Here is a 470,195-nt window from a genome sequence, read left to right on the forward strand (position 1 = left end):
AATTCAACAACAGAAATAAGAAATCAAGCTGTGTTATTCTTTTCATTGTCTGCTTGTTGTATTATCTGTGTATGCGTATATGTGCTGAGGAAATGCAATGGCTAAATAGCTTCAAGATAATTCTAGCTTTTTAAAAGCAGATAGAAAATCATCAGTCTGTGAAGCTGAACCAGCCAAACAGCACCGGGAAAAAATCCCCATAAGTCCAATACGTACCTATATTGCCTCTTTTTTTGTCAGTTGCTTTGAACATTAGCAAAATGTCACCTCTGCAATCTGATGGTGTTCTCTGTCCATCCTGATGAGGAGCAAAGAATGAAAAAAGATTCAGGGCAAACAAAGGCCAAGCTGCTTTAGATGTTGATGTCTTCTGAGTGATTAGGCACTTCTGGTGTTTTAAATTTTATAAGCATATAGTTCTCAGATTATCTGAAGATTGAAAACGAAGACAAGTTAATCATGCACATAAGCATACTAAGTCCCATTGAACTTTCTAGTAAAATAAAAACTCCTGACACTTGCTGGAAGAAATATTTCCAGTTGATACAACCTCTCAGACAGTAAGGAGCAGCTTTGTCATACTGCTCTTTTCTTGTGAAGCTGCACCTTTGTGTCCACTTCTGGCTTGGGCAGGTTCCAGCTGCAGCATTGACAGGCACTTCACAAAGGAAGATTTCTGTGAAATGAACATGCCTCTGGTCTCTCTGCTTCCCCAGGCATGGCAGGTTTACAACTCAGTGAAGTTATTCCATGGCAGGAGGGGCCCAGTTGTGGCCTCCCCGTGATGGTTTCCTCCTAGTGCTCTGCTGAACAAGTCAGTGCGTTGTTTCACCACGTGTGTGGTTTTACAGCTCACTTGCTACATGTCTCTTTCTTCCCTGGCACAAAACCCAGCAGCTGGGGTTCTGCAGAGGCACCAATTTGGGTGGAAATGGTTCCACAAGACTATAACAAATATTACTGCCTGTTTGCAATAGGTGAGGTGTGTAACATTCTTTGTGCTTTCTAGAGGCAATTGGAGGGGGAGTGATTTTGATTTGTATAGAAAATCTATACAGACATTGTCTTCTCTGCCAAAGAATTCTTTTTTTTCTTCCCTTAGATCTCCAGGTCTTATATTTCTATATACCCAGATTTATGACACACTGCCACTGTATTTATCGCTAATTGTAAGGGTTTTGCCTAGTTGCAGGTAGGTACAGGGTTTTAACAATGAGTAGAATTTGATCACTGTAGCACTGTTTAAATATGGAAACAAAGTCTATAAAACCCCTTTGACCTTCGTAGTATCCACAAATACAGAGAACTTGCTCTACATTAGGTTTTGGAGATACCCAGGGCATATTCATTTTAAATTATACAGTCAATCCAGGAGAAAACTGGTTTTCCCTGTATATTACATACATCCAGACATGTATTAAACATCTCTTGAGCCTGTAAAGAAATATTTTTGTTCTACTTAATAAACATGGGCCTGATTCTCTTAGTTTCACTGGTGTAATTTCACTGACTGCCACAGAACTACTGCTGCATCATGTCTGTGAAAATGATAAAGCCAGCACTTCTGCTGATCACAGTATGTAGCCCAGAGACAGGAGGGAGACTCTACTTAAAACTCTCATGCCAGTTGCATTAAATCTTGGTGCAAAAGTGAAAGCTGACATTTTCAGAAATATGTATTATAAATAGTTTATGAAGAGGATTTTTTTTTCTTTCTGTTTAAGCTACTGCTATTCAAGATTTCATATGATTTGTGAGATTCAACATAAAATTCTTAAATATGGTGTTAATATTTCCCTGGGGATTTTATGTATTTATGTATATGCAGTCTGTTTTCTCTAGCTGTATTTGAAAGCTCTTTCACAGTACAATGAGGTCCTAATTTTTACAACCAATCAAAGCTGTGCCTTCCATGTAATCAACTCTTTGCTTGTATAGCAGAACAAAGCAACGTCCTATGAAAAATTAACTTGCATTTATTTTTTAATATAGTACTCAGAATATAAGGCATATGAATCACAAAAACCAGAATCTAATTAAATTATTAGTTCCTACAGCAAGTTCTGCATCTTCTACAAATACGTCTGTAATTGTATTAAACATATCCCTGCTTAGGAATTCTCCAAGCTAAAGCTTTTGATGTTTCCTGCTAAATTCTTAGCAGAAATTACAGAAATCCAAATACTAACAGGGCAACTGAAACCACCCTGTTGGTTAAACGACAGTATTTTTAAGTGATAAATTCTGTATCTCCAAGTCGTGCTCTTATTTGACTATCAAGTATTTGCAGACATGGCAGAGTTTTCTGCTCTCGCCGGGCTCGTGTCTGGCACAAAGCTGTGCAGCAACAGGGAACAACCTAATCAAAAACCCATCCAGATTTTTACGTGTGCTTGTCAGCCTGCATTCTTCCCTCCAGGTCAGTAGGACTCAGTGTTAAGGTGTGTTTGGTAACTGAAGAGCTTGTTCTCCAGCCTCATTAATCACAGCTGGACATGTAACAGGTGTCTCACACCACACCTCATCCAGCAAAGGAGATACAGAGTGTCCCCTGACCTGCTGCTCTGAGCACTGGGACTTTCCTTCTGGAATCCACCCATCATCTTGGAAAATGTAATGGATTCAAACAAAGCTGCCCATCTGGTACTATCCCAGCATTGATTTTTAAAGTTTAAATGGAGAGGGAAAACATCTGAAGCAACTGTTCTCATCTTTCCCTCCTGGGATACCTCACAGCTAAGTACAGCAGTTTTCGTATCTTTAGGTCTGTGGTTCAGCTTTGGAATTTGCTTCCCTTTGCAATGTTGAGCCAATGTCAGGAGAGGACCAGCTGTAGGAGAAAAGAAGACATTCTTTATTAATTTCAAATTCTTGAAGTTATTCCCTTCATATACAGATAAAATTTCTGAACAGAAAGTGCATTCTAGTCATAGATATAACCTGAACACAAAACCTGGTAGAGTAATCGCAGCAAATACTTCTCAGACGGACATGCAACTGTGGGTCATGTCTGTATAATAAATGGTGCTGACTCAGATTCCATGGACACACTTAAAAGAGTTGCCATTTATAAAAATGTTTGCATTACAATATACACCATGTAAATGTACTTGTTCACAAAAACCACCTAAAGATTTAGAGAGTTCTTCCTACTTTCCATTTATTTTAGTACAGCAAAAAGCTAAGCTGCTGTTAAGGAATTATTTTCCTTGATATAGCATTTGCATACATCAAGGAACCACAAGTTCCTGCACATACAGGTTATGAGCAACTCACAAACAATGTGGGAAGTCAAGTGATACAGGTGAGAACCCAAAGCCCAAGTTGATTAAGGTTATGTTCAAGTTCTCATAAATGATATTGACCTACTCATGTTTAGCCAAGACATAGAAACCAGTGGTAGTTCTGCACGTAATGGTAATTTGACTGCTCACAATCACTCCTGATCATTTGAACACACCTTCAAAGAGCTTTGTCTTGCTACAAATGCAGTTTGGGTTGTAATTCAAGGGTTGCCCTGAATAATGTTTTGTCTGCTGGCAAAACTTTGAGTATGAGTATGCTGCTATTGTTAATTTGATTTGCCTGGTTTCTCAGAGGGTGTGAACTTAAGCTGAACTTACTATTACTCATCAGTGGCTAACACAAGCACTTTACAACAAATAGCCCAGCTCCATTTGAGTACATTTCAGGGATTTCCTTTGTGTATTCAGAAAGGACAGGCAAATTATTTCAAAATTAAATGTGTTGAATGACCCAGTTTATTGCAGCTTGAATAACTGTGGAAGACATCTTTGAGAAATCCCAGATCCATAGAAAAATACATTACCTGCAAGGGTGCAATAATGCTGAAGGGCTGGCTATTTTTCCTAAGCTTGGCTAATTCAAGAGGAGTACAGTGAGTGCAGCTCACTTGCCTTCCCTCTGTAATATAACACACCCTCATCTGCCCGTGGTCACACACAAAGTCTGTGGTGGGGCATGAAAATAAATTTGAAGCTTAGTCCCTCTGTAGCATCCTAAGAGGAGACAGCAAAAAAAAAAAAAAAAAAGAGTAGAGAAAGCAAGTAGAGAATAAAGGAACTTCCTCCCTAGTTATCCTCTCACTTTTTATGTCTTTTATGTTTTGAAGGCCTTGCAAAAATTTTTCCTTGTAGCATAGTTATCTTCAACACAAAATAATCTGATATCCCACTTATCTGCAATTTTAGAAGCCTTCGTGCACCACTTTCATATCTAGCAATTGTTAGAATGATGATTTTATCAGTTGCCAATATTTGCTCATTCAATACGCAACAGAAAGTAATCTTAGCTCAAAGAGTTTTTAAAAATATTTTCCATAGAAGTTAATGCCTGAAATACATGAAACAAAGTTCAGTATAATTAATATAGTAAAAGTCTCAGTCACCAAAAGGAAATTGCAGAATGTGGGTGTCGTGCTGCTACCTGTTGCCTAGCAATGTTGCATACGTGTGGCACAAGATTGATAGATATCACCCACTCAGATCGCTGGATTCAGACCTTCACCGCCGAGTTGTCAGCCGGAAAAATTGCCAAGAAGCAGAGAGAGAAATAACAGATGGGAGGAGAAGCATCGCAGAGTAACTTTGCCTCAGTGTCCAGCACCACAGAGCCCAAAGGATCAGGGCTGTTAAATTTTATCAAGTCTCTTTTTCCAAAAAAATATATATCTGTAAATATATACACGTATAGAAATTGATATGTAAGAAAACTTGCTTCCTAGCTAGGTGTATCTGGGTTGTGCAAGTTGAGGCAATGATATCCTGAAATTAAAATGGCAATTCAGTTTCATAATTTTTAGTGACTCACACTGTATTACCTTTAAGTAGGATGAACAGAAAATTCTCTGATATTATAGATAATTATAATGTTATTATAGCATTCCTGATAGCAAATGCTAAAGTTAAGATTAAGATGCAACACAGCATTTTAAGCAACCCATACCTTCTCAAAATACACTTTTTGCTAAAATTTTCCATGATCCACTTGGCTTCAAAGTCAGCTTTTTCTGAGAAATCTTTCTATGGAATTAGTTCTGCCATTTTTGAACCGAGTCAGGAGGCTCCATATGTTCTATTTTAAATTCTGGACTTGCATAATTCCAACAAATGACTAAAGATAGAAGCCTCAGACCTGACAGGTTTTATAATGCTCATTAGAGGAAGAAAATAATCTCGGTTTGAAGAAAATTAATCAAGTGTTTAAAAATAATGGCATTCAAAACAATTTCCTTCATATGCACAAGTAGAGTCTGAAGATGGTTTTTCAGACCAGAATGGCTTTAACTGCTATTATATGAGAAGTCTTGCTCTTAACTGTTTAAAGTTGTTACACTTGAGGAAAGCCTTTTTTGTTTAGCCTCATCCATTAATAAGGATTCATTAAAATAATACAAAGCACCAGAAAAAAAATCTAATTATAAAAAGACCAAATAATCAATCCAATAGAGCATGAACTGAACAGCCATCTGTTGAACAGTCCCATTTGCTAAGAATTCAACATCCATCTTAGTCGTGCAAAACAGAGGAACTAACAACACAAAAGCCAAAGAAAGCATGGTAAATAATAATGAGACGAGTAAAATAAATGGGAGTTACAGTTGATCCTAATGCCTGTTAAAGGTGCAGATTGCTTTTTTGGGGAACACAACAGCCAACCATTGATGGATGCTGAAGAGAATGAGAGTACCAGCCCAGACTGGTAAAATTCACTAGATGAGATGGAGAGGGATGTGATGGTATACAGCATTTAGGGCTACTGTCTTCAGCCAGCTCCTGTGCAGCCTGGGGTGTTAGACCTGCCCTAACTCCAGCACTACGTCTGGGCTGGGTGCTTCCATATGACTGTACAAATGTCTGCTCTGCAGCTCATTTTAAGGTGAAAACACTTCCCAAATGACCCACTCAGAAAAGGGCTTTTTGTGTCCACAGGGAGTATCTTCACTGCATTCTGGTTTTGCTGACATTTCCTGGTGTTCAAAGCACTTAGATAAGATTTTCAGAAGTATCAAATGACTTAAAAACTACAAGTATCAGTAAGCTGCCTCCCAGCCAGCTCCTGAAACACCCACACAGCAGTTGCTGCTCACCACAGCCAACTCCCACACTGAGTTTGGGACTTGGGGTCGCTTACATAGAGCCTAAGACCCAAGCAAGGCAGGTGCATGAAAAGCTATTTAGAGCTGATTAACAGAAATTGTTAAAAGGAGAGGTGGTTTAGGGGGCTCCACCCTTCCTCAAGGTTGGGCAGCAGAGCCAGCTGGGGTGGTGGACTGTCAGCTCTCGTGAGGATTCAAAGCCCAATCCTGCTGATGCAGGTAGGTAGCTACACTATGTTTTTGAGAGAACTTAATAGTTATCTCTTTATTTTTGTTTAAAGTAGAATGAGAGGAAGAACGTGTCTGTTCATCCTCTTTTATGTAACCTTCTAGAAGTAGAATGGCTGAAAAATGGATGATTTCTTTTGCTTGCACGTGTTCTGAGTGGTTCTAAATTGTACCTTTGGCCATGTGATTTTGACTACAAAGGAAAATCGGGAGGGTTAGTCCTCTTTGGTGAGGTGCCCGAGCTTTGTGGCAGGGAGTGAAAACTCATGGGCTTGCAGAGAGAGCGCACAGGAGAGTTAGTAAGCTAAAAAGGATAAGGAGTTGTTGTATTCCCTACCCTATTTTTAGCTAATGCTGTTATAATGCAAAATGTTTTCTACAGTCTTGAGAATGGTTTTAGGAACAGTAAAACACAGAATTACAAAATTATGAGGAATGGGGTCTGGGGCTGTAATGAGAGGATTTTGCTGACTTTTCTGCACTGTTTCTTGACCTCGACAAAAATTTTGTCTTTATTTTTTTTAATAATTAATTAATTAATATGCATCTTCTTGGCAGCTGATGGTACAAAATTATGGCTTTTTTTTTTTTTCCATGTAGTAAAGGGGAAAGTATTTCTTTTCACTTATAGCTAAGGGAGCAAGGCAGGAAGCCTGGTCTTCTCTCCTACAGCAACGTGGGTATCCTGAGAAAGATGTGAGCTGGGAGGCTCTGGAAGAGCTTGTGCCATTACTCTTAACCTTTCCGTGGGTCTGCTGGCACTACTAGGCAGAATTCCAGTTTGGAGTTTATATTTCCCTCAAATGTTGTAATAACATTTACTTTGAAAAGAACTGAGGTAAGATAATGAACCAGTTCAATCTTGCTTAAGCCTGTTTAAAGATCCACACCTTCCCGGCTTGAGGAACGCAACATTTCAGCTCCATTCTGACTATAAGGAAGCCTTTTCTCAACTGAGAGGGTGGAAAGGTGCCAACAGCAGCCCTATTATTTGGCAGGCAGGAGGTAACCTTACAGTAAACAGCTGTCAACTTTGCAGTCTAGCTGAATTTTAATGGCTTAAAGACTAAAGAGAGTTACGATTTTGTCTGACCCCTTGGGGTCTGGGCTGAATTACTCCGGGCTACACTGAAGATATCACATTAGGGTCATATGACTTGTCTATATAAATTCCTCAAATGTGCTATTAAAATGTCAGTTCTTAACTTAGCTAGAACCATAAACCACTTCAGCACAGTTTAAATCTCTGATCTGGTATAAAACAATCAAAACAGAATAAGAGGGATATTGTGTGGCTGGAGGCACTGTCACTTTTAACCACGTGCAGGTGGATGTCATTACTCCGAATCATTTTGGGTTGGTCTTGCTCTGCATGCAACAGAGTGAGGTTTAGCCCAGGTGAAAATAGTGTTAGTTACCACAAAATTTAGAGAATTTGGTTTTCTAACTTAACTACAATGTGTCAATGCCAATCCTTTTCCTCATTCCTGAACGTTCATTAAAATATAGAAAGGATTCCCAGGCACACAAAATACAGACAATTACTTTAAAAGTCCCTCAATTTTAAGGGAAATACCGATTGTGAGTATTAGCACTCTCAGAACATTGATAAGGATTGGAAAGCAGAAAGGACCATAACTCTTAAATCAGGCCAGTGGCAAGTGCAAGTATGAATCATAGCTTGAAAGAGGGGGGAAAAAAATCCCCAAACCCAGCTTTTGGAGCAGGCTGTATTGAAGCAATGATTTATAACCATTTCTTATGTGTAAAGAGAGAGCATTTAAATCTGTTCTGTAATTCTGCACTAAGGCAAGTACCTTCAGTGGCTGCTGTGCACTAGGCACACGCACTTACCTATCTGTCAGTGACAGCAGACAATTAAAGCAGTAATTTAATTGGGGATTCTGGAGCAAAGAGTGCTGGGAAGAATATTGATACCTTAATAAAGGCTCAAGCTGTGGTAATGGGTCCTAGTGGTAATGTGCAGTATGATGAACTAGGGTTTTGATTTGAGGAAAGTTATACAGAGATGCAAAACTACGACTCGGTGAAAGATTATAAATTACAGGTGACTGGCTACATGTAGTTTCAGAATCAGGCATATCTGCCTGCTCCTGGAGTGCCTTATGAATATACTCCTGCATGATGTTGAAGCTTTTCTTACAGATTTGAGTAAGGCTGTGCATTTTCTAGCACTGCATCTGTATACTAAAGCACTGCCTTTTACAGAAGGCAAGGGCACATATACTCTCCCGTACATATGTTTTAAGCTCTAATCTTTACATTCTTCTCTTACTCCTACTCTGTAGGAGTCAGAAATCCTGCAGGACTTCTCAGAAAAATTATACTGCAGTGCTAATGAGTGCATCTTCAAAATGGACGTTTTTTTGAAGATAAACTTGTGCCCTGCAGAGAAGATAAAATGTAGATTTATTGAAGCAAACAACAACAAAAAGCTGTATATTGGATTTTGAGTCCTTTTTATATTTTAGGGTCTATAAAATCAGGCTCCTTGCCCTTTATATTGCAAGTCAAGCAGGAACAACTGCTGAAAGTTTTCTTGATCACCCGTCTTTTATGTCCCCTGTAATCAAGCATATACTGAATTTCAGAGTGATTTGAAGAGAAATACCATATGTCTTTACTAAAAACAAAGCAGAATTATAAAATTGCTCCTAATGCCTTATCAATAACAGTTTTCTTTTGATATCAATGGGAGTTCATTTTCTTGATATTTCACCAAAGAAATGGAGGCGCTTTCAGTACTTCCAAGTTTATTTCCAAAGACCTATTCACTTAGGGCTGGATTTATTGCCTCTGCAAAAATACAGGTACAACAGGCTTTATGCAGGAGGAAAAAGGCAAAACAGGAGGATTGGGTTAGAGGCGCCCATGGAAGGAATACAGAACAACTCCTCCATATCCAATTCTCAGTCCCCTGGCTGAAAGCAAGAGCTATTATGGTTGCATTCCCATATATTAAAGTATACCAGTCCTGCTTTCAAGAAATTACTTACACCTCATGTGTCCTTGTTTCTTTCCCAGTTGGATCCAAATTCCTTACTGTGCTGCCCTGTGTGGGGCCATGATGAACTTCAGTGTTGTGTGGAGTTTGTTCTGTTAAACTGGATGTGATAAATAAATTGGAGTCAATGCATGACACTGAAGAGCCAAGCATTAGTTGCAAGTTCAAATATTGAGAGCTTAGGTTACTTATTGCCATGGCAATCACTATTAAAAATATTTTTAGCTTATATTAAAGGTACAAAAAAAGAAGAAAAAGCAAAAAGCTTTTTGAAATGTGAAGTACAAAGACTTTAATTTTAAAAACCATTCCTTAACCCTTCAGTGAGGGGACCTTTTGTAAGGGAGCCCTGGGTTTGACAATCTTGGATGATTAAACTTTATATTAAGTGTCTTCTCAGGAACAACAACAAAAAAAGAAAAGGTAAGTGCAACAAGGCAGGAGCTGCTGCTGGTCATAGTCTGATCTTGTTTTTATGAAACAACTGATCATGGCCTGAGCATCATGCAATATCTCTGCCTCGAATAGCTCTGTTGGCCCCTTGCTGCCTCCTCCTATCTCTAAAATACAGAATTTAGCAATAGGTATTTTAACTCACTCCAGTGATGTGGTTTAATTAATAGCTCTTTTTAGAGAAGTCTAACAATATTTGTCAATATTTTTGCTAGTAGGCTTTGCACTTTCTCATTCAAATTTCACAAAAGAAAGATGACCCCCCGAGAGTATTATGTAATAATATAAATATAAAAGTAATAATAACAATAAAAAAAAGATTCCTCCACTCCTTGTTACAATGCCTGTGAAAGGCATCATAAAAGAGAACTCTCTTATTATGGATGTCATAGAGGATAGTGAATAGATACAGGTAATTACTATTTCAAATGTCTAATGACCTTTTCACTAAAGCACAATGAACTTCTATCATGCTCTGTTGCTTTCAGTAGAATGTGTGATCTTCATGCATACAGATGCACAAAAAAGTCCTTGATTTTCTAGTAGAGTAGTGTAATTCAAGAACTTGTGTCGTAGTTACTATTTTTTTCCAGATGTTGGAGTGTGAAGTTTGAGAAATAAATGGTTTAAGTTTGTATTACTGAGGCTGTGGCCAGAATTTGGAATGTGTGGTGTTTCTGTATCACCTGTGAGAACTGATGGATGCCAACATAAACTGCAAAGCAGGCACTGATGATAGAAGCAGATCAGCAGGGACATTTGTACCCATACAATTCTCTGTTCATATGTGGAGACACATGAAACAGTGACAGGTGCAGCATCTGCCAGATTGAATTGTTTGTAGTGTGGCAGGCAGGAATACACCTTAGTTTTCTCAACAATAAAAAGTGTTTAAATAAAAAGTAGCATTCCAAAGAAGATCAAAAATACTTAATTACCATTCAAGCAATAAGCCACAATGCTGAAATGTTTCATTATAAAATGAACAATAGAACTTTTGTGTTATTTTGCGTTTAGGGACAACCTGGAAAATCTAGAGTTCTGAGGCAGAAAAATCAAACATATTGAGGGCTTTTGTGCTTTAATTCTAGGGGAAATGACAGTGCCTATTGTCGCTGTGTGTGTTGTGAAAAAGTGATTCTGATGATTAGGAGGCACCAGTCTCTGCCGCATAATTTTAGGGCACTTTTTAATACAGAAGTATCAGAACTATTCGGGTGGTTCTGACTAAAGCATTTCTCATTGCATTCAGGTCTGGACCAAGTAAAAAAAATAAAGGTGGAGTCAAAATATCCTGTCAGAGAAGAACAATTTTCTTTGCAACTTACATTAATCACAGTATATGTAAGCTAAACAGCTTGACCGTGACTCAGGTGTGTGGGAGAATTTTGTAGAATCATGTAAGATTAGTATATGGTTCCTGCATTCTGGCTAGTGTTATCTTCATGCTGGAATACTCAGCAACACTATAATGGTTTTCAGTAAAAAAAGTCTAACTGCCATAGTTTGGTCTTAGAAAAGAGTGGGGGGAAAAAAACCCCAAAGGATTTCTCACCTGCTCAGAGTTTGCTCATTAGCCTTTGATTCTTGCAGTGTGCAGTTAGAACCCAAAAAAGCTCAACATAAGCCATTTTTTAGCAAATGCAGAAGTGCAAAATTTCCTGTTTTAAATACATGAAACCAAATTGGAACTATTTTCAGTATTTACTTTAAGACTGGGAAGGTAAAAGGGGTTTTGGCTGAATGGTTCCACTTTAACCTTCTGTGTTGGTGAACTATCTATAAAGACTAGATAAGGTGGTGATTTCTGGACAAAAGAATGAATTGAGTTAATAATTTGAACAGTGAGGTCAAGAGTAATTTACAGTCATAGCTGGTGTGAAAGTCCTGTTGTTTCTTTAACTAAGGTATTGATTGATGTTGGACTGCTATAAATTGTCCTGCAAGAAATCTGTATGTACACAAACTTGAAAATTAAGTCTAGTCTGTTGTGATTGAGACAAAAAAGACTTTACTTTCAGAACTTCACTGGTCTATAAAATAACTAAAGTGTTTTCCACAAATGACAAAGACAGTGAGGTTTGATGCACATTTAAAAAAAGAATATTGAAATTATATTTCCATTTAATTGAGCCATTAATTCTAGAAAATTGGCTCCTACATGTAATCTGAAACCATACCACATTCTTCTACTTGTTTTCTGACATCACCAATTGAAAGTATATCACAGAAAATAAATCTGCTTTCTTGTTCCAAATATGGGCAATTTCAAGAGAAAACACTGAGTTGAAGAGAAACCTGAAGGAAAAAAAAACAAACCAGTACCTGAAACAGACAAATAAAATGCCTGTCTCTAGCTAATAAACTGGGAACCTGAGTACTGTGTTTGACAAAAATAGAGGAACTATAATTTGGCTCACAAACCTCTCAAGAAATAGTAAAAGCTGGTATGTGTTTTCTCGATGAGAAGCTGGGCATGCTGTTGACCTCATCGTTCTAAGATGTTTCTTCTTCTCTGGATATTCAGGGCACATGGCACTTCATCTGAAATCCCTTGTTCTGATTGCTGAAGTGTTACAGAGCTATTTTCTTGTACAATTGAAGCTATGCAGAAACCAAAGCACAGACCCCAAGCGTGAAGTCGTAAAGGGTCTCGGGGAAACATTCAGGCAATAAAATGTGCACTGCAAATACTGAGCGTGGCAGTGAAAAGTCCTCCGTTGTCCTTCTGCTGATACTCCCCAGGCCATCTGTAAGTGTCCTTGATGAACCACCTGTCATTTGGGTCATGGTTAGTTCACTAATTAGAAGGACAGTCACCAGACCAGGCAGTTGGAGTAGCAATTTCCATGAGTGGTTGCACACAAAGAAATTAAGAGTTCTTGAGTTTTTAATTGTAAGGCAATTCTTTATAGGAGTTATAGTGCTACAAGCTTTTCTCATAAAACCAGGTACAGAGGACAGGCATTGACAAGCCAGTCATCCCAATAACTGAATTTTAGGGCTGAGAGTCGGAGATTTAAGTGTTCTAGGCAGAGTTTTAGCTTGCAAACTTTAAGGATGTTGCCAGTTCTCAGTGTTGTGCGGGGGCATCCTGGGGTTGGTCAGGCTGAGGAAGAAAAGTTTGTTGTGATATTGGAAACAAGATTGGTTCTTTCATTGCATTATAATGAATTACATAATTTTGCTTGGCACATGGCTTACCTTGGATCCACCCAATTGCTCATGATCTTTGCCAAATCTCAATTCCTTTCTTTGTCTCCTATGACTTTGATTCTCCTTTGTAGTTCCTCACTGGCAAAGGGTGGGTTTCTTTCCTGCTCATTTAATGCTAGATATGGAAATGTATTCAAGCACCTAAATTTGAAGAGAAATTGAGTATGTTTACAATTCTGGCACCTAGTTTTTCTATTATAAACTGGGAAAATTTCCTTAATTTTTGTAAAATTTTTTTATGTCTGCCTTTCAGGTGGAGACACCTGCTTTGATTTTTTTTTTTTTTTTATTGTTAGTTGAGGTCATTTAAACCACTTTAAAATATATGTGCATTTACTTATTTTGCATGTTGTGAACTGCCCCAGAGTTTCAGGACCGACTCTTTAGCTGACAGACATCTGGGAAATTTTCTGAATCTTTCAAAGAAGCCATGTCAATTTATATTAGCTGAAGATCTGATATTTAATTTCTTTCATAATGAAACATCAGATGAGAATCCAAAGATTCATAAATGCCATCCCTAGGTAGGGGTGGGGCATCCAAAGACATTTGAATCATCCTTTCCTGTCTATATCTTTTTATGCAGAAGTATTTCACTGAACATTTCTCTAAATGTGCATGGAAAATTTGAACAGCAGATAGAATCTATAGTGGAAAGACAGTTGTGTATTTTCATGCAGAATTGATGACTAGTTATGGGAGGCAGAATTACCAACTCCAGAGAACACAGATGTTAACTGGCATAATGCCCTCTTGATGCAAATAAATACATTAGATGCTATAAAAGATTTTAAAACAGGAGAGCTCATCTTGGCAGGAGATATATTTACTGGATTTGTGCTATTCATTTTGTTTTATAGAATTGCTGTGGAGTTGGAATAGACTATTTGAGGAGCTTCTAAATGCACCAGTGGAACGAGACTTTAAATTCATTTTATTTCTGGTGTTTTTTAAAGGAAAAAAACATGCTTAATTTGTGTATAGACACTTCACCTCCCTTAGTACCCAAAGGGTCTGAGCTACATGCCTGGTAAACTAAGCAATGACATTATCACAAAGTGATGAAAGGCTGGACAACTGTTCAAACATGCAGGGTTGTTAATTTTTCTGGAGTGCTACAGAGGGGAACACTCCATTCAGAAGCTGGGTTATTTGCATTCTTCCTCCATCATTAATATTCCTTATGACCAAAATCTCACTGTTATTCCCACCAAGTTTACACCACCTGTCACTCAAACTCTTACTTTTGTTCCCACGTGATTATTTGAATTTCTTCCAAGCAAAACCTGGCAGAAAATAATGTGACCTGTCTCCTCCTACAGCTCTGCTGCTTGTCACAAAAATATGGGAGGTTTTTTGTGAGTCCATCTTTTATAATCAGAGGAACATGGGCATCTATTTAGGGCAACAGATTTTAAGGTCAAAACCCTGTTGACATATGCAGGGAAGCATTGCCAGGGTAGTTTAAGGCAATGTTATACCTACTATTTGCAGTGGATTTTTTTTTTTTTTATACATCCTCTTCATTAAGGCAGTGGAAGGAACCCACACCTCAGCTGCCCACTTCAGTACCAGCACTAGTGCAAGCCCAATGGGGAGGACTTGAGGAGTGCTGGAGGTGGTGGACACTGGTGTGGTTTGTTACAGCATTTCCTGTCTTTGAGTTGTGCCATGACTGTGTGATGTTCAACAGTACAAACAGAGCAAAGGGCAGGAGGGAAATGTGAGCCTCAGGTTTTTGCCTCTCTCCTGGGTGGCTGTCACATTCCACAGCAGCTGCTATGTCTGCTGCTGTTATACCTTGCAGTAGTTTTTTTTCCAAGACATGTCCCTTTTAACTTCCTGATCTCATTTTTCAAGTGTTTTGAAGCATTTTGCCACCTCCCTTTGTCCCTCCTGTTTTCCCTGATGTCGCTGGGTTTTTTGTTTTTTTGTTTCACGCTGTTGTTTTATGAAGCCTTTGTCTCCTTAGACTTGTCTCTCTCCAGTACATGCAACTGTGAGCTTCCTTTACTACTGTCTGCATTTTTGCATCACATCAATCCTGCAATATGACAGATGCAAATCTGTCTAAAATAACCTGTGCATGATGCACGCAACCTAAAAATAAACACTTGTTTCAGTGTTAGGTGGGTCATACCTGCAAATAACCTCATTTATCTGGACACATTTATTTTAATGTTTATTGTATAAGTACCAGTATCTCAGCATACTCTACAGTACCATCTGCCATTTGCTCTTCTATTATGCATAATTTAATATAGTCCTACATTATTCCAATTTTTTCTGTTGCTGAGTTCATACGTGGCTACATGCTTTGACAAGGATACAAGTGTGGCATAAAGATTGCAGAAAATATTACATTGAGGTTTAAGTGGCGCTTTTGGGCTAGAGAATGTTAATTCAGACAAGGTATCTGACACTAACAGTTGCACAACAGGGATTGGTGCAGTATTTTTTCCACAATTGTTTTGAATTTTCTAAGTAACTTAAATAACTAAGGGTAAAATGACAGAATTGTATGATAAAAAATACAAGCATATCCCACTTACTGATTTTTTCCAGGTCTCCCCAGGCTCAACAACTCAATTCATGCGTTCAAGTGAATTAACCTATAACTTACTGGGTTACTGCAGTGTTTCTGTGGACCATTATCAGTGACAGGACACTGAAATGGCTATATTTGGTCACACTGGTAGAGTATTGGCTTTTGTAGAAGCCAATATACACTGTAAGGAGAGAGAACAAGTCCTGCCCTAAGCTGCCATGTAACCAGCAGTAGTTTCTCCTGCTTCCATAACTTTTTCTTAACTTTTGAAGCCTGAGATGACTTGTACTTTTGTTTCCAGGACACACTTGAGTATTTCCATTAACTCCAGATTGCTTATAATGTAATTATTATATATTAACACTGTAAATAATTAAAATTTGCCACAGGTAAAACTTTGTGCCTGTTTCTAATGAAACATTCCATATTCAAGTCTAACCTCTAATTGTGAGTTGTTTCTTTTGCTGCATTCCCTTCCTCTGGCATATCGCTGCTCTTCCCTAGGTTCCCAAAGACAACTGTTAGAGGCTGGGGATGGGATATCAGGTAGCTCCTGAGGACTAAAAATACGCTAAATCTAGTAACAGGACAAGAGGATATAGCCTCAGGCTGCGTTAGGGGAGGTTTAGGGTGGGCATCAGGACGAATTTCTTCATGGAAAGGGTTGGCAAGGAATGCACTGTCAGGGAATGCACAGTTGGAATGCACTGCCTAGGGAGTCTCCATCCCTGGAGGTGTTCAAGAAACGACTGGATGTGGCACTTAATGCCAAGGTTTAGTTGATAAGGTGGTGATCAGTCAAAGGTTGGATTTGATGGTCTTGGAGGTCTTTTCCAACCTAAATGATTCTATGATTCTAAATTAAATCAGTTCCTCCTGTCTTGAACATGTCTGATTTCAAATACCCTTTTACCCCTCTGTGAGTTTTAGCCTCGTGGTCCAAGGCCACAGCTAAGTTCCAAGAGCTTCAGCAAGGACAGGTCTGCTGAGCTGCAGCAGAACACTGAGCCCTCTTGAGAAATCCCACCCCTGAGCTCACCAGCTGGCTCTTTGTAATGAGGGTGATTGGGCTTTTCAGCACTATTTATGCTAAGCCAACCTCCATCAATTGTGAAACAAATTGCACTTGATCGCTGGTGATTTTTCATATTTAAAATAAAACAGTTCTCATTGCCCCCACTTTGCAATCACAAATCCATTTTTGGTCAAAGCGATTTTAGAGGAACTTGAGTACCTTAGTTCTAAATACTAATGAAAAAAAAAGCACAAACTTTGTCATTAAAGCGGTGTCCAAGAGCTGCTCATGCTGTTGATACAGAAAGGACTGATTGGAAGCAAAAAAACTCTATACTCTGTGGAACTAGGGAATAAGATTTCCTACCCTCTTTGACCTCAGTATGGCTTTTCAAGACTCGATTAGCAGATATTAGTCTAAAAAATATGTTAGAAAATTCAGTGCCAGCTAAGCAGTAGGTTAAGTTTGGTTCATTTCAGAGCCATGATCTTATTAAAGAGAAACTGTATATATTGAGCAGATTTTTCAAACCAGAGTGTGAAAACTCTGGATATTAAGGTGCTCAATTGTGAATTACACTTGACTCTGCTGCTGCTGTCTTCAGTGTTGGGTTTTTTCCTTTTATTGTGGTCCAGAACCCTGTGTTGCCTTTCACCTCTGTTCTATAATGGATTTTTAATATAATGTGGAGAGTGTCTAGGAAGAAAAGATACTATCAATATGCAAAATTGAATTATGGTGTATCTACAGTGACTGGGATGCAGTGATTTAGCACAGCTCTTGAACATGGATATTTCTTGAGGAGCATGATTTACCCTTCCTTACTATATGGAACCTATATGAACAGAATGAACTTTAGCTTAAATGGAACAATATTAATATAAATGTAGATGGTTCAAAACAGCGTAATGGTGGCTACCATAGATGCTGAAATCATCTGTCCCCCTCCATATTTGTGTGATTTTTGGACATGATGCATAATTTCTTAAGTGAAGTAAGAAAATACTGTGCTTTTGTAAACTTAACTACAACTTAACATCTTCTAAGATTCTAAATTACTCTGTGCACTGTTAATGAAAGCTGTTTAAGTGAAACAGCATTGTATCTATATGCTCAGTGAAATGAGCATTGTATCTATAATGAAGTATCAGAAATTAGAAATAAAAGTAAAAAGGACTGCAAGCTAATGTTCTTTTTTTTTTTTTTATCCCTTTCTTTTAACTTCTGAATTTTGCACTTGAAATTAAATTGAGTCTAATCCCAAAAGGCAAAATACAAAGATTGTATGCACAAGGATCATTAATGGACTATGCTGGAGTGTTGTTTTGTGGGTCTGTATTTTACACTGAGTTCTTGTATCACCTTTTCAAGATCATCACATTTCTCAAAGTACAGATAAAACTAAAGCAAGATTTCTGGCTTGGTTTTTTTTTCTTTTGTTTTGGTTTTTGGTTTTTTTGGGGGGGTTTTTGGTGTTTGTTTGTTTGTTTGTTTTTTGAGAGAAAGATTCCACAATATACCCTGTCTCATTTTCAAGGGAGTGGCATATAAGTAGAAACATATGAACTTATGTTCTTATGATTTTGTATTAAGTAACACAGGCACAGGAGCTGGGCCAAGGCATTCAGCACCACATTCCTCGTGGTCTTTTATGTGGCTGAGGAGGGTATGACTGATGTACATTGCAGAAGTCACACTCACAAATTCTGTATAAGCAGGGGCAGGCTGAAATATTACAATCTGCTTAAATGTTGCAGAAAGAACTTCAAATTCGTATATTCCCTTGAGCAAAATTAAAACTCACACTAGTTATCTGTTGATACCGAAACTGATTTTATTAATTGCTAAGAGATGCAAAGAGAAAGAGGAAGAACTAAGAAAAGTTGGAAAATATGAGGAAAAAATTCTCCCTTGAATTTAGAAAGATGGCAAAAACTCATGAAACAAAAAGAAAGAATTTATTCAGCGTACTGGGTCTAGGCTCACACTGAGTTTTTCAGGGAGAAAAGACCCTTTGGGTTTAAACTTCATACATTTTATAGTTTCACAAAATCTCACCCTTTTCCAGATAATTTTAATATATTCATTTTCCCTAAAAAGGTTGCTTTTCTCTGAAAAGGGTCTTTCCCTTCCTTCTGGTTGGTTGCGAGGCATCCTCTATCAAAAATGATGGATCTTCCTTTGTTCTTAGTCCAAAGAGAAAAAAGAAACCTCTGTGTCCAAAATCTCCACATGGCCTCAAAAGATTTTGATTTTTAGGAACTTTTATATTTCCCTTATCCAGCCAAAAAAGACTCTGATGCCCAGGTCCAGTTTAGAATTTGGATATCTTACAACTTCGCGATACGCCTAAAAAAACCCCATATTTTATTTCTCCTAGAAAATGCTAAGATTGCTTCTAGAAGTAGAGCAAAGATACCATCATAAACTACCTCTCTGCCAAGCTGGTGTTGGGGGGGAAATAAGATATAACTCACTTCTATCGCATGGCGGGTCTCAGTCCTGTCCAGGCCAGCAGAATTCCAGTCTCCGGTGACAGGTGGGCAGCACACAGTGGCAGAAGAAAGGTGAGGCGGGCTGGGGAGAGATTCTCAGCTAGGGTAACTGGTTCTCTCTCTCCCTTTGCTGTCCCTTGATTTTTCCCAAATTTTTCCCTAACTCTTTTAGTGTTAGGGAAGGAGGTTGCATGTGGTATCTTGGCACGTAGCCCTATTCAGATCTTCGAGGAGATATGATAACCATAAACAATAGCAGGATCTTTTGGCAGGAAAACTCCGGCAGGAAGCTCTGGTGAGAACTTCTGGCAGAAAGATGACAGAGAATTTTTGGTAGGAAGTCTTTGACAGGCAGAAATAGTGGCGAAACATTATTTTTGGCATTTCTATGTTACCTGTGTGCTACACAGGCTGTCTCTGGATTTTTCAATAGTGATGAGTATTTAACAGTCTCAAAAAATTGGAATTTAGTCTGGCTTTGATAATTACCTTAATTGGAGGTTGCAGCCTGTTTTCTACAGAAAAACGAATCTCATTTTACTCAAAATAGAAAGAAATTTTTTCTTCTCCTGCTGTTTTCGATGGGGTGCTTGACTACTGTATAACCCTTATGGGAAAATATTTTACTTAACTTCTATTTTTATCTCCTGTTTGTTTATTTTTAATTACTACTTCAGTACCCTGGGATTTACCATCGATCTTCATCTGCCTACACAATTATCCTCAGCTTGCTGAAGGGTTTGTTTATTTTTTAAGTTATATGAGTTATATGTGATCTTTTAAGCTTTTTTTTTTTGTGTGTGTGTGTCTGTGTGTGTGTCTATCTACTTGTGACAGAAGGATTCTGATTTACTTTGAAGAAAGGTGGATTAATATTCCCAGTGTTATGAGGGTGTAACACAAAGGGAAGATGTCTGAATGCTATTGCTGTCTTGGGGTGATTATCTTTCTATCAGCCTCCTGGGGGAATGTGCACCATGGAGTGAGGTGTTTCTGCCCCAAGGTTACCTAGGGAACACCGTAACATAAAATGTGGGAGGTTAATGCCTTTAACAGTGTTTTAAATGCACTGAAGTTCTTCGCAAAGAAACTCTCACTAGCTTGAGGAGTATCTCAAATTTATGAAAAATGAATCTGCAACTTCACTGGAGGAGACATTTTTTACTTCTCACCATACTGGAGGGTCTACTTGCTGTGTAGGTTTTGCATTATCATTTAAAAATGAATTCCACCATTTTGTTTTAAGTAAATGAAGTCTTATCTTCGATCAGTGTAATTCAGCTGATATAACCTAAGGTTCTGTCCTAAAGATAATTTTTCTCTGTCTGTGAAGAAATTACTTTTCCTGTATAAGCAAATGAGGAAAAGATTTTCTGCCCCTGTTAAAACAGTATTGGCAGCAAAACTCTGAACTTTTAGTCAGTTCTGGATGTGTTTGGACAGCTGAAGATTTCTAATATATTTCCTCCTAACTTTTAATACCTAAACATGTTCAAGGCCAGTTTGGATGGGGTTTTGAGCAACCTATTCTAGTGGAAGTTGTCTCTGCCCATGGTGGGGGTTTGGAACTGGATTATCTTTAAGGTCCCTTCCAACCCAAACTATTCTGTGATACTATACAAATTTGTTTGGTGTTGAAAAGGGGTAAGTGTGTGGCTCAAATAGGATGATCTATGGTTCACAAGGAGACTTCTGCCCCCAGGTGTCTCTCCCTGACAGCCAGTGCCATTCTCTTTGAGTTCATGTGGGGAAATAAGGGTGGAAAAGGTTGGAGGCTGTCTGGGACCATGTAGGGTGTGTGGAGACGTGTGCTCCTGACATAACACTGTATAGGAGTAAATAGTAACTTTAGGTTCATGATTAGTCTGAAAGCTGCTCTGAATCTCTCCCATGTACTTTCTTTCCAAAATTGAGACCCTTTCTTAAAGGCCTGACAAAGAAGGTTGATCATGGAATGATCAAGCACACTGTAATTATAAGCAGTAGAGAAAAATCTATAGAAAAGAGATAATTTCCCATTAAATTCAATGGGGCAGTTGTCAGTTGATATAAATCAGTGAGTTTATTGATTCAGTGGAGCCTGTTTACGCAATATGAGGGTTCAGCCCCACTGGTTTTGGAAGCGAATTCCATAGAACCCATTTTATATCAATAATTTTAATTTTTACTCTGTTCAATATGACTAATTATTACTGTTCCCTCAGTGTGAATGGACCAAACTGCTCCTGTCAGAGCCTTCTGCTGAAGTGACTCACTCAGGAGAATGATGAGCAGTGACAGAGCTTGCAGCTGATCAGGGAGGAGCGAGGTGATTTGTTGTCGTGAGCGGTACCCGGCTGTGCAGGAAAACGCAAGTCACTGTTAAGTGAACCCTGAGCTTGGTTCTCCTTCCTCGCTGTATTGTGTTGCCGCAGAGCCACAGTCTCACTGCAGGCTGTAAAAGGTCGGCGTGCTGTGCAATTAATCTAAATTACACGCACATTTCGGAATATGTCACACTGCATCATTTGAACCATCATACAAACAATTACTGCGGTTCAGATAGAGTTCACTTTCAGAGTTTCCATTGGCCTTAAGTAAAGAACCTTTACTTTTGTAAGGGAAACAGTGGCATAAACTCCTTTATTTTCTCTTGCATATGAAGCCTGAAACTATTACAGCTTACTCTGTAAATCCATTTCCCCTCGTTCTCTGCGATTCTCAGATTTTCTTATGCTCCTCTGACTCAGGGGAAATATTCATTAGGACAAGCACGTACAGTTCCTCTAAATATATCAAGTTTGAATTGCTGAAGCCTGTGGCTGGCTTCCTTCCACATAGTTTATAGGGATTTTTTTTTAAAGAAAAGTCAACAGCTGATCATGCAACTAATCCAGATTTTCATTCTTTCATCCAAAACCAGGAAAAAAAAAAGCTGACAGTTTAACTGTCTCCCTTAATTCCCTTCTCCAGAATATTATTTGGGGTCCAGTGGTTTCTGCCCTGCATGTGTACCACTTCAGGCTGTGCTGAAGGGCTGCACAGCACTTTAAAAGCCATTTACTCTCCCAGGGCATGAGCCTCCATGCCTGAGGGAGTGTTTGGGGCTCGCCTCTTGGAGTAGCAGTATTAGAAGCAGAGAATGTAGGAGACAGAGCACTGGGATTTGCTCGGGATGGTCCTTTCATAGCACTGGTAGCTGAAGGACATCTTCAAACTAAGGCTGTTGCAGTCTCATTGAACCACACAGCATCAATGAACTTCCAACCTACATCAACATTTCTGAATAGTACTGGTTGAATTTTCTACATTTCTCTTGTTTTGGTCCCTTACTTAAAATATATAAGTTTTCTTTAAGTCAAAGGGAATTTAATTTCCCTTTCAATTAGAACTATTTCACAGATGGAAAAACCTAAGATGGAGAACCTGGTGGTACAAGGTGACTATCACTGTTACAGCTGATTTTGCATTTGCAAAGACACCATAAAGCAGATTTCACGCTGCTGCCACACCCACGAGTGGCCCATGATAGGTAATGCCTCACATATGGGCACTTGAGTTCAGATGGGGGATGAATGGCACAGGGCTCAACCCACAGATGCTGAGATGTGTGGCCATGGCAGCCTGTGGTAACAAGGCTGTTGAATTCCCATTTGTTACAAGACATGCAGAGAACTGGGTCTGAATTGTTCTTTTTCAGGCCCCGTGCTGTGTTAATGGCAGTGAACAGCTGAACTCGTGTGTTGCTGTTCTAATTCCTTCTTCAGCAGTATTTTCCCATTCCTTTGCCACTGCACTGTCTATATTACCCTTTTACAGCTGTCCTTCCTTCCTTCCATCAGATCTCATAGTTAAGAACAAGAGATCAGAATGCATAGTGAAGGTTTGTTTCCCCCACTGTGGGAGGCAGAGCACCCTTCCCTTTTCCCCCAGAACACAAATCCTCAAACTCCAGCAGTTAAACCACAATCCAGAGCACTAACATTTGGATTTGGAAGCATTTTGCATGCACAGATGGGGCTCCACAAGGTGCAAACCTGTGAAGAATGTTGTAAATTGTCGAGTCAGGTTAAATTTAAAAAGTGAAAAGGGGAGGAAAAAAGCAAAACTGAGGGAAATGAGGGAAGAGGCTCCAGATGTGGGTCGGATGGGATCTGACTGTGTTCCAAAGTTTCTTCCAGGCAAGCAGGAAAAAGTCAAGTCTTCAGGCAATGTTTTTTGTGAGCTCTGGAGGGGATGAATTAGGGACAGTGTATTTTGGAGATGCCTCCTGCCCCTGAGATCCCTCTGTTGGGGGAAGATGGAGACCGATCCCACCACGACTCCTTTACACATGCATGATGCTGATGTGATGCCTGGATGCTGGCTTGTCCCCAGACTCTGAAACAGAAAAGCAGGAAGATATGGAGGGAAGGGAAGATACTGCCAGGACCTGCAGACTACGCTGGGCTTTGTAGGGCCACAGCTGATAGGGCTGGAATGACTCCTCTTTGCTCCCTATTGATAGGGTTTGAGCCAGCACCCCTGGTATGTGGTTCTTATGTGAAGACTGAGCAGGTTCCAGGCTGCCCCTGAAATGAAGGGAGCCGAGGGGTCCCTGAGTTACCTCTTGCTTGGACACACACCACAGCTCTGTGTCCCAAATGAAGGGGAAAGTAATTGGCAGTCTGTCCCTCACATCTCATTTTAATACTGCAGTAATTCCATTTTAGCCAAGCTGTGTACTTTTATCTTCATAAGAGATCTCAAACAAGCTTTTAATTTTCAGAAAAACCTTTGCAGATCACCTGTAAGATCAGGGTTGGAACTTTTTCTTTTGGGTTGTTCCTGAGGGAGAAGGGTGAGGAAGGGGTCTGGAATGGTCTTGGAGTTTTCAGTGGCCCTCCTCATGTCCTGGTGAGTGCTCGAGGATAGTGCACAGCACAGAACATGGTGGAAAGTGCAGCTCTATTTATGTAGCAAGATCAGAAACTGTTAAAACATAGTTGTAATTAAGCAATTTTGTAAGAAAAAGAAAGAACAATGGGCCATGCCATGGACCTAATTTTCCTCTCAAGCTAGGAAAACTCGGTCTGCTTGTCTAATTTCATGGCTGCAGTGATGAAAAAATGTGTTTCTTCCCTTCATTCCTTCTCCTGCTGTTGCACCTGTCTCACATGTTGACACTTGGGGCAAATCTTGGAGTTTGCCTTGGCTCTGTCCTTGGTGTTTGGTATCCTTTGGAAGCCATAATACATCCTGCAGTGGGGGTTATGGATTCTGGAGGGAGCCTGTGCCCCAAGCCCAGCATCTATATCGAGTCAGTCTGCCTTGTGATCTGGTGGAGTCTGGGGACATAAGAAATGTAAATAGGAAATGAATCACAAAGCTACCAGAGAGATGCAAAGTTGGGATAAGTTGACAAAACCATGCCCCACCCTAAAAGAACCTACCCCATTAAAAAGAATCCCCAAACAAAGTAAAACCTGGAAGAAAACTCCAAAAGCATTTTGGTTTGTGGTGTACAGGGGGAGAATACGGTGTTATAGATGTAAGTACTGTGACTCAGGCAACGGAAGCGGCAAGAATTATGTAGAGCAGAAGAGATTTTAAGTTGCAAAAATGTGATTGAGAGGAAGAAAAATTTAGGCTGCATCTCATGAGAAAATAGACTAATTGTGAAATCCTCTACTACACTTAGATCTGTGCCCCCTGGGAAATAATGGAAAAGACTGTTTCTTTGCAGTAGAAGCCCCTAGACAAAACACCAGTACTTTAGGAATAGGTTATGCATAACTGCAATATAGTTCAGCAGCAGCAACCCGATTCCTGCTCTAACAGGAAAGAACTAGCTAATTTATCAGTAGTAACTTTTTGTGTTTCGCTTTTTCCATATGCCAAAGACACTGCAATTGCTGACAAATGTGTTTGGTTGCAGAGGTTATTTTACAAAGGGAGAATTTATCTAATAGGAACAGGTCTAAAACTAATGGTTAATTTTGCATAGGCTGCCCAGCAGCCAGCAGATAGTAATAGCTATTTGCCTCTACTCCCAGCTTAGGCTAGATCTGAAACTACTAAATTAAAGGAAAAATAAAATTTAAGGTATTTCTTTAAACCATTCAGTTCTCCAGGGAAGGATTTGCAAATGCACTTGAATTCATCATTTAGAAGCTCTCCTGTTGCTTACAAATATCTATTTTCTTGAGACACCTTATTGAAAAAGTGTCTTAGTGTTTTCCATCATCCTCTGTAGCTTGTTTTCAAAGCAAAAGACAGTATGTGTTCTGAAAATATTTGTTCACAGTATTGTTTGGCAAACTTCAAAAAGGTTTAAAATTAAAAAAACTAATCATGAGCATGGAATGCAATTGGATGCAATTTCACAATTTGAAATGACGTTTCAAACTCTCCTACCCACCCTAAGTATGTCACTTGCCTGTAGCTCTGCCATTTTTGTAGCCATTTAGAAGCAGTAAACACAGCTCAGCCCTTCCCTTGGTGGCTGCTTATACCTTTCCCTGTAGGTGAATGTGGTTGGCTTTACCCCCAGTGCTGGCTGCCACACTTTTCACCCTCAGAAGATCCAGGAGAGGAATGTTTCTCCAAGCTCACTGTGTTTGACTTTGGCTTTTAGTCTGGTTTGAGCTGGAACTTTTCTTAGCACTCTTTATCTTGGTTTTCCATCAGTGACATTTCAAAGTTGTTGCATGAACTCGAACTGATCTTATTGCAGCTAAGGGAAGATCCCATTTTTTCCTCTGTCTTCACTCTTCTGCCCTTGCTCTCTGGGCTTATCAGCACAGCTGGTGTCAGCTGTAGCTTTTACCTGTGCCTATCCTTGAGTCAGTTCAACTTACTAGGCCAAAAAAACCCAACCCGAAACCTTACAAAAGGATGGATAACTTTTCTGCTAGTTTTGTGGGTGGAATTGAGAAGACCAAATGATGCCAGTGCTGGGCAAGGTGTGGAATGAGCAGGGTGAGCCTGGAGTTAGGGTGGGGAACAGGACCTGTCCCTTTCAGCAGCAGAGAAGCAGAGTGCTACCTTGTCTCAGTCAGTCTGGCTCACCCAACCCAGATAAATGTGCTTTTTTTACCTGACAGGGCTGCTGTGAACATGTTCAGGATGTATTTAGCCAATGACTGTGCAGACAGTATTGTCCAAACCAAAGCTGTGTTTTATTTGTTTTTGTTTTTCAAATGCACTTTTTATTAGATTGAGGGTTCTAATGCTAATTTTCATGTCTTTGTATACATTCATGAATTACACTGTTGAAATTGGAGAGATATACTGCAGGAAATACCTAAATGAGAAAAATAAAATTCTGATCTTTAATTTTTATATCAAGAAATGGTTTATATAGACTTAAAGAAATACTGCAGTAAGAACATAGAAACCTACCCAGAGATCATTCCCAATTCAGAGACAAGAAACTTCTCACTGAATTAACATGCAAATATACATACTGTAGTCACATCAAATGAGTGAAGTAATAATATTTAGTTCCGTTAAGGAGCTTTTCATGTAGAATTCTTGCCCAGACAGGACAGGATATCTGTTTTTTCAGCAGCCAAAGGGAAGACAGGTACCAACTGATTGTTATTAAAAGTATTTTGGTGCATTGCCTAGTATGTGTTACCTAATTTATGCCTGTTTCACACTGTCACAGTTATGCCTGTAATAGAATAAAAATGAAATGTAAATTTCCAAGTACTTTATATTAAATATATTTCCATTCATTAAAAGCAAACAGCACAACCAACACTAAACAAAACTGCAACTATGTGTAAGATATGAAAAGAAATGTTAAAAATGTATTGTTTCTGGCTACGACTTCTTACTTGTTTTTTTCCCAAAATGAAAAAACAGGAAAAATATGGAAAGGAGACTGAGAAATGGCATGTTACCCACTCTTTTTTCTTTAAAACTATTGAGAAGAATTTGTACTCTTAGAGTTGACTGAAATGTTTTTGTGCCTATTTAGCTTAAATGATATGCAACAAAAATTTACTTTTTCAATGTACACTCAGGTAGAAAGTCCACCTCTGTCTTAACCAAACTGTGCAATTTTAAATCATGAAATAACACCATCCCCGTAGGTTAAATAACACTGTAGGTCATATCTACATTCCAAGAGTTTGCTCAGTGTAGGAGGGCTAGTATAATCAAATTTAATTAGAAAAGCAAAGCAAAATTGCTGCATGCTTGATCCAAAGCTTGTTGAAGCTTACAGGAATATTTCTGCTGGTTTCTTTACTTCTGTGTGTTATCTGTTGTTAGGACAGAATCAAACTTGGTTTCTTTACTCTTAGCAGATTGGGTTTTCGGTAACATTAACAAGGTGAGAAACCAACTAGTAAGACAGTATAGCTTTTCCTCTTAAAAACCTGAGTACTTGCTTTAGAAGAGTTCTCATGTAACTATGTATTTCCATGTAAAGATAAACCAAGGCTAGTCTTTATGGTATATCTCGATAATGATGAAATTAGGCAAGACAGTTCTCATTATCTGATGGGTCTCTGTGGTAGAGACTATTTGGTATAAAGGAGCTGGCTAAAGGATATAGTAAATTTAATTAATGACTATTAATGAAATAATGAAAAATTATTTCAGGTTCATCTTGATCTGTTTTTAAATGTTATGCATTTTAACATGCAAAAATCATTCCAAGTTTTATGAGCGGGGCAAGCAATACTTACAGCTTGCTTTTATTATTTTTTTAAAAGAATATGTGACTACAGGACAGCTTCAGATACAAAAAATTACTTCATGCTTGTGTTGCCTGAATAATCTTTCATGAAGCAACTCTTGAAAGTGAACTGTAAAAACGCAAATAATTTTAAAACAGCTTTCAAGCAAGTGATTTCTTCCATCATGCTTCATTCTAATAATCTTCAAGTATTTAGAGAGTCAGTTTCTTTTGATTTTAGATTGTTTTTAAATTAAATGATGATGACTGTGGGTAGGATGTCTTTTACTGTCTAGAGTGTCACAGTAGAGTGTAATAGTCCTGGATGTGAAATGTTTTCATCCTATTAAATGGCTGTGTTATGTTATCATGGAAAATGAGCATCTAATTTATTTTAATCTTTCATGTTCTTTGAGCTGTTTTTCTTCCTAACTGTTTTTAAGTGACAAATGAGAATCAAATTCTGTTGTTGATGCTAACTTCACAGTTATACAGAAAAGACCCCTATCTATAACTGACAAAAGCCAGCTTTCCTTTTCTGTATCTCAGAAGGACAACATAATCTATACACTATAATTTTGTATTTGTTCTTGTAAATCTCTGAATATAAGCCTTTCTGTAGGCAGTGCTTTACATATGTCTGTCAAATACAGTTCTTGTTCTGCTCACACATAGATCTTGATTTATGTGTGGTTTATTCGTCATGTGCCTCCTGGCTGTGCAGCCTGTGTATAAATTACTAAAAATTATTGACTATTTGAGACTTTTGGTCATATAAGTGTTGTTTGTAGGCTGGGCAATCTCTGTCTGGAATTACAATCTCTAAATGAGACAATTAACTTACAGGAGCAGAAATACCTGTACAGTTTTTCTTTGCTGCTTATGTTCCTTCTTAGACTGTGTTTAGGTAATTTTTGTTATGTAGTACATAACTGTGCAAAACCACAATGGAGAAGATTCACATCCCCACCCTCACATGTGGTATGAGGCAAAATATAGGTGCATCATCTGCAACATCCTTCAATCAATTCAACAGTGTGTGCTATATCTTCATTTTAGAAGCATTGCAACCTGAGCCTCCTTTCATAGTGAAGGAAAATCAATCCTCCATACATGTAAACAGTTAGTAATGGTCTTACTTGAGCTTAACTTATACTGAATTATTTATGGTTGAGTTACCCAGGGAGAATATTACCTTTGTAACAGACTGCCTGAATTGCCTCTCTTGTTTATTTTCATTGGGATGATTTATTTGAATAAAGACTGCAGGACTGGGTCCTGTGTTTGCTGGACATGAGAACTCTTCATACTGGGATTTTTCTTTCTTTTTGTTTGATATTTCCATCCCCCTCTTCTCCCCCCTGTTGTTGTGTTTGTTGTGGTGGGTGGTTTTTTTTGTTTAGGGTCCCAGTATGGGGTCCCAAAGTGAATGCTAGTGCATTTGAATCTAGATGGCTCCCTGTTGACACGCCATCTGCAGATGCTCATGTAGAGTATGTTTTAAGCAGCAAACACCTGGGGTGCTGTATTAAAAAATGCTCAGCTTTTCAAAATCCTGGTGATGGAGAGTGATATGCTCTTGATATGCCACTTGCTGTTAGAACTATAAGCTGGATCCTGCTAAGTTCTAATGCCTCCTGTTGGAGTGAATGATCGCAGAGAATACTCAGGATTTGAGAGATGCATGACTTACAGGTGTATTAAAAGAAGTTTAACTCTGTCAAAACTCCTCTTTTATTTAGACATAGTAATTTTAGACTTCTCCTTTGCTGTCTCTTTGAAGGACTACAGTGTAATAGCCCTTGAGCAAGGGGATGAGCAAGAACTGCTACCAGGCCTTTAGACTTGCATGACACTCCTTATTTTAGTGATACGAGTTTGAAAACGTTCAAGTCATGTCATTTTATGGTGACAAAAAGTCTCAGCAAAATAGAACGATTTTTGATGGATATATTCCCAGAAGCCATGCCAAGGCCTGTGGAGGACAGGGAGCATGATTAGGGGCAGCCAGCACAGCTTCACCAAGGGCAAGTCTGTCCTAACTGATCTAGTGGATTTCTGTGATGGAATAACTAAATAAATGTACAAAGGAAGAGCTACAGATGCCACCTGCCTCGACTTCAGTAAGGACTTTGACATGGTCCTCACAACATCCTTCTTTCTAAATTGGACAGAGGAATTTGATGGGTGGATTGATTGGATGGTCAAATCCAGATGTTTCAATGGCTCATGTCTGGATGGAGATCAGTACTGTGTGGTGTCCCTCAGGGGTCCATACTGGGACCAGCACTATTTAATATCCTTACCAGTGACACAGACTGTGGGATCAAGTACACTCTCAGCAAGCTTGCAGATGACCCCTAGCTGAGTGGTGCTGTTGACACACCTGAGGGACAGGACGCCATCCAGAGGGACCTGGACAGGCTCAAGGAGTGGGCCTGTGTGAACTTCATGAGCTTTAACAAGGCCAAATGCAAGGTGTTGTCCCTCGGTTGGGACAATCCCTGGTATCAACACGAACTGGGGGATGAAGGGATTGAGAGAAGCCCTACAGAGAAGGACCTGTGGGTGCTGCTGGGTGAAAGCTGGAAGTGAGCTGTCAGTGTGCATTTTCAGCCCAGAAAGGCAGCTGCATTCTGGGCTGTATCCCCAGCAGTGTGACCAGCAGGTCGAGAGAGGTGATTCTCCCTCTCTACTCTGCTCTTGTGAGATCCCACCTGGCGAACTGGATCCAGCTCTGGAGCCCTCAGCATAGGAAAGGCATGGACCCCTTGGAGCGGGTCCAGAGAAGGACCACCAAAAATTATCAGAGGGCTGGACCACCTCTGCTATGGAGAGGGTCTGAGAGAGCTGGGGTTGTTCAGCCTGGAGAAGGCTCCAGGAAGACCCTGTTGTGGCCTTTCAGTGTTTAAATGACATTTATAAGAAAGACAGGAACAGAGTTTTTAGTAGGGCCTATAGCAATATGGTTTTAAAATAAAAGAGGTTTGATTCAGACTAAACATAAGGAAATTCTTTAGAATGAGAGTGGTGAGGCACTTGCACAGGCTGTCCAGAGGGGTGGTGAATGCCCCATCCTTGGAAACATTCAAGGCAAGGTTGGATGGGGCTCTGAGCAACCTGACCTAGTGGAAGATGTCCGTGCTCATTGCAGGGCATTGGACTAGATGACCTTTAAAGAGCCCTTCCAACCCAAAACATTCTGTGATTCTCCAGTAGTAAAAGATGAATGCTTACAATGAGCCGTAAGAACACAGGATGTGTATAATAGGAACAAGAAATACAATTATCTAACTTGACTCTTGTAATATTCCAGTTAATGGCCCAAAATGATAAAAATGAAGTCAGTATCTATTGAAGTAATTTTCAGATTAATTCAGAGAGAAGTAAACACAATTTGGGTCATGTTGCTTTTCACGACCCCAAAACCCCATTCAAATAAGCAGTATGGATTTTAAAGATCTACCACGTCTTTGTTGATGTATTATTGATCGTGGTTAGTCAGCAGTTCAGCTCTTGTTGTTCAAGACCACCTGAGGCAGTAAGATCACTTGTTAGCAGATTATACTGCTCAGGTACTTTCTCTGCCACTTTTTTAAGTTTTTTTTTTTATCCTAAAAATTACGAACTGCCTTTCTGTTTACTTTTAGCCAATGATTGTGTGCAAATGTGTTACTGACTTTGTGAAGAAATGTCTTTGTCCTTTTTTTTTAGACATATTTAATGTTCATTATCTGTGTAAGTTAAATTTCATACGCTTTACTACTTAACTGATAGCAAACACAGTGGATACAAGTCTATGTGTTAAATAGGGAAAATTTCCCCTCTAGCCTCCCAAAGTGCTGTGACTGCATCTTCTGAGACTGATGCAAAATGTATCATATATTAGTTGGTTTTAGGGGAATTTTCCACCTATGATGCTTGTGTGAATTTAAAAACAGGATTGAAGATAGGGTTTTGGGCAGCTTTGGTAGTGTTTTTCTGTCATTTTTTTTGGTTGGCAAGTTTTCTTTGTTTCTGATTTTGGCATCTTGGCTGACAGTTTTCTGCTTTAACTTCACTATTGGCTTGTGGAGTTTTTTTATCAAAGTATTTTCTTTTAAGGAGGTTGGATGATCCTTGCTCTATTGTTGTAGTGCTAATTAACTTTCCGAGTGTTTTGAGCTTTTTGCAGGGATGTCATTTGGGTTTTTATTCTAAAAAACCCATTATTTGAATACGTAAAACTGCACGTACAGAAGTTACTCAACTCTTATGCAGCATTAAACTAAGCAATTGTTATTGAGTTATAACTCCAGGGGTAAATACAACCCCTGAAATGTTGGCAACCTCCATTTCCTGCTTGTGCTGGTAAACAATAGGTGCAAGTAGCAAAGGAGTGGGTGGACAACCCATGACAATACATGCAAAAGTCTTCCTTTTCTTTTATAAATCACAATATAAGTGTTTGGATAACAAGGTATCTCAGCAACAACTTGATAAGAGACATATAATACATTCTCAGAGAATAGAAAAAACATAATTTGTCTCAAATAAAGGTGTTTAGCATTCTGATCCTCTCAACACAAATTAATTTGCTGTTATACTAGCAGTGTTTTTGCATATGTATTTTACATGTGCATCAAAGTACTTCCAGGCTCCAGGAGCTGCTTTTCTGAGTATTAACTGTCCAGAATGTTGGTACAGGTTAATGTGCTGTGTGCCTTAGGATCAACTCTAGTTTCTCTATTACACAGTGCATTTAGTCTTCAGGGGATTAAAAATGTTTTCACGAACTAGATAGAAATTAATATTTATTAAATATTGTGTCAGGATATACTTATTCATACAGCAAATGCAATATATTATTTGAATGGTGTATGGAAATCCAAAGAAAACTCACGGAAGCCTTTTATTCTAGTAGAAAGTTTGTGTGCTTATATAGTTATTTATTGTTTTAAGACTTGGGTGTGCACTTTAAGAATGGGTACAATTGAATAAACCATAGTAAGAGAAAAAGATTTCTAAGTAGTCATCCTTCTCAACAGGTGACAGATTTAGAAGACAAAAAGTTGCATACTTTGTTCCCAAATGTACCTTGGATGGTGTGGTAGATAAATATGCAGAACCAGGCAATTATTACAGCCTGCTAGGTGATTGCAAAGAACAACTTTTTAGGAAAAAAAACCCAATCATGAAAGCAAAGTAGAAGCTATTTGCTATCTTTAGTATTCATGGGCTGTACAATAACAATTGATCGTTACTGAGTATTGTCTCTAAAGCTTTGTGAAGATGAAAAATGCTAGGTCTGGTTGTTTGATAAAAAAAAACAACCCATAAACATTTACAACAAAAAACTGCTATTGTTTTCTCACATCTGTAGCTGTATTTATAACTGCAATGTGTTTTAGGAGGGGGAAAGAGAATGAAAAAAAGAAAAAAAAAACTAGTCCAAGGTCCAGACCTCTCTTTGCCAATTTCCTGCATGTGTTTTTGACACTTAAAACAGAGCATGGCAATAAAGGATGTATTTCAAGACAAGCACAGAGACCTACTCTCCATTAAAGCTATACCTGCTGTTAGCCTCAATGGTACTTCAGATGGAATATTTTTAGTTTGTTTCTATAGCCAATTTTCTTGTATTATTTTCAAGCTGTGTACCCAATATTTTAGTACATCATCATGAATTGACATATTCCTTTTTAATTACAACCTCTTTTAAGTTTCAAAGTGTTTACATTGATTGTGTTAGCCTTGTGAAATAAGCAGCAACACTAATGCTCATCTCTGAGGGTAACAAGCAGCCAGCTCTAATAAACATGCTTTGCAGACAGAAATGGGAACATGCTGGTGGGGAATATATGACCCGCTATAACTCTTTGTTTGAATGTGACACGTGCTTATTGAGGTACAGAATGAAATAATTTTGCACATGGAATCCAGCAAGTAAAGATACATGGGGAAAAATGTCCTCATCTTTTGAGGCAGTTGCCCTCTGGCCACCTGGCTGACCGATGTGCCCCTGTCCCACAGATGCTGAGGTGCAGCAGAAAAGGACAGGTGCAGTCAATTTAACCACTGTGGTTTGTTCACCTGACACTTCTGGGGTTGGAAAATGTACTTCTGGCTGAGGGACATTGCCTCTTTCTAGCATGGCTTATGTTAACAGATATAAACTTACAAAAGGGCAGACCCAGCCTACAGTAGTTCAAGGCAGGAAGGATTGTTGTCACAGGCGCTGAGCATGTAGAAAGTTTAAATCTAGAACTGGCAAAGGAAACAGAGTAGTCCCTGTACACACTTCCCTTTTTTTGTCCCATGACTCTCTTGGCTATGAAGGAAAAAGGCTACTGGATTCTTCCTTTAGAGCACAGCCTTTTCTTGCTGTTTCTGTAGGGGCAAGTCAGGAAGGAAATAAAACCAATGGATGAGCTTAATGAAACTTTTAAAAGCACTGGTAGGGCATAGATGTGACTGTGAAATGCACAAGTGATGTATGGCACCCCTAGCTGTCCCATGGGATGCAGTAGGGATTGCATGACACAGTGGGCCACAGAGGTCTCATCCTCCTGCAGTAGAGATGCAAATGGAATAATAATAATAATAATAATAATAAAGTGAAGGTATTAGTCGAGTATTATGTACATAAATTATTGTAAGTGCATTGTATTAGAATTTTATCTCCATTTGGATTATGTGATTGAATAGAAAAGAGACAACTGTGGAGCCTAGTGGAGAGCTTGGGATCTGATTCATCTTCACTGGTTCAGATTAGATGGGATTTGAATAAACCTTTAGGATTGGCTCTTCCTTCCTGTTTGAATAGAGAGGGTTGTGAGGTGAGTGGGCTCGTAATTTAGGGTTCTTGTTAGGTGCCTAAAGCCAGCCATCATCAGAGCTAAGAATAATCGTCAAAAGACTACTCCAGAGCTTGGCTTGGGCAACTGCTGGAGCATCAGCCACACTTGGAAACGGCACCAACAGATTGAAGGGGTTTGGCCTTCAAAACTGCAACAGATTGAAGGAGTTTGGCTTGGGAAAGCTGTAGGAACAGGAGCAGCAGTTTGTGAGACAGCCTGGCTTATGCAAATGTAGAAATGGCAGCAGCAGGTTCTGATGGGATGTGTTGTTGGTGTATCTCCAAAAATTTTTAAACTGGCTGCTCATGTAATACCAGGGCCCTATCACCTATATGCTCAATTTATCACTGAGTCTTGGAACTTCTCCATCAGAGTAGTAGAAAGCAAATGTTATCCTGCTCTATAAGAGAGAGAGAAAGCAAGCCCACTCAGCTTATTATTTACAGACCTATCTTACTGCTTCCAACTCTATCCATAATAGATAATGAATAAATTGGTTCACAAGCAACTGTTTAAGTACTTGGAGTTAAACAACATGCTGAATGATGCTCAGTCTGGATTTCATTCTCATTATTTCACTGTCATTGCACTAAGAAATTGTCGGAGACTTTTTCTCTGCCACGGATCAAAGTCTGTTTATAGGTGCAGTATTTATTACTCCGTCAAAGTCACTTCTGACATGACTGGCCATTTTCACATGCACAAATTCATTTGAAATGAGTTCAAATAAAAGTAGTAGACAGTTGTTTTCAGTCACATTTGTCTCCCAGAACCCAGATGGATTGCATTAGCAATGAACAGTCACGTATGCAATATAATACTAAGAAGCTTTGTACCTGGCACAATATTGGCCATTACGTGTTCATTAAAAGCTGTTGTGCATGTTAACAGGAAGATATAGTTCTTCATGCTTAAAACACATAGAGTGGGACCAAATTTCTACTAAAATTGAAAGCAAGTCTGAAATCATAGCCTTATCTCTTACAAACACAACACCTCATCTTTTTTTCTCTTATGTTTCTAGAGATAGATACACACACAGGTATCAAGGAACAGCATCAGTGGAGCTGTGCTGCAGAAACCAAAAAACCTAGGAGGGAGGAGAGATTTGAGTGAGGATGAGGGGCTCTAGCATACCCATATAATTTCTTACACTCATCGGGATATTAAATCAATAAATATGCCAACCAGCTTTGTTACACGGCAAAATTCATAGATTTGTCTTTATATGACTAAGAATATATAACTTATACAGTAAAACACAGTACTGCTTTATTCTGAGGCTGCTAATTGTTTTCTGAACCATTAACAGAATCATTTTGGGATTGAATCAAATTCAATAAGACTTCAGCCCAGCACCTTAGGTGTAATCTTAGTTTGAAGAAATTATGGGTTTGGTATGACTCAGGTGGGCTGTGAAGTAAAACAAATACAGTTCAGAAATACCAACTGGAGGTGGTGATGTTCTTGATTTCATCAAAAACTTGAGAAGCTTTTTTCCTTTCTCTTTCTTTTTTCCTCTATTTTATTTTTCTTTTTTTTTTTTTTTTTAATGAGGATTACATGTTTATGAAAATTTATTTGAATATTGGACCCTTAATCTAGTATTTCCAGTCTGGCAGAATGCTGTTGTGGGGACCCACTAAGGGTAGACAGTATCTGGGATTTAGGCTGTTGTGCATTTATCCATTATTTCTGACGTGAAGAATGGACACTGCTAAGTTGTGACTCTCATTTGCATATATATATATTTATGATTAATTTCAAGGATTACGAATTCTGACCAAAAGTCCAAAGATACTGACTCTTAAAGTGTGGATGTTGCATTCCTTTCCCCTCCTTCCCTTCATGCTCATCTGTAAAATGAGGTTGTGGTCACAGTGTATGTTGCAGATAGACTGGTATTAGATTTCATTTCTACCTTTCTTTTCTCATTTTTGAAGGCCTTGATTGGAATGCAGACAACATGGGAGTAAAGGAAAAAAAAAAAAGGTAACGCCCTTGCAGGTTCCTTTGAACTTGTGTTTGTGTTCCCTCTGCATTCCTTAGGTCCAGATGCAGAGTGAGCTGGTGGCCGTACTCCTGGTAAAGGGCATGGGAGGAATCTTAGCTCTGTCTCCCCTCCTTTTGGACAGAATAACTGATTCTGTGCCAAGAAGGAAATAAATTCTTCTAATACAAGACAAGAACAAATTTTGGTTCCCAATCACAGAAGGTAGAAGTGAAGGGAAAAGTGTGTCTCTGAAGACCAACGTTTCTTGGGATTGTGATTGCACTGGGACTGTTCCTGCTGGTGAAACAGGCCATCCTCCCTTTTCAGGGCTGGTATATGGAGTTGCAACTGAGCTATAAAGAGATCAGGCTGCTGCAGTTTTTATTTTTGTAGAGGGGTGTGGGGTTTTTGTTGCTGTACCTTTTATTTTTCTCCCCCAAAGAAGAGGCATATGATCCCTTTTAATTTGCCTGTGACTTGTGTTTGGACAGAAGGACTCCATACAAGTACATACCTGATGAAGGAAAAAGGGTTAGATTTCTAAATCCATATCTTTAATTTGCTGATGGAAAACACTAGTACCTGGTGTGGTAGAGTCTAAAATAAAAATGGAATGTCCATTGATGTCTTTGTTGTGCCTTATGAGCTGTAGTGATACTGAGAGGACAAAACAAGAGGTGTTTTTTTTACCTAATTTTTTTCCCTTGTGAATTCTCAGGCTAGTTCAGTAATACCTGACATGACTTGTTAAGTTTGTGCTTTTCTCCGTTCTTTTTTTTTGTCTGTCATTGAAATATATATGGAACTATAATGGATTTCAGTTGGATGTAATGGATTACAGAATATGTATCAGTCCTCTTGCTGTGTATTTTTATTCAGTGGCCTGTCTGTTTAGGCATCTACTGGGAAAGCTTCCTTCATACGTATCTGTTTGTTCCATGAGGCTCTGTAATGAATCTGGTTTTGTTCTAGTTAGAATTAATATGAATTCTAGAAAAGCTTTGTCAGTTTACTATTTACTTTCCTTGGAGTTGTTTTGCCTTTGATGTCATAAGTTTCATAAGCTTAAACACCTTAAAAGTTCATTTCAGGGAGTTTGTCAAGTGAACATGAATATTCTCTGTATTTTTACCTAAGTTACAGAGTCAGCTGTGTGATTTATCTTTATGGCAGGTTCTGTACTTGTATTCTCTCTCCAGTGCTGAAAGGATAGTATTTATATCCCAGTAATTAATTAATGGTAAAGTGTGCTTAACTTCTTATTGAAGTGTTGGGTTTGTAATTGATGGTGGAGCATTTCAGTCATGGATGCAGATGAGATCAAGCACCAAAAAGGGTCTAAGTGCTTGTTCAAAATCTATTCTGAAAATGGATTCCATTATTCTGAGGAATCCTCATGAAAGGTTCTCCAGAAGGTGAAAAATCTCATGTGAGCTTTGTTGTGGATGCATTCACTCTTGCTATGGATGTGCCAGCAGGGAAGACAGAATGGAATAGTTGGCCAGAAGTCAAGCAGAATAGAATTAGTGGGCACATTGTCACTCAAAAATATTTGTTGAGATACCAATTCTCTTTCGGGTAAAGAGAGACTATTTTGACTTTTTAGATTGATGTCCCATTTAACAGAGATCATGAATTTCATGCAGGAATATTTTAGTAATAAGAGGAGTGTTTTTTCTCCACTGACTGAAGAATCTGCACTGACTGTGCATCTTTTCTTTCTGTAACTTTCCATGCTTTAAGCAGTGCTGCTTTTCTCTGCCATCTTCCTCCTTGTTCAAAAAGTCTGGCCAGTAAGAAACACCTGTTCTCAAAGCAGACATTGAAAATGTGCTAGCAGGGCTTTGCTGGCTACAGAAAGGAGGAAAAAATGGAGAAATGGAAATTGATTTTGAAACAATCTTTTGACACTTGGAAAGTGGAAGGGCTCTTCGAGCTGGAGCAAAAGATGGACAAGTAGTATGATATATTTTTGTGTCTAATAGAACATGTCACAGTTCCTCATGAAATGGCTTTCTCAAGAACTGTGTAATCCCACTGAACATTGCAGTGGCTATAGAGACTGGATTTCTGCTTCAGAACTAGATTTTTTCCTCATTGTCCATGAGTTTGTGAGAAGCTCACTGTGCTCCTTTTCATATATTGTACTTTTTGCTTACAGAAATTTAAAACCAAGAACAGAAGGTCAGAGAAGTTTTGTTTCAGTGGGACTTTGTAGTCTGTATCCCCTCAAGAAAACTAGAGCTTGGAGAGATATCTGTAATTTTCATATCAAGCTGCTGAAATATAATTCATGACTTCAGGAAAACCATCCAGACCATATCTTCCTTCTTTGAGGATTAGCAAATTCATTTGTATAAAAATAAGCTTCATCTTTCTCAACTTGTGAAAGGGTTTAAGAGGTTTGTGGAGTGGACACTGGGAATGATTTCTTCACAGAGAAGTCAATGTGAGGAGATTTCAAATTTCTGTACAAAATCCTGTCTCCTGAAAACTAGACAAAATACACAAGGGAAAAAACTTAAGAGAAAAAGGAAAATCCTATTCTGCTTTCAGACTAACATTTGAACTATATTATTAAATATGCATGAACTCCCTGAATACAAATCATCTGCTGAAAGAAGCATGGCAAGTCAAAGTTCTGACTCTCATCTTCCAAGATTTGTTTCCAGACAAGGTTTGTAGGAAGAAATAAAAACGTTTATTAGCCTAAATGAAATGGTTGAAAAACAGCAGACAAGATTTTTGGCATATGAAACCTCTTGCACAATTATGAACTGAATATGCTACAGAGAAATGGACATAGGACATGGAAATTTGTAGACCTTTATATCCAATTGCAGATTATTAGAGAGGCAGGAATATTGGCAAAATAGATGCAAAGACAAGGCTCGATTAATGCAGAGGTAATTCCATGTGCTCCTCTGCTATCCCCCCACCCCAGGTTATCTCCCTTGGCTTCCATTGGCCAGAAAAACATGTTACTGCAGGAGTTAGCATGATGAAAACAGTCTTCCTAGCATGACTTCAGCTTCATCTTTTGCTTTGAAACATGTACCAATAGTTGTATGCTTAGATTAAGGGAGACTATATATGAATCTGTTTGGATTAGTGGTTAGTAACATCTGCTTTCCCTCTGGAACAAAAGCTCTTGGATGCGGTGTCAGTAGAGAGTATTTCATGTACAGAATAGACATTGAACCTTAGAAATGCAGCAACTGAAAATGGTTGGATAATATTTAGTGGTTTAAATCATATCATAGTTCCAAATATTGAAAAGAAGGTGTTTTTTCTTCCTATTTCTTTCATCTCTGGTGCCCTAGATAAAGAGACTATATAGAAAGAAAAGCAGATTTTTTTAGTTTTGCCTTTGACTTCAATGGAAGGAACATTGGGACTTTTGACAGGGAATAGATTTTAATATCACAAGTGACCATATCACGATTACCTTCCAAATGGAAAAGTACAGCTTTCCTACTGTAACAGGAACAACCATGGATTGTAGGCTATGTTTTATTTCTTTGATTCCAGATATTAAACAAATTGAAGCTGACTTTAATTACTCCATTCCCTTTTGCTTGTACTTCAGTTATAAAGGAGACACTTTCCTCTGTTAAGCTCCTGCCAATTACCATTTGTTTTTAAAAACCAAAAATTTGGGGGGAACAGTTGGTAGCCCACAAATACATGGTCATCAAGTTGCTGAGAAAACTAATGTAAAAAGCATGTAAAGCTAAGAATCTATGTTCATCTACTTTTTGATGTGGTTATAGATTGAATAATAATTTATGGTGACCTGCTTTCCCCAATGCCTCATATTTATAAAGATTATAAATAAATTGTGGCTGAGCATAGAAGTAAATTTTGTTCAGATGTAGTGACTTTAGAATGTATTTATGGAATTAACTTCCTCTTTGATATACGTGTGCTGGTGTATCATGAACTGGGAGGCAGTTTCCCTCCCTACACATTTGTCAGGAGATGACCTCCAATCTTGTAAGTTTATTTTCTCCAGAAAATCTTCCATCATTATGGCTGCAATAACACCACCCATATAAAGTCTGAAAAAGTTTTCATTTAGATTTCCCTCTCTGTAATGCCAGGGAAAAAAAAAAGCAAAGATTTCTGGACTTCTTTGTAATGTGTAGAATCATTTGCTGGTGAAGGTTAATGCTGGTTCCTGTTGTGCTGGTGACTTTTGTGAATGGGGATGTTTTCCCTTATAAACCATCTTGATGACAGTAATATATTCAGCATAAAATCCCTTGATTTTTTTTCCGGAAGCCCAGTTGCAGCAAAACCAGAATATGTACATGGTAGTAGATTGCTATGAGATGTTACATGCCATAATATTTTGGAACACAGGTTGCACAAGGTACAAATGTAATGAACATATCCCTGCACAGACCCATGAACACTTCTATTCAAATGTGGAGGCTGCCACTTGCTATTCTCTCACTTTAAGGAAAAAAGGGGAGGGGAAAGACACAGCGTTGCTCTAGGAAAAGGGTAATAGTTTTAAACTGAAGGAGGGTTGTTTCAGATTAGATAAAAGGAAGAAATTTTTTACAGTTATGGTGGTGAAAGTCTGGAACAGGTTTCCCAGAGAAGCTGTGGCTGCCCCATCCCAGGAAATGTTCAAGGCCAGCTTGGATGGGGCTTGGAGCAACCTGGTCTAGTTGAAGATGTCCCTGCTCACTGCAGAGGTGTTGGATATCCCTTCCAACTCCCACTATTCTATGAGTTTATGAATTTCTCAGCAGTGGCTGCCACAGCTTGATCTATCACAACTTGCTAGATTTGATGCCCTGGTCACTCTGAACTTGGAAATGTGACTCATTTAAACTTTTAAAGAGAGATAATAGCAATATAAATAAATTTTACAGTAACCCATAATGCTTTTAATAGCACAAACGTTGATAGTGTTTTTCTACTAAGTCCCAAGGCGCTTTATACAACCACACTATTAAAATAGGAAAAGCCATAAAATATAGAAGGGGTGTTTGGGGAAAAAGTGAAGTGTAGGTCAGAGTCTTATTCATTAATATCTTCTGGCTAAGCTTATAAACATAGGTGTATGCATAAAATAGTTATTGTTTCTTTTGTGAATGTGGGCTAGAACTTTAAAGCAAATTTATTAATCATTAATAGTCTCTCTGTACTACAACTATTAAATAGACAGTGATTCATTATAAATTATTTCAAAAACCTCCAATGCAGAGTTTGAAAGAGGGCAGACCAGAAATCCGAAGCAAAACAAAACTTTTAAAAACTGTGTGACCTTAACTGTGTGTTACAGTGCATCCGTGGAGGCTCCAGTTCTGCTCTGCCCAGTTGTGTTTGTAACTTCATACAGGTTTTCTTCTTGGCTGTAGTTGAAGATGCATTTTTATGCTGGAAAATTTTCACAGAGTCCTGCATGCATTTCCAGGCACTTAGTGCAAGGAACATTGCCCATCCATATACTGGGTGATAAATCTTTCCTGGCCAATGCTGGGAAACATGGCTTCCAGTCCACATCTGTTCTAGTGTGTCCTGTTTTAGTGCCTGAATATTTGATTACCTGCCTGCCCAAGATCTATCTGTAGAATTTTTAATACATATCAAGTATTTGACTTACTGTAGTAGATCCTTGATGGGACACGCTGGAATATTGATAGAAAAGAGATGAATCTTATTCAGGAAGGTCAGGCAAAAAAAAGAGAGTGTTACTTTGAACTCCATCATTTGGCAGATGCAATCTTTGGAAAAGGAAGGAAGGGGACAGGCAAAAAGAATTTAATAGATTAAAGAGATTAGAACTTCTTGGATCAGATGGGGCTGCTGAACTTCTATCAAGGACAGCAAACAAATGATCTGTAGAGATGTTTGAGCTGTTAGTCATCAAGTCTAACAAGCTGGCAGAAGGTGGATGAGGCACTAGAAAACAGACAAAAAACAATTGCAGTGTCTGTCTTCAGAAATGATGCAGCTAAGCCTCAGCTGTCAAAAAAATAAAAAAGAGAAATAATTAAAATACTCTGAAGCAACTCTTAACATTGCAAGGAAATACATAACTGCTGTTGTGCATTTACTGAGAACATGTCACATCAAATGAGTCTAATTTCCTTTTACAACAGAGCAGCTTGTTTTGTGGACAGGTAAAAAGCTGTTGGTGTTAGCAAATGACAGGGCTTTGAGGCCAGCCTGTTTTCATGGCATTCTCACAAGCCAGGCAGGGAAATGCTGGAGCTGTGGTTGCTGGAGTGCAAGATCAGCTGTATTAATGCACTCTGAGATCTTACCAATAGTTCACTTCAAAATGGGGAACAACTTTGTCTTCAAAGGCAGAGGTAGGAATTATGTTGGGTCACAAGCCAAAGTGAGCGAGTCAAGGCTTTGATGGACAAATCTTACAGTTACCTCTTACAAGTGCAAGTAACTCTTGCACTTGGGTCAATATACAACTTTTAGTTTTGGGCACTGCACCTGAAGTGGGATGCAGACCAGCAGCAGGAGCAATCAGAGCCTCATGAACAAGGTATATAATGACTGACTGAATGACACAAACTAGAAGTAACTTAGAGGATGGAGGAAGGGAAAACTGATAAAGGAATACATAGTTTCTGAAAACTCTAAGGATCTTGTGGGAAAGAAGGGTCCCAGCTGTTTTCTGTATTCCGGGTGACGGGGCAGATTGCAATGAGCATCAACTGCAGCAAAAAAATATTCAGACTAGACAATAAAAGGAATTTGCTGCAAACTTTCTAATGATGCAGATTTTTCTGAGGTGGCTGTAAAGTGTCATTAGAGATCTTTAACTATTGAATTAGACAAACTTTTTGTCTGATGTAATGTAAATTTTTCTGAGCCTCCCTTAAGGCAAAGGAGATACACATAATGACCTTCCTGGGTCCATTCTTTCCCTATTCTCCTGTGATTCTATTAATTATGTTAGGAGATCACAGTGTACTAACTCATTTTGCTCACATTTGGTTGGAGACTGGTAACAAATCTTCCAATTCATCATACTAGCCTGGGAGCTGGCATTGATATCTCTCTGCTAAAGCATTTACAAAATGCAAAATGACTAAATAGCCTTTTAATGAAATGTATCCATGAAATGTAGGCCATTTCCTCTCAGAATTGAATTAAGCATTACAAGTGATCAATAACTAGATTTCTGCATCTACTGAAAAGCTCTGCTGTGGAGTTACATAAATAGTTCAGAGTAAGAGAATATGGCTGATATTTTATCAGTGTGGCTCTGAAAACATCCAAAACCAGTTGGCTGTCTTAAAAGATTTGTGACTGGATAGATTGATCCTCTCTTTCAACTGCAGGCTACTGGGTCAACTTTAGCTTAACCCCAGAATTATGGGTCATGCCTACTACCACAAGCTATCAGAGACCTCTGCAAAACCCGATCAGTCCTGGTCAGACTTCTGTGACTCTGGCAAGTATTTATTATCATCCCTTTTAGAGAGTAACAAAAGCACTGAGTAAAAATGTGCAAGGAATGAGACACCTGATTCAACATTTCAGCGCATAAGCAGCTTGACTTTAGATACCATGAGCCTGCTTTGCTTTGACTTTTTAGTAGTCTTCCCCCAAACTAGGTTAAAGTGGGTATGTGTTTTTGTGGGTATGCATTAAGTATGTGCTGCTCATGGACATGGTATGTTCTTTTAATACAAGTAAATCCTTTCAGTCCATAGGTACATGGCACAGGTCACAAGTATCAATGTAATATCTGAACACAAATGTCCCTAAACAGGGAATGGATGAACATAATTTTCTGTAAAGAAAAGTTTTTGAAAAAATCAATCCACCTTTTAGGTGGATTGGGGTAGATATTGTGTATCATAAATGGAAATATTTTTTTATTTCAAAGCTTCCTGTCTAATTAGATAGAGCTTTAAAAAGTTACTTATTTGTTAGTTAAATGTGAGTCAAGAGATCTGTCTGGTATGAATATAATGGGAATCTAATATCCAGCAATGTAACAAGTAGAGAGAGACATTGCTCCTTTCTTTAGGTTATATATGCTTTTAGATTTTCAAATCTAAGTCTGCTTTTATTGCAGTATTGTTCAGACTTTAACATTTACAGAAAACTCACTGGCCTCTTCTTCAACCTTTAATTTTAGTGACCTGTGGGCTGCACTGTGTAAACTGGCTCTGTTTCATCTACTGTTATTTATGTGATTGTTTTCATATTCCATTTCTTGCTGTCAAAGTGGTTGCTTATTGTGCCAAAGGAACCCTGTTTCATTTCTTCCAGCTCCATAATGCTTAGCCTTGTGCTCACATCTTGTGCTTTTTCCAAGAGGGGCAGGTGAGGTCAGTCACTTGGTGAGGAAGGAAGAACGAAAGGTGTTCAGCACCGGTATCTGTGTCCACTTCAGCATTGTATAAGCCTCATACATAATGGCAGTGAAGAATTTAAAAACTGTGGATGCAGTTTCATTCTTCCTTTTAAATAGCTTCAGAGAACTTAATCTTCTCATCCCCTTACTCCTCCTCTCACTCACCAGTGAGCAGGGCATGAGCTCTTTGAATCATTTCCTATCCTGTTGAGAGCACTCCCGTCAACTAAGTTTTCCAGACTTCTGTTCATTGTCTCCATCTGACCTACACAGTTGCCTCTTCAATTGCTTAGTGGTGTATACTAGTGTGTTTTAAGCTATCTGATTCTTAAGGGCTGTCTATATTTTGCTACAGTGCTTCTCATTTTCATTTCTGTTTTGTCGCTGTTATAACTGGAAGCAGTAATTAACCACGTACTTCACATGTGTTACCTGTTACCAAGGCAATATTGTCTTTAAATCTGAGTAGGTGGATTTGCTTTCTTTATATCCCCAGTGCTCTATTCTGATTTCAGATCTGCACCTGCTTAGCAACAAGACACGTATTTGAGGGGCTAGCTGTAACCTTGGCTTAAAAGTACAGCCTAGTCTAGATGCGATTGTCCTTAAAAACACCAAAGCTCAACTTCTAAGCATTTAGCACTTACCCATATATATTATAATGACATTAGGATGCAAATGGGGTCTATTTCTTTCTTTAAAAACATTTGTTTTGAAAACAAAACAGTAGGGTTGGCCTTTGCATGGAGTAATCCAATTGTTATGGTTTATGATTAATGGGGTGATGTACAGGTATATCCTGCAGTATGTACTGCGTCAGAAATATCCATTCCTGCTATAATTTAGGTGGCTGAAACATGCAACATATTTTGCCTAGTGGAGTGTAAAGGAAAAGTAAACATGCCTATTCTCAGCCCCAGTATTTTTTTTAACTGCAGGAAGGGTTTTTCTTCTCAGTTGCATTGTGTCCATCTGCTGTTTGCTGCCAGGCATCCCAGCACATGCCCAGTTATACCAAATAAGTTTCCCTCCACCTTACCTTATGCTGAAGAGCTATTCTGGCTTTTCCAGTTCTCTACCTTGAGGTCTTTAGCTGAACTCTTCTGTGCCAGGGAGAAATTCTGCGCAAATGAAAAGCAGACCGTAGAAGGACATAATAATTACACTAGCAGAAAAATGTCAGCAGACTAATGTAGGTCCCCTATAGGGGTTTGAATCATCTTATGAAAAGTGAAGCCATTAAATAAAACAAAATGTTAGAGATTTTGTTGGGAGTGACAGAAGCAGCAAAATGTTCTTCCTGCTGTATCTCTGATGCTTAGCAATTTTTGGCTGAGTAAAAGCAGCAGGCTATCTTTCTCAGTTAGCAGAGCCCAGAAGGGTATAAGGGCTTCTTAAGGAGAAAAATGTGAGCCATGCCCTGGCAAAAGTACTTGTCGGATATTTTATTATAAATTGTTTAAAAATAAAATAAAATAAAATAAAAATCTGCAGCACAATCCTGGCAACAAATGAGTTCAGAGGCACTGCAGAAGCTTGCCAGGATTATCTGGCCTTTTGCCTTTGAATGCAGACTTGATTACAAACTCAGAATTACAAGGCCAACCTATGTAGTTTTGTTAATGGATGGGGGGGTGGGAAATAAATCATCTGCTGGGAAAATCTGTGTGACCCCACATAATTCTTACAGAATTAATAATCAGTATTTGACTATGTTTATCTAAACTTAGTGTTTATAACTGCTTATTAATAAGTCTTTTGAAACACTCCAGACATTGCCCTTGTCTCACTGATGGAGAAATGGAGGCTCTGCTCACAGAATTTCTGTGAATAGGCTCTATTTATTTGAAGAGGAAAAGACATATTCTTTGACAAGTGTGCAAAGGGAAAAAAAAAATCTGCCTGTGAGTGGGAGTCCAGTTTTCTACCCTGTATCTCACTGAAAGACTGTAAGAAAGGATTCTTACATTACATCAACCAAAAATGACATGAGAATTTTCTTTAAGGTACTTCTGAAGCTGGCACCCAGGAGACTCTTGTTCATGCAGAAGATATTTTTAAATTTTCAAAGAAAAGTCAGAGTGTAACTTTTGCTTCATTCTCACAGTTCTTTTTTAGTCTATCCTGTCTCTACTTGGTCCAATGTTCTTATAGATGAGCCTTTTCTGTCTTTTTTTCTTTTATTTTCCTCCTTTCTAATATAGTGTTAATTCACTGACAAACAGGTAGCAGTCTTTGATGCCAAGATCTACACAAAGCAGCTGTTCCTTCACCCTGTACCAGATAGCACCAGCTCTCAAAGGGATTTTTCTGAAGAAAAAATACCTGAAGCAGCACAGGAGAAACTTCTAGTTGACCCTTTAAATGAGGTACTGTGTGGGCTCTTAAATCAAAGCTATTAATGGTGAAGATGCAAAAACCCTCTAAATACTAGTGATGCCAGGATGTCTCACAAGACCTTCCACTCAACACAGTAATATGGAATTGTTAGGATGGGTGGCTACTATAGGGCCACATGTTGTTAAAGCTCTAAATAAATAATGTCTGCAAGGGTGCAGTTACAGGGTAGGTGATAGGAGGGGAATATGAAGGATTGACATAAGGTGGGAGCTGTGCTGTTCCCTCCTCTGCTGAAGGAAAGGCTTTATGCTTAGTCTGTAAGATTGTACATCTCAGAACAGCAGGAACCGCTGTCCAAGTCAGTGGAAAACACGGCCTCCTTTCTTCCTGGAAATTTTTCTCTGGGTATTTGGTTGTCTTTGGTCACCGTTTCATTTTTGTATGTGTTTTATATCCTGCTGGTAGAACCAGTAATGCTTGGGCAAAGAGAACCCAAGCTCTGTTCTGGTTTAGTTAGCAGTACTTAGCTGTTTACAAGCGTAGTGTTTTTCCGTCTCTTATCTGCAGCATGAGGTTGTTTCTGCATTCTGAACTAATAGAGTTTAGAGCTGCAACATCTTTACTGGCCATGACTAATGCAGGAGCCAGAAAGAACACCATTTGGTTTGAAGATCTGACAATCAGCCGCAGTCTCATCTCAGCCATGCTTGTGTCATCTAGTAGAATTCCACTCAAGCAAATGGCTTTACTCTGGGTGTTATACAATGTAATTGAAATCAGGATCTGTCCCAAAGTGTACAGATCTGACATCAAAAAACCCTGAAGATCCAAGTCAACACATTTTTAAATTAAGCAAAAGATGTGAAATGGGTAACAACTACAATGCACACCAGGCCCATGATGGCAGAGTGTGTCACTTTAAAGCAAAACCTTACGGCATCATAACAGACCTGGAACCACAACCCTGGCAACAAGACAAAACCTGAAAAACGAAGAGCTTGGAGTGACCTTTATCCATTCTTTCTTTTTGGAAGGCTTAAATGACACAAAGACCTTGAGATTTTGGTTGTCTGCTGAGAGATGGGACAGCCTTAAGTATCTTCCTGTTCCTGTAGAAATAAATGAGAATAATATGCATGGTGTTGAAATGCATGTTGATGTGCAGCATAACATGTGTGGCCTTGATAGGACCTGCTACCAGAGCAGCTCAGCAATGTAGAAGGAGACTGAAATAGATTTTCCTATACCTGGACTGAAAGGTGTTCCAATTACAAACCACATTTAGCAGAATACAGCTAAATAAAAAGTGCCTACGTCATATACTGCAGCTAGATATATTCCTGAAGCACTTTAAATTAAAAAAGCCTTTACGATTCTAAACAACCCATATGTCTGTCAAAGCTGTCATTGTGCTGCAGCAAGTAAAGAAAACAAAACTTAATTTGTGATGAAGCTTCCCCTGGCTGAAAGCACAAGTCTTCCCCGTCCTCTGCTCACAAATGCAGACTCTCTCTCTCTGACTCCTTATAAAATGCTTTGCATTTCCTTTTGAATCACGTCAAGCTAATTTTATGGCAAACAATCTCTATTTTCTGAAACAGGGAAAAGAAATATAATTATTGCTGGATGGAGGGTGAAGGGGAGTTGGAAACAAACTGAACAGGATGCTGCTAATTGTTTTTGGGCACCAGTGCTGGGAAGATTCTTGCCACCTAAGCAAAAAATATCTCAAAAATGTAATTAATTATAAATGGGAAGCTTTGTAGTATAATTCCAAGATCAGAAGGAGAAAGCAATGTCCTATTACCAAAAATAAAAAAATGAGCAAACATTACTTAGGAGATGATCTTTTTGGTAAATAAGCCACTGTTTGGTTCATTATGGTACGTAACTGAGGAGATGTTCCTGGCTTTAATTTTCAAATTTTTTGAAGGGAGAAGGTGAGATACTTAGGATGTTTAACTTTGGCCTCATTCCTCCTGTAACCAAAGGGTGTTTTGTCACAGGGAAAATCTGTTGTAACCATGTCAACATGTTGACAGCTCTTACCCAAAGGCCCCACATCTGTGTGTTGTGCTTCTTCCTTTAAGTGTTTACTCCAGTTTACTACAGTTAGTTCATCTGTACAGATCTGTATTGAGACAACACATGGCTCAGAACTGACTGAGATACCTACTCTGCTTCCTTTTCTCTTGCAGACTAAGCATTTTTGAACTTGTTTGTTTTGGTGCTTTTACTGTACAATTGTTTTCAATTACTTTTGATGTAAGTGGCACTACAGGCAAGTAAGGCTGGCAAGATCTGGTCCTCATTGCAAACATTTCACAGTCGTAATCATCTAAATTGCCTTGTGAAATTGTTCATTAGATAAAAATTAATAAGTCCTATAAATGAAATCCAACGCACCGTTAGGCTGTTGACATTAAATCTGGCATAAAAACATAGTTGTAAATGAAGTCATGTGTATACACATTGATTTGGGGCCAAATCTTGAGGTCCTTGAACAATTTTTAAACCACTGTTTTCTCTTGCAAGTCTACTGAATGGGAGTAAAAACACTGGCCTAAGTTGTAGCTCTGAGAGCTTTTCGTGAAGATTTAATTTTTACATGAAAATGTCCCCCTGCCACATGCAGGATTCAGGGTCTTGAAGTGAACAGACTTCTCCACTTCCCTGATTCTGACTACATAAAAAAATTAATGTGTAAAATTACAGTGATTTTGGTACAGAGACGAGTCTGGGACCTTGGAGGCTCAGTGTTTTGGAGGGTAATATGGCACTGTAGCCAGTGGATTATCCAAATATTAGTGGGTAGCACCCAGCACTTAATTATTTCTTTCTTGCTCTTCCATCTGGGCATCCCAGAGGGTTCAGGTTCACAAGGCAGATCACAGATGACTATGTTCTTCCCCATCGAATATTGCCAATTTTCTATGTACATAAATCTACTAATGTTGTACCAGACCCTAGCATTGCCTCAAGTTGTAGTTTGGCAAGAAAAATAGGGAACTAAACTAAAGGTATGTTTTTAATTGGAATAGTAATGAGAGGAAAATTTTTTCTCACTCATTACAGGATAAATAACCCTTTTCAAATTGAGGGAGCTACTTCACAATTATATCAACAGCTCTTAAAACTGAGCTGAGCCTCAAGTTTTGGGGTTTTGCAGTCACTTCAGGAAAAAAAATGGTTCTGAGTTCTCTTGGGTGAATTAAAAAAAAGGTTAGAAAATGAGTGATTCTGTAAACATAATTTTAGTCTATCGACAGATGGGAGAAATGCAGAACAGGTTGTAAAAGTATAAGCTCAAGTATTATTAATATTGTACTGTTGCTGAGCCAACTTGTAGACGAACTGAAAAAACATCCTATTGGTTAAGTAATCACTACACATATGCTTTTGGAGATTAATACTTTGAGTTTTCATAGCTTTTGTATGTGTCAGTTCTGCTAAAAGGATGAAATTGCATAAATGCATGGGTAGCAAGTTTAAAGCATTAATAGCGATGTCAGACACACTTTAAGGATAATCATGACTCCTTTACATCCAGTAGACCTAGTAGTCTCAGATATGGAAATAAGACTTTTGACAGCCAAAAATGTTTGAGAAAGTGGGAAAAGACCAAAGAATGTTGTGTGATATTTTAAACCTGGGTAGATATTTCCTACTTTGGTTTTGAGTGCTCTGTTTTCTGCTATACACATGCCATACTGGTGGTCTTGAAAAGTGATTTCATAGTCCCTGTGGCTTCCTTCCTTTCCTATCATGGTACTGAATTTTTAGAGAACCTTTTTTTTTTTTTTTTTTTTAAGTATTAGCACTGCTTTATTCCAGGAGAGTATTAAGATATTTCAAGTATCACAAAAGAGTGTAACTCAGAGTCCTTAAACTACCCTGCTAGAAGTTACGTCAAATTCATGGTCAGGGGAATAACACTGATTGAGATTTACTTGCATCTGCATGACTTAACTATGTGTTTAATACTAGATTTGGCTGTGTGACTTTGTTTTCTGTCCATGAGTTCTTGTACAGTTTTGGAATTCCATATTATATTAACCGATGAGGAGCTGAACTTGTTCATCATTAATGAAGAAGGAGAAAAAGTTTAGCTACTGGCCAGTTTGAAATTTAAGATATGTGATTTAAAATGAGAATACAAAAGAAGATTTATTTTGAGTGAGATCAAATTTGACCTTGATTTGTTTATTAACAGAGTCCTTTGTGGGAACCAGATAGGGAGATTTCCTCAGGTAGGGAAATCACCAACACCTCACAGGGTCATGTCCTATGCCTGAAAAATACTGGTGTCAATCTGTGCTTGTAGAGATTTGTCAAATGAAAACATGTTTAACTGTTTTTCTAAATCTAAATGTACTGAAATATAATACTAAAAATGTAGGGACTTATTTTGGTGTTTTGATTGTTAGTGACTAGTGCTGGCTGGGTCTACTCACAAGGCTGTGTCTGCTGCAAGAGATGCTGCCATGATCGTGATGGAAATGGCCAAAGTGAGAAGCTTTGAAAAATCCTGTGAAGCTTCAATTTGCCTTGCTGGCAAAATATTAATCTGTGAGGTTTGTTTCAGATATCTGGTTTCAATGCCTGAAACCTGTAATGGGGCACTTCAGAGTTCTGACTGTATAGGAGGCAAATGAAGTCCATAAGAAATCTTTTTCTTTTCTTTTTTTTTCCTAACTGTACATATACTTCATGAAGAAATTCAGCTTTTTGACAGAGCTGAACTAAGGACTACACTGTTGTTTCATATTATGAGGAGTTGCATGAGTCTAAAGAGGAGACATATATATCATGTGTCTTTGAACCCTAATACTTACATGGGAAAAAAGAGCAGTAGCTATATCACTGAAGTAAAGGTGAAAAAGACAAATCACTTCGGGGTGCCCCAGGATCCCAGCTCTAAAACATTTGCAATTTCTTTATTTTAATGTTTTCATTTATTCTTTTCCTGGTATTCAGTAAGGGCCCCTTGACACCTAAAGAAGGAAGAAAATGTCTTCACACTGTTAAAACACTGGCCACTAAATGCAGGAATATTTTCTTGTAGCATGTTCTATGTTTTCCATTATATTTGTAGAACAATATTTCAGTGACTATTTGAGGTTCCCTGTAAGCTTGCTCAATCTCTTAATTTAACTCTTGGTAACAACTGTTTTGATATTAACGATAATCTCAGAATAGATTAAAATAATTAAAATAAGCTTTTTAATTTTCCACACTAGTAACATATAAATTTCCTTGACATCTTAACACCTCAATATTTCAACCATTCTATTACTCCCAATGGATCTTAGATTCTGTTCAAGGACAAAAACACAGAATACCTTTGGAATCACACCTCCTTCTACCTGAGTCATTATAAGATTTGTCTTAGAGATTAATATGGACTATTCATAGAAGGTGAAATAAAAGTTTATAATCAAAAGAAAGAAAAGGAATATGGAAAGTAAAGTTTAAGTATGAGCACCTTAAGAAGCTGTTGGGTATTTTTTCTGAGATAAGTTGTCTTTCACTTTTCCATGTTTTACTGTCAGGAGGTCTTTAGCTGCCCAGCACCTTTGAAAATCAAACCATTTTTATAGAGTACAAGGTCTGAAGCTTATGCCCTTTAATATATTTGCCAATAACTTATTGATATTTCATATGCATAATTATATATTTCTTATGAATGTAACTCCTTCTGTAATGAAAATTTTAAGCCACAATCATACAGTGAATAAGTAACAAACCCAGAAGGAAAACATAAAGGTCTTATCCTCTGCCTCAGAACTCCTGGGCATCTGCATTTTGCTTTTAGTCTAAAGATTGTGGATGAGGATGTGAATTTGGGAGAACAAACCCAGAAGGAAAACATAAAGGTCTTATCCTCTGCCTCAGAACTCCTGGGCATCTGCATTTTGCTTTTAGTCTAAAGATTGTGGATGAGGATGTGAATTTGGGAGCTAAGCAAGCTGACAATTTCTTTTCAAAGTCATCCTTGCTGCAATTCATTTTCAGCCTTTTCAGTCTCCCTTGGACAGTCACAAAAGATGGCTTTATTATGCAGTTCTCTTGCCCTATTTTTGTACATATCATTTTCTGTTTGTCATGTTTAGGGCACCTTCATTTCCTGTGTTTCACAGAAACAGAGATGATTACATTAAGTGTGGAAGTCTTCTCTCCTTACTTTTGGTCAGTAAACCATAGAATTATTTTCCATTATTCTTCATAAATTTTGGTGGGGTGGTTCTGGTTGAGTGTTAATGTAGCAAGACCCACATGGTAACAGAGCTACTACTGCAAGCTGGGGAAGGCTAAACTTGTATTAATAAAATGACTTCATGTTGTCCTTGTGAGATCTATTAGCTACTTGCTGCATTACAGCATCTCTCCTTCCATATAAATCCTCAGGAAAAGATACAGGAGTTAGAAGGGTATGGAAGATGTTTTCAATCCTGTTTAATCACTGCAAGTAAAGGGAAGGTATTAGAAATACCCCTGAGGCTAATCCTGACAAATCACCCTCATTCTGAAAGGTAGAACTGATATGTGAGACCGTGTTACATTTGAGTTTCCACCAGCAGGAGAACCTGAGCGAGTGTAAAGCTGCCAGACTTACATGTAGACTTTGGGAACTTGATCATCTGGATGCCCAGTTTAAAGCTCTTAAGGTATTCAGGTATTGCAGTGGTGAGGATTATGTAGATAATTCACTGGCCAGAAGGTTAAATCCACTTCTCAAGATGGGAATACCAAATTAATAATCACTTCAAAAATGTCTATGACTTACCTTTCAGACACTCAGAGCTCTCCCTTACATCTGCCTTCCCATTCCCTTCTGCTCCAGAGCAGAGCCTCTCTTGCCACCAGTAGTGCTTTCTCCCGTGGGACTGAAGGTGAAGGGCTGATCTCCCATTTTCCTGAGCTAAAAGAACCGTACGGATTTCCAGCTGAAAGTCACATACTGCAGAAGGCACCATGCTGTACAGAACAGCTGCTCCCAGCTCTCTCTGCAGGCCCTCTCTCCTCAAAATGGCCATTGCTGCTCGTGTGGAAGTATTTTGGTTGGGTACAGTGCTGTGTGAGGTGCATGTGTGGGGAGGGGGCTGCCTTCCCCAGAGACCCTCACAGGTGTAGTAGAGGTGCCGCATCTGCCAACCCATTCTGGGGGCACTGGCTTGTTCTGCTCCACCCAGTGCTGCACAGCAGATGGGAGCATCTGCCCTTGCTGTCGTAGCCATTGGAACGGGGGCTAAAGATGAGACTGCTCATTCCAAAGTCACATACATTGCTCTAGAGGATAAATCAAGGTCTTGTTTGATTTGAAAACAGAAACAAACCAAATATTTTCATGCACTGAACTTTGGGAGAAGCATTCTGGGTTGGAACCCTGTTAAGTCACACTGACTTGAGGACTTCAAAACTACATTGTGCTCCACAGACAGGTGCTGTCTTTGGAATCTCTGTAGGATTTCCAGATGGCTCTGCATCCAACACTGGCATTATGGAATAAAACTGTCCTTCCACTTGCACCAATTTCTCAGGAGTGGTATTTGGCTTTTACTGTGTAAAGAAGAATTGTGAAAAAGCTTTCCTGGACTCAGCTTTAAACTAATCCTTCATTCTTAGGGATTTTTTTCTTCTTTTGTCAGAAATAAAGGTGTTAAGAGATTTTAATGCCCTTCACCCTCACCTTCAAAATTCAACCAGAAGATATGCAATTGCTGGGATGTGATTTTGATTTCCTCACTGGAAAACAGTATGAGAAATAGTCCTTCACAAGGACATATTTTCCAGTTGAGGAAGCCCTAAAGAGTTTACTCCTCACCTCTCTTTTCTCATCCTTCCACCTTGCCTAGGAGGACCTTGCTACACCTTTTGCCTCACCCTCTCCTTGTCTCTGCCTCCTCCGCACCCGTATTTAAGACCTGCTTTGAATTTCCTACTTCCCTTAAAGTTCTTTCACATCCATCTGCTGGCATATCCCTGCTATCCTCTTCCATGCACCTTGTGAGGGATAAAACAAGGGATAAATCCCACTACCTCTACAGTACATGTATGTGTGATCACCCAACTGTGAGCCAGGAGGTCTGTTTCCCTTGATCTTTTTCTGCCCTAGGTTGGATGGGTCCATATTTTGTGTCCTCCACTCAGGGTGCCATTTGTGATTTCCAATTTGTCGAGGAAAAAAACCCAAACACCTGCTTTTCATTTGTTTAAATGTGTAAATGAGATGACTGTAAACCACTAGCAGTTAAAATGCTTGAGAACTTTATATGTTGTTTTCCCTCACTAATGTAACTGCAAGCTGGGAAGGGCTCACAGGAGAGACTTGTTATGGTGGTGTAAAGCTGGGGCTTGCTCCACTAACCTGGTGATCTACTGACACGAGTTGTTCCAATGGAACTTTTTTTTTAAATTAAAAAAAAATAAATCATGGAATAATTTCCCTAGAAAAGCCCTGGAAAACAAGACTGAACAATTCTGGCTTAGCTTTTGCTATGCCTTCAGTGTGTAATTTGCTCCCTCTCTAGCCCTTGGTGCCTCTGTTTACATCTCTGGACCGTATATTGATGTTTGCCTAATGAAATGCTGCTCTGGAAGATTTATGGGTGTACATTAATAGAATAATTAAGGGTCTTGGAAAGTCTGAGATGAAATCTGTACCAGGTCAGGGGGAAAAAAGAGAGAGGGGAAATAGGTGGGAGGTGATGTGCCTGCACCTACGGCCTGTTGGCTGACCTGGCAGGTTGGGGTGGTGGGTGTGGGCATGGGAAGTGAATCCAGAGTGCCAGGGCTGCCAGCCCTGCTAGGAAGAAATGCCTGGGGAGTGTTTGTACCCAGGGCTTTCAGCGCTGAGGCAGCAGCCTCTGACCTTTCCTAGCCCAGCCTGCTTGTGGCTGGGCTGCCTTGGGAAATGCAGGGGGTTTGGGAAGGAGGGAGATGCGAAGGGAGGGAGAGGTGAGAGGCAGAAGCGAAGCCCACACCCCCAGCGTGGGGAACAGACCGCATACAGCTCCGGCTTTTGCAGCGGGGGAAGAGAAGAGGGGAACCCCCCCCAAACCTAAAACAGGGGAGACCGGGGCAAACTTTGCGCGGCTGCTCCCGCACCCGCGGCTGTGCTGAGCATCACCTGTGACGCGCGGGGCGGGGGCGCGCATCCCCCCGCGCACGGCAGGGACCCTGCGGGGAGCGCGCCCAGCCCGCGGGGGCGCGCCCGGCGCGGTGCGAGCGCGCGTGTGCGCGCAGGAGGCGCGGGGAGCGGAGCGGAGCGGGGCCGCACCGCAGCGGCGGCGCGGGGGGCGGCTGCTCACTCGGCTGACGGATGGATGGACGGCTGGCTGGGAGAGATCCCGCCATCCCATTTGTGCTCTCCTCACGCGTCTTGCCTCCCTGCCTTTTTTTTTTTTTTTTTTTTTTTCTTCCTCCTTTCCTTCAAAATCTCCCTGGGAATTTTGTATTTTGCAGGATTTTTTTTTTTTCCTCCTCTCTTTCTCTCTCCCTCCTTCCTGCTGAGGATACGTTCTGCTTGCCAAGTTTGTAGTGACACCTCTCAGATTCCCCCGCTCCCGGTTTTTTGGATCTATTACAGTGCCCGGTTGTATATAGACATATTGTGGGTTTTTGCCTTTTTTTTTTTTTTCCCAAGAAAATTGGGATTCTTTGGGAAGCTAATGGATACTGAGGAGGACGATCCTAAAAATCTCCTTTCGAATCTGTAAATGAGGTGTACGAAGAAATTCTTAAATTCAGCCATCAATTTAGCTCCATGTTAAGCACCTCGAAGTATTTATGATTGCAGAGCAGGTGCAAGCAAGGATTAGGAATAAGGTAAGGGAGCTATTTCTGTCTTTGAGGCAGCAGCATTTGCTCAGGGTTATCAGCAGCAGCTTCTCTCCTTTTTTTTTTTTTTTTTTCTCCATAGAGTCTGAGCCGATTTATTTGCATTTTTGGTGCTGTTCTCCTGTCCTTCTGAGTCTTTTCTAATATGCCTGATTGCTTTCCATCACTAAAACACACATTCCTTATCCCTGCTTGCTCTGAATTTGGGAGTTTCTTGACTGTGCACATGTTTTGGCTGTTATTTGGTAACTGCTTAAAACCACCAATCCTCTGTTTAAAATTATTTCTTATCTTGCACTTTCACCACCCAGCAGGATTCCTGAAAAAAAAAAAAAAAAACACACCACAAAACACCAAACCAACAGAAAACTGCAACACAAAAGATTTTTTTTTTTTTTTCAATTTGCCTCTAAAAAGGAGAGAGAAGTAGTTAAAATTCCCCCAGGGAAAACCGAGGAGGGGGGATATAATAATCAGGTTCTTCCTCTAAAAGCAAATGAACTCCCCTGCCTCTTCCCTCCCTCTCACCAGCAGTTCCCCGGGGCTGAGCCTGATTTCTGGCTCGTGGGGTGCAAGGGGGGAGCGATTCCTAACGGGTGACTGGGAAGGGAGGGAAGGATCCCCTGCTTCCTTCTGGGATGCTGCAGGCTGCTCTCCATCAGCACGCTTTACTAATTTTTGTTTTATCAGCTCCATTTAGGGATATAAATGGCACGAGCAAGGATATCAATTACCAGCTAACTGCAGCGATAGCCCGTGTTTTATGGGATTTAATGATTTCTCTTGTTTTGAAAAAGCTCTTGTGACGCTAACAATAAAGAACTCCATAAATCATCTAAATGAATTGTGTTCCAGCAAAGGCAATTTTTAGCCTTTTGCTGGGTATCTCCTCGTCCTGATAATTAATTGCACTAACAGTTGTGAACATGTTTGTGCTAATAAAGGTGCCATTACTAAGAAGTGGCTTTCTTGATATGGGTCCCGTGTTTACTGAACTCCTACAGGGTGCCTTAGCTGTAGAAAACTGCTGTCCTCTCCTCTGTAAATACAGGAACAGATCAGATGGTTGGGAACTGAGCGTAGTGCATGAACATACCTGTGTGGTGAAGCGACACCTTCTCCAGCACTGGAAAGAGGGAAAACCCATTTGACAGGCTGCTTCAGTCAGTTTTGTTGAAAGCAGGAGGTAATCATCACTTAGGCCTTCTGATTACATGTTTTGATTAAAAGACAAGCAAATGAGGTTGGTTCCTTTTTTTTTTTTTTTTTTTTTATCTTGATGACTCTATCATCAGCTTTTTAAATCCTCTTAGAAATAAGCAGGAGCTGTGGAGTTCAATCCTTCAGCAGAATATAGCAGTGTTCCTGCAGTGCTGTGAGGAAAGCTCCTCTTTCATGTTATCCTTTTCTGTTGCTTTATTTCCACCTTCAGCTTTCATGATCATTTTTTTTTCATCTGTTATTTACAGTCAAGATGTACTGAAAAGGCTGGAATAAAATAATGCTGTTCTCCTTATGGAGGGAAACATGTTATGAGGGAAGGACTCAAGTTTGGCTGTTCTAACAGAATTGTTAAGCCACAGGGCTTACGTTTAATTGAGTTTTCTTTCCACTACCTTTGACAGTCTTTAACATGGTTTGCAACTGGTGATGTAACACACGTATATACATGATATATTATGTATATCATCTACATGGCTCACTGTGTGTTCAGTTAGAGCCTCATTTAGTGCTGCCCATAAATCATTCATTGTGAAAAATATCAATCAGAGATTGAACAGGTGCAGGTTCAGTTCACCATACGATGGGGTCAATAGTTGCTGAACGTAATACCCTTATATAGATATGCTGAGTCTCTCAGAAATGGTTACCATGGCTTTTGATTTTTCTTTTTTTTATCAGTCTGGTAAGATTGAAATTCTTGTGGCTGCTGAGTAGGCATTTGAGCAAAGTTAATAGAACCAAATCTAAGAAGTTATTTCATGAAATGTATGTAGATTTTAGTGCTTTCTCTGAGCCCCTCTGAAAGGAGTGTTTTATTAGCATGAAGTATTTCAGAGATGCTGAGTTCAGTCACACTCTCCTTATTCAGGCAAAAATTTTCACAGAGTTCATGAATCTTTACATAAAGATGTATTCAATAAGAATTTCTGACTGTGCAATCAGGCAATTTAGATGGTAACTCTGATGCCAATATTTCTCATTTAAGGTTAATTCGTGAGTGTTAGAAAGTTTACTGTTTATGTCCATAAGCTGGAAAGGGTCAACAAGTGTTTCCTGTTTTGTCACCAGTACAGCCCCTGTCATTCCTTCTTTGCCAAGGAACAGCTACTCAATAAGAACAGACTTGCATTTGAGCTTTTAAAATGTCTTTCCTCTGAGCATCAGGAACATTTAGAGAACTGAACTGGTGACTCACTAGGAGGGTTGTCTGTATCCTTGCTACTGTTCATTATTGCTTATATCTTCTGTTCATTTGAGCATAATCTAGTTCTGGAATTGACAGGTCATTGCTTGAATAAATTCCTTGTTTATTTTCTTGTTTGCTTTTCTATTTGAACATGCTTGTCCCTACACACTGTAATAATGATAATTCCTTAAGCAACTGTGAGTTGCAAGCAAATGCTCAAGTTCATAGGTCAACACAGTGGTTTGTGACTGGGTGCAGCCTGTTGCTGATCAAGATGAATGGCAAATTAAATCTCTAACCATAATTTCTGGTACAGGTACAATGCACTTCCTATTTAGATCTTGCTGTTAAATTAGCTAGAGGAGGGTTTTTTTCAGATGGTACACAGTAATACAGGACCCTTGTACTTTAATCCACAGGATGGGAGCTGGTAATTTTGCAGTGGAAAACTAGAGATAGAGTTTTCCACACATGTTCATGCAGTTACTAATAGTACTGTTTGATCATGCTTCAAATTTACTTGAAATCTCATAGTGCTTTTCAGATGTGAGCAGCTACCAAAATCCCAATTATTTCTGGTGGAAAGCACCTGAAGTAGGTGACTAATCTGAGATTGTGCAGTGATTCAGTAGTCAGATGAAGTATGGGACCTGTGGCCTTTGTTGCTCAGTTCTAGGCTGTAGCCACTATATGGGTATGAAACTTCTGCAAAAGTTGCAAATGTTTCTAAGGAAGAAAAATGAATACTTATAGAGATAAAACTATTAATATCTGGCAGAAATATGCTTCACTGAAAGAGACAGAAGTGTGGATACCAAAATTTACCTACTTTTGATAGTGGTTTTTACAAGTTCCATGAATGCTATAGGATGTCAAATGCTCATTTTATGCCTATGGAGATGCTGGGGCATCAGTTTGGCCTCAGCCAAAGATGCCCAGGTGATGACCTCTCCACTATATAGAGCAGTGGGACACTCTCAGGGATCTGCCCACTGTCAAACCCCTTCAAGCCATGTGTCCTGCTGGCTGTGTGATCCATAGTGTGAGGTGCAACTCCATCTGAAAGAGCAGGAGGTGCAGAGCACCCAAGTGTGATATGTAGCCAGATTCTGTTACCTTTATGCTCTTACAATCCCAGCAGAGTCAGCAGGATGAGCTCAGTAAAGTACACTGAAGTTGTGACCATTTCATATGGTATTTGTTTTCATTTGGAAATGCCAGAATTAATGGAGGCTGCTTTCCCAAAGATTTATGTCTAGTACATTGAAACAAACTCTTTCCCAGCTGAACCACTGATGAAAGCATTTCCTCTCTTCCTCATGCCCAGTAATGTGTTGCAGTTTTTCTTTTTTTTTTCCTCTTGGGAGGTTGACTGAAGCATTCAGAGTCTTGCAGAGCTCCTCATACCTGCTCTGTCACTTACTTTCAGTAAATTTGCATCTTCCTGAGATAGTTTGGACTGAATCAGCTTCTCAGTGCACAGAGTAAGAGCTAAGAGAAATTTCTCCTTGGCTCCACATATTGGTGGTCCAAGCTTTAAGTTGTAACATCTGTCTGTGGAAGTCCATGTGGAGGAGAGGAGTAATTGCCAGAAATCTGCTGTGTCTCCAAACAGTTAAGACAATGGTTTTGCATAAATAAGAATAAGGTTTCACAAGAGACCAATTTTGGTCATGGAAGCAACCAGATTGTTGTGATACCAGATGTGAGGTTGATTTCTGCAACTTTCCAGGAAACAGCAATACTTGTGCATGAGTCTTGTGGGCTGCAGAACTTTTCTGCAAAGTCAGGGAAAAAGAAATTATCTGAAGCCTTTTAGGTTTCTAAGTATGCATCTGCCTTAAGGTTTACTTCCAAAATAAAATTTTGTAGTTTTATCAATGTGAAGATAAACCCCACCATGTTCTTTATTTTTTTTTCCCCAAGAGAGAGAAAAGCACTGTGCTTCAGGAGGGGAACTGTGTTTTGGGGGAAGTCTTCAGATACCTTTTTTATGTGGAGGAAGAGGCTGGACAGGTCACCTGCACAGTAGGAAGAGGAGGATGAGAAAGATGACGGGACTGAAAGTAGGGAGAATGAAGCTAGAAAGAAGACACATATCAAAAAAGATGATATATTGAATTTTGTGATGATAAATTGCAGCTATATTGTTAATCAACTTCCTAACTTTATATACTGTGAGAAGACTAACTTCAGATCCTGTATAGAGGGGAGAAATGCTGGGAGACAAAAGAAAATTTGTGAATTCTATTTGTGAATTCCAGTAAAACAATATAAACTCAACTGTAAGCTGTTTTCTTGAGCCTTAGTGACAGAACTGTAATTAGCATTACAGCATCCCCAAGCACTGGGATAAATAAATACTGGATAGGCTTATTTATTTATTTAGGATTTGATCCATTTCCTACCAAGGGGAACTTTATTATTCAGAGGAAGGAAAAAAGGGGGATTGTGTATTGTTCCTCTGAAGTGGATGGGAGATTTTCTATCCCAGTTGCCAGAAAACAGCACAGGGGGTTTCTGAATTTCGAAACAGAAATTGGAAGTACAAAATTTGTTAATACTTATACAGTTATTTGTCAGCACTTAGTGTGGTGGAAGTTCATTTTAAGGAAATAGGGATATACTTGCAGATATTTATTTTTGACTTGTGTCTTTTCTTTTACTCAACAATTATTCAGAGTTGTCTTATCTGTTATTTTGATAAAGCATCACCTCTAGCTGAGGTATATTTGACTTTATTATAAAAATCCCCTAAACTCCTAAAGTCAAAAAAATTGGGACATAAGCATATTTATTGGGCAATTAAAATTAAAAGCAGATGAAGTTTTACTGAAAGACATAGCCAGGTAGAAATTTATATTGAAATAAAATGAAAGTGAGATGTTACTAAGTTATAGATGAGCTGAGTTCTGAGGTTTTATTTTTTGTATGTATTCCCCAGGCAATCAGGAGGTTCAGTCAAAACTGCAACCTGTGTGTGCAAGACACTGCACAAGAAGGTGATGAAATTACAAATACTTTTTGTATTCCAAGGAATTCACTCTACTATGAGTTCCTGTTGCGTGATTTAGCACAGTCGCACTGAGTTTGGATGTTCACAACATGTGAAAGCACCATAAATTGTGGAAGAGCTGGAATACTGTGTGAAAGTAGAGTGGTCAGAAAGACAAGTTTAGTGTGCCCAGGGAAATAAACATTTCTGAATGTTTATTGCACTGAATTGCATTTCTGAATGTTTAGGCACTTCTGAAAAGAAGATCATCGAACATTGCAGAACTTTTCTCATCTTTGGTTGGCTCAGTTAAAACATCTGTGTGTATGTATAGATATATATACATGCACTGCTCTGATGGTAGTGCATAACAGAAATGGTGTGATGGTCTGGTTCAAACTTCAGTGTGAAAACATAGAGATTGCAGCAATGTTGTTGGAGTTCATATGTACAACAGAAGTTCTTCATACACAGCTAGTGTGTATGAAGAAATAGCATTTCATTTAATCACACAGAGACTTAGTCAAGTTTTGTGTCTTTAATGAATTAACAAGAGATGCATAGTTAACACTACTTTTCCCTGCTATTTCATTTGCTTTTTCTCAAAAAATTCCAGATATAAAAATGTAGATTGACTTTTAGCCTGTTTGGCATGTTTTAGCCTATGTAGAGACATGGACTATTTGGCAACTGAAGGTCTAAGTACAGATTGAACAAAATTGAATTATAAATGTTACTTTAAAGAACATTAAAGTTACATTAAAGAAAAAGAGATTTTCTGTTGTTTTGGAACATGTGCTGCAACTAACATTTAAGAACAGAACTAACATTTAAGAACATTTTAGAAAATGCAAACACTACTGATTTCATTGTTCTTTGTTTACATCCGTCATTTTGCACTCTTGCAAGTCTTGATGTTTTTGCAGATTGTTGCTGAGGTCAAAGTTGACTCTTAACTTTTTCTGTTTGAGTAAGTTTGCTGGAGTAATTAGGAGCAAGATCTTGTAGCATTTGGAACCTTGGTGATGGAGAAGGCACGAAAAGGGTGCCACAGCTTTCCTTTCCGACTGTTTAGTGTCGTTTTCCATTGCCTTCATTCTTGTCCCCAGTTTTTCTCTGTACTTTTTTTTCTCCTATTTTTCCTTTTTTCTGCTTCACCTTATCTAGTTCATCAGAAGGGTGCAGAGGCTCACTGCCACTAGCTGGGATACAAAGAGGGAGGAGAGCCAATATGGTAGTTTGGATTTTGCTTTCCCATCTTCACTCCTCACCCAGTTGCTGAGGCTCTGATGCAGCAATTAGACTGTGCCAAATTTTTGCAGCATACCCAAAGTCTAAGGCCTTTGCTGCAGCTTGTCCACAAGAAAGAAACACTGGGAGCACTTTCAGTCTCATTCCTTTGCTTGGCACTTACATTAAAATGTATTCTGGTACTCAATCTATTTTGTTTTCCCATCCATAAATTGAACTACTACCCTGAGATGCTGTGAGGATTAATGAATGCTTGGACAGCTCACTGCAGACGGAAAAAATACAGTGCTGCCTCTTCAAATCATTATGTATAACCCTGCATAGTTCAAAAGTGAGCAGAATTTGTATAAAGGCTCTGGCAGATGAAGCAAGAAAGTATTAAACCTCCTATTAATGGGGGATCCATAGTTCTTTCTTCATCTGACATCTATTCTTGGTTCAGTGACCAGCAGTGCAATGAACAACCCTCTTCTTGTGAGCCTTTCCTTTTGTAATGCCCTTTGAAAATGAGGAGTGTTTGACACGGGGAAATCTTGTTGGACCCCAATGGATGTTGTTCAGCTTTTGTGAAACAGCAATACTTAATTCTTTTCAAGCATGTTTTTTCCAAAATAACAAAGCATAACATAATATCCCTATGTATATGGGTCTAACCATTCATAAAATGGTTGTTTCTTTAAGAAAAGTAAAATATTTATTATAAACATATATTATAAACATACTTGTGAAAGAAATCAACATTTGTGATGAGGAGTTAGAATCCAGTTAGATTTCTAATACTTTGTTAAAAAGTTAAAAAGTGTCCTTGCATAGAAACATATTTCTCTGAGAATTACAACTTCCTAGATAGACAATGATATGCCTCATTTTTTGCACATTTTAAAAATAGCTTTGAATAACTAGGAATATGTAATGAAAATTGTGACACACCTTTCACTGTCATAGAGCCGTGATGAAAACATCCGTGATGCCAACTATTGCAGCTCTTCCCCATATTTTATATAGGGTCAAGTAACCTGAAATTCAGAGAATTTCTGTGGTACTACAGCAACTTAATTTCACAGAGAGTGAAAATTCTAGTAGAACTAAAATGTGTGTAAATGCCAAGACATGTAATTCTAAGCACAAAAAGTTGAGTTTAGTGTTAGTGCAGCAAGTTACTTGACATTTGGCTGATAATATATTTGAGCTGCAGTCTTACTTTAATTCACAAAATATATTTAAAAAATTCAAGCTGATTCTTAATCGAAGCAGGGGGTTATGTGTAAATGCTACCAATAAGTCCTGTCTTATCTTTGGCTGTAAGATACCACGTGATGATACCACAGTGAGTAGCGTGGTGCTTTCAGAGCTGTCTCTCTGAATATAATTTCACTGCTTAACTAAACCTAGTTATGAAAATAAACAATTCCACAGACTATCAAAGCCAGTTTTGCATAATGTTGAGTTTCAACAATCAGATCCTAAACTGAAATGCAGAGAGGAAGGTCTGTTAAATCTGAAGAGCCTCGTTGGTGTCAGCACCAGAGGGAGCCGCTCGCCCAGCTCTTGGCCATGTCACAGCTCAAAGGAAGGAAGGAAGAAACCAACAAAAGGGGACAAAATGGCAAAGAAAAAAAGATAACCTGATAAACACTGTCCATGCATGAAAAATAGTATTTGAAAGTTGAGGCTACGTTTGTTGTGTGGATCTTTCTGCCAAATCTGTCATTTTTCTTGCATTGGATGCTCTGAATTTATTACATTCAAATTCTAATCTAGCTATTTTTTTTCTAGTTGTTGTCTGTGGTGTGATAAAAATAAATTCTGATTTTCAATGACAACTGTAACTTTGGATCTCTATTTATATAAATACAATATTTGCATATGTGACCCTTACATTTGTATTCTTAGTTGGTGTAGTGTGATACCTGGTAGGAATACAGATCATGCTAATTATCTTTGCTCAACTAACATCCCTCTTTTCTTTTTTTCTTAGTAATCCCCTACTTTATATGGCATTAATATGTATTCTTTTAGAATACTGAGAACTGAAATGTGGGCAATACAATGATTCTGGACTTCATTTGTGAAGTATAATTATTTAAGTAGTTGCGTGCCACTGAAGTTCATAGGTGGCAAAGTTCAGGGCTGAGCTGTGCAAAATGCTGTGTTTAGCCATAGTAAAAAACCTCAGGGAAAGCCTCCTCCCTTCCAAACCACCCCCCAGAAGCTGGTGCAAAGTGTTGTTAATCTCTGTGCTGGTACAAAGGAGGAGAGAAAGGAAATATTGCCCTTCAAACAAAAGATGACTTAAGCATTTGCTTAACTGTAAGTTATCTGGGGTCATGGAAGCAGCCTCTGACAGAGTGAGAAATTGAACCTGAGCATCTGAAGTCCTTTTCCATCACCTTGTTCATAAGGTGTTCCTTCTCTTATCCTTACCACAATAAAATGTGACCTCTGTATACTGAAGATAATACTTTTAAAACTAGATTTGTGAGTTCTAATACCACTGTAGTAAAATTCTTATTTACAGGCATGCACACACAGACACATACACACATAAATCCTTTCCTTTGACAGGGGATTTGCTGATAAGGCAGTATAATAGTCCTAAAATCAATTCATGTGGAGGTTCAAAGTTATTAAGCTGTAGCAATTTAAGTATATTCAATCTGTCTGCTTAAGAGATTTCCAAGGCAGGTATCTACTCACAGAGTAGGTATGTCTGCACATGCACACATGCATTTTTAGAATGTATATATAAACATATATTTGTAAATAGTTATTTCGAAATCAAAGTTAGGAATTGAGTTTAGCTGAGACTTTGTTGGAATTGAAGCAACTGAGAAATGTCAGTACTTATAGAGTGGTCTGACTTTCTTTTACTTGGTAAAAGAAATAAGAAAAGCTCAATTTATTTGCTGCTAGGGCCTGAGTGAACGGACATGCTTCATAATTTCACATTTGGACTAAATCTACTAATAAAATTCTTCTACAGTTCAATATTTTAGAAGTTATACTGCCAAATAGAAATTGCAAACTAGACTAGTTTTCAAGTTCCTTCTTTGAGAAGATACAGAACAAAAGTTTGTTTCAACAATGCATTTCCCCTTTTTTTTACAACCTGAAATTTCTTCCCTATTTTAAATCATTAGAAAATATGTGTAACTGATAATTCAGTTAGTTTGACTTGCAAATGAGGAATAGGGCAGCATAATGGTCTCATAATAATGTGTCAATACAACTTGCCTTAATCCTGGATAACGAATCAGCCTTGTGATCAGTAATGGAGGAACTACAGATTTCATTACCCTTTCAATCTTACTGAATTTCAAGAGCTAAAGTTTTCTCACTTAGAAACAAAAGAAAGACGTGGTCTTTGACAGTCTTAAAAAAAAAGAAAAATAAAAAAGAAATCATAACATGAAAGCTGCAAATGTTGCCCTTACTTAGTACTTAAGTCTTTCAAACATACTCTTTCACTCTGTTTGCAAGTTCAGATCCCAAAAGGTTGTCAGAAATGGACCAAACAACCCAGAACAATTGAAAGACACTCCTTAGTGTGTTTTTAATGTGATTGATTTCATGTTTTTGGTCTTTGATTCAGTCTTTACTTTCTATTTGTTTCAAAGACCAAACACAAACAAACAATTCGTTATGATTTAGCTGTTTGCCTGAAGGACATTTGGATTGGAAATTCCAATAAAAAGTCTTCAGTTTTGTTGTCAGGTCAAGTACAGTGTTCTTAAAGCACCATTTGAAACTGTCATACACATTGCACTTTCTCAAAGGCTTTTGCAAATATGTTTTCTAAGCGAGGCTATTTATCCAAGAACCTTCTCTCAGCCAAGCATTCAGAAAGCAGTAGCTGTTGTTTGCGTCTCGGAGGAAATTATTTATTACTAAGGCAAAATGACTCTGCACTAATGCACTTCCCTGTGCAGGGTGATATATTAAAATCTGGAGGATTTTGAGAAAAATGAGGGTGGAGTAACTGGGCAGCAGAATGCTACTTGAAATCCAGTCTGTGTAATTGTAAACTGACACACCTTGGTGGAAATGCTCGATACTTAACAGATACTTAACTTGTGGGTTTTCCGGGGGAAGATCTCTAAAGAGGTTGTGACTTGTTCCTTAAATTAGGGTGGTTCACCCTAATTTAAACAGGGCTGGGAATCATTTGTTATACCTACAACCAAAACAAGGCAGAGTGATTAAGCTTGTCTGAGGCTTAGCCCAAATCCATTGAAATCCGTGGAAAACTTCCCATTGATGTCAGTGGTCTTTGGATCACTTTTCAGTAGTTCTGGCAGTGCTACATTTCCATTAAATAATGACCTAATGATGAAAAACTCTGCATCTCTGTCCGTAGTATTCCTGTTAAGAAACTTGTTCATTGCTTCCCTTTAAAAAGATATCAAGGAAAATTATATGCTCCGTTGTTTATCTAGATCGGGAAGGAACCTTCTGATCAACAACACAGTTGCAAAGCTCACACATGCTGTTGTCAAAGGGCAAAGTGGACAGGCTTTGTCCTGTGATATGAATGAATACAGGTGACCACGTGATAGCTGAAGCATTTAGGTTAAACAAAAGAAATACCTGGAATTTGCCACATACAGGGGTCATCAAATCAAAATTTCAGGCCAGATTTTCTTTTTTTTTTTTTTTTTTTTTTTTAAGGCTGGATGATTTTATGACCGTTAATAATATTTGTAGCTCCAGTATGCAAACCAAGATAAGAATAATCAAATCTCATGCTTCAGGGCATAAGCTAATCACCTGCTGGGTTTGGCATAATTGGTTTAGTGCATTGTACTAGGAAGGAAGGTTCACTTTCTCTGAAACTTAGCCACCCTCAGTGAAAGCATTTAAAAGGCCAGAGTTTCCTGATCCCCTTTGACAGCCCTTTTGTCCATACAATGATGTGTAACTAGGGCCAGAGAACATTAATGTTAGAACCTCATTTTTTGATTTCCTGATTTAAAGCAGTTAGTATGACTTGCTGCATTTTATGTCACAGAGACTACATATGCATTTAAGGGTTCCTTGATGTTTTTTGCTGGTGGAAAAGATGCCAAATGATGTAAGAAACAGACTTGGTGATAAATTGCTGAATAGTGTGTGCAGACACAGACACACACATATTAATTCATGTGTTAAATTACAAAATAATCAATTTATCTATCTGTCCTGGTATCTGGACACAGATAATTGGTCTGATACTTATGAATAACTCGGAAATGTTTACAATGCTTTGCAGGCCTCAAATTAGACAAGTAATAAGTTATAATAGCTATTTGATTAACTCCTTGGCAGTAGAAGTTGGATTTACCTGATATGGGCCTGTTTCTGGCAGTGGATTCACCAGAAACCACCTGCTCGAGAGGATTAATTCTGTAATTGAATCTCTGCTGATGTTAGTGAATGTGTTTTGTTTCCTTAGCCCAGTTTGTCATGGATTCTGGCATGTGGGTATGGAGCAGGGGAGAGTAAACATTTTTCCCTTCCAATCCTTTCAATGAAAGCTGACCATGTCTGCAGCCTGTGGTCTCTAGTGAACAAAGGACATGTTGAGCCTAGTGTCTTGTTAAAGAGTAGAGTCCCATGCCCTTCAGCAAAATCAGATATAAAGCAACAGACAATGAGCTACCCTAACCAGAGTTCTCTGGGATGCTCAAAAAACCCTTAACTGATAAGATTCAATTCCATTGATTTTAGAGTAATTTCTGTTGAACTCTATTTGGTTTTTATTGTTAAATTAGATTTGGGGTTTCCCAGACAATGCAATATGTTCTTTGAAGGCGGTTTGCCCTGCAGCTCCACCAATACATTGGATGACAAACTTATATTAGGTTGGTTTATGCTCTAACACTTTGATAGGTGACAGCTTTAGCTGCTACCAGTACTACACTTTAGCTGGACCTTCCCTTCTAGCAATTTGCTATGAGCACCAACATGTTTTTACCAATAGAAACAAGTTTCAACTAAAAATTTGAGGCTGTAGTTTTCTCCTGGTTTTCAGGATTAAGAGTAAGTGGCTAAAACTTGATGTATTCATATCATTTATCCTAAAGATCAGGAGAGAGGCAGCAAGTGATACAGGAGTTCTAAGCCTCCTGAAAGCCTGATGCAGGGCAGTTTCCTTGAAAGTCTCAGGCAGCCCTGCATCATAACATATCACTCAACATGTTCTGGAGCTAATGGTAGATCTGGAACCTCCTTAGTGCCTCAGCTGAACCTGCAATAAATCGATACTTGTCATTGGCAGGGCGTTTGAGCTCAAACAATCACAGGACTAAGGTTAAAACTTGTCTTGCAGGTTTTCTTCCTTTTGCATACAAGTCAGGATGCTGGCTGATACAGGAATAAGAAAGAAAATATTATTTATTAAGAAAACAACAACAAAAACACAAGCAAGTTCATGGTCTGTGTGAAGTCCTTGGGTGCAGGCCTGCAGGAAAACCTCTAACACTGATGAAATATGTGCAGAAGGGTTTTTTTTTTTTCCAGATGAACACTTTTAATAAAACATTTTCATAATTTCCGCACTGTGGTAATCATTTTATTGCTTTTCTTTATCTGTACCTATTACTGTTCATGGAGTAGCTGCTCAGTTCTGATAACCTACTGGAAATGCATTCCAAGTGTAACTCAACATTTGCAGAATTTCATAAAATTCTCTGAATTTCTACTTCAAAGTACACTGGCACAGTCTACTATGGCTGTTAATAGACATTTTTAGGTTTAGTATTTTGATCTGGAAAGAGTTATTTCATTTCCTGGTGATTTATATGTTTCTTTTCTAAAAGAATTTAGGGGTTTCAAAGTTATCAGTCCATAATTAAGATTTTACAATTAACCCATCACTGTAGTAGCACAGTATTGGCCTATGGGATTACAGAGAAAAGCCCTGGATAAAACAATTGGCCTTGCAGAGCCAGACCCAACTGCACAGGCAAGATTTTGCTGAGCATTTCAGCATGAGAAGTTGTTAGCCGATTATACATAAATAACTCTTGAAAGGGAAACCGACCCAGCACAGGAATGTGTTTATCTGTAGGCGTGCTTGCACTGGTTCTTATCCAAATTTTGTCTTTATTCAGTCAACCAGTCCTTTAAACAGGGCCTTTAGTTTCAAAACTGAGGCTTGGTTTGTACCCTCTCGAGGTGCAGCAGTCACAAAAGAAGGTATTGGAAATGTGTGGAAGTGATAAACATGATCCCCACTGGTCACCACTGATATATTCAGTTGTGCCCTGGGCCCTGTCTTGTGTTGAAATGAATTCATTGTGTGCATTTTCAGAAGTGAAATACTTTAAAAGTAAGTATAAATTATAAAAATAAGCTTCCACTTGAGCCTGCAGCAGGATGTTAATGATGGTAACGGTAGTTTCTTTCCTATAAGACTCAGAATAAAGTGTTTTCTTGAGCTGGCTGTTCTCAGAATATCTTTTTATAAAGCCTTTTGGTCTCTGCTCAAGAGCTCTCTGTTGCCTTAGAGATACTCTTGTATATTGTGTACATGAAATAAACCTAAAGAACTGCCCAGGGATTCTGCCACAGTCTGTAAAAAACCACTCATGTCCTACCACAAATGGCTCCAGCTCCTGAAGGTTTGCCAGGCTGATCTTACCAGGCTACGTTGTAGATAAATGGAAGCATTTGTTGTATACTTTGGAGAAATTAAGAAATTAAGTAGTTAATGTGATCCAAAGGTGAATTGATGGAGATTTGTGGTCTACAGATTTTATTTTTTTTTTCCCCCTCAGGTTACATTTGCTTTGATTGGGTGGTAGAAATTATTTTGTACTTTTCTGTATTTTATTACCTTGGATATAAATTTTTCATAGTTCATACAGCCATAGAAATACCCAAAGAATAAAGACATAATCTATATATGCTACTGCCATGATGATGGAAATAATTTGTCATTTTTCTTAATTTTGTTGTTTCCACTAGAACTACTTTTAAGAAAAAAGCCCACCCCTGTAATTTGTGAATAAAACCCTGGTACATTCTCTATCTGTGCAGCTTCACTGACTCTAATGGCACTGCACAAACACACATAAAAGCCACACAGTTATCACACTTATTTTAGCAGCACTCTGGTGCTTTTTCAGACTACCAGACATGATTGTGTATCTTTATTGTCATGATTTGAGGATTGAAGTTCACATTAATACCCACCTTTCACCCTTAACACCTGACAGTGCTCCACAGCAGAGCACAGATTTTCTTACATTCACATTTTTCAGATGTGAAAACTGAGTTGCAGGGAGACAGAGGAACTGCTGAAAGTCCCAGAGAGGATGTTATCTGGTGTCCCAAAGAACGTATCTACATACAGGGACACATTAAATATGGCATTAACTTCTCAACCCACACTCAGTTCAACGCAAGGCAGCTTCAGTCCAAACTGTGCCTTTTCAATAAATTAAAAGTGAAGTTGGGAAAAATACACATTTAAAGTTTTGGCTTTGGCAGGAAAGCCTTGCATTCACACAGAGCTCCTCCATAAACTATAAGCAGCAGAAATTTTGTAGAAAGAGAAATATAAATATTCTTTCCTCCTTGAAAATTTTTCTTTAGGGTTCTCCCAAGAGATAATGATTTGTGTAAGATTTCTATGACCATATTACTAATAATTTAAGAATCTCAAACATTTATTAAAAATCTTCCATTTATCAAATATGGAATAAAACTTTTTTTTTAATCAGCTATGAAAAAGGTGTTAAATCTTCCAGTGAAATTACAATAGGGCATGATTCTACCAGGCATCATATCCCCAAACCTTGTATTTTCAGTAAATAAAGAAATTTTTACTATTTTAGAGAAGGCTCTGTTTAGTTTTGTAAGAAACACTTTCTGATGTATAAAGGATTCATTGCTTATAAATATTTGAGGACTGTTTCAGCATAGGCACTTGATTCAATGGAAACACAAAGCTTTTGGCACATAATTAGTGAAGTTCTAGTCCAGGTTAGAGAAGTAGTGCATGAGAGTCTAAGTATTGAACAGACAAATCCAATCTGATTCTAATGTAAGCAGCTGCTGTAGTTCTTCCAGGAAGAATGTGTTCTTTGTTTCTCTCTGGTCTTGCATGTGTTTCTGGCTCTTTTATTCTTTTGAGTAAACAGAGTATATGAGAATCTGATTCTCCAAGTGCACATGTATAATTTCATTTTTACAAAAAATTTCCCTCTTCCTGGCTCAAAGTTAAATGTATGCATGTATGCAGAATCAAAGCTTTAGATTACAATCAGAAAGCGTAAGTAGGAGTTGGGATCTGGAATGAGTTTTAATCTACTCCTTTTATTTGACCTCACATTTATTTTTAAGCACAAAAACATTTTGCACTTCAAGCAGGCTTGTAGTGGAGATATGCAACTCCTCCATTATTTCTGACTGGCCTTATTGCAGAAACTGCAGAGAATCTGTTGTTGTATGTATGTGCTGCTATTTAACTCTAAATAAACAACTAGACATTGGAATAAAAATAGTGATATATATAAATGTACAATCTTTGCATCCCACAGACAACACTACATACATTCTTTGTTGATTTCTGAAGGGAACTAGACCTCTAGCTCTTTTCACACTCCACTATGGAACTAACATGTCAGAGGTTTATTCAGTGTACCATGCCTCTCAAAACAGCCCATTAACTTGAGTGCTGGTTGCATTGGAATTTCTCATCCTAGACAAGTGGTAATAGCTATTAAAAATGTTGTTGGGCCTAAGAAACACTTTTCCAAAGAGAAAAACACAGAAATCTGTCTGTCCCCTCATGTGAAACTCTCCCTCTTGGAGTGATTCTGCAAGCCAACTGAGTTGACCCACCAACTATTTCTCTGCTTCAAAGTGAATTTCTAGAATGATAAATTTGTGCTAGTAACCTGTACAGATATGGAGTTTGTCCCTACAGAGATGTGATTTTAATCTGTCATTGAGAAGATATTTGCAGCCAGCTTTTGTGCAGTAGACTATTGATAGTGCCTCTTCCTTTATGCTTAGGATCCCAAGTAAGTGAGGGAAACTACAGAATTTCAATGGTCTGGCTCAGACCTCTCTAAGATGGCAAACAAACTGCACAGTGGGTGGTGTTTTCATGTATGTTGCAAATGCTACAGAGAAAAATAAATCACCACAGATTCTGAGATACATATAAGTTTCAGTCTGAAACATGGACAGACTTCCAAAACTGCAGTAAAGAGCTGTCCTTTGTATTTGAAGATGTCAAGATCCTGGAAACTTGTGTGAGCTGTGGTTGTCTGGCATCAGTTACATTATGGCTGCTTCCAGACTTATCATATTTGGATAGTGTGATTGAAGCTTTAACACAGCATGCTCTGTACAACATGACAGTACCTTAGGCAGAACATGACAGATTTTAGCAAACAGATTAAAGGAAAGTTGAAGTGGTGATATTTCTGCTCTTTTCTATTATTTTTGTGCGTGCGGTCTCATACTGTCGCAACACATATGGAAATATGTTGCATATCATAATCTCTAGTGCAAAAATGAAAAGCAAGAAAATGAGTGGAGATGATTCTTTTCATCAAATGGAAATTGCTGAAAGATCTGCTGTTGATGATGGTCTAATCACTTTGTACTCTGTCCAATCAATAGTGTTGAAAAGGAACATAAATTTTGATTCAGTTTAAAAAGCATTAGTTTTACAAGCTGACTGAAAAAAACCCCACATCCAGTGTACTTGGCTTGGTAAACTAAACTTCCCACTGAATGTCTTTGAATGTTGCTGTGTTTTTCAGACTTAGTTTGGAAGTGGTGTCAGAAATCCATATAAACAGAAGAAATTTGTAGTTACAGAGTTTATACCTCTAAGTCTGGGTGGTGTAAATGCTTAATATTTCAGGTGGGACTTGGTGGCAAACTTGCAGTCAGGGCTGGCTGTGCGGACACCGTGTGTATCTTCTGACAGTGCAGTATTTCTCTTCCTTAGCCACCCAATAAGAGCTGTGCAAACCATCTGGTGCAGTGTTCGTTGGAGACCTACTGCATTGGTCCACCACAGGAAGATAAATCAAGGTCAATATATCCACTGTATTCTTCACTGGAAGGTTTTGGTCCAGAGGAGCATTTTGATTTTAATATCTTTGCTATCCAGGAATTGAACCCCCCCCCTAGAAACCTAGTTCATTTAATCATGGAATCATCAGGGGAGAAAGAGAAAAGCTAATGATGAGGAGGTGATGCTGTTGCCCATACAGTGATATCCAGGACCACTTGAGGTGCCCCAGGATGTCCAAGACATTCTCCTCGTGCTAGTAGGAGTGATGAAGAGTCTATGGAGGGCCACCCACCTCTGGAGTGGGAACTGAGGGCTGTCTGGGCTGGCCCACAGCAGCTAATACAGCACTACACACCTCTGCCTGGGCAATAGAGTCCTCTCCTGTTCCCAGTGCTATTGCCAGGGAAGAACTCTAATGTATATTACAAACCATTATAGGCAGCTGTAACCACAAACAGATGTAAAATATCTTTGCAATTTCTATTTCACAAAATAACTTTGTAAAGATTTGCACTGGTGCTAGGAGCCATTGTGAGGGTTATGTCTTTTTGAAACACAAATTTCATCCCACTGCTGTGTATAACCAAGAGCAAGACAGTGGAATTTAATATCAGGCCACCAAAAAACTATGTCTCTGCAATGTCAAGGCTGCAAACAGAGAAGTCATCCACTTACAATTTGTGGTTGAAACATGGCTATCACTATAATGGAAAATGGTCAGGCATAAACCAGATCATTTACTCGTATCCCCAAGCACTTATTAATGTTAACACTATCATTCATTATTTGCCTTTTCTGTATTTAATCTCTGACCTAAAGGTAAAGTGCTCTATAATCAGAAAGTAGTTTTTTTATCTGTCTAATCCCAGCTGGTGTTTCTGAATCTACTTATACTCAATTTATAATATTTAGGTAATATTTTTTACTCATTAACAGCATAATTCTACAAATGTGTTATAATTATTAATGACCAATTAAAGCAGATTAGGAATTTTCAAACTGAAACATATTAAAATAATTTATTAATATGAATAGTAGATAAAATTTACCATTTCAGTCAACACTTAATTCACCTCACTACCTGATGATATTTATTTAGAGAATTTCCACTGCCCCCAAAAAACCCCTAAAGAAGTAAAAGTTAACTTCAGCAGGTGGGATACTCCAAGAAATTAATAGTGTTTTGGGTGACATGTACTTTTGATAGCTCTGTTTTAGCAATTTTCCTTAACTGCAACAAATGTTTTTTACTAGTCCTGTGTAGAGGTTTGAGGTATGATGGATAACACATCAAGAATAATTAGACCATACGATGCTGTAAATCCCAACTGGAACAATGCATCTCTCCCATTAGTTGTTTCTCCTGCAAAGGGCAGTGCACAATGATGGAGCAGAGCCATTCATTTTAGATACATTCCATTTGCAAGTAATCTTTCATGTGAAAGGAAAACAAGATGTATGATAGTTTACATGTCAATTAAACCATGCTAGGAATGAAAGAGCAGTTTCAGAAGCCTGAAAACAAAGTTTTTCAGATGAAGAATTAGCTCTTGGCTAGAGACTAATACCTGTGCAAAAATCAACAGTGGCCTCATTACGAACTTACCTTCCTTGGATTTTGGCATTTAACAATGAAAATGAATGGGAAGGACTTGTCTTATAATTAGCGTGGGTTGGGACATCTGAACTGTCCCAGCAAGAGCGTCTGAACTTTCCCAGTGCAGTGAAAGAAAACTTCAAAGGAAGTTATTATTCTTTCAGTTCAGTTGGTGGATTGGCTGATTGGGTTGGGGTTTTTTGAAGGATTAGCTCCCTGCTGTGGCAAATAAGTATTGAAATGCTGGAAATGCTGATTTCCAGAAAGACTGATCAGAATGAAAGCTGCTTTTCCTTTCTATTAATCTGATTCCCACGTGTCACTAGAATGTAGAAGGTGGGGAATTCAGGGAGGAATCTGCATTATGATAGGAGTGCCCTTTGACCCCCTTGTGATATCGTCTCCTTTGTTGGATTGTGAAGTTTTTCATGCTGGAATGTCAATCAGCTGTCTGAGATTCATGGGCCTTTAAAATAATCGAAGTGGATGAAAATACACCGATTAGGATGATATCATAGAATTGAAGGATATATTCACAAGTAGAAAGTTCTTTACTTTTAGCTGCTGTTTCAAGTCTCTTGAAAGCCACTATTCTACTCTTCCTGTCCAAAGAAATAATTTTATATAAGCTTCTCCAGGTTTTTGTCTTTAGCCACAAGGACACGCATGCTGCATTTTCCAGTGCTGGTGCCATGCCAATAAACTAATAACGCAGTGTTCTTCTTAATGAGGTGGCAGTTTTCCTACCTCTGAAAATTAAGAATGTCAGTCTGCAGCAACTTGGCATGAGGCAGCTCTGCTCATATCACTCTCTTCCAGTAGCAGTGAGAACAAAGTGTGGTTATTATCCATAAGCCCAGATCGAACTTCAAGTTCTATATGTAATACATCTCCAGCTCATCCCCTAATCAGCAGTCTACCTATAGAGGTGAGAAAGGCCTTCCCATAAGTATTTCTACTCAATATCACACAACTGGCAGGCAGGAATGGGAAGGACTAGACAAGACATAAAATGTTAATCACTTCCCCACCGCAGCTTGTAGATATTTGAATAATATACATTTTATTGTGTAAGCAAAATGAAAGAGAACAAGCTGTGAATGTGAAAAATGAAATCAACCTTTACTTAGAAGAATTACTTGCACTTCTGGACTAACAAGTGTCAGAAAAAGCAGGATGCTGCACAATGCAGTGTAACTGTGCCAATAATTTTACATGGAGCTGGAGTGCTCTCTCTGACAACACAGCCCTTGAGTAAGGACTGCAAATGCTGTGGCAAGTGAAAAAACCCAAACTTGTTATTTTTAAAAAAACATGGGGTCAGAAAAGTAACTGCAAGAAATGGCAGTAGATCTATGTCATGTGTTTTCAGTCTTTCTGCTGACTCTTGTGGAAAAATAAGTATGTGCTATTCTTTACACCAGTTATCATTGCAGAGCTAACACATCTCTGGGAAGGAATGGGCTGATTTCTGACCTGGCTTAGTATTAATTAAGTCCCAAATGTAGACTATTTATTATAGATGATGACGCATAGACCATAAAGAGCTCAACTTGATGTTCAGATCTCAGGCAGAATTTTAGAGGTAGAAACAAGAAAACCTTGTAAGCCAAGTAAATCTCATCAGGACTCACAACAATGAACATTGAACTCACTGACACCACTCATAGACTCATTTTTCATCATATAATTGCATTTTAACACAAATTTCTTTTGGTCCTTGTTCTTGAAGTCCTCTTTTTTCATCTATAAAACAGATGCACTTTGGTCCATGAGTAAACCAGCTCAGCACAATAAAGACATTAATACTTCTGTAACCATTCTTTGCTAACATACCCCAACCTGCCTAAGTACTAACAGAGAGGAGAGAAACTTCCCATTCAACAATTATGTGTATCTTTTTTCTTGCATATTTTTCTTTTCCTTCCTCCTCCCATGCTGACACCTCCTTTTTTTTCCTGACTGTTCAAAGAACTCCAAGTTGAGAAAATGTTTTAAGGATGTGGGACTATTTCTGAGGACACTAGGAAATTACTTTGAGATTAAAAATGTGCATTTACAGTTTTCTCCTCTGATAAGGTTTAACTTCAAAGCAATTTCCTGTCCTGTTAAGGGCTGCTTTAATTTTAACAGATGGCACCATTTTTCATCATTGAAATCATAAACCCTTATGTAATTTACTTACATATAATTTGTATTTACTCCTTGCAGGTTCTTAATTTTTTGAATGTAATAGCTCTCAGTGGATTCTGCCATGTAGGTCTGTACTGTGCCAAATATTCAGCATTGATTTTTATATTGACTTATATCAATTGTGCTATAAGTGTAAAATGGATGGGAAACACATCAAATATATCATTCTGAATGTTTTCATTCTTCAATCTGATACTAATAATTCAGAATGTATTTAACAGAGAATAGGCATTTAAATCTCTGCCAGGAATTGAAAGTATATTTACCACAGGCCCTTTTGACTATCTTGGTTATGTGTTGGCTTATTCACTGTAATTTTTCCTTTCTGTCCCTGTGCCATGTGTATTCCCTCCTTTTAGCCTGTCCAAAGCACTGCTAGAAGAGTCTGCCTACTCAACCCCATGATTCATCCAACAAAATCACTCAAGGTCCCAGCTGATGTACTTGAAAATCTCAAATGATTCCTATTCTCTCTTGTTCTACCAATCACCTTCTGCTCTAGAAAAGAACTCATGCTTCTCACAGCAAACTTATTCTATGCTGATGCAGGAAGTCTACTAGAAATTGCAGCCCTCCTGTGAGGCAGATGGAAAATTTTGTGACAATTTCAGTTACACTTAAAATGGCAGCTTTGGATTAATTCAATATGAAGATGAAATTCTCACTGAAATAATAATGCCTCTGTTTTTATTTTCAGCTTAACTTGGATTGTGTTTGCACTAGCTTTGTATTTACAGATCAGCTGTGTCAACTACACTGTGTTTTCCTGCTTACCTACCCTACTCCTTGCTGATAAGAAACACTTTCCAAGTGTATATTTCATTGCTCAAAGGCAAGCTGAAGCTTGCCCTAAACTTCATCCCTATGGAGCAAACCTTTCCAGGTGTCTCCCCTTACTATTATTTTTCTCTGGTTCAAAGGTGCGTGGCTTTTGTAATTTCTGTGCTCTGCTTGTTCTATATAGTTCTGTGTTCATCTCTCTCCTACCATTTCCATGTTTTTTCTCAAAATGTAGTCAGGCCAGAAATCTTTCCTTTTTAGTTGAATGTGCCAGTAATCACTCCTCATTCAACATGTTCTGACTGTCATTCTGTGTTTTCTCTCATGTTGGTTCTTCTTGTCTCCTTCTGCATTCAGGCACTTCGTGACAGCAGGTTACATTATTCTGTATTGGTAAAACACCATGTGAATATATCAACTTATATACATGATTTTTAAGAATCATACAGAGCTGAAGAAATGGTATTTAAATATTCTTTGGGATTGATTTCAGTTTGGCATGTGTTGACTTGTGCTGAAATTGCAAATGTGTTTTTTTAAGTTGATTGATACTTGAGTTGTTCAGATGGTCTATATCTGACATAGAACAGTACAAGGCAAAGTGAAGCTGATGAGTATTTGGGACAGAGAGGTGTAAAAATAATTGGCTGTATAGATGACACAAGTAAATGATATTATGCCAGTTGGTTTTGGTTTACTTGTGAGGTTACAGTTCTACATGAGCAAGCTTCTTCAGAGCATTCCTGTACTTTTGCTCTTAAGCATATCTTTGATATTGATTTTAGGGTTGCTTTGTCTGCATCTTTTCTATTTAATGATATTATAATATTTTTTTCACGGTGGATAGCTGTTAAGCTAATAAGTATGTTGCAGTTAAATGGACACTGTAATATTTCTGTAGTATTTCTTTGTACTTTTTTCCTCATAGATAATGTCAAGGAAAGCTTTCAAGCCATTTTTAATGACTCAGCCTTTGTGTATTTATTGTGTGTGTTCCCACCCACTTTTCTGACGGGACTTCACATTAGTAGCTTTTTGTTACCTTCTATGGTCATGCCCCAAAATCAAAGATAATAATGATGGTAAAGTCCATGGATTATCCATCCTGATTGTCACTCAGTAGTTGTATTTTCTTGTGGTTTGTTTTTTTTTTTTTTTTGGTGTTAGCTATGATAGAAGAACCAGGTCAACTCTGCCAATTATTTAAGTGCTAATTTTAAGTTAACTTTCAGAAATAAGGAGGCTGGTAATCAGGTTATATTTTCTATTTGTAAATAGTAGTATACTTATAAATTATAGTATTAGATTTATGTGTTGTGGCATTGTCTGATTTATGGTTAAAGCAACTTTCCATCATGCGTGCATTTCCTGACTGGTTTGTTTCCTGATGTGCAGTCACATAGCACAGTGTACAGCCAGAGTATTTACTTTTTTGACAGGGTAATACAGAAATTTTCTAACTTATCGCCAAAAAATCTCATAGAGATCTGACAAGATAATAGCTTTTGCCTGCTTCCTGTGCCTTTTCCTCCTTAGTTATTCAGTCTCTTATCTGGTGCTGTGAGCTCCTTAGCTAAGTGTTACTTGATTGTTTAATAACTAAGGTGCTTTTCATAATGCCTATCATGCTGCCAGAAACCATGCTGTTTATTTCATTCATGTTCTGATCAATTGGGTATTAAGTAATTACTATTTTGGGCAATCTCCAAAGGCTCTTTGCCTCTGCAGTACCCTCCATTACAAAGATGCTGTATTCTGGCACTCAGTTGTGTTGAGGTGTGTTGTAACTAATTACTGGAGAGCAGTAACAAATAAATTCCTTGGTCCACAGGACCCAGGTTGTAGGGATTGCCAGCAATGCTGAACCGTGCATATGAAAGTGCTCTGTAAATCTAGAGAATGATTTCGATTTTTCTTATGCTGAATATGGTATAATTCTGTTTAAAATATTTAGTTTGGTGCCCCAGGCCAAACATCCTCCCCAGGCATGTCGTTAGAGGCTATCGAAATGGCCAAGCACTCATTAGGGGTGGAGAGCACTTACTCTGCACCTGCAGAACAGCAACTGGTTCTGTTTCCTCTGTATAGAGCCGAATTCACTCTCGCCAAATCAAGCTCTACAAACCACACCAGCCTGAAGTAAGGGGGGAAGATCAAGGGATTTGCTTCAAAATTGCTCTGCTGCTCTGGGCCCAAATGTGAATATAAACCTAGCTTTTGTATCTATATCTCTGCTGTCTTTTCTTACCTCTTTCTTTGTGTTGCTCATAGGAAAGACAGATCTTACAGAGAGGTGGCTTTGTGATCACAAGCATGTTAACTGTGGTTTGCTTGTTGGTTGGTTATGAGGAGCTCCCATGATAGAAGTGGCTCTGAGGGAGTTTTATGTCTTGTCTTCCAGAGTGTTTGCTGTTCTTCTGCCTGTCGTGAAAGAGCTGGAAGAAAAAGCCCTTTTAATTACACCCAGTCCTCAGTCATGATACATTGCAGGAAGTAACTGTACTGACAAACTTTTTTAGAAATATTTGTCCTGCAAAGAAGAAGCAGCAATAATAGGAAGTTATCAGTGGAGACTACTGGAAAGGTGACCAGGCTATGCCTTTAGCGGCAGTGAATGTGCCTGCAGCTACATGGAGACAGATTGAATGTCCAGAAAAGGGCAACAGAGGTGGTGAAGGGTCTGGAGCATAAGTTTTCAGAAGAGCAGCTGAGGGAACTGGAGAGTTTAATCTGGAGAAGAGGAGGCTCGGGGGAGAATTTACTGCTCTCCACAACTACCTGAAAGGAGACTGTGGGAAGGTGGGGGTCGGTCTTTCCTACCAGGAAACAAGCAACAGGACAAGAGGAAATGGCCTCAAACTGTGCCAGGGGAGGTTTAGATGGGATGTTAGGAGAAATTTCTTCACTGAAAGGGTTGTCAAGAACTGGAAGAGGCTGCCCAGGGAAGTGATGGAGTCACCATCCCTGGAGGGATTTAAAACATGTGTGGATGTGGCACCTGGGGACATGGTTTAGTGATGGGCTTCGCAGTGCTGGGTTAACAGTTGGACTTGTTGATCTTAAAAGTCTTTTCCAACCTAAACTTTTCTATGATTTATATTAACAACTGAAATTAAAAAGGATATTGAAAACCAAGCTCCAAAGTCTGCATCTCTCTAACACGATAACAATAGAAATCTTAATGGAGTTGGAAAATACTTTGAATTTACTTCTTTAGAGAGGAATCTAGTGATCTTTCAGGCAGTTCACAAGACAAGCTGCTAAGAAAAGAATAACAGGGAGTGATTTACATTATCACCAAATTCAATCTTGAAGCCAGTAATTTTGGTGTCAACCTACAATTACAGGCAATCACTTCCACTCCGCTGGTTGCTCTAGTCTGTCACTGTTTACAGTGTGTACTTGCCCGATGCTCAGCATTGTGCTGAGCTGATTGTGCTTTTGTTGAGATTAATCAGCTGTGTTATATTTTTGTTATGATATAATGTGGCTTCTGTGAAAAGTTATAGGCGGATGAAAATGTTTCTGTTTAAAAGAGGAAAGTGGCTTTTTCAGTCCTTCTCCTGCTCTGTGCTTGCTAAGTAGCCTTACAGAGATTGTGTGTGTCAGCTGGTGATCTGAGAAGGTTAGAAGGGTTTCTTGCTGATGGAGGTATGATAGCCACATAAAATCCTGTCAGCATGTTCTATCTGGTTTGCAAATTTCTGGAAGAATTTTTGAGAAATGCTGCCATAGGGCTGGAGCCCCCAGACCACCTTGGAGTAGGATTTCTAGGTGATGTAGGTGCTGGTAACGTGCTGCAGAGGCACCTGCACCACAGCTGGAGCAGCTGCTGGCTTTGCTCTGGTGAGCAAATGGAAACTGCTGCCTTCCCGACAGGAGAGGGGATCACAGTGGTTCTTGGAGGAGAGGCAAAGCACATGGCACATGTCAGACTTCAGACTGGAGAGAGCATGTTATGGGATCAGTCCTGTTTCTGTGTATAAGCATCACACTTCTCAGTGAATCTTTTAAAATGCTCTTTTATCAAAGGTAATTCAGTCTTCAGTCTTTAGTTGTACATGTTTGGAGATATGAGAAAACAAAAAAGTACAGGTTTTAGGCTTTTCAGTGAAACAGTTTACAGACAATATTGAAGTTTTTGATAATTACTGAGAGTTCTTCTGTGTGGCACTTTTGATCATTATATTTTCATAAGGATTTCTAGCTTTCTCAGGAACACAGACTTTGTGAATTCTTGTTACAGCTCTGTGTTTAAAAAAAAGAAATTAAGCTTTTACATAAGTTTTATGTAAATTCTTCTCATTAGGCAAAATGTGGTGTTTGATTCATTTAGCCCATCTACTTGTGTGATACAGCAGTCACTTCATTAAACATCTAGATGGGAATAAACAGAAAGCAAGCTGTCTTGCAAAAACAAGATCCCATGTAATGTGTTAAACTTTATTAATCATTCCAGTTTTCCATATTAAAAGATGATTAGCTCTCATAGCATAAAAATTATGGCATTTAAAAAACTGAAAGCGTTTTTATAGCAGGCACACACAGAGATACACACACACTTAATTCTCACACAATGACTAAACTCCTGTAATATATCAGCTGATATTTTCACATAATTTCCTTTTTCTTAAATAAAGTCTTGTCTTTCTTACCCAAAATTGCAACATAAGTTATGCAGTGCAGCACTGTGAAAATAAGACCATACAGCATAAATTTAGGCTGAAGAAATATAATCTTGTGGTCAAGGAACAGCACTCCTTAGGGAGCTATATCTATGTAGAAATTTGGGGGAGGGAAAGCATACAGGCAGCCTATGGGGGGTTTTGCATCATGTCACTGTTGGGAATGATGAGGTCAGCACACTCCAGGTAGTAGCTCCTCAAAAGAATAAGAGTTTCAGCTCTGTTGGTGTCAGACATGGTTGTCATTAGTTTTGGTTTTTTCACAATCACTTTGCCTGATTGGTCCACGATTTAGTGCAGAGAGATGTGTTTCTGTCTCTAGGAATATTACTACTCTCAGAGTTGGTGTTCCTTATTCCAGCCCAAAAATCTTATGAGTCTTTGGCTGCCTTGTGACAAAGGAGTGGGGACAATGTAAGGTCAGGGAAATTCAGCCTTTGAGACAAAAATAATGTGCAAAACAGGTGAAACAAAGGCATTGCAACTAGTCCATCGTGAAGCACATAAGATGACATTATTTTGTGATTTGCATGTGATACTCATACCTTGCTGCCCCTGTAGCCACTTCTGAACGACTTTGTGGTGCGATGCGCACCATGTTGATGAACTTTAATACCTTTTCTGGTATTTCAAAGCTGAAAACGCGTTCCAGTTCACTCTTCTAAATCATACATAAGGCTCTTCCTTATTTTGCATTTTAGGCTGGTGTATGTATATACATATATGTGCATGTGTGTGTGTATGAATGAAGCTCTAAGGGCGATCATGATGGTCATGCACTTGGCCAAGATGCATTCTGCATGGCTGTTACTTAGATATATATTCTCAGGTATCGACAAGTTGTTATATACTAGAAGTGCTTACTGGTTTAGTGAGCACTTTTGCTTTGATCTTGATCCTGTCGCCATTGAGGGGTTGTTCCCATGTGGATGAATAATGTTCTGTAAGTATCTGTGATTTGATGCAAAGCAGTCGTTGTACAGTGAGGGGTGAGAGAATCCAGTCCCCTGGGACTCAGGTGTTACTGGGAAGAGGTGAAGCAGCAAAGATAAAAGGAGCTTTCTGTATTATATCATTTTAAAAAAGGGTATTTTTATTCTTCACCTACACAGACCCTGTCCAGGCTGTTGTGTTATTGCTGCTTAATTCTAGGAAAAATTCATCCTTGCATTTCTGCTGCTTAGTTTTGGTGGGTTTTGTTTGTACGTTTGTTTGTTTGTTTGTTTTTTGGGTGGGAAGAAGGAAATGGAATTAGGGAGAGATAAAGAAGGCCTCCTATATATGTAATTATATATATACATGTATATTTATATATGTAATTGTATTATTAAAATAGAAGGTGAGGTTTTTCTTCTATCTTTACCACAGAAAAAAACAGTTTGCAACTCTTCCTAAATGCAGGCCTGACTTGAAAGGGAGCACCCAGTACAGGACTTCATCTAATCAGGACATGGAATAACAAGAAGCCTGAAAAATCATCTCCCAAAACAGTATCAAATTATCTTTCTTTTTATCTCTGTAATGCCATTCAGCTCTTCAGTGCTGTTCCAGTGGATAGACTGTTTTTGGCTGCAAATGTAGGCAGCTGTTGGCTTACGATACCAGGCTCTTGCCAAAATTATCAGTTTGGTGGCTCGATGAGCATTGATATTCATCCTCAACTCTTTTAAAGGCATAAAGATGTGTACTGTAATGCAAAAAATACAGATATCTTCCCTAACTAATGGAAATTGCACTAAAAATCAGAACTCGTAACAAGGTTGGGTTAGTTTCTCTGTTCAGGCCTTTGAACATTTTGTGCTTTTACCACAAAATTAGCAGAAATGTCATAGTCCAGCAAACAGCTGTCTTGTCACCCTTGGTTTAAGCAAAAGTAGCACGTCGACACAGTAACTGTAGAGGAAATACAGTGTCACTGAATATAATATATACTAAATGTTTGGTTATCTTGTTATGAGAGTCTTCTTTGGCAAGAAGGTGTGCCAGAGGCATGAGTGTGTTCAGCTGAATGAAATTTGCTTTTAATAAGCTTTAAATTCTTTTGAAATTAGATGTAGCCACACTTAAGGTAGAAACTTCCCTTCTTGCTTGGATTACCTGCCCTCCAGTTAAAAAGTGAGTTATTTTTTGCAAAGCAAAGCAAAAAGCCTTTTGGGTATTGTAAAGCCAGAGCACATAGACCCTTTGGGTGGATTCTGAGATTTTTATATGTGCGTAGTTGGAAATGGTGCACAATATATTAATGAATAGGAGCCAGGTAGCTTGAGTGGTACATCCATGCCAGATGGAGCTCCATAAGACAAATGGAGCTGATAGAGCATAAAGCTCTTGTAGCTACACAGTGACTTGTGTATGCTTACAGTGTCTCATGTTGTATTAAAGATTACATAAACATGATCAAATTCAAAATTGTAGCTGGATGTAAGCATGACACTAAATTAACTGGTTAAAACAGGTTTGAAAAAACAAACATATGGTAGTTCTCAGTCACAGTAACTTGTGACCTTATACTTTATAGAAGTCAAACATTTGATCTTTTTGATGTGCAATTTTAACAAGATAACTCAAGACAATTGTTCACTCATATTTTTTCTTCTCATTCATATAAAAACTGCTAATAAATTAAAAAAGGAATCACTCAGTTTGCCAATGTAAAAAATCCTATAATTTGTCTTTGCTGTCATGTAGCCATCATTATCATTTATTATTTATATGAGGGGTGAAATAGATCAACTTACCTTAAATTGGCTGGCAACAGAAACTCTGCTTCTGGAGATAAACAGAGAGGATGGTAACAGAAATGAGTAAATAATGGATTTCCTTTTCATTCTTCAGTTTCTATTTTATTACAGAATCTATTTTTTCTTCATTTTATTAAACAATTGTGACAAATTACTAAAAGAACATGCCTGTATTATTATTTAATTTAAATAAAAGAAATAGCTTTCCAGTGGTACCCTTGAATTAGTACGTTTTAAAAACTTGGCACATTCTTGGTCTCCAACAATTTAAGCTCATTCATTCTTCTTTTTTTCTACCTTACAAACAGAATGAGACAAGTCAATACTTGTGTGAAATAACACAAAGAAATGAAAATGGTGTTCAATAGCAGTGCCTGATATTTTTTTATTTTGGGTCACTACCAAACACATGGCCATGCTTTTTGGGAATGCTGTACCAACATACAGCAGTGTCCTTGTTCAAATTTGTTGGGATGCTATTCCACTTGTGTTGTAGCAATGTAGCAACCTCATTTAGTTTTATGTTTGTTCTCATCATTCCTGACTTCTCCATGGCTACATATCCATGTTTTTATCTGTGGTCCTTCAGTAGCAAAAGACAGTGGATTTTTCTTTTTTTTTTTAAGATGCGTTCTCATCCATCTAATATTTCTTGGTGAGCCTTAATTAAGGACTTTTAAAAGTGCCTTGAAGCTACAAAAACTATTGTCTGTACAGTGAAATATTGATATATTATGACGGCAGGATTGTTCTAACTTCTGTAATTTCTCTACCTTCTCATGAACATACCATTCATGGGATGCTTATTTTGATTTTTGGTCATGGCCATCACATGCTGAAATCTGAGCTTTCCTCTCTTACTACACTCTCTTTCTAACTCATCAGCATCATACCCACCAATCCCCACTAAATCCCTCAGGGGTTAAGAACATCCCTTGCCAATCACAGGACTGCCCTTTCCCTTGGGTTTGGAACTGTAGCATTCAGGATCATCAGATAATCTGTTATTTTGATATTGTTTTTGCATAATTTTAATGATGAAGTGTTAATTGGTCACAGTTAATTGATTCTTTCCATCATGACAAATGATTGCCTCCAGCAGAGCTGCTCTTATGAATATAGAAAGCAGAGGATCTGCTCTGATATTATTTGGACAAGTTACTCGACCTGTCAGTTTTGTTTGATTATTACAGCAGCCATTAAGAAGCAAATGTTAAATGTCAGAAGATAACAGCCCCCTAAAATGCCATATGAAGCAAGTGCTTTTTGCATGCAAACCCACTTCTCTGTGTGGAGCAGTATTCATATATACTATCCGAAAATTCGTCTTGCAGATTACATCAGACAGTTAAAAGGATTTGAATCCTTTCCCTCTACTATAACTGTTTCCAAATAAAATCTAGCCCAGTGTCCCAGTCTGATGGGTGTCAGTGGCAGTAGGATGATTTGTATATACAGCTGATTACTTTTGAGAGTATGTGCTTAGTGTAATGATAATGTTTCGTGGTTTAATTAAAAGGAGTGTGTAAGGGAGTGCAGCTCCCTTTCCCTTGCAAAAATGGGGAGGAATCTTCCTTTCTTTGTCCTGAATCTGTGCAAGCCTTGTTTCTGTTCCTCTTTTTCTCCTTCCCTCCCTGTTAGCACAGTTTACCTCTTCTGGTACAGTCTCTGCTACTGGCAGGATGGGATGTGCTGGATCTGAACAGTTTCTGTGGAAGTATGTCACTAGCTAAGGGGCATTGACATAGTGAAAGTGGTGTGGATGATGTGAGAAGAACTATGTTCCAGTCCTAGGACATGGGGGAGCCATCACTGTCCTTGTGGTGGGCCCCTCAGGTGATGCACAGGCAGGGAGGGGCACGTGGACAGAGCTCAGGTAGCTCAAGGGCAGATGGAAGAAAATCAGGTGGATGGATTTAGCAGCCGTGGTGCTGTTTGCTCTTTCACCATGGACTGTGAAATAAAAGTCTCGGGAAGGCTGACCTTGTGTCTGTCTAACAGCGTGGTACCACAGTGCACTGATGTTAATTGCTTTTAGAGCACTTGACTGCGCTGCTTACCAACATAATGCCATTACTGTGTCAGTGAAACTTCAACACAGGCAGGACTTAAGGTTACATATCTGCTCAAAAAGCCCCACCAAATTAAAAAAATATTAGTAATAGTTTTATTGTCTAGGAGATTTCCCTAAGGAAGGGTGAGCTGCTGCTTCTACGCTGTTTCATCTCCCTGACACCATAAACATATTATGAGTGAATGCACCTTATACTTATTCATAATAGATTTGTGTCAACACAGATAATACATGTATACATCTCCTTCATTTACAAGTGCTCAATAGAGCATGGATCTCATTTGGAAAAGGATAATACCCTCGAGCTGGGGAGAACAAGCAGTGTGCACTAGGATGGCTGCCCTGATTAGGGAGCACAGAGCAGCCCTTTGCTTCTCTTTGTGAGCTGTGTTTATATCTTCATGTCACACTGAAGTCCTGACCCCTCTGAGCTACTGGCCAGGCCATGTCAGCAGATGTTCCCATCAAGTACCATTGCAATGTCAGTGGCCCAACAGCTTTGAAAGCCACAAGAAGGGTGATGCAGTTTTCTGGCTGTGGGAGGCCATTTCTCCTCACTTTACAGCTCTTTACAGGCAGCAGAGCAGAGGCAATAGCCCTGGTTCTTGTGGCCTATTCTTTTGATGGTAGGGCAGAATGCATCAATTTTTAACAACTCATAATACCACTTTATCAACAGTACTGCACTGCACTGTCTGTGCTCTGTATTTGAATATTTTTACTGTCTGCTAAATATAGTGTTCCAATATCTAATATACATGAATATCCTATGAGGAGTATTAAAGCAGTATAAAAATTATAAACACCTGGGTGCAGCTCCCAAAACCTCTGCACAGGTAAGTCTATCTCATATACTCGATTAAAACTGTTAGTTACCATGCTTTTTTTTTTCATCCAAACAAATATATACAACTTACACGCAGCTGTGACATGACTTTGAGGTGTTTTTCCTCCAAAAGACAGAGCAGCTTTATAATTATAACCAGATCACTTAGTATGAACTGTGATAACACTGTTGCCTTTGACAGCTCTGTGCTATTCGTTGTAGATGAGGGCTTAATCCCTGGAATCTTCCATCAGTAAATTCAAGTGATTTTATTCTTTTTTTTTTTTTTTTTAAGGAGAAGTCCTACATAGTTACTTGCTGTACTATAAGTATTTTAGTATCTCCAGGCAGTTTTATTATCCCACTGTGTTTTCAGTACAGAGCCATGACCCTGTACTGGGATAGAAGCCAAAGGATGAGCAGCATGAGATATTATAATTTAGTTTATTTGAGACCTTTTTAACAATACAATAATTTATGATAGCTAAGCTTTTCTTTGGGGAAAACACGTAAGAAACAATTTTATCTTAAACTTACTTTAAAAATATGGTTTTGAACAAACAATTTATTCTTAAGAGGTATGTTTGTAGGCAGCATAGCTAATTTATCTAAATATCCTTGGGTTTGTGGCATTTAGGTATAAATGAAGTTGTGTATCTCATAGCAGGGATGGTGTCTGTTGAGTGCTTTGTTTAGAAAAGTGTTGGAGTCAGCACTGTTCTCTGACACGGTGTCTCAGAGCATCCGCAATATTCAGATACTGAGAACCTCTTTTGCTGAATCTAATTGATTCACACATTCCTCTCTGAAATTGTTTAATATCTCATGTTCACAAAGATAGGAACTTTTACAGATCATTTCATTTAAAATGTAGGATTCTGGTTTATACTTGATAAGCCACAATGCTGGGAAGCACTTCATTTTCATGAATAATAGCTCATATAACACCTGAAACAGTTTTTTAAACAGCTTTTTTTTTTTTTTTAACAAACTTAATTGGAACAATCTAATGCATATGCATACCATGAAAATTATGTTTTGTGGAATTCAGTTTTCAAGGGGCATCTTTTAATTCGTTTTTAACCAGGACTCTACCTTACTGATGGGTTGCAAATAGTTGTCTTCTGTTCCTACAGATTATTCCAGCTTTTCTGTGCTTTAAATAGAAACTAAAGTGAAGCTTGAAACAAATCACCTAAATTCAGCATGCATTGGATTCTCTGTGCCATACTACTTCTAAATAAAGATACGCATTCCAGGTCTGTTCTCAATTGAGTTTCAAATAGAATTTCAAATTGTTGCTCCCTTCCAAAAGGGAACATCAACTGTTCTTATTTCTTTCTTTAAACAGAAGTATTAGGCAATTGTAACTGTTAAGAAATGGCCTTAGCCATACATGCCTTATTTGAATAACTGGCTCTATTAACTTGTGCTATCTGAATTTGTACATTTGATATATTGTAGTTGGTTTGACATGATTTTTATAACCCTTTTGGTCCTTCAGAAGGCTATTTCTATAGTATTTGTATTAAATAAATAGCCTTCAGAAGTCCAGTGTTTTGACCTGTTGCAATCTTCTTGAAATGCAGTGCTGTCATATTTGAATGACTCTGCTGTGAGATTTTTGACAAGTGCTGTTTCCTGGCTGAAATAACCAGCTCGGTGTAGGTTTCAGCCACAGACCTTTTTATGGAAGTGTTCAGATGACCATCTGATTCCAGTCCCACTCTTATAATCTGTTATCATCTGCAGCAAAGGAGACTGGTATTTTCTTAAAAAAAAAAAAAAGTCCCATAACAGTGCTTGCACAGTACATTTTTCAGAGGGAGCACTTATTAGGCTGTTCTTCTACCAAATTATTCTTATTAAATGTTAACTGAAGTTATTTTTAAACTTCAGAGATCTATGTTGTGTGTTCCATGGCATAAATCTATTATCTGTCTGTAGGAAGGTAATGAGAAAGAGATGGTAAAAGTGAGACTTGCTATTCATATGATTATATCATTATATTGTGAGCATTTATATCCTTGGAGTCTGATATACCGTGGGGAAAATTTCTCGTTTTCTGTAGATGGGCAGACTGTGGGGGTGGAAAACTAAAGAAAACCATTTAAAAATTGACACTGCTTGCCAGAAAGGTAGATGGATTAGCCTCAGAGGAATACAAGAAATAGCAAAACTGAAAGAGGTCACTGAATAGAAAGTTGATATGCAACCTGTCTGGTTTTTATTCCTTGTAAGGCCAAATATGTCTATATCGTGCCTTAGCATTTGTTATGTTGGTGAGCCAAGCATGTCACAAAGATCTTAATAGAAAAGTTGAGTTGCCTTGCAGCACTTGAGAACTGGATTCCTTACATCCTCATGTCTTTCTGGGGTGCCCAAATAAGCAAAGATTTCATATGGAAATATTTTAAGTTTCTGAAGTAAGGATACTTCACACTGTCAGGGCCCCGAGATGTATATAGATATCTGTGCGTGGGTACTCCAGCTTATGCTGGTGCTGTGTGGCCTCCTGCTACCTTCCTCCACAGAAAAAAAAGAATCACAATTACAAGCATGAAAAAGCAAAATTTGCTAGTTTTATTGTATGTCTTGCTTATTGCAGTAGTGCTTCAAAATCAGCTGAGATCCTTCAGACTGGAAACATTGTGAACTCAAAGCAGCCGACAGTTCCTGAGCTGAAGTTTCCCATTAAAGCAGATAAAGCAGCCAAATGTGGGGACTGTTCCTTTTCCTTTTGCTGACTTTTGAACACGAGTTTATGGGGCTCATCTTCAGCTGCTCTGTTCTGTTATTACTGCAATGATGTGAATGAAATGGTGGCAATTTTTTGTCGGTGCCAGTGTGCCCACATATTTACTGGAAGTTTCTTTTCTTTAGTAAAAGTACAGCTAAAAGAAAATTTCAGCTACAGTAGAACAACTTATCCACATATTGGAAATGGAGCATATTAATTGGATATGTATGAAATGAAAATTGCCTTGCAGAGAAACAGAAATAAAACCTACTATTTCCCGAGTATTAATTTCATCTGTTATTTTATTTCATCTGTAGTGATAACCAGGGACATCCTTTTTGCATTTAAAAAGCCAGAAACACTCTTTGGAGTTTCCAAGTGAAAACATGCCTATCTTTTAATGTGGGTTGTTAAACTGAGACCTGAATGGCCTATTTATTTGCTGCTTTGTTTGAGTGGAGACTGGATCTAATCTGTATGTACACCGAGGGCTCTCCCTCCCTCAATTTCCCTGAAAAACCGCAATTAAATTTTTGACATAATAGGATTAAGGCATTATATTGCATATGACACGACATTTGTGTGCAGAATTATTGGATTTTATATTCTCACTGATATTTTACTTGAATATAGAGATAAAAAAGATGACCTAATTCATCTTGTATATCTCTTTCCGGACCATCCCTCTGCTTTTCCCAGTTTCATTTTAAGTCTGCCATTTCCTTGGAAGATTATTTCACAGCATATTAAACCTCACTGTTAGGTAGATTTTTTTTTTCTGATATACAGTTTTCTTATATCTTTAATATACAGAAGGCAGCAATTTTTTAATCTATTTTTCACCACATGGAGTCCAGTAAAAGTTGTAGTGAGGTAAAAAATTCCACCAAAAAATCAAACATAACCGGAAGATAAATATATTTAGAAAAAAATTAGAGAGAATATATTAATTAGCTTTGATTTTAGGGTAAATGAGTACGAACTAGATGGGGAAATTGTTGTGTTCTAGAACTCAATTTTTCTATATCTTCTATCCATTTCTCTTGCCAGTTTGTCTCCTGTACTGTGTTAGGCAACTTAAGGGCCAACCTAATTTGGAAAATTTGTTAATTTAATAATTTTGAAATTATTTTAGCCTCATAACTATGTGTACAGAGCATCACTGAGGCAGTAAAAATGCTATGGATTTTGGGCTAGCACACCAGAACTGCTTTTCTTTAACCAGCCAGGATGTATATGTGCTAAGCCAACATGCCAATACTCAATTCTCCCCTGATGAATGAAGAGGACAGAACAAAAATCTGTTGATTAAACATGCTGGCTGTAAGACGAGATTGCAGATGCACAGATGAAGTGATTACATAAAGTATTTATATGGCTTGGTGATAGAGATGTTTTTTCCCCTTCCAAGTACAAGCGTGTGGCTGATGCTTTCCCCTTCCAGTCCCGCAGGATTGTTCCCCTGAACAGATCTGAATGTGAGCTGCTTTAGGATGGCACAGGGTGGCTTCACCCCCAACCTTAGTCAGGGCTCCAATGGCTTGGCATGAGATTCCTCGGCAGATTTGTTGTGCTGTTTCCATTTTGGAAGAGACCAATGTCAAAGGAGTCAGTTTGGCCAATGGCTCAGGAAGAAGAGAGGTCCAAAAGACATCAGAGTTTAGGAGCAGCAGGATGAGATCCCACGCCACACCTACATCGTGAATCCCGTAATGAACTGGCAGACCTTGTCGTCCTTTTGACACAGGTCACACAACTTGGAAAATGCCAGGAAACACCTCTTTTGGGAACAAGAAATACATCTTATGAAAACGACAGGATTATCCAGTATTTATGTCCTTTAGTCATGTTCCAAATACCCATTTTCGAAAAGGCACTTTCAGATTTACCGTCCTAACAGAAAATTATGGTCTGTGCAATATCCCAGTGATGAAACTATAGGTAGATTTTCCACTGCTTGACAAATGGCAAAGACCTATTTAAAAGAAAATGATTTAAACCCCTGGGTTTAAGCTGAAAATAATAGGTAAAAAAATATTCAGTTGTAATATTTAGTTTGTTTTTTTTTAGAGAAAGACCTGCCAATAATTAGAACAACAAAAAAAGTGATTTTCAAAACCTATATCTTTTATTCTATAAGGAATTGAGTTTTGCTTAAGCAGAAATACATACCACGTATTCATACTCTTCTATCTGTATGTACGTTAACATACAATTACTCAGAATATTAATTTTACAGTCTTAACACAATTTATATTATTTTAATTTTAAGGTGCTAAAAATGATCAATAATGTAACCTAATTCAATAGATTAACTTCTTACTTTCCTTGTGTCATACCATGTGTGAATAGAAATTTAGTTTTGATGATAACATATAAGATAAAATTCTAATTACTTGCATAAAACTATCCTAAGTGTGCTGAGATGCATTAAGAATGTATGAAAGTAAGATTTTCCAAAATTTAGTTTGGATTAAAAACCTATTAGTAAAAAATGAAATTTCAATTAGTTTTGATTGTAATTAGGGTTTTTTTGGTCGTCATTTGACAGAATTTCCATGGTATTTTGATATTTAAAAATGGCCATGCATGCTTAGCACAGTAGAGCCAAATTAGACTAAATCAGTAGGAAATGAATTCTGCAAAGGTTGAACACCTAAGGAGTACAGCAGGAACTCTCCCTAACTGCTTGATATTCTGGAACCGCTTCTTCCAAAGTTTTGAATTAATAGATGACATATTTTTCCTCCTCGTTTCTTGTCACAGACAAGAAAGAGGAAGCCTACTGGCTTTTCAGCTCACAGCCATTTCTCCAACATTCAAGGAATTAATCTGAATGAGAAGATATTCTTCAGCTCATTAAGATTTGTGAGGCACTACTGGTTCAGTATAGTTTTAAATGAACATTTGAGGGATTTTAATAGGTTATCAGACATTTATATCTTAACATTATATTTTAGCATTGCTAATCACAGTATCAGGTAGAATTTTAAACGTGATAATTTTTAAAAGAGAACTGCTTGTAGTCTAAATTAAGTAGCTGTGATTCAGAACTGATTTTTACTTCTGCTTGAGGTACCAATACTGGTAAAAGTGAATTGGGAAAAGAAATAGATTCCTAAACTCTGCCTGTGTCCAGTCTAATCCTCCAATCCACATCTACACAGTGCATGTATAATTCTGTGTAATGCAAGTTCAGTAATATAAGTTCCTTCTCATTACAGTGATACACATGGTAATGAAGCATTGCATGTTGTAATGGTAACTTCTCTCCAGGGACAGGAGGCTCATTTTGAAGTCTCGTATCACACCACCTCTCCTGGCTGAAAACTCTGCAGAGCTGAGGTGGTTATGCTATTCCCTGGCCTCTCTGTAAACTATTGCAAGAGATCAGCTGTCTTTGATGTTGCAGAATTTAGTGGAGAGGCAAGGAGGTGATATTTATACCAACACTATATGTGATACCACGTCTGCATTTTATATTTGGGTCACTGATTTATCTTAAGTGGATTTGTATGTTGGCTTACAAAGGTTCTTCCTTATGGTCACAGAGTCCAGGTGGGTGGTGGTGGAACGTGTGAGTTAATCTCCTAGAAGTACAGGTATGCAATCCCATAATTTGTGCACTTTATAATGATCCAGCTGAGAAACTCATCCAGGAGCATAAAAGAGCCCTGATGAGAAAAAGATAAGCAACATATGTAAGTACAATCTTAGAACAGAGCCTTTAGCGTTAATAGAATATTTTGTAGGAATCTCATTAGACTGTAACTAGAATTTACATTCTGAACAATACCAAGCTAAATCTTTCCTTAAGGGGCAAAAATGAAATGTAAACCTGGCTTCTTCCAGGCTTAAGATATTAACTGAAAATAATTTTCTTCTTAATCTTATACAGCAGCCTCAGCTTTTCCTTTCTTTCCTCCACTGCCTTGGCTCTGTATTTCTGGTACAGTGAACCCATAACTCTTTGACCACATTCAAAATAGTCTTCTGTGATGCAATGTATACAATTCTGGCTAGTCTTGATTTTCTGTCATCCAAAAGATACTATTTTCCCTTTCTGTAGGAATTTTTTTTTGCCAATCATTCATTCCTCATTGTTTTTCTCTCACTGGAAACCTCTATGCTGCAAAATCCTGGAGAATCAAGACCTCTGTCAAAAGAAGGGAAGAAATAATTTTAAATGATAATAATGAAAGGAGATAATTTAAGGAACATAGCTGAAATTGTGAAACTCACACATACCACCTATGAGTTTCAATGAAGAGGAAATGAATTTCATAGTTACATTTCCAGGGTTTGCAGCACTCTTGTGCATTACACCCATTGAATGCTCCATTTCTTTCAACTATCAAGGTTACTGAACTTCAGATACACTTCTCCTACTGAGTTTACAAATCAATTAAGTCAAAAGAACAAAGCTTTTTTCCATGCTAGAGAAGTAATGCTCATTAAATTTTGGATAAGGTGCAAAGACAATTACTTCTAAAAATGGATGAAATTAATTGCACTCTTGCTTCCTTTTGATCTCGTGCAGCTTACATTATGCTTGTTGGTTTTCTTCCCCCTCTCTTGAATGTGTCGGTATTTCAGAGACAGATATGGTTTAGTGATTAAAACAATATTTTTTGAATAAATTTCAGTGTGCCTTGTCTGCTCTAAACATAATAAGGCTGCGTGAAAGAAAGTTATCTGAGGTTTGATCAATCCTTGCTCAATAACTATCATCAGCACAATATTATGCGGTGTGGTCACTCTGAATCCTAAAAGTGTAATTTCTAACTGTGATACTGACTTTTTTTTTTTTTTTTTTTTTAACCTGTGATTTTGGATTCCTGGTTATTTATCCCTGACTATGTCTGTACTCAACCCAAATTTTCCTTTCATTCAGATTGTTTGGACACAAGCACATGGTGAGGGTTGGGCTCTGGGCGACCCCTGTGGCTTGGCAGATGGGAAGGATGGAGATTTTGGTAATATTCCTGCAAAATGGGGTCAGGCAGCAAAGCCCAGATGACCAATGTTGATCTCCTGCGTTTTACAGTGTAGGATTTGGAGACAGCTTGTCTGTGGTTGTCCATTTGCCAGCAGGTTGGGTTTTAGAAGAGATGGACTGAGAATACAGTGTGCTTTGACCTTCTCATCCCTGTCTGTCATCAGGCAGTCTCAGCAGAGCTTTTAAATCTTAGTTTTTCTTACTGTGAAGAAACTAATAGCCCTTATTTTTTAGGAAAAATAGTGAGGATTAATTAACGCTTTTGAATTCATGGTATTCGTGTTAGGTACTAATTAGTGTTGTATATACAATGCAGTTGCTTTGGTATGAAGTTTTGCAGAAGTGACATCCACAAGTGCTGCTTGTTTAAACTTTTTTAGCTCCCAGTTGATGGCTGTTTCTTCAGAAATGCATAATGACCTAGCAATTGCCTTTATGAGAGAGCACATTTTTGTTGTCGTTACATGCTGATTTAATACAAATATCTTTTGAAAACAAAAGCACTCTTCTCACTAATTTTTTCCCCACAGTTTAAGTGTGGGAAAGTGGACACTTCTCAATTTAGCATGTAATTATTAAAAAGCAAGACAATGTGCTTTTAATTAAACACAAGAAGAGGAGTAATAGCAAAAGACCTACTGCTAAGAAGACAAATATTTTTCTGAAAGTGGCTGCATGTTGGAGTATTCCTGCACTGAATCCCATGCTTGCTTGAGCAAGTACCTGTGGTCAGTAGAAATGCTGGCTGAGTATTTAACAGGACTGTGCTTTTGCTTTGCCTGCATGTAGGCAGTACATAGATTTCTGTGGATACACGTGGTTATTGAAGAAAACTTGCATTTTGTTTCTCTCTTGTCTATGCAGTTGGGGATAGAAGCAGGAATAGGAACCCCAGTGGGTGTTGAATGGGGAGGAGGGAGGCAAGGGTTTTTATGAAGAACATACATCTTGAACATTTCCATCTTGAGTAGTTGCCTGCTCAGAGAGGTTGGAGGGCCATGGCTGTTCTGACCACTGCCAAAAGAGATGAGATTTCTATGAAAGAGGGGTAATCTTTAATTCCTCAGTCTTTGTCTAAGGAAAACCTGTCCCCCCATGTTATGATATTGGACTTAATAAATTGCTGGGACGTATTTTGTGTGTTTAGGTTACAACATGTAGCAATCATTAAAGTTTATTTTTTAGAAATATATTCCCTTTCTTGTCATGCAAGATGTATAAAGGAAGGGAGGGCAAACCCCCCAATTCTTCTGTCAGTGAATTTTACTCAGAAATAAGAATGTTTCAGAATTAAGGTATTTTCTTTATGACGTGCTAATCCAGACTGGTGATGGGAATGGAAATTTTTCCATTTATCTGAGGAGCTCCTAATCTACCAAACATGTTGTAAAGGTTAATTGTTGTAATCCCATGAAAGATCTTGAACCATACCAGTCACTTTTTCTACAGATGGGGACACACTGGCAAAAGTGATTATCCCACAGAGGCATGGTTTAGTAGCAATAGAGTAAAGCAATTGTAAGATCAGAGAATTCTTGTGTTTGAGCCTAAACACTGTGTTTTATATCTGTAGTTGTGGTGAGGTGCTACAGATATAGGGCAAGGGCTGAATTCTTCTAATGCAGCTAGTAATCATAAAGCTTCAGACCACAGTTCTCTTTTCTCTACCAAATGGTTTCTACAGGCAAGTGTATTAGATGAGTATGAGGCAAGTGCCTGTTGATTAAGGGCTGATCTTGGAGTTCAAGTCTTCATCACCATGTTCTTTTGCTGTATGATTGATGAAGCTCAACTATAATTAAATTTAAAGCCATAGTTTTGGCAAGGAACAGTATCCATTAAGTGGACTGATGTAATTTTATCTCATGTGATTCATTAACAAGTGGCAGTCTATGTTTCCTACAGTTTACCTGATGTCCTAGGACATTAAAGGTAATGGTAAAGGTCTTGGGACATTAGGTTTGTTTATTTTCTTAATAAGACAGAAGATGTCAGATTAGGTTTGACTAATTTTTGGCTGTTCACAAAAGAGGAATAATGTTCTTAGAAGGTTTAGTATTCTGTTTATGATTGTTTAACATTCAGCATCAATGATTTTATTGCACAGACGTTGACATTTTACTCATTATCACTTTGGTGTTCATGCCAGGTTCTTGCAAGAAGTGTATTTTATGCCAGGTGCCAAATAACCTTTTGTCATCTTGCTGAATGAGGCACTGCTTTTGTTCTACAGTCAAAAATTACATCCAGATCTTATGAACATTGAAAAATATCCATCTTCTCTTCTGCCTCCCCCTCTGACACACACACAATTTGGCAAGGACTAACAGTACTTCAGAATCCATACATTCTGCTCAAAGTGAGCAGAGACATGCCCCTCATTTCTTAAGATCATCTAAGGCCAATTAAAGACCTGTGCAAATTAATAGATTTTTCTGGTTATCCAACACTTGGCTCTCAGGATGGTAACCAGACTGTAGAGCCATGAGGGCTACTTAAGAAAAAATGTGTTAGATTTTGGGACTCGAGGAGGTCCAAAACATATGAAATTTTGCCTATAAATAGCTGTGTGCTCCAAACCCACCCCTATGGCTCCATGTGCCAGGATGTGTAGGATGATTATTCTGAGTCATACTTTCAAAAAGAAAAGCCAGCAGAAAGAACATAAGACAAACCTGTAAATCCTTTAATTAATTCAAGAATTATTTATGTTAAATTATCATACATTTGCGGGATTACACATCTGCATTTTTCCTAACACACTCAACTATTTTAAACCCAGCAGCTAATTCCTAATTTGCTTTCATATATTCTTTGAAAAGGCAAAGAAAAGCTTAAAAATTCTTATGTAAACGAGATCATTCCACTGAAATAATTTTATTACTGCAATTCATTACACAGCATTTGGTGATAAAAGAGTATATCTTGGAAAAGCAAATCTTGGAATTTGTTGTGGGAGGGGGTTGTTTTGTTTTGACACTGTTTTATTAGCTTCCTTTTTTCAGTTGGCTTTATTCTAAATAAAATGAAGTGGAAAAGACCTGCCCATATATAAATCAACATGCTTTTTCCTCTACTTAATTCAGCCAAAGAAATGACTTAAATACTCTTCTATAGTACTTTACCGGATTCCAAGAAAAAAATTTTATGATGCAAATACTACCATTTCTTTCTGCAATAAACCTGTCATGGGATCTGAGTTATTCACTTGACCTTTCAGGAAAAATAAAATAATATTAAAAAAATCAGAAGACCTTAACAGAGAATGCAGACCTGATTCATTAAAAATTATACATCTCTGTTTCTTAGCAGTTGAGGCAAGTTTAGGAAAACCTCTCATCAAATCAGATTATAGCTTCAAGGTATGAAAGCAAGGGGCTTTACTTAGTGGAAAACAAAGGAATTACATAAACTGAGCCCAGCTGAAGATCTGCCCATCTTAGTTGCATTAAACATTGTTGTGTCTTACTTTCATCTCCCACCTTTGTCAACAGGGGAGTATTTAAAATTTCCTTCAAAGTTAACTTCTTCCTCAGTTTTTTTGGTAATAATTTTGCAATTTTTTCCACAAGGACAATGTCTCAATAATAATACAAAAATCCTAGGGACTGCTTCTGGGATGGCTGTCTGTTGTCCTCAATTCTGTCCTTCCAAACAGAGTGATTTCCCCGATATTCCCAATGTGACTGGTGGTCACATCTGGTCATTATCCAAAAGCAGGAACACGTACAATGCATGTACAATGCTGTTATATGGAAATATTAACTCCTAAATACCAGTTATAATCTATACCTATGGAAGCCCTGTGCTGTTTTACTCAGTAGTAGAGTCCTTGCCCAAGTGCGTCAGAAATTGCTGGGTGGAGGAGACCACAGAGCAAAGAATTACCTGAAATAATCTCTCACCTTCCTGCATGATGAAAAAGGAATGCTGCAATTTCTCTGGCATGAATTGAGGATCCAACACAAGTTTTAAGTAAATGTATAGTGATGTTGAAGCCAAGGCTCTTTCCCACCCCCACCCCCCCTCATTCTCCGTTAACGTTTTCTGGAGGGAGTTCTCTTTGCCAGCTCCCTTGCTCAGCCCCCATCTTCTTTGATCCCCATTCCCTGAAGGCACGGGATCTCCCAGCAGCCTCCAACACAGCGTGTCTCCCTCCTTCCCCTCTTCTTCCCACCGGCTGGCTCACACACACTGCAGCTCTCTCCCTCCCTCCCTCTTCTCCCCGTAGCCCTATTCCAGCTCCCTGTCGAACATCAGGCAGCTCAGCTGGGAGGAATTGCCTTGTGCAGGGTTTGAGCAAGAGGGCAGGGAGGACAGGAGTGCCGAGAGGCCTGTCACACACAGCCAGCCTCTCGCTGCGTGGAGAGCTCAGGGAGGGAGGACGTGACTTTATTTATTCCCCTCTTTTTCTTTTTTTTCATTTTGTTTGTTTTGCTGTTCTGTTGACATCCCTTTCTGCAGAGCAGCGTGACTCACGTGCTGGCGCTCGTGGTCCCTCACCCCACAGCTTCACAATCGCAGCCATAGAGACTGTGTGTGGGAATAAGGAATAAAACATGCTGCCTTTTGAGCTGCCTCTGGTGAGACAAGCAAGAGCACAGCTGAAAGGCTCCACACACAGCCCCAGGAGCGGCTTCTGCGCAAGGCAAGAGGCACCTCGGAGTCCCCCTGCAAGATTTGCCTTCTTGGGGCTTTGATAAACTCAGGAAAGGGATTTAAATATATTTAATCACTGTGATCCTGCAGATAGTCTTGCATAAAAGCCTTTTGTGAAGAGGAAAATAGCTTTTCTGCTAGGTAACTGGATGAAGTCCTTTTCTGGATGATTGCAACAATACAGCACAAAGGGGTAGGGAGCCAACAGGTGTCAGCAGCACTCAAAGATGGAAACAGTCCTCATTTAATATGGCCTAAAAATGGTTTGTCCTGCAGAACAGGCAAAATCCATTATCCTATCATCAAGAAGGACACCTGTCCACACTTTCCTACAAGGCAGGAACTTGTGTGCCAATGGTCAGTGTTGAGAGGGTGTCCAGATACGTGTCTATCCAGGTGAAAAAGGCAGGTCTGGATTCTTGCAGGTAATGCAGCACCAGTGGAAAACTCAATCCAAATTCCTTCCCCCCAGGACTACTGTGATCCCCAGTGTCCTCTTCTCACCCCTGCATCCTGGTTGTACCTAATTGGATCCACTTGTCAAGATGAGGCAGCTCTAATTACCCTGATCTAAATTGCCCTGGAGGTTGACTTCAGAAGAGCTCTTCACCCCTGTGAAGTATATCCGATCCATAACCTTTCCTTTAGTCACACCTGGTCTAGTGCTGACTTTTCTTTGCCTGCTCTTACATTGGTTTCTAATACCTTAAACTCTGCAGTGGCATTGCATGTTTAATAACAAAATTTTAGAACTTGCTGACACAATAGAGCTTATTGTTTGTTGGTTTATAACACTGATAAGTTCCTCCTCGATGTGCAGCTTTGTCAAATGTTTTCTGACAATCTAAATAACGAACATCTTTGACATTTACTGCACCCCTTTGCCAGGCTAGGCAGTAATAGGCTCAATGAAATCTGAGTTACTGAGGCATGACCTGAAACAATATTAACTGTCCTTGATTATGCTCTGAATTTTCATGTTCCCCTCCTCCCCGGCCCCAGTGTGATCCTTTTAATGGTTGTCTAAGACTTGCTCGACAACTAATGGGAAATGAACTGACTGGTAATTTCTTGCTGTGTGTCTGCTTGGCCCCATGCCAGTCTCTTGAAATGATGGTACTAAATATAAATTTTCATTACACCTTCTTCAATTTCTGTGCTTACTTCATGTAGTACTTTTAGATGAGCGTTGTTCGGCTCCGGTCTCTTATTGGTTTTAAGAACAACAATCCAGTTAATTGACAGTTTGGGTGTCATCACCTTTTCTTTTAATTCCTTGCCATCATTTCTGTGTGTTGAGTCTTAGGCAACTGTCTGCCCTCTTCAGTTTTAGAGATAGGTACAGCAATAATTGCTGTATAGCATTCCTGCTCCTTTACACTCCATCACCTTTCTTGCCTGTCAGTTGCTGGGTGTATAATTATGCTTAAAATATCTTTTGGTATTAGTTGAGATGCTTTGCACTATTTGATGCTCATTTTTCAATTTGGCTTTCTCAAGTATATTTGATTGCCTCAGGCTCTTGTTATAATTTACATAATCCTCCTGTATTCTAGATGCTTTCTACCTTTTAATGCTGTCATTTTATCCTTGATACTGTTTTTCTCATCCTTTGCTTCTGCACAGCAGCTTCAGTTCTCCTTTATGACACATCCTGTAGATGTTTTATTAGAATAAGCATAGCCAGTAATATCCTTCCTTTACTACATTTGATTTTCTGGACTCTATTTAATTCACATCAATTTTCTGAAACTCACTTCTCCAAAATCTAGCCTTTGTAAAGCCCATTATTTTTCCACTTTTTTTCTTAACACAATCTAATGAATATTTTGGGTATGCTGATATGGCTTGCTTTCTAAATCCACAAGAGCCTTTATGGAAATGCTATCTCTTCTCAATTTTTATTCAAGAAACCAAAGTAAAGTGGGTTGCACATTAGGCTCTCCTGCTGCCTTAAATCATGAAATAATATTTGTTGCATATGAACTACAGCTAAAATTGCCATAGTCACCTGAGGTAATTCTGGGTGATCTTAAATCCTGATAACTATAAATAAAATCCATAGTATACATTAAGTAGATTTACTTTTTGTTGAAATCAGAGTTCACTCGTAGCAGGACAATTTTCATACATCTGTTTGGATCAGATTAACCACTGTCTTTCACCTAATTTAGGCCTTTTTTGGTAGTATAAAGTGAGTATGAATTATTCACAACCTGATGTGCGAGCAGCCTATTCTCATTTAGGAATACTTTGCCACAGTTGTTGGCCATGCAAGATACAGAACAGCGCTGAGTTAGCTCCTAACTCTCAGAACCATATCAAGTTTAGTTGTAAAGTAGATAATCTAAAATAAATTCTAGCAACTAAGAATTACGATTTGTGAAACACTGACATTTCTTTCACACACTTCAAATCTCCTTTTTGCTGTTCAGGTTCTGGGGAGTCTTAATGATTCACTTTTACAGCCAATGTTACACCTTTCAGCAGAGAGAGAGAAAATTTACACTGCTGTCACCAATGATCTGGGCTTCTCTGTGGTCTGCTGCATTTTCACAACAGGCCATTGAATGCGTTCAGAGATTTGTGCCTAAATTCTTCAGAGATTACTTTAATTTTACTGTGTACTCTTGTAAAGTATCATGTGCAACGTGAAAGGAAGAATAATTTTAATCTGCTTTGTGAAATATAATGAACATTTGAAAACAAGACTCCTCAGAACTTGAAGTTACCATTAAATTAACAGCCTTAATGTCTTTGCAGAGCAGTGTTAACAGCTCTAATTCCTGAGACAGTCCTACTGTTTTCCTCAGTGAAAGTTTGTGTTACTGCAACTGAGAGTTGCTAGGGCTATTATTTTTTCAGATATGCTATTTTGAGTGGTTTTTTTTCTCCATGAGAATGATTATTCTGGTATAAGACAAAACAAAAAAATCCCACCTAACTCTAAAGAGAACGTACTAAGCTCAATGTTTTTTGCAGACAAAGGCAAAAGGGGAAGCAGGTACTTCAGTCACTCATTGTTTGGTAGAGCTGTTTGTAGTAGCAACTTCCAAAATAATGAGGTGTCACTAAGCTACTATTGGTACGAGAGAGGGGCAAGCTTTGCCTTCTTTCTGTGAAGAGGAATCAACCTTCTCCCATCTTCCTATACTTTGTATTTTTCTGCTCTCTTCAAAACATTGTGTTGCTGCCAAACAATTGTTGTAAGTTATTGCCTGGGGATTTTTGTTATTTTTATTCCACTCTGCTATTTCTGTGGACTAGAAAGCAAATTCAGTGCTCATCACCAGTCTACCCGTTCCTTTCTGCAATGCCATCTCAGCTTTAAACCATCTGCAAGTCACATGGTCTTGCTCTTTAGTGGCTTAGATGGTCAATGGTTTAATCACTTTCCCCTCAGTAGATCAAGGATGCCATCAATGAACTGTGAATTAACTCATATGTGCGTTACTCAATTTCCTTGTCTGTCTTTGGAAAACACTCCTTTTTAGTGGAAAAGTAGAGCTAAGCTTTGCACATCAAGATTAGTGTTACACCATTTCTTTAAGAATCAGAAAATAGGTTTTCATAATTCCTTTTTTTTTCCTTTGCCAGTTTTAGACATGTACTTCTATGAAGCAGTTTTAATATTTACCCCAGTGGTTGATAACACTGTGTCTTGAACAGGAAGATGTATCTTTCTGTGCTACAAGCAGAGACTAATACACTATTTTAGAGTAATTGGATATGATATATTGCATGTGTCCTTATGTCTACAATATCTAACTATTTTTTACATCCTCCTAAGCTATTAGGCAAAGTGTTTTACAATGAAAGAGTGTTCCATGATTTAATTACACGTTTTGTACAAAATATTTCCATTTAACAGTTCCAAACTGTCTTTTCCCTTTAAGTATAACCACTTTGGCTCAGCTCCCATCTCTAACAATGGGAGTGTCACATGCAGTCCCTAAGTGTTTGAAAATGCTTTTCTTTAATCTTCATTTATAAGCCGTGTCTTCCACTCTTTATCATGCACTCACTGTTTTAATGTCTGGAATGGCCTCTACCATTGTTTTCACTGTGAGAACAGTGTAGCCAACAGTGGCTGTGGTTTGTCTTTGCATTCCCAGCGTGGTTTATAAATCCCAGTGTCCTTTCTTGAAGCCTAATTCTTTTTTTGTCTAGTCTAGATTAGTTCATTAGCCCAGATTAGGAATCCTTATTCCTGACAAATGTTTATAATCAGGTACTTTGCTGCAGTACACTGACTTGAAAGTAATTCTCCATACTAGAGAGGGGAAAATTGTGTACCTAACAGTAAACGTGTCCCTAAATATGAAGGTAGAACGAATTCCATCTCATGAGTTTTGGAGATGGTAGAAGCATTTTTATTAGCTCAATCCAATACCTCCATGAGGCGAGTTGTGCGTGGAAAAAGGAAAAAAAGGTCATCTTGCTGTGAAGACAAGAAAGGAAAATATCTTAGAGAGTTTTGTTATTTATTTGATATTATTGTTATTTATTTGTTATTATTTTGTTATTTATTGCCTTTATAACTACCTGAAAGGAGGTTGCAGCCATGTGGGGGTCGGTGCCTTCTCCCAGGGAACAAGTGACAGAGTGAGAGGAAACGGCCTCAGTTTGTGATGGTGGGTGTGTGTGTGTTTAGATAGGATATGAGGGAAAACTTCACTGAATGGGTTTGCAAGCACTGGAACAGGCTGCTGGAGTGGTGGAGTCCTCATCCCTGGAGGTTTTTAAAAGCTGTGTAGATGTGGCACTTGGGGACATGGCTTAGTGCTGGGGGAATGTTGGACTCAATCTGGGAGGTCCTTTCCAACCTAAACAGTTCTATGATTCTATGAAAAAGAACTGCTTTGGCAAATCAGAATACTAAGGCAATACTATGCTGTTGCTAAGCAATAAGTAGACAGGTTTTGTGCAATTTTCTGCCTTCAGGTGGGTGATGTAACTGGTCTAGATTTGCTATCTCACAGAAGTCCTTATCTGGACAGTGTGTGGAAAAAGACAAGGCCAGTGAGATAACAGGAGTGGTACAATTAGTATTAATTGACTTAATACATCAAGAACACATGCCTTGTGTTGTTTGTTTGACAAATCCTGGATGCTTTCTCCAGAATCAAAATGTAAACAATTTAAGGTATCACACTGCTTCCCAGATGAAACAATCGCTCAATTTCAGATGCTAAAAAAGTAATAAGATGGGAGGAAAGAAAATAATGAAGCAAGGAGGAGTGAGATAAAGATATGAAAATGTTTAAAGAATCATGTGTTTTTTTCTATGTAAGCACCTACTTGTTTCTAATATTAAGAATATAAGGTCCTCTATGATTTAATAATGGCACATGTTAGACTGCGTCACTCTGACCTCATTCTTAGAATATATTCAGCCCAGAATGTGCTATTTACCAATTGCAAAATAGCATTATTCATGTTATTACATTTGCCAGTGCTGCACTGTGAAGTCTAAAGTACAACTTAACTTAGCAAATATTGAGTAGAACTGAAGTGATTCCAAAGATTACGGACTTAGTATAGCCAGCGGCAGGTATGATGCACATGGAGCTTGGCTTAAATAGTTATTTGTTGCTGTTATTTGATCCAAAGGACTAATTTCAGCTTTGACATCAGATAACCAGAGGGATTTTCTTCCAGAACACTAACATCAGAAGGGCTTCAGAAATTGGGTCTGGCGTGCAATTAAAGCATTTGGAGATACTAAGTAAACTTTCCACTTGGATGCCGAGTCTACTCCTTCTGACATCCAAGTGCGCCTTTTGTGAGGCTCATTTTTTTAGTAGGTCAAGAGATCTAAGCCTTAAATGAAGCAAGTTGTACTAGACACAGCTTTTCATCACCAGTGGGATCATGACCTTGCAGTGTATATCGAATTTAAGTTTAATACTGTAATGGATGGGACTTGTAATAAAAATTGCTAGATGTTTTGTGGATGAGTAATAAAGAGTAGATTACAGTACAGGACTTCAAGAGTCCATTGAAACAATACTGAATTTATACTGTCTTTTGGCATTGTTTTTATGGTTTGGAAAGCTTTTAATAAAATCCGGGCCTTGTCCATTATTTAATTACTTTGCTATGGTTTTTTGTGCTTTCTTTGTAGCTTAATGGGTAGTTTGCATAAAATGCTACCACTGTTAAATATCTGTTTGTGCAGCGAGGAACACCGTGGTGTTCCCTCTGTCCTAATGTATCACTTAAATGGAGATAAAATAGTGATTTCGCTTACTCTTTAGGACTATAGACTTGGATTTACTCTCAGGTCCTGCTACATATGTAACCATTTTGGCAGACTCATTTACGTTTTCTGAAGATCCTGGTACTTGCTGCTACAGTTACTCTGACTTTAGGTGGAGTTTTATTTTATGGTCCTTGCATTAATCTGCTCATCTTTCACCAGCAGTAAGTGTGAGCCATCCTTAGCACAACAACAACAACAACAACAACAACAACAACAACAACAACAACAACAAAAGAAAAAAAAAAGAAAAAAAAGCTGGGAGAAGGGGAAGAAAAGAGAAATAAGATGTTTGAAGCTTAGAAAAGAGCATTAAGCGCTGCATGGTATCTTTCTGTCGTTGTGGTGACTGATGTGGAGGTTTCCTGTCTGTTAAAGGTATGAAGGTCAAGCAGGCAGATTTATTCCATGCGGGGGTTTGTGGGGATGTGCCTGTTGCTTTTGCCTTTCCCAGAGAAAGGAAAAGCTGTCTGAGACTGCCAGGGGTGGTTTAACAGCAGGGTCAGCATGCCTGCTGCTGCATTTCCTTATGAAAGAGAGATGCTACGGTGCAACTCTGGAGGAGCACAACATGCCTTGCAAGGGCTCAGTGATACTGTGCCTTTTCTAGGAAACACAGTATATTTATTTTCCTATTTTATTTAGTGCTCGCCCCCAGACTGTCAGTTGCCAAAGCTCCCTTCCATGGGACTCCCAGGAGAGTCATGGTGAGATTGATGGTTTAAGTGGCCTTTCAGGGGCTGGTGAAATAAGGATCTTGATTATTCAATTTTATGTGGAATACTAGTGAAAATTAAGCCTTCAGAATGGCACAGGAAAAATGAAATAAAACAATTACACGGCAATAAAAGTTCTTCAGACATCAAAGTTCACATGCTCATAGGAGGTTTCCTATCATGCCGATTAAATACCACTAAAACCCAGCAAGTTCTCCTAAACTGGGTGCCACTTCCTTGTACTGTACACAGACAGCTATATCTCTTGCTGATTTTCTATTATTAATATTATTATTTTGTTGTGTTCTGCACTTTATTTCCTGTCAGCGATCACACTAATTGAAAATCTGAAGTAAATTGTTATTAATTATTACAGTAATATAGTGGATCATAAATATAATACTTCCTGAATAGTAACAACAAGGCTAAGAAAGTTAGTAACTAGCTTTGGCATGGCATGAAATCACAAAGGAGAAAAACACATTAAGATCAACAAGGCAAAGGGAAAAAACCTCAAGTTTTCAGTGTAAATTTGAGTAACCATGACCTTTAAAAAGTTTTCAGAAACTTGTCTGTGCTCAGAACAGACATGCTGCAAGTATATCACACAGTTCTTTATTTCACTTCTCCTTTCTCACCCTCTATCCATATACCTTTTCAACTCTTGAAAAATGCCAGTGTAAATGTGTTGTGAAATATATGTGCCTCATAAATGTTCCTTTTCTTTTTATCCTTCATTAGGACATTGTGATTTATAATGACCAGCTATTCTGTATTATGTCAGTTGTACCAGAATGGTGGCATTACTCTTTGGATTGAAGCATAGGACAGATACTGGCAATACAAAGTACATTTTGCTTGGCAAATATTGCTGAAGAATAGCTGTGTCCTCCTTTGGGAAGGATCAGCAAGACTGAAGTGAGAACTTCGGAAGATCTCCTCTCAGTTTTGTACAATTCCAGTAGACTTTTAATGATAAAACTGTAGCTTGTACCAGGGAAAGGCTTGGAAGAAAAAGAAGAGGATTTAGGGAGATGTTTCCTTTTTGGGGAGACATCACATGGAAGATGCAAAAGCACTCCTGGAAAGGCATGGTCTGCTGGTCTTCCTGCCCTGGAAGGAAGAAGCAGAGACCTATCTAAGCCCCTCTATTCCACTCCTGCAAAGATCTGTGTTGGTAGGATTGCAAGCCATTTATACTTCTCTGGAGTATATACTTCACTGATGGGTTTGCACATGGAGTATGGTTAAAAAGAAGTTTTCTTGCATTTTGGATTGAAAGGGAAAGATAGCTGCAAGCCAATTATACTGGAGCTTCAGAGCAGCAGCTGCTTACTACACCAGAAGCACAACCTGAGAGGTGAGGACCTCTGCAATCTGGAAACAGCATCTCTCAGCTCCCTGCTGAAACCAAAGATGAGGACAAAAATTCTGCTTTTGGGAATCTAATCTCGCTTTTCTACAGCTAGCTCTGTAGCTGTCATGTTTTGATGATAATGACTTCAGATGGCAATCGCTACCTTGGTCAAAAAGGGAAAAAAATGTTGAGAGGAGCCAGTTCTGATGAGTGCTGTGTGAAAGATGAGGAAGGCCTAGGTCATTAGTGGTGACTGATGCTAGAGGAGAGGCATATAAATGATGTACTGAAGTAATACATTAGGGCACAATATGAAGCCCCTCTCGACCTGTGAAATGTATCACCAATCAAATTGGTTTTGAAGGTCTTCTCTTTACCTAGCAAGGAGAGCTTGATGGGAATTTCTGTCAAGTCTCTGCTTGCTTAAGTGTTGCTGGATGTTTTAATTTGTAGGCATTACCAGCCTGGGAGTTGTAATGTTCTGACTGTTAATGGAAAGGAAAGCTTGTTATCTATATTAGGAGCTTTTTATTTGGGAGCATAGGTTGTTTTGATTTGGTTTACTTCAGAAGAATAATTCTGAGATATTTAGAGAAGTGCTACACAAGGTCGTGATGAATTTCAACACAATTATTTCATGATTTAAGACAGCAGGAGAGCCTAATGTGCAACCTATTTTACTTTGCTTTCTTGAATAAAAACGAACTGTTGAGAAGAACAGGCTGAAGTTTCTGATGGCTCCTGTAAATCACCTCAGCTGTCAATGGCACACAGCAGCTTTCAAAGGAGAATATCAGCTATTTTTTGTACTTGTTTAACTATTAAAATAAAGTCCTGTGAGTTCTGAGTGGAAGCTGTCCTGAAGCATTTATATGCTCTTTCATGGCTGTATCACCATCCATGCTGCCTTCCTAAGTGGATTTAAAACTAGAAGAAAGGGAATATTTATTCTATCTTGACCTGTCCCTGTTTGTCAGGGACAGGAGGGCTCTGCCCATCCAACACACTTGATGTAGTCAATGGTGCATCTTCACTTCCCAAAGGCACATGATCCCCATCCTTGGGAAACATTGCAGAAGGGTAACTGTGTCCGACCTCTAAAGTCACTCTGGAATTCAGATAGTGTGAAGTATTTTCCAGATTTCTGTCATAAAGCCTAACAGTAATTTTGCGTCTGTCTTCCTGTTCACATGTGAAGTTCTCCACTTCCTGATTCACTGTGTGTTTTTAGCAGTTAGCTGAGATCATTCCAATCATTGCATTGCCAGCAGCAGGCATTTGTTGCCTTTCCTCGCTGACTTGTACTTATTTATTTTCTTGTGGGCTGCCATATTTTCTTCAGTATTTTGGATATACTGAATACTTATGTATTAAGATATAGCATCCAAAGATTGTAAATACTTTACTTCTTTTGGTACATTTGAACTAAATGCATTATTTGGCTGGTAAGTTTAATTTTATCTACCTGTTTCAGCCTATATTAGATTTTACTGCATTAAGGCCACTGGCTTTCATGAAGCCGGTGTCTTATTTTTGGTATGTTGCATAATCTGAGGAACTTAGTCTATTTAAAAATTGATACAGCATATAAAACTATCTTGTGAACATAATAACTTGCAGTAGAAAATGAGGTGTAAGTTTGGTACACAAGTTCTAAATTATTGACATCTTCCATAAAAAAGGAGTGCAGAACAATCCTGCTTGTAAGTTCTTCCTCTGAGTTTACCATTCTTCTGTCTTCATCCCATTTTGCTTGCCTTATACAATTATATCATTGGAACAACCAAATATTACATCTAGATGAGGATAAGGTTTTATATCTTCCATTATATTTCCCTTAATATTTTCATTTTCTATCCTTTGATCCAAGTATCTTTTTTAAAGAGCTGTGTTGTAGATGGGGTAAGGAATCAGTAAAGACATTGGGGTTTAATCTGGGCAAGAGTCTATTTTCTATCTGGTCGTTTCATCACTACAGAGCTGAAAGAGAGAAGGTTGGGCTATGAATCATTGGAAACACGATCTGTATTTTTAACAGGAAACCCCCCCCCAAATCTGATCTTGTCTCAGTAGACGTGTTTCTTTCATTAGGCCTCCAGCTGTCCTCTGGCCTCAATTTTATTTAAGTCAAAAAGAGTTTGAGAAACATATGTTGATTGCAATAATGGCTGGTCAGAGTGCCTTTAACCTGATTTTGTGTGGCTTTTTTTTGCACTCAAGACTTTTATTACAAATATAGCAAGGTCTGTGTATACCAGCTTGTAGTATAGGAGTGTGTTGCAGCCTTTTTTATTTGCAGCTGGTTAAGCTATGTACCTTCAAAAATTTCCAGTGTAGGCTAAGTTTGAATCCTCCTTCAGTACCAAGTTCATGCATATCTTGAATCTACCCTTCACTGCTAATGGTGCACAACTTCCTAAAGCACTAATGATGAGCTGATGGGCTTGAGGGGAAAGATGTTTTATTTAGAGGGATTTGTTTAGAGAAATCTTTTTTCTGGCCAAGTCAAATCAAACCTGCTGTGAATAACAAGAAGTTTGATCTGGGAGCTGGTTTGCTCTTTTATTTATAAAATGCTTGCCTTGAGAATGCTTCAGAATGCAGGTGTGAGAGGGAGAATAGTGTATACATGTTGTTTAATATTGGTTTAAATTTTTTCTTGATTGCATAAGTTATGTGACTAATTTTTCCTTTTATTAACAGCTGTCTTTTTTCTTTGACATAAAGCGTAGGTGATATCACGTCTGTGTAAATCAATATAACAATGACATTATGTATGTATGTTATTATTTAACCATTGCTCTCTAGGGCATAGTTATGTCAGTCATATTTTATAGAGAGTTTCTGTAGACTGTTATAGTCATTACAATCTGTTCAGTGGAAGACTCCTGCAAATCACCATTTTCTTGGTGTATCAAGTGGTAATGGTGTTGTGTGGGAAAATAGTAACAGGGTCTCTGAATAACACAATCCTATAAGCATTGCAGGAAATAATGCATGAAGAACATGCAACTAAAATACGGAGCAGATGAATACTCTGTATAGAAGATATTAGTGCAAAGAATTTCTCAAGTCATCCAGTGTGAGAGTCACCCATGAATTTATGCCTGTAAATGCAAAACTGTTAATATGCATTGGTGTCTTTTGGAAGCCTGTCAAATGCACATTTTGTGCTGTCTTGAATTATTACTTGTGTGTATATTAAGTAGGCATCAAATTGTGCTTAAATCAAAGATAAATGACTGCTGGTTTGGATGCCTTTTTCTGAGAACTGCCCAAAAAGGAGGATGAAATTGGAAGTTGTATGCAATCATGTTTCACCAATAGACAATGGCATAAACCTTATAATATACAAATCTTCCTTTGGGTGACATCTAGTCAGAATGAACTCTCTAAGTATTCCTTCTAACAAAATTCTTTTATACATCAGATACAATTATGCTAACATTGATATGATGAACAACATTTTATAGATCTCAAATATTTGTCACCCACAATTTTATTCGGGGGCCCCAAACACAAAGAGGACATGAGACAAATGATTGCCTGCCTCATTTCACATTGTTATCTTAATATACCAAGGCACTGTAAGGTGAACATTGTGCCCAAGTTTTTTTAAATACGACAGTAACTTGTGCTGACTTGTAGCAGAGATAATCCCTTCTAGATTGTAATATCATGATGGCATGTAATATAACCTAGAATATGTGGATAAGATTTTCTTTTTTTTTTTCTTTTTCTGTCTCTGGTGTTCTACTTAATAATTTTGTTGCTTTAATGCATTAAAAAGTTACAGATTACTTTTTTTCTTACAATTTATTAATACTGTTCAAACAATACTGTTTAAACAATCATGTTTAATAATTATCATAAAATTCTCTTCCAACTTGTGGAAACACAGTCAAACACCAACTGAGATAGAGGTAACCACCACTTCTTGCTTTGCATGTGATAGTTGCAGCTTTAGGGTAAACTGTGAGGAAAAAGGGAGGGTAAAACCTTACTCTTTAGTCCACTGGCAGTTTATGAACTTCTGAGCATCAGATTTTCTTCTTGTACTCAAGTATTTATTTTGTGGCTCGACCACTACATACCAAATTACTGTTTTGTTTTCAGGAAGTTCAGGCAACACAACTGTGAATCTGTCCCTCCCAAATGCTTAGAATTAAGCATTTTATTCCCCAAGGTGCTATAGCTGTAGTTACAGCAGGAACATTGCTAATGAGCAAATCCATATTTATGTGCATTTGAGTGACACCATGTTTTTTAAAACAAATGCCTGAAGTACCAGATGTGGAAGTAATACTGTGAGCTTTAGATTGTGAGCCATAACTGTGCAGACCACGGGGACCTGAGGAGATTCCACGAAGAAGTTGTTCATGTCAGATTTTAACCACAGTTATATAAAAGTGCAAAGAGCATTTGAAAGTTTCAAGGATAGAGATGCCCAGTCTGAAATTCTTTGGATGCTTCTTTCACAAGCTCCAGAAAACGTAAAATGCAAACTGTAGAATAGGTCCTGCCCACAACTTCTGGCAGCCTAACCAGAATGGACACAAGCAGAGAGGATGTGTTGGGAAATGGGCAGGAGAAAAAGAAAGGAAAACCATAAGCGCGGAATGGAGTGGAAATGAGCAGCTGGAATTTAACACATTTCTCTAGCAAATGCTGATTATCAAATTATATTAAGCAATTGCTTCTTTTACTTGAAAGACAATTTGTGTTGACAAGCCCTTTTAAAGAGAGCATATGGAAAGCATGAGGGAACTGAACCACAGAGAAAAGGTACTGTATGTGACTGAATGTGTGGGTTGCTTAGTATGGCACCAGTGTGTTCGATCTTTATCACTATCTCAAAACCCCTTTTTTCTCTCTCCATTGGCCATGAGAAATTTCTTCAGAATCCTAAAAGAGTGATACTCCAGCAGTAGATATCCTGCAATGAAAACAGCAAGCTTTGTACCCTGCCACATTATTAGATTTTTCTTCAAAAGTACTTTCTTACAGCTCCTTCCAAATATCCAGGGTGTTTCTGAGCTGTTCGTATAAGATCCTAAGATAAGTCATAGAAACATAATCAGGATGTTTCCAAAATGGTGTGATTTTAATAAAATTCAAAATGAGTAATGGAGTCATAGAAAGGTTTGAGTTGGAAGGGACCTTACAGATCATCTTGTTCCACCCTTGTCATAGGCAGGGAAACCTTCCACTAGACCAGGTTGCTCAAAGCCCCATCCAACCTGGCCTTGGCCGCCTTTGTGTAACCTGTACCAATGCCTCACCATCCTCTCAGTAAAGAATTTCTTCCTCATATCCAATCTAAACCCTCCCTCTGTCAGCTGAAGGCCATTCCCCCTTGTCCTATCAAGTCCCTCTCCTTCTCTCTTGTCATTCCTTTAGCTACTGGATGGGGCTTCAAGGTCTCCCTGGAGACTCCTCTTCTCCAGGCTGAACACCCCCAGCTCTCCCAGCCTGTCTTCATGGCAGAGGTGTTCCAGCCCTTGGAGCATTTTTGTGTCTTCCTCTGGACTTACTCCAACAGGTCCATGCTCACTTCTTCCATCTGGATCAAGCTTTCCATTTCAGCTTCTCAAAACACAAAGCTCTCTCTCATATAGGTCTATTGCTGATTATATCCATTATATAAATTTTTCTTCTGTTTATCATAAAATGAAAGGGCTGATGTGAATGTTTGGTATAGAAACAGAGCTGCCAACTTGAAATGTTGAAAAGCAGTGGTTGTCAGCAACAAGCTTTAGTTACTTCCCTTAGGATAATTCCACACATCACACTGACAGGACATTTCTGCTGATGCTCAGTCTAAATATTAATGTTCTGCCCTTAGTTCTTGTCAGACCTCCCTCTGATACTCCAAGTTACTCCTGGGGGTCTATACCTTTTGAATACATGCACTGTTGTTGTTTTCCATTCTTAGGACTTTTTTCCTTTCTTGATCAAAATACTTGGCCTTCTAATCAGGGGAGAAGGTCCAGAAGATTCTATATTTGCAAAACTGAGTGTTTTGAAAGCTGATTCTAAAACATTTGTTGTCTGAAAGCCAGCAAATGTCCACACCCAAAACTCCTGTGTCTCCTTTTCCCCAAAGAATGTATGGAACATAAAAGAACAAGGAAATTAGATAAAGCTTATAAAAGTAGGCAGATAGTAACTTCACCTTTTAAAATTAATTTTTGAATAATATACAGTACTATACACCTCTTAAATATATCCTAATTCCAAATTCAAAGAGAAAAAATTCAGTAATGATAAGTGTGTGGCCTTGAATATATATACCTTTTTTTCTGATCAAACACTGCCTCTGCATGCCATTCTATGTTCCATATTTGCAAAAACGTCATAAAGATGACTATCTTTGTATGTCTGAAGTTGTGTGAATCAGTAAATTGTTTATTATCTCAGTGGGAGTTCGCTCAGGACATTGAGGAGCTATTTCCTCCTAATTAGTTCCCTAGCGTCCTCTTATAAAAAAAACACCTTAGGCTTCAAGGAGTCTGTTTGGGGTCATTATTTTCTTGATAAATGTACTCCCCACCACTCCAGATTTCCCAGAAGGGAGACTGCAGGGTAGAAGAGTGTTGTGTTGCACGATATATTCCATGATTGGTTCAAATTACTCAATTTACCCAGTATTTTCAAAAAAACCAATCCTAAATCATCAGTCAGCCACATCCTACTTCCAGTGCTGATGCCAGACAGTCATTTTCCCTCAGAGCATCATTGAACATGAGCTCTCCTCAGCTTGTTTCTTACTTTGATGAACTAGATGGCTGCAGGGACTGTGCTGAGATTTGAGACATTTCATTTGAGATGTTGCTAGTTGTTTCCACTGCAGATAGCTCTGCAGAAAAGGAGTGGACAACACTGATTTTACTCATACTAGGCAGAGATTACTGACCTGTAAAATTTACCATCATTTTTTATCAAACCATTGTGAGATGTCATCTTGTCAGATAGGTGTGCTAATGCAAGGTGCTTTATCTTGTCTAATCTTTGAAATGAAACCTACAAGTAAGCCCAAGGCAATGCTGAAAGAGGTTGTCAGTTATTTAGCACATGCTAAAGAAACAAGAACTATTGTTTTGGTCTTTAGATCAACAAATATTTGCTTCAAAAAAAAAAAAGTATATCCTTCATTTTAGACTCAAATTGTAGCTCCATCTGGAGTAAATGTGTTCATTTTCACCTGTCACAAACCCTTTCATGCTCAGTATCTTGTGATTATTACACTGTGATCACTCTTTGATAGTCGCTCACCTCTACGATCCAGCTTTGCCAAGCTCAACTTTGTGTTTTCATTTATTCTGTTGGTGCTGAACTGACTCAGACAGAGTTTGAAACACTGGGCTTATTTTCCCACAGCCTAGATCCTCCCTAAATCCCAGTGTTTTATTTTGGCCTTACCAGACTCCAAGACAGTTGGGTAGACCAGGCACTACGAGTAGAATTGCGGATGTGAAACACTGGACTGTAGCAGCTGTATTTGTGTGCTCCTGCAGATATTGTCTGATTCACATCTGTGCCAGACTCACTGCAAAATATGTACAGAACAGGCCATGAAGTGCTGTGGAGCTGTGACTGCTCAGCAGCAGTGCCCATCACCTGTGTGACCCACAGGTGGGAGGAAGCAAATAATGCCTTGAGATAATTTCCCCTTTAACAAGGGCTGCTGCAACATTCCCTTTGCAAACAAATTCCTCTCAGCCCCTCTGTAGTTGACATCACTTCTCAAAGGTAATACTCCCAGTGTCAGGGAAATACTTTTGGTTTGTTTCAGTGAAACTTTGTTTGATTGAAGCTCAAATAAAGGCCTGAAGATATAAATAGAAATAAACTTTTACTGTTAGGAAAGGAACATTTTTTAATCCCGTGATTATGAAAATATCATACAGACATGTCTCTTAGTGTGAGATTTCAAGCCTTTCTTGCAGTCTCTGAATTTCACGTGTGCAGCACAAGCCCAGGATCACTATAAACACGGAGAACAGTTGTGAACAAAGAAAACAGGAAGCTGAGAAAAACAGATGCCTTGCAATTTGTACACGTTATTTAGTATTGAACTAATCCCTAACATAACATCAGGTGCTTTGTTATGTTCGCCCACCTTAGAAACAAACTGAAGCAGCTCAGGCTTGTGGGGATTGCAGCCACACTGCCTGCACCCTCTACTGGCTGATTCACAGACCTTGGAGGGGGATGGATGATTTTTTTTCTCAGCTATAGGAATAAATTTCTCAGCCTGGAATAATAACATTTGCCAGCAAAAATTTTATAGCATCATTATTAAAAGAAATAGGAAATTTGGGTGTCCTATTTGTCTGGAATAGAAAAGAAAGGGAAAGGTCTGAGAAATAGAAAACTAATGAATTCTTTCATCTTGCCTGAGAAACTATTTGTCGAGAACAACTGTGCTCAATTTCTACGGCAAGGGAATGCCAAAATTTGCCACACAGAAGGAGATTAAGCTGCATTGTGCTTATTGTGAATGCCAGAGACGTTGTTCGTTAAGTTCTGCAAATGCCAGATGTGGGGGGGGGGGGGGGGGGGGGAAAGTGGTGTTCTGCAACCAAGACCTTCTAGAAGTTTGAAAATTAAAATTTGAAGTCATGTCTTTCTGGGTGTGGGATTCACTTCAGCCACAGATAGGTATTAGAAAGTATTTGTATAGATTTAACTTTCAGATGGTTCTAGCTGATCTAGTATAAAAAACAACTGCAATTTCAAAGTCCATGTAGACTGCATGCTGTGACTCGACCATAGTGTATAGAGGATCATATATTCTCCTGGGTTATGACATCAATTAAATAATAGGCTTCTAGGATGCTGCAGTTTCTCTATTGCCATTTTTTCCTCTTGTTTTACTTTTTCTCCTTGTCTGCCTACACAGATGCCATGTAAGGCTTCCTGAGGTTGTAACTGTCAGAGCAGACAGAGGTATCTGCAGATATTTTGCACAGAGCAGAGGATCTCTTTGTGTCTCCAGTTTTCCAGGGTGCCTTGCCATGCAGCTACTGTAGATCTGGTATTATCATGTGTCTGTGTACAGCCAGAGACACAAAGGCACATAACCTAACATGCAACCATTGCACAGCTGGAATGAAGAATTTTATTGTTGCTACTCTGCTATTAAATCATTAGAACAACCAGATTTTACAGGAATAATATTTTTGGGCTATAAATAACAGCTCAGTTATACTACAGTGAGATTTTCAGAAGTCGCAAGTGATTTGCTTTGCCTTCAGTTTTCTTTCTTAAAAGTAATTCTATTTTCAGAAGGAATAATGCCCCTCTCATCGCCTGTTAAAAATGATGTTTCTCTGGGTCCCTCAGTTAAGGAGCTCTTCAGGTGTCTCTGCTTTAGAAATTCTTAGGAATTTCTGTACTCTGTTTTGCCTGTATGTTCTTGCCTGTACATGTCAATTTTGTGTCGTTTGTCATTGTGCAGTGAATCAGATTTCCAGACATGACAAGCTTTAAGACCTACCAAGATAAGCAAGCGAATGTGTTACTGTTTGTACAATGGCATTTTCATATTGATACTATCTCCTAGATTTCCCATCACTATTGAGGCTGATTAATGCCTGCAAAACACGGGAACGTGTCTTTTATAAAACGTTTTTCTGTCGGTTCATTATTTCCTATTGCTTATTATAGCAGAATTTCATGAACACATTACATCGACTGCTCCACAAAACCAGTTTGTCCCACACAACTCTCTCGGGTGCTTGGCCTCTTTCAGAGGTCTATCAATGCCCTGTAGCAACACAGACCCTCTGCTGCACCTGCAAGTCACTGCACGGGTCGGTGCCAAACAGCTGGGGCTGGCAGAGGCAGCAGCGCTGAGCTGCCTCAGCTCTGCCTCTTGACCTCCCTCTCCTCCCCAGCCTGGGAATCCCTAGATGGCTTCCTCCTTCTCCTTGGTATGGGAAGGTTGCCTTTGCCTCGGTGATAGAAAAATCAAAATGGATTAGATGGAGTTAAAGATCAGAAAGATAAAATGGTTTGCTCAAGGTCTCCACACGGTCACTGATCAAGGCTCTGCCCTGACCCCAGCCCGGTACCCAATCTCCAGCTCACTCCAGCCTCTTTCAAATGCAGCTCACACAAACCAGGTTGGAAGTGATTTACTGCTTTTTAAGTGTGTTTTCAAATTGCATCTCTTTCAGTTGTCAGGAATTAACTGGGACTGTCTGAGTTTTAATTAATGTATTGTGTTATTTGGTGCATCTGAAAAGAAAATTCAAGAAACATTTTTGGCTCTTTTGGCCAGTAGCCATGATGACAGCCAGGCTAATTATATCGGTCACCAAGTTATCAGAGCAATCGTAACTGGAGGGAAACAGATGCCAAGAGAAGCTGGTAGTAAAATCATGATGTATTTCACAATCATCTTATTACTGACTGATTTAAATAAGGACTTAAAATGTTCTGTCAGTACTGAGAGAGTGTCAAGGTTCCAGCAAGTCTTAATTCACAGAAGTTCAAGCTCTCCTTGCTTATGGAAGCTGACTGGTGAAAAAGGAAATGGTATTCTTCAGTAAAAGCTTGTGGAAAACAATTTACTGTTTTCACTTGCAAATGCTAACAATCCAGGCTACATGTTCATTTTTCTGCTGAGGTTAGGTATTAGGAAACAAAACTCTCTGATGAGGTTCCTCTAACTTCCATTTCATCACATCAGAGATGAAGTTGGCCCATAGTTCTCTGTCATTTGCTTACTGGATCTAAAAGAATATAATCTGCATGTAAGAGTGACTCAGAGCACCAGCTCCCGCTGGGAATGTCCCTGTGTGATTTCAAATTCGGTACGTCAGAAGTAGTATAGATTATGTACTCCTCTCAATTCTAGGTTTAAACTAATTTAATTAAAAAAACCTAGAAATAGTTTGGCTCTTACACAGTGTGAACAGAATACCCTTTGTGTAAATGCTTTTCATAATTTGAAAACCAAACCCTGGCCCCATAGTTTCCTGTATTGGGAAACTATTGGGTCTGTCACCACAGACCAAGGCACTGCTGGATTATGATTCCAAATAATAACTGAAATTTTGGGAAGGAACAAAGTCATAAAACTCTTCTGGACTAAATGTATTCCCAGCCACATAAACAAGGAAATGGATTTTATAATTAATTCAGAGTTCCCTGGCAAGCACAGTGTTGTAATGTGTTGTAATCTACTGATTAAGTTCCAGTAAGAACACTGGCAATGGCTTTTTTTATCAATATCAGTCTTTTAACAGCACCCAAAAGAACCTGAACCTCAGAATAACTATGGGCAGACTGTGCTCATCTGAGCATCCAGTGATCCTACTCTTGGGTGTGTCTGTAGGAACAAGGTTTGTGTTATCCTTGTTTGCTTCCTCTTCCTATATCCTCGAGCATTGTGTTTTGGAAACATGGTACTTTATAGAAAATTGCCTTTGAGAAGTTCAGGCTGAATGGGTGTTTGAAACTTTCCCGTAAAGCTTTTAATCCACTAGGATTCTACCTCACAGAATGCTTTGCCATCCATCAGGCCATTGGTCATGGCTGTTAATTAAATGAAAATGCAAAATAAATCTACAGTGCAGAGGTACAACACAGCCAATTAAATATTCCAGTACAAGGTGCTAATGATAAAAAGCAAATGTCACCCAGGACAACCTGTATGATGTAAGAATACAAATCCTACCAGATGACAAAATGTACGACTCCCATCACAGGTAGGGAGGAAGAAACCCAGTGACCCTGACCACTGAAGTGCAGCAGAGATGGTGGTGAGGCCATTTGGAATATGAGTACAAACTTCGGAACTTCTATGGGAGAGAGTGAAGGCAAGATAAAATTGGAACCCTAAGACTACATGCTCCTTATTTTCTTGACTCTTGACGTGTGAAAGTCTGACCATTGCTCAGCGAGTTCTTTGCCATACAAGCATATTTTTTAAAATGTGGTTGTTTAAGAATAAAGAACAATACTAAAGAAAGCAAATAATAACCTTGTTTGCAGTGACTGAGAGACTGTCAGCCCTGTAGCTTTGTGAAGAGGTTTCATGGCCACACTCTGTCGAGGGATGACCTCTTTAAGTGGCTCTTCTTGGCAAGGTTAAACCAAATGAATGGCAATAACTCAGCAGTTACAGCTAACTACAGCAGCTCATAGACAGGCATTATAATTTCATTAAAGTTCTGGCAATCAGGGGCAATCTCAAGAATATAAATGCACTGAGAAGAGTAATCTTAAGTTCCCTGAAATCAAAGAAAATATTTAACAAAGTTATTGCAAGAAACAATTTAATGAACTATCATGAGACAAATAAATTAATGAATATTTAGAATCTTGTATATGTAAACAGATCCACCTTTTCTACCTATTAGAAAGGTTAATCTTTTTTTTTTTCTTGAGAAACACAGCCTGATAAAATTTATACTTGAAAGAAAAACATGACTATCTTAAGTTACATATTGCAATCGCTCATGAAACTTGTGTCACATCCAAACCTTTCCTAACACTGGTGTTTCAGGTGCATTCTTTATTTGCTTCAATACACATTTTAGCTTTGATTGCTAGTTGGGAGCTTCTTTCTTCTTTTTAGCTTTTGATTGTATGTTTTGCTCTTTTTAGAAGTTAGGTGCTTACATGAGGGCTGTATGAAGGGCTTCATGTTCTTAAAACAGAGAAAATGGAGCAGTGTTGAATTTTAGAATATTGCAGAATGCTGGCCTTTGAAATTTTCATGGATTTTCAGTCCTTAGAAGTTAATCTCTCTTTCCATTCTTTTAGTAAATGCAGATAACACAACCCTACTCAGCCAAACTAAATATTAAATACGGCCATCCTTTAAAGCAGTTTCGTGTTCCTTAGATTAAAATTTCTTGACATGCAGCATGTTAAAACATACTTAACAAAACTCTAATCTATTGTGATCTCTTCTCCCCTTCTTTCAAATGAGTCCAAACACTTCTTACACATATGTATATAGATATATATCATAGAATGAAAAATGGTTTGGGTGGGAAGGGACCTTAAAGATCATCTAGTTCCCACACCATATGTGTATGTATGTATATAGATATGTATCTATGTATAAACAAATGTGTGTATAGGCCACTTCGGTCTTTAAAGCAAGGACATACTGGATGTAGACTGAATCAGTGTCAAACTGCGCTGCTAATACAGTAGTGTCAGGCTTTAGGCAGAGTTATTACCATATTTATGTTCAGGCTCAGCTATTACTATCACATCAGTATAGAGAGATTAGTCCTGTACTTCATTTTCGCAACCCTATATCCCTTCCTAGACCTGCATAACTTTTTGGAGCTGAAGAAATCAGGGCAAATCTTGTTGTCCTCCACAAGCTGGTATTCCGTTTTCTCCAGCAATATTTCGGATGAGAGGAGAGCTATTGTGATATTGAGGTTCCTGGAGGGAAGAAGCAAGGAGAAATGTTTGAAGCATGGAGGAGGGAAGCAGAGGGAAAGACAGCAGAAAAGTTCCGGAAAGGGATCCCAACCTTGGTCACAGACCAGAGCAAAAGTGATGCTATGAATTAATTTATGTTACATGCCACTGCTGTGAGAGGGAGTTAAAGAAAAACTTAAGGTGCTCAAACAACAACTTTGTGCCACTTCTGCACAAGTGAAGATGGGTTAGGACCATGTGGAGGCTTGGTAGTCAAAGGTGGGACTGTAGCAAATTGGATGGAAATTATCACAAGATGTATGGCAAAGGGATAAATGGGTAGATTTTTTCCCATAATTAGCTGGGGACAATGTGCTTAAATGATACTCAGAGCACTCCAATGAGATGTGCACATGATGGCTCAGGGAACTTGAGAAAGGTAGGTACATCCTCCTTCAAGGAGCGAAAGGAAAAGTCTACACGCCTGGATTCCAATGGCTCATTGAGTGACAATGAGGGTGCAGTTATTTTATATCACCATTATTTCTTACTTTTCTGTGCAAAAACCAACCCAAAGACAAAGCTACTCCAGGGTTTTGTGCAGATGAAGAATGGCAGAATATCTCACCTGATATTGCCTCTTTGGTGATAGTTTTTAGGCTGTTGGCTGATCTGTGGCTGGTGGCAACTGACTGATATTCATACGCACATTTTCTTTCTAGTTTTGAAACTTTTTTTTTTCGCTTAGTGTTCCCTTGAGTCTAACATAACAACATGCCTAGGATTGCTCTGTCAGCAGAGTATGTTCTGCCTTTCCCTTCCATATCTGAGAGATGTTCACTTTTGGTGGCCAGGAAAGAGTTAAATTTCAGAGCACTGAAGGATGCTGGACTTTGATAGTTGATCATGGACTATAACAATTATTGATACTTACCAGGTGAAGAATGTGCCCAGAACATGATTATTCCAGTAGATGGGAATGCCACAGGATAAACTGCTGCTGTGTCCTGTCACTCCTGCCATGGACATTTAGATGTAGATCCTCAGTGGGACACAGAGACATAAATAGCCCAGTGTGGCTGGGACTGACCTTAGCTCTGCTGGGATCTGCTCTCAGGTGAGGGTGTAAAAGCTTATCAAATTATCAGGCACCTCCAGACCCTGCCTGGGGCTATATGCTTGGAAACATGAGTGGGTATGCTGTGCTTGCGTAGTGTCAATATTTTAAACCAAGGTGGATGTTAACAGAGCAAAATACAGATTTTAAACACAATGTGAAGGGAAGTCTCTCCTAAAGTAACAGGAGATGTTAATGAGCTCTCTACAAGAGGCTTTAACTCAGAATGTTTTAGTGTGTGATTGTGGCTGTTCTTAAAACTGAATAGACCTTTCAACATTCAAAGGACTATTCTCCTTTCCTTTCTGATCTGGCCTTCCTTTCTCCCCACACTCCCTTAGTTGTTAACTTTCATTCTCCACTGTGATCCTAGAAAGCATGAAGGCTGGGGTCGTAGAATACTTTTTTCCTCAATTAAAAATAGAAAGTAAGCAGTGAAAAATAAGTAAAATATTTCAAGAAGCAACCAGGGGAAACAAAAGAAGTCCCTTATATCTTACGTGCAGACAGTGACAGTCTAAGCAAGATCATTGTTTCTTACTAGATTATACCCGTGTGACATATCGGAGTGTAAATTGTATCTATCTACATGAACTATATACACAAAAGTTATATAATTCAGGTATAATTTAGCAAGAGGCAGCAGCCCACCCGCAGGCAGGTGCGAGCAGCGTCTCCATCCCGCAGTTGGCATCGCTGTGTATCCCTGTGCACTCAGGGGTCCGTGTTCTCCGTGCTTCCGGCAGCCACCGGAGGGGCTCCCCCGCCCCGCTGTCGGGCCGAGCCGCTGCGGGAGGGTCCCCCCGGAGGCAGGTCCGCCCGGGGCGGTGCGGGGCCGGGTGCGGGGCGGTGCGGTGCGGGGCCGGGGCTGCCCGCGCTGTTCGCCGCGCCGCCGCTGGGGGTATCTTTGTACCATTTTTCATCCAGCAGCAATTTGGAGTGGAAACGTGTAATAGGGGAAAAAGCAAGGGATCTGGGCGGTTTGAGCGAGCCGTGCATCCAGGAGCCAAAAAAGATTAACACTCCCCCCCCCACCCCCGCCACCCCGTACCCCCCTCCGCACCTCCCCGCGCCCCTCGGGGCACCGTCGCTGCTCCGCGATCACCCGCCGGACACCGAGCGAAAAGGGATTCGTCTGGAGGGCAATTTCGGATCGGGGGAGATCTATTGGATTAGTGGGATTATCTGCCTGCAGACGGAGAGAAGTAGCGTTTGATCATTTCCATTGCCTGCCTGATGGTCGGATTTACATGGAGGTGGCTCGGCACGGATGAGGCTGGATTCCGGATGGGGATTTCCAGCCCCCCCTCCCCGCGCCCCGATCCCAGGAAAGGGGAGAAAAATATATAAAAATCGGTATAATTTGGAAGTGTCCGGGGCACTACTGGGAGCCCTCCCTCTCCCAGCGGCTGGGAGAGCCGGAGGAGGCGAATCCAGCGGATTACAGCTTCAGCTGCGATTGCGGGAAAGCGGCCGTGAACTGGTAAATACTTTGATGCTCCTGGCGTGCGGGGCGAGCCCGCACGGGATGGAGAGGAGGGAGGGGGGCGGCCGGGCCGGGATGCAGAAAGGCGGCCGGGATGGAGCTGGGAGGAGAGGGACGGCCGGGATGGAGGGGGGGGGCCGGGCCGGGCTCGGGGGCCCCGGGAAGGGCAGGGCGGCTGCGGGGCTGAGCCCGGGGGGCGCTTTGCAGGGCCGGCTTTCCGAGCCGTGTGTGTCCGTGTGTGCGTGTCCGCGGGCAGGGCGATGCGGGTGCGGGGCTGCGCGGGGGCTGCGCGGCTGCGGCGGCGATCCCCGAGCGGTGCCTCCTCGGGGGGATGCGCGGCGGCAGGAGCCGCTGCGGGGGAGGGGGCGCGGAGGGTGTTTGCGGGGAGATTCGCACACATACACACACACACGCACACACCCCTCGCTCCCGCCGCCGCCGCCCGAGCGAACTTTTCCTCCCCCGCCGCCCCGGGGCCGCCGCCCGCCGCGGGCCGAGCGCGGAGCTCCGCGGGCGCCCCGCAGCCCCCGGTGCCCCCCGCAGCTGCCGGGCCTGGCGGGGGATTTCTTTTTTTTTTTTTTTTTTTTTTTTTTTTTTCTTTTTTTTCCTTATTTCTCCAGACATCTTCTTTCTCGGCTTGGGTGCTGAGGGCTGGTTCCTCTGCTCCCCCCCCCTTCCCTGCGCACCCCCCCCATCCTCCCTTCCTGACGATCGCACTAGAGCATCATCTTTACTTGCTAAAGGAAAATCAATTTTCAACAGGTTTAATTAAAATTAATCAGTCAAATTACTTAATGTTAATTGACTTATAATTAAAGCCAGAAAGTTACCTTGGAATCGGGGGAAAGGATGTTATCTGGAATCATTTTAAGGATGCATATGGTTTCAGAGCAATTACATTCAAATAATTGTTTAAATAAAACAAACCAGAGCTTGATTAAAGTGTTGTGTTCTTGCTGCTGCAGGTGATACAATCTGGACTGGCTATTTCCTTTTGTAAATTTACTGACCTTTTGAAGGAATATCATTTTAGTTTGACACAGGGTTTGCTTTCTGGAAAGCCAGTTTGTTTTAGCTCTAACAACTATGGCATAAAAAATCCACTAGTATAAAATGGAAATATGTCTTATAGAAGCTATAAATATCAAAGTGAATGTTTTTAGCACCTTTAGATCTTCTGTGAATTTGAAATGAAGCAGATTTTTTTTTTCTCCAGCATAAGTGTAAGAAATTGTCTTAGGAAATATTTTTTTCCCAACATTGCCATCCACAGTGGTAATATTTGCATTTATCCAGTGCCTTAGTGGGACCAGACCATACTGGTAAATTCGCAGAGTTAAATCACATCTGAAACCATATATTTGTGGCAATGCTCACAATAACCTTTTCATGCTCCCTTAAGACCAAGGTTGGGGGGTTTTTTGGGTTTCTTTTTGGTTGGTTTTTTTTTTTTTTTTTTACAGTAGCAGCATTTTTGGTGCATCTACAGACTATTGTTATTGGTGAAAGAGCAACACTGTGAGCTTTGGGACATTTTCTCCTACTTTTTTTCTGTGCTGGCTTAGTTGAAGCAAAGGATACTTATGAAATTGCACGTACTTTATTGCAAGCACCTCACAAGTGAGACCCATGTATGGTATAAATGAGCATTTAAAAATAGAGTCCGTTATTCAGGGCCCTGGTTTTCAAAGATACTGATTCCCATTGACTGCACTGAGACTTGTGTGGGCTCAACAGCTGTAACACGCAGCCCACTTTTGCATCTTTGAAATGAGATTTGCAGATTGGGAGCCAAAAGCTAAGTAGCCATGTTTAGAAATACTGGTTGGGTAGGTTTATTTCTTTTTTTCCCTCTCTCTGTATTTCTGGTGCAGGATGCAGGGTTAAAGAAGACTGCTTCTTAGTTACTTTTGATAAATGACACCGTTTTTCTTAGACTACAGCTGCAGATTGCAGTGATGTTGCAAAAGCAGTTTTGCAGTAAATGATTAGGAGATCCTTAGACACATACAAAGAGACCCCATTTGTTCTGTACGTTTCATGTGAATCATATGCAGGCTGTGGGAAGAAAAATGAGGCTGAGGATAATCATACTAAGTGTGCTGGGAAGCAGGATTTGGCTGAACACCTCTGTTTTGTGATTAACTGAAGTAGCAATGAAAGCCATGAGAGAGTGTTCAGGCTGTTTAAGGCAGTAAGTTGTGTAGAGGCGAGGAGAGCTGTCGTCCTGACACTGCTCTGGTTATCTTACCCCTTCTCCTACAGTAGGGTAAGGAGATAATATCCTAGCTGTTGATACTTAAACATCCTTAACAAAGTGGGTTTGCTCTGGATTATTTGGCTGGAGGTGGAGCAGTCTGCTGAGGAGGGTTATTTAAAGACTGGGACAGGGCTGTAGGCAGATAAATTGATTTGCAAGTGAATGGAGGATTTGAACATGGTAATGGTGGTGGTTTTATTTTTTATCAGTTTGCATATTTAATATCCACTGGCATTCACACAAGCATAAACCACTCTAATTGTTCAAATGGAGTCTGGGGAAAAGAGAAGAAAGCAGAGGCTTAGATGTGGTCTCTGTTCGTAATGGATTGGCTTGCCTTTCTTTATTAAAAGCAAATATACATTCCTTTCTAATAGAGATGTAGAGCTGTATTACAGATCTTTGGCTAGCTCTGAATTATTTGTGTGATGTCATATTTATTATAGTTTTTTAATCATATGAAAAGAAACTATTTAAAAATTAAATAGTGAAAAAAAGAAGGGCAAAAAGAGACAGGCATTCTTTGAAAGCAAATAATGAAAGGATAGCATTTTGCCAGAGATTCAGTAGAAACCTTTGTGGATTTCTTTTAATAAAGGATGGGAAGTTATCAATCTGATCCAGTAAATAATATAATTTCTGATTAGTCCCAGACATCCATCCGTGGTAAGTATAAAAAGGTAACGGTAAAAAGTAGATCCAGACTGACAAATAAAGGCTGTTCTAAAAACATATTTGCATTACTGTAGCCCTGATTCTGAGCTCTGCATTAGGAAGGCATGTAAGCCCTCAGAGGGGGATGCCTGCCCTGCTGCCCAGTTGTTGCACAAGAGTTTGTATGGGGGGGAGGAACAGAAGGAGGGAGGGAATTAGGGGATGCAAAAAAAAAAGAAGCTGGGAAAACTTCATCACTTATTGCATATTGAGGGCACATCCTGTAGTTTTAATGGAAATGATGACATTACACTCCCCTGAATGACTATTGAATTATCACAGTTACAAGGGGAAATCTTGTTGGCTTCTTGGTGACTCAACTCCAGGTTTCCATATGCCTCTGAACACCCTACATGGTTTCCAACAGACTGTTTTCATAATTGTTTGTGGCTAGTTGGCTACTTAGTACCATGTTCAGGTTTGCCTGTGCACCCACTCTATCGTGCCACTTTTCACTAGAAAACAAAAGGTGGTGTGAAGGACCACCAACTGTGTGAAACCAAGGGGCACAATGTCTCTGCCGTAAATATCCTCACGGTTATCAGGCCATGTAAAGGTCCAGGCTGCAAATAAAAGATGAGGCCATTAAAAGAAAAGCAATTGGAGTTCTCTTTACCCCATTTGTTGAATTCTTCTGTTTTGTCCTCATAATATTTTCTGCACAATCAGTTTTAGTGCTGCCTTTGGGTAGCCTCTTACCTTCTGTTGATGCTTGGTTAGGTCTTTTGCATCATATTAAGGGAGAATATAATGCTTGGAAATTAGTAACATGTGACTGTAAAATCATAAAAACAGCCAAGGACACTTTACAAATATTGTACTTCAAGTGACTCATATTCCTTCAACCAAGCAAAGAACTTAAATGACGATTTAAATTTATGTTTTCTTAATCTCCTTAATCACATCCTGCCTAGAGATGCCATTAGCCCACTTGTTGAACTGGTTCTGGGAATTTAATGAGGGGAATACATTTATGTTGTATTTTATAACTTTATTTAATTCCATCTTGTCAGAAGCTTTTAAGTTCAATATTTGAACTTAAAATCATTCTTTAACTTGTGCCTTCCCAACCCCGTCCCCCAGTTTCCAAAAAAGTGCTTGAAAGCAGTAAAGTGTTGTGTAGGCACATAGTGTTAGAAATATTCATGAGGAGAAAATGACAATTTAGTTAGGAGAAACCTTACAGATAGACTGAATATTTTGACATCCTCAAACCTGTGTAAAATAGGCATTGTGGGATGGAGCTTTTGTTTCTTCAACTGGTTTCCCAATGATGGAGAAGTGGGGCCCTGATATAGTCACCAGGAGACCCCATTGCTGGGTTACTGGTCACTGGAGTTGTGATCAGCGTGACCAGGACATGACCACAGGGAGATCCGAGACTGGTTGCTATAACAAATAAGTCTCTTTCTCACAGAGAGTGGTAGAAAATGAAAAGAGGACAAGGAGCTGAATAATAGGAGCTACACACGAAGTCAGATGGAAAGAGTAAATCTTTGTAGACATTTAATGGTGTTATATTCTAAGCTTTTGGGAAATTTTATTTGAAATTTTTTTACAACAGTAAATATAGTCTGTGCTATATCCTATTTCTATTTCACGTGAGAGAAAAATTCCCCATCTATGGCACAACACTTTACTGCTACCATTACTGCAGACTTTATAGATCAGAGATGTGTCAGCATGTTAGCTTTAGCTGTAATGCTTTTTTTGTGTGAAACCTTATGGGCCTTGCAGCCACTTTCTCATAGTGACACTCATAAAACGTTCAAGTTCTCATATTTATTATTTAATTTGCTTCCTATATAAAGCAACAGAGCTCTTTGGTACATGAATATGAAGCCAAAAATGACAGGCAGGCATGAATGGGACTAATGAGTTTTAATAATGCACATATTAGAAACTGCTAAAGGAAGTTTAATTAAGAAAAACAAGTTAAGCATGAAATTCATTTTGGAACAAATGCAAGTAAAGTCACAGATGTACAGAATGCTAGATCACAGGAAACAGCCTCTTCAAGCTGATAGATCCCTATAATGCCAATATTGCACTCAAATTGTAGTGTGCACTCTGCAGTTCTGGAAAGCGTGGTAATACCATTCAAGAGCACTTTCACAGTTGAGTTAGAGATGTTGGGTTTGTGATTAATAAATTATATTTACACCTCTGTGAATTTTATGATGAGTTGGAATTTGATCTCAATTAGCCTGATGAAATTGAGACCATCTTGACCATCTGAACCAGAACAAAAAGCATATTTTTCTGCCACAAGAAAATTTTTTGGTCTTTGTCTTAAAAAAAAAAAAAAAAGAAAAAAAAAAGAAAATCATCTTATTGAAGAGCCAGTTATTGATCTAACTCTACAACAAGGGTTTTGTGTGCTTGGAACTGTCATTGTATTGGATCCAGATAGAAAAACAATTCATGGACAAATCTGAGTTTGTTCAAGCATCTTTGTTTGCAGAGTTCTCTCTCAAGAAGTGGTAATAACTATATTCTAGCTTGTTTTATCTTGAATTCCTAACACCCCTCAAATAGGAAAACACAAAATTGATATCTCTCTTATGAGTCTGATATGAAAGCTTGCCTTAGGTGATAAACTAGCATTAAAGGTAATATTGTTCATATTATAGTTGCATTAAAGGTGGTGAAGAAAATCCAATTTAGTTTTCTCACATGATGAACCCCAGTGAACCAAGGGTTAGCCACAATTATATATCAGATGAAGAAGCAATTCTATGGCGTTAATTTTTCACCTGCAAGAGACAACGAAAGAACACTTGGTTTCAGAAGCCTCTATGTGGGTTCTGGACACACTGTTACAGTGATCAGATGGGAAGCATGTGTATATTGTATGAAGTATTAATCAAAGCAAATAAAATTGACTTGACTTAAAGATATACAATATATAGATTTCAATACTGAAGTTCTCAAATAAGGAATATCTAGGTTATTTTTTTTCTGCAGAATGACCTCTGATTAACATGAGTTCAGTTGAATTTCTACAGTAGGTCAAAATATCTCCATGTCCTGAAGCACAGTGCTGCCATCAACAGAATAGCCATTTGATCATTTAGCTGAACAGTTACAGTACTCAAAAGTGAGTATAATGTGTGGTCCATTTAAGAGTTAACTGTAAGCTGCTAAAAGGAATAAAGGTTCACTTCAGTGCCCATTATATTCCAAGCCAGTGCATCTGTCATTTTTAATTTAAATCTGTATTACTTAGCTGTCTAAAACTTTACACATAAGTGACAGAGTTACCCATTCTTTCTGTTATGGGTAAAATCACCATTTCGTTACCTACTTACTGTGCAAAATGTCAGACAGCTACAGTCCACATTAAAAAATTGTAGTCAACTTCTGGTAATATAAACAATTACTTCAGCTAAGAAGTAAAACTACTTTAAGAAAATGATTTATTGATATGAGTAAATGGAAGATAATAAGACTTAAGTGACCCTCTTCTTCTCACAGGCTTAATTTGCCTAATTCAAAAAGAGTTTAATAGAAGGTTATGATCAGAACTTTTTCTATTTTGGCAAACTAAGTTACAGAAATTATTTAAAGGGATCTTTTGATCATGGAAATACTAGTTAATAAGGAGTTTGCGTTAGTGAATATTCCCATTAATGGGGAAGAACAAAAATATAGTGCAGCTGAAAAATGCATCGCAATTTAAAGGAGCCTAATGACATCTACTCAGTTTAATTCAGCTTTTTACTGATTTTGCTACACTGTATTGAATACTGTATTTAAGTACTGTATTTTTCACTAATTGGATATGGGGCTTTGTCTACAAAACATCATATTAAATAGAGGTGAATGTGAGAATGGCACTGAGGAATCATTTTCTGTGATCCGGGAGTGATGTATTTACACAGCTTGTAGCATCTGGAAATCCTTACCAGTGGGTTGTTTGCTGACCTTGTAACATAACACTTGTAATCTCATACTAATGTGGGGTGGGACTGTGGGTCCAACAGGATGATATCTTATTCATACCTTTGTTGGTGATCTTGGCAAAGGTTCTGCGTCTCAACAGGGTTGGATTTGTAACAGCTTTCTGTAGCTTCCACACCTGTAGCTGCTCTGAGATGGAGAGGGTGGTGGCATGTGGGAGTTAGCCAAATCCCACCAGAGCTGTGCCCTTCTTACGTGTATTACGTACTCAGGGTTGCAGTCTCCTCTGTTATCATTTCACACACCTGTTTTTTTAAATGCACGTAGTTAATTTCTTGAACTAAAAACATGCAAATCCCATCCCTTCACCAAGTATTTATGGAAATAACCAAGAGCAGCGTCTGTTTTAAAATCTTTTACAGAATGGTTTGGGTTGGAAGGGACCTCTAAAAGTTATCCAGTTTTGACCCCCTCCATGGTGAGGGACACCTTCCCCTAGACCAGGTTGCTCAAAGCCCCATCCAACCTGGTCTTTTTTACTACTACACTGAGAGAAAATACTCCGTATTTGGCACAGAACTTCCCTTTGCTAACTTGAAACACAAAAGAAGAGATGGGAAATTCTGTGATGGATCTCTGGAGGATTTGTCTGATCGTGTTTACAACTGGTGTGTCACACTGACGTAGTGTTCACCCTGGGTCAGAGTCTTCCCTCTAATGGCTTCTGTTCCACTGGACATGTTCCTGTTTGGTACCATAGCGTATTTTAGAACATGGATTACTTCTTAGAGACATGAAACATCTCTGGGCTCTTAGTTCTAAGTAGAGACTGTTGTAAGCAAAAATGGATGCAAATAGAGCTCATTCTGCAAAATACCATTTGTGTTTTTTGAAAGGAAGGAGCATTGTGTAGTGTTCCAAACTCTTACAATCACTTCGTATGAGCATTTTTGCAATTGGGATTTGCTGGCAAAATTGAGGTGGAAAGGTATTTTTAGGCATGAATATCAAATCACAGAGTACATCTTCAACTAAAAAGAAAACAGCCCTTTTTTGTTTTTAGTGTGTTTGTTTGTTTTGTGTGTTTTTTGTTTTTTTTTATCATAACAATGACAGCCTTTACATGTGCTGAGGCTGGCATATGGCCAACTGAAGGTTTTATTAATCCATTTGAGCTATTGACAGGTGGTACAGATCAAACCATCCCTTAAGATCTGAAGGTCTGTGCATGAGCAACAATGAGGAATTTAGCTGCTGCAGTTTGCAGCAGATATGACCTGTTGTGGGATGCCCTGTGTCATTGGAAATGCAAAGATGCATTGAAGCTATCTTGGATTGTTCGCTCCTCAGCATACTAAATGCCTCTCCAAAGTATTTCAGAATCTGAGCTACAAAGTAATTTGAATTCAGAAAGGGAGATAATAAAATAATAGATGATAGAAAAAAACTCTATATAGTATAGACTGTTCGAAAGACCATGAGAGACTTTATCAAATACCTTTTACAGTAGAATTCATTTGTGTTACCAGAGGGAGCAATTGTGATCCTCAAGTCTAGACAGTAGTAAAATCTGAAAATGTTTCTCCTCCTCCTCCTCAGATCCACAGTATGTTGATGCTCAATCTTGTCCCAGACTGATCATCGTTGCTCTTTAGTTTATTCTCCTGCCTGTCTCACTGATCATTCCTGCTGCTGTTTATTACTTCTCTTTTTTCCCACTGATTTCAGTTCAGCCAAGTCCAGATAGCAAGGGAAAGTCCTACATACATCACCTGCTGAAGGACTGAGGAGAATTTTGTCCAGCACTGATTCTCAATGAGTAAGACCTGCTTCTGGCCAGCTTCCCTGTTTGCCCTTGCACTTAGTGCTCACAATGAAATTTTGGCATGAAAGTCTCAAAAGATTTGATTAATCTCAGTCTTTTTATTTGCGTCAAGTTTGTGTTTTTAATGTGATGGCTTCAGGGCAGCCACTGACAGGCTTGAATATCTGACCTCTCAGTCTCAAATATAAACTGTTACTTAGCCATTTAAAAAGAAAGACTTAAAAAGAGCAAATCCAAAATTCAAGTTACAAATACAATGAAAATCTGTTGATTCAAATTCTGCAGGTGCTTTACAATTTACTGCCCTGTGTAGCCCATCCATCTATTTACTGAGGCTAACTACTAGCCAGTAGTTAATTAATTAGGAATAGCCAAACACAGCATTGAATTATATTCTTACCTTTTAGCATCCTGTTTGTGTCTTAGAGTAAAACCTTGTCCATGGGAGGCAAAACAGAACTGTAGATCACAGCTGAGCTGTTCAGCTACAACAACAAACTAGCGGATGGACAAACTTAGAACTGTAGCCCAGCTCTAGAATTTGCTTTGAATTTACATTGAATTTTCCATTTTAGGTATCAAAAGTGCATTAAAAAGTTGTCTTAGATCTGAAAACAGGTACTAGATGAATTATTAGTAGCATCTTGGTAATTTTCAACATTGAACCAACTCAGCAGCTTGAAGTGAAGAAAGATGTTTTTCCTTGGTGCACCTATGTTGGATTTGTTGTCCTCAGACCTTCCCCAGACCATGTGAATTAGCAGAAGGGCTACTGAGATTAAGCTCCTGCTATTTAAAAGTTTGAGTTCGAGAAAGAAGAGAGAGTACATTTTTCCATTTCTGACATGAAAACAACCCCCCAGTGATGTCAAGACCCAGTGGAAAAGGTTTAAATCTGTTTTTGAATGCCACTAATGAATAAGCTTCCATCTTCCCATGTACATCAACTCAGAAAAGTTATACTTGGTGCCTTCTGCTCTGACACCTGTCTGCATACCCTGCCTTTACTATTGGTCCAGTAATATCCTACTACTTCCAAAATCTGAAATGCAACAAAGCAACAATCTTCCACGAGGCAAATGTCTGCCATTCTGTGTAACTGTATTAAAGTAAATGCAAACACATATGTCAAGTGTAGGGAATTATTTTCTGCAGCTAAATTGGTCTGTTTCCAGAAAATGCTGAGATTTTGTGGCTGGAGAATGAAGGATATAAGCCTGTTTGTTAATGCAGTTTCACACTGAAAGTGTTAGAATTAGCAGAGAAAGAAAGGGAGAGAGAAAATTGTGGAAAAGCTTCATCTATCTCCTTATTGCCTCCTGAGATAGATTGTTCAGAGCTAAAGGAACACTAGACATGAACCAAATCTCCTGCTGTCCTATATAGCTTTTACAATCTCCTTTTTAATAACCCAAACTGCAGGGTAGTCTGACTATTAGACAAGCCGTTCTTTTGAATTCTCTCTACAATGTGTATAGACATGATAAAAAAACAATTCTCATTAAAGCTGCCAATGCTGTTTCAAAAGCAGGTGGTTTAAAATGTTTCCTATACAAAGCAAAACACATTTCTTGTGCATTACACACTGCTTAATAGGGAGTGTAAGATTACACTGCTATGTTGTGTATAACGCTGCATTTTAAATAATAGGATATTGTAAGTCTTGTTGGAAATATGTTTCACATGAATATGGAAGACATAATGATACATACTGAGCAATTTTCAGAAGTGCTGGAACACAGCCTTGTGTGACAACCTCCAAGGTAAAGTAGTTGAAAATAGCATCTGGAATTTCAGATTATACACTCTCTGATCCTAACTGATTATTTTTCTGGGATATTGTTCAGTCAGCATGTGGATATATGAAAAATAAGATTTCTACTGTCCTATGGGAATGCTTATTGTTTATGTTATAAATCAAGGATGGTAGGAATTGAGTGCTTTCAACATGCATTTTCATTTTTCACTGAAGTCAGTCTTTTATAAGGAATGAAGGATTGATCTGATGTAGAAGTTGTAATATACAGCTCCATCCCTAAAGTGCCTGTTCACATCTTTTTCCAGATCAGTTTTGAAAAAGAAAACCAACAACAAACCAACCCAGAGAGGTCCAGTTATACTTCTGTGCAAATTCAGAATTTGCAATTGACTTCAGTGGGAGCAGATTTTGGTTCTGCATTGATGTGAAATTTCACTCTGTAGTGTTTTTCATCAGCTATCAGAAACTTGTGGAGTAAGAAAACCATGTAAAGAATGTAATTCAGGTTATTATGAATAAACACAGTAATTCATGTTATCCTTGCAGATGTATTCCAGTTTACTCAATGTTTAAATCAGAAAATGTACTTTGAAATGAAAAAAAATTGTATGCATTATAAACTGTTTTTAATGAAATAAAAAGCATTTGAGTCTTCAGTATGCCTATCTATCTTAATTTCCCCACATTCTGCTTTAAGAAATAACTACTTCTGTTTTAGAAAATCTACTTGTGAAAACAAGGTGAAAATTGATTATGAACTCATTAAATTAAATAAAATATTAACATAAGCACTTATGTAACGTAGCCTGGTAGCAAATTGCTTATTCTTGAAAAGGTGAATTTTAAAAATGTGTTTTCTATAAGTCCTGTTTCTTCTGAGGAGTCTCTATAAATTCAACAGGTGACATTATTGATAATCCAGTAATCAGCGTTTCACCCACCATTTCATGGACCCATAAACTACTGCGGTTTTACTGACATGACTCTAGCAAGTATTAATGTATGTAAATAATGTGTGAAACATCTAGTTATCACTCTGTTCATATTAGCTCTTTCATACTAATGATTTATTTTCATTTTCTCCAGGATATAGACCTGCGGCTAACTGGATTTGATTTATAAGAGGGGATTCTGCAGTAAATGGCTGCTCTCTTCATATTGCTGCTATGGAAAACAGAATTGTCAATAGGATGTAGTCTGATAAATAGTGCTGAGTGAAGATGCAGCTTCAATAAGTGTGAAATCAATGGAAGATACTTACTGCATGAAAAGCCTTTTGAGATTTTTCTGACAGGCACCTATTTAGGAAACTCGATCTGTTTCCTTTGGTCACCCTGTTTTTACACCAGTGGATACAAATCAGATTGCTTCATTGTAGTTACACAACTAATGTGGGACCATGGCCTTTCCAAGATCCATGTGGCTGAACTGTGTATGGAGAGCGACGGTGGTCCGCCTGCTGCACATGGGATTGAACGCCACTTTTGCTTTTTGTATACTTGGATTTTTGCTCCACGCTGCAGCTGTCTCCTCCCAAAAATTGGATGATACCAACCCAGTGGTGACCACAAACTTTGGCAAGATAAGAGGGATTAAGAAGGAACTAAATAATGAAATTTTGGGGCCCGTTATTCAGTTTCTTGGGGTTCCGTATGCTGCCCCTCCAACAGGGGAGCGCCGCTTTCAACCTCCTGAGCCTCCATCTCCCTGGGCAGATATCAAAAATACCACCCAGTTTGCTCCAGTGTGTCCCCAGAACATTATAGAAGGCAGGTTGCCTGAAGTCATGCTTCCCGTGTGGTTTACTAATAACTTGGATGTAGTTTCCACCTATGTACAAGATCAGAACGAAGACTGCCTCTATTTAAATATCTATGTCCCAACCGAGGATGGTGAGTTAATAGCAGGCGAAACAGGGAGATCTTTTTATTTTCCTGTTCTACGTTCTAACAATATTAATTCACGTGTACTGGTAGCATGCATGGCTTTCTCTGTTTGCATGCCAGCTTCTTACATGTATGCATGCTGCTTTTCTCTGTGTGCATTTGTCCTCGTTTCTGATTTTTATTTTTATTTTTTTCTTTCCGTCTATGCTCATTTTTTTTTTCTCCCACAGCACGTGTATTTTTAGGTCGAAGTTGGTACCTAATTCTCATTGCCACCCACTGACTTCTGGGAAGATGCATCAACATCTTTTCCATTGCATGTGCAGGCACAACAAGTTGAGAATCTTCCGCACCTAATAAAGCAGGTCATATTTAAGTTAGATAGTGGTGTTGCATGCTCCTACTGTCTGTGATGGAGCTCCATGTTATTTTCTAGTCTTCTATTCATTTTTCAGTCAAAAGAATATCCAAGGAATGTGCCAGAAAACCCGGCAAGAAAATATGTAGAAAAGGAGGTATGTATAAAGTGGACAAAAAAAAAAAAATGGGGGAGAGATCGAAACCTTGCAAAGGAAGAACAAATAATACAGCTGAAAGAGGCTGATTGCTGGTGCTGTGGACTGTTAGGGACTGTCTTGTCATAATGGAGCCAGAAAGGTGTTTAAAGAGAGGACCATGTACAGCAGATGAGAAGATAACATTTGTAAAGCCAGTTGCACCTGATCATCTCTCTCTCACACTGATCATGTTGGCAGCTTCTCTCTTGGCATTGTGGTTCCGAGGAGTGTCTGTCCCTGGTACGAGGACACAGAATGTTGTATGTGCATGCACAGGAGGTATCTCCGTGCCTGGGGATGGGTACCGCTGCCATTGCAGGTGCTGGCACAGCTTCACAGCTCTCTCTTCCAGTAGTGTGGCATAAAAGCTATGAAATATAGCAATGCAGGGCTGAAAATCTGCATTGACTTTCCACAGGATACACCCTGTTTTCTTGGAACAGTGTTAACTATCCTGAAATGTAGATGTGAAACACTTTGTTTACGCACTCCTAAAAGTGAGTGTTGATTTCCTTTGTTCTATGATTACAGCTCTCTTTGTCAAGCCCAAAAACTCTTCATAGGGGTGTACTGAACTGCTAAAATATTGTGACATGGTACTTTGGAAACTAGGCTGCTTTTAGAAGCTTTGGAAACTTGGCTTCTACCCTTTTCGTGTTAAAGAGTATGGAAGAATTTGCAGATTTCTTTGTGAATATTTGCAAATTCTCAGGGCAGTTGACACGTGGTAGAGAAGGTATATTTTCGTACTGATTTGAAGTAGGCATTTGGTGCTAGTTTAAAGTACTAATTTAGTACTACTTTACACGATTGTTTTGCATCAAATTATTTCCTTGTTTTATTTAAAATTGCGTGTTATGCTAGAGGTGGACTACATGTGAATTACAATGCTTTTGGGGGGAAACAAAGGGTACTGTGGCCATACATAGTTGCCTATTACCTGTAATCTGTGTTATTTATAACACTTATATGTCCCCGTCATTTCAAAACAAACACATTTTAGGAAAGTGTTATAGCAGAAATGTTTAGAGTTGGGCAAAATTCAATTCTGTAAACCCTGTATTAGCTTTTAAAGACTACATCTAGGCGTCTAAATGAAGGTGGCCTTGTTTCCAAGGCATTTGCTCTTACAGCTCCTACTGACTGTTAGGTGCAGCTGGTCGTTAATTATTAATTGTTAATTGTAGTGGCTCGATGTATGCTTTTTTAGATGTCTAAATCCACTTTCAGAGACTTAGAGCAATTTTGTGTTTAAAGTGTCGGGCTTTGAGGCATCTTCTGTTTTTCTGTTGGGGAATTTTTGCTCAGCGCTGTGAAAGTACAATTGTTTAAGCTGGATTCCCAAAGCTGGAAATAAAGATAATCAGTGTACTGTGAGCAACGTCACTTCTTCACACATCATTCAAGTTAGAATAACTGCTGTCATTTATATGCATTCAATTAATGTGCAGTGCTGCAGCAGTTATTACGCAGTTCATCAAGCGTGTGTAATTAGCTGAGCAACTTTCACTTCCTATCACCCAGACGCTGATTCACAAAGTCATAAATAAAGATGCAGATCCCCATCATTGTTCTCAGGAAGCATCTTTCGTATGAGAGGATATTAAAAAAATAATCAGAAAAATAGCAAAAATAAAGAGAGGGAGAGCCCAGTAGCTGAGAAAGTCGTGTTTATTGTCCTGTGAGCCTGGAGGAAGGAGAATAGAGAGAGAGTTATTTGAAATTCAGTAGGTACCTTTCCAGTTGAATTCATTGTACACACAGCACAATAAAAACAGCAGAAACCTACCTTTTCCTGTTGGCAAGAGCAGAGAACTCCTGAATGCCTTCAGCCTGGGCAGATGAGATATCTGTAGTGATCTCTGCTCTCTGAGCAACTCACGCTCTGCTCACCCATATATAACCTGGGATTGTCCTTGGCTTGGATTGTCCCCACACCTGCTGGTAAAAGGAGTCATGTTGCAGAACAAAGTTGCAGTAGAGTCACAGCATTTGAGCAGCAACTGCAGCTTGGAAATGACATTGCTTTTGTATGGAAAAGAAGAAAGGCCCAATATTCTCTCTTTTTCTGGATTTTTAGGTTGAAGTCATTTCATTCCATTTAGTGATGAAAATTACCGGAAACAGAAAATCCAAAAATCAGAGGCAGACATTTACACCATCTTTTTAATTCATAAAGGATATGTAAGATCAAAGTGGCTGAACTGACAGCCATATGCTATCATAATACAGGGTTTGATTCTTATTACATGAAATAGATTGAATTAGATAAATAAATTAGTATTAATACTTGATTGTCATCTGAGGGACATGAGAAAATTCAAAATTTTGAAGAACAGGGAGCAATCTGATGAAGATAGATGTAGAAATAAAAGGAATTTATCCATGAATCATGCTAGAGAAGGTAGTGAGCATTATATCCATGACCTCCTGTAAGGATTTGGATGTGCCTCCAGCAGAGACTACAGAACAATACACTGGAGCTGGATGAAAAGGAATGAGACAATTAAGCATGAGGTTTTTTTGCTAAATATGGAGACCTGTATTTCAGTTACTTAATCTTCAATTTACTGATTTAATAGATAAAGAAAGAGCATCTGATTTTTTTGTCTTTCCTTCAGGTACATGAAGGTCAGAGGTTGTTAACTCCATTTTGATTATGCAAAAACCTGTATTTGCTAGGGCTGGTTTTGGCAAATCAGTGCAAAGGCATCTGATTAATTTTATGTTGCTTTTTTTGAGTCTAGACTCCATAACTTTAAATTCTAACAGACACTAGGTTATACTAGGGTAGGTAGCACCATTTTAGTGACTGATATTATGTTTTTGATTATGTGGTATTTGCTGAAAGTCCTGACAAACTTCTGCATCATTTCTAGGGATTACCTAAATAGTTTTCTGCTCTTTGGCATTTAAGATTTTTAATTTTCTTTATAATCAAAGCACAAATATTTTACTTATGATCCAGAATGACAGGGTAACTTCCTACCTCTTAGAAGTATAGTACATCCTTCTCTAGCTGCATACCTGTGGAGCTTTAATACTCTATATTAATTTCTTTGCTTTGCAACAATTTGCACCATGGATTTCCCAATTTAATGACAACTACATAAAGAAAATTTGAAAAGGATCACTAATATGACCACTAAAAGAAACACCAGGTATTGTGTGCTCTGCTCTTGGGATGACAGAGTGCTCTTTCTTAAGAGCCTGTACCAAAGCCTTCACATTGCCTGAGGATGTGGAAGAATGTGAAAATATGGAGGTGTAGATGGTATATACTTGATGTCATGGAGCAAGGCACATACAGTTTTGGATACATTAGTATTTGTAGGAGAATTAGGAGTAGAATAAGAAAAGAAATCACTTGAGCCTTACTGTTATGTTTAGGAATTACCGGTGGCTCAGAGACTGCCCAACATCAGTGACTTTTCCACATGTGGATTCTGTTTCTTATTCTAGTCAGTGCACTGAATAAATTTTAAATGCGAAGACTCATGATCTGAACTACCTCATTTGAGAGTGTAGGATTAGACAGCTCTATTAATATTTATGCCTCCTAATGGGCTACTTGATTTTCAGAGCAAAGCTCCCAACACCGTCCTTTCTGGGTTATGGCTGTGGTTACTGTGGACACACAGGAGCATATATGCATACATACAAATATATTCATGGAACTGAAACACAAATCACATTGCTGTAATCTCATCCTGCTTTGATCTTCCTTTATTTTCAATAGAAAATATGTTACAACAATTGTGTTTTGTAAATGACTCTGGTAACCTTAAGGCCTGGAGCTTAGCAATGTGAAATATTCTTTACAGATCTAAGCAGAAATTTTGCCTGTTGTTCTGTGTTTTTATTGATTGTTTGTTCCAATACTCCATTTAACTACCCTAGAACTTTTTACTTATAATTAAATCTTGGAAAAGAAGAATTAATGCAACATATGCAGTTCTTGTAGACTTCCTTAAATTTCAGCTCTGAAATCAACCAGAAAAGGACAAGTTGAGACCTGTTAAAATCTGTATTTCTACTGGCAAAAGTCGTCAATCAGTTATCAGATTTCTTTTTTTTCTAAGCATGTAATTTAGAAAATAATATCAAAGTAATGGACATGTAGCTGGTAAATTGTCAAAAATGATTGAAATATTTTTTCCTCCGTGACCATATAAATGAAAAATATGAAATCCAGGGTGTAAGCCTCCATCACTGTAGACTGAGCTATGTCAAAGTGTGTTGCATTGTCAGTAGGTTAAGAACATATATTTGCAGACCATTATTGGGGCTCAGGGTCACTTGAGAGTGAGGGCCAAACTCACAGAGATGTTTGTGTATAATTTGGTGTATATCAACCCTTAAAAAGGATTTATATCTTCATTAGGCTGCTTTGAAAATTCATAACGGATTATTTTCCTGTAGTTTATTTATGCCAGTAGTTGACTGCACACATTTGAAGTTTCACCCCCATTCACCCTTGCTGGTTCCTGGCTGGAGAGCTCTTATCCTCACTCCCTGTGGCATCAGCAGGCACAAATGTAGCCCATAATCCTGAACTCCACTGCTACGTCCCAAGACACCAAGATTGGTCTATTTTTCTGTTCCTTTTTGAAGCCCCATATTCCTGTTTTTCATTCCTCAGGTACCACTGCAGCATTTCCTATAATACTGGTAATACATGGAAGAAGATAATGAAGCAAACATTGTCTTGTACAGACCTTTTCATCCTTTCACAATCTAAAGCTGTTAGTGTCAGTTAGCAGAGTTTTTCAAAGATGTGCAGTAGGTTTATGTCATATTTGAAATAAAAAGCTTAAACTCTGATGTACTTTCTCCAGCCCTCTTTCTGGGTGAGCCAGTGCTTGACAAGAGAAGACTTTGCAGACCGCATTTTAAGACTCCAGTCATCTTAAATGCCATCAGCACTGGTCACAGTCCTGTGTAAATGTCTGGTTGTTCGGTCTCTGGGCTCTTGCTGACCACACGGTTGTCGTGCTGTCATTGCTTTTTTTCATATACCTTGACAGTGCTTATAGCTCTAACAGGTCTTAAATTCTGATCTAATTCCATTCCTTGTCCATTATTTTACTGCTTGCTTTTCATTTTCTACGTCCTCCCCCACACAGGCTCTAAAATAGTGCTGCTACCCTGATAATGCTAAGTCGGATAAAACTGGTTTGTGCTTCTTCCCCCGGCCTTTCTCGGCTTGGACCAGTTTTACTCAGTAAACATCTGTGAGATGGTTTTCCTTTCAATCTGTTAGTTTCTAATTTATCACTTAAAGCCAGAATGGACAAATCTTATAAAAAATAACTACCTAAGTATATTTGTACATTTTCAGGAGGCACTGAATTAATTTGAGTAATTAATATGACTTTTGGATAACTATTATTTTCTCCCCTTCCTCCTCCCCTCAACTGTAGTATTATTCCTTTGTTCATCTCTGTGTTAATGCTCTTCATCTCTTTGTTTCCTTATAATACACATGGATACAAACATTTTTAGTATTTTTTGCATATTTTTTGAAGCCTGAAACATGATGCTTACATGTGTCAAACCATTCTTAAGGATCATCTCACTTACAATGTTAATAATCTCCTTATAACTTGAATATTGCTCCAGTATAATATCTTTTTTTTCCCCCCAAATTCCTTTCACTTATAATTCTTTAGCCCTCTTCATTTTTACTTACTTTATGATGTCAAATTTACATGTCTTCTCCACTTTGATATGTATAGTACTATTAATTACACTCTGCATTCAGAACCAACTGTTTTAATGAGCTTACCATAAATGAGATTTGTTTTTGGGATATCAAACCATTTCCTTCTGTTTTAATATTCATATCTCTTATTTTACTTTCTCATGCTTGTAATAATGAGATTTATTCTAAAAGAAAGCAGCACTGAACAATATAAGCTAAGGGAACTGGGACAAAGCTGACTTTCAACCATGTCTGCACCTATACTCTAACACATTGCAGGGGCCAGAGTGGTCTCTGGCCAGAATTGGAGCTACCTCAGGGCTGCTCTTGCAGAAATTGCAAGAGACAGGAAAATGGCACATTCCAGGTGCTGCAGCTGACTTTCCCTTCCAGAGTTTTGACAAAATGTTTTGAAACATTTCAGCAGCAGCATTAAATCATGTTGCTAATTCTTCTGCTGCGGGAATTCTTGTAGTATCCCTCGGTGCTATCAGAGCAGGAATCAAGCTGCCCTGGCAGAGTTTTCCATATGCTTTTTATAGAGGGTGCCTTTTGACTTTCCTGTTCAAACTGATAGTACAGTAAGATTAGTTGTAGGAATGTGTTTGAAGAGAAGAAGAATTACTTGGCTGAAGTACTTCTGGTTTTTCATCTGATGAGGCTCTGGAAGAAATTCCTTTATTGAAATACTATTGCCTTGGAGGACTATCCACCAAAGGGGACAGAGGGAGAACACATCTTCTGCTGGATTTCTGTGTTAGCAGGGATATAGCCAGTAAGTTTGGCCAAAAAGACATATTTTGGGAGGGAACCAGAGCCAGTAGGACTGGTGAGGTTTAGCAGCAGCAGTGCTGGGGTGCTGTGCCCAGAAGGAAGGCTCGCAACTCTTCCACACATGGGCCTTCTCCCAAGTATTTTATGGTGCTCCAGGATCTGTTTCTCTATGTTACAAAGGAATGAGAATACAGTTTATATGTTGTCATGGGTGTTATTCACATCTTCCTACTCCTAGTGGTCATTTACAATTCAACGTCATGTGAGATGCTGAGCTCTCATAGCATTATTAGATTTGGGCTACATTAATGTCAGTGATTTTGGATCAGACCCTGCAAAGGCAAAGTATTGAGGTCTCTCAATATGAACTAATATTTTTGAAGTAATTTTTTAATCCTTATATTCTTTCATAATGTGATGAAAATTAAATATATAATATATAGAGAGTGAGAATTTAGTAAGACACAAACTGCAGGAGAGAGGCAGCCATTTATTATTTGTGTTTGTTTTATGGAAAGCTTCCATTTGTTAAATTTCACCCTTTATGTAAAGGCCTTCTTTAATTATTAGCTGAAAATCAGGTATTTATGTAATTACCATAATTATATCTACACATCTAGTGTACTCGCAATTATTTCATTAAAAATTGTAATTATTATACAATTATAGGGGATAATGACGTCCTTATAACATGTTGCAGAGGCACTAATTAAATGGTGGCATAAATGAATTGGAAGTGATTTTGAAGTTTTGAATATTGTTTTATCAGAAATATCAGAAGTGATTCATCCACATTATGAACTGGCAGTAAAACCTCTCCAAAGTTATTTTGAGAAAAGATTTCACAGAGCTCATGGAAAAGGATTTGTCTTTATTGCCTTTCTCTCTTTACTTTCTGTTCTCAATATTCTTACACCTAAAAGCTGTCTGCAGACTTTTAATGGAAAGGTGCATTGCGTAGGAAGAAGATTGCATACTTGCTGAATCTTTCTGGAAGGCTCAGCCCAGAGCAAATAGGATCCACAGGCAAGCACAGCCTGTACTTAGACATCCTTTTTCTATACAGAGAGAGAAACCCACCCAACAGTTGGTTGAAGATGATGAAAAAGCTCCACTACATATAAGGAGGTTTTTGTTATGTGGTTAGTTTCGATGATCTGCTTACATGTTGCATTGTGCAACTCCAGGTGTTGGGGAAAGAGGAAAAATAGTTCCTTTTGTAGCACAGATCCTTTTGATGCTCCAGGCTGAGGAGGTGAACTAAGCAGTGTGGATACAGAGGAATCCTATGGAGCATCTCCCTTTCTCTCCTTCAGAGTAGGTGGGGAATAACTGGCAAGGATAACATAACATATGCCAGACTCTACCAAAACCTCAGGGTCACAGATTTCTCACCCTCTTCCATGTCACCCTTCTGTAGCGTACGGATGATCTCTCTTCTCTTCCTTCAGTTAATTTTAAAAGTCATTGAAAATGGCAGTGAGGCATACATAATTTTTAGTCTTATATTATCATTCTGTGTTTTCACATCTAATACAGTGTGCTCTTAACTGGTGGGTGCACAGCAGTGTACCTGTACCATAACTGGGGATGGTGCAGCCACCCTTATCCATGACATCCACCCTCAGCTCTGCTGCTGAGGACAGCACCCCGCTGTTGGGCCCAGGCTCTGGGCAGGCTGTAGCTGAGCACACACCAGCTGGGAGGGCTCCCATTCCCATTCCACCCAGCTGCTCACCTCCCACCTACCAGCTGGGGCTCCTCTTCCAGTCCTAGCTCCCAGTTTTTTTACAGGAATGACTCATGCACATTCTTCCCGGTTACTACAGATGCGATCAGGCAGGTTAGGTAAACCTTCTGTTTAATTCACTTAATTCACCTCATCTGGTTTTTGCTCACGCCTGATTATGGTGGGTTTGCAGGTTCTGCTCTCATGCAGAATTTTAATGCCCCACAAAAAGAAGCGGAAGCTCCAAGAAACGGGGGATCCTGGAGGTAGCAACAATGCTGTACCGTGCTCCAAGCTGAATAAAGGCTATCCACCCATGGCCTGGAGAAGAGCTCCCTGTTTGTACCATCCTGTGTCAATGTTCCATTCCAAGGCAGCCAGCCCAAGATGCAATTTGCTCGTACAGTCACGGTGCTTTCCTGAGGACTTGCTACCCTTTAACCAGAAGTTGTGCACCGGTGCTGTTTTCAACCTCCCTCCAGTGGCCTTGCAGAGATTTTTTTAGTTTCTGCCAACATTACTATTTGCCTTTAATTTAATTGTCTTTAATATATTAGTTTTTATGTAGTGATCAGGCAAACAGAATATGCCATCCACCAGCTTCATCCAGCTGACCCAGTGAGAACTCAGTCTCTGAGAATCCTCATTCCCAAAGCAATAGTCTTAACAAGATGGAGCCAGTGGTAAGGGAATATGAAACATGCATTTATCTACATAGATGTGTATATGAATACAGTCATAATCAGATTTGAAAGCTCAAATGAAAGCTAGTACAATTTGTCTTACTTGATTGAAAAATTGATATTGACTTATATGTTTTCATATTTATTTTAAAGTGCCAAAAAACCCCTTGGATGTATTTTACTTAAGGCTGAACTTAGTTATTCTAGCTCAGATCTAAAATACTTACATGTGACAAACAGCAGATTTTGCATGTTTACCTACCCCAAGACTGCTTTCATTATTGAAATTGCCCCATGGTCTATACAGTACTTCAGACCCATGAAATATTTCTGTATATGGCTGTTGGAGAGGCAGATTTATTTCAGTAAATTTCAAAAGAAGTCGTCAGTCTGTAAACCTCGATTTTAAAATCTTAGTCCTTTCCCTGTTGTCTGTGATGCAAAACACAGCTGAAGTAGCTCTCCGTATGAATCCATTAACAGCTGTGCTATGTGGAACAGAAGAGAGAATTAAGTTGGTTTTCTACACTTTTCAGTCATTAACTGAGCCGTTGGTTAATGACAAATGGATTACTTTTGCTCAAAAAATAACTTTTGAAACAACATATAATTGCTCTACTTAAAAGCTGAAGCACCTGTGGTCTCTTTTATATGAAGTCTTTGTAGATGAGGTCTCACGTAAAGAAAGAAAGAAAAGATGCATTGATTGTCTTTTCTTTAAAGTGCCATGAAACCCTTGATTACCTGCAATTCTTGTGGCGTTGCATTTGCAGTTCAAATATTGAAAGTATTACCTGGCCAGAAGCACATTATGAGATAGGATCATGCAAAATGGATGCTCAAGTTTTATGGAGACACAGATGATTGCTGAAGAGGTTGGGGTAAAAGTCCTCCCCCCCATCCTGAATTTGGGTCTGTTAGCAGAAATCCCTCCCATCCCCTTCTGTGTGCATCATATTCAGGGTTGTTCACATGTGGAAGAAAGCATTGCCCCTTGCACTGTGAGAGAGTCATGTGTTTTTGACGGGCTGATTTTTCTTCCCTTCCTGACATCTCTGAAAGATGGCTGCTGGAATGTGGTGAGGCATGAGAGGGACGTTTGCTTGCAGAGGTGAGCTGGGAGACAGACAACGAGCTGAGAGGAGCAAGGAAAGGGATCTGACAGCAAAGAAGGCTCCTGACACACAAGTTGAAGCAGGTGTATGCTGCCAGGCGCTGTGCAAACCAAGCAGAGAAATAGGATTAAAAGGCTCTTTCCCTTTAGGCAAAATAAGGTGAAGGCGGCGGCAGCGCACGATTCCACCCTGCAGTTTTCAGTGGCAGAAACTATTTTTCTCTCCAGAGTTTCCTAACATATATTAGTTGCTGTTTTTCTGCCCAGAGCTTTGACATCTCCAACTGCAAGCTAGTTTGGGTTCGTATCACCACAACAAACAAGCAGCAGTCAAATGAGAGAGGAAGAAACAACTTCTCAGAAATGCTCCATATCCCTTCGATGCTTGACATTAGCACTGTGCACGTGGCCTGGCTGTCACCCCTCTCTGCCCAGCACCTGTGTTAGAGGACATGTCACAAAATGGGTTTAACTTAAGGTAAAGCAAAAGCTAGCACTTAATATTGCTTGATTAAAAATAGATAAACTAAGCAGTAGGTCAGATTTGGGCCTGTTGCTTGAATTATGAATATTCTTCTAACTGCTGTCACTTCCTTAAAGAAATACAGAGGTTTCCTTGAATTTTAAGTGACTTTGGATTGAAATTCTTTGTGAGTGATTATCTGGCTCAGTGAATACTGTTGTTATCATTAGCGATTTTTGGTGTTAACCTTTTCACTGCTAAAATCTGAGTGCAGCATGACATTGTCCTGGCTATCAGGAACTAGAAAGGTTAAGAAGCCGTTGAAAGACATTCAGGAAATGTCATTATTTCCAGGCTGATGAAGTGCTAACCTGGAAAAGAACAAAGAACCGATAATTACATTTATTTTATGCTTGCGATGAAGACAGTTTGAAGGAGAGTGGGCCACAGACAGTAGCTCATTTGTGTTTCTGCACCCATTCGTTATGTCAAATTCCTGCTTTACTTCCATAATCCCAGAAAAGGGCTGTTTAAACGGAGCTTGGTTGCAGTGGGATGATTTGACACAAAACCTCTCCAGTGATTCTGGGCCTCACTAGCCTTTCCCTTTCCCTTCCTCCTCCCCTGGCTAAGCAGCATCTGGCCCTCCCCCTCTGCTGAACCTGTGTCACTCTGTTTCAAGTATAGATTTAGTTATTAAATCTGGAGATAAAGTATGGATCTGTTCCACTAATCAGATACTACAGTGATTAGAGCCCTAGAAGTACTTGGAGAGATCAATTAGATTAGATTATCAAATCATTGTAAGCAAACTCTTAAAGACAAAGCAATAGAAAGTAATTTTGTGTCACTATTTCTTTAGACAATATTTATATTCCCTTCTTGTTTGTTTGCCTCTGTCTTCTTTACGTGTGTTAGGATCATGGTGGCACCAAGCCTCACACTCAGAACTGGGCTAGAGGACAGAATGAACCAATTCTGCAGTAAAGCTCTCTCTGTGATGCTGGTCACTGGCTAAAACACACTACTGCCTGAACTCTAGGTGAAAAAATACATACGCGGAAATCTTACTTTATAAAGCAATTGGGCAGTGTCTTGAGGGAGCTCGTTTCAGATCTCTGGGGTTAGGCAGGAAGCCTTCTGCTCTCTTGCTAGCCTTTTATTATCTCTCTCATTCTGCGTTTATTATTCTGACTGTGTAATCTTATTTTGCCTTCTTTTTTTGCATAAACCCAGTGTTATGAACCCATGCCGGCTAATTCAGATAAAGGTTTGTGATTCATTCTTTATTAGCTTGTTTTCAGGGCTCCTGTGAAAACGGTTTTCTAGGGTATAATAACCATTTGTGTCACTCCCAAGCCTTGAAGTTGTGTTTTCTATAGTCTGCAGTGTCATTTTCCTAACATGTATATGTATGTAAGCCTTCCTTTATTAATCTATATTTTAGTAAGTACTTCAGCTAATGCTAATATACTGCTTTCATGAGAGAATTGGCAGAATAGTATACATCAAAGGCAACAATTAGTGTATTTTCATTTGACTTGTTCAGCCTATTAGGTTGTTAAATTTTGCATAGAAAATCATTAGCATGTTTAATTTGGGAAGGAAGCTGTTGGAAGGGGAGTTGTGGATGTAAATCAATCGGTGAGGAGGCTTTCATAAAACAGCAACTACAGCTCTGAAATATCATGAAATATTTTCCCATATTATTAACTGTAAATGCAAAGAAATGAAAAAACTGCAGGATTATCACTGGCTTAGGAGTTAACAAAGAAGCTTCTGATGGTTCTGTCTAATATTAAAATCTGGAGCGAGATTGTATCACATCCTTTTCTTGCTGAATACTGGCATAGAAGTACAGGTTTGCAGTTGCAGAATACCTGCTCTTTTCTCAGTGAAGGTGAAGGACATCTGAATCAGACTTGACATGACATAGGTCGTAATTTGTTTTCTTTCCTTCTCTATAACTAGTTCAAGAACTGTTGCATTGCAAGTGATGTTGCAGCTGTTATGAATGTTGTTTACTACTTCAGAATTAGCTGAAGCTGAAAAAGTGTCAGAAAAAACTGTGAAGTGCCTTTTCTTCCATCTTTACTGTGAATTTGGCAATTCAGAAACAGTTTCTGGTGTTAAATAAATTCAAAAAAGGTTTGGATTTTGACCAATTAAAGTCAAAGAGGAAGGTCAGAAATCAACATCAAAATAGAACAAATATTAACTGAATATTCCGTCAGACAGCAGCTAATCATGGCTTTTGTGTGGCCTGCTGTGCCAATATCTATTCAGAAGCTGGTCATTATGTCTCTGTTCTAAAAGAGAACTAATTTTTAAGTCTTCACTGCACTAAAATCATGCAATTTACTGCCCTTTTTATACTATTTTTTATGATGTTTTGCCTGATAAACGTTCAGTACATAGTGGCTTCTGATTTTTTCCCTGCACTTTTCAGGTTCAAATTTCTTTAAGTGCAGTTACTATTTTTTGGTGCCAAAGTATTTGATTGCCTTCATAAACCAGGAAATTTAGCAGCAAAACTGACAGAAGCATCAGGATTACATTATTGATTATTTTGAAGGCACAGTCCTTTGCACTGTGCTCCAGTGGAAAGCATCTGGACCCATGAGCACTCAGTGAGTAAATTCATGTCCACTGTGTCAACTGTGAAATTCAAATCAAGTTTTACAAGATCAGGACCAAATTCCCATCTCTAAAAGATGAACAGACATAAGCTCAGACACAGATGTAGGGAATTTGAATATTTGGTAGATTTCGAAAATTTTGCCTGAGATACAGGAAAATCTTTTCCTTTTCTTTGTTCCCTTTTTCTCCCTTCTTATTTCTTGAAATAATTTTTCATCTGTCCTTTATCATAGCCTCTCCTATAATAACAAATCTCTTTTATCTTTTTTCTGAACCATTTTTTTCTGTTTGCTGCTCTTCTAGTCTTACTGTGTTTGATTTATTTTGTGTTTCTGCCTACTTTTTTTTAATTTTAGAAATGTTTATTGCCTCCTTCAGGCTGAAAAATCACAAGCTATTATTTGCCATTATATCCTTTATTTTTTTCCTTTCCATTGAAGACGGAAAAAGTAGGACAAAATAGTGGACTTCTGCAAAGTCCAGAGGGAAAGAGATAGAATATCATTGTGGAGCTGAAATTAAAACATCCCATTCTTTTTATTGCAGTTTGTTTTTTTGGGGCTGGGCTGTTTATGATGCTCCTGGGCTGCTTTTATGGTTCCTGTAACTGAAACAATGCTTCTTTTCTTTAATTCCTGCACAACTTAATTCCAATCTTTCCTAAGTGCAAGTGTTTGTCAGTCGGTTACCCCCCATAGGGGTGGGAATCACGTCTAATCTTAGCCCATGAAATATTTGCTGCCTCCCACTTGTCTTGCTGCCTTACAGCCTCCAAATAGGGAAAAAGAAAGGGTTGCTGCAGCTTTCATTAATTATTTAGGTGCTGTTATCAAACATTCCTAGAGTGCCATAAATTTACAGGCTTTAGTACAAACTTGGAGAAAGCAAGTTCCCTGCTCTGGAGAATTTACAGTGAAGAAAAGACAAGAGAGGTGAAGATATAAAGCCAGTGGATGTAGTAAAGTAGTGCAGAACATGGGAGTTTTGATAAGAAGGGATTGCCACAATACATGGTGTGAGGGACAAGGAGAGCAAGAGGGCCTGGATGCGTGCACAGAGTGCCCGAAGAAGAGAAAGAGGCAGCAGTAAAAGCCAGTAACAAATAACGTACAGGGATTACAAGGAAAGCAAAAGGATTGACCTGATTTGTGTGTTTACCACTCAGCGTCTTAGTGGTGCTCTTTCAGCTCCTGAATATAATCGTTTGACTCAATGGGAGGCAGAGGCGAGAACACGTTTCAAACGAAGACCAACGCGGTCGAACACATCTCTCTCTCCACCACGGCTGGTTCATGTGTAAGCCAGTCAGTGACTCTCTCCAAAAGTCATAGGAACAATGGGAAATGGCCCCTTCAGAGGGATTAGTGACACAATCAGCCCCTAGCACATGGCTGTCTTTGGGCCACTGCATTTATGACCCTCCCGGAGGCAAAGAGCTGCATCAGCTGCCCACTGAAGCTGTTTTTCAAACTCAGTCCCCAACCTCGTGTAGAGCCAGTACAATTTTCTCCTTGTTTTTCTAATATGGTTTTATTTTTAGATGCATGAAAGGATGAGCACAAAGAGTACAAGTGCATCTAAACAACACAGGGTAACTGGAGGTGAATAGGCAAGACAGCTCACAGAAACCCACAGATGCTGGTGTTATTTCCCAGTGACTGTGTTGTGGTCTTACAAACTGTGTGGTAGTGTGCCATTGTCCACGTGGTACAACTGCTGCTATGGAGATCCCTTGAAATAATAGGATATTAAATAGCATAATATGATGGAATGATCAGCCACTGCATAAAAATAAATGTGTTAAAATACGAATTTTGGCCTAGAATAAACAATGTGCTGGGTATCATACACTTACTTACACCTTGTTTTGCTCAGTGCAAAGGGCTGACCATGTAGTCAGGCATTGCTTCTTTTCTGATTAAGTGCTGTTCACTGCACTGAAGAGCTGCAAAGCATATCCAGAGACAATCCATGCGTGGTTAAGGCCCTCACTTAAGCATGTTCCTAAGGAGAGCAGGTGTGGAACCTGGGGCTTATCCAGGGATAGCTGAAGGCAGGTGTTGATTTAAAGACTCGCCTGGTGGGAACATTGACATTCACTGTTATAGGAGCAGGATTTGTCCCATAGTTTGCTGAAACTGGAGGGAGAATGACTCCTAGGAATCAGAAGGCAGTTTAAAGTGTTTGTAAAATGTCTGTAAGTCTAGTCATAATGTTACTATAAAATAGGCATAATTGTAGTCACTGCATGAATTCTGAGCAAGATAAATACGTGTATGGTCATGGACTTTCACCCTGAGCTAAAAAGACTTTTCAGTTTGCCTTCTTTTCTTGTAGTTGCATTTATTTGCTTATTTACTGCCACTTTTTTCACTAACTTTAAGAGGGAATACTTTAAGCTACAGGAGTGAGACATATACATCTAAGCCTGTGGACAAAAAGATCAGCCAAAAGCTCTACATGGCAATGAATACATAATCAGCAGCTTGTACTTGCCTGTTATAACAAAATAGCATTAAAGAACAGAACACTGACTGTAATGTAAGTTGCATTTACTTCCCTGCCAGGGTAGCAATCCTCTTGAGGCTGTCATCCATTGCAACTTGAGCGATTGCTAATTACTTTTATGAAAGCACCAGCTTCAATTATATTTTTAGTGTGTCACCTGTACAGCTTTATATTTGCATCTATTTAGAAAGGCATTCATGCAACGCTGAAAAAATTAGGAAGCAATCCTACAAAACCGAGGTTCATGTTTGAATTGTGGTGTTAAATACGGCAGAGGCACAGAACAAACTGTATTGTACCTATCACGCTTTCCATTCGGAAAAGTGGGGAAAATGCAGTGTTTTGCTAACTGTGAACACTGCCCACACCTCCTTTTGATCTGGGTTTGCACCTGGCTCTGTTGAAATCCTGCTCTACAGAGCAAATGCTGATTATTTGTGAGCAGCTTTTGGTGCTAGACTTCACAGATCCAGCGGCACTCCCGGAATGCTGACTGGCTGTTCCGGCAGACGGGAAGTGCAAAGCAGTTTTGTAGGAAGAGCTGATGTCCCTGATAACTGACTACTGAAAGTAGAGAGGGTCTTAACAACACATCTGGGGATCACCGAATCATAGTATGGTTTGAGTTGGAAAGGACTTTTAGATGAGCAGGAACACCTTCCACTAGACCGGGTTGCTCAGAGCCCTTTCCAATCTGGCCTTGAATGTTTCCAGGGATAGGGCAGCCAGAGCTTCTCTAGGCAACCTGTGCTTCACCACTCTCATTGAAAAAAACTTCTTCCTTATATTTAACCTAAATTTGCCCTTTTCACCTTGAGCTTTGCAACAATTCAAATCTGAATCAAGACTGCCTGGCTTGAGCCAATGCCTCCTTCAAAGAAGAGATAATTAAACTGGCTTTTATGTCTTTCTTGGAGTCATCATGTAGTTTGTTCTGGCAGCAGATGCGACAAAATTATTACACTTACTTCAAGTTTTCTATGTTATCTTAATGGCCCAGAAATTTTTTACAGGAGGTTGAGATTGTGTGGCACACAGTGACAACTGCACTAATGCCACTGTTTCCAGGAGCATGGCTTTGCAATATCCGTACTCATTTTATGGTCTGTGGTAGGCAGGGTTGAACTGCTTTATCGTTTTACTCTTTTAGTGAATCAGAGTAATTCCTCACAGTAATAAAACAGAGACCTGAATTAGCAAAAATCTGATCCCTAAGTGACCTTATCTTGCTGCCAGTCTGACGTAATCCAGTTTCTGATGTGATTTCAGCCTCCATTCTTACGAATAGTGAAGGAACGCTCATTCTCATTGACTGAAAAACTTAATTTTCTTAAAAAAAATAAAAATCTTTCAGTCATTTTCTACGTTGGGAATATGTTCTATTGCTTTCCACAAAAAAAATTGCTTGAAATTTTTAAATTGAATGTTGCCGATATGACTCTTGGATACCTCCTTGGGTACATCTGTATAAGTGGGAAAATTCTGCTCCAAGTGCAGTGTGGCAGCTAAAAACTCCAGTACCAGTTCAGGAGGCAGATGTGGATTTTCTTTCTCTCCCTTTTTTTTTTTTCCCCCTAAGTGGGGAGAAAGAAGTTGTGTTATATATTTTTAACGAAATGGTATTCAGATTAAATAATTATAAGACAGCCTTGTAATAACCTCCTGATTACTTTGTGCTTGAGAGTTACCCTTGTAGTAGCTGAAATCATTGGCAAAATAGTGATACAGAAAATACATGTTGTTTTTTAATGAAATGCAACTAGATGAAATTAAGATGAATTTTTAGGTTTTGTAAATCAAAGCAATATAAAAATAAAAGCTGAGAGTACATTTTTATGGATTTTTCGATTCTATTAATATTTGTTAAGCTCCAATTCTATGGGTTTCTGTGTGTCAGATATTCTGTCATGCAATAACACAGGGTTGTCTGAGATGAAAATTAACTTGGACCCAACTGAAATCAAAGTGAACCAATTTCTTCATTCTCATTCCTCAGACTGACAGAGGAACATAAAGCGGAAAACTCAGAAAAACATAATAATTAGATTTGAAAAGTCCTTGGTACTTTATACATCATGGATAGTTTTGGGAATAAAGATGTGCAAAGTTCTTGAAAAAAAACAAGAAAGAGGAAAAGCTCTATTTAATCTTGTATTACTATAAAAATTTAATAGCAATGCAACTTTGAGGATTACAATCCAGCCTTCTGAAGTGCTTCTGCCATGGTGTGTCAGTCTTCTTGTCCACACCCTCTGTACTTTTCTGGACTATATTTTATGGAACACCAGATTTTTAAGGGAAAATGAAAAAATGCTCACCTCTGCGTGGCAATTGCAGGGAAGGGGAGGGCAGAATTTGTGGTGTTTTACCAGCAGTGGGACAAGCAGGTATTTTATATCCACACAAATGCATTCTGTATTGACTTAGATTTATAGATTACTATGCATGTATCTTTTAGTGGGTTTATTATGTTAATTTGAGGTATATTGGCTGAAGTGCCTAATATAAATATTAACAAGTAATCATACATATGATTTGAAAAAAAGAGAAAAAAAGGACAATGGATTTCCTTCATGTGTGTAAAACTGTTGAAAGATTTGGAAATTTAATCTTACATTTAGTTTTGCTTATCTTGAGCAGAGGGGAATAGTTGGTTTAGCTAATCCCATAATTTTAAGGGTCAGGAAAAAATATCTTCCTTATCTACAGTGCGGTTTTATCTTTAAGTAAGATAATTGGGCTTCAGTTGTTTAAAATATTTTTTTCTTAGTATTCTCCTTTTCAGAAATTAAATTTGACTCTCTACCTCTGAGTTGATAAAATTTCTCATTTTCCTGGCTGCTGTAGGCCACATTTCTAATGTGAAATACAACAAGAGGAGCTTTGTTGTACTTTGAATGTTTTGAAAACAAAAGTAAACTTTTTTTCATATCTAACAGCAAGGAAAAAGGGCACAGCCTGTTTGTTTCTTTTCTTCCCCTCAGCAGATCATATTTAAAATGACTCTGCCTCTATTTCTTTTTAGACTGAAAATTTTGGTCATAAATCAGAATGAATAGTATGGCAGAAACAGTACAAAAAGAAAAAAGTTGTCATTTAAAGTGGAAAATCCAACAGAACCTTGAGTGTAGGGAGCACCAAACTGTCATGTAAAGTTTTAAAAACTGGAGAGGAAGCAGCTTCCTTCTTTGAACAATAACCATAAATATTTGTGCTTCCAAAACATTTGAAAATTTGGTGATACACAACAGCCATGGAACATACTGTGTCAGTGCTGTAGAGCTGTATTTTTATTTAAAAACATTTAAAAAAACCCAAAAACAAAACCAAAACCAACAGCTTTAATCCCAGGGTGCTTTGTGTGGTAGTTTTCACTCATGACAGATTCAGGCACATCCCATCCCACTGCAGCTGGGCCATGGGAGCCAGCTGGGACCACGTGGGGTCCATGGCTCCTGTTCTCCTTCCTGTCACGGCCCACAGCTTCTCCTGAGATTTATTACGGGTACTGATCATAGGGATTCCTACAGATAACCTTGATTTACCCATTTGCTTGTTTTTCTTACTTCTTAATTCCAGTTCGAGCGATTAAAATCATCTAAGGTGGCATCAGCTTCAGGCTGAATTTTGTGGGCTCAACTCAGTGATGATGTCAGAGATGTTTGCCAAGAGAAGGTAGAACTGCACTATTTTGTCTTGCAAAAAAGTTGTGGCAGCTGTTTGCTGGAGGACCCAGGTTCCCCCTCGCTCCGAAGCAGGCATGGGGTAGATGGGAGCATGTAATTATAGGACTGCAGACTGTTTCGTAAGGCATTTGCATAAGGAGCCAAATTAGATTAGTTTTAACTTAATTCTGGTGTTTCCTAACCTCCCGGTCTTTGAGTCAGCAACCCTAATGTTACTTTAATGTAGTTTCTTGAGATTAATGCAGACAAAGAGTCCCCGTAGGTCCTATAAATCTGATAACCACACGGAAAATCTAACAGGAGATATTTCTGAGCAAGAACAGGAAAATGCTTGTTCACATGGAAATGGTGGCTTTCAGAAAAATTCCTGTAAACTACTGCAAAAAGAGAGTGAAATCTTCATCCCTTTGAAATCAAAGGGATTTACTTGAGAGTTTATGTGATTAACACAGAGAAGAAATCTGCTGTAGTAGAGGCAGAAAGATTTTTTCAAGAAGCCTTTAAAGTGATATGGTAAACTGTTAAATTCTGTAGATATCTATAGTAATATTTGGTAGGATCCCATCATGTTTCTCACAGCAGAAAATTCAGATTTTAAGTATTACTTGCATTATTTATACTCCAAAGGTAAAATTTAGAGTGTTTCTCTCAAGAAAACTCCATAATTTTCTTGTGTTAGTTGTTGCCTGAATGCTTCTGAGTGTTCACTTAAATCTGGGTTGTGTATTGGGGGAGAGGTAGTTACATTTCCTTACAGATTATATTAACATTGGATTAAGACAACCACAATACGAATTATCTACTTGATCTTCCACAATTAAGCATTAGTCTGGTTTAAAGCTTTAGAGTATCAGATATTACAGCAGTGCAAGTTCTAATTAGCACTGTAGTTAATGCACATATTGGTGGTCACATGAAATAAATGTGCCAAAGGGCATAATACCTGTATTACTTTAATGCTTGTGGGGTTTTATTGTGATATGAATTACAAAGCAGGATGACAAGAGTTTGTAGATGTTATTAATAGTAATTAAAGCAAAATATACTAATAAATTGAATTTTTCCTCCATTATGAGGATAGAAACTTGGAAATTACTTTCTGTTCCCATCTTGCCCCATATTTGAGATTAGAGAAAAAAATACCTTGAGCTCCTTTAATTTGCCTTCACTTTTCCAAATTTTTTTCTTTACCTTTTCAAGGCACTTTCAGCAATTGCAAAGCTTAGAAATATATGTGTTGAAATTTTCATGTAGCTTTGGCTTCAGGAGGCTTGAAGAATGACATGAAATCTAAGTGAGGGCTGTGATTTACAAGCAAATACGTGTGAGCGTTAGTGTGACAGTGATAATCTGTCACTGCAAGGGTACAGTCCGTGCTTCTCCCAGACCCGTGATGGCCCTTGGGTTTCTTCCAGTTTTTTGGGATGGCACAGAAGGGAAGGTGCATACTCTTTTCTCCTGGGGATTTTTAAATGGATCATTACATTTTCAGGAGTCTCTGGCCTGGAGCAGGGACCCCACTGTTAAAGGGAGGTGTGACTGTGTGAGTCCCTGCCTGGACAGGTTTATGGCACTGAATACTTCTCTCTTGAGAAGTTTCTCTTAGCCAGAGAAACAGTTGTTCATATTGCAGGTTCTCTTAGACAGGCATTCCCCTTTGGCTGTAAAATCTCCATCCCTTCCTCCTCTCACTCCCTTTCTTCCCTTCCTCTCAGCAAGAAGCACATCCCACGGCAGCAGAACCAGCAGCATGATTTCAAGTACAGAACTGTGCAAGAGAGAAAGGAGGTTAAAAGCCCTTAAAACATATGGCATGCCTGGCTTTAATAGGAAGTAGGTGGCAATCTCCACAGGGATGCAGCATGGGTTTTTGAAGCATTTGTTTCCCAAATACTTTTTTATGATTTTTCCAACACAGACAGGCAGTAAGTGACTGTAACTAGAATATAGGCTGCGGTGTAATAGGCGCCTTCTGCAAATGTGACAGTGATGAGTTTGACGAAAGAGGAGGTGGCAACCAAAACAAAGACAAAAAGTGCTGTAAGGACTATGTAGAAATTAAATGGAGGTGCCATTTAGGGTACTGCTGTAGAGCCTGCTGATACTGTTTACCTCCCTGCTGAGGTAGAAATCTTTCTCCACTAAAAGCCTTCATAAGAGCACTGAGGATATGCCTGTGCAGCAGTGTATTACAGGACACACATCTAAGAGGAAAACTGTTAAAGCCACCTCTTAGTTTTATTGAATTATTGCTGCCCTGAGAAAAAGCACACTTTAAGGAAAACCCAGCTGTTAAACTCAGCACTTTCGGAGTGAACGTGTTTACTTCAGTGTGGCATTTAAACTCTATTTATCCCAAAATCAAACAGCAAAAGCTACAGCACTGGATGCAAGAAGCAGATTTACAGATCTGGGTTAGTCCTCCTGAACGAGCTGGCTTTGAGGGCACTTTCTTCAGTGTGGAGAGAGCAGCTGTGGCTGACCCTGCAAGCGGCTGGAGTGATGGGGGTGGCAGGGGGGCTCTGCAGTGGCTCCCACCCTGCGTGGCTGCAGCAGGTTTCAGGGAGGATACTGAGCTCTCCAGGGCTGGCAGAGCACCATGTGAGCACTGGTCTCAGGCTAAACTACAGGTTGGAGATGGCTGAGTAGCTTGTTTACATCTCTTCCTCCCTCCTCCTCTCCCTCCCTCCCCATTCCCTCTCTCTCTGAAGTGTCTCTTATTGGTGCGGAGGCAGCATCGTAGAGCCTTTAGCATCCCGTGGCAGTTCATAGAGCACTATGGCAATTTATTTTTCTTTTATTACATAAAGATTAGGGCTCCCATTTCCCTACACTCTGTCCATACGCAGTTTCTGTTTCTCAGGATACAAAGGCAGAAAATGGAATGTGTTCCTGTAAAAATTAGGTAGGAATTTTTACCATTGTCTGGGAGCCGTCACAATATTGTGACTGCCATGGCAGGTGAATAATGAGCCACTATGCTGGGCTTCCAGCTAAATGGGGCTTTGTCCTGGCTATGCAGCAAAGGCATCCAGAAGAATGCAGAGCAGTTTTCCAGTACACAATGAATCACTCAGTGAGGCCAAATGACACTCTCCGAACACTCGTCCCAGATATTACAGCTGTTGAAGGAAGCTGCTTATGAAACAAGGATAGGCTCAGTCACTCCGTGACCTTACAGTTCCTGTGCTGTAGGAAATAGTTGGGTAACTCTCTGCAGGAATAGAGTTGCTTTTTAAACCCATAAAGCTCCCCAAATGGAGTTACTGGAGTGTTAGACAGATAATATGTTGGGACCTGACCTGGCAGGATGTGCTCTGAAAGCAGTGTGTGGTAGCCATTGGGGTCAACTGCATCGACTGCACAAGCTTCAGGAGAGAGAGGAGTATTTAATTCAGAAACTTGGCAAAACCAAAGAAAGGTGTACCAGGAAACGGGAGGTTTGTCTCTCCCCCGCTGTAACGTACTTGGTGAAACGGAATTTTCCTTGCATGTTCAGCTTCTGCCACAGAGGGAGCTGTGTCAGTATTTAGGTATATAATTGGGAATTTGGGACATTTTGCAAAGCAAAACAGAAAGTTTGAAAGGTACAGACCTAAAAATAATCTCCTGGATGGGAGTACAATGTGAAAGGGCTGTAGGTGTTGTTGCCGTGAAATACTGTAATGTAGCTATTATCCCTGCTTTCCCTGCTCCCGTGGCCAGTCACTTAAGTTGTATTTTATATTGTCCTGTATAAACTCATGGAATGGTCCATGAGCAGCTAGTCATTCTTACACATTAGAGCAATGGGAATATATTATTTACAGGTTATACTTGCCTTCAATTTCCATCCATTTTTTTCCCTTGAAAATTTCATGTGTTTCAAAAGCAGACTCAGTCATAGGTAAGACTATCTTACAGCTAGGTTTAGAAAAAAAAGGTTTAATTGGACCAATTATCCACTGCTGCATCCATTTCTTTAGTTCATGAAAAATCAGTTTCTTATTTTGATGATCTACATTATTAAACTTCACTTTCATGCTAATGAATTTCTATTAGGAAAGATTATGTCCCAGTGATTCACAATATTTACCTGCATAAGCTGGAAAAGAGGAGACTGTAGTATCAAGGGAATTATGCTTGTCGACAGCCTTCTTCATGAAGAAATGTTTACCTGGGAAGCAATGAGAACATATAATTTCTATGCAGACACTTTGAGAGAAAAAAAAAACAAAATTAACGGTATAAGCATACGGTCATTTGTTAGGTCTGTGCTAATCACATATGAGCAGTTTCTGATAATTAGAAATTATTGTGTGTGTCATTAGCTGAGTGAGGTCTTGCACTTTCTTTCTGCCCTCAGGATTTAAGCACAGTGCACCCAGCAATCATTTCCTTTGCCCATGCTTTGGTTGTCATCTGTCACAGAACAGTTTCATTTCCCTTTTATTCCTTTTACTTAAGATACGAATTTCCTGCAATCCTGGGTCCAGATTGTGATAAATCACTCACACATTCACAAACAAAACAAAGATCAAGATGGTATTATCTGTGAAAAATCTACCTGCATACACAGACTGTTGTGAGTCCCTTACTCTGGTGTGTAAATCTGTGCCATTTACTGGCCTGTTACTGTGTGAACTGCTCAATATGAAGTTGCATGTGGGTATTCATTAAGGAAATGGAACGGATTGTCAAGATACCTATTGTCACCCCCTGGAGATTCAGGTTGTGCTGCCTCCCCCCAGATGCTCTCCAGAGGGACACAGGTCTCCCCCAGGTCCTGTGTGCTCTGCCAGTCTCCACAGATGTCCTGGATATCCTGCAGTGTCTAACAAGGTGCAAGATGTTCCTATTTCAGCCCCTGATCCGTCACAGGATCCCTGTTTCTTGAGCTCTGGGACCTGGCACTGAACCTTTCAATTGTACTTCTCTCAAAGCAGTGACACAGAGTAAGCAGTGCTGTGAAACTGGGAGGATTTTCTCTTCTGTGTCTCGGTCCCCTCTGGTGCAGCAATCAGGAGCCTTTGGAGGCATTTCAGGTTGACTCAGCTGCTCTTTTAGCACTGTATTGGAATAGCTTCATTACAGTCAATGGAACTATTCCATTGAGTAGCTTATTCAGTGAGGTGAGAAAGAAGCTCATAATGTGGCTATAATAAAAGGCCCAATTTTGTCTTCTTTAAATGCACAAAATTCCCATTGACTCCAGGGTAAAAGGAAACAGGGATATCAGGCCTAATGCTGTCTAAGTGTAATTCTACCTGACATGTCTGACCTTTATTTTTAGAGCAATTTCACTTTTAAAGGAAAGTGCAGAAATATAGGAGCATTTATCTATTTATATAGGGGAAAAGTAAAATCACTTCTTCTGTCTGGGTGCTGGAGCATGACAATATGCCTGCCAAACTCTATGCATAGCTTGGACTTGAAGCCAGACAGCAAAGCCTTAAATGAACAAAAGACACAACAAAAGCCTTGTTTGAAGTGTAGCAGGAGAACGAAAGGGACTGGAATTACGTTTAAGAACATCAGACTCTTTATTTGGTTTTGAAGTCATATTTAAAAAGATTCAGATAGGACAGAGTTAAATCGTGGTCCAAAATGAACAAGGTCATCTGTAATTTTTCTATGTTACAGAAGGCACAGTGTGTACTGTTACATGTATTGGTGATGTCCGAGAATTGGTAATGGAAAAACTCCAAGTTTCATTTTGCCGAGACTAAAGCAACAGTTTAGCACTGTTGTTCTCTGAATTTTTCCCTGCATTTAGCTGAATACAAGGATAAATTTGATCTGCAGAGAATATTCCCCTAACAAGGATTGCAATGTTGAAACAAAACACGAGATGGCAGCCGGGAGCATTCCTGGGAGTGACAACCTGAGCCTGTGGTGGAAACGGGGTTGGAATTGGGTTAAAACAAGTGAAACAACAATCTCCTCTTGTTCATTGACGAGCCTGTTTAGACCCAAACTATCTCTTATCTTATTTGTTTCTTACAATTCTTTTGAAAAAGTCTTGGATAATTTTCAAAATAATTGTACTCAGTGTTATAAAAAGCCCATGCACGTCTGATCTCATAACTGTATAAAAATCAATAAATTTTCTGTTAAAAATGCCAAGGTACAGAGTGAAAGCATGTGGGCACAGACCCAGTAACTTGTTTGGCACTGTGTGGATTAGTTCTTTTGGAAACAGCTTGTGTCAGGATTGGGCTGGGGCGCTTCCATTCCATGACACTTGGATTGTCTTTGCCTATTAGGAATTCCCTGTCCAGCTGTAGGCACGTGATTATTACATCAGTCATGTCAGAAACATAATTCTAGAATTATATCTTTGTATTTTCATTTTTCTAATACCTCTCCCTCTTGCTTGTGTAGCTGTTTCATAGCCACTGTATGGGCTAAGCCTGCCATCCCTCTTCAGTGCAGTTAAACAAGGTAAACTCTATAGAGGAAGAAAGCAGTTTAAAAACCATGGTCTCTTGTTTATAAAATTTATTTTTACCTAAAATCCCTTGTAAAAAGTAAACTATAAAACAGAGTTGTCACTGTATAATTTATAAATATATTATTTCCACAATTATTATGCAATTTTTTTATACCTTGCACTTTATATAATGATTATCACATTTATTCCATTTAACATACTGGTAGATTTTACTGGAATAACCAAACTCATTTCTTTGACAGACAGGAAGAGAGAGGAGGAAACTTTTACATGAATTTAGGATCTCGAATTACAGATACAAACTATAAAAGCTGAATGTGTTTTGGTACACATTTGAGAAGAAATCAAACCCACAATAATACATCCAGTGCCAGTTCAAGTCTTGTTCTTGCCCAGATTCTGAGTGTTGACAGAAAATGGGGTCTAGCTCCAAACTCGTACCCACATGGCCCAGCTTGATCCATTTCTCAAACTGAAAATACCTATAATTCAAAAGATGTCACTGATAAGAGATAACATGTATAAGTCATGTGTTGGTATATGTGAACATCTTTTGATAAAGTTCAAAAAAATAGGCCATGTATCAGCTAAAAATGTCCTCTTTGACCTGCATGTTTTTATTACAACCAGTATTCCAAGACCTATATACTATAAGTTCCGTGGGATCAGGACTGTTTTTCCTGGAGAAGAAAGTTGTAGTACATGTCTTTGGTTTCTGGCAGTTCATGAGGAGTTTTGCTGTATTCCAAAAAGCATAACCTATGACTCCCAGGGGAAAGGGAGAGCCATATGGAGCTGGACTAGAATGATGCTCCCTTCCTAAAAGTTTTAAGGGCTGGATTCTTCTGGGATCACTTTGGAGTGCATTTGAATACATGTGAGATAACATTTTGCCTGTTGTATTGTTGAGCACTACATACACGTGGACCAGATCTGTGGCTCAAATAAGGATACCCTGGCAATAAGTATCCCTCTGAGCTGAGCTTAAATGTGTGCCATCCTCATTTCCCAGGGCTTTTGATCCACTTCATGACTTTCTGAAGGTCATTTTTGATCTCCATTTCTCCTGCTTCTTTGCAAGTTCAAATACTTTGTAAAATCTGCTGGGGAAATATGATGTTTGTGCAGTGTTGAGTGTATCTTAGCATGGCATAATAATTATCCTGCCAACATTTTAGCTAACTCCATGTGCTAAATGCTGCCCCACTGTGAGTGATTCTAGTTTGCACTGTTGTCTTATTAAATCAGCCTGTAGTTTGTACCAAGCTAACACATGACCCAGTTTACCTTCAAGATAATAAAGAGCTTCTTAGATTCTCCTTAGATTAGTATCAGATCCATAGAATAACCTGTCGTTATTCTGATAATGGGAAAGCAATCACTTGACCCAGGAGAACTTCAGGGAGAAAGAATAATATAGGCACTCTATAGGAGCTCTGAGTCAATCAGATTACAGTCTGTTTTCTATAACTAATTTAGTAGTTGCCAATAGTATTGGACTGAGCTTCTTACGCTCCCTATGAACCCATACAGAAAAAAGGGCTGATGTCTGACAGCTCCCTCATGCAGCCTTCTCTCTACCCATCATTGCTTTCACCTCCAAGGACTTTTTCCGTTGTCATGTTTTTACCTTTTCATTAAAACACCTTCAGCAGTGCTTTTTTTTTTTTTTTTTGTGGTGGTGTTTGTGACAGAGACATCTATCAAATACAGAGCAGCTCCAGGCCATACTCCTGTTTTGCACAAAGCATTGGGTGGCTCCAGTGGCACCTACTTTAAATCACCGCAAATGTCATGGCAAATTCTTGATCCATTTGCCTAATGACTGTATTGCTTAAGAGAATTTGGATGGAAAATGGTTTGCTTTCTCTAAAAGTAATGCTGAAGTAATTAGATGTTGTAGGTTACCTGGATGCTGCGAGTGCCATTAGGCTCATTTGGCACATGAAAGCAGAGCAATGGGAAAGCTACTTTAGAAAATCACATATAAAATATGTTCAGAAGTTATTTTTGAAAGGTATTGCAAAAAAGCATTCTTTTTATACATTGAAGTAATAAGTAGTTTAGCAAATCCTTTGCAAACTTGTCAAAATGTCATATCCAGGTACTGGATTGGAAAATTAGTAACTGCTGAAGTGTGTGAGTGTTTAAAGGTGTCACTGTGTGTGGCAGGCTGGGGGATTTTAGCTTCTGGCTTTAAGGAGAGATGTTAATCATTGTGGCTGATATTTAAAATGTCAGAAGACCTTAGCATGAAGATAGAAGATTTAATATGAGACTCTGCTGTGTCATGTTTCCTCATAGAGAAGGAAGATCAGCACCTGCTCCTTTTTTCTTTCTCTCATCTTTTTTATTTAAATTCAGTGGCACTGTAATAGCTGAGGCAGCATTCCAGTGTGGAGCTCTGTGGTGGAAAAATTGATTGCTCCTTGCTTTTTGGTGCTGTTCCCTTCTCTCATATTCCTGCTGTAGCTTCTGTACCCTGTCTTAGCAGTCCTGGGACCATTGCACCCAATGGCATTGGCAGGGAAGCATGGCTGGGATAAGGGAACCTTAATTTATCACTTACATCCTCACCTGCCTTCCTTTTCTTTGGCTTTGGATGAGGCTCTGAAAAAAATAAGGAAAATTTTCTTTCATAGAATGTTTCCTGGTGAGGATTTCAACTCTCTCTTCTTAATGTTTTCTAAGAGAATACTAAGTAAGCAAAGCTACAGAATTGCTTTATTCCCAGAGCCGCTGCTTTTAAACTGCTTAGTGAGAGTGGTCTTAGCAGCTGAAGGAGTCTATAAAAGGGTAGAGGAGAAAACTCATCTATGATTATTTTTTGGGTTGTTTTTTCTTATTTCCTTTTAATAAGAGGCTGCAAAATGTGCTCAGGTAGCTGAAGCTTTACATTATTTGAATGTAAGCATATAGTTTTCTCTCTGCCTGGTTAATTCTGCTCATATTGGTAAAATTAAGCAAGTCATATGTGAACTTCTCTGCTTCAGTATTCACTTGGACAACCTGTTGCACTGGGACATCTGAAGGATGGTATTTGTTAAACACATCGTTGATACAAAATGATCCATAACTATTGAATAACAAACTGTAATATCCCATTCAGGAAATATTTGTGCATTTTGACTAAACATGGTTGTTATGTTCTTTTAACTACTTTAGTTAGGGCTGTGCTTTTTTCCTACCAGATTTGATCACTGGTATGAACCAAGGTGTCACCAGATAAAGTTGCACAAAGTCACATAAATTTTTCATTTTTAAAGTTGACAGAGTTCAGAGGATTTGTTTTGTATACTGAGTAGCATTTTATATGCGGGGAAATAGAAGAAAAGACAAGATTTTTTGCTTTTGGCAAGGTAACACAGAGACTTTGTGGTTAGTGTTTCAGCTTTAAAAAGAGAATGGAAGAAGACTGATGTCTTGATGAATATTAATTGACACCTTTCCACAATTTTTCTGTAAAACAAGCTATTTCCTAAAACCAGTAATGAACTTCAGGGCTGTTATCTTGGTACCATTGTAAACAACTTTTGATTCCCAATCTTTCATCAGTATTTTTGAAAAAAAATTACTCTTGGGATAGGGAGCAAGCTACAGATTTGGCATCTGAGTTCACAAGTTAAATTCACTCTGATTTACTAATCTAGGAGTTTCTGATGCCCTGTGAAATAAGTGGAAGGTCATCTTTGTCCTGAGTTCATTAGTTTATGCTCTACATGTTTGGACCTCAGCAGCTGAAATTGTTGTTAATGACTTCATTAGCAGCTGCAGTGAAGAGACAATGAACAATCCCAGGATAGAGTCCCTGAATATCAGTGTTAAGCTGGGACACATCCAGGCAGCAGTGTTTCTTTCTGGACTCACGCAGTAAGGCAAAAGCTCTGGTAACCCAAAGCAGTAACCAGATATTTTTATTGGGCATATTGTGCTGTCTTCACCCAGAGAAAGCAGGTGCCTTTCTGTGAGGGGGTTTCCAGGTGTGGTTTAGCCCACCCCACTCATTCTGCACAGTATCTGCTGTCACCCACCAGCTGAGGCACCACCACTGGGACCCTCCTGGTTGTGACCTGTGGGGTCTGACTGAAAGCTGGGGCTGCAATCTCCGTAGGGCATTTAGTACTATTTGTACTGCTGTAGATGAAGGTCCTGTTTGTTTGTTTCTCATGTTTTCTCAACATGATGAAAAGGAGCTGAAGGCACATTTCATTTCAGAATACTTCACTTTCAGCAGTGGTTTAGTGCTCAACCTTATAAAAGTACCTTTAAATGTGTTTAGTTTTTCCACTGCATGCGTGTGCATTGCTTCCCATTGCTTCCTCAAAATAAATATGACATGATTCTTTCTCTCTTGACAATGCACCTGTTTCTCTCACTTTCTTCACTCCTTGTAGCTTCTTTTTGTTTTGTTCTCCCAGTCATGCATTGCCATTTACTCTCACACTACCTGAGAAGTGGACAGTCCAGAAACAGAAGATAGAATACATGCACTATGAAGTTTTTTTTTATCAAAAACTTAATGTAAAATATCAGTAATTCTTCACAAGTTACAACACATGGAAATATAGTGCACAGTCTACAAAAAGAAATAAATATGTGGTAGTCAATACATCGACAGAAAAGGGGTTTTACCCCATGGGAGAAAAATGTTGAATAATTAGTAACACGTAAAAGACAAAAAATATTTTTCCTTCTCTCAATGATGACAGTGCATGCTCTTGCTATGAGCTGTATGTCTCAAAGAAAAGAAGATTAAGAAAAGGCAATTTCTGCTTGAGCATCATCAGGATCAAAACATCATCTATAATTTCTTGGTGTCTAAGGCAGTTTTGATGAGTATAAACCTGACAGTCAATGGTCAGAACACATTTAATACATCTTTCATGTGCTGAAGTTAGTAGGTCTAAGGTCTCCCTGGGGTAATATGATGTAAAAGATGTTCATGGCACTAATTTACTCACAGACCATTAGCTCTCTGTGGATGCAAGACTCTAAAGACCTGTGTGCAAGGAACATACTCTTCAGATACCCATATTATACCACAATCCTTCATTTTCTTAATGCAATTTCCTGCAGCTGTCCTGTTGGTTGTAAGAGGTGTGATGAAGAGTAGACCTCGAAAAGTCATAACTCTGGGTAATAGGTCTCCTTATTTTGCACTAAATATTTTGAGTGTTTCATTCCTTTAGCAAAAAGGGGAGATGAAATTTTAAATATAAAGATGATTTGTTGTAGTCAGTTTTGACAAACAATATTCTCTAGTGTTTCAGTGTTTTAAAGGAATTGGCACAGAAAAATGAAGTGCGAACTCTTGTTACGAAGCTTTTTTATAGTCTTTCTGACTCTGTTTTCCAATTTTAATAAGGTACCTATAAAAAATGAATAATGAAGCAATATATAAACAATTTTATGAAGACAGCATTTTCTCATTAGGTTGAACATCCTACCCTTTTACAGATAGATATTTTTTTTTAATGTTCTGAAGGTAAATTTTGGATGAAATGCCAAGAATCTATAGAATGATGCACAATGATGGAGAATTAATGTCACATAACAAATTGTGTTGCCATTTGAATGGTATATCATGCAGTTCAGTGCCAGTGGATTTAACAAACATGTCAGCCATCATTATTAAAGCATCCAAAAGGTCATCTTTCTATCCCAGCAGGGTTGTCCAATGGCCTACAGTATGCACACAGCAAAAGATGATGTGTGGGATCTCTGGTGATCTTTTTGATCAAGAATCAATTAAAATAAGTTGCTGTTAATGTGACACCAGATATAGACAAAGGGAGGTACACTTGACAGTCACTAATTACAGCAAGCAGCCAAAAGAGCTCTGTGGAGATATGAGGACAGAAATGGCTGAATTAGTAAACTGTGTTGACACACTCACTCAGTATTTTTTGATATGCAAGCAGAGCATATTCCCAGGTCTAGGGAACTTGACAGGCATGAGTTACTGACACTTTATGAAAATGAAGCAAAGAATATGATTTTTTTTTTTACAATTATAGTAGTTCAAAACTAATTATCCAAGCAAAATGGAATGAGCTGTCCCAGCAGGGGAAGCTTGCACTTGTCAGTGGTGCTGCCTGAGTTCAAAAGGAAACTTTAACAAGATGCTTTTTAACCTGGGGATGCCACCAAGAAAATGTGCCTGTTCTTTAAAGCAAATGGATCCTGACTTCTGTCCCACTCCCTCGCTCCTTGGGGTGCCCAGTGGGATTTCTACGTCACCTTCCTTTAGAGCAGGAATTAAAGAAATGTAAATCTGAGATAATTCTGTCCTGCTGTATCTCACTTGCAGAGCTCTGAGCTCCCTCGGCATATGCCCTTCTTTGGGACAGTGTCCAAGAACAGCCGTGTTCAGATGCCTGGGGTGGAGGCAGGGAGCTTTATTTTGTTGGATTTTTTTCCCTTCTCTTTTGATGTCTTATGAAAAGTGCCAAAAGATCTTGTCATGTTCTGGGTGATTCGGTGTGTGTTTCATTTGGAACCGTGTATGCCCACAGGAGGTTAACTGGTACCTTGTAAGATGAATCCTGATAAAAACATAACCCAGCTACTCCACTGTTTGGAAACTGAATGCTGTATGAGAATCCCAGGGTGTCGTTTCTCCTGCTTTGCCAGAACATTTTTTAAAATGTGAATATTTTTTAAAATAACTCCTAGATTTTATGTTACTGAACTTGTTATCCTTTACCACATCATGAAATTTCCCTACATTTTCCTAGCAAGCATTTTTTACAGCCTTGGACTCCTAATTGGGAAAATTGGGAGTTCTTTAGTGCCAGGGCTGTATTTCAGTTAATGGAAGAACCCGACAGAGCACTGAGGTCAGCACTTTCTAACATGTTTATCATGCTGTTTTCAACCTTGGGTTGTGCTCAAATCTTTCTCCTCTTTCCCCTGGTCGGACTTGCCAAATCAAATCAGTTTTTTTCCTTCACAACTTCTCTGGAATCTGATCGTGCCTCACTTTCCTCTTTTGGGCACTTAATGTCTCTCACAGTGACATAACCTCCTGTTTATTCATTAACTTGACCTCAGCCTCAGCTTGTCTGCTCTAAGCTAATTTCTTGTTCTTCATGTCCCATTGCACCCAGATCTCCCCAGAAAAGAGGAGACCCCAAAGCACGTCCCTTTCCTTATCCAAATGTTTGGTTTCTTTCTGTTTGCTGTGTTAACTTCCAAGCTTGTAATTTTTTTTCATATTGTATCCTATTCCTCCATGCAACATGAATGCAGAGTATCATGGGGCTAATGCCATTTTCTATACCTTAAATAATAGCTGGAGTTTCTTGTAAGGTTTATCACAAACTGGTTGCCTGTGTCTGAAGTCAGGTTTTCATCAAGGTTTTATATCCTTACATTATTGACTGAATGCTCTCTTACTGAGCTGAGCATGAATTAGCAGGGCAGATGTATTTAACTCAGCATTGCAAAGGCTATTCCGAAGTATTTCTTCAGTGTCAAGGTAACTCCTGAAAAACTGTGCATCACGTTTTCTTGGTGAAATTCCAATGCTGCTAAAGGAACTTTACCATCAAGAAAGGAAGACACAGACCAGTGGTGTTAATAAAAATATAAATGGTTTTCAGCCCAACATCGTGTGTGAACCAAAGCTGAGGATTGAATCACAAATTCATACAGTAAAAGATCAGAAGGAAACATCGTAATCCAATTTGATTTTCTGTCCACAGACCTTCACCCAATCAATCCTGTGGTATAAAGCTGCTATTTCTAACCTAGATAAACTCAAGTTATTAGGCTGTGTTGCTGTTGCAGACTGAGGGCTGATTTTTTTTCCATCCTAGGAAATGATTCTATAATTTCTGAGGAAATGGAAAATATTTCACTGGTTGATTGTTAAATTGTTCAACAACTTGAACATGCTATGAGCTTGAAATGTGAGATAGCCCAGAAGAAGTGGTGAAGGTGGAATGAATATGACAGTAGTACAGTCTGACTAGGAATTTACCTTTTTCATTCATGCTGAGCTGAAAGCAAACTAAACCCTCTGCATGCACTTTGATTTCTGCATTAAATATGAGTCTGAGAAGCTTACACTGTATGTTTCTCCATTTTTCCCAAATGGGATATACATGAAATGCTTTTGGGTTTCCTTTTTGATGTAAAGAACTCTTGCTATGCATTCCATTTTTCTTTGGAATACAAAATAATCTCTCCATCGCTTGAAGATTGCATTTTTGTGGAGTTCAGAGGGAGTTTTTCCATAGAATGTTTCCCTTTGCATTGAGTGAGCTCTGACTGTGGTGTTCTCTGACATTTTCCCCTTACTGTAGACTGTTCTGTATCTCTTAAAGGCAGTGAGCCATTCTGGGACTGATGTGACAAAACATGACAGGAAATTCCACTGAATAAAACAAATTATACACTAGAGATGTGCTGAACTGACTGAAAACAATTTGGACACCAGGGGCTATGGAAGGTGCTGAGAAGGCCGAGAGTAATGACATTTTCTTTTGGATTTTATTTAAAGTATTTTGTTGCACAACTTGGTTTAAATCAGTGATTGTGGATTCTTTGGGTTTGGGTTATGCCCTTTCAGGTTCCTTGTTCCAAAGGGTGCACACATGTATGTGAATGAGCTAAGTTAGTGAGTTTCTTGTAGCTGATAGTGACTCATTATGATTTTGACTCATATTGGAAAATTTATGTATTCATGTCTTCAATTTGTGCTCTACTGAATAACATTTACGCAGAAGAGAAATGGGTGATGTATGTGCCCAGGTTTTAATTCACAGTGTAATCAAGCAATCACATACTTGGGTTGCAAAGCAAATTATCCAGCACATGTGAGATGATCAATGGAAGGATTTTGTTAAAAGTGATTTTACTTTAAGTAGTGATAAAGAATTTCCTGTATATTAAATGCAACAATGAAAGAAAGAGTTGATATGGAAAAATATTTAAATATACCCACAGGAAGGAGGAAGAAATCTAGTAAATGAATTAGGATTGTTTGTCATTCATGTCTTCCAACTTCGACAATGAGGAAAATTGAGTTGATTCTTCTTTTGCTTCTGTCAATTTTAAATCATTGTGCGCCAGCTTCCTTTGTGAGGTGCTTTGTAAGTGAGACACAGGTGATGAGTTATTGCCAATAAACCAGGGTTGCCATTTGGGCTGTACAGTAACCAAACATAAATTTTTCTTAATGTGCCTTTAAGAATGTGAGCTGAGTGGATGCGCTGCTGGCAATGAGTAATGATTCACAGCATCTGAATGAGGATCCGTTTGTCTGTCTCGTCATGTAAATGTTTGAAAAACATAGAGCAGCTAATACAGCAATCTGGCAGCAGTCTGCACCGAGGTCTGCGAGTCAAAGGGTTCTCCATCAGAGGAGGGCGTTCACATGGAGAGTGTGCTTTCCCTGATACCCTTTGGATGACAGATGTGGAAGCAGCTCTGCCTTTGTGAAGCCGCCGATCTTACACCCACTGGCAATCAGTCAGTACCATTGTAAAGGCAGTGGAAAGTGGGGGATGAAGATATTTTACACTTTATTTGAGGCATTTTCCTATGGTATGCTGAAATGAGTGCCTAGAATAATACTTTTTTTTTTTGCATGTGACGCCCAGGGAATGTCATTTGAGCTTTGTGCTGACACCTGTTCAGAAGGAAATGTCAGGAAAGCATTTAGGCAACAGCAGGTTTAGCTTTGTGGTTTGGAAGCCAAATTTAATTAATGTACTTGAGATTTCTGCCTTGCATTGGTAAAAATCAGCAATGACCATTAGTCAACCTGTAGAATTCCTCCCTTGAAAGTCACATTGAAATATCGTAATTATTCCTGCCTTGATTTGCCTGTGCATATTGGCAGGAAACCATCTCTAGTAAGACTGGGTTTACAGTGGGATTTGACCTGCCAATCTTAATGGGGCCATTGAGTTTGATGACAGGAATCCTGTTTTGGAGGCTCTGTCAGCATCAATGCAGGCTACTATTATCCATTAATTTGGTGCTTTGATATTGATTACAGTATCTCTTAGACTTTCTCTCATGTGAAATTCAGTAAAACCAAGAGATTGAAATACACTATTGGCTGCATATGGTGCTGTAATATTTAAGTTCTAATTGCATTTCTGAGAAAAAGTACAAACTTAAATACTTGTCTCAGTGGAAATATGAAGTAGATTGCAACCTTGAATGAACTCCAAAGCAGCTGAATAGAAGATGTTCTTGGAAAATACAGAGATACTATTGTTTATGCATATGGACATATCAACATATGCTAATTATGCTGGTAGCACATAGTAGCTCTTATTATTATATTTATAGACAGATTTTCAAAGGTGCATCCACGGAGCTTAAGGAGTGAGCCCAAAAGACCAATAGAGGAGACCCTACCGTCTCTTGCTGTGGTCAGTACCAGATGTTTCGTGGAATAGCACAGCTTTTTATAGTGGGATTGTACTATCAGTAACGCTCTATAAAATTCACTTTTCACCCATGTATCACTTTATACCTTAATCTGTGATAAATAGGAGCTGTTGTAATCTTTCCAGTCATTGAAAATAGTTGTTTTCTTTTCCTAATCAGAATCATCAAAATCTGTTTCTTTTGTCTCCGCAACCATTTTGTACAGGGAGTACAGAGATACATCTATTCCCAAAACACAGTGATTCATTTTGGTTAAATTGTTCATGTTTTTGGTTTTACTTGCAGTTGGAGACTGTCAAATTTTGTGAAGTTGGTAAAAATACTTCTGCCCCTGTATGTGCCGTTTTAACAGCGCTGGGCATGTTTTCCCTCCCACGCGGCATTCTGCAAAACGATCTGTTGGTTGTGAGCAAAATTGTCAGCTTTGGCAAATTAGGGACCCGCTCCAGCCATCCACAAATGACAGAGAGATTTCTGAACATCCCTAACAGGGAAGACACAAAGAGAAAGTTTTCTGGGGGGCTATGTATACATGGGCGTATATGTGTGTGCAGTATGTGCACACACTGAGCCGAGAACATTGTTCCAAGTGGGTGTTTGCACTTCCCAAGAGATTTAAAAATACCAGACACAGAGCACTGTACAGTGATATGCTTTTCATGCCAGGAAACAAATCTATATTACCAACTGCATAAAAATCTGTAGAATATATATGACTGATTTGATAGAGAAGTCTTAAGGCACTCTGGAGCTGAAAAGCATTTTCATTATTGTAAATTACATATTAAAAATATTTTTTTCACAGACTAAATTTTTTTTCTCTCTCCTGTAGTTCTCAATAGCTTTGTAATTCAATTATGGAGTTTTTATGTTTTGTTTTAAGAGAAAGAACTTGTTTTGCATCTTTTCCAAGTCTAAAAGGAAGAAATATCTATTGCAAGCCAAATGATAGAATGGAAGATATTTATCCGTAGCAGGTTCAGTAAATAACGTTTCTGTGGCCAGTTCCAAGCCCTCTATATAAAGGAAATGTTCAACATTTTTGTTGCCATTAGAATGTTATTTGTTGAAATATATAATTATTTTTCTCTTTTTTCTTGTATATCAAGTATAATTGTACTTGTTCCTGGTATTATGAAGAGCCAGCCCGTGTCAGGTACTCAGTTCATCCTCCTGAAGTACTTGATTTTTCTCACCTGAAGTTCATTTGGCAACATGTTCTGCTGAATTTTAATTTAGGGTAGTATATGTGTGCAGCACATACTTAAGGGTTACTAGATACAAAGAGCCATAAAACACTGTCCTTTAGCTCTTCAGAATTATTTTTTTAAAACTTAAACAAAAGAAATAATCCTAAATGCTGATATTAACTCACAGGGTAGTTTAACACCCAATATTAAATGTGAAGTGTTAATAGTGAATCTATGGAGACAGTGCTGTATTTTGTAATCTAAATACTTTTAAGTACCACAAAGGTCTTTCACTGTAATTAGTAGAGAATATTGAGCCCAGCCAGAAATATGGGATTCATCATTAAATTCAGAAGCTTCTTTATCTCTGTGAGTCTAATCATGTGTGCAGAAGACTAATTGTTAATGGCATAGGCTTTATTGCTCTTAGCTCTATTTGAAATGGAATGGCCTGATTTGGGAGAAATAATTAGGTTTCATTGTTCTACCTGTATCAAGTCCTGTTGATAATCTTATGGTTTTACCAGTTCAGATTCAGAGAGCAGTAGTAGTGATTATGTTTAATTTTAAATCCCAAAGTAGTGTTATTTTCCCTCCTTTTTCCTTTATATTCTCTTTTCCTTTCTTGTGTCACTAATACATATAATATCACTAGCTTTCAATGGGAGGATGTCAATAATCAACAAATGAGAACCATTTGGATTTGCAATATGCAGATTTGATAACATAATTCCTTTGGTTGGCACATGCTTTAATGTTTTGTAGGACACCTCACCTATGCCTTTGCAATCAGAAAATGTAAAGCCTCAAGGCAATGACAGCCTATTACATAATCATATACAATTTTTGGTGATTTACAAACTCATTGTTTGTCCTTGCTTTCTTGGTTGGGTGAGTTATAATTATGCTTAAGGATTAATTAGCCTTCTGGTACTTGTTCACGTAGAAGAAAGGATTGCTTATCTGTAGCAAGGGTCATTTGCTGGGTCTTGAAGTCTCTGGAGAAACCCCTCTCATGTTTTTCAGATTCAGGAAGACTCAGAATTAATATAAGCTGAGGTTTTACACAAAACCAAGGGACTTTGTCTCAGGGACTTTAACAGATCTGATGCTTGTAGCTCCAGAGGTGGAATCTTGGCTCTTTTGGCATAAGTACCAAGTTTCTTGTTGACTAATACATTTCAGAATGATTTTAGAATGAGATTCTTGTCCCACATGCACAGTAGGGAAAATAACAATCTGACTTAGAAGTCACTATGAGATGCATGTCTCTGTCTACAGGGTGGAAGATTATATATCTTTTGTTGATGTTTGCATTTCACGTTTCCAGGTACATTCCCTCTGATTTCCAAAAGTGTCTGCTGGTGCTGCAGTGTTTGCACCCTCCACTGTCAGTGCACTCTTGCTATGAGAATTCTAACCCCCTATGAAAATACTTAATTTTTTTTTCCTTTCTTGCACAGGGCAAATTCTTTGAGAATTTTTAGTTGTTTGTCCTGGCACTGGTCTAACCATACTTTAAATTTTTTTACCGATTCTTGAGTAAATTTTAATTTAGATGTATTTTCATCCTAAGGCAAGAACACTACAAATACTTGTGGAAGTTATTTAAGAAACGACTCCAAAGGCAGTTCAGTCAGTAGACTAGCGGGAAGACTTTCCCTGTTTCAACACCTGTACTGTGAGAGACACTGGCATCTATTTACAAATACTTTCATTAAGTTACAGCTTCCCTGGGAAGATGGGGAACATTAAAACATCACAACTAGAACTGTTTGTGGGAAAATATTGGGTTCAATCATCTGAAGTGGAGACCCAGGAAATGCAGGACTCTCTTGCCCAGCACGAACAGACTCATATTTATATTTGCAGTAAAGTCCCTGTGTTCCTGAAGTGCTGCTTTCTCCATGACACAGATCCATCTCAAACCCAAGGCTCCCTGGGATCCACAAGAAAAGTGATGTTATGTCTGCAGCTCCTTAGCAGCTCTATTCAGCTAAAGGGTGGTTGATGTGATGCCTGCACAGTATATAGTGGCCAAATCAGGACTTCTGAAATTTATACAGTATTTCAGTAGATAGAGCACTTATCCAGGCTTGCAAGCCTGGAACTCTGGGGCTCTTTGTAGCCTCAGGGAGATCAAATTCATACCTTTCATTTCTCATTAAAGCGCCCTAGGTATGTGGCACAGAGGGCATTGTCCACTCCAGTTACATCTCTGTCATTCTGCTAAAAAAATCCTCCAGGTCCTTGGGCTGAACAGACACAGTATGTCTGTAGTTCAAACACCAAGGCAGTCACCTGGGTCAGCAGAGATCTTGGCCCAGTTACTAATCCAAGTACAGTTTGAGCTGCCTTTGGGCAAAATACTCCGTGTAAAAATTATGAGCAGTCACCAGAAGAGGGATTAGCCCCCAACCTCCTCTTCTTGCTTGTCCTAAATAGGTGTTCTAACCCCCACACTACAGACTGTGCTGCCCTTCTTTGGTTCCAGTTTACTTTAACGTAAGATGTTTTCCACACAGCTGTGGAGTGTAGGTAGTGCTTCTGGCCAAGGGCAGGAGGCTGGAGTGTCACAGAAATGGGGAAAAGATGCGAGTTTGAACCTTTTCGTGCTGAGAACACTGTGGAACATTCACCTCTTTTTCTCAACAGTGTATAAAAGAGAAGTGACTCATGTTGTTTCCTTCCTTTATGCTGGGTTTTTTTAAAGGGATGACCCTCGTTCACTTTTTTGAAAAGAATAGTTTTGGTGCATAAATGTAGTAGCAGAGGATTATTTTGGGACTGGCTGTAGCAAGATGAGCAACCACTTCACTGCATTTTTGTGTTGTTATCTTTTCTCTGTAAGTGGTTACTCCCTCCAAAGCAGACATCCCTACTCCCTGTCGATCCAGAGTCAGCCAGGTTAGCCTGAACCAGCATTAAAAGTGATTTAAACTAATCTGTTTGACTTGTTACTGAACTGGTCTTGTAACATTCACCCAGCCTGACAAGGGGGCTCTGCTTTGTGAAAGGCAGTGCCTGACAGAGAGGCAGAGACAGCGTGGAGCAGGAAGGTCTTGCGGGGTTTCAGCTGGGTGCCCACAGCCTGTCTGCTGGTTCCCTAAATCACGGAGGCTGTTGGTGCTCTGAATTCCTGTTTGACACCTGCAGCCCAGAGCGAGGCACCTGAGCCCACGGGGAGGTGGGATTTATGACATTCTCATTGCTACAGCATTCCCTGCTAGCTACTTTAGCAAGTTAGATCCTGTGAATCCCTCCCAGAATGCCCAATTTCCCTGTATGGGCTACCCAAAAATGCCTCTTAAAATGTCACGAGTTGCAGCTTGGAAGTCAGGAGCTTAAAATTTAGGTTGCTACATGACCAGTGTGGAAGGGCCCAGATATTTTTGTATGTTCAGATCCTTGTGGTTTTCCCCTCATTTACAACAATTACCATACATTATTTAGCAAAAAATAATGAGAAAAAGAAAAGGAACAAACAAATAGGGTTGTTCTATCCCACCAATATGATAGAACAGTTAAATTAATGGCTAAATCTAATTAAGAAGTGAAAAATTACAGCTTGTCTGCTGCCAATACTAAAGCAAATGGACTGTGAGATAGAACTATGGTTACACTCCAAAATTATCTCCCCATTGTTGAATCTTAAGGTGGCTTTGCTGTCTGCACTTGGAAATAAAATAATCCTAGCAATTATGGTTTGCAATTTGTGAGTGGTTTGAATGTAGTGGCTTTTACTATAATAAATGGATTATTGTATGTTGACAAAGTACAGGTTTAATTAACAGTGACAGATAAAGCTCTTGCATTTAGAAGCTGTTATATTAGAAATTACCTGATAAAAAGGGGTTTTTTAAGCATTCTAAGTACTTGGTTATGCATTATCATCTTGATCTGCTACCATATGTATTCATCATTGCATAGATGTTGCTTGGAATCACAGCAAGTTTTTCTGAGACGTCAGGCTGTCATAATAACTGATAGATCAATGGCTTGATTTGCATATTTATTATGGAGAAACTGCTTGTTTTCATCAACATAACTTAGATTTTATGCATCCTTTGTCTAAAGTTAATTTGAAAATATTAATTTCCCAGTGACAGCTCAGTCTTCTTCCTGGTTAATCACTTAATTCTCCATCTACCTAGGAGTGACATTTAGTGAAATGAATGAGAAACGGTAACTTCGAGATGTCATTGTCCTTACTGACTAAAAGCAAACAGGCGCACCAGGAGAGGTCTGGGGAACTGTACAAAATATATCAATCACAAAAGCAAAAGCTAATTGCTTTCCATTTTCTTCCTTTACATAAGAACATAACTTTAAAAATATCTTCTTCTTTAATTTATTAATTTTCGGAAGTCTAAGCCCACATATTTTTAGAAAAAATAATCCTCAAAAGGAAAAAAAAAAAGTGCCATCTGTCAGAACTAGAAATGTTGTTTTACTCTGCACATTTTGTTTTCAGCGTCATATTCAGCATCATCTGGATCACAGTGTCTTAATCCTTCAACAGCAGGAATTTGCACAGAGGCACTTTGATGGATGCCAGGGAAAATAGTCACTGAAGTATTTTAATGAATAAAAAAGTGTTGCTATTTTTCTAATTTGGTAATTCCCTGCTTTTGATTAATTTTGTCCATTTCTGCAATTCAAGTTAGTAAAGATGTCCAAAGAAATACGAATGGGTTGAGAGGAAGGAAGTTGTTCAAAGGGAGCGGCTTACAACTTTTCGTGTTGTAGAGCTGAATAGACAAGGTAGGGAGAAAAATAGAGGAATTAAAATGAATAGACTAAGAAATTGGAGAGTATAAAAGGACAGAGAGAGGAATGGACAAGATAAGGAGTATGGCACATGCAAAAAGGACAGTAGTCCTGGTGGTGTTAATCATATAGCCTTAGCAGAAGTGTTGGCAGCTACTTAACCCTTTGGTAACATACCCAGACCTCTTAGGAGTTAGAAAATTCAGCTTGAATTTCCATTGCTGATTGTGTCTTTGAATATTCCTTCCATCAAAGCTATTTCTTATTGTGTTTTCTGGTGCTATGGATCAGGTTTTTCTTTAAAATAATGTTCTTATTTGCCCAATGCATCCTGCATCAGCACATTGCCTAAGGGGATTTCTCCACCAAGATCTCCTACCTTCTCCTGGGTGAGCTCCATGTAGCTCTGCTGCTGCTAGTGAGGATTTTACTGATGGGAACTGAACACCTAGTTTGTTTGGTAAATGGATTTTAAGAATGAAAATGAGATTTTTTGTTTGTTTGTTTTCATATGCCATCAGTTTAGCACATACATCAGATGTGTGTTGATAGGGACAGTGAACATGATTTTAGCCTCCAGCCTGTTACTAACTTTAGTTTGGTAGAGGTTCAATCTAGTTCACTTATTTAGCTTGCCTCTGTTGCATGACTAAAGATCTAAGGGAAAAATGCTTAGAGTCCCAGCATCTGTTAATTTAAGCTATTTAAAGTACAAATGAATCAGAGGAAAGATTTCTAAACCGGTTTCTTGGAGGTTTTGCTTCACTCACTGCCTGTGTCTATGCTGAAAATTATTGAAATTATTACAAAATTTGAAGTTACAAAGCAGCCATTAGAACATTATTTTGGATCAACAATTCTCATATCTCCTATAACAGAGCAATGTGCTCTACTGGTGGGAACGTTCAGTGGTGTGCCTGGAAATGCCTGTAAGGTATCATTCTTCCTCTTAGAGAAAAACCCCAATGGCTGCTTAGAATTGTTGTATGTCATGGATGCTACGCAGGCAGTTAAAATCTCCCTGAAAATGCACTACTTCTGGAGTTTGTAGGCACTACAGGAAATTTAATTGAAGCAGTTTGGGTGGTGTTATAGGACATAAAATCAGAGATGTTCCTTACTCTTATTACATACTTAAAAATATTATCTTAGAGTGCTCCCTAATAGTTTCTTATAATTTTGCCTTGGTTTTAAAAAACAATGTCTTTGAGTACAAATAGATGAAAATTCCCTTGGTAACTAGGGTAATTACAGAGATTTTCAATTACCAAACTGCATGTTCACTGACTTTTCATTTATATCTTTCTCTTAAAATGAAGTTGTATTACAAGATGAAGTAGGTGCATCTTCTGTTTTGGCTTCTCTTCATGTTCTCAAGAATTTGTTTTTCCTTTGGGTGCTTTTCTGTTGGCTCTTTGCTTTTTTTTCTTTGTTAAATTATTCCATACTGTGAGAACAAACATGCCATGATTGTATTCTCCTTATCCCAGCCTTAACCACTGTCTTTCACCATGTATGGGATGCAGATTTTTTTTTCATTTTGGATACGGATATGTATATTTGTTTGTGTATGTATTCATAAACATATTATGAATTATATATACACATTATGGTTTCATGTCTACACAAAACTATAACTTTGCACAATTTACAGGAGGAGAAACACACAACAACCCCCTCCACAGCAGGTTAATGTAAGCTGAAGAAGCTGAAGTAATTGCAACAGATACAGCTTCAATATTAATATTATTGAGCTGCATGTATTTGGTGAATATTTCACAATAACAAGAGTTCCACATTAAGCCAAATGAACCGATTATGAAAATTGGAGGAAAAAAATAAATGTTAAATTTGCACTGTTGACAAACTGATGTTGCCGATTAAAAAAGCTGAAAATGTCGGGAGCTAAATTCGGGGACTGTGTGAAAAGCACCTTGTTATAGCCCAATCTTTTCAAAATTTACTAATGCACTTTCAAGCATGTTTTTCAATTAGCTAAATATCACAGCTGCATCTTGCACCTCAGGAAGTCAGTGTTAGCTCTGCTTCCATGCTGAGAGGCCAGAGGGCTTTGCTGCAGAAGGGAAAGGAAACCAATGTGAAGCTTTAAGGCGAGACAGTTGATTGCCTTTTTTTTTTGTTTGCTGCCATTCCTTCATCTTTCTGGGCATGCAAATAACACCAATTTACATTAAAAATGTATGCATATAATTTTTACTTCTGTTTATGTCACCATTAAATGTGACTCTCTGTGATTTACCATGGCAGTTTTAATCTTGCATTAATGTGGCTGATTGTAATTATTTGTCTTTTTAATTTAAATAAAGTAGGAAAGAGAGGTTTCCTGAATCTGTTACTTGTAGAAATGTTTTTGCAATGGTTTTGAAGTAAACATCTTGCTGTGGTGAGTGGGACTGGAAGACAGAACATGTAACTGCATAGTTAGTTATGCAGTTTGAAGTCTAAGCAAGGGCATGGTGCTGGAAATATCACAGCTTTCTACCTCTGTTGCAGGTGAAGAAATAACCTGTAGAAATACCAAGCTACAGGATATAGTCCTTTTTTGGAGCAGAATTATTTAGTTAGCCTTGCTTTATTACTTTTTTAGTGGTACACAGCACCTTTTTTTTTTTTTACTGTATTTACAGTGTGCAGTTATGATTGTCTTTAAAAGCTGTGGGGTGTGAAATAGGAATATATGTATTTTTACATTTAAGGGTCTAGAATTGCTTTTCCTGAGGAAAACATCAGTGATGCCAGAGAATATCAAAGTCAGTGTGAAGCTGTTATGCTAAAAACTTACTACTCATTCAATTTCTCTGCCTCTGTGTTTGAAATCTTGGTAAAGGTTGAAAGTTTAGAGGTGACTGATACAATTATGAATGCAGGGGCTGTTGAGTTAATTGTCAGCACTTTGAATAAAGGTACTGTTTATAAATTATTCATTGATATATATTCCATGATTAATAGGTGGAGCTCAGTTCTTCAGCGCATTGAAAAGCATATTCAAATTGTTTTAGTAAATTCGTAACAGATGCTGCTCTAACAAATTGTTATAAAACACATTATAATGTGTAGATATAACTGAAGCAATATATATCATTTCACTGTTATTCAGTGTCACTGCTTTCTTATATAATTTCTCACAAATGTGTGACACTGAATAAAGTAGGTTTTCTCCTAATGAATAGTATGAGGAATAAAACCATATCCTATTTGTGAAATGCCAACTCCATTAAAATCAGTGGCAAAATTTGCACTTTTATGTTCAGAAGTACAATCCAAATTTCAGCATTGTAAATTGGTATGTGTCTTGATTTCACTGTAAAAAAAGGTTTATAGATAGAAAAATAATATTGTGGTTAATGTATATTTAAGTTACTTCTTCATTACTCCTCCCAAGCCACTCTCATCAAGGAAGAACTTGTTTAAGTTTTCAGTGGAAGTTCAAGTCTTGGTTGTGCTCATTCAAGCCCTCCTGCCTATGCAGCAATTTCCTATGAAGAAGCATCCTTTGTGAATCTGTGAAGTCCCTCCAGGCCTTTGAGCTCCCTCTCTTATTGTTCCTCCATCAGTGGGGGGGGGGGTGGTGGTACAATACTTTCTGCTATTTTCAGTCTCTGTCCTTTGTCTCACAGTTGCTCAACTTCATTGTTGTTCTCTCATAAGGGGGTCTAATCCTGCAGACATGTGCACTGGACTGTCTTTCTCTTTCCCACTGAGAAAATATTCACATCCCTATGACCCATGGATGACAGCAGGACTGAGGTCTTGGTTTGGAAAGTATCATTACTATGGTTAAAATCTGTCTGCACACACTGAGAATCCAGCAGTCAGTGCTATTTTGGATTATTTTCACGTGAATCTTTGGTTGTCAAGGGTACTGAATTAACCTATGACTCAGAGAACATGAAAATCTTGTGGTTCAAATAGTTTTACAAAGTCCACAGATTAATATATTTGAACTTTTCAAGGGTCCCACAGGTTACTGACATACACATACACGGAATTCAGGAAAACAGATGGTCAATATTTACAGGAGGGACTAAAACAAGGTGATCAGGACAACAAAAAATGGGATGCAAAATTCATGTTGCCTGTGGAAAAATGAATATGGAGCAGGTGGAGAGAAAATGACAATATGCCATTGAACCAAATGCATGACCTCCTGCTGTGGTTTGGGAGTGGTTGCTGTTCTGAGGATGTTGGTGCACTGATGGGCAGCCTCGCTGCTGGACACCACCACAATTACTGTGAGGAAATTCATGTCATCATCTTCACAAAAAAAAGGATATTTACCTGAGAAAACTCTTCCAGAACAGCTTATGCAAGAAGTACCGTACACCGAATGGTATTTTCCCCAAATTTCGCTTTGTAGCTTTCAAATGCATTATAGACCTGCTAAACTCATCATTAGGAGCACACTTGCTGAGGATCACCACATTCCAGAGGAAACTGGCTCATGTGGAGCAACAAGCATAACATCTGCAAACACGTTTCCACCACCCCTGTAAGAAATAGTTCTCAGAACACAACTATCACAGTTCATGGGTTCTCTCTCACTCTCTCTCCATCTATCTCAGACTGCAACATATTTCATCCAGTGCAACAAATGTCCCCAGGGAAACCGTGGGTGAAAGGAATCTATGTGCATTAAAATGAATTCACACAGACAATATGAAAATCACATTTTCCCCAAGACAACGACTCCATTTCCAGCCTGTCTTACAAATCCTTAGGGAATGTCTACAAAATACCTTCAAGAGCCTGTATTAGGAGAATAATTCATGTCTATTGGACACTAAAACCAGAGACTCAAATGAGGTTTTATTGCACATTATAATCTTGATTGCCATTAGTTTCTTGTATTCCAGAGGCAACAATTCCCTGTCTCTTTCCCCTGTCCTGTTGGACTAAATTCCTGATCATCTTGTTTTAGGCCCTTCTGTGAATACTGAACATCTCTTTTTTTCTGAATTCTTTGAACAACTTAGGTGACTGTGAACAATTTGTCTTAACCATGTTTTGCTTGAAGGTTACTGCTCCCGTACCACAGCTGAAGGAAAGCTTTTATACGAGTCTCATTTTTTTTTTCTCACAACCACATTACCTGCTCTAATAAAACTTTCCTTGCAGACCTTATTTCACTTCTACCCTTAGATGGTGTTGACTAAAGCAACAATAATATTGTATCCTGGGGCAGAGAGCAGTGAGCCCTTTTCACTTCTCAAGGCACTGCTTGGTGCAAACGCACGTGCATATATAAATAAATAAATATATATATATATGCACATTGGTATACACATATTCAGTGGCCAAATGGAACTTGCATCTGAAAATCTCTAGTTTTGCTCCCATAAGTGCATTGGTATGGCATGTGCTCAAATATTACTGATTTTCAGCTGCATTAGTGAAAACCCTTTGTTGTTAAAATATGGAAAAAGTGTCCCCAGAAATGGCTGATGCTGTGTGGGTTTGAGTAGTGAAGGCATTACTCTTCTCCAAACGCTGCAGCTGCTCACTGAAAACCTTGGGGCATCTGTGCTGTGACTCAGCAACTGTATTTTAGGGGTTTTAATTTCCAGAATTGTAACTCTTTCAAATAAAGGTTGGTTCCACAACAAGCTGGTGACTTTTCCAAGACAACAGCTAAATGCAAATTGTAAAACTGTAAGGGAAATATTTTTCAATAATTTATTGTGTTAAATAATGAGCTTTCATAGGAAATTTTTCCTGGAAATTTTTAGATGTAATGGGACAAAAATCCCTTTGGTATATTAAGAGGTCTGAACACATCAAATTCTTTATAGATATTTATTAAAAACCATAAGTAAGTACGTGTTGTTTCTTAAGAGCAAAGCCTGGTACAGTTGTACAATAGACAATGGCAATATGGCTCACTGGAGATTATAGAACTTTCTTTGAACCCAAGGAAGAAAATATTACTTTTTGAAAATAAGGTATATATCAAATCATAGCTGAAATTTAGCCTCCAAAACAGTCCATTTTTTTTTCCTTAAACCTTCTTAGGATCATTTGGGGGAATATGTTGCATATGGGTGGAAAGCTTCCTAAATTACTGAAGGAGCTCTCTAAAGTCATTCCCTGGCTTTAGTTTAAAAATGTTTTATTGCAGAATTGTTGCTGCAATAATAGCTCTGTAAAGTTTCATTTTCCAGTGATTTCCAATGCTCTATTTACAAGTAAAAATTACTTTTTTTCCCCCCATCTAAACACACTGTAAAGCTAACAAGGAATTTGAAGCAAAGTCTCCTCTCACATCATCAGTGGAAATAAACACCCTAGAGCCTGAATGATGCCATGGCTTCCACCTGAGCATCACTCATCCTCAGTCCTGGCCTCAAGTTGTGCCAGGGAAGGTTTTGTTTAAATATTAGGAAAAATTTCTTCATGGAAAGGGTTGTAAAGCATTGGAATAGAGTGCCCAGGGAAGTGGTAGAGTCACCATCCCTGGGAGTCTTCAAAAAACTTGATGACATGATTTAGTGGTAAACATGGTGGTGGTGCTGGGTCGATGGTTGGACTTGGTGATCTTAATGGTCTTTTCCAACTTTATTGATTCCATGATCCTGTGGTTCAGCTGGCGGCCGTTGGGCCCAGCTGGTGCCACTAATGCAGGTGTGTCTGACTGGGGGATGGAGCACAAATACCTTGGTTTGAGCAGGGGAGCCTGGTTTGCCTCTGCCTTTTCCCAGCTCTAAGTGGGAGTTTCATGCAGCCTGCCTCTCCCAGAGCTGGCTGGTCCACGGCCTGTTTGCAAGGGTGAGTAAGGATATGCTTCTTTGGGGCAGGTTGGGTTTGGTGAGTACTGATCAGAGCTAGTTTAATGAAGGTAGGGATAACACTGAAGGGAAAGCAGGAGAAGGGAGAATTTATGCCTGTTTTCATAAGTTTGTGCGGATGTCTGTGCTCTAGTACTCTAAAGTAACAGCCCTGAGCTCTTCATCGCTTCTGAGCCCATCTGTGCAAACTGGGACTCCACCTCCACTGTTTAATCCTTTCCAGACACTGTATTTGCTGAAAATACTCGGCCATGTCTAATCAGGGGACAGGGAACTTGGTGTATGCTCATGGGGCAGAATAAGAATTTTATTGTCCGTGGCTGCAAAGGTTTCCTGAGAACTTTCTAATAAATGCACAAGAATAATTCAGTTTGGGTTACTTGTTAATCATCCTTTTTTAATTAGAATTTCTTTGATTATTCTGTTTTTTTCTTGCCTGCAACTCTCAGATGAGTAATTACCATGTATCTTTAGAACGATATCATAGCAACCAAAACATGGGAAAGACAATAAATGAGAAAGTCTACAGTCCAGCAGTTTGCTTTAGCAGACGTTAATCAATGGAACTGCAGCTTCAATTGCAGAGCCTGAATTCATTTCTTGTATTTGATTTTCCCTCCAGCTACCATTACAATTTACTTTATATTAAATGACTTCTGATGAGAAGATGACTTTAACCTCTTCTCAGTCCTGTCCGTTCACTTCATTATTGCAGACTGAAGATTAAACAAAACCTACCCTGACAGAAGTAAATTTAAACAATGTAGTTTCATTTTGTAATGCCAGAGTAACTCTTAGTTGCCAAGTACCTTTCTTCATTAGCTGAACTTGATGTAATCTACTCTGAAGTGTTTATTTTATCCTTGTATGAACCTATAAAAGGTTTCTAGAACAGCAGAAAATATAACTAGCACAAATAAAATAATGAAAGTCTTTCCCAGGACTGAGGCATACAATTTTATAATATCCAACATTCTCTTCCCTGCTTTCCTTCTCAAAGGAATGATATCTTTTTGCCTCATGTGTTGCATGGAGCCACAAGCTTGCAGAAATAGTTAACTGGCTTTATAGTATTTGTGTTCACTAATCAAATTTCAGAGTAACCTGCCCCTTTAAGGTGGTTCTTCTAATTCTTTCACTAGATCAACTGCTAACAAGGTATTTTTTATCTCAGTAAAAGGTGATGATAAAAGCATTCTCTATGTGGAACTGATAAGAAATGAACAATCTCACAAATGAAATATAGTCTTTCCAAGAGACAGGATTATCATTCGTGCAAAGTATTAATGACTGTAGCACATGACTGATTGAGAAAAACAAATTTGTGATCCAGCAGTAGGTAGTGGTTGGGATCCAGAATCACATCTGGGCAGTGAGATAGTTGGGTGTTCATGCCAAGAAACAAAAGTAGTAGCAAGTTTGCTGGAGCAACCAGTTAGAGCTCTGTTGTGACTGGTTGTCCTCTGTAAATGCTGTCGTGCTCCACCAGTTGAAGGCCACTTGTGGTCCCCTGTCACTAAGCTTTGCAATACCAGGAAAGCTCTCTGTCTTTTGCAGTGGTCTCCACAAGGAAAGCAGCACTGGGCTAGAGAAATGTAGGGGTTTCTGCTGTGGCTGATGTGAGAACAGAAGTGTTGTTTCATTTCCTGCTTTGGATTATGATGAACTGCTGGCAAAGAAATCCTCCTGTGTTGCATTTGTTGCTCCTAACCATTCCTACCTGCTCCTTTATTCCTACAGCTGCACTTTGTCATTTTCTACCTTTTGCTCTCTGATCATAAATTCTTTGTTTCTTGCACCCATCAACAGAGATGCATTTATTACTTCCACTGCCTCTTGGCATTTAGTTCATATTCTACTCTTATTCCCCATGTTTCTTTCTTACCTGTGAATTTACCTGCCTCAAATTTTTACGTTTTTTCTTTTCTTGCCCTAAGTTGGCACAGCTACCATATAACATTTTTTTTTTTTTGTGATGTATCTTTTCTCCATTCTCATGTTCTGCAGTGTGTGAAATGCACTGAACTGTGGAGTTGCCAAGAAGCATCAAATGGTGAGGAGGAGATAAAAGTATTGAACTATGAGAGTGTACTTTAAGCTCTGTGTGCTCCCACAGACAGGACAGGTTCCCTGTCATACAGCTCTACTTATGTTGTATAAATTTTTAGACTAATTATGACATATGTTGCTCCTTCATTTTTACTTTCTCGGGCATAAAGTCTAATTCCACCTGAGAGAAACATTCTTTCTGAACACCCTTAGAATCTGTAGGGCAGCCCAAGCCCCAGAAGAGAAAAGCAGTGAACTTGAATAATTTAGCATATTGGCTTTGCAAGAAAATCCAATAACAATCCTTCTAATAGTTTATGAATTTTAAAACTTGACTTTAGTCAAATGCACATATTAGTAATAATATGTTGGTAGATAAATTTATATCTTCATGAATTTTTTTTTTATTCAAGTACCTTTTACATAAATCTCTTTAAAGTATGATTTTAGAGTTTTCATAGATTTTTTTCCCACCCCTATTACACTTCTTGCTTTCTAACCAATTTAGAAAAAGAAACCTAGTACAGCCAAAACACTTCCATCATTCTAAAAATGTGCATAACTTGTATTTACTGAAAAATTGAGAGGGAGCTTGCAGAAAGAATACTTTTTTAATTGATAAGAAGAACAATTTTAGAACTACACATATTGCATAAATGAAGTTTTATTGGCCTTGTATTGTCTACCAGGAAGGTTTAAAGGAATAAAGATGCAGGGAAGGTTTAAAGGAACAGCATCTAATCTACAGTAGCACAGGACAGGAAATCAAATCAATTGAAGACTTCCTCCACTTTGGTTGTTCTCCAGAAGAAAACAGAAATTTTTAAAGTGGGCAAGGAAGCTTGAAAGTTTTTTAAAATAATTAAAAAAAAAAAAAAACACTCTTTTTCCCCCCTCTATATTTTTTTTTTTTTAAATACAGATAGTGATATATGTTCCATATGAAAGAATATGGGCATTTGAAAATATTTAATATGTAATTATTAGGAATATGCACTTACAACTGTACAACATTAGAAAGCATAATGTGAGTTATGAATGGGAGAAGGGAAAACTAGTGGGGTTCAAGATTATACAGGAAATCCAGTAGTGAGATCTGAAGTATTGCCTGGGTACTGTGAGTATTCGTGCCAGCCACGAGGAACAGTCCATGTCCTGTACAGGTGTGCTCTGGAATGAGTTTATCAGTGATGGCTTAGATACTCTGGGCTGTTAAACAATGGGGAGGTGACAAAAGCACACTGAGCTATGAGCAGGTTATTGCCCTTCAGAATGAGAAAGACTGTCCTCAACTGGAGACAGTAGAAAGTATTCCTGTAAACTGAGAACCTATGCCAAACAGAGAACCAGGGAGGAATCCTGAAGCACTTGAAGTGTCTTTCAGGTTCATACTTTAACAGGTAATGATGATTGCAGGCTAGTGTTCCACTAGTCAGGATGGTGTCTGTCCCCCTTGGGATCAGTTTTAGTCAGCTGCTGTTCCTGCACAGACTCATGCCTACCAGCCTGGTCCCAGAAGACCCATATAATTCATTCTCTGGCTGTGTTGTTGTCTCACTGTGTGACTTGTCTGTATGAGCCACCACTAAGAAGTCACTTCATTTAAAAATCACTTTTCCCACTTGGGGAAAGAGTGGTGCCTAATTCATAAGCACAGTGCTCAAAGTCGTTTCAAAACAAAGTTAAATGAAGAGGACCATAAGTACTCACTATGCTCCATTTACTAGGCAGAAATGCATCTTACTTATAAGAGAGCCCATAGTTGCAGGAGTTTAATTTGGGCAACTCACCTTCCAGTTCTCTTGGAACAGCACAGCAGGCAGTGCTCTTTGTTTAGCAAACACTCGACTGAAGCTGACCACCTGGCCATTTCTTCCCTCTTTCTTTCCTTCTGTGAGATTTTGTCCTCTCTCCCTTCCCAGCCCAGCTCTTCCCTGATTTGTGTCCCTCAGGGGCCAGTTCTGTTCAACAACATTCAAGGTATGGCTTAACAATTTTTCCTGGCTCTTACTGAGGCAGTGATTTGGTCATAGTGCACGCGGTCAGCTATGTTGTGATATTTGGAATGCGAAATTGTGGATGTGGTTCCTTCTCTTTGCTGACTGTGGTCTCCCTCAGAAGCATCTTCTGATTACAGGCAGTTTGAAGAGTGAACTCAAGAATGGGTTGAAAAACTCACTGTTCTTTCCAATTTAAACATATTCCCACACAACAATTCCCAGGAATATAAAAGTTTATCAGCTGGCATGCCACCACTCTCTCTGATTCTTCTCTGTTTGCATATTTGTAGGATCATCATCAATATAGTCAGTGCAACAGGCATTTTCATTTCCAGAAGAAAATGTTTTCTATTCTGCATGTGTTTTAACAGCTCCTGAGTCTTTTATGAAAGTCTGCAGGGAAAGAATTTGCATTAACAGATACAGTAACTCTATTGGACCTTTAGATGTGAACTCTAGAAAAAACAACAGAAATGTTTTCAGTTGGTTTAGGTGTCTCAAGAAGCAAAGACTTGAACTTGACTGTCATGTTCTGAAATACAAAAATGCAAATCTGCAAACAGCTTCTCACAAGTTTTTCTTTGGAAGTTGATACCCTGCGTCCGTATTTATTCTTTAAACTGCACTAGCTAACAACAGAAGCTGTGTAGGTGTTAAGGAAAAGAAAAACAGATTACATTACAAAGCAAGATGCACACTGTTTGAATGCATCAATAATTCCCTTTTTCTTCTCTTTTTACAGCAGTCCTGAAAAAGATGTAAATATATTCTACAATTTAGACTTGAACTGCTTATGGCAGATGTACATTAATATAAAACCCTTTTCTTCATGCACACATGAAGAACGAGCCAGATTTTGCACAGAAATAATTAGACTAATTAAAATTGAATTAATGTTTTAATTTCCTTTAAATACAACAACATATTTTGTACCTGTATCAGCTGTATGCCTTACTCATTTTGAGATATTGGAAAGAAGGTAGAAGGGATGGCTACATACCATGAAAGGAACTAAAATTTTCCCATTACTTTAGCAATTTTTTAATGTTAAAATGTCCTGTTCAATCAAAATTGTCTTGTCCTAGCCTTTTCCCCATATTTCTTTCTACGAACAACTTCAGTCTTTAATGCACACATGTGTGAGCATAATTTCAGGATAACGACAACCTTGGCATACACAGTGATTTAATTTGTAGTGTTTAGTAATGAATAATTTGGTTTTAATAAGGAACAATTACTTGTCAATATATTTCAGATTTTTATGCAGATTGGAAATGCTTGGCTTGTTTTGTGGTCTTCCTTAGGATCTAGGCATTGTCTTGGAAAATTCATACTTCACCTTTTCCAGTTGCATTTTAAATGAAAACAGATTCATTTCTTAATATCACTTTTTTAAAAAATTTTTTGTCTTACTGCTCTTAATATCTAGTAGTGGATTAATAGCATACTCAACCATCTATTGATTTCAAGGAATACTGTATCAGTCATTTATATGTGCTGGTATCTTTTTTCTTACAAAGTCACTCTCCCTGCCCATCTTTTCCACTTGTACAGTGTCTTTACTTCTGTCAATATCACACAACTAACACTTCACAGCTTGCATCAGTCCTACTCTAATAATAGCATTATACTTTGTATTTTTTCTTAATATTTACTGCTAATAATGATTACCTGGGTCCTGGTCTGTGTGGGAGTTTTCCAGCTCTTATTAGTGACTTTTCAACTATGTCATGAATTGTGCTGTTAGTGTTCAATAAATATGAGTAAAATAGAATTATACAAGGTTTTTTTTTTTTTTTTTTTTAGTAACAGCTGCAACAGGGAGGTAAATTCAGTTTAAAGGGTTTGTTCAGTTTGCTTGGATTGAATGGTCTCCTGTTAAACTCAGTGGACGTTTGCCATTTTCTTCCGCAGAACTGTGATTTCCTTGACTCTTCCCCTCCCCACCCCTTGCTTTTCAAATAAATTATCAGTGTGATTCATCCCAGCATGGTCCCTAGAAACCCTCGCTACCTCTTTCTTCTTCTTCCTTACACTTTGTTCTCTGCTGCTCCAAAAGCTGTTTTGAGCTTTCCTGATGTGTTGCTATTCATATCAGAATATCTGTGGCTTTTCTCTATCTTGTCATTAAATTTAGCAAGACCAGAGTATCCTTAGATCAGTATAGTGCCTTATGTTAAGTATCTCTGGAATGGGCAGGGTGTTTAAGAAATGCTTCTCTTAAAGACAAGAGCATCCACAACTAAGTACCTCTGAAAGTCACTTGGATCTCTGTGGAATATTGCTTGAGTTTACACAGGGTCCTCTGAAGAGAAAAAGGCCTCAGCTCACATGCAGAGACAAGGTACTTACCTGCACTTTCAGTAAAGTTTTGTAGTCTCTCAGTTCAGATTTACACAGTTTTCTCCTTTAGACTCCTGTCTGCATCACTGCTCAGTGAATATTCTTCTAACAAGACGTGTTGTTCGCACTGGGGACACAGGAGAAGACACACCAAACCAAAATATATTCTGTCAGTGGGGAAAAATAAACAACTAAATAGAAGTTCTTCTCCAAGCTGCCACTGTAGCTCAGCATTTCGGTTTGGATGAGAGGGAGTTTTGTATTCTGAACATATCTTTGAAAGGCTTCGGCAAAAATACTTCACATCATGGTAGAAGTGTCATGGATGAAAAAGCAAAAAATTGCATCAGTGCAGAATGAAGACATTCAGCACCTTGTCTGGAAAGTGCTGCAAAAACAAGGACAGCTCCTTTTGGGGCCGAGAGCTGGGACTTCGAAGGGAACTGCACATTCCAAGACATTGTTATTTTGTGGTCTTCTTTAAAAAACTTTTATGAACTTAATTTCCATTCTAATACTGATGCTATAGATATGAAAAAATATCTGTCACTAAATTCTTCTCTGTGGAACCGTTATGATCTCTAGGAGCATTTTTACAAAGAAATCTTATAAGAGAATCTTCACATTTTTCATTCGACTATGTAATACACCAAACCTCAGGAGATATTAAATATGTGTCTGTGGGAGAATGCAGTGTTCCTTGCATAATTTAACCAGCATTATTACTCAGCAGCTGCCTTAAAGGAATAACAATTTCAAAGCTCTTTTGCTTGTTTTGCGTTCTGTGATGTGATGCTTTACTACATCCTTTGCTAGTTAAATAAAAAACCTTAAGAGTCTTGAACCAGCACTACTGTTGAAGTACAAACTAGACAAGGAGAGATGAAAGCAGAGTTATATTTGGGCCTTCAGTTACTGAAGAAGTTATTGAAAAGAAAAATGCCTAGTGATGTCAGAAATTATTTTTTTCCCTGATAATGTTCCTCTATTATTCAGTGCAGGTTTGTGGGAATGTATTTCTGTAAATGAAATGTGGTGGATGAGAACTTAACCATGGCAGATTTCTGTTAATCATTCCTGGTTTTTCAGTTGATCCTTAGCAAATTAACCTTGTGGCAGCACTCAAGGCACTAGAAATCCTTCCTGAGAATCTGAAGAGCTGTAACCAGTTACCTGACTATCTTTCCTCTTCTGTGTGCAACAGAGTACTCAGGGAACAAAAAATACTGGACTTTTCTTTGTTGCTGTCATTTTTGATCCGCTTCTAGTGGACATGGCAGTAGTGTATGGAGTTGTGTGTGCTCGAGCTTATGTGCTCAGTGCTCTGTGTGGATTTGGTGCATTTATCTGTATTTGAGAGACAGAGGCTGGAGGTATTATGCTGTGAGATGAATAATCTGCTTAAATATTAAAGCACCGGTAAGTGGCATTGAAAGCAATGAATGTGTTTCTTTGATGGCCATTTCCTTTGTGGCCTGAATAATATTGCTAAGGACTGGCAGCCTGGCATTCCGGGCTCAGTGCAAATTCCTTCTGGTTTTGTAGGGCGAGTTTGTCAGGTATGATGTGACAATACTTTTGTAGGCAAGTGAATGATTATTTTGTGCTGACAATTTGGCTGGCTATGAAAGAAGATGGTATTGACTCTAGTATAGGTCGGTGGTTTAGGTCTCTGTGGGAGCTGCTGTCCAAGTTTTAATTTTGAAGTTTAATTTACAGCAAAGACATGTTCATTTTCAGACAGCTTTTACACTAGGGCTTAGAAATGGGAAAGAAAAAAAATTAAGGTAGGGTTGACATGATGGAGAAGTTACTGTACCAGCAAAATATTCCGTTTTTAGAAACTTCATGGGGAAATGCAGAGGCAGAGTCGAAGAAAAAGATTAAACGTGGTATTGTTGCTGAGTGAAGGAGGTGGGTCAAGGTTTCTCTGCTGAGAAATCAATATAGCTCTGTGCAGAATAATTGAACTTCATTGAGATCAGCTGAAAATCCGGCCATAAGGCTTGGTTTCTACTCTGAGTTGTAAACTAGGCACTAATGTCACTAATGTTACACCCACACAAGTGATAACTGAGCCACCATCTACAGTAGAGACCAGAGCACAGCAGTGAGAAACTCGTGTTTTCTTCCTTAAAGAACTGGGTGCTTTAAATGTATTAATAAAATATCAACTAACTAGAAGGAGTCTTTCCAGTCTGTTGGATAAATATGTGCAACTTTAAAACTTCCTACTTTGGTATGCTGGATTTTTGCGTGATTTCTACATCTCGGTAAAAGCGTTAACATCCCTAGTAGCAATGCTATTTAGTGCTTAACAGGCAAAGGAGTTTTGTGCAGCTGAATGGCATTGTTTGTTCCTGATTACTCCACTTTGCTACTCTTTTGCATGACTCAGTTTGCAATTGTGTGCCTTTGAGGGTGTCTCGATGATTTGCACAGTGATGAAGGTGCTATTGTAAGGAATATGTGGGAGTATTCATCCACAGGAACATTTAAAAATATATATATACACACCATCTGGTGCAATGAGGTGTATTTCAAAGGCAAAATATTTGCTCTTTGGAAGTGTCTCAGAGTTAAGAATATTTTTTTTTCCTTTGGAAAAGATGGTTTGGCAGTTTCTAGAAAGACATTCTTCATTTGGGGAAGGAACCTAACCTGGATATGGGTATTTTATAGTTCATTTTATGAACCCTCTCCATATTTTTAAAGAACTCCTTTAAAGTACCTATTCAACAACTGGAGAGTACTTGAAAAATAGGATCATTAAAATTTCATACAAACATAATACCATTTAGCTACGCCTTCTTGATATTTGTTTATACAACCAGGATCTATGCTAGCTCTCATAGAAAATGTTGAATTGATTATCCCTTTATATGGCCTTTTCAAAGCTTTCCAGCACAGAAGACTCCAATCAGGATTCCCCTGTGTAAAGGCTTTTTGTATTCACAGCTCTACAAAACATTGTATATTAAGTTATATGACCGTATGTTTTTCCTGAATTACTGCTAAAAGTACTACGAAATTTTATAGGGCCAAGAACAGATGTTCAAAGACCCCTAGCAGCAGCACCTCTAGTGAGCAATGAATATCTAACAATAACTTTCAGAGTTGTCAGCCTAGCATCGTAATGTGCACATTTAGCACATTTAAATGTGCCACTTTAATTCTGTGTAATGCTATTTTTTTTATTAGAACATTGTGTTCTTCAACATTAAATGTCTCACAGAGAGATTTTTGTTGTCAACTAAAGCTGAAAGCAATTTTTTTTTTTTTTTGTAGAAGACTTAAAAACATGTTTATAAACCCAAGGTGAATGGCACGATTTTTTTTCCTTCCAATTTCTTTGCTCACTCGGCAGCTGCTTGCTGTTTTTCTCACGATCAAAATCAACCTGATGAGTTGCAGGTACAGAATTCATTTGGTTTGCACTTCACAATTTTTGCCCAAGGAGTTTAATTTCTTAGTCCTCTGGAATTTTTGCAGCATACTAAGATGTATTAGAAAGCAGATTGTTCCTGTAGAAGAACTGGATGAAAGGCTTTGCTCATTTTTAAAATCTACCATTATTAGATGATGGGGTTTCTTTAATTACTGTAGAGATAAAACTCCCTCTAAATTAACTGTGTAGCATATCCATATATCTTCTATTTTTCCAGATATAAACCTGAGTGCTTAGTGAATAATCGTTTTTATGCATATTTATCGATATTTTAAAAATCCTAATATAGTAATGGATGTATGCCTCGCTTCCTTACTCTGCTTTGCTATTTGCCACAGGGGTTTTTTAATTAGTGCTTATAAATTTAAGTTTTTATGCAATGCAGTCAGGAATTTTTTTTTCTTACTCTTTTAGAGGCAGACCTTTTGCAGTCCAGCTTTTTATTCAGGATGACTTTTTAAGTAACGTAATCTTCTGCAATAGCATGTTGGGGTTTTTCCCCCCTATAAGAATTAAGAAGCCCAGTTATCATTTATGTTTATGATATATCTTGTTGGACATGAGCTGTGTTTGCACATAGCAAATGTAACCAGGTTGTAATCATTTATACCTTCTTTAAAGATATTTGAGTAATGGCAGTGTAGGATAACTAGCATATGTCCTCCAGACTGATGTCACCTTGGATAATGCATTTTTTCTTCTCTTTATCATACATGTTAAATCCTGCTCTTTGATCTAAAGTACTCTCTAACACACATTAATGATTGCTGCTGTCAGATAGGACTTTAATCCATTTCAGGATGTCTGATGTGTGAATAATTTGGAGCAGTAACATTTTCTCTCCCCAGCCCTGGCTGGGCATGCTGTTCTCCCTGACTGGGTGCAGTTAGAGACTTTAAACACTATAGTCATGAATCCTCCCACCAGATTTTGATAATTCTGTTTTTTGTCTAACTTCTCCTCAAATGGAAGTTTTTAAATGTTTCTCTTATTTTTGCGTGGACTTCTGGCATTAGGCTAAAGACAACCGAAGACTACTTTTTACATTCCTTGATCAATGTGATATATTGTGCAGTGATAGTTTTCACTGCCAGCACTTCATTTAACCTCTCAAGGTCCTTGTGTTTTAGGGAAAGGCTAATTCTCACCCAATTCGTGCAACTAGTTAGTCATCTGGGGGATTAGTGTCTTCCTGCTGGGAGGTGGATTAGCAGCAGATAAAGCGTTTCCAGTTGCTATAAAGTGATGTGAAATGTCCCTAAACCCCCTCGCACGGGACCTGGGGTGGTCAGAGCCCTTCTCCCTCAGCAGGACCCAAAGCAGAGCCCACGGATCTCGCTTGTGGAGCACGAGGGACTGCAGAGAAGGCTCGGCTGCCTCAGTCCCTCTCTCTCCTCAAGGTAGCACTCCTCCACCTCTTTCTACAGCATTTTTTGATTGCTTTATGGATGACTACAGTCAAGTGATGTAAATACCTATTCCATTTTTTTCCTACTTAAATTGATGGCCCTGATGGAGCTTATTTCATTGAAGTGCTTTTGTAACCACAGAGCTATGTGTGTGTCTTCTGCAGGCCAAGGAATACCAGTGGGAAAATGAATATGTTAAAACTATATAAAACTTCTACTCTCTACCTAGAACAAAAATGTGTTTAGTCCAACTGGTCACAGGATTTGGCCCAAGATCCATTACCTGATGGCTCCTCTACTCTGTATCATAAATCTGTTGGTTATATTTCTTCAGAAAGGAATTACTGCTTTAGTCAGACATGAATCCCTCATCAGATTTTATTATCTTTATTCACTTTGCTACTTGTATTACAAAGAGCAGTTAAGTAGTGTGAATTAGCAGATTGTCAAATTTAAGTTTTCATGAGCTAATAATTTTCAGGGTAAACTGATTTCTGCTCTGCTTTTCACATTCCCTAGGAAGAAATTTAATTCTGGCTTGTAAACAACAGTGAGGGAGGGAAAAAGCAATAAAGCCTGGCCCTTTGTGCTGTGCTTTTGACAGGGCTGAGTTTTTGCAGCCAGATTGCAAACCTCTGGAAAGAGGGGTCAGTACTAGAGGGGTCTGGGGGCTCCTCTGGTGATGGAGCTCCGGACAGACCCTCATCACTGCTCATGCTTGTACTTGGAGGCTGTGCAAAGTGCCTCAGAGTGGGCTTTTAGTACTAAATGAGGCACCTGTATAAAAATCCCCATGTTGTCTGTGGTGCTGTAATGACCTGCTGGGAGTGCTACCCCAGGTGTGCCAGTCACTGTTGTGCAGGAGAGCCTGAGCTGAGGGGACAAGATGGCCTGTGTGACTTTACCCGTTCTATAGTTATGTCATTCCTCTTGTAAAATGGAAATGAACAGTTTCTTTGAGTTGGGTGTGTAATGCAGGTGCATTGGTCTGTCTCTGCTTCGGCAAATCTCTAAACTCTGGGATAACACCTGACACTTTGTTTGGAGATAATTATGAATGGAGAAATGTGTCTGCATTATTTTACTGAAGTTTAGCATGTACTGGCAAAGTATCCAGGTCAATGCCATTCTGGGATTAGCAGTTCCTGTGGGGACTCTTTGCCCCTCCACCGCTGGCTGTGGTTTTGTTTCCAAACAAAGAGCTACTTCTGAGATGGCTTTCAGGCCCCAGGAGAACAAATTAACTGTTCAAACAAATGTGTTTTCCCTTCAGTTACTAAATTGCAACCTATCTGGTGGCAAGGAAGATCTTTTTACCGCTGGCAATGGTAAAGATTTTTAAATGCTGAATGTTAAATTCTTACTAGTTTTACCTGAACTCAAGTTACCTGTATGCCTGGGAGCCCTTGGAAGGAAACATTTTACCTGAGCATTATGGCTACAGAGACATGCTGAGCTCCCAACAGGCCCTTGGCTGTGTGTGACCCCCTCCTTGCCTCACCTCCCACCGATTGAGGTTTTTGCTGTGAACAAGTTCCTTGTCCCTGCTTGACAGCTTTGTTGGAGGCGATTTCTGTTTCTGCCCCAGCAGCACCCTGTGGTGTTGGATCGGCATCTTCTCTATGCTGGGGGTCAACCTGAATATAACGCACAGTGCTGGCACTGCTGCCTTCCAGTAATGTAAAATAGTGTTGAGTCAACATCCATTGTTGCACTTGGCCTTTGTCAGCTGTCTTTGAGTGCCAAAAGTGTTGGATCTAGCTATATGATAAAGAGGTGGAGTTAATGATTATTTTACATAAAAAAGGGATGCCATTACTTATTTATTTCTGTGAATGTGAGTAAAGATACATCCCTTTTCTGATAGCAGTATTCTCAGTGAGTTCTGAAGCAGGCTTTCTGTGCAGTAAGTTGAAAAAGTGGCTTCAAAGAATATTGTAGTTACCTGCTTGTGTAAAAACAGATTCTGACTCCTTCAACCTATGCACTCTATGAAAGTATGATTATGGAAGGTGCAGGCTGGCTCTGGAAGCAGAACTGAGCTGGTACACAAGCCTTTGAAACAGATCTCCTCTCTTGGAATATAATCCAGGACCTTTCAACCATAGGTTGTGCTGGTGACCTCCAGCAACCAGAAGTTGGTATTGCACAGTTGCACTTATGTTCGGTTTTCTCTGTTCCTGCTTCTACGTTGCCTGTCAAAAAGCCCAGCTCCCCTGCTGGGAAAATGACTAGATGGATTTGTCCTAAAGCAGGCACCAAAGCTTTTGTTCATGGGCTGGCTGTCAACAAAATGCTGAGATAAGCTGGTTGACACCAGAGTTTCTGTCCTGGAGATCAATTGCACTACGGGCGCAGTGGCAGAATGAGAGCTTTGCACTCTCATCTGCCCCATAAATTGCTGTCTTTACATTTTCTGGTTGTCTATTTTACCGTCTTATAAAATTTGCTGTAATCACCATCAATGGTTCTTATTACTTTTGGAATGTGCTGTATAACATGAAATGTTAGAGCTGTTTAACACTGAGCACTTCTGAGGGGATTTTGTAATGTGTGCAAGGGTTTGCCCTTGTGAATCCAGTCACAGAAAGGGGATGCAACAAACTTTCTTAATGAGGATAAAGTGCACAAATTTAAGATGTGAACTGTGGGTAGAAAAGCATATACCATAGTAATGCTGTTACTGCTGTTGTCATCTATGATGTTGCTCAGCTACAAGTATGCTATCTATATATAGCTGGAGGGTTTAGTGTAGATGAGGCACAAATGGAAATAGATAGAGAGGCGTTTAATATCTGTAGATATTAGCATCATGTTGTCTGTGTCTTTGATAGTGATCTCAATAGCTAGCAATCTCAATCCCTTTTTTTATGAAATATCCATTTCCTTTCGTGTATTGCTTTCACACATCTCAGGCTCTGTAGTTTGGATAGTGATTGTAAGCATGCTCATATTATTAATTCACTGTATTTTTACTTCTTTGAGTAAAACAAAGTGAGAAAGTTTAGGCAAGTAAGAACATTTAGTGCCTATCAATGATGTGGAAAGAGTATAGATACACCTCCCAAGCTGGGTGATGATATCTCAGCAGCAAAAAGAGAACAACTGCCAGCTACAAGTGAAGAGGCAGAAATTAGAGCAACTGCTGAAAAATCACTGAAATTAAGGACCTGCTCGTTTAGTGTGATTGGAGCATGTAAATATTAACTCTAATGATGACAACACGTAAATTGGAGTGCTCAATAAAATCTGAGCACATGAAGCTGAAGTGCCACAACCTGCTTTATTGATCATTTTTAAAGTAATCTGCATTTAATTTGCCACACTATTTACATATGCTTCCTGTAGTTTGCTTATAGGAAGGAAGGAAGCCACCAGTCTCCCAAAATTCACATTATAGGTACATATAAACAAAACAATTCTATGTGCAAGATATCCAAAAGTTGGGAGATAATTAGGATTATGAAATTCTTTCATTTAACCTGTTCTCTAATAATCTCTGGCTTTGCCGAGAAGATGGAATATCTAAGAGAAGAGCAAGATAGTTAAAAGGTAACACTAAAGATTTCTGATGTAGTCAACTTTCATTTATTAATCGATAAGGATAGCAAATAGAAGCAAATAATGACATATGGAAACAGATCAGTTTTACTATAAACTTCTCAACTAGCCAAACTGTAGTTCATATAAATAGATCCTCAGACTTTGTAGGGTTTAAGCTGCACTGAACTTAAAAATGTAAATGTAACTAATTCAGGTGTTTTGTTACATCACCAAATAGGACTTTGGAGTCTTTTGATGGGCTTCAAATTTTTCAGAACTGAGCTTTATACATGCAATGTTATAATGCTACCTCTTGGTTCCTAGCATTCTCCCGAGTGCACAGGCAGTAACTGAGGTGACATTTTCACTGTGAGGATTCAGCAAACAAAAAGCAAAAATATCACAAAAGTGGATCGACAATGAGAACACTTCTTAGATCATTCAAGCAGCATCTTTCAAGTCATTGTGCTCTTTGTTTGGGCAGAAGTCTTTCTGTTTTTGTAAGGCTTCTAGATCACAAACCTTGGTATTGAATAAAATTATGAATCTTAAAATTGAAAGAGTTAATTTTTCAAGTTATTTCCCTCATTAGCATGCCATTTCTTTTATGAATGATAAGCAGATATAAGTGTGAGATTCTCAGCATGATTAGAGACTCTCAGTAATCTTTGTAATATAAGACCCTTTGTCTAATTTTTAAGGTTTAAAAATATCTACAAACGGGAACTTAAGTAGCAAGATTACTCTTTAGGATTCCAAAAGGGTACAAAAGCTGTCTGTCCAGGTCAATGACAATATTCTGTCAGGAGGCTGGAGAGGCCCCTGTGCTACCTGGATGGCTGGGTTTCCGGCAGTGGCACTGTAATAGAGCAGTTTATCCTGACAGATGACGAGGTTTGCTTATATTAGCTCATGATTTAATAAAAGACAGGCAGAATCACGGGGACCTTCTGTCCTTTTGTCAAAGCCCTTGTACAAAAGGGACTTTTTACATGGAAGGAGAGGTTTCTTGAGAATTCATAATTAAATGTCAGACTGTGGAGTGGGCAGAGCTTTACAAAATAAAAATGAAAAGACTTTGTGCAAAAGGAACTAAGAAAGGATTTTTATAGATCACTGAAGCAGCCACTTACTATTGACAAAATATGTGCATGACCTTGTCGTTTTGCAGATATTCAGTCACACTATTAAATGATGTTGTAATGCTTTGTAAACAGCAATCTCAATCACGATTCCTTTTTTAATTAATTCATTTAATTGATTACTCAATTTCTCATATGTAGAGATATATTTTTTGCTCCTCCTTGAGACCTAGGGTGCTAAAAATCTTTCATCATCATGGGAAGCAATGAGAATTACTTGGCTTCTCCCATTCCAATATTGCAGCCTTTGAAAACTGCTCAGAGGTTTTCCACGAGGAGGTGTTCTGTTCTGCTGTACCGACCAACATTGTTATTACAAAATAAAGCAGTTGTCTCCTAAATACCTAATGAAAGTGTGGGGCAAAATAAGATAAATCACAGACCTGCTTGATCTTTAAGGAGCTGGGAAGAGCTGTGTGTAATTCAGAATGAGATGGATTGGATTTTATGCTCTCAGATACCGGGTGAAGAAAATAATGTGGCACAGGAGACTGGGGGTTATCTCTGTTTTCTTTCAGGCTGTGCTTGAACAAAAGCAGTAGTTGGTAAACCACACGTGTCTCTACCATTGAAAAAACCTACGAAACTAAAACCAAAAGCAAAGAACATGTCAAAACCTTCAGGTAGTACAAACAAGTCTGAAGTCTTGTGCAATCAGACTTGTAATACCAGTCCTTGTTGCTGACTGCAGATGTTGAGCAAACCTGGAGTTTGTTGCCTTTGCAGTGTAGCACTGTGTCACCAGTGAGCACACTGATGCATGCCTTAAAATTATCAAATAAAAGGATTGGAGGGGAAGGATGGAGGAGATTAATTATCCCGGAAAATGACAAGGCTGAGGGAGAAAAGAAAGGAGCTAAAGCATGAAGCAAATGGGAAGGCACATAGGGAAAGTGAGAACTGCAAGAAAGGCAAGAGTAAAGCAATAAAACAGGATGGGAAAGGAGGATTGGAGTGGGGCTAGAAAATGTGAGAGGATGCAGAAAGGTACTGAGGAGAGAGTAGGAAGAACAAGTGCAATAGAAAAGGAAGTCTATAACACATAAAACAAGGAATTTAATTTTTAAAAAGCAAGCTAAAAAAAAGAAACATTAAAGAGTAATTCGGAAGTGCTCATGTATAAAATCCATCAAGAGTCCTTCATGCTATTGGAAAACCTTTTAATCGCATTTGCTTATAATTGTCTTTAAGAGTTAACGTGTCTTTGTAAGAGCTGATGTCTTCTGTGGTCACTACTTCTTGTTCAAGGGGATGTGTTCTGCCTTAACCTGTGTGGAGGCTTTGTATCACCAGAGTACCTGTGTGACTTGGGGCTCTGGGTTTGTGACAGTCATTGTAGGGCCCTATGTCAGTCCCTGAGGATTTTCAAGATAGGATTAACATTTGCATCTGTAACTGGAGGGTCTAAGAATATAGACACTGAAAGCCTATGAAATTACAGGATCATCCATTTCTGTGCCAGTACAGGGTAGCTTCCCACAACAAATCTTGTTACAAAATAGTGTGAAATATTAATTTAGCCATATATCCTTCAATAATTTGAAAACTGAAACTACTACAATGGCCTCTGGATAGCTTTTTACTCAGTGGAAAGTAAATAGCTGCATTTTCTGTTTAGCTTTAGCATTTCAGCTTCTGCTGCTGAGACCAGCTGAATGGCCTGAGACTTGCAATTCCTTTAAAATGTATAATAAAACCTGTGCAGGATAAACGTTCTGTGATACAGAATATTTAGCTTGGGAAAGATTGCCTGGTTATGATGAGGTGCAAGGACTGTAAATTGTCCTTTCCTTAAAATGCAAGAAAAGTATTCGGGTTGTGAGACACGTTAAAATACTTGGCTGGAATTAGAGAAGTCCTTACCGACCTGCACATTTGTTCTTGTCATGAAGCTGTGGCAGGGCACGGTGCAGAGCTGATGACAGAACTGAGAACCTGGACTGTATCCTTTGGCAAAACAGGTATCCCATGTTAATTGGCACGGCTGGATGTAATAATTCTGGTTGTCGTGCACTTTCCGGGTGCAGCTTTGGGAAGGGAAATATTAGCAAGTGATAAGCTCTACTTTAGTACTAGCATGTTAACAATTGCTTTTGGGGGTCTAAAATTTATTTTTCTCATTCAAGTTTTATGTTGATATTAATATTTAAACCATATCAGCTAGCAAGAATAGTTTGAATGAACAGAATAGAAAGTCTCATCTTAAAGAAAAATGCTTTAATTTTTCTCTTTTTAAGCCTTTTCTGATAAATCACATATTTTGTCATGCTGTCATACTTAAATTAGTCATTTTAATGTCAAATTCAGTATAGGTTTTGGTATGTGAACTTCAGTTAAAATCAGGTTTATTTAACATTTCACTGTATTGACTTTCTTCAATAGTTAATTCAATGTATGTTCAAGAATAGGAAGAAATGTTCAGTAGTGTGTGGAGTTGTGTTTTTCCTTCTTCTATGAATTGTCTAAGGTGAATGTATTTTATTTCATCAGATAACTGTCCAGTACATGACCATAACATCCACCAGAGTAAAAGAAGTCAGTCAATTTTTTTTCCCCACATCTAGCTGAACAAAAAGTTCATGTTACAGATCCTTTCATAAGTAAAAATGCAATGGCTATAGCATGCACCAAATTGGGAAGTTTTATCAGATCTTCCTTCCATCTCTGTTCTGTCAGTCTTTCTAAAAAACTGATCTAAAGGTCACTGAAGTCAATGAAAAGACTCCTATTGACTTCAGTGGGTTTGGTTCACTCCCTAAATGCCAATGAATAAATGTGGGCTTTGCAAGATACCTAGAGAATTTAAAAAAAAATCCTGGGAAAGATGAAAATACATTACAAAACCTTTCTCAGCAGCACAGTCCCACGAGTTCAATTCCCACTTATATCAAAGGAGCTCCAACTCTGCTTTCTCAGTTAACCCTGTATAGTTTTTCTCATTTTAGATGGAAAAATGATTGACAGAAACAATCAAGAAGTGTTTGTCACCTACCTTCATTTTGGTTTAGCTGTGAACTAAAAGCAATAGGGGATTTACACTCATGACCTTCAATTATTGCATACTGTAATGTAAACCCCCAGCTAACAGTCACGAACCAAAGTTCCAATGGAAGGAGACAGTTGTGTTTTCCCTTAATCTTGATATTTCCTTTTTTTTTTTCTTGGAGAGAACTAACCCTTGCATTTGCAAGACTCTAGATTGTATACAGTTTTCAAAAAGTGGAGGCTACCAGCATATCTCCAAGTACCTTTCCCTTTTTAAATGCTTTTACTATCTCCTTTCTAGCCTCTCACGTTCTTCAAATTTTTCCATTCAAGGGAAGCTTCAAAGGTACTTTCTGTGAGTACCGAACTTTTTGGAAAAATTACCTCCACTATTGCTTTCTCAGAGAATAAGTATTCACCCCAACATAAAACAGTCATAGAGTCACAGAATCATTTAGGTTGGAAAAGACATTTAAATCCAACCATTAACCCAGCACTGCCAAGGCACCACTAAACCATGTCCCCAAGTGCCACATCTACATCTAAATACCTGCAGGGATGGCAACTCCACAGCTTCCCTGGGCAGCCTGTTAACAGTGTTTGACAACCCTTTGGGTGAAGAAATTTTTCTAATGCTGTGTTTTTCAAAACTCTCAGGGTTAATTACATGATGCTTCCTCTAAAGCAAATTAAGTTTATGTAAATATTTATGAGATATTTCAGAGACTTTACTAATTCCTTTTACATCTAGTTGCTTGGTGGGCTGAGAAAATTGTTAAAATAAGCCTGCAACAAGATGATTGCAGGCTGTTGGATTGCTATTGCAACATTTGTGATGTCCAAGGAAACTTCATATTTGGAGATATGCTATAACGCTTAGATAATTTACTGAGCTAAGGCTGGAGAGACAAAACTCAATTCTGAATCCTGTTTTTCTTGTCTGGTTGTGAAAGCACTGACAGGTCAGAATTCATGGGAGGGTTGGAAGGACATCACAGCTTCATCTGGCACTTTAATGAACTCCCCAAACATCGGTTCCTCACCAATGTGTAATGGATGAATTTGTTCCCTTTTGCCATTTGCCATTATCTTGAGAACCCATCAACTTTAATTGAGTTGTCTCTGTCCAAGAATACCCAGCCATGTGTTTAGAAATTCCCTCTGTGGTGATCCAGGCTGTTCAGGAGATTTTGTGTAATACAGCTGTGTGATTCAGGTGCTCCCTGAGGTTGCTGGGCTTGGCCAATTTGAAGTCGTGAGCTTTGCTGTAGTCCCAGTAATAATAATAGTGAAAAATGATATAGTTTTTGGATCACTTCTCACTTGCATCCACCAAACACTTATTGAAAGCCCTTGTTTTATGTGTTCCATGCTATGCAGTTATATAGGGATTACTTTACCATCCTCTTCCCAAAAATATTTCCTTCTAAAAGAGCATTTAGGAATGTGAATAATGTCCCTCATATCTGACTGGTGTTTCCCATTGCTTATCTGACAAAGCAGAATTTGACTTTGCTTTTAGAGGGGCTGTTTATTTTCTTTTTAACACATACTTTTGACCTTTTATGTATCTAAAGAGGCCTGATGGTTTAGGGGTTGAAGTTTTTGAATCCTCTCATCATAGGTCATTAGGTCACTTGCAAGCTTCTGTCTTAGTTTTCACTGCTGTCACAAATGAAATATAGTACTAGTAATATATTTCATTAGGTACTTTATTTTTGCTTTATATCCTACACAGAGCAAAGGTACTCTAAGTAAAACAGATGCTTTTCATTGGAGAAATCTTCTAAATTTAGCATTTGTGTGTGGCTAATGGAATTAGAAATGCCATTTAATTTTGTACCTTAGTAGTAAAATCTAGCACTGGACTCCAGCTGCTGTGCAGTGGAAGAGGTGAGTGTCGGGAACGTTGGTTGGTGCTCTAGGAGATACATTAAAATTACTAAGGTATAATGCAAAAAACACTAGAATTTTGAATTTTATTTCCCCTGAAAAAAGAATGACATTTAGACTGACATATGGGGATGATGTGTATGCAAGTATAGGTAACAGCAGAGTACCATGTTTCTATATATTTTGTAATTCTTATGTATTGTGTTTTTGTGAGGTCTAAAAGGTTGGAATTACAGTTGCTGCCACAACCAGAGATGAGTATGCAGCAGTGGAAAAAGCTTTTCAAATAATGGTTTGAAAAGCACTTGTTTCACCAGTTCCAATTAACTACTGAAAATCTGACCTTTTGAGGGGAAAAAAAAAAAAGCATTTATAGTATGTATAAAGGGAAAAGAAACCCCATCAAGTCACTGTGTTCTATGACAGGTTCTTAAGCAAACTTTTGTATAAGATAAATGTAAGAATATATAAATTAGTAAATCCAGCATATTTTCCTGCTGTTTTGGTTTTTAGAGTCTGGGATGTTGTTAAGGCAATTGATAGGTAATGTGGATAAACTTAACACTGATGGTGCAAAAGCCATAATAATAACAATCATCATTAATTAGAACATGCTAAGTGCTACTCAGAATTTACTTGGAGAATACTGAATTATTTCCTACCATGTTAACTGCTTTTCATAATGTGGTGTCTATGGAACAAAATTGTGTATATATTTATGAAATATCAAAGCAATCCAGTCTGGCTGTTTAAATCATTCTCTGGTGGATTAAAAAAAAAAAAAGATTTAAGGGAAAATGCCAAATGAATTGAGTTAAAAGATAAAAACACAAAAGTGCTAAAAGCAGGAGCAGACTCTATGGCTTTGCTGTGGCATGAGCTATTTATGATCAAAATTATATTTTGTTCTCATATTAATGCAGATGCTGAGGGGTACATATTGCCTTAAATTCAAATACAACTTGGCACAGGGCTCAAATACAGGAAGCATCAGTTCACTTACTGATTATTTTTAAGTAGCTCTAGACTATGTATATACAGCACTTTAGTTCATTGAACTCCTGTCAGCACAAACACAATATATAAGACAATTGCTCCACTAGCGTTCAATTGTTACAATTATAACCTTATCACATTGAATCAGCTTTTTGCTCACTGAAGTTAATAAATAGCATTCAAGGTCTGTTTATTTTTTTACCATGGTGGTGAAAGCATTGCCTTATTTAAGAAGGAAAAAAGGAAGAAGCAGAGAGCATATAAAATATGCAGGGAAAAGGCCATTGAGAAATTTTAGTAATGTGGTAAAATGAAATGAGGGCTCATTTACTTCTGCATGGCTTTTCAAAGCTTGACTCTGTATTTAGAATTGTGACTGCCATAACTTTTTCTGCTGTAGTCTTAAGGAAAAAAAAAGAAGAAATGCATGACTGGTTGACTATTTTAGGAAATGAAAGCTTCTAGTTTTAGTTCACTGCTTGATTTCTTTACTGTTTCCTTCTTTTCCTTTTAAGTCTGTGAAGTGATATATAGTTACTAAAATACCAGGTTACTTTGGCAGTGATCATCCACTATTTCTTCCTTCTGTTGATGTAATGGGGAAAAGAGGATGGGGTTTTATGCAAGTGTCCTTTCCTCAAGTTAAAGTAACATATAACTCCGTGCTAAGTTGAAGCTGGAAAGAACAACTTGTGGTTTAATTCTGATATTAATCAGTTGCACCAAATAAAATTTTTTACATTTAGCACCTATTTTCTTTTTCCAAAAAGCCTGGCAGGCCTATTCAGAGATACTGCTATCTTTATAAACCTTGCTTTTCTAAAATCTGATTACAGTGATAAGTGTTTGTTTTAGGTAATATCCAAAAATGTAGATATCTATCTGAAATACTGATGAAATTCTAATTCTCTTACATGTAGACATCACGTGTGGTTCCAGGGATCAAGTAACAGCTCACATTGACCTTGGTGATAGTGACTAACAGTTCCAACAGTTTTTGGATCCTCACTCATCTCTGTTTTGGTTCTAATGCTGCATTGCACAATTGGGGGTGAAAAGAGCTCCAAAGTGCACCCAAATGTACTGTGAAATTATTCATCTTTAAGCGAAATTGGAGGGGGAAATTTAAAAGAAAATCACACTATTTTAATGGAAAATAGTAATAAGTTAGCTCAAAATTTATTACTAAAAAAATCATGTCAGGTATTTCACATTAAAAAAAAAAAAACAAGAAAAAAAAGAATGAGATTATTTAGTACCATTTATTTCCTTCCCTAATTATTTTCAGGTCTTGAGCTGTCTGAGCTGAAGTTTTGTCTTTTTATCACAAATACTCCAATCAGTTACATCACAGATGGTTCAAATCTGACCTTTTAGAAGCTGAATGAATACCTCTTAAAAAAAAAAAGATGAAATAGCCTGGTGAATCCAGATGGTATGTCATGATCACATTACCTGATCATTTTATAGGAAGAGATGAATTTCTGGCAGGAACACATCACACATGTCACTGTGCAGACTTTGGCTGAGGCACAGCCTCGGGTTAGATGTTCTGTGAGTCAGGTGGCAGAGGTAAAACAAGTGGCTGGCACAGAGAGCCACAGACATCGTGAATAAGTGTCTTGTGCATAAATGTATGACACAGACAGACTCACATGTACACATATAGTGTTACTTTTTAACAAGTTTGGCTCATTTCTCTTACAAATAAGACAGCTGAAAGTAATCTGAGTATGTTCATGACATTAAACATTTCCACGTGGTCTTATAGAAATTGTATAGAATAGTAAGCAAGGGCAGTAATGAGCTTATACACTTATCTTATATGAATAAAGGGATGAGTGTTGCAATTTATTTGGTTTTTTGCCTGTTTAGAGTAAAGGAGCTTGTTCCATCAGGTACTTGTATTCTGGCTATTCTTATGATCTAGGATGTAAAATGTCCTGGTGGGTACTTTTCCAGGAGGGCTACTGCACAGTTGTGCCCATGTCCCATAATATAGTGTATCCCACTGAACAGGGATGGTGAGGAGGCTGGAAAGTTTTTGCCTTACTCTGGTGAATCTGACGTGCAGCATTACAGTGGTACTGTAGGGAGAATGTGGAAGAGAGTAAATAGATATAATGTCACCTTTGTCACATTTCCACCTGGTTTTGGGATAGCAACATTCCCAATATAGTATAAACTTTGAATTATATGTTGCAGTTCTAATGCCTGGAATCCTTGACTTTGCAGGTTTGCCTGGAGCGTGGTTTTGTGTGGTTTTGTCACCAGGCATTCTGGTGTGTATTAATTTGAAACAGGTAACAAATTTTTGAAGAAAACCCCAACTTATCTGTATCTTTTTTTGTTTTCAATGTAAAAGAGTGAAGATGATTTTTCACTCACCGTAAACAAATGTGGGTACAGTCTTGTATCCTGTTAATATCTCAGTTGTGTATCTGCTCCTCTTGTGGGTTTTACTGGTGTTGTTCATATGAATATAACAGACACAAGAAAAGTTTTTGGCACTCTGAATAAAATTCTTATGTTAAGTTCTGCTTCAGCAAGGAGGGAGATGCTTCTCCCTCTTTGCTGTAGCATCCATTGTAAAAGTCTTAGTGCACAGTATCATTAAAGCAAGCAACAAGAATCAATGCTACTGTTTAAAGTTATATTGCATATTAATGAGCCATGTTCCTGTATCATGTAGAAGGTTGTATCCTTGAGACATATTTAAATAAATAACATTAAGAAGAAAGAAGCCTTCAAATAACTAAATGGTTTTAACTTAAGTCCATAAAATCAATGAAAATGGAAGCTAAAGCTCTTGCTTATCTATTAATTCAGCACTGTGACTTCTCCAGGTCAGTGTTACAGCACACATGGGACAAAATACCCTTGAATGATTTTGTACAAGATTACTGCAATAGCCAGACACAGGGAGATAAGGTAAAGATAGACTGATAGGCTTAACTCTGAAATGGCCTGGTTTCATGGCTTTATTTCAAACCCCTCACACTATGGCATTCCTCTGTGTGTTATATCACTGCTATATAAACCTTTTCCTGTGTGGCCATCTAGTTTGTACGGAAGGCAACCTTTAAGCTGACAAGCAGCTTTAGATCCATTCTGGTCCCAGTACCAGGGGGGGAAATATGAACCAAATTGTGACCCATATTGTGTAAATGAGATATGTCTTTCTCAATGATTATGTTAATAAAAATCAGCAAGTGTTTTCTGAATATTTCTGTTTAACAGAGGTATAAATTTCACTTATAAAAACACTTGTAATTTTTAGTGTTGCTTTCTGTATTTGTGGCTTTTCATGTATCTTCACTGAAGAAACTGTTTTCCAAGCAATAAGATAAACTACAATACTGATCTATGTTACATCCCACAAAATGTTTGGGATTATATAGCTTTTTAATTTCGTTTTTCTGTGCTTTCCTTCTGCTAATAATGTTCATCTGTCTTCCAGTAATGTTCCTCCTTTATCTTTACTTCTCTTCCACCTTTAAGAACACTAAGCCACAAAAGTGAATTTTACTTTATTGCTATCTCTATTAACACTGTAAACTTCTCTGGTGCAAACCCAAGCTGAAGTCCTCTATGGAAATAGTCCTGTCTACTATAATTATAAGTGTCATCTTTGAGGATGACAGCTTCAGAATTTCTGGGGAACATTGTTCTCGTGAGATGTTAGTGTTGTGAAGAGGGGAGCTCCCACAGGTATTTAAATCCGCTCCTTAGAGAGCTTTCAAGTGTAACAGCAAGACCTTGAATTTGACCGAATATTCAGTGGGGAATCAGTGGAGAGACAGAAGGAGGGATGGTACATTGTTAGCTGTTGATATGGCTAAGGAATTAAATGGCTGCATTTTAAATTCATTGAAGCTTTTCATTCACATATGTGTGGATGTCATGGCTTAGCCAAGGGATCACAGCCCTCAAGGTACTGTTGGGTTTTTTTAGTGAAGGACCATGCCCACCCCTTGTATATTTACTTTCCCTTCAAGGGTAATAATTTTGTAATGGAACTTCCCATGAGCTTTGGTTAGTGGTGCCCATTGCCTCAGGGAGCCCTATGGTATGGGAGCCTTTTGGTATGTAAGATTTTGGGTTTGTTACTTCTGGTCTTCTTAACAGTTTTTTGTTTTGGTGCTATTAGTTAATTGTAATTTCTACTTAATATATTGTGGGGTTAACATTCGAGGGTTCTGGTCTTTATGTGAGAAGTATGCTAGAGGGAGATATGACTTTGTAGATAGTTATATGTTTCTTACATATTTTATAAACAACCCATTGGATGAAAATGAGTGTGACAGGTAATCTAACACTAGCAGGAGGGACAAAAGCAAAATTTGTCATGAACCTGAATCTCTAACCACAATAATTACAAAGGAAATATTTTTATTCTGGACAACCATTTTAGAGAATAGGTACAAAAGTGGCATTGCTTCTCTCATACTCTCAAACATCTGCCTTGGAAACACCTCTGTGCACTCACAAAGTGCTGTATGGCATCCCACTGCTAATAGTTAGTAATGATTTTAGTGATTGAAAAGGAAGTTTATAGGGTCTCTAATCTCACAAGCCAGCTGGCCTTGAGAAACTCTGTTTCAGCAGGGAGGCAGCATCCATTTGTTTCCCCTGAAAGTCTGTTCTGCTTTGGAAGAAGAGTCTTTTTAACAGGAGATCGTTTTGGTGATTGACCTTTAAATGAATTTCTGCTTTGGCAGCTCCATTGAGAAACCACCCTTGACCATGATCTGCTTTTCTGTCTCGCTGCTGGTGCTGCCAGCACTTGTTTGAGTCCGTGGGATGTCAAATGTCACCTTCACAGCCCATAACGACCCACTAAGCTGCAATGATCTACTCTTTATCAGAGAAGCACAGGCAAATTTGTCTTTTGGGGACCATGGAGGAATGTTGAATAGCTGTGAGAGGATTATTTTTTACCTGAGAGGTTTAGCATGTCTCAGTGCAAATCATATGGATTACTGTTTTACAGTAAGCAGCACTGTAGTGTTAGACTGCACCTAAAAGGATCAACAGGAATACTGTCAATACTCCACACCTGAGTGAAGAGTTTTGCTGTGTGGATGGGAAATTGGTTACAGGGAACATCCAGGCAAGATCCTTCTTTAATGCAGCAGTGAAGAAAAATCCCTTAATCATGATGGACTGGATAAGTATAGAGACAGATTTGATTTTTTACTGGTTTAGGAACAGCTTCATTATAATTGACTTTTATAAACTTAATAGAGCAACTGGGGAACAAATGAGAGGAGTAGGAATTTACAGTTACACTGTTTTTTGGAGATCAGTACTAGTGAGCTCCGTGAGAGCTTCAGCACACCCTTTCTGACAAAGATATAAAAATCCATTCTAACCATGCTATGAAATCAAGAGGAGTTACAGGAAAAACAGAAGCAGATTTGATGGAGTTAAAATAATAAGCATTTATTCCTTAAAATAGATATACTTTCCAATGATATATAAAAGCACTCAAAAGATGCAAAACGTAGATATAACTTTCCAAAAACCTTGGAAAGGACTTTCAAAATTAGCTTAAAGGATAAGATTAAAAAAAAAGAAAAGAAAATGACCATACAACACTGGGATCCCCGCAGGGAACTTTTGTTTGAAGATGATTTACCAACTATAATGATGAACTGAAAGTTAATCATCAATTGCCGGGATAAAGTGTTCTGAACTACAACGATAAAGACGTGGATTTAATTCCCAATATCTTGATTCCTTTTCTTATCTGTCTGGGCTTACCCTTTCAGGGAACTGTGCAAGCAATTCTCACATGGGCTCTTGCAATGGTAATGTAACACTGCTTAGGATGGGACTTCAAAAGAGAGCACAACACACAAAGATTAGCCACAATTTCCCAACAGGAACAAGAAATAACAAAATACAGAACCAGAATCCTTAGTTTGGTGAGATTTGGGTTGATGTGGGACAAAGACATGAGAATATAAGTAAAGGAACACAATATTGATATAGTAAAGTGTAATTTACAGCAAACAGAAAAGTATTCTCTCTGCTGCCAGAGCAATATTCAGATTTAAACAAACCACTTTTAATAAAATTTTCCATACAGTCAGAGAAGATATTTTTACTTGAAATATTGAAAAAAAAAACCCTTTAAATTTGTGTTAAAGACACCAGAAGAAATTTGGAAGAGTTAAAGTGGAAAGAGAAGGAAGAAGTAGTAGGAAGAATGCAGCATTTTAAATTACTATCTCAGTTCATTACTAGACCCTCTAGCAGAGGTTTGCCTTGCCTTTACAGGATATGGGAAATAAAGGAGATATATTGATTGATTTTTGGATGCATCCCTTTTACCACGTAGTTCTCAGAAACTCTAAAGGTTTTGCTTTATTTTTTTTTCCACCATAGTGGCCTCTAGAGAATCAAAAACATTACAGTAGCAGCTTCTCAGCAAGCCTTTTAAAATCCATTTCAGCCAGTTAGCAGGGAAAAAAAAACCCCAACACCAAAATCTCTCTTATTTCAGGCCTTACTAAAAGAATGTAAGAACCAACAGAGAGAGCTTGCTAGGACCAAAGTGTGGGAGACTGAGGGCAAGAAGTGTCCCATTTACAGTATCATCTGCACCACATATAGCTGATATGTTGAGCTTAAGTTATGTTTTTTAACAGAAGAGATCCTCCAAGGTTCCTCAAAATGAAATTATAGAGCTGACCTGTGAGACCACGTGTGCACGAGCAACACACGTGTGATACCATCCCTGGCTGGAGGCACAGCAGATGACAAAGTCACTCTGTGCTGTCTCTTAGCCAGAGTCTGCAGTTCCAAGCAAGATATTGAAATGGTTTGGTTGGAAGGGGCCTTTAAGGTCACCTGATCCAAACCCCTGCAATGAGGGTTTCCAGGTTGCTTCTACTAGACCGGGTTGCTGAGAAGTGCAGTGCTCTGGCACCTGCCCAATGCACAGCAGCAGATGTTGTCTGTGGAGTGTTGTGCAATAACTGGGTTTATTAATGCAGAGTAAGACTACCCTGTGCTGAGTAGTTGTGGCTAAAACCAAGTGGGAAAGCATTGTTATGATGTCTGAAGGAAGATGAAGCAGTGTAAGTACCTTTTGGTTGTTTACCTTTCCAATGCAGTTAAAAACTTCGCATTTGGGAAGTAGACAAAGACACTTAGAGTATTTCTAATGTAAAAAGAATTGTAGAATTTAAGCCACAGAGAAGAAGAAAGCAATTAACAGAAGGGAAAAAAAAAGGGGGCATCTGCTTCCAGTGGATATAAAAACCCCTTATTTTGCTCTGAGAATTTTTATAATAGAGAAGTTAAATTGTGAGGCTTTGTAAGAAAACATTTAAACTATCGTTTCTTCCTGAGATCTGTCTTGTATTTCTTGCTTAATCATGAAGTTACTTTTCCCAAGGTCACGAAAAAATGCAGAAAATGTCAAAGCTTAGTGTAAATGACTGAAAAGAAAAAAGAAGTATTCCTTGGTGTTTCTTGGAAGAAAAGGCTTAGCAAAAACAGGAATGAGAAAAGTATATGGCATAATAACAGTTCCTGCCTTAAGATTTTAATGCAGGAAGGTAGAGAAAAGGATGTTGAACACTTTTCCCAGAAACAAATTATTAAAAACTGATCACTGATGACTAGAGCTTTTTTTTTCTTCTTTTCAAAATAGCATAGAAATAAGCAGAATATCCTTAACCTTCTTAGTATTTGGGGTTTTTTTGCAAATCACACAGATGGTGGATATTCAGTGCTCATATATATAAAGTGTGTACAGGCCTTGTGAAGAGGAATGCAGAGTGACATGAGAAATTTTTAAACGACTTCTGCCACACTCTGTGTGTAGCCTCAAGCAAACCATTTCATCACTCACCTGTTTTCCATTCTCCCAGATGGAAATGCAAAAACATTTGTACTTCACAGGTGAGTTGTGTTGTAAATTCATTTATTTATAAGATATACTCACGTACACATCAGTGTTGTAAGAACTGCAATAAACACAAGAAGTGTTGAAGGCAGAAAGAACTGAGGGTCAAAAGGCAAGCAAAACAAGAGCGCTCAATTCGCTCCTGTGCCTCTGAAAATTTCTCCAATTGTTGTGGCTCAGACCTCAGAAGACCCTGAGTCTATATAAGCCTATAACTTGCAATTAGTGTTAAATTTGCACAGTAGTTGAACCTTTGACTTTCTTTCCCTCTGCTCAGCCTTTAAATGCTGTGCAAAGCTTCTGTTTCTGACCATGCTGGGAGAGAATTATGCTTAAGTCACCTTGTGTTAAGCCTCGGTTCAGTCTTCAGATATATTGCCCTGCTGTTATTCCACTGATATCATATGATGCCTGTATGTTGGGTTCACTGGCATACGTGTTTATTTTCTCATTTCTGTTACATATCTGTTCAGTTTCCTGTTTTCTGAACTCTAGAAATTAATTTTAGCATAGTTGTATCATGTCTTACATTCACGGAGCCTGACTCATTTCTGGTGCCATCTGTTACACACTTGGAATCTTTGCATTGTGCTGCCTATAATCTGATAGTCAGAAACATCCACATCACTCCTGGTGCTACTTCATAATATACTTATCAGGCCCAGAGGCCTGCCAGGTAATGTCAAATTTCCTACCCTCCTAGAAAATGCATGATACTATACTGTCTTTTGAAATTCATATAGAGCTTTTTTTCTCGAACTTCAACATGATGCATAGGCTTAAGAACGAGGCATCAATAACAGCATTGTTTTCAATGAATTTGTATTTCAAAATTTAGAATAATGTCTTGCAAAGTGCATGGCTTAATATTTTTAGGAAAAGGCTTTCAATTACAAATGGAGTTAAATGCAGACTCTTTTAAAAACTAGTTTATTGCAATACTGTGTTTACTATGGTTACAAAGTCTATCAAATATTCATGGAGTAATGGGTTATGCTCTTGCAAATGTGGAATTTTTTCTTTTGCCTGTGCTGCAGCAGAGCAGTGTAACTTGCATCACCCACTGCCCTTATTTGTACAAAGATCTGTGTTAGCAGTGTAGGGTTTTCCAGTCCAAGGGGACATATAGGGGTGAAGTCCCTAGGAACATGATTAATTCCTATTTCTAAATGATAGAAAGGATTCCATACTCAATCCTATACTTATATCAATGTTGTTCATCCTATGACATTTAAAAAAAAATGTAAATCGGCAGCATGTACTTGATGAAGAACCTTTTTTCTGTATGTGCTGGTTCTTCATAGAAGCTTTGCTTTGTGTTTGTGCTGGGAAGTGTGGATAACTCAGGGATGTTTTTATTATTGCTGAGCAGTGTTTACAGAGAGCCAAAGGCTCTCACCCCACTCCACCAGCCAGGAATCAGGTGCACAAGGAGTTGGGAAGAGACACAGGTGGGACAGCTGATCCCAACTTACCCAAGGGATATTCCAGACCATGTGGAATCTTGTTCAGCATGTAAAGCTGAGGGAGAAAAAGGAAGTGGGAAGGGATGCTTGGAATGATGGTGTTTGTATTACCAAGTTACCATCAGGTGTGATGGAGCCCAGCTCTCCTGGGGATGTCTGCACACCTGCCTGCCCATGGGAAGTGGGGAATTGCTTTGCTCACTTGCCCAGCTTTTGCTTTACTTGCCATAGAACTATACAATGGTTTGTGTTTGAAGGGACCTTGAAGATGATCTCATTCCCACCCCCCTGCCATGGGCAGGGACACTTTCCCTTAGACCAGGTTGCTTCAAGTCCCATCCAACCTGGCCTTGAGAACTTTCAGGGATGGGGCATCCACGACTTCTCTGGTAGCAGTGTAGAGAGGGAGAATTGCCTCCCTTGACCTGCTGGTCTAACTCTGTTTATCTCGACTCATGAGTTTTCTCACTTTTACTGTTCCACTTCTCTCCCCCATCCCACCAGGGGAAGTGATGGAGCAGCTGTGGGGGCTGAGTTGCTGGTTAGGGTTAAGCCACAACACTGTATAAAGTGCCTGCTACGCAGTTGCCATAACTTTGTCTATAATAATTAGAATTGTTGTAAATCCAGTTCAGTGTTTCAGTGCACGAATCTCAAGGAGTACTGGCAATCTTCTTTTTAATGTATTTTTCTCTCCAAAGAAGCAGCACATAACTGCTTGATATACATTACTTAGCTTTATTGCAAATCCTTTAATAAAACAAGGAGCATGTAGAGCCCTACCCAACCATTCCAGTAACTCTTAGCCTGAAGGAGGTAAGAGTTTTACACTAAACTAAATTCTGTATAAAGGACACCCAGTCTTAGTCTTATTCTTAACAAAGAGGATAGGAAAATCCCATTTTGACCGTACTCATCCTCCTGGTGGAATGACTTGGGAACATGCAGCAAGTAGTCAATCCCTTTTCCTCTCATAGACACATCTAACCACTGCCTAGGGAAAGGATAAGCTACATCCAGTAGTACTCTTATTTCCATTTCTTCTTCCACCCTCCTCTTGTGACCTCCCTTAATCCCTTTCATCCTCCAAAGCCAAAGGAAACCTACATCTTTAACTCATCCAAAAATAAAATGCTGCAACTGCTTCTGAAAAAATGCCTTTAATATACGTTTAAGAGCCTGTGACATATCTAAAATGATCTCAGACATCTGAGTGCTGCGTGAACTACTTATTTTTAATAACAAAATATTGACCTGGGATTGGGGTGTGGTTCAGAAAACAGCAAAACAGAAATTCATCCTTTTACAAAAAGCTATCAAAGGCTTATGAGCCGTGTGACTTCCACTTAGCCTTGTAAAGTAGGGCATAACTGCAACTTACTTTTGTAATATGGCCTTGTCAGATGGCTTTCTGGCTTTTTCATTTTTAGAAAAGATTGTATTTATATTTGTTTGGCGTCATTTCACTTAATCAAGGAGTCATGGTTTACTAAAATGGATCTAGAGCTGTAAATACAACTCCAGGGTTTTAATGCAAGGGCTACTTGTCTCACTGATTGTCAGATTTAACACAAGACACAAAATTTCTGTGATTCTTCTTGACTACCAGACATTGTTAACAACAATCAAGTAATCAATTTTGTAGTACATTTCTAATAGTCATCTAAATGTGGGGTTAATCCTTTTTTTTTTTTAAAAAAAAAAAGAACAGATTACAAAAGTTGCTAGAGTAACTGTAGTTTCCCTTTCACAGATGCTAATTAACCTTTGATTAACTTAAGTGTTAGCAGGTGTAGGAATTTTTGATATGTTAAAGGTGATGATGACTTTATTCTCATGAGTTTGCATGCTGAAAGAGCTTACTATGCTATCAGACCACAGAAAAAAGAAAGGAGAAATGATTTCATACAATTTAAAATATTATTTTGCATTTGATAGTATGTCCTAAAGTTAAATTAGCTGTTTTGGATTTTTTTCTTGGTTGCCTAGCATTCTGCTGCTATGCAGTGGCTTAATGTCTGCTCCTGGAAAGTATTTAAGAAAAAAAAAATATGGTTAAGGTATAATTTTACAACTTTAAATTTATTTTTTTCAAGAGCTCTACACAGAGCACTAGGTGTAACTGTGTATAATTATTAACCTAACTGAAAAGCACCAGCATTGGTGAAATAATTAAAAATAATCAGCTGACAACTATCTGCAGAAAATCTCCTTTCTCTTCTATCCTCTTTCTAAAAGTACATTTTGAGACTTCTCTGAATTGTCTTCTCTGAAATGCCTTCAGAAAATCCTGTTCATGTAAACAGGATGAATCCAACTACACTCACAGGAGGTACTCATGTATTTAAAGTTGCTCAAATGCTTATGTCTTAAATGTTTTGCCACACTATTACCATAGCCTTGATTTCCCATCTGTGCAACATGTACCTGCCTTAGGTACAGGAGGTGATTTTCATTTCATTATTCTACTTTCTATGAGAAACTGCTCAAAGAAATGCCTCCTTTGAGCCTGAGTTGTACTGTTTTGAAAAGTTTTTGTTTTCTTTATGAATTGAAGAAACACACACAAAAAAATCAACAGCTTTAAAACAGCTTGATGGCTTATGATGGTAATAAAACATACTTTCTCTTAATTTTCAACACTTCAGCCTTTTATATTAGCAAATAAGAAGCAAATATGTGATCATTATGGCTTAGTGTTCAGTGTTCTGCCTAGTGCATTTTTAGGAGCTGAGATTTGCCTCTGATTACAATCTCAACTTCTTTTTCTATTCATTAACACTATTATTCACCCAATTAGTCACCTGATTATCTTAAATTAGTGCTATCAATAGATATGTTTTCAGATTTGAGTTTGAAATGTTCTGTTTCTGGCAATGTGCTGCACTAATTATTCAAATGTCTCTGTTAGATGGAGGATGACTTGATGCAAAACGCCCTCCTTTTCCTTCCACATATTGAAACCTAGGAAATTCGAGGGTTCTTGGTGCTGCCAGGTTTTTTCAGTACAATTTTCCTCAAAATAAAGTTCGGAGGGAAACCTGATAAGCAGGATTGTCCTACCAAGTTGTGATTTCAGTTGTTCGCTGTCTAATCAGGTTGGACATTAGGAGGAATTTCTTCACAGAAAGGGTGATTAAAACATTGGAATGAACTGCCCAGGGTGTGGTGGCAGAGTCACTGTCCCTGAAGGTGTTAAGGAAAGACTGGATGTGGCACTTGGTGCTGTGGTCTGGTTGACATGGTGATGTTGGGTCACAGGTTGGACTCCGTGATCTCAGAGGTCTTTTCCAGCCTGACTGATTCTGTGATTCTCTGTTCAGAGGCAGTCGTGTCCGTGCAGTTTTCCTCCTCATTCTGCCCACCCTGCCTCCTCCCCAAGACTCAATATCCATGTTTTCTCCTGACATATAATCAGGTAAACACACATTTATAGACCCTAAAGCAGAGGGAGCAGCCGGGCATGTGCTGCAGGATGCCAGAGCCATTCCCATCCTTCATAGCCAGGCAAGTGCCTGAGGTGCCTGGCCTTAATGGAGCTGCTATTTCATCTGCAGCAGGGGCTGGCCATGGACATGACATGGGATTTCTATTCTACAAAATAGTTTAAATTGGGAATATCTGTTGCATTCAATACTTGCCCTCTTTGACAATATTGTGTTTCTGTGCTTCGTCAACCAAAATCATGAAAGCAGTAGGGAAGATGGAGCTGTCAGTGTTGGCCTCTATTCTTTTTCAGAGAAGATATTCATGTGTTAAAGAACGATTTCTATGTCATACAGCTTGCAAGACTAGTCTAGTAAAAAACTTGGATATATATTTACAGACATTCATTGTGACTCATCAAGTAAATCATACTCATTTTCCAAATTAGTACTGTATGCCTATCAAATATATACTTTCCAGGCAGCTGTGGTCCATTAAATATATCATTTTCTTCTTAAGAAAATTAAAATTCAAAGTTGAAATGAAACTTCAGGAGAAAATTTTAGCAAAAGGAAATTGAAACACTTTTTAAGTGAGAAATTTCATTGGGGAATATAAAATGACAGGTTGTTTTGACCTGAGCAAGTGGGTGTAACATGACACATAAACATAACCTCTTGCTACCAAAATGGTACAGGTTTCTAGATATTTTGTTCTCCTTTCATAGGTCACAGTAATGTAATTTTGCTTTGAAGGATTACGGGAGGGGAGAATCTTTATTTCAAACTTGAAACCCACAATAGGCTCTGCAATTTAATATTTGACGTAATAGATAAGACAGATGCAACTAGCAGGAAGACTCTGAAGGTTCTGCAGATTTTGCATATGACACATACTTATTTGAGTCACCCATCTGTGCTCTCAATGACGTGCACTAACTGTTCAAGACAATGGAATATCAGACTATTATATAGGTGTAATGCTACACAGAGTGTTCACTTTAATGAGAGTTTATAAATTCAGTTCTTCCTGCCTGCATGAAATTTTGTTAGTTCATTGTTAACTTTTCTGTGGGGTATGAGCTCCACAGAACTAATGAATTTTATAAAAAGATAAAATTGGTTGTGTCAAGAAATTAAAATAAAATACTGTATTTCACCGGAGGGATGTTTACTCCTCACCACCCATGGCTGTCTAATTCTCATTTCTGGAAACTGGTAGTGGGATTCAGCTCATGCAGCTGTCTGTGAGATAACTGTCTAACCCCACACAGTAGTTTGAGGAGAGATGGTGTAGGTGTGCACCAATGTTCATGGTGCTGACAGATGTAGGGGTCTACACAGGGTACAATATTCTTCTGTTGGCTCTGTGGGCTGTATTGTCTACGTGGTCCATCTTTTTTGAAAAGTCTGCTATCAACATGGTCCTTAATTGTGTCATGTGAGGAGCTACATTTAGTCTTTATAATTTGGTTTGGATATCTCCCAGCAGAACTGATGAAATGCCAGTGCATTCTGATGTACTGACATTGTGGCCTGAATGACATTGTTCATCAGTGCTTCCAGTGAAAGGTACACAGAAATAGACAAAACTGTCTATTTTGTCTGTTTGTCTATTCTACAAACATTTTAACGCACGTACTGAATATCATTGACCTGTAATGCTGACTGGTATGGTTTCCAGGAAACCAGATTTCACCAATAAAAGGCAAGTAAACATAGTTTATTATTTATTTTTGGGGAGCTGATGTCAGTAATAGGTTCCTTTCCTTTTGCTTTCAAACTATTATGTCTGCATCTAGAGTTTCTCCATAAGATATACCCAAATTGTACACGGAAAATCCCAGAAGTAAGAAAATTATTTTTAACTCTCACATTAGCAAAAAATGTAGAAGTCATCCATGCCCACATACATTTCTGAAACTTTCTCCTACATCTAAATCACAAAGTTAATATACACTTAGCACATGTATTTATTTGAAGGCATGAGTTAAAAGCTCTCAGAAACAATTGAAGTTAATTGGATTGTTCCCATTTGTCTACATTAAATACCCTGCATTTACAGTTCAGTTAATAATCCCTTAGCTAAAGAGCTGGAATGAATCTGTCTAACACTACCAAACTTTATTGAATCCACAATGCTAACAAACTAACACCTTACAGGAAAATTATGAATTTAAACTTTTTCGTCCTACTGCGGAAACTATTTGTTATTGGCCGCTGAAGTGAAAACAGAGACTGAGATTGCTTTTGGTTGTGGACCAAACAGTACAAACAATCTTTGCTGCCCTGTAGAAACAGGCCATTCACTGTCTGTTACAGGAGTAATTTTCACTGTCCTCAGTTGTTTTGGTAGTTTGATAGTCTAAAGTATAGTCCTGGTGCCAGTAGTTTGCTGTACTTGCTGTAGGCATTCATTCTGCTCAGCGGGATGGAGCTTGGATGACTGCGATATTTTATTCACTAACTTTGGTTGACTTGGGACAGGACTGTTTGCTCAAATAGTCTCAGAAATATTCCTCATGGTTTTTTTTTTTTTTTTTTTTTTTACTTTCTAAACAGAATATACCAGGGCCTACTAGTCTTAAACAAACCAACCTTAACAATTATGACCAAAGAGTTAAAGTGGTTATGAAGTAACTGCTGTATATGTAGATGTTGCAAAGTGCCACATTTAATTTAGTGAGTGATTTTGTTACCATAAGGACCCATGGATGCCAACTTGGACCATTGTTATAATTTAGTAGTGTGTACTGTTTATTTCAATTATCTATATTTGTTAGGGAAATGAAAGTATGTTTTAGCCCACTAGGGTTGGATTTTTATTAAAGGGAAGCATAGCTCAGTATAAAACCCCTGGTAACTGTGCCCATACTGTGATCCTAAGCAAGATGATTTCTGAGAAGGAAAATAAATAAAAATAGAAGAGTACCTTTTGTCCAATGCTGAGAAATGCTATGCTTTTATCTGCTCTGCATTTTGTTGCTTTTCTCCAGAGAGTGGGGTTATTGTCAGCAGACAAAGAATTAGAAATGTCATATTGTCCCAAACCTGTCAACTCTCACCTAAGTGGATGTTATGAAAATGGAAGCAAGGGCTACTCTGACATTTTGCTCTTAAATTTGCTATGCTTTTTGTAAATAATATATTGTAGTTCTAGACTTGACATTTTTTAGATCTGTTTTATTTTGATGATCATTTTCTATTCACCAGCTTCTGTGTTAAGGTATTCAATTATTAAACAGTAAGCATGAAGGCAAAGTTTCAAGCCTAGAAGGGTTTCGAGCCTTCTGTCCATATAGGAGTTGACAGTAACTGTGTAAATATGTGGTCTCAAGTATCACTACCTGTCTTTGAGTTCTGTTAGATTAGAAATGATGTGCTGATTTCCTTTCATGCTCCATTCAGTATAAAGATTTTATCTATTCATTTGGGAATCCTTAATATAACTTGCAGAGCAAGTCAAATGTAGTTTCAAAACAAGTACCATGCTAACACTGAAAACATGTCAAAATTAAAATGATTTTTCTTATGACAAGTATTTGATCCCACTAATCTTCAAGTGCTGGCTGTACTGTTTTTGTTTTGTGACTGCTCCATTGCTGGGATGTTTTGAGCTTTCCTGCCTAAAATTATGCTCTTCTAAAAATACAGTATGTAAATACAGAAAATAAGTGAGGCCAGGCACTTTTCTTCTGACAGGTTTTTGCATAAATGATGTCCCCTCAGCTCTCCCATCACCACTTCTCAGAGCTGTGCACTTGGATCCTGTCAAAAGGTGCGGTAATGAGAGCAGATATAATTATGTTTCTAAAAGCTGGTGACCACAGTCCAAATTAAATGGTCTTTAAAGGATGCTTTGAAAGCCTTGAATAGTGGAGAAACATTTGACTTGAAGTATCTTTATTCTTTTTAAGATCCAAGTTAATGGAAAGACTGTAGTTCTGAGCACCAGGTTATTAGTATCAGTATTAATTTCTTTAATGTGTTTCTATTTCAGTAATGCTCAGAGCTTCAAAACTGTAGGAGGAAACCTCTGTGTTGAAAAGGAACATAGGAGAGCCTGTATACACACATATATGTGTGTATACATGTATATTTATATAGCCATATCTAACTAAAAGAAAAGCACCCACCTTCACCTTTCAGGAATAAACTGTTGTGTGAATGATTTTCAAAAGCTTTAAAAATGACCGTACATGGAGATAGATGCAAAGTATTGGAAGTACTATTTCTGCCCTTGAGATTGCAAGAGACCAACAAGGAACAACTTAAGTACCAGCACCAGCATTAAGATTGGGAAGTTCTAGCCAAAGCTGAAGGCAAGCCTTTACATTTAATGACAGAGGGTGCAGTTCTGCCCAATTTAGCCTGCTGTGGATGACTTGAATGACTCAGAATACATGACGTCCACCTCAGTTTCTTGCTGTAGGATCAGATTTTCTTTAATAAAATGTGCCAAGAAGTGCAGTGATTCAGAGTTAATAGGAGGGAATTGAAAAACTGATCAACAAGGTGCTTTGCCTCTAAACTCCCTGCCCCTCTGTCTGCTGAGTGTTTGTGAGGAGAGGGCTGGGTTGCAGTCAGCTGCACAACATAAAACGTTCTCCCCTTTACCACTTTCCTGAAGGAATTCAGCTCTGTGAGATAGCTGGAGTTAAGTTCAACTGATAGTGGGTCATTCAGAAAATTGAGAAAATAAGACTTGCATATTATTTATGATCTCTGTGGTATTCAGGAGTGTGCATTTCTAGGTGGTAAAATACTGCACAGGTTGCAGTGAATCACATACAGCTCAAAGCATCTTGCTTAAAACCAGATGACATGAAGTACATTGGGAAGAGGGGCGGGAAAACTTATTTCATTCCAAACTCTATATGAAAATATTATGCACAATTAACTTCATTTTCTCTGTAATGTTCAATTACATGGTTACATGAAGACCATTTTGCTCTGCTATTTGGGCTGTGAAACTGGGCCTCGAGAGAGCTGGACTGTATGCTCAGCTGTGCCATAAACAAAACCATATAGCTGCTGTAACACCAGCCCCTGCAGTTAGTAGAATTAGTAGGGAAGAAGGTTTTTCCAGCAGCAGGCAGAGTGACAGTGCCCTTCCCTAGCAAAGGTAATTACCTGTGCAGGAATCCCAAAGCGATGTCACCTGCCTAGGGTGCTGTTCTGGGATCCAGAGAGAGATATTTAGGGGCGAGATTAAAAAGGTTATTTGTCCAGTTGTTGTTTTGGTCTCAGAACAGAAGGAGACAAGGAAATAAAAAGTGAAATAAGATGGTTTTAATTTTATTTTAGTCTGTAAGTCAAGATGTAGCAGAGAATGCTTTCTGATAACTTATCTTAATGCTTCAGATGATCCACCCTACCTGTCTGAATCAAAATAACACAGAACCCTAACACAAGTAGGAAAAAAAATAAAACAAACCTCACCAATCCTTCTAAACTGATGGTGATTTCTTCAGCTGTGTCTCTTTGTATGTCCTTATAGGAAGGATGCACTTAGTGCATCCTGACGTGCACTGTTATTAAAACAACACCAGAAAGATCTTCAAGGAAAAGTGAAGATTAATGTTGATATGTTAATGACAATTTCAAATCTTCAATTTGGAACTGAAAATTTGGATCTTAAACTTACAAATCTTTAGTTCTATTGCATGAGCTAAATTTGATCAGTCTTTTTAAGTTTGTGATCTAAAACAAGTTCATATCTTCTTTAAAAAGTAGGAAGAAATTTGATTATGAGAGCTGTAGAAAATGAATGTAGCATTTTATTTGTATGTACACAAACTAGGAAGCAATGCATTTATAAAAAAGAAAATTTAATTTCACCTCAGAGCTTTGGTACATTCAAGAGATTGAAATTCTATTTGTTGATTAGATTTATCCACAGAATAACTGAGGGAACTTCAAAATTTGGGATGCTCATTCCTGTTTATCTTTTACTCCTGAGTTGACCTCCTGGCCCAGATGCAAATAGGAGCAGTTCTGTTAATGGTAGTAGATCTATCTTAATATTATTGGATTTAGCCTGTTGACTTCAGAGAACTTACTCAGAGGCTTAAAGTTAAGCATGTTCATAAGTCTTCATTAGGATCTGGATTGTAGTCATTACCTGTAGAGAGAATGAATTGATTCATGGTCTCAATGCTCAGGTGGTGGCACAGCTGTGTAATGTTGCATTCAATTCATTACAGCAGTGTGTCACCCTGGAATATGAGTATCTGTAAAACAACATGAATTATTAATGCAAATAAAATGTTAAAAGCTGCGTGAGCTTGTGATATAAGCACGTGAGGTGGCACTGGAGTCGTAAATGCTGATGTTAATGTCAATACAGCAGCTTACAACTTTCATTTTCCATGTCTGCTACCTACCCATCCCTCACCTCTGGAGCACTCCAGCTGTAGTGTTCCTGGTTAAAGGCATGAGTTTTGTTTCTCTGTGCCAATCTTGGCCACCAGGGCCTTGGTCCATTTGAAGCATCCTTTGTCTCATGTATAATTCTGATGGGCGGGACAACTGCTCCTTTATCCTGTCTGTTCCATTCCTTACTCTTACCAGAAAGAAAATAAGTGAATGAATTTCACTCTTCTTACCCCTTTCTAATATATTTTTTTTCCATTGACTAGAACAGCAGTTGGAGTGGCTCAGGAGCTACAAGGTGTAAAGCAATGATCATAAAGATCATGTTTTTGGCTCTTCCACTGAATAGCTTCTTCCTTGTCGTGGGTATACTCTATGCATGAGCTGTGTGTCCATTCCAACACTGTCAGGATTAGCAGGCAGCTCACCTGGGATATTCAACTGGCATCCCCAGGGCTGAACTTTGTTGTGTGGATGGGCCCCAGCTCACCCAGCAATCTGTACTTACCCTGCCTACTTTTCCAGTAATGCTTCATGACTCCATGTGAGGCACATCGTGTAACCAAAAGCCTCTAGAAATGGAATTGGATTTTTAGTGACCTATTTCAACAGGAATGTGATTTAATGAGGGCCTGAAATGAAGCTTCAGTTGGGCTGTTCTCCACAGGACACTTGAGCATAAATTGCTTTCACCTCTGAAAATACATAGAATTTCAGGCTACATCTAAAATGGGAAGCAGAGGAGTGAGGCACTCTCTACATTCCCAGAGTCTAATCTCATTTAAATTCACGCATATCTAGCATGCAGTAATGAAACTCCTTCAGATTTAAGGTAAATCAAGATCCAGTCAGTGTGATTAATCTTGAGAACAAAAAGGTTTGGGATTAGACATTCTTTCTGTGTGACACTTCAGCAATATGCTGTTATAAAAGGCACAGCAGGAGTTAGTCTTGAAGTGTCAGAATAGCTTCTTTAGTGACAAAGCATTTATACATGTAAATTTTCAAAGAAACTTGGAAACCCTTTTGTGGGTTCAATTTGTACCTGTCATTCACTTGCAGATGCAAATTTAAGTTACTTGCAGCTCTAATTACAGGACTTGATTGTCATCACAAATCAGGTAGTGAGATGTGAAACGACTGAGGTTTGTGCTATCATTTGTTGTTATAACATGAGTGCAAATGTTATCATCAAAAAGCAAAGTCGACCAGGGCTTCGCCTTGCTGATAAGCAGGAATATTACAAATAAATGCAATATGGAAATAAAAGAAATTTAAGGAGGGGAGGAGGAAGGAATAACAAGGAAAGGAGTGAACAAGTGGTGAAAGCCAGACATTAAAAGGAAAATAAAAAGTAGATTGTTTTGTCTGATGCAACAAAGTACGATAATAGAGATTATTTTTCCCTGTTAATTGTTTCTTAAGACTTTGCTGCCGTTAGCACCTACCAAATCTCTCTACTGTGAGGAATCCTAGTTCTTTTATTTTTGCTGGGAGCTTTCTAATTTTCAAGTGAAAGAAGATGATCTTAGAAAATTATTCATCAGCTAACTATTATGCTGTAACTTTCCAGTTTGTCATTACATTTATAAGAAAAATTATTATATAGCTATGTTTTAATTTAATCATAAAAGAATTTGATTTTTCTTCACTGAAAATGTTGAGGTGTGAAGATTGTTAATTATAACTCTTCATCAATTTCTTCTATTAAAACCAGGAGATAGGTACAACATGTTATTGTGTCTCAGCTAACATCTGCTAGACTGTGATAATTCACCATTCATAGTTGGAGAATATGTTGCATAAAAATGATGGTAGAAATAACAAAGAATTGGTTATTTTATATTTGGAGCTGAAGGTAGGGCCTAAAAAGGTGAGGTGGTTTCACTTTGTAGATTTTCAATGCTCAATTAAGAAATGGGCTAATGAAGAAGAAATAACAATAGCTGAATGGGGGCGCTTACCTAAGTTTAAAGATAAATATGTAATTGTATTTAACTTGTGGACTACCAGATTCAATGGTGTTGCAACTTGCTTAGTGAATTCTTCTACATGTAGTATTTCAGCAGTCGGCCCTAGTCTCATCTCTTTCCCTTTCATTGAGCAGACACCTTACCTCAAAGAATAATTATTACTATGGTGATTTCTAAATTACTAGATCCATGGAGTCTACTTAACCTAATGGAAAAGGTCCTTTTTTTTCTCTCCCTTTTTTCTCATTACTGAAGGAGAACATTTTGGCCTGAACAATGGCTGTATACATGAGCACAGATTTATTAAGTTTAGAGGATTTGCACTGTTGTTTTACAAAATGGTGTCAACTTGCAGCATGACTTTATTTTATGATGAATAGCTTTCCCAGGCCAAAAAGCTAATGACATCCAGAGCTTCCGTGCCTCCCACACTCCTGCGGTCCAAAAGGCCACAGATAATTTCTGCCGAATCAAGCCCATAAAGAGAGAATTTATAATCAGCTTTAATGTATTTGGGAGCTAAAGTACCTTAGTCCTTCATCAAAGGGAATGATAAAAACCAGAATTAATATGGCTGGATTTAATTATTTCTGAGTGCATAATTACTCTTTAGCTAACTGGACAGAAGGTATGTTATTTCTCTTATTTTGAGCAGAGGAAAGGCATCTGCAAGCATACAGTAGTCACTACAGAGATTTAAAAATCCATCATGTTAGCTCCTTAGCATTGATTGCAATACAAATAGAATAAATATTTGAATAATAATTTAAATAATGTGAGAACTATTTTTAAATTAAATGAGCATAGAGTTCGTTAGGAGTTCCTCCTGCACGTAGCGTTCTTTTAGTTTTCATAGCAAGACTATTCTTTGCCTTTAGGAAACATAAAATGCAGTAATCACTTTTCCCCTTTTTAAAGTGACTTAGGGGTCTACTTTCCCATTAGCATTAATGAGAGTTATGGGTATGCACCAACATGAGACTAAATGAGACTAAACCTTAGAGAGTCTTTTGATAAGTAAATCATCTTTGCATCAGCATTTTAGAAGCTTTAGTATCCTCTTTTCCCCCCATTAGTTATGGTACCTGATTACTTTGTTGGCATTTAATATTTATTACATAAACTTTAGCTAAAATTTCAGCCAGCACAGTAAGGCAGTGTATCTATTTGAAGGCTTGTGTCTTAGACATAGCAAAATGGTCTTTTTGTAATGGACCTCCATTTTTGTAAGTGAAATGATCAAAGAGGAGGATTAATTGGGCCTTCACAAAAGGTGAAGAGAAACAACAGTAGAACAACAGTGAACAGTAACTGTGGACAAAAGACTTTTGGCAATCATAACTCTGTAAAATATATATTCTTTTTTTTTCCACTGGCTCCTAGTCATCATGTCTTAGTATCAGTATTCTTAAAATTGGTTTCTGTTACCTGAAAAGAATATTAAAATGATGGAAGAACCCTAAAGAATCATATATTGAATAAACAGTGCTAAAGAAATAAATCTAGTTGAGGGATACATTTAATTTACAAAATCATAAACTATCTGTGGAATATTAATTGAAAGCTGCAGAAAATATCTGAAAATTATACACCTACGAAGCAAATTCGGTTCTGATTTATTTTTACTTAAAAAGGCTATTGCTGCTACATTTTGTAGAATCTTACCATAAGATTTTATTTTGTTTTTCTACTAGTGATTTCAGTGTGTTTTCCTGTGTGAGGACTCAAAACATCAATCTTTCTTTATGATCATACAGACACAGCGATGCTGTTAGTCAGTGTAATCATTTATCTGGAGAATCAGAAGCAAAAGCCATTTCTTACTGATTTTAAAATGAGAGTTATTGCTGAAATGGATAGAATTCTAATCCAGAGCTTCTCTTAATACTATTTTCACGTTTTCAGAAAGTGTCTTGAAACGGGCAACACAGAATATAAACAGTCAAGCTCAGAGTTCTGCCTCCTCTTTGAGTACTCCAGGCTGAACCCCTTGCTGTTACCATAGTCCATTTTAGACAGTCCTGTGCACAGAGGGTCTTGAGCTGATGTTTCTTTTAGGGATTGCCCAGCACTTAAAAAATATAAATTAAGTTTCATAGGATCCTTATGTGTACAGATAAAGTATAGGTAACAGGTAAGGATTTTCATGTCTGGTGCATGAGGACCAAACTCTTTTGGTTTCTTGGACTCAAAGAGCATCATAACTCCAAGAAACAGAAAACCTGTCTGAAGAGGTAATGAATATGGTCCATTATATTGCAGACTGGAGCCAATCTGTGGCAGAAATAATCTTTCATCTCTTTCTTAACACAATACTGTGAGTGGTATCTGGTGGGTCTGCCACGTCGTCCACCATGTGTGAGTCCTCCTGCTCAGGGGATGTGGCAAGCAGAGCCCTTGTGTTGTGAAATAGATCTACAGTTGTATTAAAAAGAATGTTTAATTTATGACAACTTAAAAATAGGTCAGCCCCTTTGCAAAAGGAACTGTCAAGCACTGGAACAGGCTGCCCAGGGAGGTGGTTGAGTCACCATCCCTGGAGGTATTTAAAAGATGTGTAAATGTGGCAGTTGGGGACATGGTTTTGTGGTGGACTTGGCAATGCTGGGTTGTTGATGATACTCAGCCTTAAGAGTCTTTTTCAACATAAACAATTCTATGATTATAAGGAAGATGGTCTAATTGTTTTTTTTAAATATTTTTCATAAAACCTCAGAAGTGTGTAAATATGAAGATTACCCAGGTTATTTTTTAAGCTAGCCCATTATGCTTCACCATATTGTAAAATCAGGGATGGTATGAGATCAGACATTTGCATGGGGATGGTTGATGCACTGTGTAATTGCAGCTGAGATCTGGAACCATGATCTACACAAAATACCTCATGAAGGCCAGCTATTAAAAAAAAAAATGTAACGTTCATTGTCTTAGTTTCATCCAGAAAATAAATTTCCCCTTTCTGTGCAAATTATTTGGAGAAGTGTGTGCTGTTTGCCTTTCCAGATTTTACTTTCAGATGGTCCTTTCTGGTGACCTTTAAAATTTAAAAGATAAGAAGTCATTAAAAAAGTGTATATATGTGTATATGTATATATATCTCCTTGCCTGTGTCTGGCTCTCCATTCTTAAGTACATAGCTCTTACAGTTCTCAAGTTCATTTGCCCTGCTGAAAACCCACCGTGACATTATTGTAATTCTTTGCATACATCTTTGATTTTTCTAATTTTATTTTTTTAGAAGTAATGTTGCTATGGTATGAGAATGATGGGCAGTGAGACTTTTGAATGTGTGTGTTTGGATAGAGGACATTATCCAGTTACCATATATTGTAAAGATTATATTTAGGGCTTGTATTAGGAAAATACTGTTGCATCACTGAGGTTTTCTGCTAAAGAGAGTGATTGCTGCAGGTGTGACTGTAAAAATGCTCCTGTTTAACTTATGATGTATAATTCTAGTGTTCTGTGTTTAGAATGAGTTTAAAACTATACTTCTGACTGATGCAGCAATTAAGGTATTCAATAATACGGTCCAGTTCCTACATTCACAGTTAAAGTTTCGCGGTACTTCATGGGTTTTTTTCTGTTTCTCAAATCCATGCACCTGGTAAAAACATTTTATGATTTTTTTTAAAAAATGCATCACTCAAATACACGGTATTTTGCCTATAAATGACGAGTTTAATGCTGAATGACTAATATCCTGTAAAATAACAGAGACAGAGAGAGCTTTTTAAATACACGTTTTAATACTCCGCAGTTCTTAGATTTAATGCATGTCTCTTGCCTACATCTACTGCAAATATCAACACATACTGTTCATCTCTTTTTTGTTGTTGTTGTTTGTCTATTGCTATTTTATGCATGAGGAAGTTCTTGTTTTCTGCTCTGTGCTTGGCTGGCTTTTTCTTTTCTGTTGTTACTTAGCCCTGTGTTCGTACTGATTGCTTTCTCGCATGCAAATTACAGAATGTCATGGAAATGAGAGAGCTCTGAAAAAAAAGGAAAGATAATGCTGAGTTCCAACTGTCTTTTGTTTGTGCGTAAGTGTGTAAAATATATGACTGGAAATATTTTCAGAATGGCCTTTGACTTTCCTTCTGATGCATATTTTTATTACTCAGTAAAGGAGTGGGAATTTTTCCCACTGGAAAATATGATTAATCTATTAATACTTTTTAATGATAAAGACGTTGGGCATAGAAGATTTTTGTCTTATCATCCTTTTATAGAGATAAGGAATTATGAAACTGTATGCCTCGCCCAAGCTAAAACTTCAATTCTACATTCAATACAATTTTTTTTATATACTGTGCACGAAACCCTGGCCCCATTAAAATCAATGGCAAAAGTCATTGTCTTCAGCTGGTCTAGGATTTCACTCTTGTTTCTGGTTTGCAAGTGGATTTTCATGTTTCTTTACAAATATCTCAGAAGGCGGTCAAAGGTTTCAAGGGTATCTATGGTTCTATTTAAAAGAAAATATAATGAGAGTGTCAAAAATTAAGTCAAACCTGCGCTTATCTTTATAAAGCATGAGCTTAAGTGGTTGAATTGAAAATGTGAATTAGCATTTCACAAAAAATATTGTTTTAACTAACTGTCAAGATATTTATTAACCACCTTATTGCATCAAATGCAAGAGGTAATTTGGCAGTTCTTGTCTCCACTGTTCCTAATAACAGCAACAGGAAAAAAACAATTAAATGAAGTAGATAAATATAGTTTATGGCGGGGTATGCTTTTAGTAAACAAGCTTTGATTCTTCATTTAAAAACAATAAAACACTGGGCACTCTGATTTTTGTGCTAGATGTTTCTAATAGCTATACCCCCTGGGAAGGTTTTGCTGTAATGTTTGAAAAACGTAATGAAAAATTGGTTGTTATTAACTAAGATTTCCCTCCCTGCAAATGTTTTTCTTGAAACGTCCATGGGAATTTAATATTCACTGTTTTTTTCCTCAGTCTTGTATATTCTTGAATTGTCTTTTTTCCTCCATTTTCTCCGTTCTTAATCCTAGGTCCCCTTACAAAGAAACAGACAGATGATTTAGGTGATAATGACGGTGCTGAAGATGAAGGTATTTTTTGCCGCCAAACTGATTTGCATGACAAGGATCCCTGAAAATCTTTTTTCTCCCCTCTTTTTTTGACTTCTTGTCTTCTTTTGAAGAGTTTTTTTTTTTTAATTCCCATTTTTGATGTGTTTTGTCTTCTTGCTTGTTGTTATACATATATATTTTTAATTTTTTAAAAGAAAGAATGTTGTTAAGTTCTACGTTTTGATACAAAACAGTAACAATATTTAAAAAGGAGGGTTTTTTGTTTTCTTGAAATGGACTTTTGATATGTTGCATCCCACCTTTTGACTGAATTTTGTCCATACTATTTAAACTAACACTCTTTTAAAGTTTCTCTGTACACCTTTTTGCATGTTTTCTAACCCTATGTATTTCACCGAGTACAAAGATGTTTCTTTTTTTCACTGACTGATCTCAGTTTGATAAACATATACAATGTTGTGTTTATAAAAGGAAAAATACAGAAAATTCTTAAAAAGTGTCTCTTAAGCAACTGAATTTCCCCAAATGCAAACCTTTCCAAATTTAAACTGCCGTGAAAAAATATAAATAAATGAAAGGCTACCCCAGCTCCCTACAGAAGGGAGGTAGCTATAGAGGCAAGCAATATTGGCTGTTGGTGAGGCTCTGTGGAGCTAAACTAAAACTAAAAAAAAATCTGATCCCTTCTGTTTGCTACAAGCATGCAAAGATGCCTATCTGCTTGAGCTGACCCTTAGAAAACCCTATTACCAAGTAAAATCAAAACTTTGAAATGTCAAGCATATTATTCTGTTCATAAATTATGTCTGTTAATCATAAAGCAATGCAGATTTGATATTTTTTCAGGGCTATGAAAATGGTAACAAGGGGCTCTTTTCTTGAGCAGTCTCATCCCTTCAAGTAGATGTGCTTCAAAATTCTGAATCTTAAACACATACTTTGTATGTTTTATGGTCAATGAGTAAAACAAATTACCATATAGGACTGGTAGAGTTACTGCTTGCTTCTTACAATCTGGGTGGGGGGGAATTGGCCAGATACTAAAATGAAATTTAACTTGTAATATGAAAGGCTTTTAATTAAGGACTTTTTCCTCACATGGAACATTAACCATTTAACTTAAACAGAAACATGGAGTCTTACCACAAAAGATGAAGGAAGGCAAATACGAGCATTTAACTTCTTGCCCAATAACTGAACAGAGACTTACAAATAAACCCACAATTTTAAAAATGCCTGATTTATGATCCTCTACTGAATGTGTATGTTAAGCATATGAATGAAAGTGCACCAGCTGGCCCAGGATTTGCAAGGTTTGATTATTTTAATAGTTGAAAGTCTCCTTTGGAAGGTCTTGTGTGTAGTGGTTTAACCCAGCAGACACCCAGCCACTCACTCTCTCCTCTCCAGTTGGATGGGGGAGAGAACTGGGGAAAGAAATAAAAAAGTGAAATTATTAATTGAGATAAAGACAGTTTAATAGGACAGAAACGAAATGAAAATAATAGTAATAATAATGATAAAAGAATGAGAATATACAAAACACGTGATGCACAATGTAATTGCTCCCACACGCTGACTGATGCCCAGCAGTTCCCAAACAGCAGCCTCTGGACAGCTTTCCCCTGGTTTATATGCTGAGCCTGATGCCATAAGGTATGAAATATCCCTTTGGCCTGTTTGAATGAGCTGTCCTGGCTGTGTCCCATCCTGACTTCTTATGCCCCTACCCTGGCCTACTTGCTGGTGGGATGAGAAGCTGAAAGTCCTCGACTTAGTGTAAGCACTGCTCAGCAACAACTAAAACATTAGGGTGTGATCAACATTATTCTCATTCTAAGTGCAAAACCCAGCACCTACCAGTACTAGGAAGAAAATTAACTCTATCCCAGCTGAAATCAGGGCACATATTATTCAGAGATAATTAGGATAATTCAGATCCTCTTAGCTTTATGAGGCCAAGACAGTTTTACATTAGTTCATGACATAATATTGCAAGGGATATTCTTGTGAATTCTCCAAGATCTGTGACATTGAATTAGAAACCGTAAAAGTTACTTTGTCTTGTTTTAACAATATATTTTAAGAGAGCATTTGAAACTTGGGTTATTCACCCGGTGGGCCTTAATAGCTCTCCTAAATTGCTGTATAATTGCCAAGACAAATGCTAATGGCTTAACGTTTGTTGAGTCCTTCTCTGCTTAGACACACTTAAAAGAGACTACTCAGTTTGCTGAAATTCAACAGAGAGTGGTAGCTGTCAGAAAGTGGTTTAGTACTTAGGATCAGAGAGTAGGGATCTCGGTCTTCAGAGAACAAGTGTCCATGTCAGAGAAAACCTGTCTTCCACATTGACAATTGTAGGAGAGAGAAGAAGGGCTGTAAGAACACAGCAGTCAAACTACAAGGGAAGAAACACATTTACAACACTAATAAATCTCTGTAATTTATAGGACTGGGATTAATTTTCTCTGGTGTACAAGTGACAGTTTTGTTCTCCTTTCCATGCCAATAGAAGAATGCAGGCAGTAATTAGACTTTTACTGCTTCCGAGAGGCACACAGAGACAGGGCAAATTTAAATTTTTATGATCAGTAGACACTAAAGGTCGCTGGGATGTCTGCTAGGTCGGTAGAAGCCCTGTCTGCTGAGACCTTGCATTTCCCAAAGGAGGAGTAGTATCAGATGTCCCACGGTTTGTGAACCTGCTCTTCTGCATTGAAACTCTAGCACTTGTTGCACATGTAGAACTGAAGAGTTCAAAAACTTAGTCATATGTATTTGGGTATGAGTAGCAGGAAAGAGAGAAGCAAAGCAAAAGGTCACCTTAGCTGTCTAATTTTCTGCTAACCTGTCTGTCAAACCTGTCAAACCCTTCACCTTTTGCACTGTGGTAGATTTTATGCAGGGTAAAATTCTACAAATTAATAACTGTGGAAAAATACAATAAATTCGAAACTGAATGAATGATGAACTTGGAATATTAGAGAGACTGGACTATACACAATGCATAACAACTGTGTCATATAACCATACAATCCATGGCACATAAACAACATCCAGTGATTTCTGAAATGCCTAGGAAGATCTCTGGATTAAGAAATCCAGAGATCTCATGACTGTTTATTGTAGTATGCCTTTCTGAAAAAAAGATCTTCCATAGCTGCTTCTTGGATCAAATTCCTGGAGAGCATTTTGTGTTGTGTCACTCAAACATCACAGTTTGATTAGAAGATTTCATTTAAAAACAATGTTCAATAATGCTACTCCCATCTGCTGCTGCATGTCACTACCACAGTTTTGTAGTCCAAACCTTGTCAGCACAAGCACTGGAATCAGTAATCAAACTTGGATATCTGGTATGTGCTGCAAACCAGTAGACCAGGCTTAATTAGATCATTTTTCATTTTTGTTTTCAAAAGACTCAAAGGCAGCAGTGCACATTACCAGCTAATGATCTGCAAATTTGCTGTTTAAAGAATGAAGGTGTTTTCAAATTCTATGAGTGTGAAATAGGTGAAAAGTCAGAAACAACATAAATGCCTTTTTCCCCCAGACTGGATACATTCTTGTTTCTCTTTAACCCTTTCACATCTACACTTGAATTGCTTACCTGTTTTTCAATAAGTATTGAACTGCTCAAGCAGGCACCAAATACAAGACTGTCACCTGCAACCAGTGAGCACTGGGGCTTTCTCTTTTTATGGCAGTGGTGGATTTGCCTATTTGCTGACATACAGGTTTGCAATATCTAGTATAGATGCAAGATTTAACTTCAAGTTGCTCAGCAGTTATATAAACTGTACCTTCCTCAGTCTAGAAACAAGGTTTAGTTTTAAAAAGTAAAATATTTTAGTCTTCGTGTCTTAATTTTGATAAGCTAATAGTTTGACTTTAATTTGGCCATAGAAAAAACCAGTGACTCTTCTACACCCAAAGTTCCTATCCACTAAAATCCTAAACATGACTTAAATATGGCAACACAAATCATTAATCAGCCAGTATACTCTGGGATAAGACTTGGACTTCTAGGTAGTTAGAGGTGTATGAGATATCCATGGAAGATTGCTCACAAATGAATTCTCTTCCACCACTCAGTCGTACACACCTTACCTGGCACATCCATCTGTCAATCTTGGATCCTCATTTAATCCCCAATGCTATTTGAGCATCTCCCAGTTTGTCATGTACTCAGTCTCACAGCATCCCTCTGCAATAGAGGAATGCTATTATTCCATTTTTAGGAATGAGGAATACAGATGCTGAGTTTGAGGAAGCAGACATGATGTCTGTAGTAAAGCAGGGAACTGAGAGTGCATATCTAAGAACTGGGGTCTGCACTGTAATTTCTAGATGATTCTGCACTTCCCTTCTCCCTTTCGATTTCTCCTTTGGAAAAGGAGATAGATTAGGAACAGATGTTGCTGTTTGCTCACAGGCTGTAACTGTGATGATTCTAATAATTCAGTCTGATGCTCTGTCTTATAGGAGCTGTTGGACTTCATTGAATAAAGGAAGTTCTTGGTCCAGAGAATGTCTTAAATCAAAACAAACAAAAATCCACTCAAATTTTAAATTGCTAATGATGCAGAATGCTCTGCAAGTCTTTTCATATGCTTAACAGACTGTAGTGCCATTGGCTCAAAGGAGCACTTTTCAGAACTGAGGATCTCCAAAAACCCCTATCACTCCATTAGTATTAAAATAGACTGGGTTGCCAAGTTTAGCATTTCATCTGCCTTCAGCTGTCATGGTAAGAAATAGGGAGGGAAGCAATCTTTCCGTCTGGCACTGGTTGCACATTGTCGGACTTCAGAGATCAGTAAACAGCAGAACACATTTGTCTACCCAGCAAAGCAACCACATGCTCCAGCCTTAATTAGAGCCTCTAATGAGTGCCAGTCAGGCTGGGGTAGCACAGATCTCACCACTTTGGGTGAGCCTGTTGACTGATACACGTAGCCATACTCGTGGTTCCTGTTCATCCTGTCACCCATTCATGTGAGTTCTGTCATTTCCCCTCCCAAGCAGAGCTTCCAATACCACTTCCACATTAAATTTTGTGGATTATATTTTGCCTTTACACCGAGAAACTCAGTTCAAATTGTGATGGATTTTTGTGATGATGTTATTAATACTCAAAAACATGCATAATAAAATTCTGACAGACCTTTAATTTAAGCACCTCTTTAGGGCTCTATTCTACTTTTAGCACTGCCAAGGGCTGTTTGTACAGTGAAGAGTCTGTCAGCTTTTGCATTTCTAACCATCATCTTTTAATATTTTAAAATTACTACCTACCTGGCTATCGAGGTCCTGCTCTAATGAGAATCTGCTCCAGATGCTTACCTGTAAAAGCACTGGCCTTTTTTATGTTAGGATATACATTCATATAGTCCTCCATCAGGATCTCAAATATTTTCAGGTAAAGGTAGTTAAGAATTTGAGAGTGCAAAAATGAACTCCTGGTTTGACTGATAGGAAAATAAACAGAGATAATTCTATTTATCTGAAGCCTGGTGGGTGCAGGTGGTATTTTAAAATAGAAAACATACCTAGAACTTTGCTGCCACTCCTAACAGAAGTTCAATAGTTACTTTAATAGTCTCAGAACATCTAGATTTATATCTCATTTTAAAAACATGGCATTAATGGATGTTTACATATTAGCACTAAGTGCACTTGCTTATTAAAATGGTAGTGCATTTATAAGGCATTTGATGGATTTGAACTGAAAGGTCAAATGCCGTTAAGAGGCTTTAAAATGATTAAGAGTAGCACTGATTTGTACCATGCTCTACGCAAATATTTTTGACAAAAGCTTATAGAAGAGTTACACATAAATCATGTTACATTCTATTGAGGGAACACATAGGTTTTGCAGCAGCCAATCTAAAATTTTGCACTGTTCTTGTGCTGTTTCATGTTTAAAACCCAAGATTTACTTAACACTCTAAATCAAACTGTCACAATTTTTTATATTATCTGGAAAAACACTGCTTGTGACATCAGCACTAAACTAATTTTTTTTTGTGTGAAGTTGTCTCCAGGTAGGCTTTCTTCCTTTCCCATTTTGGTTGTTCCCTGCAATTATACTTGTTAAGTCACGTGGCCAATTCACATCAGCTTGGAATGACTGAAGCTGTAATTATGTTTTGTTATAGATGACAATTGTGACTGGTATTCACAGTCAGACCCGATTCCCTGTTGTGTGATGCAACAAACATAGAATAAAAGAGAGCCCTAAATTGTCTGTAACATAATTAAGATGCGACACAAAAAGTAGATGCAACAAACATTAGAAGGTACAGAAGAGAGGAGATAATAGAAATAATTGTAAGAAAGTTAAAGTATATGCAGTATCAATAAGATCATTCTCTGCTGTACAGTAAGACCTACTTAGATGTTTTATGAACTAGCAATTTAAAGCCAAACAAATCACAGCACTCAAAACTTATCTTCTGTGTGACTAAAAACAGAACTGAGTTGAATTTGAGAAGGATTTTGAACAGCACTATCCTGACATATATCTTTGAAAATATGAATGTGTCTGCTTTTTAATTAAAGCAATACTTAATAAAAAGCAACAAAAAAGTGCAGAACGCAACTAAATTAAATCAGTCTATAAATCTACACTTGGCAGAAACACTACATTTACACCCCAATTCTTCAGGCTCAGAATGAGCTGCATCCACAAATAACTATTAATCTGCATCCATGGATAACTATTAATCTGTGTGAGAAAATGTAACTACAGTTTCCTAAGCTCACTCCAGCACACACACAAAAAGGACTGATAGCAGGCACTAGGAAAAAATGAAAGATGCATCAAATCATGTATGGTCAGGTTTTGAAAAGTATGTGAGTGCCAAAACATCAGCTATTTTCTTTGTTGAATTGGACATTGAACTTCAATAAACACTTTTGAAAAGTGCATCTTTCTGCAGCTTTTGTACCAATACAGATTTTTCTCCTCAGAGTGTTAACACTTCCTCCAGTTTAGTTTGAAAGGATGGGAGTTTTCATGGGGGAATATTTGTTCTCTTTAAGATACAAATCAATTCTTGATTGAAGTCTGATTTTTTTTGATCTCATCCTCTGATCTTATTATTTAATAACATCCACTGTTAATAATATCTGTACTTAAACTACACTCTCCCAGCTGAATATTTGTACCTTTCAAATATTCCTGGCTGCAATTGATATGAAACCACCGACCAAAATGCAGTGATGACTCTTCCTCCCATGAAGAGCTGCATAGATTTTGTATAAATCGTAGCCCAAAGTCCCACCAGCCTCAGCTGAAGGCTGCACAACCTCACTGATGTCTCCAGTAGCACAGCACTGCCCAGAACACACAGAAGCACCATTTTTCTAATGTAGAAGGGATTCCTCTTAAGACTTATGACTTTATCAAAGCAGCATGAGGAAAACTCATTCCTCATGTCATCTGCTCTGACACGGCACAGAGGCAGAGCTGAAAATTAGCCTTTTTTATCTATCTGTAATCTTTACAGCAATATTACTAGTAGAAAATAACAAAAGTATGGTATAGACAGAAATCACTTCTTTATATATTTTATTCATTAATGTGTGCTTCCATTCTCAGATAAAGGATGTCCATTCTTTTCTAAATATTCCAATATTATTTTCCAGATAAATAGGCTAGTGCTACCAACATTTCATTGCTGTTCACAGTTGGTGCTGTGTAATTCTATGTCATTTTAATTAAAGAAGAATTCTGAGACAGTTTCCCCCTGTGCTACCATCAAGCATACAATTAACTGTGTACAATATCTGCTGGGAACAGTCACACAGTGATTTCAGATTAATAATTTATTATTGCTTCCATATTTGTATCAAAAGAAAAAAAAACAGAATAGACTATGAACAAACCATCTGCTAAAAACAGTGTATGAATTTGAAAAGACTTTTTCCTCAGTGTAGATTTTAAATTTGAGAAGCTCATAATTCCATCCTATAGACCATGAAGATAAATAATCTCCACAGCTTTGCACTCTAAAAATTGCATGTTGGAAAGCCCTTGCTAAATGCTCAAGTGAGGAGAGCAATACAAGCTATTTCATGCACAACCTTTCATCATCCTTTTGGTCTTGAATAAGTGATTGTTCTACAACTTCCAATATTGAAGATCCAATTTCTGATCTTGACTGTTTTGGCATTTTCTTCAAATTAGAATCAATATCAAAATAATAGTAGCAGCTGGCTTTCTATAAACAGACACGTCTGCACTGATCTTTCTCAGTGAGTTCAAAAAGCAGGGCTTTTAGTGTAACTGCCCTCACCTGTTCTTTACAGTGCTTTAGAAACTAGTCAAACAATTCTACCGAGAGCTTAAGTGAAAGCTTCTTAACTAAGATCTCTCCAAATCAAAGGGATAAACAACACATCTGAGGTTTTTTCAAACGCTGAAGGCAGCAATCAGGGAAGTCACTTGAATACTGTCATAATGACAAAAAATGACAACCAGAATATTCAGTACAGTTCCTCATTGGGAAACTTTCCTGCGCTCTCTTGCTATTGTCTTTCTTGATTTTGAGGGACTGTACAGCATATTACGATTTGGGTGGTGGAAAAGGCTCAGGTACCCAGCAAATGAGATCAAGATGCAATTTAATCCAGATGTAAGAGTTTAAATTTACACATTAGCTGTGGTATTTCCTGTCCAACAGAAAAAAAAACCCAACTTTAAAAAACGTGTATCAGCCCATACTATCTGTTTTGAATTGGTACTCAGGAACAACTTTTCCTCATGTTCATATATTCAAAATTTTATTCTGAGTAGATGCATCAATTTGCAAATAGGACTGTTTGGGGCTGAAGGGATATCTAAATCTAAACTCAAACCAGTATGACAATATCTAATTTTGTTGTCGGAGAGAATGACAGAGCTTCTAAGATTTAAAATTATTCCCTGCATTTGATGTCACGTTTGAGAACATTACAATTATTTTGACCACAGAGTTATTAGCACTGTTCCAGGCAGCTATTTTTTCAAGTATACAGTAGTTTTCATGCTTTAGGAAATTAAAAACCATCTATGAACCTTAACCTTCAGGCTACCCACATTACAAATAATATTCATTCAAGGTCTGAGTGTTAAACATCTTCAAAGTACTTTTTGAGAACTCAGACTTCAGACCCATCCAAAGACAGCTACTTATACACCTCTTTTACAAATTAATGATCTTACTGGGCTAGAAGCAATCAACAATTATGTATGAGCAGAAATCTTGTTTATCTTAATGTGTCAAATTTCCCTTAGCTAAGGGGACAGAAAGAGGGACCTTTCAGAAGTGTTCAGCTGAAATGAACTCACACTTATGTTAGCAGACATTTTACATCCAATTCAGGAGGAACAGACTCAGACCACTGTTCCACTGCACTTGAGTAAATGTGTTACCATTTTCAATGCCCTTTTGCCTTGCTGAGTCAGAGTGTTTCCAAAATAGGAATTTTAGTTACGAACAGGCCACAAAGAAATACTTACACCCACCTGGCTACTTCCTTAATGTAAAAGATGTTGCTTGAGAAACACTTCAAGAAAAATAACCTCACTAAAAAAAAATTAAAATATTGCATGTATCTTCTTTGGTACTTTCTTGAGATAAAACGTGTCTTAATATTTTTTCCAGACATTCGGGACAGTGGGGGACCTAAGCCTGTGATGGTGTATATTCATGGAGGGTCCTACATGGAAGGCACTGGAAATTTATATGATGGCAGTGTTCTAGCAAGTTATGGGAATGTGATAGTCATCACAGTCAACTATCGCCTTGGGGTACTTGGTAAGAAGCTTTCAGCTTTCCATTAATCCCTGCTGTCTGCAATGCAATTCATATTATACATGAGAACATATTTGGAAAAAAAAAAGGCAAAAGAACAACAACAACTATTTTAAAATATTATTTGTCATATAAAAGGTTTGTGTTCTGTGGGTGAGATATGAAGACATTGCAAGTGAACCTGCTGTCATGCAGTGGTATGAAACAGGTATTCCCATTGCTGAGCTGTCCAGACAGAAGAGTTCTCTTTTTTTTTTTTTTTTTTTTTAATTTCAAATAACAGTGATGCTTTCCTTCATAGACAGACAAATTATTTAAAAAACCCCCAACTATTAAGTCATAGACAATAGGATTTTCTATTGGAATGAAAGAAACTAAGTTTTGAGACTTTGAAAAACTGAATGATTTTATGAAAACAACTTTTTACCTGATTGTTTGGATCTTCATTGTGATTTTGAGAAATGTTATGGGTGTCATTCAAATATCTCCAGTATTTCTTTTCCAGACCAAATTAGAGAATGAGTCAGAGAATGAAAGAGTTATCTTTGATTGTTTTGAATACACTCAATAGACTATGCTCATGCTGTTGGTAGATGTGTGTGGTATCCCTCTGGTTTGTATTTCTGAAAAAAAATTGCTTTGCTATTTGCTCAGCGTAGTCACATTCATGATAAACTTCACCAGCTCTTGAGAAAAAACGATTGTTGTTTTTTTCTTCTGCGTATTCTACCAGAATGTTGCGTGCTAGGACTCCTGAAGCAGGACTTGGATTCTGGGATGCCATGGAGATCAGTACAGTAACTTCAGAATACTTATATAGGCATAAAAGTGTTCCCTGTAACATCTGAATGGGTGTGACAAGCCAAGTGTTGTTCACAGCAGAGTTGGTTCTGAAGACCAGTCAACTTTATATTCAAATCAGGGGCATTAGCAGTGTCTCCTGCTCTGGTTTCCTTTTGTCCTTGTAGTTCATTGTTGCTCTGTTTCTTAGTGTTTTGAATTCAATTAGCACAGTCCCCAAATGTATCGGTCTTGGTTTGCTCATCTGGGTAATTTTCTTCCAACGGCTTCATTTTTGTTAAAAATTTGACATCCTAATTTCATAAGGAGGGAGTGGATTTTGACTTTAGATTTTGAAAGGGTCTACTACTATTGTGTTATACAAGGGACTGAATAATTTCCTGAAATATCTTAACTATTTTTTGCTGGATTTATCTCCTTAGTATTGAAGGTTTCATTTATGATATACCACTTCGAGCGAGGAAATTCTGGTATTTTTTTGTTTTTCTTCCTCCTGTTTTTCAATTTCTATGGTGACTTCAAGTCCTGGACACATATTTGTGCAGCAGTTAATAATTTGTAATCTCTGCCTCTAATCAACATTTCAGTTTGACACCAGTGCTTGTCTTTGATGTCTCAAACAACATTTATCCATAATATATGCCAGCATAAAAGAAAACATCTATTATCAGAAAATGCTGTTTATTTTTGTATATAATTTAGTCTGCTTTCTAAGTCATTAGTAATTGAAGTGTTTAGGAGGGCTAGTTGCTTGAAAGATGAAAATTAATACACCTCTGTTGATGATAATGGTTTTTCCACTTGCAAATTAGCAGTGATCCCTGAGGTAACCCATAGCTAACATCTCACTGAGCTTAGGAGGATTTCATTTGTGTTCATGCTTTTGTGATTCTTTGGACTTTGTGGTCTTTACTGAGCCTCAAGGGGCAGAGAGCTAATTTTATTTTAAGTGGGACCTATTACAGTAAAACCTCTAAAATTCACAGCAGAATCCAATGATTGGTATGAATACTTGAAATTACTTTCAAACTAACTAAAATAACCCTGTATCATGTTTGCAGAGGTTTCTTAGTAGAAGAAATGCACCTGTTAACTCTGTGTAGAAGTTGTCCATATATATTGTATGTGGTACAATGCCCATCTGTCATGTATGAAATAAATATCGATGACATATCATTAAATAGGTAGTGTAGAAACACAGCAGCAATGAGAAAAAAAAATTGAGCAGTTTACATTTTTCCTTCCTCTTCTTATTTTCTAATCCACAGGTAGCCTCAGAGTAGGGCTTTCCATAATCATAGTAGATATCAGCTTTTACCTGTGAGGTTTTGAAACTCTTGTTCCTTGCCATTACAGCAGAATGTTGCTGTGACCCTTTGCGGTCACATGAAATAAGATATGGTTTTATAAAAATGTAGCTGACAAATTCCCAGCTTCCCTTATCTGATCATATCCCACAAGGTGAGAAGTCCAGCTCCACTGACTGTTGCCTGTGGGACACTTAGATTTCACTTCACCACCCTGTAAAATGCCTCGTTGTACAGGCAGAAGAAATATAGGAATTATTTTTCACATGAGAAGATGTAGGGAAAAATAAGATCTGTCTTCTCACTTTCATGTGACCCTTATTGATCTGGCTTTCTTACATCACTCTTTTGTGGATATATGTCTTTATACAGGTGATCTCTGTGAGACCTCAGAGTTCTGCCATTGTTTCACCAAGATTCACACTGTGACTTTTCTTAAATAAATAAAATAATTATTCATTATCATTCAATAAATGTTTAGAGCTGCAATAGCAACATTTTCTTCCAGACCAGTAGTGATGGGAGCAAGGATGTCCTGTGATATTAGGTTCCTCAAAGTACTGCTATTAAATCCTCAGCAGACTTTTGATGCAACTCAGATTATTTTTCTCTTTATTCTGAGTTGAAAGATCCTTTTTTTTTTTTTTTTTTTTTATGGACTAGTCTGCTCAAGGGGCTGCTTTTTATGAAGATGTAAGATTTGCTTATAAATAAAATTTTAGAAAACATTTAAAAGTGAAATCTATTTGGTAAAGAGAAAATAATAATAAAAATTAAAGAAGGATGGAGCAAGTGCATTTTAAAAACAAAACCAAAAAACATGCAAAGCCCTCGTGAGCTCCCTGGCCCAATTTTATCTTTGAAACAAATCTGAGAATGCAAGTCTGTTAGAAACTGTCCTTAAATAAAGATGATGAAAAACCGAACTCTCTGTCCTGGAAAATTGGGGGCTACCGAGTAAGAAGCCATTGGAAACAGACTATTTATATCTTCTTTAGATTCTCTTTGAATGCAAGTCCTGTGCAAGCAATCTCCTCTAGCAAGGAATATTGCATTAGCAGTCTAATAGCCTTGAAGGACAGCAGAGGAATAAGTGCAGATATATTCTTATGGCTTCTTTTTAGGAAAGGGCAGATATGAAAACAAGTTCGGACTTTAAATTCAACTAATCTGAGACTTCAAATGCTTACTCAATATATATCCATCTGGTAAAAAACAGGCACATTTTATTTAAATTTCATTTAAAAATGTAAAAGGATTATAAAAGAAATCTCTTCAGCATCCAGAAAAGACAATGATAGACAGATTTAATACTGCCAGTGCTGTTTTCTGTGTTCTTTCTTATGAAAGCTTTATTTAGAAAAGGAGAATGCTTTGGGTCATCATTGGCTGCTACCCCTTTGAATTTCAAGAGGGGAGAGAGGTGGTTTATGCAAACTGGGAACTTGTTTCTTCATTTTATTAATGTATACTCTTTGCTCTTGATTATCTTTAAACCACAGGAATTCAATAGAACTGAAAAAAAATTTTATTGCAGCTCACAGACTGAACTGGGGGATAGAATAGTGACTCACAGGAATTTCCAGGTTGAGTACTGTTTTATATTTCCCATTTTTTCCTCTTTAAAAGGCAGTGATTTTCCTTACAGAAACAGTAAATTGTCATTCCAAGGGTCAGTGTTAAAAAGTGGTAACAAATAAAAAGGAAAAATTGTCTGTATTTTGTATATTCTATTTGGCATTGTGAAAGCAAACGTTCTAAACTTCTAGACTAAAATTCATGTCAAAATGGAAGCACACCCATAAGTGAGATTGTCTTGGTTATGTCTTCTTTAATTATAAGCAATTTTCCCTTTTGAGGAGGGTATAAGAACCATTCTGTCACTTAGCCTTGCGCTTGTATTGTCACCCTGTAGCTGGAGAATATTGACTGGGATTACTGAATAGAAGACACCTATCCAGGTATTCCAGCACTTTGATCTTTTTTTTTTTTTTCCAGTTAGAACTTTCAATGCTGAAAGTAAAGTGACTGCAGCAGACTGCTTGAAAGGTCGGATGTCTTTATTTAGGACATTATTTCCCAAAAAACTGCACTGAAATCACTGGGGCTCTTCAGTGCAGTGCATCCCCCTGTGACAGAGCCTAGTTGGCCATAATTTCAAGTGATGCAATGAGGAACAAAGGTGCTGGAAAGGTACTTGCTACTCATTCACAGAGCTGTTCTTTGAAGAAATCTGCTGTGTTTTACAGCTCAAAACTCAATTTTTCAGTAGTGTGTTGTGTGACTTGACTGTGCTGGGCTGCAACATTCATGTCAAATAAAATACAGAATAGTGAAAGAAAACAGAACAAAGCAAAAATACTCTCACAAAAGCCCTTTCCTACCTTAGAGCTTTCTGGATAACGTAGTGACAGAAGACGAGTCTTATTATGCCTTAAAATGTTTTGTTGCTTTGTGTCTGAAGATATCAGGAAAATGCATTAAGTTTGAAAGTACATATTGCTGCTATGCAGGATCATGCCAACCAGCAATTTCTTATAGGCTAAAGAGGTGTGTGAAATGTAAGGATACAGCCCTGCAGTAAGTGTTGGGCAGTATGTGCCAAGCCCAGCATTTCTGCCATTATCCATCTTGCTCTCAGCAAGACGTTGCACATTCCCAACAGGCAAAACAAAGATTAAAGCACAATCTTTCCTTTGTGAGTAAGTTCTTGCACATGGGTTTGTTTCCCTTACTATAGTAAGTCCAGAATGTAGCCTGGTGAACCTTTTCATGGGATGAAGAATTATCAGTTGACCATTTGCAGGTCACAGAGATGAGAATATATTATAATGAAAACTACTTCAGAACAACTTGGAAGTACCTGCCTGTTTCAGGAGTCTAATTCCATTGGGATTGACTGGAAGGTACTGTCTTGTTTGGTTTTGATACTTTCCTCTTTTTAAATGGAATAAAATACCATAATTTTTCCTATTGCTTTCAAATCAGATCTGTTTGTTTCACTGTTAATCTAATTTATGAAACTGATTGATCTTAGTTTTGGTAATTATTTACTTTGTATTTTTTCCATCACATGGTTTGGATGGAGTATTTTCTGCTTTGCTCTCCTCCATATTTTGACAACAGGGTAGTACTGTTGACAGTATTAAACAGAGGATATCTTTCAAATATGATCCAAAATAATACATAAAATTTAGATATAACCCTTTTAAAAATTGCTTCATGTCAGATTTAAAGCTTTGGTCAACTTCATACAGATACTCTGATGAATTAGTGTCCTGTATTACTTAAGTATTTTTGGGTATATAAACTGTCACATTCTTATTCTGCAATCTGGAGATTGTCTTTCCTTCTGAAAATAAGCCTTTTTACTTCAGTAAAAGTAAGCATCTCATGGCATAGTAACAGTGAAAGTAACAGTGCAATAAGAAGGTTTATGTTAGTTAGATATCAAAGGAGATAAAAAATGTACAAAGATTCTTTTTCCTACGTTAGTTAGACTATGGAGTTTTCTTTTATAGTTCAAAATTTAATATCCAGTAAAACTGGGAAAATGTTTGATCATTAGCTTTGGTGACAAGCACATCCATTATCTTTTTATGAAACCTTAAAGGTACTGTCAGGAGATGGCATTTTATTCCAGCTTTGCTGCACCTCCAAAGGGTCTCTGATGAGCCTTTTTTCTATTATCCATTTCCTAACATGTTTGAGTAAAAATGATAGATGAGCAGAAGATTATATATTATTGCCTAATTAAAAGTACATTACATTGAAAGTGAAGATGGGAAATTAATAGCAAAACACATCAAAATGTGCAGTCAAAAATCATTCAAGTTTTCTGAATTGGAAGAACATGCGGCGAATGTTAATCTATAAATACTTTTAGGGACCCCTGGCAGCTTCATAACAGTTCTCCTTTAGACATATGAATATGAAGTTGCTTATAAATGAAATTTTAATATTTTGGGATTGTGCAGTAGGGAACATGTCCACAAGGCCTGATCTGATCCCACCTCAGCCTTGGGCATCAGTGTTTCATGGTATAAAACCCTCCAAACGAATTTGATTCTAGATAAATGGAAGAAGTTAAGATAGAGCACTGCAGTTATCTATTCCCCCTGGTGCTGTACTTCACAAGGTCTGATTTACACACACTTAGAATTCTAAAAATGTATTAGACAATTCTTATTTAATATAGCAGGTAACCTCAGGGCAGCCCAGTTTGCAGGAGGCCCAAGCACAGCTCATCTAGATTTGCAGTGTCCTAATTTCTTAGGTCCATTACTAGAATTAGCATTCAAATCTCAAACCTGCTGTAATTAATGACATTTTAGAGTTTTGTTTTGTTTTTTTTTTTTGTGAGCTTGTACCAGCCAAAGGGAGTGGGGTATGCAGTGAAGCAGAGAAAGGAAGATTGCCACACTTGAATCTGTACCATCAAAATGACAAAATGGACTGGCAGTAAACAATAGGTTATTGACTGGAGATGTTTAAAGGGTCAACTGCAGTGCACAGCAGGCAAGATATTTATGAAATGAGAACTCTGAATATATAGTGCACTTTTAAAATGAACCATTTCTTTTCTATTTGAGCTTTTTGTAGCACAGCAAATTGACATTATCCACCTGCTTGGATAGATGCATACACATACCAGCTTCTCTATTTTTTAGGGCACAAAGACATCATCTTATTTGCCATTGAATAGGTTTCTATCTTGGTACAGGCACATTTTAAATAACAGGTTGATTCTAACATTTGTCACTAGGCTTCTTTTTTAGTAAACAGAAAAATAACAAATAGCAAACTTTAAAACTAATAATTTTGGCATGAGAGCAGTTTGTGTCTTTTCTGCCAAGAAACATTACTTTTTTCAAAGACAAATTTCCTTCATCAATATTTAATCATATAATAAAATATTCCAGTTTTTCTAAATAGCAGATTTATCTTCAACAGCATAATAAACTTCAGCATGATAATATTTGCAAAATAGGAAAGAAAAAGCGTTCACTGAAGACAAGTAATATATACCTTACTGCCTCAGAAAAAAAAATCATCAAAATCTTTGACCCTATTATCCGACATGAAGTTATTTGTAATTTTTATCACCTAGCTCTGTGTACTTTCCTCTAAGTAGTATCTCACCAAATTACTTTTACAACATCACCGATCCCCATGCAAACCCTTTAATCTGCAGTATTACCAATGTTTCAGCTGTACAATAATAACCTGTATTCTGCACTATACACTATCCTAAGCCTTTGGCTGTCTTATGATGGGAGATTTGTCAGGAAGCCAGATTTGGCCCCATCCTTAGAAACAAACAGAATTTAGGCTCCTCTGCCTTCGCTCGAAAGCCAAACTTCCCAGGAAAGGATCTGTCTGACTATAAACCAAGACATGGGGATAAATTAGGATTTTTATGCAATCTGTATCTCACTGCAGAGCATTCCAACACAGAAATAATCCTCTGAGTTTCTAATATTGTGTTTTCCAGCCAAAGCAGGGAGACATTAAGAAATACTCTACAGCTCAGCATCTTGGGGAGATCTGTGCCCAGTCTGGGTGGGTTGGGCACTCTGCGCTCCTCAGTTTTGTGCTGCTGTAATTCATGCCCAGAAAAAGAGGTGAATGAAGATTCTTTTAGCATTTATGACAGAACTGGCAGGACAAGTGGATAGAACACTTCTAAATTCCCAATTCACTGCACTTAATTACATATATTAAAATAGTTCTCTGAAGCTTAAATTAAGCACTTCTGTATACGGTGGGGCTTTGGAAGCAACAGATAACTTGATAGGGATTTCCATTGCAAATGTTGCTCTCATTTTTCACACATTTCAAATGCATAAAATTGCTCGTTTTATGGGTTTTTTTGGTGTGCAAATTAGTTTACATTTATAGGTACTAGCTCAAATACTGTTCTGATACTTCCTTGATGTAGTACCTCATGATATTTTTGAGTCAGCTGAACAAGATCTGTATTTTAAGGTTGTAACAGCACTTTTTAATGGTTCAGAAGAGTAATGTGAACAATAGATCTAGAGGAACAAAACTCTCTTGGCAGCAGTACTGGCAAGAGAGGGTCCTAAATTCTTTTTCTGTTTAATATGTGATCCATGTGTAAATGCCTGCCTTAGCCAACATAGAAAATACTACAGTAAAAATGTAGCAATTTACATTACCTTCCAATGGAGAATATATAGATTGTTTGATATACTGAGTTCTTACATCCCACAATGTACTGGCAAATAAATATCGTTTTGGCAAAGATTGCATTTGAATATATTATTACATGAAAAACTGCTACATGAAGGCCTATGAAAGGCCAGAGGAAATGATGTATATTGGTTAACATCCCTTGTTAAGCAAAATATGAAAATTGCCTTCCAGCAAATATAAATAATAGATACCAATGTATTTGTAAAATTATTTTGAATATATCTTGTCTTGTATATGTTGCGAGCTAAAAATATTTTTGAGAAAAGAAAGATTACTTATATATCTTAATTAAGTATTTGAAATATGTCCTCCATGTTTCACAGAGTTTATTGCTTGAGAAGCAAGACACAAATAAATCTTACTGGTATTTTTCATTATTCTGCAGTAATTTTTCACTATTTTTTTCAAGATTCTAATGAAATAGAATGAAAATGAGGTGAGCAGTCTTTCTCTGGGATACTCATTGCACATCCAAGAATTCTACTGGGTTTAAAAATTATTTTTCTGTATTTTTTTGGTCAGGTCTTGAATGTTTGTTTTTATGAAATCTCCAATCCTCATTATTATTTGTTTATTTTCTCAACACCTTTCACCAGGGTTTTAGTTGAGGCATCTTAAATTGCCATAGTATGCTGAAAAAATTCTTTGCTTTTTATTTTAGTATTGGAGAATGAAGTGTTCAGTACAGAAGTACAAAATATAAAGAGAGAAGAGGCATAACACCATGTAATTTCAAATAATTTCAGAAAATAAGACAAACATATCCCTAACCTGTTTTCCTTACTTCAGTTCTAATGTCCCATGAGTTTGGCGAGCACTTATTTGTATGACCTCACTGATTTCAACAGGAAACACACAGATAAATTAATTTCTTCCCAAAAAAAGTTGGTTTCCATCTTTACTTGTTGGTATAATATATTGCACATTAGTTGATTTGCTTCTATGATGAAATTTTCCTTTCAACTCCAGGTAGACACCCCATCTCCACTGGAGATGGGTTTGCATTTCATCTGTGAGGCTTTGCTGAAGCAGGGAGACACAACAGGGTGTGTTTTACAGAGCCCTTAATGCACATCCCATGTGCCTGTGAGGCACGAGGCCAAAGGCCATGTGCTTTCAGCTCCACATGAAACATATTAATGACCCTGTAAAATACACCCCAGAGCATCCTAATGCTGCTATAATTATTCACTTTATTATTACATGCCTCTGGAAAAAAAAAAAAGTCTAAATATTTTCTTTTCTCTTTTATATAGTCCTTAACTAAGAAGGCTAAAGGATGGCAAGGAAAATGTTCACATTAAAAGGAGTATTAACTTTCTTTTTACCAATTTTTTTCTGATCATTTACCTCTTACAAGAAAAGGCTGATGGAACTGGGTTTGTCCAGCTTGGAAAAGACAAGGCTTTGGAATGACCTGATTGTGATCTTCCAGTATCTGAAGGGAGACAACAAGAACTATGGAGAGGGACTTTTACAAGAGCCTGGAGTGACAGGACGAGAGAGAATGGCTTTAAACTGAAAAACAGTAGTTTAAATTGGATATTAGGAAAAAATTCTTTACTCTAAGGTTGGTGAGGCACTGGAACAGGTTGCCCAGAGCATCTGTGGATGCCCCATCCCTGGAATTGTTTAAGGCCGGGCTGAATAGGGCTTGGAGCAACCTGGTGTAGAGGAAGGTGTCCCTGCACATGGTGGGTGACAGAACTAAATGATCTTTAAGGTCCCAACCTAAACCATTCTATGATTCTATGATTTAAAATTTTCTCTTCTAATGCTTCATGGCTTTGCACATCTTGTGTGTTCAAAGCTTAAAAACCATTTCATTGCTGAGTTGCTCCTCCTGCTGTAATTGATAGCTGTTTGGATGCACATTGTTTGGATTTTGATTCTCATTAGGTTCTTGAATTTTTATTAGAGATAACTTTAATAATAAACTTTTCTAATGTACGTTCCCTCCAGCTGAAGATGTGTTTTCAAAATATTATTGATAAATACAAGATATTACCTGCATTTTCCAGCAACCACAAAATTCCACATCTGTGGTAGTGCCTGAATTTCATCTTTGCAGTTGTTTCTAAGCTAAAAGTTATAGAAGTGAAGATCACAGTTTGAAATTTAAGGTTCCATTCTTAAATGGCTTTAAAACTATGCACACGTGTCCTTTTCTTTCCCCTTCATAAGCACATAATGTTGCTTTTCCATCATTTGAAAGTTCTATATAGTTTTTTGGCTGTTTTCTTTTTATAAATATTTCATAGATAGTGTTTTGATCTCTGGTTCAAATTCAGCCTTGGCAGCCCAGGTTTTGGTTGAAAAGTTTCTTTTGAAAGTACTGCGTACAAACAAATTTACAAACAGGAGTATATTCAGTATATTCAGAACTGATAACGTTGAAAAAGTATTATGAAGAATAAATGTTCAGTTTTAACATTTTTTTTTCTTGAGACATACAAAATACGAAAAAAATAGCATTGCTTGGCTATAGTGCATCAAAGGTTCAGCTGAGGGTTAGAAGAAATCTGAGTAATCTCAAAAGCTCCTCTTGCAGACAATGTTGTCTTGCAAACACATCCACTTCCAGGCTGTCACAGAGCAGGTCCTCTTGCAAGATGGTTGCAAGTAGCTGTCACTAGGAACCATCACCTTTGACAGAACCTGACTTATTTTTGCTAGGACCAACTACACATAGGAAATTCTGTGTTTTGTGCCAAAGAAACAGCAATAGAATTTTGCATCTGTAGAAGAACCACTTAATGCAGCATCCCTGAAAGAGGTGTAGGTTCTGTTTCTGCTGCCTAGAGCACTAAAGAAAACTGGGTCTATGTATTTATTTTTCTCTTTTATTCTCATTCTTGCAAGCACTTTTGTGGATCCCCACTCTTGAAGTCTTCACAGTGTTCCAGAATGGCTCTGGATAAGTTTTGGATGTTGCACTCGTAGAGTGTGGGTCCTGCACTGCTTTTATATGATTCCCTTACAACACTCCAACAAAATAATATCGAAAAATGAGCCCAGGTAGGTTTATTTCCCATTAATGATTGAATGCTGACATTGGGGTGATGGAAATAGATAAGTTCCTTTGTCTGACTGTACAGATGACAGCTTTTGTCATGAGACTGCACTTTTCATTTACACAAGCGCTTAGTCAGTCTTTTGCTGCTAAAACTTTTGAGTCCTTTAAAAGGTTTTTCTATCACATTCTCTGTAGTTTCCTCCAGGGAGACCTGCATGATTTAGGAAAAGATAATCAATCTCACTGAAAGAAACAAAATTACTTGTGACGATCAATGTGTGCTTATAGTTACTTGTTGTTAAAGTCATCCTGCAAAGTTGCAGAACCCAGCAGAAACATATTCAGAACGTGGTTCTTAACTTCTCCCTGCCAAGCAAGCAATATGCAAAATGTCAAAGAAAAGTAAAACAAGCATATGAAGGGGTCTGGCTTTCACTAGTTTCAATTTGAGTTTATATAGAATGAGGAAGATTTTAAAAAAACAACTCAGACTCTTTCTTAGTAGCATCTGACAAAAGGACAAGTGGCAATAATAGCCCAATAATAGAGGAAATTCCAGAAATAAAAAATCTTGTTTATTCTGAGGGTGGTCAGATGCTGGATTAGGTTGCCCAGAGAGGCTGGGGAACCTCCAGTGCGTGGAGATATTCAAACCCTGCCTGGACACAGACCTGAGTAGTGTGTTGTAGTTGACTCTGGTTTAGCAGGGGAGGTGGTTTCCAGAGGTTTCCAGAGGTCCCTGATGCCTCAAAGTTGTGATTCTGTGATCTTAAGGCAGAGTAGTGGGAGTACTATGAGAGGACAGATGAACTATTCTCTAGATAGGTACCTGATCTTTTAGCTCCTGATTATCATTGTAAACCTTGTCTCTGCATAGTCTGGGCTCTCATAAAAATGAATTAGACCATTATAGTTGTCTTAGGCAAAAAATATGCTTTTCTGCAAAGCAATAACCACACTACTACCTTTTTTTTTTTTTGACGTGAGTAGATATATCATCTACTTGCACGTGCTGTGGTTTCAGACTGTGGCTCACTGGCACAGAGAGGATTACTTATGGTACCATCCCAGTGGAGTAAACCAGCTCTGTTTTGACAGTCTGGCAGTGAGAGATAATGATCTGTCTCCTGAAAACTTAACGGTGGCTTATGTGCAGAGCAGAGATGCAGAACCTTTTTCACACCTAAGCCTTTCAAGGTCTTTTGGTTAACCCTGCACTTATCATAGTATTACACAGAAATTAAATGGGGGCTGGAGGTGGGCAAGAATCACATGGACACAGGTTGCATCAAGAGAAATCTTATGCTGTAGCTTTTTCAGTTGGAATTTGGGTTTTCGGGAAAGGAGCTCCTGATTTTAAGGAATCCTAAAGATTGCCTGTGAGTTATAAGGAATGGAAAAGTACATTATCTCTCCTTTCTTTGTCTGTTTTTCCTCTTAGGAAATGGTCCAGTGTAAACTGGGTCTAAACCCATGAAATGTTGGCTGGTTTTAGTTTGGTGACAATCATTTAGGTTCAGCCTCCAGTCACTGAGCTATATGGCATCCTCCTGTTTTTCTTTTTTTTGTTTTTGTCATGCCAGGGTATTTCCTCTGTGCTGCCACTCATCTCACTGTTCCTCTTCCACACAATTTGGCAATTCCCGAGCACACGTTTTTTCACATCTTTTGACACATATTTGAAAAATCACATGTTGATGAAGGCCAATTTCTTAACTAAAAACTGACTATGCTACAGGTGAATACATCACTTAGGGTACATTAGTGAAATTCTAAAACCTTATTTTTTGAAAGCTGATCATATACTAAAAGCAGCAAAAAGGAAAAAAAAATAAATTGCCAATTACAGCTAATAGCTTTCTGCATTTGACATGAACATAGCAGATTGAAAGTACTTTTAAAAGCAGCTTCTCAGTAAATCCAAGTAGTGAAATGTTTTGGAATGAAGCAGTTGCAAAAAGCAGGTTAAATGTCCTGTGCTTAACAACTTGCAGAATATAGAAGTCTGTTTAAAAGACCTCTTTGGGGATTTCTCTGTAAGAATACAAGTGATAAATGTGTTTGTTTTGTTTTCCCTTGAGATTGTTTACATACATCTGATATTATTTACTGCATCTCCATAAAAAAACCTCCTAAAAAATGTGAGTTTTAAAAGAATGCCTAAAAAAGATAACCCAATGCTAGTAATGAACCTTATTTTATTAAATGTTTTCAGTATTACCAACTCTTTAATATCAATATGTCTAAGGTAAACCAAACAAGTTGAAGTACTTTTTTTCTGAAAGCTGAAAATGTATTTCGTATATTAAGGCACTCATTTTTCAGAAGGAATATCACAGTAGTTTTAATGATGGAAGAATTTTGAAGAAAAGCCAAGAGCTTGTTATACTATGATAAGTCAAGAAGTAAAGATGACTCACCAAAATAGGGCTTTCTGAACATTTTTTATATATGTATTTTTCAGTGCTGTGCAAAGCACAGATGAAAGGTTAAGAGTGTAATAAATAAAGCTGAAATGTGATTTTGATGGGTAAGCTGCACTTTGATCTTCAGACTATAAAACACTGCTACCTGGGTCAGAACTAACACTCAGTAGGACAAACAATCACTTGTTCGCTGCACTATAAAGTTCAAAATTCCTTATTCTATGCCAACCTAGCAAGCATTCTGTGGCACTAAAGGAAGAAAAGGGAGAATGAAGGTGTTTTAGCAACTAAAGCAACATTAAACATGTTTTAATTAAAGTTCCTCTTTGAAGTTCTATAGCACTATAGAAATGGATTTATAGGAAATGCTGAGCAATGTTAAAGATCTTGAAAATACTAATAATATATGGAATTACTTAAAACCAGAAATGAAATTGTAGGTTATGTGGTATCTTAAAAAAGAAAAAAATCAGTGTTGCTTTGATTTCAGTTAGACAAGATTATATTTCATACTACAACCAATTGTTCTCCTGCATTCTGATTTCATAGAATCATAGAATATCTTGAGCTGGAAGGGACCTAAAAGGATCATCAAAATCCTACTGCTAGCCCCACACAGAACAATCCCAATTTCTATTTTCTCCTGCTCATTCATCTCTTCAGAGAGGTCTACTTCTTTTTAAGCTTCTTGGTTTCACCTGTGCTTTCCAAACACAATCAACTGTGCTCTCAGGTCTGAAGCTGTGCCACCACTGTCCCTGGAAGTGTTCAAAAAGACCTTTAGATTTGTCACTTGGGGATATGGTTGAGTGGTGAACAGGGCAGTGCTGGGGGAATGGTTGGACGCTGATGATCTGGGAGGTTTTTTCCAACCTTAATGATTCTGTGATTTGCACATTGCCCTGAAGTTTCATATCAGTCTGAAGAAGAGGACAGTTTGAGTTAGAAGGAAGGCTGTCTCGGGAGCATGGTAGCAGAAAGAATATAGTAGAAAATCCAGATGCTTAAAAAAACTCCATGAGTTTGATATTTCCTTTCTTTTGGCATGCCTGGTTCTTTGTTGCTAAAGTAGTTTTTGGGGTTTTATACTGCTCATGATTTCTGTTGTTCCTGATTAACTATAAATATAAGTAGTTCTGCTGATTGCAGTTAGATTGCTCACATAAAATTAACATATGATAGATTTTTATAGAATACGAATCTTGGAGAATACAGTAAATAAATTTGTGAAGGTTTGCTCTTAGGAAAACTGGAAAAATAAATAGTTTTTTCTGCTTGAAATTTCAGTGCAGGAGAAAGTGTAATTTCCACTTGACCATATTTGTTTTGCATTTCAATTGTAAAATAAATATTAGTAATTCTAAAGATACATACTTTTCTTGATTGTCTTAATAAAGCCCTTGTAGCATCTTACTGGATGATAATAACAAAATTGGCTGTTTTTAAACAAAATCCAACCATTGAAAAGTACTTTTTTTTCAAAAAAAAGCACACACATAGTGACCTTTTTATGTACAAGGTAGTCACAAGATTATCACCTACTATGAACAGGAGTCTCACAAATGCATAGATTGTGCTTAAAAGTGGGACCATATCTTTTAATCACATCCTTGATTCTAGCAAATCTCAGGCAATAAAAAACTCATTAATTTTAATTGTGTTGGATCAAGCCCTGTATTTATAATGGGATGTAATTGTCCACTGTATTCATGACATCTGGCAACATAATTCTTGATCATAAGGAGAGCACTTTATTGGGGCAGGATTAGCCATCAGGCAGTGTTAGTCATGAACAAAAAGCTATTCAGAGAATTCCTTCATCAGTGATTAGGAAATAAGTCAGAACATATATTTATTTATATTTATTTAAGTGTTACATTGCTCCTGTCACAATGATGTCAACCTAAAGTAGATACAAGCTGTTGTTCCTGACAGAACAACTCAACTTCAATCTGTTAGAGGTTGAAGGATATGCCTATTTATTCCATATTTTTTTTTTTTTTGTCCAGAGATTTTCACCACTGAAAATTTGACGAGCAGGAGAGAACTGACATGCCATAAGTGTGAGCTGGCCCATTGTATCACAGTGCTGTGGTATGCCTTCATGGCTTGATTTATCTGAAGAAAGATCTTTAGTGCCCTTCACAACTGTGTCTCAGCAGAGGAGAATACTGGAAGTACTTAGATTGTTAAATCTACCCTGGATTACACAATACATGTTATTTATCTGTTTGTTAATTATTCTTGACTAATTCATTAATGACTTTCTCTTTGATTCATCTACAGAGACATTGATGGTGCTCATGACTGACATTTTCAATACTGTTGCTATGTACAGTCCAAATATTTGGTTTTGGGGATGCAACAGGGAGATTAAGATAACACAACTCTCATTTCACACTTTCATCTTGACAGCATTTGTTTTGTCTCTCAGCCAGTGAACATTGGCCTGGCTGCCTGGCTGTGCACAGCTCAGTGGAACCCAGGAGGGGAATGATTATTACTTGCTTCTCTCCTGTTCTACACCAAATAGCAGGTAGTGATGGCATTTCCTCTCCCTTGATCCTCCAGCTTATACGAGGCACTTTACTCCAGCAAGTGCATAATACTTAAAGCTATTGCAGTTCTGTACACCCTCAGAGACTCTATTCCAGGGTTTCTTGTCAAGGAGCTCAAGTGCTGTGTTGAATTGTGTGACACACAGGGAAGTTAATAAAGGACCTGTGTTGGTCTGAAAGCCAGAGTACACTGTATCCTTACATTTGGAGTAGTAATAGAAGAGAGACTAAAAATTTGACATTGCAATACATTTATTTTTCAGGAAGCTATGTTTAATCTCTTGTTCTTCACATGAAAAAGCCTAATTTCTAGTGAAATAAAACCTAATTTCCAGGGAAAATAAATCAAATATCACAGCTATTCCACCTTCCCTGAATAACTCATTAAAGTCTTTAAAAAGTAAATAATGATGGTGGGGAAAAAAAAGACTGTTGATAATTTATTGAAGCAATTTAAACTATTGGTCACTTGGTTGTAAGTTTTTATGAGATGAACCTTGTTTGCTACTTCTTTTCAGGCTCTAAATTTGTAGACTGGATAATGGAAAAAGCAAATATGCAATTGAATAGTTTTTTCCCAGACAGTCCTGTACAGGTTTTAATAATATTTTTGGAAATGGCCTGTGCCAATATATCTGTTTTTGTTTTAGAGAATAATTAAATTGTAATGCATAAGGCTATCTGAAATTGTATCAGTAAAGAAAGTAGTCAAAGTGAAATGTGCCGTTGAATGAGGGATGAAACAGAGGAAATAGAACAGTAATATTGGAATTATTCTTCTAATTAGCTTAGATTCATTGTTGTTTCTGGCAGTTGAGATATATGAGAGCTTGGTAGAGAGACAAACAGAGGGAGATGAATGTAACAGGCCCACGTATACGTGGTTTGATGTCGCTGTTTTGGGTTGGAAAGTGTGGTGTTTCTTTCAGTAGCTCTTTTTCTTCCTCTCATCTCAGAGATTTCTAGCTCTCCTTTTTGATCGTTCATGTATCTAAGAAAGGTTTTTCCACCCCACTACCATTAATTCAGTACATCTAGGTGTCATCTGCCTAACAGCATAATGAGCAGTAATAACTCATAATGACCGTAATGAGCACTAACAGCAGAACATGTCAAATATACTGGAAAAAAGAATGGTTCCCTATGGGACTCCAGCCTCCTCAAAGTGGAGCTACAAAGTGCTATTGGAGATAGCTGTGAACTACTGAACTGCAGTGCAAACACAGCTTTTTCCAAAAAGTCATTTATAGTTGACATTTTTTGACATTATATTCATTATAAAGTGAGATTTCGCAGAGGATTTTGAAACAAAACAGGTGTTTAAGTTTCTAATCAAACCTGAAGGGCAAGTTCTTCTCATCAGGGCAAAACCAAAATGCAAATCTAACACTGGCCACAGAGCAGCAAACTGATTTGGCTTCTGCTAAAGGTGGAACCGAATTTTGTGAGAACATTTGGGGCATTTAAGTTAAAATGTGACCCAATATATTACTGATTTACTCTCTGTCTACAGCACAAGCAGGTCTTGAGAGTAGCTGCAGTCAGATAGGCTTCATGCCATTCCCAAAACAGTGTTTGCAGCTACAGATGTCCCATATTAATTTACTTGATTTATCTTACACAAAAGTTTGTTGATTTTGCAATTCTTATATTTCAGGCCTCTGGGAATATTCTGACATTTAGTAATTTTTTTTTATTTTTTTTTTTGCTTGATTTTACTGATGCATCACAGTAAAAGACCTTCTACACTTACCTAGAAAATTAAACTGTTACAGATATCATCATGATTCCCTTGATAATTTCCCTTGATACTGGCTGATGTTCTATGCAGGAAATAGTAACAATAGCACTATTTTCTTATAAAATAATCTTTAAACCTCTAAAAAAAATCAGCTATATTTTGTTCCATTTTAATCTAATCTTTCTTTTTGTCTTTTTTTTTCCTTTGGTTGGTATTTTCAGAGAAGCCAGGTCACATGGGAAAATAATATCTCCAAAGTGAAAAACATACTTGTTCATGTCTGTTCACAAACTGATCAGCTTTATGCAACTTTCATTTATGTGTGAGAATTTATGTATGAGACTATGAAACTAAAGTGCAGCACCCAGGTTCCAGTCCTATGATAAACAGCCAGAGAAACCGCAGGAAACCATGAGATGTGTTACCAAGTGTGTCCTCAAGTAGATTTTGGGCATCGAAGATGTTACTGCAGTAATGCTGTTGCCTAAAATTGATGCAATTTTCTTTAGCTGAAGTACTCATCAAGTTTGTAAGTACACGAATATTTTTCTCAGTAAGTGGTCCAGTTTGTTTCACCTCAGTTAATTGCAGTCTTGCGGATATGTTTGCCACATCAGGGCCTGAGAGTCTGAGAGTATCAACATCTATCAAACAACAAGGAAACATAAGGAAATATAAAAAAAATGTTGCTTTACTAATCAGCAAGAAAATCGAGCCCAAATGTCATAATCTTCTAAACAGCAGTGTCACCGGGGCCTGATGCTAAATACAGTCAGCTAAGTACTGTGCATAGCAACAGATTGCACTGGTTTGGGAAAGCATCTTCCATGAAATCTGTGTAGGTGGAGACTTTTTCAAGGAATGCCAGTCTGTATTGTTTCTATAATGGGAAAAAATTAGGGCTGATTTCACAACCTTTTTTTTTGTGTGTTGTGTTTAGGTGGTATGTAAAAGAAGAAATCAGGAACTTTTCTAAATGTTAAGACAGAAAGTGCTCTAAATGCTAAGAATTACTTTCCGTAGAATAATCACTGTATGTGCAATGTTATCCTTAAGTAGATCAGTCACGTAAGAAAGAAACAGTCCTGTAAGAAAGATTGTGTGACTCCTCTGTGCTGACCACAGGTGTGTGTCAGTACTTGTATTCCGGGCTTTATATGTTACTATGTGTCCATACATTCAGGCACTCATATATGTCACAGTTATTATGCAGCAACACTTGGCATGTACTTGAGGTGTTACATCACTTCATGAAACACATATATACATCATGATTTCCTCATAAAACATATAAGACTCTTTCATCTCAGGTGAGATACAAGAAAAGAGACTTTCCAAATGTGCAGGCCTAAATACATAAGAAGAAAAAATGACAATTATAGAATCACAGAATATTTTGGATTGGAAGGAACCTTAAATATCATCTGATTCCAACCTCTATACCGTGGGAAGGGACACCTTCCACTAGACCAGGTTACTCAGAACCCCATCCAACCTAGCCTTGAACAATTCCAGGGATGGGGCAGCCACAGGTTCTCTGGGCAACCTGTTCCAGTGCCTCACCACCCTTATAGTAATGAATTTCTTCCCAATATCTCATCTAAACCTCCTCCAGCTTAAGGCCTTTCCCTCTCATCCTGTCACTCCATGCCCTTGTCCCAAGTCCCTCTCCAGCTCTCTTGGAGCCCCTTTTGGCACTGGAACAGCCTCTAAGGTCTCCTTGGAGCCTTTTCTTCTCCCGGCTGAACAACCCCAACCTAATTTGTCTCCATAGGTGGGATATTCCCACCCTGTTATCAGCTCAGTGGCTCCCCTCTGGACGTGTTCCAACAGGTCAATCCCAGCTAATGATCAAACTATCTGAAAACACTGGCCCAAAAGAGCCATCTGCCAGGCTGATCAGCATTCCACTAGTCCAAATATCTCACAGGCTGCTTTTGCAAATCCCTCAGTCCATGAGAAGATAAAACATAATTTTGAGGGAATGGGGACTATTTAAGAAAAATATTTTTAGTCTTCCAGTCAGTCTGAGCAGGATACCTTTTAGAATTGTATTTAATTTATCAACTTATTACTTTTAAAAGAATCATAGGTTCATCTATAATATAAATAAAGGTAATTTAAGTGAAATAATCTGTACGTAGAAGATCTAAATGTTTGGTATGACTTTTCTTTTTTCTACCCCTTCTCAGATAACCATCTGCTTCAGAGCAGTTTTTCACACGCTCCTGATTCTGACCAGGAAAGGATTTCTCATAATAGTGTCCTATTTCTGAAGCATACAAGGACTAGGAATGTATAAAATTGAAAATGCTTTTTAGGGATTAGTAAAAATGGATGAAGTGGATTCCTACCTGAAATCAAGTTTTGCTTTGTGCCTTTAACTGAATACTTGAAATGTATGGAAATTATACTCAGGCAAAAGAAAAAAACATCTATCCTACAGTAGCTAGTGACCAGTCTCTGAAATATCAGTTATTTTTGTGTAATTTCCAATGGACAAGTGCCAATAGGAAAAAAGCCCCAACAATCTGAGTTTTTTAATTTTTGCCTAGAACTCTTAAGTTAATAATATCCAGTTCAGCTATTTTTTCATTTTTACCTGTTATTGTTAAGTTACATGTAAATCATGCAAATATAAATCATTATTCTCTTCAGAGATCATCGCAGACAGTATTTTTTGCCTTTCTGTCTACATGTTAATAGTGGTTTCTTCTGTCTTTAAAGTGTATTAACTACTGGGAAATTTTGATAAATCAAGGATAACTGCTAATGAGAGCTGTTGAAGTTACCAAAGGGACCAGTACAAAAGCAATGGAACACTGCAGATATAATAGTACATTTTATGGGAAGGAGCACCAGAATTAGTGAACTTGTGAGGATGCAAGTTAAAATTCAGAGACTTATTAATGTCTTTCTTTTGCTCTTTCTCTTCTTCATGGTACTACTTCATGAGTTAAACAGCGTATTAGGAAAGCAAAGCTGGTAGAAAATTGCCCATATTAATGCATTAACCTTGGTCCTAAAATCTTTCACAGATACTTTTTGACTTCCTCTCCTATTATTTTTATTCACATTTTTGAGGCAAGAAAAAACAAATCAGTAATTCTATTAGGGACAGGTTTTACACAAAACATTTTGTGCTGACCCTGTTCACTGCGAGGGAAAAAACCTAATTTGTGTTTGTAAGTTGTTTTTACAGGCTGTGAGGATTTTGGGGGGAGCAGTGTTGGTTTTGGGTTTGTGTTTATTTTGTGTTAGGTTTGCCTCTGGCTTTTCTTGCGTCCCATGACAGTGCTCAGCTATGCAGGCTAAAAGGATAAATTTTCTTCTGACTCATAAAAATACTTGAGTAAATTACTCTTCTTAGCTTTCATGATGGCACAGAATATACCAAATGTCTCCTTTTTTCCTTGGGATTTGGGGTTGGTTTGTTTGTTTGTTTGTTTGAGGTGTTTGGGTTTTTTGTTTGTTTTTCTTTGCTGTTGGTTTTGTTGGTTGTGGGGATTTTTTCTTAAGGCAAAATTATGAATATACTTTGGGTTTTTTCACTTCTCTTTTTCATTTGTTCCTTTTTGATGTTAGTTTCTAGCAATTTGTTTAAAAACAGCATACGAAGAATGGTGGAAAGGATTTTAATGTAAGTCCTTGGTTAAAATTAAGAAAAAAGTAGGAATTTATTTCTTCATGTGTCATTTATAACAGCTTGGACAATTTGCTGGTGTATTGCTAACTGATTGTCTTTGGAAATATGGACTCTGCACACGCCCTAATCAGACTCCAAACCTCTTTTTGAGTTTTTGACTCTGTCTTGCCACTTACCCTCTCTCTTGAGCCATATTGTTAAGGGGTTTCAGCATTCCTTGGCTGAAATGTTATTACCACTGAAATATAATTGTGCCTGACAGTGAGTTACCACCTACCGATGGCTGACCTGACAAGAATAAAGCTTTATGACAATTTGTATGATGATATTGTGAGTGTTGGTTGCTGGAGTTACCTGAAAAGGTCTGGCAACTTATGTGAGGACAGAACTTGGACTCCTTGGCATTACTGAGAGTTCAAAAAGAGGCAAGTCTGCCTGAGTCATGACCTCGATGAGAAGGGTTCCCCTTTTCATACAGTAGAGTCTTTCCTCAAGAAAAAGACTGAGCTACAAAGCAGAGTGTTGTGGTTGGGAAAGCTGTTGCGTTCAGTAGCCTTGGTGCACATCTAAACTCTTAAGAAACATATCTCCTATTTTATGTGCCTTTTATTTTACCCCCAGACTTGTGTTCTGAGTGAGGAAATTCATTTTTCTGAGAGGAAATCTAGATGCACTTGTCTGGACAGTTTAATCCAGAAGCCACTGCCCAGAGGCAGAGCAGCTGAGACTGTGCCAGCCCAGCTCCTCTGCCCAGCACTTCCCTGCAGCAGCATCTCAGCTCTTCCTCAGACCCCTCCACACTGCTGGTCTTCCCTGGCTGAGTCCTCAGGCACCGTGGCAACCCTCTCATCACAACTCCATCACAGCCTGCTTTGTGCAGGTTTGTGTTTGTGGGTGTCTGCTGGAGACCTGAAAAGCTCACCTGGGTGCATAAGGTGCTCCAGCCCACTCCACTCACTGTAGCTTCCTGGCCTGGTCCTTTGTGGTATTTCTTTGGCTTTTATAGAGACCAGGCAATCCTTAGATAACTACTGAGTGAATGAATTTGGCTTCTGTTTTCCATTGCAATTAAATGAAATTTTATTACCTTACTCCACTGTTGTTTCTTTAAAAATCACAGTAATAATAACAAGTGTTTAATTCTCTGGTTTGAAGTATTCCAGGAGAAAAAGAAATTTTTTTAGTAGTCCTTTCTGATCTTGAAAAGATGAGCACTTGTAAGTAGTTGCAGGCACCTAACTTGGAACTTTGGCTTCCCAAGAGTAAGCTAGTATAAATTTTTCACACTCCAGCTGCTTATACATTCTCTCCCCGTCTTCCAAAAAATTCAGATCTTTCATATCCAGACCTATCAAACTAAGCCTCACTTTCTTGACCTGTAAGACCGTCTGATGTACATTCATACCAATCTCCTGGCCTGATGCATGTTCCTACCTCCAATTTTCATTATTTTGAGATACCAATCTTTGCTTTATCTGAAGGAAGTACAAAACTTTTCTCATAGCAGACTGGGCTTTTTCAGGTTGTTTTACAGTTCTTCATCCTTTTTGTGATCAGAAAGTTTTACTGCACTTATTATCTGAAATTATTGCATGTGTTATGAAAGGTTTAAAGCAAAAATGGACTTTCATGGTTAGATATATTTAGCTAGAGAAGATAACAGAAATTGTGCTAAAAATCAAAAAGGTATTATTCACTTCTTTAAAGCGTATTAAGATCATGGATACCTATTTTTTTCCCCTGTAGATTAATACTACTCTCTCCCAAACTCTTAAAATAAAACCCCAGATGCTCAGACAGTCATGATTTGTGAATAGCTCAATCTAAACTGCGTTTCTTTGTCAAAAGCATATACTGTACCAAAATTACATCTGAGAGGCATAATTTCTGAAAGAAGTGTGATGCAACTAGCATTTGAGAATGCAGTAAAAATGAAATATAAATTTGCATGAAGGTGACTTGTAAACAAGGTGATTCCGTTATTTTCTCTACATATGTCTTTAATATAAAATATGGGCTACAGGAACATACTAAAATTTGCTGAACCTTTGAGTAGCCAAGGCCTTCTTCCATTTTCTACTCCTCATTAAAGCAACGAGCATGAAATGTAATACAACAACCTCTCCAGCAAAGAGTCCTGAATACAATTTTCTTCAAGACATATAATATAGTTTTAAAAAAATGGTATCTCTCTGAAATTCTTCACTTCCTTCAGAATAATTTTTAAGAATGATACAGACACAAGATACTCAGTATGGAGTCAAAACGCTACTCAATATCAAACATGAAAGGGGGAACTTTATTTGTAATGCAGGAGAAGGGAATAAGAGTTGGTTTCTTTTGGTTTCCTATCCACTTGTTTAAAAAAGATTGTGACATAATTTCTTCTTCTGTAGAATAGAAAATTGCTACTTGTAATATTTTTTATAAGGCTGTCACTATTCATTAATATTTATAAAGTGGTTTGAGATCCTCAGAGAGCTATATCCTGTAAGTGAATTATCACTCCCTTAACAACAAAAAAGATATTAATAATAATTAATACTATTTTAAAATTTTCCTTTGTTATCTGAGTTGGAAAATATATGCTATTTTTCTTTTCATTTAAACAAAACAGTTTTCATTTTTGCATTTTAAAAGCTGTGTAAAGCAACAATTTCTCTTTTTGGAGTATAGCCACAAATTGAAATAGTGAAAAAACATTTATTTCTCCTTCTGGGATTTCTATTACACCAATTAATGTTACTCTTCTATTTAACCATTATAGTTGTTACAAGAACTGAGCTTCTGTTATATAGAGATTTGTTTTTTCAAATACTGCCATTTAGGCAGGTATTCAGTGTATTCCACTTTCCTTTTTCCTTCTTGCTGTTTCTTAAAATAGGCCATGCTTTTTATCATGGGTTATCCTACTGTAAACACACAACTTTAATTTCCAAGGGCATCTTCCTTCCTCAGTCCTATGGTAATCCTCAACCCACACACTATTGGTTTTCATTTCCTTTTGAATGTCAATTTTAAACCTTTAAGTATTGAGTCCAAATTAATATTTTATATGGGCTCTTTATCCATCATATGGAGCAAATTGTCAAGAATAGGTCATTTATGTAGTGCTGGACATTTCTCTACAACAATCCCTCTGAAAAAAATTCTCCCATTTTCCTTGATTCCTACTGTGATAGTAATTTAGAAATAGTTTAGGTAAGATTAAGAAAGGCCCTTTCACAAAACTTTGGCTAGCATTTTGGTAACAGACCAGCATGCTCTGTAGGATACTAATTGGTAAAGATTATGTTAACTTTGTGCCTTTTATCTATTAATTTGAATACGCTGCTTATGAAACATCTTGGGTTACTAACCTTGGGGAATGGTCTTCTAAGACTGGATCCTGATTAAGAAATCACAGTAAAACATTCCATAAAACATCTTCTCTTGTGGAAGTAAACTGATTTTGAGTGACTGTGTTGAAAGGGAAAATGTAATTATGCTAAAAAAAAAAATCAACAGCCTAATGTTTGTTCTTCATCCATTCCTGTTGTGCTGCTGTGTTTGCTGTACGGCCACTTAGGCAGTGGGAAATGGGAAAGAAAACTAAAGCAGTTTACTCAACTAGGTGAATTCCAGTGGGTCATGCATTCACATATCTACCCAGGATCTGGGCAGGATAATTAAGAGATTTGGCAGGTTTTATTCAGATTAGTATTAATATCAATGTTCCATAATTAAACTGTTGAAAATTAAGACACTTTGAATCTAGTAAAATACAAATATTGCATGAATATTTAGTGGTTTTAAATCTTCCTTTCTAGAGAAAACAAAAGTTTCGTCAGTGTCCTCTGAAGATTTTTCTGTTTTTTCTACTGGCCAAAGTTTAGTACAGATTTTAATTTGGTCAAGTTATCCCTGTATATTCAAATTATTCTTCCCTCTTTGGAGACCTGTTGTTAATACAATACCAGAAGTGCATAACAGGGAAATAAATCCCCAGTTGGTTACATTTGGAAATAAGGTACACTGTGAAGTTTTCATATCAGAGGTTAGAAGATGCTACCATAAACATAGTATCTAGCTGTGTAGTTTTATTAATTTTTTATTAATTTAATTCACTAAACTGTCTACCAAAAAAATGAGCTCTTCCTGGCTCTATCCCATGAGGCTGTGCAGCTGGTGCTGAAGGGGAACTAAGGAAAACTTGCCCCAGTACAAATTCTGTTGCTGTTGTCAGTTGTGTCTTCTGAAATTTTTATGTGTTTGAAACCAAGATAACTGGGGCTGTTGTGGTGCTCCAAAAGAATCACTTTAGTTCTGCTGTTGTCTGTGGATTCCATACCTCTCGGCCTAAACAAAAGAAAAGCTCTGATGGACAAGAGCCAAAAGGAAGAATAGATGGAGAAAATCACAGAAGGTGAGTATCGTAATAATGAGCATCATCTTTAACAAAATTATACTTTAGTACAATTATACCAAATTACTAATATGTATTATTTAAAACAGAAGAAATGAGAGCATAAGGTATAGGTCATTCTGATGTTCTTTGGTAGAAGGAAGATACACTGCTGAATTTAATTTTTAAAAAGACATAGAGCATTTGAGTGTTGGTCAAGAATTCCAGTATACCCTTGCTTTTGGTTTTGAATGTACATGGAAAAAATCACCTTTGTCTCTCAGTTCTGGAAATGAGACACAAGTAATAGTTACTGAATTAACAACTGGATATGACACAGTGCTGTGGTTTAGTTTTGAAGAAGTGGTGTTTGGTCAATGTTTGGACTTGATGATCTTGGAGGTCCTTCCCAACCTAAATAATTCTATGAAATTTGTTACAGTTCATTGCTCTGACAGCTAATAGATGTATATTTTGGCAATTTGCTTGGTGGATTATTGTTTACTATCACTTTTTAAAATTAGAATATGGTCCTCCATAGTCTTTTATCTATTTACATCAGGAATGACAAATTTCTTCCCTTAAAGGTAATCCCTTATTATCATAAAATAATTTTACCCCAACGGTAACATGAAGAGAACACTCAAAATTATAAACATTTAAAATTCTTTTTATTCATTGTAATTCTAAGCGAATTACTCTTTTTTAATTCATCACATTTTACACCAAATACAAAATACACTCTAACTGCTTTGACTTCACAGATCTCTACTATCATGATAGATGGATATATAACACAGGAAACTATTTCTTCTACTAGTCAGAATAATATTACTGGGAAATATAGTGCAGCTTGTTTCTTCTAAGCTTCAGGAAATTATTTTGGCAGGACAAAAGTTTACAAAAATTCACATCACACAAGAGCCATTTGGGATGGTCAGCTTGAAAAAAGAAGTGAACATTCTTGGAGATGTTACCTTACCATAATTTCAGCTGAAGTGAACACGAGCAGGAAATGCTGAGCTCTGCTAAATCTCACTTTTGTTACCTCAGTTAACTTTGTTTTGTTGTGGTAGGAAATCAGGATTCTCAAATGTACAAGGTAGACATACCCAGTAACATTTAATGGATATTCATCTGGTACAATCCAATGAATCCCTCTTAATTTCTCTATTTTCCTTTTCTGTGAACGAATCAGAACTCAGTTAAGGAATTAGAAAGGCCAGTGCAGAACCCCAACAAGGACTGAGTGAAGTACCCACAGAAAGCCAGAAAAACCTAAGGGGGATTAACAACATGAGAAACACGGGGGGTTTTTCAGGCTGGTAACTTTGCTGCTCTAAGAAGATAAGCTAAAAATTGAAAGCAAAGTTGTCAGCTAAAAACTAAAAATCTAAGAAACAGGTGCAACCACTTAGAAATACAGCAATAAGAGCAGCAGGCAAGTGGTTTACATGGAAAGACACACAGCACCTTCTGCTTGCATGCATAGCATGGTACACAGGTAAAACACCTTATCTGTACCTGCTGGGATAGCAGATGCCCACTGGGAAGGAAACAAAACTTATTTCATTCATCACAAGATGAGTGGTCGGTTTGTGCTCACATTAGTTCAGATGACTGTCACTTGCTTTAAAATGGAATGGACCAGCCTGTGTTTTCCTTTCAACAGTTTATAGGGTGCTTAAAGCTACCGAAAGAAATATTCAATTTCTTCACAAAGAAAGCAATATTCAATTTCTTCACAAAGAAAGCAATATTCAATTTCTTCACAAAGAAAGCAATATTCAATTTCTTCACAAAGAAAGCATTTAGAAAACAAATGGGAAAGAAGTAATATTTTCACTTTGTGTTTGACTTGGACTCAACCTTATATAGGCTGCAAGGGATGTGTTTTTGAAAACAGTATACTAGGGAAGATAAAGTCATTTGAAGAGGTGTCGTCCACGGCTTCAATGTAAAAGCAAAAACAATGCCACAAATTCCCTGTTTCCTTTCTAGAGACCTTTTCTATGATGTGAAATGGGAAGCAGAGCTGTCCCCAAAGGTCATGGAAAAGAAGAAAACATTTTCTTATTGAAAAGGGCAGTGATTTTCTTAAATTTTCCTTCGGTGGTCTGATTTCTCCCTGCTTTTATGTGAACCAGCTTTGAGTACCAGCTAGTAAAAATAGCATCTCAGGAAGGTTTTATTTGATAGGAAGCATTTGCCTCTTTTTAAAAAACAAAGTCCTGCAAATGGTTTGGTAGAATAATACCAAGTTCAACATTATACAACTCACAAAAGTCCTTCTAAAAGTGAAAAATATGGAAATATATAAGCTTACCTTGGCAAAAATAATAAAAAAAGCAACTCCTTTTCTCTCAAAGGGGGACATGTACTGTCTCAGAGAATTCTTTTCTAGTAACTATGGACATAGAAAAAAAAAGCACAATTTGGTCTGTGCTCTGTCATTTTTCACACCCACATATATATTAACAGTAGATTTTTCAGCTTTAATGCATGTAATTATGAATTTCAGCAGTATAACACTTAATGCAACTTACTGATGCATCTCGTGAAGTTTATTCTAAAAAATATCTTTTTAAGCAATAATATATTCAATTTCTCAAAATCTATACCAACTTGGCTTATTAATAGCCAGGGAGAAGCACTAAGAAGGGGATGCAAACCAATGGATTGACCTCTTCTCAACCTGAGCTGCACTTCATGAGCAGTAAACAAACCAAAGCTTCACTTTGATAAGCAATATTATATTTTCATAAATTTGTCTGATTATGGTAGCATTATGAAAGCATGTAACCATTGTAACGGAATCAGTTGTTGGAAATCAGTTATTACTATGGTTAGGGCTTAAAACAAAAGAAATGGAAAAATCCAAAATGGGGACAGCAGTTTAAATTCTGAATTTTAGTCATCTGTGACTGAGATCTGCTTTTACATAGAAAATTCCCAGAATCAGAGAGCTCTTTGGGTCTAAATACTTTACCTTGGCCTTGTTGCTGTCACATTAACATGTGTCATCATAGCACTTTGAGAGGCAGGACAGTCTGCCATGTCTACAAAAGCTTTATGCACCTTGTCCCTGACTGCACAAAAGTTTGGCAGAGGATGCAATCAAAGTTGCATCTTATGACCTCTTTCGACAGACACAGCTTTTCACTAACGCCGCCAGAAAGTCATCAGGTGACTTTGAGATGCACTGTATTAAGGCTGGGAGAGCTCCCTGCTGTGAAGCTCATTTATCTAAATGAAGGAGTTACTTTGAGCATGACAACGGGAGAGGAGGTATGGCTTGTAGTCTTCGCTTGTTTTGTTTTATTCTCATCCCTCCTATTATCTCGTCTTGTAACCTTGGTTAAGTCCATTAACCTCTTTATGGCTCTGTGTCACTTCCCATGTGTTGTCCTTTTAGTCTGAGTCATTAAGAGCAGGCGTGTACACACCATTCAGAGCACACCAGGGCCCTTAATGCTGCTGCAGGAGAAATTGCAAATAATTGAAGTAACCTATCAACAGCCAATAAGCCAATGCAGAGCTACCCAATGATCCATGCCATTTAATTTTCAATCTAGTTAATGTTTTAATTGTTTTACTCCCCCTCTTCTGCTTAGTGTTGTCACTGTGTACATGGGAATATTCAACTTTGTTTCTGCACCAAGCCACTGAGTGCTCAAGCAAGGTTTGAACACAGGACATAGGTGGGCTGGGGCTTGAACAAGATGACATTGTCAGGGTAAAGAACATTCCCTAGAGAAAGGCTTCACATGTCTGACAACTGGAAGTGTTTATTCTTGTTGGGTATTTGGCACCATGCCTTTCAATGAAATTAAAAATCACCAGGACTCTATTGGGTCTCCAAATGCAACTACTGAGCATGTGGCCATTTGAAAAAATGATCCTTCTTCTTGCTCCATTCTGTCCTAAGTGGTTGTTTCCACCTCCACTAACAATCCATCAGAACAAAAATTTGTTGTACTTCACATTTGATCAGATTTCCTTATGAAAGAAAGGGCTTTTTTCACACTTTTCTGAATTAAAACATGCATTTTAATTAAGACTGAGAATTTGTCTTTTCTGAGTCTTTTTGGTTTTAATTTTTCATTTCTAACCTGTCATGCCTCTATTTCCTAATATTAATATTCATACTCATAACGCAAGGTTCTATTTTAATCTAATTGCTTCTTCCATTCATTATCTTATCCCTGTATGTTTGTCTTTAAAAGTGTAAATGAAAATTCATGATAGAAAACCCAAATGAATAAATAAAGAAATTAATTGTTGGATTTGGGTTTTTTTCTATATATTCTTTATTAGGTGGTTTATTATTCTAATATTTCCTGATGGATTTGGTCTCCTTTTGCTGGGATATGTGCTGTTTCCTTTAAATAATTCACCTTTTTATTAAACTAGTGAAGAAACTACCCTTATCTTACAGCACTGGATAAGGATAAAGTCTACCTTGTTCACCTCCTTCAAATTAAGAGATTTGTCTCACTTTGCCAGCATCCTAACATGATCTTTCTGACTTTATTAACAGTACATAAAGCCCAAATTTATTTGCAGAGGAAGGCCCAGATATCTTCTTGGGGTCACTTCATAGACAGAGGTCCAGACTAAGCTTTTAAATTCAGTCTTATCATCTCTTTTATGGAGGTTTTTATTTCTACACTCCTTGAAGTTTCCAGTGTTTATATGCATGTTTGTACCTTTCAGTGTAAATTAGCATCTCCCCAGTCAAAGAAATCTCCTGCAATGATGGATTACAGGAGCAATTTGGGAATATAGCCTCAAAGGGTTTGTGTGCTTTTTCTGTTAAATAAGAGCAGTTTCCCGCCTGAATCTCCCCCCTAGAAACACTTAGCTAACTTGTAGTTAATTAATTTAATTTGCACTAATATCATATTCAGATTAATTGCTTGGTTATATTTGGAACTGATAATTTCTCCCAGTTTACAGCCTGGAAGATTTGGTGGGAAACATATAGCAACTTTTGAAGGGTTAAGAGTATTTCAGTTTTCAAATCCCTGAGACATTCATGTTTTGCAGGGCAGGTTCACTCGTATGGTCCATGTACCCAGAGTTAGACAGGGACTGAGGCCACAGAATAAGTACAGAAGACTAGAGCAATGTGATCCATTTCTGTTTTATGTACTTTGCTCTTGCCACAAATATATTCTCCTGTGATGGCTTTCCCCTGAAGCAAGAGTTCAGTTAGAAGATCTGACCTCTGGGGATTTTTTTCCTCCTAAAATAGGTCTTACAAAATTTAAGGCAAATGTTGATATGAAATCTAAAGCAAATGCATCTTGTAGGTCCAAAACAAAAAGTGTGGACTATTCCTGTTCACAGTAAGTTGAGAACCACTCTTCCAAAAGGAAATGCTACTGTTAATCTCTACATCACATTAAAAATAAGTCAGGAATGTTGCTTTGATAGCTTACTTCTTTATTCCAGCTCTGATCCACTCCTGAAGACAAAAAGAACATTACATCCTATTTTTGTCCTTCTCTAAAATGTATCCAGAGCCCTTAAGATCCCTGAGGCTTGGTGGTAGTGGCCCTTGGTACAGTGCTCCCAAATGCTCAGGGTGAGCTGTTGTGGCTCTAGGGCATGTATCCAGACAGCTCCTTGTCCCCCTGAAAGCCCTGCAGCTTCCTTCTAGGACTTTGATCTTTTACTGCAGCATGTGTTAAATTTTAGCAAACAAATAGAAGGTCTTGAAGCTGCTTACTGTTTAAATATTTCATCATTTTCCCCCCTCATAAATATAGATGTGGTCTAAGCATGGAGAAAATAGAAAAATCAGCAGGTGTAATATTCTGCCCAAGTCAGTGGAACTGCTTTATGACACCTGGGCTTCCTTTATAACCTTTTTTGCATTGTGGTACTATACAGCATACCATTAAAGTTAATTCTGGTCTCTGGTTGCAGGTTCATCCTGCTTTTTGACAGAGATTTCTTTGTACTTTCTTGACTAAATTGAAATATAAAAAAGAGCTTTTAGGAAATCATACTAATAATAAAGTACATAGTAGTTTCATGAAAAATTATCTACTCTCCTGCCGGCAGATTATAGTTTCAATGGAAAAACAAGAGCAAACCTGAAGGACTGACTGGGCTTTTTAGACATTCCACTTCAACTAAGGACTCTATGCAAATGTCACAGTGTGGGCAGTGCTGGGTGCTCAACCCAGCTATTGGTGTGTCAGCGTTTTTACACCCGATGTCAGTGCATTTCATGATGGAGTGCAATTGGAGTGTTAATGATGCTTGATGGTTCCTTTTTTTAATTACAGTTTCGAGAAGGCAACCAGCCTGCAACTAATGTAATGTATTTAATGCTGAGTTTTGAAGCATTCCACTTTATTAATAAAAATCTCATGTGGTACTCTGACTGTGTAATATGTCAATACTTGAGAAGCCAAACTTAATTTGTCTAAAAGTTGTCAGGAGAAATTAAACAAAAATACTTCTCTGTATCCCTCTGCAAACTAACATTAAGACAATTTTAGCTTTTTCCTAGTTGTCTTGAATTTCCCCAGTACCCAGAATGTATTTAACATATTTTGATAATATATTTAACATATATGGCTGAGTGAGGTTCACTGGCACTGGTTTTAGACCTCCTGTATGGAAGCTTTCTCACTGACTTTTTCCTTGTTTATGCAGGAAAGGTTATTTTTTTCATCATGCTCCTGTACGGCCATGCCTAGTTGGTTCAAAATATGGAAACAAAATACTTGGGTTATTCTGCATCTTCAGCGTTTTTATGGTAACTGTTCTAAATCTTTGGATCAAATTTAAGCTTCTCTTCCTCCCTTATATGCTTCACAATTTTCTTCCACCTTGATCAAATCTGCCAACCCTTGACTTCATATTCTTTAGTTTCTACTGCTAGTTTCCTTGAGACCTTACCTATAGGTTTATATTTATTGCTATTTATACCTTTCCCCCTATTTGTTGCAATGTTACCTTTTTCCATCGCCTAAATATCTGCATTCAGTTTTGCTTTGAAACACATTGTTTTGTTTTGTCCTCAGTTTGTAGAACATTGAGTTTTGCCATTATTGGTGTTTGGCTTTGAGCATTGAGGAAAATCCTCTTAAGCAATTCCCAATTATTGTTCATGATTTTCCATTTGAATTGAGCATCTACTAAGCTATGCTCTTTTTTTTTTCCTTTTTTTCTCCTCCTTAGCTCTTTGTCCCAAGTGATTTGATCCATAATTTATTCATCTTTATGGAATTAGGAATTTTAACGAGGAAGGCCAAATCTTACTCAGCAGCAGTAATCTTTTCCAGAAAGGTCTGAATGTAGCTCATCTTGAGATAGAGAAAGGAAGTGAAAGAAAGAGATGATAACCTTTTTCTATCAGATGTGCTCTCCTCAGAACACTAATCTGCCACCACAGCTCAATACATGTTTTTGAGGTAGGAGACCTTCTCCTATGATTTCTAAAGTTCCATTTTGTTCCCAGGGGGATTTCCAGAACTCGACCTTTCAGATTTAACTCTCCCATGATTATACAATTTCTTCTGTACACAACACAGTCAGGTGTTGGCATATCCCTTCATCATGTCCCTGGGGGGTTTGATGCTGTGTAGCAGATGACAACAGGGACATCATCTTTTGCTCAGCTCTAGTTTGTATCCATGAGCATTCCAGATCTTCTGTTTCTGTATTTTAGGGTCCATTAGTAAAACAGAACCTTTTCTTTCTAACAGTTCTCCCATGGAAAAAGACAAGGCGATCACAGAGTGTTATATGAGCTTCTGACTGCCTCTTCTCTGGACTCTTTCCAAATAGATTTGGCACAGAAGTGACATCCTCAATATAAATTGGTTTTCTAAAATTTGGTCTCATATTAGCTAGAAAAAGAGTTGCCCAGGTAGAAGAAGGAGTACGGAGGTTATGGAAAGCCAAAGAATTGTCACGAAGGAGCTTTTTCTAAATGGTGAGCTTTGAAAAAATCTTCAGCTATAGGTGATGTTGTCTTAGATGGTATTAGTCATCCACAGGAAGGTCACTAAGAGCCCAAGCTTCACTGGTAATGACACTCACAGAATTACTTGACACAGAATATTATTATCCTTCCCTGTTGTCCCACAGCTCTCTCTAAAGACTTATTTTAACATCACTTTTCCAATTATGTTCTTCCCACTGAGTTTCAGTGGTGTCAGCCAGGTTACAGTTGTGTTCATGAAGAGGCAATTCCAATGGTGCCTCTACATTTCTCAGACACCTCACGGGGAGACTGGCTTTCCACATTCCGGTATCCTGTCTACACTGTGTTCTTAAGATCTCAGTCTAAAATTAATACTCCTTTTTATTTTTTTTTGATTTTTTTTTTATTTTCTCATTTGTTATGTTTTCAGAGAAGCTTCTGGCTCCAGTGAACCCCCTAGCTTTCCACTGATTACCTGTCCTTTCAGGTCCCATTGACTGCTCTGTAGCTGCTTTCTGGGAGTCCAGATGTTTTTTAGGATGTGCTGGTACACTGCATGTGTTTTACATACTTCTACCTCTTCCATAGTGAGGAGGTGAAAGGTTTATTGGCACCAACTCCTTGTCAGAATCCATAGAAATAAGTAAAATATTTTGACTTTGCTGGGATTTTTTTCAATTCTACTGCTATTGGTCTTATTTAAGTTGAAATTAGAAGGACTTGGGAGGTTTAAGAGGTCCTTTTTGGAAAGCATCATGTAAATTCCTTTAGAGTTAAATTCAGTGAGAGTCATGCTGGGCTGGCACAGAAACCAGGACAAGTATAACTGTGTTAGTACAGCTCTGTCTGGGTTAAGTAGCTTTACTGAACAGCAGGGCAGAGGAGGCTGATCAGAGGACTGTGCTAATTCAGTTAAATCCTTTTCCATTTTGGAAATGTCACATTTAGAGCTAGTATATTTCTGTATAGTGCTGTATTTTGTCATGCAAACATACTCTGATAAATCTTTCAATTCTGAGGTCAGTGACCCATTCATGGATGAAACCACATTTTTTTTCCCAGCTAAAACATCCGGATAGCATTGTACAGAATGAAATACAAAGTGATGAACCCAGACCCAAGGGCACTACTTTTAGCTGATGTCTATTATGTATGTATATGTGTGAAGATACATATAATGCAATGACAGGCTTTTAGAGGCTTCTAATCTACATTTTTCTTACCCCAGAAATATATGAATAGGAGCCTGACTTCGTTTTCTGAATCCAAAAAGCGCATATCTTTATCCTATGCTTTTAAGCATGCTTTCATTTGTGTTCATTTGCAGTCTGTTACATTATTTTTTGAGAGTTGTATGCATACATTTCAGAGCAGAATGGTGACTTTTATTTTCTCCTCCATATTCCAGAACAACTGCTCATGTAGCAGGAGGGCACAGATATCTACATAGATCTGGATAATCTATGGTTATGAGAGCTATTCAAAATGTTTCTCAATTTTTTTCCTTTTCTATATTGCCTCCTGTACAATCCTTTTTTGTACACTTGGGAAACTGCTGAAGCCTTTGTGTTTCACTCTCAATACAAGAGATATTCCAATGTGTTCATTTTGAGAGCGAATGGTTTTTATTACAGCTTGTCTTCAAATCCCAAATGCAGGTGTATGATCATGGCAAGGATTCATGTTGGTTCTCTGCATGTGTGTTTTTAATGTTTTAGCAGCTGAAAATCAGTTTGCTTTCAATTTTCACTTTCTGAATCCCGCATAAGCAAAGGGATTTATTTTTCTTGATTGCTTAATTAAGTAGGACGTTCACTGTGGAAAGCCGAATATTCCAAATTCTTAATAGCTTAGCCAGGTTTTAGAAAACTTGTGATTTGATGTGAATAGAGTCAAACAGAGGAAAGTTACTTTCTTCAACAAAATTCAATTTGGAGGGCCTTTAAGAACTAATTAACTAAATTAATTGATATTGGTTTCACTGAAGCAGATGACGATAACAGTTGTGTGTGTTGCTGTCCTGCCACTCTTATTCCTGCAGTGCCAGAGCTTGTGGGATTTTTTTAATGATAGAGATAATAAAGTCAAAACAAGTCTTCCAAACTATTTACTTACTTTACAGCGTGCCACTGCCAAGCTTGCACAAACTACCAAAAAGTTGGCTACTTCTGCTTCCACCAACTTCAGCAGCACAGATGTAACTTTGAAAGTGATTCTGGGGGTGGTTGTGTGAGGACACGGTGGCTATTACTGAGCTGTGCTTCTGCAGAATTGATTCTTGAAGGTACATTTGGAAGATTAAATTTAAAAAAAAAAATTATACTGGAACAATTCTGCAGACATGGAGAGACAGATTTAATGATGAATACACAAGATAATGCTTTGAGAGTGTTAAAGAGAGGAAAGTGTTGAATGATTACTTTGTGAAGCCAGATCTGTTCAATGCATTCCTTGGGGATTGTGCAGGGATGCACTTCCCTTAGGAAGACACTCAAGTTTGAATTACAATTGACTGAAGCCACTATTATTAAATTATTTACACACTTTTGCACACACACGAATAAATATAAAAAACAGCAAAAAATCTGTTAACAGTTGAAGAAGTAAAGCAACACACATTTGCTTTTACATCTCTTCTTTTTACCTCAATTTTATCCATAAGCTTGTTAAAAGTATCTGTTTTTTTCTTATGACATCTGTATTACCTGGATATCTGGAACTGCTGTTGTTATTAGCCGTCTAGATTCCATTTTTTCTTTCCCTTTTCTTCTTACTTTTATTCTTTCCTCCTATTATTTAGCCAACTCTACATTTTTTCTCCATTGTCTCTCCCCTCATACACTGCTTTTTGAGCTCTTGGCTACAAATACAAGATTCAAAGGGCAAATCTATTAAAAGAAATGGCAGCAGCTTTATGGCTCTCTCAGAAAAGAAAGAGTTGCTTCCCCTCCCCCTGCTCCAGTGATTTCACCTGGGAAGCTGACAGTTCATTTGCAAAAATATAGTTTCTACGTTCCCTGACTGAAGGAGCTAATGGTGTCAGAAAAATTCTAGTGTCTACCCCACTCAACATGAGAATTGCAGAAGCCCTTAATTCCTTCAAAAGAATGTCCAATAAATAGACCAACAGACAAGTAAATGCCTTTGGTTAAGAGGACTGCCTTTTCTGCTTGCTGTTCCTGTATTTTGACTTCATGTAGTGGACAGGAGCCTAGAGTAAATTTCTATCAAAGGAAAGCCTTGTCTTTAGTTTTTCCAAGATGCCCCAATAAAGGCACCTATCTTGCAGAAATAATTTTCTTCTGCTATGTTTTCCCTGTATTTACTGGTGGCCAGGGCTAAAGCCTTATGCAACCTTTAGGCTTTCAGGTTTTTTAGTTTTTGAATACCTCCCACAGTTTCATTTTCTTCTTTTGTTCCTGTTGGGCCTTCAATGATCTGTACATTGCCATTGCAACTGAGAAGCTCCAGAGTCTCTGAAGTGTTGCCTGCTGCTTTTTCCTGTGCGGTGATTTACAGAATGGTCAATCAAAAATAACCTCAGTCAAAAGTATTTGATTTCACAGTTCAATTTCAAAAAAATAGCATCATCATAAAGGTGGAGCAGAAAAATAATTAATTATTGGGGCTTTCTCCACTGCAAACTCTGACCTCGTAGCATGTCATCCTAAACTGACCATGCTACGAATTACTCATTTTATATCATAGACATGGTAATCTTGCCAGTGCTGAAGTTTCAGTTCCAGCTTGGCTTTATGCTTTGCTGGGGTCTCTGAAAAGCCTCAGCACTGTCATTCTTGCATACTTCCTCTTCATATGCCTACAGATCTATACAACTCTCGTACTCTGAATATACTTTGAATTGCTTTTACCAGAGCTGAATCCAAAAAATTTTCCTGGAGCAGAGGCAATATTTACCTTTGGTGCTGTTTCTAGCCTTTTTACTGCAAAAATCAGAGCCAGTTTAACTTTGAACACAACTTGGTGTATTGGTTCAATATAGCAGAGCACTAAAGGCAGCCTGAAGTGAATGTTTCATGAGCCCCTGGCCTCTGTACTGATCCTGACAGTGTATTTTGCAATAAGGTTCTGCACCTTGTTACATGCCAGGTATAGCAAGAGCAGTCTTAGTGCTTGCTATTTCATAGCAATCACCTTTTTGAATTGGTAAATCTCCATGCAGAAAGAGGAAAAGATAGTCAACATTCTAGTAATTGTTGTTTCTCACTGCATAAGGGGATTTACAAATAGAGCAACAATGTCGAATGTAAAATTATTACTAAATGTTCTGCTGTGAGTTCTAGCAAGCTCTGGCCTAAAATCTATCAACTAGAAGGTCATGACAATGCTTTATGAATGTAATGGAGCTTCAGCTGTAAAAATCTGTTGCAGGAATCAGAGACAGAAGGGTTTCGTCAAAGAGGTGTACTAAAAATGCAATCCAGCCTGCAGCTATTTTTCTTAAAGAGGCAGACATAACCCAATCCTGATGTCCAGACTATTAAACGTAGTAAAACTATTTTATTTTTGAAGAAGAAGTGTGTTAATTAAGTCAGAAATAACTCAGGGGGAAAAATGAAGATGTTTTCTGCAGGAAATAAAAGTAACAACATAAACAAGTTCTGAATACTCTGTTTATTTCCAATTAATGAAATTTAATTTGAAAGACAGAATGAGTTTCCAATCCATGATCCTTATAGCTCTGTATGTTGTCTGGAAACAGAATTCATTTTAATTAGTGGTAAAAAGTATTTAAAATCTTCCAGTGTCAAAGCCCCCATAAATTTGGGACCCTATTCAGAAAACAAGAATTACATTACTTTTTTTAAAAGACTATGCCAAGAATTTTTAGTAGCATTAATGATAAAAACATACATAAATCATATATCCCTAGTTTTTAACATCCTCATGATATCTATAGCAGTTGTAAAATTACTTGTATTATTGTTGCATCATGCAGTTAGAAAGTGCTAGATTTAAACCTTCTTTTTCACCAACCTTTGCAGGTCCCTTCCAATTTTCCCATCATTTTCTGACATAGGGAAGTTCCTGGGCCTAATACAATAATCTAAATTAATCCTCTGGGGAAAAGTGATATTAATTAAGTGGTTGCAGCTGCCCATTACACAATTACTTCCGTGACTAACAGGGGACACTTTTAAACCCCACAGATATTGTCAACCACTAGGGGACATCGAAGAATCTCCCGACCTCAGTCCCTGCAGCTCAGATTTACCTCCCTTTATATTTTAGCCTTCATTGGTACAAAGATCAAATATCCCAAAAATCCCTTCCAAGCTTTAGCTTTCCATATGGCACAACATGGCACCACCAACCTCACCACGGGAGAGCTCTAATGGGTCCTGACGCACAACATCCCAACTAAGTGTCACAGTGAAAGCAGCAATTTTAGCTCGTTTAATAACAGGCTTCACAGAAACAAGTCTCTGCTTCAAAGGGTCTTTTAATAAATCTGAAGTAAAGCTTGAAAAGAAAAAAAGGTAAACAGAGATATAGTCAACGTTGTTACAGATGGCTGAAGTGGAGAATTGTTAGTTCAAAAGTGAAGCTTTTAGCGATTGAAGAGTCTCTGCAGAGACACCCCATGGTGTCACACTAACATACATGTACCAGCACTGGTTGTGTGCACACTTGTCTAATACACATGCCTTGTTTGTTTTTAAAATCGTACTTGAAATAACAACAATAACAAAAAGTATTTTTTATTCATAGCTCATTTTTCCGGTACTGCATCACTGAACTCTTCAGATGAGGTGGGGTTTTATTACGTGGTAGAGGGCAGTGGCAAACAAGCTGTCAAAGTAAAAACTTTCTGTGAATAATCAAGCACAATTTTATTCTGAAATTAAAATTCTTTCTATCATCTTACAACTTATTCTTTTGTATAGACAAGTCTACTGTGCACAGTAGTTCCCTTCTTAAAATCTGCATTTGCAATTAACTGCAGAATTGACACAATGTGGTAGCAGGACTAATTTTTTTCATTAAAGTACTTTTTGGTAGTGATTTTTCTGTATGCACACACATGTTCCTAAGAGATAGCTCTGCTCTTCTTTCTACTTTAATTACTTTATACAGCTGAATAACAGATGCACAGCAACAATAGATCAAGAAAAGGCATTAAAGATATTCTCTGTAAAATAGTTCCTCTCTAACGGGTGGTACTGGAGGGATCATAGAACGTGGCAGTAATAAGAGTGCATATTTTACAGGCCAGTAAACCAGTGAGTAGATCTGTGGCTGAGTGCAATATGACCTGTCAACCTGTCTTACCAGCCATCTTTCCTTTCTGACCTCACGCTGTGTATATATAATACATGCCACAACATACATTTCCACTTCAGCAGACAATCTTGGGGGAGATTTGTTGTCTTTCTCCTTCATTAGAGAGAGCTGAGGAATTCCAGGGCAAACCAGAAACACAAACAGGAAAGGCAGAAAGAAATTTGTAGTAATAACATGACGATTACTGAAAGAATGTGTGGCAAAATCCATTTTTATTTTCTCAGTATAATGCTAATTTCAGTAGTGCTGTTGCTGATGACATGAAAAAAGGGTACTTGCTTTTCCACCACAGTTTATCTAAACTGCTGAAGATGTAAGGGAATTCCATATTAACTGAGCTCCATAACATCCCTGTGAAAGGTATTGATATTGATTTAATGTGCAAATACTTGCAGTGAAGCATGATGGGTCAAATGATTAAAAATACATGTGCACAAACTATAGTTATGAGGACCTCAGAAAGTTTTAAATGAAATTTAAATGAGCTCTGTAAGGTTCTTTGTCATAGAATTAGAGTGTAGTGTTAGAGACCCAAAGGGTGACTGGGTACTACAGGTGTAACAGGTTAGGAGGGAGTGATAAAAGGGGAGGACTGGGATCAGTTAGGGAGAGCACTTCTATCCCTGTCCTTACAAGGGATAGAGTCTTGCTGGGATGAGAAGCTACCTGACTGTTACCTGTTAGATGCATCTCCTAAGAAAGGTAACTCTGGTGTGGGTGTTGTGTGGGACAAGGCTCCTTTGCTATTTCTTTGTAGACTTGGTTTATGTGGTATTAAAGAGTTAAAGGATTTGTGGATATTTTTCTTTTTTAAATTAAGCTTATGTTGGGACCTGTAGTAGTTTAGTCTTTGGCTGCAAATTAGTAGCATTGCTTGTCCTTGTGCTACAAAATAGAATGGCAGATACTTTCTGCTTGAGTGTTTTATAGTTTGGATTGTAATAAAATATCTTAAAGGGAGTAATTGGTGGGTAAACTCGGGAAGGTCACACTATTTATGGGATAACTATAACTTCTGAAAATGGAAAAAACCCTCTATCAAACTGCATGCAGGCAATCCAGTTTACCAATATGAAATGCTGATAAAAATGCTTATGCTTAAGTCATAACTGTTCTGAAGTGGGCTAAAGCAGCTGTGATCAACACAAAGGGAAATCCTGATTGTCACCATTCCTGATGAGTTATATTACAAGTGCTCTGATGCTGGATTGTGGTCTGGGAAGGGTTAGTCTTCTACTTTTTGAATTTCTGCCATTAGAATTGTAGACTTCTTGTTGTCCTACCTGACATAAAACGTAAAAATTTAAAAGAGTGTTTCATCTCTTTGTTTGGATTCTTTATGTGCTTTGGGGCACTAGATAATGGTTTTCTCTTCTGTATATTGGAAGTGTTAAAAAAGCAGGTTGTTATGGTACTTGGGAGAAACAAACACTGTTAAATTGCTTTGTCCTTTCCTATCCTGAAATTAGCTGTCTTGACTTGAAGAGAGTGTTGATTTTAAAGAACTTCTGTATTTCAAAGTATTCAAAGGCTGACCTTTCATGAATGTCTACACCTAAAGTGACTTTTTATTTGTAAAGCATTTGTGTGATGTAGTTACAATGGGAATATTGACATAACGATGATCATAAAAATGTCATCAAAATGCTGATAATGACAAACATGCAGAGTTGATTTGGTCCCTCAGTGGTTAAAATAACTTCTTCAGCATACCAGGGTCCTGGCACAGAGCTGTGCCTGGTAAAGTGTTATGATGATACCACTAGCTAAATGTTTTCCACTAAACAAGCTGTGGATGTGCCTCTTTCTGCCCCAACAGTGCTCCTCTGTTATGGTATCGGGGGGGGGGGGGGGGAAGTATCTATCAACATGGGATTTATCATTGAAAACATTCCACAGGAAAAACTGTAGTTGGGGGTTTGCAATGGCAGCATGTAGATATGAAAACCTTATGCTAAGTTTGGAGTAGGAAAGAGCAAAAGAAGAAAATAACATACAGTAAGACTTTTCCCAGGACAATCATGCTAGCTGTCAATTAGATTAATTGGTTTTATGGTATGTTTTTAGTGTATATTTTTAACTTTAGCACCTGTTTCCTACTTGTATCTACTTCTACTTACAAGAACATGAATCTTGCAAAGGCTCTGGAGCACAGGTGTTATCAGGAGCAGCTGGGAGTGTTTAGTCTGGAGAAAAGGAGGCTCAGGGATGACCTCACTCTCTATGACTACCTGAAAGGAGGTTCTAGCCATGCTGGGGTCAGTCTCTTCTCCCAAGTAGCAAGTGACAGGACAACAGGAAATGGCCTCCTGTTGCACCAGGGGATGTTTAGATGGGATATGAAGAAAAATTTCTTCACCAAAAATATTGCCAAGCACTGGAACAGGCTTCCCAAGGAAATAATGGAGCCACCAGCCCTGGAGGTATTTAAAAGATGTGTAGATGTGGCAACTGGGGACATAGTTTAGTGGTGGGACTTAATGATCTTAAACATCTTTTGCAACCTAACTACTTCTATCATTCTGGGCTATCCAGAAATTTTCCTCTGTTGACGTGATGTTTTTATCCACATTCTCTACTGTTTTCACTGGTGTTTACATTATTTATGTTTCCTTTGCTTAGGAAAGGAATCAGATAACATTGCTTAATAGAGTAAATGTGTTACCACACTGTAATACACTAGTAAATGTAAAAGGTATATCTCAGCACTATTATGGATGAAGCAGGCAGGATATGCAATAAAAATTTTACAGCAGGGATGTTGTGTTTACTGACCTGTATAAGCTTCAGGGATTTCATTCTACAAGTGTGGCAATAGGTTTGTTTTGTGTTGTATTTACCACTCAAACTCATAATCAATATAAGCAGGGTGGTGTGGTACCTTACATGTATTGGAGTGAGCCATTACGGGCAATCAGGTTTTATTTCATAAAAGTTCTTGTTCTTTGATATGATGTCTGAAGGTGGTGTAAAATACAGAGGACTGCAATCCTCTGAAATGGAGTGGTCTCTCACATTTCAGCCAGGTACACATGATATTTTCAGCAAGAGCTCTTATTCCAAGTGTATGAATTGGAAACTTGAGAGCCTCGAGGCACTGAGCAGCTACTGGTGGATTTGCATATCCATCTCCATTACTAGGGAGCCAAAGGCTAGAATCTGTCAGACAGAGGAAGGTGTGAGTCATATTCCCACTAAATAGATTGCTCAAAGAGCAAGTAATCTTTGGGAACTGGTCGTATAATTCTCAATTATGCCATTAAATGTGCACAGTAGTCCACAACTGTAGTCTCGCTCCTTGGAATATTCAGTTTTAAACAGAAATGTGAGGTAAGGGGCTTAAACATTTGCAGAGAAAGATTTAATCTGTAATCTCTGGGCTAATCCACTCACTGTTCCTGTGGAGTGGGCGGAGATATTTGTGCCTGACTGAGTGTGAGAAGCCCTGCACCATCATCTCTCCTAAGAAAGGCTAGGGAACTGAGCTTGCTGCTGTGGAGGGTCCAAGGAAGATTTGGCAAAGGGATTCCTGCAGCCTCACAGAAATCTTTGCCCTATTCACCTCAACCCTTATTTGGCACAAGCAAAGTTGATTTTCCAGGGCTACACATTGCTTTGTTGCTCATTTTTTCATCTGTGCTAGAAAGCTCCCACTCTACCTAGAGAACATCATGATGTCTGGCAGAACTGCTTCACAACTATTTACAACTATACCAGTCTCACCACAAAATTGTATTACTGTGTCATGCTGAGATTTGGGGGTTCTTTCTGGGGCAACTTGATCTTGTAGTTACCAGCCCTGGAAAAGATAAAAGGAAGTTGAGTGGATGAGACTTGTCTTTCCACTCCCTTCCCCCTTTTGGGTTGTACTGTACTGGCTTACATTTATGGAATTGGCACATCCAAGGAAGGTGAGATTGATGACCTACAAAACACTAAGGTGTTGGCAAGCAGATTTATAGGACAGTTTGTCAATTATACGAACTTAAACAACATAACCCACTGAGCTGAGTTGAACACAACACAGTTCCTGGCACAAAAAGGAAATGGTGTGAAAAAAAACTTGCCTTGTTCTCCCAGGATTCAAAATGCTCTTTACATCTGTTGTCTGCCCAAGTTCTGTTACATGTTGCTGGCCTTCACAGCCAAGAGGTTCCACATCTGCTCTGGAAGGTGAGATCCCCTCTGAAAAGAGTCACCAAGTTTTGACAGATGCAGCTCAGCCAGAAGGATACCAGCCCTCAGCTTCTCTGCAACCTGCAAATAGTGTACAGATGTACATCCCATAGCTGTTGACTCTGGGGATATCTATCCAATAGCTTAGGATGATTTGCCTCTCTTTTATCCCATCACAATGTCCAGTGTGCTGGAGATTGCCACAGTGTTTTCCAGTTTGAGCTTTATTTCCCCCCCCCCGACTATCCTACTTCATTCAGATTATCTGAGATGTGTTTATGACACCTGCTCTGAGTCAAATGACTCTTCTCCACTATACTTCATTTTAAATCTTCAACAGTACTGTCTTTTCAAGGGCATACACAGCTGATTATAACAAGGATAATAGTTTGTGTTTGCTTTTCTGCAAAGTTATGTATTCACCAGTCCATTAAATGAAAGCAAAGTGGTATCAGACAACTTTATCAGAAAGTTCTGGTTACTTCAAGTTATTACAGAACAGTTAGAAAAGTGTTTATGAAGATATTAATTGCTATAAAAATTTCATATGCTTATTATCTTATGGAGCCTTTGTTTGGACACAGTACTAAAGAGGTTCTTGTTAAAAAGGCTGTGTTGTTAAAAGACATATCATGAAAGGTGAAAAAGATTTAATATCACATTTGTTCCAAAGTCATGGGGTTTTATACTTTGAAAATTTTTGCTATAAAGTAAGAACAAAATTAGATGAGAGAGAACGTGGAAGAGGTAGGAAAGAGAAATAATGGGATCCACTGGGGTTTGGAGGAGATGAGATTAAAAAGCTACCAAGGGGGTGGCTCAGTTCAAATATGGTCATGACCACATGCATTCCTAAATTCCTAAATCTTAACTGGAGAGTCCGAATTGCTTCAATATCAGAGGAAGTTTTCTAAAGAATGTGAACACAACTGGTGTTATTTTTTGATTACCATATGGTGTTATTTTTTGATTACCATATACTGTGTATTGAAGGAAACAGGCCTTGACTTACTAGTTTCAACTCTACTTTACAAAAATTCCATGCCTTTTCTATTTGTGATAAATGTAGTACATATTCATAACATGAGTCCTGAAAGCTGTACAGCTATTTAGTAACTAACTTTTAGTATTTCATCTTTGGTATTTTATGGTGGGTACTGACAAACTAAGTAGTGTCCATATTACCTGCTAGGAAGACTTTTGTCTAAAATGTGTACTACTTAAAATGTACTGAGACTCACATGAGGAAATACTGCAAGCCTTGGGATTCTGAAACAATTCTTATAAGTATTAAGATCTTTTTTTAAAATGTTCTGGTGCGATGTGAGATTGCATCTACCTGTGTTTTCTCCTGGATGTAACAGCAGCAGTGACAAGTTTAACTCCACATGAGGGAAAAACTAATTCCTTTCACTCAGGGTAGAATTCTTTTGATTTTATGGCCAATATTGCATTCGCTTGCATTCAGCTCACCAGTCCAAATGACCACATACCTGCTTGTATGTGAGGGGAAAAGCATACGTACAGGGAGGCTTCCCTGTCTTTGGAAATTGCTCCCACCAGTATGTACTGGATTTGGGCTTAAAACTGATGAACCATTCACTTTGGAGAAGATTAAACCACTGGGTTCAGAGAACCTGCTGTCTTCCTCAGAGCTTGCATAACTTGGCTGATAAGCAGAACTTGGTTTTTATCACAGAATTTTGTGTCTGCAAGAGGATAGCTGGTCTGACAAATTTTATCCCTGCTTGCATGAAAGCAATAATAATTCCCAGGTGCACTTCAGGTCTTGAAAGTAGGCTGTACAGAATGCTCCAAAGGTCTAATGAGGTGGTGGGTGTATAAATTACTTGGTGCCCTGTAGGATCAGATGGAACGAGTATTAGTTAACATGCAAGTAACAATATGACTGGAATAATTAGATAGTTTCTTTTATACTGCAAACAGTAATCTTCTGGGAAGCTTGTAACTGCAATAGAAAGGTTATCTCATGCCATCTCTGGCTTAATATACAGGTGTTTACCTAAAAAGGCTTCAGATACAAAGAAAAATGAAAAAGGCTTCACTTACAAAAACAAGCCCAATTAAGATCAAATTCTGTGACTCATATGAAAGTTGTCTCAAATAACACCACAGAAAGACATTAGTCTGCAAGAAATAATTGTTTGGGCCATTACAACCATCAGTACTCTCTTCCACCCCTGCCCATCTTTAAATAGAGCAGTTTATCTTAATTATCAGCCAACACAGAATTGACTAAACCTAAACCAAGTCCCCATTAACCTCTCTCGTAATGTGTCCTCCAACGAGGACCCACAGCTCCTCAGACCACACAAAAACCTGCTTACAAGGCAAACAAGGTTACCATACTTGGGTTACCTCTAATGCAGAGCTGGAGGCATTTATCTCCCCTCAGAGCTTGGTAACAATAGGCTGTGGAGGGGCAGTAATGCCCAAAGAGCACTGAGATCACTTATTCATATATTCAGTATATTTGGTACTTACACCACACTTTTTTTTTTTTTGCTTTTTAATCATTATTTATCCAGCACTGAAAAACCCTAAAACACATGACACTCCCCCCCCCCCCCCCCCCCCTTCTAAGGCAGAAACTGTAACAACAGTGTTAATCTTCTGGAGACTTTTTAAATTTAAACTGCCAAATATAAAAATTAATGAGGTGTGAAGAGATGCAGGCTTTGCATCTGTCTATCAACAACTTAAATATGGGAAAAGAAAATAATCTACTTGAATAGCATCTGATTGTGTGTTTTATTTTGATTCCTATCTTGGTTCTGAGAGGCACTTACTGCATAGAAAAAGAGAGCACTTAATATCTGGCAAGACCAGCCTGTGTGTCACAGTCTCTCACAGACTATTAATTTTCAAGGACAAAATTAAAAAGAAATGTTGCTACTAATGTATCTTTGAAAGTTCCAGCAGGAAGCAGATGCAGTGGGGTAGACTGGCATCCACAGACAGGTTCAATGGCCTGGGATGCAAGTGCTGGCAGCACATGTGGGACCTGACATTGGAGATATTTGCTTGCTCTGGTTTGTGTGTCTCGGTTGAATTTGGTTTGGTTTGCTGCTACAGACAGATGTTAAACCTGAATCAGCATTCAGCTTTTTTTTGGCCTGAACTCTAAAAGTTCTTTGACTATTTCTCCTTATTCTACCCAAGTAGTGAAAATCTGTAGGCCTAAAACTTTCTTTTTAAGAGATATTATTTTCTTTTTAATATTTATGGTTTAGGTGCAGTAAAGAGTGTTACAGATTTTCATTCTCTTTCCTCTGGGGCTTTGTGATACTCCTGAACAATGTCGGAGCTACTGTTTTGGGGTTTCTTTTTAATTCTCTATTAATACATGAAGCACATTATTCATCCTTACATTGCACCAAACCCCTCAATTTTAATTAACTTCTTTAAGGACTTCATTCTGTACCCATTGACATTAATTAAGAAGTTCCATTGGCTTTAGCTATCAGTCACTGCATTTGCTTGGGGCCAGATTCACCCAGGGGAACTGTTACAGAATTAGCCACTGAAATATCTTGAGCTAAGAAGGTGAGTCTGAACTACCACCTGCCTTAAAAGCACAGTTGCTGGATTCAGGACTGCCAGGAGGACTCAGTTTGGCACAGAAGAACCAGAGTTACTGCCCCCAGAGTAAATAGTCAGTGTTTTTTCTTCATTTACTTTTTTGGTGGAGGCAATAAAAGTTCAGCTAAGTCTTCCTTAGATCTGACTTGAAATCTATGTATATTGTGTCTTGGATGATGCTCCTTGACTAAATATTTAGAAATGTATAGCCTTCGAAGACTACTGGCATGGGCACATCATTTTTGTGGATGTCTGCAGTTTTTTTTTGATTGTCCCTCCCTTTTAATAGTGACAGATGGAATATTTGCCTTGCCCTCCTAAGAAACTGGAAACCTCTTGTGTGCAGGTAAAGATGTGTATGTGTAAATAAGGCAACACTGAGAATTCAACAAAGAAGTCTGTCCTCTTAGGGAGTTTACTAAAGGGAATGGAGATTTCAAACATACTCTTAATTTTGCCCATAGAAAAAAAAATAAAAATAAGGTGTGTTTATCCTAGACAGCAGCAACAAATGTTTAATCTTTGTCCAGCTCTTTTCTGCCACATAACGCACTCAGATAAAGCTCATAATTTCTATCATTTTTTAATTACTTTTATTGCATAACTGTGGAAATCCATTAAACAGGTTGGTAACTTTTTTGAACCAAGATGATGCAGAGGCAATGCATCATCAGTTGATTAGGTGTATATAGATTACAAATATTTAAAACATATTTGGAAAGTGATGTCTATTTTGTAAAACACTGAGAACTTTACTGCTTATGGTTGATGTCACAGTTAGCTTTTTGTAAAAGTGGAAATTATCCTGTGGTAGTTATTTCCTTTATTCATTGACAGATTAGCTGTTTTTTTAAAAGCAAGGCCAGATGAATTGAGCAAGAGGGCAGAATAAAGTTTAAGTCTGTACTATTTCTGTCCAGTGCTCATTAATCAAATGCATTTGGAAACAAATAGCAGCCTGATTCGCTTACCCAGTATTATGCTGATGTAGTTGTATCAAATTCTGAGGAGGTTCTCTCGTTTATACCAGTGTGAGTAAAAAGGAAAAGCGGGTCTTGCATCTACGTAGCAAAATGCGATTTGTTTGCCAGGAAGGCTGGATAAAATGTAGATATCACACAGGCAATGTGCCTCTAGCTGCTGTGCTTACCACCAGCAGCTCAAAGAGAATTATTTAATCCTTGTTTGCATAATAACTTCTGATAAATAATTCAAGAACGTATGGCCTAAAGTTTTTTTAAGGCAGTGCCTGAGGGAGAAACAGGATTCTGTTCCAGTTTTAACAAGGAACCAGGAACCCCAGCAGAGTTGTTAGAGCTGTATTCAAGCTCTTTGGATGTGTTTTGGTGTAAAAGGTACAATGAAATGCAGAAGAGGACTTCAAGATATTTTGTGGAGAGTTGTCACAAGAGGAAACACACCTCTGTGCAAGGCACACAGTGTGTGTTTGTAGTGTGAGAGGGAGCCTGCAGGCTGGAATGGAGCTCTTTAGTAACAGGACCTAATAGTGTAATCCATTAAATCAAATGTCTAGAGAGTGGTGTTCTGGAAAAGGATTTTTTTTTCCTTATCACAACAAGATGCTTAATACAGGCAAGCTGACAGTGAGTGCTTAAGATTGGCTTCTCTCTTTTTTTCTCCCTCTCTCTGCTTATCTTTACCATGTCAAAGCGATCCTGATTAAGGAAGGAAAACGTTATCATTATCTTTGACTACTTTTTGCCTTCGTATTTTGTATTTGCAGGAAATTATTTATTTATAGGACCAAAACCAATTCTGTTAACAAACATAATAACTTGAATTTATCTCTGTCAGATGGAGTCTGATACCCTTATTGCTTGCATCTGTTTACTGCAGTGAGGTTTGCTCTGAGTTAATACATAGCTGATTGTGAATAAGGAGGCTAAATCTGGTTCTTACATCATTGATGTGGAAGGGGGAAAAAAGTAATTGTTATTCCTGACAGCCTAGGGGATATCATGGTAATTTGAAAACTATTTGTTCTCTGTCCTTCATGGTTTTTGACATCCATACCCACAGTGCCATATACAAACCCCATATTTACTAATTGTAATAGCCATCAACAGGTGCTTGTTTGGACTTAAATGCAAAATCTTTATTTGTTTTCAGCAAATTCTCTGACCTGATTTTTGTTTGGTTTGTGTTATAGGAGAGTTTTATTTGACCATACTCTTCCATCAACCTTGGTTTTGCTTTTCTATATGAGAGATACAAATCCAGTGAAGGTGACATTGACTTTCAGAATAGAAGGATCCCTTTAAAGCTTACCTGGAGCAATTTAGTTGGAATTTTCAGGTCCTTAGCAAGTGCAACACTGTGGTAATTTGCAGACTGTTGTATTCTGTAGGCAAGTTTGGTTTATATTTCAATTACTTCAAAATATACGTTTGGAGGCTAAGTGAAACTTCATAACAAGAAAAACATTACCTTTATGCTGGTGGTATATAATTTTTATAGAAAATATTGCTGGATGAATTTTTGATTGACTTTCTATTCCATTCTAATTTTAATATAATGCAAGAAAATGAATCACCACTGAAGTTTTGTTGGTTTGGTAAAAAGAGCAAGAATCTCAGGAATGTTTGTTCTTTTGATGCAGATAAATAACCTGGACTTTTTGAGAGCTTTTAGTCTTTGTTAGGGTGCCTGATTTTCATGAACCTTTGAAGTGAAGTAAGCAATTTGGCAATAAATTAGTTGTTCTTGCAGAAGGCTCATAAATGAAAAAAGTGCAAATCTGGCAGAAGGGCAAAGTGAAATGTGACTGTAGTAATTGTTCAAACGTTTTGCCAGGCTCTTCCAGGCAGGCTGTTAAAATGTAAGTGTGGATGACAGCTGTGTATCTCCAGGTGAGGCTGATTCTGTTTGAAAATCTGGTTTTAATCCATGTAGGCAATTTGGCTGTTTGAATATCAACACGGAGTAACCTTATGTGTACCATGCTTTATGTTCAGTTTTTCCCCGTGTGTTTATCTGCAGAATTCCCATTGAGACTCTTTTGTTACAATGTTCCCTGGAAAACCCTTTAGTATCTCATACTGTGCTTCTTTCAAACCTGAGCTGTAACAATACCAGTTTAATCTCTCCATCTGTTGATGGCAGAAGATCAATGCTGTAAAATTGCATGTTAATATAAACCTCTGGTGAGCTTTGTTTGGTATCTGCATTATTTCTATCTTTCTGATTATTTAAGGGAAGTCTGTCATAGGACCCAGTTATAGCTCTGATTTTACAGTCTTATTCTTTCAAGTTCTTTCTGCAGCATCACATAATCTCCATCAGTGAGATTATACCTGTAGTTGATGTTAAGTATTAGGGAAGCACCACTGAGTTTGGGAACTAGATGTCTCTTAATTCCTTTATAAATTAGAGTGTACATGAGGAAAGCACATTGGCTGCTTAGCAGTTATTGTTATGTACAGAAAGCATGTTTTTGAGAAAATCCATCTTTGATTACTTGGAAACTAGACTGTGTCTCAAAGAGCTTGTACTTTGAGAACCAACACTTGTCTTCGTGACAACTAGATTGGTAGCAATGGTATTCACACTACACTTTGTTCACAGTATTGAGACCCACTTTTGTAGAGGGAACCTGATGAAAGGAAAGCACATGAAACCACAAAGCTGGTTTAAAGAGAAATACAGGTGTTGGTTAGTTTTGCTGGTTTTGTTTTAGTGTCAAAATGTACTCCAAGTTTTAGCATTATCAGTGACCTGCAGTTCCCTTGTCCATTACACGAGTGTTGAGCTTATCTGAGGTCTCATTTTGGCTGATGTTTTAATGATTTCAATGACTTTCATCTCCTGATTCTCATGTCTGTTCATTTTACTTTGGATTAGTGATAGGCTAAGAATGGGCTCGTAGCCCATTACTCTCTGGCTCAAATGGCTTGCTGGAACTCACTTCTCTGACTGTTTGATGTTTGTCATCCACTTCCCTGCACAGAAAAGTTTATCTCACATTAGGTAGGAAGAATGCATTTTAATAGAAATCCCAAGAATAATTAGGGGTAGTTTTCTTTGACTGTGCAGTAACAGTTGTATGATAAACATTTATAATTCTTCCATAAATAATCGCAATGCACAGTTATTGTAAAGCCCTGTTCTGACACACACTGTCAAGACAGGGAACTATGTGGTCTGCAGGCTCCAACTGCTGAATCCAATAATGGGTTTCTCTTTAGTTTCAGCTTTAGAAAAATAGAAACCATCCCAATATAACAGAAAATACTGAAGTAGCAAGAGTTAAACCACTCTGGAGCGTGAGCTTACAAATTAAACATTGATTGCAATTTGAAAGTGAGATTATATTGTATCATTTGCACCTGTAATATTTCTAGAACTGACAAATGACAATTCCCAGTTGTTTTTTATTTCATGTGAAAATCCTTCACTCTTATTTCTGTGAAATTTCTACCCAGCAGGTCATACAATGGAAATGTTGCCTCTTCCCTACTGAGACCCCCAGAGTAATGTGTATCTTGCCCTTCAGAAATGATGTTTGTATATATGTATATGGCTTAAGACAGCTAAGCTTGTTTGAATAGATAAACAAAAGCATGTTTTTAACATCTGCCGTAGAAATCCTGTACTACAGGCAGCTGCAACCTGTTCATAGCCCATAGGGATGGTTGTAGTCAAAGTAAACAAACACTCCTAAGCAAAGACAACTATGTATGTTCGAAGCTCTATTTGACACCATAGAAGTTTTGATATGTTATTCGCACCTTTTGCTACTAAAAGAAAAAGAAAAATAAACTCAATATAACAGTAAAATTAAGGAACTTGTGGAACACCATAGACTCTGATTTTATGATAGTTTGTCCTTTTTTTTTTCCCCTCCCCACTTCCTGGGCTGCTTTACTTGAATTGATCTTGTTTAAGTTCATCTTGGACTGCAGCTGAATACAGAGAAGAACTTGTTGCATATTCACTGGTTAGTTACATAGAGGTGTGTGTGAAACTTTTGGGTCATTGATCTATTTTAGAATAAATTAACTCCGTTCCCTGAAATGTGTAGTTGTGTGTATGCATTAAATAAAACTAGATCTCCTTATCCTTGCTTTTACAAGTGTGAAGATAAAGTTAATAAAGGGAAAGATTTATACAATTTTAGTTGTCAGTGTTTGTTGCAATGGAGTAACTTCTTTAAGTGATCATTGTCTCTGGCAGAAAGGTTTGGCATTTCTGGACCTGGCAAAAACTTGACAAGATGGCCTTGCAGTGCGACTCCCCTGCGTCCATTGTTTGGATCAACAGCCTCTAATCAGTGCTTACAGAAGAAAAAAAACTCAGAGTTAACACTGGTTTTTAGGTTGTATACAGTTGTAATGAAGATCTTGTTTTGTGATGGCTTCTGCAAGTGAGTAAATTTTATTCACACCAGTGAACTCGGTGACTTTAGGGAGACTACTCACAGTGATTTGCCAGCTTGAGGCTGCCATGTGTAAATTATGGCTGTTGGATGTTTTATAATTATGTATTTTTAATTAAATATTGCATATCAAAAATATGAATTATATTTCTCTAGAGGCAAAGAATAATATGATACATGACGTTACTTGGATGAAGGTGCAAGAGTTGCAGGAAGTACTGTCATCGTATTTTCTAAGTGACATCAATTTGTGTGGCTAACATTTTAGTAATAAACCCCAAAATGTAAATCTGAAGCCTGCTGTGAAGGGAAGTCGACAGTTTCAGTGAACACTGCGGGATCTACTCATAAATATTCATTAAACAGTGCCTTGCTGAAAATGAAATTTAAGTACTTAAGGTAATGGAATAAAAGTTGAGAAGCTCTCTTAGGCATGTTCAAAAGCAGGATAGGAAAGAGATAGGATAAGTAGCATGAAGTTTATGGCTTGCTTTTTGATGTTAAAAGATAGGATAAAAGGACTATAGGGTTAATGGCACTGAAATACCTTGTCCTATTGCTAGTGAAGCTACACTAACTTTTGATGGAAATACAATCACATTTGTCTCCCTGAACATGTGTGTTCAGTTACATCCTTCCATGGCATTATGATGTCAGGATTTTTGCTTCTTTACATCAAGAATACAATGCATATGAATTATTGTGAAGCTCATCAGTCATATGCTCAGGGTTTTCTGCACACAAATAAAGCAGCAGCATTTCTTTTACTAAAAAATCCATTTTTTTATTATTTTATTAAGACCCTCAGAAATAGCAGTTCAAGAAGAATAGACTCCACTGCAAATGCAAGTGACTCTTCATGTTCTTCACATGACAGTAAATGTCTCCTCACACCACTGCTCTGCAGCACCAGGGTGATGCATCCTGAGGATGCTTCATTCTGTGAGTGAGCCCGTGACTGGCCACTAGGCAACGAGGGAGGGAAATGCTCATACAAAAGTTGAATTGTTCCTGCTCAGCTCCTTCCAAATCAATGTCAGTCTGTGCTCATCCCACCTGGTTTGAGGCGCTTTACTGAGGTATCCAGATTAGGAGCTTGGTGGCCCCAATCCAACCATGTGACTGGGAGAGAGGAAGAGAACCCAAGTCTCCTGGGGCTGCTGCTGCCTTTCCATCAACTGTCCAGGGAGACTGATCCACGTGTGCTCCAATACTTGATGACTCAGTGTGTTGAAATTGGCCATTAGTGCCTATATGTATAATTTTTGCATGTACTGTATCTCAGGTTGTGCTGCATATTTAACCAGATGGCATTTCTGAAAGTTCAGACAGGATCCTGAGATAGCCATAGCTTTGAATTGTAACTGTCAGCACTACTTCCTTAAAATAAGTAGGATGACAGATAGTACTGGGTTGCTAATCTCAAGATTAGCTCCTCTTAGAAAGGAGCAGCTTTTTGAAATAGGGAGAACTCTGCAGGATGAGACAGATTCAAATAAAAGATGAGAAAATCAATTTCTTCACAGTGCCCTAGAATGAGGAAATCTTTCCTTCCACTTTTTCTTTCTCACACCCAGCAGTTTTCAGTGCCTTTGTGGGTTGGACAACCTGTGCAAAGTTTGAGTTCCCAGGTAAACATATTTCTCTTTGTCCCTCTTTGTTTTGCTCATCCCAGTGCCTTGGGTTATTGGCGCTTCAGGCTAGTGGTGCTGCCTGGGCTTTTCCTGCTGCATTTTGTGCTCCAAAAAGTCTCCAAGCTAAGAAATCTCCTCCTTGTTGTGAGTCCAATAACCTGAAAGAAGACAAAGGGCAGTCTTTTTAACACAATGTGACATTGAACTGACTCTCCTAAATTGCAGCCAGTGTCTTTGAGAAGCAGATAGAATAGGTGTCAAAGCAGCTCTTCAAGTAAACCAAGGCACAGACACTTGGAAAAGCCAGGACTGATTTGGATAGAGATGATCTGCTGCCAAATCAACCTTATGAGTACTCTCATGCCACTTCTGAAAGGACAGTGTGAGGGAGCTGAATCTTGAAAAAAAGTATTTTTGAACAAATGAGTGGTGTCTCCATGGTTGAACTGAGTATTTTACCCTGCTTTTCTCAAATGACAAGTTGTCTGTTGAAAGAGCAGGTGGAGTCAGTGTTTCCCCTAACATCCCATAGAGCTGGCATTTGCTGTAGTGTTGCAATTAAATTCTTTTCTGATGTCTTCATGGCTTGTTTAGTCTGTGTTCAGGTAAATGATGCACACATTGTATCACTATCTGGAAATAGTAAAGAAAATGCTCATCTTGCATATAGTGAATAACACATAGGATTTAGTGAATATTAAATGATTACTGCTTGGTTTTGACACAAACTAAGTAAATAACATATATTTGCATACGATGTAACTCTTTTAATTATTTAAGATGCTGCCTTTGCTAAAAACTTTAGGTGAATCTGAGTAAATGTTGCAAGGCAAAGTGACTCTTAGTCTTTGTTTAAAAGAAAAAAAGGAAAAAATAATAAATAATTCATTACAGACTATATTTCAGCAAAACTTCTGTTACTGAATTTGCTCTGTTATCTTAAAAATATGTGCCAGAGAAGATAATAATTAAAAACCCAAACAAAAAAGGGAACAAACAAGCAAACAAAAACAAATGAAAACACAAACAAAAAACCCAAACAAACAAAAAAACCAACTAACAAACAAAAAACCTAACCTCAACCAAAAAAAAATTCACCCCCAATTTGAAACAACTTGATGTTGGTTATACCAGTCATAGTACCATGGTATTGGTATTGGAAATACAATCACAATGATCCTGTTGTGATGCTAAGGCTTGACTTTGGTGTGTTATCCCTCTTATTCCAAAACAGTATCTGTAGTACCATAGAACTGAACTTTAATTTTTGCAAATTTTCCTATGTTTTTTCTGCTCAGTCTCTCACAGGGTTCTCTGAAAACTAACATTGCTAGACAGTCACCTTGCAAATGTTTTTGAAACAACCTTCTGTGCCTTTAAGTGTTACATAGGCTATGCCAAATTCTCTTTCTTTCTCTGTCTCTGCGTATGTCTCCCTCAAAAAAGCCAAAGAGAGGCAGGGGGGAACCCACAAGACTATGTGCACTTGAGACACAAGGAATAAAAGCTGCAGTATTTTGAGTCCTTAATTATTAGTCTGTGCTGTGTCAGAGAGTTTCTACTGCCCTTTGGAAATCTGACACTAGTATTTCAACATAGAATCACAGATGTTGTAATTATGAGATTAAATTAATTTGTGGTCTTTTCTGTGTCCCTCAAAAAGAAAGTATTGTTCAATTTTGAGGTCTTCATTTGAGATTATTACTGAATTTCCTCTGGTCAGTGATCTGTTTACCTGCAGAGATTCCATTGCAGTGTATTTGTTGACTGTAACATCCTAACTAAAATGTCTAAATTGCCATTCTCAGCTGAAGATGTATCACAAGACTGAGCAAATGACCTTTAGAGTGTAATAGCATCCTTTAGCCATAAGGAATTAGTGTATTGCATCTATCATTCCTGAAGGCCTTAAGGTGTGTGCCTAGTTGTGTAGTGCCATTCCTGTAATGATGTTACAGCCTAGAGAGAGACACTTCTCTCTTCAGTGTAGCTGTCACTGAAATAGGTACTCTTGTTTCCGCGTTATTATTACCACCATGTGTTATGTAGGTAATAGAATAGCAAAATGTATTTTTTAACTACTATTTATCTAATTTTTACTATTTTTTTCACCAGTGTTCTTACTTACCCTAATTGTTACTCTGTGAATAATCTTTTGTTTAGATTAAATAAGATAGCTAAAGGCTTGAGAACTTAGTCTGAGGCTTTGCACAAATAATTAAAGCATTTTATAAACTGCTGCACACAGTAGGATATTTTGGTACTCTAGAAACTTAAGTCACAATTGGAAAGAGAAATATGCACTTATTGCTTCAAAGAACAATTAGGTGCTTTTAATAACACACTTCCAAAACTTTACATGCTGTAGCTAATAAAAAGGAATTTACTTTTCTAAGCACTTGTAAATGAAGACAAGGCTTTTATCTGCAGCAATTTACAATGTATACAGTAACAGAAAGTAATGATTCACAATGAGAACTTCAAAGTGTCTGATTTAGGCTTCTAATTTTCAAGTCAAGAGGATTTAACGTTTACAAATGAAAATGTTAGTTTGTGTACACTGATCTTGTAAGTTAATTAAGGTAAACAACCCTAGGATGATATTGGCAAGCCTTGTGATTGTCAGTTGTTCCTTAGCAGAGTTGTGATCCTGGCAAGGATACTGAAATGGATGTTGCCAGAAGTTGTTACTTATGCCTCACCTGGGAAAGCACCATTAAAATCAGGAGTAATTTTGTGGGGAATGGAAGTGATAGAATGCTACAAGGTCTGACCAATTGGAAGAGAAGCCATTGCATCAGTGCTTGTCATAAGTGACCAGCTGAAACAAATTTGGTTGTGCTGATCCAGTCCCTTCTGGTGAGTTCAGGTTGTGACAGCACATCCTCTGTGCACTAAGGACAGACAACACGAAAGGGTGAGATCACACTTCCGAACAGAGACTTGCTGGGCTTTGTGAAGAGGCATGGTGAAAATGTCTCAACCTGCAGAGCAGAAAATAAGGAGAGTTGCTCTCCCAGAACTTGCAGGGTGCCCATCTCAATGTCTTCAGGGTGAAAGCCACATGTGGGTAGGCCCTGTGTTACACAGCCCAATTTATACATATTATTAAGTGTAATTATTGTAATAACCATGCCTCTACACTCTTGGGTGTGCTGTGGGAGGTCTTATAGCCCAAGCTAAGTAGGTTTCTAAAGCTCACTCTCTACATTTTAGAGGTCCCTGTTGTACCAGTCTCCTCCATTCCTATCCCCACAGCTGACTTGCTGGAGTCTCAATTTAAATCAAAACTCAAGGTGTTTCAGTGACTTTACAACAAATTTCATGGCACAAGACTAGTATATCATACGATTTGAGGACCTGCTTCTCTGAAAGGGGAAAAATCAGTTCTTTCACTTCACTGTGAATTTTTTATTCAATAATTTATGTAATTATTGAGCCTGAAGGAAGAAAAAGACTAAGAATAAAGTACACCTATGGATTCATCACACAGATTGAGCAGTCAAAAGCAGTCAGAAACATCAAAGAACGGTCTTATTTACAGTTAAAGCTAATTTTGAGGACACTTAGACTGCTGGTGACATTATTGGTATGTTTACTTGAATCTGAAATGTAGATGATCCTTAGTTTGAGAACACACTACGTGTGACTGTGTGGGCATCAGTAGCTTCATGATTTGCATTCAAGTGAAAGGAAAAACGAACAAAGAAAAAGTGAGTCACCTTAAAAACAGGAGAGAATGACAGCGGAAAAATGTGGATAAGTATCTCTAACAATAGACAGAAGTCAGGGAGAGGGTGCCATTGACAGTAATATTATGCTTTTATTTCCATAAGAGAATAAGAACACCATTCTAAAATTGGACCAGCCATTAGAAGGGATTGGAAACTCTTTTGGCTAAAAGAAGGCTGAATGTAAAGCTCTGTGGCTTCTCACAAACATACCAGACATTTGGTGTTTTGCTTGATATTACTCCACTTGGGTTTTGTTTGGAAATCAGATGTGAGGAAAAAAAAAGACCACGTGCCTCCCACTGATTTTAGAAATGTTACTTTATGTGTTTTTAGGAAATCACCTCCCAAAGCTATCAAATCCCTGAATCAAAAATAATGTTTACCTGGAGTCAACCCACACGAAGGACTGACCATCTGATGCTGCCAAGGAGGGCTCTGAAGGAACAACCTGGCCAAAAGATGCTGCATTTGCAGCCCCCTTTCATTTCTAATGTTGTCATTAATCAGTGTGAAAACCTGGACTTGTTTGCAGTTGTTAGCTTTGTACAGCCATTCTCTGTAAAATTGTTCAGTACATCTGAATATACAGCACTAATAACTAGAAATCTTTCAGAAATCTGGGCAAAAACCCAGCAATGCAGGGCTTGGTTTTGACTATATAAAATTTATTTGCAGGGATACAACTCAGATGGAATGTCTAATATAAATCTAATGTTTGTGTTCAAAGGAAAATACTAATTAGCAAGGTGGGGATACCTCTCTACTCCCCTCTTCTTCCTTTTAGCATCAGGAGAACAAAATGAAGTAGCTCTTAATGTGTTGTCATCCAATTACATTTATCTCTCTGGCTAAAATTATTCATTGATCACTAATCACTGGTGGTTGTTTACACAAAACAGTGCTCGCAGGAGCACACAGCATATTGAGGATTATTGCTATAATAGGAGCTAATCAATGAAAACTACTCGTGACTCTCTTAATGAGGTGATAGTCAAAGGGGTTTGTTTACTGCAGCAATAGATTTGTCAAAACAGACAGAGCTGTTTGCAGCCAGCAGGAAACTGGTTTTCAGCATTAGATCTCAGACACCATTTTTCTCTTTCTCTACAATAATATTAGAGTTGAAAAACGATTATTCTGATCCCCCTTTATTAAACAAGCTATTACAAAGCAAGTGAAGGATTTCTGCACCTTCAATTTTCCACCTAATAATAGTAAAGTATATCCATTGTTGCCTTGACAATATTAATGCTATTTTTTTCCCTGATGCCTAAAGCAAAGAGTCTCACCATTTTCTTTGCCAGGTTGAAACAAATTGTGGCTTTAGAGTTTTAATATTTAAAGACAGGTTTCCTTACTGGTTTTCGACCATGATTGGTTAGTTCAGAAGCCTGATATTCACCAGTACACTAGATGTAGATATTCACTAAATCTTCACAATAGCCTTTGGATTATTCTTGATAACACCAATATTTTGCACCAAGATGTATCTGTTAACTCTAGAACTCCAAGGCTCCTTAAAATAAACATATGTCAGATACTAGGCATTTAGGCAGAGTTAATGTCATTGGCCTAATTTTTTTCTAGTTTATCTTGCCATAGTTCTGCCACTAAAGCTTCAGATACACTCAGTCTGGTATTTTTGGAGGTGCTGTGTTCTCAAAGATCTGCTGATTTATTAGAGAACAGTGAATTCAGCACCCCTAAAAATAGAGGAGTTAAGTTTTGACTTCAGAGCATGTTCATTTTTGTAATCAGAAACGGGATGCAGAAATAGCCCTTCCCAGGCACGTGCTCTGAACGTCAGGCTGCAGCCATAGGCTCGCTCTGTTCCACTCTCCAAACAGTAGGAAATCTAAGATGGAATGATCTTCATTGGAAGATCCTTTAGTTAATTCTTTTTAATTATTTATGCTGAAAATATTCCAAGTGCAACAAGAAGCTAAAAGTTCTTATATTATGCGGATTCAAAGAGACTTCGGGGACAGCCATTAATATTTGCATGCTGGATGGTTTGGTTTGCTGCTTCAATTATCTGAAGCTTGATCACTGTGTGTAATCATAATTTGTTCATAAAACTACCCAGGCCTGTCAGCACACTGACTGAAATTAAGCTTCTTCTGCTTGTGCAGAGCTCATGAAAAATTGAATGGCAGTTCATTTTCACTAAACATGACAAACATAAAAGAAATTATGAATTAATTTTAAACCCTGCTTAGCAGAGTCTCACCAATTTGATGGAACCCTTTGTCTTACAGAAGTCTGGCATCAGAGCTGATATGCTTAATTAGTATCAAGCATCTCAAAATGTCTGCGACTGACAGGGTAGATCATTGGGTGTCATCCCCCAGCCTCCCTATGAATTGCAGTTTGAAATCTAACGGTTTTCATCAGGGAAGCTGCCTAACATAACTTGTACACCTTCAAATTGCTTCATCTGCAACAGCAATCCCAAAGACTGGCACAACCCATGAAATCAAAGAAAAAAAGTCACATTTGCTCCTGTGGAGTCTTAGATCCAAGATTACAGTGTCCTACTATGCAATAATACTTCAATCTGAATGTGAACATAATGTTTTTATTTAGCACTTGGAAAAATTAACCCAGCTGGAGCAAGAAATCAAGAGCTTCAAAGAGGTTCCTAAACCCCTCCAATAAGCACTTTGAAGGCTGTACAAATTACAGTGTTTTCTTTAATTCAAAAATTCTGCCTGGATGTAAAGGGTGCCTGGTATCAGTAGGATATGAAAGCAGTAGTGCCTTATACAGTTATTCTTCAAATAATTATCTTCCAGGAGTATACTGAGGGAGGGATGTCAGTGGTGTGAAAACAAGAATCTGAGTCTCAAATCTTTGGTTAAAAGACATTTACAGATATTGTTTGTCTCATAGAGAAAGGGGGGGGAAAAGTAGAACAATAATACTTAAGGATATTAGAGATAATTGTGTAGATTTTTCTTTTCTCTCATTAAAGTGAAGCCTTGTAATTAATTTCATCAATATAGTTCCTGAACTGTGGTGATGTAACAGGAGCATGACTTGACCCATGGAACTGTAGAATAAGTTTAAAAATCTGTACATTTGTCTTGTCCCCGCAGATTTTTAGCAACATCTAGAGAAAAAGTTGGGTATTCAGAAAATATTGCATAAAGTTATGCTCATGGAAGAGCTGTTAAAGATTAGTTGAATTTGACTATAGAATCTTTTGTGGATCCAAGTTTAGCTTAAATCCAACCATGTGGCAATCAAACTACACTTGACTTTTGGATATTGATCAGATAATCACAATGGTGCTGAACCTTTGGTCGGTGGTACGTTTTGAATTGTTCAATAAAGGCATTTCAATTCTTTATTGATATTTTCTGGACTTTCAGTAGTGTTCAGCTATGCCTCATGTTCTTTGCTCCTACTGGCAGTTAACTCCCACTGGAGCTACTGGGATAGTTTGCTGAGGAAGGAGGACAAATTTAGGCCTTTTTCATGTATTTCTTTTTTAAATGCAAAGAAAGAGAGAAAGAGTGAAATTGCCCTCAAGTATCTGAGAGGACAAATAAGGTAATCTTTTTTTTCTCCTCAGCTCTGCAAAATGACTTTTTTTTTTCATTTCTCTTTTCCAAGAGTCTCCTGGCTCTCAGAGTCTCTGAGATCAACTTAAGTTCACATGGCACTGGTATAAATCATTATAGTTTATACACCTGTAAAGAGAGCTAGGACCTTGAACAGACAGTAGGATAGTAATGGTCATGCTGAGAATTATCTTGAGGAGGTATCTCAGAAGTTGTTCTATTATTCTGAGCTTTTCATAAACCTTTCTGTGACTTTCACAATGTGTTTCTTTTTTGTGAACTTTGGATATTCCTATTGCTCCTACTGTGGTCTTTACCTTCTTGCCAGGGCAATAACACAATAAGCAACTTCACTGCATTCCAGATTGACCTTTGTCTTCATGTCTGTTTTGACCATTCTGAGCTGTATCTAGTTTCCTGCTTACCCTTACAGTGAAAATATTTTAAAGTGGAGGAACACAACCCATTTCAAGAAAGCTGGATTCTTTCAGCAGAAGAATATTTTTATGATGGTAGCTGTGCTCTCCCCAGAGGAACCTTGGCTTAGCTCTAAACTCAGTTGTCACTGCTAGTCTTCATTTCTCATAATTTCCAGGATTACTGTAGTGTAAAAGTCATTTCTGAAATATCATTACAGATTAAGACAAAGCTTTTTCTTTTTATATTACATAGCTTAGAGAGCCTTGGTATGTCTAAGAAGCATGTTTGTGTCAGGAGAAAAATGCTATTTACTTACCTTACTTTTCAAATTTAATAGCTACTAAAAGTATTTACTCATTATGTAGCTACCAGCACAAAAAGCCTTTCAAATATATATTATTGGTAATGAATATAGTCCTTTTTTTTATTTTTTTAATGAAATGACAAGAAATGCAGCTAATGAGGGAAAACCTGGCAAATCAGCAGTGCTAGTTCAGTTCATTTGCTCAGTCTTAAAAAGTGAGTTGCTCCTGCCTAATCTTTTGCCTTCGATTTCCAGCAGCAGGGACGGGTCCTGCGTGTGTTCTTTTACCTGAATCTGAAAATCTGCTAGTCTGCAATTTTTAGGCCTTTTATTTGCCTTTATACATGAAAAACTGCTAGTCTCATGTGTTGGCACAAATATTTTATTTCTCTCAGGCACATGGAACAAAGTCAAAGTTTTCATACCTATCATTGTGGAGTATTTCCTGCATCATGGAAACCTCACACCTGCTTACACAAGCTCCCCTGTCCGAATTTGACAGGGATAGTTCTTTTTTAGGCAGGAAAAGGTTGGAATTGACTATATTTGTATCTCTACTTGATTCTTTGGAAATGCTCTGCGAAAAGTGGTTTGTTTTTGCTCTGTCTCAGCAGCGTAAATGAAATGCTTCAGGGTAGTGGTGGGCACTCCAAATGGTCAGCCTGATGTTTATTATGATTTTTATGTGATCTTGAGTGGTATGTGATTAAAGGGATGATTTTGAAGTTTCGCACTGCAGCTCTGTTAATGTACTTGGCAATTTTCAAGTGGTACTAGTGCAGGAGTCATGGAGTGGTTCTTTATGCCCCTAATACAACAAACCTCTAATAAGGAGTCCTTTTCCCTCTGCCTAGTGCTATATTCAGGTCAACCTTTTAAGGGATAACAGAGAACTTGATAATAACTCAATATCCAGCCATGAAAACTGGGGGTTTCAGTGCTACCTTCAGTTTCCATTCTGCCTTTTAGCACCCTTGGATTTTAGACAGACAATGTGCTAACCTAAACCTCCCCTCGGATTATTTACTTGGATTTCTGAGTCATGCACACCTAAGTGTGCTGAAGTTGTACACCTAGAAGAGTCTGCCAATTCCATTGGCCTCAATGGGAACATTTTCTTCCAATCTCTAAATTGTCAATTTGTCCTGGAAGTGGAGCTTCTGTACTAAACAACAGGGAGTAGTAGAGGGCAGGACAATTGTACAGAGCAAGAGACTTGAAGCACCTGGCAAATATTTGGCTATGCAGTTCTTCCCACAGGAATGTAATCAGCTCCCTTCTCCCACCATCTGGAAGACAGAGCATTTTTGCCAGCAGAGGAACTTGCTCTGCAGTCCCCATCCTGCCTGCCTTCTGTTCTTTTCTCCACAAAGACCATTTTCTCCCTTTCTAACTTCACAGGGTGATCCAGAATCCCACATGAGAAAGTAAGTGGAGGTGGGAGTATTGTGGGATGGATATTTCTTGATTTTGTACAAAAAAACCTGTGAATAGAAATATACATTCTGCTCAAGCTTTTTCCAGCTTTGAGAGCATTGAATGTGCTGACCTGTGGAAAATAATGGTCGATATTGGCTTGTAAATGAAGCTGTGCTTTTTGTTATTCCAAATCATATTTGAACAGCTTCCAAGAGATTTAGTAGAGTTTCATGAATGCAGCTGAAACAGAATGGGGTACAATAACTTGGGGTTTATTTTGTTTTGTTTTCTCATCACCCCTTGGCCAGAATTTCTCTGCAATGGAAGTTGTGGTTCTATTTGAAACCATCCTTGCTCGTGTGTCAGAGACATGATCAGTCTGTGTAACACACGTATCAGTGATCTGCATTAATGCATCTTTAGGTCTGCTAATCTTTCGTTGTCAGTGATCGGAAACATGCCTTGTTTCTTAGTTCAAAGAGTTGATTAGAGGCATTAGTCTTGCAGCATTAGTTTTGAGACTTCCTTATTGCATGTAGTAGGTGTTTTATTAAGTTTTTTTAAAATACAATGAAAGATATGAAAATAAATTATAATTTCTAGTTGTCATTGATGTATCATTGTGAACATAATAAACATTTTACCTTCTGCCCCTTAGGTTAGGTGGGTTCTTTATGTAACTAGCAGATTGTAGTTACTGTTTTCTAACAGTAGTCATGCAAGTATGTCACAAGGACATGGAAATGCACACCCCCAGGTTACTCGTGTTGCAGGGGCACTGTTACAGGATCTGTTGGTGACTGCAGGACGACTCTTCTGTTTACACAACTGGAAACTGAAAAAGGTCATGAAGATGTGAAACATGCTTATGGTTTAGCCTGTAGCCTATCTGTGTTCATGGCTACTTTTCACCACCCAAGCTGATTAAGCGAATGTCAGGAATAAGTTGGAGAGCATGAAAAGTTGTAGTGTTGATGATGAGAAGGGTAACAACAGAGATAATATTAGAGCAACCCCTTAGAAATTCCCTGCTACTACCAGGGCTAGTTAAACGAGGTCTGAGGGATGTGATGCACTGTAGCAAACTAGGGGAAACTATGCAGTTATTTAATGGCATTTAATTAAAATGTTTCCCATAATAACAATGCATGCATCTTTAATGATCATGAAAACTGTTTCCTTTGCTTGTTCTTCATTTCGAACACCAGTTCTCACTTACAGAGTTTTTATATATAGAACTGAGTATATGTGATAATCAACAACTGCTCAGATGCACAAAGCTGATGTTAAAATATTAATACTGCAAAATCAATCTTTTCTTAAAAAAAAAGGTATTTACTCCAGAGCAAATGTGATTCAGTTGAAGCAATGTGATTCCAACTTGTCCTTTTATCTATAAATAATGGATTTTCAAAATGGAAGAACAACTTTGTGAATTGTTAAGGGCAAGAAATATTCAAAGGTTCAAACCACAAAAAAAGTTTTATTTAAAGCAGTTAATCAGATGTTGGCTCTGCCATTTCTTGTTTCTAGTCTTCACTCTCACCTTGCTCTTGATGTGCCAGTTGGTTCTTAGGGAAGATTATTTCATTTTCAGAGTACTAGTGAAGAACTAAATCACTTCTGATTGAGCATCTACCAAAGAAATGTTGGGCAAGTCACATACTATCTTCTTATTTGTAGTATTTCTACTTCATAGGGAGGACAGATGTGGGCCTCTGCGAGGGGACTGGAAATCAGATAAAAGAATAAGACCAACAGATGCTCAAATTGTCAAGCCTAAACTGGCTAAATCTTGAAAGAGTAGCACTTGAGATCCCAAAGTCAGCACAATCTGCCCGAGATGTTGCTGGTTTAAGTGGCCATTTGTCTTGCACAAAGAGAAAATAGAAGGGAACTGAAGGCAGTTATTTATTAACTTATTATTCTGTAGTTTGAGACAGTTCAAGTATGTACCCAAGTCACAATGTCCTGGAGTTCTTTCTCATCAGTTCTGAACATAGTTTTTATAAATCAACTCTTTCTGTGAATGTTATTTTGGTTTGGTGTGTTATTTTTAACCTCCCTTGCTGCAATAACGTCGAAGTGATGAAGCTGGGACGCGTTCGAGGGCTCCGTGGGAAGCAAGGCTTACACGCCTCAGCCCTTCAGCACTGCTGAGGCCAGTTTTACAATCACCCTCCTGAAAAACAAACAGACAATGTTCTTCTGAACTTGCTTCCCTCCTACGAGTTGCTCAGCACCTCATTTAAACCACGTAGCACACCTCCTGCTTCGTGGCCCCTTATGAAATAGGAAAGGAAAGTTACTGCAGAACCAGAGCGAGCCCAGCCGGCGCCTGCGGCAGAAGGGGCACTGCTGGCTGAGGTCCCCCGGCCATGCCCACCCTCCTGCTGCAAAACACCACCCCCTGCTGAATTGTGTCGATCTAATGGCATCCTTAAAAACTGGGTTCTAATGATCAGGAATAGAAAATGAAGTAAAAATTGCGTTAAACTTTTTTTTTGTTTTTTTTAAAACATCAGGATCAAAATATTTTGCTAATGAAGTGATGCTGGTTAAGCAATATTTACCTGATGCAAAGCCTTTAAAATGCTTACCTTTTAAAAAAAAAAAAAAAAAACACATTATTTTGAGAACTGTCCTTCCAAAAGGACTTGTTAGCTATGTATCTTAATTATGTGATAGAAATGTTAGATGCAAAAATAATAACTTTAAGTTATAGTTTTAAGTAACTAGTGGACCATGGGTATATTACTGCAAGCTAAGCAACTGGTTTCTTTGTTAGTTTTGAAAACCTTTGACTGGCATGTTTCAGAATTTACAAGTTTGTCTTCATCAACATAGCAGTGTCAGGAAATCTTGTAAGGAAGTTTCTGATGCAGAAATATGAAGCAGAGCAACAAAAGTGGGGGGAAGCAACAGAAATTGCCACAGTGGATTTAAAAGACTTCACAGGAGGTTCCAAAATAGCAGAGGCAATGGCATTAATAATGTTTTACATTACATTACTGCATCAATTACCTGATTCACTGTGCCAGTGAAGAAAGGGATCTAATAAATTCCATCTCTTCCTGTTGAAGCATATTAGCCATCCATTTGCTGAGAGGTTTTAATTTGCAGAGATGGGAAATGGTGTTTGACCCATGTGTTTGCTGAATACAAATGAATGACAAATATATATGCATAATCAGCTGCAGTTTTTAAGAATCTTTTCAGAAAAAACTTCAATTAAATCATTTGATTGAATCACATGATGTAAGAAATCCACATGCATATTCCAAAATCTACAACTAAGCAACTAATATTTTCTTTGTTCTTCTCTGTCTCTTGGATTCAGGTTGAGACAGGAAACACAAAGTGTTCACTTTAAAATATTAATGGGGTGGCTGCTGCATGTCCTTTTAAAAATGAAGTGAAATTGGTAAACTGAGGAGGAGGCTTTCAAAGGAGAGTGAAGTTTCGTTATTTGAATTTATTGTAACCTATTGTAATCAAAGATTCGTTTATGAGATAAGGGACAAATTTTTACTGAACGATATTAATGCACTGAAGTTCTTTAGGGATTTGTAGCTCCATGTTAGGAGCAAAATGTGTCTTGAAGAATGGTGCACAGTAAGCCTGTTTGGCACTTATCTGGGAAATCCAGTTATTACTGTACGTGGGTGCTGCTAGAATGGAAATATTACAAAAAACTGATCTGACCCCTAGCCTGAGCCATCCAATATAAGATATGCAAGGATGTTACAATTTTTTTATCTTTTTACTTGAGTAAAAGTTTTAATTATAAATCAGAAAAAAATACAAATATTGCTAAAATAACTTTCTGAATTCCAGTCAGTCCCAAGAATGATCACCAAGGAATTTGATTAAAAGAGTCAGAGCTGTGCTAAAGGCAGTTTTCTCCAGTGTAGTAAAGCCTTTATTAAAATTCCAATTAAAATTCACCAAGAGGAAGGCTGCTGTTTGTGCTACTTGTCCTGGGAGCCACAGGCATCTGTGTCCAGTGGAAAGGTTTTTTTGCTTGCTAATTATATTCACATTTTGTGGCACTAATGTATAGAAAGGTATAAAAGCAGGATTACATCTTGAGGGCTCCTGGATAAATTGTTGGGTTCTGTGATGGTGCTTGGTCTATGTATATATATACAAGAGAAGGTTAATGTATTTAACAGGAATTTGTGTCCTTTAGTACACGAAAGGATTAAAATAACAGTAAACCATATATCTTGGCAACCACTTACGTGTATTTCAATAGTTTTTAAAGGATATGCTCACTTTGAATGACCCTATAAACATTAATGAAGCCAGGCTGTATTTTCTTGAGACTCGTGCAAAGTTAATATTTGAAGAAGGTGTGTGTGAAGTATTGCCATGGAGAAGCAGTGTGACTGCAATTTTTGAAGGTGTAAATATTGTATAAGGTTTGTAGCCAGCGGATCTTGCTAACAAATGTGTGTCCATGGCTGGCTGGAGACAAGTATAGGAGAGGCACATCAGAGGGAAAAACGCTGATCCTAAGTAGTTGTATCAGGTGCTTGTTTCCAATCTAGTGTCCTCAAAGCCAAAGGGATGAGGAATAGGATTGCAGTCTTTTAAGATTTGCTCATCGGGATGTTTATACGATATTAATGATAAGAATAATAAACTTGTAACTCAGGGTTTATATTTAATGACAATACCACATTTCACACAGAAGCATGTTCCCTAGCATGGCTCGGGAAGATAGGAATATAACAGCTTCAGATAGGAATATAACAGCTTCTTCTTCATTGCAGGGGGGCTCTACAAGACTGTGTAGAGACAGGGTAAGGAGGAGCGGTTTCAAACCGAAAGAGAGCAGGTATAGAAGAGATATTAGGAAAAAATTCTTCCCTGTGAGAGTAGTAAGACACTGTCACAGTTGGCCCAGAGAAGCTGTGGCTGCCCCATCCCTGGAAGTGTTTGAGGCCAGGTTGGATGAGGCTTGGAGCAACTTGGTCTAGTGCAAGATGTCCCTGCCTATGGCAAGGGGTTGGAACAAGATGGTCTTTAAGGTCCCTTCCAAACCAGGCCATTCTATGATTCTATGATTTGTTTCACGTACTGGTCTGTAGTAGTCCTGAATGGCCTCATTTGCTGGCCACAAGAATAGATAAGATTGCTAATAAAACTAATTTTCCAGAAGGAACCTCTATTATTTCGGCAACTACCTAACCTCCCAACATCCAGCAGGGTTTGGGTATCACTGAATCGCATCATAAGGAGTGTCAGCCCAGGGAGCCGCTTCAGGTGGTGTCATGTGGGCTTTTGTACAGGTCGTGGGGTTCTGGACCTTTGACTCAGCTGCTTCTTGGTGATTCTTGTAGCATTGCTGTCCTCTCTGGGTGGGAGTGTTGCCCTGCACACCCAACTTGTACCTGTCACCTCCTCCAGGATGGAACTGCCCCACCAGCACCAGCTGAGAGGAGCCCGCAGCGGAGGAGAGGTGCTGCATGGGCACCCATGGTGTTACTCCTGCTCTTTGCTGTCACCAAATGCACAAATCCCTGGCTGGCTTTAATGGAGTTTACAGCAGTTACTTGACATTATACACAGAGCTTGCTGTAGGTGGCAATGGTAGGATTTGCTGAATTCACAGGTTTGTGAAGTGTAGCTCTAAAACAGCTTAAGGCTTTATCAGTTCTAGTTCTGCCATTAAGCATTGCCCCAGTCTGCAAAATGAATATGGATGACATCTGAGAAGGTTATGCTAATTAGTCTAGTTGAAGTCATTCCACGGCTCATATTGCGTAAATTAATATTTTTAACTCTCATTTTAATGGGAGGAACAATTGAAAGCAACTCTAAAATCAGAGCATTGTAAAAAGATATTGCTACCCTGTAAATGTGGCTCTATATGATGATGATTCTAATAAACAGAGTATGACTTGTTATTCTAAATATCTCTTTATTAAAATATATGCAGACTAAATCTAATATATACATTTCAGGGTTTAATTTATGTATTTGCTTTACTACTTTACAAATTAAAGGTGGTATTTTATAGATATGGTCCAAGAATATGAATGTTATGAACTTAGGATTTTCAGAAAAACAATTGTGTCTTTTTAGTGTTGAAATGAGGTTTTTCAGAGTGATAGATGCTGACCCAATTAATTATTTCAAGTTTTCTTTTTCTGTTTCAGTGTAGGTGATCTGCTCAGTTGAGCTAGTCTGTATCTGCATGATTAAACTACCATGGGTATCTTTGCTTCTGAGATATTTATATGCTCTGTTTTTTCTGCAGTATCATGTGGCACCCCCAGGTTAGCTTTATTTGCTCCACAGAGGAACTATTATTCCTTTTGTGTAATGCTATGCTCATGTATATTTGTTAGAGTCCCCAGTCATCTCTTGACCAGTATCTGGGAGGAAAAAAAACCCCATAACCCTTCCCCCACACACAGTTAGGAAGCCCCTTAAACACTGAAATTTCCAAAACTGTTGTTGAAGAAAGAAAAATATTATCTTTTTATTTGTGTCTTAAAATACTGAAACCACACTAAAACAGAGTGCACAATATCTACATATTATGAAATTCAAGTAAAGAGTTATGGTGCTTAAAAGAATTTAAATGTAGGAATGGAACAAAGTGAATTATGTTAAAGTGGAATTTCTAGGGTTTTTTGGTTTGTGCCCTATGATTTCACTCATCACAACACTAAGAGATCTAAATATACATCAAGAACCCACTATTATTAAGAATCTCAGGTCTAAGACAGCAGGTGTGCCAGGATATATTTGAATATAATTGGAGATGTGATTGTAGCATATTTAGACATAACTCTGCATTATTTTTGAGTAATGGTGAAACAACTGAAGTTTCATGTAATGTTGTGGGAAAAAATTATAAAAGTTAAGATGAATTATTTGGTCAATTTGTGCTACAACATCAACATCACTGAATTGGCAACTAAAGGAGTTCTATTAAAGGTTCAGGTGTGTGTTCCTTAACCCGCACGGCCTTGTAGATTCACAGAAGGAAGAGCTTTTGAGTGGAATTTAAAACCTAGTTCAGGCAAAACTTTGTTTGTATGGGAGGTTATCCAAAGATAACCATAAAAATGAATGAGGAGACAATCCTGAGGAGCTGGGGAGAGAAGCCACTGAAAGAGGATCAGCCTGGCTGGAGGAGAATGGATTAAAACAAGCAATGGACTTCATGAAGTCATTACTATACTTTAAAAGTTCACTGTTGTTTAATCACTGCAGCAGCTACTGTAAAAACATGTGTGTAAGCCCTGACACTAGTGACTGGGGGTTGGCAGGTACATCTGTGTGTTCTCTGGGGACGTCCGTGCCACGTTGCTGCTGGATGAGACGTGCCCTTTTCACACAAGTGATGTAGACAAAGACAGGCACCAACCTGAGGAGTACAGAGACAACTCTGAGAGAGAATTTCAACCTCTGACAAACTGTCCCACCCAGGCTGTACTGTAGCTTTAAACCTGTAACACTTGGCATGAATTATTTTATGGGCACAGTTTAAAGAATTTATTGGATTGAACCTTTCGGAAGCGTGCATGCATGCAAATCAAGAAGGCTTTAGTGTCTAAACCGAAGTGATAACCCTGTGTGAACTTGGATTTAACTTTTTTATAACAGGTTTTTGATATGTTTCCCCCTGGCTTGAACCATTGTTTTAAGGGCAGTGACTAAATGTCTTTTCTGTGATAATGTTTGTGAGGGTGAATAGATGTAATCTCTGTAGTCAGAAAAAGAAATGTTTATTTCTGTAAAAGGTGACCTAATTGGGGTTGTTTTTTCAACAGAAAAAAAAAATTGTCTTTTTTTAATTTTTGATTTGTTAACAGGCTTGCTTGCATTGAGTTTCTAATTAAACTTGGTTTTGTAATTGGGGGATTATTTCCAGTAATGTATCTCAGATAAACAGGTGACAGCAAACCATAGACAAATCCACCATGAGTTCTGGCCTTATCAGTCACTTTTTAAGCTAAAGACAAAACCTCCAAAGACAAACATTTAACTCTGTTCCGTGTGTTATGGTATGTCAACTGTTGATAGTTTTTTTAATGTTCTTGGCTGTGTCATGCTCCACTTAGGATTCTCTAGTGTTTCCACTGATAAATACTGAGGCATAACTGTCATTTGCATGAATGGAAGCTGTAATTATAAATGTACTTGTGGCCTGTGTTGAAGTCAAGAATGTAAAGAGGGGTGTTTGTTAATGTAGAAATATAAATAATGGTTCCAAATGTTCTCCTTTTAGCACAGAAATTACATCTCAGACCATTTGAAAAGCATTTTGTTTTTTAAATAATAGTATTAGGAGACTGATTTTCTAATATTTACTCTTTTGCTATTAATTTGGTGATCATATAAATCATATAAATCTTATAAATAAAGAGTTTGTCATGTGTAGCTACAGTAGATGCATTTAGGAGGCTCCTTTTTAAAATCTACCTGCTTTGATTTCTTGGATGTTCATGCAGTAGATTAACCATAATGAAATATGTAGGATCTATTTTATAGCCAGATGAGGTACTTTGGATTCTGTATACTAAAGTTGGCACTTTGGGTAAGTTATTGTAATAAAAGCCAAAAAGTTAAAAGGCACTTTTTTTTTTTAAAACTAATTACTGTAAACAAAGGTTGTATAAAAGTTATTTTCTTAATATATTTTAGCAAAAATTACGTACAGGCATTCTTTAAAGTAAGTTAAAAATTACTTTTTAGTGACAGGCTGTGTTGTTTAAAATTGCTTCAAATACAGAGAGCAGAACTTTTTTGTTGAGATTGTCTTATATGACCAAAGTTATAGAATTAATTTAGCCTGTGTTTATTAACTATAAAATTATCTTTGATGCCTAGACTCTATACACTATTCAAAAACAGAGGAGACTGAGGGTCTTTTTAGTTAGGAATAAGGAACTGAGTTATTGAACTAAAGAGTACTGCTTGAATCTTATTTCTAGCTCCTTGCAAACTTCTCCTGAGAAGCTGTTGCTAAGGAACACCATGAATTGTGCAGCTGCTCCAGAGCAGCTTCTCCTTTCACCTTTCTGACATGTTGAAAATGTAAAAGAAGATTCCATTTTTTACCAATATTTCCAATAAGTGTTGATGAGCTTACAATTTTTTTAAGGAATGGACACGGAAATACTGGATAATGTACAGATTAATAAATTACAACCACTTTGGAAACACAGGGGGTGTATTGTCACTTCTGTTTAAAAATCAGGTTTTGTGACTCAGATTGTTGGAACAATTCCTCAGAACCAAAAAATTGCATTTCCAATTTCCAAAATCCATTCTAATTGGTTTGATGCATGAGCTGGAAGAATAATTGATTGACACTAAGATCACTAAGCAAAGATTGAGTTAATAGAATCAGATTAATGGGAACATATGGTAATTACAACTGTGAAAAAACAACTTAGAATTTATAATGTTGCCTTGGGGCAAATAATCAGATGTGTTATCAGTGAACAATTAGAGTTGATAAAAATCATCTACTATGTATAGGATTACCATGCATCACTACAGATGTGTGTTAAATGAAAGATTTATTGGAAGTTTCCTCCCTAAAATATGCGTGACATGTAAACACATTGTTTGTGATAACAAATAAAATCAAATCAATTCCTGCAGAATGCTTCATGGCAGAAGATCAAAGTTTATGTGTGCTAGTCATTAATATTCCATAAAAGATTAATTTCATGCCCTTTATTGCATTATAGTAATCGGTTTCCCTAATATGTGTGTTATTAATGAATATTCCTATAACAGCTGGCAAAAGACTGGTATATTAATAATAGAAGTAAAAAAAATAACTTTATGGATATGAAAACCTCTGCATTTTGCAAGAGATTAAAAAAAGTCATATGTGACAAAATAAAAATAGGAAATACTTAAAACATAAAATTTAAAATGTGATTCCTGAGGGCAAGTAATTCTTAAGAGCCAATGTTTTGGGAAGTGCACATGTTTTTTCCTGCAATATCCCCATTCCTCCAGCATAGAATAGAGGTTCACAACCCATTCAGAAGTGTAGTGGAAGATATATCAGAAATGTGTGCATTGCCATGGGATGGTAATAGAGAAAAATCTAGGGAGAAGGGAAGAAATTACAATGACTACACAGCTGCCATTTTAATAACAGATAAATTGCTGTTAGATATTCTCCTAATTTATTTAGAAAAATGGTAGTTTATTCATTTTTTTTGAGGTTTCTGTGGCTGCAAAACAAAGGTGAAGAACTTATTTTGTGTATCCTTGTGTAAATACATGGCATTGTGTGTTTGTGCAAGGGTTATCTATGAGAAAGTGTAGGATTGGGGTCTTGTTTGTGTTTACCAATAATTTGCCACTTATATAGACTCAGATGTTGAGCAAGATGCAGTAACTCCACCTCCTGAGAAATTCTCTCTTACTGAAGTGAATAATAAAGGCTTTGATGTCATTACTGTAATGCAACTGGACTCCTACATCTTTCAGAAAGAGATTCAAATGATCCTAAGCCTACCTTCAGCATCATTTAGATGCCCATAATCCTAAAGAATATGATTCTCTAACTTCCAAATGCAGCTTAGCCTTTAATTGTATGCAAAATTCTTTGAACACCAGATGCAGCATTCACTTCAGCAAGCCTTGCTGGATCTCAGCTGCTTGTAACTTCTTGAGTGTTAAGACTCTTTACCAGCACTGTGTTCTAAAACTTCAATCTTCCTGCACCAGGATTTGGATATACTTTGGCATGACACTGTGGTAGTCACCATCTCATCACAGGACTGTCCTGTAGCAGTTAGTGAGGTTTTGTTTGTCACGTGGTGATTAAATAGATGCACAATTCAAGGATCCCAAAACTTCATCAGTGGTACATCGGTAGTTCCCTTACAGAATCTCCATAATGTTCAAGTGCAGGTGAGCAGTCAAGGAAAAAACATGGAAGAGATGAGAAAACTTAGAATTTAAAAATCACCTGAAACTCGTGCTCTTTTAACTCATCACAGGCACAGTCTTGTTTTCATGTGAGGATACGCTCAAATTCTGGTAGTGGATCTCCTCATTTGGCAGAGGAAGTCACATCCTAATTCAGATATCAACAAAGAGAAAATAATAATAGATTTTACTGGACAACTGTGCAATTTAGAGCTGGCCATTGCCTTGAATTAGAAGTATAGTTTCTTTTATTTTTAAGTGAAAGGTCTCAATAAAGTGAAAACCACAAGTCATGCTCCCATTATATCTTCCTGCTGTAAACTTCATTCTTCTGTTCTCAGAGCCTGCATTGAAATGTGTCTGGGGAAAAAAAAAATATTCCTGAAGACATTCAGACATTCAACAACTCTTTTTTGTTTTCACCTGTTGTAGTTTCCCACGAAACAAAAGGGAAATTTCTGCTTCTGTAGAAATTTTAGTTCTACTTCTAATGAAAATTTTTGTGGCTTCCCAGATCCTGTGATACTGGTGGTGATAATGTGGTTGTTTACTCCATTGGATACTTGATTAATCTTCATTTATAATCATAGTTACAGCAATATTCACCTCCTCAAAATAATGTTATTATGATTTAAACCAGGAATTAGTAAACAACTCACAGATGTTGTGCAAAATGTTTGTATAGTAATACATATTCATGAATTTTTCACACAATAACACTTATTAATCTGATTTTTGAAGAGAAACAACAAAATTATATTTTCTAACTTGATGTTTGGCAAATAATGCAGTTTGCCTTTCATGGCTGGTGTCAGTGATGTATGAATCTCCCTATATGTACTCTCTCACTAAACATCACGAAAAGGTCCTTTGCAGAATCTTTAGATATCATCAAGGCAAATGTTTTTTCATCTATGTTCTCAATATGAAAGGGATAAAGAACCAAGGTCACAAACTGTAGAACAGGACTTTAAGAGGTCATTTCTCTTCCCAAACATAGCAAAAATTCCCGGACTCTTCCCATGCAAGCTGTTCTTGGTTTCAAATAGTGGAGATACCAGCAGTTGGAAGCAGTCTATTCTTATATAACCACACCATGAAACAGAAATATATATATTCTTATATAACCACAACATGAAACTTTCCTAATTTAGAAATTTAAAGATATAACTTGGTCAGCCCTCTTTTGAGGAGGTTGGACCAGATGATTTCCAGATCATGCAAATCTGAAACATTCTATTGTACCAAAATTTCTATCTCTGCAATTTAAACCCACTGTTAATTGCCTCATGTATGTGTAAGATATGGGAAATATTGTTTCCCTTCATCTTTGCAGCCACCTCTTGCATATTTAAATGTCACTGCTCTGGGTCCTCTTGATTTGACCCCATTTTAATAATAAATAACTTCTTGCAATTTGTTGGTTTAGGTGATAGATTTAACAGAATGCAAAGCTTAGCTTGTTTTCCATACACAGTCTTAGGAATAAAACCCATTGTGATGTCTGTCTTTGATTCAGCTGAGGGATAGTGACCTTATGATTCGTTGTTGTTCTGAGGTTTTGGGATTCTTTTGAAAGAATGGAGGCACAACAACCATTTGGTATCTTACATATGTGCAGGTGGTTATTTTTGCTGAAAATGTAAAAATTTATGACTTGTCCTAGGATTATGTTCTGTTGCTTCCTTCTTTGAGACTGTATTTCTTTGTCTCTGTTCTGAAAATGTAAAGTGTGATTGCATGAAAATAATTTCTGAAGCCAGAATATGAAGTCATAACTTCCCTTCTCACCTACAAAGTGTGACTTAAGAGTTGAAATAATGTTGCTTCATGTCACCTTTCAGGAGCTCATAGGTAGTTTTATAATCAATAAAGGGAAGCAGTTTAAAGTTAATGGTTCTTCTGTTCTTCCCTTTCCTGAAGAAGAAAAAAGTTTAGGTTTACTGAACTCTTAGTGTTTAATAACTTTACCTGTCTTCCATGAGTTCTCAGAGGATGTGGGTCCAATGAAGTTCTCACAGTGACTTTTCTCACAAGTGTCAGCTGAAAAAAGTTTAGAATCTTTGCCTTAAATGAATTGATGATTTGGTATAACATTATACAGCTAAGACAATGGGTTTGATTTTGTTTTTCCAAGGGAGCTTGATGTGAACACCAGCACCTTTCAGATTTCAGTCCTGTATCAGCCTTGAGGGGAAACAGGACCACTACACTAATGAATTTAATTTAGTTATAACTAGATTTTGTGGGGTGGTCAATAAACAAAGCTGTTATGCAGATCAGTGAGAGTTTATTTGGTTCTAGTTTTGGTACTAATTTCATTTAGAGGAACTCCAATAAACTTTAAAAGGAAGAAAGCTGCTCCTTAAGCTGTTTCTGCTTAATGCTCTCTTAACTAGTGGAGCTATGGACCCTACTCTGTAAGAAATCAGATTTTTTTTATTTTTTTTTATCACAGTAATTTGATAGAACAATTCTAGATTTCATGCTGAGGAATAGGCCAGGCTTCACTGAAGTCTATAAAATCCTGTAAATTTTCAATGGATATAGAAGAAAAAAACTTCAGCTTGGATAGTTAGGCTGCATGAAAGCCCCTAAGGGAGGGGAGCAAGGGGAAAGAGGAATAATATGGATATATTGGAGCATCATCTGGCTTTTTCAGAAGATTTTGGGCACCATGAGCTTTCAAGCTAGGTCACCATATGGATTGTACACTCTGTACCTCTGAACAGTGTAAGAAAAATCCTTCTCCATCTCCTGGTACTTATTGATTTGGTTTTGCAGTCTGACACAAATTCAGATCTGAATAGGAAAGTTCTATCATTACTTTCTGCTCCTGATGCATTTTAGGGCGTGTTGTGTTGATACATAAAGCTCCCAATGGGACACTTGTATAAATTTTTAATAACTTTTTTTAGTGTAATAATTTTGCTATCCAGAGCAGCCTGTCTGTGAGTTCCCCTGTTTGTGGGTTGTGTGACTTTTAGTCTCTTGTCACTTACTCCAACTGTAAAGAACAGGATTTTATCCAGACCATGTAGAGAGGAAAAAATGCATTTGACGATTTCTGTCCAGTTCTTGGTAGTGTCTCTGTGTTATGGAGGGAATGAATTGTTCTCACCTGACTATTAACCAAACTATTTAAACATCAGTTGATGGTTTTGTTGATGCAGGATTTGTTTAGCTGAGCCTTGTTAATCACTCCTGTAGTGCTGTGTGTAGCCACATACACACGGGTTTCCATCAGCTCCAGAAAGGGTGGATGCCCTTGTCAAGTGCTTAAAAAGCTTTTTCTTTTCACTTTACTGACAGAAGTGTTGTGAATTTGGGATTGGATCAGAAAGTTACAAGTCAAGATCCTTCGTGCTACAGTTTTTCAATAATTTATACCATTGCTCTCCTCTTTTACCTTCATTTTCCTATTTAAAATATTGAAAACTGAATACAATTTTTCCCTGAGTTTTAATTGAAATGCATAACAAACCTAGAGTCATAACATTCCACTTGTAGTATAGCAAGGTGATGTTTTAAAAGAAAAAAAAATGCACCTGTTTGATAATCCTTATGGAAAGTCACCAGCGAGACATATAGCATTTAAAGGGCCTAGGATTCCTTACAAATGAAAAATACAAAGTGTTACACTTAGGCTTTTTTCTTCTGTCCTTCAAGTCATTAATACCAACAAAATCCCCTTGCAATTCATTCCTGTTTCCATCCTTGAAAAACTCGTAGGCAGTAAGAGTCCATTTAGTAATTGAATAGCCAAGCTGTGCATATTATTTCTTATACTCTTATTTCATAAATTATTCTTTCTGTTTTCATAGTTACTTCTTTTGCAGATTTCTTTTTGCCTTACAGTTTTCTAGTCTCTTCCTTGTATACACATAGCTGGAAATAAGTGCATTCTTTGTGTTGCAATTATGTTGGTGTTCTATAAATAGGGAATAGTACCTTTTTAGTGTGTCATGTGCTACTGCATCTTTTCAGAAATCATTTGGAAAAGAAAAATACTCATCTGTAGTTACAACATATTGCTACAGACAGTTTGGGCTTGCAGTATTTATCTTCCTTCCTAGTGAGAAAAGTGTCTTGACTTGTTTTTCTATGCTTGTTTAAAAAAAGTGAGGCAGTTACAATGAATAATTGTAAAATTTAATAGAGCAGGAGGATCTCCAGGCCCAATGGATAAATAGCCTTTTTCTTTTTTCTTGGTGGTTTTTTTTTTTTTTAAATATGTAAATAAGTAGGAGGCATCCTGCAGCTATTTTTGATGGCTTTTGGTGTCACCAAGGAAATCTCAACTTTGTTATGATGTGTGACCTATATACAATGAAAAGATGACATTTCAGCTATTCTGCCTGGAAAGCTTGTCTTGTATGACAGCTATACCTTAAAGATCCAATGAATAATTCCTAAAATGGGTTTATGGACAGTTAGCCATTGTGCAACTCAGTAAATATTAAAGAAAAAAACCGACAAACCCAAACCTCCACTGTACTTATTGCCATATAGAACTTCAAGCAATTATACCCTACATATAGGTACTGTCTACAGTATCAGTGCAACAAGGTCCAGAGTATTAGGGTCATCAGCACTGCAGCACACAGCCAGCCTATCACATATACTCCTATTATTCTTTTTAGTATGTTCTTTGACTTGTGCAGTATTTTTCTGTCTGTTGTAGTATCTTTTGGTCAGTAGATGGTGCAGCAGGTTATAAACATGTCATTTTTCCCATGTGACATAATTTTGAGCAGTACTTGAGTTAATAATGTAAAATTATTGCTAGGACACATTTAATTTATATTAGTAAATTCAGATCAACCCATTAGGCTTCAAGTATGATGAGTTATTTTTAAATTTCATAAATCATGCATAAGAGTGGCATTGGACATAAATTAGCAAATACACAGTATCTTAGGCAAACTTGGATAAAGTGAATGAGAATGTTTAGTTGATTAAAGTGGAGAGATATAACTTTACTGAAATACAGACAACAGATTTGTTGCGTTTTTCTAGAGAGTCATTCTTCTAAAAGAAACTCAAATTAAAAACCAGTGTTACTGGCATGAATTGGGTCAAATTCTGCAAAGAGTTATACCAAAATTGCTCCATTTTATATCCTTCTGTGTGCCCAGCACTGTTGGTAACATATACTAGTAAGACTTTGAAGAAAATAAAGTTAGTTAATATGTTAGCTGACACCAACTCAAGCCATTCTATGATTCTGTGTTGGAGAACACTGCAGTGAGATGCTGCTGCTTGAGTGAATCTTAAATTACATGAAAAGGCCCTTGTGATGTACTCAAGCATGAACTCAAGAACTTGCAAGTCAGTTAGGTATTTAAGAATCAAACACATCATTTAGAATCTACTGAAGTTCAGCGTCTCTGCCTCGCTAATTAAAGCTTTGTTCACCATCAGCCACATCTACACCGAGCTTTTCATCTCCTTGAGTGGAGGAGAGCAGTACTGCTTGATGTGTGATGTATTCAGTGGATTGGAATTTTCTTTATTTGTGCTATCACAGGCTGTGATGTGACACTAGGACACCTCTGGCTGTAGAGACCACTAGAGGATGTGGGGGCATTCCTTTTCTCTCTGCAGAGAGGGAGACAGAAGATAGAACGTGACTTGTCAGGGGGGGTTGTTTTTTGGTAATAGTCTTGGCTCAGAGGAAGTTTTTTGTTAGACAGATTTGCATGATAATCCTTTAGTCCAAGAAAAATAATTGTTTCTGTGTAACATCTAAAATACCGGTTGATACAATCAAACCAAGAATTCATTGGATCACGTGGTACATATTCCATGTAGTCAATGAAAAACACAAAGCTTTGAAACACCTGAAAGTATCATGTGCTCTGGGCTTGCTTTCTTTTGAAATACTGTAGGAATAAGGTGTGTATCAGGATACCTGCCTATTGTATGCTGCACATGTTCCCCTGAACTGATATTTTTCCTGTAATACAATACAGTTACAAATTTTCCTCTGACAGGTTTCCAAATTGCTTATTAGTTAAATGGCTTATGGTTAGTGAAACACACAATTAAAAAATTGAATGTGTATGAGCTAAGGCTTTGCTTCATCAATTTTTCTAGTTTTCTGAATGAAAATTTATGAATTTATTGAAGATTTATTGCCTTTTGTGTTCAGAAAATCAATTTTGTGCCAAAAGACCATTGCAAAAATCACCAGATCCAGTTTTTGTTGAAATGCACCACAATTTTCTAATTAATTCTTGTGAGAATGGTATCGTTTCTAAACTGCTAAAATGCAAGATCTATTACTGCCTCCCACCTTTTAAGAAAAGGTGAATGACAGAGGACTTGACATCTATATTTGAGAAGTGGCGGGATAATCAAAATTTAAACCCTTAAAGTCAAATGTACTTTCCTGAGTGACTCGATTCCTTCTCAGTTTGATGGCAGTAGAGGAACGTGGATGCTTGGGCTGAGATTGCTGGGCTTTCATTATATTACTGCAGTATATTAACAGGAAACCATTAAACACAGTTGATGTGTGAATAGCCCAATTGGTAGGCACATTGGCTCCATTGTGTGAGGGATTAAATAAATGTAACACTTTCCCATTATTATTCACTGAATATAAATTCTTTTATTTTTTATTAAGCTTTGGTTAAAATGTGCATAGTTATATTGTCAAAGTGACATGTCTGTTTCCTTAAAAGCTGAGTCTGTACTGAAAAAAATTGTGCTCTAAAGTTTACAGCGCTGTTAGTTCAATTTTAGACATTTAATTTTTTTTCCTTTTGCACATACCATGTATATTTGCATTCTGCTGAGCATTTTGCATGTTTGCAATTTTGATCTAATAAATTGTGTGACTGTTGAGGCATACAAGTCTTTGGTAAGTACTTTCATAAATCTCTAAATGTTCATTTGGAAATCGTGGAAATATGTAATTTTCCAGCTAGAGAGATACATGAGTAAGAATTGTAGTACCAGTTTAAAATTTTCTCAACACCATGCCAGAAGGCCATCTCTGGTCTCACATTCCATGTCACAGCCATTTTCAGAAGTTAAGGTTCTAAATTACTTTTTTTTCCTCAATTTATGGCAATTTACTCTGTCTTTTTCCTATTTACTAGTTTATAATTTACACCTCCATTTGTCATCTCTGTTTCTGGCCCAGGACCTTTTCTAAATATATTCACACTGAGTAAACGAAACAATCTCCAAATTGTGCTTCTTTCTTCAGCGGATTGGCAGAAGCACTCTATGTAGCATTAGCTGAATGACTTTCTTTGGCAAGTTGTTTGTGGCAGTTATTAATCTTGGGGTTTTTTTGGTCATTGTCATTTGAGGATCTTAACATGAATTACTGTATTTTCATTCCCTTGAAGAAAAGCGAGGAAATATATTGCAGCGAATTCAGTGGTCTTGCCCCCACAAATATATGCTCAGATTTCTAGCACAGACCAATCAAACAAAATATTGTTTTTTAAAGCCAGTAATTAGGGTAATGCTCTGTTCTCCAGACTCTAAGTGCACAGTATGTGAGACTTCCCACTCATCAGTGGAGGCACAGGGAACAGGTACAAGTCAACACCGCCAGCTTTGCTCAAGCCATGGCCACCATCCTCCCATTACTGCTCATGCTTCTCATTCCAGTTTTGCTGATTTCGTGCTGGCAAGTTTTAGCCAGAAACCTCTCCTCTGGGCTTGGCTGAATAGCTGCTCCTGGCCTTGCACCAGATCCTAATGCAGGTCCAGATCCAGCAGACACGAAGGTTGTTATGATCCTTCTGCCTGACAGATATACCCCCCCTTCTTGACATCTAATGACAATTCGTCATTAGCATTTCAGTGGAGCTCAAGCTGGAAATGTGGAGCACCATTCTCACAGAGAGCAGTACTAAAAAAAAAAAAAAAATACTGCGTTAATTCTCCTTCAGCTCTGGAAATAACAGTGTAGACACATAATACAACATTGCTTAAAATAAGCTTAAAAATCTTAAAAGAGGCTTCATATCTATAATCAAATCTGTAGGCTGTTTCTTCGTAATTATCTGGTAATTTACTAGTTTCTGGTGCTGTATATGTCACATCTGAATATATATGCTCCTGAACCATCTTGCATAGATAATAGAATTTGATAGGAATAAGTTTCTTTTTACATTTCCAGTCCTATTAGAAAATGTTACTAGTAGTTGATACATATATTACTTTATATTTTAAAGAATAATTTCAATAAATAAACCCTTTTAAAAGATCAGAAAAATGGCACACATGCTTTTCCTCATGCTATATTTCCTTGCAGATCAGGGAAGGAATAGAACTAGGGAAATAAAGATCATCACTAGAGGGAAAATAAAATAGCTAGAAAAACAGACACTCACAATCCTCAATCTGTTCATAATTTTCAGTATTTCATGTTCTCTATCCCAAAATAGTCAGAAGGTTGACTTAAAGCCATGTTTATGTTAATTTGATTGATGGACACTTGAGACAATTTGTGAAGGTAAAAATATTATGAGGCTTCTTGAAGCATGAGGGCAATAATGTCTTTGACAAAAGATTTACTGCTCAGGGCTTTTTTTTCCTTTGTTTGTGGGCTCATTTTGCTAAGTATGGTCAAAGTCTGCCCACAGCACATCAGGAAAGGGACATGGCATAGGTATGTTTTCCTCTTTACAGGTCTCCATGAACAGGCAGGAATAAAATTTGGAAAGTGAGCTGTCATTGCTGTCTATCTGTATCACAGAAACCTTCTTTTCCAGGCTGCAGAGCCAATAATCTTTAAAACATGTTGGTCCTTCCTTTTTCCCTAACAAGCACAAAGGGAAAAGATAGCAGGAATTCTAAGTGAAAGGGGGGGGAAAAAGAGCATTGAACACATATTCCATTAATTCTAACATTTGATAGGTCTTCTAGATACCATATTTTGGCAACATTGTATTGTCTAATGAATGCCAAAACATTTTGGCCTCTTCATAGTCACTGCAAGTAAAAACAACAGAAGTTCAATCAAATATTCTCCACATTCTTTAATTAGGCTAAGAAATAAAGTACTGATAGCTTTGGTTGCTTCCACTTTCTTCTTGTTGCTGAGGTTTTTATTGGACTGTGGTCAGTAAAGGAAGCAATGATGTGGAAAGGATGCCTTCTGAACGTCAGCCAAGCACATTACCCAAAATATTTTGATCTTCCAATAAGCCTTAAACTAAAGCCAAGATTCAAATGAGTAAATTCTCATTGCCCTCATGAAAATTAGCACATGCATTCTGCAGGTTTCCTTTCAACCCTGGCACAGAGTTTCTGAGGTTACCACTGCTACAACCTCCCTTTGGAATGAAGTAAAGGTATTAAGGTACCCTTTTTCAATTATCATTTCTCCAAATTATGAAGCCAGTGTGCATAATTTGAGTCAATTAGTAATTTTATCATTCTAAATTGTACTTATTGTTGATTCTCCCTGTAAAAAATACTGAATGAAGCAAAATTTACATATTTTTGTTTGTACCAAATTTTAAGTATTTTAGTCATGAAACTAAAAAATTGGTTCAACTTTGAAAGTAGTTCAACAGTAGTATCTGCTAAAAAAGAAATAAACAGGTTTTATGTTTCTCTTTTAAAGGATGATAAATTGTATAAATTCCATTTTACCTTTACAGACTGCTTAAAAACAGCCTCTTCCCCCCAGTCTGCCTGATGAGGTAGTTAATACTGTAATCCATTTAATTTTTTTCAATGTAGATATCTATTTCATGGTATATTCCTCTTCCCAAAGTTGCAATTAGATTTGCTTTAACAAGAAAATCTATGACAGTATCTATTTGAGGAAATCCATCTAAACTTGTAAAGGATTCATTTTACATTAGCATCCATGCCATATTCTAACATAAGTGCTAATTGGAATGCTTCAGCTGATTTTAAGTGACCGTGAATATGCTACAGTACAGTGACTTTCACCTTAATCTTTAGCGGTTGAATTAAATTCATTGCTCTCTAAGCACTGTTCCCCCGTCAGATCACTGTCTGAGTACATGGGGCAGAAAAAAACAGCTGCAGAAATCTGGTTAGGAAAATGCATTTAGATGTGGTGACTTGGAAGTAATATCGAAGTTTGTGCTGGGAAAAGAGAAGACTGAGGGGAGACACTGCAGTTACAACTTCCTCCTGAGGGGAAGAGGAGGCGCAGGCACTGATCTCTGCTCTGTGGTCACCAGTGACAGGCCTTGAGGGAATGGCCTGAAGTTGTGTCAGGGGAGGTTTAGGTTGGATATTGGGAAAGGTTCTTCCCCCAGAGGGTGGTTGGGCACTGAACAGGCTCCTCAGGGCAGTGGTCACAGCACCAAGCCTGACAGAGCTCAAGGAGCTCAAGGATGACACTCTCAGGCATGTGGTGTGACTCTTGGGGATGGTCCTGTGCAGGGCCAGGAGTTGGACTTGATGATCCTTATGGGTCACTTCCAACTCAGCATATTCTGTGATGCTGTGAAATAATAAAATGTTTGGGAACTTACACAGTAGCTTTAATTATTGAAAATCAAGAGCCAGATTTGCTCTTGCCTGAGCATCTGACTGTGCAGCAGGTTGGATTTTCATAAGGCACCTAACCAAGTTATGGACCTAATTCCCTATAAAATCAACATCTGTAACCTGTTTAGCTGCTTTTTAAGTATCCTAATACCTTCCTGCTTACCTCTGAAACTGCTGTTTGGGTCCAAATCCTGTAACACGATTCATGAAACCAGGGAAGGTCTTTGTTCATGTAGGTAAAGGACGCATGGTAGATTGTTTTTCCAGATCAGCTGCAAAAGGCTCCATTGCACCAAAGCAAACAGATCAGTCACAGTTTCCTGATTTTTGTATGCTACACAACAAAAAATGGTGTTCACTTTGTGCTGCAAAGGAGCCCAGTTCGATAAAAATTGTATCAGTTTAATCAATAGTAATGTTTCCTCTGACTAAACCATACTCATAAAGTGTTGTTTTGAAAGAAGAGGCCTTAGGAAAGTCTCTACCTGTTAAGAGCCAGGCTCCTGTAGACTTCATGTATATTTAAGTATCTATTGCCTTTTTTGCCTGCCTCCCTAAACATACCATGTATCGTTCCTGGAAATACAACTGCAGAAAAATGCTGTTTCTGGGAACAGTATTACAGGGCTGGTAATGTTGATTGGTGACTAATTAGTTTCATTCCCAGAAGTATTATCTCCAGAAAAATTTCCGAGAAGGCAGTGACAACATGGTGTGTTGGTATATGCCCAAGTCATGTTGGTGTTTTGCTACCCCTCCCATAATTCAAAGTTAAGGCTGTGACAAATGGCAGTCATGAATTTGTATTTTTTTTCTAACCATAATTAGCTAAAACATAGCTCTGTTCCCTTCATTTCAGCCCTTTATCATATTTTGTGCCTTTGTTACAGGAAAAACACCAAGAAGCAGAACCCTGATGGCTTTAGTTGGCTGCCTGCATGCATTACTTCTGTGCATGAAGAATTAGGAACTATTAAATAGGACATGTACATTTGCGTGTCTAATTTACAAAAATATCTCCTCTTACATGGGAGGACTGGTCTTGTGACACATCTCTAATGAGTCCATGATAGATGAAAATATTTTAAGATAATTAGTGGAAAAATCTAAGCAAATAAAATGTAAAAAATAAATAGCAAAAGACCAGGCAAGCAAAACAAGCATGGCTAAGGGAAGCAACAGTAATGAATTATGGCTCAAAATATAGTATAATTTTTAGTTGGTTGGAAAGGAAAATCCAGAAGATGATCTGGATTTTGTTAGTGTTAATGTTCTTCAGTTAAAAAGTTAGGGGAACATTGCTGCCAGTGGCAAATGTGAAGTGTTTGTTCTTCTCTGATGAGGAATGAGCTGCGTGCAGGGAGGGGAGCACTGGGGAAGTGCTGCATCAAATGAAGAACATTGTTGGAGGCTGTGTAGTCGCATTACAAGTGCTGAAAGAAGCCTTATAGCCTGGAAATCAACACTAAGCTTGCCCATTCTGTTTGGGGATTAGAGGAATTTCTCTTGGGAGCAGTGTTAGGATTTGCTGTTGCTCACTGACTGAACTGGCTGCAGCAGCACATCTGCCCGTGCAACAGTAGTTTTGGTAGCAATTTTGGGGCTCAGTTGGTGGATACCTGGATAAACTACCTTGGATAAGGCTGGGTGATATTTGAATCCATTTTTGCCTTATTCAAAGAGCATCTTCGGTAGGGTGGTGTGTAATTTAAGCTCATAGTCTCCACTTGAAGGTTCTGTTGATACATCTATGCTAACAGAGTTTTATTTCCAGAACATCTGCTGTCCTTCTGCTCTTCCCTAAGGACTTTTGATGATGTGGCCATTTGGATCAGCTCTGGATATGATTTATTTATCTGTTTGCTTGTTGGCAAGACTTTAAAATCAGCAAACCCAGATAGTTTGGATAAAGTTTACACAGCCCAGAGCCAACTTCTCCTTAAGTAAATTTTCTAGGATATCTTAATATGTTTAGATGGCTGGGATAAAACAGCATATCAAAGGTGTTTTGCAAGTACCCCTGTATCTAAACTCGGAGTCTTGTGGGTATTTATATGTCAAGGAAAAGTACCAGAGTCCATTATGATTGTGAAGGCACAGGTTTTGAGGGCATGGGATAATGATTCAGGGTTTCAGGGAATTAAGTATTGTTTTACCATTAGTTCACTGAGTGGTATTTGGTTGAATAACTCATAATTTTGTCTCAGTGTGCCTGAGAATTTAAAGACTGGAAGTTTCATTGTAAGGAAAGCTAAATAGTTCTTCAGCATTTGTGTGTCCCTGACTTGAGGGTCTCTTTTACCGCCAGCAACCTTGGCAAAGCACATCATGATCACAAGTTTTCTTCTTTCTAGCAAGGACACAACTTAAGTGATGAGTTGACTTAGTCAAGTTTTTGAGCAGGCAGCAAGGATACTGATACTTTTTAAAAAATGTAGCTACCCTTCTGTTCCCAGCCATTTGCTGCAGAAAGTAATGAAATAAAACACTAAAAATGGTTGTGGAGAATCAGTCTGAATTGTCCGCAGCCTATGCATTTAAATCGCCACGAGGCCTTCTGCAGTCTCCCCAGTTATCACTTCTGCACATGTTCAGCCTCTGCTGCCTGCCAGCAGCAGTTCAGTAAGTTCTGCACAGGATTTTCTCCTGAATCAATCCATTCTAAGCTGGTAGTAGAGCTACTGATGTATTTTAATGAATTCTGTTTCACATTTTCCCATTTATACTGCAGTTTATATACTGTCCTTAGAGACTTTGGTATTCATCTTATCTGGCTTTAGAAGAGTACTGGAGAATCTGGTAAATGACAGCTGCTGTGTTTTTAAATTTTGCTGTAAGGTTTCAGCAAGATAACATTGCAAGAATGGAGGGTTTTTTTTGTTTGAGTTTCTTCAGTCTTTTTTTTTTTCCCTCTCTTTTTTTTTCCTTTTTTTTTTTTTTTTCAGAACTGAAACCTAGGACAAATATTCTGTTGTTTAGCAAGTAACAACATGTGCATACATTTCTAGCAATGCTCAAACCAATAAGAAACGTACCTCCTGTTACATAAAGCGTAAAGGTTATTTTTCCAGTGAAATACTTGATTTAGAATAAATGCCAAATCATTGAAGTGAAGGGGACACCCTGACTCATGAAGCTTATGATCTTCAGTGGTGCATCCAACCAAGTTTTGAAACTCCTTATGTTTCTTACCTCCATCACTCAGAGAAAAGCTGTCTTAGAACTTCATTCAAACCCCGATTTCATTGCCAGCTGGTGTTTATTGAAGACTACTTGTTCTTGTGCTTTGGTTTTTCACTTCCCCCTGCTCGTATTTATTCCTTTCTTCCTGTCTTCAACCCACAGTGTGTTATATTTAAAAAATAGGTCACTGGCAATTTTTAAGAAAATGTCCTGTATAGATTATGGAACAGATTGATAAACTGTGAATTGCAGTAGCAGCACAGGACCTTCAAACAGAGAGAGTCTCCCTTACAGTAACTGAACATTTGGTTATTTCACTCTGGAGAACAGAACCAGCAACACAATTAATATTATAAAATCTTAGTGGAGCTCCTAACTTCAAATTTAGCATGACATTGTGGAGGAAACAGTGATGCACCACATTGCAAGGTCTAGATATGCTCTAATTCCTCTGTGGCAAATATCCCAGCAAAAACCCTTCTGCTTCAGATCTACAGCCTGACGGGGAACAGTGTCAATGCTGAAGCTTCTTCCTTGTTTCTTTGTTTTCTTGCAGAAAAGCTTCTTGGGTTTTTTTATTTTCTTTGATTTGTTCAAGAAAACAAATTTTCTTTTAAATTCTGCAGAAAGTCTCAGATGAGGGAATATTTTCCTTTATGACTTTTGAATAACAAGTTTCCCTGATATAACCCACAGAGAGCAGTCTTGTATCTGTGACCTCTGAAGTTCTCTAGATAATTTCTGTGTTTCCCACCTCTTCCTATGCTGAATGAGTGTCTTATACCTTTGCCCAGCCCAGGGAGAATCTTGGAGCTTTTAAGCTCCAAGTTTGAAAGACTAATAATTTCATCACTTGTGTAGCTTGATTTGCAAGTGTGTCACATTATAGCATTAAAGTTTTAAATGCCTACACATCACTTAAGTGCCACTTTCACTGGGGGTAGGTAAGTCTTTGGAGTGATTATCCTTCCTGCTGTAACAACAATAGACAAGTTACAGTAATGGTAAGTTCATAAAATTGTCTCAAGTTGTGTAACTCATAATGTACTTTTTTGTTTGTATTACTTACTAAAATTGCTTGATCTACCTTTTTCTTTATGTATTTTCTCATCTTGCCTATACTCAGTAAGTGTAATTAAAACAGGCTCTCCTGAAAGTGGCACATGGGAAGACAGTCTGAGAGCAAGAGGGAGACTGGAAATATCATCATGGATTTCTTTCAAAGTAAAACACACGTGGTAAAAATCAGATTAGGAGAAAAATCCTACCATTTCAGTTCTGGCCACCCTCATATGCAAGAAAAATTTTGTTCCTCAAACCCAAAATTTTAATGAGGAGCATATTCTGCATATTGGCTTATGTTCAAGTTTAACATTACTTAATGTTGATGGTTCTCCATTTATTATGACTTTATTTACATCTTCTTAAAGTTGATTTACCACCTAGGAAAATATTAAACTGACAAATTTGGAAACTGAAATGGTTTCTATGCTGTAAAAGATGGACAGTACAGGCAGCAGTGCTATTCCCATGCTCCTGACAGACGCTGGAAGAAGCACCAGTTCCTTGTGGTGAGTGGTTCTGGGTGTCTGTATCAGGTTCATTTGGAAGTTTGGTGATGCAGTTTGTCTGCTGCACCTGATTGGACATCAGGTCTTGTTTTACCAGGAGTTGTCTAAATCTTTCTTAATATAAAATCCCGTGGTATTTTGTACTGCAAGTCCAAATGTCTCTTCTCCTCTATAATAGTCTAACAACACAGTTCTAAGCTGGTGCTTAGTTCCTAACGAGCCTCTGAAGAGGCTGAGTAAGGGATTACCTCTACAGAATCTCCTGTTCTTCAGTGTTCCTGGTTTACTCATGTAGTAAAGTCCCAAATATCCAGGGGGGAAAGAGGAAGTAGCATGAGTAGTCAGGGATAAGGAAAAGGAAGATTTTACACTATAAAATTATCTGTAATATATCACCTTTGGAAAAAAAAAAAAAACAACAAAACAAAACTGCAAGCATTTTGAAAAAAATGCAGTGAAATTTCTGAAGAGTAGAAATATCTTTAAATAGTAACAGGAGGGACTGAACAGGGGAAAGCTGCATGTGCATCTCATCCTCTGCAGCACCATGTAGCTGGGGGGTGTTGAGGGAAGATACCTAGCGATATCTCAAGGTTGATCACAGATATTTGCCATAAAAGCTGAAAATTACTTGCTCATTTTAACAAAAACCTTCATCCTAGAAGCTTATGATTGAAGGATCAAAGCAATCTCCTTGCTTTTCTTTTACCCAGGGTATCTGCTGGTTTTGTTCTCCTGTATACTTCTCCATGTACAGTCATAACTGGAGGGATGCTCTTAAAACACATATTTTTCAGGAATTTGTCTCTGGTTCTGTGGTGGAGTATGTCTTCTTGTATCTGGATTACTCCAGGAACAGACAGAGATAAAATGATTACATACAATTTGAGCTTCTTCTTTTTTTTTTTTTTTCCTGATGAAAGGAGTACAGAATAGTGAATCATTGCATGATAAACATCTTCTGAAAATCAGTTTTTATCCTGTTGGCTTCTATCTTATAAGATGAGGTAGGATTTGCAGTTTTCTTCACAGCCATAGAGATATTTTAAAGGAAACCATTCTGGAACTAACAATTTTACTGTCCTTAAATGATTTATTGTATTTAATGAAACTGTGTGTTTTCTTTGGTCTTTCCTATCCCTAAAATGATAAGATGGATCATTATCACAACAAGGGGCCCATTGGCATTCCCAACCACCACATCATCTGGGACATATCTTGGCCCATGTAATTGCTGTGACTAGTCCTTATGAGTAATTAGTGTTTCCTTTAGATGAGGATTGGTATAATAAGTGCTTTGTATAAAATTAGCATAATGTATGAGTAAATTTATAATATATTATGATTAATTTTATATTACATATTTCTATTATGTTTTTAATTTTATATTTGATATTATAAATGTCAGCAATAGGGTGAAGCCTGATCTCACTGCATTCAGTAGATACTGGGTTTTCTGTGTATGGAGGCTGGATTTGCCTCCTGTTGCTTGTCAGTAGGTCTGGAAGTTCTCTATTACATCCCATTGGGGATCTCACCACCAGTTGACTCAGTCTTTTATTTTCAACTGCCTCACTAGAGATGAATAAAAGCAGTTTTTTAAAGTGCTCTTTCACTCCCCTTTGTAAGCCCAGTTCTAGGCAATGTGCAACAGGGACACAAATAATCATCATGCTTTTCAAGTTGTTTGCCTTCTATTGCTAAAGTTAAATATGTTTAAACAGTGAAAGTTACCAACTTGAAACCTCCTATCGGTTCCCTAATGAAGGCCAGAGGGAATTTAACCCTAATAATTTTCTTCTTTCCTGGAAGCAAATGAACTTGCTCTCAGTGAGGGTGTACTGGTCCTTACCAGTAAGAATGAACTTCAAAAAATTGCCACTTGACATTCTACCACCACAACCAGAAATTAAAATAGAAGCCCCAAGAGCAAAAAGTTTAATAATGCAGCAAGTCTGTCAAGCAATTGAATTTAAATAATGCTATAATGCAAAACATTAGTTACTAATTACTACAAGGAAGGGATTGCAATAGGAACTTTCAACAGTTTGTTATTATACTGTGGTAATATTATGAGATTGGCTTGGTCTTGCAATATAAAATGCTGATTACAAATTGATTTTACTGAATGAAATGAGCAGAAAGTCTATTTTGATACTTGAAAATAAGAATTTGATAGAGAAAGTATAAACTTCTAACTTTCTAACAATAAATACAACAAAAATACCGAGTGGTTTTCATGACACAGGTAGGCTGCAACACTAAGCAGTGTTGAGCTCAGGTCGTGACCCATGTCCCAGGCATTTGGCTTCCTCCTTCAAAGTCAAGTTTGTCAAGCTCAGCTGTGTGACAGGTTGTTTTACTGAAAAAAAAACCTGCGATGTTGTTGAGCTGGGATGGGTTGTCTGTGAGCCCAAGCTTTATGTTGCAAGAAACTACATAACGAAAAAGTTAAATCTTGGGATGATTTCAGTAAATCTGTGTTTCAAGGGAAAAATACCACCGTGAAAAGCAATAAAACTCCAGAAAAATCGGGGTTGGAAGGTTGAGACTCTGCGAGACAGAGGATCTGTAAAATCTGCAGGGGCTGACACAGCCACCCCTGACTGATGATGGCTGGCAGGGACCCACTGGGTGCCACCCTCGGGCAATGGGATCGTGTTGGTGCGTAGCCCTGTGCCATGGGAACCCCAGCTGTCTGCTGCAGCAATTCACCAAAAGCATTGTTTCCTCCCAAATCCTGCCTGTACAACATCTGTGTGCAAAAAAAAGACACCCAGGTAAACGTGACACAGAGGGATGGTTAGAAGGTGAAGCTGAGAATTATAGCTAAATTTAACTCAAGAAATAAAAGCAACGTTGTGTTTAGTTTGGATTTCTTCTGTAAGCAAGACCACTTTTGTGTAGTTCATGCCAACCAGTTGCATTTTTGTCTGACATACTTAATATTTTTTCTGTACTTTGGTTTTTAAAGCATTTTAATATGCTAGAAGCCTCAAAAAATTGCAGTGTAAAAACAGATGAGCATAACATTGAGACATCATGTTAGAGGATTCTTTTAGTGAGAGGGAAGGATGGAAACAAGAACAATGAAAAAAAATAAAGATATTAAATGGAGTAGAAGGATTGAAATTCAAAAGCTGGGAGGTCAGATTATGTTGGATTCCTCAGAGAAAGAAGAAATAACAGTACTGTAGATAGGCAAGGTAGCAGAGAGAGCACTGTGCTATTATTGATGCTAAGGAAAGGAAGAATGAAAAGGTGAACTAGAAGAATAAAATATGAAAACAGACCTGACCATTAATTCATGAGAGGAGTTTCTATTATTGAAAACTGTTTTCAGTAGGTTGAGTAAGAAAATTTAACCCTGTTAGTGTGGGGCTGGAACAGAGACAATGTGAAAGGAACAGACACTCTAAGGAAGCCCAGATTTACAATTTTCTTTTTACCCCACCTCTGCAAAATGGTTTCTTTCCCTCTCTGGAGAGCACCAGCTGTGCTAGACAGTTTTTTAAAATGATCCCAGGCAGCTCTGCCATGAGATGGCAATTCTGTCTCTTATTTCCAGCTGTATGCGCTTATTAAGATGTTACTTGGTTTTGCCACAAAACAACTGCTGACAATACCAACTGGGAAATGTGGGGTGTGAGTACCATTTAAACCTTTTCTCTTGTCTCTTTGGCATGAGATGATTTGCTCTGTGCATTAATTTGAAACAAGGTAAGAAACAGCTTTCAGTCAATAGGGTCAGTTCCGAAGCTTAGAGCAACATTTTTCTTTTGTTCTTTTGAAAATTGTCGGTTCTGTCTGGGGACTTCATTAGGGGAGTAACAGGATTCTTTCTGCCAGTTCTACAGCAAGAAGGGAACCTCATTACCAATTTTTAATATGAAAAAATAAGGAATAAGTTTGAATAACAAAAAATTGAAGAGCCATGTGGCAGCACAGCATTTCAACATGGTGCACTGCCTCCTGCAAGGTACAGCTGAGTGACTACTGCAGTATTTGTATCAAATAAAAAAATCTGTGCTGATTTATTATGGTGTTACAGATATGGTGTGGATGTATAGTCATAAAATTTATCAGTTAGATATATATATGCATATGTACAGAGTCTTGATGACCTTAAATACACAGCTGTAAGAATTATGGAGTTAAGTATATATTATACATGTCACAAAAGTCTCTTTCACTGTCATGAGGACTAGCAGTAGAATTAAATAAAATATCACAGATACTGATTGTTCATCATCCTGCATGTGGGTGACTCCCTGCTCTGGAAAAATCTCTGTCTAGTAGTTAGGAAAGGAATTCCTACTTCATATCTGAAAAACAATTAGCACGCATCCTGGTAATTAAGGTAATGCAAAATCAATGTACCATTTGTTGGGGTTTTTTACCCACCACCCCCCATTACTATATACACCAATAGCAAAATCCAGACTAAACTAATTTCTAATTCGATAAATTGGTTTGGCTGCACCCATGTGCATATTAGCTGTATGTTTTCAAAAGGTTTTAATCTAGTAGAAACCACTTGAGCAAATGAAGTGCAATTTTAGTGCAAGAGGTATAGGAATACAGATGCTTCCTCATAATGCTCAGTTGCTGTTTAGATGGGAGTAAAGAGACAGAAGACATCGAGTTTGAGAACGTGGTCATGCCAGTAAACATTTGCTGCTTGTGCAAGATCTTTTGAATTAACTTTTTTTGTTAAGGTCTGCTACTGTGAGATCATATAGTGAATTGGCAAGAAAGAACCTTGCAACTTGTTAACTGGTATTCAATAGCAATTGTATCTTAAGTCTTAAGCATATTATTTTCACTTCTCCAAAGGACATGGCTAAAACCATCAGCCAAACCCAAGAATTTAAAAATAAAAAAGAACCACCTAAAATCAAAATTTAATAATGGCTTCCCAGTAATTAAGTCAGACTCTGGTTAAAAATAATTTAAAAATATTATCACTGTTTTGATGTGAGAGCATTACTAGGAGTCAGCCACGAACCACAGAATCATAGAATAATTTAGGACAGAAGAGACCTTTGCAAGTCTCTTTTTCCAGTGTCAATTCAAAATATGAGGCTGCCATCAAACTGTGGGGCTCAGGCTCTTATCTGGGTGTTTGGGAAAACATCCAAGAATGGGGTTTCTACAAGGTCCCTTGGGGTCCCTTTGACATCACAAAGCTTTAGAGAACTTATGTTACACGATGCATGCAAAGTTCTCAGTAAATTGAACGATTAGGCCAATTAACTCTGTCTTTCCATTATATTATTTTATATGGGTTTTATCGTTAATGATTTTAATTTCTAATTAATGTACAGAGAAGAAAATATAAAATATATCTCAATGCTTGATATCATATGCAGGAGATGCAGGTTTCCAGTTTGTTTTCAGTGCTTTAGATTGAAATTTACTTTCTCCTCCATGAAGGTTTGGGCCTTGAACATGTAAATCTCCCTTCTCCAGTCCTCCCAGAACCCTGTCCTCCAAACTTTCCATTCTCTCAGAGCTACTGCACATCCTCCTCTCCTCCACTCTTGAAAATAAATAACAATATTTAGCCCTGAATTTTCTGTAATCAAGCTACAAACTGAATATAGGGTCTTACATTCTCTGTGTGTGTATATATTAATATATATCACTTAATACAAGTTTTTTTGAACAAGCTTCTCCCACCAAGTTAATGTATTAAAATCTTACCATTGTGTACAGCAATCTGCTGTAGACATAGGGAAGTCTCAGCTTCAATGAAAGAAAAACCTTTTTAATTGTCCTGCTGTATGTGAATCTGATAAAATTAATAAGAAATGAGCTTCCAATATATTTCAGAAATGTCAGGTCCTTTAGGGAATGTTTTGGTGGTGTTAGTTTTTTTTAATAACAACTGCATTAAACCCCACTTACTGTTTTCTGTTTTCATATATTATGCTTCATTATTTGCTGATTGACACTTTGAGTAGTTTCTATTCTCCTCCTGCTTAATTACATACAGTCACTTTGTTATTCTGCTATAATTTCATGACCATGCTAATGAAAGTATTGGGACCATGGATTGATTTCCATGGAGTCTTATCTTTTTGTAATTTAGGACCTGTTAACAATGAAAAGAAAACCTTGAAGAATTTACAATTTAAGACCAATTTAAATCTAATTAATTAGAAGAGAAGTAAGTCTGGTACTTCCATTACAACAAAACTCAGAAGCTTTGAGCTTGGTTTCTCACTTGATGTTTCTGAGATATGCAGACCAGGCAGTATCCTGTAAAATGTGTGCCCAGTTGCTGTGTTGCATAGGGATGCACAGCTGGGGGCTGCTAAGTATGTTTTAAAAACATAAGGAAAGAGAAATGCAATTTTCTAAATATAGAAGAGGAGACGAAAAGTTTTAAAAAGTGAATAGAGGCATCTGCCTATGACTGCTCTGTACAGTGTGTATGAACCTCCCACTGTCTAAGTGGCATATGGAAAGTCTAGCTGTAGTCCCTAAAATAAAATCCCGGATTTCTCCCTTAGAAGCCATAACTGTAGTAGACATTCTAGCAAGAAACTTAAAGAATATTTTGCAAAGGAGTGGTAATTCACAGTGAACTTTCTTAGTCTGTTTGAGGGGGTTTTGTTGGTTGTGCTTTTTTCTGGTTTTGGAAGAAATTGTCTTCCACTGGTTGTCTTGCTGCCTCTATATTGTGTATATGATCTTGTGCTGATTCAACTCCAGTTATAGAACTGCAAGATCAGAAGCAAGCCTTGAACTTGAATTTTTATAAGTGGCTATGTCAGGCATCATACTGAGCTTTACTTCTTTTTAAAACAATATATTTTACATGCATATTCCAATTGTAGTACTTCAGCTTAATTCTGTGATGTAAAGAACGAATGAACCAAGTCTGTGGAACATAGGGCAAAAGAGGAAGGTGAGAAGAAAAAATAATGAAGAGTAATCCATTAATGACTTGTATACACCAGTCTAATTCAAGATGTTTGCGAGCTATGAATTGCTGGAGGCTGAGTGAGGATTTTGGGGCAGTGTGGCAAGTTACTGCTTTGGGGGGTTGTCTCTGGCCTGACTTGGATTTTTGGTTTGATCCACTGGGATTGTCTGGATTTTTTGGTTTTTTCTTTTTAAAGTGCATAAGAGTGAGCATTTAAGATGTGCTGCTTTACAAGACTATTTCATGGGCAGTAAAACTTGCATTATAATCTTGCACCAAATCTATGTATTTGTACAAACTGTTTAAAGGAGCACAACCACTTGCTGTGCTGTTTGTGTTGCTGTAAATCCAGAACAATTTATTGGTTACTTCTGTGAAAGTCATGGAAGTATATTTTGACCCTGGCAGTCTTTGTCCAAAGAAAGCAGAGTTCAAGTGGACATGATGAATGGTTTTTCTTGCTTGGTTTTTTTTTTCCACACTGTTTCAGATCCCAGGCAATATGCCAGCACTAAAACTTCAGCAGTATCAGGGATTGTGTTTGATTCCTGATGGTTCCTTTTCAATAACAGCCGAATACCTGAAGTCATAAACATGCCCTTGCATTTTTAGATTGCTGTGTGTCCAAGTATGTCAGAGATCTTCATGACTGCAGCAATCATTATACCCTTCCATGGGTGAGAAGCAAGTTTTATGCAACTTTTACAAATGAGTGAATTGAAGTACACTGAGATGAAATGATTTGGCCAAGAGTAGAAAGTGTCAGTGACGATTCAGGGGGTAGAATGTGATCTATTTTAATTCAATTAATCAATCAGCAGGTTGAGGGAGGTGATTCTGCTCCTCTTCTCTGCTCTGCTGAGATTCTACCTGGAATGCTGCATCCAGTTCTGGGGCTCCCTGTGCAAGAAAGATGTGGACTCCTTAGAGTAGGGACAAAGAAGGGCTGTGAAAACACTCAGAGGGCTGGAGCACCTCTGCTGTGAAGACAGGATGAGACAGTTGGGTTGTTCTGCCTGGAGAAGAGAAGGCTCCAAGGAGACCTTGTTGAGGCTTTTTGATATATAATGGGAAGTTATAAGAATCATGGGCAGACACTTTTTGCCAAACACTGACAGGACAAGGGGCAACAGTTTTAAACTGAAAGAGATAAGATTTATGTTGGGCATTGGAAAGACATTTTTTACAATTATGGTGGTGGGAGAGGTTGCCTAGAGAAGTTGTGGATCCTCATAATTGAAAGCGTTCTGTGATTCTATGAACACTGCAACTGTAGCAGCATATCTGAGATACAGGTTAGTTTGGGCTCTGAATCTCCTCACAGATTAGCTGCACAGGGGTATGTCTGGCTGCACTGGCTTGTTTGTTATTCATAATTTCCCCCACTGTAAGAGAGAAAAGAATTGAGCAAGTACATTGAGTGATCATGCACACAGAGAATGGAAATACTCTGATATTATATACTGAAAATCAAAATTACAAAAGGAGTCACCATTGCCCAGTAGGTCACTTTAGATTTAATCTACGGTTTTGAGCATGAATAACTTCATGTACAAAAAGCATATAAAGTAATATTGAAGATTCATTTGAAACTTAGTACTAGGCTTCACCAGTAGCTGTGGTGCAATATATGCATGCATGCAGTGACTTAGCATTAACCAATGCTGAATATAATGTGCTTTACAGCCCACATGCTTGAATAGCAAGATACTTTGCATATGTATAGTACTCTCGATACAAAAACCTGAAATACTTGTAAAACAGGCTTAAGCTTTGGTATCTCTGTGTCCCACTTGGAAAATTGCAGAACAGAGATTGAACTGTGTTAAGAAAAAGTTGGTGATTATTTGGGATAGAATCCATCATCTGATATTCATTTGACTGCAGTGACACTAGAAAAATATCTGATGTGTTCTAGATGGATGAATGTTACTATAATATAAAATATACCCCTTAGTATATTTTTTATATTTTTAAGATTTAAATAATCTTTTCATACAGGAAAACACTGTAATTTTTCTGAGTTTCTTTAATAAGCCAATTTGTTCATTTAGCCACTGAAGGATTGAGACATCAGTTTTTTTAAAAGAATTTTTTTGGGGAGCAGTTACTCATTTTACAACACGGCCAATTTTTAAATTTTTTTTTTTTTTTTTTTAGTAGTAGGTTTTGTTTCCCCACTGAACTGTGTCTTTAAATGGAAACTCATTGTCTGTTCAGGAGGTGTTGGAGAAGTTCTCACTGGGGATATGCTGTGACCTTGGTGTTGTGTGCCATTTGTGCATCATTAAAAGGTTGTAATGAAGCTCTGCCACACACAGATTGTAAAAGGTCAAGCAGAAAGTTTGGAACCAATGAGGTTGGGAAGAAAAATTGTGCTAGCAGCAGAGGTTGAGGGATTCATTATATTGATGCTATGGGGTTTTCAGCAGAGTAATAACTGAGTTAGCAATAGAATGTAAATCTTCTCAACCACTTAGTCTGAGCCTGCTTCTTCTTGATTTGTGGGGATATATTTTTACTAGAGTACAGGAAAAGTCATTATGCTTTCAAGAAAGCCACTGGAACTAGTTAATGCATTGTAGGTAAAAAGACAGAAGATAAACAGAACTGTGTGTGGCTCATCGGTAAAAGCAGAGCACTGGTGACAGAAAGAGAAGGATTGTACCAAATGAAGATCTTTATGTAAATAATTGGAGTTGCTGCACCACATAATTGTAGGTTTGCAGGTTTTAGTTGGCAGGTTTTGTTGGATACATGGAGAATGCTGCAATAATAACTATAAAAGCTGCCTTTATGGTTCATAGCATGGAGCAGGGTAGTGGCCTTCCAGAATCATATTTACATGGGAAGGTATCCCTCATTCCCTTAGACTTCATCATTTTCCTGTGTTTCTTGGAAAAACAGACCCTGTAATTGTAGAAGTAGAGGTGTTTATCAGAGCAACATTTAACAGACTGTGTAACCTCCTTGCATTATAATTGACTTGAAATTAATTTAAGCTATTGTGGATTATAAAATAAAAGAATAAATCTAGACTGCAACTGCCATGCATTTACAAAAATTGGGAGTAACTAAAATATACAGAACAATTTTACTTTCCAGTTCTCTTCTGGATATTCTGAATTATGTTCTGGCATAATCTGTGAAAATCTGCACATAGACAAGAAGTTATATGAAAGGCTATGGGTTTGTTATACTTTTATAGTATTGCATACAGGACTTTCCTTAATTGCTCTGTAAAATTAGAAAATTTTTGATACATATGGAAAAAGTAGCAATTTTTAATCATCCATCATGTTAACAACTTGATTTCCTAGAAAGTGGTTTTCTCGACATGGAAGAGGCACCAACCTAGCATGACCAATCTAAGATCTTTTTTGTTAATTACTTAAATATACAGCTTCTGTTGAGGGAACTGAAAAACGAATACCTCTAATTACAATCTAATGTCTATGGAAGTCATCAAAATTCCTTCTGTGGCTTTCAGTAATCAGAGCCTGCAATATTTCCATATTATACTCTCAAGTCTTTGCATTTCCTCCAGATATTTATTAATTAATATATGTTATTTAAGGAATTTTCTTCCAAAAGAGGAAAAGCGTGCAAAAGCTGTTATCAGCCTCCCTGTTATCTACATGGAGGCTCATAATTTTCTGTACTTGAATGGTAGAGGGAGGATCAAGCCCATTTCTCCCGAATGGCCCTAAAAACCTAAATATCAGTGTTCATCCCTTTGCATTCCTGGCAGGTGATCTTGTAACTAATCTAATGTGTCAATTACAGTCAGCTTTGAAAAAAGATACTCAAAGTATTTGGAAGAAAAAGAAAAAGTGACTAAACCAGGTTATTTGGCATCCAGTCATCTTCCATCAGATCACTGTAAATTACCTGTCACATTATTCCATTGCTGAACATGCTTTGTTTCAACATCCCCAGCTAAACAGTTACATATTTTGTGCCTTTCTTCTGTCACACTTTCACACTTGCTATGCAGTTCTGTTTTGTTCTAGAAAATACTATCTCTCTACAAACTGTGATAAAAGAGCTCAGAGGGGTTTTCAAAGAAAGCTTTAATCAATATTGGAGGCATATCCTTTTGTGCATTGATTATGCTGAGGTGTTTAATTAATCAGCAGATGTTATTTTAATAGAGAAAATACTACTGAGGAAGTGATAATTAAAAATTACAGAATTTTATTCTGATGCCAGCTTGAAGATTTCTCTTAACACATGCCCACGAATCCTGTGAATTTGGGACAGTCCTGATAATCCAAACCTGTTAGTTTTGGAGGCTTTCATGTGTGTTTTATCCCAAGTTCTATCATGCATTTATATGTCTACGACCGAGAATTTCAACACCCAGATTTACAAAGTATTTCTCTGAAAAACTGAAGAAACTCATATCTTGGTATGGCCCCTCTTCCTTAACTGTATCATAAAATCGAACCCCTGAAGTCTGTTGCAGTGCTACAGACATATATGAGACATATATACAGCTGGATGCTAATTCAAAGGCACCCAGTCTGTAGGTATTTCAAGTATAGTCTTAAGAGTCAGGCTCCCTGAGGTTGCCTGATCTGCACCAAATAGGATCAACCATACTTCTGTCATTCCCTGTGGATGTTGACATCCATCACTGTAAACATCCAGAGAGGAGATGACTGTATTTAACCATCCTTATAATTAGATATTTTTTCCTATTTATTAGCCTCTTGCTTTACTTATTCCTGGTACTGCCTTCTATGAAGGAGGGATTAAATGTAGGAGTTATTTACTTATTATCAAGTCTCTTTTATATCGTCTTCCTTGCTTAAACATTTTATTTCACATTTTTCTTGTCACTGACACTGTTCCCTGAACAATTCTGTCTCCTTTTAGTTCCTTTTTGGGGTCAGTGATGTCCAAAGGCTGAGTCAGTTCTCTAGATGAAGTCTTTCCAATGCTTATTAGAGCACAAAGGATCATTCTGCTTGTCCTAGAGGTGGCACTTCTGTTTGTACATCTTGTTTTCAGAAAAGGCTTCTGCAGAACATGTGAGTGCTGGATAAAGACCAAGATGCAGATCCATTCCGGGCACTGTGGGCACTGATGCTACCGTGTCTCTTCATGCCCAGTGCTTCCCTGTCACTGCCATGGCAAATCCGTTCCACTCAAAAGCTACGGAGTCTTAAACTCTGTCTCGCAGCTCAAATGCATTAATTTGCTTGCATTTTATCTAATCCAAGTGTGAATTAACTACAAAAGCTTCCTTCAAAACTTCGAGTACTGCTTTTTACCTCCCAGTTGGGCTGCCAAGGGGCAATGAACATGCCAATATGACCAGCATATCCAGGTACAGGCTTCGGTAGTTCTACCCCTCCTGCTCTGACGTTGCTGTTTGGGATCCGTAAGGATGAAAGGAGTACAAGGCTGTAGAGGAGTAAAAATTAAGGAGTTACTGATCAGCTGCCACTCTGTGCATTCACATAAGGCAAAGTTCTGTTGAGTAAGTAACACCTTCTTGTCCGATTTTTTCTAAATCAGAGTTATACGTGGTCAAAGCATGATATTTGGTGTCACAATGCATCTGGGAAACTTTTTTGCATTGAAGAATGTAAATTGCACCGTGATTATAATATTCGCTATTTATATTCACTTCTCAGGATGTACATTGCATCAGGTAATAAAGGCTTTCAGTTATATTTATCAATTCTCTTCTTTACTAGTATGTTACAAATGTTTTGCTAATTATAATGAGTTAAGATACGAGACATTATGTCATGATGCTCATTACAGCATCAGTCTTTCAGTGACTTATCTCTGCTGTTGACAGTGCAATTGTTTCACTGCTGGAAAGTGCAAACATGTATGAAAAATAAGATACATTACCAGAAATAGCCCCTTTAAAAATGAATAATGAATACATGTGCCTTGAATTGTTTAGGATGCATATATTTTTTCTATATTGTCTATATTTTTTAATTTTCTCTTAGTTTCTCACAATCGCTGCTTTTTGATTCCTTTTCCTTCTCTCATTAAAAATGTGACTTGTACCCAAATAAAACCATTTGACATGCATACTCAGGGAAGTATAAACTTGTTTGTAAGACAGAAACATTTGCTTGAGTTCAGTAATCAGATGTTGAGTTTGCAATTGCACATAATTTATTTTTCTGTTGTTTGTTTTTTTTTTATTATTATTATTATTAGATTGAGATTTGCAGTACCTTTGGTTTAGAAAATGTAGTTTTCTTAGTTTTCCATCAAAACAGATGAAATCAGAATTTTGTAGGATGCAGAAATGTTGTTCTCATAGTAACCACAGACTTTTAAATTTAGGTCAATATTTTGGGATAGACAGTTTGAGTCTCTGGAAGGTGTTGCTGACCTGACTGGGCAAAGTATAGAGTTTTTTCTCATCCCATTTTTGGCAAAGCACTGATGGCAGTGAATTTGCAGTGCCATGGCTAGTGTTAAATATAGCTTAGTGGCCCAAAAGGAGTACTGTTCTGATTAATTATATTGTAGAGTTGTGATCTATGCTGAGTTCTCCGTTTTGATTCGTGCACAATATTTCGTGTTCTTGTTTTTACTTTTCCAATATGCATCTTATTATTTTCAGCAGCAAATTGTGCTAGAGATTGTGAGTCTTGGAAAATGACTGAGCTTCAGCCGAGGCCAATTTTTGCAACAATATATTAATGAAGCTTGAAAAAAGTCTCCATTTTCATGTTGAACCACATAATAGAGTTAGCACTTCAGTGCCCAAATTATGTAAGTGACAGAGAAAGGGAGAAATCAAGAGCCCTACTCCCCAAGCAGTTGAATTAAACAGGCTTCAGATCATACTAAGAATCTGTGCTTGTGCTCCTTCTATTATTAGAAGAAAATTCTTTCCTGTAGGGCATTGTTAATGAGCCAATAACTTTTGGAGTTACTCATTATATTTCCCATCACACTCGTGCTCCTCAGGTTACCCACCTTCCACGCCCAGCCCATCCGTGCTGCTGTTCCAGCTATTTCTGCTGAGAGAGTCAAAAGGGAATGGTGTTACATTTAATGTAATTTGACAGCTTTAACTTTACTATCTCTCGTGATGGCCTTCAGGAGATCACTGAGCTTTAAGAACATCCACTTCTTCTGGACAGTGCTGACTGTCTCTGCCTGTGCAAGTCTGTTGGACCTCTGTAGTAGTGTTCAAGGATAATGCCCTCAGCTGCAAGTACTCATGCTAGCAAAGTGCCTCACCTAACCCTTCTTTAGTGGAAAGCTATTGCAAATGGGTGTTTTTATTTATGAAGGCTTGTCATCACTCCTATTGAAATTTAACGGTGTATTGCTGTGAGATGGGGTCATCAGGCCACTTATTAACTTGGCCAGCAGAAATATAAAAATGCCTTTTGGGGCCCATTGGCAATAATTCTTGAGTACCTGCTATTTAATCACCTGCCTGCTACGTCCAGGATGTCAGTTATTTGCATTGCATATTTTATTTAAGTGTATAGAAGGAGGTGTGGTAATGATTTCTACATTCATAGTAATGAAATAGTAGCTTCCCCACGGTATCTGAAATTACTGTGGCTCAACAGCATCAGAGATACTTATGACACTGAAACCCAAGTTGCTGTATTTTACACCTTTGCAGCTGGCACTGAATTTCTATGTGGTTACTTAACCAATTAAACCTGGTTTATTACTTTTAATTACCTGTCTACTTTACTTTGTTTTCCAATTTATCAAATCAGGCTAGAATATTTTATACATGCTTACTTTGTTGCTAACAGACAAGGCAGCTACAAGCCATGCTAGATGCATGCAGTTAATGCTGTCACTGAGAAGGGCATTATGAAAGGTGGGAGGAACATTTTTAAAATATCATTTCAATGATCCTAGACCCAAACTGTGACTTGTCTTAAAGTTTCAAATGCAGCCCAGTCTGTAAATAGCAATAGTTGCAAAACGCCGCTTTAACATCTGAGAAACTGCATTCTTTTCCTAGGAGCTGTTATAGGGGAATCCTTTTGCACTTATTTTCTTGCTGAATTTACAGCAGAAATAATTAAGAAGAGGGTACTTTTCTCAGAGCTGTGTACTTACTTCAGACAGTCTTGCTGATTGGAGAAGGCATGTGAACACCAAGGAAAGACAGACCAAGCGGAATCTGGAGGGCTCCAACTGTGCACGGATGTGTGCTAAGTTACTTCTCACAGCTTCCCCAGCTTTCTCTTCTTTCGTCTTTAGCTCATGGACTGTGTGTTTCCAAATGTTGTATTTCCCTTCTGGAGCTCTGGACTAAATGTCCATTCTGTATTTCCCTTATGTTGATGAAAATCTGTTCATTTCCTGGGCAAACCTCAGGATGAGTTCTTGGTTCTTAGCCTGGACCACTTGATGGTTGTCAAGGTGGCTGATTCCTTCTTTTTCCTGCTCTTTCTCTTGTTCTTTTAGACTGCTTTTCAGGAAGCTCTTCTTTGATGCCATCCTGCTTTCTGTGAGGGTTCTTTACAGCTATATGTCCTGTTTGCTCTCTCTTTTCTCACCATGAGTCATCTTTGATTGGTTTTATTTGTGACAAGCTTAAAAAAACTGTTCTGTGGTGCTGAATCAAAACCCTATCCATCATCCTGTCATCTGTCCAAACTAACACCCCAGCAAATCCAGAGATCCTACGTTGACTGTTTAGTTTTAAGCTAAATTCATCATACCTTAAAGAGAATTCCCTCACCCATTTCTACTCTTCCCTGTGTTCTGCCTCTAAAACCTCTCTTAAAATTATTTATAAGACTTGTAAATAATAACCCTACGAGTGAGAGGGTTAACTGCGTGGAAAAGTGTCTAGAATATTTTTTTATTGTCTCTCTGTTCTCAGTTTTTTTATTCGCTTGTTGATTATAAACAAGATATTAAATTCTTTGGTGAAAATCTGGCTGCACAGCACCAGCTATTAAGCTAATCTTTGAGACTTCTAAATGATGTTGTAGTGAAAGTCAGAATATACTAATGACAGACTACATGAAACTACAGAAAATGATTAATCATTGAAGGGTTATTGAAACTAAAGCCTTATTTCATGGGATTTCAGTGACAAACTGAAGCTGAAAGTCAAGTGAAATGTGTTCCATTAATTTTCCACAGTCCACAGACCTTATCTGTGTGCTGTAAGACAAAGAGGCACCACATATTCCTCCTTATTGCATGGAAAACCTTCAGCTGAATCCTACAGGATGGTGTTATCCTGGCTCCTAAACTTAGTATCACTCTTCTGTACGGGCTGAACTTGAACTAACAGGGCTTGGATCCTTGGAGAGCTTGTTTTTAGCACGTTCTTTTCCAGTTTTCAGTAAGACCACTCGGAAATTGCGTCCTTGGTGGTTTCAGAGAAAATATTTCACACAATCGCTTGTGGAACGTTCAAGGCAAAGAGTCAGTGAGTCCATAGAGATGAGCTTCCATCCTGACATATGATGCATTTTTAGAGTGAGTTTACATTGTTTGGGTGCACCCTTAATCCACAGCACTCGGGAGCCTGCAGCAATCACACACAGAGCCAAGCTTCAATATATCACAGAATCTACTTAGGAAGTAGGGGGGGGGAAGTAACTTGCAATGCTTGAAGCACTCAGGTATAAATTGTGCTCTCTTCTGTGAGTGACAAAGCTCAAGGAGATAAAAAATTTTCTTGAAGTCTTAGAAACACAAGATTATATGCCTGTTCACATACATACAGCTGCTTTTTTAGTGCTGTGTAGCAAAATGTCACGAAAAATGTACCATCATGTTGGTTCAATGACCTCTAACAGCAGGAACTTTTAGAACTGGCAACCATCAGCCTTCAGAAAAGTCTAAGCTGTCAGTTGCAACTTTTAGGCAGCAAATTTCCCAGAAAATGGACTATTAATCAATTTAGACAGCAGGAAATGTGACTGATCAGAGCAAAGATTGGCATCTTGATCAAAATACACATTTTATTTACTTGAATTTATAGGTGATGTGGGCTGATTTGAGCTGAGGTAGAGCCTTTTAATTTGAAATGTTTTGAGTACAAGGTTTATAGAAGCCAAAGAAACTTCTATTTGATGGCTCTTCATGAATTTGCATATATTGAAGTGACTGGGGAAAAAAACCCCAACCTATTTATTTGCTTATTAGTGGTTCAGAATACTGCAGATTGCTTAAAGCTGTGGGTGTATCGGTATTTTTCCAACAGAAACATCCACTTTTTTTTAAGATCACAACATAAAGGCCTTAATAAAGATATTTTGTGTGCTTTACCTGAAAAAATAAACCTTCAGGATTATTAGCCTGGCCTCATTAGGAAAAAACCATTCCCTTTAAGAAGCAAATTGAGGTGTTCTTTGCAGGAATAAACAGGATTCAGCCGTGGTTGCTGGGTGACAGAAACTATTTCTTTTATTGTACTTTATGAGCAGCAAGACACAAAATTTGTAACATTTTCAAGGTGCTATTAAGTGAATGGGGCAGATGGAACTGGGCAGGGAGGTTTGGGGGAATTTGTGTCTGCTCTGCTGTAGGGACAGGTGGTGAGAAGCAGTAGCTTGTCTGTGGTTTAACAAGCTCTGTGGGCAGGCAGTCTGTATGGAAATGTAAATGCATCCTTCCAGTTTTTTACCTCTCTGCTGTGTATCCAGACCCCAACAGGCAGAGCTATGCCACAGGTTCCAGTTGCAGACAACTGTTCAAGGCATCTTCAGGGATCCAAGGCACTCTGCACCTGGAAAGACAAATACAACATAGGAGCTAGAGGAGTCTCCCAGCCTTTCAGATCAACAGCTGGGGGGGGGGGGGGGTGGGGGGTGGGGGGCAGGGTAATTTGCAGAGCGTGAAAAACAGGCTAGATGTCCAAACTGTGCCCTTCAGATGAAATCCCAATCCCATAGGATTAATGGGATTTATATTTAAGAAGTTAAGATTTATGCTTTAATAATTAAATGTCCTAATTTCTGAAAGGGGTAAAAGTACAATAAACCTTATTTGCCAGCCAAACCGTGGATTTTGGCAGCTGAAGGTATCCATTTTTTTTTCATTAAATAACTAGCCCAGTATCCAAGTTTATGGTAAATATAGAAGGACCTTATCCTGCAGGTGTATTTTCTGCTAATTTCATGCACTAATTAAGCCATGTAGTCTATACAGACAATCAACTGTGTGCACTATAACAGGGTAGGAAGTAGAAAGAAGAAGCAAGTCAGTTCCTCCTACCACTTATTGCTAAGTTCATGTATTTTACATGGTAGCACATGAGTTCTCAAAACTTTTGGAGAAACGTGTCTGCCTGCTGGGTACTGAAGTGAGACATTAATATTTTGACATAATTACTAATGCCTTCTGCTACCTCCAGGAAGGATTTGTCTCATGGCTGTGCCAAAGCAACTTATTTCAAATTTGTGACATCCACGAAGCATGTATGTTTTCTCATGTATTTATGATTCATACAGTTCCTTATGTCTCCCAGCTCACTGCTGTCCTCATGTCTCTTTCAAATTGCACAGTTTTAAATGATAGGAATGGAATAATCAGTTGCTTACTCATAATTTGAATGACAATATAATGAATAAAAGAGATTATAAAATATAGCTTTATCTGGGTCTGACTACATATTGTTCTTTCTCTCCATAAAGTGCATGTAGAGGTTTTCTGCTCCTGATTTGTAGCCTTCAGCAAATCTTTACTACTTTGGTCCTGTGTTCATGATTTTAGCAGGTGCCTATGGTGAAGAAACATGCACAGGATTCTTGTATATTCTGGAGCTTTTATGATTTTTATTGTTCCAATTCTAGCAATTTGGCTTTATTTCCAATGAGTCCAAAAGAATGTTAAACTCTGCTTTCTGTCTTCACCCTCTTGAATCTTAAAATTGTTGGGAGCAGCCTGACATTTGTGGGTGAATTCTTCCATGGATGTTCTCATCACTAAGAGCACTTGGTATTGCTGTGGAAATATTATCTCCAGTGAGACTCATCTCCTTGAATATTTTCTCATATTCTAAATACTGAAGACAAGGTAAATTGCACTGCCTAAAAGAAAACACTACAGCGTTTCAAGGTTATTGTTTTAGTTATCATTAGGGACTTTCTTGAAAGTTGGTTTTGGATTTTTTTAATGAAAATCAATGAGTGATTTTAAAGCATTTTCAAAACTTATTGGCTGTATTATAACCTGATTGAAAACTGGGATGATGCTATTATGAGTAGACTGTATAATTCAGGTGTAAAGAATCAAAATGCAAATTTATTTGCTTTAGTTGAACACTGCCAGTCTATCAGCTGTCATCTTATGCTCATGTGCAGGAAGAATACAGGCTAAAGCAGCACTGCTTACACTCTTCTCACATCTAAAAGAGGTTGCCTAAAAGGTCACTTTTTTTCTGTTCCTGCAGCAAGATCTTCCAACAGCTACAATTCTTCCTCACTCAGGAGTGCAGAGGCAGCTTGCAGTGAGGAAAGGAGAAATAAATTTACATTTTTATTTTAATGGCAAATGTCAAACCCTCAACTCCCCATATGTAAATTCTTAGGTGTTAACCAGTTACTGTAACGTTATGATGAAATGCCAATGCATCAGGAGCACAGCCAAGCAAATGCATTGTGTGCTTTACTGCTCTCCTCCTTATTGTTGTGATTGGGGTTTTTTTGTACTCAGATAACCTCACAGACTTCACAGGAGTGCCTTTTAAATTCAGATCAGGATCAGTGGTCTCCTACTTTTGTGGCCAGTTTTGCTTTTCATCTGCTAAGTTGTGCTTTTCTAACTTCAAAAAAAATCACTTTAATTCCAGTTAAACTATTTCGTGTTATCAGTGACCTCAAAATGTGCTATCCTGGTTATACAGGATGAGGTCAAGACTTTTCTCTCTGAACTAGCTCATTGAATTAGGGGGCAGATTCTGAGCCACTGTAAAGTGACATAATAAAAATTGATCTTAGGGGAACTACACTACTTTGCATCGAGTGAGGACATAGCCCTTCGTAAATCTTAATTCTGATTTTTTTCATTAGCTGTATTATTGTAAAGTAACAATTAATCTATTACATGCATCTAGCTGCTACTGCAATGGAAAGTCTACAGTGTACTACAAATCAGAAGCAAGCAGAGGCTTTAATTTAGTCAGAGACAAGCTTTGAAGGCAGTCAAAGAGCCACTGATGGAGTTCAAATGCTCTTTGTCCTGCAAAAATAAAGAGCCTACTTGTTCTGCCTTTTTACATTAGCATCTTTTACCTTGCTGGAGGAAAAGGAGGAAGAACTGTAATCCTAGCTCTCGCTTTTTTTTAAAAAGAAAATGAATATTCTACTCATAGGCCTTACCAAAGCTTTAGGCAGTTTTCAGTGGCGTTTAATAAATATCACAGGCTGGATAGTTTATGCTCCAGTGTTGGGTAGTAACTATTTCTCCTTTCTTGTTTTCCTTTTATTTCTCCCACCATGATACAGCCATGGCAATGCAGTGCTGGGACAGATGTTGCCAGGAAAAGATTGGTTTTAGAGAGATCCCGGGCACCAGGCAGCTCTCAGCCAAGTGGAATGTGCAGTGTCTCACCTGCACAGGGCTCCAGCCTCTGACACAGGACTGGGCAGGGGCTGCTTCTTGACTGTCAAAAAATCTTTCGATAGCAGTTCTTCCTACCTAAGAAGGAAAGTAGTTATGATCAGAATACTTGATTCTAGGACAAATATAGTGGACTAATTTGCTTCTCAAGCAATAGAAAAACTATTTTAAATTTGTAACTCGTTACATGTTTAGTCCTTGCTTTGTTCCTTTTGGATCAACTAATTTTTTGTGTGATTTTAAGGATCTCTCTGTGCTACAATTCTGTTCTTTTCTATTCTACATCCTACTTCTACACCTAAGAAAACCTAATATCAGGGAAGAACTTTCCCCACCACCCCCAGAAACTGTTTCAGTAATTTGGAGAGTGATCTGGAGTATATAATTCCCTTCTTTTCTGCTTTGTGTACAGGAAATAGTTTGTGTAGCACATGTGCTTTCCACAGCACTGTCTGATAGTTGTTTCTCATCCTGTTCTCTTTGCAAATCACTTTTATTCTCTCCAGAATTCACAGAGGGTCCTAATCTTACTGCTTTTACTGGTGGATAGAGACAGTTTAATCTGTACTGCATCCAGTAGAAGACAATACTTTTACCATTAGTTCTAGCTATTATAGCCCTGTAGTGTTCAGTGTTTTTGAAGAGCCTTCTTCGAGCTGATTAAACCTGTTGCAAAGCTCAAGTGGCAAATTAAGTTCCATTAATATCTGTTCACTTGCCTTATTGAACAGATAAGCCTATTTCTTGAGGAAGCTGTCTTCTCAGTTTTATCTCTGAATTCTATCACAAAAACTTCACCTTCAACTTTTTCAACCCAGAATCTCTGTAATTACCCATTAAAAGGTATATGCAATTATATTTAGTGCAGACAAAGACTTCTTTTAAAACCTGAGAGGCTGCAGCTTGCTTACATGCACTTAGCAGCAAAGTAGTGTCTAGACAAAGGAGCACTAGATCAAAGGAGGACTGCCTTGACATGGTTCACACTAAAATCCAAATTCTTTTTCATTTTCCTCTCCTAACACTCTGTTAAAGAATAAGATGACTTTCTCTTTCTTTCATTAACCAGTATAAATTTTTACTCCTCCTCATATTCCTGGTAATGAAATGCCAGTTTTGTGCCCTTTTGCCAATGCTAATCTTGATCAGAAATTCCCAGCAGCCATCAGATGTCTAAGTCTGCCTTGCTTGCTATATACAGTTGTTGATGGAAGATTGTTTTACAGTCTGAATGGGGAAAAAGGCCCATATTTATAATTAAACACCGGTGTCATAGGAATTTCTTTAAATGGGAATATATAAGAATCACATTATTCTTCTGGTACATACATTTTTATTGCAATTCTTATAATTCCTATTCTGTTTCTGTCATTAAAATTGCCATAGATTCTCAATTTTTAGTGTGCTTGGCAAAAGAGAATGGAGGATCCATAAATGCTCATGTGCATGTGTGTGTATTTAGAGCCTTTGACACAACACTTGATAATGGTCAAATCTCAGAGACACATAAGATTTCAGGGAGGGGAGATGTGAAATTTCTAGGTAAAGACATAACTTCTAGTCTGAAATTCACACTGCAGAATAAAATAGGCCATGAAAGAGAGATGGCTTTAGTAGAGAATTAATTTATTAGTTATGCTATGCAACTTTGGAGCTTTTAGGCTTGTTTTCTCTTGTGTAAAGTATGACTTTTTCATCTATAGTCACTGAGCAACTATGCTCTTCTGCTTCAGGATCTGATCTTTTAGGGACTGAGTAGACTGATTAACAAAAAATCAGCTGTCCTAGATTTAATTTTCTATATTTTATGGGCAAATTAGTATATTTTTTTCAATAAAAGACATATTTTGATGCTTTGAGAACAGATTTATTTAAGATGTGCCATATTTAGTAACGCTAAGTCTGAAAATTGAAAAGTCAAAGAAATTATCGATGAAGAGAAATTTTAAAATAAAACAAAAGTGGCTAAAATTAGGACACCCAAATGTCATCTCATCACTGTATATAGTGAAAGGATGTTAATGGCATTTAATGTTAAAAGTTCTTCCTAGAATCTTAATTTTTCCCAGCATCTCATAATGCAGTAAAACAGGATATTGTCATCATGTACTTCTGTCTGGAAGGAACCAAATAAATGGTAGTGCCTTGATTACTTGAATAGTCAAATTATCCAAAATTTATTCAGTTCTGCAGTTCTATGGCATAAAAATTTCTTGCTGACTTCAACAGCAATTCCCTGTATTAAACAGACAAAGAGCCCTTACCCTGTAATTGCAGGAAGGCTTCTTTTTTTGTGTGTGAGTCCATTTTGAAAAAAGCATAAATTATTCTCCGAGGCTGCTCAACACATTTAAGGTGTGATTTTGCTATTCATATGGAAGAAAAACACTTTGGTTTTCATAGACCAAAGGTTCAGTAAAGGATACCTTTTATTTTCAAGAAGAAAACAGTACACCAAACCTCCTCTGTATTTCTTGAGAATTCCAGCTTAAAGGAGAACTTCTGGAATTTATAGTACCTCCAGTTTGCAGGATGTGCAAAAATGAACAAATATAATAAACTATGGCAATATTTGAACTATACGTAGTGTGTTTCATAAATAAAACAGGTTAAAAAACTGGAATATAATGAAGAGGTTATAATAACTCATTGCATACCTTTAGTGCCACCTATATGCAAGGAATGATGCAAGAAAGTCACAGCCCATTCCTGGAAAATTCAGGTTGAACTGACGGTCAGCAACATTCACCCCCAAAGTAACGACAAGTAAATTTATTAAATGGGAAGGAGCCAACAGTAATAAGTTACTGTTTTCTAATGTAATGACATAAAGCTATTTTCTCCAATACAGGGCTTTACACCAAGTCACAACACTAGTGTTCTATCATATTGCCTTTACTGTGAGTCTTGCAATTAGAATTTTGGAACTACCTTCAACTTCTTGAAAGAAAACTTTAAAATCAAGCCTAAAAATCACAGGAGTTGTTGTATAAGCACTTGTTTGCTTATAATATTTCAATTGTAAATCATGGGGGGAGGGGGTTGAGCTGGCTTTTATTTAATTAGTTTCATCTCATTTACATTTCATTTTGTGCACATCACTTGCAAGATTTAAATCTCAGTACTTTGCTGTTGGAGTTGCTTTTTTTTTTTTTTCAATATGACATAATAACTGAAAGATGCCAAGTGAAATCTTGCTCAGTGTTGCTATTAACTTGCTACACACAAACTATTAAGCTTTTACAAGAACTGAGTTTCAGCAGCAGGTACCCAGTTGTGAGGAGTGATTTTATTTTATATTCAAGTAGCAAGAACAAGTTGATAACCCTGCCTATGCCACCTGCATGTAAAGCCACAAAACTACAAGTCTTGTCATAATTTTTTTCACTGTCTTACTAAAAGCTAAAAAATACTGATATAATTTCTCCAGAGAGAGCAGGAGATAGAAGCATATAGTTATGGCAAAGACAAGTAATTCAGATTATCAATATTTGCCATAAAAACAATTAAACTGGTGTTTCCATATTTCAGTGTCTTTACCACTCTATATTACTATTAATATAGTGTGGTAAATGGTTTTCAACTCAACCATCACACACAGTAGAAAATCCTGCATATTAGTGAAATAGGCTGAAACTTAGTTCTTGTTCAGGACAATAAGAATTGTGTAGAATCTTTCATGCAAGTCACTCGAAAAAGCAATATTTGGAATAGATGCAGAAACAAGGATGTGGGTAGGTCAGGGCAACAGTGTTTGAAATGATTGTAAGATCCTTGGCTCTGGTCCCTCAGTGGTAATCAGACAAGTAATGCAGACATCCAACAATTACAGTGTTAATGCTGCAAAATAGGGCGAAGAATCTAAACAATGACTGTTGAGGAGTTACTGATTCATCTTATACCATTGCATTCTCCCCTTAAGAGGAAAAGCAAGTGTAAATACTATATAGATATTAAACCTTATAACAACTCCCCCCTCCCTCAATCCTACAGGCTTAACTGGCATTTCAGCTTCACACTGAAGCACTCCAAATCATCTTAGGGTTTTTTGTGGTGTAATACTTCCTCTGTGCACTCATAGATTAAAAAAAAAAAAAATAATTAACCAAACAACCCTGTAGATAGCAAAAATGCAAATGACCTCACCAGGGTCAGACTTTCAGCTCTGGAATTAAGACACCAGAGTGACTGTTCTGTCTAGAGAGCTCAAAGAGGGATGTTCCTCAGTTCTTCCTCTGGATCATGCATTCAGCTCTGCTCAGAATATCACCTTCAGCGCCTAACAACCAAATTTCTTTTGCGAATAATGAGATAAAGAAGCATCTCACAATGTGATTGCCAACCTGCTCAGAAACTCTTTATTTAAAATTGAAAATATTATAATTCATTTTCAAGCTTTTCAAGGAAGACTTTAAACACATCACTGATCACTAAGTGTTGTTTAAGTTGTCCTGTAATTTGAGGTTCCTTTTTATGACACGTCTGAAATAGATCTCAAGTAGGCCATAGAAAAAGAATACCATCTCTTTAAAAAAAGCAATAGCTTTCAAGGCCCAGGATGGCCTCTGTGCTGAGATTAATAAAGCTTGACAATACATTCTGAATGCAAGCAATGACTTCTATTACAAGAGGAAAAATGAAAAAGCTGCTATTACTGACATAGTCAATAGATTGCACCACAGTGTATACTGTACTTTCTACATTTTTAATATAAATGTGTTCAGTTTCAGAGACGGGAGCATTATCAGCATTCATTTTACTCGAGGCAATAATGTGAGAAGTTGTGTCTTGCGTAATAAATAAATAACCTGTCTTTAAAACCATTTACTCAGATTGCTTTTCCCAAATGCTTATTTAGAGGTGCTCTGGAAGGTGTCATACACCAAGACAGCCATGTTCCAAAGATTTTATAAAATGCAGTTTCTTTACTTTACCCATAATATAATTGTTCATGGGGTACTTTTTGTTTTGCTGTGTTTAGAAATAGTATGATGGCAGGCTTGTACAATGGTGGGATAATGTGGCAAGTTGTAAAACGTGGCTTGAGGCTCCCCCGTTTCTCAGGGGTTCTTGTGGGTCATGAAGACCTTCCAGTAGAGGCCAGAAAACTTTCCATCATTGCAGGCAATTGCATCTCTTTCAATTTGAAACTTATATTTTTCCCCATCATATTTTTCTGGACTTGAAAGAATAGAAGAAATTATCTTCTCTCTATAAATATACATATTCAGATCCTCATAATCTTTGTAGCACCCACTCATACTAAGAAACTATTTTCTCCATGTAAATGGGTCATGTTCAATGGCACTTATTTATAAAATAAGACACTGAGTTAATTCATGCTTTTTGCCATCACTTCTCTGTATCTGTCTTGGCACATACATTCAAGTGAGCAAAACCTTTCCAATCTTTTCAGAAGGATAGGAAACAAAGTATATATTGCATAGGTAGCTTATAAGAACATAAAAATGAGGAATAATGAGCAAACTTTGAATTACTTGTAATAGTATCTAATATTGAAGGAGGTGTTGATGTCTGACCATAACAGGGCTTTTTTAACATAATCAGAACAGCAGGTCTGATATATTTCTAATGCCTCCTTTACATCAGCACAAATGTGCTGATTTCTTTGCAGTGACCCTTGATTTACACAGTTGTAAAGAAAGAAGGATCAGGCTGTAAACATATAAGGGAGGGAAAACATAACTGTCTTGGATGTCCGGAGACTCTAAGTACAAAACAGAGGAAGATTTATCTGGAGTGGCTCAGAGGTTGTAGCCAGAATAATAGGCTGTAATGGAGCACAGGAAATTTAGGCTGACTGGGAAGAGCATGGTTTACTGATCTGTGGCTTAGCCATCTGTGGCTCAAGGTGAAAGTTCCATTGGTTAACAGATAGACACGTTTCTGACTACAGTTAAAAGAAGCAGGTGGAGGTGAAGATGTACCGTTTATGCATTCCTATTTCTGTATTCTTCCAGTGCTGGAGGAGCTGGTTTGTAACTCAGGAAAATCTTCTCCTCCTGAGGCCTCACACTTAAAATGGTGGATTTTGAAGTTAAACCTAAAAGTTTATTCTTTCTCTATTCAGCAGAAAAAAATCTCTTTTCAGTAGTACAGGTGTTCTGTAAAACTCTTCTACAATACTTTCTTTAGGTCATACAGGGAAACCTAATTTAGAAATATTACAGAAGGCAAAACTTACCGTTTTCTGTCCTAGAATTCAGCAGTGATCTGATTACTTTTGACTGTGATTCCAGGTTATCTACCTAATTTGTCTACAATGTTATTACCAACATGTGTTTTCCCACGAGGAACATATTAATTTGGTCGTTGCCCTGGGGAAATCTAAACAAAAACACACCAAAAAAAAAATTAAGTACAAGAATACATTTTCATAAAAAGGAATGTCATATACACAGTAAATGACAGGCTTCTGTTTATAAGAGTGTTAAAATCAAAGGATTTTCAGTCTGCACTTTCCAATATAAATTGCTCATTTCAAAACATAATGTTCTGCATAATTAGATCACATAGTTTGAGCATCTGGGCTATCAGTCTGTGAAGTGATGTGGTAAAAGCTGTGGGTAGCAGGAACAATGAACAAAACTGATGCCCACCTACAGAGCATCTGATGGCCAGAATCATTCTGCATTTTCTGGTGGACAGAGGGGCTGTTTTCCCGGTGCTCTTTCCCACCTCTCCTTTCTGTGGCTCTTCCCTGGGCACAGAAATCACAGAACTGGCGCAGAGGTGACTTGTACCTCCCATACAGCAGGGTGGCAGTGAGAACACTCAGCCTTGAGGTACAATTAGCCATTGCCCACTCATTCCATCAGAAGTGCAGTCATTTCACTAATGACAGCATTCCTTCATCTGGAGATAACGTGACGGACAAAATGGGGCTCTGTGAATCACACCAGGGATGTGCACAAAAGGATTATTTTAATTTCTAATTTAGCAAGTATGGCAGACCATTAGACCTGAGACCAATTCCTGCTGCTTCCAATATGGAAGGGGACAATATAAGAAAATTCCTTAGCAAATCATCTTGTGGACCTCTCCCCACTGCCTGTTACTTCTTTCCCTTTCCTTCAGATTTAATGAGTAAGCCAGAAGCTTAATGGTGATAGATAAGTAATGGGTGCAGTACACAGTTAAATATTTTAGAAGAACATTGAGACATCGATTGTTAGAACCTTTTTCAAATAATTTATAAAGGTACAGAAGGTGTTTTGGAAAGTGGTGATTTACATGGATAAAAAGTTACTCTATAGTTTTTTCAGCAGACAGAGCATGACAACCATATCATGGTTGTTTTAACATAAAGAAAACTGTATGAAGCCAACTTTGGATTGGTTACATTGAAAGAATAATTTTGAAATGAGAATTTTTTTAAGAACAGTACAACATTATTTCTACTTATTGTTTTCATTTAATTCCTGTAGTCTGTAGGTGTAGTTTTCTTACCAATGACTGAACTTCAATAAAACTCAGGTGTGGGTTTCAAGTATTATTATAAATCCCTTAGTCTCTTGGAAGCAAAGTGTGAATGAAGAGCCTAGGCAGCTTCTGTTATACCAGAGAACCAGATAAACAAAGATAACAAGCTTTTTGAAGTATAGATCTATTTCTTCATATTTTTAAAGAAATAAGCTCTTTTGAAAATGTGTTTTTTTAGCAAAAAGCTGGGTAGTACTTTAATACTTTACCGGATTTTGCAAGCATGCAGGCTCAGAGAAAATTGTTGCTTATCTAATTCTACATACCCTGAAAGCAAGTTTGAAAAATAGGAGTCATTGAGTAATATCTTTACTGGTGCCATAAATCAGAGACTTATTTGCATACAAATGAAAATTCAAACCAAAGTGCACTAAGAAGTAACAGAGCCCTAACAGTTAGGGATCAGCATTTAAATATGAACCCGAGTTTCCACCCTGAAGTAAAGCAGAAATCAGACAGGATCTTCTACTGGGAGATATCTTCTATGTACTTGTTGCTGGGGTTTTGGTTTTTTTGAAAACCAGTGGATGAAATTATCCACTGGTCTTTGAGATAACACCTGTAAACAATTCATTAAAATCTTATCATTGATAGTATCAAAAATACATGAAATTCTCAGCAGATAAATCACATCAACAAGTCGTGGTTGTAACCTGCAGCAGTGCTAATCACAAATGTGTACTGAGGTGTGTGAAACAGCACATTGCAGAGGATGGAAGTGAACCCTGTGCTTTCTATTAGCCAGTTTTTTCAGTGCTGTTCAAAAGAGACAGCGGTGAATCCTGAGACAATAAGCTTCATCAAAGAATGATATTGGCCTTCTTAGTAAAAAACACAGTGAACTGGAACAAGGTGGAAAAAAAACCCACAACACTTTAAAACTCTTAACAAATTCTGAGACAAATTTGTAGGGTCAATACTGGAGCACAAATACACAAGTGACCATTTTAGACTCAGAATACTAAACGAAATTTAAGCTACAGTGGTCAAGGCAACACCACCTAATTAAAAGGTCTGAAGAAGGAGTTCCACCTACAGGGAATAGATGAAACAGCTTGCAGATGAAACAGATTGGAAGGCTGCAAATGAGAGATGTAATTTTTATTAAAAGAGATACAGCAATTTTCCCTATGGTAAGGTCAGGAGATGAAAAAGGAGTGTGTGCAAACTTTTTAGAAAGAGAATGTATTATTTAGAACAGTCCCTCCTTTTAATTTTACAGAATGAGAACTTTAATTACACATTTGCTTCTTTCAGTGAAGACTTCTCTCTGGGCTCATTTTCTTTTAACCTTAGCTCATTTTGGTAGTCTTTAAGCACCCTTGTAGTCCAGTTGACTGTGTGCCTACTTAAGTAAGCACGACTGAATCTCTGTAAAGATGATTGAATCAGGCTGAAAGCTGATTATAAATGTGTATTAAAACCTGTATAAATGGACATAAAGGCTATTTTTTCATAAATCAAAGAACAGCGAATTTTAAATTTATTTGAATGAGTTGCATATTGAATAGACTTATTGGCAAGCTATATCATTGCTTTAAATTACATCTCCATTACAAAACCTATTCTCATATACGTAGGTCATCATAGCAGTTTCAATGAAATTGTTTTTATATGGTTGTGTTTAATTTGTCTCAGTGCATTGGTGGCACCCTGATCTATCCTGATTGTAGACTGGGCAAAGATAATGTCAGTGGATCTAAAGGCTGCAAGCTTACTGAAGAGGGATTAATCTGGGATCAGCAGGTTTTCTTTGGCTGGTCAACACAACCCTTCTCTGGTCCCAAGACAGGTCCTCCACAAAAAATTATATGAGTCTCTGGGCTCTTTATATTCAGCAATGCAGTCACAATTTAATGGGAAAAAAAGTATTAATTGTTTCAGAACTTATCACAGAATCATTTAATCAAAGAACAGTTTGGATTGGAAGGGACCTTAAAGCTCATCTCATTCCAACTCCCCTGCCATGAGCAGGGACACCTTCCACTAGCCCAGGTTGCTCCAAGCCCCGTCCTCGCCTTGAACATTTTCAGGGATGGGGCAGCCACAGCTTCTCTGGGCAACCTGTGCCAGGGTCTCCCCACCCTTACAGTAAACCAATTACATAGTTTTCTGTTTATGTATTTAAATATCTGCTGTTGATATCTTAGTGGATCTTATGTGCAATTTAGGGATGAGAGTAATTTTGCAGTTGGTCAAATATTTACCATAGGGTACAAGTATTGGGTAAATTAGCATTCTATGCCTTCATAAAATAGACTTATTAGAATACAAATGGGCTTATTGTGACAATATCATTCTTCCCAGTTCATCTTTTTCTGCATCACGGTACAGAAATGTGCTTTGCTAGGTTAAGAGTTCTTTTTTTGAAGAATCCTAGGGAGAAATTAATAGAGGACATGAACTCTGTTTTTGAGATGTGTTAATTTGGCCATTGGAAAACTAGTAAGTATTTGATTGTAGGATGCATAAACTGTAATATAACCAGTGGCATTAGTTACATTCCTGATCTCTGAGATGGAAAAGAAAATCTGTTTACAGATCTAGTTAATTGAATACGCACTGTAAAAACTTTTACAGATCTCTTATTAACACCATTACTAGTAGTACAGGAAAGCATATCTATTGTTTTAAAAAACTAGATTGTATTCAACATGAGATACGTAAAACCAGTCCTTTGTTCATTAATGATAAATGATATTTCACATTGAAACAGCTGCACATTGCCTCAACAAAGAACCAAAATATTTCCACATATATTATGTACATTATTCAAAGTGTAGCTTGACTACACACCCTGGTACCTGCAGTGAGAATGCCATGCCATGGAATTAGCAAGTAATTAAAGCTGGCATTATACAGGTGGCATTATACAGAATTAGTTATCTGTTGGAATTTCAGCTGTGAAATATTTGAGCCAAATGTAGTGTGTCAGGCAGAACTTCAGTGAACACCAAATGCCCCATTTCTTCACAAAATCTCCCAGACAAATGGCTTTAAAGAATATCACGTGAGCCTTGTTCCATTGTGATTAGAGATAAACCCAAAGAAAGCTGATTGGTTTTGTCAATCTATTGGTCTAAAACAAACAAACAAACAAACAAATAGCATTTAAGCTGCATTCCCATAGATCAGATTATCATGAGCACTTACTTTTCCATACATATTTTCTCTATATAAGGAATTCCCATAAGATACAAGTGTTTTCTTTGTGTTCATGCCAAATTGCATGGCTGTGCTTAACAAACTGAGGTCATTCAACCCACAGTTGTTACAAGCTATTAAAACACAGAGTCAAATACTTAGAGCGTTCATTTTGCAATTGGCAGAAATGCCATGGGCTGACAAGCACTGGTGATTGTCAGCACTTAAAAAAAAAAAGAACAGGTGTATCAATTATGTGGAGTTAATTTAGCTAAAAGTATATTTTAATGCCAAAGCATTGGAGGGAAGAACAGTTGTCAGAGAATTCTTGACCATTCCCTGTCATTTCAAAAAATGGATCAGCTAATAAGCAAAGAGAAGCCATAAAATTGTCACCATTGTTTTATTTTCTTCCAAATCCTAAGTGAACTCTTTGGTGAACTAATCATGCCTGACTGTGATTTTTGAACTGGCAAGATAAATTGCACTGCTGAGGTTAATGAAGAAGTCCAAGATTTGACAATTTATTTCCTCTGACAAATAGCAAATGTTTATAGTGTTTGCTTTGGTTTCAAGACATTACAGGTGCAGCAGAGATGTAGGAATAACTTCACTTAAAACTATGATTTTGCCAGGGAATAATACAATCATCCTGAAAATATATTTTCTTTCAAGTGAAGTAAATAAATAGCCAGTAGTATGAATAAGTTGACAAGTAAGATATAGGAAAAAAGGAACATAAACTTCTGAGGAAGCGAGAAAAAGCAGAAGGTTAAGACCCAGGCTGTGGTCTGGAAGAGGTTTGTAATTGCATTGTTGTCTGGGTGTTGACTGGCTGATTGAACAGCCTTGGAGGTGTTCACAAGCTGTCAGGCCAGGGAATCGGAGTTAATGGACAGCTAATATCATGATTGAATGGCAAAAGTGGAGCCTGATCTCTGTGAGGATGGAAAATCAATAGTCTATTAGATTTGTCAGGCTGACAGGGAGAGAAAAGAGCGAAAGTCTGCTGTATTTGCTTGCATTACAGGAGCTGCTCTAATTAAGCACCCACCTCGAGATGGAGGGGAACCTGTGGAATTGAAGTAGTAATGAGATTGAGGCTTGAAGTAAATGAAGTAACTGCAGCATAAGGCATGCTGACAGACAATTAAATCTCTTTATCAATGCTGCTTCCTTCCAGAAATAAAATCTCATATGGCAGCTATAAAATAAGGCTGAGCCTGGTATGATCATAAATCTTCCCTCAGCTCGTGGTTGTGCACGTTATCGTTCCTGTTGTTTTGGAGTTGTTTTCACAAAAACTGTAGATGCATTGGCCATTGCTGAGCTTTGTAAATGGAAATTTCTGTTCCTACAAGTACGTATCTGGCTTAGAATTACTCTGCATCAGACCTGCACTCTTTCACTATTAGATATCCACTGTGACACTGCTGATAGTGCACCATATCTGGGTACGCGCCTGTTCCATGGCACAAGGTACCTCTCAGTCTCCTCCTCTTTTTCCTTCTTGCCATCAGGAGGTAACTAATCTGCCTATTTCAATCAGCATGTGCATATCTCCTCCAAACCTGATAGCAAAAGTAATGCTTCTGACATTGGAAATGCTAAGAATGTGCCCACATTCACCGGAGTTCAGAGCTGCACAAAATTGCTGATTTGGATTAAACATGAAATTCTCCAAGGCTTCAGATGGCTCACACACATGCAAATGTATAGTGTTATTATTTCTGTTATCTCTTCCTCAATTTGTGAGCTTGAGCAAATGAAGGGTTGCAGCCTCAAGATTTCTTGTGGGACAACATTTCATTTTGCAGTAAGCAATGGCAGCCAAGGGGTGCCTTTCTTCTCCCAGTATTTGCCATTCTTCTCCCAGCATTTAAACTGTCCACCTCTGGATAAACATGTGAGTGCTCAGAGACTGCTGGGCGTTGCTTTGCATAATTTTTAAGCAGGCAGGTGTATTCCTTCACCTTGCACCCTCCCTTGCTTCATACCTGCTATTTGCTGTAGCAAATTAAAGCCAAACTGTTTCACACTGTGTTTCACAGAGACAGAAGTCAGTGAGTATTATACACAGTTAATTGCAATCTGAAATTGAAAATATATAATTTGGGTTCTTAATACTTTTGGCCTACCTTTTTGATCGAGTGCTATTAGTTGCTGAGTGCTCCAAAGGACAAATCAAGAAAGGGTTCTACACAGGTTCTATATCCATGACTGAATTTATTGCAGTCATTTGTGAGAGGATTTGCAAACAATTTACAAAACTTCTTCGATCAAGGAGAATGGTTTTGCATCAAGTGATTGCTTTATCAGGACACCTCTAAGTGCTAACATCCACTGACTTCCTAAGTAGGCTCAAAAGCAAGACCACACTGTTTATTGTACTTCATTGTACTTCTGTGAGTAGATGTTTCTAATAGAACCAGGAAAACTTTCTGTATATAAGGTCACTAGTACCTTTGTTTTGGCTGTTGTATTTGTTACCCTTTCAAAATTAAAGGTAATTTATTCCACACTATCCTATATTTCTCTTATTATGTCTATGGTATAATATCTATTAGAACATTAATTTAGATAATTCTGTGTGTCTAATGAGATATAGGGAGCATTTTTTAAGGGATAGAGCTATACATACGAGCCAGCTGTTTCTTTCACACATGTGTATGTGCTCTCTGTATCCAAATGCTCACTTGGTTGGCTTCCCTTCATTATGGATTCAGTTTAATTTGAAGTTATTAAATTAATTTCTGCTGTTTACTATACCTTATTTGACTTCATGTCCATTTAAAGATAAATCGGTTGCTCTTTATCTCAAAATGCCTGTTGCTTTGATAATTTGTTTTTCATTTACTGCAATTACTGCATTGATTATATCAGGCCTTATATAAAGAAATTAAGATTAAGACACAGCTCCACACAGGTTCAAAGAGGGGGGAGCTGAAAGATCTCCACATTTTCTTCACAAGAAAATACCCTGTCATTTCTTTCTATAAGGATTTTATTACAGATTGTGGTGATTATGCTTTAAAATTTATTACATGGGTGCATATCATATACAAAGAAAACCATCTGATATTTCAAATATGTATTGAGGGTGTTCCTTGCACTATTCCATTTGTTTGTTTCTGTTAGTAGACTGAATAAATGACAGATGACAGAGTGGTTTAAAATGAGCACCTTGTACAACCTGCCTTCACATCGTCTGCAGCTTAGAATAAAAGCAGGTATCAGTACAATGACCTTGATTTAATATTTGGAGAATGTTTGTAGAGCATTAAAAGTTCACAGGTTGTCATGATGATGAACTAATCGACTCATAGGAGGGTAGAGAGCAAGTGTCTGAGTCTGAAAGCGTTTGACATTTTCTGGTGTGTTGTGAATGTCTCACGGAGGGAGCTGGACCTGCTGGGAATCGAATGCTCTGAGACACTCTTTGGCACTGGTCAGTATTTCATTAAGTCTTAAAGGATCACAGATTTAAGTTCAGGTCTCATTGCAGAGATGCTGTAATATAGTTTGGATACTGCTGACTCATCTTCTCCCTTAACAGAAACTGGTCAATACATTGTTGACATGTCATTTGAAATATGAAACTAGAATTTGGCATAGAGTGGGTTTAGATTTTTTGTTACAAAATCAAGGTTCATAATCAGTCTGAGTCTGATGCCTTCTCTAAAGAGATGGATTTTGAGCCTGCATGGCATCAACACATCTTGACAAGAGAGCCTGTGGTCTTTAAAGGTGCAAAAAATTAACAACTTTCAATCAAAATGTTGAACAGTACAACAGCAAAATGGACTCATCATAGGGATAACACAGTTACATGTTCTTGGGCCTGAAATGTGCAGAAAGAGAAAATATAAAAAAGTCTTTACCCAGATACAATAGCTCTCTGAAATTATTGCACTGAGGCTACTACAGTGTATTTATATGAAATAAATAAACACACATTCTAAGAACTGAACAGATCAGATTTCCCTAGAGGTGACAAGAACTGGGATATCTTTTAAAGTAATGGGTAGAGTTAATACAGAAGCCAGAGACCCTCACAGACAGCAGGACTGAGAGCCTGGCAGCAGCTGCTCCTTATTTACACCAAGGGACTGCAGCCTTGATTTCTTTGCTTATCCCAGTTTGGCATTTGAGAACTTTGGAGGGCAGAGAAAGCTCCCTGATGCATTCATGTGGATGTTGGCAAAACACATTCTTGTTGGAGCTGGCAGAATACACCCATTTCAAATGGAATACTGATTTTTTGACAGTCTGGATGAAATCTGATCCACTGGAATACATATGATTGCGGGCTAGTGCAAATGTGGCTTTGTAAATCATTCTTCCAATATGTGTTAGTGATATTTCTTAACATTCTAGTTTTCAACGTTTGCTGTTCAGAATTCAGCACTGCTGGGGCAGAGTAATGAGGAATTCAGGAAAGTAGACTTTTCATTGCACTGATAAAGTGGCTAATACTCACTATTTATTTAGGTTACACCTTCAAAACTAGGAAGAATTAATACTGCAGAACTTCTAACTTTTGATTTTAAAAGAGTTTTAAAATTATTTTGACTTTTATCAACAAGAATTCCTTTGACAATCTTCAGTAAAATACTTTTGATTTTGTCTTCTCTTGGAACTAACTTCTTAAAAAGAATTTTATAACTTTATATTCCAACACTGATAAATATGAACAAACTTAAGAAGGCACAGGGTTTTTTAATTCTGTGACATTTTTGTTTAAATTGTATTGTAAATACAGTGCAGCTCTCTGTGATCATTCTATAATTTTACAAAACAGAACAGATATGAAATAAAAGGTTTTTCATTTCAAGTACTGGTCACTTTAGAAATGTGATTTACTTCAGTCCTACCTAAGCCATCACTAAGGCTGACCAGCACCACAAAGAAACATGAAACAGTCCAAACCAGAGGCCAATTAAACAGGCAAAAGTCCTTTTACTGGCTTCAATGTATTTCAGGCAATGTCTGTAGTTTTAGTTTCCACATCTGCTCTTCCTGATACCCAGGAATGTGTTTCTTTCTCTTGTATTTTTTTCCCCCTCAAGTCCTAGGTCATTAGCATCTATTGACATTTTAAAAGTCTTGCTTTTAGATTTAGACCTCAGAAGTACTGATGAGTGCAGGTTAGTTGTAGCTGTAAATAATGCCAAGTATTTCCATTGTCAGTACTTGAAAGAATTGAAGTAATAAAGAAGATCAGGCTGTGAGTGACAACTTAAAACATTACTCACTAGACTGAAAAGGTTATAAAGTTACAATTTAATGAGTATATTTTAAAGCAGAATATATCTAATTCTAGTAGCTCTATAAATATTTGACTGAGCTGTTCAGGCCTATTTTTCTGATGCTACATTCATTGCAACTATAAATTTAAACTAGGCTGTGTCAAAGGGCCAATTACAGTTTGTCACAAAACGAAAATTTAAACCCATGTCCTTTTCTTTTTAAATTATTAGACATATAAAATGTGTTATTTTCCCCTTAAATTTCAAATTCATTTAATGTCAAGTTCGCTTCCATCTGGACTCATGGTTTTATGCACTTTTCAAGGAGGACTGACTCAGCTAATTTTTTGGTTCGGTTCAAGCAAAAAATCTTTATAAAACAAGTTCTCACTGTTTGCAGAGAGAGACATCCTGAGCATGCTGACCAATTTGTGTTTAGGATCATAAATCACATTCCATTAGGCATATTAGAAAACAAATTGTTCTTTTCAGAATATACTTTATGGAATATTAGACACAATGCAGCATCACGGAGCTAAATCTTCAGTGGATACATTCTGTGTAAAACGGACCCGATTTGTGTTTAAGGAAGAAAGAATTTAACATTCTCTTTACTGAAGACATTCTGCATTGCAATTTATTAGTATTGCAATCATAGGGGCTGGAGTTTTTCCAGCTGCATTCAGTTGAGATTATCTGACCTTGGATTTGAGTTCAGACAGCCCATTCTCCCCAGTCTTTTGAGGGTGTTTGTGTGGTCTGTACATTTGAAGTGGAGAATCTTGATTTGCACAGGTTGTGAAAACACCATCTGAAAGCAGTTTGCCACGTATGCTAAAGAAATGGAAATAGTTCATTTCAATGCTTTCCCAAAGGCCCAGCCTCTTTTGATATTGCACACACTTGTGTTATCTTTAGTGTGTTGTAGCCTTAATAAATGCTTTATCTTTGGCAGTAATGTGCAGAGCATAAGTGGTATTGGCCTTGGAGGGCTTTTTGACTTAATTTGCTGGATGCAAAGCCTCTGTTTCCAATAATTTATTATGTTTCAAAACCATCTCAGGGAATATAAAATGTGCACCTGAGGCTAGCTTTTATTTATTTCCAATCAATTTTTGAACCTGTTCTATTTTCTGGCATGAAAAATTAGATATCAGTCTACCTTTTTTCTGTCCCTCTCCTTTACCTTGAATCTTTAAAACATGAATAAAATCAATATGATCATATATTGATTCGTATAACATCTTTTGTATGCTTCAAAGTGCATAGCAGAATTAGAAATTGTGTTAAACTCCAAAAATAATTTGATGGCAGATTACACTAAGTATTTAATCACTCCAAAAAACCGCAATCCTAACAATTGCCTTGGCTGAATCTCTCATACTAAAATTGATTCTCTTGCACTGGATTTTAGACTTTGTAAAGTATATATTAAAGAGCTTAACTAGTAAATTAGAAGACAAGATAACTGCAGTGTAGATAAATGAACATTGCTTAGAGAATTTTAACCAGATTTTTGCCTAATTATTTGTTCTCTACTGTGTAGTAAAAATGAGCAAAATCGACTCCATGAAAATATAGGATTTTGAATGATTGTTTTTGTATCACTGGGAGCAGAGGGTGCATATCTGCATTTATTTGCATCTCATATTTAAGTTTCAAGATATTTTTGGCAAGGTTCATCATTCATTAGGCATTTCTTCAATGCTTGGTCTATGAGGATCTTTGTCTTGATTGGGAACCCAGCCCTCTCTGTTGGGACTTTAGAGAGAAAAGGAAGAAGCATATACCTCCTGTAAATATGAGAACTTCAAATAGTTTCTACCTTGTTCACATTCCTGTGCAGTGAAAGCCTGTTCACTCACTCACCAGAGTTACTGGCTAGCTTTGGTCATTTTTCTACCCAGCTGGACAAATGGGGTAAAAACCCAGGTGAAAAAGCAATGCTGTAAATCTCCTTTATCACTTCCTATGAAAGCTAAAGCTACAGCCTGCAAAATGTATGTGCTTTACTTCCCATGCCTAAGTCATCCTCTTGAAATCGATGGGACTTCTGAGGGGCATAGATTTAAACCAGAGCATCGCTCCTCGCAGGTCCTCGAGCAAGATTTATGGACGCACTGTGTGTGCTTCACTGAGAAACTTTGGCCACCAAAACACATGAGGATTCCTGGACTCAGACCTTGTGGCAGCTGCTCTGGCTTATTTTTTTTGTTTATGCAATCCACTCATCTACAGAGAGGGTGAGGCAAGGCGAAGGCAGGGGGTGTCCCAACAGTGCCTAGGAGGGATGTGGTTGAAGACCACGAGCAAGGAGAGAGCCTACAGCACAGGGAAAACAGAGGGATGATGAACAGGCCTGGGAATAGACACCCCAAGGGCTCTGGACAGCAGAAGGGAAATTTTGTGGGGAGCTCAGGGAGCAAAGAGTGCTTGCCACAGCCCAAAAGGCTACCCAAGATTGGAGAGATGAACAGCCTGAAAGGGCAGAGAAGGAGGGGAGAATTCTTTCCTAAAACCACTTTTCATGTATCTTCTCACTAGTCCCTTTGAATTTTCTCTGTCCTAAAGAGTTAATTATTCTGGTTCTTATTTTAATGATATTTTGCCTTTTTAATTTTAAGAGACTGTCTGTCTTTTCTATGAACCCGCTGCAAGGAAAAGATCTAGGGAGATTTACCTCAAAGCTTTAGCCAAGTTAAAGTCCTATTACAAGCCATTGAAATGATTTAATTTTATTACTTAAGGACACTTTTTCTGAGGAAAGTTAGTACATGCTGAAGTGCTTTCCTGAATCTGGGCATCCTTCTTCTTCAGTCCTGTCTGAGCCCTTGGTAGGCAAACACCATTGATGCAGCTGTAATAGACACTGGTATTTTAAACTGCAGTGTAAGGATATAAGATTTTTAAAATACTGATTTGGATTCATCTGCTTAGGTGACCCCTGGCATTAATACCATATTTAGCTGTGAACTTTGGTTTTTGCTTCTTTTCTCATTTTTTGTGGTTTGGGGGTTTTTTTGTGTGTGTAGCATAAGAGTCATCTGGCACTAGTTGGTACAAAAAAGCTCAGCATCAGAGAACCAAAGTGCATTCTTTTTCCTTCCACCTGCTATCAGAATGAACACTAGGACCAAAGGCTCTTATTGAAAATAATTCCTTAAATAATCACTTACCTCGAAGGCATTTGATCTCTATGATCTGAATGCAACTGCTGATAACTTCAGAGAAACAGAAAACTGTGTTGAAAAATCACTTTCTCCTGGGGACTGAAGTCCTGCCCATCACATGGTGGATTAGAGGCTTGGCAGCTCGCCAGCCCATCAGACTGCACGTAAGTTCTTTGATGCCAATTGCATTAGCTTTCCTCTACTAATGCGCTGTATAGCTTGGAAAAGAAAAGAATGAAGGTCAGTATAGCAGCACGTACCCCTGGTACAGCGAGTGCTGCTCGTAAAGTGCAGGAGAATGGAAACGCTTCAGGGTTCCAGCCGCAAGGCTGAGTGACCTTCTGCTTTGCCCAAAGTCCTGAGATTTTTGTCCTCAAGTCCTGAGTGCAACGAGCGCTTGTCAGAGCTCTGTCCCAGGATGCAATTTCCTCTGAAATTCCCAAACGGACACAGTTTGCCTTCAACCATTATGGCCTGTTATTTATGTGCAGATGCTGCGGGCTGTGAACTTTCTGCTGAACTCCGCTCTCGCTCTTCCAGTTTTGTTCATTGTGAGGGCCAGAGTGGATGGGAATCAGCGCAGCTCACGAGTGAAAAAGAGAGATTTTATGACTGATTTGAACACCCTCAGAGAAAAACTCTGCTTTACGTACATCTTCTCCCACAGGGGTCTTGCTATAGAGATGTGTTACAGAGATGGATGGCAGGCTCCTGTGTCTGCTGACTTACGTTAACCATAATACAGTAGACACACTGCACGGATGATAGATGACCAGGGATGATCGTGTGTTTGCAAGGTAATTAATTACTACATCCTTCTTTCTCCCTCAGAAACAAGGGAGGAAGAACTCAACCACTCCCAAAAGCATCTGCAGTATGATACTTGCTGGGAGGTGGGCAAAATGGGTTGTAGCAAAGTGTAGAAGCAGAGGTTAAATCTAAGAAATAATCTGACTAAGTGTATCTAATCATCACAAAAAACCCAAAACAATACAAAAAAAAAAAAAAAAAAAAAAACCAACACCAGTTTTGATGTGGAAGTCCAGCCACAAAAGATTTAGAGCCCTCCAGTCTAACCTTCGTGCTACCCAGGATATACCTGAGAGATTCCCACACGTTTTCTTACTCCTCACCCCGGACATCATCTTGTATTCTTCCCATGTGTGGACTTTGGGAAGCTTGGAAGACTGCTGCCCCAATACTGACAATAGTACCACAGCCCTTAAGTTCACACTTCCCTAGGGAGAAGGAGCAAACTGTGACTCCCCAGGTAGCAGCTGGCTCAGAGTTCAGCATCAGTCAGCTTGTGAAACTGGGAGACTGACACTGAAACCCAACCTCGTGCCTAGTAAAGAGCCAGAGGAGTAAAAAACTGTAGAGAGGAAGTTCTTTCCTATGGAATAACAAAAATTGAATAGGTTCTTCTGGTCTTAATCTGGTTTTGGTCCAAAGATGGAAGGGTTTTATTTTAACCTCTGATTTTTCAGTTTTATGCTGTAATAACCTTATCAGGGAGAGAGGCTGAAAAGTTGGGAACAATTTGTAGTATTTCCCCATGACTGTTATGTGATCAATTTGCCCTTCAAGCTTGAAGTGAGTTTGGTTTCAATTCCTTGTAGAGGAATAGACCTCCCAGAGCAAGGGAACTCTGCTGTACTTCCTTTCCCTCATACTGATGATAATTGATGCTCATAAACCAGAGGCAAGGGCAACACTGCAACAGCTACCCTTGACAAGCTTACAACCTTATAAGAAAACTCTCACTGCTTGTCAAAACCAGGGTTTGATTACACAATGTTATCTGACATGGAGTGAAGAAAAGCTGTATTATTATTATTTTGCTTGGTTAAAAAAGGTAACAAGAAGAATATGTATAAACAATGAAAGAAGAACACGCTTTGATATTAAATGAATGAGACAGATGATGGATGATGTGGAGATTAAAGTGCAAGGATTGTTGGTACAATTACTTAATTTTATCCCTTTTGAAGAAAGAAACATATCTTCCATGACTTCAGTGGTGACAAAACATAGATTATGTATAAAACAGAGATTTGGCCTAAGGCTAAATATTTTACCTAGGTATAAGCAAATCTGGATCTCCATTTTGCTCTAAGATATAGTACTAATAGCAAGAGAAAGAAATATTTCCAATCTGTAGGTCTTGGAGAGGTTTTGATCAGTGCAAAGATAAGCCATGACTGATTTTTCTTTCCACATGCTTCTCAGGTCTTCTATAACCATCCAAATATTCTGCTAATGTACAGTGTCTCTGACTTTGCAAGGTCTGTACTGAAAAAATAATACAGAGCATGTCCAACCATAAGTCTGGATGTGCTATAAGATAATTGTAGAATCTTGCTCACAATTCACAAGCAAATTTGTAGGATTGGAGTGACTTTTAATAAAAAGAGTTCAGAGGAGACAAGATGGTTTGCTTACATTGTCTTTAAAATTCTGTCATTGAAAAAACCATTTCACCCAGATGTTTTGGCACATGGATTGGAAATACTTACACTATGGTGAGGTAGCTTTTGGTCAGCAATGTCTGTTTCTGAATCCTTGTATCAGTCCCTCTTATTTCACCTTTCGAACAAGTCCAGTAGATACTTTTAAAAAGTCTAGTTTTGTATCTTCTAGTTTTGTGTGTGTTGCACTGAGGGGGATGGAAGGAGGAGCCATGTTAGTCCTAAGTATTTTTGTTTAATTTCAACTCATATTACAATAGTAATCCTCTTCTAAAAAGTAAATATAACTTTTTCTATCTACTTTTTTCTATCCTCTACTTCATTTCATGCTTTCTAACTCAGACAGTGGTCACATAATTGCTTGATTTCTAAAGTGGCTTAAAGTAAGGGATGAAAACCTTCATGGAGATGGCAGGAACAAATGTAGGAAGGTTAGGATTTTATAATTTTTTTTTCCATTTATGTAGGTATTTCTGATCCACCTTAAGAGATTTCTCTCGGCCCTCAGCCTTCTCACTGGTCCTCTTTGCTAGCCTACATCTCACAAACCCCTTTGTTTTAACTAATTCTTGTTCAATTCTTAGTGACAGGGTAAAAACTTCTAGACAAGAAGCAGAGGGAACTAGCCAGGGGCAAGATCCCTCTATTATTTGGGAGGTAAACAGATTTATCCCTCTTAAAGTAGCGATTAGTAAATCCCTCACCATTTAACTTCCCTCTGGCTAAGGCAATAAAATTACATTTTATCTAAAACCAGAAATATGTCAATAAACACGATCCTCATAGTGACACTGAAGTCATTAGGAGCATTTTTTTCTACAAGAAAGGAGAATGTAGCTGAGCTAAAAATCCTGTAAATATACAATAGCACTTGGAATATTCGAAAAAATACAGACTCGTTTAAAGTAAAATAGCATTCCCTTGTACACATAAACACATAAAGGATACATTAGCTATACAGTATTTTATTGCTGGTGGTTTTCTTCGAGTTGGAGACAGTAGAAATTGGGAATATGAGGTGCCCAGAGAACAGAGAGGTGGGAACAGAGGTGTTGCTACAGTGAGAAGGGGGAATTGAAATGGAGGTGGAAAGACACTGCAGGTTAGGGGCTGAGGATGCTGGAGAATTGGGGATGCTTCCACAGGGTGATCAAAATGAGGGTATGTGGGGAAGAAAATAAGTAGATGACTAAGAAGGTGAACTGTGTGGGTAACAAGACTGAAGCTGTGACAAGAGAAACAGGAGAGGAAATTGCTGAGTTGAATGCAGCAGAAGGCAGAAAACGCAGGGAAGCAGAAAGAGGGTTTCCCTAGTAGAGCAAATGGTGTTTTGGAGGTTGGAAGGAGCCGCCTGAGAGCCCCCTTTATTTCATTGCCATTGAACATCTGTAAAGCTTCTGTCAGATTGTCCTGTTCTTCTACCAACCATGAAAATTTCCTTGCTAACTCCACAAGAGTAGGTGTTCAGGGGTATGTGCAGTGCACATGCAGTGTGTATACAGAGTGAGTTGCAGCTATCAGCTGCCTCCTTTACCACATTTTGCAACTTTTCTGCCCTTCTTACTGCTGACTTTCACACTAGAACCTGATCTTGCCATACAGAGGTTCACTTTGAGAAATTAACAGGTCTGAACATATTTTACTCTTTTTTTCCTTAATTTTTTTTTTTTGGAGGGAGGAGGAGTAGATGTGGGGGGAAGAGGAATATCGTAAATCATTCATAGGCAAAGGATTGCACAAACAGAACCAGTTTCAGACTTCTTAATTTAAGTGCCCATCTTTATATTCAGAAGCTATTATTCCCTCCAACTTCACTGCAAACTTCATCTGCAGACCAGTATTTTTGTTAAAAAAAAAAAAAGAAAGGTGTTTCTCAGAGCTTAGAAATGGGAATGAATTTTATAGTTTGGAACATGATTTTATAGATTTGCTCAAGAACACTAACCTATCCACTATAAGAATCACAATTAGAGTTTCTTTTTATTCAAGGGCTCAATCTTACAGGAGGCTGAACATTATTGACATTAAAGTCATGGAGTTAAGGTGTATATAATCAAAGTACACAACACTCTGAAGAATTGAGCCGTAAGCATAGAATTCACTAGACTAATGCATTTGGAAACACTTTGCTTTGCATATAGAGGGAATGATCACACATCAGACACCTGGCAATTTTGATGATCCTGGTTTCAACAGAATAACATTGCATACTCTATTACCAGAAGAGTAATAAATGAGAGCACTGAACAGAAGTGCCAAAAGGAATCCTTAATATCATTTTTATGAACATCTGTCATTTGTTTAAGTATAAAGAAAAACGAGCTTATGCAGAATGAAAAATCAGTTCTAAAATGGAGACTATCAGTACCTTTTGCAAAATGTTCTTATTTTTACAGAGCATTTTACTGTATGAATGAGAATTCCCAGCATTATTTTTATGGCTATGCACAACCTCCATTGTGCATTCTTTTGGTGTAGAACCGAGAGGAGCTGGCTTACACGTAAGGACAAAAAGAGGTGTAATGAATCATGAAACAAGCCTGTTTTATTCAATAAGACATTGTCTGAGCTTTCTTTCCACATGAAGAACTGGCCATTCAAACAGAAATGACCTGCAGAATTTTTGCATAGAAAGGAAACTAAATGCACTGGGGCATGTGCAATAATAACTCTGTTGTTTCATGATACTATGAGATTAAATTAAACAGTACTTGAATTTGGAAACTTCTCTAGTACACAGAACAATGAAGTATTTTCTCCTGAAAATGTCATTGATTCCTTTCTCTGGTAATTTTTCAGAAGTTCAGTAATTGCAAGACCTTTGTTTTCAAGATAAATGTAGGCAGAGATGCCTGGCACCACAGACAATAAAGGATTGAAAGGTTTTCTCAGGAAAACAAGGGCCAACCTTACAAATCCTTTACCACAAATGTTGCACATAGGCAACAGGTAAGAGATGTCACCAGTATACAATGTGATATCTGACAGGAGTTGCTAAAACGGAATTTTTATAGTTCAGATATCACCTTCAACCTGTGAAGAGATGAAAGAAAGCTTATTTTACTTAATAACATTTATAGACACCAGGGTTACCTATAAGTTCTTGGCCTTTGTTGTGATGTGTAAAGCACTGAGTGGAGGATGCCATTATTCTAGAGGTTGGTGCACAGAGTAACGATATTTTTGCTTTTTTTTTGCTAAAATTAATGCATGTGGAATTGGTCTTACTAGGAGGAAGGGAATGTTTTCATTGTGGGATTTGAAAATCTTGGTTACCCATAAAGGTTACTCTTCAGGATTTTAACCTTTTTTGATCAATAATATGAAACTATGAAGCACTTACAAAAAGCTCTTCTGCCTTCATATCTTTGCAGCATTCCAGCTTTAGTGGATTGCACAGATTTTTTCACTTAGCCATTCTACACAACGGGTTTGGTAGTTCAATGCATACCTTTTTCTTTCTTCTCTCTGTAGCCACTGATACCTCTGGTTGATTAATTTTAGAATAAAGCGTTCCTAGAAGAGCTCTTCCAGAGAGGTTTTTCTGTGGGCGTCTGTTCTTTACATCCAGGGCAAGATGGTCCCTGCATGGTCGGGCAGGCTGTGTAGCTCAGTGTATAAAAACTTTGATTTTTACAGTCTTTTAACTTTTGGATGTGACTTCTTCATATAGGAAACACTTGCTGCAAGTCAAAGTGCAACAAGCTATCAAGTCAAATTAAAACTGGAAATAAAAATGGAAAATGAAAGAATTTTTCTTCCACCCCAGAGTAGAACACTGGCACATCAAGGCCTGACCTTAAAGCTTTCACCATTAGGATTCTTTAATAGAGCAAAGAAACGACTAACTGAGGAACATAGGAAAAAAGGGAGAGAGCTGCAACCCACAACAGTCCTTTGACTCTTTGTTACTGTTGGAGGAGTCAGTGCTGGACACACTGTTGCCTTTCTCCTCCCTTTTATGTACTTTTCTGGGTCTGATCATTCTACCCTTTTTTCTATTTTTTTTTTTTTTTTTTTTTTTTTTTTTTTTTTTTTTGTGTGTGGTTAGTCATTTTCATTATGAAAGGTCTACTTTTCTGCTGGAATTTGAATATTGTCCACATTTTTCTCCCAAATGTCATTACATCAGCTAACATGTTTATCCCCAGTTATGAGAAGATTTTGTTGCATTTCTAGCACACAACTTTAGAATACATTCTGTCTGAAGAGTTCTTCTTTTGGTAATTAGAAATGATCTGGCTACATACTAAACACTAAAATACTGTGAAAAGCTAATGGCCATCTTCAAGGTTTGAGAACCTTCTGTTCCCTGTAAATTGTGCAAAATGTGAGTTTGAGATCTTTGAAAAATGTCTTCCCCCACCATGTTCATAGATTTCAGTTAATTGAAATGGATAAGGTCACTGAGTTTGTCTGGAAGACCATTTAAGAATAAATGTTCCTGAAAACTTAGTTCCTTAATCTGGCACTCTCAAGCTCTGCACAACCCTGATGCACATTGCTTTGTAGACTCCCTTTTCATATTGACTGATTCCCCCCATGCCTGCATTTTTGTCCTCAGAGTATTTTTATAATTATAGAATCAGTTACTAGATGAGAAAAAGTAGACCCAGGTTGTGTAGCTGGGCAAGGGGGGGGAAGCTGTAGCTGCCCTTCTGACACTGTTGCTTTCTCTGAAACCAGCCTGTGGTGCACCTTTTATTTTCCCCTTATGTGCCTCAGTTTTGTTCTCTGCAGATGGAGTTAATGCTGTGTGGCTCCTCTCGGGGCACTTGGCACCTACAGGTGGAAAACGTTCATTTGCTGTTGTTATCTGCGAATTTTTGCAGTTCTTAATTCATAACCATTTAAACCACTTGGAAAACTGTTAATTGCATTTCTGCTCTTCCACGCCTCCTCATCCTCCCATCTGCTGCCTTTTTCTCCCACCTTTCCCTGTCACCTCTTCCTCTGATGAAGGTGGAGCTCAGTCACTCCTGCCCGATGGCCCAACTCAGTTATCTGGCTCTGTGCCGGTGCCTCTGTGCTTCCCTCCAGGCATCTCAATATGTGATTTTTAGCTTCCCACGGTTCTCACTTGAACCTTGTTTCTCTTCCTTTCTCTGCCACAGAATAATCTTATTTCCTTCTGTTGTGGTTTTACTCCCAAAGGCAGTTGGTGAAGTGAGTAGAATAGTGAGGTTGGCCCCTCTGTGGTCTCCCTTGGCTCTCTGGAGCTGGGATCATACACCTGCGGGTGGGACACACACTGAGGAATGGTCCCACTCAACACCAAGCACAAGAGGACTCTGTGAAAACACTAATTACAGAGTAGCTGAAAACCTCCCACATTTAACAGTTTTTTTACATAACAACCCATCAAAGAGTGTGCTGTGCTAGGTATTCTGAGGACATGGCAAATAATCAGAAGTTTGATGTATTAGATTATGCAGAAATTATATCTATTTTCTGAAGGCAAAATCGGATTTTTTTTTCCCATGTATTTTAGTGGAAGATAGGGTTGCAGAGAATTTTTCTTAGTTCAGCGGGACTTTTACTTATTATTAGAGGCCAAGCCAGGTGTCTGGCTTGTAATGCACTTGCCTGTTGTAGGGACACTTCGAGTTGCTAAGTACATCTAATGGAAAGAAATGAGACAGAAGAGCTAGTCGGGAATTTTCCAGTAGAATGCTTTTTCCTGGAAAATGTGCTTCAAGGAAACTGAGATGTTTCATGGAAATTCTTTGTGTTTTCATCATGATCTTTAACAAAAAGACAGGCTGTGTTGTTTGAGGAGGCAGCCTGCCCCACTTCACAGTGCTGCTCTTGATTTGACATAATATCAAACAATACAATTGAAATACTTGGGCTTACTTTTAAAGTAATTTTAAGGACACCTGTTATTTATTATTGATTGTCAAGGCATCAGAATGGTCCACTGTTAACTAAAACAGGATATGTTTCAGTCCAGAAGAAAATGACATGTTTTAATCAATGCTGGCTGGCAAATGTGTCTTTTATGGCTCAAAAGTGAAACCTCACAAAATGGTTTGGCACCCACAACTCTAGTGCTATAGATGACTGTATCACTCATTGTGGTGCACTACTGCTGCTATAGAGTGCAATAACCTAAACAAAGAAAAGAAAAGGCAATTTCAAAATACATTTTAAAAGGAAATTAATTTGAATTCTAGAGTTTCCATAAAAAGCGTTGTTATGTCTAAGGATGTTTATACCTGGGATTTTTGTAAAGCTTCTGTTGAAATTATTAAGATTCTGAGAAGTTACCATTTTTCATTTTGAAAAAAAGCTGGTGGATAACTTCCAAGAAAGCTCTTGCCATTGTTTACTGTGCTCTGTAGTGAGACCACTCTTGGAAGAAGGGACTGGCTGGAGTAGATTTCTGTTCCCATCCTGGTTTGCAGGAAAAGGTCTGGCTGAGGCTCCATCTCTCATTCAGGCAGCATGTAGGACATGAACTCTCTCCCATCACTGACTTACCTCTTTAACATCAGACATTCCTCTATGAAAAATGGTTGTACAATTTACCATATGTAATTTTTAAACCTAATTTAAGCTAATTCTGTACAACTTCTCATCAAAGCACTTTCAATTTAATTTTTTTTTTTTTAGGACTGGTTTAATTAAATTTAACATAAGTCAGTTCATATTGATTGAAATGACCTTAAATGAGTTTGGCTTAAGCCCAAATAACACAGTCTTTTGCACCTGTTTTAAGTTAAATTGGTTTAATTTTATACCAACATTTACACTGTTGCCACCAGTCAGTGGCAGTCTGCACACAGAAAGCTCACACTTCTGGGCTGTTTTGTAGTACTAAGTAGAGAAATAGTCTGAGATGACTTACATGCACTCATCTCTCAGTGGTGTCACTTGTAGAGTAAAATACCATTTAATTAGTATAAATTTATGAGAAACTTACCAGTACCATGTGTTTGATCTTCCATTCTTCAACCCTAATTATCCTATATGTTATACAATCAAATAAATAGTGATTTGTATGTTATCAGTTTTTTATACATCAGCTTTTATTGAGACTCTTACTAGAGCTCACACTCATCTGCTGCAGTATTCCTACACGCTTTCCTTTCTTCCCATAATTTTAACGAGAGAAATACCGAATTCATACAAAATAGGCTGGACTCAAAGCAGGAAAAACAGCAGGAGTCTCTATGATGAGGAAAGGCAGCAGTATTTGCATGACCCCTTTGCCAAAATTTTCTCCCTAATTCCAGAACTCTCAAACCCAAGTGAAAACTGTCACTGGGCTTCATCTGAACTCTCCCTTCTGGCCCTTGAAAAATGTTACTTAGGAGAAAGGCAAGAAAAACTCTGTTTGAGACTAGGAGGAAAGTTTTGCTAATTTGATCATAAGTTCACTAAGTCTGTAGGTAAGTGTTGGAGCTAATTCTATACTCGCTTCACTAGAAATTGGAGGAAATTAAACTAAAGGGAAAAGAATGACTTGGGGTTTTCCCATATGCAGGTTGTACCTGTGATGAGTTTGCTGCTATAGGAGAAAAAGCTGACCCTCCCTTCTGCTTATAACCTACAGAGAGGAGTAGGGCTAAAAACAAGGCGTACAAATAGCTGCAGAAGCTCTCAGAACATGTGTTATTATCCTGTACACTGACAGGCAAGTTTTGACATGACTGGATAGGATAATCTCACCTGGGTGCCTTATTAAGACCTCAAAGTGGTGTGTACATCTACAAGCCTAGCAATTTCTAATGTAAATAAATTTTTGGTGCATTTTAGAGTAGGAAAAACGGTTTATTTTACTTTTACCCATTTTTTTCTTCTCAGTCTCTCTCCTTACTACAGAACCAATTTCCTGGTGCAGAGCAGTGACCGATGTAACCCAGCACGTGTGTCATACAAATTAACAGAAATGGAAAATAATGTCCTGCCAGTGTTAGATATAGCATTTAATACCTCTGAATTAATATCCATTGAAATGTAAATATTACTGTTTAGAAAATGTTTGACCCTTTCTAATACAGGAGGCCACACCACATTATATCAGACCGTGCTCTGTCCTGTTGCAACATGAGATGAAGTAACAAGAAGTGACACGAACCTTTGTAAAATGCCACAGTGCAGTAACCCATTTTTAATGCTGTCAGTATAAACCATGGCAGCAGGTAGAAGCAAATCAAACATAACATCTGAACAGGAAAATATTGTTAAAATTACCTACAGCCTTCGGTTAAAATCTGACTGTCAGGACATCTCTAGCTGAGGTATCAATTCACACTAATAAATCATGTGGGTTTGTGATGAGAATGATTGCGAATCTCATTACAGAGATTGTCACTTCAGTGTTATTTATCAGTACCTCCTACAGCATCATGGTTGAGTAAACAATATGAGTTCTGTCTTGGTAATTTTCTTAAGTAGCAATACTATAAAACCACCTCTCTTCCCAGGTCAAAAAGAGTGAATATCAGTGAATTGATTAAGCGTCCCAGCAGCTCGTTTGCTAGTTCACCTTGCAGCAGTTTTGTTCCATTTACTTTCAAGCTTTTCTCCTCCTAAACTGCCCAAAGCACATTCCTACTGGGATGAAAAGGCTAGCAAGGCACTTGCTAACTCTCCTTCATAATACTTCCCTGAAGACTAACAGCATCTAGCTTTTACGGCCCTGACATTTCAGCAGTCCTAGGGCCTCTTCCGCAAAGAATCTCGCACTAGATGCCAAATTATATCCAAAAAGCAAAAGCAGTGCACATCTCATGAATTTTATTGGACACTGTGGAATTAACTGGACAACCAATTTAAGGGTGTAGAGACTGATTCACCAGCATTACTGCTGAGGAATAAAGCAGCAGATTCATTGGATCTGGTGTTATGGACATAAACAAAGTTTAAGGCAATTAACGATGGATTTCAGGCTTGTCCTGATGCCTTTATCAAACTGCAATTCTACAGAACAAAGGAGGTTTGAGAATTCATGCATTTAAATAAAAACTTCACTTTTAGAATGAGGTTCTTTGGTGTATGTTATGCAGCAAATAGATCTTGATCACACTGCTCTTAATATATACGAAAAAGCACTATCATACTAAAAGTGATTCTTCTGCTGCTTACACTGGTAAAGGCTGCAGCACATTAGGGATTTCTCTTTTATGTGACCTTTCTGTTGCACTTCCTTTCTTCTCCTAATCTCTTCCCCACTGAAAGGGGGAAGATTTCACTGGAGAATGTTTAACAACAAACAAGTGAACCTTGCAATCTGACCCCATAGCAGGAGATGTGGGGTTTCTTTCCAATTTAAGGGATTTTTCACGAGCACCATAAAGGCTGAGAAAATTTCCACAGCTCTCAGTTTTCTAAATGGTGCTACCCTGGCATTCCATAAATCAGTTTTGTGATCTGAGACAGGGGGGTAGAGCATTTTGTGCTGTTAAACAGCTCAAGAAACAGGGCCCAAGCTGTAGCAAAGGAAGTTCTGAACAGATGTTAGGAAAAGTATTTGGAATGAGGATGGTCAAACATTGGAACAAGTTGTCCAGAGATAGTTTATAGTCTCCATTCTTAGAGGTATGAAAAACAGATAAAGCCCTGAGCAACCTGGAATAACTGAGGAGTTAGGTTCAGCTTCCAAGTGGGCTCTGCTTTGCAAGGTCATCTTCCCCTGATGGTCTTCAGGAGACCCTTCCACCCCAAATTAGTCTGTGATTCCCTGCCAGCACTTACACACTGAATAGTATTTGGTGACCTTCCCTTCCTCACTGATTTGCTATAATGACTGACCTCAAAGGGTTAAAAGCATTTTGTTTAGGGTTAAAAGACGAACATGAACTGCAGATCTTGAAGAATCAGATGTTACTGGCTTATCCATGAGACATCTAATGTTATGAATGCTTCTAAATATACCATGAAGATATTGAAAATTGTGTTAGTTCATGTTATCTTAAAGATTGGTCTAAAAACCTACAGACATATATCTTCTAGTTCATCATTATTATGTGTACACTGTTAAAGAATTAAGGACTAACCCAGCTTGCTGCAGGTCATCAGAGTTCCTATTTGACCTTGTCTGGTATCATCTCATCTGTTTGTATTCAAGATTGCTTAAAAGCCTCAACCCACCCTGCACAAAATAAATATAGGAGGAAAACTCTTAAGAAATGCTCTTTATTCTAAGCCCAGTGGGCTATCTTTATTCAATAGAGCTAAGTATTTGACTAGTTTTGCAATAAACAGAAGCTGAAATGTAATTTACCAGCTCTTCATGAATTGTTTATTCATATCCACCCTCAGGATATTCTAGTACTATTGAATTACTCGGTATGATGTTGACAACTAGTTTATTTTTTTTCTTCTAATTTCTGCAACGTTCTGTTGTTCAGTACTTAGATCTGAGAACTAATTATCAAGGACATGCGAGAATTTTGAAAAAAAACAAAACGTAGACAAGTTAAGTATAATGGGCCAGATATTACCCTGAATAATACTGGTGCAACCCAACTCATGACAGCAGAAAGATGGAATGTAGGCAATTAAATATCACTGCAAGATTATTTTTTCATCTCTGACATTGCTTTCTAGATCTCCTAAAAATATTCCAGGCTTTGAGGGGGATTGGTTTGTTTTTCTCCTCTGTTGATGTAGTGATACAGTAAACTTCTGTAATAAGAAAGGAAAAATCATAGGTAAAAAAAAAATTCTTTTGATGTGAAATGATTTTTCAGGAAGTTGATAGGGAGTGCTATTTATTTTATCCAAAAAGGTGAAGGTATGGTTGTATTCCCAACCACTTACACAGGACAGAGCAAACCAATGTTTTCACCAAGGCTTCAGAATGATAGTTAGAATTTATTGAAGATCCTGAGATCTGATTTGTGCCTGTTCCCCTGGACTACACTGAACTTACTGAGGCATTTCACTGGGACAAAAACATCTGCCTGAATACAGGGGGCTGAAAAAAACCCACCAAACAAGACCAAAGAAAATAAAAGAATATGTAGATTGAAAAGCAGGGCACTAATTAACTGAAAAGCAGGTCTTTGACCTGGGAAGACATGTCCATTAACTTGAGAATAGACAGGACTTGCTTGCAGCAACATAAGATATAAAGATGAGGAGGGGTATAAAATATGGAGAAAAGAGAAGACTGCTATTTTCAGTATAATGTTGTGACAGCTGGTGTTCAGAGATTTAGAAGGTTAAAAATAACATCCTTATTTTGTCACAAATTTAAATTGCAGCATTCCTTTTTCAAAAACAGTTACAGCACTAATTACTTAATATCCTTAAGTATTTATGCTCTAGAGTAGTGCAATACTTTAATATAGGGTTAAAATTAAGGATGATTTTGTGTGGTTTTCTAAAGCAAGGCTCTGCAGTACACAAATAAAACTTAAAGGTAAATTATATTGTGAATATTCTCAAGGCATCCAAGCCTCTATGTTGCCTAGGCCCTACATGCTGCAATACTAAATGAAAAATAACCCCCCTCATTTTATCTACTGGGAATCCAATACCAAGAAGTGTATTGTGCCATATACTTCCCATACTGGCAGACATTATATTATTGGAATTATCACTGAACTTTTCTTTCCCTCCCTGTTGTAGAATAAACAGAACTATCCATCTAACACTAGTCATAGTGGGCTCTGTGAGAACTCAGGCAACAGCCATCATTCACTTGGGGTACTTCAAAAATTATCATCCTTTAAATTAAAAATCCTTCGTCTGATAAACCTGCCTGGGAGTGGGGGAAAGGACCATATTCAGTTCCTAAAGCTTCCCTCATAAATAAACAACCTCTAGACAATGCTGGCTTGAGCCCCACCTTGGCACTCCCTGACCCCCAGCTGGGCTTGGGGGATGTCCACTTGCAACCAGGGAGTCCAGGGTTAGGAGGATGGATTTTTATTTAAGATAAATGAACTTATTCTGGCATTATGTAGGCAGACCCTCGGCAGAGAGCCCTGTCAAAGCCACTCTCCTTGCCTGCCCCATCAGGCTCTGTGTCCAGTGACAACTCCCATATCACCAGGGCTCTTGACACAGCTGCTCCTGTGCCTGGGCTCCAACTCGTGATGGTGATCTCTGCCATGCTCAGCTCTGGGGATGGAGGAAACAGCAGTCGGGGTCCCAGCTCAGACTTTATCCACCAAGGTGATCCAGCGCCTTTTTCCTTCCTCTCCCTTTGCCAGGAGCACTGTTAGTCACTCAGACGTCACTGGCTGTGGCACTGCTGGGATTACCCATCCCCTGGACATGCAGGGTATAGGTTGTGTCAGCTTGGGCATGTCATTAAAGCCCTGCAGCTTCTCTGCTTTCAAAACTGCTATGTTTGTGTCCATCCCATGCAGCCCATTGCATATGAGCTGAATTAACAATGAGCAATTTTTCTGGTGTTTACTCCAATTTTTAATTAATTGCTATGTATTGTGTTGAGTCCTTGTGACACTGCTCAGAGATCCTGTTTATGCCTGATGCTCTCAGCAGCACAATAACCCCATCATAAACGTCCTGCTTCACTGCATTCCTGCTGTGGGGATTGGATCACACTTCTGCTCAGAGTCAGTCCCAGCTATTTATTAAGGCCATGTGGCAAAGTGTGGAGGTTTCTCCTCTGGAGCTTTGGGTTGGTTGTTTAGAAGGGCAGAGCTCTGCTGGAATTCAAGTTTTAAACAAAGCAGAGAGCTTTATAGATGAATTTCAGTGTGTGAGAACAAGCAAAGCTGTCACAAGTCCTGGAATCCACAGTCAACTTGCCCATTCATTTTGAAGCGTAAATATTAATATTTTATTCACCCAGACCTTCAAAGCATGAAGGCAGCCTAAAAAAAAAACAAGCTAAACATCTTTCCAATCTCTGCTATGTATCCATGGTTGCCCACTAAGGAATAGTACTGTTTCTTTGGGTCATCAGTCTAGGATTCAGCAAGTCTCTTGGCACTCCACGAGTCAGGCACCTCTCCTTGGTTATCAGCAGGTGCCAGCAGTGACATCTTTATTCCTTTCAAGTTTCAGATGATGACATAATACACAGTTCTAAAGTGCAGGTCTTTGCACCGTGGGGCTGCAGAGTAATGCAGATCTGGCAGGAAGGAAACCATCATATTCATCATTCCAGCTTTAGAACTCTTCTTACCCTTTCGAGTTGTTGTCCTCTACTCTATGAAATGCAAAGTGCCTTTGAGAAAGCATCATTTATTAATAAGATATATTCTTTTAGATTTTGGCAGGTTACATTCCGAAAAAAGACCCAGTGCATCCTTATGTAATGAAACACTGCACAACTCATGTCTCACCTCATGCCATAGAAACAGGTGGAAATGAGTAATTACCCATAAATGGTAGGCATTCCTCCATTACTTACAGAAAGTATTTGGCAGGAATCATTTAGGCTTCAAATGCTTTTTTAAAAGGTAATACCATTCATAGACCTGTCAGGTTCAGAACTTTAACAAGTATCCCCTAAGCTCTTCAACCAATTTATTACGAAATTATTCCATTTTTAAATTTAGCTCTGTTTACCTCTGTCACTCTGTTTGATCCATACTTATACCATTACTGTGGAGTTCTTCCTATATGCCAAGGTATCAGAAAATCAAATTAAAGATTGCTCTGAGCACTAGTTTAAAAGAAGAAAAGTTTCTGTCACCTGTAATTCAGACAAGAGCTGAAGAAACACTCACCTGCTGCAGTGTCATTGACATCATCACAATATCCCAAGGTCAGGTTGGATGGGGCTTGGAGCAACCTGGCCTAGTAGAAGGTGTCCCTGTCCATGGCAGGGGGCTTAGAAAAAGATTTTTAAGGTGCCTTCCAACCCAAACCATTCTGTGGTTCTATAATCCTATAACTCTATGCCATGCTTGGGTCAGACTTCTCAGAGAAGGGAGAAAAGAGCATCTCAGCTCTCCCAGTGACTCCACACCAGCAGGTTGGTGATGTGTGCCTGGGATGGGAAGGCACTGCCACATGAGTGTGTTCCCAGGGTCACTGAGGAATGCCCACCTCCAGCAGATGTTTCTGAGCCAGCTGTGTGTGCTCTGCATCTGTATGGAAAAGCTGCACTGCAGAGTGCTGCTGTCACTGGGTACCACAGGAGTTTTCCTGATCAGTTCATTACTCCCATCCATCTGGAATGCATGGCTGAGTTTTCCTGTTACACTTTGACCTGTGTCTGTAGTTATTCTTCATTTAATAACATTGCTGAAGTCTTCTGTTTTAGAGACCTCCTCTCTTCATGGTGACTGGCCTAAGATAACGTAGCTATAAACTTCATAAAGCTGCATTCCAGCTGCAATCACAGATTTGGGAATTTATTTCTTCTGATGGTCTCAAAAAGCTGAACGTTTCAGGAATAGTGAAGGGTCATTTCTATTATCTTTGCTCTACTTTTTAGAAGCATTTTAGAGGCAGGTGTTCTAGTTACAGAAAATAGTTTGTACTGCAGAAAATGTAGTTTAATACTTAAAAAAAATAGATATATATATATATGATATATATCTAATGCATCTTCAGCTAATTTTTTATTCATTTCTGCATAGATGCATCAAATTATTACATAGTCTCCTGTAATAAAAACTACTATACTATAATTTTACATACTATTTATATGTTATTTGATCTTGTAATGATTTCACTTTCATTATCTTCTCTTAGAACCAGGTCACCAGAAGTAGTAACCACTTGCATGCATGGACTGGTTTGGGCAATACTCCATCTAGTTTCAGAATTTCACATATTGTTAGAGAGGGAATTGTATGTTGGCTGATTCTCTTAGATATCTTTTGTGTGTATTTGTATAAATATCTTCGTATATGTAGAGAGAGAGAAGGGTTACGTAGAGAGTATATTTGAGAGTGTATTTGAGTTATTTTTTATATCTACATTATTTATGTGATATTAATTTAAATTTAAATTAGGGTCTTCCATGTGCCAAAAAACACCCCACCTTATTTAGCCCTGAGAGAAGTCAGTGAAAATAAATATGATCAAGTTACTTAAACTTGAGGATTTTAAATGCAGGAAAAGCAAACAGACTTGAAGAAAATGGCAAGAACACTGGCAACATCTGACATGCTATGGAAACACTAAAACTCTCTCTGAAGCCTGTGCAGTCAATTAAGAGAATGATATGCATACACCAGCTATATAATAGGAATTACTTTTAGAGATCAGATTTAGACTCAGTATATTAGTTTCCCTTCTGTCTTACTGATCAATAGCAGTGCTCCATCTAGCTCAGCTTTTGCTCTGTGAGTACCACAGTCCCCTTCTTCAGCTGAGGAGTGTTCCTGACGAATGCAAAGCCCCACTTCCTTTCTGTCTTTGTTTTTACCATCACTCCATTACTTTATTTGAGCACTCTGTACTTAGGGACTTCAGCTAAAAATAAAAACAAAATAATTTGTTCTTCTGCCAGTGCAGCTGAAATGCCACTGAGCAATCGTGTCATTGGAAGCCCAAACCACCAGTGCAGTGCAAATATTGTCGGGTCAAGCAGCAGTTCTGCTTAATCTTCAGATTTAGTTCTGCAGCCCTAATTTTGTTCAGGCAGAGGAGGCTTCTTGGTTTGCATTTACATTTTCTACAGGATATACACATGCCAGTTTTGTGAAGGACAAGAGCAAGGTTCTCAGAAGGTGGATTCTGGAAGCTATGAGAATATCTTCCTTAATTTCTGTGGTCACTGAACCAAAAGGCTGAAATGCAATGCATTGAAAAACCACCACAGGGTGGTGGGTTTTTTGTCACAAAATAAATAATGAGGCCTTAGGTGTTTTAGTGAAGTTTTGAGTCTTCTAATCTTAGTGGGGTGTAGGTGTAAGTAAAAGGGTTCTGTGCTTCCTGTCAGAATGCAAGGAAAAAATATTAGAAATTGAAGTATTTTGAACAATTTTCTGCAGTCAGTACTCAAAATAAATAATCTTTACTAACTTGGTAGAAATGATTGATTATTCCCTAAGCACCACTTTGTAGCTGGAACATGGACTCTTGCTGGTGTGCTTAAAACAGCATAAACAACCCTTTGCTTTATAACTTCAGCTAAGCATTAATTACACAAGAGTTTTACCACTAAGTGTTTTGGTATTGACTAATAGATTGGAATTTGAAAGTTTTAAAACTCTCTCTGAATGCTCACATAGTGCATGTCTGACAGTGCGGGGAATGCTCAGAGCTCAGGTTTCAGTGCATCTCCCATTAATTCTCATTAAATAGCTCCTCTTCTTCTCTTCCAGGATTTAAAGCGATTGCTACAGATTTCACAGATTTCACATTCAAAAATAAGTCTGGCAGGCATGATAAAAAATGTACCTTTATTTAGTATCGGTGTGAACATAAAATGCATCCAAAACTAAAGATGTGGGGTTGGGGGGCTGCAGGAGAATGTCCTTCATGGCTTGGGACTAAATGATCCTCTTTGTGCTCTGACTGATGAGCCCTAGCGGTGACAATTATCAACATTAGTCCTGAAATATAAGTCCACTGCCCCTTTCCTGCACTGAGCAGCAGAACAAGATGTGTGTCCCCATGTGTTTCTCCAGTTCCCATCCTTGTGTGTGACCTCCAGCCACCAGTGTGATGTATCTGGGCACAGGTGCTGGGTTGTACCTCACCCACTGTGGTCCCTGCAGACACTGCCCTGTATTCCCTTCCCTCTGGTCATCAAACAGGAGTCAGTTTTCCCTCCTAGCAGGGTCTATGGGGGATTAGCTTTCCAGGCATATGGTGACAAAGAGTGTTACTGAAACTTCCTAAAGAAATCTGTGATAAGGCTTGACTGGAAGGGAATAAACAAAGTGCCATGAACTGCAGTGAACTTTGTTCTTTCTTAGGGGCAGGGAGGAAAGCCCAGATAAAGCTTGGAGGTTTGCTGGGCAGATGAGGCTGGGTGCATGTACCAGGGGAAGGCTCTATGTGTGATTAAAAAACATAAACAATTCCCAAGAAAGTTCCACAAAAGTAGTGGATATTTTAAAATGTTAGAAGGGAGGTACCTGCAGTTGTGCATTTCCATTGCAAACAGGATTCTAACATTTAAAATAATTATCCCTGCCATAGTATTCAGCAGAAGATCAAAACACTATCGTTTTAACATCAAAAAGCATATTCTGCTTTTTTTCTTTCTTTTCTTTTTTTTTTTTTCAGTGAAAAACACCCCTTGCTGTGCCTTTTTTTTTTCTTTTTTTTCTTTTCCCAAAGACTAAGGCATACAGTCTCTAAAGTAGAGAGTGTTCACATTTCTTTTTTTCAAAAGATGTTTGACAGCTGATCCTGAGAGAGGGTCTCTCAATCTTTAACATTTTATTAAGCTGCAGTATTTGGAATTTTGAAGGTAGACTTTAGCTTTTGAGGGAGAGTATTCAATGGCATGGATCTTTTAAGCTGCAGTGCTGCAAGAGATTATTTCAGCAATTTGCCACAGACCATTTGTCAGAGACAATGAGGCATTTGTGAAGAATATATGGTGGGAATAAGCTTCATTTTTTTTCATATAGCAACACTAGAAGAAACGCTGTTATGTCTATGTAGTTTACATGGTACTTAAAATAGCTCAGGCAACCTCCAAGGTTCTAAAGACAATTTTTCAAATATAAATCTCAATTTCAGGTCAAACTGGACAAAGAAAATAAAGCAATTTAGAAATACCACTCACAATTTTTTTACCTGAATTTGTGAGCTTTTTTGTAGCTGAAAGCCAGGGTCAATTCTGGGCTGCCTAAAGGAATTTGTTCTAACCCATCTGGTATAAAAATATTGGCATTTAGTGTCTTTCCAGTGTTTTGCAGAAGGTCAGAGTCTTCCACTGTTGCTCTGATTAAGAGTACTTTTTAAGATAAGTTTTCAGTGTAAAGTCTATATGAACAAGAATAAGAACAGAAGGAAAAAAAGAATCCAAGCTAAACTTGTAAACTGTCTGCACTACTGTGAAACTTGCCTGAGTTTTTCCATCATCTGACTGATCAAAATACCTTTTACTAAATGGAGATTTATATATGAACATAAGCACACAGTAGAACAAAACATATCCAGGTTAGGAGACCTTCTTCTAAAATCTGAAATTTTTTGGAGTTTTACTGATTGATACATACTATACAGATGCTTCACAGCAATCACAATGCTTAATTTATATTCCAGTGACACACATTTGTTCACTATGATTTTCACTGTCTAAGCTATAATGAGTGTTTTGATGATGTAAATGACATCCAGATCTATTCTACTCTATTCCATTCTATTCTGTTCTAAAATTCTGCAAATGATGATGTTGGGATTTGTGGGAAAAAAGTTTAAATTGCTTTGTGTTCTCATTCTGTTCAATGCTGAAGCAAAACACTGTATGGTGCAGCATCAGCATAGACTGCAGATGAAACAGTGGAACATAAAGTTACAGCAGTGTTTATCCCTTCTTCAGGGAAAATCTTTAGTGGTAAATATAGTGCCAATAGAGGAAAAAACCATCATGTTAACATCTTTATCTACTTTCTGTCTTCGCAAAGACCCAAATAACATAATGACAGTGCTGGGTGCTGGGGAGTGAAAGTTTCAGCATCCATCAGCTCCAGTCCTTTGCCAGTGCTCTCTGTCATTACTGGGTACTCGGTGTAAAGATATAGACTAAGCAACTTCTTGTTAAGGCTGAAGTGAAGTTCTGAAGATGAAATTGCTCGACAAGTGAATTTATTTTGCTTATAGTTAAGTATTTTAAAAACTAAGCTGTTGCAAGAATGGTGATAGGATTGATCCAGCTTATTTTGGAAGTGGAGGAAATGCACAAGCATGTCTTTGCATCTTAAAACTGTCCAGGCAGCCCAGCTTATTCCCCTGTGTTGCTGAACAGGAGTGCTATAAGTGCTGTAAGTGCTATACATATAGATCACTGCAGTGATTAGACTGTCTTGGGCTATTTTAATTCCACTATATTCACCTTCCACTAGACCAGATCTAACAGAACTCCTTTAATGATGGACAAAGGGAAACCAAGAGATTCAATGCAAGTACAACTTTTTAAAAACTAGACCTATAAAAATAAATGAAACAGATTGTCCAGTTTCATTTTGAAATAAGTTTTCAGCTTTCTGCTATTATTTTGCTGCTAAACTCCTAAAACCCTGACAGACACACTGCTGACCCTGCTCCCAAGTGAGCAGGAAATGCATCCATTTCCCTGGACACTTGCCCTTTAGGATGGGAATGGTGAGCAGCGGTCACCAAGTAAAGGTCCAAACCTGGACTTTGAGGGGGTGTGTGCAGGACATGGGCTGATGTGGCACCTCCTGGCACTGCCTACATCTGCGTAGTGCTAATTGAAAACTCTGCAGGAATCCCCAGCAGTGCCTGGCCCTGGGAAGCTTGTCAGGATGCTGAGCCAGAGCCGGCACTAACCCAACATCAGAGCTCCCGCTTCCAGCTGCCTCCTGCCAGGCATCGCTGTGGGAGGGCAGTGGGGCTGTGCCTGGGAAAGTCAGCAAAGCTGGTTGGAGACTATCTAGTTTAAGACTATCAAGTCACATGAAAGCTCTGTGCGTGTGTTTGTTTTTAACAAAAGGAAATAGCAGCAGGAGAGAAATGACCTATTAATGCACATAAAGCGATGACCAATGTTTATAAAGACCTGCCCCATTTGTAGATTCAGATGTAGAAGTTTTCAGATTGCATCCTGCAATCTGCTCATGATGTGGAAGTGAGGACAACTAGGGCTCATTGAGGTCCCTTCACTTTGTTCATAAGGAATAGTGAGTGGCTGTATGTTTCTTAACCCAGATTTGTTGATAAAACTGCAATCAAAACTTGTCAGTAACTCTTGAATTATATTTGATGTGTTTCTACTGAACTTCCCAGCTCCCATTTGTTCCAGAAAAACTGCTGAGATTAAAAGGAGGCTTTCAGAAACCTGGAATTTGCTCATTTAGACTCAAATGTGAGCTTTCTGCACATTTAGGAAAAATGAGGAAGCAAATATTCCACCCACATCCTGTTTTGTGCCATATCAATCCCTCATGCCTAACTACTGAAGAAATTTTTTTTGAAGAATGGGACCTTTCACTTCTTTAGATGTCATCCACCTGTGCAGCTTTTCCACTGCATGAAATCAGTCTCTAACAGCAAAGGCCATACCTGTTATTGTTCTCATGTGTTCCTGAGCACTTCAATGTTTGTCCATGTTTTTAGTATCTCCACAGACTCTCCATTATTCCATTTGTTTTCCCTTTGGAATATTTCTGCCTGATTATATCAGTTCCAGGGGTATTGTTCAGTAATCAAAGTATTGAAGACTATAAGAGTATCTTGATATCACCATCCCCCTCATCACCTCTGTTGTCTCATTCTCATTAATCCACCTGTCCCCATGTCAGTTCCCTGTTTCCACCATCTCTTTTGTTCTCAATTCCCTCACTACAGAGCTGCTTCTCAAACACCTTCCTTTCTACTGTTTGAAGATATTTGGTCACAGCCCCATAACACAACTGTCTGCTGTCCTCCTCTCTGAGATACAGCCTGTTTAAATGGGGTGTCCTTTTGAATGGAGAGCTTTCTCTTGCATTCGCTGCAGCCCAGGAACACAAAAAGTGGGCTCACAAAAGGCTGTTTTCCAGATCTGTGCCTCAAATTATTTATTAGCAAACTTTCACAAAGTTCAGACCTTACCAAGCAGATCAGTGTCCCAGACTTGTGCCTCCAAAAGTGCTCTCATGAGGTATCAAATAATCATCTATTGTAAAGGGCCACACTTACAACATACTGCAGTGATATATCACTGCATCTTCATTGCTTATTTGCTGTAACACATCATCACAACAGTGTCAGACAAGAAACAATGCACTTTAAGCTGCCTTCTATCAAACCTGTTATTAAAATGAGACTGTAGTGATGCAATGGAAAATATTCCTGGTGAGTTCTCTGTGTATCATTGAAATCATTAATAATGCTGATGGTGATGTTATTTTTTGTAATCTAAGGTACAGTCATTCAGGTTCCAGCCCAAGCTGTTGAAAGCTGCTCTGTTTTGCCCAGGTCATTTTGTTGCTTTTATTTATTTAGTGCTACCATTGTATTTTATTTTTTCAGCCAAGCCTTACAAGCAACATAGACAAAAAAACCAGAGAGAGTGCTTTTTATATTTGCAACTACAGTATTAGAGCATTTTTCTTGTCAAGCTTGAGTTGAAAATTGTACCAAAGGAAACTTTTAGTTTGGGTTGCTAAAGAAAAAAGGCTTAAGTGATTATGCTGTCTGCTGCTTTCATTGTGCTGCCTCCGGTCTGGTTTCCCGTGCCAGTAGCTTGTTAATCTGCTGGGCTATATCAAACAAATATGACTGAAGGTAAAGCTCTAAAAATGTGTTAGGGACCTGCATGTCTCATGAAAGTGAGAAGGCAGATAGAAGAGGAAGATATAGATTAATGCCCTAACTGAGGGGAAAATTGCCTTGTGAATTTAACCCTGTTACCAGGGTGCATAGAAAAGCAGGTTTCATAATTCCTGCTATTCTTTGAAGTATAAACATAAAAGAAGAGTTCCTCAATTGACATTTCTTGCCTGTACCATCCACAGCTATTAATTTTATAGTGTCTACCTTTCTGCCAAAGGTCCATTCAAAGCACTTGCTTTGAAACCCAGTTCCATTATTGATTACCAAAACACCAGTACATGGAGTTCATGGAACATTCTGTCTGTCACAACAAATCACTAAGTGACTCTCTAGAAAATGCTTTTAATGAAGTAGTTCACATGTACTTGTCATCACTTCGCACGCTGTTTCCTTTCAATATTTTGACCTGGATCAGCAGTTTAAAGATTATGTTTTTCATAATGTACAACATTAATTTGGGTGGGTTTGATCTTTCCACTGGAATGGTATTTCTCTTTCCTGACAATAAATTCAGACGTAGATATCATTTGGATCTTGAATTTCATAATCCAAGGAGATTTTTATAATAATAATAATTATTATCTCCTTATCTTTCGTATGTTTTTTCTGAGAGATGGGGGGAAAATTATTTTCACACACTTCCAAAGTAAAAGCTGAGGTAAGGTATACACATGCATTTTTCTCCCTGTTGTATTTTTTGTGTAGTTTTTCTCTCCTGTATTAAAAATGGAGATAAATGGAAGACAATATTTTATATCTAAAAGAAGGCAGATGGAAATGAAGGTACCATCTCTATATTGAGAATGCAATGACCTGTGTGGTTTAATCTCTGTGGGATGTAGCAGGGTCTTTTAGATAGGTATTCAGTATTGTTTGGGCAGCAGCAGAAAATTACACCATATCTGCAAGCTCACAGTTGTGTGTATTGGTTTCATGTTCTTTTCTTAAAAAGGAATTTATTTGAGTTTTAGTTGTTTATTTTAGTTAAGGCTTTAGAAGGAACTTTAAAAAAAAATCCACAAGCCTCTTAATTGCACTTAATAAATGACTCATTCATTCAGTATAACTTCATACATAGTATATCAACCTCCAATTTCTGTTTGATTTTAATTATAATACTCCTTGGGCTTATTTCCTCACAACTTAAAAGTGACATTTGCATTAACTTAATAACCTTTGAAAAACAGATGAGAATGCAGCAATGCCTTTAATAAATGTTGTTCATAAAGTACCATTGTCACAGGATGCTTAATTAGAAATATTGTGTGGTCAAAATAAGAATAGAAACGAATGAAGCAGATAATGTTTCCTTCTGGTAGCAACATCCTGAATGCTCACAGTAATGGAAATAACTCTTCTTATAACTACCCAGACATGCTGCATGTTTTGCAGTAGTGTTTGCACTTTGCCTAACTTACAAATTCAGTAAGTGGTGAATGTGTTGAAAATACCAAGCGCAGTCTTTCATTGTTAGTACTCTTTTCACTGGGGGAATCAAAGATGTAGCTTTGAGCCTTACAGTCCTTTGCCAATATCTTGACCATCCTATACGGACAGGAAATTTCCTTAGACTGGGGGTGTGAGGAACTTTTCTTTTTTTTTGAGTAAGCAGTGGAGAGGCCTGGTTTATATGCCAGGTAATATTCATGTTTCGTAGTGATTTGGGCATAGAGTACATATTATTTGCACAAATGGGCTTTCTTGGTGAATATTTCTTAATGAGATTTAGTGAAGACATTGAATGAGGAGAAGAGTATTTAGCATCTGGGAGAAGAGGAACGACAAAGATGAAATAGCAAGAGGGAAAGAAATGCTGACCACTGAGGGATTTGATAAATGAGAGCTCGAGATCAGCACATTTGACAAGAGAATTGGGAGGGAATAAAAATGTAGTTTTACAGAGTTCTTGTTTAGTTGCTGAGGTGCACTATACTAAATGTTTATTTATGGATCCATTTCTTTCCTCTTTATTTCTCTGTGTGTGGATTTATCCATTCAATCAGATAAGTCTGCTTGCATATTATAAATGGTAGATAATCTCTGTGTGAATTGCTTTGGTGAACTCTGTGGGGGGATAGTACTTAATTGTAACAAATGAAATAAAACTGACATAAAAGACAGCAATCACTTCAAAGTAAACACACTATCCTAAGCAACTTCTGTGGCTTTTAAGTGAAGGATCATCTCTACAAGGTGTTGGGTTTAATTGGTTCTTTGGGACATTTCTTTATAAATTTCTTATAAATTATAAATTAATTTACATTTAAATGCCTCTATTCATTGCTGAGTTAGCCCAGAACTTAAAGAACAGCAATATCATGTTCTTAGAAGTGTCGCTGACTGTGCTAATGATTAGAGTGTTTCCTGAGCCATCCTGATCTTTACTGCTTTGTAAAATTTCTAAGCCAAATGTTTAGGTCCCAGTGAGCACCATAACCCTGCTGCTGGCTTAATTCAGTGTCTCTAGTATTGCTTGACTCAACTGGGTAGAAGAAACATAAAGAAAAAAAGCTCAAGTTCAGCATTTTGCCAAAGTGTCAAAAGAAGAAAAATATTTATATTACTGAACTGAAGTGTTCCTTCAGCTTAATGACCATACGTAATACACAAAAAGAACAAAGAAGATGTAATTAAACAGCAATAAAGTGTATGAATTAATTAATAGAAAAGTTAGTTTTCACACTGTATATCTAGTCACTGAGTAGAAAGTAATTCTGAAATATTAATCTTGTAAACAAATCCTGATGACTACAAATAATGATGCAAACAGGGGAGCATCACATCTATCTGCTTCTTCTCTTTTTAATCTGAAATATTTGAAAAATCAAATATTTTTCCCCTTTGTCTCATTATGGACCGTGATCTGAACCAAGGAAAAGAATAGACTGCTGCACACATGCTGCTCTGTTCATGCCTTCAGGAGGGACCTTGTTCTCCACAGACCACAAAATAGAAATACATTTATTTAGCTGAGAGGTTCAAATGGAAATGCCAGCCAATATTAGTGAAGTAAATCTAAGCAAAGATAGATTTTGTGCAGAAGTGGCTTATGAAAGGAAAACCAAACCTCCTACAGCAAGCAACACTGAACAAAAGAAGAATATTTATGCCTCAGTGTAAGAGTAAAAACCATTAAAAATCAAAGAAAAGACAGCCTAGTGTGGTTACATGATCTCAGTCTGAAGAGGAAGCTCTGTGAGCAGCTCTGTTACAGCAGCTCAGGACTGTGGGCTCTTCCACAGCAACTAGAATGGAGAATCCTGCCATGAAATACTGAAGGCTGCATGGACCACAGTATTTCATAATATTGGCTTCTTATATAGGTGGTCAGAACAACCTGTAGGAAAAATACTCTGATTAAAGAAAGGCTGTGCAGATAAAATTCTTTAATCAGTGGAAACGTAAAATATTCTGAGTTCTTTCTGAAAAAAAAATCTAACACAGGAAAAAGAGAAAATGTAGTCAGAACTGAAGAAGACTAGTAAATCTTCAAGGAGCATCAGTGACTCCCTTTATGTGCTCTGAGACTATCCAGCCTCTGACAATTAATGAAGGAGAGGGGATTTCTCTGTGGAATTTTGCTTTTTCTTTGAAAAAAGCAATTAACCACGAGCAGTGCAGAAGTTCCAACATTGAGCAGGTGCTCTGTACAGCTCTATATAAATGAGGCTTGTCCACTCGAGATATTTTGTACATGTTGCCTCTATTTTCCCATAGAAGGGGATCAAAAGCATACAAACTAAATATGCCTCTGATGAATAATTTGAATACGCTGAGTTTCAGGCCCTAAAATATATCTTTACATTAGAAAGCAAAACCATAGTGGTGAACCATGATAAAAAAACCCTGATATTACTGTATTTTCAATGACCACTGCATTTGCACAGATGACTAGTGTAGGATACATCAAAATTAAAAGTTATTTGGAAAGAAAGTAATTTTCTGTGGTTTCCCTACATTTATTTTACAAAATACTACTACAGTATATCTGCCAACATTTGTGTTTATTGAAACCCCTATTTATTTCCAGATATGGGACCTCATTACGCTAATAGTATACTATTATGTAAATGTATTTTCTAGAAATGTCTAGTATCTGTAAGTAGTTTAGTCTCAATGTCCCTAATGTAATATATCAAACAATAACTCATTTGTCAAAGAGAGACAGTTCATTAGTATTCAGCAATCATTTGGACAGAATAAAACAGCAACGGTATAAAAATTGATGTTGCGAAACTTAACAAATGAGGGAATAAGGAAAGTGTGATTCCGGAAATTGCAGGCCTGCCCTCAAGGGCCATTTTTAGGTCACTTGTCTGCATTTTAATATTACATTTGTTTTAGAGAGTGTCTCCAAGTTATTAGGTTGGGAGGGAAGCCAATTTGCAACCATGACATCAGTATCCAGGGGGTTCAATAAATGGGAACATAACAACACTTGGGACAGAGTCAGGGTGAAAAGGTGTCACACTGCCAACTGTGGCATTGTAACTCAGTTTTGCAATTAAATTACTGAATGATATAAACCTTAACTTTTAACATGTTTAAGCACTGGGAAATTTGCTCTTGAAATCTCTTACCTTTTGAGACAAGGAAAGAAGTAAGTACTTGGGTATATGACCTAAATTATGGTAGTTTTTGTGTTCACTTCGAAATTAAATTACTGCATAGATACAGAGAAGTGTGGTTGGTCTATCTGTGGGCATGTTGGATAAGATGCCATCTCCACAATTTTATGTTGGCCATTCTGCACAGGTATCAATCCTGTGTTATTCTGTTCCTTGAACAGTGCTTTGCGTCTTCTCAAATTATCAGTTTCTTTTCTCCTCATATGTGTGGGTTTGTCTTCCACTGATGTGCATTACCTGATTAGTAGAGATACAGAATTTTTACTGACTCAGTTAAAAGAGGCATTTACAAGGTATTGTAATATGTCTGGAAGTACCTTGTCTCTCATCACTGCTGTAAGGTTTGCTTGAATATGAATCTCTTTTATGTGAAGAGTTTGAAGGATGCTGCGTGTGGCCTTTAAATACCTTACTAGGCAAAGTTGCACTTTTTTCTCTGACTCACAGAAAATGTCAGCAGCAGATTTTGTGAATCTGTGTGTATTTCTACATAATGTTCATCTCAGGTCAGAGAACAGCACTGGTGCAGTGAGTACTCTTGCTTTAGTTGTTCTGGCTCCCATCATTGTATATTGAGAAGAAATGGGTATATCCTAAAAAATCCATTGGTTTGATATGGAATTTGTGTGCATTTTACTTCTAATTTGGTTTTTGACCTGAAAAAAAGTGAACCGGATGGGTAGGTACCTAGGTACTGAGAAGTGGTTTTCCTGTATGCTTGATTCAGGTTTCTCTATTGTCAGGCTTATTCACAAGGATGTGTCTGTTCATTTGATTCAATATTCTGTTCCCCTGTTATTTTTCCTCCTAAGAGCACTGTAACCCCCATTCATCAAGTCTAAGATTAGCCATCTATGGCTTTTCCAAAAATACCAGGAGCTACACAGTTGCTTTTGAATCACAATTAGAATGAAACCTTCTTATAATGCTTTCTCTTTTATATTCAGCACCCTCATTTCCATCTTTCACAGCTAAATCGGGTTATTTAGATTACAGCAAGGTCTGAACCAACTCAGATGAAAAAAATTATCTACAGAGCCTATTTACATTTCTTTAATGAAACACTACGTTGGTTTTGTATAAAAAAGATTTTTTTAAGACAAAAACCTGAATGTGATAAGCATAATACTATTGTGAAGTAAAGATAAGCTTAAAACTGAAACTAGTTTTTGAAGAAAAGAGAAAAGAGATTGTTCTTTTTGTGCATGATGCAGATGACAGTTAATTGACATGTTGCTTTGGTCACTTTACATAATATTCAGAAGGTGACAGTTCCACAGTGGTATTTGAAATACTTATTCTGACCACCACAAATTACCTGCACCAACTCAAACTGCATCTGTGACAAAATATTTAAACACTGGGCTTGTTGTAAAAAGTAATTAATACACCTGGAACCCTGATGTCCTATGTGCTCCCATGAGGGAGCTCTGGTATGCACCAGCCTCTTGCCATGGAAATCTGGGATCACAAGAGCCATGGAACAACACATCTAAAGTTGCCAAGAGGAGGGCACCGGGCAGTTGGCACTGTAGGAAGTGCCTGGTGGTGGAACCATCCATTCAGGTTAGATCAGATCTCTTCATTGTTTTCTCAGTGCAAAATAACCCAAGATCTGATTTTTTAAAATTGTTATTATTTTCCACAACCATGGGAGTGGAGCCCAAGTCTGAATCAACAGTATTTCATTGTTAGCCAAAATATGGCCCTTTGGTTTTCTCTTTAGCAACAATAAATTCCTTTCCATACAGAACACCTACAGAATTAATTTAAATGAGGCTGTCATTCTTTTTCATAGGAATTTAATACTATCTGTCTGTGCATGAAGAAAGGAATCCTACAGCTGCAGCTTTATGTCTGTTTTTCCAAACTCTACTCTCATGGTCTTAAGCTCTGCCAGCTCTGCCAGGGGAGGTTTAGGTTGGATAGTAGGAAGAAATTCTTTACGGAGAGGGTAATCAGGCATTGGAATGGGCTGCCCAGGGAAGTGGTGGATTCTCCGTCCCTGGAGGTTTTCAAGATGAGACTGGATGTGGCATCAGTGCCATGATCTGGGAACTGTGGTGGTGTTGGATCAAGGGTTGGACTTGATGCTCTCAGAGGTCCCTTCCAACCTGGCTGATTCTATGATTCTATGTACCTGCCCAATCAATCTCTAAACCCAGGAAAACTTGTAATTTGATGTAGCCCATTCTTTTAATAGTGCAGTAATTGACAGAGTGGGAGGTTTCTGATACTGTGGAAATGTGACATGAAAATATCTGATATGTGAGAAATAACCTGCCATTTATAGGGTAGTTGAAAACCCAGGCAGTTCAGAACAGATGCTATCAAGTGATACTCTTTTCAAACCATCATCTCTCTGCTGACAGGCTGCTGTGTTGCTTTGGTGAGCAAACAAGAAGTGTTACAAGCGCAGCTGATGAGCAGGCACAGATCATGCATCAACAAGATGGAAGCAGTATTTACCTCTGGGCTAATACAACACTGAAATATTAAAATCTAGTCTCATAAATACCTGTTTGAGAGGTAATGAGTCATTCATCAGCAGTCTGCTAATGACTGACTGCAACTATCAGGTGTGGATTTACAGAAGGCCCTAGGATAGTCAAGCTAATGATAGTTTTTTTATTTATTATAACCTGTAATGTCTCTTAAGGGCAGTATCAGAGTTGTCTATATTATCCCTTGTTACTGTCATTTTAGAAGCTCTGGGGGTTTAAGGTTGTTCTTTTTTTCCTTTTGGAGGACCTTAATGTAAGTGTCTTACAACAATCTCAAAAGATTTTCACAAACACAGATTGTTAATAATAGGTGTGTCATTTTATACCAGTAGACATCAAAATAATCCTCAGAAGAGATAACTGTAATTCTCATCTCCTGTGTGGGAAAAATGAGACTTGGAGCTGTGATCTGTCTGAAGCTCAGAGGAGAGGATGCAGCTGACAAACCAAGGGAGTCTTGCCACCTGCTGCTGGAGAGATGCTGTGTGTCCCAACACGCTCAGGCAGTGCTCTGGAACAGCTACTTGTTTCTCAGTCATAGACCAGTTGAAACAATACACAGCAGGAAAATCCAAAATCAGTCCATGGATAGGAAGGCAGGCAGAGCGCAAGCGTTTCACTAGGAAGAAATTTAGTCCTAGTTTGAGTATTGATAAAACCACAATTGAAACTCAGAAATACTTATGTGCCTCCTCTTTGGGGTGATTTTTCTTGCCTTCTAGTGAGGGGATTAGTATATATGCCAAATTTTTGGGTGGTTCTTTGCACTGTGTTGTTGAAGCTGCTTGTGTGGTCACATTATGTGACCAGTTCAGAGTTGCTGTAAAAGTCACAGCTGCCTTTAATCCAAGGGATTATTGCTTAGTCACACAAGGTCTGAACTGATCTGCACAAAAATATGGTCCATGTGTTTGTGTTTGTTGCAAAACAAAGCACCCAGGACTGAAGTCCAAGGAGGAGAAACCAGGGAATAATACAGGGAAGAAATCACTAATTAAAACAAAACTTTAACACAACCTGGAAATACCTATGGTAATATTTTTGACCTTCACCTAGATGGGTCCCTTCACTAGATTCTTCAGAAGGGACTTTAATAGTCCTTCTCTGAAAGCTTACCAAGCCAGAAAAATAAGCAGGTTAAAAGAAGTACCTCCACACCTTAACCTTGGTTTCTTCACACGTTGGTGTCATTACCTGCCTATATGATTATGAAAAAATGTCCTTGGAGCTTTAAAGTGTCATGAAAGCAGACTGAGACAAACTGACTTTTCAAATATTTCACATATGAAAACTAGAAAGTACCAGTTTACTCCAACCACAAAATAGTTTGTTTAGCAAAAGTGTCCAGAAACTGGATTAACAGTCTATAACCTGCAGGGGCAGTGCCTGTTTGGAGCTTTCCAGCTGCCTGGGAGATGGTTTGCTGCCAGCCAGACGCAGAAAGTGCTTCTTCACCTTCAACAACAAATGATTCTCCCGTAGAGTCAGCAAAGTTCTACCCATTCCTGCTAGAGATTAATGCAGAGGGCCAGTAAATGGGTGCTGATAGACATGCAAAGGAAGGGAAAAGGCCCAAAGTGATGAACTGCATCTCTAGCATGGGAGTAATTCAGTCACCCTAATCAGGCTTTATGGTTGCAGAGCTATCTGGTTCAGCACCATCTCCTCAGCTGAAGCCCATATAAAGATTAGTTACAGTGGAGAAGAGTTCTGAGTTGTTCATGTTTACAGACTTCCTTCCACCCAGTGCATTACCGGCTTCCATCTTTCCAGATCTTGAATTTCTGAAATCATGAATTTCCTGGCTGGTGAACTATTAAAATGCAGATTAACTAAACTTCAAACAGACTTATTGTGGATGGCTTCTGCGAAATCCTTTTGGATTACCTGCCTCTGGACATCATTTCATAGTCTGTAGGGGTTCATTAAGGACAGATTTAAAAGTGTTAGCTGGGAAAAGGCCAGCAGGAAGAGTATGTTGAAAATTATTCATATTATTATGCTTGATCTAGTGATATAGATTTACCTTTTAGGAATTTTTAAGTTTCTCATTTGCAGCAATGAATAAGACATGCAAGCATGCCTCATGGATCATGGCTTTGTTTAAGAGTGCATTTCATAACCACTGAGTTATTTGTGGCGAGGAAAGTCACCCGTGCTGAGAGTGCAAAGAGGAAGGACAAGAGCCGCAGTGCATGTCCCTCGCAGTTCTCAGCTGCAGCAACTCTGTTTCCCTCTGAGCAGAGCCTTGAGATTCCAAACATAGCCATGAAGCATTTTGCTTTGTTTCTGCCATCTAACCCATTTCAAAATAAAATTAGCCTGGGGGTTATAAAAACAAAAATAGCGATGTTTAGACTTACATGATTCACTAATTGTGCTGCCATTTGGTTTTGTACAAACTGGCTCCAAAGCTCTGATGATTTTTTCAGAGATGTAGTTAATCTAAATTTATGCAGGAGCACTGTAATGACTTCTCCTTCAGACTATGAGGGGGTTTTAATCACTTTCAGCATTTAGCCCCTGATTGGGCAAAGCACTTAATTCTAAGCACTTGGGTACTCCAACTCCTTGCTGAATCAGGACCAACGACTAAATGCTGAATTCTCGGTTGCCTGGGGTTTTTAAAGAAAGTGGAAGTGCAGCCCTGTGATCAGGCATAATTTTGAAGCTATTTAGCAGATGGGCACTAAATTGGGGCCCTGGACGGGGCTGGCAGTACCATTGGAGCAGCAGGAGCCAGGGTCTCTCTCAAGCTCAGCTACCTCTCTGTGCCCCTTAAATGGCAACCCTCGCCTCTAGCTTTTATTCTGTATTTACACAGGCTAAATATAGAAGTTCTCCTAAGCTGTTTGAAATCACTTTCCACTTCAGATCTCTAAATGTCTTATTCATTATTACAAATGAAAAACTTAAGAGTATTTTGACAGTGTCAAGCACACAGTCCAAATACTCCTCATTGAATCCTGATCCAATTTACTTTGACTTAGGTGGGTACTGAAGCCAGTTTGAAAGTGCTCCTATTTCCAAGCTGAAGTGTATTCCATTGACAAGGACTTGCCAGAAAAAGCTGCCAAGCACTGAGGAGTGTTCAGCATTTTGGACTGTAGACTGACTTGTCTATGAGCTGGCTACAGTCTAACAGATACAGTTCAGATATTGAACCCTGGTCTTCAGTGATGAAAAAGTAATGCATGAAAGAATGAGACCATCTTGTTCTTCTGGCTAGTGCTGACCCTCACACCTGCTTCAGCAGTTTTGTATTCAGCTTCTATGTGCTAGAGACCAAATTTCCTGCCATGTTTCCCTCTAAAATGTGCTCCTCCACCAGTACAAACAGATGTTTTTGCAGCTACACTTGTGCAGGTTAACAACCAGAATAGTAAAGTGCATATGGGTTTTAGAGTTTATCCCCTTGAGCTTTCATAAATGCTCTTTTCAGGCTCTAATGGCACCGCTGATGTGTGTGTGCAGGTGTCAGTTGTGTTGAAGGATGCTTGCAGGCATTCACGGCTGCACAGGATTGATGAACACGGCAACTGGGGGTGAATAGCAGGTGCTGAAAAACTACCCTTTTTTCTTTCAGCTTTTAGTTTTCTAGAGCTCTTTGACTGCAGAACTATTCAATTGTATTACAAATACAGCTCTTTTTTTTTTGTAGTTATAAGCAAAACTATCATGATTGCAATTTTTATCTGTCATGGATTTGATCTCACCATCCACCAAAAAAAGAGACGTTTTATTAAAGGCAATTTCTAATAATGTTTTTTTATTCCTAAATGCCTGCAAATAGGAGTTATTTGCCAAATTCTAAGCGGTAGACAGCACGAATGCTTCATATGCTCCTGTAGCCACTTTCAAAAGATGCTGCCAAAGTACATATTGCATCAAGGTTTGCCCTGAAAAAGGGAAATCAATCAGGTCAGATGCTGTTTCAGCCTGAAGCTTGTTTGGATGTTTGCTTTCTTTCTGAAAAGGTTGGGAGCCATTTCCTCTTCTGATTTGGGAAAACTTGCATGACTGATCCCTGCTCCAATGGTTAGGTGAGAGAGACCCCAAGAGCTCTGTTATCTTACTTGCCATGAATGAAGAACAGTAGATATATAAATGTCAGTAGGAATGGACAAGAACTACTAATCAGACTTAAATCTGGTAACGTGGTCTGGTTGTGTAATGGGTTGAGTTAATTTTGTTGTTGCTGGAAAAAAAAAGGTAGGCATGAAGGGGAGTTTTCCTAGATTGCAGTTCATGACAGAAAATGCAAAATTCTTCAGAAAAGCTTTACCCTTGATTCTAAAACCTTATTGAAATCACATCGACATCCTTTATAAAAAATGCCTTTTTCTAGAGAGCCATAGAGGGGATCTGAAGCATATTGTGCACTCACATTCCAGGTTCTCTAACCTTCTGCAATAATTGGCAGCTGGCCTGCTTCAAGGATAAAATTTATAAAGCAGAGAAAGCCTCCCATATGCTGCCCTTTTAAGGTAAGTCTTCTCATTACTGGAAAGCAGGAGCACAGTGATGGTAAAATACTGTAGAGATCATTTATCAATCACACTATCAGCAAAGCTGCAGAAACAGAACTTGACAAATTAGACAGGGAAAAGCTCTAATTTTTTTTGTCTTCATCTCCCCATTTCCACCATCTCAAAACTTTCTGGTGCTTTGTGTCTCTTAGTTTTCAAAGTTCAGAACAATGACGTATGTCACCATTTCTCTCAGAAAACTTTCCCTCATTTTTAGCAGTTGTCATAGCCAAGAAATGTATTTGTTTCTTGTCCTTATTTTGGTGCTATTATATCTAGTGATAAACCTTATGTGGCAACCTGAATAATTCATACTGTAATGTACCTGCCTTCCCTGGGGTGTTTTTTGACCAAACTATATTCACTTTACCTTACTTTGTTTACCCACTTTTAAATCTTTTCTGAACACTTTCCCTTTCAGAACATTATCATTTTTGTTTCTCTTTTGTGAGCTTACTCCCATTTGTTTTTCCTTTGTATTCCAGATAAGAAAGACACACTGTGATACCTGGTTTTTTTAGTACCTTTCAGCTGCTAAACAAGTGCTGAGCTGCATTTGCAGAAGGATCACTTTTGCCTGCCCTATGGCAATGCAAACCTGTATGGACTTAACTGGGGTAGAATTGGAGAAATCTTTAACATTATCCTATCTTCTCCCAGTTCTCCCCAGGTTTAGCAGTCTGCATTTTTTTCTGAAGCTAATCTTTCCTCATTATGTTTTATACTCTCTGCCTCTATATTATTGCCTCAATGTTCACAAGGCCCTTTCCTTTTTGTGTCATTGCTTAATTTAGCTGCTCATCTTCCTTCTTCCCTATTATTTGCCAGGGTTTTAAATTAGGTGCTGGCCCCGTTTTTGGGATGTTCCCTTCAATACCCTGTACCACCAACATAGTTACCAAAATCAAGAGCTCAGTCACTGTGAACTTATGAAATCTTCAGGCCATGTAGGAGTCATCTGGTGAAAGAAGCAGGCAATCATAAGCAAGGAACAAAATTCAATAAACAGCATTCAATAATCTCAAACAAATACAAGTGTCAGCTCTGTGTTGATGAATCACAGACTTACCTCTCTGTTCCCAGCTTCTTGATTTTCCCTTCCTGACTCTTAACGCTCTAATTACTGGGAGAGTGAGAGGGTTGTTACTTTATCCTTCCAGATTCCTTCTGTTCCTTACAAAAACATAATTACATCCCTAGTCTTCTAATATTTCTTTTGTTTCAGAGTTTTCTTCTCACTAAATAGTTGCAGTATTCTTTCCATTTAATGAAACAGTTTCAGCTTTCTCTCCTGTTTAATGGGTTGGAAAATTAGCATTGAATGGGAACAGTCCGTGGCTTTGGTCTGTAGGAAATCTGTGAGAAGAAAAGGAAACACTTGCAAAGGCTGTCTGCAGACTCAGGAATGGCCTTCATTTTCCTTTTTTAATTTTGAGTACATGTGAAGACCTTTGTAAATGAAAACAGATTCAGTTTAGCAGAAGGCAATGTTGTTCAAATGCTAGAGCTTTTTTTTCCCAGACAAATATTATTTTTCAAAACTTAGTATTTACCATGTGTTTTGTGTTTGTTCCTCAAATATACTTAAATTTTTCTTCAAATGTACTTACATTTGTGGTTAGCAACATATAAGATCTAAGTTAGTTAACCACACATAGACTTCTGCATTCTCTTTTATTGTCCTTAATATAGTATTCTTACGAAAATTTTAGATTGCCATTAGTGTTGTATTGTGTCTTGCTAATTGATGAGATTGTGGTTTTCTGAGTAATACACAGTGGTCTCTAAAGGGCATTGCAACAGCCCAGCTCCACAACCCTGTAAGAATTTGTGTGTTTTACGGATAAATCCACGACATGGAGTCACACACGTGGGATAAACAGGCGGCACAAGGAGGCTTTATCAGCGTTCGGCCCCCAAGGGTTGTGCACAACACAGGAAAATCCAATTAGAGCCACAGGGAGTTTTTTCAATCTCTTAATCGGCATTGCAGCACTGCAGATGGATATTATTGCCCACTACTTAAACTTTATTACTCCATTTTTCTGTCTGTAGCCCTTCACCTCGCCAACCCACCTTGAAGAGACGGCAGGCACAGCCATATAAAACTTTTTACGACCTTGGCATCTGCACTGTTTTGTCGCATGAAAGTACAGTTGTGACAACACAGAGGAACCCAGCCAGGATTTAAGCTGGTTTTACCAGTGCAGTTTGCTCTGCCTCCAGAGCCTCACCTGCCCTTAATGACAGAATATGCAAGACCAACTTGTTTTTGAGGCTAATGCTTTCACAAGAGGAGGCAGGATGATCTAGGATGAGGGAGCAGGTGTTGGCTGCATCCAAGCCCTGGTTTGCATGGAGGCACAGATTCATTGTGTGACCTTGCATTGAGTCACTTGACTTCCAGTGTTTCAGTTGTGCTATAAAATTGACTAAAAGCAGGACTTAAACCAGACTGTGCATCCTGGGTAAATAATAGACTCAGGGAAAACATATAGGAGGAGGGGATTATGCTTTTGTATCTTAAAATACCTTCCCTGACAGAGAAGGTGGGTCTGCTATGGATGAATAATCTGTTAGCATAAATTATTGTTATTTTCAGTGATGGCTTACCAGGTATATGTATCAAAGAGTGATACAGTCTGCTTGATTTTATGGTACATTAACTTTGCCAGAATGCATTTATTATATTTAAAACCTGCTAGGTGCCTGCAGTGGGAACAAAGATTGCGTAATTATTTTTTCTTTAGCTTGTGGGAAAACAAATGCTTTGAATATAAAAGATTCAAGGGGTGAAAAGTTCATTCTGTTCACCCCTCCATCGAGAGAGTGTAGACAAAAGGTAATCTGATTACTAATTTGAAAACAGATGAAAGGAACCAATTTAGTGATGAAATAACTGCTACTTCCATTTCTTCCCTTTGTGTTATTGGAAACAGTAAATAGATTCAACAGTTGAGCGGTGAAGCAAATTTTTCATTATTTTATAATAAGCATCTTCCCCAATCAATTAATGGCTTTGGAATAAATAGCTTCAGGTTTTGATTTTAAAACATATACGTGAGATTTTGTTGCAACAACAATAAACAGCAGGAAATGTATCAATGTGCAGACCCTGTTTTAAATGAGGAATGTAGAGTCTATGAAATTAATGGGAATATCTTCATTAAGTTCACTGTTTTTGCTGCTTCAGAAAACAATAATTTGTTCTGGAAAGCATTGCAAAATCCTCATGGATTTGTTCTGGAAAGCATTGCAAAATCCTCATGGGCAAATTCATAGGAAGTGACAGGTAAGGATTTCCATTTTGGATGGCTTTTCCATACAGGTGTTGGGTGTGTTCATTCTTCCATCCCACATTTATTATCTGAGCTCTTATCATTTATATGATAATAACAGTGCCTCCTTATTTACTGTGGTTTGTGCACTGGCCAATACCTGCTCTGTCTATGTGGGGAAGGGGTGTATGCATGGATACTGTGACATGCAGAAAGCTCTCTGATCTTTATTTGTCAACAATGAAACTCATCGATCCTAATATACATGTATATATTACAAAAAGAGAAAAAAACAAACTCATCACTAAATTTTTAAAGCAGAGAACATGTTCCTGGTTTCACAGCTCTTCCTATGCTTTCAAAAGGAGAAGGGATTCACATGATACATATTTAAAATGTAAGAAGCCTGGAACCCCCAAGCAATAGCAAGTTTTTACTGACCAACTATAGCATTCTTTCACTCAACACTTTTTTAGCACATAGCACCTTTTTTTTTCATGCTCTGTATCTATTTTGACATAGTTCTGGGAAGAAGGACAAAGGTAGAAGGAAGAATAAACTCTCCTACATGGCCTGTTCCAAACAGCTATCAGGCAGTGATTTACAGTATTAAAGTAAATATTTTTCATAGCAGTATTTGTGTTTAGTCACTTTTAGTGTGAGATATAACACATTATTGACTATGATGAACACATTCTGGGAAACAATAGCTGGGGCAGTGCACAGCAGTATTTAAAAATGGTTTGCAATGAAGCAGCAAATAAAGAATTAAAAAAGTCTTAAGCGGATTGGGGGGGAAAAAACCCCAAACAGGTAACTGTTAGATTAGATCCACCTTCATATAGACTGTCATAGATGGAGATTGACTTATTGAGAGCAGGGGAGAGCACAGTATTCCAGCCACTGTAATGCTTTTAAGTGGTCTTCTATAATGCTGTTAAATAGTCTTCCAAACTTGCAGCAAAGAATTGTAATTTTGAGAAGACACAGTAGAAGTTCTAATTTCTACCCTAGAAGGAAAAATATTGTCTTAAAACTACTGAGACTAATTCTAAATATTTAGGGACTTATTCTACTTATTTCCCAAATCATATGTGATTTTTCCATGAGAATTAACGAAATGATTTGTCATCTTCTTTGAATTTGAACTGATGGATCGTTGAAAAGCAAAACACATGTGGTACATTTTGTTCTGATGGAGAAAACAGTAACGATACACAGAGTGACACTAAATGAATCTGGTAGTTATTGAGCCACTCCCTTTCTACAGTCTATGCAGTCAACCCATCACTGCTGTTTTCAGAAGTTAACAAATGAAAAGAGATGAACTTTCTTTCTTCAGTGACTGTCTCCTGAGTAAAGAACAGGAACATAAGTACTTTAACTGTCAAGTGATGTTCTACACCAGTGACTACAAATAGAAAGTTATGCACATGTTATGTTAGAAGCTGGGAAATCATATAAAGATTAATCAAGCCAGCACATCAACTCATTGTATCACACTGATCCTCCACTGAAAACAGCTGGTATTTTGCTAGAAGTACTTTGCCAGAAATGGGACGTGATTCAATATTGCAGTGTCAGAGATGCCTTTGTTAACTGAAGCAATCCTCAGAGTCAGCAGAATTAATGTTGAGTATAAATACATTTTCTTACAAATCTTAAGCAGACCAAGAATGCAATCCATTGCAATCAGCAGATGCGTTTTACACTCAGTAACTTCATCAGGATGTTGCTTGAGATTGATGGTAATTACTGATGTGTCATTTGGGGTGTGTTGTCCATTAAAACTCAATTTATTTCATCAGTTAGCACCCAACTTACATTATGTAGTATGTTAAAAGAGCATTCACACTGGAATTGTAAAGGTGGGTATATGGTTTAGAAAAAAAAATCTTCAAAATATAATGGCACAATAATTCTCTATTTCATTGCTTAAATCTACCAGATCCTATTTCTGTCCTCACAATTCAGAGCCAGGTTCAACTACCTCTCACACCACAGCTTTCCTCTATAATCTTGGCATGTCACTCCCCTCTTCGGGCTATCTCCTTGTTCCTATGACTGAGTATTGCTATTACCTAATTATTCAGGGTGAGGATAAAAACTGTAAACCATCCTGATTCCAGAGTAATTCAAGGCAACACGTAAATGTCTTAGAAAAGGAGGAGAGTAATAGACCATTCACATTTTTTTCCTTCAACCTTCTCCCTTATGGAGCAAATCATAACTGAAATCTAAGGAGACTCTGGGACTTGGTCTTGCTCATGTGCCCTGTGGAAATGTCTGGCTTAGAGGACAGAGAGGTGGCAAGTGTTGTGCAAGGAGGTGCAACAGCTCCAGGAGAACACAGTATCCTATAACTGAAGGGTTTTTGAACCTTTTTTTTTTTCTTTTAAAAATTATGATGCTGCAACAACATCAGCAGAAATCTGCTCTTAGTCTCCTAAGCTGTGAATTGAACTCATTTAATAAACTCTCTTTTAATGCTATTTCACATGTTGATTCATTTCCTTTGCACAAACCTTTTCTACCTCTAACCTTTTCTACCTACTAACAAAATTTAGCCCAGGGCTGTGGTGAGGCTTTAAGCCATTTAATAAAAAACATCTAAAGTCACATGTTAATACTGTCTGCAATCTTTAATTTCAGGTCAGGTGGCTTTTCGTCCTATGAGTTCATACCTCCTGCCTTCAGCCGATGTAAATGAATGAGGTTTACTGGCATAGTCCTGCTTTCCATAGCTAATGATATTTCTTGGACTGGAGTGAAACATTTTTCCATTGTAAATAACAAAGATAGCACTCTGCTGTCCATGCAAAAAATATTGAATTTAGTGACAAACTTTGCATATATAACATAATCCCTTGAAGGCCCAAACTCTATGACTTTTCTCCCCTTGAGTGTATCTTCCTATGCAATTAAGGAGGCTGTTTTCAGTTACTTAAGAGAAATAAGTGCAGGAGAATAGAGCCCTAAGAAATGAACATTAGTTATCCCAAAAGGGACCTAGTGAGAATGGAAGCTTAAAAGGGTCTACACAGTTTAATTCATGTACCATCTGTTTTTGGGAAAATTAGCACAGATTAGATTTTCCAACTCATCTGAGGCTAAGAAAGTGCCTTTAGAACCTGTAGTATTTGCTTAAGTATTAAAAACAAATTAGCACCGTTTTACTTACCGTGTGAATCCTGTGCATATTAGTTCCCTTTGGAGTAAGCTATAAGAATTGTAGCAGCAAAATAGCAAAGTGATGTCTCTCAGCAAACCACTCCTTGCCAATGTTTCTTAGCTGCTTTATAGAAGTGCTTGACATTCTTGTCCTCTTCTGAGCACTGTTTTGTTAGACGTGACCATTTTGTATAAATTCATTTCTTCCTCAAGGCTGAGAGTGTGTTCCCTGCGACCTCTGACTGGTGTTCCTCCTCTCAGTTTGGCTGTAAGTGGGTGTTGTAAGCTGAAAGACATCTAATTTAGCCCAAACATGAGTAACTGAAGAATATTACCCTCCTGATAAAAGAATCCTCATACTCAAAGACCATGTAATTGTATTATATCAAAGCACTACATTATAATTACAGAATGGCTTTCAAAAAGAAAAATAAAATTTAAATTTTAAAATATTTGACAGAAACATGAAGTAACTTAGATTTTGCTGGATTTTTTCCCCCTCACTTTGGTACTTACCAGACTTCTGTGTTCTGAGGGCAAAAAGATGGAACTAGATGAGGCTGTTGTGATACCCTCCAACTATGCAATATCGAATACCTGGCTTCCTGCGGTGGACTGAATATAGGGGCAGTAAATGCAAAGTTAGCATCTTTAACAGTGTATTTACCTCAGCTGGACTCTGGTTTTCTTTCACTCTATTTGTTGCAGAAATCTTTAAATATAGAGCAATCTCAGTTATCGGAAGCTGGATGGCACATGTACACACATTACTCTTGCCAAAGATTCCCAGGCTCTTACTTCAGTTTTCAGTCATCTCACATAATTATATGAAATATCAATTATTTTATGCTACCCATGAAATATTACTTAGTTTAGACACTTTGTTGACGCTGTATGGTTGATGCTGTATCTATGAATGTACTTAATAACGTGATGGTTTTGCATATCTCAAAAGATTAATGGCCTGGAATTACATCCTTGCTTGGTATGAACTGTCAGATTTTCTTGACATGACTAGAATTAGTTAGATTTAAAAGAGCAATGAGCCTGGTCCATCATTTTCAGATGATGTAGTGGTAATGCATATAATACTCATTTTATGGAGTAGGATGACAGGATGCAACACCCAACAGAAAACTATAGCTCTGCATTTAGTTGAGGTTGCAATAGGCAACCTTTCAAAGAATTCTCTAATTATAATAAAACAGAGTAAAAAGAGTTGCCTTTCAGTGACCAACTAAAGATTTTAGATTGTCATGGCAAACGGTACAGGCGCTTTTGCGATGGTACTTTTCTGGTGAGTGAAACTCTACGTAGTGAGGATCAACGTGCTGACAGCATGAGCCTGTGCGTGCCCACGTGTGTAAAGTATTTGTTCACAACACCTGTAAATAAAGGCATTGCAGCTTTGCTTTTGTGGTATCAAGGTGCCAGCTGAAAAGTGAAACTCAGAGTACTACGACGTTTGTTCCGGTGCTCCAGAAGCCCACTGTGAGTTAATCGGCGATTTTTCACAGACGACATCTAATCTATAAGTTTAAATTACTTTTCACTCCTATTATGCCTTAATTGAAGTGCACCAATGTGAAACTGCAAGAGATGGAACTTCAGTAATTCTAGCCTCAATTACGTTTGTGTGGATTTGAGTCTTTTTTCCTTCCTTTTCCTTGGACTGTGGATGATTCTTTGACACCTTGTGTTTATTTAAACTATTGCTAGAAAATTTAGAGGATACGTATATGACCAGGTATTCTAAAAGACCCCTCCAAAGAGATAGGCAGGAGTTGTGTGTATGATTTATAAATTAATACGTTTTTTATGTCCTACTGTTTCACTTAAAAGCTGTACCACCAGCAGCAGCAAAATCCCTCAGGATTCTGCTGGGGAGGAATAGTTTAACAGCAATCATTTTTTGGGTAAATGGCAGTTACCATCTCTATAACAGTTACCCTCATCCCATCCTTGACTTTTCTTCAGCTCCCTGCCTATAAGACACAAAATGTGTGTTGCAGCAGAGTAAAATCATAGTGAAGAAATAAAGCACCTTGCTATATGGAACAGGAAATTCAGACACAGCAGAAAGCAAAAGTTGTACTAGGAGAGGCAGGATGCCGTGTAAAAAAAGAACAGGCATATGGTGATGCAGTTAATTCTTAGTTACTTCACATTTTACCAGAACTGATATATATTTACCAGAAAATTAGATTTGATGCCTCTATCTGGGCATATATGCTCTTACAAATGTTTCTGGTGTTCAGCTAATAGCAATGAAAGCAGCATAAGAATCTCACTAGCAAGTTTTCCTTCGTGGCTCAGATGGTCATAAAGTTTGTGTTTGCTTTTAACTGGTTTGCTCCTCTGAGTGATTTTTGGTCCCTGAGAAGTAACCCACAGACTTTGAGAGGTCAACAGGTATAAATGGAAAACCTACTATATTTCTTAGCTTTCTCACTGTTGGACATGACTTTTTCTCTGAGTGAGAATATATTCAGCATCTCTGCCATCACAAAAGGCAGCTGCTGTGATATACACCTTGATGTGCTATAATTATGGTGTTACACTGTGCTGCAACGTGCCTCACTTCACCAGTCAAACTGAAACTGGGTTGCTGCTTTTTCTACTTACTTTTTCTTATAAGAAGTTTTTCTGATATGCAGGCTAAGATAGCCACACATGCAGTGACTTCAGTGAGACAAATATGCCTCTAGGTTGAAGGGACAGAGCAGAATGTCATTCTCCTGGTCCCTGCAGTACCAGCAGCACAGTGTATTGCAGCAGGGAAGCAGGTGTGGGTGTGATGCCACAGGTAGGTCAAGGAGTTATTCAGCCACAGAGCATCTGGAGAGAGTGTGGCAGGTTGTTATCACCGGGGTAAAAATACTGCCAGGTATTCCTGAGGATTTGTCAAGTGATAAATTGATGGTGTGCCCCAAGAGCATTTCAAAGAGCACAGTGGACACAGATATAAATCCACATGAATAACAGAACTGCAAGAATAATGTTGATGCTGATTAAATAAGATTAAGCTTTGCAAAAGGAGAAGGGGATAGGAAAGGCAGAGGAAGAGAGAAAGGAGGAGGATAGAGAAGGTTCATTTCTCAGGCTTTCTCAAAACTTATTTAAATTCCCAGTGCATTTAAAGGGTCTGTCTGCACTGAGCAGACTACAGAAGTCAGATCTGGATTATTTAAGTCTCATGTATTGTTTAACTCATGCATTCAAAAGCAAGACAGCATTTTGTGATGATCTGGTCTGACCTCTACCTGTACTCCACTGTTCATAAAACTTTCCTGAATTGAATCTTGTCTGAACAGTGACATATTCAGAAGGCCTCCAATACTGATTTGAGAATGCAAGTGATGACATACTGAATGGAGTTCTTCGTAAATTGGCCCAATGGTTAATCTTTCTATTTATTTTCAAATAAGGAGATTTGAGTTCACAGTAAATTAGCACCATAATTTCTCTGTTCTGATTGAAAGATTGCACTTCCAAACAGCCGCTGGGCTTCTAACCAGTGATTTGCATATGCAGTTTTACGTGAAGATTTCTAACTTCCCTTTCATCAGCTCATAGAATATATATTAGCATTGATTGGACCCTCATTGCAAATCTCAACACTGGAAAGAAGTATCAAAAATTATGGTGCTGTCCCTCTCAATGGAATTCTTAATTAGGATTTATTTTTTTTTATTTCTAAAGTATGAATTTTCCCTTCTAGTGAAATTAAGCCCATCCTTTCTCTCACTTACATACGTAGTCAAAATTCTGAAAAACTGTGTGGTATTACTGAAAACATGCACTAATGTACAGCCAGAGTGACCATTATAAATCAAAGAGGATTTTCAGGCCTGAGTTAGAAAAAGTGTTCTCTGGCATGTAATAATCAATTGAAATATGCTTTTGAAAGCTGAGTCTGAACTCCATGTAATTCTAAGTAGCTGCACATATTACACAGCTTATTATATAGCAAAAATTTCTCAAAATATATTGGGTAGGAGGACCTTCAAGCCCCATCTGGGCTATCTTTAGATAATGATTTTGCCAAAATCTTGAATGAAAAGGGAAAGCAGAACTTTATAGGGTCAGTTTTGATCTTTAAAGCCTTGCACATTGAGAGCACTGATATTCATTAACTCCTCGCTATAACATCTTTTCCAAGTTTGTCGCTGCTGCCTTTGGTTGTATCGTCTAAAGTCAAAAGTTCTGGGATATTGCATGAAAGTTCAGCATATCTCAATGCCTGTTTTCTGAGCTTGCTACTGAAAATGGGGATGCTGAGAGACCGTAGTAAGGGACAGATATTTGGTGCAATGTGCTGTGGGCTGCTCGATTTTGCATACTGCTCTACTTGAAGGAGGTAGGACTGGAACAGCTGTGCACTCAATCCTAGTGAAGAAAAAAATCTCTCCCTTGGGACATCGCTTTCTTCTGCCAAGTGGGAGAGTCAAGTGTTGGATTTGGATGTGGACTTTTCTGTTCTCTCCTGCAGTCTTTCCTTATTATTTGGGCTTTGGCTGAGTATTTTGAAAGGATCAGACTGCGATTGATTTTTATTATTCCACACATTATCCTGTAAGATTTTGTTTTGCCCTTGCTGTCTTTTAGAAACAATTTTATTTATATTTTTGTTCAAGTTCTCAGATGGTGGTTCACAAGAGAATTGCTGGTGTAGTACTCAGTAATGAAATGTTCATTTTCTATGAAAATTTTGTATGCGACTTAAAAACACTTTAAACTAAAACTTGAGCTGCTCTAGAGCATGACTCAGCCATGTACTAACAACTGTGATTTTTACCTTGTGGAAGGCATTTAAGCAGATGTTCTCTGCTGGCAGCAGAATTGCTTGTTTTTTAAAAGATGAGACTAGTTATAGATATCTGCTATTTTCTATAACAAACTCCATTTTTTTTTCCTGTGTTTTTTTAAAGAAGAAGAGGAGACATTCAAATCAAAGGGACTCCAGCTGCCTTTTGTGTCCAGCCATGCCATAACGTCATTCATCAGTCCTTAAGGCTCACTTCTACTTTCTGAAATGTGTCAGCACATATCACTTAAAATCTTGTAGGATTAGTATCTGCAGCTGTATTTCTGAAACTCGACTTGCCCCTCCTTTTCTTTTTTTCCTTTTACAGCGTATCAAGAAATCAGTATTAAAGATCACGTCTAGTGGACTAACCCTATTGCTTATAGAGCTCTCAAAGTATCTCTGAGATTGTTATCAGACTTTCATTTGACTTCAGTAAAGATCATCTATAATAAGTTACTGTAGAGCTGATCTCCCTGGTGATCATCTGGGACTGGCTGTGTTGTACTTAGAGCAAGGGGCTGGCAAGCAGAGGGCAGCTGGAACCCCTTTTATCCATGCTCCCCATGTTGAAACCTGCCCCACACCACAACCCTGTGTGCAGGCATGGGATTGTCACAAGGACAGGACTGACACATCATTATGTTGCATAGAGAAAATACCCAAACTTTGAGAGCCTGCCCACAACTGTCCCAATGTGACAGAAAAAGCACGGTGGGAAATAACCACTGACCATGTGAAGAAGAGACAAATGTAGATTTTCAAAGCACTCTCAGACTTTCATCATCTCTTTAATGAAACTTTAAAGGCAAAGAGAGTCACTCTCTTCTCTCAGCCTTCAAAAATTGCTAGAAATTATAATCTCAGACTGTTTCAGCATCTGCAGCATACTCAGAATTATAGAATCATAGAATGGTTTGTGTTGGGAGGGACCTTAAAGATCATCTGGTCCAAACACCCTGCAATGAGCACAGACACCTTCCACTAGATCAGGTTGCTCCAAGTCCCATCCAACCTGGCCTTGAACACTTCCAGAAATGGGGCATCCTCAGCTTCTCTGGGCAACTTGTGCCAGGGCCTCACCACCCTCACAGAAAATAATTTCTTCAGATATCTAGTCTAAATTTCCCCTCTTTCAATTTGAACCCATTACTCCTTGTTCTATCACTACAGTTCCTGATGAAGAGTCCCTCTCTGCCTTCCCTATAGGCCCCCTTCAGATACTGGAAGGGTTCTATGAGGTCTCCATGCAACCTACTCTTTTCTAGGCTGAACAGCCCCAACTTGCCAATAATATCACAGTAAATTTCAGAAATTTCTTTCCTTCTGTAATAGCTGAAGATTATCTTTCCAGGATAGTAAAAAAATCTAGCTTCATCCAGATCTTTTTTTGTCATTTAAAGGACTTTGATGTATCAAAGCCTGTGAAAGAGAACCTGTGTTTTGGAGAGAGCCTGAGGGTTAGCCTGCTTTGGGCTGCATCACAACCAGTGAAGTCATGCCAAAATATCTCTGGCAGTGGAATGAAGTGCTCTGGTGTGGGACACTCCACTTTTTTGCAGTCTGCCTCTACACTGGAAATTTGCTGTAATGCTTTAGTGCTGGCAAGTGACAGATGCCAGACTGAAACAGCTGTAAGGGACTTCTGTACCTTGCAGTGTTCAGTTGGTTTAGTCTCTCACAGGAGAGGAAATTAGGTGAAAGGCAAGGAAGTGAAAACTTCTGTTGTTTCAAAGAGCCACAGGAAAGACCAGTCCTTTGGTAGGCTCCAGCCACTTCATTAATATTAATTCAAAGGATTTAGTACCCTGCAAGTGTTAAAAATTCCAACAGTAGAAGCTGAAAAAGCACATCGGAGTTTATACACGATCACACACTTTTTTCCATGCATACTTTCAAAATGCCAAAGGATACAGTGACAGGTTTGTGTATTTACTGGTTCAATTCTGTAAATTGTTTACTTTGATAAAATAGTTGGGAATTTCTAAAGGCTGTCTGCTGAGGCAGCAGCACTGGCCAGGGAAGTCACCATCCCTGGAGGGATTTAAAAGCTGGCACTTGGGGACATGGTTTAGTGGTGGGCCTGGCATCACTGGGTTAATGGTCTGAAAGGTCTTTTCCAACCTAAATGATTCTATGATTCTGTGATTCTATGATCTCAAACATCCAGGAAAGAGTGCATAATGATGTAGCATGACACTATGCATATCTCATGGAGTTAAGCTAAAATCTTGCACTTCTAAAATCATTAATCTTATTACTAATATGTACGTGGCAGAGAGCTACAGGAACAGACAAGAACTTTGCTAATGTTGCAATCACTTTTCTGTACATTAAATGAATTTCATACAAAACTCCTGCTTGAGCAGCATTTTCAGAAGACTTGCTTATCCGATTCTCAAGCAGAGGTACATTGCAGATGTCTAGAGAGCAATATTTTTCATGCACTGAATAGTTCATATTCTCCTACATCTTTCTTATAGGAGTTCCTAGCCCTTTTAGTCACCTTACTCCTTATCCATGACTAAAATATGCCGTTAATATTAGGAAGTGCTGGTCAGCAAAGCGAGGAGCAGGATCCTTTGCTTCATGAATATCACATATACATTAATGTTCACAGTGCTGCTCATACAATTCCTTCAGGTTAGTTAGCTGATGTGAATTCTACAGAGATGGCTAAGATGAAAACAAATGTGCTCTTTAAGTTTAACCATCTCTCTTAAAAATTGCTTATCTTGCTCCCATTCCTATCCGAGTAGGTATAGTTTAAAGGGCAGCAGAAAATTTCTGTACGTGGCAATTACCATTCAATAGCAATTGACAACGTCAAACTAAAGTCCAAAGCAAGGAACTTGTGATTCAGAGAGAACATAAATTCTTCCCTCAAAATATGCCCTGTATTCTTCCAGTATGCATTGGTGCATTTATACCTGTACAATTTAACATTTTCTTTTAACAAAATAAAAGATGGCATTTGATCGCACAGGGAATTGTAACTGGAAACCCCGTTATTATAACACATGCCTAAGCAGGTGGGTAATATTAAAGTCTTAAGTGTTACTGCTTTCAGAGACATAGCACTTCGAAAAACCCATTTAAGCATGTCAGACCAGTCTTTATACACTCTTATTTTTAAAGTAGCATTTGTTGCTGTGCATCTTCTCACAGGCAAATATTTTTTTTGTCCAACAAGACGTTCTGCCCCTTACATTAGGAAAAATTCTGTCTTGGCCTTCCCTTCTGCATTAATTTGAATGTTCAAATTAGGCCAGAGCTTAAAGTAATTCAAACTGGTAAGGTTTTCAACTAAATATTTTAAGTTTCCCAAGTCCATTATTTTATTTACTCTTCAAAAATGGTGGAATCATATTAGAAAAAGATTTATTTGAATGGCAAGCAGAAATCATTACCCAGACAGATAAGCCTATAAAGCATTAAAATTTATCTTAATAAAAAATACAGGACCTGGTTGTGGCACTCTCTGCATATTTGTCTAACAGACATGTAACAGAGAAATGGTCCAAATGGGCTTAATAAATCTCTTTCTTAAACTCACAAAAGACCACATCCTCACTTTCATAATTCTATTAGAGTCTGCTCCTCTGGAGGAGATAAAAGAAGAGATAACCTCTCCATTCAGAATATAAAATAGCAATTGTTCAGCTGACGATTGGAATATTTCCAGTAGAAGGACTTAATTATGGAACAAAATTAGCTCAATCTGACCTTTTTAGAGAATAATGCAAAACTAAGTTTTTTTGAGACTGTCTTCCTGGAATAACTAAAATAAGGAATAATTTACTTCCCTTTTTTTACAAGGCCAAAAGGTGGCAGAAAATGATAGCAGTGTTCTTGGTGAGATGACAATCCAAGGATAATAATAAGACAGTATTTGCAGAAAGAGATAATATATTTTAATAGACTAGCTGATGCAGTTTAAAAACAGAGGAGCTTTCAGACACACAAGCCCTTTTCAGTGAGAGCAGGTTCCCCTCTGTGACTCAAAATTGGGAGCTTAATAACTAGATAGTGTGATGATTGTGTCATAGGAATGCATGGAAATGCATGGTATCTATATTAATTACATCCTGAAAGCTCCTCTTGGGATAAAGACATAGCATATTGCTCCAATCTCCATTTTATCTAAGTGATAAATAGGGATAAGTACCTGTACCCACAGACTGACAGGCTGGATACAATGCTGTGTGTTAAAGCATTTCCCTACAGGTGTTTAGCTCGATGAGTTTATGTGTATTGAGGCACTCCTCAAACTGGAAAGAAAAACCTCATCTGTTTTATCAGTCCTATGTCTGATTTCATGACATTCTGAATTCTCCTAAGCCATGCTGATACCACTGCATACGGGAAAAAAGGCATGAACAGGTGGTGATATTAACAGGCTTCTTATGGTTCTGAAAAATGAGATAGAAATGTTTCATGTCATGAAAGTCAACATCAATCATCATCCATCTTGTGCAGATATGGAAGTCAGCCAATGTGGTTCTTGCTGAGGAGGCGTGAGATATTTCTTTTGCATCAGAGCTGTTGCTCTGGACACAAGTCATAATTTGTTTAATATAGATGAATGAGGAGAATATTACTAATACTGCTTTTTTTTTTTTTTTTTTTTTAACTAAACTGAAAGCTCCCCCTCCTGGCACATTCCCTGAACTGAATGCACAGTTCCTGATGTCTACTTTTAGCAACAAGACTTTTCACAAAGACTCTTTAAAAGTAGTATATTTATAGTTTTCCAAGGATTTCACATTTCCCTATCCAGCTTTGGGGCTTGATGTGAACTCATTTAACACCAGGGGATTGCTCTAAGGCTTTACCTATAATTTTAATCTCTTGCTTTTCCAGGCAAAGACTTACTTGATTTCCACTTTGCTGCATATTATAAAGAGTAAAGAAAACAACTTTTTCAGAAAGTTTGAATGTTTTCATTTGTGTTCCTTCAGGGCAATTGCTGTATCTAATCTATAACCCACCATCTATTTTCCTAATAAATGCCTTAGAATCATTCTGAGAAATCTACAGGATCTCTTTGAACCAATGCTGCAGCTGTGATGAGAGCAGATCCTGACCAGGCTGAGGGAATCTGCAAGCCAGGGAAATGGAAAAAAGCAAAGAGGGACACGTTTGTGTCACAATTTTGGTAACTTCTGTAACCACTCTCATCTCACTTCCGCCTGTGTTTCAAGGACCACTAGTGCCAATCATTCCTGTAACCCCTTAAATCAGTGCAGTCACTTATGTGCTGAATATGATAAACTGATTTGTCACTGATTTTCCAAGGTCCTATATTTATGCAAAGAAAGGGGAAGACTCTCCCAGCATATGTAGGCACAGGACTCTGTAGTTCCCATCAATTCCTACATTTTAATTTTCTTACAGTCCCTGGTACCATTCCTCAATTCCAAGCAGGCTGACAAAGGCAGTGACACTGGTTAGGGAGCTCTCACTAGGTTTGCTAGCATGTTCAAAGGCCTCACCTCTCTGTGTCCTTAAAAACTGTTCATGGGGGGCAACATTTTACTGGAGCATGAAGAGAAGAATGAATACTTCTGGAAGGATTGTATGGGGACCATGCTTTCACAGAGGCACTCCCACCAAACCTCTGGCCGCAGAGGAAAATAAACAAGAGTGAAGCAGAGTAAAATGACATCATAATAATCTCAACTCTGTGCTGAGCTGTAATAGTAAAATAAGAATGAATGAATTAGTTATAATTATTACTTCTTTTCTGGGCTTTCCCTGAATATCAAGGTGGTATTTTCTTCTATGGTAGCAATGCTACTTTGCTTTATATGCAGTTAGGTAGTAAATATAGCAGCTTTTAGTTGTAGAATAGTAGTTATTTTAAAGTCTAGTACAGAGTAACAATTTACTATGGCTACAGTGAATGAAGTATGTCCATTAGACATGGTACATTAGGTCTGGAAGCGGGAGAATTGCTGGCCCGGCACCCTATGCCACTTTACTGTTCCCTCTCCATGATAGCAAAAATCAGGATTGACCTACACAAGAAAAGCTTCTTGCCCTAAATGGAGCAGAGCTCAACTACTGAGGCAGCGAGGCCAATTAGCTTTCAGTTCAGCTTACAGCAGAGAAGGGCTGTTAGTGTAAATGTCTACACATAGGACAGAATAGCAAATGCAAACTTTGAAGTCAAATCAGAGTAATAAAGTAACAAATGACATGTTCATTATATCCATGAATATAGGTATACACATGCACCTATCTGTATTCTTCTTAAATCCTTGCTTTATAGATGTATGTGCACACGTGTCTTGTTAGAAATGTCTCAAAAGCTCCTTTTATTGTCATAATGAAACAGTAGGACTCCTTTGAGAGCTATTTGTCTGCAAAACTACTGTAAACTTCTTTTGAGTAGGTTGTCTGCACTCAAGAGAGTTAAATCAGTAGAACTTTGACGAGATTAGAAGGCTCACTGATATCTAATTAATGTGGAAATAATTCTTGTAATGGTTGCATTTCTCTACAAAGCATGTACCGAAAAACAGTTACATGATTTAGGGAGCATTAAATCAGTTTGATATGCAAATGAAGGTATGGACTACTTCATAATGCTGGTATTATTTAAACATTTGTTTATTAAACTGAGAAAATTGGAAATGTCAATAAATGGGATCCAAAAGCAATGTCTCTTATCAACAGAGACTTTCTTCAAAGTTTTTACTGTACTCCTTTTGGAGTCAGTAGGCTCTAATGACAAGAGTAACAGCAATACTAAATGTGAGGGTACTGCTGGGAGTAAAGTGTGAAAGTTGTTCCTGCACCTCACATATTCCACAGCTTTTTCTCCACTAGGAATAAAAGGGAGCAATTGTAGTGCTCTCCAGATTATCTCTGAGCTCCTATCTTTTTGCTGTTAAGGGGTCATGGAAACAACTTAAATTGTCTTTATCCACTTAATGTAAATTCAATTAACTCAGGTTAATGACTATGGGATGGAGCTCGGGGAGTTGAGAGCAGCTCTCATTGTTCAACTTGTCTTGTCCTGTGACACAAGCTGCATTTTTGGGTGGAGAAAAAAGTAAAAGGTGATATGTTGCCAAGATATGACCAAACAGAGTCTACAGGGAATCATTGCCTCTCAGGCCATGTGCAAAGCTCATGGCTGCATCCAAGTACAGAAGTGCAACACAGAGTTGACCAAATCCCATACAAAACAACTGCATCTTATCTGTTTGCTAACCTTTGCTCTTAACCTTAGTACAATCAACACAAAGTCTTTGGGATTAATATGTTGTAACCTGTTAAGATTCAGATGAGTATTTTGCCTGGGATCTTCATCTTCCCTGCATTAATATATCATGGCCAAAAGAGTGCCTACAGAATAATTTGGCTTCAGAAACAGTGTAAAATTGCAGATTTTTCCCAGGTAATATGGCAAATTATGTAGTTCCGTGATATTTAACAGCATATACTTTTGAAATCTTACTTGGAAGACTTAAACAGGATTACTCAGAAGAGCACTTGCTAACCCTTTCTGTTTTCATTTCCATTCACAGGATTTCTGAGCACTGGGGACCAAGCAGCAAAAGGAAACTATGGCCTCCTTGATCTAATTCAAGCTTTGCGATGGACTAGTGAAAATATTGGGTTCTTTGGTGGTGACCCACTAAGAATAACTGTTTTTGGATCTGGTGCAGGCGGTTCATGCGTCAATCTGTTGACTTTATCCCATTATTCTGAAGGTAACCGTTGGAGCAATTCAACCAAAGGTATTATGCAGGTTGCAAATTTTGACAATTTTGGTGTCTGCATGCCACCACCATTAGTACTATGTGATGTTCTGTATATTCTCTTTGTTCCTTTGAACTGTTGAGTTCAGCTCAATATTAAGAAAACTTTTTATAGGCTGTACAAGCCTCCTTCTCCCTCAGCTCTTCTATGCATGTTTAAATTTTGGGTCACTTTCTTCTTTTTCCTATGGAGCCTTGTAGAAACACTTTATAGCAGACTTTTGAACAGCATTTTCTTGGTGCATCGTTTTTGTCTCTTTTCTTTCCTACCTAAGGGTGTCCTTTTTGGAAAACCAGTCAGTCATGCTCACGGTAGATGAGGTCGTCTTTATTCAGACAGTCGTGAAAGGCGTGTTTAGTTTCTCCTGAGGAGCAGAATTTAAAGAAAAATAAAACGACACAGTTTCTCTTTTCAGGCTAACAGCTGCAATGCTTAAAACTATTATTTTGTGTGAAGGAAACAAGTACCTAGTTCAGAAATCTTTTGTCTGAAACTGCATGAACTTCACTTGCTGTCATCTAATAAAAGAATGGTTGAATGTTTTGCATGCATGATCCAAAATTGTCAAAGCATCCAAGTTGCAAATGGATTTTCTTCTATATGTTTTTTCCTATTCCATAACTAACACCTTTTCTCTCTAGTCGAGGCAGACAGCAGGAAATTAAAAACATGCTGTTTGAGGCACCCAATTTTTTTTTCTATGATTTTTGCACCACAGTTTCACACAGTTTCTCTCATTTGCATGGCTCTTGCTTATTGATCACATTACTTTTGTCTCACTGTTTCCACGTATTTTTATCTGTATTGTTTAATTTTACCAGGGACATCACACTGTGCCCTGTGCATATAATCCTCCCCTAATTTCTATTGCTGTATCTCCATGGGGGACTAATTGGCCAGTCATAAAAACGTAATTCCACTGACACTAAAAGAGCTGCATTTACCCAACGTCATGGTGCAGATCCCACTGAGGTCAATAGAAGTGACAGATTCTGTAGATCATGCCGTTACACTATTTTAAATGAGAGAAAAATATATGTTTTACAAGAAAAGTCAAGTGGAAAATAAGACTGTGGTCTGAATTTTAGTCTATTTCCACAATTTGATTTTTAAAATAATCTTTTCCTTTTTTTTTGTTCCATAACTACCTGCACTTAAAGATAAAGAAGATATTTATAAGCTGACCTATAAGAACAAGATGTAAGCATTACTTCATCGCAGGGTAACGGGAGGGTCACACTGCACCATCTTCTTTTATCGGAACCCTCAAAAACAACTTTGTTATCAAGGGTTTCATTTCAGGTGGATTGAGGAGACCTGGTTTATCCTCCCCTAAATATTACATTATGATAATATTGATCCTCTTGACATAACATGACATTAATGAGAAATCCCATATTTGCAGTATCTGGACAGTCATGTGTTGCCTCTTATAAGCAGATGTTACCATGTCATGTGGCAACACATGGCCAGAATTCTGACAGAATTTGTCTGGGGAAACTGATGCAGCAAATTGTCAACATAGCAGAGCTATGGGAGGGGAACTGAAGTTAGTAAATTTTTGAGGATTTCTTTTATGAGAAAGCGAACTCATGCTTTTTTCTAATTTGGATTAAACAGAATAATGTGCCGTAGCCCCAAGCATGTTACGTTTCTTTCAGAGGTGGTTAGAACTGCCATGAAAAAAAAAAATTGGTCACTTCCAAATAAGAAAAATTATTTCAAGTATTTAAACATTTTCTGACATTTTAACATTTCCAAACCCCCTTTTATTTCATGTTATTTTGTTTCACATTCACATTTGAAAGCTAGAGAAGGACTTTTTACAAGAGGACAAGTGGTGAATGGCTTCACACTGACTGAGGGCAGATTTAGATCAGATATTAGGGAAAGAATTCTTCCCTGTGAGGGTGGTGAGGCCTTGGCACAGGCTGGATAGAGAAGCTGTGGCTGCCCCATCCCTGGAAGTGTTCAAGGCCAGCTTGAACGGGGCTTGGAGCAACCTGGGATAGTGGAAGGTGTCCCTGCCTAGGGCAGGGAGTTGGAACAAGAAGATCTTTAAGGTCCTCTCCAACCCAAACCATTCTATGATTCTATGATTATCAACCAGTCTCTTTGATAATCTGTAAATTCAGGTGCTCTCTTTTCTCCTGTCATTTCCCTTTGAAAGATTCCCTTGTCAGCTGAGAGGAGGACTTCAGCGTATTTCAAGATGGTGCTGTTTGTTAGCCACCCACCTGCAAGTGGGCAGAAAGAACAGCAGCCATCTTCGGAAAGTGCTCTGAAAATATAGATGGATATATGCAAATTATTATTATTTACTTTGGTGATGCTTTGAATAGGAGTCACAAAGTGCTATGGTCCATTGAGCATTTAAATCTTCTTTCCATCAGTCTGAAGCCCATAAGAGATAATAACCATACACATTATCAGATAAAAATGTAGTTCTCCATCCTGTGAGGTACAAATTTCTTCCAGGAATTATGTGACAGAATGAAAATAATTTTTCATAACATTGTCCATTTTTCACCAACATGGTTTGAGTGGAGGAATATTTCTCTAAGCATTCTTCAGCAGAAGGAGGGATGTTTAGTTTCCCTTCCTCAGAAAGCTTTATGGCCAGAGGACTTGACCACTTTTTAATCCTGTATTTGATGTTTATGTAGCACTTAGCAAGCCATAGTGTTTATATCAGCATTTTCTTACACTTAGCTTACACTTTCTGTCCTTGTTCAGGCATATTTAATAAAGCAATAAAAATAGATTTACAAAAGATGCAAAAAACCCCCACACATTATGGAGTATCATGAAATACATATTTTTTTTAAAATTCAGCTTTGTCACTTTGTTATATTTATTACAATGCCTGGATCCTCTGTGGTAATTCCACTGACTTTGAGCTGATTTATGCTAGCTCAATATCTGACCTTATAAACATGCAAATATATTTTTAGCTGTTTTATAGCTCAAGTTCATTCTTATTTTTACTCATATCATGCTAGGAAATAATATCTCAGATATAACTTCTCATAAATTTTAGGAGAGGCTGGAGTTTACATATTTCAGTCTCTACACCTATCTTATTTTAAGACTTTTGGATTTGGATCTAATACAATCTAGAATGATTTTAAAATTCCTCAGAAGCTTGTAAAATGTTTCCTGCCAGCAACAGATTCCAAGTAACTTGTGAGTGCACAGGGTCTGATGCTGCAGTAGAGGCTGTGAAAGCATGTCTCTGATTGGATTTAGAGGCTATGGAAGTTTTCTATCAACAGAAATGTGTTACTTATCAAAGTAAAAGCCATCCTGTGCATTATTGGAATACATTTCTGAAGTAAGCTGAGCACTTTCACTCCAGTTCCTTTAGTGGGAGTATCCAGCTATTCGTCAAGCATTGGAACAAAGATGCATTCTTAGGAAAATTAAGTGAGTGGGGCCAGATGTCACTTCCAGTCATCAAGTAACTCTCCCAGAGTCAATGGAATGATTCCAGGTGTCCATCAGGATAAGTCAAACAAAATTCTGACCCATATATCTTAAATCAGCATAGAATGCTATAGCCATTTTTTATTATCCACAGTGAACTATAGGAGGCAGGGTCCAGTATAAAATATTTTCCAGTAATTTGTGCAAAATATGTACTCCTGAAATTAACTTTAATGAAAATAAATAACAAAAAAACAAAACAAACCAGCCAAACTCACAAACCAACAAAAAACCCAGAATAGGTCACAGTTACCTAAATATAGCCTAAGTTTCTGAGTGTTATTTTGCACAAGGTTCAGACTCATAATCTCTTTCAGACACCAAATTACCCTCCCCAAATGGAACTGGAAAAGTCCAAGCCCCAACACAAAGAGCACACAAGAAGTGTGAACAGTAAGGATGGAGTTTTGATTACATTAAATCCAATAGCAAAAAAATTAGATTGATTCATTGACTATCGGGGCTGAGGCTCTCATCCATGATATGTTTTAAAAATGCTTACAGAAGGGAGAAGAAAAAAAAAAATGTCAATTTCAACATATTTTGTTATTTCTGTGGGTAGAATTCCTGGTCCAGAGTGCTAGTTAAACCAGCATAAATTCAAATTAATTGCACTGAAGTCTTTGGGATTTACTGCAAGTTTATATGCAGTGCTGGATCATTCTCTCTCCTCTAAAAGAATACATGAACATATGTTTAAATCTCTGAATTACAAAGCTAAATAGTGTAAAATATATCATTTCCCTTTTTATGTAAGTGTGATCAATATAAACCTGCATTTAAAAAGCTCCTTACAAGAAAGGATTTTGACTTAGACACTCATAAATTTAATAGCTGCCTAGTACCTTCTCATCTGTTGCTCCAGAATATAAACTTTTGAAATTATAGACAATTCAAAAGCACCTCTCAAACCAGGTTTAATCCCAAACAAAACATAAAGAAGTGTATTAGGTTTATTTAACACATTGTTGTATGCATGCAACTTCAACCCATTTCACAGACTTGTTGGCTTTTCCTCCAACCTATAAACTGCTTTAATTTTAGGGATTTCTTTCAAGCTGTTAGTGTTATCCTACATAACATAAGGTAATGCCACTTCTTTTTTTCTGCCTGAGTTTCTTTCAAAAATCTGTTCCTCAGCTGGACTATATTGAGGTAGAATCATTTGCTTCAGCACACATTGCATTTATTTTGTGCACATTACCTGTAGGTACAACAGAAGTCATATCCCTTGTATTTAAGTACTATTAAGATTCAGGTATCTCTCCTGTTGAAGTTTTCTGTTGTTTCAAAGAACTCCTTTGAATCTTTCAAGTCTGTAGCTCTTTCAAGGTCACTTCAGTAGTTTTCAAATATTTCTCCCCACAGGACTTTTTCAAAGAGCAATAGCTCAAAGTGGAACAGCTCTCTCCAGCTGGGCAGTTAGTTTTCAGCCTGCAAAATACGCCAGGATGTTGGCTACAAAAGTTGGTTGCAACATGTCAGACACTGTAGAACTGGTAGAATGTCTACAGAAGAAGCCTTATAGAGAACTTGTCGACCAGGACATTCAACCAGCAAGATACCACATAGCCTTCGGACCGGTCATTGATGGCGATGTGATACCAGATGATCCTCAGATACTGATGGAACAAGGAGAATTCCTCAACTATGACATCATGTTGGGAGTTAACCAAGGGGAAGGGTTAAAATTTGTTGAAAACATCGTGGACAGTGAAGATGGCATATCAGCTAGTGATTTTGACTTTGCAGTTTCTAACTTTGTCGATAACTTGTACGGATACCCGGAAGGCAAAGATATATTGAGGGAAACTATTAAATTTATGTACACGGACTGGGCAGATCGACACAATCCTGAGACCAGAAGGAAAACACTGCTGGCTTTGTTTACTGATCACCAGTGGGTTGCACCAGCAGTGGCCACAGCAGATCTTCACTCAAATTTTGGATCGCCTACATACTTCTATGCCTTCTACCATCATTGCCAGACAGATCAGGTACCTGCATGGGCAGATGCAGCCCATGGAGATGAGGTTCCTTACGTACTAGGAATCCCCATGATTGGTCCTACTGAATTATTTCCTTGTAATTTCTCCAAAAATGACGTCATGCTAAGCGCGGTGGTGATGACGTACTGGACAAACTTTGCAAAGACTGGGTGAGTACCAGATAATGAATGGTCTTGTGTGCAAACTCAGGATGGAATGATGCAGTGCCTTCCATTGTTTATCTGCATTGGGAATGTCTCTGTACTTGTAGGATGAATAAGAGGTTAAGAATTGGGTTGGATATTTATGTTTATTGTAATGTCCCTCAGCTCACTTACGTATTCTGGCAAAAAGAGGGAAAAATATCTTTGCGGACATTCTGTGTGAAGAAATTTTTAAAAATACACAAATATAACTATGGGAACCCCAGAAAGGTGTTATAACTAAGCATTTAACACATGTGTATAGTTAAATATAGTTACATTAGTAACTGACTTTATCCCAATGCTGATATTTTCATCCCATGAGACACAAAATTACGCAAATATTGCATCAAATATAATAAATTTTATTTTAAGAGCACAGTTTGTCTTAAATTGACATTTCTGGCCATAAAATATGTGACTTTACATTTGGAAAGTGTTGTCATTTTTATTAATTCTTCTTTCACTGGAAGCTCAAAACACTTTGTTACCTTTGACCATTGTTATTTTTGACTTTGTGTTGCACTGAGTTGTGCTCTGCCATGATCTTTCCCCCCTGGAAGGCCACAGATGCTGCATATGAAAGGAGATGCTGAGCTGTACAAGCTTCATGTTGGTAAAAAAGAAAAACAAATCTTAATGTCCTCTCACACTCGTCTCTCATCATTTGTCCACATCACCACACTGATGGCAATCTGCCCTCAGCAGCACAAGTTTTCAGTGTGAGAGAGACAGTAACATTTTGGGGAACTAAGGGAGTCGCTGAAATCTGAGTAAAAGAAGGGTTCATTTGCATAATGCTGTTTCTAATCAAGATTATTAAGGCCTCTAATTTTAGGGAATAGCACTCTGCTCTGTCCAAAGGCAGATTTAAACATTTAGTATAAAATCTTAATTATGTTAATTTTATAATTCTGTTTGAAATGCTTTGTAACATTGGAGATATCTCTTTTTTTTTAGTGACCCAAATCAACCAGTGCCGCAAGATACAAAATTCATCCATACAAAACCAAATCGTTTTGAAGAAGTAGCATGGACCAGATATTCCCAGAAAGACCAACTCTATCTTCACATTGGATTAAAACCACGAGTTAAAGAACACTATAGGGCCAATAAAGTGAACCTTTGGTTGGAACTGGTACCTCATCTGCACAATCTTAACGACATTTCACAGTATACCTCTACCACAACTAAAGTGCCATCGACTGATAATACTTTCAGACCAACAAGGAAAAATTCTGTTTCAGTTACTTCAGCCTTTCCTACAGCCAAACAAGATGATCCCAAACAACAACCAAGCCCATTTTCAGTGGATCAAAGGGACTATTCCACAGAATTGAGCGTTACTATTGCGGTTGGCGCATCTTTGCTGTTCCTGAACATTTTGGCCTTTGCAGCGTTGTACTACAAAAAGGACAAGCGGAGACACGATGTCCACAGGAGATGTAGCCCACAGCGTACGACTACCAATGATCTTACCCATGCACAAGAAGAGGAGATAATGTCCCTCCAAATGAAGCACACTGACTTGGATCATGAATGTGAGTCCATCCATCCACATGAGGTGGTTCTTAGGACCGCCTGTCCCCCAGACTACACGCTAGCTATGAGAAGGTCTCCTGATGATATTCCCTTAATGACACCCAACACCATCACAATGATCCCCAACACTATACCAGGGATTCAACCCCTACACACATTCAACACATTCACCGGAGGACAGAACAACACTCTGCCCCATCCTCATCCCCACCCCCATTCACACTCAACAACCAGGGTATAGCCAGACAAGACGAAACAAACTTTATTTTTTGATGGATTACAGTAGGTGATATTACTGAAGATTACTTGGCTTTCAACCTACAAGACTCTTACTATTTAAATATGGAGGAATATTATGTGAATATACATATCAAGAACTTTTGGGGTTTTGGAAAAAATGAATTGTACATATATCAAATGAACTTACGAAACAAACAAAACAAAAGAAAAAAAAACAAACAAAAAACAAAACGACCAACTGTTTGCAATTGCTTGAAGCAGTTGTCCTGAATGATACTTTTTCATTCACATTCAAGTATTAATTTTTTGAAGATTTAAGTTACATAATGGAATTAGGCATGTGCAACACAAACAGGAAAGAACAATGACTGAAAATTTTAAAAACCTATAAATATGCACAAGGGACACACTAATGGAATGTCAGATAATTTTCACCAATTTTTATTTGGACCTGTTTTCTTGTGTAGACCATATTTACATATTTGAATAAGTACACAAAGCACCAATGCTGTTAAGGCCTTAGAAAGGGGCTCATGCTGAAATCTGCCAGTCAAAGAAGTTTTACAGCCTGGCAGGTACAACATTATCACATAAGTGCTGTCAGTATAAAAGTTGTGGGAATAAAGGAAACTGGATATTTTTAGCACGATGTGCATGATAATTTATATGCTTGGTGGCTGTGCTGCTGATTAAGCCGTAATTAAAATTCTTCTCATCCCATTGGAGTTTTTAATAGAAGCTTTCTCCATCAATTGGCACAACCTAAAGAAGTTTTTTTAAAGGGGCAAAAGTAATTACAGTAAAATATTTCATGGTAGCTTCAGAAAGAAAAGGAATTGCAACAGTTCTTAAAGGTATTTATGGCATTCTAAGTAAAAAATGGTGGACCCTCACTGATATGAATCCCAGACAAAAAATGTGTATTATTAACTTTTTTTTTCCTTTCCACCTAAATAATTTCTAACTTTAAAATAACTACAACTTTAATGGAATCTCCTTTGAAGAAGGATTTATAATTTGCTGTGATTTAGTTATGATATATTTAGTTCAAATTGATAAGGAAAAGTGTGTCCAAAAATTAAATTGCAACAACATTTTGCCATATAAAAATGCCCCAATATTATAGCTCTGATTACACGTTTCAGTTTATTGTTTCAACTCATGTTGCATGTTACAAAGTTTACTTATAATACTTTAAAATAATGTTAATTCCCTTTTTGCTATACATTAGCTTTTCCATTCCAATGAATTCTCTAGACCAGATGGCAAGAGTGTAGAAAAAGAGGGTATGTAAGAATGGGGAGAGAGCCAACAACTGGAAATTTAAAAATCTGAATACTACATATGTTTGTGTGATTTGAAGTGAATGTTCTAAAATCACAAGAAATTTTTCATTCCCCTGTTGCTTTCCAGTAATTCTATACCACGGTCCTTTCAAAATGTTTGTATATGTAATCAGATGTACATTTATATAAAAGAAATAATTGAGATGGACTTAAGAGCACATCCCTGATAAATACTTTCTCTCTTACGTGTACTATATTTCTATTAGACTAAAGTTATGTGATTTTTTTTTACATTTTTTCAAATTACTAGCAATTTTGATAGTTTGTAAGATAATGCGAAGAACTTTCTCTGACAAACTAACTGCAGTAACAGAAACATTTCTTTTCAGTTACTCTTTTTCAAGAATGAAAGCTTATTACACACAAAAATTGTATACTACTTGATGGAAAATTACTTTGTATTTCTTGGCCATATTACTGGTCACTGAGTGAAATAAAGATAATCTGGATAACGAATATTATTCCAATGTTAAGAGACCTGATCTTTGCTCATTAAAGAGCTAAAATGTTTATTGCTGTTTTGTCATTTTTTAATGAAGTAATGGTAACTGTCTCAAATAAAGAGTAATATCTTAAGACCAGTCTGGTTCTTGAAGACATGAAAATGCCTTCTACAACTAGTACAACTGCATATTTATTGGCCAACCCCACCTACAACCATTTCTTACAGAAATATTGACATTGTGACTGTATGGTGTCATAATATCACATGTAAAACTCCCCTAGACTTCAGGAATGAGTTAAAAATGCAATATCAACACAAAAAAAAAAAGCCAAGGAACAGGCCTAATTGAAATAAATCTGCAGTATTCCAGGATAGGGAAAAAAAAAAATCACCTGGGTATTATTTGGGTGATTGAACTTTTATAAAAGATTGCTGGGTAGTTCAGAGCGTGTTTGTTAACATGGAGCACAGACATTAAAAATCGAGCTGAAATGAAAATAAAGTTCTGCAATTTCAGTTATTTAATTTACCTATTAAAGAAAAAAAAAGAAAAAGAAAAAGAAACCCATGTACTTAATTAGTACTTGTTACAGTCCCCAGTTTTAAATTGAGGTCTTTTTGTAGAAGCATAAAAAATAGTCTTCAAAATCCAGAGCGGTCTGTGTGCAATTTCTGCCTGATGTGGTTGTGCTTTTAGACTGTGACCTGCCAATGTAAACCAATAAAAAGAATTGTTTGCCATCTGATAATTATTGTTTAATAAGAAGATTGTATTTTGCTATGTTGATGAAACAAAACAAAAAAATACAAAAACATTGATGGCCATAAAACAAGATATTAATGAAATATGATTTTATGTGCTTTTCTTAACTTTATCAAAACCAAAATAACTTTCTACTATAGTTTATTTGTGGCCATATATCTATATATCTCTCTATATACAGTATCTGGTAATTGTTTACTTTTATTAGTTACAAAATAAATGATTTAGGTAAACCAAGCATGACACTACACTTTATTTCTGTCAGCCAATAGTATTTAAAATGTGAAAGATGAAAGCAACATCACAAATTCTGTCACTCCTGCTTGGAGGAAAAAAGTCCATTCCTGTGATGCAGATACTGTGAATGATATTTTAGTGGCTACTTTATAATGACATTACAGCAGCTGGCTTTCCAAAAGTAAGATGGTGTCCCACATTTTAATGCAACTTTAAGAAAGATCAAGAGATGTTTTAACACTGAAATGAAAATATAGGAAATGGTTTTGGAATCTCTTCATTATGCCTCATGGAATATAAGTTTGTTATTTTCAAAATATTTATCTGTTTGATTTGTTTTCCACAGTATCCTACAAAAAAGCAAAACTGAGTGTGATATTTAATTTCTTGTATCATCCTTGGACCAGATTTCCAATAAAATTAGGATATCAGTCAGTCTTTGGAAGTTCAGTAAAAATATAAAAAAGCCTGCATTTATTGCTTTCACACTTTTGTAAATATGTTTGCAGACCTTTTTAAGAAAATGTATTCTACCATTTTGAGAAAAAAAAAACCAAACAATGGAATCATTGTCTCGTTTATCTATTAAAATTACAGGCAATATAATGTGCTGTGCTGACATTTCTAGGAGAAATAAAACCGATAAAAACACATTTCTCTCAATGGTATCTCAGTTGGTTGTACCTGGTATTCTCCACACATGGAAGACTTGGAAGGCATGGGAGAACTTCCTGAATATAATCTCCCATTGGAAAATGTAGTTGTTTTTGTTATCTGTACTAAACATGGATTCCTATGTCACGAGTCTTTTAATTATTGGATATTTGTGTTACTCAAACATCCTGAAAAACAGATGAATAGGGGTCTAACAAATAAACATGTTACAGCTTTAAAGACACCACTGCACAGGAGGTGTTGGAATTTCTGTTGCCACCTTCACCAGGAGATGAAACAGCTGACTTCATAAGAAGCTGTCAAACATCATGGCATACCTTTGATGTTTGGAAGTTGCTGTTTTTTTCCTGTGATGTTAGTTTAAATATTGGCTTTCCCCTCTCTTTTTTTTTTTTCTAGTAATGAACAGTTACAGATGGTTGCTTTTTAATGTAAGCGAACATTAGATAATTTAATTATTATTGTGAAAATGTGCTCCCAAATAAATTAGATTAATAGGAAATTCCCTGCAGAGGTGAATGTTATTTTTCATTCAAAGCTCTTGTCAAAATATCTATTGCAGCTGTTCTGCTTTCTCTTTTTTTTCAGTCTATAAGCTAAGGGACTTTCTCCAAATAACATTAAAAATCTCTTTTTCTATTTGAAATAATAACACTATGAGATTAAGATGTCCTCCTGAGGCCTCCAAATAAATACGAGCAATTTTAAACATGGTGAACGGGCTTTCCCTCAAAACATTCTGATGTGATTTCATTCTGGCACATAAAAACATTTGTATGCAGACTAGAAACCAGCAGCATTTGATAAGGTGTTCAAGAGAACTACGGAGCAGAATCGATGAGTTCATCACCAGCCATGCGCAAAGTCCCTTTTCTCTTAGGTTCTGTTAATGCTTTTGTATAATTAATTCCTTATTTACAGGTTCAGTGGAATCTTAACTTTCTGAAATGGGAAGTGGTTAGAACAAGGTAATGAACTTTATCTGGTGGAAAATGTTCAGGGAAAAAAAAAACCTGTCGAGAGTCACCAAGGAGGTGTAGACTTTTATATGCAACCTGGCTTCGTTCCTTTTTGTTGGTATTATAATTCTCAATAATTCATACACATGGGAAACTATCATTTCTGTAATGAGCTTTAGTTTCGAAAAGGAATTTAAGTATTGTATGTAAATTGTAGATTAAAGCCTATTCTGAGTTTTGTGTCCCTTGCCACTGGGATGAATGAACAACCTCATAGAAGTGCAACAAATTTGTACAAGTAATTTTTATACAGTTACCTGAAATTTATTTTGTTTTCATGTGAAGATAAAAGTACCGTCACACCAGTAGAACCCGTGTAAGTATTCTTTTGTCACAGAAAATGCGTTCTTGTATAAATGTGCATCTTTGTCTCCACATGCATACCCACATGCACTACTCCAGCCAATAAAGGAGATTTCAAAAAATGTGACTAACCAGGGAATTTTACCTTCTTGCACCATTCAAAGGTGTGGAAGTAACACCTGTACATTCTTCATTCTCCACTGTTATTGACCAGATGCTCAACTGATGACATTTTTTTTAGCACCAGCTGAATTAGTATTTATCGTAGGACCTTTGAAATCAATGAAGACCTGAAAATTTACACCAGTTATTGATCTGCTTCCAGAGCTTTAATGTTCATCATGGCTCATCTCACCATCCAATTTTGAATATCTTCTCTTGCACATGAATACCCACTCACAGAAATTATTACAAGTATAACTACCTGATTCATGAGCACTACTAGGCATTAAAATGTGCTTTAAAATAAGCTTACACTTATTTGTATGTAAGGCTAAAATCAGGAAAAAAAGTCTACTTTATAAAGAAAAAATCCATAGTAATTACGCTGATGCAAAGAATAGGTTTGTACCACAGTTTGTAGCCTTAACATGCTGTAGTAAGTTTTATGTTAAAATCTTTATAAAAGGAACAGTTCTGTCTGATCCTCAAATCTATATGTTGACCTACATGTCAAAGTCATAATGACACTTTACAGCAGCTGGAAGCCTGCTCTGTTCTGCTTCATTCTGGAAAGGAAGAGACATGCAACTGGACCACATGTTGCTATAAATTCAGGACAGAAATAGCTGGATTTCCTCTGTCTTCTGAATTTCCCCCTCTTAATATCAGCAATGCCAGGCACTTAGCATCTATGAGCTTAGCTTTATAATGATGCTATTAAAAAAAAAAAAAAAAAGTGGGAGTTCTTAAGTTTATAGGACTCTGCAGTTCATATCCAGGTTTTTTTGCTTTACAGCTGTAAGAGCCAGTAACTTTTTTTCAAATGGAAGTTGGTAACACTGGCAACCAGAGGTGATAATACCAGAGCTCAATTAACAAGGGGTTCGAGAGAGACTGTATGAGCTGCTAACACTTTAACTGCATTATTAGAAATACAAAAAAGACAAATTTTTCATCTAGTGATTTTGTTCAGTTACTGAGGAAGTTAATGAGAATTTTGCTGTTGCCTTACAGAAAGAAGAATCAGTTCAGAAATCTGTATGAAATCCTGTGAGGTCCATATAGAAGTTAACCAGCTATGTCTGTGGTTAACTAAGAGTCTTTGGATGTTTCCAGACCTCCCCGAGTCATTTGTCCATCCATTTTTCTGTAAAGAGGAGTGTGTATGTTCAGGTATTCATGCTCAGTGGCTGGACACGGATAGATCCTTCCCAAAAAGATACATCCCCATGACATTGTGAGATCAGGTAACTTATTTTTGAGCAGGTCTTGCAAGCTTGGTCTCAGCACGTGGCTTTGGGATGGAGCTTGACTGTATCTCATGGGTGTGAAGGACAGAAAAGGAAATCCAGGGACTGCAAAGCAGTCACGGGCCAGACCTGGTGCAATGCACTTGCCTTTTCCCTGGGTAAAGTGAGGAGCGGGGCAGAACTTTCCGGCAGTTTGGGAGGGTGAGATGTACAATGCACCTGTTTCATCCACTAATTTCTAGAAACAGCTTCAGCAGTAATTTTAATCAATTAAGACTATATGAAAAGTTCTAAAAGTGATATACGATCCGTTTGACACTAAATGCATTTTCTGAAAAAGTCATCCAACATTTTAGTGATTGATGACAAATATATGGTTGTACAGTGGTGTTTTTCTACTTTTCATAAGGTTACTCTTATGTAGTGGTGATTTTGGCTGAACAGATGAATAAATTTTGCTCTTATTTGCATATAGGTAAGTCTAGAGCAATTTCTTGAAAGTGGAAACATGGACCTTCACTATAGTAAATAATATCCAAAACCAATTACTCTTGGTGAAATAGTAGAGATTCCCTTGTTAAACCATGTGCTGATTTTTTTCTTTAATGTTCATCAGTTTACCATAAATATATTTTTCTCTCCCCAGTTATTTACTGGAGTAAATGTCCCTGCTCTTCATAGAAGATGAAGATAACATTGGTTTCTTCTCATGGATCATGACTTCAGTGTCCAAGATGAGAAAATGTAATAGAAGAGGAAAAATAAGCCAGAGTTTGGGATTTGGGTTGTTGTTGGTTTTTTTTGTTGTTGTTGTTTTGTTTTTTTGTTTTTTTGTTGTTTTTTTTTTTTTTTTTTTTTTTTTGGTTTTGGTTTTTTTTTGGTTTTTTGTTTTTTGTTTTTGTTTTTTTTGTTTGTTTTGTTTTGTTTTGTTGTTGTTGTGTTTGTTTGTTTGTTTTTTGTTTTGGTTTTTGTTTTTGTTTTGTTTTGTTTTGTTTGTTCCCTATAGGCATATTTGCTATCTTGATTGTCTGAAGGCTGACCAGAACCCAGCAAAGGATACAACCTTAATTGCTGCAGCCAGGAACCTTGTTGGGAATTTTCCTTTTTCCTTGTCCAGGGTTAAGTTCATGAAAGGAGCTTTCTCCAAAAAAACACTCCCAACTGTAGCTCTGAGACCCACCAAGGAAGCATGAAAACACTTGCAAATTCTGCTGTGTTTGACAGAAGAAGGAACACATGTCAAAATTAATAAAATATTGGTAATATTTGTATATCTGAGATTCTTATTTTTAAACAAGGAATCCTTTTTCAACAATACATTTTATCTTAAATCTAAAAGGGCTGCCTGGTTACTAGAATTTTGACTGTACTGTAAAACTGCATGTGAATTCCTGTTTGTCCCATACTTGCCCTGGTTCCATTCTACAATTCAATTTAGGGATTTTATTTTAAAACTAGAAACTCTTTGTTTTTACTGAGTTGAGTCAGTATGGACTATTGCTAGGTGCAGTTTGTTGTCTCTAACTCATTTAGATTTACTCAAATATAATCCTTTCAGTTATGATTTTCTTTTTTTCTTACTTCCTTAGAGTTTTTGTTGGGTTTTTTTTTAACAGTTTCTGTAATAAGTGCAATTTTGTTCTTCATGCCCTCTCACAACCTTGCTACTGTTTCACACAGGTGCAAATATTTGAAATAATTTAAATATCTGTTTTCTTCATTTTATCAGTCTTCTTGTTTATTCTGCTGGAAATTGTGCTTTAACTTGTTTTTCTTGTAGTTGCACATCCAGGGCTATTACTAATTTATGAACTCCCAGTGATAGGAACTCCTATTTGGATTGGGAATGGAAATCTAGTTACTCTAGTACCTCTAGCATCTGGTATGGCCCAGATCAGTTGCTTGTGGGTAGGTGCAAGAAACCCTTCAGTCAATAAAGACAGGCATGTGCCAGGAAGGTCACAGTCATAACTGAATTATCCTCACACACGTCCTAGATGGTAGTTTTTCCCTTTGATAGATGCCAGAGGTGCAACTTCACAGGCAGAAGCCAGCCTCGAGCCAAGGTAAACACATGCCTCCAGAAACAAGCTGAGACTCGTGAACTATGCTGCCTCCTAGATTCAAAAACCTAAAAAACTAATAGTTTCCATCTCATGGCCATGCTTCAGACAAGTGTTGATGTATTTTTCATGGCTGTGCAGACATCAGACCATTTTTTTCTGAAGAGGATTTTGTTGTGGTGCCTGTGTCTGCCACAGCTGAGCTCCTCCTGACCCCCATGCAGGAAACAGCCAAATTTCTGTTGACTCCACCCAGGAAAGATGAGCACCTCCCCCAGCAGAAGGGAATGAATTACAGATGGGCAGCATCAACCTCAGTTTTCTACTGGTTTATAATTTGAAACAGCCCTTTGATTTCCTTCTTAAGGAGCAGAAGGAGGCTTGGTGGTTTGAGTATGATTGTGGGAGGTGTTTTTACTGTAGATTTGTGCTGGATGTTGAAGGTTATCAGGCTGAAATTCTTCCTTCCTAAATTTAACCACCAGTATTAGGTGCCTAATGTAAAGGAAGCTGACTAGACTTTACCTGAAGTTAGTAAGAGGAGGAATTTTAGTACTGGATAAATCATAGTGTATTGGTATCTGGTTGTCCCTGTTGACTAAGAGAGAATTTCTTCTAGGTGAAGAAATTTACTGCCCTTTCTGTCCTTCAGATACACTTCACTGTGAAAGCCTGACACAAGCATTTATAGATATATTTCCTATGTACACACATGTATGTATATATATCCTATTGATAATTATTTTTTCCAGTTGCAGAAAAATTGCATTTTTTCCAGATCAGAATCACAGCTTTTCATGCCCATTCTTTATCTTATTACCATAGTGCCTAGGGCTGAGGGAATAAGAGCAGCAGTGATAAGAACTAAACAGGAAAGACTCTGAGGCAGCACAAAGTAATGAAAAAATCCTCACTTGTGAAACTTCATAATGTAGAAACTTTACAGTAGTAAGTATAGCTAAGATTGGAGGAGGCTGCATATGGCTGCTATAGCACAGAATGCATTTCAGAATGGATTCTGCCTTGGGATGGCTAAATGGGATGGAGATGTTCTTATTTCTTCCATCTCTCTAAATAGCTCCAGGATTAGATAGATGGATCCAAGACAGCTAAGACACAGTGACGAGGTTTACAAGAATTGCTAGTTCCACAACATTTCACTCCATGTGATATTACTTCATGAGGGGTAAGTTTCCTCAGGAATGATTAAGCAAAGGGGAAATGCAGAACAGAGAAATGCTGTAGAGAAGAGAAAGCAGGGAAGAAGAGCTGGAGGAAAAACACCAGCCCAGAGGAGGGAATTTTGGAGACCAAATCACTACTGAGCAGCCTGGCACACCAGCAGAAACAGAGGCTTCTTGTAGCACTTGGTGCGACTGCTGTGTTTTGCCAGTTTGAGCATCTTTGATCAAATGAGCTGATTCTTCTCAGAAGTTAGTGTGGGTTTAGATATGTTTAACACACAATAGCTGTACTTAACAAAAAAGACTACTAGCTGCCTGTTCTGGTGCTGAGGAGTCCTTTTTCATACAGTCAGATATTCTGCCTTCTCCGTAGTTTTGAGTGTGTTTGCAGGCTTCAAACCTTTGTTTAAGGACTACAGGAAACGATAGGAACCACGAGAGTTCACATGTGAAAAGGATGAGAGTCGTATTTTCAAAAACTGCCCAAAAGCACAAGGGGTTTTATTAGCTGTAACAGCATAATAAATTATTTCTGTCAGCCTAGCAGCCTCTAGTTACTCTGTCACACTGAGTGGCACTACTTTAACCTGTGTTGAGCATGAAGATGTACAATAGATGTGTTGATGTCGAGCACTTGAAGAAGGGTTTACGTGAGTATTTTTAGACTTCCGTGTGGTCTCTGACATCTATTTGACAAGCACTTAAGACCACAAGATTTATAAAAACATGCTTTAGAGCAATACTACCTATAAATCATTGTAAACTGACTTTACTGGAGACAGAACCGGTTGTCCTATAAATCATTGGTGTTATTAAGAGAACTATGCAAAAATATGATCACTTATGTCTTGGAGAGGAGCTACATGAGTGCCTTGGCTGCATTTGTTCAACCCTCTCAACCTCAAGCTGTGTGTTGCAATCAGATTAACTGAAAAACTAAAAACAAACAGAACAAAATAGATAAAACTGATAGCAATATTTGCCACATGCTGAGGTCAAAGAGGTGTAAATACTGACAGATATTGATGGCTTCATCGCTTATGAAGCTACTAAACATTATCCATTTAGAGGAGAGATCAACAGGAAAAGCATCAGCTAATGGGGACCACCTGTGGGGCAATCACCACCAAGTGCACGTCCAGCCTGTTGATCTATAAGGCTTCTGTAAAACTGCTTTCTGAGATTAGAGGTCAGAGCTAGAAAATTATGAATTTCAGAGAACAGCTGTGAGCATTCACTGGACTCATTGACTCCAAGATCTTCAAGGAACCCTAATTTATATGAAGAAGTTGCCATCTAGTTAAGCTAGATACCAGGCACAGCAGATTTTGGTTTACAGCAGAGGTGTTTGGACTAAGGTGTGATTACATATGGTTCACATCTGATCAGCACAAAATAACCTTTTTTGATATTGTGACCATTACCTATGTGTCCCCACCTTCAGTCCTGCACTATATGTGGCATTTTCTGAGGAGGAGAGATAAGGAGCTAGTGCAGAATGCTTACCTGCATGCTAGCTTTGTTTGACTTTCACAAAGTTAATGAGGAGCACTTCTGGCAAATGGGAGATGTCTTGTCTTTCATCCTTGTCAAGAGGAATTTCCCTGCTGGCATTCAGACAGTTAGTTTCTGCAATTAGATTTGCATTAATATCTACTCGCTTTTCTATGTTCATTCTTATAGGTAGGTGAAACAAGAAATCTTGCTTATTCTTGTTCAACTTTTGAGTTTAAAAATCTTTTTGCCTGGCTGACATTAGTGACACACAACCCTAGGTTGCACATTTACAGTCCAAGTTGGTCATTGGAATACAACAGCATTGTATAAGCATCATGACGGTGTAAAACAATCTTTCAGCTTTAGACCACAGACACTGCAGTTTCTATTGCTCCTCAGTCTGTCTTGGCATTGCCAAAGTCTCACTGGAAAATCCAGATAGGTTGTCAAAAGGCAGCACTGGCACTGGAAAGCATCTCATTGTGCAGGCTGGTCAGGGTAAGTGGTCCCAGCCTTCCACATGGAATTTACAGACATCAGACTGAAATGCAGCAGAAGAGAGCAACCAAAGAGCTTATTTCAGGTTTTTATCACTATTGTGATGGTACTGGATCTAGGTCCATGGTCTGCTGTGCTAAACAGCAAATTAAATCCTAGAAAAAATCTTAAATAAAAACAAGCAAACATTTTCTGAGTTTAAAATTTTAATCTGAACTGTTGGCTGGCTGATGACCTTAACTCACAGATGTTACCTCACAGCAGACCTGTTGCAATTTTGCTGCACACTGGGTCACATGGCCAGAGTATTCAGCTGTTTGTTTCCAAACTAGAGCACATCTGCAACTACTTCTTCAGCCTCATAATTTCTGTGGTCTGTGATCTGTCCATAAACCTTCAGGTAGGTGCTGAGCTTATTTTTTCATGAATGTTCATCCTGGGTCTGTGCTGCTATAGTCAGAGCCTGGTCATGGGTAGCAAAAACTGATAAACTTGGAATTTGCAGACTGCAAACCTTTGACATCCCATATATCCAGCTACATAGGACAGGCTGCATTCTTCCCATAATGTGAAACTGCTTTTAAGATGGGATCAACAATAGATAGTTGCACAGAAGAAAGAAAAATCTCATTAAAAATCAAAGAGAAAGAAGTGTTATAATAATAATTTTACTGGTCATTTATATCTCAGTTTAAAAGAAATAAAAATCAATTTTCCTATTTTCTTTGGTCAAATTTAGTAATGCTTTTTCATAATATATAGAAAAATAGGCTATATTTTGCAAAATTATTGCAAAATTATATTGCAGCTGTTATTCTGAATGAACTTGTTTTATTTCATATGTCTTCAACAACAAAAAGGAAAGATTAGTAATCAGTCATCCTGATCTGTATTCTCCACTGAGCATTTACCCCATGTGAGCCCGAGATGCCTACCCACAAGATATCTCCTTCAACATCTCCAAGCTCATTCAGCTGCAACATGAGCAAGTAGCAGCCTCAGAGCTGCTCTGAGTTAAACTGGCAGTGAGGCATCATGTTCCAAGAGCTGGAGTCTGCACTGTGAAGGTGCCTCTGAACTGGGCAGGAGGAGCGAGGGGACTGTGCTACTGGACCTTTTTCATCTCCATTCAGTGACCTGTGGAAGATGAGGAACAGAAAGGCACAGACCCATTTTGTTACTACCAGCAACGCTACTCTGGCTCCTTTACACACAGTCCCTCTCACTTGTTGTGCCCCATTAGACAAGAGTTAAAACCAGCAATTAAAAATACTAACATTTAATTTTAGAAAGTGGAGGCAGGCTGGAATCATCCAGAGCAGACAGCAGGGTCAACAGCAGGCAGGGTCTGTAAATTGACTCTGTCTGGCGTGAGCAAACTTAGGTAACTGCTGATTAGGCAGGTCTTTTGATGTGCCTTTTGTGAAAACAAATTCAAGCTGCTACCTTCCATACACAGCACAGCTGATGATGGGTTGTTACTTAAAGGTCTGGGAAAGCAGCTCTCAGATCCCCAGCTTGTCAGAAAAACCAGCAGGAGGGGGCAGGAATAATGAAAACAAATGTACCCTGAGAACTGGACGGGTACCACTGGAGCAGGAGTCAACAGTGTGATGTGCCCTGGAACGTATGGCAGGAAACTGTGTAAAGTCAAAGCTGATCCAGGACACCAAAAGAGCTTCTGTGTATTCATTACTTGCTGTGCTTGGGTCCTGACAGGGCAAACAGTATCAGTTATGCTTTTCTTCCCCTGTGCAGGGTGGCACAGCTTTAAGATGCTTCCCTATCCTTGGAGAAAGAGACTGCAAAATTGCACTGACAGGTACAGCTGGTTGGAAGGGGAAGGAAAAGCAGCTGTTGTAGTGATGGCTGTGCTGGGGGAGGTGGCAGTGCATTGACAAATGTCATCAGCAGCTGGAGCAGAGCTGAGCAGCAGCACAGATTGATGGTGGTGGGAGTTCAAGCTATTCCTGTAACCCCCGTAACCACAAAACATTTGCTTTTTTCCAGTATGAAGAAAGTTTTCAGACAGTGCTTAATGATTCACTTCCCTTACAAATGAATAGCAGAAAACATCCTTTAATCAACAAAACCCTCTCATTGCTGTTGATAACAGTTTTTTCATAGGTGTTTAAAAAAAAAAAAGTCCATTTCCAGCTGTCACATATGCAAAATTCTCAAAATAGCTGAGAATTTGAAAGCTATTTTAGGATTTTTAGGTTTTAAAGAACTTTCTGACTGGGAGTGTGAGATCACACTCACAAGCACTAGGAATAATTCTTATTGTTGTTATTTAATTCCTGGCAGTAGGTACTAATGTTATTAGAAAAAAAAAAAAGAAAACCAAAAAAACAAGAACTGTAGGAAACTACTATATTTTTTACCTGACCTACTCTGCAAAAGGCAGCTGCTGTAATTTTACATGCAGCTCCAGCAGCAGCTGTTTATCTAATGAGCTTTGGAAGACCAGCTCTTCCAGCCCGACAGCTCTGAGAAATACAGAAGCATGGCAAAAAGTGGCATTGATGTTTCAATAAGTGACATTCTTTCCTTTGAGTCAGCATGAACAAAATGTGTTGGAATAATGTAAAAGGTGCTGGGAGTCTCCACCTTCATACAAGGCTTAAAGCCAGTACCTATCTTCTTCACAATAAGAGACTCTCCAGGGCACGGATGAGAAATAAGTGTATGTGGTCATAGACTTCAAGGAGTCTATGAAAGACAGAGACATTTTGGGGAAGGAGAGAGTAATTTTGGTTCTTTGCAGTACCTGTGAGTTGAATAAATGCTATTGGATAGTTCTGCATTGCATAAGCTACCTCTAAACAGAGTATTTGAGATCCCTTAAATATGAGTCCTGTCATAGCACTGGACCTTCATTCAGGAGTTCTCTGCAAGTCCATATGATGCTGCTGCTCCAACACAGTGCAGTGTAAGGCTCATATCCTTACAGCATTGTGCCAGAACGTCCTGCTGCTGTCACCTTTGTGGTTAAGCCTCTAGCTTAACTAGTTAAGTTCTCACAGCACAGTTAAAAATAAAATGACCTCTTTCTTTCTCTTGCTGCTGTCACAATTGTCATTCCCCACCAAATGCCCTAACTTCCCACTGCGCCCCGCTGGCTCTGCTGCCCCTGTTGTCTCAGTCCAAAGAGTTTCTGAACAAGAGACATGCTTTTATGGAGCCTGGCAAAGCTTCAGAAGGGAAAAGGAAAAATCAATACCGCTTCAAAGCAAAGTCTTTGCTTCAGTGAATATGACATTTGCCCTTTCCTCACTAGTGGGAAAAACAACAAGGACACTTACACCGGCAATGGAAATAGAATGAACAACAACAGAGAGACCTTCCAGGTTTGACTTGTAAAGGGGAATAACTTTATAGTCATTGTCCCTATTTGGTGACATCAAAAGCAGGTGTAGGGTGTTAGGCAGTGCAGCCTGGGAATGAAGTGGAAAGTAACACAAAGTCAAAGAGAAGAGAAGGAATTTGGAACGAGAGATAATGGACTCTGCTGAAGAAACGAGGAAGGAAAGACACGACACAAAGGTCAGGTCCATCGTGGCACAATCAAATCAGCCACGAAATGTCACCTGAAAAGGTGGGCCATAACAGTAAAAGGACCTTCCAGTAAGTTTTACACCATTTTGACAGCTTTGCAGTGACTGAAAATGGTGACAGAACCTCACATTTTGCTAATGAACAGCTTTTTGGTAGGGTTGAGCAGGTCAGAAATTTTTTAACAGAAACTGAAAATGCCAATTAAGGAAATTAACGTTTCTGCAAAATCAAAAGAACTTTGACAGACTCTCACTGCTGATTTTGGAGGATTTACAAAAATTTGCTTCAATCATTTTACACATTCAATTTTTCATTAATTTAATTGTTTCTAACTACTTTCATTTCAAAAGTACATGCTTTTTCCAAGTTCCTAATTTCATTCTGTTTTGACTATGCAACTTTTTAGCTAGTTTTCCAAGTTGTTTTTTTTGATGTTTCTATTTCTGTGCCATTCTTCATATGTAATTTTGTGAACCTCTTTCTTTTGGAATACCATGTATTGTTTCAGTAGACTTTGTGTAATTGTTTGAAAATAGTCTTCTGTAAAGAAAGTATTTTCCTTATGTGAAGCTGTGCCTTTCGGCTGCAGCTGCCACTGGCTTTGTTGTAGTTTCTGGCCTGTGCAATGGATAATTTACAGCATCTACCTGTCCCTGCTGGGAGGGATCCCAGGTCAGCTGCTGTTGTTGCTGTCATGTAACAGAGCTTCATCCTGGGTGAATCAAACAGCAGGATTTCTGAGAAGCACACACGTAGTGGAGCAGGACAGTCATGTACTCATACTCTGACCCCTGTACTTGTGCTGGGTGAGAGTTCTGCAGCTGCAAGAATCAATAAAAACGTATTGATTTCTCCACACCGTCATAAAGCTGGTCTGCTCTAATCTCCAGTTTGCAAGCTGAAAAAGGAGACTGTAAAACTGAAATTGTCTTAAACTTTTCCTCCTTTTTCTTCCCCCTCTCCGTGCTTGCACAGGAGACCAAGATCTGTTTCTGACAGAGCCACCTGGCCAGGAAGGGGTAGCCCCCCTTGCTGTATCATGGCAGCCTACTCTGTTAACACTCAGGTTGTGAGAATAGCTGCTTTTGAAGCTTTTCAAGTAAGGAGAAGTGCAGGGTGGGATTTCCCAAAAGGCAGAAGTTAAATGTTTTCGCTGGCTCATCCCTCTACATGCAAGCAACATCAGTCAAGGAAATGCTTGTGACCAAAGAGCTCAGTGCACCTCTGGATATTCCAGATTCATATAAAGTTGCTTTTTTGGAGTAATTTCAGCTATGCTTGATGTTTTCTGTTCTACGCAGAAGATAGGTAGCCCCTACTCATCTGAAGAACATGGCAATGTCCTCCCTTGGTAAAATACATCTCGGCGTTAAAAATGAAGTAGGTGAAGGGTGAAGCAGTATTTTCTATAATATTTAATTTCACAGAAACTGTCACCCAAAGCCATACCTGTCAAAAGGTGAGTGGGCAGGTCTCTATTTCTGGTACTCACAGAGATGGATGTAGCTGTTTGTCAGTTGTAGAGCCGGTCTTGGTTAAATCCCAAAGTCCTGATACAACACATGTGATGCAGTCATAGAACTATTTATTATATGTTTGGTTTTTTTCAATGGAATCAACTCAAACTCCCTTTTGGATGTTCCTCTTTGTGGCATGAGCACAGCTGAGTACGGTAATTGGAGAAATTGTTGCACATTGGTCGTTAACCTTCTGCACACATGTATTATTGGATAATATTTCAATATTTAAAATACTAATAGTGTTGAGTATACTAACACTGCTTTGTGAGGTATGAAAAGGTTGGGAAAAAGGGCTGATTTTCATACCGGTGGTAATGGCTTCCCACGAGAACACGCCCTGTAACATTATTGGGGTTTGCAGGTGCAAGGCCATGGAAACAATAAACAAAGAAGTGAGAACAACAATGGGAACACGGTGCCTCTGCAGCTGCTGTGAAAGATTCCAGAGCTGTTCGATCTTACTGCTAAGGCTGAGGCACAGGGGCACCTGAGGCACAGCAGGCCAAATTCAGCTTTAGCATAAGCAGATGTGATGTTGTAGTGCTCAGTGTCTCATCTTGGCTTCATGGTCTTGCAATAAAGCATAAGAACATAGCCTTTTCATCAAAATATACATTTCAGCCAATCTACACTTTGGGTTTCATTCTAGAATGGTGTTTATTCAAAGAATATAATACTTCCTAAATAAACAAACAAAACCTCACATCTCTCCCCTCCCTGCCACATGGAATTCAGGATACCATAGCCCACGGATCACAAAGTGAGTCATGCTGACGTACAGAAATACCACCCAGTCAAGCTGGTAAAACAACCCAGATTTGAGAGATGGAGGTCTCTAAATTAAGAGTGCTCTGCTGCTCACCCCCAGGCTGTTAAAGCTCATGACTGTCTGCTCCAGCACCACAGTTGCTATGGCAATTCATATAGACAAAACGAGTAACCTGTCAGTAACCAGGTAAAAAACTAGGACTTAAATTATCCTCAGAAATTAACAGGAAGCTGATATAGATGCCAAAGAATCAATCCACTGTATTTTCTGTGTCCAATACCACTTCACAGGCAGGCAGCTGCCTTCTGTATAAGCTGCACATTCCCAAAGCCTTTGAACACTCCCACCACACAGAGCACATTTGCAGCAACTCTGACTTGGGGAAAATAATAATAAAAAACTCTTGTAAAGAAACTAGGAACAGACAAAAAAAGTTTAAGCAGACCCAGACAATGCCTACTTGGATGCTACTCTAAAAAAAAGTCAGATGGTGTCTTATTAGAAGATAGATATTTTTCAGATTCTTTGGCATAATGCTAAAACAGAACCTGAGCACCTGCAAATGACAAATCTTTAACAGCAGAGAAACAGGCACGTGGCTATGACAGGATCTGTTGTATTTTAGAAGTGGCAGGCTGGACCTTTTTTCCATTTAATTAGTGAATATATCTTGTTCATGCTCCTAGTACTATAGCACCTTAAATCGCATTATAATATGCTTCTCAGTAGAAAAGAAATTGAAAAAACCAACAGAATTGTCAGCAGCTACTTTTATACAATTTCATAATCTCAGTTTTGCCATCTCCAATATGAATTCAGTGATACAAATAAGGGATTTATCAAATGGAGACCACAGATTTAGCACACTGAAACTTTCTTACGTCACTCGCAAACACTGTTATAAAGTGCAAAATATCAGCCCAAATAACAGCTAAACCATGTATCCGAATGTGCATTTCTAAGGATTTTCAGCATTCTTCTTCCTCCCCTGGAGGTGCAAATGCCCCCAAATGGGTGGCAGACAGGTACTCCCTTCCCTGCCCCACCAGGCAGAGCTTCTAGACAGGCCGAACCAGAAACACTGTGACTCCCACAAGGCTGTGGCATGAGAGATCTCACTTTATGGGGCACCACCAAGGTAGAAACAGTCACCCACAGCAAAGCTCTGAGCATGGAAATCTGCCAGCTGTCACTGATTGTCATAACAGGAATCACAGAATCATTCAGTTTGGACAAGACCTTTAAGATCATCAAGTCAAGCTGTTCCCCCAGCACTGCCAAGCCCACCACTAAACTATGTCTCCAACTGCCACATTTCCACGTCTTTTCAATACCTCCAGGGACTCACCTGGATGGCATCAAGAATTTGACAGAGCCAGAATTACTTTTAATGTTGCTGAGCATCATTGCAAGGAAGAAAGGACAGTGTCTCCTGTTAGGTACAGCTCTTCCTTGCAAAGCGCAGCTCAGCCCTGTAACATTTCATTCCTTGCCCTGCCTGGACATCCTCCTTCTTGGGGAGCTGCAGACATGCCAAGTAAATCAAAGGTATAAGAATTTATGAAACCCAAAGCAGCACTGGATTTTGGAATGACAGCATGATTGTATATTGGCTCTAATAAAAGGCAAAGGTTCCCTGAAGCCTCAGGCTATGAAGTGGAGTAGAGCAATGTGATTAAGAGAGAGTTAAGATGTATTAAACTTTGAAGAAAAAGGCATTCTGTTAGTGACATGTTAATAGATCCCAGGAAAGATTTGTTAATGGACTAAAAATTGAGAAACTCTTTGAAGGCAGCACTAAGTAAAAAGTAAATCACTGTTACTCTGTGGGTGAGGTTCACTTGGAACCTGGAGAAAGCAGGAGCGCTGGGTACACCCAGGGCTTCCTGGCTGGGGCTTGGAGGCTGGGACACAGGGACACAGGGACACAGGGACACAGGGACACAGGGACACAGGGACATGGGGCTGGTCCCAGCATGCTCCCAGCCCTGGTGCTGTACCACAGCTCTGCACAGCCACACCTGGTTTTAGGTCTTTCTTCCCATCCCACCGAGCACATGAGTGAATAAAACTTTATGATTTGAGTCTGTGAAGATGGCTGGGGATGTGGTGATTTCCTGAAGAGCTAAGTAATGACTAATTTTCAATTAAAAGACACTGTAGTGGGGCAACAGCTAAAAATAAAATGCGATCTCATCGAAGTCTGAACCTTGTAAGGACACTGAGCCCAGTAAAAACCTTCCTCTGGCTGGTATGAGAAACTAAAATTTACACTGATAGCAACCCAAAAGCAATAATAATAAGGGGGGGAAAAGGGGCAGTAAAATGTTTGTCTTGGCCTGATCTTTTTTCTGTGATCTCCTTTCCAAGTTGACATATTGAAAGCAACAAAAGTGACAATATTTTGGAGCACACGCACTTCTGAAAGGCAGAAAGCACCAGAACAAGTAATGCTGTCTCCTCTCGATCCTGAAAGCCTGATTTATTCTTGCTGCATTATTATAAAAGGTATATATTTTGTGACATGATGGAAGCACTAGGGGACCTTGGCCCATCTTATATATTTGGCTCAACTTCATGTTTTAATTGGATGCTTCTGGATTTCCACAATAATAAACAAAAAACAGCAAAGGGAGATAAATCAAGCACCTTTCACCAAATCAGTTCATAATCTCCCCTCTGGGTGGTCAGCTTTGCATTAGCTATCAAACATTTTTAAAACCAACTGTTATCCCATGGCACTGAATTCCATGAATAAAATTTCTGTGATGACATTCATACTTAAGAAATTAAAACCTCCTGGTCGATTTTTAGGTTCCCTATTCACAATCCTAACTAGAGGCAATTTCTTTTCTTCATGGCCTTGTTCAGATGCATCACAGATTCTTGGATTTCCTCACATAAACTTTAACCTGCGTTTCATAGGCAATGGGAAAGTGGCATCAGGAACTTTGGATATGGCTTCAGAGAGGACTGGATGTTACTGGGGTAATTGCACAGCTACTATTGTACTGTCAAGCACAAGCCTTTTCTTCAAAAGAAGCAATCCTACATGTTTGGGGAAATTGAGCAGTGATAGTGGTGACAAGAATTAGTAAAACAGGTGCCTAAACCCTGTTCTGGTTTTTTTCAAACTTGGGATCCAGCAGCATGCTAAGGAGCATGGCACCCAGCTGATGCTTTAGTCACCCCTCGTGTGCTCAGCTCCTGGGTCAGTCTCAGTGATGGGGATCCTCTCCTGGCCAAGTGTTTTCCATTGGGAAGCCCCAAACCAGGCTGAGCCCAGGTGATGCAGGCTCTTGTCAGGTAACAGCAGCCAGGAGTTTTGCATTTGGGAGCTCAGCAAGGTGCTCATGAGCTGTATGTAAGTGTCAAAGGGGAAATGGTGTGGTTTAGTCCTATGAGCATCAGTGACTGCACCTGGGACATACCAGCACTCCCAGGAGTCTGTGTTGGAAAGAAACTTCCAGAAAGAGAGAGCAAAAGCAGAGATGTGGAGTGAGAAGGGGAGAGGTGGGCAGATGGCAGAGGCTGCAGCTCTGGGGCCCTGATGTACAGCTGCAAAGCAGGTTTGGAGGGAAGGCTGAAAAGAGTGAGACACCCAGAATACCTTCAGTTGAAGAAGAGGATCCTTCCCCAGAATGCAAGTAGGTGTTTGAGTATCTTAAAAGGGATGAGAGGAAGCACTTATATGGTTCTTTTACAGATAGTCCTGAATGGAGTATCCTGAATAGATGTGTCTTGAGGTGGGGGTAGACCAGGGCAATTAATAGCCAAGGAACTGCACCTGCTCACCATGCTCTTTATACAGCAACTCAATATGACAAGTCCAAAGAAAGAATTCAATATTGAGGGGAAGGGTTTTTAATTTAAATTAAAAAAAAAAAAGTCCTACATCTCTCTGATAGAGTCCTACACAGTAGGAAAATGCCAAACTGCTGATTTCTTGCAATGCTTATGATCCTAATTACTTTATTGATTCAAGGCCTGCATTATATATATTTTTTGTTCTAACTTTTTTTCACTGCTTGTGTTTTTACTACAGTGAGCACTAAAATTTAAGCTCTGTAAGATGGAACTGTCCTAGGGCTTTTTGCTGCTATACATCATAGAGGGTTGGGGGTTTTTTAGGCAATTTCCATATTAATAACTACTTAGCTTTTCCTTTTGGCTTCTGTTTTCCACGAGGAAATAATAACCCTTCTCTCCTTGTGGAAGAGGGGGAGTGACATGTTTGTCTGGGGTTCTTTTGATTATTTTTATTTCAGTACATATTTCTTAACTGAGAACAGTCTTCCTAAAATATCTACCTTCTGATGACCACAGTAAATCATGAAACTATGTATTTATTATTCCTTTTTTATTTTTTTAAGACATGATAGAAAGGAAAGCCATTTAGCAAATCAGGTGCAAAACTAAGATCTATGTTTTAAGAGCTGCAGGGGAGCTGGAAGAAAATTGGCTCTTGTGATGAAGCATTATTCAGTCCATCACACATTTGAAGTACAATTTTGCCCCTGAGGTGAAGAAACTGGTCTTTTTTTGCCTTCTATATAACCTTGGAGTTTGGAGGATTTTCCTTGTGTACCACTTGGTAGTACCTCTGCATCTCATGATTTGGGCTATACTAAGAATGGTGGGGGCAAATATGTGTGTATTTGAAGAGCAAGGCAGGTGAGGGTAGAAGGAACAGAGACAGGACTGTTTCCAGTCCTGCTTTCCCTACATGGCTGCTCTTCACAATGAGAGAATTGGGAATTTTATTGTTTGGTTTTGTTCTGGACCTCTTTCAATTTTCATTGCTCCTGATAGGGAATGAATAAAAATCAATGGTGTTTGAATTAACTTGTCTGTGTGCACAGGAACAGCCTGGAGGCCCCGAGCTTTGTGCACGACCTGTTTAAAATATTAGGGAGCCATCCACACTTCCACATCACCCCAACATTGCCTGTGCTTTAGGGCTCCCTTGTGCTCCTTAGCAGTGATTCCTAGGTAGGGTAAATCAGCCATTAAACTGTAAATTGAGAGATTAAGTCAAGTCTAGTTATTCAAAGAGTGTACTGCTCTAAGTCATTAATAAATATATCCCAAGAGGCAGGAATGGGTGCATGGTGGGTCCGTTCCTGGGCAGAGCTTCAGTAAGCAGCATTTTCAGTATCCTGAAAGTAATGTGCAGCTTTGGAGGGTGTGGAGAGCAAGAGGAAAGGGGGATGTGCTGCAACAACACCTCTTCAGTATCTCCCTTCCTTCTTGTACAGCTTATTACCTTTAGTGTCACTGTGATGCATGAGAGTGACTGTGAGTGATGTTGATTGTGTGCTGTGGGGAGGATGGAGTTTGAATTCTCCTCTTTGACTTTCCAGCACTTCTTTCTGGTACAGAGTAAGATTATTTTCTTGCCTTTTCCTGTTCCTCTTCAGAGCACTCTAAGAATACTAACAGCATTCTTGTTCCACTGTGCTTTGCTGAGCACGGGGCTGTGAAATCCAGCTGGCACTTGCACAGAGATTCATATGGAAAACTGTCCTGGCTTCCTCCTCTTAACCCTCTATAAGGCCAGTCATTCTATTTTTCAAGATATAAATTAAAATAAAAATCTAAGAATATAATGTAGAAACTGCTGTTGTGTACAGCTCCATAGGTCAGACTTGTTTGTTAAGACTGTAGCTTGAAGGTAGAGGGCAAATCATGTGAAAATGTTAGTACTGTAAAAGAGGAGCAGGGGGGAAAGAAAGAATAAGGTTTGGAGAGAAGGAAAAATAATTTGAAGAACATTCTAAGCAAAAGTGCCAGAAGGAAGTCGTACATATTTCAGAGAGACAGATTGGGCAAAGAAGCCTGGCAAAGCAAATCCATGTAGCAAAGCTGTTAAAATGGCATTGTCTTAGAGCTGTGAAACAGCTCTGCATCCTGCATTTCTCTGCATGAGTTAACTTGACCCCCCAGCCATTGTTTCCTACAGGAGTGGAATAACATGATAGGCAGCAGGAGGCAAAATTATTTCAAGTCTATCAGCATTTCTTCCTGTAACCAAAAAAGTAAACACGGACATCAGCATGTAAACAGGATGCTCAGCTGTAAATTAGAGCAAGATGTAGCTTGTTCTACATTCAGCTTTTCCAAAAATAATTCTGCTTTAGTAAATAAGACATTCTGTATGTGTATCCTACTTCAACACATTTCAGATTGCTGTCAACAAACTGTAGGGTTTTAGTAGAAGGTGTTTGCTAAATAACAAGTAAGGCAAACTGGATTTACTAAATCAGACTTTCTCTGTTTTTGTTGCTAAACTTCTGTATGGAATATGCTTTTCTGTATTTGGATAAATGCTGCTAGGGATTTACTGTTCTATTTGTGACTGTGGCTGTTCTTTCAAAGCAGTCTTATGGCTCAGATAGTGGGATAACCAGGAGGTGGGTGTTCTACTTCTAGCACTACATTACTGTGTTTTTTAGTTTTTTAAAAAACATATATTTTGGCAGGGAAGGCTGGGGTTTTTTTAACCAGATTTCTTTTTCATTTTGCTGCTGGCAAAAATGTGAGCTCTTTGGTTTCTAGCTAAAACAGCTGCAGTTTCTCTTGGAAATTGTAATTTGGTCACATAGAGCTGCATCTCATAAAATAAACCATAGTCCCCATGGTATGCTGCGTTGACTCAGTACAAGGAAACTGTAGCTCTATGGGGGACCTGTCAGCAGCCTTCCTGTGCCTTTGAGCAGGTTACCCTGCCAGGCTCTTTACAGCAGTGATGGCAGGGAGCTCAGAGGCCAAGGACATAAACTGGAGTTACAGAGGTTTACACTGGATTTCAGGGAAAAACTCTCTCATCATTAGGCTTGTTGAGCATTTTGTTTGCCCAGAGAGGTTGTGTAGTCTCCAACTGTGGAGATATTTCAAAACCTGTTTGGGTAAAGCTCTGAGCCACTATGGCAGACAGCGGTTTTGGATCATAATATAATCTTTTTGTCAAAGCCTGGTGCACCTGTATAAACTTCCTTTTGACCTACATGAGTATAGCAGAAGGCAAAGCAAATTACAGCCCAGGAGCTTGGGGGATTTCTTCTCTTGACTTTCCAGTGAAGATGGTGTTCTTAACATTAGATATATGTCAGGAATGTAGTAGGTACAGTGAAACATGCTGACTTCCTGACTCCTTAAATATCACAATGTTTACACACACTACACTTGAGAGAATTTCCAAAATACTGATGTCTTTAGACTGCTGAAAGGGAAGTCAGATAACTTACTTCCAACAATTAAGATCAGTAATAGGGCAAATAAACCCCCATTTTTCCCTATCCAGATATGGCACATTTTGTAATGCTCACCACAACTGCTGTAGAGGTACAATACAGTCCAGTATCAGCAGTGAGTGATGGTGTTTGGAGGGTGAATTCAAAGTGTGCAAGGTAAGTTGTAAATAAAAAGGAACGTGTTAATAGAAAAAGGGCAGTTGTTTCTGGCTTGAACTCCCTCTCCCTTCACATGTGGCCATACTGTGTTATACTGCAGTTATAAAACAGTTACTGCACCTGTTTGCCTCTTGACTACCTTTTATCTTCAGGTAGAGAAATGTGAGGAGGTAAAAATCAATGGGTTGCAAAACCTGATTCTTTCCTTTTCAGATGTGTGTGCATGTCATTGCTAAGGCAATGTACTCAAGAGCTTCTAAGTGATCAGTCTCCTCATGGATAGTTACAGTGAGATGAGGCAAACAGGCTCTTTGATATTGATTTACCTCAGTTGGAATCTTGGTGTAATTTGCACCTTGTCTGCACCAATAAGTACAGACACATCTGAGGAGTGGGTGACTTCCCACTTCTAGATGTGTAAGTGCTACACTTGCCCCTGAAGCAGAGATTTTGTGGATTTAAATATCCAGATGGTGATACTTGGCAAAAGTCATATCTTACAAGGTTTAATTCACGCTGCAGTTGTTCATTTTGATGCTGGAGATGACTCTGGAGTAGGAAGTGTTTCAAAATGAAAATGTTTGTCCAAGGCCCTTTCTCCTTCAAGTCTACGAATAAAAAGAGGAGGGGGGCCCAAAGGAGAAGCTACTGGCTGTTAATGGTGGTCTGCTGGTGTGATTATTTCAAGTGATAGACCATTGAGAACAATGATGATGCTTTCAGCGCAGAATATCTCCTTTTGAACAGTCAGGTAGTCTATAGAATGGCTTTGGCTCTATGCCATCTTTACCTTAAGCATCATATTCCTGGCTGCTAAAGAGTATTTTACTAGTAGTTAAAAACAGGGCACCACAGATGTTGGGGAATATATTTAGTGCAGGTGGCTCGGGTTGAAACCTGCAGGTTGAGCTCTGTGGGGCAGGACCCGGAGCCAAAAGGCTGTGAACTGCCGACCCTTGGCAAAACAAAGGGCCTGGGGACCTGTGGGCTGGCCAGGGGACTGGATGCTGAGAGACAGGGCAGGAGTTGAGCACCCCCAGACTTTCCCGTGCTTAGACTGAAGGTATAAAAGCCCAAGGATTCCTTTGTTCAGGGTCCCTCCTCAGAGGCACCAGCTCGAGCTGTTATTTTGTTACTTAGTTGTTGCATCAGGGTTAAAATATTTTAAGGATTTGGATGTCTGAGACTCTGCTATGGGAAACCTGAGGTTGAGCTGGTAAGGAAACCTGGTCTGAGTTTGGGGTGTGCAGCTGCGAAGGGGCTTCACTCCCAGCTCAGGTGGTGTGAGAGTGACTGCCAGACTGGCTCTTGGATAGTTGGAGAGGGAAGTTTTCTTAACAGTAGACATCAAAATATTCCGGTGCTGAATTCTGTTCTCTGCATGCTACAGAAAACATTTACTTTTCTGGGTATATTTGTAATATGGTTCTGACTTTTGAAAAAATGTTAAGGAATCCCTAGTAAGAGGTAGAAAACCCTCTGTTATCTTTTCTCAATTTATGAATGTTATGCACTACTTTCTTTAAGATTTATAGTCGAAGAACTTAGTTTTCTAGCTGGGTGGGGCTCAGCATTGCTGTTTACGGAGTGCTCCAAGTGGACTCTTCAGCATGAAAATTGGCACGTGGCTTGCAGCTTAAAAGGAAGACAGATTTTTGACATTCCAGTTCTAGGTTTGAGGTGCTCTGATCACTCAGCAGTTTTTAATTAGAGGGAGAGTCTCCAGTCGGCAGTGTAATGTCAGAGAACAGTGCTGCATTCATTTCATCAGCAACTTTTCCTTCACAGTATAGAAAAAAATCAAATGTAGCACTAAGAGGATGCCAGTGGCACTGCGTGTTCTCTTGGTTAGATGGGGCAAGATGCTAAAGCCAGTAGAAAAACTCAGTGTGAGTTAATTAGTATAACTATCTGTTTGCAACACTTAACACGGCATTAGAGATATCCCTACAACCAACTAAGTTGTGATGCAAAATATTATCTGTGTCCCCAGCTTTGCTGCATGAAAGGCAAGCAAGGTCAAACTGCCTGAATCTTAATGTGTCATCTGAATTCTAGGTACTATTTGGAAAGGAATGAAGATGACTGGAGGTAAAGAGTGTATTGCTCTAAAACATTTAAAGTGCAAAAGAAAATGGGCTGTACTCTGCCATCCTTAAAACATAAATATAGGATGTATTTTTATGGGCAAGAACAGTACATTTCTTAGTCTGTTGCACAGTCAGCCTTTTGGCATACCATGAAGTCAGGTTAATTGCTAAAATCATAAACATCCATGCTTCAAGCTGGTTGCTGAAGTTATCCTGCTAAATTCTTATTAAAAAATTTAGAAAAATTAAAAAAAAAAAACCCACCACACCAAAACTATAGCTGCTTCTTCCCAAATTCTCCTCTAATGACACTGTTGTTCTAACAAAGTGATTAGATTTTCTTATCCCAGCTAGGGATGCTGCTACAGGAAGTTGAAATACCCATCTTGCTGGGATTATCCTTCAGGCACAATTTAAATGACCCACCAGCAAATACATCTGCTTTAACTTGACATTTGTTGTCCTTGCTGCTTTCTCCTACTAGTTCTGTAAAGGCTCTAATTTTTCCCTTGGAATCATGAGTAGCGTTTAAGAAAAAAAAAATCTGTCTTTATTCTTAGAAATGACATTTTTGTTGATGAGCCCTCGTCTTTCTTTCACTTATGAACTTTAAATTGTATGCAGCTTTGACAGCATTTTCACTCTTGGAAGTATCCAGCTCTACCATCACACTTCACAAACCCCCTGACTGTTCAGAGCCAAATTGTTGTCTTGCTCCATGCACTGGTGCTTGGTATGAAAGTGAACCAGACCAGTGAAAAGCTATTTATTATATGATGGCATCTTCAGGCCTGTGTTGGTTTGAAAAGGTCTTTTATTCCATTTAAGTTGCTACCTTAGCAGTCTGCATATTATGTTTTCTTTAAAGGGTAATTTAATCACCCTTAGTTTTAAAAGCTTTGGCCACAGGGAGTAAAACTGTTAATACCCAAGACAAAACCAGCTGAAATGAGAGTTAAGGAAAATACTAAACCATCCTTCTGCTGTCTGAGAAGAGGTACTGAAGCAGTGCTGTCTCTCACATTTTCTTTTCTGGATCCCTTCTGCTTCCCTGTACTTCAACTCTTTTTCTCATTTTATTCAGGCCAGTTTTGCCAGTTACTGTTCAGTATTTCTCCCTTTGCCCAGAACTTAACAAAACAGCAAGATTTTCTTATAAAATTGGCATGTTTTTCTCTTTACCAGTCTCAGCTATGGATTTGTTTATCCTGATTAGAATTAAAGCCCATGTGCTGCCAGAACTAGTGTGAAGAGATCAAGTGGGATTCAGTCATGTGTTTTCATTTAAATTGCAATCACAGAAGTGTGTTTGAAATTAAAAGGTTTAATAACATACTCTTTAGAGTGGTCTGCATTAGGACAAGTAAATAGGGTACAAGCTGTGCTATAAAGAAAACCTAAGCCCTGGACAAACAACCCCCCCAATTTATCCACTTTAATCTGGGTTTGGGTGTTTTATTGGCTTGACTTTGCTTTTACTATATGCAACAAATGGGCAGCACTGCTAGAAGCAGATAAGATTTTGATGAAATTCTGGTGCCCTCTTAGGTTTGCAATTATCTTTTAGTGTTTGCACTATTTGACTCCCTTTATTAGAGTTTGTTTGGGTATGTGTCTGGTATGTCACTGGAAAACAGTGAAGAATTGCAGCTATTGAATTACAGAACAAACTTTACTGTATGGATTTCATACCAGCTCAGGTAAATGTTTTTCCTGTAGAGCTATAGTGTGACAGGGTATTAACACACATGCTCTGGTTCACACCAGTCACCTCTGAAATCAGGCACGCAGTTCACTGCTGCCTGCCCTTCTTGTGCTTTGTGTAGTCTCTTATGCCAATGCAAAGGGAATAAAACACATTCAAACACTGGTTTTCAACTTTATTTAAGCTAACAGAAGGGTAGGTTTAAACATGAGACTAGGTACAGATTTAAATGGAAGTTTCATGTATGCTCTCACATAGAGGACTTCTCTATGTGAGAACCTGCTCTGCTGTCAGTGCAGCCATACAATGGAAAATACCATGGAAACAGCAAAGAGGCTACAGCCCTTGGGTGTTCTCTAGGCTTTTTAGATACTTAAGTCTGAATTACAGCAGGCACAGGCCTCCTGACAGCAACAGAATCGAGAATGTGCAAACTCTTGCAGGTGTAACCGGGAGCAGGTGCAAGGAGAGAATCCCAGGGCAGTGGGATGGACTATCCCAGGGCAGCAGGTAATGCTGCTCTGTGGATCTGAAAAACTACCATGTCCTGGAGTAGAAATAGGTGTTGAGCCATTAATCTTCACTTGGATATATAGTGAAAGCAAACTCTAGTACAGCCTTGCAGTGTGAACATAAGCAGGATTCCTCTCCCCATGCTCAGGACTGTATCGACAGGTCCTGTTGCAATATAAGATACAACATGAGCTGAGTTGCTGCTTCCCAACATGCACACAAAAGCTTGAGTCTAACTGTCACTACTCCTGGAGAACAGTTTTGCTCTAAATATAGCTTTTAAAATGATATTTCATTTTTTATACATTGGTCCCCTGAAGAGTTTAAACCGAGATATCCTCAATTCTGCTGATTTATGTGAAAATTGTAACACCATTTTATCAGGTTTTGATTTAATTAGCCTGCTTCAGAGATAGGATTAACATAGTATGTATAGCCCCTATTTAGATGTACCCAATATTGTATAATAGGGGAGTTTGTGCCAAACAAACAGCTGGGCCCTGCCTGGAAGAGCTTATATTCTGGTGGCACCAACAAAAATACACAATAAATACAAACACAGAACAGCATGTGGCCATTGCAGTCGGTGTTAAAGGGAAAGAAATTAAAATCTTCTGTTTCTGTGATGGTTTTCTGCAAAGTGCCTCAGAATTATGATAACTTGTTATTGTTTCTCTGTATGGGCTAACTCTTGACACCTCCCCTTATAAACAGAGCTCCTGTTTCAGTATTTTGACTATTCAGCAGATGCCTTCTTGTAACTTGCACCTTCTTTCCTTGTTTTAGAGTCTCTTGTGATAATTTTGCTTCCAAGTTAGAGTAGCTCTCCATCACTGATGGTTCCATATGGTCACTCAGTGCATCTCGTTAACTTAATTAGATTCCTCTATAGTGAAGCACTGCACTGGGCATAAACTCTAGTGACTCTCCTGATGAATCACTGGGCAAAGCCTTCACTCCTTATAACTGTGATTGGAATGTGGTTTTAATTATTTAGATAGTTATGAAAAATAACCACAAAGTACCTTAAGAAAGTAATGTTAGATATTTCCCTGAAAACTTTAAAAAGCAAGTGTAAAGAGATGTCTAGAAGCTTTAATTTGATCTAAAGAAAATTTAAAAAATCTGTTTTACTCTTGCTTATAGATAGCAAGAAATCTATTTGGACTCTTACACATTATTTTCTTACTTTTCTGACAGCAAACTTAGGATGAATCCTCCCCACTATGTGAATGCTTTTTTCTGTGCCTTGTCAGAGATAAGGTGATTGTGTAGAAAAACAATGATGATAGGGATCTGTAATTACTTGTGACTGATGAGCATATCTGACGCTGTTTCCTGGTATCTACTGATAATTCTTCGAGGTAAGAGCAAAACAGACAACTTCCTCTGCTGGCACAGTAGGTATTTCATGTTCAAGATGCTGTAGTGAGGTTTTGGGCAGGATTGCTACACCTCAGTGCGAAAAAACCAGGAAAAGCAATGCACGTCTGGGGACCAGTCTCTTAAATGTTTCTGTCGTTCACGCTGGTGCAGTATGAGTAAAGAAAAAATGAGTCCCATGAGACTGAGAGTTCTTTCAGGTGTCAGTCCTCCAATTAACTCTGTAAGGGCACATCAGAGCACCTTTGAGTAAAGGCCATCTATCTTTTTCTCTTAATATGAGTGGTGGCACCGTAATTATTCTGAGCGGTGAAAGATTCTCTCTTTTCATGAGAAATGTGTCTTGATTCGAAAGTTACTGATGTATCCAAAATCAGAACTGGACACTTATTTTAAACTGAGCATTTAGAATATATATGATATTAAAGTTTCTGAGAAGTTTTTGAAATGTGAAATAATCTAACCTATGCAGAGGTTTTGGAGCTCAAATAACTACAAAGAAGCTTTCAAACCTACTACTAACCCCCAAAACTACCTGTATCTGAATGGCTTAAATGAAAAACGGTTGTCTGGAAGGGTATGAGGGTAATATTTAGTTTAACTGCACTTTATCTGGTGCTTCACAAAATGATCAGCTGCAGGACAATCATTAAAATCATAGGCTATAAGTTGCTGTCCTTTGAAGTAAATTATAGATTGCAAGATATGTGGGTCTTTGTCTTTTATCACGCCAAGTCGAATGTGTCTAAGTCACCCAGGGTTCTTTTTAAATTGTTCCTTATTTTGCTAGGCCTGCTGCTTTTAAATGAAATGTTTTGATTTAATAAAGAATACAAGTGCTTATGTTTGTGGTGGTTTAAAAATATCTGTTTTGTTTGAGTCTCTTTTCTTGCTAAGTACTGACTCTAACGCAGCACCTGATGAAATCAACCAGTTAAGTAATTAGAGGTTGTCTCCTTCCTATGTTCTCCACAATCTGCTTCGGCAGTTACCTCTTTTGTTCAAAAACAACTGGAGGTCAGGTTATGTGAAGAAACCCCATGATGAGTTAAACGATCAAGACCCAGAAAAGCCTGGAGCACTATGGTCTGTAGTGTTCCTCCTCCACTTGGAACAAATTATCTATCCCAGCTTCAAACCTCAATGGGGGAGAATATAAATTGGTTTTTATTTAGCCTTAATGTTGTGTTCGCCACCCTACTTGTGCTCTGAGTATTTGCTGTAAGTGCGAGCCCTGCAGGTTGCCAAATGACCACTTGTAATGCTTTATCTTCTGTTCCTGTTCCCGTTTTGCTGTGTTAGCCATCCTAGATTAGAAGCCGAATCACGTGTCGAACATGAGGTGGAGAAACCTGGAAAGGGCAGGGAAGTCTGTCTGGAGAGTTGCAATGCATGTATCTCATGGTAAAAGGCATAAAAGGATCTGAAAGTGCCAGGCTTTGGTG

General features: G+C 38.1%; 1 protein-coding gene and 3 long non-coding RNA genes across 12 annotated transcripts; 1 reads left to right on the forward strand and 3 right to left on the reverse strand.

The window, feature by feature from the left end:
• Positions 1-6,152: 6,152 nt before the first annotated feature.
• Positions 6,153-441,802, forward strand: NLGN1 (neuroligin 1). 9 transcript variants are annotated; one of them, XM_064665866.1, is made up of 8 exons: positions 125,848-126,410; positions 137,961-138,766; positions 139,216-139,275; positions 236,215-236,274; positions 245,913-246,065; positions 430,665-430,877; positions 435,754-436,543; positions 437,537-441,802. In XM_064665866.1, exons 2-8 carry the CDS (start codon positions 138,274-138,276, stop codon positions 438,357-438,359), a joined length of 2,592 nt encoding a protein of 863 aa, XP_064521936.1. In that variant the 5' UTR covers positions 125,848-126,410; positions 137,961-138,273; the 3' UTR covers positions 438,360-441,802. The 9 variants fall into 9 exon arrangements, with proteins under 9 accessions (XP_064521939.1, XP_064521936.1, XP_064521938.1 ...); XM_064665867.1 differs by having other exon boundaries at positions 125,867-126,410; positions 430,665-430,850; XM_064665869.1 differs by lacking the exons at positions 125,848-126,410; positions 139,216-139,275 and adding an exon at positions 6,153-6,337.
• Positions 347,957-355,207, reverse strand: LOC135419475 (uncharacterized). Its single transcript, XR_010433007.1, has 3 exons — positions 354,392-355,207; positions 350,743-353,287; positions 347,957-349,191 (listed from the first exon to the last, which is right to left on the reverse strand). It is a non-coding gene; the product is annotated as an uncharacterized LOC135419475 (long non-coding RNA).
• On the reverse strand, positions 411,094-420,511 carry LOC135419474 (uncharacterized). Its single transcript, XR_010433006.1, has 5 exons — positions 420,364-420,511; positions 418,836-418,934; positions 418,330-418,616; positions 412,940-413,319; positions 411,094-411,240 (listed from the first exon to the last, which is right to left on the reverse strand). It is a non-coding gene; the product is annotated as an uncharacterized LOC135419474 (long non-coding RNA).
• Positions 431,211-435,754, reverse strand: LOC135419476 (uncharacterized). The gene is made up of 3 exons (XR_010433008.1): positions 435,590-435,754; positions 431,844-431,911; positions 431,211-431,263 (listed from the first exon to the last, which is right to left on the reverse strand). It is a non-coding gene; the product is annotated as an uncharacterized LOC135419476 (long non-coding RNA).
• Positions 441,803-470,195: the final 28,393 nt, after the last annotated feature.

This window comes from Pseudopipra pipra, chromosome 10 (assembly GCF_036250125.1).
Source record: "Pseudopipra pipra isolate bDixPip1 chromosome 10, bDixPip1.hap1, whole genome shotgun sequence".
Taxonomy (NCBI): Eukaryota; Metazoa; Chordata; class Aves; order Passeriformes; family Pipridae; genus Pseudopipra; species Pseudopipra pipra.

Bases quoted from the DNA above. Each gene is read 5' to 3' on its own strand.
- NLGN1 (XM_064665866.1), top strand. From the start codon at position 138,274: ATGGCCTTTCCAAGATCCATGTGGCTGAACTGTGTATGGAGAGCGACG. The intron at 138,767-139,215 runs GTGAGTTAATAG...TTCATTTTTCAG, and splicing joins CTATGTCCCAACCGAGGATG to TCAAAAGAATATCCAAGGAA. The intron at 246,066-430,664 runs GTAAGAAGCTTT...TTCCATTCACAG, and splicing joins CTATCGCCTTGGGGTACTTG to GATTTCTGAGCACTGGGGAC.